At 43.8% G+C, this 490,997-nt stretch overlaps 4 protein-coding genes and 2 long non-coding RNA genes across 11 annotated transcripts; 5 read left to right on the top strand and 1 right to left on the bottom strand.

The window, feature by feature from the left end:
• Positions 1 to 9,172: 9,172 nt before the first annotated feature.
• Positions 9,173 to 20,734, top strand: RPS7 (ribosomal protein S7). The gene is made up of 7 exons (XM_075923539.2): positions 9,173 to 9,285; positions 9,972 to 10,053; positions 10,988 to 11,059; positions 14,225 to 14,368; positions 15,389 to 15,453; positions 19,710 to 19,860; positions 20,622 to 20,734. Exons 2-7 carry the CDS (start codon positions 9,979 to 9,981, stop codon positions 20,697 to 20,699), a joined length of 585 nt encoding a protein of 194 aa, XP_075779654.1. The 5' UTR covers positions 9,173 to 9,285; positions 9,972 to 9,978; the 3' UTR covers positions 20,700 to 20,734.
• LOC142827782 (uncharacterized) lies at positions 18,663 to 89,438 on the bottom strand. Of its 2 annotated transcripts, XR_012902536.2 has the most exons (5): positions 88,270 to 89,438; positions 45,262 to 45,341; positions 27,807 to 27,882; positions 22,046 to 22,133; positions 18,663 to 18,810 (listed from the first exon to the last, which is right to left on the bottom strand). It is a non-coding gene; the product is annotated as an uncharacterized LOC142827782 (long non-coding RNA). The 2 variants fall into 2 exon arrangements; XR_012902537.2 differs by lacking the exon at positions 27,807 to 27,882.
• COLEC11 (collectin subfamily member 11) lies at positions 29,909 to 74,916 on the top strand. Of its 2 annotated transcripts, none has more exons than XM_006112058.5 (7): positions 29,909 to 32,479; positions 44,382 to 44,537; positions 53,300 to 53,371; positions 63,215 to 63,286; positions 64,919 to 64,972; positions 69,107 to 69,202; positions 69,362 to 74,916. In XM_006112058.5, exons 2-7 carry the CDS (start codon positions 44,408 to 44,410, stop codon positions 69,769 to 69,771), a joined length of 834 nt encoding a protein of 277 aa, XP_006112120.1. In that variant the 5' UTR covers positions 29,909 to 32,479; positions 44,382 to 44,407; the 3' UTR covers positions 69,772 to 74,916. The 2 variants fall into 2 exon arrangements, with proteins under 2 accessions (XP_006112120.1, XP_006112119.2); XM_006112057.5 differs by having other exon boundaries at positions 30,015 to 32,479; positions 69,380 to 74,916.
• ALLC (allantoicase) lies at positions 87,166 to 118,497 on the top strand. Of its 2 annotated transcripts, none has more exons than XM_006112062.5 (12): positions 87,166 to 87,296; positions 92,226 to 92,353; positions 94,777 to 94,827; positions 101,647 to 101,734; positions 102,671 to 102,796; positions 104,222 to 104,301; positions 106,307 to 106,439; positions 107,854 to 108,009; positions 110,440 to 110,513; positions 112,327 to 112,435; positions 113,275 to 113,402; positions 114,738 to 118,497. In XM_006112062.5, the coding sequence occupies exons 2-12, from the start codon at positions 92,264 to 92,266 to the stop codon at positions 114,888 to 114,890; spliced, it is 1,188 nt and encodes a 395-aa protein (XP_006112124.2). In that variant the 5' UTR covers positions 87,166 to 87,296; positions 92,226 to 92,263; the 3' UTR covers positions 114,891 to 118,497. The 2 variants fall into 2 exon arrangements, with proteins under 2 accessions (XP_006112124.2, XP_089633186.1); XM_089777060.1 differs by having other exon boundaries at positions 87,274 to 87,296; positions 92,231 to 92,353.
• A 7,549-nt stretch (positions 118,498 to 126,046) lies between these two features.
• DCDC2C (doublecortin domain containing 2C) lies at positions 126,047 to 254,447 on the top strand. 2 transcript variants are annotated; one of them, XM_075923537.2, is made up of 13 exons: positions 126,048 to 126,587; positions 128,934 to 128,985; positions 145,875 to 145,951; positions 150,435 to 150,566; positions 157,472 to 157,609; positions 171,066 to 171,111; positions 193,058 to 193,226; positions 195,307 to 195,407; positions 222,845 to 222,907; positions 231,064 to 231,105; positions 236,914 to 236,983; positions 247,227 to 247,364; positions 254,290 to 254,447. In XM_075923537.2, exons 1-12 carry the CDS (start codon positions 126,277 to 126,279, stop codon positions 247,322 to 247,324), a joined length of 1,299 nt encoding a protein of 432 aa, XP_075779652.2. In that variant the 5' UTR covers positions 126,048 to 126,276; the 3' UTR covers positions 247,325 to 247,364; positions 254,290 to 254,447. The 2 variants fall into 2 exon arrangements, with proteins under 2 accessions (XP_089633185.1, XP_075779652.2); XM_089777059.1 differs by lacking the exon at positions 254,290 to 254,447 and having other exon boundaries at positions 126,047 to 126,587; positions 231,064 to 231,104; positions 236,912 to 236,983.
• Positions 254,448 to 330,873: 76,426 nt separating this feature from the next.
• Positions 330,874 to 462,438, top strand: LOC112547401 (uncharacterized). 2 transcript variants are annotated; one of them, XR_003091147.3, is made up of 3 exons: positions 330,874 to 331,766; positions 333,080 to 333,222; positions 462,334 to 462,438. It is a non-coding gene; the product is annotated as an uncharacterized LOC112547401 (long non-coding RNA). The 2 variants fall into 2 exon arrangements; XR_016349128.1 differs by lacking the exon at positions 462,334 to 462,438 and adding an exon at positions 361,878 to 364,061.
• The last annotated feature ends 28,559 nt before the right edge of the window (positions 462,439 to 490,997 follow it).

Raw genomic sequence — 490,997 nt, 5'->3', positions numbered from 1 at the left:
ATGAGCTTTCATGGGCCAGACCCACTTCCTCAGATCAAATAGTGGAAGAAAATTGTCACAACCATATATACCAAAGGATACAATTAAAAAAAATGAACACATATGAAAAGGACAAATCAAATTTCAGAACAGAAGGGGGATGGGGGGAGGTAAATATCTCTGAGCTAATGATATTAGAGGTGATAATTGGGGAAGCTATATTTGTAATGGGTAAGATAATTAATGTCTTTGTTTAAACGTAGGCGTAAAGTGTTGAATTTAAGTATGAATTACAATTCAGAGGATTCTCTTTGGAGTGTGGTCTGAAAAGGTCTTTGAAGCAAGATGCAGGTAATCAAGAGTTCAGACAATGTCCTTTCTGGTTGAAGTGGCAAGGAACTGTTTTTTCTTTGTGATCCTGTCTAATATCTGTTTTGTGGGCATTGATTCTTTGGCGAAGTGTCTGAGACGTTTGTTCAATGTACATAGCAGACGGACACGTTTGGCACATGATAGCATAAATTATATTTCTGGATGAGCAGGAATATGTGTTCTTGATCTTATAACTCACTTGGTTAGGTCCAATAATGGTATCAGCAGAGTGAATACGTGGACAAAGCTGGCAATGGGGTTTGTTGCAAGGGAAAGTACCAGGGTTGGTATTAGTGTGGTATGTCCTGTGGTTGTTGGTAAGAATCATCTTGAGTTTAGGTGGTTGTCTATAGAAGACCATGGGTCTGTCTCCCAGAGCCTCTTGGGCTGTGTCTAGACTGGCAAGTTTTTCCGCAAAATCATCTGCTTTTGCGGAAAAACTTGCCAGCTGTCTACACTGGCCGCTTGAATTTCTGCAAAAGCACTGACGATCTCATGTAAGATTGTCAGTGCTTATGCGGAAATACTATGCTGCTCCCGTTCGGGCAAAAGTCTTTTTCTGAAAAACTTTTGCGCAATAGGGCCAGTGTAGACAGCAGAGATTTGTTTTCCGCAAAAAAGCCCCGATTGGGAAAATGGTGATCGGGGCTTTTTTGCGGAAAAGCGCGTGTAGATTGGCCACGGACGCTTTTCCGCAAAAAGTGCTTTTGCGGAAAAGCGTCCTGCCAATCTAGACGCGCTTTTCAAAAAATGCTTTTAATGGAAAACTTTTCCGTTAAAAGCATTTCTGGAATATCATGCCAGTGTAGACGTAGCCTTGGAGTTTAGTATCCTGTTCCAGTATAGGCTGTAGTTTATTGATAATGTGTTGGACAGGTTTAAGTTGGGGCCTGTAGGTGATGACAAGTGGTGTTCTATTGTTGGTTTTCTTGGGTCTGTCTTGAAGTAAATAGTTTCTAGGTATTCGTCTGGCTCTTTCAATTTGCTTTTTTATTTCTCTGGGTGGGTAGTTGAGGTTTATAAATGCTTGGTAGAGATCCTGAAGTTTCTGGTCTCTGTCAGTGGGATTAATTAAGATAATTATCTTACCCATTACAAAGATAGCTTCCCCAATTATCACCTCTAATATCGTTAGCTCACAAACATTTACCTTCCCCCATCCATCCCCCTTCTGTTCTGAAATTTTATTTGTCCTTTTCATATGTGTTCATTTTTTTTGAATTGTATCCTTTGGTATATATGGTTGTGACAATTTTCTTCCACTATTTGATCTGAGGAAGTGGGTCTGGCCCACGAAAGCTCATCACCTAATAAACCATCTTGTTAGTCTTTAAAGTGCTACATAGTCCTGTTTTTTGTTCTCTCTTAATGGGTGAGGCTTACCGGTTCCAGTTAAGTTAACTCATCGTGCCTGCCTCCCCTTTAATCCGTTAACTGGTTAAATGTTAACTTTTAAACATTACATTTAAAGTTGCTTAAGCAGTTAACTTATTAAACAAGATTTTACATCCGTGGGCTGTCTCACATGAAACTATAATGATGGTATTTTGCTTACTTTTGATAATTTATTAGTGAAACTGCATTAAGCACCCATTCAGAAAATAACTGTTCTTGGTTTTCTGTCATAAGGTGTATCTACATTAATTTTCAATAAAATATTAATTCTGTCAAGGTTTTTACTGAGATTCTCTGCATTTTTTACAATTTGGACTTGTGGCATATTGTGCATGACTGCCCATGGTTAGCTTTTCATTTAATTAAAGACCTGCTAATATAGAAGATTTTTACATTCAGTATAGGTTTACTTTCATTTTATTTATATTTTGTTTTAGCCAATACATAATAAAAGAGCAACCATCAATACATGAAGGGTAGAGAAAAGACCTCCTGTTAAATTCATCTAATTAATTCTCAGGTTGTACAGACAGGTCCATAAATTCAATTTACATTCAAGGACTGATCAGTAACTCTTCTACTGTCATTACCAACATACAGAGCTCAGATTCAAAGACAGAGAAAAATGACTTTGAGGTCCATTGAATGCCATCCACATTCAGCTTTGTCACTAACACTGAAGCTGCATTTCATCAAATATTGTATTGCTTTTGCTTCATTTACATGGATTTTGTTTCTGAAATATTCCCACCATTGAAGTAATGCTGCGGTGGTCGAAACAATGGGGCTATGTCTACACTGGTGGGCTCTTGCGAAAGAATGGCCGTTCTTGTACAAGAACCCGTAGACCGTCCACACTGCCCACCCACTCTTGCACAAGAAGATTTACAGTACAGTGTCGGAAGACAGGGCTTCTTGCGCAAGAGCTATGCTCTTTTCTAACAAGTGTAAGTCTTCTTGCCTGAGAGCTCTTGTGCAGGAGGGCAGTGTGGACGCACGGAAGGGGCTTCTTGTGCAAGAACTGGCCTCCAGGAAAAAACACAGGTGGCCTCTCCGACACTCTGTACATGCAATCACAACTCGCTGATTCCCCTAGCCAACCCCACCCCCCCCCATTAAAGGCACAGGCACCCTGCGAAGCTGTGCGGCACACGCAGCCTGGGTAGCAGCCAGGGGGAGGGATGACAGCCACCCAGCCACCACGACGTCCCACAGGCCCCACCCAGGAGCCACCTCAGAGCATCCAGCAGGCCCACAAGGGCACCAAGCCATGGGCCCCATGCTGGGGCACCACCGAGGTTGAGGCCCTCTTGGACCTCAGGGTCCAGGAGGTGAAAGGCAGAGATCTTCTCCAGGATGGCCCAAGCACTGAACGCACAAGGACACCCGACCCGGACCCTGGAACAGGTCCAGGCCAAGGTGAAAGACCTGCTGCTCGCTTATGTGCAGGCCAGCGAGCGCGGGGTTGCCAGAGCCACTGCCTGCTCCCACTACCAATGCCTACACAGCATCTGGCGGACACGGGGGCCGAGGCCCTGCAGTCACGGGTCGACTCACCGGTAGCCACCCCGGTGGTCTGGCCACCGGAACCACAGGAGGAGGAGGACGACTGGTCCACCAAGGAGGAGGAGGCAGAGGACGGCAGCCAGACCCCACCGGCCCGGCTCAGCAGCCATGACGTGTCCAGGGCCTTCTTGGAGGCTGGTGAGGGATCCTTCAGTGACTGTCGCAGCTGCCACTCACAAGGTGGCCGGAGGGCCACGGGGTGGGGGAAAGAGAGCAGCACATGGCTCTTCCTGGCCATGTGCTGCACAGCAGCATGCAGCACGTGCAACCTCATGCAGCCAGACCGAGTGGCACACAGATGCGGCAGCCAGCCCCAGCACACACCTGGGACCCTGTGGGTCACACACGCCCAGCCCGGGGTCGGGGGGGTCCAGCCGGGAGAAGCCCAGCCCCAAGGGCGCAGCCCTGACCCCACACAGCCCGAAGGGTGCTGCCCACAACACGCAATCACGGCTGCCCATGGGACACAGTAGCTGCCCCAGGGGAAGACACAACAGGCCCCCCACAGCACCCGTGGAACCCCAGGGGCCCCCAGGTCACCTCAGCCCCTCCCGTCTACTCCCAGGAGAATCCCCCCACACCAGCCACTCGTCCCCAGACGTCGTGGCACGTGAGGCGCTGGGAGGAGGGCACGGGGCGCCCAGAACACCATGGGGCAGGGCTCACTGACCATCTCACTATCGTCTGCTTCCTCTGCAGCAGGATGCCCTGCCTGCATGGGACCCTCCAGCCCCGTCCTGCCAGCGTCGAAGAACCAGGGCCCATTGCAGCGCTCCCAGGACCGCCACCACCTGCTCCGCTGCCACATCTGCACGATTGAGCGCTCACTTGCTTCTAAGATCCGCACAGAGGAGTGGCGGGAGCGGGTGGGGCCAGTACCTGGAGCGCTGCGACCATGTGTGCGCCCTCCTGGGCACAATCGCGGAGCGCATGGGCCCTCCACCACAGCACAGGTGGACCCCTCCGCCCCCCGCTGCTCCGCCTGCCGTGCCCAGCCCTCCTCCTGCTTCCGTCCCTGCTGTGCCCATGCCCCCTCCCGAGGCCCCCTGATCTCAGCACCTCTTGGTGCAGCCCGTCCCGACCCGGCACGAGGGGCACTGGGGCCATGGGGGCAGGAGAGGCCACCCCTCCCACCCATGAGGCCCTTCCTGATAGGAGCCCCCTTCCTCCCCCCTCCCAGTTAAGAGCCCCCCTCCTCTCCGCTCCCCACAGCCCACCCCCTTCCCCTTATAAATAAACCTGCATTACCTGTTAGCCGAGTGCATGATATATATTGAGAGGTGAGGGAAGGGTGCGGGGAAGGGGTGGTGATGGGAGCAGGAAGTGAGGACATGAGGGTCGGAGACGTAGGTGTGGCCTACTGTGGGGCCTGGTCGAGCAGCACCCAGAGGGCTTCCCGGATCCACACCCCAACACGTTTGGCCTGCAGGGTGGCGGCCGTCTGAGGCTGCTAGTAGGCCTGGCCTTCACCTGCCATCCACCCCGGGAAGAAGGCCTCCCCCTTCCCCTCAATGATATTGTGCAGCACGCAGCACGCCACTATGACCTCCGGGACATGCTGCACCCCCATTTCCAGGCAGAGCAGGAGGCACCTGAAGTGTGCCTTCACACGCCCGAAGGAGCACGCCACGGGGTTGCGGGCCCAGTCCAGGTAGGCATTGAAGGCGGCCTGGCTGCAGTCCAGTTGGCCTGTGTATGGCCGCATGAGCCAGGCCATCGGGGTAGGCCGCATCCCCCACAATGCAGACTGGCATGCTGCCGGACCCGACGGTGAGATCCTGTTGGGGGAAGTTGGTCTCTGCCTCCTGCCTGTGGCACAGGCCCAAGTGCCAGAAGATGCGGGCATCGTGGGCTTAGCCAGACCACCCCACATACATGTCTTGGAACTGGCCCTGGTGGTCCACGAGGGCCTGGAGCATCACTGAGCAGTATCCCTTTCAGTTGATGAACCGGGCCGCCCAGTGCTCCAGCACCCGGATGGGGACATGGGTCCCGTCCACGGCTCCCCTGCAGTTCGGGAACCCCATGGTGGTGAACCCGGCAAGGGTGGCGTCCAGATCATGGGGGCGGATGACCCTCTGAAGCAGCACATCATTGATGGCGCAGACGACCTGCAGAGGGGCACATGGGAGCACAGGGGATGCATGGAATGAGACGCAGTGAGTACATGGGCCCCATGGGGTGTGACCACTCCCCTTCAATGCCCCATCCCCCCACACATGCCAGGGTCCCCTTCCCCAGGGGTTCCCCCCCCTCCGCCGGCGGGGCTATGTTAGGGAAGGATGGCATGACCCCCTGGGTGCGGGGCTTTCCCCTGCCCCCACAGCCCTCCCCTGGCCTGGCCTCTTCCCTCCCCCGGGGTAGGCCCACAGGCCTCTGGGTGCCTTACCTGCCAGACGACCGCACTGATGGTGGACCTGTCCACCCTGACCTGGTTCCCCACGGAGCGGTAGCTGTCCGGGGTGGCCAGTTTCCAGAGCGTGATCATGACCCTCTTGTCCATGGGGATCGTGGGGCGCAGACCGGTGTCCTGCCTCCGGAGCACAGGGGTGAGCCAGGTGCAGAGCTCGTGGAAGATCCCCCTGCTCATCCGGAAGTTCTGCACCCAGTGCTGGTTGCCCCATTGTCCCAGCACCAGGTGTTCCCACCAGTCCCCACTTGTGTTGTGCCTCCACAGGTGCCTGTCAGTGGTGGGGTGGGGCTGCCTGGCAACAGCTGTGGCATCGATGCTGAGGGCCTGCAGGTGCTGCCGGTCTCCAGCTCCCGCTGGAGCACCGTGGCTTCCTAGTGCAGCTGCTCCACGGCCTCAATGATGGCTGTGAGGGGACACTGCTGGCCGGGGTCCTCCTCCGGCTCCATGGCTGAACGGGAGAAGGGGGGGCGAGGGTGCCCAGGGACACTTGCCAGGGGCTGTGGTGCCCTAGGCATCTAGAGGCGAGCTTTCACGGGCATGGCTGTGGCTCTCAGTCCCTCAAGGAGGTGCCTAAGCATGCAGCCACAGGGAAACGACCGTGCAGGGGTCCCTTTAAGCACGTTTCCCAGTGGGGGTCTAGCGCATGCCCACGGATGCCGTTGGTGACCTCTGGTGACACCGTGGCTGAAGTGGTTCCTGGGCTACATTCTTGTGCAAGGGTGTCCCGCCAGCGTGGATGCTTTCTTGCACAAGAACTCATCATTCTTGCGCTGCACTTCTGGCTGTGTGGATGCTCTCTTGCGCAAGAGAGTGTGTACAAGATATTCTTGCGCAAGAACCCACCAGTGTAGATATATGGGAGTGCTAATATAGACTGGCAGCTGACATTTTACACTTTGTAGTCTAGCACTGCTGCATAGGAGGTAAAAATGCTAATGTCTGGTTTATACCACTTGTGGTTTCTGTATAAGGAGTTAGTGTGCATGGGCTTGTTAATTGTTAAATGTGTAAAAAGAACAAGGGATTCTGTTGCCAGAAGCTGGTGGTGGGGAACTAATGACCCACAACAGGCACAGACAAAGTTTACCCATGCTGAAGGTAGGAGATAGGGAAACGCCACACAACAACAGTGCATACCATCACTCTCCCACCTCTCTAGCTCAGAAGTTTGGGCATTTAGGTTATTTTGTTGGGGTAAGAGGGATCCCTTAGTTTCCCTGCCTGAAGTTGTTCACTGTGGATTAAATAAATCATTGGATGAGAGTGAGTGACTCTGTAGCCTCATGGTTCCAGCACTCACCTGAGAGGTGGGAAACCCAGGATTCAGTTTCCCTGCTCCAATTTTTTTATTAATATAGATCTGTGGTCACCAACCAGGATATCGGAATCTATCAATAGATTTTGGAGCCTTTGACTGGTTTGGCCAGGAAGCTATCAAGTGCAGGTACTTCAGTTGCCCCTCTACCCACTGTCATGCTGCTCTTGCCCCCCTAAGAGCCTCCTGCTTGCTGTGCAGGATGTGGGAGGGAGAAGGGGGGGGGCACTGTGTCAGGGTGCCCCTCCTTTCTCCACTTCTGTACCATACCTCTACACATAGAAAAAGGGATGGAGGGAACTTGGCAATGCAAATCTCTGTCACTCACACGAGGGCTGTGTCTAGACTGCATCCCTTTTCCGTAAAAGGGATGCAAATTAGACACATCGCAATTGCAAATGATGCGGGGATTTAAATAAGGGATCTTTAGGAAAAGGCTTTATTTTCCGAAAGTTCCCCGTCTAGAATGGCGCTTTTTTCCGGCAAAGCTCCGAGCCAGAAAAAAGCAGCAGCCATGTTTATGCAAATGAAGCAGGGGGGATTTAAATCCCCGCTTCATTTGCAATTGCGATGTGTCTAATTTGCATCCCTTTTACGGAAAAGGGATTCAGTCTAGACACAGCCACTGTGCGTGTCTCCATCATTCTCACAAACACACACTGTCCTTCACTCTCATCTCCCATCCCAACTCAACGTGGGGGGTTCTTGTTACTTCTTTTACTCCTTGCAAAGTGTGTTGTTTTTGATTGTTGACTCCTCTGTGCATTTCATAGTTTTCATTTCTCTCTTACGCTTAAATGTAATTCTTCGAGGAGTGAGTTCTAAAATGCCTAACCTGTTGTGGCTGGAGTAATTATCCCTATGGTAATTGCTGCTCCTGGACTTGGCTGGCAAGTCCCTGCAGCCCCTGGGAAAGGCAGAACGGGGGGGGGTCTCCACATGCTATCCTTGCCTGCAGACACTATTCCTGCAGCTCCCATTCATCAGTATTGGGGAACCATGAGCAGTAGAAGCTGTGGGCTCAGTGTCTGTAGATGAGGGGCAGCACATGGCGCCATGAAGCCATTGCTGTACATGCCAGCTGCTTTCAGGAGTGGGCAGAAGTAAGCCTCGCTAACACCTTGGCTCCACCATCCAGAAGTCATCTCAGTCAAATGGTGCCCAGCCAGAGCCCGCTTCCTGAACCCCTGTTCCAGCCCTGAACCTCCTCCTGCACCCAACCTCCTGTCCCAGACCTTGCACCCTGAAACCCCTTCTGGACTCCAATCCTCCACCCTGGGCTAAGCCCAGAGCCCCTCCCACACTCCAAACTCCTTGGCCCAAGACCAAAGTCTGCACCCTTAACCCCCTGCCCCAATCTGGTGCAAGTGAGTGAGGAGGGGGGAGAAAGGATGGAGTGAGCAGGGTGAGGCCTGGGAGAAGGGGTGGAGCAGGGGCAGGGCCTCAAAGAAGAGGCAGGAAGGTAGGGGGGCATAGGTATTTGGGTCTGAGGTAGATGTTACATTGCACTTAAATTTAAAAAGTTTGGAGACCCCTGATACATGATTTATTCACAGTGCAACAGCTGTAACACATATCCCTGTAGACTTGGAGCAGCGGTCTCTGTATGCTGTGTCAAAGAGTCAAAGGCTGCTTAACCTGGCTGATTAGCCCATGTGCCCACAGCAAGTGGCATGTGTTCCTACTGATGATGCACATCTACACATGCCTTGGTGCACATAACAAAATTAATTCTAAACACAGATGGAAAAAAATGAGAGAGAACATTGACTAGGAGTGTGACAGGTTTGGATTGATATACATTCTAGAAAAAACTTAACTCTGCTGAAGAGCCTGGAAAAAGAAAATCGCAGGAGAGTGGCAGGGCCCTAGCATCCCACGTGACTTCCTTCCACACCCCCCCCCACATTACTTTGAACTGCAGAGTGTTACACCTCACGCGCCCATAACTAAGGTCTATGGCAAGACGACTGCGCATGCGCCAGCGTGTATAAGTTCCATAGCTCCCGCTTAGTTCCACGAGCTCATCAGCCGGCTGTGACAACACTTGTCAGCGCCCCTGCCAATAGTCGAATTCCCCTGTTCAGCTTCATTCTGGCGGAAGTGGTTCGGGACGCTAGAGGTGGAATTGCCCGTCTTCGGGTTTGGCTTCAGGGCTGTGTGGGCGGGGCAAAGTTCTTCCCGGGCCGGGATCCGAGCGGTTCTCGCGAGAGCTCTTCCTCTTCCTAGGCCGGCGCTGAGAAAGGTAGGTGCTTGGGCCCCCGCCGCAGCACCGTGTTTTGCCCGCTGTTGCCGCAGTACCGCGCCGAGCGGGCAGCAGTCCCTCTGGCCAACGCCGTCGGCTGAGGATGCGGCCGATTAGCGGCCCCCCGCGGCCCGATGGCCGCCCGGGAGCCCAGCGCACCCCGGCTGGAGTTGGGGGACACCGGCTCCGCGGGGCCTGTCTCGGCCGGGCAGAGCTCGGGCCTCCGTCAGCTCAGCCCAAGGGCCCGCGGGGGGGGGGGGCGCTCTGGGGCTTTTGAGCTCGCGGCCTCTGTATGGGGCCGGGATACGCGCGGTTCCTCCGTTCAGAGGCTGCCGCAGTGAATGAGCGCTCAGCGCGTGGGCTCCTGCCCTGCCCAGGCAGCAGCCCGCCGGCCCTGCAGCGCGGCGTGGCAGCTTCTGGCAGGAGCCTGTTCCCAAAGGTCTCGGACCTCCGTGACTCCAGTGCTCGCTCTTTCCCAGGTAACTGATCTGGGTCTGTCCAGTTGTGCGCCGCTTGTGAAGCTTCTCCCCTCACATTTGACCCGAAGATGAGTTGCTTAGTGAGAGGGATGAAGGGGCTAAATCACTGCCGTGTCCAGTTAGCCATAATGCAGAGCCAAGAGCTTTTAGTTAACAGTCACGTTTCTGCTGGCAATCTTTTAAATATTTCTGTTCTTTGGGTTGTAGAAAGGCCATGTTCAGTTCTAGCGCGAAGATTGTGAAGCCCAATGGCGAGAAGCCAGATGAATTTGAGTCTGGTATTTCTCAGGTAGGTCTGCTTACCCACACTGTCATTTAATAACTTTCAACTAGAAAAACTAATGGTCTTTTGTTTCAGGAGTGAGGTTAACTGCCTGAATAAATCTGTTTTTTAAGGACTGTAGGAGTTTGAAGTCTTTTGTTTTCTGTACAGACCAGGGATGTTACATATCGGTTAATTGAATAGTCGAATAACCATCATGAATTCTCTTCTATTGCTTAACTATTCTGAAGTACCCAGGCGCAGGGCTGACAGCCAGTGCTCTCCAGCCTGTTCCTGAGGAGCCCCTGCCACTCCTCTATCAGAGGCAGCAGCATGGGGGTGCCAGGCAGGAGCTGGTCTGCAAGGGGAGCCAGTTTAAAAACCCCATGCTGACCTGCTGCCTGTCACCCTGTGTTTCTGCCTCTGATACAAAGGCAGCAGCCCCTGGGCCGGGGGGAGAGGTTGAGCTCCAGGACCTGATGAGAGCCAGAACTGAGCTGGGCTGCCTGCCCACCTAGCTCCCAATACACTTCAAATGCAGAGCCGAAGTTTTAAGTCCCAGGCATCGCACAAGCCAGGATTGAGCCGTGCTGCTGGCCAGCCTGCTAAAAAATTTACTTGATGGGGGGGAATGCACATAGTCTATAACATTAACCTATAAGCTTTTGCTTTTTGGTTAACTGACTACACTATTGCATCCCTAAACTAAACACCTTATACTTCAGAGGGAGCTATAGGGACACAGTGAATGATGTATACATTCAGTGGTGAAGGTTAATTGTGCCTTACTCCATGGATAAGTTTTATGCCTAGAAACAATTTTACTTATACAGTCCTATAATGACTTCATAGTGGTTTTTTAAAGCAGATTAGTGCATATGAATGGGAAGATTAAATGACTGAAAAGAGAGAGCAACTTAGACTTGTCAGTAATCAAAATTGTTCTGACTTTTCTTTGTAGGCTCTTCTGGAGTTGGAGATGAACTCTGACTTAAAAGCTCAGCTGAGAGAGTTGAACATCACAGCAGCTAAGGTAGTTTTTTTTGTTTTTAAATTGCTCATCTAAGGGTACGTCTCCATAGTAGTGTTATTTTGGAATAACTGACACTATTTCAAAATAACAAAATGCACATCTACACAGCAAGCTATTATTTCAGAATAATGTCAAGATAGAGCACTTCTTATTCCCTTATTTTACTAGGAGTAAGGGAAGTTGAAGGAAGAGTGTTCTTCCTTTGACTTTCTGCTGTGTAGAAAGCATCACAAGCTGAATTAAGATATTTGACTTCAGGTACCCAATTGATGTAGCTGAAGTTGCATCTCTTAATTTGGCTTCTGCCCTGCTGTGTAGATGTGCCCTAAGTTCCCTCTAAGATGCTGCCACACAGCTACCTATTAAGCCCCATGCAGGGGTTCAGGGTGGCCTGGGTAGAGTGTTGTGGGGCATCCTCTTGCCTGGGAGTAGCCTGCATCCCAAGCCCTCATCCTCTTGCACCCCAGCCCTCTGCCCCCATGCTGAGCCTCTTCCCACAGTCCAAGCTCTTGGACAGTGTGTGGTGGGAGCAGGGCCATGTGCAGAATGCCTTGTTATGTGCACCAGTGATACATAACAAAAGTCATTCTGCACAGGACATAAAATATTAGTGGGACCACTGTTTCTCGTGTGATGTTGCCAACTGAAAATATAATATATTGGCGTGTCTCTTAAATAGATATTAATATGTATGTGACAGGTGGTCAACAAGTTTGAGTTAAAGATAAATGCAAGACTTCATGGGATTGTCTTGCTCAATCTTGTGACTTACTGGGAAGAGGCAAACTTGAAGCTTTGTAATCCTCTTTATTGGGGCTGATTAGTGTATGTTTTTTTTTTTAAAAGTACAGTTTGTCTTCAAAGGGGCTGCAAAAAAAAATCATTGGTGCATCCATAATTCTGTCTTTGGGTGAGTTGAGAAATAGCTAATTTAATAAGTGTAAAAACTACCTTCTCAGACTATTTGCAGGCCTGGATGTGAAAATCCAAATGACTGACTTTGCTATTGCTAAAGTTGCAATTGCAGAATCTTCATCAATGAAATGCGAGCTAGAATGGTCTTATCGAACAGCTCTGTGCCTAAGAGGAGCAAATTAACTTGTCCATGTAATTAAAAATAAACCAACTCACATTACGTAAAACAGGAATAGATTAAGATCCCAGTATCACATTAACATTTTATCATGTCCCCCTCGATCTTCTCTTTTCTAAACTAAACAAACCCAATTCCTTCAGCCTTCCCTCATAGGTCATGTTCTCTAGACCTTTAATCATGCTCGTTGCTCTTCTGTGGACCCTCTCCAATTTCTCCACATCTTTCTTGAAATGCCGTGCCCAGAACTGGACACAATATTCCAACTGAGGCCTAACCAGCGCAGACTGGAGTGGAAGAATGACTTCTCATGTCTTGCTCACAACACACCTGTTAATGCATCACAGAATCATGTTGCTTTCTTTGCAACAGTATCACACTGCCGACTCATATTCAACTTGTGGTCCACTATAACTTCTAGATCCCTTTCTGCCGTACTCCTTCCTAGACAGACGCTTCCCATTCTGTATGTATGAAACTGATTGTTCCTTCCTAAATGGAGCACTTTGCATTTGTCTTTATTAAACTTCATCCTATTTACCTCAGACCATTTCTCCAATTTGTCCAGGTCATTTTGAATTATGACCCTATCCTCCAGATTAGTCGCAATCCCTCCCAGCTTGGTATCTGCAAACTTAATAAGCGTGCTTTCTATACCAATATCTAAATCGTTGATGAAGATATTGAACAGAGCCGGTCCCAAACAGACCCCTGCGAAACCTCACTTGTTATGCCTTTCCAGCAGGATTGTGAACCAATAATAACAGTTTTTATATCCCTAATGGTTCTTATGCAAACCTGCTAGGCAATATACCTGTGCAGAGCCTGGAATTCAGTAAACAAATCAGAAGATGCAAATGGAATTGTGGACTTAAAGCAAGCTCCTGAGAGTGGCTGGGGTATGCATGCTGATTTGGGCCTGAATCTGTCTCTGAAGCTTGCTCTTGAAGTGTGGGTACTTGTGCCAAGATGGCTGTTCTCAGTGAGTTAAAAGGGGCTATTGTTGAACAGATTCTGAAAAAGTGAGGAACACGTGCATTTTAATACCCAACATGGGCATCCACTGAGGTGGCTCTCATGGTTCTACCCAGATGGCTTATAAGAGCATAACCGAGGAATAATTATATAAACTCCTATTCCATGATGTGATCCCCAGCAGTAAGGTTGGTGAGGGAAGCACTACCACTTTCTAATACTTGATAATTTATCAGAAAAATTGTTCTGCATTGTTGATCATATTAACGTGTTTATACAAAATACTACAAAAATATGAAACTCAGTTACATCTATTGATCTACCAAGATCCATACTAACTTAATATTTGTATCTTTTTGTAGAAGACAGTGAAGTGTGTTTAGGAAAACAACCTGTTAGGCTGATTTATTTTTCTCCTTCCATGTGGGCCAAGGGTAAAGATGTTTTATTTGATCTCCACGCAAACTCGATGAAATTCTGTTAGACTCGCCCAGCAATTCTGTTAGACTAGCCCCGTGTTTCTCAACTTTTTTTTTAATATAAAGTACCCCTTTAAAAAAAGAAAAGTACCCCCAGTCCTTACAGTTTTCGGACACAATTTTTTTGTACTATTGCAACACATTCGTTCAAACAACTTAATCGTAGCTGGGCAGGCAATGAAATTTTTGGGTGTAAAAAGTAAAAAAATAACAAAGCACTGTAAAACTTCACTTTTCTCCAAATTTCAGTTGTTGATGTACCCCCCTCCCCCCCCCAAGACTTCTCAAGTACTCCTAAGGGTACTCCTACCACTGGTTGAGAAACACTAGATTAGGTAACCATTCAGGCTACAGATTTGTGTCTACTTTTGTGAGATTCACTTGTTTTGAAAGGGGCAGTAACTCTGAATTGTAACAATCCCTTGTTACGTAGGTGATACTAACCTCATGGGTGGAAAAAGTCCATTTTATATAGCAATTCATAATCCCAACAAATGCATTTCAGCAAAGCTTATATGGGGAAAAATTGCCTGTATTGTTTAATGGAGAGTTGGCCTGTGTTCCAGGGATTTAAAATCAAATGTAACTAAAGTGTGTATGTTTTCTCTTCTCTCTTAGGAAATTGAAGTAGGGGGTGGTAGAAAAGCAATCATAATCTTTGTACCAGTTCCTCAGCTGAAATCTTTCCAGAAGATCCAGGTCCGACTAGTTCGTGAGCTGGAGAAAAAATTCAGTGGCAAGCATGTGGTGTTCATTGCTCAGGTAAACAGTTGACTATTTGTGATTTATTGTTCTATCTGTGTTCGTGCCCTGACCCTAATCAGGCTGGGGAAGTAAACATAGTGCATGTGTTTTGTGGCTGTAGATTAAATCCCTTTCTACCTGTGTTTTCACATAAGTCTCCATTATTTACTAGGGCTTCAATACTGTAGTATTCACTGCATAGTCTTACAGTATTGGAACTCTTAACACACGCACCTTCCCAGTTAAACAATGAAGCTTTTCAACACAAGAGATGCATCCTGTGATGTACTGGTTTAACTACAGGGATGTTTTGTGCCTAAACCAGTGTGAAGTTCTATGTGGGCATTCTAATTTTAGAATGTTGTTTTAAGCTAAACCAGGGTCACTCTTACCCATGCAGAACCTTATCTTGGTTTATCTCCTGGGGGGTGGGTGGGGGGGTGGTGTGGTGTGTGGGTGTGTGTGTGTGTGTGTTTTTTTTAAGAGTAAATGTGTCGGATATGACTTCCTCAGACACAGCACAGGTGTACAAAGAACTGACACTGGGAGCAGAGTACTAACAATCTTGAGATTAATGTAGCAGGAAATCGCAGTGGGCAAAAGTCGCAGAAGGGTATTTTAGTAGCTGTTTCTAGATGGGTCTCTTCTCCTTTCCATATGGGAAAACGGATTATCTTGGCTATTAGCGCTATTAAATGTCAGTTACTCAAACTGGTAGGTTTGGGCAAAGTCTTTGAACTTCTTTCCCCTGAATGTGTGTGTGTGTGTGGGGGGGGGGGGGGGGGGCATGAGCATTTGAGATTTTTCACAATGCGCTGCAGACATTGAATTGATTATAAAGCTGAACTTTTAACAGTTGGAATGTGGCTTGGGCTATTCCTCAAGCTTTCTTTCATGCTGTGTGGAAACAATTGTAGGACTTATGCAGGCAAGTGGTAACCCCTGAAAAACTTCAGACTTTCAATATCCATCTGAAAATGTAATTCTGAGATTAGTGACTAAATGTTTCATGAGGCTTGATATCACTACTTTTCACAGAGAAGGATTTTGCCAAAACCAACAAGAAAAAGCCGTACAAAAAACAAGCAAAAACGTCCCAGGAGGTAAGTAACTTTAATGCTGAAATGTGTGCCTTTCTCCTATGCGACTTGTATAACAGCCGTTTAGATCATAAGTAAGGGATCTGAGGAATAAATACAGATAAATACACTTGGGCATTGATTCTGCAAAAACTCAGTCTAAATGCTTTTGTGCCTGATTTTCTGGCCTTACATGGAAACTGATGCAACATTTTAACTATGTTGTACATATTTTTCAATCTCCATTACATCTACTTTTTTCCTTCTACAGTACTTGGTAGCAAAATATTTGCTAAAAGAAGTTACAGAACTTCTTTCTTTTCCCTGATCTGCCCAGCTACTATGTCTGTGACCATCTTGGAAATCAGCGAGCTAAACAATGTATCTAAACTGAGTAATTTTAAGTGGGTTGTATTCCTCCCACCCTCCCCTTGACCAATAACTTTATGTTAATGAGTTCATGTCCTTTCCCTGGATGGTCATCTGCACAACAAATAATTCAGTGCAAGGAGTTATGTACTGGTACTGATTAGGCAAGGTACAGTTTTAATGATCTGTGTGCATGCTGAAGAATGTAGCTATGACCCATCCATTTATTTTGCCTTAAGAGAGTGTGTGTGTGTGTGTGTGTGTGTGTGTGTGGAATTTGAGTCAATTTACTTTTATAGTTGTGCTTGTTGCTAGGATGAGTTGTGGGGGGGAAGAGGAGGCTGGGCCTGTATGGGAATATGTGATCCAGGAGGGACTTTATTATTTATTTATCTTTTAATTTGGTGTAGAGCTAAACCAAGGGTGGGCAATATTGTTTTGTTTTTTTGCCGGGGGCCACTTCAAAAACAAAAGGGGCAGAGCCAGGATGCTTTGCCCTCCTCCCTACTCCCAGGCCCTAATCAGCCTGGGGTCAGTGAAGCAGCAGGGTCTCTGCAGGCCTTTTGCCCACCCCTGAGCTAAACTCTAACGCAGAGGTGGGGAACTTTTTTGGGGCCAGGGGCTGCTGGCCTACAGAAAAATTGGGAGTGGGGGGGCATACACAAGTTTAAAAAAAAAAAAAAAACTCACTGACATGGCCCCATCTGAGAATGAGACACTCTTCTCATTCTGCTTGTACATAAGAGCCTAGGGGGGCCAGCCTAGAAGATTTTGTGTTCCAGTCCTGTGGTGGGATAGTGTGGGGGCTGGAGTGCCAGCAAAGGCTCCTCAACGTTAGGGAGGCCCCTGAGCCCTGGGGGCCGAATCTAGGGGCCTGAGGTCCCTCCCCCGCTCTGAAGAGTTGTCACAAAAAAAGTGTCATTGGCTCTCAATTCAAATCCGAGTAACAGTTGCTTTTGCCAAACATTTCTCTAGCTAGTTGGTCTGCCTGAAATTGTGGACTACTGTCTGTATTCAATGATACAAGTATCAAGTGCAAATGACTCATTCTGGGGTGCAATGTCAAGGATCACACTTCATGCTCCGGAACATGTGTAAATGGGTAGTCAATGAACTTAATAGGGCACATAACAGTAATATTTGATCCTTGCAGGATGGATTTGATTAGTGATTTAAATCACTAGTCTAGAACACTCACTTTGAACATAATTTTCTACATAAAAGTGCATTCTTGTTGGTTTGTCATACATCAGCTGTGGCCAACCCATGGCTCATGAGCATCATGCTCCTCCCCCCCTCCCTCCCCAAAGTGCAGCTTGTAAAGCCCCTAGAAACAGCCCCTGGTTCCCTGTGCTCACTGGGTGCTGGGGAGCCATCTGGTGCGTTGAAGCAAAATGGCGCCAGCCAACTGGACCCTGATGTGGGCAAAAAGCCAACGTGAGGGTTTTTTAAAGGGGCAGTGTCTTTTTTCCTCAACAACCTTCTCCTTCTCCCTTGTCTCCCCCTATATATGCTATATAACTATTTTGGCCCTTTGCGTATAATGGGTTGGCCACTCCGTCATACATACCTTCACAATTCACAGATGCAGGTTATATTTTTAGAAGTTACACTACATTTTTGAACAGTGATTTATTTTGAAAACTTTAGATTCATTTTCTGATATATCTGTAAAACTAGTGATTATTTGGTTATTTCATTTACCAAAGGTAATTGAATCAGATCTTTAGGAAGTCATTCAGAGGTGAAATATCTCCAATTCCACAGGTGAATAATTAATATTTGGAGGATTTTCTTGCCATGCTGTGTTAGGAGAAGGAGGAAATCACCAAATAGACATTTAAATTGTTTTATTTAACTAAAACAACATTGTGTATTCTGAATGTTTTTTCCCTTCAACAGCAAACATAATATCTTAACAAACAAGCATATGAATTTTTGAAGTTAAACATCCAAGTTTTGTTAAAATTAACTAAAATAGTTAAATATTTTTTTAAACAAATTAAATTGACTTTCAGGTCAGCATGAGAAACGTAAAATATTAGCTTCTATTCATTGAACTTATTGAAACTTTGCACTTTTAGAGAGAGGGAAAGGATTGACTGTACACAAATTTGCAGAGGGGCATTTCTTTATTCAGTCATTCACACATTCATTTGTTTTTGTTAACAAACATCTTATCTCTGGAGAGACAAATCCACAATTTTGAGAAGTGCATCTCTGATAGTATCTTCTAGACCTGTGGTGTCCAACATGCTAGCCGCTAGTCACATGTGGCTATTTGGTTGGTTAAATGTGTCTCGTTCACGATAGCAGTAGCCCCTATAGTGGCTACTGTCAAACTGGTTGGACACTTCAGTTCTAGACTCTACACTGAGTCCCATTGGTTAGGTAGATTAACCTATATCTATACAGAAGCCCCATAAGATTGGGTTTCTAATCTATGGACTACTAGAAATCATTTACGAAACTTTTCTTAAATTACTAAGGGCCATTGCCCCCTGTTTCCTATGCTCGCTAACCCCCCTCTTTGGGGATAGGCAGCCCTGGCCACCATGGAGGACTGGGCCGAGGCATGGCAGCTCTGGACTGGCTCGTCTCTTTCTCGTTTGGCCAGCCACCGGGGAATTAGGCCGAGGGCATGACTGGCCCAGCTCTCTCCCTCTGGCCTGGCTTCCAGGAATTGGGCTGGACCGAGGAATCCCTAGCTCTCCCCAGCCACAGGAAGGGACCGGGCCTCGCTTTTCCCCTGACTGGCCACTTCCTCATCCCTTGCTTCTCCCCTCCCTTCCCCCTCTCCCCCTGCCACATTCCTACTCTCTGACCAGGACCAAGCAGTGCTGGGCCTTGCCTCCCTCTTTCCCCCCCCCCCCCCCCCCCCCCTGCTGCTGCTGCTGGGGTATTGGACTGGGCTAAGGTCATGGTTCTTCTTTCCTTCCCTTCGGTTCCGAAGCTGCCCTGGCTCTCTCTCCTTCTCTCCCCCCCCGCTGGCCGCCAAGCATCAGAGAAGGGCTGTAGGATGCAGAGTAACATGATGACAGCAGGAAAAGGGTGGTGTTTATATTTATTAAAAAAAAAAGACATGAATTGGAATTAATAATCTCTCATCATGGAAAAGGGATTTTTGAGCTATGATGTGTCTTAATAAAACTTAAGTTTTTCTCCAAGCATTTTTATCAAATCTGATTTTTTTTTTTAAAAGGTCAAGAACCATGATTTTATTTAATGTTTTTATCCAACTTGGGTCCTTGAGATGTAGAAAAATGTTATCAGACGTTGCACCAATAAAGCTGTGGGTGGGGGAAACTTTCATTATCATTTCTTTTGAAATGATGACTTCTTCAAAACCCACTAGAAATGAGGGTTCTATAATGGAACACACACTTAACACTGCAAGGTGTGTGTGGGGGGGATAATCCAATATTTTTGCTAAAATTACAGGTTGACACATCCTATTTAATGCTGTGAATACACTATTAATCTTCATTTGAGGAAGTACTGATCACAACTACAGGTGGCAGCTATATATAAACTTGATAACATAAATACAACTTGCTTACATTTGAATAATAAAGCACTGATAGAAATAGTACATGTTAATTGTGACTTTCACTTCCAAATGCCAAATTCTGGTCATATTACCATGTATCTGGCTACTGAAATAGCTGTTGAGGTGAACTGTGAGATGGTCACCACTAACTTTTTTTGATATGATGGACTACAGAATTCATCTGTGGGCTGGTACATAAGTTGTGTTAATGTGTGATGTGGTGGTGTGGTTGTTTTTGTTTTTATAAACACTGGATTTATGGTGGTATCTCTTGGGGCTGAATATAAGGGGAATTATGTTTTATAGCTAGAATAAACTTGCCTAACCCTTTGAGGGTTTAATTTAAAATGTTGCATTTCAGCCGTACGCTTACTGCAGTACATGATGCCATTCTCGAAGATCTGGTCTTCCCTAGTGAAATTGTAGGCAAGAGAATCCGCGTGAAACTGGACGGCAGCAGACTCATAAAGGTCCATTTGGACAAAGCACAACAGAACAATGTTGAACACAAGGTAAAGAACTAAATTTTAAACTCTGTTGTGAAACCAGTTGTGATGAGGAATTGTAGCTGAGCATAAAGCTCAAAAGTGCTGCTGTGGCAATGGTGTGAGAACACCCTGATTTTTAATGACATTTTGGACTAAAGAGATGCTAGTAGAAATTTTAAAATCAGGCTTTAGTTTTACTTCATTTGACTACTTTATACTCTCCCTTCGATTATCTGGGCTTGCGAGGACCTTTTTCCTAGTTGTTCCTGCTTGGTATGAAGTAGTAGACAAGAGGTTTACTTATTTTTAAATGAAACACTTGATCTTCCAAGCCAGTGTACCAGGTCATAAGCAACATTCTCTCCGGGAGGCTTCACAAGCATTCAACTTACAGGGAGCACATACATGTGTGGCTCTGCTTCCTTTATAGTTTGAACAGCTCTGAAAGTCCTGCTGGTAAATTTGTTGTCCATTAATGGGTTTAGTCTTAATTTTAATATGGAAGAATTGTCATCAGTTTAGTACTTCATGTAGTCTAATTTAGTGCTGGTACATGTAACTTAAAGAAAACTTGCTTATAATGAGTGGGAAGCCTATCCTTTCCAATTGATAAAGGATATCTTGGCAATTATTTAGGATGACTATACAAATCAAATGTAGAATAAGATGAATTTTGAATGCTATAGATATTCAGGAACTGATTTCATCTGCCATTGTCACCAATGTGGATAGAGCCACAAGTAACCTACTGAAAGCAAACTAATACTGTTAAACTTTCTTTCTAGGTGGAAACATTTTCTGGTGTCTACAAGAAGCTCACGGGCAAAGATGTTATTTTTGAGTTCCCAGAATTCCAGCTGTAAAGTACAAGAATGACTGAATAAACAGTTTAATTGTTCATATATCTTAAGCCATTTCATTAAACTAAATTTTTCTGTAAAAGCATACTGCAGAAGGAGAGGGTAGCTAGCTTAGGGACTGATAATATTTTGGCTATAGAGCCTTCCAGTTAAATGAGTTGCATCTATTAAAAGTGAGTAACAGCTCGTGTCACAGAATCTAATGGTAAACGAAAGACTTTAGTTTCTTGTCCATATCCTAAATCACACACGGCCTTAGTAGGGAAGTAAACTAAATCAGACCTGAATAAAATTTCCTTTTGTGAAGATGAAGAGGTCTGGCAGAGTTGTGTACAGAAACTTTAAACTCCTGAGTTTTGCACTTGTTGAAGACACTCTGCTAGAATGGAAACCTACAATTCCCAGGTTGGTGGAAACACTAACTTGGATGGTAAATACTCTGGCTTTAGCTATGATAGCCTTATATGGAATGGAGGTAAATAACTCATTTGTTCATGGAACACTCCTAAACACGTAGTTCAAAGGTCACAAGGCTAAAGAATGAGCAGTGTCCTTCCTTGCAGATTAAGCTGTCTTGTTTTCCCATTAGCAGTTATCCTGCCACTTACAGCAGACTACAATGAAAAGCGTCTAGCTCTGCTCTTGCAAGTCTGTAGGATACCAAAATAGGTAAACATACTTGTTTCTAGTGGCTTCAGAGCTGGACGTCTGTGCTAGATGACAGGAGGTTTGTCAGTGGGATTGGTTTCTAGTGGTATGGTGAAGCCTACACTGTTTGTTTCAACAGCTTGAGACATTACCAACACTTCTGAAAGACAGATGTAGTGCCTCTGAAATGGGTGACTTGTAAGAGTCTACAAGCAAGTCCAAAGTCTAGGGTGAAGAGCCCAATATGTGACTGCCTTCTTGTGGCGTGATGACTGGCCAGTGAAGTTGCTGAAAGCAAGATTTTAGTAATAACACTACTTTAAACAGTTAAATGTCTTCCTTCATCTGGAGTAAAGCATCACACTTTACCAGTGCAATATCTGATTTCCAATTCTGCAAATGAGTTTTACAACTGGCTTCTTGTTGGAATTGACATTGCATTAGAAGGAGAAATTAACAGAAGGGAGGCAAGTAGTTTAAGAGCTTTGGTGTTTAAAACCTAGGGGCAATTGGCCCTCCCTAAGAGATGCATGTTATTGGGATTCCTGCTCCTTACCTATGGAGTGGTTGCAAATAGATACTTTCTTCAGTCCATTCTGCTGTTTTCTGATTTTTTTTCTGCCACCTTTTTTTCTCTTGTTCCTATTTTCACACTGTTCTAGTAGTCTGTTCATTACCTGTCCCAGCAATCTGTTCATTACCTGAAGCTGTGCACGAGAAGGACTTTGTAGGTTGGGTCCACCAAGCATGTCTTCCTGTTAGCATAACCTAGCTTCTACATCTTCAAGGCTGCCAATGAAACAAGCAAGTTGAAATTGGTTCTGAGACCTAGCTACAAGGATTAAAAGTGGCATCTCTTCTGGTTCTTTACTGCATCTCTAAATTAATGGTTTTCAACCTTTTTTCCATGTTACCCTTAACAGTTTTCAACCTTTGATCCATGGACTCCTGGGGGTCTACAGACTATGTCTTAAATTTCCAAAGGGGGCACCTCAGTTTGAAAATATTTCTCTAGGGCAGTGTTTCTCAAAGTGGTCTATAAGCCACTTTGAGAAACATGGTAACTCATCTCGTCAGTTTGTTTACTTACTAGCCTCATGGCCACAGAACCTCACGGCTCCCATTGGTGCTGGTTTGCTGTTTGCAGCTGAGAGGAGCTGCAGAAAGCTGCAGGGTTGCGGTGCTTGTAAGTAAACATACCAGCACAGCCAGTTAGCATGTTTTTCAAAGTGGCTTCACGGGCCACTTTGAAAAATGTTGCTCTAGACTTTGTAAGACCTTTGTCTAATGTGATTGATAATTGGGAAGAAGGTGTGCTGTCAGGCCAGCTAGAAAGATATCCTGTGGATCATAATAAAATTGCTGGTTTTGACCCTTTGTAATATCAGCTGGTAGCCAGCCTCTTCATTAAGGTGGAGTGGGAGAATGAGACCATGCAGGTGAATCTGACAGCATCATAGTTGCTCCTTAGAAACTGACAGTCTCAGAAACTGCTTATCCTCATGTACCCTTGTGAGATAGGGAACTATTACCACTGTTTTAATCTGCTTTCTGTGTTTAAAGGACTTGCTTAAGGACACATGGGAGGCCTACATTTAGTCCTTGCTTTTACTAAATTCTAGGCTAGTACCCTAACTAATGGACCATCTTCTCTCTGTTTTAGGAGGCTTGCATTAGGCAGAATCTTGCTTTATTAGAACTTGCCAAACGGTTTATAAACTGATTATATAGGCTTTAAAAACTGGCACAAACCTACTCCAATTGAATTGCAGTGGACTAGGTTGTCCTTAGCTAAGGATGTTAGATGTGGGTAATCGACTAATCATGTAGTCAATACAATTTGTATCAATTACATGATGAGTCAATAAAGGGAGGCACTCTGTTCCAGCTTGCACTAGGCCCACTGCAGCTCTGCGTTTTAGATGTAGTAAGAAACGGGCAGCTCTTAGTACTTTTAAAATGCAGTCCAGCCCCTGCCTGGACCAGCTGCAGCAGCATCTCCTCCACCTCACCTGCCGCTGCCTCTATTAGAGGCAATGGCTGGTGGGGGGGAAGGAGGAGTCAGGTGGCACCATGGAGGTGGTGCTGGAGAATGGGCTTGTAAGCTGCCTCCCCTGAGCACCATTCCCTGTTCAGTTCTCTTCCCCTCCTCCCCCCACCTGCCCTTGCAGCCTCTGATGCAGACAGAGCAAGGAGGGGGAAGGGAGCCATCAACTCAACTACTCGCTTACATCCCTATCCTTAGCAGCAACATATTGGAGCAGAAAACAAGGACTGTACCCCCCTCCTGACCACACTGAGTCACTTGCACCTGTTGGGTCCGTGCAAGTGGTTCTCATTCTGAGCAAGTAGGTAGAGCTGTAGCTCTACGGTGTTTTCCCTTGCCCCTCTGTTGCAATGATTACTACAATTGGAGAGCTGGGATGAAGCAGTAACCTGAAAAGTGCTGTAGTAATTCACACCAGTGTTTCTCAACCTTTATTTAAAAAAAAAAAAAAGTACCCCTTACCTATAATTTTCAGACACTTTTTTTTTCTACTATTGCAACACATTTGTTTAAACAACTTAATCGTAGCTAGGCGGGTGATACAAATTTTTGGGTGTAAAAAGTACAAAAATAATAAAGCGCTGTAAAACTTAAAACAAATTCAGTTTTTTCTCCAAATTTCAGTTGTTGATGTAACCTCTTTCTCCCTGTCCCCTCCTCCCCCCCACTTCTTCCCTAAGGGTACTTCTACCACTGGTTGAGAAACACTGACTTAGCCTTACTCTGGGACAGTGTCATTATGTCTAGACTATGGAGTTTTAAAAACTCTGCTGTGCCTAGAGAATGCGTTTGCTCTTCTCTCAAAAATGTCAGAAGAGCAGATGCACTTTCGGAAGCCCTGTCTTCCTTGTTTCACAAAGAGGGGCTCTTCCAAAAGAGGTTTTTTTAATCAAAAATTGGGCCACTGTAGATAGGCCAAATTTTGGAAAAGCCTCTTTCCAGAAAACAATTGGAAAAAGGTATGCAAATTGCAGAGCGCAATTTGTGTACCTTTTTTTCAACAAAAAGCAGCAGTCTAAACATAGCCTAAGAGGGGACCAAGGAAGAAACTGACACTCATTTCTGGTAGCCGGTTCCCTACGCAAAATTGAGCCTAAAGGCTTCTTCAAGCCATAGTTTGGGTTTGTGGACTCTTGTGATTTCCTTCCTCACAGTATACTGATCCATGCTGCCCCATTACAATCCATAAAAGATTGCAGTGGTTAATTCTTGGGCTTTGCAATAAGTTGCTCTAGTTAAATGATAAATTTAGTGCTTAGTTGGCAAGCAGTCTCAACTTTGGATGGGCATAATCTTCAGCAGGCATTGCATTGCCCATGTCTGCCTCAGCTTTGTTTGCTCTTCAGAGCAACCAGGAAGAGGCTGTGGGTATACCATTGCAGGAACAGCTAAGTCAGTACTTCCCAGCACAGGTTCATGTGTTAATGTCACTTGAGATAGCGTGATAAAAATGGCAATGGGGTGATGATGACTTGGGCTAACCTGAGCATTCACTTGGTGTCTCTGGGACTGAACCTGCATGACTAGGCTGAACTGCCACTGGCCATACCAGGCCCATATGCAGGAATTCTGGGGGAGGCGGGAGTCTTTTTTGTAAATGTGGACCACAAGTGTGTGAACCTCCCCCCTCCATGGTCCCTTAAGTAACAGTGCTCTGGCTGGCTAGGGGAAGGCAGGAGCTGTGCACTGCTCAGTCTTCTCTCCCCATATATATGCTCTAGCCAGCTGGGGGAAGGCTGGGTTTTTTTTTCCCCTCCTCCCCCAGTAATAGGCCTTAGTCTTTCCCTGGCTGGCTGGAGCAGGTCTGCTTGGGAGGACTATGGAAGGATGCATTTGCACCCATCGCATCTCCCTCGACTAGGAGCCTGCGTACTGCTGTTTTCAGTTAAGTCTGCTTGAGTCCTGAAAATAATGTGTCGATACCAGGGACTGGCAAAATATAGCTCCTAGGCTGAATCCAAGCTGCTGTCAGGTTTCCTGTCTACCCCACCCCAACACATTGCTCTAAGAAGCTGCTGTGATGGCTGTGTTTTTGTGAGCCCCAAGGGAGGGTGGAAGAGGCTTCATGCGCTGCCCTTGCCCTAGCACGGTCTTGCAGCCCCCATTGGCTGGAAACTGACCTCCCAGGCTCTTAGCATTTGGAGTAGCACGTGGCCTCTGCAGCTCATTTGAGTGGTGTGTGGGGAATTGGAAGGCAAGGAGCCACCCCCGTAAGTGCCTCCTGGCCATAGCCTGCCTCAGCCCCTCCCTTCTCCCCTGCACCTCCTATTCCATGTAAAACAAACCCTCTGCATCCATACCCCTTCCCAGACTCCACCCCAGTCTCCTTCCCAGGTCACAACTCCCTTCTGCACCCAACCCAGACCCTCAGATCTTCCGGGAAAAACAGCAAAAGTGCAACAAAAAAGTGATCTGCTTTTTCGAAAGATAGTGACCACCTTGATTTGACACTATCTTGCATTTCCATTGTGATTACTGTCGATGGAGTGGCCACCACAGCACCTGTGCTTTTTCCTGGAGGCCTCTTCTTTTGAAAAAACACACTCTTCGGCAGGGGTCGACAAATTATGGAAAACCCTACTCGCCAGAAAAAAAGGGACACGCCATCCTCCCCCACAAAAAGTTTTTTTAATGGCATAAATTCCTAATAAGAATAAGAACAGTAATTACTAATAAGTTATTAATATCATCCAGGTTATTAATAAATATCTTATAAACTTCTACTTTTTTTCTCTGCTGCCATGTCTCCCCCTTGCTCCATCAGCTCCCCTGGTGCCTGCTGCCCCCCAACCCCTCACCCTCTGTTATCCTGACTCCTGCCCTTCTCACTGCCCTCAGCCTTCCTGAGACCTGCCCCCCTCCGCCAGCCCTTCTCTCCACCCTGTGCCCACTCCTCCAGTAGCCCCACTCTGATCATGTGAGCTACCCCTCCTCATCCCCTCTCCTAAAACCTCCCTCTACACACCTGCCCTGCCTCTCTCCTCTGGTGCTGGTCCCTTCCCTGCAGGTGTCTGACCTTCTGCTTCACCCCCAGAATCCCTTGGCACCTGCATCTTCCCTCACTGCCCCTGCCCCCTTTGTTTTCTTTTTCCCTGATACCCACCCTCTCACCACTCTCTGCCCCCATTCCTCTCATGCCCCTGTGCCCTCACAGATGCCTTGCTCCATCCCTGTCTTTCTCATGCCCACCCCTTCTTTTAAGCCTTCTCCCAGCATCTCCCCCTTCCCTGTAGCCCCCAGTGCCCTTACCCTCTCCTCTCCCAGCAACACCCTGACCCCCTTCCCACTGACACCTCCCCTCCTGCCCTTTTCCTCATTGTCTGCACTTGGCCCCCTGGCATTTGTCTCTCCTGCACCCCTGTCCCTTGGTACCTTCCCCTTTCTTCTTCTTATTCTTCTCCTGACTTCCTCCCCTCAGCACAAGCCCCTTCCCCATATTTTTCCCTTCCCCTCCCCACAGCCCAGCCCAGCCCCTTCCCTTCCCCAGGGGCCAGCTCTAGATTGTTTGCTGCCCCAAGCAAAACATTTTTTGCCCCCCCCCCTTTGTTGTTGTCTTTTACACACGTTTGCATTTTGCAATGTTTTTTTTTTTTCTTTTTTGTCCTGGCATTTTAGCCCTATAAATAGCATTTTCATTCGTTTTTTTCCGTAAAGGCAAAGGCGCTTCAAGTGAACTCCCCCTTTCACTTGCTGCTGGGTCACAGCAGCGTTTTCCCTGCCCTGTCCAGCCCCTCCCTATGGGCAAGCACTCTTTAATCCCGATCCACAGGGGGAGTAGAGTGCCCAGACAGCACAGAGCCAGAGGGGTGCAGGGTACAGTGGGGGAGTACGGGGGTGGCGCGGGGAATGGGAGGCACAGAGCCAGAGGGATGCAGGGATCGGGGGTAGCAGCGTGCGGTGGAGGCGCGGGGAACGGGATTGGGGTCTAGGGGCAGTGCAGGGAATGGGCAGCACAGAGCTGGGGGGGCGGTGATCAGGGTGCAAGGTGTAAGGGCGGCATAGAGCCAAAGGGTCGCAAGGAAGAGGAAGAGCGGCCTGCAGGGGAGGCGGGGGGAACGGGCGGCACGGAGACAAAGTGGGGCTGGGGCTGTGGCTGGACTGGAGCCAGCGGGGTGGGCCCTGGCTGTGTGCCGCGTGCCGCAGCCAGCTCCCAGGGACACGTGGCCAGGGCCGAGCTGTCGCAGCTCTTTAAAATCAGCAGGGCCAGCGTCCTGGCGTCCCCCCCTCACCCCCGCCTCCTCGTGCCAGAGCTGCCCACAGGCAGCCCGGTGGGAAGAATCGCCACACGTCCCCCTTCCTAGCGGCACTGTGCTCCTCCACCCGCCGGCGGCTCGGAAGGGGCCGCACCGCCTGTAGTGCAGGCTTTGGCCAGCCCGTCACAACGGCCCACCGGGCCAGTCTGCCCCTGCACTCACCAGCTGGAAAAATCTACTTGCCACAGGCGAGTGCATTTGTCGAGCCCTGTTCTTCGGTGTCCATACATGGCTTTTTCTGGGAAAAAAAAGTTTTTTCAGAAAAAGGCTTCTTCCTCGTAGAAAGAGGTTTACTGCTGTGGGAAAAACCCCTCTATTCTTTCAACTTTCTGTCAAAAGAACACAATAGCCGGGTGGACATACCCATAGAAGTGTGTGGCCCTTGACCAGTGTCCAAATTCTTGAAATGCCCCTCCCCCCCATTAAAATCTATTGCTCTCCAATAGGCCATACTTGTACCAGGAAGCACCCAGCCAGCTGCTGTGTAGGCACACCTTTAAGGGTGAGATTTATAAAGGTATTTTGGCAGCTGAAATTGCTGATTAAATATCTTTCTAGCTCCAAATTTAGGTATCTAAATACCTTTTTAAATCTGGCCTTAAAACTCTCTGGCTGTTACTACCAATCATGGAGGAAAAGGTTAATGTAAGGGTGGGGAATACTAACATAGGTCAACTTTATCTGTTGGTTTCCTGTTGTAAAATTAGGATACCACCACCTATCCCACTGGGGTGTATTAATGCTTATACAATGTTCAAAAATCCTCAGAGGTGGGGCCTACAAAAGTGATAGTTATTACTAGTTATCCCCAGATTTTTTTCCTTGGCCCTGAATAGCCCTCCATCTACTATTACTGTTGCCATTCTGGTCTACTGTTACAGTGCCTACCTGTTTCTTGCAGGGCCAGAGAACGTTTTGATTAGAGATGTAATAGTATAGTCAATTTACCGATATGCAAAAGCTTATCGGTTAATGCTGTAAAACTACATGTATTTTCCCCCAGTAGATTCTTTAGCAGGATAGTCAACAGCCTGGGCTTGTGCCGGGTCTGGGACCTACCCCTGCTGTGGCTCTGCATTTGAAGTGTATCAGGAGCATGGTGGAAAGGCAGCCCAGCTCAGTTCCAGCTCGCACCAGGTTTGGGAGCTCAGATAGGGGCTGCTGTCACCCTGCACTGCTGCCTCTGTATCAGAGGCAACAGTGTGGGGCAACAGGCAGCCAGTCTGCAAGGGGGAGCTGGTCTTTGAACTGGCTCCCCTCATGGGCCAGCTCCTGCCTAGCATCCCATGCTGCTGCCTCTGATAGCGAGGCAGCAGTGTGGAGTGTCAGGGGGCTCCTAAGGAGTGGGGCCAGAGTGTACGGCTGCTGGCCCCACCGCTGGGGACTATAGAATAGTCAAGTAACTGATAAAAATTCATGAGGTTAATCAACTATTCATTTACTTGATATTTAACTGCCCGAGTTTAGATACTGGCTCAAATAAGGCGTGGCATACACTTGCACTGCCACAGGGTGAGGATGAGAAAGTACATTGTCTTTTGGGCTGTTCACAAAGGCAGAGATTCTGCACAGGCTACAGTTTGCATAGGATGGCAGAGCCACAGAGTTGTGGCCTCTATGCCTTGCTCCTTTATAGGGTTCTGAGTACCCCATAAATGGAGCATTTGGTACTCACTGAAGTACTGAAATTGTATTTGACACATTCTCACCATGGCTGTCATGGTTAACCCCATTTGATTTATTATTTGAAATAATTTCAGGTGGTTGATGGGTTTCTTTCCTTAGGCAGAGCTTTCTCCCTATAGTCAGCTACTGCACTCCATTGACTCAATGGGAGCTTTTTCCCCTGACTAAAGATCACCACTGTCTTTTTTTTAATTGAACTTAGAAAGTGACTTTAAGGGCCAATCCTTTAGCTTATGTGCAGGGTGAACTCCCAGTGGCAACTTAGTTAGAGCATTCTTTAAGTGGTTTTGATAATTTTTTGTCCCTTCTAGGAAATTTGCCTTCACCCCTCCGATGAAGAGAAAAATACTTTCTCTTTACATGAACCAAAGTTATTAGTGGTTTCTCTTTCACTTTGGCTATGTCTACACTACAGGTTTTCTTGGAAAAAAAATATGCTAACGAGGGACTCATTTGCATGAGTCACAATCTCATTTGCATATTTTCTACCAATCCATTTTTGCGTTGGGGTTTTTGCACAAAAACAAGCAGTGTGAATGTTTTCTTTTTGTGCAAAAACCCCCTTTTCTACAAGATCGGTAAACCTCCTTTTTTGGGGCATAAGGATCTTGTGAAAAAAAGGGCTTTTTGCTCAAAAAGAAAACATCCACACTGCTTGTTTTTGCACAAAAACCCCACCACAAAAACGGATTGGCAGACAATATTCAAATGAGATCACGACTAATGCAAACTAGTCCTTCATTAGCATTTTTTGGCCAATAAACCTCGTCTAGATCTAGCCTTTTTTTCCTGGGGAGAAGACTCAAGAATGCATTCTCATAACAGTGCCTAGTATTTCCACTTTGTGCTCTCTTTAGTTATGTCTGTATAATTTAGAAATGTGTATCTGTCTGTCTGTGAGTCTTTGTTCAAGAACTCATAAGTGGTAAAAGCTAGGATTGCCAAATTTTGTTGCAGCTTCCTCTTTTCCTAACTTAAAGCAAGGTCAGGGTTTGGCTGTGCCAAGAAAACAGGAAGTACCAGGAATGGGATTGTGTTCTATATCATGCAAAGGGAGGGGCACAGAGGAGGGATGTGATACTGAGAGTAGCCACTGGGGGGGCAACTGCACCACAAAGATAGTGGCCAACAAGGCTGGGGCTCTGCCTTCTTAACAAATAAGTAGCCCTCCGGCCTTTCATACCCTTGGTGATAAAAATAAAGGCCCCTGGTGGCTCCAGCCTCCTCTGTTCCTCCAAATCCTCAAGGCCTTCTCCTGAAGGACCTGGGTAACACCAGGTAAGTCTTCTAGTGTGTTTATACTAGATGTATACATAGTTGCTTCTCTTTTTAAATATGTCTATACGCTTATTTACTTCCAAATTCCTAAATGTTTCTTTCCTTTGCTGTTAATTTCCTTCAAAATTTTTTGCTTTCCCCATATTACTTGTCCCTCAAATTTGATTATATACAGAAATTTTAAAATATATATGTAATGCTACATTGCTATTGTAACATAATCTTTATAAACTTGGATTGAATTTTGTTGCATTTTTTGTGAAACAGCATTTCCTTAGCCTTCCATCCATCAGCACCACACAGACTTCAGCCATTATAGCAAAATGTCGCCAATTGTCACTGAAGTCTGTGGCACTTCTTATGTAAATAAAGGGACATAGGATTGGACCTTTAACTTGACACTGTAGCTTTTCTACACTTACATTAGTCCTCTGTCTTTGAGCTTTTGCACTGACATAATTTATCATATAGCCAAGTTTTAATCTCTGTAATTATTACTGAAAAATAAAATGGTGGGTTATTTGCCAGGTTCTAACCTAAAGTGGAAACAAAATGGCCAACAGATTAAACTGAAAAGATCTACAGCTGTTAAGAATTTTAACTCTAGCTATACTATTGGAATTTCTGCAAGAAGCCTTACTTTGCAAGTTTCCAACAAATGTGCGAGCCCTTTTTCAGAGACTAGTTAGTTTAATGTGGGCCACAGTTGTCAGCTGTGGTAACAAAGTGGGGAGTAGATTTTTCAGTGAACCTATCTTTGCATATCCAAGTGGCTCCCTATGGGCTTTTTTAATGGTGCCATCTGTAGCTTGATACAGCTTGTGCTGGGGTAATGGGAAGTGAGGCAAAAATGTCCAAGTCACCTTTTATGCCTGCCTCGGTCATCAGTCCAACCAGGGCCAAGATCAATCAGAATGCCGTGGATTTATTCGGCCCTCCTGTGCTACGTGCACAGAGGATAGGAGAGCCAGCTACAATGATTCCCATTGACCAAGTGACTCTTTAGCTGTTCTTTTAGGATCATGAAGGAGGGAAAAAATATAATGCTTAAAAAATGTATGAATTATTTTGTCACTCAAGTGCCTGTATATATTGAAGAGTTCAAGTGTGACAACTGTTTAAAAAGAGTGAACAGAAATAATATAGATCAATCCCATAGTGGTGGTGTGGAATTTCTGAATGTCTCTTCTACACCCTCTACAGGCATGGAGCTTCCCTTTGTTAATGGATAAAGAGAACAGAAAGGTTTTGAAGAGACCAACCATGCAGAGAACTGTGTGTTTACATTATTGTTCAGTGTGTGGAGTGTCTGCCTACCCTATTTTCCTTTATTTTGGCTAAAATATTATTTACTTCTGGAGTAAAATATGTCAATGTTCAAAGAGCAAAGAATGTATTAATTACATACATTGGAATTTGGTAGACACCCTTGATACACCATCTTCTAAATACTTACAGCTGAAATTAAAGCAATGCAGTTGCTTTGGGAGTGTGTGTGTGTATAGTTGTCTGGATCTAAATGGTTACAAGGGGTTCTCTGCTAGTGAAGGGGAGGGGATAGTGAGAGTGCATTCCCAAAAAAGTACATTCCCAAAATAAGTAGCTTACATCACAGACCTCTTCAGTTTTCCCACACTTCTCTCCTAATTATTGTCCCGCAGGACAGCTGATCTATTTCAAACAGGAAGTTGTTTACAGATAACACTTGCAACTGTTCTGTCTGATTTGTTGAACTGTCGAAAAGCAAAAGACAACATCTTTTCAAATTAAAAACTGTCAGATTTCTGTAAACAGCAGCATGAGGGTCATTTATGCAGTTTTCCTGCAGGCAGCGTGTGCTCTGCAGTCCCCATTTTCTCAGCAATCATAAGGTAGGAGAGACTTTTGTGGTTTTACTGATTAGAAACATGTAAGTAGGAAAGTCTGGATCTATGATAGACCTGTCATGTGAGTGGCAACATTCAAAGTGTTATTGACAACTGGTGTAGGTTAGGGGAAGGGAAGAAACAAAGTTTGATGTGCTGTTATCTGAGACATAACATGAGCCTCAGAGCTTGCAAAAAGCCTGTGTGATTTAGCTGACAAGTCCCTTTTTAACTTATGATTGGTTAGTGTCAAAAGTACTTCTGAGCAAAAGATAGTGAATTAAAATAAAGTGGGTTTTTTTTAAGTGTTCTAAACAACTGAAATTGTTTGGAATGTGTTTACTAACATCAAAACCAGTGGCTATGAAGTTATTTAATCAGAACGTGTTTTTGTCTGTTCGGCAATTAAATCCCGTATGTTCTAAAGTGGCAAGAGAGAATTGGCTGTGGTTCTTCCTGACATAATCCATGTCAGTATTTAAGACTGAAAATGCTAAACACGTTTCTCAGTTTTTGTTCTGGGACACGAGGCTGTCTTCATCTATTATGAAAGATGAGTTTTTATAATGTAGTCCCAAAGCAAGGAATAGAAGACATGATGCATTGGTGTCATACTGAAGTAGCTTGTAGACTATCCAGTAATGACAGAATACACCAATAAATGGATAACTTAGTAGGGATGGGGTCAAAGGTAATTAGGACTGGGATTAATGGTACGTTGGATAAAGGGAAATTTTATAAAAATTAAAGGTTTATATGTATGCAGTTTATGGATGTGGATATTGGCTGAGAGATTTGGGAGGGGAAAAGTTTCTTACAAAATTGAGTTTCTAATTAGATGAGTTCTTCACCACTTCATTTTTCACTTCTCCATACAAAGAAATTAAACCCTTCAGATTAAATTATTATAATTAATTACTAGTCACAAGTTACTCTGAAAATATAGTTGAAAGATAACAGTAATTTTTTTGAGTGTTTTGATGTTAGATATTTCATGCTTTACAAGCATGGTCATTTAAAGCAGCAAAGATACTGGAGAATGTGAACCAATCATTGACATAAAGAAAAGACCACTGATGCCATTTTTATTAATCTAATTCCCATCATTCTGTGGTATCATTTATTAAAACTACCTGTAAAACATTGATCAACATACACAAAGGTATTGCATTTTTATCTAATAGCTATGTAATCCATCTGATTAGAATTGAAGCATATCAGGCAAAAAGATACTGTGCCTCTGATCCTGTAGTTGGTTGTGAATATTTTTTTTGATAATGTTTTAGTTTATAGTAACCTGAGAATGTTTGTAAACTTCTGGGGAAGAGACTGACTTTTGCTGTGTGTGACAGAAAACAGTGCTGATGTTGTTGGTTAGGATCTCTACACACTTTCTGTAATGCAAATAATAGATTAAAGAAAATCTTTCTGACAATAAGTAGGTGGCTTTTGTTTGGTATGGGTTTTTTACATTGTGTCCCTTTAAGAATAATTGTTTTAAGATAATTCACTCTAAATGTGAACATATGCCCAGATAGAATCACGTAAATGAGTGTGTTCTGTTTTGCTGACACTTCTAAATATGCAAGTCATAATCCAGATTCATAACTTATCCTGTGACTTTGCCTGATGACCAATAGAGAACTGCATTGTGGAAGCAGAGTCCTATAACTTGTTGTAAGGCTACCATTCTGAAATCTGTGTCAATTCACGTAGTCTGAAAACTTCATTTTTACTGTATAGTAGGATTGCTCAAGAATTTCAGTTTATATTTTTTAGAGAAAATTGGGAGTTTGACACTTCCATGAAGTGTCTTTTCTGTGGAAAATTATTAGTGGATTTTTATCAGAATATTTTTCAGCCATAACATTTTTGGCTAAAAATGGGAGTTGTAATTTGCTGCAAATCCCTGTTATTCTCTGAGCTGGAATCCCTAGCTGTACTACATCTGCCATACTACATCACCTTTTCTGGATGGATACCTGTGAATTATGGAAGATGTAGTCTAATTGGTGATCTTGGCCCATAGAAGAGAATGAGGATATGAGGCGCATACTACAGCTATCTGGAGGCATTACATCTGTTGATTGTAGTCAAAAATGTTTAATTTTACTAAAAACTCAACCCTTCCTATGGAAATCTTCCACATTCTCTCTCCCCCCATTTTTGTCAATTGGCTGTGTGTGTAAACTGCCTTGTTCTACTCCACAACTCAGCCTACCCATTACCAGCTCCCAAATAACCCAGGAAATTAGCCCAACTCTAGTAGTTAGCCAGCCCCTATAATGTTAGCAGTTGAAAACTTCACCTGTGTTTAGAAATCCAGGTTTGCTCTTATACAGTATCCAGTCCCAATGGTAATCATGGATTCCCTCCTAACTAATTAAAGTACTTAAGTACCAATAGTGTTGAGCATCCCAGCAGCTTTAATGTAGTTACTTTCCTACTTCAGAGTGATTGTGAAGGTGTGATCCGCATTTTACATTGGGTAGGTGAGGGTACTGAGGGACAGATTTTTTTTAAAGGTATTTAGGCTTCTAAAGAGGCAGTTAGATAATGGGATTTTCAAAAGCACGTAGGAACCTAATTCCCAATGGAGCTTTTCAAAATGTCATGAAGGGTACTATCCAAAAGAGACTTCAGAGTAGCAATGCTGAACATCAGAGCCTCGAAAATTATAGGAACAATACCGTGGTGCACAAAGCTTGAGTTGGCCACCTAGGGCGCGTCTAGATTACATTCTATTTTCGAAAGAGGATATGCAAATTCTTCAGGAATTTGCATATCTTCCAATCACTTTTTTGAAAGCAGATCTTTCGAAAGTGAAAGTAGTCTGTATGTGTGGGGTTTTTTTGGGGAAAAAAAACCTTAAAAAAAAAAAACCCGCTCTTCCTAAAAACTGTTCACACGATTTTTTGAAAGGATTTTTTTCCAAAAAAACCGCAGCCAGCCTACTTTCACTTCCGAAAGACCAGCTTTTGAAAAAGTGATCAGAAGAAGATATGCAAATTCCTGCATATCTTAAGAAAATAAGGCTTAGTCTAGATGTACCCCTAGGGTTCCTATATAGCACATGGGGAAGCGGGAGGGTAGATGCCTATGAATGCCATCTCCAAAAGCCAGCCTGCTAGGTGTGCGAGATGTTCAGAGGACTGAATGTGCTAAGCCCTGCTCCTCTTTGAGAGAAGCATCTCAGTCCAGACTGCAGAGACTCCTTGTTTTTCTTAGTGTTACATGAATGGGAATGTGTCTCCTGACTTCAGTGGCTTATGCACCTCTTGTTGGGCTCTCCACATGAAACAGGAGAAGAAAGGAGCGGTCCTCACCTCTGCAACTTTTAGCCTAGCAGTTAGAATACTCAGCTGGGATGTGGGAGATCCAGGTTCAATTTCCCCATCTTTCACAGTAGGGAGGATTTGAACAAGGGGTTGCATAAGTGCTTTAACCATTGTTGGACTATAGACTATTCTGATGTGAGGGGTCCTTCATTCTTTCCTGATGAAACCATTCCATTGTGGATAAATAACAGGCGAGATTGAAAATGGGATAGGACCCAAGGTCTTCTATCTCTCATGTGTGGCCAGTGGCATGGGAATATTTTAAAAAGTGGGGGTCCTGCAGCCTAGAGCAAAGCTGTAGTACAAAGGGCCAATAGCCAGGCTTCTGGGTGCTAGGTTCTTGGCTGCTGCCCTCTGCACCAGGGGTTCTGCCACCCTGCCAGTGCATGGTGGGGGGGCAGTCTAACCAGGTCCTTGGCATGGGGGGAACAGCCAAAAACCCAGTGCATGTGGAGGCAGTGATCGCCCTAGGTGCAAGCCTGGGGGTGCTGCAGCACCACCTGCACACTTAGGTCCCACACTTGTGTGTGGGTGCCCTAATCACCAAGTGACAGCATCTCTCTCTCTCTCTCTGGTTTGACCCTTGTCATTAAAATTGTCACCTAGACCAAACCACAGATCAGATATGCTTCATAAAATGTGTACAACAAAGTGTTAGGTATGTGGTAGAAATTGCAGGCTGAAAGGAAAACCAGTGCAGATATTGAAAATGGGCAGAGGAGAGCTGAAGGTGTTGGTTTTAACCTGTAAAGCCTTAAATAATTTAGGAGTGGATTACCTGCTGGAACATCTCTCTTGAGGTGCCAAATTACTGCCCTTGAGCACAGTAACATGAGCTAGAACTTGCTAAATAGAAAAAGGAGGAAGCTGCTACCAGCCGTGGGTTATGTTTTTCTGTGCAGCCATTTGTGGAGGATTTGAGTAGTTGATTCATGTCCTTATTTGCCATGCAGTTTAAGCCATTGCAGCTGTAGAGAAGGGTTGCCGACTCTTGGCAATTGTGATAACTGAAATATTTGGTAGTATTTTTACAAGCCCTGACTCCTGGAGATTCTCTCCATTTTCATATTTGTTTAAAGTATAAGTTTATATTTTTTGGGATTGTACAGATGCTTGCATATATGACCCTCATTCACTCTAAAGGCTCTGACATCCATGACAACCTAAAATAAATTGGCTTAAAATATTAGGTTTTTTTAATCATTCTTTACAGCTTTACTCATGATTTTTCAATACCTGGAAAGTACCAGTTTTTTTACACAGCTCTATTCTGATCTAGCTACATGATGAAGAAATAACCTTTATGCCAATTTATGGCCAATATTTCAAAAGTATCCACTGATTTGGCATGCCTTATCATCTTCAGCAGAGTCAAAAGTTTGTCAAAAATATAACACAACCTTTCCTCTGCTTTGTATGTTGTAGAGTTTAGAGTGGGTTAAAACCAATAGTTATATTCTCTTTTACAGAAATCTGTAGCATTGATATTTAGATATTTTTTTCATTTCTCTAGTTCGTTCTTTGCAGCCCATCATGCAAACCTTTTTACATTTAATTTCCAAGCATAACAGTGTATGAAAATGATCTACCCATCATCCTTTAAACAGTTACATTGTAAAATCTCTTTTAATACATTAACAGTAGTTGCTTTTATTCCTCTTTTAAAAATAATTAAAGTTAGAGACAGATGGGAATCAGAATGCTGGATCTGAATATGTTATACTTTGGAGCTGAATCTAAACTTTGTGTTTGTTCCTCATCTCTGCAGAGCGCACCAGCCCAAATCCCTATTTCTGAAATACCTCCAAATTCTGGGGAAATTTAAATTCAGATCTTGTATTTGGACTTGCCACGTTGGGTTCAACTCTAGTTTCAAAATCAAAATGGCTATACATGCTTTGGAGAACTGAATCAACAATCCAGCAGCTAGGACTACAGTGGCAAATATGTTCATGTTTCTGCAAGTTTTTTCAGGTCTTGAAGAGCAGAGCATATTCACTGTAAAGCAAAACCTAAATTCAAGAATACGCTGCTTTATTCTTCAGGCAGTAGCTCCAGTCTGCCTAGATTTTATTCTAAGACACTTAGTTCTATGACTCTTGTTGAGCAGGCTCATTAGTGTCCATTCTAAAGCCAATGTTAAGACATTCTGGAACAACCAGCCCATTTTTACATGAATTCCCTAAAGACTAGCCCAAACTGTGGCCCTATTCCTATGCTGTGACCTTATCCCTCTTTGGGGTTATGTAGACATAAGTCGTCTGATATGCTGGATCAGGTGTCTATCACCATTTTTATTTGGTTGGGGTTTCTGTCCTTCATTCTGAACTATCGCTCCCCCATTTCATGTGGACATCATATATTTCAGGGGCAGGAAAACTTAGTTATCAGTCAACGGTAAGGGCACTATGAATGGGAGTGCCATTTGACTCCATAATGAGATGAAAGCAGGCCTCACTCTTTGCTCCACCAGATGCCCACTTCAAGGGTGATGACAATGGAGTCCCCTAAAGAGCAACAGTTTTCATCACCAATAAAACATGAGGGCATTTCACATTTCTTAGGCTATCTGCAGAATGAGGTAGATATCAGTGCCTCACTTATACACAGGTGTCACTTCCAAGTCTTCTCTCACACTCAGGAAGGACCTAATGAAACTTAGATGCCGATATCATCCCTTGACTTCAAAAATATATAGTAATAGATCACAATCTTTTTGTGTCCATATGCTCAGGAGTTCACTCCAGTCACCAAGGATATGGAATATGAAGTGCCTCTGGAGCCTTGCCTTAATCTGACCTCTGATCAGTTGAGCAATATTTTTGCAAACAGTTCTCCTAATCAAGGTCTCTCAGCCCCTGTGGTTCTCTGATGGTTAACTGATGATCTGCTGTTTGGAAGCTTAACTTAGTAGAAATGTTCTCAGTGGTTGGGATAGTTTCAAAGGACACAAAAGTTCTTACAAAGATGAGTTTGCTTCCTTGATGGTTCAGTCCTAGCTCTTCTCTTCCCTTGTTGCTCCAGCCAGTCACTTTATTCCACAATATAAAAAGTTTTTCTAATTACTGCCTCCCCTTTTTTGGTGAGGGAGAGGATGGGGTTATTTTTGAAATTATTAAAATAAGAAGCTTAGGAAACCTAACCACTGAAGAAAGATTGAAAGAACTGGGCATGTTGAGCCTAGAGAAGAGAAGGCTGAGGAAAAATATAACTATCTTCAAACATGTAAAAAGTGGTTATGGAACATGCAAATATCCAAACTGGGTCAGACCACGTGTCCATCTGACCCAATAACATTTCTTTGGACAGTGATTGTTGCCAGATGCCTCAGAGGGAATGAACAGAACGAGGCAATTCTTGAGTGATCTAGCTCCTATTGTCCAGTCCTACCTTCTGGGAGTCAGAGGATTAGAGACACCCAGAGCATAGGGCTAATAGCCACTGACGGATCCATCTTCATGAATTTGTCCAGTTCTTTTTGGAACCCAGTTATAGTTTTGACCTTCACAACATCCCTGGTAATGTGCTCCACGGATTGTGTGAAGAGAAACATCCTTATGTTTGTTTTATACATGCGTCCTTGTAATTTCATTGGGTAACCCCCTAATTCTTGAATAATGTGCAGGTGTAAATAGTACTTACTTTCTCTGCAGGGGTTTTCAAGGTTTTCTCAGGGGTTTTCAAAATTTTTTTGTTTTCCTCACAACCCAGTTAAAGAAAATTGTTGATGCCCATGACCCAGCATTGTTATATCTTTTGACTAAAGTGTAGGCTCTAGGACAGGGCTGGGAATGAGGGGTTTGGGTATAGGAGGAAGTTCAGGGTAGGGGATTGGAGTGCCAGGTTGGGCATGGACCTCCAGCTACTCTCACTCAGCAGAGCAGTGGGGGTTCTAAGGCTGGTCTCCCACCTGTTCTGGCACCTCAGACTATGCTGTGCCCCAGAAGCAGCCAGTAGCAGGCCTGAGTCCTAGGCAGAGTGCACAAGTGGATCTGTGTAGTGCTCTCAAACACAGACTGGAAACTAGCCAATGGGAGCGCGGAGCTGGTGCTTATGGGCAGGGCAGTGCACGGAACCCTATGGCCGCCACCTAGGAACTAGACCTACTGCTGGCCACTTCTGGGGTGCCAGAACAGGTAGGATGTAGGGATGTAAGTGGTTAGTTGAGTAGTTGACTACCCAATAAGCAGATGCAGCAAGGGAGGGAGGAGCAGGAACCAGTGCTTAAAAGCTGGTTCCTCCCCTAGCACCATCGGAGGGGGGGCAGGGAAGGCAGAGGCACAGAGGGGGACCTGGCATAGGACTCAGCAGTCCCCACCTTGCATCAGGTCCCAGAATGCTGTGGCTCTGCCCTTTAAATGTAGTAAGAGCCAGATGGCCAGATAGCTCTTACTACATTTAAAATGCAGAACCCCAGTGGTAACGGAGCCGGCATGAGCTGGGACTGCTGGATCCCATCTTGCACCACCCCCAGGAGCTAACTCCTTTGTGGCTCTGCAGTTTAAATGTAGTAGGAGCCAGACTGCTTGCTTGCCCAGCTCCTAATACATGTAAACTGCAGAGCTGCAGCAGGAGCTGCAGCGGGGATAACGAGCACTCCCCCCTTATCGATTAATCGAGTAGTCAATGGAAATTCCATTGACTGCTCCATTAGCTAATTAATGGGTACTTAACATCCCTAGTAGGAAGCCTGCCTTAGCAACCTGTACGTATAACTGGGATTATGTTTTACAGTGTGTATTATCTTGCACATCAACAGTCTAAACTCTTTCATCAATGTGTGGATTTTTTCTATCTATGCGTGGAATATTTTTTTGTGTGTACTGAGGCATGTGGATGTGCACCCTCAGCAGAAACAAAAATCTAGCTATGAGTGCTCTGTTGGTCATCTGCACAGCACTTGAATCTATGTTGAGAGGCTACACAAGTGCCTAGCTTACCGGCAACACCAAGCAGGGGCTTGGTCTAGGAGGCCATGTGAGGTCCTTTCCAGTCCTATTACTCTATGAATTTCATCTGCCATTTTGTTGCCCACTCACCCAGTTTTGACAGATACTTTTGTAACTCTTCAGTCAGCTTTGTGTTGCACAATATTAAAAAATTTTGTATATCTGCTGACTTTGACATCACTAATTACCCTTTTCCCACATCAAAACATTTATGGATATGTTTAACAGGGATAGCTCAGTGGTTTGAGCATTGGGGGTTGTGAGTTCAATCCTTGAGGGGGCTATTTAGGGATCTAGGGCAAATCTGTCAAGGATGGTACTTGGTCCTGCTATGAGGGCAGGGGACTGGACTTGATGACCTCTCAAGGTCCCTTCAAGTTCTATGAGATGGTATATCTTTATTTATTATTATAGCGCTGGTCTCAGTAGGTTGCATGTGATCTATCAGGATTTTGTGTGTGGCCCGCAAGACATTTTGCTTAATGTTGCTCACACACAAAGTTGCCAGATTCCGCTGGTTTCCATCCTACCAGTTTTTTCCTACCAGTATTACTGAAGTGACATGCACATAAAGCAGATGCATGCTGATGGGACTGTGAGAACAATCAGAGTGCTGGTACAATTCAGTCTGCACGTCCCACAAATTCTAGAAGTGCAAATGCAGTGAGCAAAACTACCCTGTCTTGGGATACTGTCTTGTTTATGACAATCTCATGGCCCACTGAGATGGAGGGCCACTAATGTGGCCCACTCACTAGCCTCGGCTGCCCATCACTGATTTAGTTTCTCTTCATTGGTTTTTGTTTTCCTTAAGTGCTCCTTGACTGTTCATCTCCCAGGATATGGGATAGCCTATGAGGAGAAATAAGGGGACTCTTTTGTGCCGCTATTCCTTTGTGTGGAAGTACAGCCAGGGTCACGTTTTAGCCATTAACATTGTGAAGGTAATTCAGCTTGTGTGTTCATTCAGTATATACCTTGCTGTGGAGATTCCCAGAAAATGTGCCAGTTCTGATGGTGGGGTTTGTAATGTGGATTGCATCTGTATCTGGATTGAACTACTGAACACCACAATCAAATGGCAGGGAGTTTCAATTGCAACCACACTAGGCTTGATTTAAATTGATAGTGTGGAGTGGAAGACTTCATGTCCCATTACAGATCCTTGAGCTACTTCCATGATAGCCTGATATCTGTTAAGTCTAGCCATAAACCTGCACATAGGTGTGCTGAGGCTACAATGAACCTATATGGGTGACTTACATCTTCTCCATATCTTGAAGCTTTAATCCTGTTTTCATTTTCTCCTACTCGTATTACTACAGAGTGCTAGTGAAAGGAAGAAATCAGGAGTTATTTTCATTCCCAAAAAGAGGCTTTTTTGCAGACTTCTTGAAGATCAACTTTTGGTGACCTATTCAGTAAAATTCTATTTCTGGGCGGTTTCTTTTTTCAAAAGGTCTCCCTTGCAGCATAACAATATTAAGCCCATTTTACAGATAGATTTGTAAGAGGTTGTGATTTCAATGAACTAAAAGCTTGTACACACTACAGGTTGAACCTCTATAATCTAGACTTCTCTCACCTGTCAACATCTGTGATCCAGCATCTGTGGGTGCTCCTGGGCTGGAGCATTCATGGGGAAAAGTCAGGGGCCCCATGCGCAGCAATTCCTCCCCCACCCTCCCACAGCTTCTGGAGTGTTGAAAATAGCTGATTTTTGAGGCATTCATGCTCAGGGAGGGAAGGAGAGGACCAGGAGTGCGGTCCCATTGTTTCCCCGGCTGCATTCCCAGTGCCTACCCCTGGCTTCAGGGGTGCACTTGCTGTCCTGCCTCTTTCCCAGAGCACCTTCCCCATCCCTGCTCCATCAATACTGGCCCTTCTGCTTCTGGTAGAGCAGAGCCTCACAGGCAGCCTAGGAGCTGGCAAAGGAGCCCTCATTGTTCTCCCGTAGTCTGAGGAATTCCCTGGTGTGGGGCAGTCATGTCCCAAGGGTGCCAGATCAGGAGCTTCAACTTGTACAACTTATGTTGCTATTACTTATGTCACTCAATGGTGTGAATAAGCCACTATCTTGAGCTATATAAGTTATACTGAGCTAACTGTGGGTGCGGACAGCACAATCTTGGTGGGAGAGCTTCTCCCATTCTCATAGCTCCCACCTCTTGAGGAGATGATTTTATTTTGCCGATGGGAAAGTTCTCTCTACGTCTAGACTGCAATGTTTTATCTAAAAAAGGTAAGCAAATTGTGCTCCACAATTCGCGTTTTTTTTTCCGATAGTTTTGTCAAAAGAGTCTTTTCCGAAATTTGGCCCGTCCACACTGGGCAAATTTTGGAAAAACCTCCTCCTTCAGAGGAGCCCTTCTTCCTCGTGGAAGGAGGAAGACAGGGCTTCCGAAAGAGTGCAACTGCTCTTCTGCCCCAAAAAAAAAAAAAAGTGGAAGAGCAGACACGTTCCCTGACTTGGCAGAGTTTTTCCAGGATACTTCCGGTATCGCAGAAAAACCCCATAGTCTAGACGAAGCCTCAATGGCATGAGGTGTCTTCACCAGATGCGCTACACTGGCACAGCTGCATCAGTAGCATTTCAAGTGCAGACTAGTCTTAAGTCTCTTTCCAAAATGGTTATTCAGCTTGCTCAGATAGCGAGGACCTTCTGGATTTGTTACTGGTATATTTTCACTGCATGATGCAATTGAACATTTATTTCTATGTAAGCCCTCTTGCGTCATATACTATAAAGTACCAGTGGCAGCTCTCCGATCTCTGCAAGGTAAAAATTTTTACATTCTCCTACCCGGAGATGTCAACTTAGATATTTGTATTTTTCCATGTAAATCCCTGTTACTTTCTCTCATTCAATATACATGGTAACCTCACCTTTACAGGACATCTTTTCTATTGACAGATATAGAAAATAAATCTTACCTATCAGTGGCCTTTTTATTCATTTGGGGTATGTCTACACTACCCTCCTAGTTCGAACTAGGAGGGTAATGTAGGCATACCGCACTTGCAAATGAAGCCCGGGATTTGAATTTCCCGGGCTTCATTTGCATAAGTGGGGAGCTGCCATTTTTAAAACCCCGCGCAGCGCGGCTACACGGGGCACGAACTAGGTAGATCGAACTAGGAAGCCTAGTTTGAACTACCTAGTTCGTGCTCCGTGTAGCCGCGCTGCACGGGGTTCGAACCAGCGGGGTTTTAAAAATGGCGGCTCCCCGCTTATGCAAATGAAGCCCAGGAAATTCAAATCCCGGGCTTCATTTGCAAGTGCGGTATGCCTACATTACCCCGCTAGTTCGAACTAGCGGGATAGTGTAGACATACCCTTGTTTATTAAGTGAGGGGAATTTTACTCAGAATCCTGTCCTTTTTTTTACATAATTTGCCTTCTGAATTTTATCTTAACCAGTGTAGTCTTAAGAGGAACTGCTGAATGAAGCACTGTCGTACTGTACAACATTAGGCATACAACCTGTACCCATTCTTTTCATGCTGTTTAGGCTATAATATGTACAAACAGACTCCACTTGTGGTCCCACACTGTGTGTTCTCAGAAACTATTAGAAGCCTTTGGAATTCCCATGACTGTTTATTCATTCTTTTGTTTAGGAGTCAGTGACCAGCAAGCACTCATTATGAAGAGAGATCTGTTTTTTCTGGTGACTCTAATTAGCCTTGCCTTCCTGTCACTGTTAAGATCTGGATATCCTCAACATATTGCAGAAGACTCCTGCTCTGTTCAGATTCTTGTTCCAGGCCTCAAAGGTAATGTTTGAGTCTGTCCCTCTGCCCAAATAACAATTCTTTTTTCTTACAGGCTTATGTGAATCAATGACTAGACTTAGGCAGTTTTTACCAGGGACTAGCCTCTTTACAAGGTGCCTTACAATAACCCTTTCCCTAGTAGGATTTGTAAACATTTTCTAAACATGGCCAAACACAGCTTGTAACATGATTTGTATTCATTAAAACAACATAGATACAAACTTCAGGCCTGATTCTGTAAAGCCCATTCATGAGGCATAGCCCAGGTTACTCAGATGGATTTTCCTGATGACTTCAGTGTGTTTATACCAGGGATGGGGAACCTTTGGAGCACTGGCCACACACAGTTCACCAGGATTAGCTGCTGGTGGGCTGCCAGACAGTTTGTTTACCAGAGCATCAGCAGGCTTGGAGTCTTACAGCTCCCGGGGCTTCAGTTTGTTGTTCCTGGCCAATGGGAGCCATGGAAAGTGATGTGGGCTGGGCTACTGCTTCCCAGAGCATCCATTGTATGGAAATGATGAACTGTAGCCACTGGGAGCAGCAAGCGGCTGGGCCTGCGCATGCTCAGATAAATAAACCATCTGGTGGTCTGCCAGTGGCTAACTCTGATGACCCACTGCCTCAAATGTCAAATGATGTCACTTATTGGAGATGAGTGCCACCAGTGTTAAACACAGTAATAAAATACTTATTTTTACTGTACAACTGAGAAGTGCTTTACCTTATGAATTCAGATTGAAAACGACCTTTTTCTTCTCAGATCAGCATAGGTTGTCCTTTAAAGTCTTAACCATGTTGACACTGAAGATGAGAGAGAGAGAGAGAGAGAGAGAGGTGAAAAGTAGAGCAGTGTTAGTTTGATACATTCAGATAATCCATGATTTGACAGAGCTTTACCTTTTTCTATTCTTGTGCCATCTTTGGTATGTATGTCACACAGCTAATAGCAGTATCAAATTTATTAATGCATTATCTCGTAATAAAGAAGAATGATCAGATGGCCATAGCACAGTATGGGGAAGTAGGATCTTTAATCCTGGCTCTGATGTTTCTTTGTGTCATTGGGCCAGTACTTCAGCTTCTTGTATTTCATTTCCCTGCTAGGATAATCTGGATAACAACATGCACACAAATACACCACCTCACAGTAGTTTGGGGAAGGTTAATTAGTTAATGCTTATAAAGCACTTTGCAAGTGCCATCTAAATGCTAAAATTTAATATTATTACCAAATAGAACTTTCCCAGCAATAATTCTGGCCTCTTTTTTTAATAACACAGGAATAAAGCCATAAAAAAGGAGGAAGCTTGAAAACAGAGAATGCTTTTACTGCTTTCACTCCACCTAATTAGAAATAGTCATTGACATGGTGATTGATGTACAATTTCAATGAAGCACACAATGACCTGCTAAACTTAATGTAAAATCTCTAAAAAGCCACCAATGCCCACACTAACCTGTCTGGAGACTGACTGTCTGAGAGGATTGGTAGTGATATACAGCGTCTATCATCTGTTGGCTCAAATCCAACCCATGACAGGAATGACCAAAGTTTCCTCTAAGCTGAGTATATGCATGGCCAGATGCCCAAAGCTCAGCTCCGATGCATAGATGAATGCTGCTCACAAGCAACATTAAATGTGCCATTGCTCCTCCTCTATTGAGCTGCCACTAATGTCTGTGGCCACAGTGGAGCAACCATCTCTTAATGGAGCCCAATACAGCCAGATGGTCTCTGACTGCTTTAGAAGGATGTCCCAAAAGATCTCCTGTTATGTACTGAGAGCTTATACGTGGAGGGAACAAAGGACCTTGGGAAGTGTGGGAATTGGAATATCCTGGGAAGGGAAAGATTTGTAGGAGGGATAGAAAAAAGATAACATGGGAGACTTAGGAATGAACAGAAATAGCATGCCAGAGAGGTGAAGTGAGATGATCAAAGAGAAGGTTATGAGAGAGATGGAGAGGCACAGAGAAGTGTTTGTGAAAGGAAACCTAGAAAAAAAAGAGAGAATGCAAAGAAAGGAACAAGGGAGAGAAAATGGAAGGCCACTGAAATGGAAAATAGAGAAAGGAAAAAAATGGGAATCAAAATAAGACTGGAAAAAGAAGGGAATAAGACTTAAAAAAAAAAAAAGGTCACAGAACTACTCGTGTACAGTAAACTTCTGATAATCTGGCACCTTTAGGACCCAGGGAGTGCCAGATTATCAGATATGCTGGAGTACCGGAAGGGGGGCTATGAGGGGTCGGGAGGGGGAGTCGGCAGGGAACTGCGCCGCATGGGAGAGGGTGGCGCTGTGGGACCAACCCGGCAGCACCCCAGCTGCTCTGCCCTTGGCTTCCCCAAGTCAGCTGCTGCTCAGTTTCAGCAGCAGCTGACCTGGGGAAGCCGGGGCTGGCCAGAGCACTTCTGGGTTCCAGTTGGTGCTGGACTATCAGGAGTGCTGGACCATTGGATACCGGACAATTGGAGTTTTACTGTACTAACATCTTAGGGTTTTTTAAACCTATAAACCTAATGAAATAGACAAGATCATTTATCTTGCGATGTAGGTTCTGAGAGTCCACATGGCACTGATGCATGCTTTAGAAATTTACAAATATAAGATTAATAATTAGAAAAGCATGATGGAGGATTAAGACCAACTACATTGCTCATTCAAGCCTTTCTTAAAACACTATTACTTCTGCTCGGTCCATAAGAAGTTAATTTATTATTATTGTGCAGAAAAATGATGTATATAAAATCCCCAAATACTTCTGAGCTATTCTAAGTTTTGGATTTGCTAATTTGTTCTGTCTTCTGTCTTTGAGACTTTTCAGAGTGGGTACTGTCTTAATATTCTCAATGAAATGTCGCACACAAAAATAGTTGAAATGAAATACATAAATAATGATCATTTCTTTCTTCCTGTGCATTCACTCATTTTTACCCACATATAGGACACTCTGGTAATGACAGAAAGTTATCACCAGCACATGGGTTCCGAATAGCCTATGTGTTTATTATTACTACTAGTACTTATGATAGAGTTGAGAGATCCTAGCTGAAAGCAGGATTTATTGTGCTAGATATTGTTCAAACAGCTATCCCGTGTCTTAACAGCAAACCCATTTTTTTGGGCTCACTATTCAGATGTCCTTGTAAACATTCTGGGTATGTCTACACTACAAAGTTAATTCGAACTAACAGATGTTAGTTTGAATTAACTTTGATAGGAGCTACACTAGCACTTGGTTAGTTCGAACTTAATTCGAACTAGCGGAGCGCTTAATTCGAACTAGGTAAACCTCATTCTACGAGGACTAATGCCTAGTTCGAATTAGCTAGTTCGAATTAAGGGCTGTGTAGCCACTTAATTGGAACTAGTGGAGGCTAACCCTTCCCAGCTTGCCCTGGTGGTCACTCTGGGCAACACCAGGGAAACTTGTCTGCCCCCCTCCCAGCCCCGGAGCCCTTAAAGGGCCACGGGCTGGCTACACAGTTTGTGCCAGTTGCAAGCCTGCCAGCACCCAGCCAGCAGACCCTGCACCTGGCACGCCATGAGCCAGCCACCCGATGCCACCCAGCCTTCCCCCTCTTCCCGGGACGAGCCTGGCGGCTCCCAGAAACCTGCCTGGGGCCGCAAGAGGCGGGCACCCGCTTGGTCTAGTGCGGAGATCGTGGACCTCATCGAGGTTTGAGTGGAAGCCTCCAATGTCCACGATCTCCACACTAGCCACAGGAACGCGGCCGTCAGAGGCCACCAGCGGACCCGGGAGCAAGTCCATTGCAAAATAAAGGACCAGCGGCAATCCTACTCCTGGGCCTGCCTGCCAGGGGCCGACCCGGAGGCCTTCCCCCACTTTCAGGCCCTGGACCACATCCTGGGGGCTCACGCCGTCCATGCCCCCTGGGTGGAGGGACCGGTCCTGGACACCGAGGAGGAGGAGCCGGAGTATGTCGCGAGCCAGGAGCCTGCCCAGGACCCAGGACCCCTGAGGAACCCCACAGACAACATCTCCTGTGTCGTCCGAGGCCAGGGAAGCCTCCACCTGTGAGTACCATCATGCTCCCCTTAAGTGTATGGGAGGGGGGGAGAGGGAGCCCAGGGACCGTGCGCCTGGGCCTTGCCCACCATGGAGCAGCAGCTGGGTGTCATGCAGGGGCCTTGGCCTTGCAGAGGGGGGCTGGGTTTCACCCACCTTGTCCCCAGGGAGAACTGACCGCTGCTCTTGTTTCACCACAGCCGCAGCACCTGGGACTGCAGGGCGCACCACCCCACCTGCAACAACCACCTGGGCCAGCCAGCGTGCCAGAAACCAGGAGGACTACCAGCGGCGGCACCTCCGGTTCATGGAGCAGCTGCTCCGCAACCAGGAGCACTGGGTCCGGGAGGACCTTCGGCTGCGCCAGGGGAGTGTGGATGCGCTGGAGGAGCAGGGCCAGGCCTCAGAGGCCACCTCCAGACCCTGGTGGACCGGTTCTTGCCGCCTCCTGTTCCGGCTCCTGCGGCTGTCGCAGCTCTCACTCCTCCTCCCACCCCTGCTGCCCCTGCTTCCTCTACCGCTTCCTCCGCACCCCCCGTCCCTCCTGCCCCACCCTCCACACCCGCTCCCCCCCGAGGTCCCCACACCCGCAGTGTTGCGAGACAGGAGAGCCAGCCGTACCCCCAAGTCTGATCTTTCCCTTCCCTTCCTCCCCTTCCAGCTCCCTCCTCCCAGGTTTCCCCCTCCCCTCTCCCACTCCTCCCTCCCCCCACCCCAGTTATGTAAAATAAAGAGAGGTTTTTTTTGCCAAAACAGGTGTCTTTATTTGACATTAGAAAGGGGGGTCAGGGAGGGGAAAGGGGGGAGGGTGGAAGAAGGCCCCAGTGGGGCATGCAGGGAGATTTCAGTCCTCTTCCTCCACCTGGAAGCTCTCCCGCAGGGCTTCCTGGATCCGGACGGCCCCCCGCTGGGCTTCCCGGACGGTGGCGGTGCGGGGCTGAGCGTACTGGCCAGCCATGCGGTCAGCCTCAGCCATCCAGGCTGGCAGGAAAGCCTCCCCCTTCCTCTCGCACAAATTGTGCAGCACAGAACATTCTGCCACCACGGGAGGGATGTTGTGCTCGGCGAGGTCGAGGCGGGTGAGGAGGCACCTAAATCGGGCTTTCAGTTGCCCGAAGGCCCCCTCAATGATGATGCGGGCACTGGTCAGCCTCGCATTGAAGGCCTGGCGGGAGGGGTTGAGGTGCCCCGTGTAGGGCTTCATGAGCCAGGGCTGTAGGGGGTAGGCCGCATCCTCCACTAGGCAGACGGGCATGTCCACGTCCCCGACCCTGATGTGGCAGTCGGGGAAGAAGGTCCCGGCATGCAGCCTCTGGCACACGGAAGAGTTCCAGTACACCCTGGCGTCGTGTGCCTTGCCAGACCAGCCCACATTAATGTCCGTGAACTGTCCCTGGTGGTCACACATGGCCTGCAGGAGGATGGAGAAGTACCCCTTGTGGTTCACTTACTGGGAGGCCTGGTGTTCCGGAGCATGGATGGGGATGTGCATCCCGTCGATGGCTCCCCCCACAGTTGGGGAAGCCGAGGGCGCCGAACCCCCGGATGACGGCGTCCGGGTCGGCGAGGCGGACCACCCTGCGGAGCAGCACCCGGTTGATGGCCTTGACCACCTGCGGAGAGACACAGCAAAGCGCGAATCAGTGGGGCGCCCGGGTGGCTGGGAGTGTTCGTGCCCTGGCAGTGCCCCACGCCCCACTCCCAGGAGCAACCCCCCCGGGCAGCATGTAGTACGGCCGGGAGAGACCGGCCCCTCCGGTGCGGGGCACTTTTGCCTCCTCCCCACCCCCGACCCCCCGTTTTCCCTGGGGCAGCCCATCCCCTCCTTGCAGCCCCCCTCGCCTCCGGCCCAGTGGCCGGTGAGTGCCGTACCTGCATGAGCACCGCTCCGACGGTGGATCTCCCCACGCCGAACTGGTTCCCAACGGATCGGTAGCTGTCCGGCGTGGAGAGCTTCCAGAGGGCGATGGCCACACGCTTGTGGAGGGGGATGGCGGGCCTCATGCGAGTGTCCCTTCTGTGCAGAGCAGGGGCGAGCCACTCGCAGAGCTCCAGGAAGGTGTCCCTCTTCATCCTGAAGTTCTGGGTCCACTGTTGGTCTCCCCAGCACTCCAGGATGATGTGGTCCCACCAGTCGCTACTAGTGTCCAGACGCCAGATGCGGCGGGGCACGCCGGTGCCCGGGCACCACTGCAGCTGCTCCATGGCCCCCAGGGTGGCCAGGCGGAGAGGCAGGGGGCTGACGTGCACCAGGTGGAACCAGGCAGCCTCCAGCCATTGCTGGCAGGCTTGCAGCAGCAAGTCCATAAACTGCACTAGAAAGTGCAGGGCGAGCTCTGGCTCCATGTTGCCACCTGCGGCGGCATCCCCGAAGGGAAGCTCCGACACAGACGGGCGCAGAGAAAAACGCTTTGCTGTCCCTCGGCGAGGTAGGCAAGCAAGCGGAAAAACTGAGAACTGGCTGTCCAGGGGGGGTCCCTTTAAGCACGAGCCTCAGACAGCAGCCACACAAAGCAACTACTGACCTGATGCCCTGCTGGAACCGGTTTCAGCCGCCCTTAAATGCACCTCTGCGTCCAATCAGTGTGGACGCGCTAGTTCGAATTAGCAAAACTCTAATTCAAACTAGTTTTTAGTTCTAGATGCGCTAGTTCGAATTAGCGCTGTAGTGTAGATATACCCTCTATGAATAGTAAGGGACGTTTCGGAATAGTGCTTTATTAATTTGGTGCTGTGTAGACAGTGCCAAATGATGAAATAAGCTATTTCAAAATAGCATCGCAATAAGATACACAATTTGAGCTATGCAAATTGTGTATCTCATTTTGAGTTATGGTGCAATGTAGACGCAGCCTTTGTGACCCCTGAATCATAGCTTTCACTCTGGAGTGACTCATGAAACAATAGGCTGTAACGTCCTACTCTAGTTCTCCAAAGAAAAAAGCTAAAGTAAAAATACTGCTAAGATTTATGTTTGGTAAGTGAGGAGCCTATAGTCCTCTCTTGGGGGTGGGAGGAATTTAGTAATATGGATCCCGTTGGAGCCACCCAATGATAAAAATGCAGAAATTGCTTAATATGCCAAAGACTAGCAAAAGTCACACTAATGATACCATTTGCTAGGAGTTGTCAGTGCTATTTTCTCATGGACACCAGGGCACTCCCCTTAACTTTGACCAATTGAAGGCTGCATTGGTAGATGTTCAGGAGCCTGAAGACGTTAGTTGGAGCTGCTAGTCTCATGAGGCATATGTAACTTTGGACTTTTGAAAGCAGCCCTCGAACAGGAGCCAAGGGCCGTGGATATTGCTACTTTCAAATATGTGAGACTCCATTTGCTCTCAGCAATCTTTCTTCTGCGCTCCTTTCCCTTCCTTATGGTGGCTTTGCTTTATGTTAGAGAATGTGATGACTACCCAGAGACCATAAACTTCATGTTGACTATCCTGCTTTACATGCAAGGTACAGAATTATTAGAAAACTTATCAGTATTCACATTCTTGAGTCCACCGGGCATGGTGGCATCAGCATTGACCTTTAGTTTCAAAATGTCAATGCATCTCACTACAGTCATTGCCATTGTTTTCTTTTATGTTTGTGATTTTTTTTCTTTCACTGACTCTTTTGTTTTCTTAGCTGGGGCTTTGTTAGATTGCTTATTGAGAGTCTTAATCATTTAATTAGTACATACTACATTAGTAGATATTTAAATTGTATTTTAAGTAATAAAAATAAGTAGCCAGGATACAGAGCAAAAGACTCATCCACAAATACCCAATTAATGAAAACAAGACACCTTGCATTTATGAAGGCTGCTATTTAAATATTGTGTCTATATTTTATGCCTTGCGTGACTTGATCATGAATATAATACATGGGGGTTCAAACTAAAGAAATTAAGAGATGCAGTAAATTACCAGGAATGAAGATGAAGGGATTTCTTCCTATAAGCCTCCATCTATCTTTACTTAGCAAAATACTTAAGCATGCTTAATGAGATTCAATATGTGAATCAAGTTAAGCATGTGCTTATGTGCTTTGCTGAAGAGGGATGGATTTAAGTATGTGATTGTATACTTTGATGAATTGAAATATAGTACAGTTAGGCAGTGGATGATATAAGATTGATGGTGGTGATGTACAACTGGATGGATTAAATCTACAGTGTCTGCTCATGTGAATCTTCTTACTGGCTACAGATAAGGGCTGCAGAATCAGGCCTTTTACTTAGGCTACATCCACACTACAAATTCAATGAAACGTACATTTCTTAAGTGCTTAAATAACTGAGGCCCTGAGTGATGTAAGACCTAAGCCCTGGGGTATACAGTGCTATGTCAAGGGAAGAATTTCTGCTGACATAGTCACCATGTTTTACAGAGGTAGAAGAGTTATTAAGCTGATGGGTGAGCCTCTCCTGTTAGTTTAGAACATCTTCACCGTAAGTGCTAATGAAGTTGAGTAGACATAGCCTTAAGAGTCAGTTATGTAGTCTCTGCCCTTACTATAGATATCCATGTGACTGGTTCTTTATGCAACAAATGAAGGCTAGCGCACGGTCAAAATCTTGCCTTTTCCTTAATGTACATGCAGCTTTCTTCCAATAGCAAAATAAAATGACATTTTTGCATCCTTTTTGACTGATGAAACCTCAGTCTGAATTTCGTACAGGAAGTAATGGATCACTATGTTTTATTCTTTTGTCTTATTTCCTTTTCTGTTAACAGGGGAAGCTGGAGAAAAGGGGGAGAAAGGTGTTCCAGGGAGGCCAGGGAGAGTTGGACCTTCAGGAGAAAAAGGTAATTTCTTAATTAGATTAAGTAACTTATTCTTGATCAAAAGTTTTCCTGTTAGAGGATTCTCGTTGTCCATGTTTTTATGACTATGGCTTCCCTGACCATTTCTCTGTGCCCTGCACACCCCACTTGGAGACTGTGGCTACCATCTCCTGATCAAAGAGACTCATTTTGAAACCTGTTAATGCTGTTTCTTGATTTACTTGGTGATCTCTGTTGAGGAAGACATTTCTTTATGGAGCCTCCATGTTACTGCCTGGCAGACACCTGCTACATATTAGTGAGAGACATTTGCAGTAGGCTATTGGAAAAACAAGTTCAAAACCTCATTTTCAGACCTTGGTCTCTGCTTCTGTTTGCACACACACATGCATGCACCTTTGGCGCATTAAAAGTTGTGACTGCAGGTGTTAGTGTGTGCACAGGCAAAACCTGTTTTGTATGACTTTGAGTCAGTTGCACGCTTTCGCTGGTCTGGTACCCTTGGGACCTGACTGGTCCTGGATAAGGGAGTTTTCTAGATCAGGAGAGGTCATTTTAGGGCCCCTGCTGCGGGACCCTCCCTGCTGTGCACCTTCCATGGGTTTCCTGGCTCTCCCCCCCCCCCCCCCCACAGCCCAGCTGAGCCACGTGCTACATCCCTGCCTACCTGAGCCATGCGCCAGCTCCTAGACCTTACTGGTAGGAAGGCTTATTTTTCAGACATGCTTTAAATCTGTATCACCAAGTACCAGGCCCTCTCAGCAAAATAAAATTATATAAACTATTCAAAAGTGAATGACTTTATTGTGCAGATAAAGGAGTTATATTGTGACCAACTTAAGGGTATTATTCAGGAGGGCCAGTTAGTGGAAAAGACATTGATTCAATCTGCCCCCCTTGATGTGACTGACAGAGCAGCTAGTGTGGTACAGTGGGCATCTAGGCATCATCTGTCAGGCTTCCTGAAGGAAGTATAGTCTTCTATCGAGAACTTCCCTTTCGAGGGCACACACCTCTTTGCAGAGGAGACTGATGCCTCCCTTCAAATCTTGAAAGACAAAAAAAAAGACAGTTTAGTCCCCGATTCCAACATAGACCACACAAATCTCAAAGCCAGCCTCAACACCACTATGAACAAGAAAGAAAGGAAAATTTCCTAAGGGGATCAGGATCACAATCTTATTTATCCCAGCCCTCTGTGTCCAAACACCAGTTTTGACAGGTAGGAAGAAGAGTCACTAGACTACTCCCAACTGATATAGCCAATCAACACTTTACAACAAATTGGCCACCGATTGGCAACATTCTGGGAATGCATAACATCAGACTGATCTTAGAGATCATCCATCCATTTTACCTTCCTCGCCACTCCACCACACCACTATTTTTTTTTCTGTGGTTGAGTGAGCCCCTCAGCACCCATGGAATTGGCACATAAGCTGCTCAGTAGCCATCTAAAATAGAGCATCCATAAGGACATAATCAAAGAATTTGTTCAATAACGATGATGGGTCTTTGAGATGTGTGTCCCTATGGGAGCTCCATAAGTCACCCTCCTCACCTCTATTTTGGAGTTCTTGTATATGGCTCAGTGGTAGAGAAGGAACCAAAAGGAAACCCACATATGCTGGGTAGGCTTGTGGCAGGGCATGAATAGGGACAACACATGTGCAGACCTAATGGACATCATTCCTGAAGTTCTCCAATCAGCAGCATTGGGACACAAGCACGCCTATGGTGGAGGGGTCACATCTAAAGAACCATTGTTAATACACAAGGGCTGTGTCTACACTGGGCCACTTATTCCAGAAAATCAGCAGCTTTTCCGGAATAAGCTGCGAGCTGTCTACACTGGCCCTTGAATTTCCGGAAAAGCAACGATGCTCTACTGTACAAAATCAGCCGCTATTCCGGAAAAACTATTCTGCTCCTGCTAGGGCATAAGTCCTTATTCCGGAACACTGTTCCGGAAAAGGGCCAGTGTAGACAGCCCAGTAGTCTTTTCCAGAAAAAAGCCCCGATCGTGAAAATGACGCTCAGGGCTCTTTTCCGGAAAAGTGCATCTACATTGGCCACGGACGCTTTTCCGGAAAAAGGGCTTTACTGGAAAAGCAGCCTGCCAATGTAGACGCTCCTTTCCCGGAAATACTTATAACGAAAACTATTCTGTTTTAAGCATTTCCGGAAATTCATGTCAGTGTAGACACAGCCAAAGTGAGTAACATCTTCATCTTCTGCCATCTAGAAAGGACTCAAGAGGTAATTCTGGATGTGATTCAGAAAAGTCTTTAAGCACATGCTTAAGTTTAGCATATGAATAGTCCCATTGGTTTCAATGAAACCACTCCTGCATGTAAAGTTAAGCATATGCTTAAATGCTTTTCCTGCCTCTGAGAGAAGAAGTGTGAATGAAACATCAGCAATAATAGGTGAGCTGCCTGTGGATTCTCTCCCAAAGAGAAACAGATGAGGTTTGTTTAATGAACTTTTGTGTCTGATGTCATTTGCCAGGGATTGTATCTCTTACCGTGCCTGTTCCTGGATAACAAAGAAAAACACCAAATATTACAAGAATTTTGGTAAAATCATGAGAGTTGTTAACATTGAAATTGAAAAACATGGCTGTTCTTTCCCTAGTATTCTCCCAGTGCTATGAGCTGGTCATCACCTGGAGGATATTTATTTATTTCATATTATAGAAATGCCGAAAGGGCTCATCTGTCCACATGATCTAAGCTATTAAGTACTTCACTATCTAAAGAGCTCAACCTGTTACTGGGGAAGTAAACTTTTTGGCTCAGTTTTACACTTCTTTATGGGCCTCATCTTGTACCATCTTTTTCCATAAAGACATACAGTCTTGATATGAAGAGATCAGAGATGGAGAATCTCCCACTTCCTTGCTAGTTTGTTTCAATGGTTAAATGCTCTCAGTTTTAAAAAAAGTGCTGATTTCTATTTGAAATTTGAATTTGTTTGGCTCCAGCTTCCAGTCATTAGTTCTTGTTATGCTTTTTTCCCATTGTATTAAATAGTACTTTAGTACCCAGCATTTTCTTCCTGTGCAGGTATTTGTAAATGGTGATCAAGTCACCCCACAACCTTCTATTTGATAAGCTAAACAGATTGAGCTCTTGATGTCTCTTTCTAGAAGGCATTTTCTCCACCCCTAAAATCGTTTTTATGGGTCTTGTCTGAGCCCTATATTTTTTCAATATCCTTATTAAAATGAGGACCGCATAATTGGACACAGGGTTCCAATACTGGTCTCATCAATGCCATACAGAGAGATAAAAATCACTTTTCTACTCTGGCTTCCTTATTCTACCATTTACACATCCAAAAATCACATTAGCCCTTTTTGCCACAGTATCACACTAAAAGCTCATGTTGGGTTGCTTGTCCATTGTGACTCTCTAAATCCTTGTTCCTAGATGTATAACTTTTTGAATGAGGGTGTATTAAAATGCATTTTGTTTGAATGGGCTCAATTCATTTTTAATATTTTCTAACTTCTCTTGCTCATGGAAAGGCTCTCCAAGAAGATCATTTGGACTTTCCTCTTCTTTTGCTCCCTTCCTAGACCCTGAAGTCTTCTATCATCTGCATAATTCCAAGTGAAGATGTGTCATTGATTCCAAAGTGTATCATCACCAGTGGAGACTTGCAGATGACTTCCTGATCCAGTCCAATCCTGTAGTTACATTTCTTATTTTTCACTCCAGCGAGACAGTGTGTGGTTTGCATTCCCTCCCAACTTCCATCATCCCCAACTTCCTCATGCCGCTTCTGAATCACTCCTTTGACAGTTCTGTGGTCTGCTAGAATGGACTCCAGAGATGGTCCCCTAATCATAGTTTGAGAATCTTTGATGCAGAGGAATCTCTCTTTACATTGGTTATTTATAGAAAGAAATAACCTCTCTCCATGTGATTTATCTCATGGATAAATGAAATGGTTATCCCACAGGGATATTCAATCAAAGGGAAAAAGTGAAGTAAAGCAAGTATGTTGACGCCCTTGAATTACACTCTAGTTTGTTACCAGTCAGAGAGTGCTTCTGTGAGGATTGAACAAACAAACTCCCGTAGGGGTAGGGACACTGTAGAAGAACATCAAATCCAAACAGTTCTTTTAATGAGCGCAGGATAATTAATATATGTGTTTTCTGGGTTTGAGACAATGAACTCCTATTTCTGAGTAGAATGCAGAGGCTTCATTTTGCTGCTTACTTTTGCTAAATAGTCTGTTTTGTTTACATAAGATGTGAAGTCACAAAAAGCAAATTAGTAGTGTTTATATATCATGTTATATTTATGGGCTGAGTACATGTCTGTTTCACTTCAGACACAGCTGTTTGAAATAAATTATTAAGGACCCCTAGGACTGGGGGTTCAAACTTCTGACATAATGTTTTTATTATGACCCCCAGTCTTCCTATAACCAACGCATATGAGAGTGATCAAGGCCACTTTCTGATGAGCGTAACAAAGTCATAATAGGATAACCCATTTGGGAAATACAACCCCAACAAACCATTTGCATTCATCACATTCCAGCAAAAATAACTCCCTCTAGTTAATAGAGTACCAGAGACCAAACCCTGAAAGTGTTCAAGGACTGTTTAGTCCAGCATGTGAGCTGAGGCTATCTTCCAGACCAGGAGTGGGCAAAAGCCACGCAGCAGGCCGGATCCGGCCCACGTGGCTGTTCTAAGCCCCGCCCCCTAGCGCGTTGCCTGGGAGCTGGGGCTGCGCAAGGCTTTTCAACTGCTTCTATTTAAAGGGCTCGTGCCTTCCCCATTGCCTGCCAAGCAACAGGGAAGGCAAACACCCTTTAAATAGAAGCAGTTGAAAGGGCTTGCAAGTCCCAGTTCCCTGGCAATGTGCTAGCAGCGCCGGAGCTGCAAGCCCTTTTAACTGTTTCTGTTTAAAGGGCTCATGCCTCCCAGGTGGCTGCATTGCCTTTCAGCCACCCAGCAGGCACAAGACCTTGCAATTGAAAGAGCTTGCAGCTTTGGCCCCATGCTAGCTCATTGCCTGGGAGCCAAAGGCACATGAGCCCTTTCAACTGCTTCTATTTAAAGGGCTCGCACCTTCCGTTCCAGGCTCCGCCCCTTTTATCTGAGGCCCTGCCTCAGACAAAATTTTTGAAGTGGCCCCTGCTCAAAAATTATTGCACACCCCTGTTCTAAGCAGTACTTTTCTGGATGATGGTACCGATTGCTCCTGTCTTTCCACAGGGATCTCATGCATTAGGACAGTGGTTCCCAAACTTTTTGGCATCACGCCCCCTTTTTGATTTTTGAGAAACCCTCATGCCCCCCCCTCCCAAAAAAATAGCAGCAAAACTTGGGGTGGGATTGATGGGGGGGGGTGTGTGTGGCTGGGTCGCCTCACCCCCCCCCGGAAGTTCTTCACGCCCCCCCAGTTTGGGAACCCATGCTAGGAGGAAAAGACCTGTGGTTTCATGTACAGTTTCCTAATTCCACAATGACTGTGTACACATCATTCTTATGTTTGGTTCTTTCCCATAATCATTTGGTGCATAGATACCAAATTAAAGATATCTAGGAAATACCATAATATAAAACAAACATTGGTCGTGCAACTTGACATTTTGAATCAGGCCCATTAGCCAATAGCTTGTCAATTCAGATGTCCTTTCTGACAGCAATCAACACCAGAGGCATCTGACAAAGGTGGAACCTGAGCTTCTTACATTAATGCATCTACTGAGAGATAGTTGTGTGAAACTTCCACCTGAGGTAATAATGAAAGGATTTCTTCATGATCCTCTAAAGACTAGTTTTTGCCTGGAAGCATGATATTTGATTGACCATATCTTAAAATTATATTGTTTGTCATAAAATTAATTAGGTTTTTTTTTAAATCCAGCCAAAATATGTGACTCTGGTATGCAGCAAATAATTCCCCAGATTGACATCAATTAAACTATGACGATTTACATAAACTGAGGATCTGGCCTATTGTGTTTAGTAATATTTCCTTTAATTTGTCTCATTGAATGAATGATTCATTCTTGTGGGACAATGCATACAATATGTTGCAGTATTTAGAATAAAACTGGGTTACCTTTTGAGAAGAAGATTTAGTGGAAACAGTTGTAGACCAAACTGATTCAGGAGATGTTTATCCAGATTGTCTCCCCTGTTCTAGGCCTCTCATGCCAGATCCTGAGAGCAAAGAGGACTGAAAGCTCATGAAGCACCTTAGCTGGTATATAGCTGGAATAGTTAGCTGCTATGCCATCCCCTGGGGAGTTCCTACTCTAGAGGTTTACTGATAGGAGGAGGGGGGAATGTAGTGTGCTCTGGCATGTTTGGCTGGGATTCCCAAGAGGACACAGCCAGCTGGCATTCACTCAGCAGTAGGATCAGGATGCCCTTTTGAGTCCCTTCACCACCTTATCTGAGGAAGGCACATGTAGCAAAAAACCAAGGCTAATCCCTTTTAATGATGCTTACAGGTCAGGGCAGTGACACTTCTGGGAAGTGACACTTGAAACAAGTCAGCTGACACAGCAAGTGTTCACCAGGTCCAGATTATCCCCCTTGCTCCCTAGGGTTTAAAAATCTTGCTGGCTTCAGAGTTGTTACCCTAAAGCAAAAAGCAACTTTTAGCTCAGACAAGCTAAGTATATATGGCACCTATATATCAGCTTGGATTTTCTTAGAAGAGCTGTGGCCATACTGAGCATGGGTGGCCTGCTTTAAGCCAAAGCTCCCGTAATATACAGGAGTGCCCTGGCTGTGCTAGTAAAATAACCAGGTGTCAGGCACTGGTCGTCTTAGCATTGAAAATATTTTGGCTGTTAGTGTAAACAGGGCCAAAACATTTTCAGTATTTATTACAGAAAGTATTCTAGACCCTGGATAGCAGGAGATCTCCCATGCTTTGAAATAGCGGATATTGAAGTCTGTTGACACTGCCTATATCAATATGGGATAATAATGTCCCATATTGAAGGGTGTGAAGGGGGGCCACACTTGAGTCTTCTTGGCTCACTTTTCTAGCTCGGACACATGGTGAACCAAGTTCCACTTTTGACTAGGGATGTTGGAATGTGGCCATTGATTGCAGCCACTGGATTGGAACATCACTAGTGATTAAAACTACTTCAGTGATAAATGACATAACAGATAACTTATGGGGAACAGAACAGATAAATGATATCAGGACCCATTCTATAGTGATTCATTGGTCAGATAATAGGTTTCTCTTCTTCAGCTCACTTTGTGTGATTTGTGATGATAAAGTATGGATCATACCTCCTTCTACACCTGTTTGCTATGAGCCATCTGAATATTCTGTTTACATGGTAGAGACAAGAAAAAAAGGGGTCAAAGTCAGATGAAGGAGGTGAATCAAAACTTTTTCTCTTAAATTTTTGTCTGTTGACAATTTGTCAGCTTTTGTAACATGCATATTTATCCTTTATTCATTAAGAATTGCCGAGGAAGATGATTTTCAAGTGGCTCATTTAGCACAACTCCACTTTAAAGTACTGCATGGTTTCTTCATTAAAATTAATAACACTTCACATTCCTGCTGTGAATAATTGTGTGTGTGTGTGTGTGTGTATGGAAAAAGGGCAAATGTAAGGCTTTCACTACTTCTCATTGTAATACTATTTAGATGTTTAGAGTGCAGAGAAAATCTGTTTGTTCAAGATCTTCTCCTAAATGGTAAGAACTAGGACCACCAAATATTGGATACAGCTTCCTCTTACAATTTAAAACAAGACAAGGGGTTGATTGTTCCATGAAAACAAGATGTGCTTGGAACGGGATTGCTTCTCATTAAACCAAATAGAAATGGGACAGAATCATCAAAGCAAGTACTGTCCTCAAAATTCACATAACTGAGCAAATCCTGAAAGAGACTGAATCAAGATGAGCAAGAAAAATAGGATGAACCTGAAATAGAATTGCTTCTCAGCAAACCTTACAGAAAAGTCATAAAATGGAAAAATTTGGAGTAGTGGTCTGTTCTGGCACAGCTAAATCAATACTTAAGGTTTGAAAACTGAAGGAGAATGTTATTGGAAATCAAATTGACTATAGCCCTTTTTTGTTAGAACATAGTGAATCATAAGAGTTTATAGGGATAAAGAAACAAAATACACCTTGATAGAATTCCCAAATTACAGAGCCTGCAACACTGGGTAAATTTGCTAGTAATAAATATACAGCTGTTTTCCACTGAATTTACAGAACACAAAGACTAAATTAGATTAAGGGTTCTAAGCTTTTCCAGACTACTATTCCCCTTTCAATTAACTGATATGTCTTGTGTACCTCAAGTTTCACCTCACTTAATAGCTACTTGTTCACAAAATCTGACATAAAAATACAAAAGCCTCACAGCACACTTAAGAACATAAGAACACAAGAATGGCCATACTGGGTCAGACCAACCATCCATCTAGCCCAATATCCTGTCTGCCAACACCAGATGTTCCAGAAGGAGGGAACACAACAGGTAATCCTCACGTGATCCCTCCCTTGTCACGTACCTCCAGAGAATCAGAGGCTAGGGACATCATTCCTACTTATCCTGGCTAATAGCCATTGATGGATCTAAGCTCAATGAATCTATCTAGCTCTTTTTTGAACCCTATTAAAGTCCTAGCCTTTACCACATCCTCTGGCAAGGAGTTCCACAGATTGACTAAGTGAAGAAAAACTTCCTTTTGTTTGTTTTAAACCTGCTGCCTATTAATTTCATTTGGTGAAATTAGTTCTTACATTGTGGGGAAAAAGTAAATAATTTTTCCTTATTCACTTTTTCCATACCAGTCATGATTTTATAGACCTCTATCATATCTCCCCTTAGTCTCCTCTTTTCTAAGCTGAAAACGCCAAGTCTTTTTAATCTCTCTTCATATGGGACCCATTCCAAAACCCTAATCATTTTTGTTGCCCTTTTCTGAACCTTTTCCAATGCCAATATATCTTTTAGTGAGATGAGGTGACCACATCTGTACGCAGTATTCAAGATGTGGGCGTACCATGATTTTATATAGACACAATAAGATATTCTCTGTTTTATTCTCTATCCCTTTTAAAAATGATTCCTAGTATTCTATTTGCTTTTTTTAAAAATGTGCCTACTTACTGAAAAATTGCTTATTTTCTATTTTTTACCATATAATTATAAAATAAATAAATTGAAATATAAATATTATACTTACATATCAATGTATAGTATATAGAGCAGTATAAAAGAGTTAGTGTCTGTATGAAATTTTTCGTTTGTATTAACTTCACTAGTGCTTTTTATATAGCCTGTTGTAAAACCAGGTACATATTTAGGTGAGTTGAGTAGACTTCTGAGTACTTCCAGAAGTACATGTACCCATGACTGAGAATCACTGCATTAATTTAATTGATTCACTATGATTGAAGTCTAGACTTTCACATTTCTTAAATTCCATAATGGATTCAGCCTTTTGGACAACTTGTTTTTCTGGAATCTCCCCTTATTTTCAACAGTACATTGGCATAACAAATTAACTGAGCGGAATCATACAAGACCTTTTTCATGTGTTTTTTAATCAAATTATATTTTCATTTACATCTGAGCAGTCCCAATGAAATCAACGCCACTGAAAAAATTAAATATGCATCTGTGTTATTTATGTAGCATGCCACAGATGAGGAAAGATCTGGACTCCAGAATTAAACAAAACTTGGTGATCAATGATTATAATTGCAAAGAAAATTTGCTTAATCATTTTCTGCTGCTTGTCATAGAAAAGATACCGAAGTGCTGTTGAGGGTCTGAATAAAGCAGACAATACTTTTAACTTGTGTATCTTTGATCTTTTTGTTATTTTTAGGAGAAATGGGGGACAAAGGACAGAAGGGCAGTATGGGTCGCCATGGAAAAATTGGTCCCATCGGTTCAAAAGGTATATTTGATTGATTTTTTTTTTTCTCCCGTGATATCTCATCTAAATAATCCGTGGCCATTTATCTTTGAGATGACACCTTTTCTTAATTAAAATGTTTTAGATTGTGTCAGGGCTAACCACAGTAGATAGCGAGACTTATAGTTAAATCATAGGCTATGTCTAGACTGCAGAGTTTTTCCAGGTTATCAGAGGTTTCCCGGAAAAACTCTATGTCCAGGCAATGCATCCACTTTTTCAGAACAGTTTCCAAAAAGTGGGCATGTTCTTTCAGTATCTCCGTATTCCTCATTTTATTAGGAATAAGGGATGTTCTGAATAGGGGCGGCCTGTGGCTATAGGCGGACTATGGCACCGCCGCCCGGGACGCCCGATGATGATGTCACGGGTGCCCAGGGTGCCTGCCGATGATGTCAGTCCATTGATGGCCCTGCAGGAGGGGGCACCGATCGCACGCTCTGCCTGGGGCGCCAGCTGATGAAGCCAGCCTCAGGCCACTCCTGCTTCTGAATGAAAGAGGAGGGTTTTCCGAAATTTGGCCCCTGTAGACGGGCCAAATGTTGGAAAAGCTTCTTCTGAAAAAACAAGCGGAAAAAGATATGCAAATTGCATGTGCAGTTTGCGTATCTTTTTCCGAAAGCCCTCTATAGTGTAGACATATCCATATTCTAGTTCAGTGTTTCTCAACCTTTTTTTTATAAAGTACTCCTTTAAAAAAAAAATTATAAGTACCCCCAATATCTGTTTTCAGACACATTTTTTTCTACCATTGCAACACATTTGTTTATACAACTTAATTGTAGCCGGGCAAGTGATGACATTTTTGGGTGTAAAAAGTACAAAAATAATAAAGCGCTGTAAAACTTACAACAAAAATTCAATTTTCTCCACATTTCAGTTGTGTTGACATAGCCCCCAGACTTCTCTTAAGTACCCCTAAGGGTACTCATACCACTAGTTGAGAAACACTGTTCTAGTCAATCAAATGATGGATATCTCTGAAATGGTTACCTTATACACTGACACATAGCAGGATCCAAAAGGTCTCAGAAACCTGACGTGGGTACATGAAAGAGTTTTTAAATGACATCAGCTTCCAAGTACACATATTTAAAGGGGAGTGGCTGGAAAGCAGGATTGTACTTTGGTAGAAGACCATGAGGTCTTAATGTCTTGGTCTTCCCACAGACTTCGTATGTGACTTTGGTCAAATTATTCTGAACAGCATATTCAAGGGGGCTGTCTAAGTTTAGGCTTTTAAATAAAAATTTAGGCACCTAAATATAAGCGACCTGATTTTCAGAGTTGCTGCTTCCTCACAAGTTTCTCAGAAGCTATTGCTCTATAAAGTGCGTGGGCAAATGCTGGTAGAGAGTACAGAATGAAACTGATCATGATGTTTATCCCAGAATTCAAACTACACAGTTCAGGCCTGTCTTTATGGTGAGCTGACTGGGACAACAAATGCAAATCCTTTGGCATCTGGGGCCCATTTCTACATTATTTATTTTATTTTTGCCTTAAATCTTAGCCATTAACACAAAAAACCCTGTTTAGAAACTTTCTATTAATGAAACTGGTGACCCAGTCTCTTTATTGAGCAGCACATTGATATCATTCTTTATTTTTTAGGTGAAAAGGGAGATAATGGGGATATAGGGCCACCTGGTCCTAATGGAGACCCAGGTAAACCATAAGATATACAAAATGTGTAGTTTATTTTAAATGTATAAATCATGTACAGTACACCTTCCTTTTTAACATGCTGAAGAATGATGTTAAAACTTACATTTTTTAATAACCTCTTCCGATGTATGTACTGTAATTTGGATTTTACTGCACATCCACAGGTTCTTTTACAGTTTGTTGAGGATGCAGTGCCTTCTTGAAGTTCTGTTGTAATTCCTTCTGGGGTAGAGTACTGCTTGGCAGAATATTCAATAGCTCCCCACTAACTCAACATGGAGTTAGTTATTCCAGAAAGCTATTGAGAGCTGAAATGCAACTTGCTGCCAGTCATTCACCAACATGCAAAAAGACCTCTCCGAGCATCCTACTTAGGCCCTGATTCTGCATTGAGAACCTTCTGGGGGACTCCTGTATCTTTACTGACTGCAGTGGAAGATTGCATGGGAACAAAGCGGTACATGTACTTGAGAGGTGGAGCTGTAAACATGAAAAAGGGGGTACAATCAAATAAGTTTGAGAACCACTGAATACAACTGACCTTATTTTGGTTTTCAAGATTATTGTGATGTTTATGCTGGTGAAGAGGAGCTGTTTTCCAAAGCCCTACTAGTGTCATTTTTAGTGTAATTTGAGACTCTAAAAAATTATCAGCTGATCAGCAGGAACATAGTATTATCTTAGGAGTATGATAAGCTTAGGACAGGTCTATACTTAAAATGCTGCAGCGGCACATCTCTACCAGTGCAGCCATGCTACTGCATCACTTCAGTGAAGATATCACTATGTTGATGGAAGAACTTTTCTTATTAGTACATTTAATGTCTCTCTGACAGGCAGCAGCTTTGTTGACAGGAGAAGCCCTTCCCTTGACATAGTATTGTGTACACTAGGGGTTAGGTCGATATAACTGTATTGCTCATGGATGTTGTACACTTCTGAGCAACTCAAGCAAGTGTGTAGAGTATAGCTGACCTTAGACTCAGATGATGGAAAATAATAGACTAGTGGTGTTTTTGGGACAAAAATGAAGCCCTATCTTTGTATTCTAATATCTTTAACAGTAAGAGTAGTTTTTATCTTACATAATATAAATATAAAAATGGAAATGTTTGTTTGAATTACGTTTGTTAGCAACAATGAACTGGTACACATGGAACAGATGTGGTTTTTAGAGGTAGTGAGTATTGAACAATCAATGTTTACTAAAACATCTGCTCTTATGGGAAGGCTATGCAGTGTTTTGTATATGCGGTCTTAGGGATAGACTGTGGTCATGCAAGACTGTGATTGTGGTTATGATAGACTGTGCTCATGCAAGAGCAGAAGGAACCACCCTCTTTCACTCCTAGCTGGCCCACTTGGATCAGAGTCCAGGCATGCAGCAGTAAGTAGACAGGGTCCTGATTCCTCAAAGCACTTTAGCACATGCAGGGTACATCTAGACTGCAGGTTTTTTCTGGGATACCAGAGGTATCTAGGGAACGTGTTTGCTCTTCTGCTTTTGTGTGTGTGTGTGTGTGTGTGTGTGTGTGTGTGTGTGTGTGTGTGTGTGTGTGTAAGAGCAAACACGCTCTTTTGGAAGCCCTGTCTTCCTCGTTCTATGAGGAAGAAGGGATCTTCCAAAAGAGGGAGATTTTCTGAAATTTGGCCCAGTTTAGATGGGCCAAATTTCAGAAAAGCCTCTTCTGGAAAAAAAAAATCGGGAAAAGGTGTAGTGTAGACCTAGCAGTATAGGTTCCAAGTGGTCTTAAGAGGATTGCTGAAATGGGTTGGATTTAGACAGGTGTTTAAAAGCTTTGCAGAGTTAGGGTCTTAATATTTAAGCTGCACAAGCTTAGGAGTAGCTGCAGGAGACACACTACTGAATCACTTTTCCTTCCCTGCTTTCTCCTTGCTCCTATTGGGGATTGGTAATTTAGTACTATCTACACTACTCAAATTACTATCCATGTGCTCGGGTTTACAATCTGGCTTTTAAACTCTGTTGTGTCTGCCATTTTAGAGCCAGATTCCACCAGTTACTCCCGTGGAGCAGTACATGACTTTGCAAGCAGTCCCACTGATTTCAGTAGCACTCCTCATGGAGGAAGGCACTACTCTGCCTGCAGAATCTGGCTCAAAGCCTTCAAGAGGGAGATTTTTCAAAGATGAGGTGGCCAACTCTCAATGACAGTCAGAAATACCAGTACAGGTGCACAAAGGTGGCAGAATCTGGCTCTAAAAGTGGGGAGCTCTGGTTCTGACCCAGCAGCAGCAGGTCTGGCAGGGCAGTGAGGAGCTTCCACCCTATCCATGCAGTGGGGAGCTCCAGGTCTGGGGAGTCCTGGCTGGGCTGGCAACAGATTGGTGGGTGCCAGAGCTCAGCGGTAGCAGGTCCAGGGCTGAAGCCTAAGCCTAAGGGCAGCGGGGCCAGGCACAGTCCATAAGCAGCTGGCAATAGGAGGGGCAGGTGGTACGAGGACAGTATCAGGAGACCTCCCTTGGTCTGGCAAATCCCCTCATTTGGCACTGGTCAGGTCCTAAGGGTGCCAGACCAGGGAGATCCAACCTGTATGAACAACCTAAACTGTATGAACAACAAAGCTTCTGTCGGCAAAGAGCGTCTAGACTACATCCAGTTTTGTCGACAAAGCTAGCCACTTTGTCGACATGAGTGTAGATGCAATAACACCTTCTGTTGACAGAACTCTGTCGACAAAAGGCGTTATTCCTCGTAGAATGAGGTTTACAGCTGTTGACAAAACTGCTGAGTTCTGTGGATGTTATATCGACAGAACTCAGTGGCAGTGTAGACGCAGGTATAGTTTTGTCGACAAAAGTCCACTTTTGTCAACAAAACCCTGTAGTCTAGAAACACCCTCGTTAAAAAGCTTCAGAGGGGTAGCTGAGTTAGTCTGTAACAGGAAAAACTTAAAAAACAATAAATAGTCTGGTAGCATTTTAAAGACTAACAAAACATGTAGATGGTATTATGAGCTTTCGTGGGCACAATCCACTTCTTCAGATGACCGAAGTGTTGGAAGTCCAGATCCAAGAATAAAGGAGGGAAGGCGGGAGAAGGAAAAAAAATGGAAGGAAGGAAGTAAAAAAGACAATGAGTAGATAAGCGTCAGAGGGATAGCTGAGTGAGTCTGTAACAGGAAAAACCTTGTATTTTTTGTAGGCATGGTATCAAAGGGGAGTTATAAGGTAGTTTAGAAGCAGCTCTCATGTGAGGAGGTGAATTAGAGAAGCACAAAAGTGCTTGTTTGAAAATTAAATGGTGAATGTTGTTGATATTATAGGATGATCTGAGGTAGAGGCTGTCTTGTCAATACTGAATGAGAGATTATATGTGGGGGTGGGATAAGACAAGTAAGCACCTAAATGGGATATTAATAACTAAATACAGGCTTGAATATCCATATGCAGAACTGGGTACCTTACCTGGAGCCTAGTTTTCAAAATTGGGCTCACAGAAGATGCCTTTTTAATTGTCTCATTAAAATTGTGCCTTTTTTTTAAACCAATGTAAATTTGGGACAATGGGCAGAATTCTTGATTCTTAAGTCTGTTATTGGAGGAACTATAACAAACATACACTTTGGAAATGGCCACAACTGTTTTATGGCTAATTATAAGCATTATGTAATAATAGGAGCAACACCTGTCTCTGAACTGCTGTGTAGGTCCCTGACTCAGAGCAAATGCAAAATATGCATACAGATTCCCTGTGTGGAAAAGAGATCTTCCGTGAAGATGGAAAAGGGGAATTTTGCCTTATATATGCCTTCCTGAGAACTTGGACATTGAAAAACATCCTATTTTGTTCTTAGTGGGCCAGTGTCTATCACATATTTGGCACTAACTGGCGCCATCATCTCTGATCTACTCAGGTCCAAGGAGTGAAGTGGTACTTATATTAAACCAAACTTGTTTTAGTAGATCCATAGGTCAGAGTGCAAAATGTTGGTGGGTCAGTGTGGGAAAGTTTGCACAGTTCCTGCCTATTATTTGGACAGAGAACTTTATTCTCAGGTCATCAGGCTAGTCCCTTTTGTGAGCAATAAATTCACATGAATATGTTTCATGAGACATTTTAATTTGTTTGTGTGTAAAATTTAACAGTAAGCACCCCCCTGATCTCTGCAGGCATCCCTTGTGAATGTAGCCAGCTCAGGAAGGCTATTGGTGAAATGGATATCCAAGTGGCCCAGTTGACGACTGAATTAAAATTCATAAAAAATGGTATGTTTATTTTGTATGTTTCCCCCTTTCCAAATATCCTATTTTTTCAAACGATGAAGCTGCTTTTAAAGAGTGTTGCCATTTCATATTGGATTTGTGTATCTATTTTTGTGGTGTGCATTAAGTTGGTTTATAGAAATGCGAGTGCTCACTTTTCAGCACTGCCCTCCCCCGCAGCTGTTGCTGGTGTGCGTGAGACAGATAATAAGATATATCTACTGGTGAAAGAAGAGAAGAGATATATGGATGCCCAGCTCTACTGCCATGGAAGAGGAGGAACACTGAGCATGCCTAAGGATGAGAACACCAACAGTCTGATTGCGTCTTACATCAGTCAAGCAGGGCTCACCAGAGTTTTCATTGGGATCAATGACCTAGAAAAAGAGGGTAATTTTGTGTATTCTGATCGATCACCCATGCAGACCTTCAACAAATGGCGCAGCGGCGAACCCAATAATGCGTATGAGGAGGAAGACTGTGTGGAAATGGTGGCTTCCGGTGGATGGAATGATGTTGCCTGTCACATTACAATGTATTTTGTTTGTGAATTTGACAAAGAAAATGTGTGAAAATGTCTGTTCCTCCCCCCTCCCATTTGAAGGAGATTGTGTAACTTACCCATTGTTTATAAAGTACTAGTTATATTTTACAAGTATATGACATCAGTGTTGTACAGCTGTAAATATAATTAGGTATTTCAAATATCAATATTTACCCTTCAGAAGGGAAGAACATAGTTAAAAAAGACGTAGTTTGCCTTGCCCTAAGAAAATATGTATTTAGATAAAAATGCAAATCTGGTCTATATTCTACCCTTACTGCAATTAATGAATGAGATTGCATGACAGCACCGGAGGGCAGAATTATGCTCTTTGTTGTTATAAAGTTATTTTGGAAGACATAGATTCTTTATATTGTTTTATCTTAACATTTTAAATTTGTAGTTGTTAATGTTAGTTGCTCATACTGGTACAAAGGTAATATTTCTGGCTATTTCAAGCCATTGGGAAAAGTTTTTGTATATTCCAGATACTTAGTACAACTATTACTCTAGAGTTCCGAATGAGCAGGATTTGTACCTGTTTCTGTGCCACATACATGAGCAAACCAAGCCATCAATTCTATTATTTTTGTAATATCTTTTATTAAATTGTTGGCAGATAACACAGAAACTCACTTTAGTGAACAAGCTCATTCATACTTTCTTGGGGAGTCTAAAGGGCTCATATTTCAGTACCGAAAGGAGATGAGCCAACTTTGTGTTTCTTCAGAAAATGAAGGCCATGTTGTTTGATGAATACATCATGCGTGTCACAATATCGTCGTTGTCCAGCAGTTTATTTCAGTGGGACAAATGCTCAAGTCTACACTTAGCTGTCACTCAGTCTTTCACCTGATATCAGCTGATGTTTTGCCTTGGCAAGGACTTTCTAAAAAGGGTCAAGTTCTCTATCTGTCAGCATTACGCAGGCGCATAAATGAGCCCAGCTCCATCGACTTTAATGGAGAATTTATCTCTGAGTAAGTACTTCAGGAATTGGCCCTTTATTTTGTTGCATCTTCTCTTAAACAAAATCGTATTTATTAAAAAAAATCATTACATTTGTAGGGACGTGGTTCCAAATTAATGCAGTAAGTCATTTTGCCCAACGTACTTGTGAATCCAATTCACCACTGCATGTGACTGAAAAAGGTGGTATATTTTTGGATGTAAGAGAACAAAAAGAGTGATGAATGTTGGATATTTGTACTGGCCCATTGCAATTCCTCTCATCTTTTAGTCACCTACTCTACTGGGGGAACCTCTCTTATGTTTTTCAGAAATGTGCGCAAATATTTTAAATCACTTAATTCACCCTAAATATGAAACAATCACAAAACATGTATAATCGGTCTGGAAGAGATATCTGGAAGAAACTCAAAATAGGCTTGGCATGTGCTTCTGGATAGCCTCCATATATTAGGCAGGATTGAACCAAATAAATAACTACTGTACACTGCAACAGTTAATGGAATATCAATGACCATAGGAGTTTTGCTCAGTTCTACAAAACGTGACATTTGAAACTACATGTTAATTTTATTCTTAAGGGAATAAACAATTTTATCCTGGCATGCTTACTGTTGTAAAGTTGAACCTGTTACATACACATAAAGGTTTACTCAGGGACTCCTAAAACTGGCAGAATATTATTCTAACATGAAAACCATACAGGGTATAGTATGAAAGAGCAATAACTGAAATCAAAATAATGTATTCAGTGTATTTTACATAGCAAGGGTGTTTCGTAATATATCTCTGGCACGTTTGAAAATATGTTAGAGAGAGACCTGATAAGTGAATAGCTCACTCACAATGTGTGGCTATATTGTGTCTATGAATTATAAACTTGTTTAGATCAAAAAGAAGGGGAAGACCAAAGATAAGTAACGTTTATTAGAACATTTATTAGAATTCTATAAGGAAATTGATTGACTCTCTTTACATAAGTTCAGATAACATTAGTTCAAATAACAATGAATTTAATACTGAATTGATGGTCCTTATAGAAGTCTGGCTTGATCTAAATCCTGACTCAGGTCCGGGAGACTTATTTTATGGGGTTCTGACTTTCATTCTTTTCATTTCAGTCTATCAGCTAACCCTCAGCTTTCTAGCTCCCAATCCCATGGAAATGTGTGTGTATGTATGACTTAGTCTCCATCTTTTAACTGGACAGTCCAGCTTTCTCTGTGTCTCTGTCTGTCCTCTGGTGTTTAGTGATCCTCTGACACTTTGGGGTTTGTAATGAATCTTCTGTGCCTCTTACTTGCTTTATGCAAGGCACATAGGAGGTGTAACCAGGCACAGATAAAGAACCCTCTCCCTTCTAACTCTACAAGGATGTCTCTGCCTCCCTGTTCCTTCTCCTCACTGAAGAACCTTGCAGTACCGGACCTGTCCATCAGCATCACCCTGTGAAACAATGCTCTGAGGATGGACCTAAGCCTGCTATGGTGATGGAGAGGTGCCTGACTATTCAAAGTTCCTGGAAGAGGAAACTGATTTTGTGTTTTGATGGGTGTGGACTATTTGGAAGGGGGAAATTGTTTTGTTGGGAGCTGGTTTTATGGGGGGAAGGGGAGAGAACTGAACACGTGAGTGGGGAACTGATTAATTATGGCAGGTGAAAGGAGAACTTTCACCTGCCAGTATGTGGAATGAATATTTGGTGAGGTGTGGAAGAGGGGTTTGTGGAAAGGAGGAGACTTGCATAGTTAAGATGTTTTGCATAGATGAGGAACCATATATGAATTCTCTCCTCCTCCTCCTCCTCTAAGGGAGCATTTCAATTTAGCATAGGGAGGACATTACTTTTAGGGGAAGGGAGGGACACAGAGGGAGAAAAAGATGAGAAGCTGTGCTGGTGAGAGTATGGTTCCTAGATGAGTTCTCAGGCTTTTTAGTAGGCCAGTGTGGACAGGTCTGTAGATGAATGACTGTGAACAGTCCCACCAAAAGGGGGAAAGGGGTCTGGGATTCTTGGCTACTGCTATTGCATGAGTGGCAGTTGCTAGAGCTCTTGGCCCTTTAAATTGCCACTAGAACCCTGCACAGCATGCTCCCACCTGCAATGAATGCTGCCTAGAGGAGGCCTGATGTGCTCTGGGTGGTGCAGAGGGCTGCCTAAGGGAGGCTAGCCCAAACCCTACCCCTTCCTTCTGAGGCCTTACACCTTCCGGAGCACAGTGTCACCCTCCACCCCCTGCCTTGCTCACAGCCTCAGCAAGTCTGCTGGCCATCCTGCCTGCGTGTGTTCAACCAGAACACAACAGTCTGCTTCCTTCCAGCAGGAAGCCTGGGAACACCAACCCCACCCATAAAAATAGAGTTATTGGCTCATAGAGTTTAAGGACAGAAGAAACTGCCAGATCATCTAATCTGCTCTCCTGTTCATCACAGACCACAAACACCAGCCGTCTACATGCACATAAAGCACAATCATGGGAATGAGACCCTAGTATTACAGCTTTTGGGAGCCTAAGCTATTATGTGCCACAGGCAGAGAATAGGTAGGACCGGGATGCACCAGTGCCAGACATGAAAGTTATGAATATAAACCAGAGCTTCTCTTTCCTACTGAGATGGGTGACAGAATGAGCCTGAGGAGGGACAGAGAGAGGGTAGAGGAGAGAATGCGTGAGAAAGCAGAAGGAAGAGGAGTGTATGGGAGAGGTGAGTGCAATTGAGCGTGTGCTTTTGTGAAAGAAAAGACAATATGAATGGGTAGGGATGTGTGACAAGAGAAAGGGAGGAGCCTAACTAAACAGCTTGCCTCTGGCCACCTGGAGGATGTCTATATTGGGATAAGAGGAATGTAGCATTGCTGCAGCTGGCCGGGACAGTGGAACTTAAGCTGCTGGACTATAACATTGCAGTTGTATGGGCTTGGACTGGAGCTCAGGCTCTGAGATGCTATGAGGGAGAAGGTCTCAGAGTCTGGGTTCCAGCTTCAGCCCAAATGTCTACACTATACTTTTTAGATCAGTAGCTTAAGCCCCGCGAGGCTGAATCAGCTGGCCTGGGCTCCGAGACTCAGTGCCATGAGGTATTTTTTAATTGCAGTGGACCCATAATTCCTTACTGTTGGCTGTGAACAAGTACCAGTGCTCTTCATGCTTTTGATATAGTAGGGCTATTGGAGAGCCAGACAAGGGGAATGAGGTAATATTTTGTTGGACCAACTTTTGCTGGTGAGAGAGACAAGTTTTTGAGCTTACACAGAGCTCGTCTTCAGATCTGGGTTTCTCTTGGAGTATTTGGGGGAGGTTGTTTGTTGACATGATCCACTTTTCTGGTGGAGTATCCTCTCACCAACAGAGGCTAGTTCAGTAAAAGATATTACCTCACCCCTCATGTCTCTAATATCCAGGGGCTGGCATAGTGACAACAACACTGCACACTAGTAGGGATATGATACTGACTGCATACTACTGGGGGCATAATTCAACACTGGTAACTCCAAGGCTAGATACCTAGCATTGGTGCCTGTCTGTTCTTGTAAATATAAAATATTAAATGCTGTCAAACATTCAACTGTCACTGGTCTGCTGTTTAATGGTGTCTGTGATACCATACTATCATCTAGTGGCAGTAAGAGGCAATTAAGGCTATGTCTATACAACAGTTTATGTCAGTATAATTTGTCAGTCAGGGTTATGAACAAATGAGGTCCCCACATGACATAAGTTACAGCAACATAAGTGCCGGTATAGGCAGCACTATATCAGTGGGAGACCTTCACACTGGGTACTATCTATGGTAGCTATGCCTTTTTGCACTCTTTGCTTTTCTGAAAGCTGATTTATAACAGTAGATTTAGTACGTTGGTGCCACCTACAAGAGGAAAGGTCTGATACACATTACAGCAGCCTCAAGTCACATTTTATTCCTGCTTCATCCTCCAGTGCAGTCATAATTATAAGTAAGTGCAAAATTTCAGGAACTGGACAATTAAGTTTTGCATTCAATTAATTGTTTATCTTTCACATTGATGAAATGTAATGTAATGGGATAGCATAAAACTGCAATTCCTTAACTTTATTATTACAAAACAGCATCCTGTTCCACGTATCAGCTCTATTGTTTTTGTCTTAATGTATTTCCCTGCTGTTTTATCTCCATAATTCCATGCTGCTCTGGTCAAAAATTTAATAGAGAAGTTCTTCTTTGAGTGCTTGCTTATGTCCATTCCACGTGGGTGCATGTGCACCACATGCATAAGTTCCAGAAGCTTTTAACCCATAGCAGAACTTGCTGGGCCAGCTGCGGAGCCTTCTTGAGTGGCGCCGGCATATCAGCACATATATACCCCTGCTGGCCCTTCACCCCCTCAGTTCCTTCTTACCGCCCGCCTGTGAGGGTTACTGGAATGCTCGGCTTGCTATTTACAAGTATACCCTTAGCACCCCTTTCTCTCCATATTTTCTGTAACTAGTCTTGTACTCAGTTGAGTGTTGTTTAAGTACCTGTTGAGATTAGTGTAGTTTGTTTAGGTACAGCACTCCCAAAAGGGGGGAGTGCTGCAGCCCCAAGGCTTCAAACCCTTTGCACGGTGCCTGAAGCCTATGCCTTGTGGAGACCCGCATAAAGAGTGCTTAAAGTGCCTAAAGTCACTTAACTGATTCCTGTAGAATCCACAAGTGCTTTAAACCAAGGACCAAATGTGAGTGCAACTCCAGACTGAAACTGCTACTGATGGAGTCGGCACTTCTGCCTGCGGCACCAGAACTGGCGCCATCTGTGAGGAGCACTCCGGGACTGGCGAGCAGGATGGGAACGACGCAGAGGCACTCTGCAGCATTGGAAACTGACGGCCACGGGAGCACCACAGCCGGCACTGGGGGGAAGATGTGAGCTCAATCAACTCACGAGCTGCAGCAAATGTGCCCAGGGTCGATGACTGTGGGACCTCCTCCACTGACAGGTCCTGGACTTCAGGGCTACACACGGTCTGCATATGAGTACTCCTCCAAATCAGATGCAGAGTCAATGACATCGAGGACATCATCACATCGCTTCTCTAGGTCGGGCTGGTCCTGGTCCTCATACTGATCCTGGTCCCGGCATTGTTCTGGTTCCCGGCACTGTTCCGGCTCGCGGTGCCACTTGGGGCAGGCCAGCCCACTGCCATCTCGGACGTGGCCCCCACAGTGGCAGCCACCAGCTCAGTGGCCTCTTGGGATCACTTGGGCATACCATTAGGCCCACGGGCAGGGATCTTTGAGGTTGGTGTTGGTCTTGGTCCTAGTGTTCTCCAGGCATAGGGCTACACCTTTGGCCACCCTGCTCACCCGGGCTCCGGCATCAGAGTCTAGCACCAGTCCTTCAGGATCAACAGGGGACCAAGATCAGCCTGTTCAGCACTGAGCCCCAGTAAGCTCATCTCAGCTGCATCCTCCCCAGGCGCAGCTGGGGATGTCCCCTGAGGGGACAACATAACCGAGGGACTCCTCGTCCTCTTCACCCGACAAGGCTCTGGCAGACTTGTCGCTGGGCATGCCCACCATGGATATGTGCACCCATCAGGTCCTGCTCAGAAGGTTGGCCCAATACCCGAGGGTGCAGGCCGAGGAGGTAAAGGAGGAATCTGACCATATGGTGGACATCTTGACAGCGGATGCCCATGCCAGAATTGCTCTCCCTCTTAATCAGAGGTGGCCAAGATTACAAGAACTCTCTGGCAGACACCGGTGTCTATTCCTCTGATGCAGAAGAGGGTTGAGGGGAGATATTTTGTGCTGCAGTCGGGACATAAACATTTGTTTGCCCACCCACCCCCAGGCTCCGTAGTGGTACAGGCCACATGCCAAAGGGAGAGGCAGGGGCAGCCTGGCCCACTCTCAAGAGTAAAAAAACTTAAAAGCTCAACCTTTTGGGAAGGAAGGCTTATGCCACAGCTGGGCTGCAGCTGAGGATTGCAAACCAGCAAGCAGTGCTCAGCAGATATGCCTATAATTCCTGGGTGGCAGTAATAAGTTCAAGACTCAACTCCCTAGGGAATTACAACAAGAGTTGGGGCCTTGACGGAGGAGGGAAAGGTGGTGTCCTACGCTGTCCTTCAGGCTGTGCTGGATGTTGCGGACTCAGCCACACACTCAATGGCCACGGGCATAGTCATGCTGAGGAACTCGTGGATCCAGGTCTCGGGCATCCTGCCTGAGGTCCAGACTACACGGCAGTACCTGCCCTTTGAAGGGTCAGGGCTCTTCTCAGAGCAGACTGATAGTAAACTGCACAGTCTGAAGGACTCAAGGATGTCCTTGAAGTCCTTAGGTAATTACACTCCTGCTCCACAGTGCCATCCAATGAACTGCAGGTCGCAGAGGCTGTACCAACAGGGCCCAGACAGGATGCTATTAGATGAAGAAACAGGGGTAATAAGGGCAGAGGTACCAGGAGGAGCTTCCGTTTGCTTCAGATCAGGCTCAGGGGCCTCCTAACAAAACTCAGGGCCTGAGGTCAGGATTTTGAAGGTCTGCCTGAGGGCTAATTGCCATCTACAGTCCTAGATCATCCCTTCTCAAACAGACTGTCCCCTTTCCATCGTTCTTGGTGCTCTATCACCTTGGACCAGTGGGTCCTCGAAACGGAGGCAAGGGGATACTGTATCCCCTTCATCTCCCCCCACCATCCCACACCCCTTCCCTGTTCCTTTTCAGGGACCCCTCTCACAAGCACCTTCTTCATCAAGAGGTCTCTTCGCTCCTGTCATCTGGGCTGGTGGAAGAGGTGTAGGGATAACATATTAATTTATTAAAAATGATTCCTCCAAATGGAAGTGACTCCCCATAATTTGTTCCCCACAACTTAAAGTGTTTAGATTTATTATTAATTCTTCTTCTTCTTCTTCTTCTTATTATTATTATTATTATTTGTTAAGATTGTTAAATGTTTAGATTTATTATTATTATTATTGCCCCTTTAGAATATAATGTATTAGGTCATGTAACTTAGAACTGTTAAGAATATAATCCTATGTAGCCAGAAACAGCCCCCCCTCTGTGCTCCAGGGCATGCTCAAGCTTGTGCAAGGGGCTGCTTGAAATTGACATTGCAGAGATACATTGTAACAATGCATTGTCAAGCCACTAACTCTGCTATGGGAGCCAAGCCCTGTAATTGACTAAGGGCATTGTTACATAATTGACGCCTGTTCTCTTTAAAACATTGTAACTTTACTCAGCACTCAGAGAATGTTTTAAGCAATACCACCCAGAAACTTTTGTAACTACAACTTTTATTATTACACAAAATACTGTATGAATGTATGAGAGAGTGCTTGGACGATGAATGAATGGTTCTGAGAGGTGCCAGCCTGAGAATACAGCAACAAAGGGCTGAAGAAGGCGTCAGGTGCCAGTGCAACCAAAAGGTGTCAAGTGGAGAAAACCAAGTACTGGAGGTCCACCCGATGAGATCACTGACGAGCACCTGGCAGCCACCCTGGAGACATCAGCATGATGCAGCAATTTCCATAGACTGGCATAGGAAGAAATTCCTATAAGAACTGGACTAAAAAACTATGGAATCAGAGTCCAAGGTTCTGCTGCCAGCCTACCAGGAGCTTCAGATGCGCATTTGATCAGGACTTCGCTCCCCACTACCATCACTTGTGTACAGAGTACCTGGCCAGTATTCTGTCACAAGCAACTTCCAGGCTGGTAACTAGGTAACTATAACAATACACAGAACCTGAATGAATGGATGTATGAATGAATGGTTATATATATATATATATATATATATATATATATATATATATATATATAAAGTGTATAAGGGTTAAGTAGTGTTAGGAATAAGTAGTTAAACAACGTTGTTTGCTTCTATCTTTTCTTTATTTTTTTTATTATTATCTTTACAATAAATGTGGCTTTTTGCCTTATCCCCCTCATAAGATCCTGCTTGCTTTTATTTGGTACAACAGAGGTTCCCCTCGCATTTCAGGGGTTGGGATTTTATTCCCAATATTTCCTCAGCCCAAAGTCTCAGAGGGCTCAACACCTTCATAAGAAAGTCAAGGTTCAGGATGGTGACACTTGCCTCCATCATTCCCTCACTTGATCTAGGGGACTGGTATGCTGCCCTTGATTTGAAGGATGCATACTTCCACATTTCAATTGCCCCACACCACAGGAAGTTCCTACATTTCTTGGTGGGCAGGGACTACCACCAGTTTGTGGTCCTGCTGTTTCCATTGCCCCCACGGTATTCACCAAATTTACGGCAGTGGTGGCCACCTCGCTAAGAAAGAGAGGGCTTCATGTTTTCCCCTACCTGGCGACTGGCTTATCAGAGGCCGCTCCAGGGGTCAAGTGTTATCTCACATAGTTTTGGCCTGGGAAACCTTCTCCTGGTTGGGGCTCATGTTGAACGAGGTGAAATCAATCCTTGTCCATATGCAAATAATAGAGTTTTTGGGGGTAAAGTTGGACACCACAATGGGGTGAGCATCGCTACCAAGCTCCAGGTTTGTGACTATGAGGGACATTATTCTGCAGCTCCAGCCTACCCCTCTGACCATGGCAAGGCATTGTATAAGGTTATTGGGTCACATGGTGGTGTGCAGGCCTGGTTGGCAATGGTCTATACAGCCAGTTCATGACCACATCGATATGGTGATGACCATCCCACTGGAGATGCTGTCCACGCTGGACTGGTGGCTGCGGGAGAGCAAGGTGTGCTGCAGAGTTCCCTTTGCCCAGCAGCCCCTTTCGATGCAGTTGGTGACAGATAGCTCTGATACTGGGTGGGGAGCCCACATGGCTGACCTATGGACACAAGGTATATTGTCTTGGGCAGAGAGATTGTTGCACATCAATGTCAGGGAACTGAGGGCAGTACGTTTGGGGTGCCAGATGTTGCTGCCTCAACTGAGGGGCAACTGTGTCTCTGTCTTGATGGACAACACAACAGTGATGTTTTATATCAATTGACAGGGTGGTGCTTGATCCTCTCCCCTCTGGCAGGAAGCCCTAGCCCTCTGGGACCTCTGTATTGGGCAGGGGATTCATCTACAGGCCACCTACCTCCTAGGGTCCCACAACACCTTGGCAGACCACCTCAGCAGGGTATTCTCGGCTCACAAATGGTCTCTCAAGAAGGAGGTAGTGCACCATCTTTTCCCCTCCTCGATCTGTTCACCTCATGGGCCAACAGGAAATGTGCCCAGTTCTGCTCATATTGAGGCCAGTGCCCTGGGTTGGTGGGGGATGCCATGGTAATGTGGTGGCCACCATATCTCCTATATGCCTTCCCCCTTTTTCCCCTCATACACTAGGTTCTCCTTAAGGGTGTGAAGGTACGGGGCATCAATTAATCTGAGGGCACTGACCTGGCCATGCTAGCACTGTCACATCACCCTGGTGGTGCTGTCAGTGGAGGACCCCATTGCCCTCCCACTTGTGCCAGCCCTCTTGACTCAGGAGCTGGATCAGGGTCACCTGTGCCACCTGAACCTATAGTCCCTCCACCTCATGGCTTGGAAGATCCATGGTTGAGGGGTGGAGATCTTTTCTGTTCAGATCCAGTCAGATGGGTACTGATGTAGGAAGTAGGAAGCCCTCTACCAGGGCAATCTATCAGGTCAAATGGAGGAGGTTCTTGACTTGGGTCGCTCAGAGGAGGAGGGCTGCTTTCAGGTCCCCATACCTCTGATCTTGGACTACCTCCTCAGCATTAGGCAGCAGGGGCTGTCTACCTCCTCGATGAGAGTACACCTGATGGCCATTGCGGCCTTTCATCCAGGAAAAGGGGGGACTCTGTGTTCACTCATGCAATGATCAAACACTTTCTGAAGGGCTTGAGTAGACTCTACGCCCAGGTTAGGCAGTCTGTTTCCCAGTGGGACCTGAATTTAGTTCTCAGGGGTCTCACGCGCCCTTCGTTTGAGCCAATAGCCATGTGCTCCCTCTTTCACCTCTCATGGAAAGTGGCCTTTCTCGTGGCTATCACCTTGGCTAGAAGGGTGTCCAAGTTGAGGGCCCTCTCTTTGGAGTCACCATACACTGTGTTCTCTAAGGACAAGATGACTTTGCATCCACATCCTTCATTTCTACCTAAAGTGGTGTCCCTGTTCCATATGTCCCAGGAGATTTTCCTGCTGGTCTTCTACCTTGAGCCACACGCAGACCAGAAGGAGCAGGAGCTTCACATTAGATGTAAGAAGGGCTCTCGCTTTTTATTTAGCAAGGACAAAGCAGTTTCATAGGTCAATGCAGCTCTTCATCTCTATAGCAAAAAGGATGAAGGGCCTTCCAGTGTCGGCTCAGTGTCTGTCCTCATGGATCACGGCATATATTAAACAAAAAACAGGACTGTGTAGCACTTTAAAGACTAACAAGATGGTTTAATAGGTGATGAGCTTTCGTGGGCCAGACCCACTTCCTCAGATCAAATAGCCCATGAAAGCTCATTACCTATTAAACCATCTTGTTAGTCTTTAAAGTGCTACACAGTCCTGTTTTTTGTTTCAGCTGCACCAGACTAACACGGCTACATTTCTACCACTATTCGGCATATATTAAGGCATGCTATGATCAAAAGGGAAAACTGGCTCCTTCCATCATGGCCCATTCTACCAGAGCCCGAGTCTCCTCTATGGCTTTTCTAGCACAGGTGCTGATTCTAGACATCTGTAAAGCGGCTACATGGTCATCAGTCTATACTTCTATTAATCACTATACTATTATGCAGCAGGCTAGACAGGAAGACAGGACAGCAGTTGGCACAGCAGTTGGCACAGCAGTGTTGCCGTCTATTTTCTCTTAGGTTTTGCCCTCATCCCCGTAGGGATAGCTTGGGAATCACCTCAGTGGACTGGACATACGCAAGCACTTGAAGAAGAAAAAACAGTTACTTACCTTGTAACTGTTGTTCTTCGAGATGTGTTGCTTATGTCAATTGCAAATCCCACTCTCCTCCCTTTAGTCAGAACGTCCAGCAAGAAGGAACTGAGAGGGTGGAGGGCCAGCAGGGGTATATATGCACCAGTATGCTGGAGCCACTCCAGGGGGCTCCCCGGCTGGCCCAATGGATTCTGCTAAGGGTAAAAAGCTTCCAGAACTCATGTGTACAAACCTAAGTGGAATGGACATAAGCAACACATCTCAAAGAACAACAGTTATGAGGTAAGTAACCGTTTTTTGTCCTTTAACCAGATAAGGTATAAAATCTCCTCTAAATAAGGGTACGTAGAAGAAAAGATTGTACCCGACAGCTGTGCAAGGTATCACCAAAGCACACTGACTTCATGGTTGTTTCTTACCATGTCTTAAATTCATACATCTTGGGAGTAGATTAGAACAGTGTTTCTCAACCTTTTTTTAATAAAAAAAATAAGTACTCTCAATACCTACTGTTTTCAGACACACAAAATCTTTTCTACCATTGTAACACATTTGTTTAAACAACTTAATTGTAGCTGTGTGGGTGATGACATTTTTGGGTGTAAAAAGTACAAAAATAATAAAACACTGTAAAACTTAAAACAAAAAAATCAGTTTTCTCCAAATTTCAGTTGTGTTGACGTACCCCCCAGACTTCTCTTGAGTACCCCAAGGGTACTTGTGCCACTGGTTGAGAAACACTGGCTTAGAACATCTGGTACCTTTTGTCTTGCCCTTGTACAAGCATAAGTATCTGCTCAGTAGCCAGGGACAATATATTTTCTTCTGTTATTCTGGTGAACAGAGATCTTGCATTCATTCTTTAAAAAGCCTCTTTTCTTACATCTATGCAAGCCCATAGGGCCCATTAAAACATTTATATTATACATCTTATTACAGGTATTATCATGGATACAAAGCATGTACAATTATATATGTATATTACCCACTTTATATTTTCTGAAAATGTAGCCCACAGCATTAGCTAATGTGGATCCACTTAAACTTAGAGGTTTTGAGGATAAATAAATTAAGTCCTTCACTCTCTTCTGGAGGCGCCTATATAGGTTTCATCATCTTTTTTTTGTCTCGTCTTTTTCTATTTTAAAACCTTGAGATAAGAACTATATACAGTATTCCTGATGCAATGTAAAGTGTTGTTATAACATCTCTTATCTGACAAGAAAAGGACCTTCCAATATATACCCATCCATCTATCCTCTTTGCAGCTGCACTTTGCTAGGAAGTCATACATTTTAATGCTCATTGATCCCTAGCTCATTGATCCCCAGCCCGTTTTCCCCCCTTATCCAGATTATTAATATTTATTATTAATATTTGTAGGATTTTCAAAAGCATTCTGCAATGGCCTAACTGTTCTATTGACTTTAATGGGAGCAGAGCTAGGTAACGCTGGAGGGCTTTTGAAAAGATACACAACTCTCGCTATGTAAAATCCATAGCTAGAATTGGCATGCCTTAAGCCAAGCTTGGCACCATCTTCACAGAGGTAGGCTGACAGGAGCAAATGTTCCTGTCAGCTTCTCTTACCCATCATGACTGCCAGAAGTACTGGAACTGGCCAGACCTGCCTCAACATTTGATTTAGCAGGTCTTAAGTAGACCTGCTAAATCAAATACCAGAAGATCAATTTCTGACATGGTAAATATAGATGCAGCCTCGGTGTCAAAAGTGTGCGAGGTGCTGAAAAACAGTCTGCTAAATTGCATCTATGTTGTATTTAACTCCCTTCCTCTTTTGGCTCTGTTTTGATCTCTCTACTCTTTCATACATCGTAGCGAGTGTGAACTAAAGAACAAATTTCAGAACTGTTTAAATAAAGCAATATATACATGTGATGGGTGCCCTCTCAGAGATGCATATTTAATAGTAAATAGACTATGGGAGATTATTTGTCACAGGTTAAAAAGAAGAAGAGAACATTTTAACTGGTAATGTAAGTTTAAAAAGTCTAATAGAACATGCTTGAGATTATGCATGCTAAGTTTGTTGCTTGGAATATGATGAAAATGAAGAGGACTCAAAGACAAGCACACAGTAGGAAACAATATTAAACAAGGTAGACTAGGAAAGAATAAAAAAAATCAAATATGGAAAGGTCTTGGGTTTAATAATATTTCATGTAAAAAGAGCTGTGGGAGCAATGCAGACACAGAGCACAATTAACCTGGTATTTCCTTGCTTTTATAGCTTTGAGTGGGTGGATTTTGCCTTTAATTAGCCTTAATTCATTTGTAATAAAGTTTTGCTTGAGTGAATTAGATATTTCAGTTTATCCTCACATCTTCATCACTCCTGAATGTATTGGTGGTAAATGGTGTAATTTGCTTTACCTGACGGCGCTTAAAGTGTGACTATATTGGGAACATTATTGCAATAGCAGAGGAGGAGATAAGCTGACCTCTGAGATGTTTTATTCATTTAAGACCCAAGAGCTGATTCTAGTTATGCCTCTATCTGATAGAGTTCTGTGCCTGGTGTGGGTTCCTTCCACGGGCAAGCTGGCTTGGCTCTGGTGACTAGCATGTTAGAAGAAAGACCCAACCTTCTTTTCTTATCATATCCTTCCCAGCCCCTCGGCATGAGAAGGGGACTAGCACCCCTTGGTGTTGGAGGGAAAAGGTTAAATGTATATATATGTCATTTTGAATGTGATTGCATTCTTGGACTAGCAAAGGGACAACCTGCCCTCTATCTTGGCACCCCTTCTCCTTCAAACTTTTGGTGCCATTTTTGAAGTTGGTGGCACCAAAATGAAGGAAAAGATGGGAACTGTAGTGTCTCATGGTAGTAAATCTGCCTAGCAACCAGAGTGCATATAAGGAGTGTCTGTCACTGTGACAGGGCTCTATATCTCTGGATGCTGTGCAAGCAGGTCATCCCAGTCATGCACAGAGTCCCTCACACTGTGTACCAGCTTAGCTTAGAGTCAGAGCCCTGAGGCAATTACATCTATTAAAGTCCCTTTATCTTACCTTCACTCGCCCATTACACCATCAGATGGGGTTGTGTTTGCACACAGTATGCAGGATGGCGTGATCAACAAGAGAAGTCAGAAGACATTGAACTGAAGAAGATCTGCTAACTTGGCCTGAGGTTCCTGGAATACAATGCCTGGTGTTCCTGTGTTCTGCTATCCTGGTCCTCAACAGTGTCATCCTATTGGCTACATGACCTGGTGTTGGCTATCTCTGGTTTCCTTGTGAATCCCATTTGTAAGGGTTTGGGCTTATTGGATTCATCCCCATTGCTGCCATCTGTGCCAATAACTGAGCTGTTATTATATCTGGAGGGAGTCCTTGTTTGTCGTGTTATCCCTAATAAACATCTTGTTGTTTTCCACCTTAACCTGCCTGTGTTTTAACTACACTACATACCACTGATAGATTTAGAGAGAGGGGTACTGCAGATAGCATATCTTCTATGAAGTAAATCTTAGATCTAACAGTTTGGGGCTAAGATTGGAGGTTGCTCTTCTCCCTGTGCTGTGCCCTGGTATGTATGAACCAGTAGTCCCCTTGCTCATTTGTGCAGCAGCATAAGGCTAATGATCTAGTCCTCTCTTTGGCGCACACTTAGCTAAATGGCAGCAGGAGATGAGATACATTGGCTGTCACAGCAATTAAGTTCCCAGAGGGTCACTTGGGGGATCTTTGGGTGGGGGTGCATTACCAGTCTACTTCCAATGCCAAGAACTTGAAGTAGCAGCACTGGGGGTAGGTTCCAAATCTTGCTTAGGAACCACTGTGTTAAGTATTTTATGTCTGAGGATCTGGACCCTCAAGGATTTGTAAATTCTTTGCTCCTTGTGGTTGGGAAGGGCCTTGACTGTGTGGGCAGTGGAAGGGCAGGGCTCTGCCATCTACACTGGAATAAAAGACCCATGGCGAAGCTGTGGCTGGCCCAGGTCAGCTGACTTGGGCTTGTGGAACTTCGGCTGCAGGGCTAAAAATTGTTGTGTAGAAATTCGGAGTTTTGGGCTGGTGTCCAGGCTCTGGGAGGTTCCATCCTCTACTTACAAGTCAGAGGCTCTTTTGCTGCTCAAGGTTCCCTTTGGTAACAGGCCAGTTATTGATCCAAATACATAGTGAAGGTTGTTTTGGGGCAGGATGAAGGGGATTAGCTTCTGGTAGGGATTGATTTCTTGGGGTGGGGAATGGGTAGGTGTCATACACTGTAAGGGGATGTGTAGGCCCCCAGGTACCTTGAAGAGAGGGGTGAGGGCAATGAAGGAATCTCAGGGGAAGGCAGAAGCTGAGTCAGCTGGGCTCAGGTACGACGTCACTGGCATCAGTATGCACGAGAGCTGGGAGGGATAGAAAGAAGGAAACTCTCCCTGAGACCTCTATGGAAAGGGCTTGAGACACCTATGTCAAAGGACCCTGCAAGCCTTATCTGCATTGCTTTTAAGCAGTAATACAGAAAGGCCTACGTATCCTTGCGTTACCTTCCTCTTTTGAGAATGAAGGGTATGTACATAGTCCAATCCCATTTTTCATGCAAAAGAGAAAAAAAAGTCTTTGTGAATCTTACATACAGGTGTGGGGGGCCTTTCTCAAAGGGCTGGAAGCTTTCGATGGAGGTATCCACTGCAGGGAGTCTCCCACACTTGGTCCCAGGGAAGGGGCTGTGTTTATATCTTTTTTGGAACATCCTGGAAGGAAAGGGTGCCTCCTGATACCCTGTCTTTCTGCATGTGGACGGGGAGCAAAATGAGCAGATAAAAGTATGGCGAGTCAGTGCCTGCAGATCCAGCAGCAGCACAGAGGACACAATTGGTCTCATAATGCCAGAAAGAAATGCATGTGGCTAGACAACGGGTTTATCAAATGCTTTGTTGTGGTACAGATATTGTACCTACTATATATTCTGCATTCTGTACATTCATAATTTAGTGGAAGGGGAAAAACCTTTGTCTTTCTCATACCACTATGTATAATGACCCAGAACCTCAGGTGAGCCAAGGAATGCACATCAGAACTCCGGAGAGAAGGTGCATCAGCAACGGCAAAATCCACACTCCTAAATTGTCTCAGTCTAGTGTCTGGGGGAAGTTTGAACAGCTTAAAGACTAGACAAAGTTAAAATGGCTTCTAGTGGTCCTAAAGCAATAAGGAATTACAGGGGTTCAGGGATTACTTGGCCAGATCTCTCATGCCTACTCACATCTCCTGGGGCAACAATCAGTGTGTGTGACATTTCAGGCAGTATGCTGGCTCTGTATCAAGGGAACATCACAGGGTAGAGGTGATCCTCCCATGGCTGATTATGCCAGCTTTAGGTTTGCTTTTATGCTTTTGGCATGATGCAAAGCAGCCAAGAACATGTGCCCTGAGCTAAATCCCTCCTTGAATCAGCCAGGCTGATCGTGGAATATGCTGCACAAGTCAAGATATAAATAAGCACTGGGTGTACATGCTTAAGCTCCAGAAAGGACTTCATAGAAACATATTTGTATTAGTCTAAACTGAGGAAAGATGAGCTGTTAATCTTTGCTTTTCAGAATCAATAAATCCAGTGGCTGTTTACTGAGCAGTTGCATCACTGTGCTGACTTTGGGCTACAGACAAACATTTAAAAACTTTGACCTCTTAAAAATTTCTTATTTCTTTAGCAGACACCAGAGTGGAACAAGTCATAAAGGTAACATGAAAAAGCTATACTGATAAGTTTGATTTTGTTGACAGGCTATTTTACATTTGCATAGGGGTATTAGGGTATTTCAAATGGAATTAATCTTTATAAGAATGTAAGTATTTGTTTTCCAAAGTCAAGTAATTTTAAGGTATTCTCTCAAACAATGTTTAGCAACTTTTGGGTTGTCTAATTTATTTGTGATGGTTTGCCTAGATCAGATAATACTGTGTCCATTTAGCAACATAAATATCTACAATTTGAAATAATTCTGCACAAGAAAACAGTAACTTCCCCCTTGAAATCAAAAGAGAAGTGGTTTTAGAATATACCAGTTATGAAACATAAAAGCCATACTCCAGGAGCGGGCAATAATTTTTGATGGGGGGGCCACCCCAGGAATTTGGCTATTGGTCGCGGGCCACACTGTTCCATGATATTAATAAAGGAGATGCAAGGGTCTGGGATGGAGGCTGAGTGCAGAAAGGAGCTTGGGGTAAGGGATTGGGATGTGGGATCTGGGAGGGAGCTTGGGTGAAGCAGAAGATTGTGACCTGGGGCAGCGAACAGGAGGGCATGCAGGGTCTGGGAGGGGAGTGTGACTTGAGGTAGGGGTGCAAGGGTTTGGGTTGTGACCTGGGACATGGGATTGGGATGCGGGGTCTGGGAGGGATTTGGGTGCAGGAAAGGATTCTGGCCTGGGGGAGGGATGTAGGAGGAGGGAGTGCAGGGTCCGGGAGGGGGCTGTAACCTGGGGCAGGAGGGTGTACAGGAATTTGAGCTGTGACCAGGGATAGTGGAATGGAGTGCAAGGTCTGGGAGGGAGTGCAGGGGGGATGAAGTGTCTGGGAAGATGTATGGGAGCTGGAGCAGGGGTACAGAGGGTTTCTGTTACATGGGCTAGGAGTGCAGGAGGTAGACAGAGGGTTGGGAGAGGGAGGGTCTGGGGTGCCAGAGGCAGGCTCTGGCTGGGAGAACTTACTTTGGTGGCTCCAAACCAGCAGCCCAGCAGATTCCTTAACCAGGGTTCCTGCTTTCAGGCCATGTGTGCTGCTGAAAACACTGTGAGCCTGAGGGATGAGAGGGGAGGGGCAATTCATATGCTGCCTGTCCTGTAAACAGGCAGCTGCTATTGGCCAGAAACTGGCCAATGGACACTACTGAGGGCAGGAGCAATGTGACAAGCCTTTGCCCCCCTCCTTTGGGCTCTCAGCAGTCACAGAAGCACATGGCCCTACAGCAGCTGGCTTTCCTGAGTGCCTAGTGGGGGTGGGGCAGGCAGGGAGCCAGCTGAGGCTCTCATGCTCCAGATCCAGTGGGGCGGGGGAATGGATCTGATCAGCAGATCATATTTTGCCCACCCCTGCTGTACTCTGGCCTTTCATCTTGTGTCTGTAATTGATTATGAACACAAATAGTAGAATTCAGACCTTGAATTTCTTAACTGGAATGGTTAGATATGCCAGCAGATCAGATAGTTAAATTCTGAAGTATTTATCCACAATCAAATGTGACTATAAATTTGTACTAACAATCAATTGCAGGTACCAAAGTAGATGTTGTTATTGAAAATATCTCTTCATATTTTTATGATGGCAATGTGACACCTGTCAATTTGGGTGTAAAATGAAAATGCTCCTCTTTTATATCAGAAATAGTGAAGTCTATAGCTACATTAGAAATTCTACATGGGACTCCCCAAGTTCTTGATATTTCCAAATTCTTGATATTTTTCCCATAATTCGGATTAGTGGCAATGTTACTTCATGACATTCATTTCTAAAAATGAGCAGTGCCATTTGCTCAGTACAAGACACACACAGAATACGGAAGGAATCGCTGTGCTCTCAGAAGTAAAGTATCTGCTTTAGAGGAAGGTTTTGATTGCTGAAGTTGTTCAATAAATGCATGTTTAACAATGGCAACCAATAGTGTAGTCTCATAATGACAGAATGTAGTAACATGGAAGAAGTTAAATGCCAGCTGGCTATTGATTGTTCTAATTACAGTTGGAAAACATGAATAAGATAACTCAATTCAGATGATAAGAAAGCATAAAACGACTAACCATGAAAAATAATCACATTCAGTATATATAATGAAAATACTATTCAGGGTAACACATTTCCTTGTGCTAAATTATAGCAGAAAGACTGGAGAAGTATTAAAGACTACACAAGTCTGGCATTAAAAACTTCTAAAGATGGAGATTTTAGAAGATGCGAGGAAAATATCTTATTCTCTCCCCCAAGATCTGAAAGGAGAGGATTCTGTCCTCACCCCATCAGGACGCACCCTTAAGACCAGTCTTCCTAGAATAATTTAGCACTCAAAAATGTGTTACCCTGAATGAGCTGGATTCTCAGAGCTACAATAGCACCCTCAGCAATTACAACCCCAGGCACTGCAAGGAATAAGTGGTGGCTGAAAATCCTGGATCACTGGCTCCTCTTCCTTGCCAGTCTCCAAACCCTATGCTATAATCACTTCCAAGGAGCTACTGCTTAGTTGATATCTACACAGAACATGGGTGCAAACCTCTTACACAGGCTCCCTAAATCTTGTCCCTCTATCCAGTAGAGTCATATTAACTATGCATCAGCCAGGCATCTCCTCAGCTATGGAGGAGGTGGCAGTGTCCTTCTCAGTACTATGGTGGCAAACCACTTTTGTGTTCCAAGGCCAACCTAGAGTGAAGCCTTCAGGCTTCTGTACACACCTGGCATTGCCCTCCTCCTCCCCATCCCTCTCTGCTACCTCACCTGTTCTCAATATGAAAACAGCAAATACTGTTTTGGTAACCAAATGAAATGGGTCAATTCTCATTATTGCAGGCTCACTGCAGAAACGTCACTCAAGTAGGTACCGCTGTTCTTCAGGGGCACCGTATGTACTACTATTAGATTATAGGACTGTAGAGGACAAGTGCTAGTGCTTTATAGATCAACTAGAGATGGAGTCCCTGCCCTAAGAGCAAATAGAATCATTGAAGATTAGAATAATAGAATCATAGAATACTAGGACTGGAAGGGACCTCGAGAGATCATCGAGTCCAGTCCTCTGCCTTCATGGCAGGACCAAATACTGTCTAGACCATCCCTGATAGACATTTATCTAACCTACTCTTAAATATCTCAGAGATGGAGATTCCACAACCTCCCTGGGCAATTTATTCCAGTGTTTGACTACCTTGACAGTTAGGAACTTTTTCCTAATGTCCAACCTAAATCTCCCTTGCTGCAGTTTAAGCCCATTGCTTCTTGTTCTATCCCCAGAGGCCAAGATGAACAAGTTTTCTCCCTCCTCCTTATGACAGCCTTTTAGATATCTGAAAACTGCTATCATGTCCCCCCTCAATCTTCTCTTTTCTAAACTAAACTTCCAACTAGGATTGGAAGAGACCTCAGGATGTCATCTAGTCCAACCGTTTTTTCTAATATCCAACCTACACCTCCCTCACAAGTTAGACAAGACTTCCCCCAGCTCATAGTTAGACAAGAACATAAATGAAAGGAGAAGCTATGAGGAAACAAGGGCATCCCTACGGCTTTGTCTATATGAAGGGTTTTTGTGCAAGAAGCTTTTTGCGGAAGAGATCTTACGCAAAAACGTCTTGCACAAAAGCGCATCCACACCTCAAAAGCACATAGCAAAAGCAATGTGCTTTTGCACAAAAGAGCATCCATGCTGCACCTGTGCTTTTTTCCGATAGGCTCTTTTTGTGCAAGAAACCCCTGTTGAGCGTCCACACACACCTTTTTGCACAAGAACTCTTGCGCAAAAAGGAGTTATGCCTTGTAGAAGGAGGTTTAGCTACACCGCAAAAAGCCCTCTATTCTGTCGATTGACTGTCAATTTTTTTGCACAAAAATGCGTTTGAGGTGTGGACACTGCATGGGTTTTTGCACAAAATGTTTTGTGCAAAAACCCTGCAGTGTAGATGAAGCCTACATGTATTTACCCTCCTCAAGCTGGCAAGAGCATGAAATATCTGCACAAGGAATAAGTGCTTACACCGCGTGACACAAGAACTATTGGCAGACCATTCCACCTGGCCCCTAGCCTAGCGAGTGGTTTGGGATTCACTGATTATTCTAAAATGATTGTTGGTATAGTGTTTAGCTACAGACCAAGGCTGGGTTCCAACCCTAGACGTTCATTTCCCTGCATATGAATGACAAGGGGATTCACCCTGAAGGAGAGTAGGAAATGCTGCTCTTACGTACCCTTCCTTCTGATCTTTGCAGTGAAATATCAACTTTCAGTCAAGGCTTGTGGTATGGAGGAACCTCACCAATGACAACTGCTTAGCTATTGTGGCTGATACAGTGCATTCGCTAGATCTCTGGGCTATGCTTGCTCTCTTGTTAACATTATCTCTCTTCAAGTTCCAACTGAGGGGAGATCAACTAGCACTTGATTCTCCCAGAAGATTTCCCACCTCTGTGAACATCCTACCAAGTCTATGCTGCACAAATAGACATGGACTTCTTCCAGGGAAGAGATTTTATTTTTTGCACAGCAACTAACACAGTGTTGTCACTCCTCTTAGGTACCTCTGGGCTTTACTGTTATTATTAAAAATGATGTTTGTGCTAATTAATAGGTGAACATTGATACTATGCTGCACGAAGGTAAATTAAGAAATCTACTATTTACAGCTTTGGAAAATGTGGACTGTTTTATTTATTAAAGTTTGATTTAACTTTCACACCTAATCATATTTTTGTTTATCTCAAATATTATAGATGCATATCATAAATCAATAGGTATGGTAAAACATATTCTCAATGTACATGGAGTCATTTTCCTTCAAAAAGTATATAACCTACTCCTGGAGTCTAAATTTTCTCTGATTGCTGAGAAGCCTGGATGAAATTAATGAAATGAGAAGTTATTCTGAACATGCTCCTTTTCATGTCTCTTGTTTCTTCTTAGAAAAGAATAGAATAGTTTACTTTGGTTTTAGAGGAAAGATGGCTGCTCACCTCAAAGGAGAAAAAACTCAAGTTTTACCTGACTTTCTACACCTGAATGACTTGGCATGTGAAGTTGTAGGAGGAAAGGTAAATGTACACAATTAAAAAGACAAATTGAGCTTTTAATGAAAATTATACTTGATATTTCTACAGATATTTCCTACTGAGGATCTAAAAGGTTTTTTTTCAGACATCAGTGAATTAAGCCTCTCAATATTCCCATGTGTTAAATATTATTATCACATTTTACAGATGGGAAAACTGAGACAAAGAAATTAAGAGATTTGCCAAAGGCCACACAGGAAGCCTTTGGTAAACCAGGAATAGAACCCAAAAGTCTTAATTTGCAGTTCTAAGCTTTGAACACAAAGTCTTTCCTAGTGTTCAAATTCTGAAGATTTAGTCAAGAAAAAATTTGACCTAAGTAGGAGCAATCTAATGAAAAAAGTTAAGATGCACTTACTGAGATGCAACCATACTGCAGCAGAAAAAATTATTAATAGTGTTCAGGTTTGCTGGTTTCCTATGTTCCAAAGAAAGGCAAGTCAATGGAAATAGTATCAGTGATGCATTGTGATAAAGAAGTAGAAAGACAAAAAAGAACTCCCAACTAATTCTTCTCTATAGCAGCAAAAGTGGCGCTGATAACAATGACTCTCTTGCAAAAATTTATTTCCTACCAATGCAAGATAAATAGGTTGCTAATGGTTATTTTCCAGAACATGCTTCATATTGCTAGTATTACCAGTTTCATCATTTGGGTCAGCAACAATCCATATTTGCCCAAGGCAAAGAAGGCACTTGTTCCTTGTCAGTCTTGGAGAATGACTTGTAAAAGTACATATAAAGGGAAGAATCCTTCATACCCCACATCTCATCGCCCCTATCAAAGCAGTGTTCTCCTCCTTTGGCAACTATCAAAAACCAGTCACTATAGGAACACCTAAAAAACTCAGAAGTGGTTATTGTTATATTTGCCCAGGGTCAGCTGACTGGAAGCATCACAAGCAATATGGAGAATGCAGGGAATTTGTATATTCTGACAACTCCACACTGATGTCAATGTGTTAAAGTTGTATACAGAATCACATTGATTGAGACACCAGCTAGTTCTTTCAATTTTCTAGTTAAATATAAGTTTTTTCATCTAAAACATTAAACAATTGGTCTTAGTTTCTAAATGAATTTGGAGGACAAAAGTCCCCTACACTACAGTTAAAGTAACTTTTTTCTCAATACTGGATGAAGGGTAAAGAAAAAGGTGCTTTGCTGTAAAATAAACCATGTCTTAATGTCTCTGAGGCTGGGAGTAACTATGGGTGTGTCTAGATTACAGGGTTTTGTCGACAAAAGTGGACTTTTGTCGACAAAACTAAACCTGCGTCTACACTACCGCTGAGTTCTGTCGACATAACGTTGACAGAACTCGGCAGTTTTGTCGACGCTGATAAACCTTATTTTATGAGGAATAATGCCTTTTGTCAACAGTTCTGTCGACAGAAGGCATTATTGCATCTAAACTGTCCTTTGTGTCTACACTGCCATGTCGACAAAGCAGCTTGCTTTGTCGACAGAACTGAATGTAGTCTAGACGCTCTTTGTTGACAGAAGCTTTGTTGACAGTATCTGTTGACAAAACTTCTGTCGACAAAAGCCTGTTGTCTAGACGTACCCTAAGACTCTCTTAAGAGCAACTGCTTAGTTACTGAGCAGTATTATTGAGACCTCAACCTCCTCATGATTCTGACGGACAACTCATGGGTGTGAGTTGACCAGTTGAAGCTCAGCTGCTCTTGTTGCCCCCAACCTACTGTCTGGTATGTGGGGGCCAGATAATAGTAGTTTACTTGGTGAAAAATACAGCATGCTGGCAACACTACAGTGTGTCTGGATATGCCCTAGTCAATGTTTTAATTTGACTTAGTTAAAAAAGAAGGTTGTACCATGGGGCTGGTGCATCTTACAAACTAATGAGCCCCTAGCTTGTTATTGAGTTAAAGTCTCTTCAGTGGCAACTCAGACGGATGGCCCTGAAAATACCAATGGTGTTAGTCAGTGATTAAAAAGGTAGTTTGTCCACTTGTTTTTCTGCATTAAGTCATATGAATCTGTACAGCAATGCTGCTAATCTGAAAGTTTAGAGCCACTCAAGAAGGTGGAGATTTTTCAGGTATATGCAGCATGAGTTATGTATAACGAAAATTAAATAAACCCTTTCTTATGTCAGTAGGTAGAAATTTTGTAAGTAAAGATGTGGAAAGAAGTGTAAGGCCCTGATCCTCAAGCAAACAAGTGAATTCAATAAGGTTCGATGCATGTTCATTTCAGGATTGGCACCTAAAATAGAAATGTATACAATCATTAAAAAAAAATATTATATGTATATGTCTATAAGCCTTTAGGCAACATAATATTTTTTTTACTGGATAACTTAACACATTTCACTAGAAAATGAAATAAAACCATATACATTTATAATTATTATTTTTATTTGTTTTTTACTTGTGTAGGTTTTATTTGCAACGGATGATTTTTTTGCTCCTGCAGAGAATCTCTTAAAGGTATGGCAAGCTGACATTTACTGCTTTGGATGGTTTGTCTAGACTTTTAAAGACTGTAGGCTTTAGAGTCAGTGACTCTAATTTATTATCAGAGACCAGGAAGTGGGCAATCATGCCTAGTGGTTAGAGCAGGAGCCAGCAGGCAGAGACTTGGATCAGAACTAAAGACAGAAGTGAAGAATTATTGAAGAGGGTCAGAGCTAGGTTACTTGGAGTGAGGCAGGGCTAAGAACCAGCAAGCACAGGAGCCAACACAGCCATGGACAAATGCTCTGAGCAGCCAATCTTCTGCTGCAGCTATTGGTCTTAAGAACAGGTCTGCTGATTTGGATAGCCAGATAGGTGATTCTGCTGCAGCCAACTGTGATTCAGCTGTGGGGTCCTCTGTTGCTCACTAAGGAGTGGAATTGGCTGGTCACAGTCTCAGCTGCAAGCCCTGGTTTCTGACACTTATTTTGTTTGTACAGTGCCAAGCACTATATCCTGAGCGGGTTGGACTCTAGGCACTGTCACAATATAAATGTTACATTATAATAAATCATCTTTGTAATGTATCAGTGTAATTTCATGTATATGTTACTTGGAAACTACTTCCACTAGCTTTATGGGAAAATTACTTACCTTGTAATTCTGCTTATCCCTTTGCAAGATTCTCTTTCTTGGCTCCTTACTTGAGACTGGTAAAACTTCCTTAGTTGCCTGAGGGCAGTGGGAATGGGAAGAAGCAAAAGATCCCCCCCACACACCTCTTGATCCCATTGGTGTTTATGTGCGGAACATAGCTGTCATCTCTAGAACCTTCCAGTCACATCCTCAATTAGCAAGAAGCACACCAAATAGCATGAAGTCAATCACTGAAAAATTAATGCCTCGGAAAGGCAGAACAATACACATCAGGATGTAGAGATAAACACCACCACCTGAAAATGGCTCTGCAGGAAGCAAACTGCACAGTGTGCACTGAGTATGCAAAAATAAGCTTGCATAGTTATGAGAACATAAGAATAGCTAGGGTGCATCAGACCAACAGTCTATATAGCCCAATATCCTGTTTTCTGACGGTGGCTGGTGCCACGTACTTCAGAGGGAAAAAACAGGGAAATTATTGAGTGATCCACTCTCTGCTGTCCAGTCCTATCTTCTGGCAGTAAGAGATTTAGGGACACCCAGAACACGGGGTTGTGTCCCTGAATATTTTCAGCTAATAGCCATTGATGGACCTATCCTCCATGAACTTGTCTAATTCTTTTCTGAACTCAGTTGTATTTTTGACCTTTACAATTTCCCCTAGCAACATGTTTCACAAGTTGACTGTGTGTAATGTGAAGTACTTCCTATTGTTACTTCATCTTTTGCACCCTGCCCATTAGCTGGTTTTGTCCAGCTCTTGCTTCTCGTCATGAACCTGGATTGCTGTGTGAGGCTGCCTTTTTACTGAGCTAGTGCACAAAAAAGAGATTATAGCTGTGGAGATTTGAGCAGCATGAGGGCTAGTGCCCCACTACCCTCGAGTATAATCTTGTCAGAGATGGAATGTAGCTAGCCTTTCCCTCCACTTGCATTGCCATGGACAGGACTGCTGACAGAGAGAGGTAGGAGAAGGATGCAAAGGGGGCAACTACCCCAGGGGTCCAGTGATTCAAAAGGGTCTGGGGCTCCCAGTCACCACTGCTGCTTCTGATGGCAACCAGAGTCCCAGGCTCTTTATATTGCCATCAGAGAGCCTTAATGGCTGGGGAACAGGGGAGCATGGAACAGAGCTTAGGAGCCCTTGCTGTTCAGCACCTCACTTGGTGGGCTGCTACAGAAACTGTGCCCAGAATGCTGCCCATCCTGGGGAGCTAGGCTGTCTCTCTGGCTTCTCTGGCTGTATAGTGAGCTGGATGCCTGCCAGTTGCAAAGCTGGGCAGCCTGGAGGGACCCCCAACTCTCCAATATCCTACCAGGCAGCTTGCCAAGAAGCTGGTAGGGAGCCCAGGAAAGCAGGCAGGAGGTGGGCATGCTGGCAGGAAACCAGGTTGGAAGAGACCTCAGGAGGCTACTGAGTCCAACCCCCTGCCCAATACAGGACCAATCACAACTAAATCATCCCAGCAAGGGCTTTGTCAAGCACGGCCTTAAAAGCCTCTAGGGATGGAGATTCATCAACCTCTCTAGCAAACCCATTCCAGTGCTTCACCACCCTCCTAGTGAAACCATGTACCTCTAAGACACTGCTCTGTGGTGCTGTACCCTGCTGCCTGGGCTGCAGCAATGCTCTGAAATAGCTCTGCTTTGCTTGGGCAGGTTCAGAAAGACAGCGGAGAAAGCTGTGAGGAGCTAGCTGCTGGGAAGCCTGTCCCACGTGGCTATGCTGATCCCTCATCCCTGTCCCGGCCCACGAGTTGGCAAAGCCAGGATGGAGCTTTGTTACAGCACAGACCTCTCCCGGTCTCCCCTCTCAGACCCACAGGTTTTTTTTTAACAAAGGCAGAGTCAGGCTGGAGTCCACAGATCATCTGCACGCTGACTACATGAGTGGAGGGGCTGGAGCTTAGAGTGGGAGCCTCTACAGCTTGAGCTATAAAGCCAGCTGGCTCTCAGCTTAGGCAGTAGAGCTCCCTTGTTCTTATCTCTTGCGGTAAGTGATCTAAGTGCCACTATACGGTACAGTGATCCACACTAGGGCTGTGTCTAGATTGGCATTTGCTTTTGCGGAAAAACTTGCAAGCTGTCTACACTGGCCGCTTGAATTTCCGCAAGAACACTGACGATCTCATGTAAGAAATCAGTGCTTCTTACGAAAATACTATGTTGCTCCCGTTCGGGCAAAAGTCCTTTTGCGCAAAAGCTTTTGCGCAAAAGGGCCAGTGTAGACAGCTCAGATTTGTTTTGCGTAAAAAAAGCCCCGATCGCGAAAATGCTGATCGGGGCTTTTTTGCACAAAAGCGTGTCTAGATTGGCACAGACGCTTTTCCGCAAAAAGTGCTTTTGCGGAAAAGCATCCGTGCCAATCTAGACGCTCTTTTCCGAAAATGCTTTTAACGGAAACTTTTCCGTTAAAAGCATTTGCGGAAAATCATGCCAGTCTAGACATAGCCTAGGTATGTGGGTTACACAACCCGCAATGGTGTTGAGGACCCCTCAGGGCTTTCCCAGTGCCTTGGATTGGAGCAGCCTTGCTGCACCTTCTCACCTCAAGTGCACCTTTTCACCTCTGCTCCAGAGCCAATCCCTTTGCTTGAGACTCCCTGGGCCTGCTCAGCCTGACACCAGCACAGACAGCACCAGCGGCCCAATTAATTCCCAAATCTTCCCCCATCTTGGGAAGTGGGGGAGGGAAATGTGATGCCCCTCCCTCCAAATCACAGGGCAAACTCCAGTGCCCCCCTTCTGTGGCCAGTAGGGTCCGGCACAGAGCTAGCGGAAGGTAGAAGAGCTGTGATTCCTCTGGACACCTCTCTGTAGCCCCCAGCCCTGCCAAGAACCATCCTACCTTGCCTGCCCTGATTCCTACACTGAAAAGCTAACTCAAAGGACCACTGCCTGCCCTGGTTGGAAGCAAGGAATGAAGCCCTTTCCCCAAAAGTCTCCACCTCCCTTGGACAATACCACTGGGGAGAGGTTCCCTGAGGCCCTCCTCAGTCACCAGAGATCCTTCAGTTTGCCCACGCCAATGCTGTCAGGATATGGCACTGGACTAGGAAGCAGGTGGAGGTATGACACTTCAGCCACTGCTCTTACTGATGTGAGGGCTCCATTTACCCACCCCCTGGAGCTTCTGTCTTCTGGGTAGCACAAGTAACTGGGTCCCGGGGATGGAGCCTCATGAGGAACCAAAACCAAAGTGCCTCCACCTTGAGAGCAGAAGACATATGTACCCAATGTGGAGAGGGTATTGGTAACCCAGAAGGATGCCAAGATAGCTCTTTGCTCTCTACAGCAGGGGAAACCCCTCTGGGATGTATCCATTATCTCTGGAAGAACCCACCCTTGCAGCGCCAAACAGGAAAAACAAAAACTTTTCCCTGTTTCATCTTCCCCACTCATGGCCCCACAGACATTCACAGATGTTCATTCTCTCAGCCTGCTGATGTCCCAGGCAGGGATCGGTCTTATCCACTACTGAAATGCTGTCACCTCTGGGGAGGAACATGGCAGCTGTTAGCACATTAGGCCCTTAAAAAGTGTGTTTGATAGAAGCTTAAAAACATTTATAAAACAAATGTGCCTCATAAGAGTGGTCTCTTGTAGCTTCCTATTTCTGCTCTAGGAGAGGCTTCCTCTACATTCTCCAGAGAAGGAGTTAATACACTTGTCCTCGTGGAATTCCTACATTTTGTATGAGATGAAGCAGCATTTAATTAATGGGCATCTCAGTATCTTTGCAAAGCAGCTGGAATAAACTTGCGCCATTTCTCTGGGATGCAAGCGTCATCCCCAGCCCAGTGCACATCCCTCCATCTGCCGTGACCCTTTAGAGAAGGCGCGCTACTCCACATCAAAGCTTGCCCTGAGCTCTCAGACTGTCACAGCAAACCCCGGTGGAGCTGTTCCTCTCCCTTTGTGCACTTGCTCTGGTCCTAGTAAGTAGGAGAAGCCTTAAAGATCCTGCAGATGGATAATTTTTAGTCTCAGAGGGGGAACCACGTTAGTCTGAGTCTGTAAAAACAACGAGGAATCCTGTGGTACCCCAGAGACCATAAGATCCATCTGGACATCAGCTTTTGTGGGATGCCCCAAGAAATCAGCTCATCCCTAAGATGCCACAATCTGCCACATCCCTAAGGCACCTCAGGACTTAGCAGTGCAATTATTCATGGCCTTTTTGTAAAACATTAACTCTGAGCCTAGATCTTTTCCTGGGGGGATCTGGAAATGTGCAGTACTGGAGGGAGATGTGTCTCTTTGTTATACAGGCAGTACAAGATAGGGACTGTAGGTTTGTTCTTAAGTTGAATTTGTATGTAAGTCGGAACTGGTACATATTGTAGGGGAAACTCTAGCCAAACATTTCTCCAGAGCTCAGTTTTATTCTCCCACACCTCACTTCCCTCAGTCCTTTATTCTCAAGCTGAGGTGTCTGCTGAGAAAAGCTGCTCCGCATCTCCCTGGTCTGCTGGCGGGGGCGCTAGCTTCGCGTCTCCCTGATCTGCTGGGAGGAAGCAGCTAGTGCGGGGTTGCCTCACCCCGTTTGTAAGTAGGGATCCGATGTAAGTCGGATCCATGTAACCCGGGGACTGCCTGTACTGATGTTTATATTGAGCAGTGGCAAAGGGCTGTATCAAGATATCCCCCACATTGCACTGCACTGAAGGTGGGATCCTGTGTCGAGAATGTTGCTGAAAAAGGAAGGGAGGGAAGCCAGCACTGCTGGGACAGTGCAAAGACCCTGAAGACCTGCCTGTTCCCAGCCACACACTGTCCATGAAACACCTGGGACCAGACAGATTCCATGTCTCCCCTCCTCATTTGGGTGTGAATGCAAATGCCAGCCAACCTGCTGACACGGGAATTCGGAAGGGGAGGAACCATGCAACTGCCACTTGCAAATGGTGAAACGTTACATAACAGACTGGAGCAGGCTCCCAATACACCTGGACAGGTGTAACAAGTGAGCAATTCAAGGCAGATCATTAAGACAAGAGGCCCCTGGAAGGAGGATATGGCAGGGGGGAAATTTCGTCATGTGAAGCCCATTCAGCCAAAGCAGAGATTAAATTTTATTCAGACTTCAGAATCTAGCAAACCCACCCTTAATCCTGGGGTCTCATTGCCAAATGAACAATGAAATTATCCCATAGGAGCAAGCAAAGCAGTAACCCAGGAAGGGGGAGCAAGGATCAGAGATTAAAATAGCCTGTAGGATGCCTCCAGAAACAAAGGATCTGCTTCTGCATAGTTTTTTCCATTACTGAATCATTTAAACTTGTGTAAAGTGACTGTAATGTAGCTGTACAATGAGCCTGTGGGGAATAATGAAGGGAAGTAGCCCATCTTACCACTCTGACATTTTCATTGTGACATGTGGCTATTGCTATTTGTGATACAGGAAGCATCTGTATAGGCTTCATTAGATTTACCAAACTTTTTGATTCTTGATTACTGATTTATTTCAATTGCAGTCTCATTACTGATGCAATAATAACTTCTGAAAGGTATTCAGGTGTAATCAGAATTCAGGCATTACCCTACAATGGAAACTAGTGGATCAAGTGGGATTTCTCAGCCCCCTTCCCCCCCCAACTACCATTTCCTTTCATAACCTGCTAAATAATAGCACAAACATTTAGGAACATAGGAACCAAGAAGTGAAAGCGACCTCCTATGTCACAGAGTACAGTCTCCCGCTATTTGCCAACCACCCTGCCATATAATTTTTTTCATACACCTTTAGGTTAACTAGTTTTCTTTGCACACTTTCTTCCTCTCACTGCCTCTCTTTTAAAAAAGCAACTTTAAAATACATTTTAGCTCTGATTAGAATTGATGATGAATTTCAACTAACCCATTTAAAATATAAATCTGTTAGCAAACAGTTCCTACAATCATTACATGTACAAAAATCCCACTGAAATCAGGGATTGATACCACATGTGTAACTGAAAGAAAAAACTGACCCATTGAAGTTAGGTCCTCAGCTGGAATAGATTGGTATAAATCCATTTCTAGAGACTAGAATGACATTTATATGCTCATTTACTAATAAAATCAGTCAAGAGGCTTGAAACCTGCATGTTCTATGTTAGTTAAAATTCTGTGCTCAGAACACGAGTCAATGGAGTTGTACTGGTATAAGAGATGACAGAATATGGTCCGTTGTTCTTATTTACTTTTTAGAAACAGAGTCCAATTTTTAAAGCAGATGAATTTACAGATTATGGCAAGTGGATGGACGGATGGGAGACAAGAAGGAAAAGGATTCCAGGTAATATGGTTAATAATAGTCAATTAATAGTAACACTATAGGATATGAAGGGGCTGAAATTGATGGATCTCTGTATGAAGCCTTCCAGTTTTGAGAGTGGTGAGCTTGAAGCTGTTGGGACTGAATGAACCAGAAACTCCAACAATAAATCTTTCAAAATGTGAACCACCACATGGACTAAAACTACTGGCTTGGGTTCGTCAGATCTGTATGAATCCAGACCTTCAATTTTTGCAGAGTCCTACTGAATGGCAAGAGTTTAAACGGTAGATAAATTCATGAATTTCATGTGTAAAATCTCCAGAAACTCCTTACAAACATCCTGGGAGTTTAAATTCTTTTTTTGCTTCTGTGGCATATTCTGATGGCCCATTTTGTCATGAACCACTCGTTTGTTTTGTTTTTAATTGAAGTACAAGTACTTTATATATTACTTGTAGTGATCTGGAGATGCTCCTAAACCTGCAATTGTTCACTCCAAAAAAGAGATAGGCCTAAATTAAAACATTCGATCTGAATATCTACACTTAAAAGTATTCAAAATCCACACTTAGAGGGCTTTGTCTGAATTTTTAAAAGGTCCCCTATTTTTATAAAGGTGTGAACCAACCTCCTGAGTACAGGTATATTCATAATTCTGAGATTTTGAAATCCAGATCCCGGAGAGGCATAAGGATCCTGCAGAAAAAAAGTTTTTTGTTTAAAACGGCCATGGCCACACTGCCTGTTTTTGAGCAAAAACCCCTAGCACAAAAATGGAACGAAAGAGAGTATGCAAATGAAGCACAGGAAAATGCTAATTTGCACTTCATTTCCATTGCCTCTTGCCACAAAAGTCATAGTGTAGACATAGCCTAAATATTGGTTAAATGAATTGCCACTTTTATTCATTGGTGGCGTATTAAATTTGTTAGAAGTTTGTCCTCTGTCTTTCAGGACACGATTGGTGTATTATCCAATTGGGAGTACCAGGTATTATCCATGGGTTTGAGGTAAACACATCTTTCTTTGCTGGAAACTGTGCTCCTCGTATATCAATTCAGGCAGCATGTTTGACACAAGGTAACTAATAAAATAATTTCTAGAAAGCCTCCAGATGTCTTAGCAGAAGCAATATTTGCTCTCTATGTTATAGTGCTAATATTGGATCCTTATTATTGGGAGAGAGGAGTTACATTGTTTTGTACAGTCGACAAAATAAATTTAAGGAATTGCAAGGTTAGTATTTGGAATGATATAATCCCTTGAAATATCACTTTGTGAAAACAGCATTTCAGGTAATGGTGCCAGAAACACTGGGTGATCAAGGCTGTGAATGATGGGAGGGCACACCCGTTGCTTTCACTGATTTATGTCACAAGTTCACATCACTCACCCACAGTATTGTGTGCTTAATAACTAAACACATTTTAAATAATCACACATTTTAATTCTAAGGAAATAAAATACTCCATATAGGGCTAAATCCAGAGTCCAACAAATCAGCCTGGGTTGGGTGCCAAGCAGATATACCATGGGAGAAAACCCATCATCCTTCCCCAGGCTTTAGTTGGCTCAGGAAATACTGCTAGAATTAAATTAATGCATAGCTTTGTATGTGGCCTTTCCACAGAGAGTGATGGGGAAAAACTGTGTAGGAGCAAATCTTTTAGCATAACTGCTCTCCCTCCTGCCTTTGCTCTATCTCCTTTCCCTGCCTGTTGCCACGCTGATTCCTTGAGTGGTCTTCCATGATTCACTTATGTTATACATCTCTGCTGTGCTCATCCACTGTTAACCATTCAGCTCTCCCTTTATACTGCACTGGTTCCACTGCTAGGGATCACTCTGGGGCTGCAGAAGAAAGGGCTGGATTTGGCTTAAAGAGAAAAATCTGACCTACTCTAAAACAAAACAAAAATAATTAAAATAATTAAGCTAAATGACTTATTTTTGACAATAGACATAATATATCAAATACAGGCAGTCTTTGGACTTATAACACATTTGGTTCCTGAAAACTGTGTTGTAAGTCAAAACATTGTAACTTGGAACCACAATGCACTCTGCTGTGGGACCAACCATCGTAAAGTCAAAAACAGCGTCGTAAGTTGATTCAGGCTGTCAATTCAGAAATGTGGTAAGAGCTGTTCATTAAAAGTCAAAGTTGTGATGCTGAGGACTGCCTATTCGCTTTCAGCATAATATATTTTGTAGGCATGGTACACCTAAAATAAGTATTCCTATAACATGTTCAGATTCTTGGGATGTTATTACTCAGCTGACCAAATAGTGCTGTTCCTACTTCTGTCATTCTAGATATTTTAAAAAATCTTAGAGGGTTAGCTGTGTGAGTCTGTAACTTTAAAAACAACAAGTAGTCCTGGGGCACCTTAGAGACTAACCAAAAATATATTGTATCATGAGTTTTTGTGGGTATATATTTTAGTTTAAAAATATTTCAAGAGCACTAGTTATTGACTGTGTGTGTTTATGTTGCTCCGTCAGTGGATTTATCAGAGTTTTGCCCAAGAGGAGACAGGATAGGCACTGCAGCTTCAGATGAAGAGTTTCAAGCTGTCAAGAAGGTATACTACTTTGGAGGCTGGGTGGTTCTTAGGATTTAATGGAATACAAAAGCTTGTACTTCTACCTCACAGTTTCAATTAGGCCTAATTTGATTATGAGTTAACGTTGAATTTTGATGGCTTTTCAGAGATCTATTTTTAAAATGAGTGTTAGTCTGAATCCAGATCCTTGTGAGCAGATGTTTATAATAACAATTGTGCTGATGGCTTTGACAAGCACATTGCCTATGGCAGGGTTAGCAAAGAGGACAACAATTTATTGAGCATGGAAGGAAATGGAATGATCCATTCACATTTAGAGGTGGCTCTTCCGAAATGCTGTTGAGACATAATTGTTGGACAGCCTAGGGAAGATTGTGTGCCTATGCTATATCTCTGCTTTTAGGTACAGGACTTCATTTTCTAGGGCTGGCACCTTTATTTTCAAGAGTTCTCAAATTACTTAAGCTACACCTACACTGTGACACTATTTCAGAATACAGGCAGTCCCCGGGTTACGTACAAGATAGGGACTGTAGGTTTGTTCTTAAGTTGAATTTGTATGTAAGTCGGAACTGGTACATATTGTAGGGGAAACTCTAGCCAAACATTTCTCCAGAGCTCAGTTTTATTCTCCCACACCTCACTTCCCTCAGTCCTTTATTCTCAAGCTGAGGTGTCTGCTGAGAAAAACCGCTCCGCGTCTCCCTGGTCTGCTTGGGGGGGGGCGCTAGCTTCGCATCTCCTTGGTCTGCTGGGGGGAAGCAGCTAGTGCGGGGTTGCCTCACCCCGTTTGTAAGTAGGGATCCGATGTAAGTCAGATCCATGTAACCCGGGGACTGCCTGTACTTCTGGTATCCCAAAATAGCTATTCCACGTCTTTTAAACAAGCCTGTTATTTCAAAATAGCTTTTGAAATAAAGGGCTCACTATTCTGACATCCCTGTAAACTTCATTCCACGAAGATTAAGGGACATTTTGGAATAGTGCTCTATTTCAAAATTTGGCACTCTGTAGACAGCACCTTACTAATTAAAAAAAATAAACAGGCCACTAATGGGAAGTAGCTAATCTACATGGCAGTTTAGTTATACTCTACAAAACTTTTCTTCATTTAATTCCAGTTTGTCCCAATGAATCTGTTATTTACTTGGGGCCTTATTTGGATACCCCAGTTTTTAGGTGTCATACTTTAGACACTTTAAATATCTTAAGTTGGGTATCCAGACTTAAGGCATCTTGAAAATGGTGACTTAAAGGTCACATAGGATGTCTGTGAAAGATCTGGGAATAAAAATTCAAGCTCCTGACACCTAATCACAAGATCATTCATCCTTCCTCCCTTGAAAGCTATGGGATATTTGCCCAAGAAAGGATTGCAGAACCAGACTCACCAAGTCTATGCTGCATTACACATGAATTTCAGGTTGTTCTAGGAATATGTACTAAATTTATACTAGTGCAAATCCAAAGTCACTATTCTGAAATCAATGGAGTTACTTCAGACTGACATCAAATGTAACCAAGAGCAGAATATGGCCCCTTTACTCTTTATTTAATTTTTTGTTTTGCAATTTAAAGCTCCTCTTCAACATTGTATTAGCACCATGTAGTTAGTTAGGAGTTTTAATGAAAAATTGGGAAAATAAAAAGTACTTCCCTATGCACTTAATCAAAGAATACCCCACCTTTATTTGAATGGTCAGTCCTCAGAAATGGCTGATTTATTTCAAACAGTCTATGATGAGAGATAAATTTCTTCAACAGTTCAAACCAAAAGTAGTTATTTTAGTAATGTATATAGTGCTGATCTATGGGGTTTAAAATGCCAACACTATACCAAACATACCTGCAAAACACAGGTAATTAATAAAGAAATTCTAAAAAGTATGGTGTAGAAGAATAAGGACTCAGATATTTCAGAATATACTGGGCTATATCGGTCCTAATTAATAAACATATGGACTAAAGAAAAAATATCCTTTACTTTGATCTGGACAACTAATTAATTAATATTTGTTATTAGGTGAAGTCAGATGAATGGACTCTTCTGGTTCCTATGAAAGAGTTAAAACCAGGATACCTTGATACTAGCCACAATTATTTTTCTGTCAGTTCTAAGCAAAGATGGACACACATAAGGCTCAATATCTATCCAGGTAATATATGAGAGAGCGTGTGTGAGAAAGCAACTAAACTATAGCAGTGTTTCTCATCCTTTTTTTTTTATAAAGTATCCTTTAAAAAGACTTACAAGCCCCTCCCCCCCAGTACCTACAGTTTTCAGACACACAATTTTTTTTCTATCATTGCAACACATTTGTTTAAACAACTTAATCGTGGCGGGCGATGACATTTTTGGGTGTAAAAAAAAATACAAAAATAATAAAACGCTGTAAAACTTAAAACAAAAATTCAGTTTTCTCCGAATTTCAGTTGTGTTGACGTACTCCCAGAATTCTCTTGAGTATTACCCCTAAGGGTCCCCGTATCACTGGTTGAGAAATACTGGACTATAGTACTGTATTTAATTTCTTCATGGTTGGTTCTGTGTCTATCCAATCACATTTTCTGCTGCCATCAGAGCAGGAGGAGACCAACTAGTTTAAAATAAATTAACTAACAAAGAGCTGGGCTACATATAAGACTTGGTATGCGAACCAGGTTTTTGCTACTTTTTATAGGTTAATGGGATGATCAAGCAGAAACAAAATAGAGCAATAGGCTGTACAGTCTGTTAGCAGGGCCTAATCTTTCTAATTACAAACCAAACAAGCTAACAAAAGCAAAAAGGTTACAAACAAAAGTCCCGCCGCCAAAGGGTTAGTGTAATCTTCATAATCTGTCACTTCTCCAACCACTAGTCACCACTGCCCAATTTCTAGTCATGACAGTTGCCCAGCTGAAATTTCTTAATATATCTGGCTAAAGGATGCAGTGTATAACACCTGCTTCTTTTGTAGCAAATTGTGAAATCGGAATTTAAAATAATACTTTGGCTTTTTAACAAATTTCTGATATGCTCATGAAAAGGCATACTCCTAAAAGTATCTTTGGGGCAATCATAGAAATGAAAGGCTGGAAGGCATCTCAAGAGATCATCTAATCCATCCCCACCACACTTAGGCAGGACCAAGAAAACCTAGATGCACAAATATATACAGCATGGTGTTGTTCTAAAGCTTGTTTGATGTTTTTATCAGTTTTGCCCTTTGATTTTCAGTGTGAATTTTATAAACTAAAATGCTACATTGTGGTTTAAGGAGATGTACAGTATTCTCAGATACTACTGCATTGTGGATTATTAGTTTGCTGACCCATGGAATGGGTATTCTACCAATCTTGCTGTTTATTCATGCCATAATAAACTACAGAACCTCTCTGTGAAAATCAGCTTTCACACTGAAACTCAGGGTCTTTTCTTTCATCCCAAAGTCTGTGGATTATCAGGAATGTACAGTTTGCACTTGCCGTTTATGCTATACATTGTTTCTGACTATGGATAAGCATGGTCTTCATGGTTCTATTCATTCTTAAAGAGAAAATCATCCACTGTAATTCTATTTTTGACAGATGGTGGGATTGCACGTTTCAAAGTGTATGGTATTGTGCAGAGAGACTGGTCTGCTTCTGGTCCTAATGACTTGGATGACTTGGTGGCAATGAAGAATGGAGGTGTTTGTGTTGGATTTAGCAGTGCTCAGTTAGGCCACCCAAGAAATATTCTAGGTAAGCTAAAGGCATTCTTGTTTCTGTTCTTAAATACTAAAAGTAAACTGTATTCACAGCATAAAATCATTAGGGGGTAGTCGTGTTAGTTTGTAATTTAAAAAATTGTAAAACGAGTGCTCCTGTGGTACCTTAGAGACTAACAAAAATATATGGATAGTATCATGAGTTTCATGGGCACAACCAACTTCAGATGAGTGGAGCAAGAGGCGCAGGGGGACACAGAAACTCCATAAATTTAAAGCTGAAAAAGAGCAATTTTTGCTCTTTTCTCATAATCTGAAGAATTTGGTTGTGCCCACAAAAGCTCATGATACTATCTATATATTTTTTGTTAGTGTCTAAGGGCATGTATACATTAGAAAATGATTTCAAAATAACTTATTTTGGAATAATAACTATTTCAAAATAAGATTATTCCCCAAGGAAAGCAAGAGTACAAATTTTGAAATAACCAGCCTGTTATTTTGAAATAATGGGCATGGTAGTATGGATGCTCCGCTTATTATTTCGAAAGAAGGAGGTTTATTTTGAAATAACTGCCTAGTGTAGACCAGGGCTAAGATGTTAGTGGATCACTTGTTTTTAATTTTTTTAAAAAAATTACAGATTAACACCGTCTTTAACTCTCTGTGCTGTAAAGTAGAATTTACTGAATTATGATCTTTTCTCAAACAAAACTCAGATAAGCTGCAGGTCTCGGTCCTACTTGCATAGCTATATGAGCCTACCAATTCAATAAATTTGTTTTGCTAACTTAATTTATGGTAGGGAAGATCTTCCATATAGACCATGATGTCTAATTCCATCTGTAAACAAGGATATCACTTTTAGGCCATGGCTCATTCTGTAGCCAGAACCCAGATTATTTTCTCCAGTGGCAAAAACTTTGGAAAAGGACTTTTAAAAAAACCGAAACTGCAAGGATTTCAACAGGGGCATTCCCCTGTAGCATGTATAGAATAGGGTTTTATTCCTTCCGCCATAGAAAAGCTGTCCCAAACATGGCAGCTACCTTGGGATCTGTGAGATACATCCGTATAGAGGTTCTGAACTCCCAGGTGTACTCTTCCCATGTACTCTGCACCTCCCTGGCAGTGAGATTCCACTGGAGCCATATACCAGAGATTCCACATTGGCCTCAAGTGACTTGCAGGGACTCCAGGGTGGTCTGGAATGAAAGATGAGGAGGTTCTGTAAAACAGTAAATAGTCTGGGGCTGTATTAACTTTTCCAATGAAATATTACTGGGCTGGGGCAGATTGTAATATTTCCATCACTGGTCTGTCCAAATTCCACACCCCTTCTCTCAGCGATCCCAGATCATGTGGAGAGGGGGTCTGGAAAGTCAGGGGAAAAGAAGAAATGGTGCTTTGGAGGTACCAGAGCCTTCTTTCAACATGGAAAAGGGAGATTCATGGGTGGAGGACTTTTTCACATGTTGCTCTTGGGGGATAGAGATAGAAATGTAGCTGTGTTAGTCTGGTGTAACTGGAACAAAAAACAGGACTATGTAGCACTTTAAAGACTAATAAACCATCTTGTTAGTCTTTAAAGTGCTACATAGTCCTGTCTCTTGGGGGATATGATCTGTCCTCTCTTTTGATGATCTCAGTCTATGTCTCCCTGGAGAAGTGTCAACATTATAAAGTCCATAACCACTGGTAGTCTCAACAGACACCAAGGAATTGAATTGAGCACCGATGCAGTGGTAGCACACATGGTGAAGACACTTTATGCAGACAGGAGAGAGCTCTTTCATTAGTATAATAAAACCACCTGCATGAGAGGAATAGTTGTGTCAATGGGAGAAGCTCTCCCACTGGCGTAGCACTGTCCATACTGGTACTTACATCAGTATAGCCTTCATAAGTTATACTGCTACGATCTATAGTGTATACAAGCCCCCAGAGTAGGAGAGACATAGTTTTGAAAGGATAGAAGGGATAACTTGCACTTGTAGGAAGCCAAAGCCGGATGAGCTAATGAGAGAAGAAAGTAAAACATAAATAGGCTGAGCCAGGGAGCGCATGAAGGTTGGGGTCAGTTGCTGCTGAGGGGAGAGGCTGAGAGCTAGGCTTGGAACTCAGGGGCAGCTTGGGTTGGTGGCTGGATAGTTGAACAAAGTTGTAAATACAGACTGAAAGGGAAGGGCTGGAAGTTATATTGGAAAATGAGGGAGAAGAAATAAGGAGAGAGGAATGCCTTCAGGTAAGCAAGAAGAAAAAAGATTAGAAGCACCTGTGTCTGCAGAAGAGGGCACAGAGAGGGATGGAAAAGAGTAAGGAAAAAGACCAGCATCTTCTAATTTTCAAATCACTAGTTTAAGGTATAAAGATAGGAGATGTTAATCCCTTGAAAATGTCAGAATGGATTAGCTGAAGTATTGGAAATATATTGAGCTAAAAATACAGTTACCTATTTTTGCAGGGCTAGGAAGAGCAACTTCCATGGAAGATGGTTGGGAAACAGCAAGAAGACTGGACCGGCCACCAGTTTTAAAAGTAAGGAATAAATAAGATAAGGAATAAATAAGATTTTGTTTCTAGATCTGTTTACAATTCTTTTTTCTATAAATACTTAATTTTAAATCCTCAAGAGGTATATATTTGTGTATGTGTGAGTTAGTGAAATTTGAGAACATTTAAAAGAAATCTGAAAAGACATTTTTCTTGAAGAACATCGTGTGTTCTCAGGAGATAGCAGCCTTTCATATTGTTCCTATTGCACTATATTCTCTAGGTCTAGTTCAAAGCTATTAGGCTCTATAAGGTCTCCCTTTTTCTCACCATCTCTGTCTGGATTCTTAACCTCTCTTGATAATGAAATGAACTATACTAAGGCGACAGATTATTATTACTAGAGCTCTATCACCTTTGGAACCCAGGTTCTTACAGATACAATAATAAAATTAAAGGATCTAAGCAGGTTTAAAGGGAGCAAATTATTAATGGCCTGATCCTGCATCCATTGCAGTGAATGGGAGTTTTTCCATTGACTTGACAAGAAGCATAATTGAGCCTAAATAATGGAAAGTAGGTTGGGTGCTTATCATAAGAATTACATGTGCGGTGATATGTGGAATGATTGAAATGCTAGCAATTGCAATCTGAAAGTGATCTCTTTGTTTACTTTAGTTCACTTTTGTATACTAAAACTTTTAGATTAAGGTGATTTTGGCTTTCAGACTAAAAAAAAAATGATTTATTTTTTTAAAGACATTATCCAAATGCTGACCTGCAAACCTGAAAGCATTTTATAGCCTTTCCATAATAAAACATACTAAATCTCTTATGAATTCTGTCTTTTAAATCTACTATATGTTTGAGAAAGTTTTTGTCTATCTGTCCATGAAGCTGTTTGTTCAAGAACTCCTTCTAAACTGTAAGAGCTGGGACCACCAAATTTAGTATGTAGCTTCCTCTTCTGATAACTGATAGCAAACTCAGGGTTTATTTGTGCCAGGACAATGGAATGTGATTGTTTCTCATCAAATGGAAAGAGAGGGCTGTGGTAGCAGGGACAGTTATATTCCAGAATGACCACAGGGGGGCAGGAAGCAAGAGCACTCTTACTCCCCTGACAGCCACAGAAAGCCACAGAGTAACTGCTGGCTGAGCAGCGAGACTCCCATGGTTCAGGACCTGCCCCGGGGAGTAACACTGTCAGCGGGTCAGGCAGCACAGCCCCCACTGCATCAGGCTGGCCCCGGGGAGCAGCTGCCAGCCACTCTTACCCCTTGACCTGAGCCTCTGACCCCTGCCCTAACTCCTGCACTTCACTTTCTCTCCTCTGTGTCTCCCACATCTCCCAGCCTGCTGCCCTGATTCCTGCACCCCCCTGCCCTAACTGCTGCACCCCATCCCCTCTCCTGAACCCCCCACACACCTCATAAACCCCTTTCCTCACTCCTGCACTCCCACCCTCTTCCATAACCCAGCACTCCCACATCCCCAATCCCCTGCCATGACTCCTCCACCCCCACACCCTCAGCCCCCTGCCCTGAAGGACCCACTGAGTAAATCTTGTAGTGAACTATATTTTTATTGATCTGTAGACTCCATATCTTAATATGACTAAACCAATCTGCGAAGGTATCTGGAGAATATAGTTCTTTGCAGGAAAAAATTCTCATTGTTAGAAGGGAGGTGGGAATCTTGCATTTCATGAGATTCATTCAACAGTTTAAAAAGTAAAATGCATTTTTAACAAACTAAGTTCAGATAATAAATGTAAAAATGTACCATATCTTGCCTTTGTCATTTTGATGTTTATGATTCACCAAACCATGTAAAAGGCTTTTCCCTCTTTTTTCAGGCTGATGACAAAGGTATCCTCCTCATGTCAGGGAGTGAATGGGCAGTTTTCCGGCTGGCACATGCTTGTGTAATAACTCACATTGAAATAGACACTCATCACTTTAAAGGTAAAAGAAATGCTCCTTTTTTGTCTCTTGTATTTTACTGATCATACAAAAAACATAATGTTGTACAGTAGATATATTGGTCAGGATCATAGGTTACTGAGCCACTGTGGAATTAAGGTGGCTTAGCAGTTGATTAGCTGAGCTTGGTGCACCTCAGATGTGCCTTCTGTGGGCACATCTGTACCACGACTGAGGCAGCATATAAGCTAATATAGCTTCCCTAAGTCAGAGAAGGATTCCTCAATACTGGGAGAATCTTTGAAGACATTCACTCAGTGACATGTTGGCTCCATTGAAGACCATGGGAATTTTGTCATTAAAATCCTGATTCCATTGAAGTCACACACTGGGTTTAAGTCTGGAGTAAAGCAGAGTGACTAGACTGGAGAATCTGAGCCCTTTATGTCAATTCTTGCAAAGATTCAAACCATATTTTTTTCAAGCAATAGGCTTCAGATATTTGTAGAAAAATTGTTGTATTCAACAAATACAATATGATGAATGGAAAATTTATGGAATAAATTATTCAGTGGACAATTTCCATGATTGGTCCTGATGATGGAGATAAGTGTATAATTCACTAATATTTAAATTAATACAAGCATCGTGCTTTTTAACAATTAAAATGTGTAAATAGCTTTTTAATTATTTGTCCAAATCTTCTTATTTTTTAAGCCATACGTTTAGTGTAAACTTACAGAATTAAATCTGTGTTTTGTGAAATTCATTACTCTGTGTTTCAGGTCTGAAAGTCTAAATTTATTGTATAAATTAACTCTATTTTAAGAAAATACTTATAATGTGATAATGTACAAAAGCACGTTGCTGTTTGCAATCAGGTAACTTTCCAGATACTTGCAAACTTGAGGCCTGTGTTCTGAACACACAAGAAGAAAAAAATTGTATAGCACAAAAATGGAACTTTAAACAGAATCCAAAATGGAGCCCTTTGCTTTCTGCTACAAAGGTAAGCCTTTTATTTCTAGATCACATGAGCACTGTGGACTATTAGCCTATAGCCTATTGGCTGTATTGAAATAAATGCTTTTAAAAAGTGTTTGTAGATTTGTATATGAGTAGATCGATTTCCAAACACTACCAGGGGAAAACTATACAGTATAGTAAGCAAAAGTGGGCACAGTCCTTGTTCTCAACAACCTGTTTCTTTTCATCTTCTTGGGAGTTGGAGAAGCATTATACAGTATATCCAGGCCCACTGACAGCAATTCTGGGTTCAAGTGCAGAACAGTTAATGCCCCCCTGCCCCATCTGCACCTGCATGGACATGGTCTACCTGACATTTGCACAGTGCTACACCTATGCTGGCTGGTGCCCAGTGAACTGCCAGTTGCACTGCTCGGCACGATCTTCTGGCATGGCAGGACTTCCACATGCCCACCTGGTAGGGTTGCCAACTGTCTAATCACGCAACCCCAAAAACCCTTGTCCTGCACCTTCCCTGTGGCCATGCCCTATACCACTCCTTCTCTGACCCCGCTCACTCCATCCCCCCTCCCTCTGTTGCTCACTTTCCCCCACCCACATTCACTTTCACCAGGAAAAGGCAGGGAGTTGGAGTGTGGGAGGGAGTGAAGAGTCGGGCTCTGGGAGGGCGTTTGGGTGCAGGCTCTAAGCAGAAGCAATGCGAGTGGGTGGGAGTTCAGATACGAGAGACGGTGCAGAGTGAAGACTTTGGGAGGGAGTGCTGGCTCTGGACTGGGGCAAGGGGTTGGGGTGCATGAGGCAGTTGATACTTACCTTCGGTGGTTCCCAAGTGCGACTGGCATACCCGTCTGGCAGTGGTTCCTAGGTGGAGGTGCTGTGGGTCTCTGCATGCTATTGCCCACAAGCACAACCCTGCAGCTCCCATTGTCCACAGTTCCCAGCCAATGGGAGTTGCAGAGTCAGCACTTGGGGAGAGGTAAGTATATGGAGATTCACTCTCAGGGGCCACAAGGATGGTGTGAGCCACTTTCTGGAGCAGCACAGAGTGAGGGTGGTCAGGAAATCTTCCTTAGTCTTACTGCATTGCCAAGGGCTCTGGGCCCTTTTAAATCCCCCAGCTCCTGGGGCACGTATCCCTTTAGCCCTTCCCCCATGTTGGTGAGCCTGAGTATGTCAAATAACAAACATTATTTTGGAGTCTTGAATAGTGTAACTTCACTGTGTATCTGAATTTCATCTATTCTATCTGTAGCTAAAATTTTAGTGGACATATACACCCTACTGTCTATATGTAAAAAATATTCTGTTAAAATGTAGTATTTAAGTATGTCTATTTTACCTTACATTTTTCTTCTAGCTTAAGCCTAACAAGAGGCATTTCTTTGATGGTACTACCCTGCAAATGCAGAATGTGATCACTCATGTGAGACTGATTATTGTTCCTGATGGAGGTGTAAGTAGGATGCGTCTCTGGGGTTTCCCGCGGGCTCTCTTTTATACAAACAAATGAACAAGAAGGACTTTCTAAAAAAGACTTAAGAGTTGAAGAATGGATGTTCACTTTTTCCTCTATTGTATAAACTACACTTGAATAGATTCATTGAATGGTACACATTCAATAAACTAAGCATGACTTTTTCCAAACAATAATTCATACACAACAATTCTGTATGTATTATGGCTGTACAATAATACGATGACTTCTGAGGTCCTACGAATATAATGAAAGTAATATATTTTTGTGTAAATATATTTTTTGAAAAAAATCAGTGATAACACTGTTGGGATCTGTAAAAATTAATAGTGGTCTGGGATTTCTATACATTAGTGGTTAAAGGATCCAGCCACCGCAGGCATTGCCCTCTAAGCATGTTTTCCCCCTTTGTCTTTGCAGCCTAGAAAGATAGTTACACTGAGCAGTGTCATTGTTTAGTCTCATTACTTGCTCTGTAAAAACACTTTTGGGGTAAGAGCTTTTTCCTCACCACCCTGTAAACTGCTGATTAAGACAGTATGTAACGCTGATTTAACTAAAAACCAGTAAACAATAAACAGGGGAGGGTATAATTGTATTCATCACCTGCTTATTAATATTCATCATATGGGAATTATCTTTGCAAAATAATGATTTAGGGAGAGTAGTGATAGATGTGTGAATTAACATACTAAAATGGATAAAGGAGTGTAACTGGTGCCAAATCATTGCCACTCGGAACACTGTGTTGGGGGTCCAAGGTAAACGTGCATCAGCAATAAAGTAGTCTGTTTACCCCATCTGCTCCTGGTGCCTGTTTTTTCTCTAAGAAATACAGCACACTCCTAGGTGATCATAGCTCATCCATGTGAGCATCAAATTAAAGACCACTCCATAAGTCCACTAATTGTCCTAAAATACTCTGCCTGTAGTGTCTTACTGATGAAAAGAAATTCCATTTTAAAATAAAAAATAAACCATAGATACTATGCAGGCGATGCTTTGTTGTTATATCTGACTGTCTTAATTACAAATCAATCAAAAAGTTCCACTTATGTTCTATTGCTTTCACTTATGTCTTCATTTCCCATACATAGCCATGTCATAATTATTCATTATATAAATTAAGTATTCATAAGCATCTCCACAGTCTATCTTTAATATTAATTACAAAGTGCTCTCCTGCTTGATTTTGCCAGGATTCTAACCCCCAAGAAGAGATACTGGTTGTATTTCTCTGTCAACCTCAAGTTTGTGTGTATGTCAATATATTGGTGGAATTTGGAAGCATATTTCTTTGTAAACACACACTGTGTGATTTTAACCTTCCCTTTTCCTTACGCTGTTTTGCTGTAATGTAGCACAATATTGTTTGTTTCTGTACTAGTGTAGGCTAAGATTTTTGAAATAGGGTGCTTAAAGCTATGTTTCTAAATCCATATTTAGCAATGAAATCAATGACCTGATTTTCAAAAATGCTGAGTATTCCAGAGTTCTTTTTTATGTCAATGGGAGCTCTTGGGTGCTTGGCACTTAAAAAAAACAGGTCACTGATTTAAGTGCTTAAACATGGCTTCAGAAGCAATAGCTCTAAGCATCCAGGTTTGAAAATCCTTATCCCAGAGTCTATTGACTGAGGCAACATTTCTTCTGGAGAGGAAAATGTGCTCAGCATGGAGCTGATTCCATATGGCATGGTGAGGCTTTTTGTGTGATGGCACATGAGCATGGATATACTGTAGATAGGGAAATGATGGCCCCACATACTGCTTTGTTTTCCTCATTCTGGGCATACACTTGCCTTGCTCCCTACTGTAGCCCAGAGGTGAAGAGTAAGATAACTGATATGGGTATGGCTTGTCTAACCTGACTAGAAGTTTTTAGGTCTGTCCTCCTACCCTAGGTCACAGAGGTTGAGCGCTCTGAAGCTCTATTTATGGAGGCAAATTTGGGGACTCACAACAGCAGTCACACTTACAATGTGGATAGTACCAAATTAAAACAATTTTATTATGACTGGTATTAGGATGGAAAACAATACAAAACACACAGCACCGATCATACAAATTGATTCAATCACCCCAGAGGGTAGCATTAACAAAGTCTGGCTCTATAGTAGTAGTGATCTAAGTATACAGATATAACTACCTAGTGTAGTACCATACTCGCATACCCTCTTCCAGGAATTAGAAGGGTCAGCCTCCCTCCACTGGTTGAACTTGGATCTCAGTGAAAGGTGAAGTTTGGGACACTTAGAAGCAGAGAAACGTAGGGTGTATCTAGACAGCACCCTTCTGTTGGAATAAGCTACGCAATTTGCGCTATGGAAAGAGCTTATTTTGAAATAAGAGCTTATTTTGAAATAAGGTACTATTCTGACAAATCCCTTAACCCTCTAGGAATGAGGGTTACAGGGAAGATGGAATAGCATGCCTGCTATTTCAGGAGATAGTGGGTGCTTTTAAAGACGTGGTGTTGCTATTTTGGGATACTTCTGGTATCCCGAAAGAGCAATACAGTCTAGACGCACCCTTAGAAAGAATAAGTAAGTGAAGCAAAGAGCTTTGAGGGATGTGAAGGAGGGAAATGCTTGATGAGGAAGATTTTCTATTCCCAGCTATTGCCATAGCATTTTGTAGGCCTCTTTGCGTCATCAGTAACCCAGCCCCTTAAGTCCAGAAACAGATTTCCCCACCCTGATATTTTGTGGGAACACATACTTGATTGGATGGTGCTATTGGGACATCTTTTGAATATGCATGAATAAGATCATTCCATGTCCCTCTTGGACCAGTTCTCTGAAGTGGAAAAAGCGGGAACCTGAGGTTGGGTACAATGCTTTCTGTTTCCTTGATCAGGGTGCCAGTTTGGCTGGGTGTTGCATTTTTTGATCTAGTTTTAGATCTCACGAAGCACTGTGTCACATATTTTTACCTTGGTTGGCTGTTACCAACTGAAGATTTTGCCACAAAGCCTTTCACAACTTCTAAAAAGATATTAAAAGATATTCAGTTTAATTTCTAAAAAGATATTAACCCTTAGGGTATGTCTACACTACAGCATTATTTCGAAATATCTTATTTCAAAATAGCTATTTCGAAATATCTTATTTCAAAATAACACGTCTAGACACAAAATGCTATTTCGCATTAGCGCGTCCACACTGATTGGATGCTGAATCACATTTAAGGCTGGCCAGAACTGGTTCTGACAGGGCATCAGGTCAGGAGTTACCTTGTGTTACCATGAGGAGTAACGGTAGTTCTAATTAGGATCTTTAATTCGAACTACCTACTCCGTGCCACGTGTAGCCTGGGCATCATTGCAACTCCGCTTGCCCTAATTACCCTGCCTAGCTCGAACTAATGAGCTAGTGTAGACGTACCCTGAGGGACAGCAAAGCATTTTTTTCTCTGCGTGCTCTGGTTGCCCTCACTCAGGACACAACAGTACTCTGCAGCATGGAGCCAGAGCTGCTCCTGGGCACTCTGGTGCTTCTCCTGGACGTGTTGCTGTGAGCCCGGCAGCACATTCTGCAGGCAATAACAGTCTCCTTGGTGTGCTCCACTGGGGGCTTGTGCCTCATTCCTCCCTCACGTCCTTCCACTTACCCTTCTCTAACCCCCCTTCCTGCTGTACAATAAAAGACACGTGTTCATTACATCAAAGTCTCTTTATTGAACAAAACTGGGGTGGGGGCAGGGGAATGAAACTGAAGTAATGAGACTGGGGAAAGAAGGTGGGAGAGGGGAGGAAGCAGAGTGGGAGAGGGGAGGGGGAAAGCTGGGAGGAGGGAGCTGGCAGGGGGAGGCAAGGGGAGGAAGGGAGAGGAGAAGCTCAGGGTTGGGGGTCTCACTGGCCCAACTGTCTCCCAGCACCATGAGTGCAGGGGCCTTGGTGTCCCTGGGGGAGGGAGGGGAATGGAGGGTGTGGAGGAAGAAGCAGAAGGGGGAGAAGGAGTGGGAGGAGGAGCAGTACCTGGGGAGGCAGCAGAGGCTGGAGCAACAGGAGGCAGCAAGCTCTGCACCAGCGTTTGCAGGTGCTCGCAGATGGCAAGGCTCTGGGCATGCTGCTTCTGCTGGAGCTGCAGGTCCTCCTGCACCCAGTGGTGGAGGGTGCAGTGCAGGGCTCGCAGTGCCCCCAGGTACCCGGCTGGTACCCCTCCACTGCACGGGTGGGCCTTGGGTGTGAGAGGATATCCCAGGTGGTGTGGTGCACCCTGCACTCGCAGCTGGTGCGGCTGTGGAGAAACAAGAGAAGTGGTCAGTTTTCCCTGGGGACACAGGGGGTGAAGCCCAGTCCCATTCTGCAAGGCGAGGATGACAGTTCTCCGCACCATCAGAGTCGATGTGCTTGCACAGAGGCCATGTCGGGATGGCCTGTTATCCCCGGGATTGGGAGCTGTCCTGGGACTGCACCCATGCCCCTGTGCTGTATATAGTGTGTGTGTGTGTGTGTGTAGGGGGAGGAGATGTCTCCTGCCTCTGTGTAGAGGGGGCTTGTGGAGGGAGCGTGTCCTGCTGTGTCCCACCCCAGGGTCAGGAGCATGTCATGTCTTTTCATACACGCATGTGGCTAACAGGCCAAGGCCCCCGTGTAGCAGCCAGCTGGGGCTACATGATCCGTGGTCAGCAAGGCCCACATGCACGGTCCCTGGTGTCCCTTCCCCTTTCTCCCATAAGGGGACACTGATGGCACTCACATGTTGTTGCCTCCCCGAATGACACCGGTGACAGGTCCGCTGGGATGGCTCAGGGGTCCTAGCTGTGCAGCATGCTCCCTCCAGGCTCCTGCGGCTCCTGGCCCTCCTCCTCCTCCTCCTCCATGCCCTGGTCAGGGCCCTCTGCCCCAGGGTCAATGACCACCTGGGGGGCACAGACCGTCCCGCCCCCCAGGATGTGGTCCAGGGCGTCAAAATAGGGGCAGCTTTCTGGGTCTGCCCCTGGTTGGGAGCTGCCCCCTGTGTCCCTGGCATAGGCCTGCCACTGCTCCTTAATTTTAATCCAAACCTGCTCCTGGATTCGGATGTGGCCTTTGGTGGCCAGGCTGACAGCCATCCTGCCATAGATGGCCGTGTTCCTCCATCCAGTGTGGAGATCATGGATGTTGGAGGCATCCCCCTAAACCTCAGTTAGATTCATGATCTCCGCACTAGACCAGGAAGGCGCCCGCCTTCTCCGGCCCCTGGCAGGCTCATGGGAGCTGGGGGACTGGGCCCAGGGAGTGGTGGAAGGCTGGCTGGCACTGGCTTATGCTGGGGCCACTGGGTCTGAGGCAGCGAATACTGGCTCTGGGCTGGCAGGCCTGGAGCTGGCACAAACACTGTGGCCAGACTCTACCCCTTTAAGGCTCTGGGGAGTGGGGCAGGAGAGGAGTTTTCCTGGTTGGGGCAATGTGGCCAGCAGGGCACCCTGGGAAGGGCTGGAGGCCCCCTATTTTGAAATAACTCCTATTCCGTGTCTACACAGCGCTTATTTCAAAATAGTAATTTTGAAATAGGTGCTATTCCTCGTGGAATGAGGTTTACCAAGTTCGAAATAAGCCCTTGGCTATTTCAAATTAATATCGAAAAAGCAGTTGGCTTGTGTAGACGCTAGTACAAGTATTTCAAAATAATGGCTTTTATTTTGAAATAACTTAACTGTGTAGACATACCCACACTACACTACTGCTAAAGCCAACTTTATGCAGGATAAAATTCCTGTAGGCCTTGCATTACTGCCAGAATATAGTAAAAGGGATAAGATAGGAAAGCATATAGATTTGCAGGCTACACTATGCAACCCTTGTTTGCATCATGGCTTCTATGCGGAAGTGGTGTGATGGTGACGAGGAGTAACTGAGGCCATGGGCAAGTTTAGAATCATAGACAATTATGGTTGGAAGGGACCTCAGGAGTCATCTAATCCAATCCTCTATTCCAGCAGGTCCAATCCCAAGTAAATCAGGCTTCTTCATGAGGTGTATGTGGTGTTTTTTAAACAATTTATAGCCAAGATTATTATGTAGTAGCTAAAATGCCACATGATATATATGACGGCAGATGCAGCAAACAATTTTCTGGAATTTTGTATAACAGTTGAACTTAAATATTATTACAATTATAGAGGCACTGGCAGTGATTCTATAGTTAAAGTTGAATGATCCATGAAACGGGGACTATTTTTTAAAAATTTATATATAAGCGGTCTGTCACTGTGACACCTGATATGTATATTTTGTGTAGGCTCAAAACTGGGTATTACAGAATTATTTCTGACTTTACATGGTTAATGCATTGTATTTGGGAGCAAGCAAAATATGTTGTGGCATAACACACTGTAATCTATGTTTTTGATTTACACTTAGTTAATATTATATTTATCACTCTTATGAACTGCTAGTGAAAAGTGATTAATCTGTAATTCTATAATCTAAGGTTTTTGTGTTCTATCTGTAATGTGTTTCTTCTTATAATATCTTGTAGGGTAGGGAAATAAATTTATCTCCATTTTGCATATGGAGAACAGAGGCACAGAGAGATTAATACCTTGCTAAATGTCACACAAGAAACCTGTTTCAGATCAGAGTTTGAACCCACAAGTGTTAGTTCAGCACCTTCCCCATGCAATCATCCTTCCTATCATGAGTAATTTATTATGTCTAATATCTATTCTAAGGTTGATGCTTTTCTCCATTTTGTTTCTTAACCCTTATAGCTGACTTTGTATTCTACTCCTTAGTTTGCATAATAATTTGTGGCCATGATGTGTGGTAAAGAAAGGGGTCACATTTTCTTTTGTGTGATTTATCATATTGTGGGTTTAAACCTATGTCACTAGTTCCTTATAGACTTTAAGATCAATCATGATCATCTAGTCTGACCTCCTGCACATTTCAGGCCACATAAGGCCACCTACTCATTCCTGTAATAGAACCATAATCTCTGGCTAAGTTACTGAAGTCCTCAGATCATGGTTTAAACACTTAAAATTACTGAGAACCTATAATTCACACTAACTTGAATCTTTAAGTTACCCCTGCCCCATGCTATTGGGGAAACCTCCCCCCCCCCCATGTCTCTGCCATCTGACTATGGGGAAAATTCCCTCCTGATCACATCTGGGCTACGTCTAGATTGCATCCCTTTTTCCTAAAAGGGATGCAAATTAGATGTATCGCAATTGCTAATGAAGTGGGGGATTTAAATCTCCCCCACTTCATTAGCATAAAAATGGCTGCCGCTTTTTTTCAGCAAGGAGCATTGCCGGAAAAAAGCGCCAGTCTAGATGCAGATCTTTCGGAAAATAAAGCCTTTTCCAAAAGATCCCTTATCCCTTATTTTAAGAGGGATAAGGGATCTTTCAGAAAAGGCTTTATTTTCCGAAAGATCTGCGTCTAGACTGGAGCTTTTTTCCAGCAAAGCTCCGTGCTGGAAAAAAGCAGCAGCCATTTTTATGCTAATGAAGTGGGGGAGATTTAAATCCCCACTTCATTAGCAATTGAGATACGTCTAATTTGCATCCCTTTTACGAAAAAGGGATGCAATCTTGATGTAGCCCTATGGTGATGAGTTATGGTATGTCTACACAGCAAAGTTATTTCAGAATAACAGCCATTATTCCGAAATAACTATGCGAGTGTCTACACAGTCATTACATTATTTCAAAATAATTTCAAAATAACAGGCAGCCTATTCCGAAATCTATAAATCTCATTCTACAAAGAATAACATCTATTCCAAAAATAGCTATTTCAAAATAAGGCATGTGTAAATGCTATTTCAAAATAGCCCCTCACCAAGGCCATTCTAAGTTATTCCTCCTCAGAACCTCTTGGGGCTCTAAATCGATATAGCATGTCTACATTAGGGAAGCCTGCCTTGGACTAGTTTTGAGGCTTCCCTGTAATGTAGAAGTGCTATTTTAAAAAAACTGTTTCGGAATAACTATTCCAGAATAGCTTATTTCAAAATTGATGTGCAGTGTAGATGAGCCGTAGACCCTGATCATGTGGGGTAAGACCCAGCAGCTAGACACCTGGGAAAGAATTCTCTGTAGTAACTAAAGACACGTCTAGACTATGTTTTAATTTTGAAAGAGCATATGCAAATTGCTATTTTGAAAGCGGGTCTTTTGAAAGTGAAAGTAGTCTGGATGTGTTTTTTTCAGAAAAAAAACCCTTTTTCAAAAAACTGCGTAAACCTTTTTTTAGGAAGCACGATTTTTTTCAAAAAAGGGTTTTTTTTTCTGAAAAAACTCGTGTCCAGACTACTTTCACTTTTGAAAGACCTGCTTTTGAAAAAGTGATTGGAAGAAGATATGCAAATTCCCGCAGAATTTGTATATCCTCTTTTGAAATTAAAAGGTAGTCTAGATGTACCCTAAAGGCAGCATTATTTTGGAATTACCAACGTTATTCAAAATAACGAAGAGCGCATCTACACCGCAAGCCATTATTTCAAAGTAATGGTGAGCTGGAGGACTTCTTACTCTGACTCCTATAACTCTCATTTTACAAGGAGTAAGGAAAGATGAAGGAAGAGTGCTCTTCCTTTGACTTCCTGCTGTTTAGACAATGCCAAAAGCCGAATTAAGCTATTTTGACTTTAGCTACGCAATTGATGTAGCTGAAGTCATGTATCTTAATTTGGTTTTCGCCTTGCTGTGTAGAAGTACCCTTAGAGCCCTTCCCATCTAGTGTCCTATCACTGGTTTTTGGGGTATTTGCTGCTAGCAGTTGCAGATCAGCTACATGCCACTGTAGGCAATATCGTCATGCCATCCCTTCCACAACGTTATCAAGTTCAAATTTGAAGTCTGTTTTCCACCTCTCTGCTACCTTTCTTCAATTATTGTAATACTGAATCCTTCTTGCTGTCATCTTGTTTTCTATATAGCAGCATGACACAGAGGCAGGGGAGCCAATAGCCTGCGCAGACCTCTGAGCAAGCAGTGTGTAGGGTGGTTCCACATTCCCTGAAGGGGCGGACCCCGGGCAGGAGTTTTCTAATCTTTTCCATGTGCAGAGTAGAAACAAAAAAACCCTTGCTGTGGGATCTCTACTAATCAGCTGGGCAGGGTTTAAATCTCTCCTGAAGTAGCTGCACAAGGACACAGCTTACAGGGAATACTGCCAGTAGGAAGCAGGGTGGAAGGAGCATCAGCTTCCCTGCCCTCTCTAAAGGGTTTGCCAGGGAGCTCAGGGCTGTGGCAACCTCAGAGCAGTGTGAGGTGCCCCCCATCCACCAGGTTTAACTCAATCTGCCTGGCTGCCTGTTGTTTAGTGCAGCAGCCTGCAGAAGAGCCCAGCCAGGAGCATGCCACATCATTCTGCAGCAGAGCACCCCAGCCCACTGGCTTCTTGCTGGAGCAGTGCACAGGGGCCACTGCCTTACTTTCGTCTCTGGGGCAGGGAGTGAAGTCACTGGGGGAGGTGAGGAGAAAGGGAGGGGATGTGATGGGGCAGGGGAGTAGTCACTGGGAGAGGAGGGAAGGGAATGGGATAGGGAACGGAGGGGAGTCGCTAGGAGAGGAGGGCAGAGGGTGGGATCATGGCAGGGGAAAAGTTTCTGGGGGTGGGGTAAGACACTGGGGCAGGAGGGGATGGATGGAGTGGGGGCTGGAGGGGAGATCTGGGGGTGGGGTAAGTCACTGAGGCAGGAGGGGATGGATGGAGTGGGGGCTGGAGGGGAGATCTGGGGGTGGGGTAAGTCACTGGGGCAGGAGGGGATGGATGGAGTGGGGGCTGGAGGGGAGATCTGGGGGTGGGGTAAGTCACTGGGGCAGGAGGGGATGGATGGAGTGGGGGCTGGAGGGGAGATCTGGGGGTGGGGTAAGTCACTGGGGCAGGAGGGGATGGATGGAGTGGGGGCTGGAGGGAAGAGCTGGGGGAAGGGGTAAGTCACTGGGGCAGGAGGGGCTGGATGGAGTGGGGGCTGGAGGGGAGATCTGGGGGTGGGGTAAGTCACTGGGGCAGGAGGGGATGGATGGAGTGGGGGCTGGAGGGGAGAGCTGGGGGTGGGGTAAGTCACTGGGGCAGGAGGGGATGGATGGAGTGGGGGCTGGAGGGGAGAGCTGGGGGTGGGGTAAGTCACTGGGGCAGGAGGGGATGGATGGAGTGGGGGCTGGAGGGGAGATCTGGGGGTGGGGTAAGTCACTGGGGCAGGAGGGGATGGATGGAGTGGGGGCTGGAGGGGAGAGCTGGGGGTGGGGTAAGTCACTGGGGCAGGAGGGGATGGATGGAATGGGGGCTGGAGGGGAGAGCTGGGGGTGGGGTAAGTCACTGGGGCAGGAGGGGATGGATGGAATGGGGGCTGGAGGGGAGAGCTGGGGGTGGGGTAAGTCACTGGGGCAGGAGGGGATGGATGGAGTGGGGGCTGGAGGGGAGAGCTGGGGGTGGGGTATGTCACTGAGGGAGGAGGGGATGGATGGAGTGGGGGCTGGAGGGGAGAGCTGGGGGTGGGGTATGTCACTGAGGGAGGAGGGGATGGATGGAGTGGGGGCTGGAGGGGAGATCTGGGGGTGGGGTAAGTCACTGGGGCAGGAGGGGATGGATGGAGTGGGGGCTGGAGGGAAGAGCTGGGGGAAGGGGTAAGTCACTGGGGCAGGAGGGGATGGATGGAGTGGGGGCTGGAGGGGAGAGCTGGGGGTGGGGTAAGTCACTGGGGCAGGAGGGGATGGATGGAGTGGGGGCTGGAGGGGAGAGCTGGGGGTGGGGTATGTCACTGAGGGAGGAGGGGATGGATGGAGTGGGGGCTGGAGGGGAGATCTGGGGGTGGGGTAAGTCACTGAGGGAGGAGGGGATGGATGGAGTGGGGGCTGGAGGGGAGAGCTGGGGGTGGGGTAAGTCACTGAGGGAGGAGGGGATGGATGGAGAGAGCTGGGGGTGGGGCAAGTCACTGGGGCAGGAGGCGGCGGGGGAGCGGAGGGAACGGGAGGGGCCCGGGCCGAGCGCGGAGGGTTCTCAGTGAGCGCCGGGGCGCTCGGAGGCAGCAGGCGGGGCGGGAAGAACGTGCGGGCCGAGGCCAGGGAGGCAGGAGAGACGGCGGAGAGCGGGGCGGCTTCTACAACCCGCCCCCGTCCGGCCAGGCGCCCCTCATGGCGGCTCGTGGCTTCCCTGCGCTGGGCAGGTTGCCGGGGAGACCAGTCAGCGCCCTGCCGGGCCGGCTTGCCTTGGCCTGCGGGGTGGGGGGGTCACAATCCCCGCGGGTCACGTCAGCCTCCGGCCGGGCCAGGGAGGGTGGGGAGGAAGCGGGGCCACTGGGGACAGCTGCGATCCGGGGGTGGGGTCGGGCCCGGGGGACGCTATGAATTAGGAGGCCAGGGAAGCAGCCCCAGCTGGCGCCCGGTACAGCTCAGGTGCCCAGAGAGCCTCTCGGACTAGCCCACGCGTGCCCTGCTGGGGAGACGGTTGCATGTATTAGCCTCGCCTGCCCCGGACCATGGTGCCTTCGCCCCAGCCCCAGCCCCAGCCCCAGGCCCGGTACAGCCTGTCGGGGGTGAGCCCAGCCTGCAAGGTGCTGGTGTACCGCAACGGGGACCCCTTCTATTTGGGCAGGAAGTTCGTGATCCACCATCGCCACGTGAGAACTTTCGAGGCGCTCATAGCCCAGCTGAATGACGGGGTGGAGGTGCCCTTTGGGGTGAGGAAGCTGTACACCCCCCAAGAAGGGCACCAGGTGCAAAATCTGTCCGACATCAAACAGGGTGGCAAATATGTGGCTGCTGGGAGGGAAAAGTTTAAAAAACTGGAGTAAGTATGAAGGCGTAAATCTGACTCAACATTTAAATATTGTAAAAAACAATTTTTAATTACCACATTTCCTAGAAACCTTAGGGAGAGTTCAGGGGTCCATTGTGTTAATATGCTGTACAAATAGACAGTAAGGGATACTCATTGCTCTAAGAGCTTGCCTTTTAAATAGACAAAACCAACAAAGAGGGAAGAAAGGGCCTAAAATGTGGCACAAAGAAGTGAGTTTTCAAAGTTTACATAGAAAATCTGAGGCTGCTGAGACAAGAATGGAATACTGTTTTCCTGGATTCTGTACCACTGTTCTCCATACTCACTAGACTGCATTGCCAAAGTGAAACCAATAGAAATGTTTTCAAAAGTTAAAATGAAAAAATTATAAGGTAATGGAAATAATTGGTTTTAAACCAACATTCCTCTGCAGAGTTTACAATCAAAATGTTGCTGCGCTGAGAACCTGAAACTGACTGAATACATGTGCAACTGACTACACAGTTTTACTTGTCCAAGATGAGAAAAATGTAAATGTAAACAAAGCATGAACAGTGAAAAGTAATTTGCCTTGTCAAAATGCTGACTTGTTATAATTACATATAATTACCCGTTTATTTATCCATGTGTAAAGTGACACTTCTAGTAAGGATAGTTTCAAAACAAGTGGTGCCAATGCTTAGGCCTTGTCTTCACAAGGGACAAAGATAATTTTTTTTAACTTAACTAACACATTGTTAAATCCTGGTGGAGATAAAGTTATTTGTAGGTATAACATGAGTTAAAGGTTACTTAGGCTTAAAGAGAATGTCCATTAACAGCATGAGGACAAAGTATGTATTCGAATCCAATTAGGGCAGTGGTAGTAACAAGAGTCAATAAATTACAATAGGAAGGGCCATTTTGCGGATAATACAGCTTCTAGGATGTTATGTTGTATCTTGCGCTTAAATGGAAATGATGGAGTTGTAGTTCCAAATAACTCCACTGCCTCTGCTAGGTCTCATATTTTTGCTAAGGAAAAGCAAAGTGAAATTAACAAGATTCCAGCCAGCTTCACTGAAAAACTGGGCAGCAGTTAAATCCACAAGAATCATATGAATTTGATGCACCAGCTACTGCTGCTGCTGGTTAGGGAAACTGGAAGTTATTCCTGAGCAGATTTGGGACATCTGAATGCTACAAAGCAAGTGTTCAAGAACATTTCTTTGAATTCTGAATTACTGTTTGATTAGACTGTGTTTATGGCCTTGATTTTGCTATTTAAAAATATTTGTGAACATGTTTTTGTTCACAGAAATTCATAGAGAATAGCTGCAGTTTGTGTGAATACCCATATTTGCATGCATATTCATGCAAGAAGCAAATTTCATTATTGTTTGTTGTTCCAACAGCAAGTAAATGAAAGGGACATAAGTGAGCAATGGTGATTATTTTCCCCCTATATTTTGAACATGAAACTGAAGTTCACATAGTAGTTTTTAACAGAAATAAATTAATATATTTTTGTTTCAAGCCTAAAGATCTGATACTGACACAATTCTGGAAAGAATGTAAGATAGTACCATCAGCTGGCCCATGAACATTTTTGTTTATTCTAAATAACATCTGCTTTTTGAACCAAACCTGGCATTGGAGAAGATGTAACAATACAAACCAAACCAAAACAAAATACCACAAAACAAACAAACAAAATCATATTTGAGATCCAGGGGATTTTAAACTTAAAATAGAGTAGTTTACTTTTAGGGACCAATTCTACATGCTGTTGAAGAATCTTCTGGAGAGATGTTGTACATTCTCAACTCCTATTCGAGATCATGGGGTGGATCTTCACAGGAAACTCAATAATTCAACATTGTTCCTTTAAACTTACGATATCAGCATCTTAAAATAAAAATGAACAGTGAATTTATGATTTCTATTCTGGTAGTTTTCAGAGATCTAAAATGAGACTGAAGAACCATTGTACAATGCATTGAACATATACTCAGTCCCCACTCCTTATAGTTTATAATCTAAAATAAATAGACAACACAGAGAAAGTCTGTGAAGAGGGCTGTATTATTCCCTCTTTACAGATAGGCAGTGAAGGTCCAAAAATTTAGTGACTTAAATACATGAAGCCTGTTGGAGAATCTTGGGAAAAATCAAACTGTGCTGTAACCAGGTCAATGCCTAAGCCAAAAGCTCATGCTTCCAATTTATAAAATACACTAAAACTGACTAAAATTTGCAAAATGTTGTCACTAATTATGGGTGTCCCTACTAGGCCAAAATGTTTTATGAAATTACTAACCTATTGAAATAGATGAATGTGTTTTGTCTAATTTTCTTTTTATTCTTCCTCTGCAGTTACATTCAGATAGGCATAAAAAAACCACAAAGACGAAAGAAGGTAGCGGTGGTAAGTATTTAACTGTTAGTGTTACGCTTTTAACATAGTGCCATGAGTTGACCTTTAGATGGCTGTATTTTTGTGTTTTTCAAAAGGAAAATTTGGAAGCAAAATAAAAAGATTGTACCACAATATTCTGTAATAATTGGACATGTATCCCCTTTTCTGGTCATTTTTATGTATGACTATGTTGAATAGTAGTGGTCCCAGTATAACCCTTTGGGAATACCACTATTTACCACTCTCCATTCTCACCATTTACTTCTGCCTTTGTTTCCTGTCTTTTAACTGGATGGCCTGCCAGTGCTTTCAGGATCATCTAACAATCCTTAATTTACTTTAATGACAAGCCAGTTGTATTAATCACCCTGTCTTGGTTTATAATCAAATGCCCTGCCCCAAAGGTTGTGCTTCTTCCAGCTTCCCGGTTCATCACATATTATACTTAAGCTGTGTTGCAGGTAAAAGGTTGGTCTGGGGCTAGGATGAGCAAACCTCCAATATGGAACTCAGGAGGTAGAGGGTGGTTAGAGCCCTCCTGTACTCCGTAAGTGGTGCCCCTGTTCAATATGCTGCTTAACTTAGAATCTGAACCTTCATGAGCCTAGCAAGGTCTGCATACACACAACACATGGAATCCAAGATTGTCACTTGATGTGTAAATTGGGGGTCTAAGTTCCCTGTAAGCTGTTTGGCTATGCAACTGCACATCTGTTTTCTGAGCTCTGCTTGGAAGTTCAGAGCTCCTGCACAGGCATGGCGCTCAGCTGACTGGCAGCAGGCAGGGCATCATCTTGCTAAGCAAGTAGTTAAACAGAGCTGCTTCATGTTTGAAACTGAGTAGTTCCCAGAATAGGCAAACAAAGGAGATAAGGAGACTATACGTGGCAGGGAGGAGGAGGAAGAGGGAGGGCATAAGCGAGCTGCTGAGGCAGAATCAGAGCGGAGGGGAGTTTGGAGAGTCCCATCTGCATGAGGAGAGAGAGGCAGGAACTCAGCACTCTCAAGCCTTCTGCATGGAGTAGGTCAGGGAATGAGAGGGTAGGTGCTGGCATTGGGGTGAATTGGAGGCTTGGGGGGAATTTGTGTTGTGGAATGGGGAAGGTGTGGATAATATGTTTGTGCTTTAGCTGGGAGTTAGGATAGGACAGACTGCTAGTGCCTGCTAGTTTGAGAAGCAGGATTTTATCCCAGCCCCCATCTGGTCTGTGGGGAGCAGATTGTACAGCAGTAAGCAGGGGAAAGGGAGTGGGTGGGTGCTGGCATCTGTGCAGTGAACTGGAGGTAAGGAGGAGTTTGTTTGGGGTGTCCTTGACTCGCTGCAGTCCTCTCTGGCTGGCTGGGTTGGATAGGGGGCAGAGAGCAGGCTGCATGGTGCGTGCGTGCGTGCCAGGACACTTGCATGATTACATTTCAAACAAAGTTTACATAGGTGTTAATGGCTTACGGTAAGAAAGAAAAATAATTTTTAACAGTTTTTTTGGAGTGTTGCAGATATCTTAAACTCTGATCTTTTTTTTTTTTAAATCCTGTGTTGCTAATTAATACATGGTATATTATATTGCAGATCATTGCTGTGTTGTAGAATTCTTGCTCTTATGAGTCAGAAAATAGCAAGTACTAGGTGTGATGCTAGTTGTTAAATTGGGGATATATATATATATATATATATATATAACATCCACATACTTCCTCAATGTTGGGTTGCACACAAGAAATTTTAACACGCCCAACGATAGAAAATATTAGAGGGAACACTGGTTGGGGTGCTCAGTTTTTCACTGTAAAATATGCACGTACATTTCAGTTGAGATTGTAAGACCTTTGTGATGATGGGGATTACAGCTTTCTTTTTCGATTGATGCAGTACTGAGCACAATATCTGTGCTCAACTAATACTTAAAGGAGAAGCTGGTAAGGTACCCTGATGTTAAGTTTGCCTAATGCTTTGAATGATAAAAGATTCTTGCAACCATTTTTCTGAGAATTGTTAACTTCCACTAGTAACTATGTTGTATTTAAATTGTGGGAGAAAAAGACAATCTGGGTTCCCTTCATGACATTCCTGGACCCCGAACATGGTCCCAAAAACCCATCATACCTATCGGCACCATTGGGAAAAGGAGACCCAGGATGTATAAAAGCTCCAACAACCTATACCTCTAACTCTGGGATAAGAAGCTTCCCCTACAGCTAGCTTACGTAGTTGGTCCTGTCAGTTTTTTGTTTGAAGTGGTAGTAGTCTGGCCTGAAGCTGCAGGGTTCAAACTGTGCTGCTAATGTATGAAGGGGAGGTTGATATAGTTGTACGTACATAATTTGTTTTAATCTTTGTCCTTATACCCACCCCACAAGAAACTGCATTTAAAAAGATGTGGGAGATGGAATAGAGGGCAAAATATGTTTATTTGATGTTATATAGGTTGCATGGTCAAGCATTCAAAAGAGAGGTAATGGCAGTTTTGCAGTAGTCAGTACAATCTTAATTTGGCCCCTTTGTCAAGTTAGGGCTGTCAAGCGATTTAAAATGATTGGTGATTATTCACATGATTAATTGCACAGTTAAACAATAATAGAATACCATTTATGTACATATTTTTGGATGTTTTCTCAAATAATTTTCAAATATTTTGATTTCACGTACCACACAAAATATGTTTAGTGCTCACTTTGTTTATTTTGATTATAAATATTTGCACTATAAAATACAGGAGAAATAGTATTTTTCAGTTCCCCTAATAAAACTACTTAAATGTTATCTATCATGAAACTTGAATTATAAATGTAAAATTATGTACAAAAAATAACTGCATTCAATAATAAAACAATATAAAACTTTAGAGCCTAAAGCCCACTCAGTCCTATTTCTTGTTAAGCCAAGAAGACAAACCATTGTGGTTACAGTTTGAAAGAGATAATGCTGCCTCCTGCTTGTTTACAATGTCACCTGAAAGTGCATTTGCATGGCACTGTTGTAGGCGGCATCACAAGATATTTCTATGCCAGATGCACCAAAGATTCATATGTCCCTTCATGCTCCAACCCTTTCGGAGGACATGCATCCATGCTGATAATGGTTTCTGGTTGATAATGATACAAAGCAAAGCAGAATAATGCATTTTTATTTTCATCAGATGCCACCAGCAAAAGGCTGACTTTCTTTATTGGTGGTTCATTTTTTTTTTTTTTTTTTTTTTTTTTTTTAGTTTCTGCATCCGAGTGTTGCTCTTTTAAGATTTCTGAAAGCATATGCTATGTCTCGTCCCTCTCAGATTTTAGGATGACACTTCAGATTCTTAATCATTTGGTTGAGTGCTGTAACTATTTTTATAACTCTTACAATGTTACCTTCTTTGCATTTTTTCAAATCTGCTGTGAAAGTGTTCTTAAAATGAACATGTGCTGGGTCATCATCGAAGATTGTTACAACATGAAATACTGTATATAGCAAAATGGGGCTAAAACAGAACAGGAGACATAACATTTTCTCCCAGGGAGTTTAGTCACAAATTTAATTAGTACATTATTTTCTTAATGAGTATTATCAGCATGGAAATAAGTCCTCTGGAATGGTGGCCAAAGCATCAAGTAGCATAAGAATGTTTAGCATATTTGGCAGGTAAATATCTTGCAATGTTGGCTGCAAAAGTGCCACATGAATGCCTGTTCTCACTTTCTGCTGACATTGTAAACAAGAAGCAGGAAGCATTATCTCCTGCAAATTGTAACCAGACTTGTTTGCTTCAGTGATTGGGTGAACAACAAATAGAACTGAGTGGTATTGTAGGCGCTCAAGTTTTATATGGTTTTATTTTTGGGTACAGTTATGTAACAAAATCTACAATTGTATGTTACGCTTTCACAATAAAAAGATTGCAATACAGTACTAGTGTGAGGTGAACCGAAAAACACTATTTTTTTGTTTAGCATTTTTACTGTGCAAATATTTAATCAAACATAATATATAAACTGAGCACTGTACTCTTTGTATTCTAAGTTACTGAAAACAGTATATTAGAAGATGTAGAAAAACCCAAAAAATGATATGCTGTTTAACAGTCCAATTAATCATGATTGATTTTGCAAGTCACAATTAACTTTGAGTTAATCACGTGAGTTAACTGTGATTGACAGCCATAATTACTGTCTCATCCTTAATTTTCCTACTGGATCTCTGCCTCATTCATTGCACAGGTTAGCTGTACAAGTGGGCAGAATTCAAGTTGCATGGACAATTGTAAAACTGACATTTCCCAACTTTTGAGCACATGATTTTTGTAACCTAAGCAAATTTTTTTGTATACAATAGATATGGCAACAAAACAGGCATCTGAGACATCTATTTGAATATACAAATAGTAAACTGAACACCTTTATTTAGGTGTTCAGCTTTGAAAACGGGATCTATAGCATATATATTTCTTGTTGCAGGCTGCATCTACCTCTGAAAACTTTTTATTTTGCATTATTCATAATAAGTTATATTCACACCTGTACAGGAAGCCCACACAAAGCCTGTGCACCATTCCCAGCAGGTTAGACTTCAAAGTATAGTTGAAACTCTCTAAACTGGGAGTCTCTGTATGGCACCATCTGTGGCCTTGCATGGATATTGCAGGACCAGAGAGTCCCAGTGGAGGGTCAGCATCAGAGAGCCCTGCTGGGCCAGCAGGACAGCGGGCTGCCCAGTGGGGCTAGGAGACACATTGTGTGGCTGCCTGGTGAGGCTGGGAGCTGCAGCAGCTGTGGTGGTGTGCAGCTGCCCGGAACCCTGAGAACTGTTTGTCCGGGGTGGGGGTAGGATCCCTTTAAGCACGGAGCTCAGTTAGCCTCAGGCAGCAGCCCCACACACTAAGTCCTAACCTGATGCCCTGCGGCATTGGTTCCGGCCAGCCTTAACTTTGGTTCAGGGTCCACTCAGTGTGGACGTGCTATTTCGAAATAGTTTTGTGTATAGATGTGTTATTTCGAACTAGCTTAATTCAAATTAACTATTTCGAATTAAGTTAATTCAAAATAGTGCGGTAGTGTAGACATACCCTCATATTCAGCTTGTGGTCCACTATAACCCCTAGATCCCTTTCTGCCGTACTCCTTCCTAGACAGTTGCTTCCCATTCTGTATGTGTGAAACTGATTGTTCCTTCCTAAGTGTAGCACTTTGCATTTGTCTTTATTAAACTTCATCCTGTTTACCTCAGACCATTTCTCCAATTTGTCCAGATCATTTTGAATTATGACCCTATCCTCCAGAGCAGTTGCAACCCCTCCCAGCTTGGTATCATCTGCAAACTTAATAAGCGTACTTTCTATGCCAATATCTAAATGGTTGATGAAGATATTGAACAGAGCCGGTCCCAAAACAGACCCCTGCAGAACTCCACTTGTTATACCTTTCCAGCAGGATTGAGAACCATTAATAACTACTCTCTGAGTACAGTTATCCAGCCAGTTATGCACCCACCTTATAGTAGCCCCATCTAAGTTGTATTTGCCTAGTTTATTGATAAGAATATCATGCGAGACATTTAGCCACATTTAGGAGGGCAATGAGAAATGATAATCCACTAACCCAGAGAGGGTCAACTGAAATTTTACCCCATTCGTGGGATCCCACAATAGTGGTTTATTGAAAATTTCATATACAGATTTAGGACCCTATAGAGGTCTAAGGATAATTATTTTTCTGAGGTTAAAGGCCAGCTGCTGTTGGGCTGGCTGATTAGCCCTTCCCACTGCATCTATGAAAAAACCCACAACTTAACTTGCTGATCCTCATAAAAGGATCAGCAGGAGTTGGGAGGGCATTTATTTGCTTTTGTGCCCCATGCCGCTCCCAGGCACCAAGTCCCAGGCATGGCCTCCCACTGCTCCCATTGACTGTATTCAGGCCAATGGGAGCAGAAGGAAAAGCCTCAGGGCAGCATGTCTGTGTGCTGCTTTTCTTCCAGTTGGGCAAGGGGTATTGGCAGTGTGTGGAGCTGCTTCTGGCTTTGCTTCCTCTCAAGGTGCATCTGGCAGGGAGGCTTAGGGCTTTCTTCCCCTCCTTCCCACCCAGGAGGAAGCCATGCTGGTGCTCCAACTTTGTGCCAGTGCAGTCTCCCTGTTGTGGGGAGAGGGCAGGAAGCTGAGCTTGAGCTACAGACCACCTGCAAGGCATCTGCGGACCACTAGTGGTGTGCAGACCCCAGTTAGAGAAGCACTGGGGTAAATCTAGGGGTTCAGACAGTGGTGGGATTTGGCCTAGAACAATACCTACACATTGTTCATAGGACAATACAAACCTGGGTTTGATGATTTTGGCTGGCATCCACTGCAGAGGTGGTTAAGACAACTGAGAAATTCATGGGGGCTGAATGAATTATCTACAGGTGCCAGTCTAAGGTGGCCAGTCTCTGAGTTAGCTAGCCACATTTACGAGGGCAATGAGAGATGATAATCCACTAACCCAGAGAGGGTCAACTGAAATTTTACCCAATTCATGGGATCCCACACCCAGAACAGGGGCCCCGAAGTCCCAGGCCTACAAGGGACCTTCATTGCCCTCCTGTGAATGGCCTTGGTAAGGTATGGATTCAGGCAGCCTGAACACATACAATGGGGAATGCCCCATGATGGAATGTGACACTGTAATAAAGGGGCTAGAGCCAGGGAATTCCCATCGGGGACTGAGTGCTCCTAAATCTTCTCAGCACAAAGATGAGGGTAGGAGCAGACTTGGGGTAGTTTTGATCTTGTTTGTAGAGGAGACTTGAAATAAAAGGTAAAAGAAAGAATGATAATTGTGTGACAGGGTGTGGTCACAGAAGATCTCTTGAGGCTGCTCCCGGAGTGCTGATAAAGCCACTGACACTTGCCTCCTTGCTCTCCCGGGCTTCTCACTATCCTGTTCTGCAGGGCCAGATCTCCTGGTCTCTCCCAGCTAAGACGCAGAGCTGAGATTCTCTCCTGCCCTCCCAAAGAGCGATGGAGACACTGAATTACTACAGCTCTTAGGAGAATGCAGTTCCAGGCAGAGCATCCAGTAAACCAACCGCCAAATGGGATCAAAATCCCAAATAAATCTGTCTTTCGCTGTGTGAGAGTTTCACACTAGGGATGTTAGTGTGTAGTCAATTACATGACTAACCAGTAAGCCTTGGCATATCGGTTAATCCTAATGACCAGGGCTCGACAAATCAGTGTATCTACTCGCCTGTGGCAAGTAGATTTCAGCCGGTTGCTCCTTTCACCGGCGGTGTGCACATGCGCAATGCGGGTCTGGTGCATGTGCAGTGCGAGGCTGGCGAGTAGATTTTGCCACGGTTTGTCAAGCCCTGCTAATGACTATACTCACTCTCCCACCTGCTCCTTCTGTATCAGAGGCAACAAAGGGTGGGGGAGGTGACATTTAAGCCGGCTCCTTATGTGTACTATCTCAGCACAGAGGCAACAGAAGAGAGGGAAGGCAGGTGGGAGCTGTAACGGATCGGGCCGGGTCTGGGCACAGCTGAGGGCATCCGCTCAGGGTGAATTGCTCAAATTCGGGGCTCCTTACAGCCCCCAGACTGGAGACCTTTCCAAACAGGGCACAAACCAGTTCCACAGAGCGCTTTAGCTGCCTGCCTGAAGCCTCACGAGCAAAACCCCTCCAACATCCCAGCAATATTCGCGCCCCAGATGGCCCCAGGCCTCATACACAGGTGAGGGGTCTAGAACCCAATCTCAACTTCCCCGAACAAGTTCTGTCTGGTTCCAAGAAACTAGCCACAGATCCCCGGTCAATTTACCCTTTGGATCTTATCCACAAATCACGCTGAGCCAATCCTTTAGAATCTACCATCTAAGAGTTTATTACTACAATAAAGAAAAGAATGAGAGTGAGGTTGCTAAAGTATCATACATTACTTGCATCGAATCTCTCAGTTCTCGATGCAGGCTCTAGCAGAGATGTTATAGCTGCTGGCTTAAAAGTCCTTGTTGTGCATCCTAGGTCAGGATGGGTCCATAGTTCTTTCTGGCTCTTCGATCCCTGGATTGCTGCCTCTGGGATGAAGGGCTGAGCTGAGTACAAGATGGAGTTGGCCACATGGCAAATTCGTACCTCCTTCCTGGTCTCTTATTGGCTGCAGAAGGTCACCTGGCCAGCGGCCTATCCCTGAGTTCCCTGCTGTAGCCCTTAGGTGTCATTCCTCATTCCCGAGGTGTGTCCTTGGCCCATTGAGTGCTATTGTCCCACAGAGCCTCGCTAATTAGCATGTCCATAGGCTGAGCTCTGCCCATTGCTCAACCACACACAGAGAAATATTTAATACTCACACAAAATACATACTTATAACTTCACATGCAGACATTATACATTTACATGAATAACATATATACAATTAGCAGACAGTAAGCTTCTATTCAACATCTTGCGTGGCCCCCTTTATACTACTTTTGGGACCAACAAACCCCCAATGGGTGCAGAAGTCACCCAACTGCTCCCCTCGCAATCCAATAATGTGACAGGAGCCAATACATGCAGAGAGCTGTCTGTGCCCCCTTTGCTGCCTCCAACAGAGGTAGCAGGGAAGGGAGGCAAGAGAGAGCTGGTGCTAGTGGGGAGCCAGCTTAAAAAGCTGATCTTACCGGTAATGACTTTCCCTGGACTCGATGAGAAGGTTCCTGGCAGAGTTCCCCTAGGGAGGGTTCTGGCTCAGCAAGAGTAAGCCTGGGTCCAGCTGGAAGAGGGTATTATAAGACAGGTCCTAATCTCTTAGGGTACGTCTACACTACATGCCTCTGTCGGCAGAGGCATGTAGATTAGGGTTGTAGGCAAAGGTAAATGAAGCCGCGATTTAAATGATCGCGGCTTCATTTACATTTACATGGCTGCCGCGCTGAGCCGACAAACAGCTGATCAGCTGTTTGTCGGCTCGCCGCTAGTCTGGACGTTCCCCCTGTTGACATCAAAGCCCTTTGTCGGCAGCCCCGGTAAACCTCATTCCACGAGGAATAACGGGGCTGCCAACAAAGGGCTTTGATGTCGACAGGGGGAACGTCCAGACTAGTGGCGAGCCGACAAACAGCTGATCAGCTGTTTGTCGGCTCAGCGCGGCAGCCATGTAAATGTAAATGAAGCCACGATCATTTAAATCACGGCTTCATTTACCTTTGCCTACAACCCTAATCTATATGCCTCTGCCGACAGAGGCATGTAGTGTAGACACAGCCTCTGGGTAAGTCTAGACTGTGGTGCGAGCCCTTTAAATAGAAGCAGTTAAAAGGGTTCGCAGCTTCTGCCCAGCTGCCGGAGCGTTCCCTAGGAGCCATGCACAAGCCTTTTTAACTGTTTCTATTTAAAGGGCTCATGCCTTCCAGGTGGCTGCGCTGCATGGCAGCCACCGGGCAGGAGCAAGCCCTTTAAATAGAAACAATTGAAAGGGCTTGCAGCTCCCAGCCCCACATTAGCCCATTACCTGGAGCCAGGGACACCAGACCTTTCAGCTACTTCTATGTAAAGGGCTCCCACCTTCCCCGCAGCTGTCAGGCAACAGCCCCAGGAAAGGTGCGAGCCATTTAAATAGAAGCAGTTGAAAGAGCTTGTGTATCCCTGGCTCCCAGGCAACAAGTGAGGCCGAGAGCAGTGAGACCTTTAAATAGCAGGAATTGAAAGGGCTTGTAGCTCCCAGCTCTGGCTAATGTGATGCCTGGGAGCTGCAGGGGAGGCCCGAGCCCTTCCTACTCCTGTTATTTAAAGGGCCCTGCCTCTGCCCCCCCGATGCGCCGCCCCTCTGCCCCGCCCCTTCCAGGGCAGCCCATGACCACTTCAAAAATTTTTGAAGTGGCCCCCGCTCAAAAATTATTGCCCACCTCTGCTCTATCACTATAGAGCATGTTTTCTAATCTTTTAATAATTTTTATCTCTCTTCTCTGAACCCTTTCCAATTTGTCCACATTTTTCTTGATTTGGACACTAGAACTGAACTCAGTATTCCAGCAGGGATCACAGCAATACCATATACAAAAGTAAAATAATAATCTCTTCTCTCATTCAGGATTCCCTTTGTTTTATGCATCCAAGAATTGCCTTTGCCCTTTTGGCCAGTGTCAAACTGGGAATATTCAGCTGATTATACACTGTGGCCCCCCACCTTTTTTCCAAGTCACTGCTTCCCAGATTAGAGTTCCCCGTCGTGTAAGTATAGCCAGCATTCATTGTTCCTAGATGTATGTCTTTACATGTGGCCATATTAAAACATTTTTTTCTTGTACTCATCCTACCACATGATCCAGATTTCTCTGTATTAGTGACCTGTCCTCTTCATTATTTTCTACTCTCCCATGTTTATGTAATCTATAAATTTTATCAATGCTGATAATGTTAAATAGCAAAGCAAGAAGTGATCCTTTCTAGATCTCATTAGAAACATACCCACTTAATGATGATTCCCTGCTTACAGTTACGTCTATTGGCCACATTTTAGCCAGTTTAATGTGTGGCATGTCAATTTTATATTGTTCTAGTTTTTTAATCAAAATGCCATATAGTACTAAGTGAAATGCCTTAAAGATGTTAAAGATATTACTTTAATATTATTACTTTTATCAGCCAAACTTGTAATGTAATAAAGAAAATAATTCAAATTACTTTGACAGGGTCTATATTCTGTAAACCCGTGTCGATTGGCATTCATTGTATTACCTTTCTTTAATTCTTTATTAATCTTCCCATTATTTTGCCAGAGATTTTTTTTGCCACTTATTTTCAGGCAGAACGGCTCTTGTGCGGGAGGGGGTTTTTGCGCAAGAAGGAGCAGTGTAGACTGCTCCTTCTTACGCAAAAGCCCCTTGAGCAAAAATGGCGGCTCATTAGGTATGCAAATGAAGCACGGTGATATTCATCACTGCACCTCATTTGCATATGTTCTTGCAGTGTAGACATAGCCTAACTGTTGGAAGAGCCAATTGCTATGATGGGTTACATCCTCCGCAAAGTAATTAATTACACTGAGGTTGCATAAGTTATAAAAAAAGGCTAAGATTTAATCAGGGTATTTTTAATAAAAGTCATGGACAAATCACAGGCAATAAACAATTCATGGCTTGTGATCTGCCCAGGACTTTTACTATAATTACCCCTGACCTGAATTTTAAATGCTCTGGGAAGCCCCTGGGTATTGCTGCTCTGGGAGTCCTGGGGGCTTATGGTTAGCCCTTGCTCCAGTAGTGGGAGCTCACTGCCCTGGCCACCCACTGTTCTTACGGCCCTTGGATACTGCTGCTCCCACTACCTCTGGGGATACGCCTGGGACTGCTATGCTGTAGGCACACTGCCCCTAGGATTGCTCATGCTCCGGTGTCTCTGGACTTGGGCCACTCCAGGGATTGCTGCTGCTTGGTGATCCCTGGGACCACCACACTGGGCTGCCCAAGCAGCAGCTGGTATAGTTGGCCTTGGGCCTCCTCCAGCCATGCCCAGTATGGCTACCTCCAGGGCTGTCCCAGCAGTTTGGCCTGGGGCTAGCTGCTGAGGCAGCCTTGAGGTTGGCCACACCAGTGACTGCAGCTGTGGAAGTCAGAGAGGTCCCAGAATCCATTACTTCCATGACCTTTGAGACAGACTTGCAGCCTTAGTTAATTTATAACTTAGAATTTGGCCACTAGTATCTGTGTTACTATCTTTGTGTTCTGATCCACATATCTCTCTCATGTGTCATACTCCTTTCTCAATGTTTTCTTAATGACTTTTAGCACTTCATTTCTTGCTGTTGTTTATGTGGGTAATTTTCATACTGTTTGATGCATTTACAGTTTTATGAGCCGAATATGTATTACTTGGTGCCCTATTAGTGTCACTGTGTGAATCACACTTTATACTACCTGAGCCTGTTTACTCCTACTGTCATCTTAGTTTGCTGTTGCATGTTCTTAGAATCTCAACTCTAGAATTCAAGTCAAGCAGTTGGGAGTCAAAATGCAAATAGATATAAAATGGTCATTTTTTAAGTACTTGGGGGTGGAAGGTGAGAGTGTTTTTAGAAAAATCAGGAGAACTTAATATCAGTGTTCTGAGGTGATTACAATGTTCTAAACCAGTGGTTCACAACGCGGTGCCTGTGGGCGCCATGGTGCCCACTGGGGCATTTATGTGTGCCTGCCGAGTGACCAGGGCTGGCCCGAGCCTTTCTTGCACCTGGGCACCTGGCGCACGCGCGGCTCCTTCCCTGGGGGCGCCCGGCAGCCCCAAAAGGTTGGGGACCACTGTTCTAAACTATTGTGTGAGACCCTGTTTAAGTCTTCGTTTCTCACATCTTGGGTTAGAAAGTGTTGGAAACAGCCGTGGCTGCTTAGTCTCTCAGGGTATGTCTACACTACCCCCCTAGTTCGAACTAGGGGGGTAATGTAGTCATTCAGAGTTGCAAATGAAGCCTGGGATTTGAATTTCCTGGGCTTCATTTGCGTGATGCCGGCAGGCGCCATTTTTAAATGCCGGCTAGTTCGGACCCCGTGCCGCGCAGCTACATGCGGCATGGACTAGCTAGTTCGGATTAGGCTTCCTATTCCGAACTAGCTGTACGCCTCGTGGAACCTCAGAGAAAGGAGCTTATTATACTACTTGACAATGATCCCTCTGGTTTATCAAACTGTGTAAGCAGTCTCTGAACAGAATCCTTTCCTGGAAGGATGGTGGATGATGAAGGCACTAAGACTTGAGGATGGGTGAGGTCAGTGGAGCCAAAGCCTCTGCTTTCCACTGGGCAAGGTGGAGGGAGGGTGGCTCTGTGCTCCCAGAAGGGCCAGGGCCGAGGGCAGCCCTTAGCACCGCCCAGAGTGTGCAGCATAGTGCTCCAGCAGTGATTTAAAGGGGCCCAGGGCATCTGCTGCCTTTGCCTTCCCTGTAGGCAGGTTTGGGAGAGGTAAAGCAGTGAAAAACTTGTGGCTCTTTGAACCTCTGACAGTTTCTCCAATATGATATTAATTAAAATGTAACCATTGGATGTGATGAACTGCAAAGATAATCTAATTGTGCCCCACCAAAAACTAAATGAATACTTTGCCTTGATTTTCAGTCAGGATGATAATATGGAATATGTGTATGAAGGCAGTATGGCTGAGACATGAGTCTCCAGAAATGGAAATTAGCAAGTCTCAGGTGAAAGAAGAACTTAAAGAGCTTGATACACCCCAGTTAGAGGGATTAGATAATTTCCAGCCCAGAGTACTGAAAGAGCTGGTGCATAAGATTTGCTAGTCTGGTAGCAATGATTTTTAATACATCTATTTAGTGGAAGAACCATATGACTTGAGAATAGCGAACAGCATACCTATATTTAAGAAGGGGGAAAAATCTGATCCAGGCAATTAGATTTGTTAGTCTGATCCTAGTAGTATACAAATTAGAGCAAATGAAGAAGGAATCAATAATTAAATTTATGAAGGTAAATGGCAAAGGGAATGTAATGCAACATGGGTTACCAAATGTAGATCAGGTCAGATTAACCTGATTTCCTTCACTGAGGGTACGTCTACATAGCACGCTTATTTTGATATAAGCTATTTCGGATTTTTTTTCTGAAATAGCTTATTTCGAAATAGCACATCTAAATAGCACATCTACATTTCAGGGAAGCCTCAAAATTAGTCTGAGGCAGGCTTCCCTAATGGGAATGTGCTACCTTAAATTAGAGCCCCAGGAGGCACTGGGGAGTAATTACTTTGAAAGGTCTTGGGGAGGAGCTATTTGAAAATACCAGCTATGGAGTGTCCACACTACTGCTATGCCGAAATAGCTATTTCGGAATAGGCGTTATTCCTCGTGGAATGAGGTTTACAGATTTCCAATTGCTGTGTAGATGCTCGCATTGTGATTTTGAAATAACTGTGCTGTATAGATGCACCCACAGAAAATAACTGACTTTTAAACAAGGGAAGTACAGCAGATTTAATATACTTGAACTTCAGTAAAGCATTTGACATAGTACTACATGCAAAGCTGTTGGTTGAATTAGGGAAGATGGGGATTAGTATAAAACTTGTAAGGTTAAGGTAACCATATTTCCTGCTGCTGAATATGAGATCCCTGGTAAAATTATTTGAGTAATGGGACTCAGTCAGAACTATGCAATACAGATGTTCAAATTATTATTAAATTGATGAACCCCTGTTAAAAAAGAAATACTGTGTAGTTGGATTATTTTTATTTACCTTATTTTTAAGGCTTAGAGTTCACACAGGGTGGGGTGACACAGACATAGTCTTGTACACCTCTCTCTCTCCCTGCGCAGCATCAAAAGGCTAACACCTCCAGGCTGTTGCTGTCCAGTGACGTAACCAAGCCACCTCCTGTACATCGACTACAGCACGGAGAGGAAGGGATTAAGCCATAAGGATGCATTGCTTACCAGGGCTAGGAAAACTGACTGCAGGGGCTTCCACGAACCTGGCTAGCCAGGTGGCTCAGCAGGGGAGGGTGTGTAGGAGAAGGAGCAGTCCTGTGCTTCCTGGGGGCAGGACCCAACATGGGTGAAGTGCTAAGCCCCTATCTAGGACGACTGCTGGGAGCCTGTAGGGATGGGGTATGATCAGGTGGAAATTGCTTCCTCCCCGTCACTCCAGAGCTTAGATGAGGGGCAGAGAGGCTTCCCTGTGCCAGTGCTGTGTATAGCTTGGCACATGTAGGGTTTGACTCCTCCTGGTCAGTGCCCTGGGGCAGCGGATCTTGATCTTTCGTGGAGTTTTGTCCCAGCCAGAGGCGCGGGGCAGGGAGGGGAAGGAGGAGCCTGCTAGCCAGGCTTTGGTGAGCTGAGCACTCCTCACAGAGTGGGATGTGCTCCACCCAGGGGGCATGTGGAGGAGCAGCCGGGCTACGGGCATGAAGGGGCCAAGCAGGGAGAGAACAGCAAGAAAGGAACACACAAAGGTTTGATGGATGGGCAGCAGAGGCTGCACATAATTGGCTGGTGCCTGGAACATGTCCACACTCACCAGCTGGCGTGGTGCGCAGCTAGTGCTGGCCAAACAGGATGGGGGGATGGAGCCCTGCTGGCTGACAGCTGGCATGCAGCAGGGTTGTGCTGATGGACCAACAGGGGGAGTGGCTGGATCCATGTGCTGCATCTCTGCCCTGCTACTAGCCTTGTACACCTACTCCCATCATCAGCCACTGGACCCCTTCCCACCCATTCACCGCTGGTGAGTGGTTGACTGGTGTACAGTAATCTGACTAGCAGCAGGACCTACCAATACTGATGTGAGAGAGACAGAAAATATAGGATAATTTGCCCATGTTTAAGAAAAAGTTGGGACATCTGCAAGAAAGATTAAATAAGGGATTGTCTCTTTAAAAATGGGCGTCTGGTCACCCTATGTAAGGTAGATGAAGAACTGGCTAAGGGGAAAAGACAGGGCTTTGTACTGAAAAGTGAACTACTAGGAAAATTACTAGTGGAGCACCTCAAGAACTCAGTCAATGACTTTGGCACAAAAAGTAGGAGTGTGCTAATGAAATTTGGTGATGCTGCAAATTTGGGAGGCCTGGTCAATTCAGAGTAAGATAAGAATGTTATTCAAGAATATCTGGATTATTCTGAAAACTAGAATTACAGAAATGGGATGAAATTCAATAGTATACAATGCAAGATCATGGACTTAGGTTCTAACAACAAGAATTTCTGCTGCACTTGGGGGTTGGAAATGACAGAAGAGGTGAGACACCAGGATGTCTGGATCAATAGAAAAATGACTGAGCTACTGATGAACTACATCTGGGAAAATGACAGATATGATAGTAGGATGTATCAGGAGAGGCATTTCCAGTAGAAATAGAGAAGTATTCATGACATTGCACAAGACACTTGCAAGACTGCGTTTGGAATACTGTGTACAATTCTAGTCATCTGTGTGCAAGAAAGATGAATTCAAACTAGAACAGGCTCCAAGAAGAGCTACTTGGATGCTCAGGGGAGCAGAGGGCCTATCTTATAAGAAGAGACTGGAAGAACTCTGGTTGTTTAGTCCAGCAAAAAGAAGGCTAAGAAGGGATACAATAGCATTGATAAATGCATCAGGGATGGTGAAGATCTGTTTAAGCTAAAGGACAGTTTTGGCACCAGAGAAAATGGATATAAACTAGGCATGAAAAAATTCAGTCTGGAAATTAGAAAAAAGTTTGTAACCTTCAGAGAGTGAGATTCTGGAACAGCCTAATGGGAGCTATTTTAAAACGGAACTGGACAAATATGTGAGTGTGATTGTATGAGAGAGTTATTTGTGATGGTAGAAGGCAAGGATCATCAGCTCTGGGCTTGCTCCCGGTTTATGTCTTATGTTGTTATCAATTGTGTGTGTCTTTTATTTTCTTCCTCTGAAGCATGCATCAGGGATGGCCATTGCTAAATATGGGATGCTGGCGGAGGTGAGCAGGTTTCTTGGTGGCACCAAAAATTCTCTGTCTCAGTGCCTGGCTGGCTGGCTTTTGCTCACATATGAAAGGTCTAAATGATCACCATATATGGGATCTGGAGAGAATTTTTCCTCAGGTCAAATTGGTTGTGATGTTGGGATTTTTTTCACCTTCCTCTGCAGTATATTGGTGTGGGTCACTTGCCAGGATTATCTGGTTATAACTCACTTAATCATTTCCTTGCCATTGTGGGGGCCTCAGTCATTGGTGCCTCATGTTCACTGCCTGTCTAGTCTCCCATCATCTATACTGTTTAGTCTAGTTTTGGTTGTTGAGTTTAGTGATGTTGTTGGCCTTTTTATACAGGAGGGCAGATTAGATGATCTGGTGGGTTCTCCTGGTATTAAACTCTAAATGACTTGATGCCTCTATAACACTTGAACCTGGATCTGCCATGTGTATATCTGAGCAGCACTTTTAAGAATGGAATGTTTTAAATGTCCCACATAATGTGTGTTTTATTTTTCTTGCAGATCAAACCAGTAGTTCATAGTACAATACGTGTGCCTTCCAAGTGGCATTTGATCTGTAATAAGCCACGTAATATCAAGTAAGTAGGTTGTGAATCAAAACTCTAGATTTAGTTTTAAATATTCTGCACCCATAGTTCATACGCATCTCCAAATGTCTAGTTCAGTAGAAACATAAAGTACCATATTCAGCCTTGATTTACACATTATGTAACTCATATTAATTTAAATGTAATTTGAATTATGTGTGAACCAGAGCAGAATTTGGTTTCCTCTGTCATTGTAGTGGGAGGGAGAAGTGTGAGTGTATTCATTATAATTATATTAAGTGACTGATTTGTTTGAAAAAAAAAGCATATTATTCTAGGGAGTTATGTGATATAGATTTTATAAATCACAGATAATATTCTAAGAGGATACTTAATATTTTAAAAAATCTGTATTAGAATTACTAAAATAGATTTTAACAACAATGAATTGCCATGAACGGAGAGATCAGAAATAAACAGATTCTCATAGGGGTAAAGAAGGATGGAGTTCCAAAGGGATGATCACACTTGAGATTGGTCTGTGATGAAATAGACAGCCCTCCATACATTGTTGGTAAGGAGGTGTGTTGTATGGCTGTACTGCCTCCACTGTGTGATGCTTTTCAGGAGGGAAACAGTGCAGTTCTGTTGTTCAAGAAGCGGGGAAGGAAACCCGGACTGTGGAGGAGTCAAACATTATGATGCCAGTTTAAGTTTAATTTGAGAGAACTACGGTGATAATACTGCTAGGTTACTTAAAACGATGAACATTCCAAGAGGTATAGCTATGGAAATGGATGCTTATTTATATACATAACTCCTAAACAGTGGATGTTTTCCATGAGTAAATTAATATAACTGAATTTAGAGATAAAAATAATCTATTAGGTCATCTAGTCCATTCCCATGACAATCATGGCTTGCTTGGTCTAATCTGGTTTTAAATGTTTGGACCCCCCAAATCATCCATCAGGGGGATTATTTTAGAATTTTCTCTCTCATTAACACACAGTTTTTCCTTTGTGTAGGTTATTTTGTTCTTAATTTTATCCTATAAAAATTATAACCACCTATAATAGATTACAAAAGATAATGGTATTTAAGATGTACTATGGCAACATTTTTGGGGGGAATAAATCTAATTCACTGTTTTAAAGCATGGTGTCGGTTTTATATTAATTTAATGAAAATTCCACTAGATGGCCCCAAATATCTTCCAAAGCCAGCCTTCATTATTTTAAAATTTTAAAGTGGCATCCAGACACAAATATTTGCTCTTGACTGAAATCTGACATACAGTGCTATTCATCCCAGAAATTTATTATTACAGTAAAACTCTGATGGTCCGGCATCTGATGGTCCGGTACTCCTGATGGTCCGGCACCATCAGGAACCCGGAAGTGCTCCGGGCAGCCGGACCATTGGAACTGCTCTGCCCCCAGCTTCTCCGATTCAGCTGCTGCTAAAACTGACCAGCGGCTGAATCGGGGAAGCCGGGGGCAGAGCAGCTAGGGTGCTGCCGCATAGGTCCCGTAGCGCTGCCCCTCGGGGCTGTGGGACCAACCTGGCAGCACCCCAGCTGTCCCCAATTCAGCCGCTGCTGAAACTGACCAGCGGCTGACTCCAGGAAGCCCCAGGCAGAGCAGCTCTGCCTCGGGCGTCCTGGAGTCAGCTGCTGATCAGTATCAGCAGCGGCTGACTTGGGGACAGCTGGGGCAGAGAAGCTGGGTGCTGCCGGGATGGTCCAGTAGTGCCGAGGAGCGGCGCTGTGGGACCAACCTGGCAGCACTCTAGCTGCTCTGCCCCAGGCATCCCCAAGAGCAGCTGGGGTGCTGCCGGGTTGGTCTCTCCGCGCCAAGGGTCGGCGCTACCAGACCAACCAGGCAGCACTCCAGCTTCTCTGCTGCAGGCGTTCCCGATTCAGCCGCTGCTGTAACTGACCACCAGCAGCTGAATCAGGGACGCCTGGAGCAGAGCCAGACTATCGTAAGGGGGGCTATGAGGGGTCTGGGGTGGCATAGCCCCCCCTTCCGATAGTCTGGCACATCTGATAATCCGGCACCCCCTAGGTCCTAAGGGTGCCGGATTATTGGAAGTTTACTGTATTATTATTATTATTATTATTATTATTTTATACTGTTTACAAGTATTGTTCATGTGTCCATGAGAAGCATTGACGATACAACAGTATTTACCTACAGTCTATGGTACATATAACTTCAGTATGGATTTACAAGATATAGTGCACAGATATTCTGAGGCTATGTCTACACAGCGGCGTTATTTCGACATAATGTCAAAATAAAGTCAAGCTGGAGGACTTCTACTCCCAACTCCTGTAACCCTCATTTTATGAGGAGCAAGGGAAATTGGAGGAAGAGTGCTCTAACTCGGACTTTCTCCTGTGCTGATAGCGCCAAAAACCTAAATAAGCTATTTCAACTTAAGCTTCACCATTGATGTAGCTCAAGTTGTGTAGCTTATTTTGACTTTAGCTCTGCTAAACATGCTGGACATGTAGACGTGCCCTTAGAGTAACAAGGTATAATGGGGCAAATTAAGAGTTAGAGGTATGGGTGGAAATTCCAGTGCATAGGGTATTTATAACAGTTAACTGAAGAAAGCACATATAATTGGTAATTAATTAACTAATCGTTACAGTGTTCAAATGCGATAGATGCCCTGAATTATAGGTAACAAGTGACATATAATTTAAATTCCCATGTGATGTGATAAAATAATGTTGGGATAGGGAAAAATAAACATCAGGGTAGATTGTCTCAGGCATTGCAGCAGCTTTTCATTGCTTGGGCAGCATAAAGTGACTGAATTCCAGCCTGCAGAGACTTCTCCTTGCATAGAAGCACTCTCTTCTGGCTTAAAACTCAGAGGGTATGTCTACACTACCACCCTAGTTCGAACTAGGGTGGTTAATGTAGGCAACCAGAATTGCAAATGAAGCCCGGGATTTGATATGAACTGGGCCATTTGTACCTCTCAGAGGGTATGTCTACACTACCCTCCTAATTCGAACTAGGAGGGTAATGTAGGCATACCGCACTTGCAAATGAAGCCCAGGATTTGAATTTCCCGGGCTTTATTTGCATAAGCCGGGCGCCGTCATTTTTAAATCCCAGCTAGTTCGAACCCCGTGCTGCGCGGCTACACACGGCACGGAGTAGCTAGTTCGGATTAGGCTTCCTAATCCGAACTAGCTGTACTCCTCATTCCACGAGGAAGCCTAATCCGAACTAGCTACTCCGTGCCGCGTGTAGCCGCACGGCACGGGGTTTGAACTAGCTGGGATTTAAAAATGGTGGCGCCCGGTTTATGCAAATGAAGCCCGGGAAATTCAAATCCCGGGCTTCATTTGCAAGTGCGGTATGCCTACATTACCCTGCTAGTTCGAACTAGCGGGGTAGTGTAGACATACCCCTTGTTATAGAGCTTTTGTGCAGGCTGCAGTCATCTGATACCAATGCTTAGGGCCCTACCAAATTCATGGGATGAAAAACGTGTTACTGACCATGAAATCTGGTCTTTAGTGTGCTTTTACCCTATACTATAGAGATTTCACAGGGCAGACAGCATTTCTCAAATTGGGGTCCTAACCCAAAGGGGGTTGTGGAAGGTGGGGATGAAAGGTTATTTTGGGGGGATCATGGTATTGCTACCCTTACTTCAGAGCTGCCTTCAGAGCTGGGTGGCTGGACAGTGGGGGCTGTTGGTCAGCCAACCAGCTCTGAAGACAGTGCCCCACTACCAGCAGCAGAGAAGTAAAGGTGGCAATACCATGCCATGCCACCCTTGCTTCTGAGCTCCTGCCTTCAGAACTAGTTTGTCAGAGAATGGCAGCTGCTGACTGAGGGCCCAGCTCTGCAGACTGCAGTGCAGAGGTAAAGGTGGCAATACCCCACCATGCTGTGATGTAAAATACCATCATCCCAGCAGATATGCCCTATTCTCTGCAGAGGCTGAGACTTCTTTTGAGAAGGGAGCCCATAGGGCTGAAGGTCCAAACAGAAAAATTATTTTTAGAAACCAGCATTGGTCTATTATTCTCTGTGACTCCTTCTAAGGAGCAAGGGTCAGCCAAAAAGTGATTCCAGCCATTCTTAAAAGGTTGAATAGGAACAGCTTTCTAATAAGGGCAGCAGTGAAGAAATCAATCGATTCTATTATCTCTTTTAAAGGATTGTACATTATTTCCTCTGGGAATTGTGAGGACATCTTTGGACAATATGGAGAGAAAGTAATTGAATTTTCAAGGGCTATATTCTTCTTGGCTTCTTCAAGTGGACATATTTCACTGACTCTCCCATCATGTGAGACAGAAACATATTAAAGGATACAATTCTGTCTTTTTATGGATAAGTTTTCAATATTTTATGTAATGGACTAATATTTAAAATGCATGGTTGAAATCTATATGTCTACATTACTAATGATCCAGATTACAGAATGTTGTCAACTAATATTTTTAGTTTTTCTTTTGTCTATGTATTTCACTACTGGCTTTTTTGTCTTTTGGCAGTGTTTTCGCAAATGGAGATATGCTCAGACCACCTATAAAATTTATTATACCCAAGTTTACTCTGAAAAACTGGAATTGTGTCCTTGCACTAATAAATGAAAAAATCATTCCTCGCTCCGGTGGTGTTCATAGGTAAGGGTACAACTGGTAATTTAATACAGCTAACAAAAATCCTGAGTCTGGCAGTTTAAGGTTCTCTTTGTATTCATATGCCACACCAGTTATTGATGACAGTTTAATGTTTGGATTATGTATGAAAGACAGTGGGATATCAAGGGCACAACCTTTTCAGGTTTCTGAGAACTTGCGTTTTTCATTGCATTTTGTTCGGGCCCTTTTTATTTATCTACATTTAATAAAAGTTCATAGCAGTTGGTTTGGTTCATCAGGACGCCAGTGTATGTACCATTTTACTTTAAAAACATGGAGTTCTGTATTTAGTACAGGCATTAATGGGTGAGTTCACATGTTTTCTACTCTTGAAAAAGAACAGTTTTAATGGAAGAGCTGGGGTCAGGAAAATAAAATGGACTAGTGTTAACATGATGGGGAAAAAGAGTTTAACACATGCTTTAATTGTGAAATACTGAGTCAAATTTAAACTGGTGTAAATACAGCTGACTTCCTGTTTGACTAGGGTGATTGTTTAGTGATTATTTATTTTTGGTATTGATCAAGTATGCTAGGTGGTGTTGAAACATGAAAGAAGGCAGAAACAAAGACAAAATCATGCTCTGAGGAAGTAGGGATGTAAAATTTCGATTATTTGGCTAATAGAATAGTCGATACAGTTTGTTGTTGCTGTTTGCTGCAGGGCTGTTGTTACACTTCAAAGGCTAAAGCACTGCGGGGAGCACGGGGCCAGGGGGAATTCAAGCAATCCCCTGCTGGCCCCATGCTCCCCACGGCATTTCAAAGTGGCAGCACATCATGGAGCCAAGGGGTCAGCTGGGGACTCAGAGTCTCTAGCTGATCCCGGGCTTCATGCGGTGCTGCCACTTTGAAATGGTGCAGGGAGCCTGGTGTCAGGCTACACACAGAGTTTCAAAGCAGAAGCACCGCAGGGAGCTTGGGGCCTGGCCTCAGGCTTCCTGCGGTGCTGCCACTTTGAAGGACCCCATTCTCTTCCCCGCTCTTGCTGCCTCTTTCTAATAGAAGGGCTAGTGGAGGAAGCAACTAGTCAACTAGTCATTCACATCCCTATGAGGAACTTGCAGTGTATAGACAGAGAAATGAATGAGGATGAAGTGTCCACACCATAAGCAGATTTCTGTCTCTTATCCAACTTAGTGGTTCAGAAATAATCCATACACTCAAAGCACCCACTTAGGAAACGGTGTTAACCGTGAAGCCATTTTAGTGGTTACATCAGAAAGTATATTATATCCTTCTCATATATGGTAATTAAAAATGACTCAACCATTCCTTCTCAAACTTTCCAGGAATATGACCCAGTAGGTTAAGTGTGGAAAGTTTTGGCACTGTAAGCAGTTTCATTTTGGTGTCAGGGTATAGTATTGCAGGGGTCTTTGCCCCAGTACCATTTGTTGATCTTTTTCTCTGTTTCTGTTCAGATCTACGTCTCTGGTTAAGTCATGTCTAGTCTAGACCCCCTTCTGAGGTAATAAAATTCCAAACAAAAGTTCCCATAAACAAAAGGTTAGACTCATTGCATGAAACCCAGAAAGAACCCTTGTGATCATCTAGTCATTGCAGGCCACAACACCGCACCTATGCTCTCCTGTAATACGCCCTTGATCTCTGGTTGAGTTATGGAAGTCTTCAAATCCTAGTTTAAAGACTTCAAGCTGCAGAGAATCCATCATTCAGTCTAATTCAAATTAGCAAGTGACCTAATGCCCCATGCTGCAAAGGAAGAGGACTCTACCCCCGCTCCCTCCGCCCTGTGGTCTCTGCCATTCTGACCTGCGTGAAAACTGCATGAAAACTTCTGACCTGCATGAAAACTATATATGGTGATTAGTTAGACCTCTGTAGTAGTTCTTCATCTAGTTTCATATCTCTGACTGCTGGAGATATTTGCCAGTAGAAATTCGGTATGCCATTGTAAGCAGTCTCATTATTACCATCCCCTCATAAACCTATCGAGCTCAGTCTTAAAACAAGTGAGGCTTTCTCCCCCCCGCTTACTCCTTTAGAAGGCTGTTCCAGAACTTCATTTCTCTGGTGGTTAGAAGTCTTTGGCTAATTTCAAGTCTAAACTTATTGATGGCCAATTTATATCCATTTGTTCTTGTGCCAAAGTTGCCCCTTCACTTAAATAACTCCGCTTCCTCACTGGTGTTTATCCCTTTTATGTATATATAAAAGCAGTCATATTTCCCTTAATCTTATATTTTGATTAGGCTAAAGAAGCCAAGCTCTTTTTAAGTCCCTTCTCGTAATGTAGATTTTCCATTCCTTTGTAATTGTAGTAGTTCTTCTCTGCACTGGCTCTTGTTTGAATTAATCTTTCTTAAACACGGGAATTGCAGATGAGGTCTGACCTGTGTGATGTATGGTCGTAATAAGACTTCTCTTTCTTTACTTGAAATACATTGTCCGATGCATTTTAAGATTGCATTAGCCTTTTTCATGACTGCATCACACTGACAGCTTATAGTCATTCTGTGATCAACCAGCAGATTTACTCTGCCACTTCCAGCTGATACATCCCCAACTTTTAGCAAGAATTCTTATTGTTAGGTTCTTGGACTCTCTTTGTGGCTCCTCTTCAGCCTGCTATACAGGCTCTCTTCCTGCCCCTTCTTCCTAAAATAGTGATAGAAATGTAGCCGTGTTAGTCTGGTGTAGCTGAAACAAAATACAGGACTATGTAGCACTTTAAAGACTAACAAGATGGTTTATTAGATGATGAGCTTTCGTGAGCCAGACCCACTTCCTCAGATCAAATAGTGGAAGAAAATAGTCACAACCATATATACCAAAGGATACAATTTAAAAAAAAAATGAACACATATGAAAAGTGTCCTTTTGTCCTTTTCATATGTGTTCATTTTTTTTAAATTGTATCCTTTGGTATATATGGTTGTGACTATTTTCTTCCACTATTTGATCTGAGGAAGTGGGTCTGGCCCACGAAAGCTCATCATCTAATAAACTATCTTGTTAGTCTTTAAAGTGCTACATTGTCCTGCATTTTGTTCCTTCTTCCTAACACTACTTCAAGGACTTCCACAGACGTTCTTTGTGGTTTCTTCAGAAAATGCAAATAGAGTCTTTTCATCCCTTTCACACTGTCTCCTGACCCTAATTAGTTCTGCCTCTTCTGACTAAGTTGCTGTTAATTACTGTGGAGATGGGCTGATGGAACAGGGCTAGCTAGCTCCATGCCTCTTGACCTGTAAAGGAGTGGGCCAGCCTACGACAAGCCTAAAAGGGAAATGTTTGTGAAAGTTACAAACATCTGAAAACCTACAATTAATCTGTTTTCACCACTACCTTATTTATTCTTCTGTTTATTGTTAGGAAGTGTGCATATTCAGATTTAGCTAAATTGTCTGCTACACATACTCACTACAGTATTTCAGATATTCATAACCACTAATTTAAAACATTTTTTCTGGTAGCAACAGCACTACTCTTCACAGAAAACTAATATTATGCCAAATTTGAGTTTTCTGCACCAGAATTTTGAAGTCTGAGATGTATGCACATAGATTTAGGCATCTACCTATCTGCATTTGGAAATGTCTGATTTGCACACGTTGAAATTATTGTATGCAAAATGAACAAAGACACACATTTTTTTGCAATGGAATTTGGGCCTCTTCCTTTAAAACTAGAGGGGCAAATTGTCAGTAGTTCCCAGTTCCTGAACTTCCATAGCCTTAGTGCTTTGCAAGAGGTATGCAGCATTTTCAGGGAAGTAACTCATGGTCCTCAAAGGTTTGCTGTTTTTGTGTTCCAGTATGTGCGTGAAAAAAAAATCTTGGTCAGAATGAGAGTCATTTCCCCCATTTTATTATAACTCCAAACTGTCTAAATAGATAGATTTTACTTTGCTTTTATAAGAAAATCCATCATTCAAACAAAGCATGGATATGTTTAGTCAAAACAAGAACTTTTTAGAAAATAGTACTAGGTCCTCACTTAGTGAAATTCGGCATACCTTCACTTAGCTGCACCCATTTACACAAATTGAGCATCTGATCCATTGTGTGTATACCAGCCTCGCTGCTCCCATTGGCTCCATTTCACTGTTTGCAGCCAAGGGGAACCACAGAAAGCAGTGTGGGCTGGTCCGCTGCTTCTTGCGGCTTCCCTTAGCTGCAAATGGCAAACTGAAGCCACGAGGCTTCATGGCTGCAGCAGACAGTTGTAACCCCCTTTTTCCTCCCCGGGTTACTTGGGAGCAGGTCACATTCACAGGTATGCCTGGGCGCCTGATGGCTTTAACATAAAAGGAGATCCTGAGTACCCCAGTGGTGATGTTGTTTAATTGGGGAAACCCTATCCACCCCCTTGCTGCTGTCCCTTGCTCATAAACAACATATAATGGCGGTACCTCCACCTGGCTGGCCCTGTACACACATAATGGTGTGCCTTGGGAGCCTCTAGGAATAAAATTATTCCAGCAATAATCTGGATCATCTAGCTCCAGAACAATTACAAATCATAAATAGTATATATCTGATAGATTACAGTAGAAAGAACAACCTTTACTTAACAATTTAAAGAAACAGGCTGTGTCTACACTGGGCCACTTATTCTGGAAAAGCAGCTGCTTTTCCGGAATAACTTGCCAGCTGTCTACACTGGCTGCTTGCTTTTCCGGAAAAGCAATGACGATCTACTGTAAAATTGTCAGTTTTTCCGGAAAAACTATGCTGCTCCTGTTTGGGCAAAAGTCGTTTTCCGGAAAAACTGTTCCAGAAAAGGGTCAGTGTAGACAGCACAGTAGTCTTTTCCGCAAAAAAGCCCCGATCGTGGAAATGACGATCGGGGCTTTTTTCCGGAAAAGCGCGTCTACATTGGCCACGGACGCTTTTCCGGAAAAAGTGCTTTTCCAGAAAAGCATCCTGCCAATGTAGACGTGCTTTTTCTGGAAATACTTATAACAGAAAACTGTTCCGTTTTAAGCATTTCCGGAAAAGGGTGCCAGTGTAGACGTAGCCACAGAGTTTAACAGATTAACAGTGAATAATACTAACGAAGTACACAGAAAATAATAGGAACATATCTATTTGGCATTTGCACTGCCATCAAGTATGCACTCCTCAGGACTCACACTACCATACATTTGCTTGCGTGGGCGCACTTGAAGATTTTGCAGCTGGAGTGGATGATTCTAGTCTCCTTCTGTGTGCTGGGTGCAGAGTAGTACTTCTAGCCACAGGTACAGCCAAAGGGCAATCAGAAGCAGCCTGCAAGATTCCAGTCCCAAAGGCTCAGAATCCAAGTCTGTACCTGCAACCTAACAGCTCCTGGACTGGATAAAACTCCTCCACAGCAGCCTGGCTCCTTTTTTCCAAAAATAAAGGGAAGAGTCCACCGACTGCTGAGAGTCTCTTTCCACACACATTGAGAGATCCATACCTCCACAACAAAACCAAGTAACTTCCTTCCTGGTTTCTTCAAGGGCTCATGGGAATTGTAATCTCTGGGGCTGGATTGTGGCACACAGGATCTTCCCAGAGAATAAGCAGAGGCATCTTTAGTAAGGGGACTAAACAGTAAATAAATAAACTGGAGCAGACAGCAGTTTTCTCAGAATAGATTTGCAGATCATTTTGAGAAACACTGCTATAGTGTTTGCTCTATAATTGTAATGTTTCCTTTTCTATTGCATCATTGTCACCATCATGATGGCAAAGCCCAAAAGGACGTGACCTTCTTGCATATCAAGTGCCACTTGGATTGATTTCTGGCTGTATCCCTAACTTGAATTGACTGAATATTCAGATTATGTACATTACTGGCAGTATTGTCATTCCATGGAAACTTCTTATAGACCAATGATCGCCAGGGCTACGTCTACACTGGCCCCTTTTTCAGAAGGGGCATGCTAATTTTGAAAGTGGGAATAGGGAAATCCGCGGGGGATTTAAATATCCCCCGTGGATTTAAATAAACATGTCCGCCGCTTTTTTTCCGGCTTGGGGAAAAGCCGGAAAAAAAGCATCTAGACTGGCCCGATCCTCCGGAATAAAGCCCTATTCAAAGTAGGAATAAGAGATCCTCCAGAATAGGGCTTTATTCCGGAGGATTGGGCCAGTCTAGACGCTTTTTTTTCCGGCTTTTCCCCAAGCTGGAAAAAAAGCGGCGGACATGTTTATTTAAATCCGCGGGGGATATTTAAATTCCCCGCGTATTTCCCTATTCCCGCTTTCAAAATTAGCATGCCCCTTCCGAAAAAGGGGCCAGTGTAGATGTAGCCCAGTAGTGTAGTACTCTTTGGTATATGCACTTTGGAATTCTGTGGTTTTTCCATTCTAATGATATGTCCATGCCAAGAATGTTGGTGAAATTGAATCAGTGCTGTGGGAGGTGGTTGCTGGGTTTGGCTTCAGTTATTCCAATTTCTGATCTTGTTCTGCCACTTGATACGGAGCAGCTGACAAGAATTGAAAATGTCAATCCAGTGTTCTTCAGCTTTCCTCAGTTCCCATGTTTCACTACTGTGATGATTTGCAACTTCATAGCAAGTTTAATGTCACAATGACCCCATGGAGATTGCTGAAGGGTCCAAAACACATCACCAGCTGCTGCTACTATAATGTCTACATTTTTTAAACATCATTCCACACTGTCTGCGGTGCTCCCAAATATATAAATATCTCATTCTTATTTAATAAATATTTAATTTGCTTTCTAAGCTTTGCAATAAAATGTTGAATTGTCTTCCAGTTTTGAAATAGTAACTTAATTTATGTGTGTAATTCCTCCGTTTTCCTGAATAACAGCAGTAAGGTACATTGAAAAAACCCTGAAACTTTCATTGCAAGTCTGAGTATTGCATTATACTCTATTCATTGTTACTTTATAATGTTTATTTCTATTTCTTTTGCTTACAGGCTGTACACATTGGATGGTCATCCTGTACGGAACGCAGATGGCTTAGAAGATAATCATTATTATGTTGCAGTGGGTAAAGAAAAGTTTAAATCATTGCCATACTGGCGTTCTTCCAGAGTTTCATCAGAAGTTCAGCGGTAAGATCTTTCTAACTGTAATCTTAATTTGGAAGGCTTGATCATACAAGATGCTGAGGACTTTGACAGTAAACCAGCAAAGAACTTAAAGCATGAGCTTAATTTTAAACATGAGTTATCCAATAGTATTTCAGATCTTGGCTACTTTACGCTCAAAGTGCTCATTGGGATTAAAGTCTATATTGTTTCTGATTTACAATTTTTTGGATTTTTCTGGATTCAGTGCATTGTCTCATATTTCTTAGTTTGACTGTTGTACCAGTAGCATTTACATTTCACTGAAATGTTTTGCTTTTTGCCAGTGGTATTTTTTGTTTTTAAATATTGAAGGCAAATGGCTACCTAGCCTTATTAATATTCTTGGTGACTGCCATTGCTAGTCCATAGATTATCTAACATGTATAATAGTAAAGACAGGGCATGTACTGTCTTTGGGAAACTGAGATGTATTTTTTCATGACCAGACCTATGCAACTTCACCATTAAAATATCAGCCTTTCTTGTTCAAGTGAGTGCTCATTTTGATTCTGTTTAGATTGGGGTGCATGCCATGTGCACAGTCACTGGAAATTATTTTACCATCAGCTGTGGAGTCCCTAGGAGAGGCACCTCCATCGCAACCTCTATATGACCCTGCTGATTCAGTGCTCCTCAGTTCCTTCTTACCTCTAGGGTATTTCTAGACTACTTCCCTCTGTCACCAGAGGGATGTAAATTAGACATACCAACATTACAAATGAAGTAGGGATTTAAATCTCCCATGCTTCATTTGAATAAAAATGGCTGCCGTGTTTTGCTGAGTCAGCAGCTTGTTGGCAAAAAGCAGCTGTCAAGACGGGGATAGGGCAACAAAGAAAGCCTTGTTGGCCAATCCCTTATGCCTCGTAAAATGAGCTTTTTGCCGACAAACTGCTGACTCGGCAAAATGCAGCAGCCATTTTTATTCGAATGAAGTGCGGGAGATTTAAATCCCCACTTCATTTGCAATGTCGGTATGTCTAATTTACATCTCTCTGGCGACAGAGGGATATAGTATAGACATACCCCTAGTGACAGTTGTTGGGACTCTGATTTCTTGCTTAGAAAGCTGTTCACATTTCCCTAGCTTCTATCTACTTTAGTGTTTGTCTTCTCTAGCTAGATAACAAATAGTCCTGTGGCACCTTAGAGACCAACAAAAATATATAGAATTATGAACTTTTATGGGTAAAACCAGATGCGTTTAGTTACTAGTGTACCTTCAATAGTTAGCAGTTGTTGGGAGTGGGGGGGATTTCCCCTCAAACTGATTGAGTTCTCCCTGGAGGATTTGGCATGCCTAAGTCTGAGTAGTTCAAATCTTCAAAGTTCTGCAATATGCTCATGCCAGTGGGTGACCTCCCACAATGCTTGCCTAAAGTGTCTGGGGGAAGCACTTCAGGCAGACAGGTGGAGGATCTGCAAAGGGTTTCACCTGAGAATGAAAAAAGTGAAAAGACTGAAGCAGCTCCTTATGGAGGTGACACTTAGACTGCAACTTGCACTAGTACACCAGGACCTGGCACCGAGTGCATCAATACACAGCATCCTGGCAACAATAAAAGAAGAGACACCATGGAAAGACTCTGGATGAGAACTGTGGTTCTTTCGCAAAAAGAGATGGGAATGGCCTTGCACCAGTTCCATTCTCCAGTGCAGAAACAGCACCAGAAACAATGAAGGAGTGGTTCCCCAACTCTGGGTCCCACACCCTAGGAAATGGTCAATGGGGCACATCTCAGGGAGGAAGTCCCAGCACCAAAAACTTTGTAGGTTGCACCTGTCAACTTTGGTCCCACAAGAGGGATAGCTGAATCCAATGTAGTTGGACTCCCTGTATCAAGTGACTGAAAAACTGGAACTGCAGCTGCCTTCCAACCTGGTTACCTTTGAAACTGTGAGGGTATGTCTACACTACCCCGCTAGTTCGAACGAGGTGTACCGGTAGTTCGGAATAGGAATCCTAGTCCGAACTACTTAGTTCGAGCCCCATGTAGCCGCGCTACACGGGGTTCGAACCAGCGGGGATTTAAAAATGGCGGCTCCCCGCTTATGCAAATGAAGCCCGGGAAATTCAAATCCCGGGCTTCATTTGCACGTTCGGTATGCATACATTACCCCGCTAGTTCGAACTAGCGGGGTAGTGTAGACATACCCTGAGAGAGGAGAGAGCTCATCAACACAATGGTACCACAGTCCCCAGCCCTTCATGCCAAGCTTCTGATGCCACAACGTGGGCACCATCCCATGGAAAACTTCAGCTGCACACGCAAAGGTGAGATAGCTATGAGTCCTAGCAATGCTTAGAGTCTTGGCACTGTGCTGAGCCTTGGTGCCAATTACACTCATGGTGCTGATCAGACTCATAGCACCAGTCACACTTGTAATGCCGACCTGACTTGTGGCACAACACTTGGTCCAACAAAAGCTCCCATTCATGGCATTGGTTGCCATCGTGCAGGTCCTGTTCCTGGCACTGGTTGTCTCAGCACCGATCTGTGTCCTTGTGCAGACCTTGCTTACGATACTGCTCTAGGTTGTGGTACGAATCCAGGTTGTGACACTGCTCGCAGCCTCCTGGTCCAACTGCGCTGGCCTCACTTTGGCCTTTGCAGTCTAGGTCCCCAGCTTTGGGCTCAGTAATGGGGGGGGGGTCTCAATATTTGGAATGCACCCGTAAAAAGTCGGTACGGGAAGACTGTGGGTGTGGTATGATGGCTTGCTCAGTGGCCGGGGCCAGTGCACTTGTCATTTTGGACCCTTTGAGAAGATCACAAGGGCCAGGGCACCCAGTTTAAGGGTTCCTGTTCAGTGATGTCCAAGATGAGACCTCCAAAGGAAGAGGACCGGCCTCCTCCCCCCCACCGCTTTTAACTCCTGGAACTCAATCCGGAAGTTTAAGGAGTTGGTACTGGCAGAATCCAGGCAGGAGTTTAGGCCATTGTTGAATAGGGCAATATAGTGTGTCAGTCCTTTCATAGGCCTTACTGAATGCTGCAGACTCCGCAGTGTGCACTTTTCCTCAAGAATCACCATGAGGTGTAGCTCATGACTGCAAGCCTTGGGTTTTCTGCTCGAAGTTCAACACTATGCAGGACCTACCTTTTGATGGGGTGGTTCTATTTGCTGAACAGGTGGATTGCAGGCTGAAGAGCCTAAAGGATTCCAGGACTACTTTAAGAGCCAACCACAGCAACAGCTGTCATATCCTCATTGGCCGAAGCATAATTTCTGTAGATGCAGGGGTTGGAATGGCAGGCACAAGCATCATCCATCAGGACAGGGCCAAGGCCTGGCTAAACTTTTGTAGGGCTTAAAGCAGACATTTTGAAGGTATGCCTGAGGATGGAACATCTGTCTCAAAACCAGATCCTTCCCTGTGTTTTTAATAGTCTATCCGACTTTTACTGTGCATGGCCCCAAATAAATTCAGACTTCTGGGTTCTTCACATGATAGAGGTGGGATATTGTCTCCGATTCTGCTCCTGCCAGCCCTTCATTCCTGTGCGTCTTCAAGGATCCCGAGTTAAAGGCCTTCACCTTTGACTCTCACCTTACACAGTATTGCACAATTTAGGCTTCACCAGGCCTTTCTTCCTAAGGCTGTGTCACATTTGCATCCAAGCCCAGACATATTTCTGCTATTTTCTATCCTAAGCTCCGTGCCAGTAATCATGAGCAGATGCTGTACTCTCTGGATGTTTGGGAGGGTGCTAGCCTTTTACATAGAATGCACTAAGCCATTCAGACAGTTGAACCAGCTATTGGTAGTGGTAGCAAATCAGATGAAAGGACTCCCAGCATCATCTTAAAGAATGTCTAACTCAGTCAAGTCCTGCATCTGCATGTGCTGCGAGTTGACCAAGATCCCAGGTTTAGCACATATGGAACATTTCACAAGGACACAAGCCTTATTGGTGGCAGTTCTGGTTCAAGTCCTGATCCAAGAAATCTGAACGGCAGCAAGTTGGTCCTCTGTATATATGTTCACCTCTTGTTACTCCATTGTCTAGCATGCCAGAGATGATGCAGCTTTTGGTGCTCTAATCAGGGTGCTCTAATCAGGGATTCGGTATCTCCAATAGCCTAGGTAAGGTTTGGGAGTCACCTAATTGGAATTGACATGAACAATCACTCAAAGAAAAAATGGTTACTCACTTTCTCATAATTGTTGTTCCAAATCCACCCACCTTCCCCTTTGTTGGAGTATTCAGCAAGAAGGAACTGAGGAGGTGCTGGGTCAGCAAGGTTATTGCCGAAGCACCATGGCGGTGCCACTCCACAGTGTTCCACAGTCAACCTGATGGGAAAAAAATTTCCAACAACTGTGCACATACACATTTAATTGGAATGGATATGAGCAACACATTTTGAACAACAGTTACGAGAGGGTGAGGAACCATTTTTTTTCTGTATCTACATAAACTTGCATTTATTTCAGCAACAACTGTTTGCCAAAGAATTATAGTATGTGATGCTTTTAAAAGATCCTTCCACACAAAGTACACACTGCGGTTGTGAAGTTACCTCTGAATTTCTTAAATTCTGGGTATTTTAAATCACAACCTTAGCACTGCATTCTCACAGACACACATCTATGTTACATTGTTATTTAAAGGCAGTTATCATTCAGATCTAGGATGTAATTTCAATTACTATTCCAGGGCCTTTTATTGGAGCTTTAACTTTTTTATAAATAAAGATAAAAAATGTATATTTTTGAATTTAAGTATTAAATTGGTTTCTTTCTTGAAATTTCTGAGAGCTGATATCTAGACTATAGAAGATATCAGTTAAAGGGCACTGACAAAGGCATTGCTGAACAATGACTAGTTTTCATGTCTTTCAGGAACTGCTGAGTTAAGCAGTTTCTGGAAAGTGTCTCTATGGGATGTGTGTTGACTGTTCTGAACTGATTGCTATATTGAAAATTGAAAATATGGTTGAAGTACTAGGCAATATTTGTGGGTTTCCTAGCGATCTTTGCTAAAGCTATTTTTCTGTCAAGTTTTTTAATGGTCATTATTATCAAGAAAAGAAAAATATCCATTATTTTCTCTTATATAGTAGAACTGGATGGATGGTTCAGACTGTTCAGCTTATTCACATGTGATATATAATCGCTTCTGATTTTTTGTTTTTGTTGTCCTTCCAACTTCATTTTTATGTTTATATTTCACAAAAATACAACAAGCATTATTTTGCAATGACTAATTAAAAAGCTGAGTGCATGGATTATCATCTTTTTCCTTAAAATTGCCTGTTGTATATAAAATGCTTCATATGGATTTGTTACTGGAAAATTAATATTTTAGTAGGCTTGTTCTGATTAAGTTTTTATTATTAGTTTGTGACTGAATGTCATGAATGTTAGAAACTAGACCCAGTAGGAATAGAACTGATGTTGATATACATGCATATTTTGGCAGTTTTGTATATACAAGAGACTAATAAATTGTATACTGTATAATGCAAAATTAGAGGGTTAAATATTAGCTTTCCCCAAAACCCTAATGGTGAAATTCAGCCTTGGTGGAGGTAGATGGCTCAAGGCTGCTCTCCACATTATAGAATTAATCTTAGGACGCATACACCCATGAGTGTCTCCATGCAGGTCAAATATGGTAGATTCTTTCTGTAGTGATGGTTACAGTCTATAACAATATATTTTGTCAAGTACTCACTGAGGCTATGGGTGTGTCTAGACTACATGCCTCCTTCGACGGAGGCATGTAGATTAGCCAGATCGGAAGAGGGAAATGAAGCCGCGATTAAAATAATCGCGGCTTCATTTAAATTTAAATGGCTGCCCCGATCTGCCGATCAGCTGTTTGTCGGCAGATCGGGGCAGTCTGGGCGCAACGCGCCGACAAAGAAGCCTTTCTTCATCGGCACAGGTAAGCCTCGTGAAACCAGGTTTACCTGTGCCGATGAAGAAAGGCTTCTTTGTCGGCGCATCGCGTCCAGACTGCCCCGATCTGCCGACAAACAGCTGATCGGCAGATCGGGGCAGCCATTTAAATTTAAATGAAGCCGCGATTATTTTAATCGCGGCTTCATTTCCCTCTTCCGATCTGGCTAATCTACATGCCTCCGTCGAAGGAGGCATGTAGTCTAGACACACCCTATGTCTAGACTACATCCCTCTTTCGAAAGAGGGATGTAAATTAGGCAGATAGAAATTTCAAAGGAAGCCGAGATTTGAATTTCCCGTGCTTCATTTGCATAATGGTGGCCGTGCATTCTTTCAAAAAAGGCTATTTTGAAAGTAAAACCGCTGTCTAGATGCAGTTCTTTCGAAAGAACCGGTAAACCTCATTTTATCAGGTATTACAGTTCTTTTGAAAAAGGCTTTTTTTTTTGTTTGTTTGTTTTTGAAAGAACCACATCTTGACAGTGGTTTCACTTTTGAAATACCAGTTTTGAAAGAACGTGTAGATGCCATTATGGAAATGAAGCGTAGAAAATTCAAATTCTGGCTTCATTTGCAATTTCGAGCTGCCTAATTTACATCCCTCTTTCAAAAACGAGATGTAGTTTAGACATGCCCCCAGATATAAGGTAGGTGGTGGACCTCTGCACTTTAAGTCTGTCAGCTTTTATCTTTCTTTCAGACCTTAAACTGGATACATAAGAAAAGTTTCAGCTTCAGTTTCAGTATTTTGCTCTTCCTTTTTTTGAGAATTGTTGAGATTCCATTAAATCAGCTGCTTTCCACCTGTTTCCGGGAAATTGCTTATACAGAATTCAGATTTCTTTCAAATGACTCTGTTGTATTAGAATGTTAGTGTTCACAACAGGGTTATTTCTAATAGATGTAGCCTGTGTACAGTCTGCACACATTTCATTAGGTAGCCCACTCTTTCCTTCCTGGATGACTCAGGAGCAGGCCGTGCTCATGTGTGTGCCTGGGTGCCTGATGGTTTTTAACATAAAAGGAGATCCTGAGTACCCCAGTGGTGATGTTCTATAGTTATAGATTCCCTATTCACCCCCTTGCTGCAGTCCCTTGCTCCAAAAGGAATATACAATGGCGGTGCCTCCACCTGGCTGGTCCTGTACACACTTAATGATGTGCCTTGGGAGCCTCCAGGAATAAACTTATTCCAGTAATAATCTCGATCTAACTCCAAAGACGACAATTATAAGTAATATACGTGTAACTGATTAAATTAGAATTAAAACACATTTTCTTAACAATTTAAATAAACAGTGCTTAACAGATTAACAGTGAAAAAAATCAGTTAGCAAAGTACACCAAAATAATGGAAACCTATGTAACTGGTATTTATACTGCTACCATGTACCCCACCCATGAGTGTGCACTCCTCCGGATTCACTTGTGTGCTTGAAGGTCTGCAACTGAAGTGGAGACAGTCCTGTGCAGGTTCTGTGTGTGTCAGTCCAAGATGAGCAGCCAGCTACAAAATCCCTCTGCCACTGGAGCAGGCCCCATAAATGCAAGCAGCTCTGGTTCACTGAGTTGGTCACTCTGTCTCTCTTTGGACCCAGAGTCAGTCTATTATCTATGCTCTCGCCTAGGCAGCACTTTTCCAAAAAGCCACAATTACTCACAGTAACTTCTATGCAGGGTCATGTAGACCCTTCTCAGCCACAGGCATGGCAAAGTCTCTCCCCTAGAGGGACAATCACACCAACAGCCCATGAAGTAGCTTGCTAGCTCCAAGCCCCAGCAGGCTCTCAGCAGCAGGCTTTAGCTTCCAGCAGCAGCTCCTGGACTGGAAAAAGGCTCCACGCCAGCAATCTGGCTGCATTCTCCAAAATACAGCCCACCAACTCTCTCTCTCCTTACGTGGAAGAACCGCCGTTCCCTTCTTTTTTCCAAGGGCTTATGGGAGCTGTAGTTTCTAGGGCTAGATAGCAACACACAGGATCCTCCCAGTAAAAGTCAGAGTCTCTTATAGTAAGGGGACTACAATTAGTTTATATCTGCATTGTTTTTCTCCTTCCAGGAGAAATTGCCTAATCAAGATTATTCATCTCTTTCTAGCTGTAGTGAATCAGTTAAGTGGTGGGTTCAGCTAATTAAAGACATGGCAGGACTCCACTATATCAACATTTTTGAATAGTGATGGGCATTTCCAATACAAATCAATTGCTTCCCACTTTAGGAGGCCCTTTAGTTTACTTTGTATCTAACTTTACTACCAGTGTTCAAATATGGGGTGATAAACACAGGAAAAAAAAACCTTGGATTATTTCATTATTCATAAGCCTTTATAGTTGAAATGAAAATTCTAGATGTTCTAGTGTCTGCTGTTGGAAATTCTGGTGTCAATCTCTGAATCCTTCCATCTCTTTATATAAATATTTGAGTCATACTAGCCTCAGTCTGTGAATCCAGCTCACCCTTATTTGAACTGCAAGAAGTCTTTATAGAAAGTGGTCAGTGTTTTGAATTTCACCTGGAATTAAATTGGCAGACCGCACAGAATATGGAGCACAGAGTTATCTATTACAGGGGACCATTATATGCTTCTCTAGCTAAGGCTATTGGATGATTTTGAAGAGAAGCCCCACACAGACATTACGCTAGCTTAACCTTCATGTGACAAATGCATAGATAATTGTAGCAAGGTTTGTATCTGTGGTAACAAAGGGCTGCATCCTTTCCATTTGAAGAAGAAATAACCAGTTTCTGGTATCTACCGTTATCAGGAAGAGAAATTACATCACTAAAATCTTGAGAATTTGAAGATTTGTAGGCAGAGGCCCTCATTTGCAGATATTGCAGACAGTTACCTCAGCCAACTGCACTTCTTTCTGCCAAAAACCCGTTATCTCATCGGAATTGACTTACACAGGGAAACAGTCATGTTCTGGTCTGATAAAACTCAGCTGTAAGTATCTTTTACATTAGCATATTTGTAACACTATAAACCATAATGCCTTGGAGTCATCCTCCCACTTGTTTTAAATATACATTGAGTAAAAGGAGTCATAACAAGGTTTTTAAACTGTGAGAGACTCCATGCATGAGAACACTTGTGAAGGTAGAGCACCTACCCACCACAGACCTCTGGGGTTTCTCCAAAAGGAATGTGTAATCGCCGTAATAGCCCTGTCCACTATTTGCAAATGTTCAGCATAAACATAAATGATCTTGTGGCCTGCTATCAGATTACCCGTGTCACATGCAGCATGCAGACCGCAGGTTGCTTACCACTGGTCTAGGGTCTAGAAAACATGTTATGATTTTTTATATTAAATGTAACTATTTATTTCTAATACTTCTCTTTGGTAATACTGTACTAGCATCTCTATCCTTTGTTAAATACACTTACATTTATTTTCCTTATAACATGCTGAAAAAATGTCTGGTCCAAGAGAAATACATTTATTCGAGACCCAGGATTATTTGGAACCAGATTAGTTGCACTTGATATTGTTCTCTGTGGCAATCAGATCTTCTGAAGTGTTCTCCAGATTGGGAACAGAATGTTGATGTATGACACTTTGGGTACGTCTAGACTACAAGCCTCTTTCTAAAAAAGCCTCTTTCGAAAGAGATCATCTAGACAGCTACAAGGGTTTCGAAAAAGCAATCCGCTTTTTTGAAAGAGAGCACCCAGGCAATCTGGACACCCTCTTTCGAAAAAGCCTTGTTTGCATTCAAGAACACCTTTTTTCGAAAGAGCTCTTTCAAAAAAAGGAGTTCTTCATGGTAAAAGTAGGTTTACCATTTTTGAAAAAACCATCACATTCTTTCAATTTAATTTCGAAAGAACGTGACGGCAGTCTTGATGCAGGAGAAGTTTTTATGAAAAAACTCAGTAGTCTAGACACAGCCTTTGAGAATTACTTTTACAGAGCTCTATATTTCTAGCTGAGATTTTTCTATTCGGATTTTTACTTTTAGTGGAAGATGGAGATCTGTGGTTTGATATGGTGATGAACATAAATTCCATAATAGCATGGTCTTGCCACATTGATTTCTTGATGGGGGGCAGTTTTCCATTTTATGTGGAAAGCAATACACTTTTACAAAATGTTTGTTTCCATTTCATCTATTACACAATACATCTTGTACTGTACATCTTTGCATAATGTTTTGATTGCCTTCACATGTATTGGAATCAAATCCGATGTTTGTGGTTTACTTTTTATCTGTCTTTGTACCTTGATTGTATTTTTAATTGGATGTTATTTCTTTTACTGCTCGCTAGCACATTCATTTGTAAGTCATAGTTTTTGCTAATTCTGCAAATATACTTTCATTTGCAAAATCAAATCCATTTCTCTAAATAACCTTGCTTTGACCTGGTTATTGTTATATTGCACATAATGTAGTCACTAATGTAGGCATCTGTTAGCTGTTCAAAATTCATCTGGACTGATATGCTAAGTGAAAATGTATGTGTTTGTTTCACCTTGGTATCTCCAATATATCTCCAGAAGCAATTTATGGTGCCACAGTAATAGTGTGCGGTGTTATCGCACCATGAATGGCTCCCTAAAGCTTTTCAAAGAGTCGTGTAGAAATTATAAGTACTAATATAATAAACATAAATACCTACAATATAAATATTGGACCTCTGGAACATCCTTAGTTTTTATAATTGAATAACTGTAGAGCAGGGGTGGGCAATAAGTGGGCAGGACAGGATTCACCAGGTTTAGCTGCTGGTGGGCTGCCACATGCTTTATTTACCTGAGCATATGTAGTACAGCTGCTTGCAGCCTTACCAGAAGCTAGAGGCTGGCACTTTCTTTCCTGAGTGCAGCATCAGGGTCGGGGACGTTGAAATGCCACTGTGCATCGTAGGGGACATGGCCTATCCCCTCATGCTGTGGCGATGAAGCCATATACTGGATACCTGAACTCCAGCAAGGACCGCTTCAATGGCAGCCTGGGCAGGGCCCACACACAGGCCAAATGTACTTTTGGCCACTTGAAGGCGAGATTCGGGTGCCTCCTCACTTGCCTGGATGTGCGGGTGATGGTGCTGGCAATTTCCTCTTCCTTCTCCAGCTTATCGTCCATCTCCTCATCCTCTTGGGACCCCTTCCTGCGTGACAATGGGCATCTCCAGCCCCAAGTTAACAACAAGAGGTTGGAAGGGGCTGCACTGCCCCCCAAGATGCGATGGAGCTCATTAAAATAGGGGGAGGAGTGGGATCCGGCCCCAGAGCGAGAGCTGCACTCTCTGGCGTAGCCCTGTCATAGTTTCTTTACTTCGCTGTGCACCTGCTCGAGGCTCCTGGGGTGGTGGCCCCTCGCGGCCAGAGCCTTGGCCATCAGGCCATAGATATCAGCGTTGCATCATCTGGAGTGGAGTTCCTGGAGGGTCTCCTCCTCACCCTACACCTCCAGGAGGGCCAGGATCTCTTGCCCCAGACCACAACAGTGCATACCTTTTTTGTGCCCCTGGCAAGGTACTGGGAGCCTTGGCATGCTTGAGGTTGGGTTGTGGCTCAGGAGAATTGTGGCAGTGGCAGCCGCAAGGTGAGGTGCAGCTCCCAGGGCTGGCTTCCTGCCACAAGCCTTGTCCCGGCAGGAGACGGGAACTATACAGTTGTGATGAGTTTGGACAGAATGGCCAGCAGAGCACCTGTGTTATTTCCTAGAGGCCTCTTTTTTTCAAAAGAACAATTTCTTCTGTGTCCACACACGCCTTTTTCCAAAAAAGCTTTTTCGGAAAAAGTGTTCTTCCTTGGAGGAAGAGATTTACTGCTGTCAGAAGACCCCCTCAGTTTGTCGATAGAATACAATTCCAGAAAAATGCTGCAGTGTAGACATATCCTAAGGGAAGACATGATCACAAACATGTGAGTAGATCTGACAATCCAGCCAAGAGAGGTCAGTGGTACACACATAAAAGCTATCCCATTTCAGTACATTGCATGTTGGATACCAACTTTTAGGTTTCCAGCAAAAAGTTGCTGTTATCTTTTTTATGTATACATGTACTGGTATGGAAAAATGATATACAGTGAAAGCTTTGTTATCTGGCACTCGGGGGAACAGTGGTTGCCAGTTAACTGAATGTGCCAGATAACAAAGCAGCCCTTGCCAGTTCTGCTCTGGGGGAGGAGACTTCTCCCTTCCTGAAATAGAGCCAACAGGAGCTGATGGCCCCAGTCCTGGGGAGGAGCTCTGGGAGAGGAGGAAGCCTCTTCCCCAGGAGTGGGGCCAGCATCCCATCCAACACTCCAATTCAAACTTTAACTGGCTGGGGTAATGCTAGTTAACAGAGTTTTCCGGTTAACAGAGTGCCAGATAACAAAGCTTTTACTGTACCATAGTCATATTTTTGTATTGTATTTTTCTTTGTTACAATTTAAAAAAAACACAACATAAAATAGCTACCTATTCAAAATTATTTTTTTTAGTATAATTTTTCTCTGTGTATGTAGTTTCTGAAGTAAAAAAGTAATTTAAATAATTGAAGTAAGACAGATTGTATCCTTCCTCCCTGTCAATTGTTTATGTAACTGGCACAGGTAAACTAAAAAAGAAATTATGGTATAATTACAGTTAATGCTTCAGATGTGTAAGACAAAGTGTGTCACACAGTTTTAATACCATAGTTTGTCCAATTTATCACTGTTCATTATCATCCACAAAACAATAGATTTTGAGACATTATACTTCTCAGCTGCTCATAGTTGCTTAGCCTGGGACTCTAGAACCTGAGCCAAAGTGCACAAGTGTGCAGTACAGTCTTCAGTGTGTTATGAATATTGTCAAAAGCATGTACCACCAGTATTGTGTGTGCACTGTAGCCATGTCTACACTACAGATAAGATCGAAGCAGCCGTAGTTCATCTTCTGGGGTTAGAATTAGTGGGTTATTTGAAGTGAGCAGGAGCTCCTGTTGATGTCAGTAGTCCTACTTCTACAAGGAGTAAGGGGAGTTGAAGGGAGAGTGTTCTCCCTTCGACTTTCTGCAGTGTGGATGGCGCCAAAATTTGAGTTAAGATACTTCGACTTAAGCTACGCAATTAACGTAGCTGAAATTGCGTATCTTACTTTGAACTTATCCCCTAGTGTAGACCAGGGCTGTAGGTTTAGGAGATATAGAAATAGTCATGTCCTGTCAGCAGATTCATTGCAAGTAGTAATGGATGAAGTTGTCGATAAGTGGCATGGGTGTAGCAAATATATGGAGTCTTTTAATATTAAAGTTGAAGGGATGTGATTGGTTTTTGGAAAAACACTGCTAATAACTGAAAGTTATCTTTAAAGAATTACTAATGACTGGCATAAGCTGTGTAATCTTTTACAATGTGTTATATGCTGCCCATGTTGTATCTATTTAGTAAATGAAAAGAGTTCAATCTTTACAGTTGCTGCAAGTAGTACATTCATTTAAAAGATGTGTAAAATAGCAAAAAATGAATTGGCAATGGTAATAATTATTTTAGTTTAAAATTGACAGCTATTCATACTAATAAAACTATTTTTTATTTTTAGAATATATGGTGAATCTCCAAAAAGGCCCAGAAAGAAAAAAGAAAAAGTAAGTGAAAAAGTAAAATTAGTAATTTTTATACTTTTGTTACAATCTATTTTAGTGTTCTGTTGTACAATCAACATTTTAGAAACAGTAAAATATTTAAATGTTAACGTTTTGATAAATATAGCTCCTTACATATTGGAGAATGGAAAATCTGCTGTAATTTATTTTTCAACTCAAATGGTTATTTTTCAACTCAAATTTTAGGTTTTTGCCACACCAAGTAGATAAAATGCAGATAAATATGAAAAATATATTGATATATTTTAAAACTGGGCAGTCCTTTAAAATTTTTCTTTCTAATCCAGTTGAAGAAAATGATTACTCACTCTCTATTTTGGCTGCCTACTGCATTGTGGCTTTACTTGTTTTGTAAATCCCAATGGAAGATTCAGTAGTTTCATTATTTAAATTTAGAGACATGAGATATTTAAGAGAAGAATCCTCACCCTATGAAATTGCGTTAAAAATATTCCCAAATAAACCAAAAATTGTATTGCTTCCTTTATCTATGTCACCATCAATTGTCTGTTTAGTCTGTGAACATTTAGGAGCAATGAACTAGGAGCTAGATTATAACACATTTTCTGTCCTATTGATAATCAGGGACTACTTCAGTGAGTGACTGCTTATCAGCGGACTTATTGTTTTTCAACAAAATGAATTAGTATCAGTTCCTGCTGTGTTCTAATGGGCATAGTAAGACCCGATACCAGGTAGTTTTGTTGCAATACAAATAATAATTTGAGAAGAAGATCCATTTTATTTTATAACTGTAAAGCACCGTGTGTGCTTGGCTGCTTTATAATGATTAATAATTCAGTTAAAATTAAATTAAGAGAGCACAATGATTACATAGTTAAACACCCAAAATACATTGAAGTTCTGTTGATACTACAAGTTGCACCTCCCCAATCTGGCACCTTCGGGACCTGAGTGGTCCCAAACAAGGGAGTTTTCCAGACCAGAGGAGGTCAGACCTCAGGCTGTCCCAGGGCTATCCTCCTGGCCATGACCCCAGCCAGTGTGTTGCCTCCAGTTCGCTTTCTGAGTTCTGCTGCCCCCAAACCTCTGGGGGGGCTCATCTCCACGCCACCCGTCCCACTCTGGCCAGCAGAGCTCCTCTCTGAGTGGGCCTCACTCTGTGGCAGGGTTCCACTCCCCTGGCTGGCAGGGCTCCCTGCCCCTGGCTGCTGGTCTGCTGGTGAGGGTTCCCTGTCCCCAAGCTACTGACCCTATGGCCTGCCAGCTATTTGCAACCTCTGTAGTGGGGGCTCTCTGCTCCAGCAACATCCATGGTCCTGCTAGACCAGAATGTCTTGGACCACAGAGGTTCAACCTGTAACATAAAACAGAAGTATACTGGCACTGTTTCATTATATAAAATACAAGGTGCCTTGTAAAAAACCTATATTGATTTTTGTGAGCAACATGAGAGTAATGTACTCTAATTATGTGGCTTCTAAGACCCCTGATGTCATCCAGCCCCCCTCCCCTTCCAAAATTTATACGAAGGGGGTCCTTGCTGAAGACTTTTAAAGATCTGCATGGATGAGAGGAATATGGAATGAAAGATGTCTGAAAGAATATGGATTTGGGGCGGTAGGCAATCAGATGGGTGTACAGCTATAATTTGACCCATTGAAAGAGACAATTGAGTATTCTTTGAGGAACATTCTAAGGCTTATGTAGATTTAGGAGGCTTCCAAAGAGACTCCTATGTTCACAAGAAGCAACATGATTCCTAGGAGTTAAGACTCACTACTGTCCTCAAGATTTCCATAGTACTCTTCTGTTTATGACAAGTATCAGAGGAATAGCTGTGTTAGTCTGGATCTGCAAAAGTGACAAGGAGACCTGTGGCACCTTATAGACTAACAGATGTATTGGATCATAAGCTTTTGTGGGCAAAGACCCACTTCGTCAGGTGCATGTAGTGGAAATTTCCAGAAGCAGGTATAAATATGCAGGCCAGAATAAGGCTAGAGATAACGAGGTTAATTCAGTCAGGGAAGGTGAGGCCCACTTCTAGCAGCTGATGTGGAGGTGTGAACACCAAGGGTATGTCTACACTACCCCGCTAGTTCGAACTAGCGGGGTAATGTAGGCATACCGCACGTGCAAATGAAGCCCGGGATTTGAATTTCCCGGGCTTCATTTGCATAAGCTGGGAGCTGCCATTTTTAAAACCCCGCTGGTTCGAACCCCGTGCAGTGCGGCTACACGGGGCTCGAACTAGGTAGTTCGAACTAGGATTCCTGTTCCGAACTACCGGTACACCTCGTGGAATGAGGTGTACCGGTAGTTCGGAACAGGAATCCTAGTTCGAACTACCTAGTTCGAGCCCCGTGTAGCCGCACTGCACGGGGTTCGAACCAGCGGGGTTTTAAAAATGGCGGCTCCCCGCTTATGCAAATGAAGCCCGGGAAATTCAAATCCCAGGCTTCATTTGCAAGTGCGGTATGCCTACATTACCCTCCTAGTTCGAACTAGGAGGGTAGTGTAGACATACCCCAAGAGAGGAGAAACTGCTTTTGTACTTGGCTAGCCATTCACAGTCTTTGTTTAATGTTTATCTCTAGCCTTATTCTGGCCTGCATATTTATACCTACCTCTGGAAATTTCCACTACATGCATCTGAGCTCACGAAAGCTTTTGCTCCAATACACCTGTAAGTCTATAAGGTGTCACAGGACTCCTTGTTGCTTCTGTTTATGACAGTGAACAGTAGCAGATTCTTTAGAGGAAAGTACAAGAAACTCTGTGATGGATAATTGTGGTATAACCCACCCATAAAGGAAGATTTAGCCTAAATCCTAGCTTGTTCCCTGGATTTTTATCTTTTTTATAATTTTTGTATATTTTCTGATGTAACTAATATCCATATAAACTATATATACATTATCTTTTGAATTCTGCTAAACTCTTTGCTTCAGTGTTGTCTTGTGACAAGATCTACAGGGTGGGGAACCTTTTTAGGCGGGGGGGGGGGCACTGACACACAGAAAAATCAGTCATGGGCTGCACACAACTGAGAAGCAAAGAAATCAAAAAACAAAAACTAGCCCCCGACTGAAAAGGAGAGAGACACTTCCCACATTCCCCTTGCATACCGGGGCCTACAGGGGCCCAACCTACTTGACGTGGCCCCTGACTGAAAAGGAGAGAGATACTCCCCATATTCCCTCACACACCAGAGCCTACAGGGGCCCAACCTAGTAGATTTTGTGTGCTCTAGTCCCACAATGGGGCAGCATTGGGGCTGGAGCACCAGCACGGGCTTCCAATACTAGGGGAGGGCCTGAGCCTTGGGCCCCAGATCCAGGCAAACTGGGAGCTGCATCCAGCCCCCAGACGTGAGGTTTCCCACCCCTGATCTATAGGTTGATTGTACATTGTACAAAAATGGTTGGTTTGTTGTTATTGGCTGTCCCATTGCTTTTGTGTTATGAGGAAGGGTACACGATGGCAGTCAACATAGCTGCTCTGCAACATTTATTACTTTATGTAACATATTCCTTCTGTTTTGTTTCTTTTTAAATATAACAGCACTAATCTTTTCAATTTTTCTTTATATGGAAGTCTATAATATAAAAAATAAACATGTTCTTGTGACTAAAATGAGGTAATGTATACTTGCAAAGAGATTTTTCTATGACTATTATCTGCACAGCTATTTTTTCTCTTTTAATCCTCCAGACTTATTTACCTCTGATAATATTATGTCTATGTCAGTTGCTGCTTCATACTAGTTACCATAACAAGAAAATAACCCTGAAATGATGTCACAAAAATTTTTGATTCTTGTGGTACATTCAGAGATTAGAGTACAAGTTCTGCCATGACTGAGTCATTATGCAATTCCCATGAGTTTATTGATGTAAGTCACTGTAGGTTTGGGACTCTAGTGAGGTTGCAGAAGCTTTTATATTGTGGGGTTGATGGCAAAGAATATAGCAGACTTAATTTTTTTCTCTTTATCTGTTCTCTTAACTTGACAATTTAACAGCTCTAAAGTTTAAAGATAAGAGTTTATTAAAAATAACTGAGATTATTTTCCCATATTGACAAGATTTGTGTATGAGCTGAAAATGAAATGTTAGGGATGTAGTAAAGAGAGCCTGAAGCACAGGGCCTGGTGTGAAACCTCAGGCTTAAACCAAAGTTAGGCCATGCTGTGAAATGAAGTCAGGTCCTGTATTAAAGCAGATGTGTACAAGTTCACTGCCCAGTTTGATAGGGTGTGGTTACAGAAGACCTCTTGGGGATGCTTTTTGGAGTGCTGACAAAGCCACTGACACTCGCCTCTTTGCTTCTGGGACTTCTTACCACCCTGTCATTCTGGACCAGATCCACTGGTTTTCCCCAGCTAAGGCACAGAGTTGAGATCACCGTTCCCCAGAAGAGCAATATAGACACTGAACCTCTTCTGAGGAGAATGCAATTTCAGGCCACAGCTTCCAGGAAATCAATCCCCAAATGGGATCAGAACCCCAAATACAGTAGACTTCTGATAATCCGGCACCTTTGGGACCTAGGTGGTGCCAGACTATCAGATATGCCGGTGTATCAGGAGGTCCTGGTACAGCTGCACGGCTTAACAGCTGGCTGGGACACAATCTCCCTCCCTCTCCCTTCCCCTTTCCTCTTCGCTTCTCCTCCATGCTGTAACTGATTCTCCTCCCCCTCCCCTCTCTTCGCTTCTCTTTCTCTGTGCTGTAACCTGATCTCCTCCCCTCTCCTTTCCCCTTCGCTGAAGCAAAATGCTCTTTTCCATACTGTAAATGATCGCTCTCCCCTCTCCCCCAACCTTATGCACGGTCGGGGTACAGCCAGCACATGTGCTGAGCGGCAGGCTTTTTAATCAGCTGGACAGGAGCACTTGACATTTTGATGCCGGAGTAATGGGAGTGCCGAACAACTGGATGCCGAACTATAGGAGTTTTACTGTAAATCATTCAGGCAAGCCCTCTTTAATCGTGAAAGGAGGATGTGCGCACTGATTGCTCCCCCCCCCCACACAGGTAACAGTTATTTATACTAGGCTTAATAGTAAATAAAAATGATTTTATTAAGTACAAGCAGTAGGATTTATGTGGTTGCAAGTAAAAACAGGCAGAGCAAAGTATATTACAAATTTAAAATAACAAAAAAACATATAGCTAGTTCTAACATACTAAAGCTTTATCACATACTTTCCCTAAAATTGTTTTTATTTTAGCTAAGCCTCCAAGCTGGAGAAGATCTTTTCCCCCTTGGGTCTCCTGTTCATTCTCTTGGGACTGACATGCCAGCCAAAGTCAAAGGGACAGCTCGGTTCCCATTGTTTTATAGATTTCCCCTTTGGGTGAGAACTTGGAGTTTTCTCCCACTTTCTATGAAGAATTACCTGGCTAGAGCCTACCATTTGGGGCAGTTACATGACTTTCTAAGACCAGCCACTACTTAGACTTAAAGGACAAAGGAAACTATTTATAGTTGATCACCCAGGCCTTGAGGGAAACATTTTTTATGGCCTTCATTTGCACATTTAAAACCATAAACTATTCCATACTCCAAATTTCTAACTTTACATACAAGTATGTTACACACACCAAAATAAGATATACAGATCCAGCAGACTGAGACATTAAAATTCATAGGTTACATGAGCTATGTTGTCCAAAGCATCATCAAGTTATGCACATTTGTGTCAGTAAGTCAGTTTCATAAAGCATGGGGAGGGGGTCTGTCACACCCAGTACAGTTGGAAGGAAGTTGGCTAAAACATAGGAAGTCTGAAGTAGTAGGTACTGGATATTCATGTAAGTACATTCCTGAGAGATGGTACAGGAATACACCAACCTTGAGAAAGACAAGGATGGGGTGATAGAATAATGGATAGAGTTGCAGAGTTGACCCCTGAGAGGAAAGACGGTACTAAAAAGGGGTTTCACCCCACATCCATTGTCTGGCCTGTCATGAAGGTGGCTCAGTAGGCTGTGACCCTTGCCTTTAGTAAAAGGACAAGAGGCTACGCTGAGGACCACAGCAAGCCTCTGAGGCTAACACTAATGACCTAGAAGTGAAGGACTCCCTGAACATGGGCGGTTGGTGATGTAGGCAAGGGAAGACACAGACTTTCTCAAACTGCTTACATGACCGACTGCCTAAAGCTGGGGCCGCTGCCGGGGAAGGCTGGAACCACGGTGTGGGAGCCTGGCTCCCCTAATGCCCAGGGAAGGCTGGAACCACAGCCCAGCAGCCCATCTCTTCCTAGGTGCTGGAGAAGGCAGCCCAGCTCAGCAGCCTGGCTGCCAGGGGGTGGGGATGTGGCCACAGTGGGGCAGCGCGGCTTTCCCCGGCTTCTGGGGAGGGCCTGGCTGGGGGCTTCACGATAGCCCCAGCTCTCCACGTGGCCAGGCAGTATTGGGCTGGGGGTAGGTGGGGCTTGGATCCAGGGGTGGGGCCTTGGGCAGAAGGTCTTGGCTTTTTATAGCTGGACTTTTACCCAATGTCCATGCCCCTGAGGCAAGGCTGGAGCTCTGCCAGAATAACTAGATCTACCTTGCATTGCTTGGGTTCTTCAGGGAAAGGGGCTAGGATATGGGGGGTGTGGGAGTGGCTGGCCAGAGGCAGCATGGGCCACATAGCCAGGCTGCGCAGCCAGGCCACTGGCTGCTCCCTGGGGCATGTGGCTTGTACAGTTGAAGAAGGGTCTAATGCATCCCCAGTATGATTTCTTTTGCTAGATTAATTGTAAATGGAGGTCCAAGGAACAGTTCAGAGCACTGGATAAAATTTGTTTCTATTGTTTATTGGAGAATAATTTGTCTAGTTTCACTGCCCATTTTTTTCTAGGGAATCAGCATTTAATTAAAATTTGCTGGCCAAGTATGAATTCAATGTTGCCATAGGTTTTGGCAAACTGAGTAATATTTGAAGAAATGGGTGGAGGCGCAGACATTGGGGCCAAACAGATGGGAGATGGCATATTTAAACTGGATATGTTGCCACTCCAACTTAGTCTATGAACTGAAACTTTCTTTTAATATTGTAAAAGGGGAAAATATATACTTTTCAATAAATTAACGACAGTCCCTTTCCTAATCCAGTTTGGCCAGATGACAGGGTTGCCTGCTCTAAAGTTTTGAGTTACCACAAATAGAGGTGTGGGTTTGTAGAAGAAGGTGACTTTTAGAATTAGTAGGTTTGGCATGTCATGTATTTGTGGCTGCCAGAATAGTTGGTAATTGTTCTTTAGGGAATCAGTAGTAATCCAAGTGCAATATATTGGAAAGGTGTAAGGCAGCAACTAATTCTTCTTCCATCTGGGGCTAATCTGAGGTTCTATAGCAATGAGGAATGAGCCACTGTGCTTCTTGGCTAAAGACTCAATAAAGTTTAAAGTTTTGACAGGGAGCTGTAATCTTTGACAGGAGATTCTGTTGTTGTTTTTTTTACCAGCACCCCACAAGGACCTGAACATGGTGTCAGTTTTGGTAAATAAAACAGGATGTGGAGAAAGAGAGAATTCAGAATAAAAAGGATTTGGGAAGGGTATTCATTTTTATTTTTTTTCTCCAAAGAGGCAGAGTTAGCACCTGTCATTTATTAAATCATGATTAATGTGGCTAGGTTTCCCGTGGCTATGTTTTTAATGTAATGAGGGAACAGGAGGGCCAAGCACCTGTGGAGCATTTGTTAGTATCTTAATATCCCAATGTGAGAGCCACTGTCAGCAAAATCCAATAAGATCTTACTTATTCATGATTTATCCTAACTTATTCCGTAGTCAGACAATTTACCAAAGTTGTCCACTATAAGGATATTAAGTATTGGTTAATTAATTGAGTACTTGATGGAACTACCATCATTTACTTGATTAGTTGATGGGGAGGGATGCTCCTGCTGCTACTCTGCACTTTTTAAAGAGCCTGCCGCAGTGGGGTAAGCTCCCATGGTGGCGCAAGCCAAGACTGAATTGCTGCAGCTCTGCCTCCCCTGCCCCCTCCCGCACCATGGAGATGGTTCTGAGGGGGAACCAGCTTTTAAGCCAGCTCCCACTAGCACCACTTCTGCTCGCCCCACCCTTTGCTGCCTCTGATACAGAGGCAGTGTATGGGGGGAAGTGACTAGTCGAGTACTCACTCGACTACTCGATAAACCTGTGCTTATTGGGTAGTCGAGTACTTGACTAGTCTATTGTTTGTACACTATTTGGATTTGCTTGATTTGGATTTTTAATAAATAGGAGGATGTAGTCTACATGCTGAAGGATTTTTATCTCCCGAGGCTCTGATTTGATCCCTTGAAACCCTTGGTTCCCTAATTCATTCCACATATGGTTCTAATATTAGATTGAATATGGAGAGAAGAGGGTGAATTGTTTAGTTGCCTGTAGCATATCAAAGAGAGGGGATATTGTGCTATTTAATAGGATATAAGAATTGGGATTTGAGTATAACTGCTTGATCCATGAAATAAAGCATTTCCCCAACACAAATTTATCCAGGGTAAGAAACATATCTTTCCAGTTGAGTCTGTCAAAGGCTTTCTCTGCTTCAAGTGAACTGATTGCATGGGAATTTGAAGAGTGTAGCTGGAATGTCATAACATTAATACAGTGGTTCTCAAATTTTTTGGCCTATGGATCACCTGTCTCAACGTACACCTCTCCATGGATCACCAGTTGCTAATGGAAACTCATTGCTAATTACATAGATCTGCCTGAGTCATTTTGCTAGTGCTGCAGCTAGGGAGAATGGTTTAATTTAAAATATTAAACAGATAAAGGGTTTTAAATTTCTCATGTTAGTTTATCAAACTTCATTTTAAAGAAAGTAAAATATTAACTTATGTCCAACACAAAAGGTTTCAATGTTTTCTTTATTTATGGGAGGGTGGGGAACCTTTTTTAGGGTAGGGCTCTGACCCACAGAAAAGTCAGTTCAGAACCATACAAGTGAGAAGCAGAAAAACTCCAAAAACCACCAACCCTCACTGATGTGGCCCCCAACTGAGACACACTTCTGTGGCACTCCAGCCCCACAGGGAGAGGGAAAGGGACAAGGAGGACTGATGTTCAGGACTTCCCATAGGCCAGATTTACTTTCCTGGGGTTCTGGAGTCAGTGGATTTTATGAACCCCTTAGGCTCCGGAGTGGGGACAGAAATGGGGTTCAGTATGTGGGACAGGGCTGCCAGCAAGTGGGATAGGGATGGGGGTGCAGGATCTGGGAGGGTGGGAGTACCTAAGGGGGAGAAGTTGTGAACTCTGGATGAGAGGTATGGTGCAATAACAGGCACCATACCTCTCATCCAGAGGTAGTAGGGTGTCTGGTCAAGAGGGAGGATGCAGGAGCAGGCTAGGGTAAGGTGTCTGACCTGGAGGGAGGGTATCTGACTAGCAGGAAGGGTGTAGGAGTAGACTGAGGGTAGGGTTTCTGACCGGAGGAAGAGTGCAGCAGCAGGAGCAAGCTAGAATTGCGGAGTCTTGTTGGGAGGAGAGGTGTGAGTGAGGGGGATTGGGATGTGGTTGTCTGGGCATGAGGAGGGAGGCTTACCTGGCTTTGTACCCCCTTGCAGCGGGGAAAGCCTCCAGACAGCACATCACTTCACTGCCATCTTCCTCCTATGGGGAGCCTTCTCAGCTGCAAGGCTGGAGCCCAAGCTCCAGCTTCTGGCTCAGAGGGCATGAGGTGGGGGGGAGGTGAAGAAAGCCCCAACCTTTCCAGCCAGACTTGGCTCACAGAGAGGCAGACCAGCTCCGAGAGTTTGAGAATTCATAGTGCTAACCTGTGGCACTATTTGTGTCGTATGAAATGAACAGATGAAAACTAGAGTCATCTTGAAACGGGTAACACTGTAATCAAAAGCATTTCCCTCTCTCCACTGTTCATTATGTACTTGCATTCTAGTGCAAGGCAGCTTGCTTTCAGTACCGATAAATATAGGCAGTCCCCGGGTTACGTACAAGATAGGGACTGTAGGTTTGTTCTTAAGTTGAATCTGTATGTAAGTCGGAACTGGCGTCCAGATTCAGCCGCTTCTGAAACTGACCAGCGCCTCACTACAGGAAGCCCGAGGCAGATTTGCTCTGCCCCGGGCTTCCTGGAATCAGCCACTGATCAGTTTCAACAGGCTGAATCTGGACGCCAGTTCTTACATACAGATTCAACTTAAGAACCCCAGGCGTCCCCAAGTCAGCTGCTGCTGAAATTGATCAGCGGCTGATTCCAGGAAGCCTGGGGCAGAGCAACTCTGCCTTGGGCTTCCTGTAGTCAGCGCTGGTCAGTTTCAGCAGCGGCTGACTTGGGGACGCCTGGGGCAGAGCAGCTGGGGTGCTGCTGGGTTGCTCCAGTAGCGCCGCTCCTCGGCGCTACTGGACCAACCGAGCAGCACCCCAGCTGCTCTGCCCCAGGCGTCCTGATTCAGCCGCTGCTGAAACTGACCAGCAGCTGCTGAATCAGGACGCCTGGGGCAGAGCAGCTGGGGTGCTGCCCGGTTGGTCCAGTAGCTGCACTAGCTGCGCCCCCCCCCCAGCAGACCAGGGAGACGCGGGAAGCGGACCGAGACGCACCGTGGTCCCGCCACCCTGGTCCTCCGTGGCTTTGCTCCCCGTCTCCCTGGTCTGCTGGTCTCCAGCAGACCAGGGAGACACGGAGCAAGGCCGCGGAGCACGCGGACAGCAGGACAGCCGCGGCGCGTCTGGGCTGTCCCGCTGCCCGTGTGCTCCGCGGCTTTGCTCCCCGTCTCCCTGGTCTGCTGGAGATCAGCAGACCAGGGAGACGGGGAGCAAAGCCGCGGAGCACGCGGGCAGCGGGACAGCTGCGGCACGTCTGGGCTGTCCCGCTGCCCGCGTGCTCCGCGGCTTTGCTCAGCATCTCCCTGGTCTTTCCAGCAGACCAGGGAGATGCGGAGCAGCTTTTCTCGCCCCGGAGGACGCGGGCGGCGGGACCGCGGCGCATCTGGACGTCCTGCCGCTCCCGTCCTCCGGGGCAAGAAAAACCCCGTTCGTAACTGCGGATCCAACATAAGTCGGATCCGCGTAACTCGGGGACTGCCTGTAACCATTTTCCATGACTACTCTATTGAATGTAATTACTTTGCTTCGCCAGGTTTTTTTTTTTTTTTTGGCCAGGCTAGTTTAATGGGCTCTCAGCTTGCTCTGTGCATGAGATCTGGGGTGAGCCAGGCCGGTGTGGGGCTCAGTCCACAGCCAGCAGCAGTCAAGAACTCTTCCAGTTGCTCACCCCACCCACACGGCGCTGTCTCCTCCAGTTTGTGCTGCCGTTCCAGCTGCTTGCCATAGTGTGCGCGGTAGAAGGTGTCAAAAGTCGAAGAGGAGTGTGGTGGGTGCAAACCTTGATCTGTGCCTGCGTGGCACTGGCCGGCACCCCCAGCAGCTTGTACAGTCCTATGGCTGTACACCCTCTATGGCGCTGCACAAATGGGTGTGGCCCAGCAGGCAGTATGAACCATGGGCAGCGAAGATGGTGGCCGGCACCCTGGTGTTGGGGGGACATAGCCAGTGAGCCTTAGGTGCTGGGCTCCATACTGGCCACTGGCTCCAATCTCTTCAGGCCCATTTCTGCATGGCTCATGTTGATGTACCCAGAGCACTAGGTCTTGGTTTAGGCTCAGAGGGTGTGCGGGGAGGGAGGTGAAGAAAGCCCCAACCTTTCCCGCCAGACCTGGCTCACGGAGAGAGGCATAGCGAGTGGTAATTTCAGGGACAAGGCAGTATCTACGATAAATGTGAAACATTCCCATCACCGATCAACATAAAGAAGGAACACCATAGTGCAACTGTTAGCAAATGTTTTCTTTTAATACATATGTAGAATAGATATGTGTCCTATAATGGAAAACACAGACTCCTCTGGTCTTGCAGGGGGCAGGACTTGAAGACCTCCTGAGGTCTCTTCCAGCTCTATGATTCTATGACGAGATTCACTTGAGAAAACAGTAAAATATCTTTTTCGGGCACCTTCAGTCATTTTGCATGAGGACATGGATTGACTTCTGTACAGGCTTCTGCTTTCTTCATTTAGGTCCATCTAAGATTGTCTTGTGAAACAATTTTTTTACTATCTGTGTTTTCTAATCTATTACAGTAATGCTGAAATGTAACTAGGTTTCCAATGTTGCATGGTTAGTGTTGCATAAAAAGCCTCTGCCTGAGTTATTACTTGATTTTTACACATACATTTTCTGGAAATACACTAAATTGTAAGATCCTACTAACATATGGCTTAGAGACTGACAAAAACCTCCTGCTGACTGCATTGATGTGGGGGTGGGGGGAAAATTGTCTTCTAAGTCACTTCATTACTGTTAATTTGTAAATGATTCTCTGAAGCTTTGTAACTGCATTGCCTTTTAAACTCTGCAACTCATTGTAATCTTTGTTAAACCTTACAACGTGCTGTAATTTTTGTAAAACCTTACAACTTTGTAACTCTCAGCAACTTTGCTTTATAAGTTCAGAAACTTACTGTAAGTAATCTTTGTAACTCTCAGCCACCTTGCGTGTAACTTGCTCTAAACTAGTGGTTCTTAAACTGTGTTCCGTAGCACACTGGTGTGCTGCGGAGAACAACAGAATTCAAAATGGCTGCCCTTAAAGGGGCAAGCGACCTTTATTTTTCTCAATAACTCCCCCCCAATCTTTTTTTTTTTTTGCTCAACAAAAAATCTTTGGTGTTCTTCATAAAAAAAAATTATTGTTTGGTGTTCCTCAATCTTAAAAAGTTTAAGAAACACTCCCCTGAGATATGAATGTGTGGGTGATTGGATACTGTTGTGTATTTAAAACTTCAAGGCTGGGCACATGGTGAGGAGTCATCATACCAAGGCGGAGCAAACAAAGAAGACTGCTGCTCTGCTTGATCAAGGGAAGTCTGGGCATGCTCTCTGGTGATGAAGATGGATGAGTCATAGGAGCTATACAGAGGCAATAAAAGGAGAGAGCATGTGGCAGAAGCCCCCCCCTTTTTTCTCTTCTTGTGAAGCTCCTCTTTCTACAGCCAGTTTCTTTCCTGACCAGCTCCCCTGCCATGATCAGCAGACAGACCCTCCAGAACCAACACGCCTTGGCTCCTTCTGCAACCCATATGCCTGTGTAAGTGTGTGAGTGCCTGAGGGCAGGAATGAATGTGTGTGAATGAGTGAATGAATGTTGGTGTGTGTGTGATTGTTTGTTTGTTTGTGTGAGAGAGAAATAGCTGGTTCCCTCTTTAGTTTAAACCTTTGATGGCAGCTCTATCTTCTTTAGTTTATTGAGTCATCCACCTTTGTCACCAGAGGGTATGCCCAGTGTAACCCTGCCTGGTCTCCAGTAGGAATTTTTGGGGGTAACAGCACTTTTTTTTACTCTTCAGTAATTGTAACTTCTAAATATGGATAAGTTAAATGGTGTCTATTTTTAAGTTTATTAAGAACATTGTGGTGGGAAGCCTGGGCCCTGGGACTGCATGTGGCCCCTTGGAGTTCTATGCCTGGCCCCTGAGACATTTTATTTACTGTTGCCCATACATGGGGTTGCTCGATTTTGCTGGTTTCCAGCCACATAGTTATTTTCCTACTGGTATTACTAAAGTGACATGCATGTAAAATAAAACCATGTGAAGTGAGGTGCATGCTGATTGAATACAACATAGATTGCATCCAATCAAAGTGCTGCTATGGTTCTATCAGCACACCCCGCAAATTCTAGCTATGCAAATGCAGTGAGTAAAACTACCCTATCCGGGGAAACCATCTTGGTTATGATAATCTTGTGGTCCACTGAGGATATGTCTACATTTCAGGGAAAAGTTGAAAAAAGATACACAAACTGCGGTTCACAATTTGTGTATCTTTTTCTGCTTTTTTCTGTAAGGGTAACAAATAACAGCTGTTATTTCAAAATAACTTTACCAGCATCTTCACAGCCATTTTTTAAATGAAATTGAAATAGCAAAGGGCTTATTTCAAAATTGGTAAACCTCATTCCACGAGGAATAGCACCAATTTCGAAATTGCTATTTTGAAATAAGCACTGTGTAGAAGCTTATTTTGAAATAGGGGGCCTCCAGCCCTTCCCAGGGTGCCCTGATGGCCACTCTGGCCCCAACCAGGAAAACTTCTCTCCTCCCCTTCCCCCTCCCCCACACTGCAGTTGCTGTACCTAGGGTTGCCAGGTGTCCGGTACTCACCCGGACAGTCCGGTATTTTCAGCTCCTGTCCAGTAAAAAAATTCAGAGAATACCGGATACCTAAAATATCCAGTATTTTCTGAATTTTTCCCTGGCCAGGAGGTGAAAATGCTGGGCACCTGGCAACCCTACAAACACTCAGCGCCCGGCTTCTTCCCCCTCCTCCCCGAGCCCTCCTCTGGCTCCCAACATCCCCAGCTCACCGACCCCAGCCCACATGCTTACCTGGTTCCCCGAGGCTGCCAGCACAAAATGGCTGCCGGCCAAAAAAAGACCTAGGGGAAGCAATGCTTTCCCCTGGGTCTTAGTGCTCAACCTTTCCCCTGTTCCTATCCCTAACTCTGAAAGGGGACATGCATTTAATGCTGTTTTATTTTATTTTTTTTTGGCTTACTTGGTGTCTTTTTTTTTTTTGCGCAACAAGTTTGGTCTCCCCCCCCTTTTTTCCCCTTCAACAGAATTTTTTCCCGTTTTGTTTTGGGGGGGGGGTGTTTCGATATTTTTATTTCCACCATCTGGCAACCCTAGCTGCACCTGACCCAGTGGTCCCAGCATGCACCAGGCAGCCAGTGCCAGCCAGCCCTCCACTACTCCCCAGGAGCAGTCTGTCAGCTCCCAGGGGCCTACCAGGGGCCAGAAAAGGCGGGTGCCTTCCTGGTCCAGTGCAGAGATCATGGACCTAATTCAGGTTTGGAGGGATGCCTCCAACGTCCATGATCTCTGCACTAGGTGGAGGAACATGGCCGTCTACAGGCCTGCCAACCTGGCCACCAAAGGCCACATGTGAATCCAGGAGCAGGTTCACATGAAAATAAAGGAGCTGCAGCAAGTGTATACCAGGGCCACAGGGGGCAGCTCCCAACCAGGGGCAGACCCAGATCCCTGCCCCTATTTTGATGCCCTGGACTGCATCCTGGGGGGCAGGACGGTCCATGCCTCCCAGGTGGTCATCGATCCTGGGGCAGAGGGCCCTGACCAGGAAACAGAGGAGGAGGAGGAAGAGGAGGAGGGCTAGGAGCTGGAGGGAGCATGCTGTACACCCAGGACCCCTGAGCCGTCCCAGCAGGCCTGTCGCCGGTGTCGTCCGAGGCCGGGAAGGCAACGACATGTGAGTGCCATCACTGTCCCCTTATGTGGAGGGTGGGGCGGGGGGTGGGCGGGAGAAGGAGAACAGGGATCGCGTGTGTGGCCCTTGCTGACCATGGATCACGCAGCAACCTGTACATGTGCCATACCACCCCTGAGCATGTGGCCCCTGCTGGCTGTCATACAGCGGCCTTGGCCTGTTACCCATATGCATGTTTGTATGAAGGCACATGACATGCTCCTGACCCCAGGGTAGGACACTACACAATGCCCTCCCTCCAGAAGTCCCCTCTACACAGAGGAAGGGGACATCTTCCTCTCCTCACTCCCACACTATATACAGCACAGGGGCATGGGTGCAGTCCTGGGCCAGCTCCCACTCCCAGGGATAGCAGGACATGTGGAACATGGCCTGTGCGCAAGCACATTGGCTCCGATGGTGCAGAAACCTGCCGTCCTTGCCTTGCAGAGGGGGGTTGGGCTTCACCCATTGTGTCCCCAGGGATAACTGACCACTTCTCTTGTTTCTCCACAGCCGCAGCAGCTGCGAGTGCACAGCGCACCTCCCCCCCCCCCCCCCCAGGACATTCTCCCACACCTGGGCACTCATCAGGAGAATCCGTAACCAGGAGTACCACCAGCGGCAGCGCCACTGGATACTGCGAGGCCAGCACCGCACCCAGGACTACTGGGTGCATGAAGACTTGCAGCTCCGATGGGAGAGCTGGCAGGAGCTGCTTGCCCATGGCTGTGCCATGTGTGACCACCTGCAGACCCTGGTGCACAGATTGGTGCCTCCTGCCGCTTCAGCCCCTGGTGCCAGCTACCACTCCTCTTCCCACTCCTGCTCCCCCTCCCACATCTTCCTTCCCACCCTCTCCTCCACCCACCCCGGGGATGCTCTCCCATGTGGGCTGGCAAGACCCCCAACCCTGAGCTTCTCTTCCCCTTCCTCTCTACCCCAGTAAGCTCAATAAAGAGAGTTTGTTTTCTTCAACACATGTGTCTTTATTTTACATCGGGAAGGGGGATTAGAGAGGGGTAAGTGGAAGGATGTGAGGGTGGAATGAGGCACAAGCCCCCAGTGGGGCACACCAGGGAGACTTTAGTCCTCCTCCATTTGGAGGCTCTTCTGCAGGACCTCCCAGATACAGACAGCCTCCCGGTGGGCCTCCCAGCTGGCAGCCATACGAGGCTGCATGTACAGGCCAGCCAAGTGGAAAGCCTCCCCCTTCCTCTCGCACAAATTGTGCTGCACACAAAACGCTGCCACCACGTGTGGAATATTCCGCTCAGAGAGGTCCAGGCAGGTGAGGAGGCATCTAAAACAGGCCTTCAGTCAGCCAAAGGCACCTTCCACCACAATGCGGGCCCTGCCGAGCCTGGCATTAAAGGCCTGTCGGGAGGGATTGAGGTGTCCCATGTAGGGCTTCATGAGACAGGGTTGTAGGGGATAGGCCACATCCCCCACCAGGCATACAGGCATGTCCACATCTCCAACCCTGATGTGGCGGTCGGGGAAGAAAGTCCTGGCATGCAGCCTCTAGCACATGGAGGAGTTGTGGTAAACCCACGCGTCGTGTGCTTTGTCGGACCATCCCATGTTAGGGTACGTCTACACTGCATCCCTAGTTCGAACTTAATGTCCATGAAGTGGCCCTGGTGGTCAGACACAGCCTGCAGGATGATGAAGAAGTATCCCTTCCGGTTTATATACAGGGAGGCCTGGTGTTCCGGGGCACAGATGGGGATGTGCGTCCCGTCAATTGCCCCCCGCAGTTGGGGAAGCCTAGGCCGCCAAACCCCTCAATCACCGCGTCCACATCAGTGAGGCAGATGACTCTGCAGAGCAGCACTCTGTTGATGGCCTTGATCACCTGCAGAAGGACACACAAAACTGAGAGTCACTGGGGTGCCAGGGTGGCTGAGAGTGCCCCCTCCCTGCCACTGCCCCGCTCCCCCATTCCCCAGGAGCAACCCACTCTGTAATCCTGGCCACCACGGGCAGTCCTTAGTGTGGGCGGGACAGAACAAACCCTCCCAGGGAGGGGACTTTCACCACCTCCCCCCCTTTTCCCTAGGGCAGCCCATACCCTTCTTACACCTTTCCCTCCTGGCACAGTGGCAGAGACTGCCATACCTGCATGAGCACTGCTCTGATGGTGGATCTTCCCCTGACTAACTGGTTCCCCACGGATCAGTAGCTATCCAGCGTGGGGAGCTTCCAAAGGGCGATGGCCACATGCTTGTGGAGGGGAATGGCAGACCTCATGTGTGTGTCCCGTCGCTGCAGAGCAGGGGCAAGCCACTCCCAGAGCTCCATGAAGGTGTCCTTCTTCATCCTAAAGTTCTGGGTCTATTGTTAGTCTCCCCAGTGCTCCAGGACGATGTGGTTCCACCAGTTGGTGGTGGTGTCCAGATGCCAGATGCGGCAGGGCACGCTGGCATCCAGGAGATGCAGCTGCTCCTCCACATACCCCAGGAGGGTCCAGATAACGGCCTGGTGGTTGGGCTGCAGCAGATGCTGCGAGGCAGCCTGCAGAAACTGCTGCCAAACTTGCAGCAACACATGCAAAAGAAGCACAAGAGTGCCCAGGGGCAGCTCCAGCTCCATGCTGGAGAGTGCTGTGGTGTCCCAAGTGAGGGCAACCAGAGCACACACAGAAAAAAATGCTTTGCTGTCTCTTATCAAGGTAGGCAGGCAAGCAGGGAAACCTGAGAACTGGCTGTCCAGGGGTCCCTTTACGCACAGGCCTCAGATAGCCTCAGGCAGCAGCCACACAAAGTAACTCCTGACCTGATGCCCTGCCGGAAGTGGTTTCGGCTGGCTTTAAATGCGATTCAGCATCCAATCAGTGTGGACGCGCTATTTCGAAATAGCAAAAGGCTATTTTGAAATGCGTTTTGTGTGTAGACTTGGTTTTTTTGAAATATCTTATTTTGAAGTAACTATTTCGAAATTAGATATTTCGAAATAACGATGTAGTGTAGATGTACCCTCAGAGGCTTTTTTGAAATATGGCCTATCTACATAGGGCCAAATTTTGGAAAAACTCCTCTTTCAGAACATCCCTTATTCTTCTCACCGAGAGGAATACAGCAATGCTGGAAGAACACGTCCGCTTTTTTGGAAACTGTTCCAAAAAAGCGGATACGTTCCTTGGATGTGGCAGAGTTTTTCCGGGTTACTGGAGGTAGTCTAGACATAGCCTGAGATAAATGTAAGGGGACTGTTACCCCTTACTAAAACTCTGTGGGAGTTTTTTGGTTTACCAGCTTCAGAAGGGGAAGGGTTCATGAGACTGACAGATCCCAGAGACAATGGAAAGCAGTCAACACTCCAGCTCAGCCTGACTGACAGCTTGTAAGTGGGGATTGTTCTGGCTCTCTTTGAGAAAACAGGGAGCTGAAAGAGCAGAGCGAGCTGTGTGCAGAAGAGGTCCTGCAAAGACAGAGAGCTGAAAGAGGAGTACAAGAAGAAGTCCTGCAGCGACAGAACCAGACACAGACAGGCCAAGCAGGGCAGACCCTGTGTTGAGCAGCAGACTGGCAGTGCTCAGAAAGCCAAAAGGAACAGAGAAGCAACACAAGGAGCTGGAACTGGCCAAGCAGCACAGCCTGCAGCTGGATGTGGTGAGCTACTGGGACCTGCAAAGTGTGGGGAAAGGCTCTGGACTGGGAGAGGGGTCTGGCCACTTAGAGACTGAGGCTGTGTGGTCACTGCCAGTGCAAGCGTGTCCAGCCTGCAGCCCCTTGCAGCACTTCCAGGGCTTCTAAGGAAGAGACTGTGAACTGTCCTTATGCTCTGCAGACTGCTGTGTTGATGTCCCTGTGCTACAGAGCTGGGCTGTGTGTTCTCATTTAACCATTCTCATTGTTTCTTATTCTATTCTCTTTAATCAGTTGATGTTTAATAAATTGTATTTGCTTTGAACCTTATGAAGTGATCACTGGGCCAAGAAGGCCTGCAGTGTAAAGAGAGCACCTCGGAGTGGGGACACCCTAACTCCTGCCCCTAGTGACTACAAGGTCGGGGATTAAGCCCCAGGAAACCTGGGCCCAGCCTTGTTGGGGTTTCAAGGGCTCTGCTACTCAGGAGAGTGGAGGGGGAGCCCTCAGGATCAGGGAGCTGTGGGGTAAAGGAAGTGGGAGCGGGGACTCAGATCCTTTCGCTGGTTCATTTCACCGGGGTGTATAGAAGCCAGGAAAGTTCCCCACAATAGCGGGACCATTCCCCCGCTTACATAAAGGAGTATCAGTCATGTGGGCCAAGGTTTCCCATCACTGATCTAAAAGGTGCCAGAGCAAAAGCTGAATGAATGAGAATCAATCGCTTGATAAAATGCTCTGTTCTGTTCTCTGAAGCATTTGGAACCAGCCATTTCAGAGGACAGAACTCTGGACTAGATAGTCCTTTAGTGTGACCCCATATGATTATTCTTATGTTCTTATACAAAGCAATAGAAACTGACAGCCTTTATGTATAAATAAGCCCAGTGTATACATAATTACAGTGAAATCTTCTGTGTACTGCCGCCACTAGCATCATTTTACCCAACTGAGAAACTACATCTAGAAATGAGAAAGTAGTTCAAACCCCATGCCGATTTCTGCTTTGGATTACGGTTGCTAGGTAGGATGATAATTAGCATCAATTATGATACTTCAGTGAGAACTGGACTGAGACTACGTGCTAATTTCAGATAGGTCATGGAAAAGATATCAGATATTCGCTACATTCAGTCACTTTCAATCCAGTATGGACTGTAAGAAGTGACAGATTCTGAATTCTAACTGTGTATTTTTATGGATTTTAAGGCAATATAGGTTAAACCTAAAAGATGCCAGTACTGGATATAAATCTGCTATAAGAGTTCTGTTCTGCAGACAGTTACTACTGGGCATAGTGCTTACTGTTGTGACATGTCTCCCTGACTGTAAAATAGGGACAGGTATATTTGTGGAAGAAGTTCAGTGGAAGTTTGCCTTTTTTACAGCAGTGCTGAACTTGACCTCTTGGGTGATTTTTGATGTCTTACTCGTAACAAAGTCAAAAGTGAATTTCCTTTGAAATTTAAATGATAAAAATTACAAATATATTCTAAAATAAAATATTTTATATTCAGTTTTTCAGTTCTCCATGCATGTTGCCCTAGCCCAAATATTCATTAGCCATATATAATAATCTGTACATTATTTGGTTTGAAATTAAACGAGCAAATGTACCATGCACAATATTGTTAATTGACACTGTATATAGATGTTATGATGTTGCTCCATTTTTCAGCACTTGCTAATGTTAGTATTTCCAGTGTCTTATATGGCAACCAACATTGACACCACTTTGCCATGTCACAAGTATTATTTTGTTAGACAACCCTTTAAATGATGCTATAGGTTAACAACAATTAATGTAACAGTAGCACTGCTGATTCTAGCAGTAATAGAATCATGTACTTATATTTTAGATTGCATAGATATTAAATCTGCAAAATCTTTAGTATTTGGATTCATAGCAGTAATAGCCAACATCCTCTATTGACATTTCTCTTTTGTATTAGAATTGCACTACGCTAGAGGATTGGGCTGAGGTGATGAAACTTCTTTGAAATATAGATGCACCTCATGCATGCACACACATGTACCTATAATAAATTGTAGTTGCAAGTTTCTGTTGGAAGCTCATAAAGGGGCAAAACCAAGAGGATTGCAAGTAGGGCTGGCTGGGAATTAGAACATCCATTCTGTAGGAAATGCCAACATTTTACATTTTTTGTGTTCCAAATTGAAGAAAAAACTAAACTTTGAAGTTTCCTATCAAATGAAAACCACCAAATATGGCTTGGAACTTATCAAACATTTCATTTTGATAAAATTGAATCACTTCATTTAAAAACATGTTCATGTAATAACAAAATGTTTCATTTCATCTTTTCATTTTGTCTCATTTTAGACTTAATATTAAAACATTAATGTGCATACCTATATTGCATTCTTTTATATTACATATAATTCCAAGTCTGGTTAGTCTTTCCCCATGTCTTCATGCTATAGCTGGATAAGCATTGCTATAGAGAGAGTTTTATTGTCTATATACATGTATGTATAACGTGTATATATAACTTGTAAGTATAACTTCTCAGTATTATGACCCTGCCTACAGAGGAAATCTAATGTACATCCTCCCTGAGTGTCACCACACTGAAGAACCTTGCAGCATCTTTGAAAAAAGCATAGTCATAATTCTGAGGCACATGCATCCTAAATCTACAACTTAAAAATATGAAAATCTACATTATAAGAGCAATAATCATGATTTGGATTAATTCTTTGCCATTGTAAATTATAGTCACAGTCTGATTATGGAAAAAGGCATTATAGGCTAATGGAAATGGCTTTTATAGTACAGTAAAATTGATTAAGCAATTGAATAATTATTAATAGTATAGAATCCATTTAATCTCCCATTTTCATCTGTTCCTCTTGGTGCTGCCCTGTAACAGTAGCAATGCAAATAGAAGGATCTTCTAAGTAACTAAAGCAGATATATGTGAAGGATGCTGAACTTCATTGTTGTTAATGCTGAATGTTCACAATTGCAAACAAATTATTTGGGCATAATTAACAGTTAATATAAAAGAGAGTTAATCATGTGGCTGTTCTCTGTTTAATGTTTCTTGTAGTCAGTGAAATACAGTGCAAGTCATCAACCTCCATGTAGACCTTCAGCAAAATCAGAAAAAAGTCCCAAACCAGCTGATGGGAAAGCGCAGTCAGTTTTTTATGCCAAAGAGAGCAAAGAAGGCAAGAAGGCAAGACCTGAAAGGGCTACACCCCTACCATCTGATAAGGGTAACGTGAAATACTGCTGTTGTTGTGAAAGGCAACAGTAGGGTTTTAAGAATTTTATTTGGATGAACTATTTAATTTTTATCTTGTTTAAGTCTATAGAGTGGTTGCTGAAACGTTTCCATTACATATAATGTATGAGAAATAAAAATATATATTGTTCCTTCAGAAGTACAGAGAAGAGACAAAACCTAAAATTTTAAAATGTAGGTGCATATAGACTGGCTTCTTAATCCATAATTTCTTCACTACGTCCAAATCATTTGGTCAGCTATTTTAAAAAGGATTATGGTGTACATAACAGAGTAAAAAACATCTATTTATAATATTTATATTACTTTTTTTAATACAAAATTATACTTTAGGAAATAAACATAGTGGCTGTGTCTAGACTGGCAAGTTTTTCCGCAAAATCATTTGATTTTGCAGAAAAAGTTGTCAGCTGTCTACACTGGCCACTTGAATTTCCGGAAAAGCACTGACAATCTCATGTAAGATCGTCGGTGCTTTTCTGGAAATACTATGCTGCTCCCGTTTGGGCAAAAGTCTTTTTCTGAAAAACTTTTGCACAAAAGGGCCAGTGTAAACAGCACAGTAGTGTTTTCCGCAAAAAAGCCCCGATCGCGAAAATGGCATTCGGGGCTTTTTTGTGGAAAACCACGTCTAGATTGGCCACGGATGCTTTTCTGCAAAAAGTGCTTTTGCGGAAAAGCATCCTGCCAATCTGGACGTGCTTTTCCGAAAATGCTTTTAATGGAAAACTTTTCCATTAAAAGCATTTTCGGAAAATCATGTCAGTGTAGATGTAGGCAGTATGTATATGGTATATCTACCATGTATATTTGTATGTATATTCTAAACCTTTCTTAGATAGTGAGTTCATTAGATGGGAGTGAACGGGGAGAAAGGGAGGTGCGGGTGGTCAGGAACCCAGCTATTGGGATTGAAGTGGGAGGCTAAGGCCTGAGTTGTAGGGGACTTGAGAACATAGTGTGAGGTCAGTCTAGAGGGTCAAGGCCACAAGCAGCAGTTTGTACTAGTGTCATGCCATAGAATCAGGTTCTAGGTGAGGTCAATGAACCTGCCAAATTAGGGTTAGTAGAATCAAGGCATGGCAAGGCATTAGAAGTAGAGCAGGGGACCAGAAACAGAGGTGCCAGAAGCAGAGCTGGGGTGTGAGATCAGGTATCAAGAACAGGGTTAGAGTCAGGAACCAGGAGCAAAGAAAGGCATCAGGAGTGTGCAGCAGAATCTATTTGCAGCAGCAAGCCAGGGAAGGTCCCAAGTAGTTGCACAGAGAGCTTCAAGATGTTTACCCTTGGCCTTAAATAGCGTTCTTGGGCCAATGAGGCAATAAAGCAGGTACTGTCAATCAGGACTTCTGTAGGTGGGATATCCACTATGCCCGAACCGATAGGACTCATAATCTTCTGTTTCCTGCTTCACTAGTGCTGTTAGGTAGTAATGTGGATGGAACAGAGCCCCAGCTCCTCACTTGCCTATCTCTTTTTATATGGAAGTTTCTTCTACACACTTCTCAGTATATTAGAGACTGTGTTTACCTGTCTACTTATATTTATATGTCACCTAGCACAAAAAGTCTAATCAGGGTCTCTACATACTTTAATATTAAAGTATACAAATTGCTGCTCTTCATTCTGCTTCTAACTTTTGAATGTGCAGTCTTGCTATTTGCCCTTTACTCTTCTAAGTCACGAAGACTGATAATTTAGCATTTTTAATCTGTTTCTTTAATAGTTTTAATTTACTGAACATTAATATTTGTGCTGATACATAACCCTTTCTTGGCCAAATGTGCTGCACCATGCTTCCTAGTAAGTCCTTTCAGGCAAAAATAAAATATTTCAACAGGGATACATTTTTTACTTTGAAAAAAATTAGCTTGTACAACTTTTGGAAATAAAACCAAAATTACTGTTTTTCATATTATAGAATTGATTCTTTATTTACTAAGAAAAATAACTACTTTTAATAATCCTAATTTGGTGAACAAGGAACTGCGACATGTTCATGGAGGTGTACAAGCAGTATTTTATAATTGATGCTTTCCATTACTTTGCAGCACCAAGTATTTTTAAAGCTGGTAAACCCCGGGGAGAAGTTCAAGGGGCAGCAGAGGTACAAGAAGACAAAAATCTGAAAGTGGAGATGCCCATCGATCAGGTAAATTCAAGGCAGATTTCTTTCCCTCTAATAAATTAATTAGTATAAAATATTCTTGGCCCTTTAAAATAGAGAGAAAGAATTCAATTAGTATATTCTCTCCCTCCCTCCTTCTCTCTTTGACAGGAATAAGGTAGAAATAGATTTCTTTGAGTCTCTGGACAAAGCAACCCTTTATTTAAGTTAACTATAGGTGGGACCTCCCTGGTCCGGCACCCTTGGGAGCTGACCTGCCACAAATGAGGAGATTTGCTGTACCAGGAAGGGTCCCTCCCCGGCTGGCCCATGCTAAACTGCTGTCCCTTCCTTCCCTCCCTGTCCTCTGCCCTCCCAGCACCCTGTTCCCTCTCCCCTGCCTCCAGCCGCAGAACTCTGTCCCCATAAAATGTATAATTATAAATGCTTCATTTTAGATTTAAATAGCATGAATAAAAAACAGACCATTTATTTCATAATGATAAACACGTGATTTTAATTTTATATATCGCATAATTTAAAAATAAACTGTTTATCAGAGTGTGTAAGTAAGACCTGGGGATAGCAAGTGATGGACAGGAAGAGAATAGAGAGGGCGGGGCTTCATTGAAGGGGCGGGGCAGTAGATCTTTGCCTGTTCTGAGATTTAAAAAGTGATCTTGGGTGTAAAAAGATTGGAGACCACTGGTCTAGTGGGTCTGTGATTACACTGAACACCCTGGGATTTGAACTCTGGGTCCCTGTTTGAACTCAGGTCCCAGCTTAACTCAGGCTTAGACCCTCTCTAGAGTCATGGGACCCTAAGTCTGAGCCCTGCATTTTCACGGTTTATGTGTAGATAGGAGTTACGCTTGACCCTGAATTTGAATCCATGGTTTACACTGTAGTTCTGGGTTCGATTTCCTTCAGATTACATGGGTAAATACCACCTGACCGTGGTTGCTTATTACTGTTTAATGCAATAGATTTCAAACTACGGGTTGTGACCCAGTACTGGGTCATGGAATGTCAGGCTCTGGGTCTGATTGCTGCAGGGAGATCAGGTGACCAGTGGGAGCGCTAAAGCAGGCTACCTGTCGGCTCAGCTCCTAGCTGGGGAAGGCAGGATGAGGAAGAGAATGCACAAGGCTCCATGCACTGTCCCTGCCCCAAGCACTAGCTCAGCACTCCCATAGGCAGGGAACCTGCTGATGGCTGCTTATGGGGTGCAGCATGGTCTGTGGTGCCGGGAGAGGTAGGAAGCCTGCCTTAGCATCCCTGCTGCACTGCTGACAAGGAGCTGCTCAAGGTAAGCCCCTCCTGCCTTAGCCCTGACACATTCCCAAACCTGGAGCCCCCTCCCTACACTCCTCCTCAGACCACACCTCAGTCAAATTATGCTGGGTCACGGGCATCAACAATTTTGTTCAACTGGGTCATGAGAAAAAAAAGTTTGAAAACCACTGGTTTAATGTATCAGTTTGTACCAACATCTCCCTCTAACACAGCGGTTCCCAACTGTTTCCAGATGGGGACCCATTCTGACAATTCAGGAAGACTTGGTGATCCAAGGTAATTAAAAAATCGGGGGAGGAGGAAGGGCAGCGCCACCTGGGGAGACACTTGGTGTCCCTTTTGAAATGTAATGGCGACCCACATTTGGGTCCCAACCCATATGTTGGGAAACCCTGCTCTTTTCAGTCTAGGACATCTCCTCAGATTTGTCACCTAAAAAAAATGAAGTGAAGACTGATGCAAAAAATCATTTTCTTCTCTTCAGTGACCCTGCCTTCTCTGAGTGCTCGTTAAGCACCTTGATTGTCCAGGTGCTGATTGTATGGTACACTTCCTGCTTCTCATGTACTTAAAAAAATGGTTAGTTTTTGTGTCTCTTGCTACTTACTCTTTGGCCTATCTAATTGTACTTTTACACTTGTCTTGCCAGAGTTAATGTTCTTTTCTATTTAACTCAGTAGGATTTAACGTTTAACTTTTAAAGGATGTCTTTTGTTTTAACCACTTCTTTCAGCCATGATGTTACTTTTTTTGGTCTTCTCTTACTGGCTGTGTCTACACTGGGCCACTTATTCCGGAAAAGCAGCTGCTTTTCCGCAATAAGCTGCGAGCTGTCTACACTGGCCCCTTGAATTTCCGGAAAAGCAGTGACGATTTACTGTACAAAATCAGCCGCTATTCCGGAAAAGCTACGCTGCTCCCGCTCGGGCAAAAGTCCTTTTTCCGGAAAAGCTTTTCTGGAAAAGGGCCAGTGTAGATAGCTTTTCTGGAAAAGCAGAAGAAACGGAAAAAAGCAGTTTGGACGCCGCGATACCCCATAGGAGCCTTGGACTTCCTGGTAACCCGAGCTATTAAAGAGCTCAGAGGCAGCTGGGCGCACGTGGCAGGAGCGTGCCTCAGACCTGCGGCCTGAGCTCTGCCACGTGCCTCTGTGCTGCCCAGCAGCCACCTCGCAGCCCAGCATGGCAGCTCCGGGTGCTGAGCCACTTGAACCCTCAGCTCAGCAGGCCCCCAGGGGCCGCAAACGGCGGGCCCCATCCTGGACCCCCAGGGAGCTGGAGTCCCTCCTGGACCTCTGGCAGGAGGAGGAGGGTCTCCATGACCTGCATTCCAGGCGCAGGAATGTTGACATTTACACCCGGATGGCCAACAACCTGGTGCAGCAGGGACACCCCAGCCGCAATTGTGAGCAGGTCAGCTCAAAAGTGAAAGAGCTGCGGCTGGGGTACGTCCGGGCCAGCGAGGGCAGGGGGGCAGGACCAGACGCCTGCCCGTACTTCGAGCGCATGAACGTTTTTCTGGGCCAGCCAGTCCCGCAAGGCCCGGACGTGCCAGTGGACACGTGCCAGCGCCTCCCCCCCATCATCCGGCCCACCGAGGCGGGGGACGGAGAGGACAGCGGCAGCGCGTCCGGGGGAGAGGAGGCCAGCGTTGACACCGCCCAGCAGGCCCCCTCCAGCAGCTCCTTCGAGGCCGAGGCCGGGGAGGAACCCACTGGTGAGTCTTTGCAGTTTTCACTCTCAAAGGGCAGGGGGCGGAGGGCGGGGGGGGGGGGAGCCAGGTGCCTGGAGGGAGGAGGGGGAGAGCATGTCACTCAGGCCACGTGAGCTGCACGCTGCGTAGCATTAGGCAGCAAGCAGCACGTGCAACCACGGGCAGCCTGGTGACCGAGCGGCACATGGCAGCTGCAGGGCACGCCTGGGACCGTGCTGCTCACACACATTCGGCGGGAACAGGGGGAAGGGTGGATGCCGGCTGGAACCGGCCAGGGCCCCAGGGACTCAGCCCAGAGCCTGTACCTCCACTAAGGGTGCAACATGGAGAACGGCACACTGTCCCATGCCTGGCTGTGAGACACAGCCAGCTGCTGTTGGGTATGCCGCAGCGTCACAGTCCTGTGACCGTGGACCCCACCAAGCCCCTCGCCTGCTCCCGGAGCCTTGGCTGGCTCCCTGAGGGGAGTCCCCACTGTGGCCACACATGTCCCTGGGCTACCGGCCTTGCGGGAGGGATAATGGGAGGGACAAGGGCCCCTAAGTTTTGCTGCAAGGATGGGACACCCCCCCCACCCAGTCACTCTTCTGGTTCTGTCCAGGAGATATCCCACGCGAGGGGATCTGAGAGCCCAGATGTGCTCCCAGGCACTGTGTGGGGATGCATCTCGCTCCCTGTCAAACACCAGTGATTAGCCCAAAGCTTTTCACAGTCTCCACCGGCAGGGAGTTCCACAGGTGAACGCAGCACAAGCACCTTCCCGCCCTCCACGGGGTCAGGATACAGACCGGTGCTTACAATACTGGAGGGAGGACCCTATTCCAGGGGCGGTCCTCCTTGCCAACATACAACACAGGGGCAGGAGGGGAAGAGAGTGGTCCCAAGCCACACAACTGTGGGGTCACCTGGGCTCAGGGGTGAGGGCATGAGGTGTGGGGTCAGTGGACGGCCTGCCTGACTGACCCATCCTTTCTTCTCTTCCCTGCAGTGGGACCCAGCACCAGACCCTCCACTGTGACAGCAGCGGCACCCCCAGCTGGCCAACTCCGGAGGCGCAGGCTGCGTCAGAGGGACCAGCTTCTGCGCCGCCACGTGACCGCCGTGGAGGGAATCCAGGGCTCCATTGAAGAGCGGGTGCAGGGGGACCTGCAGTGGCGGCAGGAGGGCTGGGCTGCCTTTCTCACTGAGGCTGTGTCCAGACTCAGGGGTTTTTTCGAAAAAAGTAGCCTTTTTTCGAAAAAACTTCACCTGCGTCCAGACTCAAGCCGCATTCTTTCGAAATTAAATCGAAAGAACGTAGCTTTTCTTTTGACGGCGGTAAACCTCAATTTACGAGGAAGAACGCCTTCTTTCGAAAGTTCCTCTTTCGAAAGAAGGCGTTCTTGAATGTAAATAGGGCTTCTTTGAAAGAGAGCATCCAGACTCACTGGATGCTTTCTTTCGAAAAAGCAAGCCGCTTTTTTGAAAGTTCAACGTGAAGTCTAGATGCTCTCTTTCGAAAGAGGCTTGCAGTATCTTTCGAAAGAGCCTCTTTCGAAAGAGGCTTGCAGTCTAGACATAGCCTGAGTGCAGAGGGATGCGCACCTCTATGGACATGCTCACGGCACATTTAGTGCACGCCATCCACTATGGCATGGCCGGACCCCATGCCCCCGCCATCCCTCCTGGAGCACAGCCCATGCCCCCTCCTATCCCTGCTCCTATCCCAGCTCCTGCCCCTGCCTCTGCCCCTGCCCCTGCTCCTGCTCCTGCTCCTGCCCCTGCTCCTGCCCACCTCCCCGTGCAGGCTGCCCTGACACGGTCTGCCCAGCGTGTGCAGGTCCCCCCCGGAGGAGCGCTCGCAGGGGCCGCCCATCGCAGTAACTGCCCCCCTCTCTGTCCCAGTTGAAGGTCTTCCCCCCCCCCTTGTAAATAAAAAGTTGTCTATTTTTCAGTTCATTCTTGTGTTGGTTATTGTGTTACTCTAGTAACTGTAAGAAATTATTTGAGATGCCAATTAGCCACTTAAATTTAACAGGGTTACAAACTGTGGTCAACAAATTCTTTACTCTATCACCGGGGGAGGGGCGGGCCCTTTGTAAGTGGTCATTGGTTTGTGGCGCATAAAGAAATACTGAGATTTTTCAATAAAATGTAAACCACAAACTATATTTACATAGCTAACAAACAAGCAAGAACGGTTAAAAGATGCACACTACAGAGTATTAAACATAGGCTCAGGGAGGACAATTGGGTAGTGTTGCTGGCCACCTCAATCCTTTGGTCCTTCCGGGCCTCAGGAGAGGAACAGCCAGGAGATCCCTCAACGGAAGACGACTGGGATCAGGTACGCTGACTTGAGCCTTCCGCACAAACCCCGAATCCTCTTGGCTGTTCTTCAGGACAGGCGATGGTGGCCTAAACCCTAGCCTAAACTAAAAAGAAAAACCCTACCTAAGCCCAACGCACCCGACGAACAGTCATGATGACGGCCGATGTGCTTTGACCCGATGCTTTACAATTGGGGGGAGGTAAGGGGAGGGAGTGGGGAAGGGTATGGGATGGGAGGGAGTAGTCTGGGGAGACCCAGCCGACCCTACTACGGGGCTTGGGCAAACATGTCCACCAGGGCCTCTCTGATGCGCACCGCATCCTGGCGCGCCTGGTGGATGGCAGCTGTGTTGGGCTGTTCCAACGTCTGTGCCTCGGCTGCCATCCATGCAGGGAGGAAGGCCTTCCCACTGCGCTCCACAATGTTGGAGTACGCAGCACGCGGCCAGTACCTCCGTTTCATTCTGGTCACCCATCTCGAGACGGGTGAGCAGACAACTGAAGCGGGCTTTTAAACGTCCAAAGGCCAGCTCCACTGGGTTTCGGGCCCGGTTGAGGCGGTCATTGAACCGGGCCCGGTTCTGGTCCAGCTGCCCCGTGTAGGGCCGCATTAGCCAGGGCATCAGGAGGTAGGTCATGTCCCCGACGACACAGATGGGCATAGGCACATCCCCAACAGTCAAGTCCCGCCGGGGGAAGTAGGTGCCCGCCTCCAACCTGCGAAAGAGTCCAGAGTTCCGGAGTATGCGGGTGTCGTGTGCCCGGCCAGACCAGCCCCTGTAAATGTCCAGGAAGCGGCCCCAGTGGTCCACGAGGGCTTGCAGAACAATGGAGCAGTACCCCTTGCGGTTCATGAAATGGCCCGCTCGATGCTCCGGGGCCCGGATGGGGATGTGGGTGGCGTCCAGGGCTCCCCCGCAGTTGGGGAACCCGAGGGCAGCGAAGCCAGCCATGGTATCATCCACGTCACGCAGGCGGATGATTCTCGGGAGCAGGACGTCATTGATGGCGTGGACGACCTGCAGAAGGGTGCAGAGAAACACAAGGGAACACATCACATTCGGCAGGGGTGAGTGTGCGCTCCCTTGGGCTCCCCCTTGATTCCCTCTGTCCATACACACACACACACACACACACCAGGGCCCTCCTCGTCCCACGGCCACCCCCACCCCCACCAGGCCTGTGCAAGGGAGGGACGGCCCAAACCCCTGGATGACCCAGCCTGGAGTCTTGCTGTCCCTGGGCCTGGAGTGCAGCACCCTCCCCCCATCCCACTCCCCCCGGGACTTACCTCCACGACAATCACTCCGACGGTTGATCTTCCCACCCCGAACTGCTGTGCCACCGAGCGGTAGCTGTCCGGTGTGGCCAGCTTCCAGAGCGCAATGGCGACCCTCTTGTTCACGGGGATGGGTGCCCGCAACCGGGTGGTGAGCCAGGTGCACAGCTGCAGGAACGTCCGCTTTCTCATCCAGAAATTCCTGATCCATTGCTGGTCGTCCCATAGTCCAAGGACCACCCGGTCCCACCAGTCGGTGCTGCTCTTCAAACTCCAGGCGGGCCTCACCACGGTGGGGTGCTGATGCGATATGGTTGCCAGGGCCTCCCTGGTGAGGGAGTCCAAGGCGATCTCTGCCTCCTGGTACATGTACACCATGGCACCAGCCTCCAGCACGAGCAGCAGGCACTTGTACAGCTGAAACATGGGCCCAAGCAGGTACATGGCCACCCACGGCTCCATAGCAGACAGAGCAGGGCAGAAAAAACAAAACTCAGGGAAAAGCAGTTGGGGGCCAAAGGGTGGTGTCCCCAAAACTCAGAGGGCAACCACCGACCCTGCGAAGGGTGTCAGTCCCTGGCAGAGGCCCCAAGGCATGGGAGCAGGAGACCAATGGCTGTCTGGCAAGACCCCTTTAAGCACGTGTCTGAACGGCGCTCTGGCCCCGCCCCCGGAAAGGTCTGGTGGCCTTTGCCCTCTTCAAAATGGCTCCGGGCTTCTGCTTTTCTGGAAAAGCGTGCCGCCAATGTAGACACGCTTTTCCGGAAAAGCGCATCGTTATAACGGTAACTCCGGGGCCAATGTAGACGCTCCTTTTCCGGAAAAACTTAAAACGGAAAACTGTTCCATTTTAAGCATTTCCGGAAAAAGGTGCCAGTGTAGACACAGCCACTATGTTTTATAATTTGGGATAAACATTTGATTTAAGCCTCTATTATGGTGTTTTTAATACATTTCAGTTTTTTGACTGTAACTTTTATTTTCCATTTAACTAGTGTCGTCATTTTTGTGTAATTCTCCTTTCTGAAGCTAAATGCTAATGTGTTGGGCTTCTATGTTATTCTCCCCCCAAAGGAGAAGACATTTAATCTTACTGTATATTTTAGAAATGAGTATTTATCTGTGAGTCTGTTTGTTCAAGAACTCCTGAATGGTAAGAGCTAGGACCACCGCATTTGGTGTGCAGCTTCCTCTTATATTATAAAGCAACCTCAGGGTTTGGTTGTGCCAGGATAATGAAATGCGCCTGGAATTCAATGGTTTCTCAAAAATTTAAAGGGAGAGGTCTGTTGGGGGGAATTATACTGCAGAATGACCACAGTAGGGCAGCAAGGGGCCAGAGATGGGGATCAGGACAGATGTAACCCTATTGAGCCAGCAGAGGGCAGAGGTAGAGAAAGGGGCAGCTATCTACTATACATATCAGAGAGTTTGTCTGTTTGTCTTTCTGTCTGTCCCCAGGCTCCGGGACATGCATCCCTCCCCTGGCTACAGGTGCTTCTCACTTGGCCCCAATCTGCTGTGGTGAGAGAAGGTGGGGGATGTCCTCTCTCCCCAGGGCAGCCTGAACCCTTCATCTTCAGCCCCACCCCAGAACAATGATTTAAATGAAGAAAAACAAAACGTATTTGCATTAAGGACCCGAGTAATGCCGGGTACATCTAGTTACATTATAATCACTATTACAATTACTACCATATTATTGAGCAGTTCAGAGATTAGTCACACCTTAGACTAGGCTAGCTGTTCCAAGAAGCAATCATTAATGCTGTCTAGAAATTCTATCTTTGCATTTGGTTCTAAGGAGACGTAAACCCAGTCATTATGGGAATAATTGAAATCCCCCATTATTATTGAGTTTTCTGTTTTTGTAGCTTTTCTAATCTTCCTGAGCATTTCACAATCACCATAAGATTGGTAGTATATTCCCACTGCTGTGTTTTTATTAATGAAGCATGGCATTTCTATCCATAGAGATTATATGGTATTGTTTGTTTAAGATTTTACTATATTTAACTCCATGCTATTTTCACATATATTGCTACTCACCAATCAGAATTACCTACTCTGTCATTCCTGTATATTTTTTACCCTGGTATTATTGTATCCCCTTGATTATGATTGTTCTACAAAGTTTCTGTAATTTCTATTTTATCAATATCCTCATTTAATGCCAGATATCAAGTTCATCCATCTTAATATTTAGATTTCTAGCATTTGTATACAAACAGGTATAATATTTATCATTATTTATCATGCCTTTGTGTGATTTAATTAAATAAAACTGTTTCTTTTCATTAGTTCTCCACTTTCTACCTGTATTTTATCAACTTCTGTCCTCTTATCTGTACAGGGATATAGAATATACTCTTTAATAAATCTTCCCTTCAGGAATGTCACTGTCTGAACCGTGTGCTCCTCTGCATGAGTTGGCTTTCTTCCAGCCTTTAGATTAAAACTTCTTCTTAAACCTTTTACATGCCAGCAATCGTTTTATGTTTTGGTTTAGGTGGAACCTATCCTTCCTGTGTACCTGCCACCTTTCTACAAGGTTTCATCAGGTTCTAATAGACTTAAATCCCCTCACCAAACACCATCATCTCATACATACATTGAAACTCCAGCTGATCTCCAGCTCCACGCTATGCTGCTCCTTTGAAGTGCTGGTCTGGAGCTTCAAAGGGGCAGCGCATTAGGAGCCGGGGATCAGCTGGAGTGCCCAGCTGATCCCCGGCTCCGCGTTGCGATACCCCTTTGAAGTGCTGTCGTGGTGCTTTAAAGGGGCAGCACTGCATGGAGCCTGGGGTCAGCTGGGAACTCCAGCTAATCCCGGGTTTCTGCAATGCTGCCCCTTGGAAACGCCAGGGCAGCCTTTCCAAGAGGCAGCACTGCATCAATCCGGGGTCAGCTGGGGACTCCAGCTGATTCTGGGCTTCCGCAGTGCTGCCCCTTTGAAACACTGCTGCAGCATTTCAAAGGGGCAGTGCATGCGATTAATCACGATTAATTTTTTTAATTGCATGACAGCCCTAAATTAAAGATTCAACCAGTTGGTTCTCTAAAACACCTCCACTGTTCTCTGAAGACAACTTTGAATAAAAGGCTGGTCTCATATCTCCAGACTCAGCTTGTTTCCTACTTCAAACTGTTTGCTTTACAAGAACTCCAATCAGAGGTGGCTTGATCATTGAGAACTGGGATAAAATATGTGGTCCTTAGGATCCTCAAAATTGGAGCTGCTTATTGTTCCACGTAATAGTTTCAGCCTGTATTCTCTATGAAGGACCTGCATAGTAAGGACTGTTATAAAGAGGATGGAGATCAGTTGTTCTTCATGTCCATGGAAGGTAAAGCAAGATGTAATCAATGTAATCTGCAGCAAAGGATATTTAGGTTATGTATGAGGAACACCTTGCTAACTATGAGGATAGTTAAGGTTACTAAGGGAGATTGTGGAATACCTCCAATTGCAGGTTTGTAAGCACAGGTTAGACCAGGGATGCTCTAGGTTTACTCAGTCCTGCTGTGCAGTGCAGGAGACTGGACTAGATGACCTCTCGAGGTCCCTTCCAGTCCTATGTGTGTCTGATTTTATGATCAAACATGATATTTTAGTGAATATTCTGTACATCTCTGGCATGAGTCATAATATTTTTGGATTTTGTTCAGTTGTGATAATGGCCTGTATGGGGAATGCAGGTTATATTTGCAAGATTCTGATTTTTTTTTGAAAGATGTTGTCTTTTGTTGTAAGTGTATTCCTGGTTATTACGCCTAAGGCAACAACTGGCCATCAGACATAGGTCTTCATACTTTAATTTAGGGTGTTTGGCTAGAAACAGCAGTGAAGTCATGCTGGTTTTAAGATTTTCAGAGGGGTAGCTGTGTAAGTCTATACAGGCAGTCCCCGGGTTACATGGAGCCGACTTACATCGGATCCCTACTTACAAACGGGGTGAGGCAACCCCGCACTAGCTGCTTCCCCCCATCAGACCAGGAAGACGCGAAGCTAGCGCCCCCCCCCCAGCAGACCAGGGAGACGCGGAGCGGCTTTTCTCAGCAGACACCTCAGCTTGAGAATAAAGGACTGAGGGAAGTGAGGTGTGGGAGAATAAAACTGAGCTCTGGAGAAATGTTTGGCTAGAGTTTCCCCTACAATATGTACCAGTTCCGACTTACATACAAATTTTACTTAAGAACAAACCTATAGTCCCTATCTTGTACGTAACCCGGGGACTGCCTGTAACTGGAAAAACTTAAAAAACAAAGAATAGTCTAGCAGCAACTTAAAGACTAATAAAACGTAGATGGTATCATGAGCTTTCGTGGGCACAACCCACTTCTTCAATGAATGGAGTTAATAAAGGTCCAATTCCAAAATAAATAGGGAATGGCAAAAGGGGGAAAGAAATAGTCAATTTAGAGCATTCATGCCACATGAAGCTGATAGAGAAGGTGCAAATTGTTCTTGAGTACCGATTGTTTGGGTTTTTTAAGTCATTAGCTACCCCATTAGCTACCCCAGACTAACACGGCTACATTTCTATCATTAAGTCATTAGGATGTGGAAGGTAGTATGCTAGCCAGGTAATGTCTTTGTTCATATCTTTGTGATGGGTCCCAAACCCGTAAATGAAATTAAGTTCCAAGGCTTCCCTGTGTATTTGGCTTCTGGAATTGGTGACTTTTAGATCCATTAACGAGTGCCCAGGCTGGTTAAAATGTTCTCCAGAAGATTTCTGTGTGTTGCCTTTTCAGATATCTGATTTGTGTCCATTAATTCTTTCCCATAGAGACTGTCTAGTTTAGCCAATATACATGGCAGTGGGGCATTGCTGGCATTTGATGGCATAGATCACATTAGTGGATGTGCAGTTAAATGAGCCTCTGATGTGGTGGCTGATGTTGTTGGGTCCAATGATGAAATCTCTTATGTAGATGTGTGAACAGAGTTGACTCCAGGGCTCATTGCAGAGGTGGGTTCCTGGATGCCTATGATGGAGATGTGCTGCATGGTTACTGGAAAGAATTTGTTTGTGGTTAAGGGGTTCAGGGTCTCTGCCACTGTGTTTCACTGCTGTTTTACTTACTTTAGCTCTATTAAAGCTGCCATGGGCATGACTACCAATGTTACAGTTAATTTGTGATGTAGACACAGCCAATGAAGAAGATAGATTTCATGTTTAACAGATTCAGTTCTCAGTCTGTTGCATCTATAGAGGAAGGGATTAGACCAATTCTACATTTTAAACATCTGGATAATTATACTTTGCACAGTACTCACAGTGTTGCTGATACTTTAAGAATGAATCAAGGATAAGTGTTTACCAGTCAGGATACATGCTACATGCCTCGTTATCTCTATCTTGATCTTCTCCAAATACAAATAATGGATTTTATGTTTCTCTTTTGCAAAAAACAAAAACAAAACTGATTAAAGACACCATCATCTTTCAGTTTCTGGAAGAATGAGATAAATTGCCTAAGGGCAACAAACTATTACCTCCCACAAAATCTCATTCAGTTCATCTATCAGGTCAAACTACTTGTGACAGAAAAATCTTTGTTTGTATGAATTTGGAGCTTGTGAAAGTTTCCAGATTGACAGCACTGGGAAATGAAGTAATCTATTTATTCATGGAACAGATGCTGCTCAGGAAGCAGCAATGGGCTGCTTTTTACTAGCTAGTATGTACGAGCTACTTTGGAATGATTAGCTCAGGTTGGCTTGCTTCATGACCTAGCACTCCTTTGCCTCTCTGTTTATATACATTCCAGTCATACAGAGACTGCGAGTCATACTTCTCAAGACCTCCCAGTGCCATCTGCAATCATAACAGGAGACATAGTTTATTCTAATTTCCCTACCAGAGTTCCCTAATTCTAATAAGAGGTGGAAGATACTATTGACACTAGGGCACGTCTATACAGCAGGGTTAAAGTCAAATTAAGCTATGCAACTTCAGTTACTTTAATTGCTTAGCAGAAGTTGAAATAGCTTAATTTGGCTTTTGGCATTGTCTACACAGCAGGAAGTTGAAGGAAGAACACTATTCCTACCCATCCAGGGTAATAGCCATTGATGGACCTAAATTCCATGAATCTATGTAGCTCTCTTTTGAACCCTGTTAAGTTCTAGCCTTCACCACTTCCTTTTGCAAGGAGTTCCACAGATTGACTATGTGCTGAGTGAAGAAAAACTTCCTTTTGTTTGTTTTAAACCTGCTGCCTATTAATTTCATTTGGTGACCCCTAGTTCTTTTATTGTGGGAATAAATAAATAACTTTTCTTTATTAACTTTTTCCAACCCAGTCATGATTTTATAGACTTCTATCTATAGTCTCCCCTTAGTCTCCTCTTTTCTAAGATGAAAAGTCCAAGTCTTTTTAATCTCTGTTCATATGGGACCTGTTCCAAACCCATAATAATTTTAAGCCCTTTTCTGAACCTTTTCCAATGCCAATATATCTTTTTTGAGATGAGGCAACCACATCTGTACATAGTATTCAAGATGTGGGCATACCATGGTGTTATATAGAGGCAATAAGATATTTTCTGTCTTATTCTCTATTCCTTTTTTAATGCCTCCTAACATTCTATTTGCTTTTTTGACTGCTGCTGCACACTGACTGGATGTTTTCAGAGAACTATCTACAATGACTTCAAGATCTTTCTCTTGAGTAGTTGTAGCCAAATTAGTCCACATCATATTGTATCTATAGTTGGGATTCTTTTTTCCAATGTGCATTACTTTACATTTATCAACATTACATTTCATTTGCTATTTTGTTGCCCAATCACTTAATTGCACAGGCTTGAGCAATGTAGCTAGGTCAATCCAATTTTTAAGTGAAGAGTAGGACTAAGACTAGTCGGCTGCATCTAGACTGGCATGATTTTCCGCAAAAGCTTTTAACGGAAAAGTTTTTCCGTTAAAAGCATTTGCGGAAAAGAGCTTCTAGATTGGTATGGACGCTTTTGCGCAAAAGCACTTTTTGCGAAAAAGCGTCCGTGCCAATCTAGATGCGGTTTTGCGCAAGAAAGCCCCGATCGCCATTTTTGCCATTGGGGCTTTTTAGCGCAAAACGGTTCTCAGTTGTCTACACTGGCCCTCGTGCGCAAAAACATTTCAGGAAAAGGGCTTTTGCCCGAACGGGAACGTCAAAGCATTTGCGCAAGAAGCACTGATTTCAGACAGTAGAACGTCAGTGCTTTTGCGCAAAATCAAACGGCCAGTGTAGACAGCTGGCAAGTTTTTGCGCAAAAGCGGCTGCTCTTGCGGAAAAACTTACAGTCTAGACGCAGCCGTAGGGAAGAAAATTAGCTAACAACTACAAATACCATTCCATTGAAATAAAACCAAAAAGTGAAATATGATCACCAGTTAATAAATTGTATTGGATAATACAAGCCTTTGAGACTTCTGATAAAATTTATGAGCAGGATATATAATATAGAACCAACCATGCTTGGTAAACTCTACCTTGTGGAACCATGATAATAGAGACTTATCTGCTTTCCATATCTTGTTGCAATCATAACAGATGTGTATCTTGGAGACCCTTCAGATAGTTTTGCAGAAGAGAATGTGTTCAATTTTTGCTGATGATAGCAATGCAGAACTCCACTGCAGACTTTACTGGAAACATCAGAATGCAGTTTGCCCATAATTAAAGGGACACCAATAATTTAAAAATCACACTTGTTTCTGAAGACATTTTATCTGCTATTGAGGCAAGTAACCCCTAAACTCAGTACAGGATGGACCTCGCTGGTCCAGCACCTTTGGGGCCTGACCAGTCCTGAATGAGGGAATTTGCTGGACAAGAGAAGGTCCCTTGCCACTGGCCTCCCAGCCTGCCACTCCTGCCAGTTACTGGCCCCACTGCTACTGGGCTCTGGCCCTGCTGGCCCGGGCTCAAGCTCCAGCTGTTGCCAGTCCTGCCAGGGGGCCAGAGATGCTGCTGGGCTTGGGCTCTGGCCCTGCTTCTTCCCTGCCCAGCCAGGGCTCCCCAGAGATGGGGCTCCTGCCAGCCCTGCTTCTGCCCTTTCCTGCAGGGACTCCCCATGCTCTGGGCTCCTGCTGGCCCAGCTGCTGCCCCACCTAGCTGGGACTCCCTGAGGATGGGAGTTCTCGGCCACTGCTGGCCCTGCTGTTCCCGGCCCACGCTGGGGCTCCTGGCTGCTGGACTCTCAATAGCTGGGGCTCTTTGGTCCAGCAACATCCATGGTCTTTCTAGATCACAGATGTTGCCAGACCAGAGAATATCAGATTTAGGAGGTTCAACCTATATAATTGAAAGCGCTTAGGAAGAGAATTCCCCACAAAAAGTCTCTTTATTTTGTGCATTTCACAGCCCATTTTGTAAAGTTAATTTTATTCTCTTCACTATATAGTCCATTAGTTGGTCACGCCCATGTGTGTGCGTGTGTGTGTGTGTGTGTGTGTGTGTGTGTGTGAGTGTGTGAGTGTGAATGTGAATGTTTAACACAGCAATAGAGGAGAGACATTTATTTTTCAAAATAAATTGGGCTCTAAAACCACAATCACTGGCAGAATATTCAGATGCCTTTGTAAATAACATTCAACATACTTTTTAACTAACAATTTCGAACTTTACTGCTTTTACTGCTAATGCACTTCAGGTCAAATTCTGATCCATTGAAAAAAACAGGATTTTTGCCAATAACTTCACTGGAATCAGGATTTGGATTGAAAGTGCAGATGAAAAGCTTTCAGGAATCAGGTTTTGAACATCTGATGTGTGAGGCTTTGTTTAAACACTTGGAAAACCGTTTTCTGTGGCATGGGCTGCATTTAAAAGTTTTGCCAGCACAGCTATGCTAGTTAGGAGTATTGGCACAATGATAGTGACCTCAGAGTCCTTTTGGTTATTTTTTCAGAGAACTGGTATAAGCCATAGTGGCAAAATAATTAAAATAAAATAGGCTGCATCTCTACTATGAAGCAACGTCTACACTGCAAGATTGTTGCATGAAAACAGCTGTTTTTGCGCAAAAACCCGTGGAGCATCCACACTTCAATTGCTCTTTTGCACAAGTAAATCAACCGTAAAACAGCAGAAGAGAGGGCTTTTTCTGGCGTAGGTAAACCTCCTTTTACAAGGCATAACTCCTTTTTGCGCTACAGCTATTGCGCAAAAAGGCAAGTGTGGACACACCAGAGGGGTTTCTTGAGCAAGAAACATGTAGTGTAGATGTACCCTGAGAGTTTGCAGGTATAACTCTTCTGGTATAGTTATACCTGCAAAGCCTAAGCACTGTAAATAACACCTGCATCTCAAAGTTTGTAATCTGGAGCAGCAAATACAGACACTCCAAACTATTTATTTTATTTATATTTTTAAATAATTGCATACACTGAGTATGCATTTTACTATGTATTTAGTCATAAAGCACTTTTAATCAAATTGCATGGCTTTAAATATCACAATATTTGAAAATATATTTTAATTTTAGATCATATTTCTGGAAGAGTATTCAAGAGAGCAGGTTGCCAGCTTCCATCATTGAGGCCCTGCTCAAAAAAGATTTTCATGATGGTAACAGTCTCGGTATCTAACATTTCATTTTTGGGGAAGATATTGGAAAGATGATTGAATAACTCCAGTTGTATTTAAAATCAAACTAACAAAGAGTTGAGTGGCACCTTAGGCTATGTCTACACTGCACAGCTATTTTGTAATAAGCTATTCTCAGACAGTTATTCCAAAATAGCTTATTTCTAAATAGCACATCTACTCTGCAGAGAAGCCTCAGAATTAGTCCGAGGAAGGCTTCCCTAATGTAGACATGCTATCTCGACTTAGAACCCCACGAGGAATAACTTAGAATGGCCCTGGTGAAGAGCTATTTCGAAATAGCAGAGGTGGCGCATCTACACACGCCTTATTTCAAAATAGCTATTTCGGATAGGTGTTATTCTTCATAGAATGAGGTTTACAGAAGTTGGAATAAGCCGTCTGTTATTTCAAAATTATTTTGAAATAACAGAATTGCTATGTAGATGCTCGCATAATTATTTTGGAATAACAGTCATTAATCTGAAATAACTTTGCTGTGTAGACACACCCTTAAAGACTAACAAAATTCATTAGGACATAAGTGAGTTGTCATTTGATTGTTTCACTTCATGCATCTGACAAAGTGAGATGCAACTCACGAAAGCTTATGTTCTAATAAATTAGTCTTTAAGGAGCCACGGGACTCCTGGTTGTTTTTTGCTGAAACATGCTAAACTGGCTCCCTCTCTGAATCCAGATGTATTTTACAAATGTTTCAAATCATTGTCAGTTCTGTTTTAGTTGTGGATGCAATGCACAGATGGTGATGTTGATGGCAGTTCTCTTGCAGTGGTGTACATGCTGACAAGGATCAAAAGCTATCCACAGCCTTTGATAGTAATAACTCCTAGGCTTTGATGACTTGCCTATGGGATCTTTCAGGAAAATAACCCATCAATGGACTCTTTCCTTCATCTTTGAAAGATGCTGAAGGGTAGAATGAAAATATTATTTTAGTTCCCTGAGGTCTTTTACAAACATAGTACTGCAGGGTTCCAACTTGCTAACCATCCTCTCCAATATGTGTGTCAAGACTTAAGGGGAAATAGTGTGACTTTTGTGCTTTGCAGTGTCATCAATATGACAAATGTTGTGAAGTGGCTGAGAGAAAATTGGTTTTAAAAGAGCCCAGATAAGGTGGAGGAGGAGATGCTTATTAGAGAAAGAGGAAATACCTAGAAGGCATGATCTTGGCTTTGGGCAGTCTTCTATCTGAAGTGTCTTTGATCTTCATTAGTCTCATTCTTGGTGAGAAGAAGGGAAATATTGGCTTCATATCTGCTCTTAGTGGTATGTAACACTATTTTAGATATAGCTAATTTGAACTGTCATCTTATATTTCTGATTCTTCATAGTTTAGTAGAATTTAAGGCCAGATGGTATAAGAAGGTGTCATCTAATCAGACCCCCTGTATATCACAGACCATTAGATTTTACCTGGTTACCTAGCATTGAACCAAATGACTTGATATGATGACATCGAGAAGTGGAGAATCTCCACTACTTCCTTTGGTAAGTGTATCAATGGTTAATCACACTGACAGTTAAAAATGTGCACCTAACTTCTCATTTGAATGTGACTAGTTTCCGTTTCCAGTCATTAGTTTTTGTTTCTGCCTTTCTCTGATAGCAGAGTATGCTGTTTTCTCCTAATAAAAATATCTATAAACTGTAACCAAGTCACATCTCTATTTTTTTTTATAAACAAGTTAAAGAGATTGAACTCTTTAAATGTCTTACTTTAAGGCATTTTTTCTAGCTCTTGAATTAATTGTGTTGCTCTTTTCCGTACCCCCTTTGATTTTTCAACATCCTTTTTAAAATGTGGGGTTCAGAACAGTAAGCAATATTCAAGTATCAGTATTGCCAATGCTGTACATCAGGGATGGGGGGGGGGCACTCCAAGAATTTGGTAAGTTATCAAGGGCCTCACTCTTCCATGATATTAATGTAGGGGACGTGGGGGTCTGGGATTGAGGTTGTGTGCAGAAGGGAGCTTAGGGTAAAGGATTGGGATGCAGGAGGGGGTGTGGGATCTGGGAGGGAGTTCAGAGTGAAGGAAGGGGTTGTGACCTAAGGCAGGAGACTGGGGTGCTTGAGGGGGTGCAGGGTCCAGAAGGGGATATGGGTGCAGAAGAGGATTCTGACCTAGAGGAGGACTGGAGGAGGGAGTGCAGGGTGTGGGAGGGTGTTGTGACTTGGAGGAGGAGTGTAAGAGGGGTGCAGAGTAGGATGTAAAATCCCATTTAATTAGTTAACTGATTAACTAATGACCTGTTAACATCCTTTGTGCATGGTCTGGGAGGGGGTTGTAACCTGGGGCGGACTGCAGGAGGGGGTGCAGGGATTTGGATTGTGACTGGGGGTAGGGAATTGGTGTGCAAGGTCTGGGTAGGGGTTGAGACCTGGAGGAAGAGTGTAGGAGAGGATGCAGGGTCTCAGAAGGAGTAAGGGTGTAGGAGTAGGGGTGAAGAGGGTTTGGGTTATGTGGGGTGTTGCATAAAAAAAGGCTCCACCTGAGCTCACTAGATTTATATACATGGATTTTCTGAAGTTACACCAAACTGTAGGGTCTAATGTTTTAAACTGTAACTCATTGTGATCTTTGTCAAACTTTGTAATCTGTGTAACTCTCAAATTTACTGTAAACGGCAATTTATTGTGATCCTTGTCAATCTTTGTAATCTGTGTAACTCTCAGAAACTTTCTGTAAACTGCAATTTTGTAATCTTTGTAACTCTCAGCCACCTTGCTTGTAACTTTCCCTAAGCTGCATTCTCCCCTGGGTGAATGGAGAGAGAGTGTGAGTGTGTGAGTGTGTTTGAAGAAGACTGGGAACAATGGAGCACATTTCAATGAGTCATCACAGTCTGAGCATGCTCCTTGCTGGATTAAGGGAAGTCTGGGCATGCTCTCTGCTGGATAAACGGAAGTCTGGGCATGCTCCCTGATGATGAGGTGAATGAGTCACAGGAGCCATTCAGACACTATATAAAGAGAAGGAGCACATGTGAGACTCTCTCTTTTTCCTTCCCCTGCTCATGAGAAGCTCCCCTCCAGTGTCTTTCCTCCTGACCAGCTTCCTCAGCCATGATGAGCAGACAGACCCTCTAGGATCCACATGCCGTGGCTCCTTCTGCAACCCATGGCTACGTCTACACTGGCCCCTTCTTTGGAATAGCCATGCTAATTTAGAACTTTGGAATAGGGAAATACGCGGGGGATTTAAATATCCCCCACGGGATTTAAATAAACATGGCCGCCGCTTTTTTTCCGGCTTGGGGAATAAGAGATCTTCCGGAATAGGGCTTTCAAGTAGGAATAAGAGATCCTCCGGAATAGGGCTTTATTCCGGAGGATCGCGTCAGTCTGGACGCTCTTTTCCGGCTTTTCCCCAACCCGGAAAAAAAGCGGCGGCCATGTTTATTTAAATCCCGCGGGGGATATTTAAATCCCCCGCGCATTTCCCTATTCCAAAGTTCTAAATTAGCATGGCTATTCCGAAGAAGGGGCCAGTGTAGACACAGCCCATATGTCTGTGTAAGTGTGTGATTGCCTGAGGGCAGGAATGAATGGGTGTGAATGAGTGAATGAATGGAGGGGTGTGTGCTTGCTTGCTTGCTTTTGTGTGTGTGTGTGTGTGTGTGTGTGTGTGTGTGTGAGAGAGAGAGAGAGAGAGAGAGAGAGAGAGAGAGAGAGAGAGAGTTTTATCTTCTTTAGTTTAAACCTTTGGTGGCTGCTTTCTCCTCTTTAGTTTTACTTAGTGGAAAAGGAAATAAACCCATACTAGTGTAACCCTGGGTGGTCTCCAGTGAGAATATTTTTGGGGTAACATGGGGTAGGGGGTACAGAGAGGGGGAGAGAGGGGATGGGATGCCAGAGGCAGGCTCTGGCTGGTAGGTACTTAGCTGGGAGGCTCCCAGCCAGCAACCCAGCAGGTTCCTTAGCAGGGTCCATGCCCTTCATGCCCCCACACATGCTCAGAGCAGCTGCAGGGGCTATGTGTATGCTACTCTGAACTGAAGGCTGTGAGTTGTGGGAGAAGGGAAGAGTTACTTCAAATGATACGTGCCCTGCAATCTCCTGTTGGCTGGGGCAGTGTGAGAAGCCTCTCTCCCCTCCACCAGGCTTGCAGCATTCACAGAGCCTAGGGTTACCAGGTAGCTTCAGAAAAAATACCAGACACACTTGATCAGAGGTAGGGGGTGGGGGAAGGGACCGTCTGGGAGGGGAGCGGGGCTGGCCAGGAGGAGAGGGGGGGAATGGGAAGCAGGGATGGCAGGGAGGAGGGGTCAGGGGCAGCGGGGCTGGCTGGGAGAGATTGGGGGGGGGACCAGTGGGAAGCAGGACTGGTCGGGGGGGGGGGTCGGGGGCAGCAGGGCTGGCTGGGGGAGATCGGGGGTGGGGTCAGGGGGAGTGGGCTGGCCAGGGGAGAGTGGGAGGAGAAGAACCAGCCAGTAGGAAGCAGGGCTGGTCGGGAGGGTGTCGGGTGGAGTGGGGCTAGTTGGGAGGGGTCAGAGGGAGTGGGGCTGGCCGGGGGCAGAGGGGAGAGCGGTGGGGGAGAGAATTGGCCGGCGGGGAGTGGGACTGACCCTGCCACATGTAGATTCCAGGACACTGCCTGTCCCGCACACGGTCCTGGCGAAGCATGAGCGAGTCCAATTACGGCTCCACAATGAGCTTGAATAGTGCTCAAGAGCATGGACAGGGCTTCTCCTCCTCCCCAAAGCATCACTCCTACGTCAGACGTAACCAGAGGCTCCCAGCGCCGATCATGCCCCATCTCCCAGCCACTCCCACCACCCCCCAGGCTTCCATCGGGCGCCCAGCTGAAAAACCAGAAAATACCGGACATTGTATGTGTCCGGTATTTTCTGACTTCTTTTACCGGACAAAGGGCCCAAAAACTGGACTGTCCAGTTGATTACTGGACACCTGGCAACCCTAACAAGCCCTGCAGCCAGCTTCTCTAAGTGCTGAGTGGGGGCAGCACAGGCAGGGAGCCAACTGAGTCTCCTGCAGGCCAGATGCAGTGGCTTGGTGGGACAGATGCGCCCTACGGGCCAGATGTTGCCCGATTCCCAGCTGTACTTGATCTAAAGTCACTTTCCTATTTTTTATTTTCCATCCCCCTGGTTTATAGATCCGAAGATCTCAGTAGCTCTTTTTGCCATTTCATCATTCTGGGGACTTGTGTTGATTCGCTTGTTCACTGTGATCCCCTAAATCAGGGCTACTTAACACGCAGCTTGCAGGCCACCTGTGGCCCAGGGCCAGTTTGTTTGTGGCCCATGGTGCTGTTTGGGTTTATGCAGGGCTCAACACGTGGCACGCGGGTGGGATCCTTTGAACGTGGCCTCCACTGGGAACGCGCTCCACAATGGCGAGGCATCTCCCAGGTGGGGTGAGCACTGAAAGATGCAAGCGGACAGGCTGGCTAGAACAGACGGGAACAGGATGTCGGTGTTTCTAGCCCCAGGGAGGAGGTGCCGGGAGATCTGGGCATTGTGGGAAGTACTGGCTGCTTAGCCTTGTGGGCAGAGCCTGAGAGGTTCTGACTGGCTCGCACTGGCCACATTTGGGTTCGGCAGTTGAAGGCTTAATCTTTGTATTCATTCTCGTCAGTGTGAAAGAAGCTATTTGCGTTTATTTGCATATATGTTCGCATGCATATGCAACCACACTTCAGTTGCGGCCCTTGGCATGTGCTGTGAATATCATTGTGGCCCCCGGGGCTTCCAAAGTTGAGTAGCCCTGCCCTAAATCCTTGTCAGAGTTACTGCAGTCTATGCAATTACGTTTATATGCCAGATTTGCTGTCTCGTTAAACAATGAAATCAGGTTTGTTTGACAAGCAAGTCCTATTTTCCATAAAATCATGTTGACTGACATTAATTATGTTCTTGTCTTTTAATTCTTTATCAATTAAATCCTGAATCAGATTTTCCATTTTTTCCCCTGTAGTTGATATTATGTTAACCTATATTTACGTAGGTCATCATACTTTCTTTTTTTGAATATTGGCACTTTCAACATTAACACTGTTAGGCTACGTCTAGACTGCAAGCCTCTTTTGAAAGAGGCTTTTTTGAAAGATACTTTCGAAAAAGCCTCTTTCGAAAAAGAGCGTCTAGACTACAACCAGAGACAGAACTATGTAGCACTTTAAAGACTAACAAGATGGTTTATTAGGTGATGTTTTTTTACACAAAATTGAATCCAATTAGTGGGGGAGGTGGGGCAAAAAGAAAGCCCCTGGGATAAGACAGATTCTTCTGCTGGGTTGAGTTTGTAGCTAGAGAGGTTAACAATATTGGGTTGAGGTAGTTGCTGTTGTACCCTGTGCTGTGGAGCAGTTTAGAAAGTTTATTGTCTTTTCTTTTTGTAGGGAATAGTTAGTCTTTAAAGTGCTACATAGTTCTGTCTTTTGTTTCAGCTAGACCAGACTAACACGGCTGCATCTCTATCACTAGACTACAACCAGTACATATGAAAAAGCAAACAACTAGGCAGTATGAGATCTGGCCTTTAGGCAAGGGCAGAGCCGCTATTTAGTCTCAGGACACAGGCACTTAAGCAGAACAGGAGACCAAATAGTCTAGGAACTCAGGTTTCCGGCGAGGCAGACACCAACCAGTCTAGAGGACTCTGACAAGGTGTATCAACCCTGCACTGGGGCTGGGAGGATTAACCTTGCTGACCTGGCTGAGAAGGCCCCATCATTACAACCCTGCTGAGCATGCTCCGGGTGCAGGCCAGCTATAAAGGCCTGCGGAGTTGCTCAGTGTGGGTTGACTGCTACTGAGGAAAGAGATGCTGCTGGAGCTCCTGAAAAGGAACCACCAGTGGACCAAGCCACAGAGGCCAATCAGTGGGAGGCTGTAGATGAGGTAGCAAGTCCAGAGTAGAGAGAAAGAAAGGGTTACCCGGAAGAGACTGGTAGGAAGTAAGGATGTTAAGTCGCGTGTATTTCACTAATTTAATAGTCGATGCATTTCTACATCAACTATTCGATTAGTCAATAGGGCGGCGCTGCCCCTTTGAAACGTTACTGTGGCAACATTTCAAAGGAGCAGTGCTGCACAGCTGAACCCAGGCTTAGTACCACACGGAGCCTGGGGTCATCTGGGGACTCCAGCTGATCCCAGGCTCCATGAAGCACTGCCCCTTTGAAATGCTGCAATAGTGTTCCAAAGTGGCAGCGCTGCACAAAGCGCAGGCTCCCTGTGATGCTGCCGCTTTGAAGTACCCCTTCTTCCCCTGCCCTTGGTGCCTCCATCTGATAGAGGCAGTAAGGGGGGGATAAGCGACTAGTTGACTATCCTGTCAACTAGCCAATAAGCATTTGCTTATCAGATATTCGACTAGTTGACTAGTCCTTAACATCCCTAATAGGAAGTAGTCCAGGGAGCTCCCCAGGAGCTTGGAATCCCACTGAGCTTGTGGTGGTCCACATCATCACTGACAGGGCCCTGGGCTGAGAACTGGAGGAGCAGGTGGGCCTGGGTCCCTCTACCTCCCTGTCATCAACCCCATGAGGGGGGCACACATCCATTGTTACAAATTCTGGCTGTTAAGCTGTGCTGCCCGAGAGAGGGGCGTTTTTACAGACTCTAGCTATTAGGCCGCTCTGCCCTGAGGAAGGGGTGTTATTATAGACTCTGGCTGCCAGGCTCCACCATTCTGAAAAAGGAGGGAAGTTATTACAGACTTTGGCTTTTGGCTGCACTTCCCTGCAGAAAAGTGGCATAACTGTAGACTTTGGCTGCTAGGCTGCAGTGTCCTGAGAGAGGAGGGAATTGTAATAAACTCTGGCTGGTAGTCCACACTGCCCTGCGGGAGAGGGGTGTTCCTGTTGACTCTGGCTGCTAGGCCATGTGCCCTGTGAGAAAGAGGCTGGGTTAGAGGCTGCCCGACAGGCCCAACGGTTGGAGAAGACCACAGGTGGCATGAACACACGTGGTGTGGATGTTATTTGAGGGGTCATTGAGGTCTGCCACCCTCCCCCCTGGAGGGTTGGCCAGACACCCCATAACACAAGGGTTTCTCTGACCTCTGAGGCAGATAGAGCAGTAGGCAATCTAATTATTGCCTGTCGCCTTGGCTCAGGTAGGTGGCAGACTAATGCTGGTCTAGTGTCCTAATGATGGGCAGGCTGCCACACCAGGAATGGGGTGATGGGGTAGGAGGACCTGTGCTCACTTGACTCCACTATGGCCCAGCCCAGCTCAGGCCCCTAACAATGGCAGTATTCTACCTTTAGGTCAATGGGAAATCCAGCCACAACACACTGACTGCATTTAAGGCAGCAGTGCAGCATTGGTGTTGATTCTCTCTGAGCCACTTCCTCCCCTCCTCTCAGGGTGTACCAGGATCCATGAGGTCCTCTGCTTCCCCAGGTTACATAGGCAGTGGTAGACTTGGCAACTCCTTGTTGCCTCAGTTGGCTGGAGGCCACAGGTGACTGGTGAAGGAGGCTCGGGAAGGCACCAGTCATGCGCCCCAACCCTAACCTGGGGAAGGGCTGGAACAATCCCCATCTACCCAAAGCCCTGCCTCTTCCCACCCTTGCTCCTCCCCTGTTTTGCTCCAACTTCACCCCTTCTTCCAGCAGCACCACACCACTTTCATTGAGTGTAGGGTGGTCCTGCCCATTCCCCAGAGAGACGCAGCCCGAGAGCAGCACAAGCTAGAGCAAGGTGGCTTCAGCTTGCAGTGGGGCTGTGCCACTCTAGGGGAGGGGTGGGATCCTCTCTCCCACCCCCCCGCCCACTCACAACCAGAAGCAGCGTGGTTGGAGAGCAGCATGAGCTGGGGCCATCTTGCTGCGCTTTCCCCACCGCGTGCTGCCGGTGAGTGCAGGGAGGACACACGGTCTCTCTGGCCTCTCTAGTCCCCTGCCTGGGGGTCATATGTGACCCCTGGTGCACCCTCCTCCCCACATCACCACCTGCTGGTGGCTACTGCTCTGGCCACTGTTCAGTAGGGCAGGATCCTCCTTGAGCTCTAGCCATGAAGCAGGAAGAAGGCATCTGTCTCCTCCAGCGGTTCCTACCCTACTGAGCTGCAGAGCTCCTCCTTTATGCAGTCTGTCTTGCCCCTTAGCTTCCAGTGGGAGGGCTGAGCCTGGCCTGACGTCACCCCCCTGGATTTAAGGGCAATTTCTTCCCCTCTGCATAAGTGGGAAGCCACTCCACCTCACTACATGGCCGTCAAGGAAACTTGTGTTAAAGAGCTTCCAATCTTCATTCATGTATTGTCATCTGAATGTTTCCTTCCAATTAGTTTTGCCCATAATTTCCCTCAGCTTTGGGAAATTAACCCATTTGAAACCTCTACTACAATAGTATATACGTAAGTATTGTAAGACTGGTGTACAGTGTGCTTTACTGGAGGATATCAATGGAAACAGCACAGTTAAACTTCTAGGAAATGGAACAGGATGAATGAGAGAAGGGCAAATGGTAAAGAAAGAGAGCTGTGGAGAGTAGGTGGTTCAGGGAGATGGGAGGAGATCAGAAGATATGGGGTAGCCCTGAAGGGGGGAAAAGGATAAAGGTCCTAAGGAAAGAGAGAGAATGGGACAAATGGAGGCTGGGAACAGAAATAATAAAAGAGAGAGAGGAAAACAGAAAGAAATGAAATATGATATAAAATATAGAATTTGTGTGTAAGACAGAGCACAGTAAATACACATTCCTTTCCCCCCCTATTTGCCAGGTGGTCCATGGATAGGATTTTATATTTGTAGCATCAAGTTATGATGATTTATTTTTATTTGGGGATTTGGCTTGTTGGAGGTGAATCAATATTTTTATGCTTGGAAAAATCAATGCAACTAAGGCTATCACTGCTTTAAGGCTACTTTACATTACTCTGAGTTGTTTTCCTTCTCTTATACTCTGAATGGACTTAGTCAGCTAGATGCCAAAAATGTATTTTACTCCATCCAACCAAAATGAAATCCCTCTACTTTATACAGAGAAGTTGCAGCTTTCTGTTCTCACAAACCCTGCTAGCTAAACTTTCTCTCTGCCCCTCTTCTTTTTCATTCACTATGTTCTATTAGTGTTTACAGTTAATTTTTCTTTTAAAATTACAAAACACCTGCTTAGCTGGTACTTGCAAAGTAAAATACGCATGTTTCCATGGAGAAAGTGGCGTTATAACATTGCGAAGGAAACTAAAGTGTCCTGACAATGGACCAAATGCCGCATGCTTTAGTCATACAATTAATCCCAACAAAGTTAGTATAACTAGAGCCATGCAGATCCATGGATATCTGCATTATATCTCCAGGAATGCACATCAGTGGATGTGGATGCAGCTATCTGCAGCTCATTTTTGCAGATATAAATGCAGCTGTTGATACAAATTTTGTATCTAGAATCTTACAAATTTGTGAATATCCGCTTTACATCTGTGGTTATCTGTATATGTATATATGTATGTCTGTGGCTCATTTTTGTGGATGCAGATGCGGATACAAATTTTGTATTCACGCAGGGCTCTAAATGTAACCCCTTATGTGAGAGAGTACAGACTGTGGTCCACTATGTTTAATCTATATTCTCACTGTACAGCAGAAAAAACATGATTAACTGTTCTTTTACTTCACTTTTTACTTTTAGTGGTTTATTGTAGAAATGAGATTTTTCCTTTTAATTATTAGAATTATTTTCTCAAGGTTTTTTTTATTCCAAATTCAGCCTAATGTTGATTTAAATTTGAGCTTGTCATAATTATGCTATTTTGTAAACTTCTTTAAATGATCTGTTTACTCAGTAACCTCCTACTAACCTATTATTAGCCATGTCAGAATTATGGAAGGTGCTTATAATCATTTTATTATTGTAAATGTGACACTCATTCCTTGTGGTTGTGCTAATTCACTTTTAAACATTAATATTACTTATGAGTTGATATAAATTATTTATTAACTGGATTTCTTTTACTGCTATGAAATATAAATATTTAGTTATTTAAATTCTTTGAGCCAAACCTTTCAAATTTAAGCAAAATTCCTATTGAAGTCCATACTCAATTCTGAAGTCAAAGAGAATTTTGTCTTAACTAAAATCTGCCAGATCAGGGTTTCTATTCCTTACAAGTTACATACATTTTTGTGCACATATTTTGAAGCACAAATTATGAAGCCAGTATTTTACTATTATTACTGCATAGTAGACTAATTTTAAAAAAATGTTAAAATGAAATTGAAAACCAAAACAAACGTAACAGAAAAGTGGCGAATAGCTAGGATTCTTTCTGTTAATTTGCTATTTTTTTTGTCATATAGGTTCCAGCTCAAATAGTCCAAGAAGAAGAAATTGTGGCACCTGCCAGTAGTCCTGCTGATGAGGTTAGATTTCTGTTTTTTCTCTGTAGTGAGGAGAGTGTATAAATCAGTAAGGGTATGTCTACACTACAGCGCTAATTCGAACTAACTTAGTTCGAATTAGTTAATTCGAACTAAGCTAATTCGAACTAACACATCTAGAACTAAAAACTAGTTCGAAGTAGCGTTTTGCTAATTCGAACTAGCAAGTCCACATTAAGTGGACCCTGAAGCGGGGTTAAGGATGGCCGGAAGCAATGCCGGCAGGGCATCAGAGGAGGACTTAGAGCGTGGAGATGCTGTCTCAGGCTAGCCGAGGGCTGTGCTTAAAGGGTCCCGACCCCCAGCCCGGACAGACAGTTCTCAGGGGTGCCCCACTTGCAAAGCAATCCTGGCTTGGAGTGCCCTGAGTGCCCACACTGGGCACATCACAGCACTCAGCCATCAGACCGGCTGCACTTGCCGCAGGCTGCCATCTGGGGAGAGGAGGCAATTGGGGGGCTGCAGGAGAGCTTCCACCCCTAGAAGCCCGCAGAGGCAGCCCAGTCCTCCCCATCGGGGGCTCATGCCCCATTCCTCCCTCACCTCCTTCCACTTACCCTTCCCTAGCCCCTCTTCTTGATGTACAAAATAAAGATAACGTGTCTTCCAAAATGGAATCTGTCTTTATTGAACAAAACTGGAGGAGACTGGGAAAAGGAGGTGGGAGAGGGGAAGAGAGAGGCTGGGAGAGGGGAGTGCAACTAAAATGATCAGGGGTTGGGAACAGGTTGAAGAGAGGCTAAAGAGACTGGGACTTTTCAGCTTAGAAAAGAGGAGACGGAAGGGGGACAGGATAGAGGTCTCTAAAAGCAGGTGTTGGGTGGAGACGGTGCATACAGAAAAGTTCTTCATTAGTTCCCATAAAGAAGGACTAGAGGACACCAAAGGAAAGGAATGGGTAGCAAGCTTCAAACTAGTAACAGAAAGTTGTTCTTCACAAAGCAAAGAGTCAACCTGTGGAACTCCTTGCTGCAGGAGGCTGTGAAGGCTACAACTAGAACAGAGTTTAAAGGGAAGTGAGATCAAGTCATGGAGGTTGGGTCCATGGAGTGGTATTAGCCAGGGGGTAGGAGTGGTGTCCTTGCCCAAGGTTTGTGGAAGGCTGGAGAGGGATGGCACGAGACAAATGGCTTGGTCACTGTCTTCGGTCCATCTCCTCCAGGGTTCCTAGGGTTGGCCGCTGTCGGCAGACAGGCTACTGGGCTAGATGGACCTTTGGTCTGACTCAGGACGGCCATTGTAAGCTCAGGGCTCAGGGTCGGGGGTGTCAGTGGACCCCCTTGATTCTCTTGCACACCTGCTCCTGGGTGGACGGCTGGCAGCTATCCTGCCCAAGCCGGCCACTTTCCTGTGCCTAGTGCGGAGATCGTGGATGAGGTCCACGATGTCCGCCCTAGCCCAGGCGGGTGCCCGCCTCTTGCAGTCCTGGGCAAGCTCCCGGGAGCCGCCAGCGTAGTCCTGGGAAGAGGGGGAGGGCTGGGGGGCATCGGGTGGGTGGCTCGATCCGTGCCAGGTGCAGGGTCTGCTGGCTGGGTGCTGGCAGGCTTGCACCTGGCACGGGCACCGTAGACAGCCCGTGCCCCTTTAAGGGATCCGGGGCCGGGAGGGGGGCAGACGAGTTTCCCTGGTGTTGGCCAGAGTGGCCACCAGGGAAAGCTGGGGAGGGCTAGCCTCCCACTAGTTCGAATTAAGGGGCTACACACCCCTTAATTCGAACTAGCTAGTTCGAACTAGGCTTAATCCTCGTGGAATGATGTTTTCCTAGTTCGAACTAAGTGCTCCGTTAGTTCGAATTAAATTCGAACTAACGGAGTGCTAGTGTAGCGCCTATGAAAGTTAGTTCGAACTAACATCCGTTAGTTCGAACTAACTTTGTAGTGTAGACATACCCTTTGTTAAGAGTGCATTAGAACAGGAACTTTTGACTCTTACCCCTTTTTGAATTTCTGGATTGAATGTGAAATACAAGTTGTACCTTCCTTATCCGGGACTCTGGGGTTCCTGGACCACAGAGCCCAGGTATAGGAGGTCGGGCTGTGGGGCCGGGGTGGCAGTGGGGGGCAAGCAACTCAGCCAGGAGCCCTGTATACATGTGTGTGGGGAGGGACAGGACACAGAGGAGCAGCAGGGATTTCCGGTCCCTGCGGCTGTGTTACCTGGGGTTCTTTCAACCCAAACCTCTCGGTAACTTTTACTCTCTGTGAGGTGGTGTAAGGAAATAATTCAGGGGAGACACGGTCGTCCGACTGATAGATGGATGGTACAAACAGGACAACACAAGAGTGCTTTCACTTAAAGCCAAACTTTACTTAGTCTCAAGCACTTACACATGTCCACAACAGGTTAGTAAAACACCCCGACCCTCGATAATTACCGAAGTTGAGTGTGGCTCTTGAGTGACACCGGGCAGGCTTCCGATGGTCAGTCTTCCATCTGCTGGTGGGGACAAAGATGCATCCAGAAGTAAAGAGGCCTCAAGGAGTCCTTGAGGCGTCCCTCCAAGTGTTCCCAAAATTGTCCCCCCTAACCCAAACTTTCCTTCCCTATTTATCCATTAGTATTACAATAACATGTCACTCAAAAACTTGTTAGGCAAGCACTTTTTAAAGGTTAGGCAAGAAGTTTTCTTCTGATCATCACTTTTACCAGATGCATTTTTTTCTTTTTCAGAGACTCCATGCCCGGGGGCCCTGATAGATATATGTCTTAGGGCATTTAGACAAACTTCCTGTTTTTCTTAATGTATAGCTCAGTAATTTCACTAGAGATTTGGGCCTCAGGAAGGATGCGGAGTCAAGCTGCCCTCAAACTCCCCCTTCTTCCCCCTTGCTGGCTTGGTCATGCTGTCTAGGCCTATTTTGGGCCTGTTACCTTGGTTGCTAAAGTTTAAGCAGTAAGCAATAGTGGTTCAGGCACATTACTGGATCTGCCAAAATCTCCCCATACAGCTGAACAGTAGCGAGGGGCCAACAGCTGCAGCTGCAAAGCTCTGGCCCCGGCCGCAGATTATGGGGGCTGGCAGTGACAGCTGTGGAGCTCTGGCCCTGGCCATGGAGATCGGAGGGTGGTAGTAGCCTCAGACCTCCATCCCTGGGGAGCTCCACTCGGGCACACAGTAGTGTGTGTGGGGGGGTGCCCTAGCTGGGGACAGCAGGTCAGCATGGGCCATGTTGGGAAGGACCTCCCCTGATCCTGCAACTCCCCTTGTTTAGGACTGGTCAGGTCCCAAGGATGCTGGATGAGGGAGGTACATCCTGTTTGATTCAGAGGTCTAAACCAACTTAATAGTGATGGAGATGCAGCCGTGTTAGTCTGGTGTAGCTGAAACAAAAGACAGAAATATGTAGCACTTTAAAGACTAACAAGATGGTTTATTAGGAGATGAGCTTTTGTGGGCCAGACCCACTTCCTCAGATCAATATGTGGAAGAAAATCGGCACAACCATATATGCCAAAGTGATACAATAAAAAAAATGAACGCATGTGAAATTGACAAATCAAATTTTAGAACAGAGTGGGGTTAAGGGGGGGAAGGTTAGTGTCTGTGAGGTAATGACATAGGGATGATAATAAGGGAAGTTTCTGTGAGGTAATGACATTAGAGGTGATAATTGGGGACGCTATCTTTGTAATGGGTGAGATAATTAGAGTCTTTGTTTAAACCCATACATAAAGTGTCAAATTTAAGCATGAATGACAATTCTGAAGCTTCTGGTTGAAGTCTGGAATTAAAGTCTCTTTGAAGCAATATGCATGTTTTAAGGTCATTGAGGGAATGGTCAGTCTGGCTGAAATGGCAAGCAACGGCTTTCTCTCTGTGAGAGAGTCTTATGTCTGTTTTGTGTGCATTGATTCTTTGGCGAAGTGTCTGAGACGTTTGCCAATGTACATAGCAGACGGACACTTTAGGCACATGATGGCATAAATTATATTTCTGGATGAACAGGAATATGTGTTCTTGATCTTGTAATAGGCATGGTTAGGTCCAATAATGGTGTCAGCAGAGTAAATATGTGGACAAAGCTAGCACCGGGTTTTGTTGCAAGGGAAAGTTCCAGGCTTGGTATTAGTGTGGTATGTCCTGTGGTTGTTGGTAAGAATCATCTTGAGGTTAGGTGGTTGTCTATAGGAGACTATGGGTCTGTCTCCCAGAGCCTCTTGGAGTGTAGTATCCTGTTCCAGTATAGGTTGTAGTTTATTGATAATGCATTGGACGGGTTTAAGTTCGGGGCTATAGGTGATGACAAGTGGTGTTCTATTGTTGGTTTTCCTGGGTCTATCTTGAAGTAGATGGTTTCTGGATATTTGTCTGGCTCTTTCAATTTGTTTTTTTATTTCTCCGGATGGGTAATTGAGGTTTAAAAATGCTTGGTAGAGATCCTGAAGTTTCTGGTCTCTGTCAGTGGGATTAGAGCAGATGCGATTGTATCTAAGGGCTTGGATATAGACGATGGATTGTATGGTGTGTCCTGGATGGGAGCTGGAGGCATGTAGGTAACTGTAGGAGTCAGTGGGTTTTCTGTAGAGAGTGGTGTCTAATTTCCCATTGGTGAGTTGTACTGTGGTGTCAGAAAATGGATCTCTCGTGTAGAATGGTCCAGGCTGAGGTTGATGGTAGGGTGTAGGTTGTTAAAGTCTCTGTGGAATGTATCCAGTGTTTCTTGGCCATGGGTCCAGATCATAAAGATGCCATCGATGTAGCATAAGTAGAGAAAGGGTAAAAGGGGACGGGATCTGAGAAAACATTGTTCTAAGTCAGCCATAAAGATGTTAGCGTTCTGTGGGGTCATGTGGGTACCCATGGCTGTGCCGCTGATCTGGAGGTATAAGTTGTCCCCAAATTGGAAATAATTGTGGGTGAGAACAAAGTTACACAGGTCTGCTACCAGACTGGCAGTGGTATCCTCTGGGATAGTGTTTCTAATTGCTTGTAATCTGTCTTCATGTGGGATGTTGGTGTAGAGAGCTTCTACATCCATGGTAGCAAGGATGGCGTTATCAGGGAGGTTATCGATGTTTTGTAGTTTTCTCAGGAAGTCAGTAGTATCTCGGAGATAGCTGGGAGTGTTGGTTGCGTAGGGTTTGAGAAGAGAGTAATGTCATTACCTCACAGAAACTTCCCCTATTATCACCTCTATGTCATTACCTCATAGACACTAACCTTCCCTCCTCAACCCAACTCTGTTCTAAAATTTGATTTGTCAATTTCACATGTGTTCATTTTTTTGATTGTATCACTATGGTATATATGGTTGTGCCGATTTTCTTCCACATATTAATCTGAGGAAGTGGGTCTGGCCCACGAAAGCTCATCACCTAATAAACCATCTTGTTAGTCTTTAAAGTGCTACATAATTCCGTCTTTTGTTTAAACCAACTAATGTAGCTTTAGTCCTAGGTTGGATCCAAAACTGGGATGGATCTATTTTCTTCTTTTGGTTTTGATGCCACTGAAATCTCACAAGAACATCTGATCCGATTAGAGATAAATTATTCAAAAGCAGTTGAAATCTTTCAGAATCATCTGAACTAAAGATATTTCTGTCATTTAGGACTGCAGTTTTACAGTAACAGTTCATAAAATTTCAGTTGCTTTTGAACCATCCTTGACTGATACTTGAACCTGGCCTATACCTAATCTAAACATCCCTTCTGTAACCCATTTGTACTATAAGTTAAAATGCAATACATTTTTAGTAATTTAACATGTCCTTAATTTTAAAACCAAGTGACTAAACTTAGTTTGTAAATCAATATTTAGGCACCTAAATAAGTAGTTTGATTTTCCAAAGTGCTGAGCATCAAGCAGCTCACATAGAAGGCAAGGAAAGTAGCTAGCTGTTGAGCGCTTTTGGAACTCAGGCCATGTATTTGTACAAACCTCAGAGTAGGCATTTATTTTTGAATATCTTGGGCTATATTTTACTTCTATTTTTATTTAAAAAGATTGTTAAAGAAAGTGCTAACTTACTGTTGTGCAGTATACACTGTGGCAGAAATCGTAGCCCCATAGAAGTCAGTGGGATGTTGCTATTGATTTCAGTAGGGCTAGGATCTCATCCTGTGTGTAGCTCATTAAGAGGGAGTTGTTAATCTGCAAAGCATTGCTGCTGTATCAGTGCCTTCCCCTTTGGGCACTACCAACAGAAAAATGGATCATACACTCTAGTAATAAGAACAGAATACTGTGCAAAGGAGTCCAAGATTATCTTCCAAAGGGCAGTTCTATACTTCCTCCTACGCTGATCTAACTTACGTTGATGAAGGGTGTAAAAAGCCCTCTTTCCTAAGCAATGCAAGATTTCTGCTTTCCACAACAGTGCTATGTCAATAGGAGACGCTTTCCCGCCAACACAGCTTCTGCTGAGATGGAATAATTATAACGATGGGAGAGCACTCACATTGGCATAGCGCATCTTTACCAGAAGTGCAACAGTGGTGCAATTGCGTTAATGCAGCTGCACTGATATAGCTCTGTAGTATAGACTTGCCCCAGTTCTCCCATTAACTGGCAGTGCGACTATGGACAAGGTCAGCTTGTGCACCTACAACTCCTGTCCCCTGCTGGGGCTCAGAGCAGAGCAGGCAGGCTGAAAGTGAGACAGGTGCAGCCTTCTGGACCTGTGGGTCAGGAGGCGGAGCAGAGAGCAGGGGATTGGGATCCCAAGTGCTGGTAGGTAAAGCAGGGGACTAGGAGACTGGGCCCACTGGGGCCAGTAGGCAGAACAGGGGGCCAGGGGATTGGGGCCACTGGGGCTGGGAAGCAGAGCAGGTGATGGCAGGGGGATTGGGGCTGCTATGACCAGGAGGCACGAAAGGGGCGGGGGGATTGGCTTAATCCAAGATTTTTTAAAATGGGTGCCTAAAGTTAGGGTCTCTTAATCCCTTATTTGGGTGCCTTATTATGCATTTGGGATTTTAAAACCCTATTTTGCAAATTTTGGATTTAGAAGTTGCAAATAAACTGATCAGACACAAGTCCTATGCAGGGAACATGGACCACAAATGAAGGACGCACACAAATGAAATCTAGAGTCTTTTTCAGTAATAACTCAAATAAAGTCAGGATATGGGAGTTAGTTCTTAACTGGCATTGTGTGGAAGAAATGGAGAGTCATCTAGATTTATTATGCCACTGGCCAAAAACAGACACCGGGAAGAGGAAGCTAAATATAATGTCAAATACAAGTCTACTGAGAGATCTGATACACTGAGGAGTTTTCTGATTAGCAAACACATAAATTAAAAATCTGAAAGCTGTTAGGGATTTGTGTTCGTCTAGAACAGTTCTGAGCAAGGACTTCTTTATTTGTGAAAAGATCCTTTGCAAGAAACTGAAAATCACCCATCAATCTGAATATTGAGGACTGAAATGAAATGTGTGCCCTTGTTTCACTTGAAGGGATACTGCTTAAGAGGAAGAAAAAAGAATTTTGAAGAAACATGTAGAGTTTCTGTTCCTTTATATGACCTTTAACAATCATAACAAATCAAATCCAGATGTATTTACAGTTTAGTTTGAGAAAAAAATAAGTAAAAGCTGAGTAAGGGCCTTTGGCTACATGTCTGTGTCTGATTATACTTTCAGTGTACTCCACTATGATTATTATACTGCTTCTGATATAGTTGCAATGGATATTTTTAAAATACCCTTTTATTCCAACTTCCAGTTTTATATGTTTAGATCCATATGCAGCTGTAAGCCTCTCTGAAGGTGCATTTTGCCAGGAGTCTCAGGGATCAAAGTGTGGCATTTGCACTTCTTTGAAAGGATGAAGTGTATGTTCCACTCTGCTGTCTTTACCTGGCTAGCTCTTACAATTTGCAGATGTGAGGAGAGAAGACTTCTCCCTAGTCCCTTCCATCCTCTCACTGCCGAGACACAAGACTCTAACGGTCTATTCACAAGGTGATCTCAAGGCTGAGATTTCAGAATGCTTCTGCTTGAAAAGAGGATAATCCCGCGGATTTGCCTATTCCAAAGTCTACATTAGCATCCCTTTTCCGGAAAGGGGTGCCAATGTAGACACAGCCTTTGTGTGTGAGATTAAAACTGAGAGCAAAGAATGAGTGATAAATGTTAGTAATGGGACTGCAACTGAAAGTGCAAGGGACTGAATGGTGTATTTTTTTTATAGGTTGAGGAAGATGGCAATCCATATGAGGATATTGAAAAAAAGGTTTGTATAAAAAATAATGCTAAGTTATTTTTTTCCTGTACAGGAAAGGAAATATGTAACAGTAAGCAGACTATAGTACTGTAGATTGGAGGGAATTTATATGTATTTGTAACTGTGTGATGAGCAATATTTCAACTAGAAAACAATATATCACAAGCGCAATAGTACTCCTAAGGGTATGTCTACTCTAGCCCCCTAGTTCGAACTAGGGAGGCGAATGTAGGCATTCGAAGTTGCAAATGCAGCCCGGGATTTAAATATACCGGGCTTTATTTACATCTTCCCATCCGGTCGCCATTTTTTTTTTGAAATTTACAAGTCCGGACTAACTGACCGCGTCTACACGCCGCAGGGACCCGGTAGTTCTAATTAAAGCTCTAGTTCGAACTACCCGTTAAACCTCATTCCAGGAGGAATAATAGGTAGTTCGAACTAGGGCTTTAATTCGAACTACCAGGTCCCTGCCACATGTAGACACGGGCAGTTAGTCCGGACTTGTAAATTTCAAAAAATGGCGACCGGACGGGAAGATGCAAATCAAGCATGGGATATTTAAATCCCAGGCTTGATTTGCAACTTCAAATGCCTACATCAGCCTCCCTAATTTGAACTAGGGGGCTAGTGTAGACATACCCTACTTGTTGTGGGCTAGACTGCATTGTGACCACATACGTAAATGAATAACTATGGGCTATTCATTTGAGTAAATTACATATTAACAAAAGTTGTTCAGTCTAGCCCTGCTTGGGGCAGAAAGGTAGCTTGATTGCTTATAGATTGTAAGCTCTTTGGGGCAGGTCCCATCTTTTGTTCTCTTTGAAGTAGCAGCTGGAAGTTCGAGGCCCCTTTGAATTGCCAGGCCCTGGGGAAACTGTCTCCTTTAGTCGTTCCCCCCTCCCCCTCCACACACACACTTTTGGTGAGCCTGGCCTGTGGAGAATCCAGTTTGAACTAGTATAGGTGAACCTCCCCAATAGGCGGTATTTTCTGGAGGTATTACAAACGAGTGAATCTGCTGGATCCCTCCCTCCTCCTGCCCATTTTTAGTATCTATTCTTGGTATCTGGAGGACTGTGGTGCCTTTTCCCTCATGGAAATACATACGATCCCTGGCTCACAGTGACACAGAAATGATATTGTAGGAAATTGCCATATTCAGCACAAGTACTTTTTCTAAATACACACAATACTTAACATTATACAGAGTTTACCATTTTGTTTTACAAACATTAAGTTGGGGGGAGGGATAGCTCAGTGGTTTGAGCATTGATCTGCTAAACCCAGGATTGTGAGATTAATCCTTGTTGGGGGCATGTATGGATCTGGGGCAAATCTGTCAGGGATTGTGCTTGCCCTTGCCATGAGGGTAGGGGAGTGGATTAGATGACCTCTGAAGGTCCCTTCCAGCTCTATGAGATGGTATATCTCCATATATCTTATTATTCTTTAACAGGAATTGGTTTCATTGTGCCACTGTCTACAGTCAATCACATCTTAACATCTAAGTGAAATAGATTATATGTAATACTTGAATAATTTTTATAAGGTGCAGTGCATTCATATTTGGATGCTTTATTTTGCATTACTGTTGGTCAGCACCAGGAGCATACAGTAAAACCTGAGTGTGTGTGTGACAGGGTACACTAGGCCCTTTGAAGCCTCCAAGGGGTGTCCCTGTGATCCTACCACATCTGCCTCAGAAAAGGGGAAGCAAGGGTGAGTCTTCCAGGCCTGCCTGGCCTGATTGGCTTTTTCCCCACAGCCAATCAGACAGCTGAAGGCTCAATTAAAAAGAGCTGCAGGACCTGAGCAGATCATTTGTTGATAAGGCCAGAAGGATGAAGAGGAAGAGGTTATGTGGCAGTGCCCAAAACCTGGAGAAGGGGATAAGGTTCATGTAGAAGCCCAAGCACTGGGCTGGCATTTAAAGGGTTGTAGGGCTGATGATTCTGTAGAAGGACAATTATTTGTTAGACTTTGTTACCCCAGGAAGGAGACTGAACTTGAGGGAGTGATCTGGATGGAGCTGGGCCAATAAAAACTGATATGGTAAAAGGTATCCAGCAAGGAAGGTCGGGGGCACTGCTTTATACTAGGGCAGATACAGACTTAGAGATAGCTCAGAAGGGCCTGAGGATTGAACCCAGAGACAGACTAAAGACTAACAAGGGCACAAGGATAAGCCCTGTTAGACCTTTTACCCTGGAAGGGATTTGTTGGTATATAGATATTGTGTGTGACTTGACCAATAGGCTGTGTCACTGACGTCTCACCTGAGAGCTCACATGGGGTGTTGACAGCAGCAACCAACTGGAGGTTCTCACAGAAGAGAGTTCACAATAGTGAGTTGTGATATTTCCAAGAATGATTTGTTTAAGTCTGTTTCTCTATGTTAGAAACATAATCATACATGCTGTGTCCTCTGGGAATTTTAGCATTGAAAACTTGGCCTGAAATGTACAATTACCCATTGTTAGGAGGGAATATCTTCCTATAATATACAAAAATTACTTAATAAAACTGCATTAGTAGGATTAAATATGATAATCTGTCAAACATTTGTTGAATTCAGAATGATTTTTTGTGTTTCAGAAATAGTAAATAAATTAAACAAATATGCTGTAGCCAATTAACAGTCACCAATTCAGGAAAGCATCTTATTCAATGTACTACTTAAGCATGTTCTTAACTATTAAGCATGTGCTTGAGTGTCATTGATGTCAAGGGGACTCAGATAAATGCTCAGAATTAATCATGACCATGAGTTCTGTAGGACTAAGGACAAAGTAAAGCACACGTGTAAGTTCTTTCTTGACACAAGGCTTTAAACAACTTTGTGTGTGTGTATTAACATACATCCCCAGCATGATTATCCTTTAGTACAGAATTCTGCTTTCAGCTATACCATCTGTAATTTATGGGGTGTGGATCTGTGCTTATTTCTAGATTTTAAGAATTCAAATTCAAATAAGTTTATCATATCTATTCCCTTCCATAATCTCAGCAATATTTGTGGAACACATATATTAAATAATATTAATTTTCAAAAACAGCAGGTATATGATACATAAATGCTTCAGGGAAACTCTTAAGAGGGTAAAGTGGAGAAGAGTTTAATACTCAGGCAGGGAATATGATAAAAGTAGTATTTGGAATGTATATTTGAAATAGATTTGCAGGATTTATCTTAGAACTGCCAATAAAGCTCAGAGTGTTTGATAAAGTGTCTCTCGCACAGAAAATTTGTGATTAAAAAATCAAAGCCATGTTGATTTTGTTTATTGACTTTATAATATGTTGCCAACACAGTATCTTTAATTATTTTCTCCACTTAGTTTCTTCATACTGTTCTGTGGATAAAAGTATGTTAGTGCTTCCATGAAGACAAGGTCACTATTGATCACCTAGACATTGTATACACTAAGCATCAGTCATCAATAATGCTAACCAGGAAAACAATAAAGAGAACATTCAAAAGTGAACTTTTAAATGACCTATCCATCCATTTAGGTTTTTATCCATATTCATTAGCATATCAACTTAGAGGACTATCAAGTATTAATGGAACAATTAGAGCAGTTACAGGGGCCATCTTCTAATTATCCCCAAGGGGAGGTTCTTAGCTTCAGACCCTGCCCTGTCCCACTCCATGTCTTCCCCCATAACTCCGCCCTGTTTCTTCCCATCCCCACTCTACCTCAACCCCACCCGGCCTCATTGGCAGTGCTGGGAGAAGCAGAGCAATGTGGCTGAGTTTCCTGTGCTTCCCCAGCCATATCACTCTGCTTCCCACTGGTGAGTGCGGGGGTGGTACTGCCCTGACCCTGGCTGTGGTGCACCTGGAAAGCAGAGTGAGCTGAGGCTGCTTTGCGCTGCTCCCCTGTTGCTGCTGGCGAGTGCAGGAGGGCTGGATCTCTGCGGTGGGTGCTAGGCCTCCCCACTAGTCCTCTTAGTTGCTGGCTGGCCCTTCCCAGCCACTGTGTATGGAGGGCATGTGATCCCTCATGCTCTCCACGCGTCACCCCTTCCTGGAGCACCCGTGGAATTGGCTCCTATGAGAGCATTGGTGCAGAAATGGGAGGCCTGCTCCTCAGGAGGAAAACGTGTTTCTTTGGGAAGGCACAAAGAAACTGGGATCCTGTAGGACTTGCCACAGTAATAGTGGGAATGAAATAAAAATAGTGTGGGTATTGCAGTGTGGTATGAGACTAGGATTACATAAAACAACATGGATGCCATTACCTGCTGCCATCCCTCTTCAATCGGCCAGCTATAAAGACAATACTGCCACCAGCAGAAGCACCTTGCCACCCTCACTTCTGATGGCTTTCACAGTGAGCCATAGGAGTGAGGGGGGAGAGGGAGCATGACAAATTCTATGAATGGTAAGAGTGACTGTGATGGGCTGGGTCACAGAGATCTCCTTGAGACTGTCACCTGATGGCCTGATTGTACCACTGAGCCCACCTACCTAACCAATGAGGTGCCCACCATCTTGTCATTGTGAACTAGAAGCCCTGGGTTCCCCCAGCAAAGAGTTGGGGTCACAGACCATAGCAGAGCAACACAAACACTCAGAGCAGCTTAGCTCTGGGAAGGCTCAGTCAAAGGGACTTGACACAGCATCCAGGTACACAGCCCTAAAGGGACAAAACCCCAAATAGATCTTTACCACTGCATAAAGTTTACATTCATGATCCAGCATGATTTTAGTTAGCCAGATGTCCACTTATCATGAGTGAGGCCAAGTTTCCCATTGTCTCATAAAGTTTGTTTTCAGCCACCAGTTCTGGCTTTCAGTGTTCTATGCTGTTATTTAGCTCTAATTTACCCCTAAATGTCTTCTCAGAGTCCAGTAAGCAGTGGAAATGTTGGTAATGCTGCTAGACAATATTGACCTCTCATGGTTTGGTAAATTCTCTGGTTCGGTACTGGTCAGGTCCCAAAGGTGCCTGACTACAGTGGTTCAACCTGTATAGAATTTCCGTAGGGAGGGAAGTCTTTGTTCAGTTCCCCATATCCCTGTGGAAAAGTACAACGTTCAAGATGGATTCCAACACCAGATGGCATGGTCACATGTCTTCATAGGACCAATCATAGTCTGGGCTTACAGGAAAAGCAAGACTGTTCACAGAACTTTGTCCCAAATACCAGGCCATTAAGTTTCTTAAGTGCTGTTAATGACCCTCACTCAGTATGCTTAGATCACTAAACTGGTTAATACATCATAATGCTAACTTCAAATACAGGAATGATGCATGCACACAAACAGAATATACACATTCAGGGGAGTACAAGCTCTCTAATGATAGGTCTCATGTTACATTTATCAAACAGATATTTGAGTTAGGCATATTCATATTCAAAAACATATTTCCATTAAAATACTGGGGCACAACATCACAGAGGTGTGACAGGAAGTTTGCACTCACTTAGGAGTTTGCTATCATAGTTCCCCGTCAGGAAGCATTTCTTTAGATCTAGCCTTCTATGATTCCATTCAGTTATTCCAAATTACACCCTAATAATTTTGGAGCAAATTCTTTTTGGGAAATGTTCTGGACATGCCACTGACTTTAGTGGGGATTGCTTTTGTATGTCAAGAATATCATTTTGTATGTCAAGAATTTAAATTGTGTTTGAATTTGGTTTTTTGTGTGCTTCAGATATTTATAGACTGCCAGCAAGTCTTCCCTCATTTTCTTGTAGCCATTCTATACGTTAGTTTTTTTAATTTTCTGATGTAAATTGGTCTGTCACGATGTCTGAACCGGTTGCATAGAAAAATACTAATGATTTGTATTTCAGGAAAAGAAGAAAGAATGGAGCTTCAAGAATATGTTTGGATTCTTTCTCAAAAAGCCTGCAGAATCTAAAGGTATGTTACATAGTTATTGATAGATTAGAAAGAACTTCATGTGCAAGACAAATTTAGAACAGAAAACTGTAGTGCAATTAACCTAAGTTTGTGTTATATGTAGCAGACTTTTGCCTTTCTGCGTAAACATTGTCAGTGAAATCTTGAATTGTAGGTTTCATACACTGAACCATGTAGGTTAGGAATCTCTTGAATCAGCAGATTTGGAATGTGTGCTGCAAGCTTGCATACATAAGTATATTGAACTGGCCGATGAGGGTCTAAGTATGAGTGAAACAAGAAGTTAGCATCAGTTTTTCTCTTGTTGCTCAATTATGAATTTGCTCTTTTCCGGTTTGCTAGCCAATTTTATTTCAAAGTTATTTTATGCTCTCTAGCTAATAAGTTGGGGTATGTCTACACTACCCCGCTAGTTTGAACTAGCGGGGGTAATGTAGCATCCGCAATTGCAAATGAAGCCCGGGATTTGAATTTCCCGGGCTTCATTTGCATGAAGCCGGCCGGCGCCATTTTTAAATGCCGGCTAGTTCGAACCCCGTGCCGTGCAGCTACACGCGGCACGGTGTAGCTAGTTCGGATTAGGCTTCTAATCCGAACTAGCTGTACTCCTCGTGGAATGAGGCTTCCTAATCCACGAGGAGTACAGCTAGTTCGGATTAGAAGCCTAATCCGAATTAGCTACTCAGTGCCGCATGTAGCCGCACGGCACGGGGTTCGAACTAGCTGGCATTTAAAAATGGCGCCGGCCGGCTTCATGCAAATGAAGCCCGGGAAATTCAAATCCCGGGCTTCATTTGCAATTGCGGATGACTACATTACCCCCGCTAGTTCGAACTAGCGGGGTAGTGTAGACATACCTTTGGTTAATGCCATGGGCACTTTTAGTGACACATGCCTATGTGAAATATCTAGTACTGGTGATCAAGGTAGTGATTCTACTACTGTCATGGGTTGCCAGCTAGCCTCGTCAAATGTAAAAAAGGCCACGTGCATAAATCCCCCCTGCTTTTACATAGCCTCTGTATAAGCAAGATCTTCGCAATACTTTCTAAGTGGTACCAACTGGGTCCTTGCATGCCCAGGCAAATTCTGCAAAGACTCTTAAAGCAGTATGGGAAGAAGTGTAGTGAACCTGTCCTGGCACCAGTGGTACAAGTAATATCCATTTCTTACTGTTATGGAGGGAGCATCAGCTAAGGGGAGGCAGGTGACCTTCCATGTGATGCCATCCTCAGTCTGGGCCCCCCATACTGCTTCCAGAGCCCTTGCAGAATTTGCCTGGGCATTCAAGAACCTTCCCCAGGATGCCCTTTACCTGGGGGTCATGGGGTGTGCCCCCCTCTTGCTGCACTGGAGACTTTGGGAACGGAGCAGAACATGGGGCCATTGAGCAGCCCCATGCTGGCAGCTCTTCCAGTTTGGTTGCTGTACTGCCCCCATCCTTCCTCACAGCCATGTCAGGGAGGAGCTGCCAGCATTCTGCTCCTTTCTCCACTGCAGTTTCTAGGAGAGCCTTGCAGTCCAGGACTGTCCCGGGAACTGCAGCGAGAAAAGGAGCAGAACCCCCAGCCCTGCCCTTTCACAGAGCTGCATCTCCATTTGTGTACAGCAGGACAGGCCACTGGAGGAGCTGCCAGCATGCTTCTTCCCCAGCACTCCTCCAAGCGAGAAAAGGAGCAGAACCCCAGCCACATCATTCAAACAATGGAGTGAGCCTCCCAAGACAAGTTCAGGAATGTATCAAGGGAGGTGCAAGCTGTATGCTTTTTGAAAAGGAGCCCTTGATAGCTGGGGCTCATGTAAAAGCATTGGGCAAACCTGGGAGGTGGGTCTAAAAAGGGCAGCTGGAGCATCAGCACCCCAAGCCAGCAGCCAGAGCTCCCCAACTAAGTTTGGGCTCTTCTCCCCACCCACATGGATGCCTCACTGCGAGGTAGTCCAGGCTAGCGCTGTCCTTCTCTCAGTCCCTCACTTGGAGGTGGCAGGGCTCTGGCTGTCAGGCTCAGGGTGGCAGCAGCAGTGCAGAAGTAAGAGTGGCAATGGGGAGTTGTGACTGCTGTAAAAAGTGAAACTGACAAGCACTTTTCATGTTGCCTTCCTTACTTCTGCACTGCTGCTGGCAGCCTGAGTCTGATAGCCAGAGCCCTGCCACCTCCAAGTGAGGGACTGAGAGGACAGCACTAGCCTGGGCTACCTCGTGGTGAGGGCTACCAGCATCTGCTACCTTGCTGCTGCTCTCTGCTCTGCATTAAGAACTGGTTTGCTGTGTGTGCATGTAAAAGATACAAAGAAAGGGAGTGAGGCACAGTCACTTAAGTCCACTGCTCTAGAGGACTCATTGAACAATTCCACCTTGACAGCTATAACTGAGCCCTAGCTCTTGCCAGTTGTCTTGGGAATGCATGCCACTGGAGCACAAGTCAATGAGAAAGAAAATATAGATGGTGTGACAACTCATCACCACCAAAAATAATTCATGCCTAAGATCTGATGACATAGGGAACTCAGCATTACAGTCCGTGCCATGAAGAACTTGGTTCTGATGGCATTCCTGCAGAAATATTCAAGTATGGAGGTGAGATCCTGCTCCAGTGATTGCATGGGTTACTTCTCAATGCATGGAGTACTGAAGACATATCATAACCCTTGAAAGATACCACCATTGTCACCATATACAAGAGGAAAAGAGAAAAGTCCAATTGTGGTAACTGTTGCAGAATCTCAATACTCTTCATGGCTGAAAAGGTTCTGACTAAAGTACTCTTTGATCATCTGCTGTGCAACACCACCAACTTCATATTAATGGAATTGCAATACAGCTTTGGGCCAACACGAGGTTCAGATGACTTGATATCAATAGTCCATCAGATGTATAAGAAATGCAGAAAAAAAGCAATGGACTTTTACACTATCTCTATTGATCTGGCTAAAGCATTTGAAACCATCTAATTGTTTTTTAAGATTTGTTGTCCAGAAAAATTCACCAACATTCTGAGACTCTTTTCTGATGGAATGCTTGGATGAGTCTATGTAGATGGTGTTCTGTCTGACCTATTTCTTAATACTAATGGTATTAAGCAAGGCTGCATTACTGGACCACTCTTGTTCGATTTCTTCTCTGCAACAATGCTTGATGATGCTACAAAAGACATAAATGCTGTATTAGGATAAGTTTATCAGGAAAACTATTTAATCTGAACAGGCTGCAATCTTCTATGAAGGTATTGAAGGCAATTATTTATGAGCTGCTGTATGCTGATGACTGTGTTCTATAGATATATACTCTAGAAGATATACAATGGATTACAGACAGATTTGCAGAGTCTGCAGAAGGGTATGGGCTGACAATCAATCTGAAAGAGACAGAGGTCATGTATCAACCTGTACCAGGGGAACGCAACATGAAACCAAAAGTCACTATCAGCAACACACAGCTGAATGCTGTTATAGACTTTTGCTATCTTGATAGTATATTTTCAAATGATGTTACTGTAGACAAGGAGCTGACAAGTTGTACCAACAAGACCAATTCATCATTTGTCAGACTAAAAGGCAGTCTGGCAGCAACATGTTATTAAGCTTCGAACTAAGTTAAACTCTGTAAAGTTGTTGTGCTGTCCAACTTGTTGTATAACTGTAAGACCCTGGACTTGCTAGATGTATCATGTTAAGCTGCCAGATAAATTCCACAATGTCTGTGTGCCATACCCTGCATCAAGTATGGCAGATAAAATTACCATTAATGAGAGTCTTGAATGTAGTCAATGATATCCCAAAGTAGCTACCCAGCATCTTCACAAGCTGCCTCTTATTTTGAAATATTTTTTGAAATAACAGGCGCTCTATTTTGTCATCGCGGTAAACCTTGTTGCACAGGGGATAAGGGTTAGCTTGAAATAACGCGTTATTTCGAAATTTGGTGCTGTATAGGTGCACCAAATTTCAAAATAGCCTATTTTGAAATAGATTCAAAATAAGATACACAATTTGCACAGCACCCTGTGTGCAGGGTTTCAGCTTCTGTGCCAGGCAATGGGGCTTGGGCTTGGGCCTTAGCTATCTAATTAAAATGGGATTGCATTCTACTTTGGGGTCCTGAACCACAGTTGAGAACAGCTGCCTTAAATAATTTTTTGACTATTCAGTTTGCTGAAAATTTCATTTTCAGTGCAGTGTGAATTATTTCAATTGTCAGCAAACTGAAGAATCCATTATTTGCACAGTTCTAGGTACTAGTGGTAACATGGATTGGTTTGCAATACGATTGCAATATTGTTTGTTCTCTGTGTTGGTAGCTTTACTGATGTGCCTAATAGCATATTATGGAACACACACCATTACTCAAATATAGATTTCATTTGTCTTCAGTCTTTGGTTGGCTTGCTATGAGTAGATGAGAGGGATGTGTCAGAAATGTACTAACAACATAAAGAGTGCTTTCATTATTTTTTTGACATGTGGAAGCAGAGTCATATACACGAGGGGTCGCCAACCTTTTTAAGCACAAAATCACTTTTTGAATTTGTCAGTTCTCAAACCCAAGTACCCCTGCTCCATCCCTTTGCTGAGGACCCACCCTCCTCACTCTGTGAAGATGGGGTACAGGGGAGAGGGACAGAGTGACATCAACGCTCCCCTGCTTCTGTCTCCCCCACTCTGCACAACAAGCAGGAGGCTCCCAAGGGGCAGCTCTGAAGCTCTGGGCAGGAGCAGCAGAGCAATGGAAGGACAATGCCGAGCTTATCCTTGAGAACCTTTGCCTGTGTGCGGGAGCAAAGCCTTAGTAACCGCACCCCACAATGGAGCGACAGTTTTGAAGGCTGGACGCCAGTTCCAGCTGGTGGGACTGGCTCATGATGGAGCGGTGGACGACCAGCAGTGGCTCTATAACTTCTGTATGAGGAAGGCGACCCTCATTGAGCTGTGTGCCTGGCTCGCCCCTGCCCTCCGTCGAAGGGACATCCAGATGCAACCTGCCATCCCCCTGGAGAAGTGGGTTGCCATTGCCATCTGAAAGCTTGCCATGCCAGACAGTTGTCAGTCCATGGGCAACCAGTTTGGCATGGGAAAGTCCATCGTCGGGGCCCTTCTCATGGAGGTAAGGCAGGAGTCGGGCTGCAGTCCCTGGAGGTGGGGGGAGTACTGGAAAGGGGGATCCTGAGGAAAGGGTGGGTTGGGAGTGTGGGGGGGTGAGGTGTGTGGGAAAAAACCCTGCCCCCAGGGGATTCTGCAGTAATGCCCTCACACAGCCCTGGGGGAGAGGGGGAGGCGGCTTTATAGCAGGTGGCTCCTGGTGTGTTTGTGGGAGGGTTAGAAGGAGGATGGCTCAGGACCTCCCAAGGGTTCAGGCACCACCTTTTATTCTCTTTTTTGTGTCTTTGTCGCTTCCTGCAGGTGGTGAGGGCCATTTACACCATCCTGCTTGCAGGGTCATCTGCCTGGGAGACCTGGATCCCATCGTCACCGGATTTGCTGCCCTGGGCTTCCCCAGCTGCGGGCGGTTGGAGGGGGGTGATAGATGGAAACCACATCCCCATCCATGCCCCGACCACTGTGCCACCCAGTATATGAACAGAAAAGGATATTTCTCGATGGTCCTGCAGGCCCTGGTTGACCACTATGGCCAGTTCACAGACATTTTCGTGGGCTGGTCAGGGAGGGCACATGATGCCCTCATGCTCAGAAACTCCAGCCTCTACCAGAAGCCGGAGGCTGGCATATTCTTCCCCCAGCGTAACTTCATGGTCGGGAACATGGAGATGCCACTGTGCATCCCTCATGCTGTGGCTTAAGAAGCTGTACACCAGCCACCTGGACCCAAGCAGGCATTGTTTCACTGCCCGCCTGGGCAGGGTTTGCATCCAGGTGGAATGTGCCTTTGGGCGCATGAAGACAAGGTTCAGGTGCCTCCTGACCCTCCTCAACGTGAAGGAGCACAGCATTCCCCAGGTGATCTCTTCATGTTGTGTTCTCCACAAAATTGTGGAGAGGAAGAGGGAGGCCTTCCTTCCAGGGTGGGGGACAGAGGCTAGCCAGGAGAGATGAGCCTTTGAGCAGCCACGCACAGCTGTCATCTTCCAGGCCCAGCAGGTGGCAGTGCGCATCGGGGAGGCCCTGAGGGAGAGTTTCTCTGAAAGACCCCAGTTACTCTCCCCAGCCTCCCTACTAGGGGCCTGTACCTTGACCCCATTTGCCTTTCGCACAACAACCCCTCACTTCTCCCTTTCCCTGTACACTCAATAAAAACAATGTTTTTTTTTTAAATAAGTCTTTGTTTGAATTTCTGAGATACAATTAACTGGGGAGGAAGGGGGGCTGGGAACCTGGATTTGGGGAAGAAGGAGGCTGAGAACCTGGCTGTGGGGATGTGGGGTGAGAACCTTGTAGGGCAATGGAGAAGCTCAGAGCTGGGGCTGAGACTGACACATGGTTTGGCTGGTAGTTCCACCTCGGGACCTCGGTGACCTCTGGGGTGGGGGGTCCTGGGAGAATAAGGGCATAGGCAAGAGGTGGGGGCTGGAGTGGGGTTGAGCATGGCAGGGAAGTGCAGCCTGGGCTTCCATTGGGGCTGCGCACACACCTGCGCTTGGCAGCGCTGTTTACAGGAGCGGGTGGTGCCTCGAGCATGCAGTCATGCCCGTGTGCATCATGAAGCACTCCAGAGCCTGTGTACAGCTGTGCGTGTGCCCTTGTCCCCAGCCTCCTTCCAGTGGTGACTGCTAGTGGAAGGGCATCCGCCCTGGGGGTCAGAAACATGCATGGCCTCCCCAAAGCCTGTGAGCAGGAGCTCTGGGCTGTCTCCTGGGGCTGCATGGTGCAGATTGGCGCTTCACGTGCATCTACGTGCACGGACTGCAGCACGAGGGCCAGACTGAGAAGGCTGAGCAACGATCGCACCCCATCCCCTCAGTGCCCGGCACCCTCGCCCTACGTGTGTGAAAAACTAAGAGCACTCACTTGATGATCCCTCTCCGGCCTCGGAGGATGCTTGGGAGACATCCAGGACTTGGGGTACTGGCTACAGGGTGATGGTGGTGATGGTGCTGCCCATCTCTGCCTCCTCCTCCAGCTCCTCCTTCTCCTTCTCCTCCTCCTGGGCTGGGACCCCTGGGCGGTCAACAATGTGCATCTCCAACTCAGAGTCCACCATCAGAGGTGCTTCCCTCGCCGATGCTAGCCCCTGGCCCTAGTGTAACCCTGTCAGTGCTCTTTAACCTTGCTCCACACTGTAACAAAGTCAGGGTTCGGGGTGCACCCTAAGCCCCCCCCCCCCTTTGTTCTGCCTCTGTCCTCCTTTTATCACTTGTTAGTGTACCCGTCCCACAGTCACCGCAAGTTTATGCCTGGTTGCAAGTATCAGTTTGGATTCCTCCGCATCCTTCGTCCGTCAGTCTCCTTTGCCAGGCCTGGGAAGCTCACTCTCAGTCACGTCCGCCCCTTTCTTGCGGGCTACCTTCTCTGGGCTTCCTGGGGGCGAGAGCACAATTAGCCCCTGCTCTCCCCCTGCCTCTTCAGTCCCCCCTCCCTTTTGAATTCCCCGTGATACACCATCCAGCGCCCCCACGCTAAGGGAGGCCGGTGGCTGCAGGGTCCTAGTGCTGCCGTGTTCGGGTGGTAGCCCCCTGGCGCATGTGTGGCAGGTTCGGCGTTTGCTGGTCTGTGCTCCCCAAAAAGCTGCACTCGGGCGGCCTCCAGAGCGGGGGTCCAGCCCGCCGTCACATGCACCTGTTCCAGAGTGCAGTGGTGGCCCCTCATGGCCAGGCTGTTGGCCGTCTGGCCGTAGATGCCAGTGTTCTGTGGCGGAGATACTGGAGGGTCCCCTCTTCGCCCTATACCTCCACGAGGGCCAGGATCTCCTCTCTAGACCAAGATGGTGAATGCCTTTGCCTGCCCCTGTATGCTCCCTGTGAGGACCAGTGGGATCTTGGGGGGTTTGAGGCTGGGACGTTGGTCCCAGATGTTTGGCAGTGGCAGCCGCACAGTGTGTTGCAGCTCCCAGGGCTGGCTTCCTGCCAAAAGCCCTGTCCCGTGTGTCTGCAGCTTTAAGAGCTGCTAGGAGACAAGAACTATAGAGTTGTGATGAGTGTGGATGGAGTGGCCAGTAGGGCACCTGTGTTATTTCCTGAGGCCTCTTTTTTTGTTAGTGTAGCATCCCCTCTCTACCTGATTACCTTCTTTAATGCCAATCTGCTTACGGGTTTTGATGGACAGGTCTGGGTTCTTCTGGATCCTGCCACCCACTCAACTTTATTTCTTCCAATGGATTTATTTGGCGATGCTTCTACCCCCCTCACTCCTTCCTGGCAGGGTCACCAGAGCAGCTTGGGAGGAAAATTCTAACCCAGTGGAATCCCCACTTACCTGCCAGATAGTTGGAGACTCCCAGAAAATAACACAAACACATAGGCTGTGTCTAGACTGGGCACTTTTTCTGGAAAAGCAACTGCTTTTCCGGAAAAACTTGCCAGCTGTCTACACTGGCCGCTTGAATTTCCGCAAAAGCACTGATGATCTCAAGTAAGGTTATCAGTGTTTTTGTGGAAATAATATGCTGCTCCCATTCAGGCAAAAGACTTTTGCCGAAAAACTTTTGCGCAAAAGGGCCAGTGTAGACAGCAGAGATTTGTTTTCCGCAAAAAAGCCCCGATCGCAAAAATGGCAATCGGGGCTTTTTTGTGGAAAAGCGCGTCTAAATTGGCCATGGACGCTTTTCTGCAAAAAGTGCTTTTGTGGAAAAGCGTCCTGCCAATCTAGACGCGCTTTTCCAAAAATGCTTTTAACAGAAAACTTTTCTATTAAAAGCATTTCCAGAAAATCATGCCAGTCTAGACGTAGCCATACACTATATTAAACACAATTAAATTAAACAGGAGACAAATATAACAGAACAGGGTAAAACGCTATTTTTAAGTTCACCGGTGCCCAGCAACTGTAAGATTAGTGTCCTGTTGGCACGCATACTTTGTTGGGGCCCTTGATGACTTATGACCACAAAATTCTTCTCTGCAGTGGTTTAGCAGTGGGGCTGACTGGGTCCAGTACAGCTCAAAGGACTCACAAGTGGGAAAAGGTGGTAAATCCCTCCACAGGGTTAATATGCGGCAGGTTATAAAATCCCCCAAACAAATTCCCTGACTGACTAAAAGATGGTGCACTCACACACTCCATGAATGAGCCTCAGGTTCAGAGATGACTCGGTCACTGCAGAGGGGCTGGTCTCTTCTGGCAGGGATCAGGCTGCTATGGTCCCAGAATTTCCCCTCACCACAAAGGGGTACAAGGCTCAAGGTGCAGGTTACACCATGCACTACAATTCAAACTAATCTCCTACCCCAGCATTCAGACACACATAAGGCAGGCAGCAGCCCTGAACTAGCAGGCAGAGCAGAGCTGACCATGTGTTGACTGGTCTCACCTATGGAGCTGGAAGGCTAACTCAATCTGGCTGGGGAAGTTTCCCAGCAAACTCTACAAACTGGGAATCAACAGTGGAGAAATAAAACCCAGCTGAGGGATCTTTCTTTCAGGTCCCTGGAGGCTAGTTCTCAGGGGAAAACCCTGCATGCAGGCCTGGGGCTTACTAGCTCCCACACAGCCAGCCTTCCCCATGCCCTGGCTGGCTCCAGACTCCTCAAACAATGGCTTCTCCTCCCTCTCCTGACTTCCCTGGGAGGGGCATTTCACTCCGTATGGGTTCTCGGGCAGACTCTGCCCTTTTAGAGAGGGGGAGCCAAGGCAAACTCAGTGTACCTCTCCCTGAGCTGCCAGCAGACAAGGCCCCGGGAATCTAGGTAATCTCCTTGGGGGTTACATAAGCACGCCCTCTTCCGCATCCACACATGCCTTTTTCTGAAGAAGCTTTTTCGGAAAAAGCCTTATTTCTCATAGAATGAAGTTTACTGCCATTGGAAAAAGCCCTCCGTTATTTCAACGTTTTGTCAAAATAACTTAGTTGCAGTGTGGACACTAGTACTGTTTTTCCAGAATAATGACCATTATTCCAGAAAATTGCTGCAGTGTAGACGTACCCTGAGTCTGTTATGTCTAATGAACACTGACATATGATTATTTAACATGGAGGTTGTTTTCAGCTTCTTTTACTGGAGCTAAACATGTTATTTCTTGAAAGGAGTATTTTGCATAGTTAGGGAGAGCTTACTGCTGTCAAATGTATATTTATTTGACAGGAACACAAAGAATTTGATTATAAAATGTTTTATAACATTTTTTATGTATTTTATAGACAACAAGGAAGAATCCAAACAAGAAGAAGAAGAAAAAGAAAAACAACCTGAAAAGGAAACAATACCAGAACAAATTAATGACAAAAAAGAAACATAAAGAGATGATTTCAAATGTCATGTCATGTTGTGCTATAGAGGTAAGAGAGATTTTAATATTTGAGGGTATGTCTACACTAGTCCCCTAGTTCGAACTAGGGAGGCTAATGTAGGCATTCGAAGTTGCAAATGCTTATTTGCATCTTCTTGTCCGGGCGCCATTTTTAAATCCCCCTAGTCCAAACTAACTGCCCGTGGCTACACTAAGTCCTTAGTTCGAGTTAACTGTTACACCTCATTCCACGAGCTCTCCTGGAGATGGATTAAGTGTGCTGATGAGAGAAGCTCTTCCATCAGCATAGTGTAGTGTTTCTCAAAGTGGTCCACGGACCCACTTTGCAAAAGTTGCTACTGGGTCGCTCCAGTTTGTTTACTTACTGCAGCCATGAAGCCTCATGGTTCCCATTGGCTGCAGTTCATCATTTGCAGCCAAGGGGAGTCGTGGGAAGCAGCGGTCTGGGTCATACTGCTTCCCGCGGTTTCCCTTGACTGCAAACAGTGATCAGCAGCTAATGGGAGCCGTGAGACTCCGTGGCTGCGGAGCCAATAAGTAAACAAACCAAAGTAGCCTGGTAGCGGTTTTCTCAGAGTGGGTCCGCAGACCACTTTGAAAAACATTGTTCTAGTGGCATCTTCACAGAAGTACAGTAATGACACAGTTGCACTGCTGCATCATTTTAAGTGTAGACCTGTCCTACAGCTCTGACATTTGTCCAAGGCTGAAATGAAAATATTCCTTTGTTTCTAAACTGATATGGGACCCACATTTTTAAGGCAGTTTTTTAATTTCACAGCAAACTTACAGATTTATGTATTTTGAGGCCAGAGAGGACCATGATAGTCTAGTTTGTCCATCTGCATTGACACAGGTCAGAGAATTTCACCCAGCCCTTGGTTGAACAAACTTATACCTTTACAAAGCCATCCAGTCTCAATGGAAAGATTCCAAGTGATGGAAAGGTTACTGCATTACTTAGGAAGATATTCCAATAGTTAACTATCCTGCCTGTTAAAAATGTGTTTTCTTTCCAGTTTGAACTTTCTTGACTAAAAATGAAGGAAATATATTTTTCCTCATAAATGAAATTTTATACTGTACCATAAATGTAATAACTATATGATATAAAATCATGATCCATATTATCACTGCTAAAATAAGTGCTTCAGGGCATGGGTTCCCCCTACCCTTGTCTTGTGGACACCATCATATCTAGTAGCATCCATTGATTCAGCTTGCCTAGTATCCTATTTGCAGGGCTATTCTTGAGGATGGGAAGGTGAAATAGTCATATTTGCACTACAATCATCTCACAATAGCTGCTGGACACTGGTCTGATCCCCAGGACTGGCCAAGTTCTCCTGGACACAGGACCTAAGCGGGGACCCTAAGGGTGGCTTTATGGTGGAGTTTAAGATACTGGCTTTACAGAACAAAGAAAGCACCAACCCAGCATGCCATACATTTGTGCTATAAATCAGTAAAGGTGCTTGAGATGATGCCCTTCTGATGTAGCAAGATGCTTCAGGGCAGAGGATCCTTTCTCCATTCATCATAGCACAGAGTTAGGGTATGTTGCAAAGCTAGTCTTTGATTTTTTGTGAAGAAAATCGAAGGAGAATTGTGAGAGTGGTGAATTGTTGGAGAAGGATGATGGTTTTAGCTTTTAAGTTACCTAGCTTTCTGGTTATGGGCTATATGGAATAGTATTGCTGTTGGTTAGGAACTGTGAAGTGTTACTTTAGAGGTAAGTCTCTCTAATTCATGGGAAGGACTCCTAGAATATATAACAATTCAGGAGCCCCGCTGGAATCACCTTAACAGTGGGGAGGTTAGGAAAGAGGGTTTTTTTCAAGTAGGTAAATCTTAAATCATTAGCTTAAATTCTATGGGGAAAATCACTGCCAGCATAGCCTTCCCCTTTAACGTGTGTATAAATGTAAATACATTAATAACTAATTCTTAAAAGTGAAATTCTTAAGCAGATGTGTCTTTGGGGGATGGGAAATGGAGATAAGAAAACTAGATTTAAACATTAAATAGTCCTGATTGATTAATTATAATGATGCATCTCCATATAACTTGTAATGCTAGTTACAGGGCGTGCAAATTCATATGTCCAGAGAGAGAGACGGTGTTGTCTAGTGATAACAGTAGTGGACTGGGAGTTTAGAGACCTTGAGTTCTACTGTTGATTCAGCCATATAATTGTTCAGGGGAACCCGTGTGTTTGTGCCTCGCGTTTGTGTAAAAAGACAGTAATAATGATACCTGCTTTTTTGTATTGAGATCCTTGAATGAAGGAACCCATTCAGGTGCCAATGAGTTCATTCATCTGTCAATGAACTCTATGTGGGTATATCTACACAGCAAAGTTATTTTGAAATAACAGCCCTTATTTTGAAATAACTTTCCTAGCGTCTATACAGCCAAACCTTTATTTCGAAATAAATTAGAAATAGCCGAGCGCTTATTTCGAATTTGGTAAACCTGTTCTCCAAGGAATAAAGCCAAATTCGAAATAGCTATTTAGAAATAAGTACTGTATAGACACTTATTTCGAAATAGGGGTCCTCCAGCCTTCTCAGGGTGCCCTCGTGGCCACTCCAGCCTCAACCAAGAACACTCCTCTCCCTCCCCTACTCCCCAGAGCCCTTAAAGGAGTAGACTCCGGCCACAGTGCCTATGCCAGCTCCAAGCCTGCCAGCCCAGAGCCAGCAGTCACTGCCCCTGACCCAGTGGCCCCAGAACATGAGCCAGCAAGCCACTGGCAGCCAGCCCTCCACCGCTCCCCGGGAGCCTGCCAGGGCCCGGAGAAGGTGGACGCCTTCCTGGTCAAGGGTGGAGATCATGGACCTTATTCAGGTTTGGGGGGGATACCCCCAACGTCCATGATGTCTGCACTAGGAACGCAGCCTTCTATGGTAGGATAGCTGCCAGCCTGGCCACCAAAGGCCACATGCAAACCCAGGAGCTGGTCTGCATGAAAATCAAGTTGGTCTGGCGAGACCCCCACCCCTGAGCCCTGAGCTTCCCCTCCCCCTTCTTCCCTTTGCTACCCCCTTCCAGCTCCCTCCTCCCAGGTTTCTCCCTCCCCTCTCCCCAATCTCACAAGAGTTTCATTCCCCCCCCCCCAGTTTTGTTAAATAAAGACAGTTTGTGTTTATGAAAAAACATGTATTTTATTTTACATCAGGAAGGCTGGCTGGGCGGGGGTTAAGTGGAAGGATGTGAGGGAGGAATGAGGCACAGGCCCCCAGTGGGGCAGACCAGGGAGACTGTTAGTGTTCCTCAGGGTGGAAGCTCTCCTGCAGGGCCTACTGGATATTAACAGCCCCCCGATGGACCTCCTGGATGGCAGCCTGCAGAAAGTGCAGCCAGGCTCACAGCAACGCATCCAAGAGAAGCACCAGAGTGCCTGGGTGCAGCTCCGGCTCCATGTTGCAGAGTGCTGTGGTGTCCCGAGTGAGGGCAAGCAGATCACACAGAGACAAAATGCTTTCCTGTCCCTCATCGAGGTAGGCAAGCAAGAAAGCAGGGAAACCTGAGACCCGGCTGTCCAGGGGGGTCCCTTTAAGCACAGGCCTCAGAGAGCCTCAGGCAGCAGCCACACAAAGACACTCCTGACCTGATGCCCTGCCGGACCTGGTTCCGGCCGGCCTTAAATGCAATTCAGCGTCTACTCAGTATGAATGTGCTATTTCGATTTAGCAAAATGCTATTTTGAAATGCATTTTGTGTGTAGATGCGTTATTTCGAAATGAGTTATTTCGAAATAACTATTTCGAAATAGCTTATTTCGAAATAACACTGTAGTGTAGACATAGCCTCTCAGATCAAGATTGAGCTTGAAATATCCAACTGTTTAGACTGGTGAATTGGTGAACTCTTCAGTGCTTTCCAGTGATAGTTTTTGTTTGTACACTTTTATATACATTTTGTTAGGGTGCTAACCTGCAATTTATAGTGTGATATGCTGTTACAGAGCCCCATTGACTTGTGTGGGGCTCTGTGTGCATGTAGCTTCTGCGTGTGTATTGTCACTTGCAAGACCAGAGCCTTAGGCCCCAATCCTGCAAAGACTTTTTTGACAGTTTAATTTTATGTGAATAATCTAACTGAGGTCAATGGGAATGTTCCCAATGCATAAAATGTAAGTATGTGTATAAGTTAGCAAGATTGAGAAATGAGATTGTAAATGGCTATTTGTAGTTATGATGTCATCCTACTTGTGTATACAACTGTAGTAGTTCAGGACAGCTCTATAGTAAATTCAGGATTCAGTGGTGTGGCGTCCTGACAACCTTCTGTTCCGTCAGTAATGATAAACATTTGGCTGTGTGTGTTTTCATATGCTCCCTTAGTATATTGTGCCATTTCTGTGCAGGTTGCTACAATGATAGACTTCACAAGAGCCCCCAAAGACCACAGACTCAGATAAGATACGAATAGTGATAGAAATGTAGCCGTGTTAGTCTGGGGTAGTAGAAGCAAAATGCAGGACAATGTAGCACTTTAAAGACTAACAAGATGGTTTATTAGATGATGAGCTTTCGTGGGCCAGACCCACTTCCTCAGATCAAATAGTGGAAGAAAGTAGTCACAACCATATATACCAAAGGATACAATTAAAAAAATGAACAAATATGAAAAGGACAAATCACATTGCAGAACAGAAGGGGGATGCGGGGGGGGGGGAAGGGGGAGGAAGGAAGGTAAGTGTCTGTGAATTGATGATATTAAAGGTAGGGAGAGTGGGATGTTTGTGAGTTAATGGTATTACAGGTGATAATTGGGGAAACTGTCTTGGTAATGGGTGAGATAGTTCAAATTCTTGTTAAGTCCTTGTTGGCAAGTGTCGAATTTTAACATGAATGACAGTTCAGAGGATTCCCTTTCAAGTGCAGATGTAAAAGGTCTTTGTAGCAGAATGCAGGTGGCTAAGTCATTTAGAGAGTGTCCTTTCTGGTTAAAGTGGCAAGAAACTGTTTTCTCTTTGTGATCTTGTCTGATATCTGTTTTGTGGGCATTAATCCTTTGGCGAAGTGTCTGAGATGTTTGTCCAATGTACATAGCAGACGGACACTTTCGGCACATGATAGCATAGATTATATTTCTGGATGCGCAGGAATATGTGTTCTTGATCTTATAACTCACTTGGTTAGGTCCAATAATGGTATCAGCAGAATGAATATGTGGACAAAGCTGGCAACGGGGTTTGTTGCAAGGGAAGGTACCAGGGTTGGTATTAGTGTGGTATGTCCTGTGGTGGTTGGTAAGAATCATCTTGAGGTTAGGTGGTTGTCTATAGGAGACTATGGGTCTGTCTCCCAGAGCCTCTTTGAGTATGGTATCCTGTTCCAATATAGGCTGTAGTTTATTGATAATGTGTTGGACAGGTTTAAGTTGGGGGTTGTAGGTGATGACAAGTGGTGTTCTATTGTTGGTTTTCTTGGGTCTGTCTTGAAGTAGATGGTTTCTAGGTATTCGTCTGGCTCTTTCAATTTGCTTTTTTATTTCTCTGGGTGGGTAGTTGAGATTTATAAATGCTTGGTAGAGATCCTGAAGCTTCTGGTCTCTGTCAGTGGGATTAGAGCAGATGCGGTTGTATCGAAGGGCTTGGCTATAGACGATGGATCGTGTGGTGTGTTCTGGATGGGAGCTGGATGCATGTAGGTAACTGTATGAGTCGGTGGGTTTTCTGTAGAGAGTGGTGTCTAATTTTCCATTGTTGATTTGTACGGTGGTGTCCAGGAAGTGGATCTCTCGTGTAGAATGGTCCAGGCTGAGGTTGATGGTGGGGTGTAGGTTGTTGAAATCTCTGTGGAATATCTCCAGTGTTTCTTGGCCATGCGTCCAGATCATAAAGATGTCATCGATGTACCGTAGGTAGAGGAGGGGTGAAAGGGGACGGGAGTTGAGGAAACGTTGTTCTAGGTCAGCCATAAAGATGTTAGCATACTGTGGGGCCATGCGTGTACCCATGGCTGTGCCGCTGATCTGGAGGTATAAGTTGTTCTCAAACTGGAAATAATTGTGGGTGAGAACAAAGTTACATAGGTCTGCTATCAGGTTGGCAGTAGTGTCCTCTGGGATAGTGTTTCTAATTGCTTGTAATCCTTCTTCATGTGGGATGTTGGTATATAGAGCTTCTACATCCATGGTGGCATGGTGGCAAGGATGGTATTATTGGGGAGGTTATCGATGTTTTGTAGTTTCCTTAGGAAGTCAGTAGTGTCTCGGAGATAGCTGGGGGTATTGGTTACGAAGGGTTTGAGAAGAGTGTCTACATAGCTGGATAGACCAGTAGTGAGCGTGCCAATACCAGAGATAAGATACGAAGGCACCCAAGTCAGGTTTATTGTCGAACGGAGTACATTAATGATTGTTGGTAGCCAGATGGCCTCCGAGCCCCTACATGTTTGTACCCGGGACAATAGGCATGGATCAATCAATAGTATGGATTTCACTATCATCCCCTAGGCTGGCAAAATAGTTAAGTGAGGTACCCCAACATTATAGACAGAAATGAACAATCTATGATACACACTGTACGTATCATCTTACTCATTAATGACATGTTTGGTACATCCCCTTGTGCTTTCCTCCAAAGCATTCATTACCCATTATTATGCTTTCACTCTTGCTGTTTCAAACTATTTTATCATGTACTAAGCTGGATGTCTCTGTACTCTCCTGATGGTATGCAATTTTCATATTTCATGTGTTTTTATCAGTGCTAGCAGTTCTAGTACCAAGAGACACTGACTTGCAGGCAAACATTTGCTTTTGACATGGTCTGTCTGTTACTCATAGTATATAACTCTTGCTTACTTTGGTTCAAACACCTGGCCAATGCTTCAGGCTCTTTCTTTCTCCTACATCAACATCTAGCATATTGTAGGGTACTTTAGTAATCACAACAGTAATTTATGTTTTGACATTTTCTTTTAATTTCTCTGTTTCAGGATTTTAATGTTGCAGGCCAGGATATAGTTTGCAACTCATGAAATATCATGTTTACTACAGGGGACTATCTTCCACATCATCAGTTAAGACAGTTCCTCATGACATAAAGAAACAAACAATAAAACCACCATCTTTCTTGCACAATTAGAAGTGTAAACCTTTAGTGGCTGGTTTTGTGATCTTTACTTATTCATTGGGTATGTATACAATGCTTCCGATTAAGCCATGGCTAATACATTTGAGAATGAGGGAGTTTAATTAGCGACTGCCAAATACTATAATCTTTACTATACATATTGTTGATACTTAATTTCTTTTTTTCAATTTTCTGATGAGTTATTTCTCTGTTTCTGCCTAATCAGCAGGCATACTGTGAAATATAATTGTACTTGCAAGAAAATTACCATCTCATGAGATGAATAAGTTTGATGATTAAATTAGGTAGAATAAAGTAATAACAATCACATACTCAAGCAGAATGACATGCTGATCCTTTGCTGTCATGTGATGACCTTTACAAAAAAAGAATAGCATTTTAGAAACAGTCCAATCCATTTCAAGTCAGTCCCAACATAACGAGGAAATGTAAAGAATCCTCAATAAGCCATATGCTTTTGGAAAATGAAGGAATTTCACCTCAGTTAAATTTAAAATACCTTGATCCGAGGTCAACATGACATAAATCACTGAGATAGCAAAAAATTCTCAAACCTGGTAAGAAAACATATTTGCTGCTAAATTTAATTACTAAACTTGATCAGAAATGTGCTTGCAGCCTAGCATTCATATCAGCAGGAGACAGACTTCTGTACAAACAAGATGAAATAGCTGTTGTTTCCTGCATATAAAATAAATCCTTTCCTACCCACATTTTCCCTAATGATAAGCACCAGAGTTTAGCCATATCTTTATACAATGCAGTATTCATGAACTCGTAACTGTTCTTGTATAAAATACAAATGTTTGATGTAGGCCAGCACAATTCTGATTGAGAACTAACATGCAAGAGATGAAAGATTTGGAACAACACAGGCAATATTACTCCTTGAGCTGTCTGTGACTAAGGCCCTGATTCAGGACAGTGCTTCAGCATATGCTTATGACCCATGTTTTCCTTATTCTGGGCCTACATACATAGTGTTTGAAGAAGAGAGTGAGAGAACATGTATTATGCATTCACACCCAGAAGGATAACCAAAGTTATACATACCATCCTTGAAACTCAGAATTGTTTCTGATTGTGATGGGGTGTATAGACCCCTGCACTAGCACTGAATGGGCACTCTGCCACATTAGGAAGAGATGGGATTGAATGGAAAATCTAACCAGCAGGTTGACTGCACCCCAACCAAAGGAAAAGACAGACTGACATCAGATGTGAATGTGGTCCAGGAGAGAAGACTGACCCCTAGGCACTCTAGCCATTGCTTCCAGTGGGCACTGGCCATCACACTGGGATTCTAATGGAAGGACAGAATATCAGTGCCGTGCTGAGGGCTCTGAACTGCCAGGTTTTTATGTCCAACGGACAGTTCACATTTCAGAGTAAAAACCGAACAATGACTAGGCTGCTGGTGTGCTGGTGAGACTACTGCCCATCATGCTGTCCAATGTTGTCTTATTGTTCCCTAGTACTCTCCATCAGTCCATATATTGTAAGCTCTTTGAACTGTTTCTTCTGTGTTTGTACAGCTGTTAGCACAATAGGGTCACGGTCCATGACTAGGGCTTCTTGGCATTACGATAATACATATAATACATAATAGTAGAGTAATGCTTATTTACTAATTCTTTTTCCAAGACAGGAGATACAATGAAAAATAGGTCTTTGTAGGGTATTGGTTTGCATTGGCAACCGTTGATGAAATAACTATGGCAGTGAGAGCTGTTGCTTTGAATCAGATACCCATGGTTGCTTCTTATCTACTGTAATTCCTAGGTCCTTTTCTGCACAATTACCACTTAGCAAGTTGGTCCCCAGCCTGTAGCAGTGCATGGGATTCTTCAGTCCTAAGTGGAACTAGTCCTTGTTGAACCTCATCAGATAGTAGATTAGAATGGAGGGATTTGGGTTAGGGCTCAGATACCAGTACTGCAGTGCTCCTGAAAGCTAGAATTCTTGTTAATTGTGCTGCCAACATAAGGGAACAAGAGTCAGAGTCAAGCGATGCTATCTTTACAGCAGAGTTATTATAGATAAGCAATTTTCGACTAAGCCGAAACTTAATTTGAATGTTGGAAAACAATACTAACTTTGGGATATACAATGTAGCTTGAAGTACGCATACTGATTTAATTAAATTTGTTTACCATTATAGTGTAATAAAAATAGCTCTGAAACAACAAGCTAGTACAACTTTGAACTGCATAACCTTCTTAAGTAGCTGTCAGACCTTGTATCTCTGTGCATGAAATATAGGACAGTTCACATTCTAACTTGTGAAATTTTTATTTCTGGAGCTTTTATCAGGTTTAACCTTTATAAACTCAGATGACTCAAGAAAATGGAATAGAGGGTAATATCATGGTCTAGACAAATTTCTTTAAATCACAAGGTCACCTCGTGTCTCAGCAAAGAACCCCTCCCCCATACAAATTACCAGAACAAATTAACTTAGGAAAAGAAAAGTACAAATGACATAATTACAGAGCAGTGAACAGGAAAGCATTGTTGCGCAGCTTCTGAATGCCACTTATATGCTTAACACATGATCTTATGTAGAAAAGTGAAATCTGTAGTTTTTTGGTTAGGATCTTAGGGTATGTCTACACTGTCACCCTAATTCTAACTAGGGTGGCTAATGTAGGCATTCGAAGTTGCAAATGAAGCCCGGGATTTAAATATCCCGGGCTTCATTGCATCTTGCCGGGCACCGCCATTTTTAAATCCCCCTTAGTGCGGAGGTTCCACGAGGAATAACGGTAGTTCGAATTGGAGAGCCTAATTCCAACTACCTACTCCTTGCCTACGGAGTCCGCACTAAGGGGGATTTAAAAATGGCGTCGCCTGGCAAGATGCAAATGAAGCCCAGGATATTTAAATCCCGGGCTTCATTTGCAACTTTGAATGCCTACATTAGCCACCCTAGTTCGAACTAGGGTGGCAGTGTAGACATACCCATATTAACTGAACTAAAGTAAGCAATGCAATGTTGGTTTTAATGCTATCAAGGTTGAGAAGAGCTCTGAAGATAAAGGAAATGAAGAGATGAACAAGATATTTACTAATTATGCAGTGTTTTGTTTGACCCAGATGTGAGATCATCTTCTTTAAAGAGTAGTCTGACTCAATACTGATAGTATGTGTTTGATGTAGTTGAGGGAGATCTAGATACTAATATGGAGGTATTTATATTTTGGGTATATTTAATGTGATTTAAATCTTTTACACATGTACCTCAGCCACCTTAGAAACAGAGCACATTAGCTACAAATAAAACCTCATGAAACCAGTGTTCATTAACATTTAAAAGGAACAAAAAAGATATGATTAGGGCTGACATGGTCACTTTCCCAGAATTCATAAGTGTGAAACATCCTTTACAAATAAGTTTAATCTTAATGCCGCTACTGGCACTGCTAGATTTGTCAAGACATGCTGGAATTGGGCTCAGGTTCCCCATGCTCTTCTGGGCAAAAAGGAAGGTAGCACATGCCGTGTTGTGTTTGAGTATATCAATGGCTGAACGGGTATGTGGTCCTCTCCCTGACAATGCCACTGTACATCTCTATGAAACATCAAGGCAGCTGAGTTCCCATGGAAGTTGAGTTGAGTTCCTTTGTCAAGGCCAAAGTGCGTGAGAGTCAGAGATAACTTGTTCTTAGTTGAAGGGGTCCAGCTGGGCCCAGCATTCCAACCTGAGAGACACAACTCAATATGCTTAATGCTGTGCATAGATGCTAATCCTTGAATCAGAACCAAGGGTATGACATTTGGCAATAGATGACACCTAGGTTAGGACCATGATGGGTAGAGTCTGGAGGCACAGAGGTAGGATCACTCCTTTTTGAGAAACTATGGGCTTGAGGCTCAGCTTGTGTGAATTGGTGCAGCACCATAAAAGTCAATGCATGTTGGCCAATTGAAAACAGATGAGTATCTGGCTGTATAAATCTGCATTTCCAACTTTCAGACCTTTAATCATTTAAGGGTGACCCTCACTTAGAGTTCTTTGATTTAAAATGTTTTATTTTAAAAGAAGTTATAGCTCTAACTAGACTGCCCATTTGATCTGAGCATCACTGAACTTTGGTGGTGGTGGGGGTCCAGATCATAGACTCAAACTGTAATGGATGGTTCTATTCTCTATGGCTGGCTAACCCAAAACTCTGGAACCTAACACTCTTTTCATTTGGAAGTTTTCAAATTCCATTTCTGAATATCACAGCACTGGCTCATTTATTGATCTAGTAGGGTTGGATTATTTTCCTTATGTTATTGGTGCAAGCTTTGTGTTAGCCCCAGTTTAACAAAGTATTTTGTCTAGGGCTGAGATCTTTGAGACCTGATTCCCAGTCCTGTTAAATAACCAGTAGATCACAACAAAGACAGACTTTCTTCTCTTTCCTTTGTCATATAAATGACATCTGTTTCCTTTTCATTATAGCCACTGTAAAACTTGGATCCTTTTTTGTACACATAATTTAAAGACAAACGGATTATAGCAAAGATAACATTGGGAATGGAGAGGTATCTTTTGATATTAAAATATGTAAGAATTTCCAAATATTAAAAATATTCTTTAAGCTCATAATAAGCAAGCACCAGAACACCTGTTCTTTCTGAGCTGTGATGTTAATCAGCTGTTGTCACTCAAGGGGCATAAGTGGACATTGAATTATGAGATGCTTCTTTATTTGATAAATGACATTTCCAACTAGTATTTAAAAATCAATTTCTACATTGCAGTTGTCATGTTTCACCTTATATTTGAACTGAAGTGCATGGATGCTATAGTTAAACTCATGAGAATGCAGATTATCAATCATTTTCACCTTCCTCACAACTTTTAAATTCCCACCTTAGCAAATATTGAAGACAGTAGCAGATAAGACCATAAGGATTAGATGGAAAATGTGAAACGCACTAACTGACCTTTACATATAAGATCTTTTGTTGCTCGCCCCACACACCTTTGAACTACAAAAGAAAGCCAGAGACTCTTGTGGAAATAAGAAAAAAAAAGCATATTTGTAATCACGTCCTCTCACACATACACCAACTTTTGAAATGTCCTTTGTGGCAGCTGCTAAACATTTCTGGACCATAATAAGTAACATAAAACATTTTGAGTGCTGAAGACAGGGTTTTGTCTTGTTTTTTTTAAACAGATGCTGTATCTATTTTTGAGCAGTAAGTACATTTGGAGAGGGAACCCAGTCATCTGAGTGGTCAGCTCCCAGAGGCTTTATTGAGGTGCTCATCCTCTTATAGGACTGAAATCAAAGGGAGAAATTTAGATTAGGAAGTAAGGAATTTTGTTTTGTCATCATTTAGACTGTTCATAGTCTTATTAGTCTTCTGAAGCCTCACAGGATTTAAAATAAAGCTTGCTTATGAAATCCAACTGAAAAATAGGAAAAATTCATGTTCTTGTACAAGTGGTAAATATATGGGTGTAAGTAAGCCAATAACTACCTATGAATATGACAAGATACTACTTGTTAATGAAAAATAGGACTAAAACTACACTTTGCTGAGCTATATCTGGACTCATTCTGAAAATTGAGCTTCAACATTCATATGTCACCTTAAATTGATTTCTAGGCTTTTCCGATCAATCTTCACACATTAGATTGCTAATTCTGAGTTATAACATCCATTTGACAGTCTACGCTATGGATCAAGTGTGAAATCATGCAAATATAAGTCACAAATCACAAAAGAAGAGGTTAGCCTCTGGCATGCTTAGCTGACATCTCTTGAGAAATTTCTTAGAAACTGCTTATAGTATGGATCTTCACCAAGATTGAACTGCACAATAGCAAATTCCTTCGGTCCAACCTAACCCTTTCTATGTTAGTGCAATAATTGCCAACAGGTCAGGAAAATTTGATTTCTAGAGGAAATATTTCATAAAAACAGCTGCAAGTGATTTCCAAATGGAATTTGGAATTCTAACTCCAAGGCTTATTAAAGTATTGATAGTTGTGATATTGACTTGCAATAGGAAGTTTTACATCATATTGCTATAGTACACTATATTGTGCAAAAGTAAAAACCATCCAAACAAAAAGACTGGGAAAAGAGGCAAAAGGGTCCATTCCCACTGCAGATGTGGCCAGGCAGCTCCCTCCATAGTTCATAGGAATTGTGTTCAGTTAAAATGCTGGATGATGCAACAGACTGTTCCTTGCCAAAATGGGCATCAGATACAGGAATTGACTTGCAGATGACTGGGTCTTCTCATTTCCCTGTCTCAGAGAAGCAGCAGAAGATTCTAGCCTGTGGATTCTTATCTTGCATGCAGAATTGACCTTAGATTGACCTTTTAACAAGTATAAATAACAAGTAGTCCTATGGCACCTTAGATACTAACAAATATATAGGATCATGAACTTTCATGGGTAAAACCCTCTTTATCAGACGAGGGTTTGATAGCCATCCCTCCACAAAAATTAACGGCGACTGATTTCTTTTCACCAGATCATACTGCTCCACAGTGGACTGTCCTAAGGATTTTAGGGAAGGTGTATGACATGATTTGTTGGAGTACATACCAAACTTAGCAACTCATTTTTGTTACAAATGTCTGTGATATTTTATATCTTCCCAGCTTTCTGCTGCAAAAATTGAGCCCAGTTACTTCTTGTTTCCGTAACAGGAATCAGTTCATGTCAGTGTATATTTATTGGTTATTATTTAGGGCTGTCTTCTATTACTTTTTTGTAAATAACAAAAGATGGTTCGGAGCTTCTGCTGTCACAGGACTCAAGACAAATGCTGAATGTCCCTGTGTCAGAAAATGGGCTGGGCTGTGTACCTTAATTTCAGTTACTGAACTGGCAATGTATGATTGCAGGCGGAGGGACTAGATGGCCTCATGAATCTTTTCCAACACTAATTTTCTATGAGTCTATGACTCTGTGATGCTGCACAGAAGGCACTGGACTAGGAGGCGGCAGACCTGGCATCTGTTCCTGGCTTTACTACTGATTTGCTATGTGACCCTGAACAAGTCACTTCTCTGTGCCTTCATTGAGGACGAAGTAGGTGATCTAGTGGTCCCTTCTGGCCTTAAACTCTGTGAAAATGGGCAAAGTAGTATTCAAGCTAATACATATTTGGCTGCGTCTAGACTGGCAAGTTTTTCCAAAAACTTGCCAGCTGTCTACACTGGCCGCTTGATATTGCGCAAAAGCACTAACGTTCTACTGTCTGAAATCAGTGCTTCTTGCGCAAATGCTTTGACGTTCCCATTCGGGAAAAAGCCCTTTTCCGGAAATGTTTTTGCGCAAGAGGGCCAGTGTAGGCAGCTAAAAACTGTTTTGCGCAAAAAAACACCAATGGCGAAAATGGCGATCGGGGCTTTCTTGTGCAAAACTGCATCTAGATTGGCACGGACGCTTTTCCGCAAAAAGTGCTTTCGTGGAAAAGCGTCCGTGCCAATCTAGACGCTCTTTTCCGCAAATGCTTTTAACGGAAAAACTTTTCCATTAAAAGCATTTGCGGAAAATTATGCCAGTCCAGACGTAGCCATCTGTGTCAATATATATCTAAAAGAAACCTATCTACTCCGTGGCTGCCCCTCTCTGTCCAGTTGTTCCATGGCGCAGATAAGGTGCACTTTATGTTCTCTCCTGATCACAGGGCTGTGATTCTGTGGAGCCATTACATAGCTCGGTCAAAGTCAGGTTTATTCCTTTCTGCTTCCCTGCACTTCAGTTGCATAAGGCATGGGCACAGTCAAGCCTCAATATTTTAGGAGAGGGAGGGGCTTGAGGGAGGTCAATGCTTGAGTATGGGTTGGGATCTTTGTAGTCATTGATTGATCAGCATGTAGGTGGTATTTACTGTTCATTTCTTTGAATTACCATGCCTCCATTGCTGGTCCTGGGGCATTGCAGCTTCTGTGCCACCCCTCACTTTGCTCCCTTGGTAAATAACTCTTGCAGCATTCTCTGAGCAGATGTGGGCTCAGACCAAGGAGAGGGGAGCTGGTCCATAGATGACAGCCAGAGAACATTTTCTTATCAGCTCCCTGGCTTTTAAAAGGAGAATGATTGAACTTGAGAGTTTCTACTTATTTGTGGTAATATGGCCCAGGGAAAGAGGCATTCTCTCAAGTAAGAAAACCTGAAGCCATTTAGGGATTTATGGGTCAAAATCTATACCTTACACTCTATTCTGTCTAGAAACTAATAAGCAGCCAGCACAGACCACACAATACATTGGCAAAAGTTAGAAATATTTGTTTATAAGCGACAAAATAAATGTTGTCTTTGTCAGATTTCAAACTCAAGAAAGCATGACTGTTCACCCTTAGATTTAGGAATCCGAGAGGATTCTTGGAATTTATTACACGAATTTGCAAGCTTGAGGATACGTCAGGTCTTGGCCAATTGCCTACAATAATCTGTTTAATTACAGTATGAACCTTGTAAGAAAGATAGGGTATAAAACAAATCTTAATTAAGCAAGTTGTTTCACTGAATACCAGTTCCACCTCTCTTTTCATTCATTTAGTTTCAATAACACAACTGTCCTTAACAAAAGCATACAATATTATAGGATGTGAGATAAAAAGCGTATTAGACTACAATTTTGCTAATATAAAACAATTGGTTGATCTGATAACCATCCAGGATTTCAGAATCAAATAACACAACCACAATAGAAAATAACTGATATTTAATTACTATTTTGGGAAGGGATTTGTTCAAACTTTTAACTAAATTCCCTCTAAATAGGACCTTACTTGTATGATTATGAGCTCTGTTGTTGCTATCAGCAGAGGAAAAACAATCCAAAGCTCTTCAAGGAGTCCTTCTGTGGGTGCTCCACTTTAGGTGTCTAAGGGTACATCTAGACTACATGCCTCTGTCGCCAGAGGCATGTAGATTAGGCTACCAGGCATAGGAAAATGAAGCAGCGATTTAAATAATCGCCGCTTCATTTAAATTTACATGGCTGCCGCGCTGAGCCGATCAGCTGTTTGTCGGCTCAGCGCGGTAGTCTGGACGCGCGGGTGTTGACATCAAAGGCATTTGTCGACCACCCAGGTATCCCTCCTGGGATGAGGCATACCTGGGTGGTCGACAAATGCCTTTGATGTCGACACCCGCGCATCCAGACTTCCGCGCTGAGCCGACAAACAGCTGATCGGCTCAGCGCGGCAGCCATGTAAATTTAAATGAAGCGGCGATTATTTAAATCGCTGCTTCATTTTCCTATGCCTGGTAGCCTAATCTACACGTCTCTGGCGACAGAGGCATGTAGTCTAGATGTACCCTTAGTGCCTCTTTGCCTCTAGTAGGAGATTTGTGGTAGCAGCGCCCTCGGTATGTTGCATAGGTGAGGCAGCCAGCCCATGCCATTTGGAGCAGCCATCCCACATGTGCAGCCAGCTATCCCCTCAGTTCCTTTTCTATTGCCTTTGGCTTCAGTTGGAACAACAGCACCCTCAGGAAACCTTCTCCTAACCAGATAAACTTACCTACCTTCCTTTGTAGTACTTGTCCTATAGGCTCCCTTTTTCTTTTCTTAAAAAAATGTCAGATCCCTGCTTCAGCAGTCCCTGACTGGCCCCTTGGCTATGCCTGGTTCCCGAGGTTTAAACATTGTTTAACATGCAGATTGTCTATTCCAGCCTTTGCTGGTGTGTCTGTTGCTTAGGGAAAGCACATTTACCTCAGAAGTGCCCCCACTGTAAGAAGCTCATGGCCAGAACAAGAAGAGCCAGAGATTTGCAAATAAAACTGCTACTCATGGAGGAAATCTCTCTGTTGTGCCTCACACCTGGAACGTACAACATCCCTGCATCTCCTGTAGCATCCTTAGACAAGGGTCCTTCCTCAAAATTGAACCCTGGAGACACTGTTCCAGCTAGGGATGTAATAGTGTAGTCGATTAACTGATTAACTAATAAGCAAAAACTTATAGGCTAATGCTATAGACTACACGCATTCCGCCCTCCCTCCCGCTCAATAAGTGAAGACCCTGATTTAACTACAACTTAGGGAGACTTTGGAGTTGCCTTATGGGCCATCACTCTTGCTAGTATCTCTTCACTCTTGTGTGCTGTGCACCACACTCTCCAATCCTTCCTGCTCCTGCCTGAGGGGTGTGAAGGGGTTCTTGTAAGACACAGTTCTTGCGTCAGCAGTAACTGAGGCATCTCAGCTACCTTTATGCTTCTCTGGCCTTCTTAGGTAATATAAATGGCTGAGGGGATGGAGTTGATGATCTCATTGATGGTTTAGTAAAAGCAGGTAAATTCACACTTTTTAGTCTGATCTTCATTACTTTGCCTTTCACCAGCACATAATCAGGTATAAAAATTCTCACGGACTTATGTATTTAGAATTAACTTGTCATTTACCTTGTTGCAAAGTATGTTTTTCTTTTTGTTCTCTAGCCTAAGTTTACAAGTTACTATGTTATGAGATTTAGTACCTAACATAATTAGGTAACTGCATGAGCATTATTGCTCTACTTAAAGCAGTCAACACACCTGCTTTCAAAAGTAACTATTTTTTCCTATACTAGTTTGGTTCTTTGTCTTTCATGTAGGTTGGGGGGCTGTGAGTAGGTTTTAAGTGGTCCTCGAAGCAGGGCCAGTGTCAGACTCACTGGGGCCCAAGACAGAAAGCTGCAGTCTTGCTGTGCAGGGCTGAAGCCCAGGGCCCTAAGGCCTGTTAGTGGGGCTGAAGCCAAAGCCTGAGCAACTTAGCTTCCAGTGGCATGGGTAATTGCTCTGGGTAATTGCCCTGATTTCTGCCTTCTGATGTTGGCCCTAACTTGTATATGAAGCAAAATAGCTGTTGGGGCACTGGTGGCTTTGGAGTTTTTGTAGTATGTTGAGGGTGGGCCTCAGAAAGAAAAAAAAGGAGAGAATCATGATCTAGATCACATGTCAAATTCATAAGGTTTCTAAATGAAAATGTAATAGTAATGACATTTTTTATTTTAAAAGAATTTCTATTTAACATTGCTGCAGCATGTCACATTTGAAGAGGTTCCTTCATTCCATATGGAGGAGAAGTTCATACTGGTAAGTACTCTAGCCTGTTTCTACCTCTTAGTTTCAGTGGCTAAGAGAAATTGCAGGCATTTAGAAGCTGTTGAAATACAGGTACAATAGAGATGATAGTCTTTTGTGGTGTTTCTCAACTTTTCAGATTGGCAATCCCTTATTCAAAGTCAAATGTTTATGACCCTCTTACATTTACTGTAAATGTAAGAGTAAAACATGTGTCAGTGACTGGCCTATCTAGTTTATTTGTGTGAGGAATTTCAAAGAGGATGACCAAGTATTGGATCTTGAAGGATAAAGGTGAGGGGTATGGAAAAGTGAGATTTTCTTTGGTCTAGAATGGAATATAATTTTCAGCATGGGTTAGAGATTGTCTGAGGGTCACATGCTAGCAGTCTATAGATATGTTGGTTGATCTGTGCATACTAAACAATGGGAGAATATTAGATATAGTCTGTGAAGGTAAAAAAAGGTGTACTATCATTTTCTTTTAAAGCCTGAAACTATACTATGTGGTTTTATTTAGAACTTGTCTGGATGCTGTTTTTTCCTATAAAATATGGTACATGATTTTTAAAGTAAACTATAACAGCAGAATCTCATTTGACACAGCTCTTTCCTAAAATGACAAAAGTTAATTTCAAAGGAAGTTTGAGTGCTCTGTCTTTGTACTTTTCTATAATAGCCATGTTTCCTAGACTCTACTATGTGATAGCTCAGTTTTGGTGTACTGGACAGAGTTTAAAAAAAAAGTAACATAGCTGACAGGAATTTATTTTCCTTTCAGCCCATTTCTGACATGCCTCATTTGAGAAAATGATTGTTCACACTTCATAGCTTGTTCTGTCTGTCTGTCAGGCTGGGAGTACTGAAGCATGCAATAGTAACGGGGATGATGACTGTGGTGAGCTCACTCTTTGACCCATGCTTTAATAATAAGACTTCCATTTGTCACTCCAGTGTTCAAAATGCTCATTTCTGATTTCATCCAGTGCACATCTATGTAAAAGATTTTAGTGCAGGTATAAAAACAATGCTTTAGTGGAAGATTTAGTACACTATCAGCAAGTGCAGCCTTCTGTTGGGATTGCACATTTCAGCAGTCATTATTCTCTTCAATAAGACTGCGTATAATTGTTATGTTATTGAATTTCAGTAATTTTCTCATGAGCAGGGCCAGATGCTAAAGCAGGAGTGCAGATTTTAGGAATTTGGTTTTATTTATATGTTTAAAGGAAAAAACCAGCAGTGTCTGCATGCAATTAAAGATACTCTGGTATGTTATTGTCTTGGGGACAAGATCTACTTCTGGTTTGTGAGTTTCTCAAATGGATACTGTGTGAACATGTGTCTGTTAGCAATTCTCTCCCCTGCCCTCGCCATTATTTGGTGTAACACTATCAAGAAAAAAGGCAGATTTTGTCTGTAAATAAATTAATATAAATTCTGACTTACATGCAACATTTAGTGCTTGTCTACATCATGTGCATTCATGAGACATTATGGAAACAAAGCAGCAGCCTCGATTCTGTGCTGTGGATGTACAGGCAGTATTGCTAACTCCAGGCACTCAAAAATCATGAGTCAGAACTTGGAATGATGGGGGTAGCTTTGTACACCAGATGCCAAAGATTCCAGTTGTTTGCCAAGTACAGTAAAACTCCATTGGTCCGGCATCCAATGCTCCGGCATTCCTGATGGTCCGGTACCATCAGGAACCCGGAAGTGCTCCGGGCAGCCGGACAATTGGAGCTGCTCTGAGCCTGGATTCCCTGATTCAGCCGCTGCTGAAACTGACCAGCAGCGGCTGAATCGGGGACGCCTGGGGCAGAGCAGCTGGGGTGCTGCCGAGTTGGTCCCGTAGTGCCACCCCTCTGCGCTGCGAGACCAACCCGGCAGCACCCCAGCTGCTCTGTCTCAGGCATCCCCAAGAGCAGCTGGGGTGCTGCCAGATTGGTCTCGCAGCGCAGAGGGGTGGCGCTACCGGACCAACCCGGCAGCACCCCAGCTGCTCTGCCGCAGGCGTCCCCGATTCAGCCGCTGCTGAAACTGACCAGCAGCGGCTGAATCAGGGACGCCTGGGGCAGAGCCAGACTATTGGAAGGGGAGGCTACGAGGAGTCTGGGTGTGGCATCTCCCCACACCACCCCGGATCCCTCATAGCCCCCTCTTCCGATAGTCCGGCATATTTGATAATCTGGCACCCCCTGGGTCCTAAAGGTGCTGGATTATCAGAAGTTTACTGTATTCCCTGACTCTGAGGCAAGAACTGTTGGGTCTCCAGCAGGTGGACCATGTAAGCGCTAGCTCTTCGGATTCCCAGGAATCACTCAGACACATGGCTAAGCAAAAGGATATTTTACTAGGGCTGGCAGGAAAGATCAAAGTTGCAAATACCTTAGGTACAAAAACTTCAAAAAGTTAACAGTTCAAAGTGAGCAATAATTGTAAATGTTTTGGTCTCCGGGGTCTCCAGTTGACAGTTAGGGATCTTCAGGGTTAGTGACTGGGGTGACCTCTACAGTCCAAATCCAACAAATGGTCTGGTAGCACTTTATAGACTAACAAAATATATAGATGGTATCATGAGCTTTCTGGGCACAGCCCACTTCTTCAGATCTAAAGTGGGCTGTGCCCACAAAAGCTCATGATACCATCTACATATTTTGTTAGTCTATAAAGTGCTATTAGACCATTTGTTGTTTTTTTCTGTACAGACTAACTTGGCTACCCCCCGAAGCTTCTCTACAGTCCAGTCTCTATTCCATTTCCAAGCAAACAGGAGCTAGCAGGATTACAGACAGACTCAGTATCTCTCAATTGGGCCCCTTGCACTAGCTTCCTGATTGCTGCTCCCCCTTAAGTACTTCATAGACCTGCACCTGGCTGTAATGTCTGGCAGTCTTCATTCTTTCCATACTCAGCTGCATATGTTTCTGGAGATTTACCTCTTATTTCAACTTCTCTCCAGCTCTCTACTTGCAATGTGGGATCTCCTGGCTTGCCAGGTGGCTGACAATTCAAAACAGAGCACAGCCATTTCTTGGTTCAGGATTTTTCCAACTGCATGTCTGGGAGGAAGGGATGGTGCAATGGAGAGAGGGCTAATGGGAGTTTTAGTCCCCTCCTTAGTAACTCATCACAACATAGAATCATAGAATACTAGAACTGGAAGGGACCTCGAGAGGTCACCAAGTCCAGTCCCCTACCCTCACAGCAGGACCAAGCACCATCTAGATCATCCCTGATAGATGTCTATCCAACCTGCTCTTAAATATCTCCAGTAATGGAGATTCTACAACCTCCCTAGGCAATTCATTCCAGTGTTTAACCACCCTGATTGTTAGGAAGTTTTTAGTAATGTCCAACCTAAACCTTCCTTGCTGCAATTTAAGCCCATTACTTCTTGTCCTATCCTCAAAGGCCAAGGAGAACAATTTTTTCCCTCCTCCTTGTAAGAATCCTTTTAGATACTTGAAAGCTGCTATCATGTCCCATTCAGGGCATGCCTACACAAAGAAATTATTTTGAAATACCTAAATTAGAAATAATAACTCCTCAAATAACTTTTTGGAAATAAGCTTATTTCCCAAGGAAAGCAGGAGTACAGATTTTGAAATAACGGGGTTGTTAGTGTGGATTATTATTTTGAAATAAGGGGGGTTATTTCAAAATAACTCATTAGTGTTGACCAGGGCTCAGTCTTCTCTTGTCTAAACTAAACAAGCCCAGTGCTTTCAGTCTTCCTTCATGAGTCATGTTTTCTAGACCTTTAATAATTTTTTTTGTTCTTCTCTGGACCGTCTCCAATTTCTCCACATCTTTCTTGAAATGTGGTGCCCAGAACTGGAGACAATTCTCCTTCGGCTGAGGCATAATCAGTACAGAGTTGATTGAAAGAATTAGTTCTTCTCTGAGTGATGTCTTTGTGAGTGCTCCACTGTTGGTATTGGGCATGTCCTGGTGCCACGGATCAGAGACTTTTATAGTAGTGTGCAGTCAAGCTGAGCATGCGCAAGAGGTGCATGGTGTTCCCAGGGCCAGCCCGAGCCATTCGTATGCCCTGGGCCCTGGCACCACTCCCGGGAGTGTGATGCATGTGCCCTAGCCATCAAAAAGGGCACCTACTAAGGGCTCTAATTCAGCAAAGGCACTGGTACACCACTGGCACCCCCGGGCCGCCGGCACCATCCCCAGCACCCTGCGAGCCCTGGCATAGCTTTTGCCTCCGGTGCTGAGAAAAGATAGGGCAAACTCCAACTGCCTTCTCATGGTGCAGATTAACCCTAGAGCTTCTGGGGTTCCAATGGCACCAATGCCTCCAGCACTGGCATTGGCGGACTCTTTATTTACATATATTTTATTACTGGATATTTCTAAATGTATTACTCTTTCCCCATTCTTGGAGAAATTGAGAGTGGGGAAACCCTGTGGTCAGAGCACTCAGGGAGGACATATTTAGCTTCCCGAGGTTTCTGAGTGGTGTCTCAAGCCAGTTTAGCAGTGTTGTCTTCAAATCATCATTGTCAAGTCCAAGTCAAGTCTCAAGTCACTATAGTTCAAGTCTCAAGTTGAGTCTCGAGTCCCTAAAGTCACTTTCAAGTCAAGTCCCAAGTCGAGTCTCAAGTCTTAATTTAAAAAAAGGCAAGTCACTTTTGTACAAGCCATCAATATCGGCTTTTTCAGACAATTTTTTCACCAAGTCGATTTAACAAAATTAGCAAGTCTCAAGTCAAGTCTCAAGTCACAAACAATGAACCCGACTCGAGTCTCAAGTTGAGTCACCTAGGCAAGTTGCAAGTTAAGTTCGACTCGAGTTCAAGTCGTGAGATTCGAGTCAACAACTCTGCAGTTTAGCTATTTGACAAGAGGGACCCTTGAAATATTGAACACAGCCTGTGATGGGGATGCCCCGGCGCCCCGCACGCCGGCCATGCTGGCCCTGGCGTTCTGGGGAGAAGTGGCTGTGCGGCACCGGTCCAGGCTGTGCCACGCATGCTCCGTGGCTGCCGGAGAGGGGGATGGGTGCCGACCCACTCCTTGCATGCTGGCCCTGGTGGTCAGGGGAGAGGCGGAGGTGGCAGTTCAGCCTCCGCTCATGTGCGCCAGCTCCGTAGCTTATGAGGAGATGGGCTCAGGTGCATGTGCCAGATAGCTGGAAGGGGGAGGGGCCAAAGACAGCTGCACGGCCTTCCCCACATCAGACGCATCCCCGGTGGGATGTATAAAAGAGATGCCACCATGGCAGGAAGGGGTCGCAATGTGGAGTGAGGAAGGAGCAACTCAATAAAAGGAGGGAGGTAGGAAGCGACCCAGGGCGTGGCTTTTGGATAGCCCGGAGGTTGGTGCGTTACAGGTCTCAACCCCACCAACCAGACCTGGGAATGCATTCCCGGTTCTTAGGGCCCTGGGTCGGGGCTCAAAGTGAGGGTGGACCTGAGCCCTCCTACCTTCCCCCACTATTGGCTGGCCACGAAGGCCTCTGTCTGTGGGGATATAGTGGCAGGTTCAGTCTAGGCAGTGGATTGGTGGCACTGCTGGTCCAGTGCTTACTCGAAGTCGCCCGGGAGGGCGGAGTAATCATGGGGGGAGAACGGACCCCTGGAGGGGGGAGTCTCCCTCTGACCAGTAACACAGCCCTTATTTGCTGCTGTTAACCACATCACTGGAGGGTTACAGAAGAATATTTTTATGGACAGAATTAGAATGATTTATGAAATATGTTCATCAAAGCATCTTTTAGGTCTATTTAAGTGTGCAAATTTGTGTTTTTAACTATACTGTGTAGAAGCCTAACTTCAGCCTTAAATTTGGAATGACTAATTGGGCAAACTTCATCTCTGGCAGAAATCCATTGTTCCGTACATCCTACATGACTAGCGAAAATGGGCTTTTTAAAATGTACTAAATTTTGCTGGCAGTGTCAGGGAAATGCATTTAATGTGCTATGTGTGCCTTACACACATCTTAGCTAAGATGCTGGAATGTGTATGATTGATCCGGAGAACAAATAGAGCTCTGCATTTCTGCCTTAAGTTGCATCACTGAGGTCTTCCTTCAAAGTGAAATATACTGGTGTCTGAATTCTGAGGAAAATAAAGTCTTTACAGAATCCTTTCTTCTGTGCCTCTTCATTGCTGTCAGAACTTATCTGTAATCAGCCTTTGTAGAGCTGTTGAGATTCTGGTAATCTTAATAATTTTTAAAGTCTTTCATAATATCTATTATAGTTTGAGATTTGGGGTACAGTGCTACTATTGGAGTTTATAATACAGTGGTTTCAAACTGTGCATAGAATTTGGTATGTATTTAAAAAAAGGAAAGAAAGAAAAAAGGAGCCCCAAAGACCAGAGCATGAAGATACATGCACTGTTTCTTTAACTCTTCAATAGGAGTCCAGACTGCAGGGCTCTGGGATGTTTCTAAGACAAAGGAAAAAGTGGCTTTAGGGATAATACTGTTTTTCTTATTCCAATGTAGGCAGTTATTCAGTGAAAAAGTTCCCCTTTCTGTGATTCTTTGTCATTGTCACATGACACTGCATGGCCATTCCATTCTGAGTCAGACTTATAAGCAAAAGCTAGAGATTAAAAATGACTCTGACAGCCTCTGGAAGCGATGTGATAAACTGGGACATTTTTCACATCTATTAAGGAGGTCACATTCTGATAATACTAAAATAGTGAAGGAGGAAAATAAACATATGAGTCACCAATTACCTAGATTGATTAAAGAGCAGCTACTGGTATGAATACAAAAAGAGAAACTGGAAATATGTTCATTTATAACATTCACTTTAATAAATGGTTAATTAATCTTAAGAATGATAAAACCAGTAAAGGGCAGCAGACGATGAGGTTCAGTTGATTTGTGCATTTTACTTTAACCCAGTTCAAATATAGGCTACTTCATGACTGATGACCCTGTCCGTTTGTGATTAGGGACAGATACACCATCACATACTTATAACAAGATATCTAGCCCCATCAGAGACAAAAAAAACCCACTCCAGATTAGACCAAACCAAAATGCTATTGAAGAAAGATTAATAAAAATGCCCAAACCTATGAGAATCTTGAAAAAATGTTAAAGTGAAGTAATAAGCAATCGGTGCACATTTCAGCAGAGAAGGACATGTTCTCAAGAACAACTGGCCCCTCTGGAATAGAGTTGAGGAGCATTCATGTGGCAGTTTGGGCAGCATTTGTCTGGCAGAATCAGGCAGCATGCTGCCTCATCTGTCTGTTAGGAGAATTCTAACCCCAGGGCTATCATGCTGAACCTGTCTCAAGCACGAAAGTACACTTTCACTGAAAATTGTAAAACTCTTATAAACTCAGATTTGTAAAGGTATTTTGACATTGCACTCAGTGCTGCAATACCTAACTGATAGTACCTAAATCTTATTTTCCGAATGGATGTAGGCGCCTAAGTACCTAAGTCCCTTTTGACAATGATAGGCTCCTAAATCATTCAGGTTTTGCAGCAGTGAGGGCAGCAACACCTTTAAAAATTCAGGCTATAATCACTGATGCCCAGGTGTCCATCATAGAGTTGGCAAATGGACAATGTACTGGAGTTTCTCTTTCTGCAACAGCATGAGATGGGTGTTAATTCCATTGGAGAGTTCTGTATAAAGATTGTCTTTAGTTTCAGACACCAGGTGAGTAATTCTGCTATGCTAGTGCCTAGGGATGTAGTAATGTAGATGATTAACTGATTAACCGATAAGCAAAAGTGTATAGGTTAATGTTATAGACTACACGCACTGCACACACACACCCCTCCTCCCACTAGTAAATTTTTTAGCAGGCTGGCCAGCAGCCCAGCTCAGTTCTGGCTCACACTAGGTCTGGGACCTACCTCCACTGTGGCTCTGCATTTAAAGTGTAGTAGGGGGCAGGCAGCACAGCTCAGTTCCGGCTTGTGTCAGGTCCGAGAGATCAGCTCCCACCTCCCCAGACAGGTAGCCAGTCTATGTGGAGAGCTTGGCCCCAGCCCTGTAGACTATAGAATAGTTAAGTAACCGATAAGAATTCATGAGGTTAATCGACTAGTCAATTAACTGATATTTAACATCCTTACTGGTACCACCCATGCATTTCAGAATTGACAATGTGAGAAGCTGAGGATACTTTATAAGCAAAGTTGTTAATACTTTTATCCCAAGCAACTGCAATGATGGACAATGCAAGCATATATTTAATTGTATGTATAATCATCATTTCTGCAAGCAGAGTGAATGAACAAACTCCTATTTACCAAGAATGTTAGCTAATTCCTAATGTATAGTCGGGAGCCTGACAAATACACACTAGAAACCTGCTTCTGACCTCAGTCTGTCCACGGACAAACAAATCCAGCCCGTCTCATTTATGTGTTCAGTGTATGTTGCAAATCTGGTTTTACCAACAAGGTAAAAATATATGCAACAGTTTTAACTACATTGATTTGTCCCCTTTATGCATATGCATTGCAAACTCTTCTTTCACACAGCAGGACTGAATGTGAGGACAAAAAAACAAACTCCTGTGTATTGTAAATGAGAAAATAAGTAATCAAGATCATTTGGATTTCTCATACTTACCACTACTTTGTAATTAATATGTATCTAGACTCTAATCCTGAAACACATGCTTCACTTTTAGGTATATGAATAGCTCCATTATCTACTCATTGCCTCAAGATAAAAGCACAATCTGAGTTGGAGACAAAACTTTTTCAGGGACTGGTCTGAGACTGCAGAATGAACAGTCCCAGGGAACTAAAAGGCATCAGAAACCTTACCATCTTCTGACTGCAAGGCATATTTCCCCATTCTTGTCTTCTCTAACAAACACATACCAATATTTACACATTCAGACAAAAATACAACCATCACCCTGCCAAAGCAAACCATTGCAATGCACACAAAAGTCTTGCCCCGGGAAGAGAATAAGAGAGAATGAACCACATGTGACAGATGTTAGTTATTGAATAAAGCCCCATCTAAAATGTATTTTAGGATGATGGCCACAGATTCTTCGTGAGAATTACACTGGAACCAGATCCTGATCTCTGTTACACTAGTGTAATTCTGGAGAAAAAACAGTCACTTACCTTGTAACTGTTGTTCTTCGAGATGTGTTGCTTATGTCCATTCCAGTAGGTGCGCGGGTGCCACATGCACAGTCGTCGGAACTTTTTTACTTTTAGCGGCACCCATTGGGGCCAGGTGGGGAGCACCCTAGAGTGGTGCCAGCATAGCCACGCATATATACCCCTGCTGGCTCCAACCCCGCTCAGTTCCTTCTTGCTGGAAACTCCAATAAAGGGGAGGCGGGCGGGATTGGAATGGACATAAGCAACATATCTCTAAGAACAACAGTTACAAGGGAAGTAACCGTTTTTTCTTCTTAGAGTGCTTGCTTATGTCCATTCCAGTAGGTGATTCCCAAGCCATAACTATGGAGCTGGGGTCAGAAGTCTAGATATTGACGGATTGTAGCACAGCCATCCCCACAGCCACATTCTGCCGGGCTTGCTGTGAGTTAGCGTAATGCATGGTGAACATGTGCACGGACGACCACGTGGCTGCCCTGCATATGTTCAGGATTGGCACCTGGGCTAGGAACACCGTGGACGATGCCCAAGCCCTAGTGGAATGGGCAGTCACTCGGGGCGCTGGTTTCCCGTTCAGCTCATAACATACCCTGATGCAGGCGGTGATCCACGAGGAGACACATTGCGCTGAGACCGGTGAGCCTTTCATTCTCTCCACTATCGAGACAAAGAGCTGCGTGGACTTACGGAACGTTCTTGTCCTCCCTAAATAAAATGCCACTGCTCTCCTAACGTCCAGTGTGTGCAGTGCCTGCTCCCTCCTGTCCGTGTGAGGTTTAGGGTAGAAAACTGGGAGATAGATCTCTTGTGACATATGAAACAGGGACACTACTTTAGGTAGGAAAGTTGGGTGAGGGCGGAATGTCACCATGTCCCTGGAGAATATCGTATATGGTGGTTCCGAGGACAGGGCCCGCAACTCTGAGACCCTCCTAGCTGAGGTAATAGCCATCAGGAATGCCACCTTCCAGGATAGGTGAGACAGTGAACATAGAAGCGAGCAGCTCGAATGGGGCCCCCATGAGCCTGTGAAGCGCTAGGTTTAAATCCCACTGGGGAACGGGCTGTCTGACCTGTGGGTATAGACTGTCCAGACCCTTCAAAAACCTCTTGGCCATTGTCAGGGTGAATACCGAGCACCCCCGCTCACCCTGATGAAAGGCCATAATGGCTGCCAAGTGTACTCTTAACAGAGGAGGTAGACAGCCCCTGCTGCCTGAGCTCCAGCAGATAGTCCAAGACACACTGTGTAGTGGCCACCAAGGGGTCCACTTCCCTTTCCCTGGCCCAAGAGAAGAACCTCCGCCATTTAGCCCGATAGGTAGCCCTAGTAGAAGGCTTCCTACTTTCCATCAGTACCCTTTTCACCAGGTCCGAGCAGAGGAGTTCCTCCCCTCTCAGCCACTGATCTTCCAGGCTGTGAGGTCCAGGGAGTGCAGGTCCAGGTGACATAGAAGACCTTGCCCCATGTTCTGAGTGAGTAGGTCCAGGGCTGGTGGGAGGAGGATGGGGTCCTCTGTCACGAGGCCCCGTATGGTCATGTACCAGTGTTGGCGGGGCCACTCCGGGGCAATGAGGATCACCGTTGCCTGGAATCTCCTGACCCGTAAGAGGACCTCATGAATAAGGGGAAATGGGGGAAACGCATATAGGAGGCCCTTGGGCCATCTCCCCCAGTACGAGTAGAACCTGGGGCATTTCCTGTTGCTGTCCGAAGCAAACAGATCGAGAAGGGGAGCACCCCACCTCAGGAAGAGAGAGCTGACCACCTCCTCCTTGAGGGACTGCTTGTGGACCACAAAAGCTCTGCTGAGCCAGTCCATCAGGGTGTTGTCCACCCCCGGCAGGTAGGTCACCTGCATGTATATGTCGTGCACCACACATAACTCCCAAAAGGCCATTGCCTCCTGGCACAGGGGAGAGGAGCGAGCACCACCTTGTCTATTGATATAATACATAGTGGCCATGTTGTCTATCTGAACCAACACATGGAGGCAGGGGAGAAATGCCATGCACGCGAGCTGGACCGCTCGCAACTCCCGGATATTGATATGCAGCCTCCTCTCCTCCTTGGACCACATACCTTGAGTCCTCAGGTCATCCAGGTGGGCTCCCCAACCTGCTTCCGAGGCGTCCATACCCAGCTGCATGGCAGGGAGGGGGGGCGCAAATAGTACCCATCTGCACACCTCGTCCTCCCTTGTCCACCAATCCAGTGTCGTCAGGATCGCTGGCGGGATGGTGACCATCCTGTCCATGTGGTCCCATGCCGGCCTGTAAACGCTCAACAGCCACGACTGGAGCGGGTGCAGTCTCAACCTGGCGTGCCGAAGCACGTACGTACAGGCTGCCATGTGCCCCAGGAGTTTCAGACATCGTCTCACTATGGTCAGGGGGGCAGCCTGAAATTCCCGGACCAGCCCCCTGATTGTTTGGAACATAAGAAGGTGCGCAGGGTCAGGTCCCCCTGTTGCCTGTTAATTTTTAAATGGTTTTTATCTTTTAAACTTTACTAGCCTACTAAGTCAATAGGTGAACCTGCGATTTGTGTAAAATTTGCCATGTAGGTCCTAGAATGATGGAAGATTCATCATATGCAGCAATACAAGCATGTCTCAAATTCATGGTTGTAATTTAATTTTATGGGGTAGGAATCATTTTTAGATTTAAATTAATATGTCTAATCTCCCAAGTTACACTTCCCAGTTTCAACTGAAAAAAAGCTGGAAAAAACCCTTGAAGTATTTCTAATTTGTATGGAAAATGTGTCATTTTCCTCTTTTAAGACTGACAGGCAATGTCTTGTGCTATATAGATATACTATGGTTTACATTCACTAGTATTAATGGAGATGTATACATCAGGAAAAATACAAATAAATATCTACACCAAAAGGTAGGCAAGCATCCTCAGGAGTATTAGCCTTGTTTATTGTAATATTTAATTCTAGAACATTTATCTGGTGTTCTTGGGTCCTTAACTCAACTAATTTTTGTTTTTCTTCATTGAAATCATTGCTATGGGGAGAAGCTGGAGATGAGGGGTTCAGTATACAGGCTGCCCCAGGGAAAGAGGTCTCCCCAGCCCTCTCTCACTGAAGCAGCAGGAGAGAAGCATCAGCCAGTAGAGGGATGCATGTTCCCTGACTGGGGCCGGTCCAGGTTCATCTGTCCCCTGCACTCCCCAACCAGAGGGAGGAATGCAGTGAACTGTGCACTTTCCCTTATTCCCTGATGAAGGGAATCAGGCTGGAGGCTATGTCTACACTGTGAACCTTGATTTTTGAGGAATAAGGGATCTTGCGAAAAAGGTTTGTTTTTTTTCCGACAAATGGCCCCGTCTACACGGGGCTTGTTAGCAGCAAAACCTCTTCCGCAACAAGAATTGGAAGAAGATATGCAAATGAGCGTGCCATTTGTATAACCTCTTCTGCAAAAAAACCGCAGTGTAGACATAACCGAAGGAGGAAGCTTCAGTCCCCCCTGACCTTCCTAAAGGGTGCCTGGGGTGTGGAAGGATTGGGGCTAGGGCAGTTCCTTGATGCGGGGGGAGCATGCCCCAGCTAGCCCCTTTCATCTGCCTAGTGATTCTGTCTCTTTTCTGTATGGTTTTATGAGAAATAATCCTATTCTGGGAACATAACATTTTCCTGGCACAAACAAACCCTTACCTTGCTTTAACTCACCACCCTGCGCTTCCCAGGTGAGTTCTCCATTCCTGGTGTGGCCTGTGTTGGCTGTCTTGCCACTCCCAATTATGATAAAAGGAAGCTGTATCCTGAATTTGGTGGTCTTAGCTGTTCAAGAAATCCTCTTAAACAGTAAAAACCAGACAGACCCTCACAAACTCTCTAAAACAGTGTTTCTCAACCAGTGGTACGAGTACCCTTGGGGTGCTTGAGAGAAGTCTGGGGAGGTATGTCAACACAACTGAAATTAGGAGAAAACTGAATTTTTGTTTTAAGTTTTACAGCGTTTTATTATTTTTGTACTTTTTACACCCAAACCTTTCATCACCCGCCCAGCTACGATTAAGTTGTTTAAACAAATGTGTTACAATGGTAGAAAAAAAAATGTTGTGCCTGAAAACTGTAGGTACTGAGGGTACTTATAATTAATTTTTTTGAAAAAGGGGTACTTTATAAAAAAAAGATTGAGAAATTCTGCTGTAAAATATATAGTGGATAGTGCTAGCGCACAGAATCACAGCCTAATTGTGCCAAGCACTTCACAAACCAAATTCTCCATCTTGCCACTGGATCTGTGAAAGGCCTTGTGTCCATGTTGAGAGCCCATTAATTGATGTTAAAGGTCATTCCTCTCTAGTGGAGGCTAATTCTAATGCATAAGCTAGAAGACTCAGGCCTGTTAGCCAGGGCTGTGAACTTGAAATCCCTAGGTAGTGGTCTTTCCACCACTAGAGGGGATAGTGTCACAGCAAGTTGGTGTGGGTTACATAGCATAAAATTCTTTGAGTTTAAAAGTAAGAATGTGTTTAAAAGCGTAGGTGGTTCTGTTCTCTTACATCTGTATTAGATTACTTTTGTTCATTTTGTTGTTAGATAAATTCCAGGGGAAATCATATTCAATCTTTCTCTTGTGAGTAGTTTAACAGACTACTTGTCTGAGATATTCAAAGGATCAAATCTTGTTTGCCTAACTTTTTGTTTAGCTAGCAAAGACTTTTTATTTCCTTATATGATGCTAGTCAGGTCATATGAGCTAATGAGGTAATGATCACCAGTTAAAGCAAATGCATGACCACTCAAATGTAGATGTTAACCCAAGTAAGTAGAGTGGCTCATTGACACAACTACAAATCATCCCTCCCAGCCATGCTGGAAAATAAAGAGACTTTCTATTAAATTTTTCTGTAAGACAGATCAAGGCTAATCATTCAGATATGCAGCATTCAATGCTATATTATTTTCTACTATTCCGTAAAAACGGAATGGAAACTGCAAAAACTAAAGGCACCATTATCTTCATTGTTAGCCTTATTTATATTACTGGGGTGCCTAGAGACCCTAATTGGTATCAGAGTTTCATTGTACTTGGCATGGTACAAAGCAATACAAAAACATGGTCCCTATTCCAAAGAGCTAAAAATGTAAGAAATCCTGGACTAGAATGATATTTTAATGCTTAAAATTTTTAGACGGTATCTGTCAGGTTTAAATATCAGGCACCTAACACCTTTTTTTAACCTCTGTTTGGGCTGGATAGATATTGAACAAACTATCATTTTTAGCTGGAAGCAGAAATCAGGCCCAATACATTTGGCATTACTGAGGTGAAGTGTGAGACAATTTAACAGATTAAATCCTTTTGCAATCAGTCATTCCAGTTATTGAAAACTGGATGCAAAATGCTCAGCTAGATGCTTCTTTTGGCAGTCAGGCAAGCTGTTTATAAATCTTATAAACTGCGGGTGGAGTAAATCTTAAAAAAAATCAATATATATTTCGTTACTGAGCTTAAAACACAGGCGTAAAGTAATCTATTACCCCATCTCAAGAGGAATGTGTATATTTATGGTTACAGTGTGATATAAATGCTATGGGGGGAACAAAGACCATGCTGCATCTGGAGGCTCAGGAGAAATTCTGGCTGATTCAGCCACAATTCTGTCTGCAGGAGTGCAAGTTGAAGTGGAAGCTATATTACTGTTTGAATACTTTGTTCTGCAATGCTGGACAAATGCAGGCGGTGGATGTGTGCCTAACTCACCCATCAGTGTGTTGTTTGTTTTTCTCTGTGCCCAATACACAGAATATGGTTAAGTCCATTACAGCCCACACCTACAGAGGCTGGTTCTTTAGCTCAAGCTGTAGCAGTTAATGACTGTTACATAAGCAAACGACTACTCTTCTTCAACCCCTTGTCAGGAAGTTATCTCCACCAGAGAGCAGTGGTTCCACTCCCAAGCCATAGTGTGGCAGGACAGTATACAGCAATGGTCTCCAGTGTTTTTACACCCAAGATCACTTTTTAAATGTCAGGGCAAGCCAAGATCTACCTCATCCCTTCCCCAAGATCCACCCCTTCCTTGAGGCCCCGCCTTCCCCATTCCCCTCCTTTCCATCATTTGCTGTCCCATAGAATCATAGAACTGGAAGAGACCTCAGAAGGTCATCAAGTCCAGCCCCCTGCTCTAGGCAGGACCAATTCCAACTAAATCAACCCGGCCAGGGCTTTGTCAAGCCGAGACTTAAACACCTCTAGGGATGGAGACTCCACTACTTCCCTAGGTAACCCATTCCAGTGCTTCACCACCCTCCTAGTGAAATAGTTTTTCCTAATATCCAACCTGGACCTCTCCCTCCACAACTTGAGACCAGTGGTCCTTGTTCTGCCATCTGTCACTACTGAGAACAGCCTCTCTAAATCCTCTTTGGAACCTCCCTTCAGGAAGTTGAAGGCTGCTATCAAATCTCCCCTCGCTCTTCGCTTCTGCAGACTAAACAGACCCAAGTCCCTCAGCCTCTCCTCATAAGTCATATGCTCCAGCCCCCTAATCATTTTGGTTGCCCTCCACTGGACCCTCTCCAATGCGTCAACATCCTTTCTGTAGTGGGGGGCTCAGAACTGGACACAATACTCCAGATGCGGCCTCACCAAAGCCGAATAAAGGATAATGATGACATCTCTGGATCTGCTGGCAATGCTCCTCTTAATGCAACCTAATATGCCATTAGCCTTCTTGGCTACAAGGGCACACTGTTGACTCATATCTAGCTTCTCATCCACTGTAACCCCCAGGTCCTTTTCTGCAGAACTACTACTTAACCGGTTGGTCCCCAGCTTGTAACTATGCTTGGGATTCTTCTGTCCCAAGTGCAGGACTCTACACTTGTCCTTATTGAACCTCATCAGATTTCTTGTGGCCCAATCCTCCAGTTTGTCTAAGTCATTCTGTACCCTATCTCTGCCCTTAAGCGTATCTACCTCTCCCCCCAGTTTAGAGTAATCCGCAAACTTGCTGAGGATGCAATCCATCCCCTCATCCAGATCATTAATAAAGATATTGAACAAAACCGGTCCTAGAACCGAACCTTGGGGCACTCCACTAGAAACCGACCGCCATCCTGACATCGAGCCATTGAGCCCTTACTCACTCTCATTGGGTTGAGACAGGAGGTATGGGTTTTGGGGTGGGAATGAGGGATTTGGGTGTGGGAAGGATTGAGAGGTGTAAGCTCTGGGAGGGAATTTGGATGCAGGAGGAGATGAAGAGGGGGATGCTGGCTCAGGGCGAGGGCTCCAGACTGAAGCGTGTTGGGCTCAGGTGGAAGGTTGGGGTGCTGAGCAAGCCGCAGGTTTGTGGATATGGGGGTGTAGGAGGGCCTCAGGGCAGGGGAGTTGGGAGTATGATGGGCTCAGGACACAGATTTGCAGTATGTGGATAGTGCAGGAGTGTTGTGGCAGAAGACTTGGGAGGTGGAGGTGCAGGAGTTTGGGGATGAGAGGGGCTTGGTGCAGGGGGTTCAGGTATATGATGGGTTCAGGGTTGGGGTTTGTGGGGGATGCAGGAGTGTTATGCTGCTGCGGCCAGATGTAGGCTCGGCCCCAAATGGGGCTTGTTGGTCAGGCTTCATTTTTAAGTAAAATATTATGTCCAACTCAAAACATTTCAATGTTGTGTTTATTTATGGGAGTGGCGGGGAAACTATTTTGGGTCGGAGCCACTGACCCATAGAAAAATCAGTCAGGGACCACACAAGTGAGATGCAAAAAAATTACCCATCCAAAACCACCCAAGCCCCACTAAGGTAGCCCCAACTGAGATACTTCACTCTCCTGGTAGTCTAGCCCAATGGAAGTGTGGGGAGGGGTAGGTAGAACCAAGTTTCAGTGCCTCAGGCCAGATTAACTCTTCTCGGGTTCCAGGGTTAGTGGATTTTGATATATAAGATACATAAGAACTAGAGGTCACCAAAAGAAAATTCACAGGCAGCAGGTTTAAAACAAAGTAAAGGACTTTTTTTTTCACTCAGCGCATAGTCAACCTATGGAACTCCTTGCCAGAGGATGCCGTGAAAGCTAGAACTTTAACAGGGTTGAAAAAAGAGCTACATAGATTCATTGAGGTTAGATCCATCAATGGCTATTAGCCAGGATGGGTAGGAATGGTGTCCCTAGCCTCTATTTCTCTGGAGGTGGGTGACAGGGGAGGGATCGTGTGAGGATTGCCTGTTGTGATCCCTCTCTCTCGGGCATCTGGTATTGGCCACTGTCAGCAGACAGGATACTGGGCTAGACGGACCTTTGGTCTGACCCAATATGGCCGTTCTTATGATTTTGTGGGCCCCTCTACACTATGAGGTGGGGCCAAAAATGAGGGATGTCCTGTGTGCAGGACAGAGCTGCCAGTGAGTGGGATAGGGATGGAGGTGAAGAATCTGGGTGGAAAATAGGGTACAGGAGTAAGCGAGGGGTAGGTGTCTGGCCAGAAGGGAGGGAGCAGGTGCAGGGTGCTGGTTGGTGTCTGTTCAGGGGGTAGGAGCAGGATGCTGTTGGGTGTCTGACCAGGAGACAGGGTGCTGGATGATGTCTGGCCAGGGGACAGGAGCAGAGTGCTGGTCAGGGTCCAGCCGGGGGCAGGGTGTTGGTGGGGGTTTGGGCAGGTGGTAGGATGCTGGCTGGTGGGGATCTGGCCAGGGGGCAGGAGCAGGGTGCTGTTGAGTGTCTGGGAAGGGTGCTGGTGGGGATCTAGCCAGGGGCAGGGTGCTGGTGGGGGTTTGGGATGGGGACATGTGTCCAGCTACTGGTGGGGATCTGGGCAGGGGACAGGGTGCTGGTGGGTCTGGCCGGGGGCAGGAGCAAGGTGCTGGTAGGGGCCTGGAAAGGAAAGGGGGCAGGGACAGCTTGGCTAGTACCTGGGGGGGTCTCCAAGGATGAGGATCTTTGGGTAGCACTAGATGAAGCCACTCTGGATCCTGCACTGCCATGTTAACTTCTCCCCGCCTCCCTGGAGCACAGGGAAGGAAGGGAAGACAAGAAAGCGCACGCGCAGTTGTGGACAGGGGAGGCACGAGCACTTTCTTGTCTTCCTTTCCCTCCCTGTGCTGCCTACCTTCCTTCCTGTGGTGTGGGGGCAGGGGAGAAGGTCCTGCGCCTGTGTGCTAAATCCGGTGTCTCAGGAAGCCTGTGTGCTGTTCCTCCCCTCCCCACAACAGCAGGCATAGCTTAATTCAATTTTAGCCCTGCTGTGTATACATTTCCTTAGATATGTTTTGATGTTCAATATGTCTTGCTGGATTGAAAGTGTGTCTTAGTTCTTGCAGGATGTGAAAGAAAAGGAGAAAAAATGTGTGTGTGTGATTGTATTCCTGCCATTGGGCCAACAGCCAGAGTAACACTCAGTCTCCTGGCTGATACTCACATTGATGGGCTTGTTACAACTCTGCTGTTCAAAACTCATTTTTTTCCAGTCTGCAGAAAATTCTGAGATTGAAAATTTGGTTTTACTCTGAATCATAATGAAAATAAAAATTGAAACTCCTTGTGAAAGGAAATTTGAAAAAAGATTGAGGTAAATTGAGATATTGTTTTTCAATCAAACATTGTTCCTATTTTGACTTTTCATATTATAATTACATTTGGAAGCAAAAAGCTATTTTGATATGAAAAATTAAGATGTTCTGGGTTAAAATGGAATGTTTTGATTTTCTCAAAGTATTTCTCAATTTTTTCATGACAAAATTTAAACTAAACTTTCTGCAGGAACATATTGATTTTAATTTTGATAAATTGGATGTAATTGGAAAACGTAACTTGAAAAATTTTTGAACACACTTATGCATGCGCACACACCATGATAATATTTTTTACTTTGTAGTTTGAATATCAGATAAAAGAGCTGGCCACAGTTTTCATATAGAATTCTTTCGCATTGAAAAATATAGTTTTACCAACGTAGACTTTTTTTTACAGGAACAATTCAGTTTTTTTGGCAATAAATGTTGAAATAAAATTTTTCCTATTAAATGACAACTTCTATGTTTTGTCATAAAATGTCACTTTATTAGTATAAAATTTGAATCATTTTCATCATCCTCTATTTGTACAAAAAATTAATTTGGTTTCAATTTAAAACTGTTGAAATTTTCCTTTTTTTCATTTTTGATTCAAAGCTTTTCAAAATTTCCACTGAGCTATTTTTAATTATTCATTTTTCTATTCTGATTCTGAATAGAAACTAAATTTTTAAAAGAACTTTTCAACATGACAAAATTCTATTTGTTGAAGAGCAATAGTTACAATAAAATGAAATAATATGTGTCCCACTGACAGTACGTTTTATTTCAATGAGCTACAGTGAATTTCTCAGTAGTCAGACTTCAGAGGGACTGTTTATATAGTAACTATAGAAACTACAGTTTCCAGTAATGGAGGGAAATGAATCAAATACTTAGACAATAGCATATAGAAATTGCCTACTGTTGAATATTTCTCTGGTTGTCTACATATTTTGCTGGTCACAAGGCAAATTCAAAACAGATGAATTTGACAATGAACGAAGACTTCATGATACTGACAATATTTTTTGCAGAAAGGCCTAAATTTCCCCTCTTGTCCCTGGAAAATTATACTGTCAGGTAGCACAGCAAAAGTACTTTTTCCAGGTAACTTCTCTACTGTTATGTAGTTGGAACAATATACCAATAACATCTGCTGCCTGCAGTGATAGCAAAGAAACTTATGGGCTGATTTTACAAGATAACTTATTTTTTTAACCTTGTTTTGGAAATATTTTTTATTTTATTTTGGGGCAATCTGTAAGAAACTGTTTATATCTTATCTAGGAGTCCCAACCTGCAGTTAACGGAGAATGGTTAAAAGCCTAACTACTAAATCCCCAGCTGATTTCTTCCAGTTCTTAAAATTATCATTGTCTAATCTTGTGGATATTTTGAGACCAATCCTCTGCTGTAATATTGCCTGTTTACAGCACTTTCCTCGGTTAACTGACTATTGGGAATCCCTGCCTACTGTTCCATGGAGCAGGAATATCCAGATGGCATGGAATTAGTGTAGCAGTTCACACTACCCTTCCTTTTCAGCCCCTGGTGATAGTGTGTGGCCAAGGAAAGAGAGTAGCCGGAGCCCTACTGTCTTCAGGTTGTTGAAGAGGCCTGTTCAGGGATAGCCTTCCAAGTCAGAGCAGCTCTGAGTATACTCCAATTTATTTTTGTGGCTATATCATTCCTATTACGTGGAAGCCACAAATGATGTAAAGCTGCATTTACCCATCTCCCCACTCCAAACTCTTTAAATAGAGCAATTTCAAATTATGTGACTAATTTGCTGTGTGGACTAGAGAACGAGCAATAGTAAAATGCTTGTACATCATCTTGTGTCATAAATACAGATGGGATTCATAAATACAGTGGTGTAAGGGATCAGAGTAGGGTGTAGACAGTTAGGCTTATGTCCACAGGTCAAGGATAGTCAGAAGGCACTAGTCAGCAAGCAGGGATCAGTGTAGTTGCTAAAGCTGGGATCAATATGCAAGACTCAGGCCGGGGATGGAGAACAGAGAGCAGAGATAGTTACCATGCTGCAATCAGAATGTCGGGTTAGGGTCAGACTGGTGTCAGGGACTGGCTATCAGAAAGTAAGATGAGGTTTGAAATTACAACAGGCCCACAATCTTTGTAGTTGCCCAGACAACTGTCTGAGCTACTCTCCAAGGTCAAATAGTGAGCATTTGTCAATCAGAGGACAGCGATGAGTTGTCATTCCAGGCCCTTCGGGTGCTACTTCCCACTGGGCCTTAATCTCCACAATGTTTCTTAGCTGCTTCTCTGTATGAGCTGGCAGTGATGTGCAGATATCACCTATGAGAGGTGCTATTAGTCCTGCAGGGCAGACAAGAATAATAATGATGTGTTCAGGTCTGCTGAGTTTTCTTCCAATGACACAGACATTTTTTATGTAAATATCTTCATGCCTATTCATTGGCTTATTACAGTATACAGGACACAGCTTCTGAGACACAGCAAGAACATTTTACTGCTCATGACATGTCTTTTTAATTCATAGTTTGATGCCACTGAAAATGTATCTGTCCTGACTGGTCGTCATAATTTCTTCAGGGGCTTCTTTTGAATGGCCTGTTAGCAGCATGCAAAAAAGATCATTTGGGCACCTTATTGATGATTGAAATTGTAATGAGGAATAAGGTTGGATAATTTAGGGGTCACACTTTTCTATGATACACTTAATTCAATTTCTGCTGCATGCAAGCTGAAAACATCACTAATTTTTTAAGGCCAGTCTCCCATTGAGCAGATTAGTCTTGAAGGGTGTGTCTACACTTCATTCCTCTTTCGAGAAAGGAATGCAAATGCAGCTGAGTGAAATTGCCAATGAAGAGCGGATTTGAATTTCCTGCGCTTCATTTGCATAATCACATCCAGGCGCTTTTTCGAAATACCCTATTTTGAAAAAAGAAACGCTGTCTAGATGCGGTTATTTTGAAAGAAAACCCTTCTTTCAAAATTATCCTTACTCCTTATAAAATGAAGTTTAAGAGTAATTTTGAAAGAAGGGTTTTCTTTTGAAATAACCGCATCTAGACTGCGTTTCTTTTTTCAAAATAGGGTATTTTGAAAAAGCAGCCGGACACAATTATGCAAATGAAGCATGGGAAATTCAAATACGCGCTTCATTTGCAATTTCGCTCAGTTGCATTTGCATTCCTCTCTCAAAAGAGAAATGCAGTGTAGACATACCCAAACAGAAGAGAGCAACCCCGTTGTATTCCTGGCATGATTAGTGCAACTACTTCCCAGCCATTAAGATATCTTCTGCCAGGTTTTTGTGCTTTTAGTAGAAGATGGGCCACAGATTATCCTAATCTCTTAAAGGCCTCAAATTCTAGTAATAATGAATAAAGATTTTTATATTTTATACAGTTTAAATCCAAAAGGCACCATCTAATCTGATGTCCAGTATACTGCAGGCCATTAATCTCAGCCATTTACTCCTATATTGAGCCCAATAACTTGGTTTCAACTGAAGCAGGTCAGGCTTCAGGAGACTTAACTGTTAACTGCAACAGGCAGAGAACAGAAAAGACAAAGTCAGGCATGTAAGACACACTTAGTCAGAAAAGCCCAAAGAGGGACAAACTTCCTAAAGGTATTGTTAGTGCTGTGGACCAGTCACACCATTATTAAGTCTATTCCACCCAAAATAGCAGGAAAGAGTCCCCTCACCCTCCTTGTAGCCTTCCACAATCTTTGAAATGTTGCTTAGAAATGAAAATTTTCATTTCAAAATTTCCCCCGCAAAAATATTTTTTCTGTATTGACATTTTCATGCAATAATTGTTGGTTTCAATTAAAAGGTGATTTTTCAACAAGGAAGCTTTCCATGTGCCACAAATTTAATCACATTTAGTAAAGACCAACTGAAATAAAGTGTTTTGTATTTCAATCTGAATTATGCAACCCCTGACATGGATCCTTCATCCACATTTTATCTACTTGCTGGGTTGTGTGACGTACCCTAGTAATTTTCTAGATGTACAACTCAAGGACTGATCTGTAAGGTCCAGATATTCCTCCAAGATGCAGAATTCTCTGAGATCTCAGTGACTTATGCAATGAGACTTGAGGGTGCTCGACATTTTGTAGAAGTTGATCAGTACCTGACAGGATTGGTCTTTAGATTAGGCTTTCCGGGATGCATAATTTAACTTCCCTTGTCAGGGAGTCTTACTCACTATGCTCTTTGAACCTCAAGTTATATAAATAACTGAGGAAGAAACATAACTGTCACCAGTGCACGAAGAATGTTCAAAAAAGGACAAAGATCAATTAGTCCCATTAGCAAATGAGGATTGATGAAGAAACATTCTTAAACTACTGAAGGAAAAGTGCAGGGTAGGCATTAGACAAAGCTTTGCTAAAAATTAACTATAACAAGCAATTCAATGAGAGTGCAAGGTTACAATAGATACTCAGCTTTAGGGGTGATTAGATATATACGATCTGAAGAGAAACCAGAGTATATGCTGACTTTATACTGAAAGTGGGTAGATTAATGACCAACTAGAAGTTTCTTCAAACCCAAATGATTCTAGAAATTGCATTCAGTGACTAAATGATGTGCATTGGTGACTAAATGATGTGTCCACAAATGTGTCTGTGATGCACTTATAATAAAGCCAGCTACAAATAACTTCCAAGGGCAGTGATAACCAAGATCTAGAATCTAAAGGATGTCCATCTTTCTGTCACCTCCTTCATCCAAAGCAGATTATGTATAAGGACATTACATTTGTTTGCATGCTCTGTGCTTGTACATAACCACTAACACATTTCATATAGTAAGAGATTCAGAGCTGTGCTTTGGGTTATATTTCATGCATAGTACCCCATATTTTATGCCATAGAAAGTGCTGAATATGCTCCCCATCTATATCTTGCCACAGATTCCTCCCTCACACATGTGATGCCTGCTTAAATGGGGAGTTGACAAATGGAATCTAAAAATAGCTAGCTGTGTGACACCACCTCTCCACTAAGCAATAATGTATGCCTTTGAGAATATCCTCTCTCTGAGAAACAGAAAAGAGAAAAAGAAACCAAAACAGTTTTTTATATAGGCACATTATTTAATTAGCAACATGAGGCCTTACAAGAAAACTAACTTTGGCTTAAATTAAATGCTGGGAAGACAAATCAAGCAGTACTACAGCTATTTCAGGTATCCTCATCCATTTAGTTGGAAGGACAACAGACAAGATCATGGGGTCAATGCCAACTGCACTTTACTCCTAGATAATGCTTTGGGAATTGATTACTCTGGCTTGTTGTGGAGATTTACTATCAACCTTATCACTTATTAAGCTGGTGTTTTTTAAAGTGTAGGGTGCACCCCTGTGAGGAATTGAGTGAGTTAAAGACAAGATGGGGGCATGTAGACTGAGGGTACGTCTAGACTACAGAGTTTTTCCAGGATACCAAAGGTATCCCAGAAAGGGTCTGCTGTCTCCAAGGAACATATCTGCTTTTCCAAAAAAAAATTCGGAAAAGCAGACACATTTTTTCAGCATCCCCGTAAACCTCGTTTTACGAGGAAGAAGGGAAGGTCCGTAAGAGTTTTTTTTTCTGACATTTGGTCCTGTGTAGACGGGCCAAATATTGCAAAAGCCTCTTTCAGAAGAAAAACAGAAAAAGATATGCAAATTGCAGTTGGCAATTTGTGTATCTTTTTCTGACTTTTCTTTGTAGCGTAGTGTAGTGGGGTAGAGTGGTCCCCCACTGAGCCGGAGGCGCAGGAACCCCTCCAGGAGCCATTTTGGGCCCAGACTAGCCCCGCCCCCTCACCTATAAGAAGGCTGCCAGGTAGCTCAGTCAGGGCGCAGCCTCTGAAGGAGACGGAGGCCTGTCCAGAGCTCCTGCCTGGGGAGAGTACGACCGGGGCTAGGCCGCTCTCAGCGGCCTCCCCGGAGGCCAGCCAAGGCGTCCCTGCCAGGGCTACGGAGGCCGGGCCAAGCCAGCCAACAGAACCTCCCAGGGACCCAGAGGACTGGCCCGAGCCGGGGGACTGGCTGGAACCCCGATGGGTATTGAAACGCTGGGGCCGGACGAGCCCACGGGACGCTGCTGAGCTCCAACCCCTTGACCCCTGGATTGGGCCGCCCGGACCCTGATGGGATGACACCGGCCTCGACTGCCCGACGAACCTGCTGAAGCTACAGGTACCTGGGAAGGGGGAGATGAGAGTGGCCCAGGGGGTAGTCCGGGCGGAGAGCCGCCCGTGGCCAGCAAGTTACGGGCCGGAGCCCTGCTGAGCCAGTCGCAGCTGCACTGCTGCCATCAGGGTCCCTGGGCCGGGGCGCAGTGAGGTGAGTGGGCCTGCACCCCCCTGCCACTCCCTAATCGGGTGGAAGTCTCCCCCTCACCGCTGCTGCTGCCGGTGCCCTCCTGGGCCCGCTTCTGAAAGAGGAGCTTCTACGAACTGGGGTTTGGGTGCTGCCACGCCTGGCGTCAGGGCCTGGCTGCCATTTACCGTCCCGCCTGGAGTTAGGGCCTGGGTTTGGCTGGCGGTATTTGTTGACCGCCCTGCTCAAGAGCCCGGGCTTAACTGCGGTGCGTTTGGGACCGTCTGTGCATCGGGCGGGAGCTCTTAAAGGGACAGGACTAGAATGGTTGCCCTGCCCAAAACTGTATGATACTAGACTGACAAGTGGTGGGCTTATTTCTCTGCGGCCCGGACCTGAAGCAAGGCCGGGCACGCGAACAATTACCTCTTGCCCCGACCTGAAGGAAGGTCGGGAAGAGACTCGCCTGCCTGGACTAGTTTAAGGCGCGGTAACGCAGGGAGGCAGACACGTCTCTCCCTGTGCTGGAGGTGGAGGAGCCGCCTCCTGAAGGCCTACCGGCCTATCATAAACTGCCCCTGGAAGGGGGGGAAAGCTCAGGCTGTTGTGGACATTGCCGGAGGGCAGTATCCTGAAAGAGATCCGGCCACCTGCCAGCAGTGCTAATTCCCCAACTCGACGGCAGGTGGCGCTGTGGCGAGCGGGAAGCCGCTACAGTAGACACAGCCTGAGCTCTCCTATTCAGCTGTTCTCCAGAGCCTTAGATTTCTTTTAATGAAAAAAAATTGTCTCTGATTTTAATGATTGGTGATTGTGAAGAAAACTTTCAAAATGTGACCAGAGTGTAAACAACACATTCTTGCTTTGCAGAGAGCCTGAAACAATAGCTTCCCTATTGTGAAGTCCTCTTTAAATATTTGGAATCTGTGCTTACTTAGGGTATGCTTATGCTACTGGATATAGTTGAATTAAGATACACAACTTCAGCTCACTTAATTGTGTAGCTGAAGTCAAAGTACCTTAACTCGATTTCTGGTGCCATCCACAGTGCAGGAAGTTGAAAGGAGAAACTCTTCTTTGGAATTCCCTTACTCCTCATGGAAGCAGGACTAACAGCATTGACAGGAGTGTCCTTCTCAGTTTGAATTAGCTCTTTTCACTAGACCTGCTAATTCAAACCCTGGAAGATAGACAGTAGCAGCTTCAATCTTCTCTTTAGTGTAGACATACCCTATTAGACAAGATCATCACTTTAGTTCCAGAATCTGTTTTACTGGCAGAAAAATAAAGCTATAACAGCAGACAGCTGTGTTTCTAACTGCTCCCTCTGTGTCTATCTCCTTCTTTGCTGGATTCCAGTATCATGTATTGGCAGTACAGTGTATCCCAGAAATCTCCACTATTCCCATTATCTGACTAAAAAGAAGAAATAGTGAATCAGTAAATTATATTGGAGAGGGAGAAAAAGATCATTTAGAGAGAGGGTCAAGGTGTCAGAGGGCTGCTTTTTATATTTTTTTCTGCCGAGACAGCAGGAGAAATAGGCAATATTATAAGAAACATTAAGAAAATATTATATTTAAATGTTTGATTTCAGCCAAACTACTTTAATTACATTAACCAAGCTAGTATGAGTCATCAACTTTTTGCTTATTTAAATGCTTTCATATAGAAAGATTCATTTATATTTTGCTATTCTCAGTGTTTTTCTTGTACCTGAATGGAGTTGTAGACTCTAAAGTTTTACATTACCTCAGTCTTTACTGTCTGTGAAGAGGATGAGCCTGATGTGAGTTTTTTAGATGTCGAAGACACTAATATTTTCCAGCTCCATGAATGAGACTGTGAAAAATGTATGCTTTATGTGGATGCCAAGTATGAGTCGTCTTCTTCTAAGAAAATGATGATGGAGAGGACCTGTTGTATTAAGTACTATGCAAGCACATAGTGGAAGGCAGTTTTTGAATCAGGTCCCAAAGAGCTTAAAATGTATATGGAAGTGTATCTGACACCTGTTGTGTTCCTTAGAAGGGTCACTGCTGCATTTACTGGGATCCCCTTAATTTACCCTTGGTCAGAACAGTTTTTTGACTGAGTCCAGAAGTGTGCCTCAGTTTCTTAGCTATGCACAAGGAAGCAACCTGGTACAGAGATGTTATTCCTTTTCTGCTTCCCTTTCTTTCTCTGCACTCTCCTTCAATAGGCGTTGTTTTCTCTATTGGGTGCAGGAGCTGTGAATGACAAACTGTGTGACAGGCAGTTCTGGCAGCTGCATGTGGGTGTCCTCAAATTGCTTGTCTGTAGAGAGGAAAGGCACCTTTCTCCCTCTTGCCTAAACTCAGCATGAGGTTTGTAGACCCCATCCAACATGACATCTAAATAGCAGATCACGAGCATACAAGCAAAATGGCCAAGTGTCTTGTGAGTTACTTCTAATATTCCCCAACAAACCTTTTTCCCTTTTTTCGATGACCACATTTCTCAGACAGCTGGCCTCACCCTGGCTGATCAAAGATGGCATCCTGCCCAGCCCAGAGAAACAGATTCAGAATTCATGTGAAGTTGTGTGCGATTCTTATTTAGATTTTGTCTGAAAAATAGGCCACCTAGGTTAATTTTCAGGGGGAATTCTTATACACTATCCCTTAGTCATTGCTAATTTTCATACAATGTTATAACGATGATAATCCTTTCGTATGTATATCACACAATTCATTTTCAAAGTGCTTTTGCAGTAGCAATTAATCCTCACTGAGAAGTTTAATGAGCACATGCCAGTGAATTGTATGCTGGCTTCAGGCCAATTACCAATACATTTATAAGATGCACGTTCTGGAAGTTTTCCTAAGAGAAAACGAGATGATTTAAGTTAGCTTGGGAGGTGGCTTTGCATGAGGTGAAGTCATATGCTGGCTTGGTGAATATTCTAAATGTTGGCATGCTTAGATTAAAGGTTCAATTGTCTCTCCTGTGAGAAGGTCAGGGTGTAAGTTTGACTGTTGATGCTAAAAGAGATTCTGTTTTTATTAGTATTATCATAGTGCCTGTGAATCCTAGTCATGGCCCAGGATCCCATTGTGCAAGGTGTTGTACAAATACAGAAAAACAAGGCAGTCTGTCTCCCACAAAGTTTATAATCTAGATAAGAGAGCATCTCCAATCCAAAAAACAGGGTTCTCAAAGGCTTAGGTTGAAGTTTACCTGACTTTCAGATAGCATCTTTGATCATCAAATCTATACAGTCTGCTCAGTCAAAAGCACTAACAATATCTTCTCTTCCCTCATTTGTAGAAATCTCCAACTTGAATTCCTCCTCCTCTGCTGAAATCACTCTGTTTAATATAGTATATTTGCTGAGAATAGCAAAATATAAGTCCACTTCTATACTTACCTGGAAGTTTGAATCAATATATGCAATCCAGTTAACTGCATAGCTGGAGTATATGTACCTTGATTTGAACTTTGGCACCATCCCCACAGTGGAGGTGAATGAGAAAAACACTCCTGGTAACTTCTAATTTACGTGTAACATCACTGTTAATGTTAAGCATTGTGAGGCAATTCAAACACTCTTGTCCCATTGTAGAATGATGATAGTTCTTTACTTGTTTTAACACACTGAATGCACATTCACCTGAAGCCACTGATGAAGGGAGACTGACAAAAATACGTAATGCAATTGTGATATTAGGAAATACAGTCAATAGGCCAAGAGAATAATTCTTGAAGTAGTTCTTTTGGCTTGTAGTCCAATTTAAAATTGGTGGAATGTATACGTTTCAGAAAGACAATCTCATCACAGAGATCTCTTGAAATGACATTGTTGAAACTGTTCAGTTGCTGAATATAGATCTTCATCACTTAGTTCTCTGAACTCCCAAAGGAATTAAAAAAGGGTACACATTTGTTCCAGTGACTCAAATCAACGTGTAAGACCAGATTTGATGGAATCAATAGTAACAAAAAAAATTGACTTGATAGTGCTTTTCTGCATCAGATTGAGATATGAGGCTGCAATTGGTGGAAAACTTAAATGAAATGTCAATACCCTATGCTACTGATTTGAATTCCGAAAGGATTACATCTCACTGATCACAAATCTTTTGAATATCTTTTAGAAGTCATTTAATGTTATCCCTCTCAACATCTAATGTAGCATTGCATGCTTCAATTACAAAATTAGTTTTGTCGATCATTATTAGCAATTTCATTCACATGGATGACATTAAAATGTATTCAAATTTGGATGTATATTTCTGAATTGGCTTAAGCTCAGTGTGATCCAGTGCTGTGAGAGTAAAAGATTCAAGCTCACTTAAAGCCTTTCTCACAGAATCCAAATGCTGTGTATCTGGTTTAACGCCATCAGTTTATGCTGACCATCTTGTCGACACACTGTGAAGAGAAACAGGCAGACACTGCTTCAGAATTTCCTGCTTTCGAGGACTGCTACTGAAGAAGTTGTACAATTGCTGGATTGTTGCAAAGTATGTGATTGCTTCCTTTCATGATTCAGCATAATCAACGCCGACAATGTTTAGAGTGTGGTTGTCACAACTGGAGAAAATACAGTTTGGATTTTGATCAAGAAGGATTGTTTATACTCTTTTGTGCTTCTCAACCATATTGGATCCATTGTCATAGTCTTGGCCAATGCAGTCTTGAAAATTTAATTTGAAGCCTTCCAGAATTTCTAGTACACGAGAGGCAATTTCTTTTCCATTTTTTTCGTGTAATTATTGAACAAAATGAATCATTCTTCAATTGAAACTTTTGAACTTCCTGCAATTTTAACATACCGAACAACTAAAGTCATCTGTTCTTTATGAGAACAATCTGGAGTTGCATCAATAATAATTGAAAAGTACTTTGCATGTTGTCTCTCATCAAGAATTGTTGTTTGCATAAATGTCCCACATAGCTCAATAAACTCATTTTGTATTCTGGCAGACAGATAATGAACTTGCATGCATTTTCTACTCTCTTATGATTTACGGACACGTGTAACATGGCCTGATAAAAGTGGGTCATACTTGCTAAGAAGTTCAAGTATATCAAGAAAGTTTCTATTTGTAGGGTCAGCAGTATGTTGACTGGAACCAAACAAAGCCAATCTCTTCTCAGAAAGAAAAAGAATGATATTCAATATGCACTCAAGAATTTTTTTCCAGTTATCAGTTTCTGTGTTTATTTCACTCAGGAGTAAGTTTTCAATTGAATTGTCAGCTAGTGCTGCTCTACTGGCTGATTTCCAGTTATCTTTATGTAATACTGAAGTATCTTTATAGTTATCTTTATGTAATACTGAAGTATGTGCAAGTATTCGGGCTTCAACTTCCTCCAACCTCTACTGATGCTCCAACCAAATGGATCAGACAGTACTGATGTATTTGAAGTATTACTGTTAAAAATAAAACAGGGTGCAAAGTACCAGAGCCTGCTTTTCCATGCTTTAGCACAGCCAGTCTCTTCTGAAGATTTTTCCATTTGGAAGAGTTTTTGTCAGCAGATAAGTGGGAAAAGCATAATTTTCAGCATCTTTAGGTATATTACTTGGAACTGAAAACAATTAACTCTGAGAAACGACTGCATTTGAGTAGCATTGTTTTTATCAAGAAATCCAATATCAGGTTCTGATTCCAATGTTGTTACACTGTGTCTTGTGCCAGTCATAAGTTCTTGCTCTTGCTGCGCAGCATCTCCGAGGACATCATTTTCTGCCTGCACAGTCTCTAAATCGAGCGTAGATTCTACATCTATTGCTACTGTTGGTATTTCTGCATCTTGATTAATGACCTCCTCATTTTGATGCAGTGGCATTGAAATGTCATTTGTGGGTACAAAGTTTTCATCATCAGAAATGGAAGTGTCACTGTCTGCATTGTCACCATCTAATGACTGAGGAGCCTTTTTCTACAAGGGTATGTCTACACTACAAAGTTAATTCGAACTAACAGACGTTAGTTCGAATTAATTTTAATAGGCGCTACACTAGCGCTCCGCTAGTTCGAATTTAAATCGAACTAGAGGAGCGCTTAGTTCGAACTAGGAAAACCTCATTTTACGAGGATTAAGCCTAGTTCGAACTAGCTTGTTCAAATTAAGGGGTGTGTAGCCCCTTAATTCGAACTAGTGGGAGGCTAGCCCACAAGGGAAACTGGTGGGAGGCCAACACCAGGGAAACTTGTCTGCCCCCCTCCCGGCCCCGGACCACTTAAAGGGGTACGGGCTGGCTACGGTGCCTGTGCCAGGTGCAAGCCTGCCAGCACCCAGCCAGCAGACCCTGCACCTGGCATGGATTGAGCCACCTACCCGATGCTCCCCAGCCCTCCACCTCTTCCCGGGACCAGGCTGGCGGCTCCCGGGAGCTTGCCCGGGACCTCAAGAGGCGGGCACCCGCCTGGGCTAGTGCAGACATCGTGGACCTCGTCCAAGATCTCCGCACTAGGCACAGGAAAGTGGCCGGCTAGGGCAGGATAGCTGCCAGCCTGGCCACCCAGGAGCAGGTGTGCAAGAGAATCAAAGGGGTCCAGTGAGACCCCTGACCCTGAGCTTACAATGGCCATCCTGGGTCAGACCAAAGGTCCATCTAGCCCAGTAGCCTGTCTGCCGACAGTGGCCAACCCTACGGACCCTGGAGGGGATGGACCGAAGACAGTGACCAAGCCATTTGTCTCGTGCCATCCCTCTCCAGCCTTCCACAAACTTTGGGCAGGGACACCACTCCTACCCCCTGGCTAATAGCACTCCATGGACCCAACCTCCATGACTTGATCTCACTTCCATTTAAACTCTGTTCTAGTTGTAGCCTTCACAGCCTCCTGCAGCAAGGAGTTCCACAGGTTGACTCTTTGCTTTGTGAAGAACAACTTTCTGTTACTAGTTTGAAGCCTGCTACCCATTCCTTTCCTGTGGTGTCCTCTAGTCCTTCTTTATGGGAACTAATGAAGAACTTTTCTGTATGCACCCTCTCCACCCAACTCCTGCTTTTAGAGACCTCTATCCTGTTCCCCCTCCGTCTCCTCTTTTCTAAGCTGAAAAGTCCCAGTCTCTTTAGCCTGTCTTCATATGGGACCCATTCCCAACCCCTGATCATTTTAGTTGCCCTCCCCTCTCCCAGCCTCTCTCTTCCCCTTTCCCACCTCCTTTTCCCAGTCTCCCCCAGTTTTGTTCAATAAAGACAGATTCCATTTTGGAAGACATGTTATCTTTATTTTGTACATCAAGAAGAGGGGCTAGGGAAGGGTAAGTGGAAGGAGGTGAGGGAGGAATGGAGCACGAGCCCCCGATGGGGAGGACTGGGCTGGCTTTGCGGGCTTCTGGGGGTGGAAGCTCTCCTGCAGCCCCCCAATTGCCTCCTCTCCCCAGATGGCAGCCTGCGGCAAGTGCAGCCGGTCTGATGGCTGAGTGGTGTGATGTGCCCAGTGTGGGTAGTCTGGGCAATCCAAGCCAGGACTGCTTTGTAAGCAGGGCACCCCTGAGAACTGTCTGTCCGGGGTGGGGGTTGGGACGCTTTAAGCACAGCCCTCGGCTAGCCTGAGACAGCAGCTCCACACTCTTAAGTCCTCATCTGATGCCCTGCCGGCACTGCTTCCGGCCATCCTTAAGCCCGGTTCAGGGTCCACTTAATGTGGACATGCTAGTTCGAATTAGCAAAACGCCAATTCGAACTAGTTTTTTAGTCTGGATCCGTTAGTTCGAATTAGCTTAGTTCGAATTAACGTTGTAGTGTAGACATACCCCAAGAAAGGGTGTTATTGGCTTTAAACTCTTAACTGCTGCTTTATTCTGTTGCTTTCACCGCCTCTTACTTAGATGACTTTCAAATCTTTGCTTTATTTTTATAATGGGGTTCTTTTTAAACACAGTAACACATAATAAATTAATTCACTAAAGATGATTGGTTATACAAAATTGTAAAAGGCTATTGGTTATACACATCTGTAATCGTATATGCTTCGCAATGAACATTATATAATGATGATTTGGGGGTATTATTTACAATGACCCTTATAGCCTTATTTCAAAGTCTTGAAATTTCATATGCTAACATTTTCCTTTTATTAAATTCCTCTAATAACTGGTGTGATTGCCAGATTAGATATAAAGTTTATTAAATGACTAGAATTAAAAGTTTATCATCACAAATAAGCCTTTAAAGATTAATCTAAAACTGGATGAAGAGGTAGCTTACAGCTGAGCCTGATATGGTTTTTGTATACAAAGACACATTAAAAAAAAACCCCAGGGATACAAAAAAAATCCTATGCAGAGATACACATTTAATTTAAAGGTTAAACTCACTCTCAGACAAAGCAAAATCACTTTACAGTAACAGATTTAATTATAACTTTCAAAACCTCTAAACTATGCAAAGACTGTAAACAGTGTTTCATAATGTAGAATCACTAATCACAGAAGCTACTTCAGTCTCCCATCATACAGATGAAAACTCGGATGTGGCCAAATAGCCTTTCTGGTCTCTCTTCTGATAGGGTCTGCTCATCACAAGGAGTCGGAATACCGGCGCTGACAGGGGAACCCTCAGCATTTGATTTAATGGGTCTTTACTAGACCTAGCCTAAGTGACTCTTTCCCCATCATCATATTTAAATAAGAGAAAAGTTGATGAATCATACTAGCTGAGATAATGTAACTCGAACAGTTTGACTGAAATCAAACATTAAAAATATAAAATTAAAATAAAACATTAAGTTTTCTCTTTCTGTAATTAACACTTGCCAGGGCTTCCCTGTCAAAAGGCTAACAATGTCACTAACACACTGCAAAATGCTTCATGGTTAGGAAAAAAAACAGTCTGCTTTCTTCTTTTGGGTCTCAGTTTCTCTGATCCCACACAGGACGTATAGCCATGTGCAAAGCACATGTTGGCAACTTTCACACCATAAATAAGTATCCTGACATTTCACAATAAGCCAATATATAAGCTAATCCTGTTTCAAAACAAGAACAAAAACAACCAATCCCTAACCCCCCACCCCCAACATTGTGTGTGACCAGATCCCTCACTATGCAGCCTGGGAAACTCTCTCCTCTTGCCCCTTTTTGCCTCTGTTTCTAGTTGCCCCTGTCTGCTGCCCTTGTCTCTCCAAAAGAAACAAGCTACAAAAAGCAACAAGCTACAAGTGAAAAACTAACATCTAAATACAAGCCCAATTGCTGTAGGTTTGTGTAATCCAAGTTCCAACACACATAGAGTTTCTTTTAATGGAAGAGTTATTAATCCCGGAAGATGCTTTATAACTAAAATGCTAATAGATTGACAAAGTGAATGTAAAGCGTTTTGACCCACTTAGGCCTTTTTCATGTAACTGCATAATTAGCTCACTGCACAGGCACAGGGAGCTTAACTGCACAGGTGAGATTCTAAGAGCCTGGCTCCAAATTGCGGTTTTTTTCCTGGCACATTATCATCTGAAATATAGATCTGAGCATCTATTTGTCAGGTATCTGGTGTGAAAATACTGTTGTAAATTCACTGCCTATGAATATTATCCAAGCCTCCCTTGATATTTTCCCAAACATTCTTACCAGGAAAATTGTTTGCTAGAACATTTGAAGAAACTAAACACAAATAGGATGCAAACACGGTGGGAAGCAAATTTGTTAATAAATCTGAAGAAAAACTCTGTGGATTTTTTGTAAGTACTCAACTTTATTAATATAGGCCTGATAAAGGAATACACATAAGTATATTCTGAAGTCCAACCCTATTCATGAAAGAATTTAAACTTGTGCTTAATTTTTGTTGGGGTGTGAAAAAATTAATAGTTCTGAAATGGCCCTTAAACATGCTTTTTCCTTTTGTTTTTTGTAGTTTGGGAAGATAGATTAAGGGTCCAGTAGAGACCAGTATTATCCTTTGATGTATAAACTTGCTCACTCTCTCTGTACTATAGCCTAAGACAGTGTTTCCCAAATGGTGTTGCATGGATTCCCGGGATTCCATGAAGTGAAAATAAGGGTTCCACGAGAAAATTCCATTACAATAACATTTTATGATTTTTTAAAAAAATTTAAGCATGTATGAATTTTATTGAAAACAATTTTCATTTGTGTTTGCCACGATAAGTATCCCTGGGTATGTCTACACTACCCCCCTAGTTTGAACTAGGGGGGTAATGTATGCATACCGAACTTGCTAATGAAGCCCGGGATTTGAATTTCCCGGGATTCATTAGCATAAAGCCGGCTCCGCCATTTTTAAAAGCCGGCTTGTTCGAACCCCGTGCCGCGCGGCTACACGCGGCATGGGCTAGATAGTTCGAACTATGTAGCCATTCCGATCTATCTGTACACCTCGTTCCACGTTCCACGAGGTGTACAGATAGATCGGAATGGCTACATAGTTCGAACTATCTAGCCCATGCCGCGTGTAGCCACGCGGCACGGGATTCGAACAAGCCGGCTTTTAAAAATGGCGGAGCCGGCTTTATGCTAATGAAGCCCGGGAAATTCAAATCCTGGGCTTCATTAGCAAGTTCGGTATGCATACATTACCCCCCTAGTTCGAACTAGGGGGGTAGTGTAGACATACCCCCTGTGTAATGCCAGCTTAGTCAGAGAGTGAGGATGATGATGTCACTATTCAGTGCTGTGCGCGTGGTCAATCAGTGATGCAATCACCTGTTATATTCCACAGTAAATCCCCATAATCACTGTCAGGGAGCATGGATCACATCGGTGACTGAATACGAATATACTAGTGCCACGTCAGATAAAGTCAAAGCTTCAGCTATCAAACCAGTTGCTTGTATGGGAGTGTGCAGGCAGTGCTCTCGCGAATACTTTACTTCAGTATAGTCACATGATTTCTTGTATTTAAAAATTTAACCATGACGAAAATAAATTGACTATGATAGATTAATGTATATATGTATAATACATAACAATAATACTTGTTTTTGGTCTATTTTTTCAGGTCCATATATAAGACTGTGTTATTAGGGGTTCCACAAAATTCTTTCGAGTTTAAAAGGGTTCTGTGGTCAAATTAAATTGGGAAACACTGGCCTAGGAAACCAGATAAGTATGGAGTTGCTCTATTTTGTTATGTCTCTTGCTTATCCTCATTGGCTCTGCATAATATATCTTCAGGGTCAAATTCCTTGTAATCTCTGTAACCTGTTAGTTTGTAGGATAAAAATGTTGATTTGATTAGAAATTATATAAATAGTAATTAGGAACAGGTATAATTGTATTCATTATTTGCTTATTAATATTCATCTTATGGGAGTTAACATTACTAAATAAGGTTTAGGAAAAGTAGTGATCGATATGTGAATTAACATACTAAAATAGATAAAAGGTTCCAACTAATGCCGATTTGTTGCCACTCGGACATTGTGTTGAATGTCCGAGATAAACATGCATGGGCAATAAGCAGTTCCTTTTACCCCATCTGCTCATGGGTCACCTGTTTCTTCTCTAACAATTTTAAGTATGTGTTTAAGACCCATACCCTTCCATATGATATTGAGAATGAGGATATTGGGGAGATTCCAAAACCTGAGCCGTTCTTTTTAGGTGATAAATATGAGGAATTGTCCCAGATTGAGGTGTCATTAGAAGAGGTTTGGGAACAAATTGATAAACTTAACGGTAACAAGTCACCGGGACCAGATGACATTCACCCAAGAGTTCTGGAAGAACTCAAATGGGAAATTGCAGAACTACTAACTGTGGTTTATAACCTATCCTTTAAATCACCTTCCGTACCTTATGTCTGGAAGATAGCTAATGTGACCCCAATATATAAAACGTGCTCTAGAGGTGATCCTGACAATTACAGACTGGTAAGTCTAATGCCAGTACCAGGCAAATAAGTTGAAACTATAGTAAAAAATAAAATTGTCAGACACATAGATGAACATAATTTGTTGGGGGAAAGTCAACATGGTTTCTATAAAGAGAAATCATACCTTACTAATCTGCTAGAGTTCTTTGAGGGGGTCAACAAATGTGGACAAGGGGGAACAGTGGATATAGTATACTTAGATTTCCAGAAAGCCTTTGACAAGGTCCCTCGCCAAAGGCTCTTAAGTAAAATAAGTTATCATGGGATAAGAAGGAAAGTCCTTTCATGGATTGATAACTGGTTAAAAGACAGGAAAAAAAGGGTAGGAATAAACTGTGTTCTCAGAGTGGACAGCAGTAACTAGTGGGGTTCCCCAAGGGTTTGTCCTGTGACCAATCCTATTCAATCTATTTATAAATGATCTAGAGCAGGGCTACTCAACTTTGAAAGCCTCAGGGGCCACAGTGATACTCAGCACATGCCCAGGGCCACAACTTAAATGTGGTTGCATATTCATGTAAATATGTTATTTCACACTAACGGGCATGAATACAAAGATTAAGGCAAGACTGCACAACACACAGGCCCCATTTAAGTCAGTTCTGCTGATATTAATAAAATGCAATATTTACCCGATTTCCACCCATATGACAGCGCTTTTAATGAGCAAAAAACCTGTAAAAAACAACAAATAGACTAGTAGCACCTTAACGACTAAAAAAACATGTAGATGGCATCATGAGCTTTTGTGGGCACAACCCACTTCTTCAGATGATTGGAGTGTTAGAAGTCTAGATCCAGTCCAGGAATTTAACTACTAAAATGCATATCAACAGAAGACCATTATATTGACTATTTTTTTGTTTTGGCTTCACAATTTTAACAATACTGCCATTTTTAATGCTTCTTATTAAAAAGAAAATTGTATACCAGTGTTTTGGGTGTTTAACTTGAAGCTTCAGGCTGTGCCTTTCATGGAGTGATTATATTGTAAAAAGAAAAGTTTCCAAGCCAGAGCACACCAATCTGCAGCAGGCAGGAACGTGGGCAAGTCTGGCTGGACACAAGAGGCAAAAAAGTGGCTAAGAGCCTCATCCTGGATTCCCAGCACGGCTGACATCCCCATGTGGAAGTCTGTTGCTCCATGCGGAACGGAGGCAGGGCTGCCCAGTCACGGCGCTGGACCCAAACATGGCCAGTGTGAGCCAGTCAGCACCTCTCAGGCTCTGCCCACAAAGCTAAGCAGCCAGCACTTCCCATGATACCCTGGCTCTCCTGGCATCTCCTTCCTGGGGACTAGAAATGCCAACACTCTGTACCCATCCGTTCCAGCCAGACTGTCTGTTTATGTCTTTCAATGCTCACCCCACCTGGGAGATGCCTAGCCGTAGTGGAGCATGTTCCCAGTGGAGGCCATGTTCAAAGGATCCCACCCGTGAGCCGCATGTTGAGCCCCATGTAAACCCAAACCACATCATGGGCCGCAAACAAATAGGCCATGGGTCGCATGCAGCCCACAGACCACGTGTTGAGTAGCCCTGATCTAGAGAAAGGGGTAAACAGGCAGGTGGCAAAATTTCCACACGATACCAAATTGCTCAAGATAGTTAAGACCAAAGCAGACTGAAGAGCTTAAAAAAGATCTTACCAAACTAAGTGATTGGGCAACAAAATGGCAAATTAAACTTAATGTTGATAAATGTAAAGTAATGCACATCGGAAAAAATAATCCCAACTATACATACACTATGATGAGGGCTAATTTAGCTATAGCCATGCAAGAGAGAAATCTTGGCGCCATTGTGGATAGTTCTGTGAAAACATCCACTCAGTGTACAGTGGCAATCAAAAAAGAGAATAGAATGTTAGGAATCATTAAAAAGGGATAGAGAATAAGACAGAAAATTTCTTATTGGCTCTATATAAAACCATGGTATGCCCACATCTTGAATACTGCATACAGTTATGGTCACCTCATTTTAAAAAAGATATATTGACATTGGAAAAGGTTCAGAAAAGGGCAACAAAAATGATTAGGGGTTTGGAACTGGTCCCATATGAAGAGAGAGTAAAAGAACTTGGACTTTTCAGGTTAGAAAGAGGGAGACTAAGAGGGGATATGACAGAGGTCTATAAAATCGTGACTGGTGTGGAAAAAGTGAATAAGTTATTTACTTATTCCCACAATATAAAATCTAGCATTATATATATATTTTTTCTCCTACTTTTCCAAGTTGAGCATGGTTTCAGGCATTGTTCCCCCTCATGTCCCCAATTTAAACACATAGGCTGTGTCTAGACTGGCCAGTTTTTCCGGAAAATCAGCCGCTTTTCCGGAAAAAATTGCCAACTGTCTACACTGGCCGCTTGAATTTCCGCAAAAGCACATACTTCCTACTGTAAGAAATCAGTGCTTTTTGTGGAAATACTATGCTGCTCCTGTTCAGGCAAAAGTCCCTTTTGCGCAAAACTTTTGCGCAAAAGGGCCAGTGTAGACAGCCGAGATTTGTTTTCCGCAAAAAAGCTCCGATCACGAAAATGGCGATTGGGGCTTTTTTGCGGAAAAGCGCATCTAGATTGGCTACAGACGCTTTTCCACAAAAAGTGCTTTTGCGGAAAAGCGTCCGTGCCAATCTAGACGCACTGTTCCGAAAATGCTTTTAACGGAAAACTTTTCCGTTAAAAGCATTTCCGGAAAATCATGCCAGTCTAGACGTAGCCATAATATCTATGTTTTGACTTTTGTTTTGAAGCTTATGCTCTGATCCTTCCTTTTTGCAGTACCTGCTCCTTTCTGGATGCATATAAAGTGAGTTTTACTGGCTGACAGACATACTAAATCTATAACATTAGGAGCTCTCTAGAGCTTTTCCATTATTCTTCTCTCAGAGCCATTCAACATCTTTTACAAGAATTTCTTTAGGAGTGCTGCATGTTCTGATACATTACTTTTGCACAGATAGGTCAGCATGCCTAGAAACCTATCCTATTTTCAGGCAGTGGCATACTCAAAATTGCATCAATCTTATCTTTATCACATTTCAATCTATCATAGAGTGTATGACTGAATTATGGTATTTTACTTCTTTGAGATATATCCCATATTTTTTTTTTATTAGAGAGGGACGCAGTCAAGGTTGCCAGGACTAAAACTGGGCCTCTTTCTATTTCTTACCTATCTGTAAGCACTGTGTAATAATCAGCAATATTATTTTTCTTCTCCAGAATAAGTGCACCAATTCTCTCCTTTTCTCTCTCACACAAGAACAAGATGATATTCATGGTTCAGCAATTACAATCAGATTTCAATGATAAGTGAATTATAAGAGACTTAGAAGCATGGCTGGCAGGTACCACAGGCTGGGGGAAGCTGTGTCTCCCCAGACAGGCAAGTGTGGCCCCACCTATATTCTTCTTTGAGTGCTTGCTCATGTCCATTCCAGTTAGGTATGCATGTGCTGTGTGTGCATGGATCCTGGAGCTTTTATCCCTTAGCAGTATCTGGTGAGCCAGCTCTGGAGGCCTCCTAGAGTGGCGCTGCTATATCTGTGCATATATAACCCTGGTGGCCCTCCACTCCCTTAGGGCTCATCGAGACTATGCTAAAGTGTCGACAGAGGATATTCAAATTCCACGGGAATTTGCATATCTTCTTTCGATCTCACTTTTGAATGCTGAACTTTCCTCAAAAAATGAGGTTTACGCAGCTTTTCAAAAAGGGGGGGAGGGCGGTTTGCCAAAAAAAATCCACGTCCAGACTGCTTTCACTTTCGAAAGCTCTGCTTTTGAAAGTGAGATCGGAAGAAGATATACAAATTCCTGCTGAATTTTCATATCCTCTTTCGACGCTTTAGCGTAGTCTAGTTGAGCCCTTAGTTCCTTCTTACCACCCATGAGGGTACCTGGAGCACTTGACTACACTGATAGTCTTTTGTATACAGTATTAGTTGAAGTTCTTACTTAGTATAAATAGTTCTTAATAGTTTAGTGGTTCTTAGGGGAGTTTTTCCCCTTTTTATCTCTCCCCTCTCCAAGCCACGGGGATTCAAGCTATGTGTTAAGTGCTTGATACCTATGCCCTGCGGCATCCCACATGACGCTTGTTTAAAGTGTCTAGGGGAGGGCCATTTCACAGACATTTGCCAAATTTTTAGGAGCTTCAAAGGAAGAACTAAGTGGAAACGCAATTCCCGATTGAAGTTCATTTTAATGGAGTCCGCCCTTCAACTGCTGGCACCAGACCCAGCACCAATGGTGCAGAGTGTGCCAGCCTGGGTGCATGAACCATCAACTGCACTGAGACATGCTGAGGCACTGATGATCTCCACCCTGAGGCACTGATCTCAATTTCTGGCACCGAGGAAGAAGAGTCAACAGAGGGGCAGGTCCCCTTTGAAGCACATCTATGAAGTGTACCATTTGGAAGGGCACTTGGCTGTGATTCCACATCGGGATGCTCCTGGGCTAACTAGGCACCAGTTGAGCTCGACGTGCAGAGAGTCTGGTGCCAGACATAGTGATAAAGGAGGTCTAACAGCCGTCGACTCCTGAAAGTTTTGACGCAGCTCACAATCTCATCAAATTGACAGCATCCCTGGGTCTGGCACCATTCTGGGACTACAGCCATGTCACCTGCCTTCTTTATGCTTTGGGGCTCAGGGCCTGCAGCCATGAGGTATCCATCCTTCTTGTGTTCTGGGACCAGAGGTTGGAGACTGTGGCCACACATTACTCATCCTCCTGGCACTCCAGGGCTGTGACCATGTGCTACCATCACTCTGGGGTGGTGGGTTAGCTTGGGGCAGGGATTGGTGGCCATCCCGGGGCTCTTGTCTATGGGATGGGGCACAGAGAAGGCATGGCCCTGGCATAAGGGTAGGGAGCAGCAGCCATGGCCTCAGGGACATGGTTTGCTTTTCATCCCATTCCCTGGACGCTAAGGCTATGTATAGACTACAAGCCTCTTTCGAAAGAGAGCATCTAGACTACGAGCAGATTTTTCAAAAAAGCAAGCCACTTTTTCAAAAGAGAGTCTAGACGCTCTCTTTCAAAAAACACATTTTGCATTCAATAGCACCTTTTTTCAAAAGAGTACTCTCAAAAAAAGGCATTATTCCTTGTAAAATGAGGTTTGCAGCAATTGAAAAAACTGCTGCGTTCTTTCGATTTACTTTCGAAAGAACGCGGCTGCAGTCTAGACACAGGTGAAGTTTTTTCGAAAAAACCTTGTAGTCTAGACACACCCTAAGGGAGTGAGGGGAAAGTATGTGCATTCCATGCATGCCTCTCACACCTGACTGGTGAGCTCCCTTCACCATCGAGGTATGAGAGGCATGCATGGATTGTAAGCACTTTCCCCTCACTCCCTTAGTGTCTGGGGAACAGGACGAAAAGCAAGCTGTGTCCTAGAGTGCATAGCTGCTGCCCCATCTACCCTGCCAAAATGGTTCCCTTACCCAGGCAGAAGGGGTGGGGATGGGGCTAGCCTCCCCAAGCTGGTGGTTCACACGCCATCCAAACTTTGAGTGAGACAGTGATCATTTTTAAATGATCAAAATCATTTACCTTGACTTCCATCTGCATTCAGCAAAGCACTTAGCAAGCATTGGTTTAATGCTAAGAAATATACCTAATTTCCATTGGACTCAATAAGACTTAAGTGGATTCTTAAAATTAAATTTACTTAAATGGTTTGAGGTCTGATCTATAGCCCGTTGAAGTTTATGGGCATCTTTGTATTGACATCAAGGGGCTTTGGGTCAGGCTCTCGATGAAGCGGGATCAATTTAAGCATGACTTTAATGTTAAACGTTTTTTTAAATGCTTTGCTAAATTGGGCCCTTAGTCTTAATTGGATTTATTTTGGGCTCATCAGGTTTTTCAACATTAAGGCTCCTATGCATCCCCTGTGTGTCTTTTTCTCTCATCTATCTCCTTGCATAGTTGAATTACTCTGCTATGAAACCATTTTGAGTCTGGATGGATTCTAAATGGCAAGTATATAATAAGTCTATACTGCCCAAATGGTGTAGGAAATTTATAAAGTCTCATACAGAAAACATTTGGGCATAGTACACATAATAAAAAATATTATTTGTGGGAATTTCAAATTTGCTTCAAGGTCTTAGCAGTATTTAACATTTAAGGTTTCTTGTAATTTTTCTTGTATGTATCTGTAGTTTTAGTTTGGACAACTATGCTGTGGTCTCTTGGGTGTATCTTCCCGCTTATTTCCCCTTCCCCCAGCAAATATAGTTAGATTTGACAATACCAGTTAGAGTCACTGGTCTTTGTAATGGCTGTATCATTGCACTGTTTGCTTCCTGATGGCATGATTCTCTGAGGGTATGTCTACACTACCCCGCTAGTTCGAACTAGCGGGGTAATGTATGCATACCGAACTTGCTAATGAAGCCCGGGATTTGAATTTCCCGGGCTTCATTAGCATAAAGCCGGCGCCGCCATTTTTAAAAGCCGGCTAGTGCGAACCCCGTGCCGCGCGGCTACACACGGCACGGGTTAGATAGTTCGAACTAGCTAGCCATTCCGAACTATCTGTACACCTTGTGGAACGAGGCGTACAGATAGTTCGGAATGGCTAGCTAGTTCGAACTATCTAGCCCGTGCCGTGTGTAGCCGCGCGGCATGGGGTTTGCACTAGCCGGCTTTAAAAATGGCAGCGCCGGCTTTATGCTAATGAAGCCCGGGAAATTCAAATCCCGGGCTTCATTAGCAAGTTCGGTATGCATACATTACCCCGCTAGTTCGAACTAGCGGGGTAGTGTAGACATACCCTGAGGCACTTAAAAGTTTTTTTTGGCATAGCTACGTTGGTTAGAAGTGTGAAAAAAAGCATCCCCCTAACCAGCACAGCTATGCCAACAAAAATGGTAGTGTACATGCTTTTGCTTGTATGGCTTATTTCTTTAGAGGAATTTCAAGGGTCCATGTCTCGAAAGACTAGGAATGAGTTTGGTCAGAGAGGAAGGAGGCTGAGGAGCAGTCAGAGATTGCAAAGGGATTTGGTGGCTGGGGTACAGAGGTCAGGGAGTGAGCCCCTACAGCTCAAAGAATAGGGGGATGTCCCACACAGGACATAGGTATTATGCCGGAGAGGAAGTAGGGCACATAGCATTTCAATGCCCTAATATAGAAGAGTGTGACCTAGGGGACCTGTGAGACCCCTGTGCCCTGATAAACCTTGTAAGCATTGCAATGCCCCCCCCCCATCAGTACACCAACCAGTGAAAAGGAATGGCAGACAGACTACCATGTTAGTTGACTCTGGGGGTGTGTCTAGACTACAGGGTTTTGACGACAGAAGGGGACTTTTGTCGACAAAACTATACCTGCGTCTATACTGCTGCTGAGTTCTGTTGACATAACGTCGACAGAACTCAGCAGTTTTGTCGATGGCTGTAAACCTCATTCTACGAGGAATAACGCCTTTTGTCAACAGGGTTCTGTCGAAAGAAGGCATTATTGCATCTATACTGTCCTTTGCGTCCACACTGTCATGTTGACAAAGCGGCTTGCTTTGTCGACAGAACTGGATGTAGTCTAGACGCTGTTTGTCGACAGAAGCTTTGTCGACAGTATCTGTCAACAAAACTTCTGTTGACAAAAGCCTGTAGTCTAGACATACCCTGGGAGTGCAGTCATGCTGGTCTCAGGAAGTTAGTGGGGTGGGGCCAGCTGTCCTGAGCCAAGTGCATTGGAATATCCTGTGTACATGGGGACATCAGCTATTACCCCACCATCCCCATGAGGACAGAAGTCCAAAGGAGTGTCACAAGAATGTCTGCAGGGGTGGTCCTGAGGCTCCCCTATCCAGTTGTCCTAGGATATGACTTCCCTGGGTTTAGCGGCCTGCTCCCCCTGGATGGAGCAGAAGAAGGTAGCTCCCTCCTGATCTTCCATGAATTTGCCTGGTACCTGTTCTCTGTGCTGGGAAAATCCTGGAAGATAATGTGGGAGAGGAAATGCTAAGGGTTAGGCAAGAGAATCTTGGTCCAAAACCTGAAGCATGCTCTAGCACGGGGGGAAGTAGGTCCAATTGATAGTAGGACAACCCAGGGAGTAGTTGAGCCAGAAGCAGGACCCAGTTCTTCCAGGCCCCTGGGGGAGGGGAGAGGCATGAGACAAGGTAGTGCCCAGACATATCAGACATATCAGACTCTCATGGGAGAACTTTGGACAGAATCAAGCCAATGATCCCATATACCATAATGTCCGTAAGGACATAGTCAAAGTTAAGGGGGTCCTGGTGGAAAGAAAGAACAAAGGTCTTGGGCCCTATTATTTAATGAAGAGGAACCTGTGATATTGAATAGTTTGTGTACAGGAGCAAATAGTGGAAGAACTCTTGGTGCCTCAAAAGCACTGGAGGGCAGTATTGGGTTTAGTCCACAGTCATTTGTTTGGGTGGCATCTAGAGATAGATAAAACCCTGGACTGGATTTTACAGAGGTTCTTTTGGCCAGTGGTCTACATGGAAGTCTGGAGATACTGTGCTTCCAACCCTGAGTGTCAGTTACATGGGCCCCGACCACACCCAAAGGCCTCATTGGTATCCCTGCCAATTATTGAAGTCCCCTTTGAGAGGATTGCCATGGATATAATTGGTCTACTAGAGAAATCAGCACAGGGCCATCAGAGCATTCTAATCATTTTGGACTATACTGCCCAATATCCAAAGACTGTGTCCCTATGCAGTACTCTAAGACCATCACTAGGAAGCTGATTCAAATTTTCTCTAGGGTGGGGATACTCAAAGAAATCCTAATGGATCAAGGGACACCCCTTGTGTCCAAGTTAATGAGGGACTTGTATACAGGCACGCCCGCACTCATGACCTAATTGGTTCCTGGAGAACCATTGTAAGTCAGGCCATCATAACTCAAACCCTTATTGCCCGTAGGGGCAATGTTATGAACGTTCCTGGTTTGCTTTGCCTCCTGGGAGTTGTAGTCTTCTGGAGCCAGGGGACTCTGCTGGGCAGTAGGCGGCCCTGCAGTATAGCATGAACAGCACCCTGAGCCAGCGAGGAGCTGGGCCAGGCAGTAGGTGACTTTCCTTACTGGAACATTTGGAGAAGGCACAGGAGGCCCAACACTCCTATTACAACCACTGAGCAAAAACCTGGAAGTTCAAAGAGGGAGACCAGGTAATGCTGTTGTGCCGATGGTGGAGAATAAACTTCTGGCCAGGTGACAGGGGCCATATGAGATGATAGAAGCCAGTGAGGAGGTAGACTACAAGGTTCATCAGCCTGATTGTTGGAGTAAATCTATCATGTCAACCTGTTGAAACCCTGGCAAGACACAGAAGTACAGTTGGTTGCTCTGGGAGTACTGCCCAGCGAGGAAAACCCTCAAAGGCAAGTGGGACTAACTTGCAAAAGTGGCTGATATGATCAAGAGAAAATGTATCATGTTTTTGGCAAAGCCCAGTAGAACTACTGAGGTTTATCACAACATCCTCACAGATCCAGAAGTGAAGGTGAATGTTAAGCTCTACCGAATCCCAGAGGCAAAGAGAGGGGAGGTTCAGGATTAAGTTAAGAAAATGCTGAAGCTAGGAATCATTGAATCCCATAGCCAGTAGTCCAGCCGGATTGTCTTGGTATCCAAGCCCAATGGCAGCCTGTCATTCTGCAATGACTTCCGAAAGTTGAACAAAGTGTCCAAGTTCAAGACCTTCCTCATGCTGTGGGTAGATGAACTAATTGGCTGACTGTGAAAACCCCGGTTTCTGTCCACTCTTGACTTGACCAAGGGCTACTGGAAGATCCCTCTAGCCATGGGAGCCTAAGATAAGATGGCCTTTTGAACACCAGAGGGCCTCTTTCAGTATACTGTCCTCCTTTTTGGCTTACTTGGGGCCCCTGCAATGTTCCAAAGGCTCATGGACAAGCTGTTACTTAGCACATGCTAAGTATACAGCCGTGTATCTTGATGATGATGTTACCCATAACCCAGATTGGGATATACACCTAGAGAAAGTAGAGACTGTGTTAGATACCCTGAGGAGAGCAAGACTTACAGTGGACCCTACTAAGGGTATGTCTACACTAGCCCCCTAGTTCGAACTAGGGAGGCTAATGTAGGCATTCAAAGTAGGCTAATGTAGGCATGGAGTAGGTAGTTCGAATTAGGATCTCTAATTCGAACTACCGTTACTCCTCGTGGAACGAGGAGTACTGGTAGTTCGGATTAGAGAGCCTAATCCAAAGTACCTACTCCGTGCCGCGTGTAGCCATGGGCACGAGTCCGAACTACCGGGGCTTTAAAAATGGCAGCGCCCAGCAAGATGCAAATGAAGCCCGGGATATTTAAATCCCGGGCTTCATTTGCAACTTCGGTTGCCTACATTAACCACCCTAGTTCGAACTAGGGTGGTAGTGTAGACATACCCAAAGTGTGTAATTGGGCTAGGCAAAGCCAAATATATTGGATATATCATAGGAAGGAGCATGGTGAAGTCCCATCTCAACAAGGTAATGGTTATATAAAATTGTCTATTTTGAGTGCTTAAATCTGGAAATTAAACAGCTAATATGGGAGTGCAGTTGTGTTTTTAATAGCTAACAATTTAAACAGGTGGGAGTTTAACTGCGGGTGATAGTCGTCCTTTTAAATGTGAAATCAAATTATGCTAATAACTGAATGTATTCAATTTTATTTGAATGCTAAAAAGTTTGTTTTTTATTTCAGAAATAATGGATGGTGACCATACTGTCCACTTGATATTTCGATGACATTAGCAGAAAATGATTTTAAATTCAAGAAGAATTCTTATATATGTGGTCAATTCACAAGGCTCTTTGCAGAATCACAACTTGCTGATCATAAGCATGCAGTTTCCTACTAAATTCTTTGAAAGCAGATACCTGAATGCTTTTGATTACATATGGAAAAGCTACATTTAGGCTTGTGAGTGAAATTGAAAAGGATTTTATAAGACACTTTCATACCAAAAGTGTTTATTCCAGTGCTTTAATGTTTGGGGTTTAAAGTTAATTCTATAGCCAGAAAAAAGATATAGACTAATCCAGAGAACATGAAAGAAATTATCTGCAACAGCTGATAAAAGAACCCAAGGGTGGAAAAAAGCAGTAGGAAATATAACAGCATCCTGTTCTTTCTGTTGTGGAAATGCATAGCAAATGCGGCATTTGGAAATCATATGTTATCTATAAAGCAGCTATTGTGTATAGACTTAGCAAATCTTTCCCAAATTTATGATGATAGCTTGGGGGGGAAAAGATTCTATCAGGAGAATGCTGCCATTTCTTCCTAGAGATAAAGAGACCAGTTAGAAGAAGCTGTTTGAGAGCTGCAACCGCTCTGAATTATAATCTATCTTCAAAAGGAGGGCTCAGAGACTCAGGGTATGTCTACACTAGAAAGTTAGTTCGAACTAACGGACGTTAGTTCGAACTAACTTTCCTATGCGCTACACTAGCGCTCCGCTAGTTCGAATTTGAATCGAACTAGCGGAGCGCTTAGTTCGAACTAGGAAAACCTCATTTTACGAGGACTAACGCCTAGTTCGAACTAGCTAGTTCGAACTAAGGGCTGTGTAGCCCTTTAGTTCGAACTAGTGGGAGGCTAGCCCTCCCCAGGTTTCCCTGGTGGCCACTCTGGCCAACACCAGGGAAACTCTATGCCCCCCTCCCGGCCCCGGACCCCTTAAAGGGGCACGGGCTGGCTACGGTGCCCGTGCCAGGTGCAAGCCTGCCAGCACCCAGCTAGCAGACCCTGCACCTGGCACGGCACAGAGCCACCCACCCGATGCCTCCCAGCCCACCCCCTCTTGCCGGGACCAGGCTGGCGGCTCCCGGGAGCTTGCCCTGGACCGCAAGAGGCGGGCACCTTCCTGGGCTAGTGCGGACATCGTGGACCTCGTCCACGATCTCCGCACTAGGCACAGGAAAGTGGCCGGCTAGGGCAGGAGAGCTGCCAGCCTGGCCACCCAGGAGCAGGTGTGCATGAAAATCAAGGGGGTCCACTGAGACCCCCGACCCTGAGCCCTGAGCTTACAATGGCCGTCCTGGGTCAGACCAAAGGTCCATCTAGCCCAGTAGCCTGTCTGCCAACAGCGGCCAACCCTAGGGACCCTGGAGGGGATGGACCGAAGACAATGACCAAGCCATTTGTCTCGTGCCATCCCTCTCCAGCCTTCCACAAACTTTGGGCAGGGACACCACTCCTACCCTCTGGCTAATAGGACTCCATGGACCCAACCTCCATCACTTGATCTCACTTCCCTTTAAACTCTGTTCTAGTTCTAGCCTTCACAGCCTCCTGCAGCAAGGAGTTCCACAGGTTAACTATTTGCTTTGTGAAGAACAACTTTCTCTTACTAGTTTGAAGCCTGCTACCCATTCCTTTCCTTTGGTGTCCTCTAGTCCTTCTTTATGGGAACTCCTGAAGAACTTTTCTGAATGCACCCTCTCCACCCAACCCCTGCTTTTAGAGCCCTCTATCCTGTCCCCCCTCCGTCTCCTCTTTTCTAAGCTGAACAGTCCCAGTCTCTGTAGCCTCTCTTCATCTGGGACCTGTTCCCAACCCCTGATCATGTTAGTTGCCCTCCCCTCTCCCAGCCTTTCTCTTCCCCTCTCCCACCTCCTTTTCCCAGTCTCCCCCAGTTTTTTTCAATAAAGACAGAGTCAATGTTGGAAGAAACGTTATCTTTATTTTGTACATCAATAAGAAGGGGGGCTAGGGAAGGGCAAGTGGAAGAAGGTGAGGGAGGAATGGGGTACGAGCCCCCGATGGGGAGGACTGGGCTGGCTCTGCGGGCTTCTGGGGGTGGAAGCTCTCCTGCAGCCCCCCAATTACTCCCTCTCCCCAGATGGCAGCCTGCGGCAAGTGCAGCCGGGCTGATGGCCGAGTGGTGTGATGTGCCCAGTGTGGGCACTCAGGGCACTCCAAGCCAGAACTTCTTTGCAAGCGGGGCACCCCTTAGAACTGTGTGTCCGGGGTGGGGGTCGGGACCCTTTAAGCGCAGCCCTCGGCTAGCCTGAGACAGTATCTCCATGCTCTAAGTCCTCCTTTTATGCCCTGCCGGCACTGCTTCCGGCCATCATTAAGCCCTGTTCAGAGTCCACTCAATGTGGACTTACTAGTTCGAACTAGCAAAACGCTAGTTCGAACTAGTTTTTAGTTCTAGATGCGTTAGTTCGAACTAGCTTAGTTCGAATTAACTAATTCGAACTAAGTTAGTTCGAACTAGCGCTGTAGTGTAGACGTACCCCCAGGGATTAAGCAGAGGAAGCCTACCTGAATGGTGACATAGGCCCCAGTAGAAGGGTTGTTGGACTGCTGAACTTAGGAGCGGAACTCTGAATTAACAACCAGGCCTCAAAAGCAGGGTTGGATTTGAGAGTCTAAAGAAGAGATTTACTAATAAGATGTCACACTCAGGTCTGGGAGTATATTAGGGCAAGAACCAAGAGAGAACTGAGGACAGTGAGCCTGCTGGGCCAGACGGGGACATACTAAGGGATGGCAGCCTATACCACCGACTAAAAGACAGTGAGCCTTTCAGTTATTTATTACAGGCAGTCCCCGGGTTACGTACAAGATAGGGACTGTAGGTTTGTTCTTAAGTTGAATCTGTATGTAAGTCGGAACTGGCGTCCAGATTCAGCCGCTGCTGAAACTGATCAGTTTCAACAGCGGCTGAATCTGGATGCCAGTTCTGACTTACATACAGATTCAACTTAAGAACCCCAGGCGTCCCCAAGTCAGCTGCTGCTGAAACTGATCAGCGGCTGATTCCAGGAAGCCGGGGGCAGAGCAACTCTGCCTCGGGCTTCCTGTAGTCAGCTGCTGGTCAGTTTCAGCAGCGGCTGACTTGGGGACGCCTGGGGCAGAGCAGCTGGGGTGCTGCTGGGCTGCTCCAGTAGCGCCGCTCCTCGGCGCTACTGGAGCAACCCAGCAGCACCCCAGCTGCTCTGCCCCAGGCGTCCTGATTTAGCCGCTGCTGAAACTGACCAGCAGCGGTTGAATCAGGATGCCTCGGGCAGAGCAGCTGAGGTGCTGCTGGATTGGTCCAGTAGCGCCGAGGAGCAGCGCTGCGGGACCAACCCAGCAGCGCCCCAGCTGCTCTACCCCAAGCTTCGTGGGCAGAAAAGCCTGGTCTGCTGTGTGGGAGGGGGCACTAGCTGTGCCCCCCCCCCCCCAGCAGACCAGGGAGACGCAGAGCAAAGCCGCGGAGGACACCCACAGCGGGACAGCCCAGGTGCACCATGGCTGTCCTGCTGCGGGCGTCCTCTGAGGATTTGCTCTCCATCTCCCTGATCTGCTGGTCAGACCAGGGAGACGGGAAGCAAAGCCTCGGAGGACGCCCGCAGCGGGACAGCCACGGCGCGCCTGGGCTGTCCCGCTGCGGGCGTCCTCCACGGCTTTGCTCCGCGTCTCCCTGGTCTGACCAGCAGACCAGGGAGATGGGGAGCAGCTTTCTCACCCTGGAGGATGCAGGCAGGGGGACTGCGGCTCATCTGGGCATCCCGCTGCTCCCGTCCTCCGGGACGAGAAAAGCCCCGTTTGTAACTGCGGATCCGACATAAGTCGGATCCGTGTAACTCGGGGACTACCTGTATAAGTAAAATAAGATAAAAAGGATTTGTCAATTTAAAATCCCCGGACCTTTGGGAAACCCTTACAGGTGACTAGAGGTATGACATTCAGCTGCTGGCCTGACTGTGGACATTTCTGTAAAGTGACACAATCCCTCCCTGAGTGCCACTGATTTCAGGAGCTCTGTGCAGGCTGTGACATTTGTTCAGACAGTGCAGCCTGCTGATATCCCTTTTTCTCTTCCCCTGTGAGCCTTGATGGAAAAGAGAAGGCCAAAGCCTTGTCTTCTCAAGCCTTCCCAATTCCTTTGAAAAGTGGAAGCAGTCCCTGAGAATACAGATTGCAGTTGGGACAGCTACTTGGATAGGCTGGGTAAGGGTGTGTGCATGGAATTCTTTCCACAGTGCCCACATCAGCAGTCTAAGCACAGTCCTCTTACAAGCTGGCTCCCAATCACAGCCCTTACACTGGGGCTGCTTTTTGCAAACCCACCCCATTGTTCTTCAAAATCCTTTTTAGAAACTCTCCTTCATCGAGATGCCACCAAGAACTTGAGAACATTTAGGTAACTGGTATCCGGACACCACTGCTTATCTTGCTGAGACCAGTATTGTCTCATTGTTTCCTTGTGCTCCCCTCTTTGTATCTAGCTGTCTGTAGTCTCTTGTCTGATACTTAGGCCTTATCTACATTATCATGAGCTGTCAATCTAAATTATGCAACTTCAGCTATGTGAATAACTTAGCAGCAGTTAACCTGCTTAGCCATGATGAAGATACCGCAGTAAGCAGACATAAGTCAACAGCTGATGCTCTCCCATTGACTCTGCTTACTCTTCTCATTCTTATGGAGTACCCCAGTCGACAGGACAGTGCTCACTGGTCAATTTATTGTATCTATACTAGATGCAAAAAAGTTGACCCCCCACTGGATTGATCACTGCCCATTGGTTTAGCCTGTAGTGAAGCCATGCCTTTTGGCTGTGAATTCTTTGTAATAGGGAAATGTCTTTTTATTCTGTGTCTGCACATTACCTAGCACAATAGGGCCTGGACCATGACCAGGGCACCTAGATGCTACAACTATACAAATAATGAATAATATTAATACATCCTGACACCCTTACCATATGAGTATTCCTTATTCACACAAGTGTTCCAATGAGATCAACAGGTTTTGTTATGTGAGCAAGGATTACTTATATGTGGAAGGGTGACACGATCTGTCCATAGCAAGATATATACATTCAGGCTTCGTCTACACTGCAGCGTTTTTGCACAAGAAGCCTTTTGCGGAAGAGATCTTCTGCAAAAACTATCTGCACAAAACCGTGTCCAGACCTCAAAGCGCATCACAAAAGTGATATGCTTTTGCGCAAGAGAGTGTCCAAACTGGATGCACACGCTTGCACAATAAGGCTCTGATGGCCATTCACAGAATGACCATCAGAGCACCTGTGCTTTTGCCGATAGGGGTTTCTTGCGCAAAAACCCCTTCCGGAGCATCCACTCCTGCCTTTTTGCTCAAGAGCCTTTTAGCACAAAAAGGATTTATTCCTTGTGGGGAGAGGAATAACTCTACCAGCAAAAACCCTCTATTCTGCCAATTTACTTGTGCAAAAACAAATGTTTGTGCACAAAAACCTTACCGTGTAGACGTAGCCTCAGATGGTGCTTGGTCCTACTGTGAGGGTAGGGGACTGGACTCGATGACCTCTCAAGGTTCCATCCCATTGTAGTATTCTATGAATCTATGATTAACTGCAAGCCAATGAAAATAAAAATAAAACCCAACAAATAATGCCCATTTTTCCTCCCCCCGCCATGGTTGATGGATGAGTTATTAAACTGGAAGTCAAAGTCCAAGCCTTTGAACGATGGTGCAGAGAACAATGCAGTGTTGTTCTGGCCATGTTATAACCCCAGATAATAATATGGTCTAGAACCTAAGATTTAGCCTCCAGGGAGCTGGCTAAATCTTGCAACAAAGAAGACACAGTTTTATCTCAGGGTAATTATATTTTTCATTTTGTCTCACTAGTGTAATAACATTCTTAATTTCCTCCACAGCACAGATAGCAGTCACAGGTATTGACCAAGACATACTGTATTTCAGTCCATGCTTCTACCATCTAGCAATCCTAATTAATATCAACTCTTCCTGACAGAGATTTGTTCATTTACTGACACACAGCTTGAAATATGTTGACTTTATAAATTCAGTGCTCCAGCCTGTGGCTAACATCTGACTAAGAAGGCAACGCCTCTCACTCTGTCTTGATTTGTTTTAGCCGTAGGGTTTTTAGCAGCAGCTAAAAGAAATGGTCCCCAAATGCAGGGTGTATAGATGGTGTTAGCTGGAGGCTCCATGGCTATGGACAGTTAGATAAACAAAGCATCCCAACCCACCAGTGGCTTACCTGGGTAGGCCCGTGAACCAACTCTGAAAACTACTGGTTTAGAACTCAGCCCTGTTCCCCTCCCCCTTGGCTCCGTGAAGTCCTGTTTCTGGCTATACCGCCCAAACTTGCTCCTCTCCTCTCTTTCGAACTTCCAGGTATCCTGCCTCCCCTGCCTTGCCCAGCCCTTACCTGTCCAGCCTGGTTCCCCTTGCCGACTCGCATGCAACACTCCTGTGGGGCCCAGCCCCTGCTGGAGATTGAGCAGCACAGGTACTGAGGGACCCACTCCGTGCAGCTTTGGGTCCCAGAGTGAGAGGGCAGGGCTGGAGCTGGAACTGGCTGAAGAGGGGAGAAGCCTGTTGGGCCCAACTTAGGGAAGGGGCCAGAGAGAGGAGTTTGTGCTGTACAGCCCCTCTGTACCAGCTGGGAAAGACTTGCTGCTCTGTCCTCAGCAGGGAGTTGCTGCTGTGGCTAAGGGTGAAGGGCCCCTCCCCCAGCCAGGCAGCTCTGTGCACAGAGCCCTGAGCCACTGACTGTGCAGGGCTCATTAAGCAGCTGCAGGGCTGTGCTACCATGCATTTTAGAGGGAACCTTGATCATGACCCCACTAAAAGAACTTTGTGATTCCCCTGCAACCTCTTTTTGGGTCAGGACCCCCCAACTTGAGAAAAATTGGTCTCCCCTGTGAAATAAAGTATAAGGTAAAAGCACAACAAAACTAGTTTTCATGGGAGGAGATCAGATTTCACCATCCATGATTGCTTTTTATGGCCATGAATTTGTTAGACCCCCACTCATTACGTAAGTTTTTTCATGACCTTTGTTGTTAGTGGTTGGGTTTTGCTTGAAACATAATGGCTGATCTCTGCTATCTTTTATCCTATCTAATGTAAGTGTGGATATTCTCATTATCCATATAGGTATCAATTTAAAAAAAATTCTGCTAAGCTTTTGGACTCATCAGAGTAGTTCAAAGATGGTTAATGTGTCATGCAAAAAGATCCTTGCACCAATTTTAAGTTTTGCTTGTTCACTGATTTTCCTTTAGTGTTGAATGAGAAGAACAGGATTCTGCTTGCTTCATCTAGGGGTATGTCTACACTACAGCACTAATTCGAACTAACTTAATTCGAATTAGTTAATTCGAACTAAGCTAATTAGAATTAGCGCATCTAGACCTAAAAACTAATTTGAATTAGCATTTTGCTAATTTGAACTAGCATGTCCACATTTGAGTGGACCCTGAACCGAAGTTAAGGCTGGCCGGAACCAGTGCTGGCCGGGCATCAGGTTAGAACTTAGAGTGTGAAGCTGTTGACTTAGGCTAGCCAAGGGCTGTGCTTAAAGGGACCCGACCCCCACTCCAGACAGACAGTTCTCAGGGTTCCCCACTTGCTTGTCTACCTCGATGAGGGACAGCAAAGCAGTCCTGTCTTGGAGTGCCCTGAGTGCCCACACTTGACATATCACAGCACTTGGCCATCAGCCCAGCTGCACTTGCCGCAGGCTGCCATCCAGGAGGGTCAATCAGGGGGGCTGTCAGGATCCAGGAGGCCCTGCAGGAGAGCTTCCACCCCGAGGAGCCCGCAGAGCCACCCCAGTCCTCCTCATCGGGGGCTCATGCCCCATTCCTCCCTAGCCCACTTTCCTGATGTAAAAAATAAAGGACACGTGTGTTCAAAAATAGAAACTCTCTTTATTTAACAAAAGTGGGAGTGGAGGATGGGGGATTAACCTCTGGGGAGACTGGGAAAAGGAGGTGGGAGAGGGGAAGAAAGAGGGTGGAAGAGGGGAGGGGAAACCTGGGAGGAGGGAGCTTCAAGGGGGAAGCTAGGAGAAAAAGGAGGAGGGGAAGTATAAAATTATGGTACGCCATATCTTCAGTACTGTGTACAGATGTGGTCTCACCTCAAAAAAGATATTTTGGCCTTGGAAAGAGTTCAGAAAAGGGCAACTACAATGAATAGGGGTTTGGAACAGGTCCCATACGAAGAGAGGCTAAAGAGACTGGGACTTTTCAGCTTAGAAAAGAGGAGACTGAGGGGGGATATACTAGAAGTCTATAAAATCATGAGTGGTGTGGAAAGGGTGAATAAAGAAAAGTTCTTCATTAGTTCCCATAATAGAAGAACTAGAGGACACCAAATGAAATGAATGGACAGCAGGTTTAAAACTAATAAGCAAAAGTTCTTCTTCACACAGCACATAGTCAACCTGTGGAATTCCTTGCCACAGGAGGCTGTGAAGGCTAGAACTATAACAGAGTTTAAAGAAAAGTTAGATACATTCATGGAGGTTGGGTCCATGGAGTGCTATTAGCCAGGGGGTAGGAACGGTGTCCCTGGCCTCTGTTTGTGGAAGGCTGGAGTTGGATGCAACGAGACAAATCGCTTGGTCATTGTCTTCGGTCCATCCCCTCTGGGGTACCTGGTGCTGGCCGCTGTCGGCAGACAGGCTACTAGGCTAGATGGACCTTTGGTCTGACCCAGTACGGCCGTTCTTATGTTCTTATGTTCTAAGCTCAGGGCTCAGGGTCGGGGGTCTCACTGGACCAACTTGGTTTTCATGCAAACCTGCTCCTGGGTTCGCATGTGGCCTTTGGTGGCCAGGTTGGCAGCAATCCTGCCCTAGACAGCCGCATTCCTGTGCCTAGTGTGGAGGTCGTGGACGTTGGAGGTCTCCCCCCAAACCTGGATGAGGTCCATGATCTCTGCACTAGACCAGGCGGGCGCCTGCCTCTTGTGGCCCTGGGCAGGCTCCTGGGAGCCGCCAGCCTAGTCCTGGGAAGAGGTGGAGGGCTGGGTGGCAGCGGGTGGCTGGCTCATTCCGTGCCAGGTTCAGGGTCTGCTGGCTGGGTGCTGGCAGGCTTGCAACTGGCACGGGCACTGTAGCCAGCCCGTGCCCCTTTAAGGGCTCCGGGGCCAGGAGGGGGGCAGAAAAGTTTCCCTGGTTTTGTCCAGAGTGTCTACCAGGGCAACCTGGGAAGGGCTAGCCTCCCACTAGTTCAAATTAAGTGGCTACACAGCCCTTAATTTGAACTAGTTAATATGAACTAGGCATTAGTCCTCGTAGAATGAGGTTTACCTAGTTCGAATTAAGCGCTCCGCTAGTTTGAATTAAATTCGAACTAGCGGTTTGCATGTGTAGCACCTATCAAAGTTAATTCTAACTAATGACTGTTAGTTCGAATTAACTTTGTAGTGTAGACATACCCTAGATTATTCACAGGGGGCTACAGACTTGCCACGTCCCTGGGAAAGGTGGTGGTGGGGAGCGGGCTCCATGCTTCTGGAAGGGGCAGGGCCTCAGGTAGAAGGGGCGGGACTGAGGCAGCCAGCCCGCAATACTGCCCTGAGCACACTGCGTCCCACCCCCAGGCAACCATCAGAGCTGCCTGGAGTGTGGTGCTCTGGTGGTAATTTAAAGGGCCCAGGGCTCTAGCAGTCACCATTCCTGTGGTAGTGGCAGTGGCAGCTGGGAGACCTGGGCCCTTTTGAATTGCCTTGTCCCAGGGCTACTGTCCTCTTTGCCAGCCTGTCCATGGGCCTGACTCTTCATTATTGTATAGTTATCTGTCCTGGCCCTCCTTATTTATTTCCTCTTTAAACTATATTTCTAGAACCTGATTCTCCAGTGGGCATAGTAGGTGTAGAATTCTGATCGGGCGCCATGTAACATTCAGTTTGACGGTGGCCATGTTTGTACAAAAGATCTTCTTCGTAGGAAAATCTCCGGTTCTGTAATATTGTTGTTGCTTCTCTGGGCCCTATTTTTGCTAGATCTCTTCTGAGATGAAATGAGATGACCTGAACACAGTATTCAAGGTGAGGGAATACCATCCATTACCATCTAACAGCATTAGAATATTTAATCCCATTATCTGCATGTTCAGCATTGTAAAAGTCTCATTCTATGGCATTTTTCACGTGAGTATCTTATTATAAGACAGGGAGAACATCTGAGGAAAATTATAAGAGTGCTATGGGTTATTAAATATTTATAGCAGCATTTCATTCATCTTCTTATATGGCATCTCTTATTACTGGAAGTTTGCAACCATGGTAGCCCATTCTGCATGATTCACTGCTAATCTCTTTGTAGATTAATATTTGATCCACCCAGGATATCACATCATCCATGCAAGATCTTCTTTTTCTGCACACACTCTTCTGCCACCAACTTTCTCTTTCAAAGCTGGTGACTATCCATTACCTCCTGAAACTCTTAAAAAGGGCCTCACACATCAAATCATTCTCTTCATAAAATCTCTGCTTAGTGTTCCTGAGTTCCATTCGCCTCCAGTACTTTTTCGCTGGGTACATGGTCTATACAAGATCTTTTTGAAATTATTCTATAACAGCATCCTTTAAAGGACTGTAATTTATTTATTGTTGATTTTTGCATGTTTGTGTCTCAGAGCCAAAATTTAATACAGAACAAATGTAAGTTTTGGAGCTGGAATTTAGCTTTCAGATTTATTCTCTTCTCATCAGAAGTCTATTCTTCCAGAACCTCTCTTTCCTTCTTGGTAGTCTGGTGCTGAGCTCACTGTCTGATCTTTGATCTTCTGTAAAAATCCTTCCTAAGTTGCAATAATTTCTTATTTGCTGTATGATTATGTTGCTCATGGGACTCCACATTTTCCAAGGAACCTTTTTGACTTGTCCACTATTCACTGTAGATCATACTCTTTCATATACAGTAAAACACCAGTGGTCTGGCATCCAGTGATCCAGCACTCCTGATGGTCCGGCACCATCTGGAACCCCGAAGTGCTCCGGGCAGCCAGACAATTGGAGCTACTCTGCTCCCAGCTTCTCCGATTCAGCCGCTGCTGAAACTGACCAGCGGCTGACTTGGAGAAGCCAGGGGCAGAGCAGCTGGGGTGCTGCCGGGTTGGTCCTGTAGCGCCTCCCCTGGGCGCTGCGGGACCAACCCGGCAGCACCCCAGCTGCTCTGCCCCAGACTTCCCCAAGTCAGCCGCTGCTGAAACTGACCAGCGGCTGACTCCAGGAAGCCCGGGGCAGAGCACCCCAGCTGCTCTGCCCCGGGCTTTCCAGAGTCAGCCGCTGGTCAGTTTCAGCAGTGGCTGACTTGGGGATGCCTGGGGCAGAGCAGCTGGGGTGCTGCCAGGTTGGTCCCGCAGTGCTGAGGGGTGTATCCCCCCCACTCCATCCCAGACCCCTCATAAACCCCCCCTTCCGATGGTCCGGCATATTTGATAATCTGACACCCCCTGGGTCCTAAAGGTGCAGGATTATCGGAAGTTTACTGTATTCAGGTTCTTTCATTAGGAACTCAGATATTACCAGTCTGATTTTCCATCTTTAAAATCGGAATTCCTCAGAAGCAAGCTAGCATGTGAACAGATCTGGTAAATGTCCTCTTTGAGATGAGGTCTTTCTCCCCCAGTGCTGATCCTTGTAAGACGGAATTTGCATTTTGCAGTTTGAGAGAGAGACAACAAAACTCTCATTCCTTAGTTTTTTGAAATTTACTTCATTCCAACTGTGACAGTTTGGCTGAATGACAGGCTCTGTTAAAGACCACACTGAGAAATGCAATTAAAAGTATAATATGAAAATACAGTTTTCATGCACATGCTTTAGGACTTGTCTGAACAGAAATGTAGAAATTGGTGAGGGAAGAATATAAGGAGGGAGAAACTAATTTTCCACAAGGAAAAACAAATAAAAATGCTACTTAATGCTAACTTGTGCTTTTTTAAGTATTGAGAAATCTTGGCCTTTGATCCATGCCCCTCTTGGAACTTTTCATATAAAGGCTTTTTATATTAGTCATATATTAGAATATTTCTAAGCTGCTTCTGGAAATGCTACTGTGCAAATGGAGGATGCTGTTATTGAAACCATTTTTGAAAATAGGCTTTGCCATGATCAGAAAGCCTGGTAGGGCCTGACAGTTAGTAAAATCAGGCACAAATTAGCACAGGTACTTGACCTAGGTTATAAGGACTGTTTGCAATATTGTGCTTTACAATAAATGAGTAAACATCAAAAGAACAAAAACAAGCTTAAAATAATGGCTTTTCAGGTAATTTTGGCATATATAACTATGAGGCTAACTATTAATATGATGGAAATATTGGGAAATGCATTGAAGCAAATTACTTACTATCAATGATTGGAACCCCAGTTATGGTTCCCTGGAATACCATATATGGACATGGACAGAAGCCTGGGAAGTAATATAAATATGGTCACTGGACATGTGTGGCTGTATAGGAAAAAGGATATAAAACAGGTTTATTTTTAACCTCTAATGGTATATCGGAGTAATGAGATGGTGAAATCTTGGATTATCGCTTCCAATTTATGATGTTCTCCACTTAATGTTTTCTTCAGTTTTGGTTTCCAATTATCTTCACAATGTTGTATTTTAATATTTGTAGTTATTATATTTTTCATATCTATATTGTGTGTGCTGATTTTTTTGACATATTTGAGTGCTGAGTAAAGATTTTCATGTTTCTGAATGTCTCACCAAGCTCATTCTTCATAATAAATCCATGTAGCAACCTGACTAGAGAATCTGTTAATAGTTACAGAAGCGCATTGCACAAGACATGATCAAAAGACTATAGAACTGTTGTACACAGCAGGTACTTTAGTGATGACTTATTAAAAGAACAAAAACCAACTAGCCAACAACAAACAGCTCCCCTCCAAAACTGCTTCAGAATAAACTACCATTTCTTTTCCCAATCATTTTTAGACAGCTTTCAGTAATGACATAGTGTGCATGTTGCAACTATTATTTTACTCTTACTAGCTGAAAGTTCTTGCTGTTGATCAAGTATGGTGGGTCAGTATAGTAATTAGTCTTCTGTGCAATCTCCCTCTGACAACCAATGAAACTGTGCATATAAATTAGCTGTAGATTAAGGGTAGTGATTAGTTGAATTACCTCTGATGTCACAATGGTATCAGACCCTAGGCATGGCATAGATTCTTTCTTAGTGTTATATTGGTGTAATTCACAAAGTTAAAAAGGCTGAGAACATAAAAATTGGATGGTAACAGATTGAATCTCAGAAATGAGTGAGCCCAGTAAAATTCTGAGCATTTCTCAGCCATGTTTGTAATTCTTTCCATCATTTCACATTGACTCAACAGACATTTTAGACTTCAGAGTTACATAAAAATGATAATCCTTGAATCTTTATATAGAAGACCACTGGGGTAACTGCTTCATTAAAGCAGTAGGAGTGCTAGAAACTGGTGTTTTGATTCAAAGGACCTTAAAACTAGAGATGGAAGCAAGTTCAAAATCTGACTGAATCCTAGCTTTCATAGAGGTCAGGGATAGGCTGGATTTGGGCAGCTGAATCAGCTCAATGTATATGTGAAGAGCCATATACATTGTGAAAGAGTTGGATTTAGGGGTTGTTTTTTTTGGTGACTGACTCTGCAAGTATTTTCAGTTTTATTGTATCTTATTGTATTGCTTCAGGGTATGTGTGTATATTTTATAGCCAAAGAAACACAAGTGGTTGACTAATCTGGCCACAGGATGTCGCTGTTTCTCCATGGACACATCACCTGATCCTTCACCTGGACACACACACAGAGAGCGGTTGAAGCAAGTCCATATAATGTCTGCTCTTATCAAACAAGCTCTTTCATCAATCAACTATGAAGAAAAGACCAAATATGCTGATTTACTAAATTCAGAATGTAGTGGCTTTGTTTTTCATTCAGAACTGAAGGAGAGGTTTAGATGTTTAGCTGGATCATACCACCACGCTTGAAATTTGAAACAGAAAATGATTTATTTTTGTTTTATACTGTAAAGTAGCTCAGAAATTAAAGCATTTCTTTACGTTTTATTTTACCAGTGTATGCATTCAGATTTAGTAACCTCAATACAATGTTTTGTTGAATTTAAACTTTCTTCTGCCAGGAGGAGAGGGAGAGATGTTTAAAGTAGATCTGTAAGTGCAGCAGATTTTAGTAAACAATAATTGAAGATTGCCGCATCAAATTCCAGTCAGTCAGTCAAAGGTAAACTTTTCTTTAACAGCCCATTGCAGCTATGCGCCTAACCTCATTGAAGAAATTAACTTTGAAAACACATAGATGTTAACTCTTATCCCAATGAGTAAAGCTTCTATGGCGAATGGGGGGAAAATATTACAGCTAGTAAGTTCAGCCCATGGGAGATACCTCTCCCATGATTTCACAGAAGATATGGAAGATTGCCTCCCAAAGTTTGATTAATGCAGCAAATGTGCATCACATGACAAAACAGACAGTCCTTCATGCAGCATTCTTCATTTCATGGCATGTATTTTAGAGGGGAATCAGATGATTGTGACAAGCCCATGGCCACCTAGGACTTCATGTTCATCACCAGGTTGCACACCATGGCTGCTTGGAATGTCACTGACAGTGAGGATAGTTTTAAATATCCAGCTCCACACAGCTGACAGTTTGCATTATAACCAGTAGAATATAGTGCCAGTCAGTTAACTATATTATATCAAATGCAAAACAAAGGGATGATTAAGGTTTGGCATATTTATCTGTGAAAATGAAGGGGAGGGAATGGAGACAGCTGAACCTAGAGGAACCCTCTGTACAAATTAGTTTCACAAAGAGTTTGTGCACATTCTTGTTAAAGTGTTAGTGGCAACTGCATGTTGTAGGTGCCCCCTCAATTAAAATTTCACATTGTGTAGAGTGAGCATCCTAGACTAACTATACAGTACTCTGATTTATCACTGTAGTACTGTAGACTCTGCTCAGTATTCTGCAATAACGGGCACTGGAAATGAATCAACACGGACTGAAATTGAGACACAGTGCTCAAAGTTACATAGATATTAGAATACATTTCAAATATGGTGAAAGGGAATTACTTTTATGTGTCTGTTTATTGAAGCCAAAGACAATATTCATAATTTTATTTATGAAATAAGCCTCTGAAGGTTTCAGATTAAATATTCCCCAAAATGTTATTACATGTTCTATAGGGACCATTACTGTGCAATGCTTAGACATGTTCTTATGAAGCTAGGGATATTCCTAGGTGGAAAAAACAAAACAACAACAACAACAAATACTTGAAAACAAACAAGAAACAAGTTTAAAGAGTGGAGTTAAGTTGTAAATATATATCAGTCATGTAAAGAGAATCTTTCATGAACTTTGTAACAAACAGAAATTGTAACCAAAAGCAAATATGAAAATTCAGGGAATTTTAAATCAAGATTAAACTTAAAAATGTTGGAAAGCACTTGTCACATTTATGTGCCTTCTAGGGCTGATCCCACTGTTGTCCAGAGATGTCCTACCGTCCTGCAACTTCCTTTTTTTTCCGGTCCATTTTAAAAGATTGGGTAATATTCTTTTTAAATACAAATTCCTTGTTTAATAGGAATAGAATTTAGATAATCATTGTTGGGATCATTCTTTTTAAAAACTTGGCACTACGTTCACTTCTCTCTAGTTGTCTTCTCCCCAGCTTACAGTAATTTCTTATCATTTAGAAATTATTTTAATACCCTATTCAGCCATGTGATCAGTTTGTTTTGTTCAAATTGCCCTTTCTCTGCTCATTTTCAATAATTATTTTGTAAGTTCTTCTTTTTCATTTTAATTGCGTAAACTTATTTTTTTGTCTTGTTAAGGAGTTCAGTATATAAATTGCTGAGTTGTCATTAATTCAACTCATTGCTTGTTAATAAACTTTCTCTCTAAGTGCTCTCTCCCCAACATATTAGTCTGAGTCTTTCTTCTTTATAACTTTATAATCAGTCTTGTTTTTCTCCCAACCCTTTAGACACTGAACTCCCCAAGTGTAAATTTCTGCCATTGCCATTGATTATTAGGGCTAGACTTAGGGCTGCCAGATGTCCAGTATTGACCCGGACAGTCCGGTATTTTTGCCTCCTGTCCAGTAAAAAAATTCAGACAATACCGGACACCTGAAATGTCTGGTATTTTCTGATTTTTTCCGGGCCAGAAGGCGAAAATTCCGAGTACTTACCTTGTTCTGCAGGGAGCTATCTGGCCCGGAGCAGGGAGCCTGTTAGGGCCAAAAAGCCGCAAAGGTGTTTCTTAAAGGAGCCACACTTTTTTTGTTTTTTGTTTTTATTTTTTTGCTCAACCACTTTGGTCTCCCCCTTTTTTTTCTCAACAGAATTTTTTCCCCGGTGTTTTTTTTTTTTGGAGGGGGGAGGGAGAGAGGAAAAAGGGTGTTTAGTATTTTTGGTTAAACCATCTGGCAACCCTAGCTAGACTAGATCTGTTAGATCACTTTGTTTCTCTCTCTGAGGGTTGTCTCTACTTTACATCCTCAAGAGTTTTGTTTTGAATAACTCCAGTGATGGAATGTCAGTAACATACTGTGGGAGATTAGTCCATAGTCAAATTGACTTCAATATGAAAATACTTTACATAATCTCCAGGCAATAGTTTCCTTTACATTATTTCATGAGATTAAAGGCCCTCTCTAAATTTGTATTAAGCATGACTCATTATCAGTGGACAGTTGTCAAATCACCACATATAATGTACCTTTTTAGAGGATTTCTGAGCTTTCCTTACCCCCCCATCCCAATTCTTTCATCTTGTTTACTCTTTCCTAGATCCTCTCCTACTCATCTTTTTCCTGTCTCAAGTTGCCCAAAGGTGCTCAAAGTATGATCACAGTAATGCTGCTGGCTTGATTCTGACCCTGAATAGTGCTTGAATCCACATGTTGCCCCATTAGCTTCATGTGTCCATAGTAGGACTATACAAAATGTACCCACTGAACATAAACAAGAATGACAATCTGTTCCTGAATAGAGAGGAATTTCCTTTTGATCTACCTCTATGAATCTGTTTCCATATAACTTTGGCTTTAAGGGGTTTTTTTTTGCACTTGTCTGCTTTCTAGCCAACAATCTAACTGTTTCCTTTATTTAAGATGTTTCTTGTCCATATGTATAATCCTTTATTTTTTCCCAGCTAACATTCCCTTTATTAATCTGCATACTTCACAATTGTCTGTAGATTTGCTTATGTTGACTTTTGTTTTTGGATTCAGCCTCTCCTACCTTAACCTGGTATTATCTGTAAATGAGCCAAAAAAGAAAGCAAGGATCCTCCATCTTTTCACTAGATACTTCCCCAGCACTGCAGTGTGATTTGTAACTGTTCTGCATTTATAGACTGTTAACTCATCTTTCAACCACACCTTGATCCATTTCATTGTATTGTCTTCAATGTATCTTAGATGGTATGCACTGGAAGTCCTGGGTCTACTGAATGCTAATTACTAAGGTTGCATATCTGGGTTGGATCAGGTAATTCCCTGTAAAGGTCAGCAGTTGGCTACAATTAAGGGATAGACTAGGGGTAGACAATAATTTTTCATGGAGGGAGCATTCCAAGATTTTGATAAGTGGTCAAGGGCTGAACTTTTCTATGGAGGGGGTACAAGGTCTAGGATGAAGGTTGGGTGCAGAAGGGAGCTTGGTGTAGGGAATTGGGATTCAGGAGGGGGTTTGGAGCCTGAGGGTCTGGGTACAGGAGAGGATTTTGACCTGGGGGAGAGGTGTATGAGGGGGTGGTGACTGGGGCAGGGAGTGAGAACCCAGTGAGACTTTTAAGCAGGCTCCATGGATTTGTACCTCAATGTGTCTGGCTGTTCCATGTGCCTTTCTGTGTTGTGCCCCAGTGCGGGGAGACTGCATGTGCTGCCACCACTCCCAGCACAATCATCACAACTGCTTTGGCTAGTTTCTGTGAGCAGAGTGTGACTGACATGTGAGGAAGCTAGAGGGTTAGGCTCTGGCAGAAGGGGGTGGTGGCTTTGGGTAGAGTAAACTAGCACAGGAATTCCTGCTCTGTATGTGGCAGAAGAGCTAGGGTTGAGTATGACTCCCAGTATTATAATTCTAATCTTTATTTTGGGGTGCTGAGGAGTGTTTGAACCATTTTTGTAATTAAACCAGACCTGGGTTGGTGTGTTATTAGCCATGACACAGACTATAGTAGTTTTCAGGGACATCAAGGCCAACAGGGTCAGGGTGTCTGCAGAGTGACCTCAGGCTATGATGGGGTGCTGAATTAATTACAACCCTACTACTGTTGTGCTCAATGCTTTGCTGCAGTCTATATCTGCAGTTAATAGTGTATATCAATTGCAGTCCCTTCAGTCACACATTTTATAATGGTAACAAAGGTTTCTGAGTTGGTTTGGGATTGCTCTTTATAAGTAATAAGTCACTTTTTGTTTCTGTGTGACAGGGTTTACCAATCCTGCACTGGGGCTGCAAGGTTAACCCTTGTTACCTGGCTGAGAAGACCCCACCCCCACAGCTCTGCTGTACATGCTGCAACTGGAGGCCAGCTTTAAAGGCCTGTGGAGCAGCTCAGCCTGGGCTGACTGCCACAGGGGAAGGAAGAGCAGTCGGAGCTCCTGAGACAGAGTTACAGATGGACCTAGACATGGAGATCAGTCAGCAAGGAAAAGCCACTACTCTGGAGGAAAGTGTCAAGGGACTGCAATAGTGAACCTGGTAAGAAGTAGCCCAAGGCAGGGCATTACCTTCAGAGAGCTTAGTGTGTTTTGGTTGGATTTACCACATAGCTAGTGGTGGACTGCTCTACCACTGACAGGGCCATGGGCTGGGACCTGGTGGAAAGGTCCCTCTGCCCCATCAACCTGTTGTTGTTGACTGTGGGTGCTAGGCTCCTGCCACCCTGAAGGAAGAAAGGGTGCTTACTGACTCTGTCTGCTAGGCCATGCTGCCCTGCGTAAAGGGGCATTGTTGCTACTGACTGGACCCACCAGGCCCAGCTGCCTTGGGAAAGGGATGTGTTGATATTGACTCTGGTGTTTTGCCACACTGCCCTATGCAAAGGGTTTTTTTTTTCTGACTTGGTGACTGTAGTCAGTAGGCCCTGCTGCCTTGAAAGAAGGGATTGTTGTTATTAACTCTAGCTGATAGGCCACACTACCCTGAAGGCTGGGAGTGTTCCTATTGACTCAGGCTGCTAAGCTCCACTGCCCTCCAGGGAAGGAGTGTTATTGACTGTGGCTGCTAGACATGACTGCCTCACCATGAAGGGGTGTAGTTAGCTGGCCCTCGGGCTGTTGAACCTGATACATATGCAGGGTTGAGCATCCTTTGAGGGGACTTCAAGGCCTGATGCCCAAATCCTGAAGGGGACAGGTGGTCATCATGTGACATGCTGTTATCCTAAAAGATCTGTGTGAGGTCTAAAGGCCCGTCAGCATATAAGGGGTTAATGGGCTCTTGTCTATCATCTCTCTGATCAGGCTGGGTTATAAGAGGAAAGGGGAAGCTGATAGAAAGGAATCTACCATGGGGAAGGGTATGCTCTGTTCCCCTCCAGCTGACTCACTCGGGAAAAGTCATGGGTTATTACTAGCCAATAGACTAGGTTCTGATTGGGAGGGTGGGGGGTGGAAAGCAAGCCCTAAATGAAGGAATATGAAGAGAGTGACAGGTTTTTTTTCCTCTCTTTCCCAGCAGCTCAGTCTTTGCACATTGGTTTATGACTGTCCCCTTGCAATGAATGCTCCATGAAACTTCTGCCTTTGTGGAGCCCCAGGGAGTACAGTGGAGCTGTGTGGGGGCAAGGCTTTTCTGTATGACACTTGTGGAAGGACTTGGGCCTGTGTGTGTTAATATTTTAAAATCATCATTGTAACTGCAACTATAGATCCCCAACATCGGGGAGTGGGGAGAAATCAGCAAACAAATAACATAGCATTGTTTAGTTACTTCTGTAGCCTGGGTGATGGAAAGCTGGAGGTGCTGGCTTCCAGCCATGCTGATGACCCGTATGGGGTTTGTATTTCCAGGTGATGTGTGGGCTTCCTCATTGCTTGAAATCTTCTGCACAAGACTGGATTTTATATGTTATCTCAGCTTCAAAGTACTGGCCTTGATGTGAGAATTACCTGGTGAGGTTCTATCACATGGGTTATGCGAGAGGACAGACAAGGTACATTTCTGATCTAAAAATCATGAATAATCCTTCCATTCTAAAACTCAGAAGTACGTGACCACATTCAGAGGTGATGCAAGCTATGCACTGATAAATCTCTGAGACTGTGCATAACAAACTGACTGCCCTCTTAACTTGGCCTGTCTGCTAGCTGCTTTTTGTGCTATACCGTAGTGTGTAAGTAATACCAGCTTACACTGCCTTTCAAGAACTTCCTCTGAGACACCTGGTTGTTACTTATACCACCATTTCACTCCTGAACTAGGGTTAGTCTGTCATTGCTTCTTCTTTCTCTGTTCTGTTGCTTTCTAATCATTAAATTGCTCAGGAGAATCCTATACTTCCCCAAGAGCTTTTGGAATAGTGTCATATTGTCATCTGGAAGATTCAGTGTTCCAAGTGGCACACCAGAGGGACAGACACATAATACTTGTAGTTAGAGTGAGATTTGTGCTAGTATTTCCACTCCTGCATTTAAAAAAAATCCCTAGAGAGTTCACACACAATTTTTCTGGACAGTGTTTTTCAGTAAAACTTGAAGGCAAACTAAGTTATCAAAACATGTTCAGCTCCTATGATAGCAGTTTTTTTTCTGGATTACAGTACACTTGTACCCTGATACTGCAGCAAATTATTTAGTTTCACCTTAAACACTCCTTTATCATTTAATTTTTCCCAAAGAGTCTATTTGTTTCCTTGTTTGTGAAAAGTGTATAATTGTAGGTCTGTAATTCAACTTGTATTTAATCACTGTATCTGAAATGTCAGGCATGTTGTAAAGAGCACACTAGGCCAAAGATGTTAGAAGCTGCTGTTGATCTTAATTTGAGATAAAAGTTAGAGGTGCCAAAGTTGTGTCATGCCTGATCCCTACTGCATGGCTTCTGGGAATCAGGCATCTTCTGTGCAGCCAACTCCACACTTCTCTTACCAAAGTCATCAGGGAGGAAAGTGTGAAAGCGAAAGTGTTCAAAACAATTTCTGCTTCTTTAGACTATATGGCAATAGTTTTGTGTAAGAGATAACATGATTATGGAGGGCAAGCCAACTAAGCCTTACAGTGTCTAAACTAGGTTAGTAAGGCTAGTTTGTGCCCAGAGTAAGTGGATGAGGTCTGGGCACTGGAGAAGGAAGAAACTGGGAAGTCACACTGTGTGTGTTTTCCAACATGTTTAGCTAGGCCACTGGGGGTTATGAAATCAAGGCTCTCTACTTGCTGCATTCTGCCCAAAATGGAGGACTTAATTCTGCAGCGCTGCTTCCTTTTTCCTCAGATGGAGGAATAGCTGGCTTCTGTTTACTGGCAGTTCCAAAATGCTGAGAACTCAGTTTGGATTGAATTGGAGCAATTGGGGGAAATTTTGGGTTGAGCAAAACACTGTTCAACCTGACATTAAGCATATTGTGTTCAGGAATTTTTCACCTCTAATAAAAGCAAAAAGCTGCACAGACAGTAGGCCTGTAGTGAGGCCACCCATCTGGCATGGGTGAGACCTAGGTTTGATTCCCTGCACTGATACAAGGATTTGATCCTACATCTCTTGGGTGAATGCCCTACAACACCAGGATAGTCAACAGCTGGTGGGTTTTTTCCCCCTCAATGTGTGCTGTTGAAGCTGCTCCTCTTGGTATGAATAAAAAAAATTGAGCTAGAGTGACTGAGAGGTTAGGACTCTCAGCTGGGAGGAGGAACACCTGGGTTTCAATACCTACTCCACTGACTATAAAAAGTGGAACCGCTTCCACAGGAGACACTGAAAGCTCTTCCCTTTCTCCCCTCCACCCCCAGGAAAGTGAGTAAAATTTCAGTAACAACTTCAGGGTTTAAAGGACAATCCTGCAGATTGTAAGTTTCTTCTGAGAGGTTTAAAGCATCCTCAGCTGACTTTCTCTCCCAATAGAAGCTTTTGAGCACACTTGGCACCTCTCAGAATATAATCCTATAAAGATTTAATTCAAAACAGCTGATACTAGCACTATTTTTCTTCCAGCTTTCTTAATAACATATAGACTTCTATTAAAACTGAAGTAATCTTCATCTTCTATCATAGTATCAGACAAAATTTGGCTGCTAAGGTGTCTTGGAATCTGTGAGTATATGAAATGTGATGGCATGAATAAGATTAATTCAATGCTTGAATGATTGTAGTAGTCACTGTTCTAGCATGACTGTTCCAATACTGAGAATGAGTTCCAAGTATCCATTAATTTGTTATAATTTCAGGCTTGACTGTGAGTAGAAAGTGTAGGTCTTTCCCTCATCATTAAACTTCTCCAAAGGCCATTGATACCAGGCAAGGAGATGTGACATCAGAAGGGTATGGAGGGGATGGGGACAAAAACCCAACAATCCAAGAGAATGAGACTGTAAATTTATTTTTGGTTGTCTCTGCATTACTGATTGATATTGTACAGCAGCAGAAGGTTGAAACAAGTTACCCCAGGGTATTTGATGTTTTCTGTCCTTTCTCAAGGAAAAAGCAGCTGGAACTGACATCCTACTTTGAATTTATTTACTAACTGCTCATTATTTTTACCTACAAGGTTTACTCAAGCATGTGAGGAAAACTAAAATATAGCCTAATGAAAGGACAAACATTTGTCCTCCATTGTAAAGTAGTTTGCAATGTGTTTTTGAATGGCATTTCCATGTCTTAATTTTCTGACTGAATATTCTCTATTTCAGCTGCTTGTCAGTTCTGTGAGGTGGTAGCTATTATAGCCTATAGGACTAACCTGCTTGCTTGCTTATGGGTTTGATTATGTTTATTATAATTTACTGTAGGTTTATATTAGCGGTTTGGTTGTAACGCAGGGGACGCACAGGCCATGTCCTGTATGTTGAGCTAAGACAAAGCTAGCATACACATGCTTGGGACCTTTCACCCACATAGAAAAGTCAATGCTCATATATTTGGGACCTTTCATCTAGACAAAGCAATCCTCAAGGGTATAGAGGCTTCTCAGAATACCCTCAAACTTAGCAGGTACATCACTTCTTAGGAAAAGTCAAAATAATTGGTTAAGGAATAATCATGTAGAACAGAAATAATAAATGTGACAGACAACCACAAAAGGCCCATGATAATGAATTGATGTGTATAAGCTGAGATCAATGATATACTAACCTATAGGAAAAAGACACTTCACAATTAGTAAGGTGAGGAAATATAAATAAGGAGAAAAGGAAACATCTCCTACTGAACATGTATCCAACATAACATATTATAAAAGTGGCAACCAAGTCTAGGGATGGTAGGAGAAAAGAGATGTAGTCCTTCCGAAGTATCAGAATGATAGCTACTGGTGATGGTTAACACTTCAGGTAGTTCTACAAGGAATGGTGTGAGTCTATGGAAATATAGATGTACATTTCCTATGTTGGGATGTTTGTGACGGTTTGCTAAATGCATTAAACTATATTTGTAAATGTGCAACAGTTCCTATAGTGTGTGTTGCAACTGTGCACATTAGGGTTCCCAAGTATAGAATAACCAAAACAGGGCCTGATCCTGGGACACAGGAACTGTCAACCCTACAGGTGGTAACTACTTATGAATTTCTGATCTAAGATTTGGCAACGCTGGCCATTTGGGGGAGTCCTCTCTCCTACTTCCTCAGAGCCCATTGTGGTTTCTCCTTGGTGCACTGGAATTATTCCTTTGTATTAATGAAACTGCCACAAATGGTAAGCACCCTGCCTTCATTGTAAACTCATCTTGCTGGGCACGGGAACAAGTCCAGGACTAGGGATTATAATCTGGTCCTCTGCATGGCAGCAAAGAGTATTTCTCCCTAGTTACAGATGCAGGGTGGGTGTGGTAGCAGGTCTGATCTTCATTCTGTTATTTCTCATGGCAAATAAACCATTTTAAAAAGGGCTTACACTAAAATGGTTGTGCTGGTGTGTGGCTGGCACAGAAGTCTGTTTAAACACTGTAGCAAAAATCACTTTAAAAAAAATACTGAGTTCATATTAAAAATATTTTTCTCACATGGTAGTATAACAGGCCAGAACCCTCACTATTATAAATAGATGCATCTCCAGTGCATCAGTGGAACAAGGCTCATTTACACAAGCTAAGAGTTGCCCTGTTGTACAGATGGGACTTTGGAAGTAAAGGTGGTTGTGTGGAGGGGTGTTTTTATTCCAGTCACAGGTGGACAGGAATGAACATGCTATCTCTTTAAATGGAAATGCTGTACTGCTTTATTATGCTGGTTAACTGAAGTTTTCTCTTGGAAAAGAAATGAGTAATCTGGACACACATGAGACCTTTGACTGCAATCACAGTAAGTGCTTGTGGTTTCTGACCCTGGAGCTATAACCAGCTGCATCTGCTACTTGAGCACGATATGACGGGAGCAATTATGTACTAGCCCTCTATGTAATGGTCAATCTAATGACCACTCACAAGGAATATTACAATTTTAGTCTATGATACCATGTTGTAAAATGGGCAGGAAACATTGGCTTTGTTTGCTGTTATGTTCAATGAACTGTGAAATCATTAGCCACAAATTGTCCCTTTTAGCCAGGCAGAAAGTTGAGAATTCCTTATCCATTGTTTGTCCTTCTACTTGCTCTGTTAGACTTTTTAAGCAATGCATTTGGATCTGATACCCTAAAACTCCCACAAACTTGTTTTTACCAATGGTCAACACAGAGCTCGGGAGCCTTTTTGGAATGTAAATGTTATGAAGTAACAATGTGTTTTTGTTTGTTTGTTTGTTTGTTTTTTAAGCAGGAAGTGAGGTGTTAACAGGGTTTGCTGCTGATAGCCAGATAATAGAAGTTAGAGAGAAGGCCCATATTGTTAGTCAACTGATTCCTATTCCAAATATAAATAGTGGCGTGCAAAGCTCTCATCTGGATCCTGTTTCAAACTCTTCCTTCAAAATGTAGAAGCATTAAGATCTAAGACCTCAAATGAGATTAAACTCTCGGTAAATGTGAACTGGAGTAATTTGAGGCAGAATCAAACCTGGGACCCATGGATTCTAGAACATGAAGGCTGCAGAGCAGATTCATTATTCTCTAAGTGGTCTTGGTGCCAGTAGATGAGACAGAACACCATGGCTACGTCTACACTGCAAAGTTTTTCAACAAAAAATAGCCTTTTTTGAGCAAAAACCTGCAGAGCTTCCACACCTCAAATGTGCTTTTGTGCAAGTAAATCAGCAGTAAAATGACAGAACAGAGGGCTTTTGCCGGTGTAGGTAAACCTCCTTCTATGAGGCATAACTCCCTTTTGTACTACAACTATTGCACAAAAAGGCAAGTGTGGAGACTCCAGAGGGGGTTCCTGTTCAAGAAACCCCTATGGGAAAAAGCACAGGTGCTCTGATGACCATTCATAGAATGGTCATCGGAGCTTTCTTGCGCAAGAGCATCCATGCAGTGTGGACGCTCTCTTGCGCAAAATCACAATGCTTTTGTGATGCACTTTGAGGTGTGCATGTGCTCTTGTGCAAGAAGTTTTTGGGCTAAAACTCTTGCGCAAAAGGCTACACTGTAAGAAGACTTCAGAGTAGACATAGCCCACATCTAGAAGATGTGTGGGTTACGCTTTGCCCAAAGTCACATGGTGGATCAGTGGCAGAGTTTGGAATTAAACTTAAAGTTTAGGATTACCAGCCCCATGCCCTATCCACCAAACCATGGACTTGTCTACATGATGAGAGAGAGTGTTCTATGGGGCTTAGATTTATTAAGTGCACTAATGAGTTGAACACAAATTGGCCTGTTTTCTTCATCTAGCATGGCTTCAGACCTTGCTACTGAAAGTATACTGGCAGGGTCAGTGAGGACCACTTAATGTGCAGCACTGCTATACCACTAGAATGAGTCTTGGATGCTTGTGTGCATGTGTCCAAACTAGCTCAAAGGTGATATGAGGGGGTATTAGAAGGTTGAGACAATAAGTGTAAAACTCCATCTTCTTGCACCTCATCTTAGCTCTGTGTTGAAGCACAGGCCAAAGGGTTCTGTTTTCAGGATCTCTCGGAAAGCATTACGTAGTTAAACTTTGGGGCTATTGTGTGTGTGTAAAATCCTGAGAAGTAGGTGTTCATACTTTCTAGTCAATTTAAGCCTACCATATAACTTAGTAAACAATTCATATATACACCATTGTAAACAGTTTGGAATACTATAAGTAACTTTATAAACAGTAAATCTACTAGTATTCCTTATACAGATTTCCCCCTTTTTGTTGCTGTTGCATTTAAACAAGGCTCCAAAATATTATTTACACTCCTGTACATTGACATGTACAAACATATTCTCCTTTGATTTCCTTGCAGAGATTTCTCAGTCTCTATAGTGACCGCAGTGTGTCATTTGGATTTTTCAGAGTTTGAGGAGAATGGCAATACTTCAGTCCTTTCAAGTACTTCAGAAACCCAACAGTCTGGGGATCTCCATAGCTAGCAGCAGTCCAGACATAGGGTTTATGGTTGACTGACTCTCCGTTGCTGGTGACCATATCCAAAGTGGTACAGGTGTTGGGACCCGTAGACGCATCTGGTGGTCCTGGTCAATCAGATGTCCAAGATGTCCAATAGAGGGATGTTTTTATTATTTATAACATCTCTTCCTCCTCAACCTTTGTTGGGCAGAGCTCTCAAATGATGAATATATGCAGGATTTGCAAGGCTCCTCTTGCCCGTGAAGTTACGTTTCTATGTGGTTCCTGAAACTGCAATGGAGTTTATCTAGGAACTGCCACAGTCTACTTCTGGATGTTTGTGCCTTTTTAGCTGAGTTGCCATGCTCTGTGCCTATGTGCAGCGACAAAATGATTCAAACTAAAATCCATCTCACTTCTTTACTGCTTCAGTTTTTTGGGGCCAAAGTAAAAGCCACAGTTTAAATGCTGTGGGTTATTCTATACTGAGTGCTAGAATTTCCATGTTCTAGTATATACTAGAACATGTGGTCTGTTTCCTGCCCTTTCCTCATACATTTTGTGCAGTTATGGTTTTGAGGTAGATTTTCTTGGAAAAAGGAGAACATTTCACACACGCTCAGAGGAACCTCACAGTTGCAACCAAAATACCTTCCCCACATAGGTCTTGTGGCTACAGTCCTTGCATAAGGGGAAGGAGCATCCTTGGAGATCCAGGATTGTCTAGAATAATACTACTTAGAGGACACGTGTTGCATCTGTATCTCTGAAATTGTGTTTTAGGCCTGCTTTATTGCTCTGCTTTGGCTTTATCCTTTCCTTCAATACCATTTTTGGAGGTGGTAGGATTTAAGGGATAGGGCACTGAATGGGTTTCATTTCTGTCACTACTCTTCTGTAGTAGAGGAGTACACGGCTACCCCTCTGATACTCTTCTGTGTAATCCTGAGCAAGTCACTTCTACTTGTATTCCCTCCCCCTCTTTACCTGTCTGAGACTAGAACTGTTTCGTGCCTAGTATTAAGCACAAAAGCACCCATATTTTTAACTCTCCAATGCAATAAATCTGTTGGGAACCACCCCTTCACTCTATATTTCATTAAGCCTGCCTCTGGGGTTGTTACTGTTAACCTGTGTCAAGATTGGAGATCTTCAGAGCCAATCCTTGCTGTCTTGAAAGATTACTACCCAGCAGTAGAGTTCTGAGTGCATGGTCTTATATTTTAACATCCACTTTCCCAATTCCTTGGAATTCCTTTCAGGGAGTTCCATGTCACTGAATGCATAGGAATGCTGGCTTGTATGTAGTATTGTGTGATCTGTTTGGATGAGTGTATGGGTGTATTCATCCAGCTACATTGATTATCACTCTTGGTAGAGGTGAAGAGCTTCTACGAAGAAGAAATGTACTCAAAGAACTCTAGCTACAAGTGTGTCAGGGAACCAATTGCTTATAAGGAAGCACTAGGGAAAACTGGCAACAAACTTAACAGTACCCACAGAAACAACACCAGAATAAGGGTGGGACAGAGCACATTGGCATGAGACCAAGAACAGGTGTCTGGTCTCTTGGGGCACATCTATGCTGCAGTGAAAGATCCATGGCATGGCCACAGCCGACTTAGTTTTTCAGGAGTTGAGTTGCAGAGCTATAAAACTGCAGGGAGTGGGGAGTTATGGCAGTGTAGATGTACCCACAGTCTATTAATCACAAATTGGAGTGAAAAGTTGTCTTGCTAAATGTCCTTTAATTTTATCACATTATTCCTAAGTATACTTTTTAGGGCTGTCCAAATAATGCCACTAGCTGTTTGTCCTTCAAGTGCTTGAATGCAATTATTCCCCCACAGAAATGAGTCTATAAATTCTATACTAGTATGGAGCAGAAATATAAAAACTTCATTTAAAATGAACGATCAGTGGTTTTAGCTTCTGGGAACGGCAGGCTAAGATATGGCATCTAAGTTGTGTGGGTGGGTTTTTTTCCCCCCTTTTGCCTGACTCTACACTTTGCATTCATTATTGGGATCATAAATGTAAAGCTAGTTATTAACACTGCTAAGCTCATGTTCTTGCTTTCTGTAAAATTCCTTGTTCATCTGAACACACATCTGGAAGTGGCTTTTTAAAAGAAGAGATTGCATGTAGTACACACTCTAGGGAAACTTACTCTAAAAGTAATATTACAGGCTATCCCTGCAGTAATTTAACCTTGTTTCATCTGACTTGAGAAAGCTTGAAAGTGAATGGACCCTTCTTGTTTTCTGTGTAATGCATTTAATCTGGCAAGATACAAATTTTGTTTCCAGTGAGGACAAACCATTTTTCAATTAGGACAAATTCTTAAAATATGGTTGCCTGTCTGGGAGGGTGGGGAGTCCTGTTAATTTCCATTAAATTGTGGATTGGGATACTATCAAAAGAAAACCAAACTACTTGCAATTATCTAATAGATTGGGGCTGGTGGCACCTGGAGCTCAATTTATGAGTTATGACCACTTGTCACTGAAGTTGAAGTTAGAGTTGAGAACCAGCACTCCTGAAATCAAGATCAGTGCTTCCAAAAATGGAGGTACCTAAAATCCTCTGATTTTATCACTTAAAAGACATATCTTTGTGTTGAAGATTTAAAATAAAACTAAGAATTAGCATGAATACATCTTCACTTAAGGGAAATAAGTAATCTGTGTTAAAGTGGGTCATGGTGGACTTGCTTAATCATTATTCTAATTCTTGTACTACTTTAATCTCTTCCTCTGAAAGTTATGCATCAATATATACCTCTAGTTCTCACAAACAGCCCTGGCTTAGCAAAACACTTGTGCATGTGCTGAACTTTAAGCACATGAATAGGCTCATTGACTTGCTTCAATGACCTTACTTAGGCTGCAGACTCAATAGGAAGGTATCTTCAGGTCACATAATAACTTAGGGTACATCTACACAGCAGCATAATTTTGGAGTAACTGATGTTATTTCAAAATAATATAGTGCACATCTTCACAAGCTGTTATTTTGAAATGTCAAGATGGAGGACTTCCTCCATCATTTTTTCGAGTAAGGGAAGTCAAAGGAAGACTGTTCTTTCTTTGACTTGTTGCTGCGTAGACAGCACCAAAAGCCACATTAAGCTATTTCAACTTCATCTACGTAATTGATGTAGCTGAAGTTGAGTATTTTAATTCAACTTTTGCCCTGAAGTGTAGACATGCACTTAGGTTTTGTAGGATAAAGCAAAGGCCTCAAAAAGGGAAACCATTTGTCCTAGTTTGAGTATTTTAAATTTTTTAATTGGCTATAGAGCAGGGTTATGATTGCTTTGTCTGCTTCAAGGAATTTCTCAACTGGGTTTCCTCAATGAGGATTGCGCTCTTCTGTCAACTCTGCTAGCACATTTGCAAGGATTGGAGGAAGGCAGTTTGCTCAGCTGGGATGTGTTTGTTATTACAAACACTTGATGAAATTGTAATAACAGAGCAACATATTTGGCAAAGAACTCAAAAGATAGGTGTTCTGGGTACATAGATCCCCTCAGTCCTGCTGCAGTGCAATGCACAGCTGGATATGTTACCAGCTGGAAGAGGAAAAAAGTTAAATACAAAGCCTGTACCAGGGTGTTCTCCAGCCATAAGGTTCTGCTGCCACAGGCATCACTTGAAACCTACTCAGTCAATGTTCGATATTTCACTCTAAGGTAATTAGAATCTCTGGTAACCCAGAGTCTCAGAAGAAGAAGCTGCTGGCTTCTTAACGACTGTGGAGAATAGCAGGAATAACAATGCTGAGCTCACGGGGTATTGAGCATTAACTCATTTATAAGAATGATCATACTGAGTCAGACCAAATGTCCTGGTATGAAATGCCAGGTGCTTCTGAGGGAATGGACAAAACAGGTAACCATCATGTAATCCATCCTCGGTCACCCATTCCCAGCTTCTGGGAAACCAACACTAAGGACACTTCAAAGCATGGCTTTACCTTTCTGTCCACTCTGGCAATTAACCATTGGTGGACCTATCCTCCATGAACTTAGCTCATTTTTAACACTGTTACAGTCTTGGCCATTACAATATCCTCTGGCAAAGAGACACCAGAGTTGAGTCAGCACTGAGTGAAGAAATATTTCCTCGTGTATGTTTTAAGCCTGTTGCCTAGTAATTTAATTTGATCCCTAACTTGGTATTATGGAAAGAGTAAATAATATTACTTTATTAGCTTTCTCCACACCAGTCATGATTCTATATACCTGTATTATATCTTCCTTTGGCTAGCTTTTCGAAGCAGAAACATCTCAGTTTTATTAATCTCTCTTTATATGGAAGCTGTTGCATAGCTTTGAGATTTTTGTTGCCTTTTTCTGTACTCTTCCAATTTCAGTACATCTTTTTTGAGAAGGAGTGTCTAGATTTGCATGTAGTATTCAAGATGTGGGCAAACCATGGATTTATATAGAGGCAATATATTTCCTGTCTTACTAGCTATCCATTTTCTAACGATTTCCAACATTTGGTTAGCTTTTTTGACTGCCACTATATATTGAGAGGATTTTTTCAGAGAACTATCCATGATGACCTCAAGAAAGATCTTGAGTGGTAACACCTAATTTAGATTAAATCATATATTAACATAGATTGGGGTAGGCAATAATATGGTGATGGTTAGCCCTGGTGTACCACTGCCACTATGTTTACCTGCACAGCCACAGGTACTGGTGGTCGCAGCTTCTGCTGGCTGTAGATCACTGGTCCATGGGAATGGCAGGAAGCCGCACATATCAGGGCACCATGTCCCACTGTTCCCACTGGCTGGGAATGGTGATCCACAGCCAATAGGATCTGTGATCACTGGTACATGTGGCTTGCAAGTAAATACAGCAGTGGAGGCCTACCAGGAGCTAACCAGGCAGCCTGGCTCTGGTCCACAGGCTAGAGTTTGCCAACTCCTGATATAGGTACAGTTAGGATTAACTTTTCCATTGTGCATTACTTTGCATTTATCACCATTTGAACTTCATCTGCCTTTTTTTTCTAGTTAACCAGTTGGGTCAGATTCCTTAGTCAAATCCAAAGACTGTGAAGTTACAATCTTGCATAGTTTTGAATCCTCTGCAAATTTTGCCAACTTGCTGTTCATGCGTTTTCCATATTTATGGATATATTGAACAGCATTAGTTCTGGCACAGACCTTTGGGGGACACGAATAATTTCCTCTCTTCACTCTGAAAACAGTCTATTTATTCCCGCCCTTTGTTTCCTATCTTTTGACCACTTATTAATCCATGAAAGGACCTTCCTTCTATCCCATGACCACCTACTTTTCCTTCAGAGCTTTTGGTGAGGGATCTTGTCAAAGGCTTTCTGAAAATCCAAGTATTCTGTCCACTGAATCCTTCTTCTCACATGCTCGTTGACCCTCTCAAAGAATTCTAGTAGATTTGAGGCATGATTTCCTTTTCAAAAGCTATGTTGACTCACCACCTCCTCCCCCAATATGTGAAGTAATAAGTGCCACAGGAAAGCTTAAAGGGCACAGAATTTGGACTTTCAACTTTGTTCATGTTTCCTATGCAGTATGTGGGTAATCGGTATTCAACCCTTTAAAAAGCTGGGAACAAAATGTATCTGACATATTATGCCTGTGTTATATGTGCTAATTTATCTGAAGAACAAATTGACAATTACTGTTTAAATCATGTTATCACAAGTGGTAAAACAAACAAGAGTGTAAAATTATAATCCTGATTGTTCAGGTCTCCAGCCTTGTATGAAAACAAAGGAAGTATGATCCTGAATTAATGACTTTAGAATGCCAACAGACACTCAGAGGGGACAGAAAGCTCTAGCAAAGGTCAGTTTTATTGAAGAGGGAAAGTATAACCTTTATATATTAATAAAAAAGATTCCAAGTGTTTAATATGCCTCAGCAGTACCACACTGAATTACTCCACTACCTTATTCATAGATTGTAAGGGCAGAAAGGACCACTGTGATCCTCTACTCTGATTTCTTGCGTAACGCAGATCATAGGACTCTTTTGAATTAATTCCTATTAGGAAAAAAAAATCTGACTATAAATTATAAGTTGTCAATGTTGGAGAATCATCATAACCTTTGGTAAACCTTCACTGTTAAAAATTTACCTCATTGTTTTTTATGAAGCGTACTGAAAATTGTTTCACTTAAAAATGATAGCTCATAATACTAAGGGGTTTCCTAGTCCTGCTCGTTGGCTAGTGGGCTCTACAGAGAAGTGTGTGATCTCAGTTATATATAGTCAGTTTGCAAAGAGACAGGTTACAGTAAAATGGGACGAGTTGGTTCCCTTTCTTTAAGGAGCAGTCCGCTTTCGCCCTGTGTGTTGAGGTTCTTAGTTTTAAGGTTCTTAAGTCTAAGAAACAAAACAATGTTGCAACACTTCAAGGGTATTGTAACTTACCTCATTTCTTTTTATGTAATGACCATAAGACTGTTGAGGATATATAAGATTAAACATAAAATGGCTACATATTGCAATATAGAATTCTCAGCCTATGAAAGATTATACTCAGACTTGAGCAGTGTCTCTTTCTATGCTAATGCAGGGGATCCCTGCTATAAGTCACCCTGGTATACATCCATTCCACAGTAAAGTCATTGGCATTTGTAGGAACGGATGCAATATAAGTCCTTCCATTCCCCTCTATAAGTGGTGCAAAACACTCTCCCCAATTTGCTTAAATGGAAGTCAGCTCTGGGGGGGGGGGGGGGAATTCCCCGCTTTAAGTTGTTGCTCTATAAGTCCAAGTCTTTTGGAGCATATCTAGGACTTCTAGTGAGGATGCCCTGTATTAATAAGTACAAGGCTTTCTTTCCTACACCTGACTGGGGGGGAAACATTTATCATGCTTTCAAATGGTTTTTTGACAAGAACCTGGTGAGGTGTAGTAGCAGGACATAATTGAACTTCTGCTTCAGTTTCTCAGCACTTTTTTGCATTGTGCCCACTACACATTAGACATTTGTGTTTTGTCCCCTTCTTCCCACAGAGGCAGATGTGGGATAGCACAGTCACCTAATATTGGAGACTAGAAGGCAGGAAGCAATTGATCAGAGGCAAGACAAGAATGGGTGCCAGGCAGTGTTCCCTCTATACTGTGGGGCAGCACAGCTTCACAGGTGATTAATCAGCCCAGCTTCTGTGCAGGGAGCCCTCAGCCTCTGACTGGGTGGGACTCATTGATTACCTGTGAAGCTGTGCTGCCCCACAGCATAGAGGGAACACTGGTGCCAGGTGTCTGGAGGAAGCAGGACATCCTGATTCACACTCATCCCTTCCCTTATGTTAACTTGTGTCAGGAGTGGGTACTAAGTGCCCAGCTGTCCCTTCCTCTAGCTGGTTTTGGCACCCAGAAAGACCATTTGCAGCTGCCAGGAAGGGCTGCAATCTCAGTGCTGCTACTTTCATGGGCAGAGTTTCAAGAGGATGGAGGGCAGCAGCCTTGCGCTGTGAGACTCAGCTTGCTTTTCATTCCATTTCCTGGACTATCAGGAAGTGAGGGGAAAGTACTTGCATTCCATGCGTGCCTCTTCACACCTTGCTAGTGAGCTCCCTTCAGCCTCATATCTGGCTTGTCTCCCCTTCCAGCTAGGAAGTGCTTCTGCTAATTACTGTTAGCTGCCCTATGATGACCTAGCCCCAGGGTCTGGGGTTTGGTAACCTCTGTCCTAAAATATTATGAGCCTATCAACCTTAACAGAGTAATGTAAATGTAATGTAGGAACCCAATCTACTATGTATTTGAGAGTGTCTGTTTGTTCAAAAACTCATCCTAAACAGTAAGAACTAGGACCACCACATTTGGTATGCAGCTTCCTCTTCTCACAACTTAAAAGCAAGGGGAGAATTGTGTTGTGCAAGGACACTGGGATATGCTTGGAATGGGATTGTTTCTCATAAAATGGTCAGGGAAGTCTCTGCTGTCAGGGATAGTTATACTGTATTACATGGGTGTGCAAAATGTGGCTAGTGGGCTGGATCTAAACCACCAGATCTGGCCTGTGGCCACCTCTCTGGCACCATTACTTCAGAGCAGCTGCAGACACTTTAAACAGCAGGCTGCTCCTTGCTATGCAGTCTGGGCAGGGCGGAGAGAGCTTTGCATGCTGTCCCCACCCCCAACACAATCCCTCGGCTCCCATTGGCCAGTTTCTGGCCCCTGGGCACTCTGGCACTTCTCTTGGATGCGCTGCTGCGAGCCTGGCTGCATTTTCTGCAGGCTGCCATCTGGGAGGTCCATCGGGGGTCTGTCAGTATCCAGGGTGGGAGAGTTTCCACCCTGAGGAGCACTAAGAGCGTCCCTGGTCTGCCCCACCTGGGGCTTGTGCCTCATTCCTCCCTCACATCCTTCCACTTACGCCTCAACACCCCTGCTTCCTGATGACAATACGTGTATTTTATTTTACGTGACCACAAACTCTTTATTTAACAAAACCGGGGGGAGGGGGGAGGGTAGAGAACGAAACTCTGAGACTGGGGGAAGGAAGTGTGAGAGGGGAGGGGGAAACCTGGGAGGAGGAAACTGGAAGGAGGAGGCCAGGGGAAGAATGGGGAGGGGAAGCTCAGGGTTGGGGGGGGTCTCGCTGGACCAACTTGATTTTCATGCGAACCTGCTCCTGGGTTCGCATATGGCCTTTGGTGGCCAGGCTGGCAGCTATCCTGCCACAGACGGCCACATTCCTCTGTCTAGTGCAGAGATCATGGATGTTGGGAGCATCCCTCCCCTCCCCCCAACCATGAATAAGGTCCACGATCTCCATCCTGGACCAGGAAGGTGCCCACCTTCTTCAGGCCCTGGAAGGCTCCTGGGAGCTGGCAGACTGCTCCTAGGGAGAGGTGGAGGGCTGGCTGCCAGTGACTTGCTGGCTCATGTTTTGGGGTCTCTGGGTCAGGGGTAGTGACTGCTCGCTCTGGGCTGCCAGGCTTGGAGCTGGCACAGGCACTGTGGCCAGAGTCAACCCCTTTAAGGGCTCCGGGGAGGGAGAGGAGTGTTCTTGGTTGAGGCTGGAGTGGTCACCAGGGCACCCTGGGAAGGCTGGAGGCCCCCTATTTCGAAATAACGGCTGTTGTTTCAAAATAACTTTGCTGTGTAGGCATACCCTAAGGGATTCCAACAAGTATTGCAATATCAGCCTCCATACATTCAAGTCCCAAAAGAAACTAAGAAATTAAATAACTCTATAAAATGTTATGATGAAGAAACCAATCTAATTGTTACAAAATTATTATAACCCACAGATATTGTCTTCACAGTTAAAACAAAGACAAAGAGAGAACCAAAAGTAAAACCTGCATAGTTCATGAACAGTTCAGACCACACAACACAATAAGAAACTGAGATCCCAAAATCTTAGATTTAGTTCACCAAAGTCTCAATCAGTGTGTCTGATCATTAAATCTGCACAATATGCTGAATCTGAACCATCTCTCCAGTTGTGACTCCAGACCTATCCTCTTCTGTGGATCACTGCTAGGCAGCCAGCTAACTGATTAACCAGCCAGTTAAGTCACAAGTGAACAGACTTAAAGAAAACCCTGTTGCAAAAAAGTACCAAAACTGAGAATAATACAGTAGAAATTACTTTCCCCCTTACTGCATGTAAAGAGGAGCTGAAGAATCACATTAGCTGAAAGAATTAACTAGAACAGTTTGGCTAAAATAAAAACAGCATACAACTAAACAGAAGAAGTTTTTTTCCCCTCCCAGTTCCCCTTGCTATTGTTAACATTGCCTGTGTTCCCTGGTAGAGGATTAACATCATTACTACCTCCTGCAAAGTGCTTCAGAGTGAGGGACAACAGCCTGCTTTCTACACCTGGCTCAGCTTCTCCCAGCTCACGTGGGCCTTAGAAAAGCAGCTTCCCTGCCAGCTTGCCCACGAAGTCAGATCCCAGCCGTGGAGACTGCTCTATTGAAGCAGACCCTAAACTACCAGACCTGATTCCAGAAGCTGCTGGGTGTGGAGTGCTAAATCTGCCTCGTAACAATGACCCAGACACAATTCATGTCTACCTCCCCCCCCTTTGGGGGGGGGGGGTGTCTCTTAAAGATATCTCCCTATTAGTACATGGATTACACTGTGACCTTGGTGCACCAGGTCTCAACATCCTTCACTCAGTTTTGTGCCTACTACCAGTGGTGCCGAATTTGATGTGGCGGCAGAGTGCTACTTTTTGCCACTGCCAACATACACAATGTGGGTGCATCTAGATTGGCAAGATTTTGCGCAAAAACGGTCACTTTTGCGCAAATACTTGCCAGCTGTCTACACTGGCTGCTTGAATTTGCGCAAGAGCGCTGACTTTGTAATGTACAAAATCAGTGCTTCTTGTGCAAATACTTTCACGCTCCCGCTTGGGAAAAAGCCCTCTTGCGCAAGAATACTTGTGCAAGTGGCCAGTGTAGACAGGGAAGAACTGTTTTGTGCAAAAAAGCCCCGATGGCTAAAATGCGATCGGGGCTTTCTTGCTCAAAATTGCGTCTAGACTGGCCACGGATGCTTTTGCACAAAAGCACTTTTTGCACAAAAGCATCCATGCCAATCTAGATGCGTTTTTGCGGAAATACTTTTAATGGAAAGGTTTTTCCGTTAAAAGTATTTCCACAAAATCATGCCAGTTTAGACTCAGCCACTGTGTATGGCCAGTGTTTCCTGACCATCAGAAAACTCTTAACAGTTCAAGGATATAACTAGAGATTTCCTTTGGAAACTCCAGATATGGCAGCATGTAGTAAAATGTATGGAAAATGTGCATTTCTACTGCTCAGGTAGCAACCAGTTTTCCAGCAAAACCTGCAGCTTCCTATGAGTCATGCTATGGTTAACCAATGTTTTTCCTGCAGCTAGCACTAGATCTGCCATTACCCTTTGCAGCATGTGGCTGCCCTAGCTTGCTGGTATGCCCTCCTTCTTGTAAATTCAGCTGCTCATATCAATGATGCTTACTGTGAAAGAAAAGCACTTTAAAATTCTTGAACTAACTGTCCTTCTCTGTAACAAGTTGGTCACACTGTTGCTTAGATGCTCTGCTGACATTTTACTGATATTCCCAAGAGAAGCAGCCATCCAGAAAGGAGATAGAGAATTGAAATAACAAAATAATCACAGAATTGACAGAGTGGTGGGGTAAGCTTACCTTGTCTGTACCTGTGTAATTCTTGCTTCAAGCTGTTCACTTTCAAAAGCACTATATTCATTGTTGGCAAATGTGAATTAAATCCTCAACTCTGCAATGGGCAGGACGCAGGTGAAGTGCTGTGTACTACGAATTGAAGCTTTGTAGCCTGAAAAAAGAACCAGCCAGCCTCAGGGCTTCAGAAAGTGCATATAATTTTCTTTAGCATTTTTGGTTCTGTCAGCTTAAGGTTAGGGTGAGAGAGAAAATAGAAGCAGTAGGAAAAGTCAGACTAAGGAGGACGGATACAAGATGAGAGAGTCAGGTATCTTTTTATAACTCTAAAAACAAACACAATCCTTTTAACTTTAATGTTTTACAACCATGGTTAAGATCCAATTTGAGATCCTGGATGGGGCATATGCATGAAGACTTGCAGGACACCACTTCTGCTAATAGCCCTAACCAACTTCCAAACTAAACTACATTAGTGCAGCTGTCAGGCTTGTCTTAGGAGGGACTTTGCTTTACACATCTTCTTGTTTTACTGCTATCTAGTCTCTCTCAGGGCAGCAGATAAAGCCATCATATAGCTGCCCTAAGAACAGGGACTAAATAAAACTAAATAACTGAGTACAGTATCAATATGTCACTAAATACAACTTGGAGCATCTTATCCATGCGCAGCATAAATGCTGTCAAGGGGCACAGCATCTACCATTCTAAACATCAGTATAATGGTTATTTGGAAGAATAATATCCTTGTTCAGCACTTCTTTTCTCCTCACATTTACATTGTTCAATCAGAACAATTAAACCAACCACCATAATAAAATATAACACTCCATAGTTTTATGGGATGGTTGCATTAAAGATCTGTGGTCATTTTAAGAGTATTATAGCACTGGATTTATGAGGGGAGGAGTTGTAAGGATTTATCACATTTGAGAGAGTAATTATGTTTGGCAATAAATTTCCCACTCCAGAGCCATTTTTTTTTCTTGGAGTGAGTCATTTTGGTGTTCGTCATAGTTGAAAGATATAGAAACTTAGTTTGTCTTTAAATTCCAGGAACCAGGTTAGCTTTATTTTGCTAGTGTTTTTAGGGTTTGCAGGGCGATTATTAACATAAGATAAATATTCCATGCACATGACCTTTCACTTTGATTTTTGCCTTGTGAAATAGGGGTGGGGAAAGAGAATTAGGAATTCCTTGACTTCTTGTCAGGATCCAAACAATATAACCATCCTTCCAATGTAATCCTAATTAGGCATGTTAAATTTAGATTAATTGAATAGAGGATGGGATTGTCATTGACTATTGAATTAGTCTATAAGGGCACCTCGGCTTTTGAACTGTAGCAAGAGCCCTGCCAGACTATTGTACATTTCAAAAGCAGAAGCCCCAGGCTCCCTGTAGCACCTGAGCCTTTGAAATATACAAGAGCCCTGCAGAGGCTCCTGTATACTTCAAAAGCAGAATCGCAGCAGAAGTGGTGTGAGCGGAGACTGCTTCGGTCCCTGCTAGTGCCACTTCCTGCTGTTCCTCTGCCTCCCTTACCCCCCTCACATGGCGCTGGGGGGAACCACTTGTATGCCGGCTTCTCCCAGCATCTGCTCACTGTCCTGTTGCTGTCTATCTGATAGAGGCAGCAAGGGCGGGGAAGCAACTAGTCACATCACTAGTTGACTATCCGATAAGCGTAAGCTTATTGGATAGTTGACTTGTTGCTTATGTCCCTATTGCTTACATCCCTAATCCCAATACTAACAACTGATTCAATATTTCAGAAGGGCTTCAGATTTTTTACTTCCGGATTGAAAGCTTCCTCTAAGGGCATATATCTAAAGAATATCTGCATCTGAGAGGGGAAGAACAGAAAAGACATTTAACCAGAAGCCCTCAGACATAGAACATCTCTTAATTAGGAGCTCGCTTTACATGTTACAGTCCTGTCTTTGGGGGCATTATACATACTTTTTATGTACATAGAAACAGAGTAAAAATATAGTAACCTATTGCAGAGGTTTATAATAAAGTGTACATCATAGCAGCTTGGTTTGTAGGAAGCACATTATTTTTTAAGAAAGCGTCATAAGGAGGCATAATATTTGCATTTGCTAGGATATAATTATGAGGACTACCAATCCTCCTGTATCCCAGCATGAACTGGGGTCAGAGAAGTCTCACTTTATGTTCTATTATGTAAGGTCGGCAGGGTGGTTATATTGTTTGGATCCTGCCAGGAAGTCTTTAGAAACAATTTAACTTATAGATGTGTGAATTAGGTCACATCACCAAGCTAATTGCGTGCATGGAGGACCTTCTCTAAAAGGATCTATCCATTGTAAACATGGAACAGGTATAAAAGGAGTCTTTGGCTCTATCCCCTTTGCCCAATATTCTGTAGAATCTACCCATCTCCTTGGGGTGCTGGAGATTTGGGCCCAGGGCTTGGTAGGCCAGAGCAATTGGGTGAGGTCAGGTGTGTGTGCACTCATGTACAGTGTTTGTGGGGAAATTCTGAAACAGTGAAATGAATAAATGAGGATATTAATATAATACACATCAAATGAGACACTTTTGTAAGGTGTCACATGCAGTACAAATCTAGAATGAATCAAGCGGTACCGTGGATTCTCTAGGGATAGAAACCCATGCTCCAGTAATAAGAGCCTAGTAGTAAGAGCTGTTCTTCCAAAAGCAAGGTTCCAACAGTTCCTCTCTTGTTGCAAATGTCAAGGTTCACTCTGTCACAACAGCACCAAGCAATGAGGCTCATGGAACATTTATGGCCTCAAGTACATAATTAGTCCTGCATGCCAGACCTGTCAAGTTTGTTGAGTCACTGCACACCATGTGAGTTTCAATCTCTGGGAGGGCTGCTAGGAAATGGCACAAACCTCCCTTTGGTAGTGAGTTGTTTACCTGGATTTTACCAACCATGTATCCGGTGCAAACTCCTCAGCCATGTAGAATCAGACATACCCCTGGGGTGCTCCCAGGTAAGTTTTTCTTTGATAGATGGCCCCTTGCACCAAGGATCATAGCAATGCTTGGGTTCTCCCTGTCCAAAGAACCAGTCACTTAGCTCACGTCTCATGGATTTAAGGTCAGAAGGGACCATGTTGGTCATACCACAGGCCATTTAGCTCTAACATGAAAGACAACACTTGAAGCCAGTCCTATAATAAACTAACTACAGATGTAAATAGGTTGTTTCCATTATATTTACAGGCAGTCCCCGGGTTACATGGATCTGACTTACATCGGATCCCTACTTACAAATGGGGTGAGGCAACCTCGCACTAGCTGCTTCCCCCTCCAGCAGACCAGGGAGACGCAGAGCGGCTTCTCTCAGCAGACACCTCATCTTGAGAATAAAGGACTGAGGGAAGTGAGGTGTGGGAGAATAAAACTGAGCTCTGGAGAAATGTTTGGCTAGAGTTTCCCCTACAATATGTACCAGTTCCGACTTACATACAAATTCAACTTAAGAACAAACCTACAGTTCCTATCTTGTACGTAACCCGGGGACTGCCTGTATTCAAGGTCAAAATAGATACACAAATGAGTGTCATAATATTTATCAATATTAAATTTCAAAAAGTGATAGTAGCATTTATGACAAACAAACTCTATATGTCCTTTAAGGCTAACCCAGGAACTGTTTTACATACACCTACTAATCCTTGCCCCCTCACGTCAAAGCAACATCAATGTGCTGTTCCTCCGTAAGGGTTTTTATCTCCCCTACTCCCTCTGCTTTGAGGGGCAAACTCAACAAATGGGAAGAATTCACTTGCAAGATTCATCGTCTTTGGATGGAGTGGGAATGTGGAAAGTAGACCAAGTGTGTGGGGGTGTGTGTGGTGTGTTTGTGGGTTTTTTTTTTTTTTTGGTCCTCTTCAGTATTTCACTGTCTGGTGTTGATGGGCCTTCCTTGTTAGCCAGCATATAAAACCTTCTGTTTGAAATCTGCATGTTACCGTAGTTAACATGTCTCTCCTGTCTGGTGACTTATACAGATGCAGAAGTTTACAATGTACACACTCAAATATGATTTCATAATATGAGACACAAGTATTTCATAATCTCCTTAATTTCTAAGTTGCCACATGCATTAAAGTCTAAATACAGACATTATTCTAATACAGGCAGTCCCCGGGTTACGTACAAGATAGGGACTTAAGTTGAATTTGTATGTAAGTGGGAACTGGCGTCCAGATTCAGCTGCTGTTGAAACTGACCAGCAGCGGCTGAATCGGACACTTCCGGAGCGGAGCAGCTGGAGTGCTGCTGGGTTGGTCTGGTAGTGCCGACCCTTGGCACGGCGGGACCAACCCGGCAGCACCCCAGCTGCTCTGCCCCAGGTGTTCCCAAGTCAGCCGCTGCTGAAGCTGACCAGCGGCTGACTACAGGAAGCCCGAGGCAGAGCTGCTCTGCCCCGGGCTTCCTGGAATCAGCCGCTGATCAGTTTCAACAGCGGCTGAATCTGGACGCCTGGGGCAGAGCAGCTGGAGTGCTGCTGGGCTGGTCCAGTGGCGCCGCACCTCGGCGCTGTGGGACCAACCCGGCAGCCCCCCAGCTGCTCTACCCCAGGCGTCGGCGAGAAAAGCCTGGTCTGTTGGGGGGAGGGGGGGTGTGCACTAGCTGCGCCCCCCCCCACCCCCCAGCAGACCAGGGAGATGCGGAGTGGCTTTTCTTGCTGCGGAGGACGTGGGCGACGGGACCGCTGAGACACGCCGCGGTCCCGCCACCCGCTTCCTCCACGGCGAGAAAAGCCGCTCCACGTCTCCCTGGTCTGCTGGGGGGAAGCGCCCCCCGCGCCACCAAAGGCGGCGACAGTGGGGGAGGTACACCGCACTAGCTCCGCCCCCCCATTCGTAACTAGGGGTCCGACTTAAGTCAGACTGACGTAACCTGGGTACTGCCTGTACCTGTTTTAACAGTAGTGGCACACAGGTAAGCCAGAATGATTACAGCTGTCTGTGTTCCACTGAGGCAGGCAGACATTAGCATCTAGTTTGCTAGCATCACATCTTCTGAAAATTCTTCAAAGTTGGCTGGCCTCCATTTATTTGCCAATTCAGCACCATTTGAACTCACTGCTGAATGTCCGCTTAGTTTGAATTCTGTAGATTGGGAAGCAAACTGAATCATTGTACAAGCATTCCCTTGGTCTGCTCCCAACCTTTGCTGACACTGGTGACAGATGCATTGTCCTTGTATGGGGTGCTCATTGGTAGAGCCCTGTGACAGTGCAGCTATCTGCTTTATATCTGTGAATAGCCACACCTATGGATGCAGATAATCCGTGTCTCATTTTTGCAGATGCAGGACTCTGTCAGGATTTCCTCCAAACTTAGTGCTTAGGTTCTCATGGGTTTTCTCTCTAAATATCAGCATCAGGAGGCTAAGGGCAAGTCACCTACTCCAGTGGTCCCCAACGCGGTGTCCGTGGGCACCATGGCGCCCACCGGGGCATTTGTGCGTGCCCGCCGACAACCTGGGCCGGCCCTGCCCCCAGCGCGTGGTGCACGGGAGGTGCCGGCCCCAGGCGTGCGACACACACCGGCGTCGGGTGCGCGGCGCTCGGGCGACCCTAGCCCTGGGACATATGCTGGCACACGGCGCTCGAGCGGCGCTGGTGCTGGCCCCAGGCGCGCGGCTCGGGCGGTGGCACTGGCTCTGAGCCCACGGCACAAGGTGCTTGGGCAGCCCCAGTCCCGGCCCTGGGGCACATGCCGGCACCAGGTGCAAGGGCATCCCCGTGCCCCGGCGTGCCCCCGGACGAGTGGCCCCGCCCCCGGGTGCGTGAGTGGCCCCACCCTCCGGGTGCCCGGGATCCTCTAAAGGTTGGGGACCACTGTCCTACTCTATCAGGTTTTCCTATCTCAGGTCAAGGGAAAGAGCCTGTTCTTGCTCCCAGACAACACAGGGGCAGTGTTTTGCCTCAATAGGCAGGGAGGAGCTTTCTCTTCTCTGCTTTGTCAAAAGGCAGTTCACCTCTGGAACATTTGAACTGCCAATTCAGTGAATCTCAAAGCCTCTTATCTTCCAGAAGTGCAGGCCAAGCTAGAAGATGACCTAAGCACTGTTTGCAAGTCACCACACTGCAGCCTCTGTGCCTGGATATAGCCAGGTGCAGTTTCAATCAAGGCTAGCATTCTTTACTTTCGAATGCAGCATTTCTCAAACTGGAATCTCACAAGGGTACTCCAGGGGGTCCACCAGCCCCACTGATCACCTCTTCCTCTTCCAGCTCAGAGGGTGGCTGAACTACCGGCTATATCATTTGAACCTCTGTACAAATTTGTTTATACCTTTGCCCTCATCTAAGATGCTCTCTAAAGTGGAATTTATCTTTCCTATTCACTAATCAATCTACTTACATTTTTCCCTAAACCACACTTCAGTAGAGATGAACAATGCCTGTACCCCCAAAGGCTTTGGCGATCTCTGTAGATGAGCTAACCAGTGCGCTTGGTGAACCCACCCCCTACTCATGGCCATCACAGATGATAAGAAAGAAATACCAGCCTCTTCAAAGATGATTTAATTGTGGATAGTGTCCTTCATTTGTATATGTTATGACCAGGAAGGCAAAGCTTAATTAATTGCACATTCAACAAGACCACAAGTGGCCTTGAGCTACCACAAGAAACACCTCCTATTCAGGATACTTGTAAAGTGGCTGTTTGCACATGTGCATTTTACTAAAAAGCAATCACTGAGAGTGTGTCTAGACTACAGGTTTTTTGGTTTTTTTTAAAGTAGCCTTTTTTCAAAAAAATGTCACCTGTATCTAGACTGCAGCCGCATTCTTTCGAAAGTAAATCTAAAAAATGCGGCAGTTTTTTCCATGGCAGTAAACCTCATTTTAGGAGGAATAATGCCTTTTTTTGAAAGTACTCTTTCAAAAAAAGGTGCTATTGAATGCAAACTGTGCTTTTTTGAAAGAGAGTCTAGATTCTTTTGAAAAATCAGCTCACTTTTTTCAAAAAATCTGCTTGTAGTCTAGACGCTCTCTTTCGAAAGAGGCTTGTAGTTTAGACTTAGCCTTAGAAGGAAAAAGTTACTAAACTTATAGTGACTGTTCTTTGGGATTGTGTTATACAAGCCCATTCCATGACCCACCTTCATACCCCTTTACATTCTTGGGTCGCTGCCAGGCTGGGCCCTTTATACCCACACAAAGTGGTGTATGATGACAAAGTGCGCTCATGATGCCCCCATGGATACTCAGTGGGAGAAACTGCTGATTGTGCATGGGACACACATACATCATGAATGCTGTGCAATATGTGAATTTCAATAAATAGTCACGGAATGTTACTCAGCATTTTCTCTATGTTGCTTAGTGATTACAAATCAATATGCTCTTTTTTAGAGCTGGTTACATAACCTTTTTTCCCCCATGAAAAGATTCTCACCCTTTATTTCCCTTCTCTTTTCCAGTAGCATAAAGGGGGGAGGTTTTTTCCATTTTCAAATTACTAATTGAAATAAGGTACTCTTCATCTTCCAAAAGCCGCAGTGCAGGCCCATTTAAGTTCAAACAAAACTGAATTTGACATTTTGAAATGAAAGTTTGTAACATCTTTCACTGTGAATTCTCCCATCAGAAAAAATGTGGTGTTTAAATAAGCATTTGCCCATGTAAATTGATTTAGGCAAAACTACATTTTCTGATGGGAAAAATTTTAATTGAAAAACTTATCAGGTTTATTAATTTGACCCACAAATGGGAGGTGTCCCGAATTGCCAACACTGCAATCTCACTGAGACCGCTCAACACTTTCTGGCTGTCAACACCAGCAATACATTTTCTGTAGTTGAAACTGAATCGAGCTTACTCTCCTGTAGCTTTTAGTGGCAGGCTTTTAGTGCCGACTGGAGTAAAATTGATCTTCTGGTTACTTTCCTAGTTGAAATGACGAAGGCAAAGAGCATGAGCAGGCTCATTGAATAAAATTATGCTATTCTTGGTCTATCACCTTTTCAGAGAAGCACCACATTTTAAAGTGTTGGGGTGGAGCACTGGGGGAGCTCAGGTGGTCACAGAACCATAGGGCCTCCCTACAGATAGCCTTGTGCTCCTGGAAGCCCTGTTTTTGAGGACATGAGGGGAAATTGAAAACCATTTCCCAGAAGTAGGAGCAGTGCTTTATTTGTGCAAGTTCTAAACGTTTCTTAAACGTTTTAAGATGGAGGAGCACGAAACAAACTTTTTTGAGGAACACAAAGGATTTTTTGTTGAGCAATAAATAAATAAAGAGTATGGGGAAAAGTTATTGAGCAAAAAAAAAAGGAAAAAGAAAAATAGGTTTGGGGGAAAGTTATTGAGCAAAAAGGGGTGGCCATTTTGAACTCTGTTCTCTATGGTACACCTCCAACTGCCTTGTAGCATACCAGTGTGCCACGGAACACAGCTTAAGAAACCTGTTCTGAACTCTAGTAGATCTAGGCTTGGCGGTTCATAACTGTAGCACCTCTGGGCTTGCTGCATTGGTTATAAAGATAAGAATCTGGAGCCTTGGTACCTAATTGCTTGAGGATTGGCACCTCTTACACACACACAGTGCTTAATTGATAGTGAGTGTGTGTGTGTGTGTGTGTGTGTGTGTGTGTGTGTGTGTGTGTGTGGTGGGGAGGGAAGTATTCTCTGAAAGCTGTGTGATTGGGAGGGATTCAAATGCCATCCTGCTGATTAGCAGAGCTTCCTTAGCAACCCCCGGTTGGCAGTATGTTTCTATTGGTTGTGAACATCCATACACATTTTGGTGTGCACGACATTTATTCGGTACATGGACAGAAAAAAATTAAAAGGAACACTGGTAGGGGGCACAAGAAATGATTTTTGGGACAATCCATGAGATCATGGTACTCCTGTGGGTGTGTCTGCAGGAGTGTTGATCTGGTCCTGAGATGGGTAAGTTGCTCTCACATGGGAGACTGGGATCAGGTCCTCGTTTCACTGTTGGGATATTTTATACAGTTCAGTTTTACAGCTGTAGACAGTGGTACGTCTCTAGTAAAAGTTGTATTTTTAACTTAAAAGTTTTTTAAACTTTCAGTCTGAATTTTACTCCGGAATAAAAAATTTTCCTTTCTAAAAAAATAAAATAAAATTCTTTAGCCATATATCATAAGGTTTATCCTTGCTATAGGAACTTTTTTCTCTCTATCTCATTTGGTTACAGTGGGTCAGATTCTTTGCTGCTGTAAATGGCAGCACTCCATCAAAATCAGTTTAAACCATTTTGCCTTCCTGTCTTGAGGAAATCCATTCATAATGTAGGTTTCAGAGAGGTGGACGTGTTAGTCTGCTTCAGCAAAAAAAAAAAAAAAAAAAAAAACAAGGAGTTGGTGGCATTTTAAAGACTAACAAATGTACTAGGTATTGGAGCATAAGCTTTTGTGAGCTACAAAGTCAAAGCCAGGGGAGGAGGGAAGGCTAGAGATGATAATGAGACAACAGCACTTTTGCTCTAATACCCAAATGAATTTGTTAGTCTTTAAAGTGACAACAGACTCCTTGTTTTTATTCATAATGTAGTTTATTTTCCATGGGGAAACCTGAAATTGTTTTTAGAACTAAATTTTAAAAACCAGCTCTTCTGCCCTTGCCATGCATTGTTTCATAACAATTTTAGAAGGATATTTATAGTCTGTCATTACACACAGTAATTATGTAATTGCACATCATAATTACACATTCTGATTATGTGATCACATATGTTACAATAATTATGTAATTAGCCCCAATTACAACAACTGTATAAATACATGGCAATGGTGTAAAAACAGGGAAAGTTTTAACTTGAGCTAAGGAATGTTTTATAGTGACGAGACTAATCTGCAGAAATAAGGAATGTGTAGTTTAGGTACAATCCTGTATGGTGTTAAATTCTCCCTTGTGAAACACTGAGCAATCATGAACAGAGGGTGTTCAGCACTGTACGGAATCAAACCCTTTAAACCTGATTGGGGGGGGGGGGAGGGGTGTACGCGCTCCAGGTCTGGTGCTGCTGCTGATCTGTGTTCAGGAGCTACATGACTTACGTTAATTGTCCTGCCCAATGGGGACCAGCTTACTTGTTGGAAGGGGGGGAGGGGGTGGGGAGAGGCTCACCTTCTTCCAAACCTAGACATATTGAAATACTATGGTTAGCTCTGGCTGATATTCTATGACATCCTGCTCCCTATATTGGAAACTTCATTATTAAACACAAAGGTAAGCGAATCTGTAAACTTCATTGTCTTTGAATGTTTTTAATATTTGATAATATTGTAGGCCCTTTCCTTACACCTATTCAAGTCAATGGCAGCAATATTGGGTCCTTATAAAGACCCAAGGAGTAGGCTGGCTTTGGGCACAATACAAGTGACTAAATGGGCTCTGTGCTTTTGGGCCACACTCTTTTCCTTCTGTTAAGGCAGGCCAGTTTGTCTCCCCACTTTCCCAGCAGGGTTGTAGCAAACAGCAGCTCCCTTTGGACCCATCAGGGCTTTCCATATTGTGACACTGGATTTATTTCATCCTTTGGTCCTAATCCTGCAAACACAGTTGCAACGAACTGTCTATAGATAAGTAGTCTTTCTGAACTCCCCTTAAGCATATATGAAAATATTTGCACTAGCAGGTCATAAGAGATGTCTCAATACATGCATTTCTGTACATGACCCCTATTTAAATGGTACAACTACTATCCTTCATTAGCTGGACCACAGATTCTATTTATGTGAGTCTGCCAATGGCTTTGACCAAACAGATTTGGGTACGTTAGTGTGGTGTACAGGGCTGCATTAAGGGGAGGGCTAGCTGGGCAGCTGCCCTGGGCCCCAACCTATGGGGGGGTGCCTGATGGCAGCTGTAAGGGGTGCCACACACCCAGCTGCACAGCGCCCCTTAGACCACAGCCCTTTGACAACATTACTAACCACAAAAGGACTGGGAAGAGCAGGAAATCGTATTGCTAGATGGTCTGCAAGACTAGTCTCATTCAACTATGAACTGGAATATATGCCTGGAAACCAAAATGTGATAGCTGATTGCGTTTCTTGCCTGCCTTTGTATTCACCAGATGGTCCACTGGAGGATGAGGATGAAGTAGTTGCACTTACTACAAGCCCTCTTTCTGCAGTTACAAGAGATGGACTCCCAAACTGAAGCAATCATAAAATCCTGTGTCACTTGCAAGATGCATGATAAGACAGCAGTGACATGTACGCCACCATTACAGCCTGTTCCTCTTCCTCATTGTGCATGGGGAAAAAGTTGCAATTGACATCGTAGGATCCTTTGCTGCTGCTCCAATTGACTGTTGTTATGCCATCACTTTAATAGACTATTTCAGAAAATGGCCTGAAGTGGCATTTACATAGCAAATCTCTTCTGCTACAGTAATTAAGTTCCTCTCTACAGATTTTAGTAGGGACGGTAACCCCGAAGAACTGGTTTCAGATAATGGTAGTCGGTTTACTTCCCTGGAATTTGAAACACTTCTAGCAGAGAGGAACATTTTACATAGAAGATCATCCCTGTATTACCCTCAAGGTAATGGGGAAAATCGAAAGGTTTAATGGAAGCTTGAAAAAGTTTGCAAACGACTAAACTGGAAGGGTGATCGTGGATAACCTTCACTACTAATTTCTTGTAAGCATATAGGACTACATGACATGCCACAATGCAAAGATCACCCACAGAGTTACTGCATGGAAAACAGATTAATACTAAACCGAACATTGCTGGATTGTTAATGGCAAGACCTGATGCACCAAATGCATATGATGTGAGAACAGTTGAACAGAACTGAGGAAAGTGTATGGCTTTCACAGACAAATGTAGGGGTGCTAAGGAACCAAAGTTTGAGTGTGGTTCCTTCATTAGAGTAAGAAAATCTGGAATTTTATGCAAAGGAGACCATAAATTCACATCTTAAAATCATTGAGAAGAGGGGACCTTATACCTATCGACTTTCTGATGGGTGGGTATGGAATGCTTCTTATCTTGGCATCCTCTCCTCTTGGTACATAGGTAGGTGCAACACCCAGTCCGCGTTGGATGACTTCACCATAGTACCAACACAACAAGACATTGCACTAGAAATGGGGTTTGAGAAATGGTCTGTCAGACCCAGATGACCTCCTGTCTGGACTAGAGACTGTTATGTAGTATTTACAGTGTTTTCAGTATAATAATTTTGCCAACAGTATAGTGACTTCTTCCATATTTGTTGCTGTGGTTAGAACAGCAATGTTTATTTTATAATTGAGAGAGCTTCTTAAGAGAGGAGGGAATGGCGCGCACACACACACACACACCCCTACCTGTGCTTGGAAGGAAATAAAAAAAACTTATTCTGATCCAGGATTGCAGAAACATGCCTATGGGTACTTGGCATTTTTTGTGTGCACCAAGGAAAAGATTTTGAAAGCCTCAGTAAATGTTTTGCCTATGAAGTATCTTTCCCAAATCACTTGAGAATAAATCAGTATGTGTCTCCAGGGCTTCATTTGGTATAGGGCCTGTGCATTCTAGAGAGACTGCAAATGGACAGGGTTCTGGATAGACTGCAGTAAATGCTTAAGCACAGGGCCCTATTACACTTCTCCCCTCTACCTCCATCCTCAATTTTTCCACTGTCTTTCCTGCTTTAGATTCTCTCCGTCCTCGTAGTGTTTAAAACTCAGCCTTTCAGTAGCTGATCAAGCTCCTTCAGTGGAAGCCTTTCTACTGACCGTAACAGGAATCTCATCAAGCCCTTCAAGGGGTGTTTGTTACTGTAAAGATGTATCACATACTTACCTCTGTATCTTATGATCATCCTGCTGGATTTTGTGATGCATTAGAAAAATATTAAACTTTCAAGTAGCCTAGCATACGGGTGTGTGTGTGTGTGTGTGTGTGTGTGTGTGTGTGTGTGTATTTATGAGGTGTGTATCATCAAGATGTCCAAATATACTGTGCATAGATTAGATTAATATCAGAAACATTTTCCTAAAGATAGGGAACATTTTAATAAAGAGAAACTTCTGTGGCAAAACACATCATGGACTAGTTACATTTTTTGCATGCTGGTTCCTGGGTTTGATCTGCTCTGCTGAGGTAAGAAAATTACAATGTGGGGCAAGGAGAAGAGCCAAGCTTTGTCCTTGAACCTTGTGACTTTGTTCTTTGATTTCCCACATCTCTTGGCCTTGGCTCAAGCAACCCAAGAGAGAAGAAGCAAATAATGCAAGGACTGCCACCACCTATGTGGGGCCAGAACCCCTCCTTGGGGCCAGAAGTAGGATTTTGTATTGTTTGGGCGTCGTCATTTATTCTAATACTTGTATTATTGGAGACTGATAGCAAGAAGTTTTACCTTTGAGCTATAGATGGTGAGAAATGCACACTCACTATATTATGAAAGCTTCAGCGCGGTAGCCAAGTTAGTCTGTAACAGGAAAAACTTAAACAACAAATAGTCTAGTTGCACCTTCAAGACATGTTGTTTTGTTAGTCTTTATGGCGCTACTAAGCTACTGTTTTTTTTTAATTATGAAAGTGAGACTGGTTTAATATACATTATGTATCAATGCAGCAATAAGTCTTGAACAGTTATAGCTATAAAAAACTCAAATGATTGTTGAGGAGAAAAATCAGGATTTTCTAGCTGTCTTGAAAAGAATTCTCCATGTCACCACATGAAAAATTGGGTCCGATGAGCTCAAAGTAGGATATATAGTCTCATAATTATGTTAGTGCCAAGGGAGCTAATAGACAATCCTTGCTCCAAAGCATTTACAATCCAAAGCAGTGTTGCTTAAACTTTTTAAGACTGAGGAACACCAAATTTTTTATATGAGAAACACCAAGGATTTTTTGTTGTACCAAAAAAAAAAAAAAAAAAGGGGGGGGGGGTCAGGGGCAGGGGAAGGATCAGGGGGAAGTTATTGAGCTAAATAAATAAATATAAGTTGCCTGCCCCTTTAAGGGTGGCCATTTTGAACTCTTGTTCTCTGCAGCACACCTCCGACTGCCTCGCAGCGCGCACACATGTGCCACGGCACACAGTTTAAGAAACACTGATCTAAAGAGACAAAGGGCTCAGGAAGTGGATATGACATAGAAACGAAGTTTCAGTCTGTAACTTTCATGTTCGTTCCCCTATTTTTTGTTTTTGTCTTTTTAAATCTTGAGATGGGGGTTTTGTAAGGAAAGGAATAGCGAGCTGGAACAATAAAGGAAGGGAGGAGGGAAGATAGAAAAGGAAACAAGGGAGCATGCAGGACAGCTAGAATGAGGCTGTGAGAGAATGCACAGTAACAAACAGCCACTTACTGTACAGTGAAGAATGTGCAGATTCTAAATAGTGGAAAGCAGCCTGATGACCTCCTCCATGTAGAGACCCCACACAACAACCAGCTGAATCTTTCTGAACACATCATACTGTCTCAAACATAGAATCACAGAGCTGGAAGAGACCTCTGAAGATTAGCAAGTCCAGCCCTCTTCCCAACCAGGACCAATCCCAACTAAATCATCCCAGGCAGGGCTTTGTCAAACTATGACTTAAAAACCTTTAGGGATGGAAATTCTTCCACCTCCCTAGGTAACCCATTCCAGTGCTTTACCACCCTCCTACGGTACATCTAGACTACATGGCTCTGTCGCCGGAGCCATGTAAAATAGTTTACTGGGCATAGTCAAAGAAGTGGGGATTTAAATAATCCCCGCTTCATTAAAATAAAAATGGCCTGCATGCTGTGCCGACGATCTGGCACAATGCAGCAGTCTAGACAAGGCATGGTCAACAAGGGATGCCTTTGTCAACCACTCCGGTATGCCTCGTGAAACTGATCAGCTGATCGTTGGCACAATGTGGCCAGGGGGCTGGACTTGATCTTCTGAGGTCTCTTCCAGCTCTATGATTCTATGTTTGAGACAGTATGATGTGTTCAGAAAGATTCAGTTGGTTGATGTGTGGGGTCTCTCTCCACTGAGGAGGTCATCAGGCTGCTTTCCACTCCCAATCTGCAGCCCCTCCACTGACTATCTGGATGCTGTGCTGGACTTCAGATTAATCTCTTTTAAAACACATTCTTCACTCTCACAAATAAGAATTACAAAGCTGCTTCACACAAGCAAGGATTACATCGTTGCTTTTGTAAAAAACAGATCTAGACTATATACAAAATATTCTAAAATTAATGTACCACTATTAAAAACTTTCATAATACAAAAGACATTCCGACGCTCTTAAATTAAAGAAAAGAGAAATCCTCTAAGGGTGAACGTAGTGAGTTATGAAGAGCCTTCTGCTCTGTTCCTGCCTAACATTAGTAACAAACACAGACCACTTGTTAAATGCGTCTTTACCAATGATACTTGGCTGGTCTTTCCTGCTAGTCAGAGTGCCTGACAGCGTATACAGAGTGCCTGACAGCGTTACATTGCCTAAGACCACACTTTAGCTATATGGTACACTAGTACAGAACATTCTCCAAGCAACTTTTACAAGCTTTTTCATAACAAAGAAACCTCCTTGTAATTATTACAACCTAAAATTAAAAGAAAAGAATTATCTTAAGGCTAAAAGGGATTCACAAGGAACCTTCTGATCTCTTCCTGTCTTGACATCCAGGACTGGACAGTCCAGTATTTGAGCTTTCTCAAACAAATTGAGGAAATATAAATGTCTGGTATCTTCTAAATAAGATGTAATGTAGATTGTGATATAATGTCAAGTGTGTCTGGTATTTTTGTTGAAACCATCTGGCAACCCTACTGGCAGAGACATGGAGGAGTGGAGGTGTGATGGGGCGAGGCAGCCTTGCATTGAATCTGCAGGGCCAAGCCAGAGTTACCTGGCTGCAGAGGCCCTGCCTCTGCAGCCCTACTGAGCATGCCCAGGCTGCAGCTCAACTATAAAAGCCTGGGGAAGGCCTCAGTCTGGGCTGGCAGCTGGAGGAAGAAGACCTACAGAGGGAGCTCCTGACCTGCAGCGACCGGCAACCCCAATAGAAGCCCGCGGAGACACCGAGGCCAGTGGGGATATTGCAGAGGTTGCTTGTCAAGGAGACATTCTCACTGTGAAGGTAGAGAGCTGGGCAAGTATGGGGGAAGTTACCCCAGTGAACCAGGTAGGAAGTGGTGCAGGGCAGGAGTGGGAGCCACCTCTTCCACTCCATAAACCTCAGCACATTTCAGCAGGACTTCCTCACTGAGGGAGTGGCATGCTGTCCTGTCACTCTCAGGGCCCTGGGCCGGGACCCGGTGGAGTAGGGTGGGCCTGGGTCCCCCTACCAGGGGCACAGCCCCACTATAACCCTGACCTGTCAGGGCAGGCCTAGCCTTAACGGGCCATACTGAACTGTGTATATTGACTTGGGCCAGTGGGCCTAGTCTTAAAGGGCCATACTGGGTGGTGCGTGGTGGCAGGGGCCGGAGGGCCTGGCCTTGTGGGACTGTATTGAACTGCACACATTGGGGCGGGGCCTCCTGCTGTCTGCTGGGGGGGCAGTGGGGAGCTTCCCGCCACAGGAGGAAATGTGTATAGTTAGTAGCATTTACCAAAAAGGTTTCAGTTATTGGTTAATCGTTTAACCGACTACACTATTACCTCTCTACATTTATGTATACAGGACTACATAGTTTCCATATAAGGAAAGGTTAAAAAAACTGGGACTATTCAGTTTGGGTGGAAAAAAAAATGACAGAGGAGCTAGGATAGCAAAGAAAATCATGACTGGTACAAAGAAAATGGAAAAACAAAGTGGTGTTTACCTTTTCATATAACACAAGAACCATAGATGGCCCCATGAAATAAACAGTAGGATTAAACCAAATACGAGGAAATACCATTTCTGTTTAACTGACTTATAAAACACACAACACACATCCCAAGTGTGGATTTGTTGACTGGGGATGTTGTGAATGCCAAATGTATGACTTGGCTAAAAAAGAATTAGTAAGTTAACGGTGGATAACTTCATCAGTAGTTATTAGCCAAACTAATCTTATGCTCTGGCTATCCTTAAACTTCTTTCTGCTAGGAACTTGCATTGACTATAAGGATGGATCTATTGACAATGCTCTGTTCTGCTCGTTCTCTCGCTGAAGCCTTTGGCACTGGCAACTATCAGAAGCCAAGATATTGGGTAAATGTATTATTGGTCTCACCAGTAGGGCTATTCCTACATTCATTAGTTACTGAAGAGAGACATACTCTTAGTGATGAATTTCTTGTATGTTTTTTGTTTTCTGAATATACAAACTTTATATTTTACTATATGCTTGACTGTACTTGCATAATTTAAAATATAAAGTGAGTAAAACTCATTGTGTTGCAATTGTATAACATGGACAAATACACAAAGGTCCACTGACTATGTGGGGGTGGGTGGGAGAATGAGAGGGCATTTGCCCCAGGGCCCAGATATTTAAAGGGGCCTGCAGCTCTTGGCCACCGCTGTTTCTACTGAGGCAGTGGTGGTGGCTGGAGCTCTGGCTCCCTTTGAATTGCTCCTGGAATGTCGGAGTGCTGCTCCACTGCTCCATGAAGCTGAGGCCTGGGATGGGCGAGGGGGAGGGCATGGCACGGCACACTTGTTCATGTTGTGCTGAGGGCTGCCCTGGCCCTACTCCTGGCCTCTTCAGGGGGTGCAGAGCTGCCACCCCACACCTTGCCCCAGAGCCTGCAGTGGCTGTCTGCCCGCCCCACTGAATTACACCAGTTCTCTGTCTCAAATCAAGTGGTGAGTGATGATGTCCTTTGATAATGGAGTTAAATAACATCAGAAAGTGCTGATGCAACTGTAAACTCTGTGGACACATGCTGCTATAACAAACTACATACATTAATTCATGAAATTAGACAATTTTAGAAAACTGAGATTGTCTAACTTACTGCAGAGACAAATTGTGTGGATTTTTGTGTATTTATTTGACATGTCATTAAGTAGGAACTGTAAACACTGGTATCTGCTGTACCATTTTATACTTGGGACATAAACAGTAAAGTGTAATACATTGTACATATACTTTTTAGTTACTCAAATCCACTACTACAGTATCTTAGTAGCAGAAGCATTTCATTACATTGTTTACTGAGCTGGACTACGGTACATAAAGAATGACTAAAGCTGAGTCTGAGGCCTGTAACTCAAAAGCAGAGTCACTTTTGAATAGATACTCTACATACCAATTACGGTTGAATTGTGAAGGACACCTATAAGAATAGAGGTCAAGAAAGACTAACTATCACTCTCAACATAATCACATGACTTCTAGCTGAGAGAGATCTTCACAACAGAAGTGAGTAATTACAGTGGAGACCAATTCATTGCAGTGCGCATCTCATTACCATGACTCTCTAAAAGTACCATGATTTTCAGTGGAATTATGGACAGTTTTCACAAAAGCACAGCACCTGTTTAGCAGCTATCATATACTCAGCCTTCTTATACAATGAGGGGCAGATGACCAGTATTATTTACTTGTTTTTTGCTTCTCCCTGCTACCTTTGACCCTCTTAACATCTTTCTACCATCTCTTTTCTACCATCAAAACAGAACCCTCTTCCATCCCCCTCACCCAATATAATACAATGATCCCTTCTGAAGTGCAAACTCTTGATCTTCTGAGTAAGGGTTACAGAAGAGACCTGCTTCTGGGTCTATGTCAGTTCCCTTCCCAGTGACCTTGCATAAGTCCCCAAATAGACCCACCTCCCTGTAGGTTTCTCTCATGCTGAAATCCAGTGGAAAAGAATGGGAATTGATTTGAGACTATAGCCTGGGAGGGAGAGAGAATTTCATGCAGCAAAGAGACAAATAGGAAGATTGCTACAGGCATGACTGTCAACCTATTCAACCTCCCAGTTCTTGGAAATCTACCAGACAATTCAATCTAAAAATTAATATACAATTCCATCCAGTTTCCCCAAACCTGAGTGTAGAAATATCACCTAATTTGCTGGTATCAAATAGCTGGAAATAAGCTACCTCCTCCTATAGTGAAAACTATAAAAAGAAAATTGTAACAGAGTATAAAATACTTTCCAGTCCCTTTAGCTAATGTAAAAACACAATGCCCAAATGTTCCATTTATTTCTTTAAAGTGCTTGATATTTGCCAATTTAAATATAGAATTATGACTTAAGTGTATTCTTCATAGGCATGGCTTAACTGAGTGATTGGGAAAAGGGCATTATGTATCTTTATGTAAGTGTAAATATGCAAGTGTTATGGGCAGAAAGACCTTCCCTATACAACTACATTTCAAACCATTTTCTAAATGTCTGATACTAGAGAATTATTTTATCCAACCACTTGTGTTATAGTGATAGATATAATGCTGCTTCTCACACTATGTATGTAGTGGATTATCCAGAAGTGATTGGTGAAACTGATGTGACTCAGAGTTCAGTTTTAATTTAGATACGTTTTCAAGGTTCAGATGCTTCTGTAAACTTCTTGGATCTGATTTTTCTGTTGCTCTGCATCTACTGTAATTGTTTACATCAGATTTGGGATGACGTAAACTCACTTTGCCTCTTGTATAGACATTTAAATGATGTACAACAATGAATTAGACCTCTAGGACCCACAGTGTCTTAGCAGATTTCTAGCAATTCTGCTTCTGTTCCAACTAGAACTGCTTTAAGAACAGCTTCTCTTCAAATATTTCATCAATTTCAGTTGCCATCTGTAACAAATCCAATATGTTTAGAGAATAGGAGGGAAAAGGTATCTAAACATTTCAGAAGGTTGAGTTAAAAAGGCAAAAGTTTAGGTTGGAATTCTTGGATCAGCTTCAAAAGTGGTTAATAATTTTGAGTACCTCTAGCACTTAGAGACCAATGTAAAGGGACCAAAAATTTTTTTGAGGAGCAACGTTAGTTCGGACTAAAGGCTTTAGTCTGAACTAACGCGTCCCGGCGTGCACTTCCTGGTTCAAATCAGCTGTGATTTGAACTAGCGCGCCGGTGAGATCATGTTAATGAAGTGCGGAATATTTAAATCCCCGCTTCATTAACTACTTCGGTCGTCTCCATTTGCATCCCTAGCCTGAATTAGGGATGCAGTGTAGATGTACCCTAAAAGTACATTTAAAGCAGTATTTCTTAAACTGTGAGCTGCAGCACACCGGTGTGCTGCGAGGCAGTCGGAGGTGTGCCACAGAGAACAGAGTTCAAAATGGCCACCCTTAAAGGGGCAGGTGACCTTTTTTTTTCTCAATAATTTTCCCTCCACCCCACCTTTTTTGGTTCAATAAAAAATCCTTGGTGTTCCTCATAAAAAATATTTTGGTGTTCCTCAGTCTTAAAAAGTTTAAGAAACACTGATTTAAAGCATCTTGCTTTATTAGTTCATTTATGAACCCAATGGTGAGTACCATTTTTTTAATATTCCTTGTTTTATATTTCTTGATGTCACCAGATAATCATTGTTTTCTCACATGAGGTATCTCCATACTAACATGTTTTTTTTTAAAAAAAAATATATATATATATTTCCTTTTTTGTGATGAATAGGTACTAGCCTTGCAGGTAACTAATTTTTCTACCCTGATGAGGGATCCCATCTCTGTAAGAGAGGAGTGACACGGGAAAGCTTGTAAGCGACCTTTTTTTAAATTGTGTAGCTCCAGTTATGTGACGTTCGTCTGGTTCCCAGCACACCTGTGTGTCATATCTTATATGTTGGGTCTTGTGTCTAGATACTAAAATATTGGGTAAAACTATATCCACAGATAAAATAAGGGCTTCGTTGACCCAACCCCTTTCCGACAGCATATTCTCTGAAGGAGTGAGGTATAATTACTCTTATCCCTGTCTAGTTCATGCTGCTGGTGCTTAGATAGTATATTGGAGACATAATTTAAAACGCTTACCATAAGTTCCTACTGCACAATTGCTTGTCAGCCACCTGGCAGGCACAAGCCCTTTAAATAGAAGCAATTGAAAGGGCTCGCAGCTCCAGCCCCACATTGCCTGCGAGCCAGGGACATGCGAGCCCTTTCAACTACTTCTATTTAAAGGCCACAGGACTCCTCGTCGCTTCTATTTAAAGGGCTTGCACCTTCCTGGTATCTGGCAGGCAACAGCCCTAGAGAAGGTGCAAGCCCTTTAAATAGAAGCAGTTGAAAGGGCTCGTATGTCCCCAGTTCCCAGGCAATGTGCTAGCAGCGAGGCCAGGAACAGTGAGCCCTTTAAATAGCAGGAATTGAAAGCTTTTGCAGCCCCTGTCTCTGGCTAATGTGATGCCTGGGAGCCATAGGGGAGCCCTTTCAACTCCTGCTATTTAAAGGCTCCTCCCCTTCTGTCCGAGGCCCCTTCCCTTCCATGACAGCCCATGACCACTTCACAAATTTTTGAAGTGGCCCCCATTCAAATTATTGCCTAACCCTGTAGTAATCACATTTTCCAATAAAATATATGAATACAGAGGTATTTAGATACATGGACTTGAGATTCTAATTGAGATTAAACTACAAACCGGGAAAGCAAAAAATGCAAACAAATTATTTAGTAATAATTTCAATAACTACTAATTAGGAAGAATTAGTCCTTGTTCAGCTGTGGAGAGATGCATGTAATTATAAAGTAAAGCACATTATTTTCAATAAAGGAGTACAAATCAACAGAAAGGAGAATAAGTGCAAAAGTGTCATAGGCCATTAACACTTATCTCAGGTGCATTATGAAGCATGTCGCAAAACTGAATGAGTTCATTTGCCTATAACTGCAATTATAGCTCATTGTTGCATGGCATGGAGTATGCCACTGAGCTTAAAATATGAGTTAATTGAAATGCTCCGGGCAATATTTTTACCATTGGTTTTGAGCCAATGTTTCATTGGAAACACCAGCATTTTTATTTGCTGTCCTTTGGAATGGTAAGAGAATGGTCAGAGTATTGTAATGTTTAGTGTAGATGGTGCTATACATTTATGCTGTTTATAAGTTGTTCTCTGGCATGTATTTTCTAGAAGACTGACTTGGCATTGCCCAGGTCCTTCAGGGTAGGGGGCTGATGTTATGGGGGGTGCAGGAGTCAGGGAAAGGCGTTTTGGGTGGAAGTGTCAGGTCAGGAGGCTAAGAGTGTGGGAGTGTAAAAGTGAGACTTGGGGAGTGAAGAGGGGCTCAGGGTGGGAGGTCCCATCCAGTGGGCCTTGTTCTCCCTCCCGGCCACTAGGGACCTCCTTCTCCCATCTCCTCACAACAGCTCTGGCTGCCAGGGGCCTTTCTGTCCCTCTAGCACTGTAGCCAAAGGCTGGCGGGGTGAGGGGTAGGGTGGGAAAGGTTTGGGGTGGGGGACTACTTACTTTGGTTTGGTGGCAGGTAAGCTGGCCGAGCCCTAGCCCTGTTGGCCACTCTCTTGGTGGTGTGGCTGCCTCCAGTGGCTGTTCTCAATGTCACATTCTTCCTCTCTCTGACCCCTTCCTTTCCATATTATAGAAAACAGACCCATTTCCCAGCACTTCGCATTTGTTAGGCGCAACCAAACCCTGACCTTGCTTTAAGTTAGGATAAGAGAAGGCTGCATACCAAATCTGGTGGTTCTAGCTCAGGAGCGGCCTGAGGTGGGCTGTGGCAGTTGGCGCCCCAGGCGGAATGCACGATTGGCGCCTCCACCTGCACGGCCGTCAATGGAATGACGTCATCACCGGTGCCCCAGGCGCCCTAGGCAATGGCTGCGTCCACCTGTAGTCATGGGCTGCCCCTGTTCTAGCTCTTACCATTTAGGAGGAGTTCTTGAACAAACACTCCCAGATGGACAGACAGACATTTCTAAAATGTAGTTTTGATCTGACCTGGAGGATTTGCAAGAAGTTCACCCCTGCCTGTGTGCTGGAGTGTCCCAATACATCTCTGTGATCCCATAAGTAAGTATTAAGAAATTCTAGTATTCAGTATCCTTATAGTTGTTATTCTAAATGCAGTAGGGTTGGTAGATGTGGTGATCCCAACTATAGATGAAAACTATTTCACTAGGAGGGTAGTGAAGCACTGGAATGGGTTACCTAGGGAAGTAATGGAGTCTCCATCTCTAGAGGTGTTTAAGTCTTAGCTTGACAAAGCCCTGGCCGGGTTGATTTAGTTGGGATTGGTCCTGCCTAGAGTGGGGGGATGGACTTGATGACCTTCTGAGGTCTCTTCCAGCTCTATGGTTCTAGGATTCTATGATCCCTGTAAATGACCCAGGGACAGATCCTGCCTCTGTGATCTACAGCCATGTCTCTGCTGGATGTGGAAAGTATAATTTTTGACTTGGGAAGATATGCTTCTGCTGAGTGTAATTGAAGTGTAGCTGTGGCAGTGCAAGCAGTGGGTTGAGCTACTGCCCTGAGTATAATCCTGTCTGAGACCATAGGTACATATCAGTTACCTAGTTCCTTCCATTATTCAATCTGCTGCAACTACACTTCTATTTTTAGCACACTAACTTGATCATAGTTAACACATATATGGCTGTCCATTCTGGAAAAGCCACCTGCCAGCTCTCACCTCTATAGTCCCTCTGTGTAGATCTCTCCTTTTTCTATGCAGATGATAGTTGTCTCCCAAGGCTCCCCGTTTCCTTCCCAGTCCTGGGTGCTGAAATCTGCCTGAGAGTGGAGTAAGGGAAGGAGAACTAAGAGAGGAGAAGATGCATACTATGTGAGAGGACCCATAGTTGTAGTATTAGTAATAACACTAAGCAAACATCTATACTCTAGGAGGTTCTTGAGGTCCTCAATTAGATCAGGGCTCCTCACTATTAATAGAAAATAAGAGGTGGATTCCATAGAGTTTATGGCTCAGAAGTGGTCATTAGATGATCCAGTCAGAACTCCTGTATTTCACAGGTCATTGAATTTCAGCGAGATACTTCTATAACTATTCCAATAACTTTAGTCAAACCAAAGCATTTCAGTCCTCAGGGCTGTGTCTAGACTGGAGAGTTTTTCCGCAAAATCAGCTGCTTTTGCGGAAAAACTTGCCAGCTGTCTACACTGGCCGCTTGAATTTCTGCAAGAACACTGACTTCCTACTGTAAGAAATCAGAGCTTCTTGCGGAAATACTATATGCTGCTTCCGTTCGGGCAAAAGCCCTCTTGCGCAAATGATTTGCGCAAGAGGGCCAGTGTAGACAGCACAGTACTGTTTTGTGCAAAAAAGCCCCAATGGCTAAAATAGCAATTGGGGCTTTTTTGCGCAAAAGCGCGTCTAGATTGGCACAGACACTTTTCCGCAAAAAGTGCTTTTGCGGAAAAGCATCCGTGCCAATCTAGACGCTCTTTTCTGCAAATGCTTTTAACAGAAAACTTTTCCATTAAAAGCATTTGCGGAAAATCATGCCAGTCTAGATGTAGTCCAGGAGTCTAACCTGTTTGCCACAGGCAGAGGACAGGAGAATAAAAGCTGCCACAAATGTCTGAGGCCCCTGCAGTGTCAGGCATTGATTAGGTCAGACAGGCCCATATGGTCCTATCCAGTGAACCATGCCACATATTACAGAGGACAGTAGAGGGTAGGACATTCTGTCCTGAAGGAAAATGGAGAGAAATCTGGATCTTAGTTTGCAACTAGCTGAAGCCCTGAAGCATGCTAGCTAATTATTGTCATTGTCTTACTGTAGAGCGACAAGACTTATGAGAATGATGAGGGAACTCCAGGAAGTCCTTTTGTCCCAATGGACCATGACAGAAGATGATGAATGGGAGAGTTCATAAATCCACAAATTCCGAAGCCACCACAGCCTTCCAAACTAGTCCACCACACACCCAGGACATGGAATTTTTTTCAGAAGCTGAACTAAAACATACCCTTTAGAAAGCTATATAATCTCACCTTACAGATTGCAATGAATGGTGGGTCAGTTGTTCAAAAGTTTAATTACATTAATTGCTAGGAAATTGTCTTATTTCAAGGCTAAATCTGCCTAACTTCAACTTTCAGCCATGGGATCTTGTTTTGCCTTTGTCAGCAAGATTATAAAGCCCTCACTATCTGATTCCTTTTCCAGATGTAAGTATTTTTCAGAATGGTCCTTGTCCCACAAGGAATTTACAGTCTAAATAATCTATACAATCTATTAGTATTGATTAATCTAAATGAGACCTTTGGCATTCACAAGTGATGGTATTTTCAGCTTTCTCTTTATTAAAAAAAAAAAAAAGAAAAAGTCCAGGTTCTCACTTCGTATAAATTGGCATAGCTCCATAGGAATCAAAGGAGCTGGGATGATTTATGCCAGTTGAAAATGTGGTCCAGGCTCACAATATTGTAATTTAGCATTAGTTCAGAGTGGAAATAGGATGGAAGGAAACCAATGCAAACAGTTTCCATATTCCTAATAGAAGAATTGTTCTTGTTTTGACTTCCTCTGACAGACAGTAAAATTCACTCCTTTATTTTTTTTCTCTGTGTGGATGTGCATCCTTGTGGATGTGTATCCTATTTCCAATGAGAAGACAGATACTGCCATTATTATAGGCAGTAACTAACTACTGATATTTTATTTAAGGTATGTCTACACTTGCACCCTCTTTCGAGAGAGGGATGTAAATGAAGACATTCGAAATGGCAAATAAAGCCGGGATTTATGTATACTGTGCTTCATTTTCATATTCACATTATGCTGCTATTTTGAAATAACAGATGCTGTTAAGACGCGGTTATTTCGAGAGAAAACCCTTCTCTCAAAATAACTGGTAAACCTCATTGTATGAGGAATAAGGGTTATTTCAAGAGAAGGGTTTTTCCTTGGAATAACCGTGTCTTAACAGCGTCTGTTATCTCAAAATAGCACTATTTTGAAATAGTGCTATAACGGAATTATACAAATGAAGCGTGGGATATTTAAATCCCGGCTTCATTTGCAATTTCTAATGTCTTCATTTGCATCCCTCTCTCGAAAGAGGGTGCAAGTGAAGACATGCCCAGAGTATCTGAATCTTTCTTTTAAAATATGGTGACAAAGTCAGGCCAGATGACTGCAACAGAGTGGGAAAAGGCAGCCCTAGAAGGGTAAAAGGCCCACTCCCCTATTAACTAGAAGTGGGTTACTGCAGGACACTTAGGATCAGCTAAAAAGGGGTTATGTCAGGCAAATTAGGATCAGCTGAGACAGGGCTACCTTGGCCCACTAGGAATAAACTGATTCCATTTCAGTTTGTCTCAGGCCTTTTTTTAAACCCTTCCCTGTTAGGAGAAAGGGAGAGGAGGAGGAGAAGAAAAGAGATCTATAAACATACACCCAAGTGGTTACTAAGCCACACACAGTTGAGGAGTGAGCAGCTTCAGGAAGAGAGGCTGGACTTCTTATATTAGGGGAAGGCGATGACCCTAAATGTTTGGGGGAAAAGGGGAAAGCTGACTGCTATGGGGTGCTTTACCTAAGGCCCATCTTACCAACGGGAAGAAGTGTTGAGGCTGGCAAGAGAAATAGGGTATTTGCCACAGTGCTCTCTTGGGCTACGTTTACACTGCAGAGTTTTGCGCAAAAACTTGTGGAGCATCCACACTATAAGTGCATTTTTGCACAAGAAAAAGTACAGTAGATCGTCAGAAGACAGGTCTTTTTGCACAAGAGTTATTCCTCTTTCTGTGAGGAATAATCCTTTTTGTGCAAGAGCTCTTGCACAAAAAAGCATGTGTGGACGGACACAGAGGTTTCTTGTGCAAGAAACGTCTATTGGAAAAAGCACAGGTGCTCTGATGGCAGTGTGGATGCTCTCTTTAACAAAAGCACATCTCTTGTGCAAAAGCACATTTCAATGTGGATGTAGCCCCCATGGTGAAATATCAACTAACAGTGTCAAAACAATGAATTTGTAAAAGCCAATTTCTATCCTGCACAATCTTTAGGTTAAACTGAGCAAACCAGCAAAATGAGAAATAAAATTTTTGTTCATCTCTAAAACTGGAAGTTCACAGTGTTGACTGCCTTGGTGTATAATATTGTAAACCCACTGGAATTTCCTGTCCACTCTGTAATATGCTTCTTATCAGCATGTGATATTAATAATGGATATATTCCTGTTTAGGTGCCTGTTACCATAGTAACTGAGTGTCCCCAAAGGTGTGTATATATATATATAAAATATATATATATATTTCTTTGTTTTAGAGCTTGTCTGAAATTGTTTTCCTACAGAAAATGTTAATAGTGAAGAAAACTCAGTTGTCTAAATACACTATAGAAAATTTTAACTTCTTGACAAATCAAAATAGAAAATGTTAAAAATGCCACCATGTGCCTCATTAATGTTATAGATCATCAGTGCCATGGCTTCATTTTTCCCTGTTGATTGAACCACGTTTCCTACAATGCATCACACTTTTCCTTCTTGCTGAGCTGCTGTGAGACATCATGGGAGGTGGTCTGGACAGGGAACTTGGGTCATAGAGAAGAATGGTGCCATGAGGCAGAAGAGCAACAACTCTCTTGAGGCACCATACTGATATTTCTTAATCAAAGTGTGTGTGTGTTTGACTGAAAAATCTTTTTTCCTTTTTACCCCTAAAATTGAAAACTTTTGGGGTGCTTGGTTTTTGTTTGTTTTTTTTTAACTGTAAGTTTAAATTCCACAGCAGATTCCTTTATAAAAATGTATTTAATCAAAATCTCAATTTTTCATCAGAGATGGAACAGTCGTGATCATGCAGGGTTATAACTATGATTAATTGTATTAAGAAAGCCCTGAGGGTGACTCAAGATGATGATCATGTGAGTGATTTTAGAGGACTTGGCAAATAAATACGAAGTTTTTGTGCGGGACTAGCATGTATCACTACAGTGATGAGGTCTTGGGGTGCATCTACACTGCACCATAACTCAAAATAAGATACACAATTTGATTTTGAAATAATATATTTAATCATTTTTCGAAATGTCCCTTATTCTGCATAGAATGAGATTTACAGGGATGTTGGAATAGCGAGCTCGGAACAACAGGCTTGCTGTGAAGATGCAGGATAGCTATTTGGGGTACTCTGGTATTCTGAAATAGCATTGCAATGTACAGGTACCCTCATAGTCCATCTTCAACACAGGCCTGCTGTGTTCTGAATTGTAGCTTTTTAAATGCCTGCATTTTTAAGGCCAGTGGTTTCATATGGAGGCACAGAGAATTTCAGGGCTCAAGCCTTCCTGTTATAAATGCATGCAGCAGCATGGCGAAGTCAGATTCCAGAGAGCAGGAAAAAGCCATTTTCCATGATCATGGCTAGTTTGTCTCGCAGTCCCTGAAGCCTGCAGTATCTTAATGATTAGAGAACAGACTCCCTTTGCTGGAGAGTGATTTTTATAGTGGTGCTGAATTCTTTGAAGTCCTTTTTCTTCACCTGTATCACTTTAGTCTTTGCAGTATTTTGCTTCAGCCAGATACTCTTCATTCATATTCAGATACTGAGAGCACTGTATTGTCTTGTGCTGGAAAATCAATACTGTGAATACTCTGTGTGCTGAGACTATTTGATCTCCATGGTTGTCATGGCTACACTTCTAGGTATTGATTCATCCACAGGGATCTCAGGGTTGGATGTTGCCTCTATTGAGACAGGAATCTTTTGTCCTGCAAAATCTAAGCAAATTCTATAATACACTCCCTAAAAGCATGCAGTCCCTTTTCACATATACACAAGGCACTGTGTGAGATTTTTTGAGTGTTTTCTCAAAGGCCTGCTACTAAAGCCAGTAGGTCCTATTGTCAAAGGTGTTACATGTGTTAAAAGCTATTGTGAAATTTAGAAGAGTAAAATGAAACACACTCACAGTACTACCCACTTGCCTCAGTGAACACAGAATGGTATTATGTTCAAATACACAATGAATCACACAGTCCAGGTGAACACATTTCAGCAATTTATCAGATCCTCTGGTCCACATAATGAATCTGTCATGGTCGTCTTGAAAGAAGAAATTAATTGCAAGATATTGTAGAAAAATATTGCCAGTTGAGTCAGAGCTATAGCTTCATTTTTTTCTTTTTATAGTTCAGTTTCTGCCACTCAAAGTGGCATATGCATAACAAAAACAAACACTGCTGCTACTTAGGTGCAGCCACAAAATTCTTTAGTTCACCCATAGATGCACTTCTTACACTGACCCTAGTATAGCAAGTTGAGAAGCTCTGTGAAGATTAAATAACTTGTCCAAGGTCACACAGGAATCTGTGTTTGGGCCAGCTACTAAACTTGCATCTCTTGTGTCCAAGCACAGTGCCTTAGCCACTAGGCTATTCTTAATCTTAATAATGACATGCTTTGCAGAAGAATATTTTTGGAAAAGCAAATAATTACTAAAAAGCGATGAAAATACAAAAATGAAAGGAAAATAGAAGTGCAGTTCAGTCATATTTTATAATACAGAATTTTAACTCGCCTTGTCTGGTAGTGCTGACTTTTCTGCATACAGAAGGCTGCATGTGTAGTGTTAGCAAATATTCCTCCCAAGCACTCTCTGTGGCCTATAATTGTTCCCTGTAAATAGCAGAAATAGGTGCTCTCTTACTTGTTTTATGTACTGAAGACATAGGGAAAATACTATCAGCTCTCCACTTATGACTCCCATAAGTGGGTGAATTTGATGGGGGAGGGGGGGGAATCAGGGAAATTCCCCAGCCCCTCTAAACTGTTGCCTGGTTTTAACATTCAGTTGCTTTACAGACAGGTCAAGTATTTTTCCTTTCCTCCGTATTCTTTTCTTACATTTGCCATTTGGTAATTACAATAAGAATTGCACTATTTATTTTTCTCCTCAACTTTGTGTGGGTCCCCATGCTAGCTGAGATTTTCACACTACCATTTTTTTTATGCAGCATAGGAATGAAAGGAGTTAAGGTATATTCAGAGGGGATGAAAGCTCTGTATTTGTTACTAAAAGCAAGCTTGGTTCCTAATTGAATACATACTGTTCCTTGTGACCACAAATCTGTGCATGAAAGAATACTACAATATAAAATTAACATACAAGATGGCCACATTAAGATGTTATGCAGACAATTTCAGAGGATTCCAACAATCCTTGGTAAAATTTTGGTTTCTTGAATATCACCTTCTAACCATAGCTATGTCTACACTACAGAGTTTTTCCGGGATACCTCTGGTATCCCGGAAAAACTCTGCCGCATCCAGGGAATGCGTCTGCTCTTCCAACTTGTTTTTCGGAAGAGCAGACGCACTTTTTCGGCATCCCTGTAAACCTCGTTTTGCAAGGAAGAAGGGATGTTCTGAAAGGGTTTTTTTCCCCCAACATTTGGCCAAGTGGAGATGGGCCAAATGTTGGAAAAGCCTCTTCCGAAAAAAGCAGAAAAAACTACACAAATTGCGGTTTGCAATTTGCGTAGCTTTGTCTGGAAGAGCAGTGTAATATAGAGTGAAACAGCTGAAACTGAAGTGTAGTGTAGCGTGAACCAGCTGAAACTGAATTTTTATGTGGATAAAATAATTTAACACCTGCTTTCCTCTGTCAAAGAGTAAAGCACCTCAATTATTGATCACTGGGATTTAATCTTTTGTAGAGCTGAGGAATTCCTTTCAAGCTGCCAGAGCACATAGGCGGCCTGAAGATATTTGAAAATGTTGAGGAATGTAGGTAAGTCTGTCTACTCCTGTGAGGTAAACGCTTTGGCTGTGTCTAGACTGGCCAGTTTTTCCGGAAAATCAGCCGCTTTTCCGGAAAAACTTGCCAGCTATCTACACTGGCCGCTTGAATTTCCGCAAAAGCACTGACGATCTCATGTAAGATTGTCAGTGTTCTTGCAGAAATACTATGCTGCTCCCGTTTGGGCAAAAGGGCCAGTGTAGACAGCCCAGATTTGTTTTCTGCAAAAAAGCCTCGATCGCGAAAATGGCGATTGGGGCTTTTTTGTGGAAAAGCGCGTCTAGATTGGCACGGATGCTTTTCCGCAAAAAGTGCTTTTGCAGAAAAGCATCCGTGCCAATCTAGACGCTCTTTTCTGAAAATGCTTTTAACGGAAAACTTCCGTTAAATCATGCCAGTCTAGACGTAGCCTTTGGGTCAAATCCTGCCCTTATTGATATCAATGGGAATTTTATCACTGTCTTCTGTGGAGCCAGATTTTACTCTACTTCTGTGAGTAAGGGTTGCAGAACTGGACAATACATTTAAAAACTTTCATCTTTTGATGTTACAGACACGTCATCAGTCTATGAACATTTATTTTTCAATTAATGATTGTATAGGTGAATAGCTATACTTCATATAAACACTAATCCAACTGGTTTAGCTGGTGGCTGAACAAAATGAGCTGTAATTAACTGCTCTATTTTGTAAGAAAACTATTTCTGCACTTCTAATGACAAGTTTGTGAGATTACAATTTGTAGGCAATATGCTGATCAGAAAGGCTTTAATTTAAGTACAGTCGGGTCATCTCTCACTAATTAAGAAGGGTGAAAAGAGAAAATTTAATTTCAGTTTAATGCATGAAAAGTTACAGATCTGTCACAAAGGATACCTCGGATTGTGATTATAAACCATTACAAACTAAAGGTTTAAGAGTCACATGAAATAAAATAAATCTCTTATTAATTGTTTTATTTTCCTTCTGCCTTCTTCATTGATTTCTCTGAGATTTTTTTTCTGGTGATATTGTGTATCTTCTTATAGCAGACACAGGATGGAATGTGTGAGTTGTTCTGAAGTCAGGTTAGAAGAGGAATAAATTACTTGGGGATCTCTGAATCAGCCCCAGTGCTTCTTTTCAGTTTTTTAGATGAAACTGTGAGATGTGATGGGAATAAACTTTAAGCCCAGCAAACTGCTAACATCCAATAAATATAGAGGTGGTATGGCATAGTGAATGGAACACTGTTCTGGGACTCAGGAGACATGGATTTTATTCTGGCTTTGCTAGTGGCCTTCTGAGTATTGTTTCAAACTATGCATATTCTAGCTTTGGGCATGTTAGTTTGTCTTAGTCAGCTCCTTGGCTCTCAGAATGAGCAATAAAATGAGGTTTACAGGATCTTTTGAAAAAGGGTTTTATTTCTAAAGATCCCCGTCTAAACTGCCGTGTTGAAAAAAAACGCAGCTGCCATTATGCAAATGAAGTGCGGGAAATTTAAATCCCGGCTTCATTTGCAATTTTGAAGTGTCTAATTTATATCCCTTTTTCGAGAAAAGGGATGAAGTCCAATCACACCCCTACTGTGTGAACGGGGCCTAATTCTTTGATATACTGAGAACCCTCATTTACTTGTAATGAGAATCAGAACTAAACGTGCCCAGTATGCTAGTGGTGATTACCATGTCCAAGAATCAAAACTGATCACTCCAGGAAACAGTAAGAAATCTCTCCCTCACCCATGCAAAGTGTGATCAGGTGCATATAGTGTTTGTTAATTTATTTACCCTTTTACTATCAGGAAGTGATCTCTAAGGGCATCAATCCTCTGGAGGTTGATCTTCTAGTGTTTGATTTAGTGGGTCTAGTGTAGACCTCCTAAATTCAATGCTGAGGGCCACAGTGGCATCCTGTACCCCTCGTTCTATAAGGAGTAAGGGAAGTTGATGGGAGCATGTGCTCCCATTGGCCTCCCACAGTGAAGACACTGCAGCATCTCGGTTTAAGATATTTTAAGCATATCTTAAGCTGACCTGCTTAGTTTAGTATAGACCAGGTTTAAGAAGTAGGAATTGAGGGACCAGTAGTCTGATATATGATGGTAAGGAAAAGGAGTGAGGAAATGCACTCAGGCTCTGCAACCTAGAACATATTTCAATTTTGTGAACTGCAGCATTCTTACAGTACGATTAAATATAAAAAGTACTACTCAAATATTTCCTCTGCAATAAACATTTCATTATGGTGAGTTAAGTGAGAAAGCATCTGTTAACTTGTTTTAAATAACTGCATTGCTCAATCAAAATAGATTCCTGAGTGAATTTGTTAAAGTTTCTTTTCTGAGGGTTTCAGGATCTGCATCTGCTGACTGATTTATTTCCCTGACATTAATTGAGTATTATGGGGAAAAACACAGTTTGACCTCAGGCAAGCTGGTGTGAGACATAAGACTGTTTCAGGCTGAATTTGCCTTCTTAAATTTTTCATGAAATTCTCTCAGCAGGACCCCACTGTTCAGCTCTGAAAAGATTTTGAACCTAATAACCATAGTTGCTTCAGTCCTCCCATCAAATAAAATTTATTTCATTTCTCACTGTTTCCTTCCTCCCGCCCCTTTTAATACAAGATAATAAGACTGAATAGGTTTAAGGTCATCAATTGTAAAATTATCATTTTTCACCAAAGCAACGTTATATTAAATGTTTAATTATTCATTACTAGTGCTTGTCATGGTGAAATATTGTCCCAGTAATTTTTAAAGCACCAGGCCTAGCTTTTCTTCCTTGAAGGTTAATGGCTGAGCCCTCAGTTTCATTATCCTTCCTATATGTAACATACCTCATATGTCAGTTCTTAGCTTTTCTGTCTTACCCTCTTCCGAGTGACTAAAGATAACAATACAAAATGTTTGTTACGTTCAGTTGCTTGGCCACATTTTGGAGTTTGCATTGGGGTCAGTTGTCTGTATGGGCTTTAAAGATGGGTAGTAGCAAGAGAATGAGGTAGGGAATTTTCTGTGGTACAGTCTTCCTTGGCTAAACTGAATCATTCTTGTAGGGACATGTATTAAAAATGGTAGCACTTAGTTTTAAATGGATCAAGAGGCACTGAGATTATGAGCAAATTATGCAACTTGCAGAAAGCTATTTACTCATCTGAAATTACATCTGAAATATTGATGGTGCATTAGTTACGTGATAGGGATGAGTGTTGTCGGCTTTCAGCCTTACCGGACTCTGCTCCTGGGATTGCCGTCTTGAGCATTTTGCTCTGTAAACCTCTAACTAGACCAGTATTATTTAGCCTTAGTGAATGTTAAAGCACTATAGTTGGGAGCCCACCTTCAGTGTTCTCTGGTGTTGATGGATTTAGGTTGTCTTGTCTAGAGCATTTTTCAGGATATTAGCAACGGTCGAAATCCAATTTTAATAGCGTCCATTCATTTTATTGTAACGGAGAAGGTTTAAAGAATGCATCAAACCTTGGACCCAATTGTGTGTTCCTTGTGTTTCCATTGAAATCAGCAAAAGTCTCATGTGCAGGACTAGATAGATCATATTTTATACAAAATGTCCATCTCCTCTCTCTCTCTCTCTCTCTCTCTCTCTCTCGCTCTTTTTCTGTTTTGTTTTTTGTTTGTTTGGGAAAACATGGGGATGGGAGAAGAGAGAGGTCTTGGTAGCATGTTTTTGAAAGCTGATGTTTATTTTCCTAGATCTGAAAAATTGAATAACCCCAGTGCCCACTACTGTAATTCCCACTGCTGTCAATTTTGTTTTATAAGCTCTTTTCTACCTGTACTAGTGGCATTTGCTTACTGAACCAATTTGGAGTGGGGAACTCGTTTGATTTCTGAACTTCCTAGGACTTTGAGTTTTTTGCATTTGTTTTTCCATTTGTGCTCATTGCACTAAAACTGAACCAGTAGCATCAATTTAAACACTGCTAATTACTGATTCCCCATATATAAAACCAGCATTGTAAAATTTTTTATTCTCTCAGAGTTAGTATTCTATAAGTACAGTAAACCTCCGATAATCCGGCACCTTTAGGACCCAGGGGGTGCCGGATTATTGGATATGTCGGAGTACTGGAAGGGGGGCTATGAGGGTCCTGGGATCGGGGAGGGGGTCGGTGGGGAACTGCACTGGACCAACCCAGCAGCACCCCAGCTGCTCTGCCCCCAGCTTCCCCAAGTCAGCCGCTGGTCAGTTTCAGCAGTGGCTGACTTGGAGAAGCCAGGGGCAGAGCAGCTCCAATTGTCCGGCTGGTCGGAGCACTTCCGGGTTCCAGTTGGTGCTGGACTATCAGAAGTTCCAGACCACTGGATGCCAGACAGTTGGAGTTTTACTGAATAAGTGTGGTAATTTTCAGCAGAGCTATTTTATATATTTCAAAGCACATAAATAATTAAAAGGTATTGCATTAATTTATTAAAGGGACACTGTCAAGGTGAAAATCATCTGAATTTTTAACAAAATTCTTTAACTTGTAGTCACACTGATTAATGAAAATGAAATAATTTGGAAATTTTAATGTAGGTCTTGCTAATGCGGTCTGTACTGAGACTCAGCTCCCATTGATTTAACAGTAGCTGAGCCTCGGGGGGGAGGGCGGGAATGCGAACTCAGACCTGTAAATACCACCCTTGTGCTGCTTGTGTGCTTTTTTTGCACTTACCTCAGTTTTTACACTACAAGATTATTTTCATTTTCTGGTTCTTGAACTCTAGAGCTAGATTATCTCCCACTCCATCACTAGGGTGGCCAGGTACCTGGCTTTCGATCAGAATGTCCTGTCAGATCTACTGATTGGACACCCAAAGTATGTTTGCTGGGTGAGGTAGGGAGAGGTGCTGGCTCTTCACCTGTGCCAGTCCCTACTGAGCCGAGGCTGCCTCTTACCTGTGTTGGGCAGCTACAGATCCTAGCCCCAGCTCTGCTGGATAATTTCTCCTGACTGTTGTGGCAGTTATGAGCGGGAGAAGAAAAGCAGTGAACAACAGGTGAAGAGGAATGGATGAGGGCAGGAAGCAGGGCAAGGGTAGGGCCTTCAACTGAAGAGATGCAGCAGGTAAGGTTCCAGCATTCCTACTGGAGTGTCTATTTTTTAAATATTAGCAAGTTGGCAACCCTATCAACTATAGTTCCCTGCAAAGTGCATGGCTGTGCAAGAAGCAATTAATATTTGCCCACCTCATTAGTGGAGGCATGCTGCATGGCTCCACTAATTAGCTTCTTCCTCCTGGATCCTGATCTAGTAGGTAAGAGAAGGTGGAAAAGGTAGGCTGGTAGGTTTGGTGGGATAATGGGGTGGAGGGAGTCAGCAGTGGAGTTGGGAGGCAGAGGGATATTTGACTCTGTGTGACGGGGCAGAAACGCCCCGCACTCTGGAGCGCCCGGGGGCCATATGTCTGGCGGCTCTTGGGGCGGGGCGGGAAATGGTGGAGTCGGATAGCCCGCATCCTGCCGTGCGAGCAGCTCCAATGCAAGCCGCGCGGCGGTGTGCCAGGTGCTCCCGGGCGGCTGCTGCAGCCAGACGTCAGGGTGGCCCAGGGAATCCTGCTGACGTCACGGGCTCCGGGCGGGGCCCTGGCCGCGGAGATTTAAACCCCGGACTGAGGGGAGAGCAGGGGAGAGCACCGCTAGCGTCTTCCCCGGCGAGGGGACACTGGATAGGCTTGGAGCCGAGAAAGTAAGCTCCGGCTCGGCGGATGGAACCCAGGTGGGAAGAGGAAGCAGCCCAAGGCGGGCAAAGAGAGCCTGCGGGCTGGCGCGTTAAGGCTGACGCCCTGCCAGCTGGTCCGGGCAACCATGACGTCTGTGTCCTTAGGGCCCTGGGCTGGGGTCTGTGAGAGGGGGCAGGCCCGGACCCCCCTCTCCCTGCCGTGGGAAGTGAACCGACCTCCCACCCAAAGGAGATCGGGAAAGCTACTAAGACAGTTGACTGGGACACCGCGAGGCGAACCTCAGGTGATGGGTTCACAGGGACCGGGAGAAAGACTGTAAGGGCAAGCACGCCCCCGAGGGGGTGTAGGTGAGACGTTTACACTGTGGGAGGCCAATTCTCCTGGATATCCCTGGCTACCGCCATCACTGACTGCTTATAGAAATAGCACCTCCTCCATCTCAGCCAGGCCCATCTGCTGGGCTATTGTGCCTGCAACACTTCCTCCACTCCCTCTCCCAGGCAGACCCATGTGCTGGGCTGCTTGGCCACTAGGTGACCCTGCAGTGATCCCTTCCTCCTCCTCTCCTTCCACCTCTTCATCAAGAACTTCTGCCTCAGGGTTAACTCCTGTTTTGCTGATTCTGTGCTATGGGAAGTGTCCATAGGATCCTTTGCTGTAGATGAGGGGTCCCCACCCAGGTTTATGTCCTGCCATTTTTATAAAGAGCTGGTCTTGGGTGCAGCACCTCTTGAAATAAGGGATAAGGGATCTTTCAGAAAAGGTTTTATTTTTCGAAAGATCAGCGTTTAGACTGGCGCTTTTCTCCGACAAAGCTCCATGCCGGAAAAAAGCGGCAGCCATTTTTATGCGAATGAAGCGCGGGAGATTTAAATCCCCGCTTCGTTAGCAATTGTGATACGTCTAATTTACATCCCTTTTCCGAAAAAGGGATGTAGTCTAGACGTAGCCAGGGTGTTTCTTTTATACCCCTTTTCAAACAGGGCTCGAGAAATGTGACTGTATGTGTCCCAGTTCCAGTTCCTATGGGTCACTTGCAGTTTTGATTGCACCGATTCTTCATCCCACACATTGGTAAGATCCAAAAGTTCTGGGGAGCTCCAAGAAGGAGTGTCTTGAGTGATTGCCACCCCTGTTTCCCTGAAGAGATGCATGAGGCGCTCTCCGTGCTAACAAGATATGGATTTTAAAGTTCCTGGCGCTTGCAGGAAGGAGGGGTGCATTTCTGTTTACATTTGGGCAGAACAGCAGAGTTCAAAGCCCTGGCCAGAGTGGCTAATTGGGTATTGTGGCAAACATGTTGGAGTTCAATAAACTCGAAAAAAGCCTACCATAGTATGTACTGCATGTTTGTCAACAGTAAAGGGGGGGAAAGAGACAAAAGTCACTCTCAGTGGTGGAAGTTTTTTTGTTTTGTTGCCAAAACTGGTCATTTTCCATGATTTGTTGCATTGCAATGTGAATGCTCTCTGGTTTTGTCACCAAAAAGGGGTTTTGGCAACAAAACTTGCCAGCGTAAACAAGACCTAAGACAAAGCACTTGAAATACATTTTCAGCATATTTGGCTATGGACAAGTTGAACTAAACTCTGAGGCCTGCTTCTGAGATTTCTCTGCTGTAAATCAAGAATGGTCTTACTGAAATCTGTGGAATTATGTCAGAATAATGCCAATATTTTGTTAATCCCCAGAACTATCCCTAGTTTAGCCACTGAGCCCCAGAAAGTGGGTAACTGTAGGAGTGATGACCCTTAAATGTATGCTCTATATAGAAGGTCAGGAATAGGGAGTGGGTTAGAGCTCTCTGGTTATGAGGGCCTCACCCAACCCCAATGCCAGTTACAGTTGCTTAGCACCAACTCTATCTTAGGCTGCTGCAGAGACTCCTTGGATCCTATTCCATTCAATAATGGGCATAGTAAAGCAGAACCCTGCCATGTCCCCTCTCTGTCACTGGCATGCCTTCTACACTGGAAGATGTGAGGAAGCACAGAGTCTGGCTGTGGCACAGATGTGCTAGCACAAAGGTTTTCAGCCAGTTATTCACAGACTAAGGCCTAACGGTAACCAGAATGAAGCTGCAGTTGGTCAGATGAATCTTGCAGACCAGATCTGATGAGCCTAATAACTTCTGCATAATTTTCCAGGGGACAGAATGAATTATGATCAATTCTGCTTCAAAGAGTTTACAAGCTAACAGGCTAAGTAAGTATTCAAAGGAAGAATACAGGAAAAAATAAACACTTTCCTTTTTAATGCACTGACCTTGAGATAGGGCACCAATGTGAAAGCCAAGCCTTGCGAACGGGAAAATAAACTGTCACTTGAGTCAGTGATGGAAGCAGGACCTGATGAATTGTAATCCAAAATGGTTGATCTTCACCACCCCATGGGTTTGTATATAGATGTGGTGCAACAGCACTGCAGGTATATGGCATTCATTCAGACGTGGAAAACCATCACAGGCACTCTTGCCATGTTCCTAGCATACTCTATAAGTTTTTCAGGTGCCCCCCCTCCTTCCTGGGGTGATCCATTTCTGATCAATATGGTTTAATCTGTTGTTTTCACATTTTAGATCAAACTGGGTATCACATTTAATTGCTAATCTCCAGCCTTTGTGAATCTCATGTTCTGAATGTTTAATTATTTTGCAAGTCTAATATAATTAGCTATTTGTTTAATAAATAGTTTTAATTAGAGGTTCCAAATGGAGCAGTAAATGGCATTAACATGTACTTAACACAATTTTCCTTTCAGTGCAGCATTGTTTCCCGTGAGTTAATTTCATACTGGCACTGAAAATATAGGTTCATCATTCCATCATGAAATATTCCTTGTTTCTTTTTGGGGTAGCACACAGATCCAGACATAGGTGAATACTGAATTATTATTACGATATTTTTTCTAAATATCATATGAACATCAGTTTAGCTATGCAATATTATCCTGCCTAAGTACATCAAACTAAAGAACAGGAGGCTTTAAAGTGGGCCCAGAAATCTAGTCTGAATTGTTCCACCCTTGAGAAAGGTGAAGGAAGCCAGATCAGTCATCTGAAAGGCATACTTGAGAGGGACAAAAAGAGATCTAAAGTGCAGCTCACCTTATAGCCATGGTACATGTCACCCAGCTTTTCCATTGACTTCAATGGAACGTTTGTGCAAGGAAGGGATGATTGAGCCCTTGTAGTAGAAACTGCCACAAATGCATTACCTATGGCCATGACTTCACTACATGGAAGATTGACACTGCTGAAGTCGATCTCCTGGGGTTTGATTTAGCGGTTTGATTTATATCCAGTTAAGATCCACTAAATCGAACTCAGAGTGCTCCTGTCAGTGCTGGTACCCCGGCTTCTCGCAAGGAGTAAGGGAAGCCAATGGTAGCATGGAAATATGATTTAAAATATATTGACTCCAGCTATGTAATTAACATAGTTAGAGTTGTGTATCTTTAATTGGATCTTCCACTGTAGTGTAGACCAGGCCTCAATGACAATTGGGGAGGGGCAGGCAACATGCCTACTTGTATGTAACAGGTGCCACACAGGAACACAAATGCACATATTGTACCTTCTGTGAGGGAATTTAAAACTGTAGCAAAGAGAAACGAAATAGTTAATTCTGAGATTTTACTGATTCTGTGATTAACATTATAAAGTGCACTGTGTGTGCTGGGGAGGATTTTTACTGGAGCCTGTTGCATTAATGGAAAGACTGTCCCTCATATCAAAGAGCTGTGGAGCAAGTCTTTAGTGAGAGGGAAGGATTACTAAAGCAAGGATTACTAAATGGTGGTGTTATATCCGGTTTTGTAATTTCTCTTTTTTAGTGTGTGAGCAAAGACACACTAGTTTGTGGACTTGAAAGGCAATGCTGTGTAGTTGGTTTTCTGCTGTAATTCTTCAGGGAAGCTGTTGCAAGTGACGAGGGAGCTAGTACTCTGCATTAGTCTGTTTATGGCTTGTATTAATAGGCAAGTTTGAACTGATTTAAGCTAAATTAATCTGATTTGAAAATGCTCATGTGTACATGACTCAGTCCATTGTAGCACCCTAACTATGTACTTATCACAAAGTCTGGAGTTCTCTTCCAAAGTGAACTAACTCTTGCTATGACTTGAGTCAAGGTAGCTATGTGCTGTGACTCTGTTTGTGTGCATGCAGAGCTGCTGTGCATTGCTTTAGCAGTCCTCCAATGGCTGTCCCATGCTATTTTGTTTCTGACCCAGTCTGTTGACCTATTCTGTAGGGTGAGTCCGATTCCTACCCTGCAGCAACCAATCCACATCCCAGGCAGTCACCAAAGCCAGGACAGAAGAGGCCAATTGTATGGCTATCACCTTGGGATACAAGTATCTAACTTTACTCTTTATTATTGTTGTACTATACTGCTGTGCTGCCTCCTGTTATGGTGCCTCATGACTATAGCCATTGTAGGCAGATGCGAGGTAGGAGTCTTTCTGAATCCAAGGCCCTGACTTCCTTCTTCCCTCAGCCCATGCGGTCCATTGAGACTATCCTGTATGTGTTTTCAAAAGCTGCTTTCATGAGGCAATTGGCCTCTGTCTCATGTTAAAGACCAGGATATAAACTGATTTTTAGGTCCATACCACATAAGGCATGTGCCCATGTACTTTTTATCCTTTCTCCTTCCCTAATCTGTTCTGTATAATGTAGACTCTTTCTCCTCCCCTTCCCTCCCCCCAAAAAACAAAAGGCTGTTTGCCAACTTCAAATGGGAGCCAGCAGCATGGCACAGCCACTGGTTCTACTCTACCCCCCTTCAGTGGCAGATTGAAAAAATGAAAATATTCTTTTTACAAAATGAAAAAGTCAGAGAAACAGGCGACAGGAAATTTAGTTAGTTAGTATTCTCACTTTACATGAGGCAGGCATGGACATTACATGCCCATAAAGTTTCAAAGAGTACAGCTCCTTACGGAGATATGAAAGTCCTTTAACGCATTACAGTACAAAAGCTTAAATAAAGGGATAGTAAAGCTCTTAATGGCTTTTCACAGGCTTACACAGAGAAAGTCTGGTAACAGTAAATGCTTTAGACAATCATTATAGAACCTTTTCTATTTTTCTCTGCACTTCCACCATGCCTACAGGGAAGATAAAGAAAAATCTGAGACTATTTCTCGGGTAATTATGAGGAATAGCTGCATGTTGTAGCACTTTGGTATAACTCATAACTCTCTTCTCTTGCAACATTTCTGAGAAGAATATGCTGGTGCCTAAGTTTACAGCATATTTTGCTGGTATGCCCTATGGGTACGTCTACAATGCAATGCTATTTCAGGATACTGGCATTTCCCAAAATAGCTATCCTGTGTCTTCACAGCAAGCCCGTTATTTTGGGCTTGCTATTCCGATGTCCCTGTAAACCTCATTCTGTGAGGAGTAAGGAACGTTTTGGAATAATGCTTTATTTTGAAATTTGGTGCTGTGTAGACAGTGCCAAATGATGAAATAAGCTATTTCAAAATAGCATCGAAATAAGATAAGCAATTTGAGCTTCGCAAATTGCGTATCTTACTTCAAGTTACGGTGCAGTGTAGACACACCCTATAAGGCCACTTTGTCTTATTGTCATCTGCCCCAGTATAACATCAAGAATCCAAGAAAAGCCAGACAGCCAGGCTAGAACTTAATCCCTCATGATTCCCAACACCATGCCCCCAGCCTTCAAGGCATGATTTATCTTTCAGTTTACCCCAGGTCCGGGAAAAATTTCAGCGAGGGAAAGTCGGAAACTTATGTAAAAAAGAACCATCACCACTTCCCTAGAATATGAATAAACATTTGTGTCTGTTAATACTCCACCGCCATGGCACCTGCATTGGCTAGGCCTTCAAGGACAGGACCTTTATTGCTGGCTAATCTGAGGAAAGGAAATGGAGAACTTGTGACAAAGTTCGTGGGCATCATAACAGAATACCAACCTTCCCTGAAAATAGTAAAGAGGTGGAGGCAGCATTTGAGGACAGATTGGGAAATAGACAGGGAGCTCTCTACAGAGATTGTGGCAGTGGCAAAGAACAGAGTAGCAGATTCCAGAAACAGCACTGGCATGGCAAGGATGGTATCAGAAAAAGATGCAGAGGAAACTCCTGGAGGCAATATAAAGCCAGAAGGTTCCATTGCAGCACATGTTACTGTCGGGGCAGCAAGAACTGTAGTCTTGTAAAGCAGGACTCAGCCGTGTTCTTTAACCCTTAGGTACTCTAGGATACTGGCAACATCAGCAAGTCCAACCAGCTCTATCCCCCTCAACAGTGCTCGCCAGGCCATTCCCTTCAGAGTCAAGCCTAGGTAGGTGCTCTACGTTTCACTGTATTGTTGCCCTTAATGTTTTGTTTGACTATAGTTTTTAATGAAAGGTTTCTTTTGAAGCAGTCATACAATAGATGGTTTTGTTTCATAATTAAAAAGCTTTTCAATATCATTTCATTTGAAGGGTTATTTTTGTTTGTTCCATAATAGATAGTTTAATTCTAAAAACATTGAAAAATTTATTTGTAAGAAGTCAACAGTATATTAACACAGAAATTCATTATGTATTATATAATTCACGAGGGGTGTATCTACACTGCATTCCTCTTTCGAGAGAGGAATGCAAATGTAGAGGAACAAAATTGCAAATGAAGTGCAGATATGAATTTCCGTACTTCATTTGCATAATCGCATCTGGGTGTTATTTTGAAATACCCTATTTTGAAATAAGAAATAAGAAACGCTGTCTAGACGTGGTTATTTCAAAAGAAAACCCTTCTTTTGAAATTACCCTTACTCCTTCTAAAATGAGATTTAAAGCAAATGAAGCACGGGAAATTCAAATCTGCACTTCATTTGCAATTTTGCTCAGCTTCATTTGCATTCCTCTCTCAAAAGAGGAATGCAGTGTAGACATACCCTAGAAGATTTACCTGGCATTGCTCAGGTCCTTAACGCTACGTTTTGTTTTTCTTCATTTAAATCATCACTCTGGGGTAGGGCTAGGGATGATGGGTTCAGTATGCAGGCTGCCGTGGGGAGAGAGGAGAACCACAGCCCTCTCACCACAGCTGCTTGTGGACAGTTGAGAAGTGCCTGTCCATGGCCACTGCAGTGGGCATAGCCAGGGAAGGGGGGCTTTTCCCATGGCTGGAGGATAGACAGACATCCAGATAAATCCACCCCAAACCCCATGCTGGTCCAGTGGGGTTATAGCTGCGGGTATGTCTACACTACCACCCTAGTTCGAACTAGGGTGGTTAATGTAGTCAACCGGAGTTGCAAATGAAGCCCGGGATTTGAATTTCCCGGGCTTCATTTGCATGTTGCCGAGCGCCGTCATTTTTAAATGTCCGCTAGTTCGGACTCTGTGCCCACGGGTACACGCGGCACGAACTAGGTAGTTCGGATTAGGCTTCCTATTCCGAACTATCTGTACACCTCGTTCTGCGTGTAGCCACGAGCACGGAGTCCGAACTAGCGGACAATTAAAAATGGCGGCGCCCGGCAACATGCAAATGAAGCCCGGGAAATTCAAATCCCGGGCTTCATTTGCAACTCTGGTTGACTACATTAACCACCCTAGTTTGAACTAGGGTGGTAGTGTAGACATACTCTGCCTGGTCCCCCTCTCTGGCATCTTGCTGTCCACTGTGGTCATACTATGGTATAACTCCCTCCTACAAGACCCCTTCCTTTCCATTTAATGAGAAACCATCGAATTCCAAGCACATCCCATTGTCCTGGAACATACCTCCCTTGCCTTAAGTTATGATAAGAGGAAGCAGTATACTATGCCTGTTATTTTGAAATAATAGATTGGTTATTTCGAAATAATTCCTGCTTTCCAGAAGTATTAATGCTTATTTTGAAATAGCGGCGAGGAGTCCTGTGGCACCTTATAGACTAACTGAAGTGTAGGAACATTACCTTTCGTGGGCAAAGATGCACTTTGTCAGATGCATGTAGTGGAAATTTCCAGAGGCAGGTACATGCATCTGATGAAGTGGGTCTTTGCCCACGAAAGCTTATGCTCCTACACTTCAGTTAGTCTATAAGGTGCCACAGGACTCCTCGCCGCTTTTGCAGATTCAGACTAACATGGCTAACCCTCTGATATTTTGAAATAGTTACTTCAAAATAGCAGTAGTGTGGATGCTCTACTGCTGCTATTTCAAAATAACTACTCAGAGTCATTCAAAGTAATTAGAGCCTGAGGAAGCACTGAGGAGTAAGTCAAGTTAGCGTGGCCATATTAAGGAAGCCTGCCTCGGACTAACTTCAAGTCTTCACTGTAGTGTGGACGGCACTATTTCGAAGTAGCATTTTGGGAGTTATTTCAAAATAATTTCCTAGTGTAGACATGCCCTCTGTGGACAACACCCACTGGTGTCCTCCTAAAGGTATATATGCAAAGACACAAGGTAAAATAAGGATTGCTATCACTTCCACCACCTCCATTATTTATACCAATGGTTAGGATCTCCAAATGAGAGACTAGGTTTTTTTCTAATTGAAAAACTAACTCTTGTCTAGCACACCTTATTTTGTGGTTGTCTGTACACGTGTAGACCCTGGCCCACTTGTGCCTTTATTTACCCCTCTCCCACCCTATACCCGTACAAGAGTCCAACTTGTGCCAAGTCTCCTCGTCTAAGTCCTCTCTATTGCATTCCGCTCCGTGGGCCAGCCTGGCCCGAATATGCCCAAGGTTTCTTGCATTGCCTCTGACAGCGGGGAGAGTGTGGTCTGGGCCCACCCTCACTCACCGACCCCAGCCCAGGGCCATAAGGACGCGGACCTGTTTAGGTCCGGTCCGGCTGGCAGGGCTTCCTGTTGTAACGCGCCATCCCGCTGGCTAATAACACCCTGCCCTGGGCTGCTTCCTCTCCCCTTACCTGGTCCACCAACCAGTCAGTGCCGGGACATCTGCATCGCCCCTGTCCCTTCTGGGTCTGCCTCTGGTGCTTGGAGATCTTTCAGGAGGTGCAACCTCATGATGTCTCCCCCCCCCCTTCTCTGGTCTGGCCCCTTTTGACTCCTGGTGCCCTGACGTTGCGTCACGCCAGGGCACCTCTCCTCTCAGCTCCCTCGTGGCGTGAGAACATGCCTCGCATGCTCCGTCCGCACTCTACCCCCATCCCCGCATGGCCGGGGCTGGGGGATTTAAAATGTGGTGTAGCGGGTTCTTCCTGGCGTGGCTCGTGGACATGCCACGTCTACTCTCCCTGCATCCACATTATTTCTATTCCAGTTCTGTTCTCTGGACTCCCTAGAATTAGATATTGTGTCATCTTTCACTTGCCTTAGGGCCAGTTGTTTTTTGCTGTATATAGTATTGAGCACCACAGGCCCTTTTTTATGCCAGCTCATCATCTGTAACTTGGAATGCTGCCAATGAAATGAAAGGAATGATGCCGATGAACACTAGCCCTGGGCCATATAATTATATCTGAACTTAGTTCAGTATTTTGAAATGTTCTACAAACACATTAAAGGAACACTTCCTGTAATCACTTCCTTTCAGCATGCTAATAACTCTTTTTGCTTAATATGAAATATGGCACAGAGCAAGACACAATATTTTGGGGAGGTGTGGGAGTGGGGGAAGTCCAATCATTTTTTAATTTGACTGATGTTTAAATCTGGACCAGCACTATATGTGTATTAGAAGTTTGTTATAACCTTTGTACTTTTATGTTATTGACAAATCAAACTAGTACAAAGGGACCAGTGAACTATCAGTGGAAGTGGCATTTCCTGTCATAAAATCATTTAATAAATACACAGTATAAGTGTGTGTACTTAAGAATAAATATAGTGGGCCAGACATCGAAGTAGCGCACATTTGCATAAACCTACATAGAAGGTACAAATAAGCTAAGGTAAGCTAATCAGTAGCATTCGAGAGTCTAACCCAATACATGCAAAAACATGATGGTACAATAAATCCATTTATGTAAAACAATCTTGTAATGCTGGAGAACATTATAAATGACTTTGATTTATGATTGGTACAAAGGGGAAGGAAAAAAACACAACCAACTAAGGGATGTAAACCATTTTTTAAAAATGTCTGGTATACATTTGTAAAATAAAATATTTTTTGCTTTAGCGAATTTATCCATTCCATAAACTTTATCTTATTTAGAAAATGGGAGATTTGTGTTACCAATTATAGTAGAAAAGAATCAGAGAACCATTTTCATTTTGTTCGGTGCCCGCACATTACTGCATCCAAGTGTGCTCATGTACTCCCCCATCTGTGCCTGAGCCAGACAGTCTGAGACTGCTGCAGAGAAGCTAGTTCTTTAGCTTCAGCTCTGGAGACTCATGATGTAGCTCCAGAGGTTACTGGCTCAATTCTCTAGGACAACCAAGAATCTATTGTTGCAAAAGCAGGTGCTTATCTGGGATTCAAACTCCCAACAGGCCTCTCTGCTACAAGGCTGACTAGCTTGTAAATGGAAATCATCACTTCTCATTCTTATAAAGTAACTCATAGTAACTCACAGCCTCTTCTATAAACTCACTAATACCTACATAGGAGACCTCCAAGGAGAATATAGGTACTGCAGGAAATAGTTTTGTGACTAATTAGATAGGCCTCTTCATGCTAAATCCAAAAAGAACCAATGCTTTTTTTTAGTGCTATGGGCAGATCTCGGACTGCTTTCCTCACACCCCACTCCCACATGGAGGTATAGTGAAGCTTGCAACAGGACCTGAGTGGCGTGAGCTAAAGGCTCACAGACTAGAAGGAATACATGAAGAATGCCAAATTTATTTTCTTGGTAAATGTCCTGATTTTTTTAGTCAATCAAATGATTGTTTGGGACCTGACATGATTTCTGAATGCTTGGGATTAGCTGTGACTGTTGGACACTGATAGGCTGCTTTCTATAGTGTTGATTGTCCATTCTCTCCCTGTGCTTAGCCATTCTTTCTTCCCACACTTTCTTACCCCCTCTTCATGTTTTCCATCTCAGCCTCTCTCCATGCATCCTTTCTTCTTCTCCCTATCCTAGCTCCTTAGAACTTCTCTTCATGCCATTCCCCCTTCCTTCGATTTCCGTTTAGCTAATCACCTCCTAATAATGCCATCTAGGCTACGTCTATACTGCGGTATCTCGAAATGGCTATTCCACATCTTAAGAGCAAGCCCGTTATATCAAAGTATAACGAGCTCACAATTCTGATGTCCCTGAAAACCTCATTGCACAAGGATTAAGGGAGATTTTGGAACAGCATTTTATTTCAAAATTTGGCCCTGTGGAGATGCCACCAAATTACAAATAAACTATTTTGAAATAAGATTGAAATAAGAGATGCAATTTGTGTAACTCAATTGAGCATCTTATTTCAAGCTACAGGTGCAGTTTAGATGTACCCCCTAAAGAATTAAAACAAAACAAAAACAAACAAGACCCTGTCATCAACCACCTTTACTCCAAAATGAAAATTATGAAAATACACCATGACTTAGTAAACAATCAAGTGGATGTGATATATCTTGACTTTAGCAAGGCTTTTGATACGGTCTCCCACAATATTCTTGCCAGCAAGTTAAGGGAATGTGGATTGGATAAATGGACAGTAAGATAGATAGAAACCAGGTAGTGATCAACGGCTCAATGTCAGGATGGCGGTCTGTTTCTAGCGGAGTGCCCCAAGGTTTGGTTCTAGGACTGGTTTTGTTCAATATCTTTATTAATGACCTAGATGAGGGGATGGATTGCACCCTCAGCAAGTTTGCGGATGACACTAAACTAGGGGGAGAGGTACATACACTTGAGGGCAGAGATAGGGTCCAGAGTGACTTGGACAAATTGGAAGATTGGGCCACAAGAAATCTGATGAGGTTCAACAAGGACAAGTGCAGAGTCCTGCACTTGGGACGGAAGAATCCCAAGCATAGTTACAAGCTGGGGACCAACCAGTTAAGTTCTGCAGAAAAGGACCTAAGGGTTACAGTGGATGAGAAGCTGGATATGAGTCAACAGTGTGCCCTTGTAGCCAAGAAGGCTAATGGCATATTAGTTTGGATTAAGAGTAGTATTGGCAGCAGATCCAGAGATGTCATTTTTTCCCTTTATTCGGCATTGGTGAGGCCACATCTGGAGTATTGTGGACATCTGGGCCCCCCACTACAAAAAGGACGCATTGGAGAGGGTCTAGCAGAGAGCAACCAAAATGATTAGGGGGTTGGAGCATATGACTTATGAGTAGAGGCTGAGGGACTTGGGTCTATTTAGTCTGCAGAAGCGAAGAGTGAGGGGAGATTTGATAGCAGCCTTCAACTTCCTGAAGAGAGGTTCCAAAGAGGCTGGAGAGAGGCTGTTCTCAGTAGTGACAGATGGTAGAACAAGGAGCAATGGTCTCAAGTTGTGGTGGGAGAGGTCCACGTTGGATATTAGGAAAAACTATTTCACTAGGAGGGTCGTGAAGCACTGGAATGGGTTACCTAGGGAAGTAGTGGAGTCTCCATCCCTAGAGGTGTTTAAGTCTTGCCTTGACAAAGCCCTGGCCGGGTTGATTTAGTTGGGATTGGTCCTGCCTAGAGCAGGGGGCTGGACTTGATGACCTTCTGAGGTCTCTTCCAGGTCTATGGTTCTGTGATTCTATGAATCTATTTGCTCTGCTAATGAATCCTGTCTTCCTCCACCCTTTGTCTTGTCCATTTAGATCATAAGCTCTTTGAAGGTACTGTCTATTTATGTATACAGTGTCTTTCAGGATGGGGGGGGGGGGGCCCTGTCTCATCGGGCCCCTGTGAGCTATTGTAATACACAATGTAATAATGCTTGTACTATTTATCATATTGTTTCTGTAAAGCCATATACTGACCTCCTGTATATGAGTTCAGCCCCCTTTGAAGCTCTATGAGTTGTGAATATGAGAGCAGGATTTGGACCTGAGTGTTTAGTACACAAAAATGTAATTAAAAGCACAAACAAGTGACTTATTAGATGGACAAATATTTCCTAGTTTAGAGAGCTAATGAGTATGAAGTGAATAGACACTGCATATTACACAGCCGTTCTGGATGAGAATACACAAACTACCATTAACATAAAAGAGTATGAGGCTTTTAGCCTTATAGCTTTTAATGCCTTATTGACTAAAGAACTGATAACTGTTTATAATTATTTTTGTATGTGTTATTTAGTTTATTTTTTTAAACAGTGTGTTGATGCAAATGGGCGTCTCTCATTTGTTGCCCCAGGGTACTCTTGGAAATGAGCTGTGTCATCTCAATGTGTTTTTCCTGATGAAATATTCTAAAATAAATAATCTTTGCAACAGTTTTACAGCTTACCATCTGTTCTAAGGAAAACTATGAGAGAACACTTAGTTCGCTAGCCACATTTAAAGCTGTAGGATACAGAACAATTATAAAATGGTGAATTGCCCAGGTCATTCTCAACTATGGTGTCTCTTCATTGGTCATTTTTATATTAAAAAAGCGTATTTTATTAGTAGTGTGGCAAACTTTAGTACTTGAGATAATGAATTATGTCCTTTGCCTTAATACAGTTATTCCTTATTCTATCGTGGGTAGATTGGTGCTGTTTACTGAGTGTTTTTTAAATGTTGTCAACAGAATAATGGCTACCTTGTAATACAGCTGTATTTAGATTTGAGGTGAATCTTTATATTTTTGTCTCTGAAACATCATGCAGATCTGTGGATTATAGATTAGTTCGTAAGCTTTCTGGGACAGTGACCATCTTTTATTCACTGTACAATATCTGTGCCTGGGGCTTCAATTTCAGGATCATAATACACATATTAAATAATAATTATAGATCAGTACTAGTGCTGATAAGAATATCAATATCAAACTTGAACATAAAAACTGCAAAATTTAGCTCTCAAAAGCAAAAATTGTGAAGGTTGCCCTTGCAACCTTAATTCTTCTGTTCTCTTGTGTGTATGCATTATGTTTTTATTTAATGACTTGATGTAATAAGCCATGGCCGAAAGTTGAAGTAGAAAAATTCAGACTAGAAGTAAGGTACAACTATGTAACTGTGAGAGTAATTACAAGATGGAACAATCTACTGTGTGTTGTGGTAGATTTGGCATTCCTGGAAATGACTAAATGGCTCTTGGATGTTTTTCTAAAAGATGCACTACAGTTTAACCACAGCTATTGGACTGGGAGCAGGAATTAATCAGGAAGTCCTATGGTCCGTGTTATAGGTGGTCAGGTTAGATGCTCACCATGATCCCGTCTGGCCTTACTATCACACACCTGAATCTCATACTGAAACTTCTGCAGCACAACTGCCTCATATAGGGTGTGTCTAGACTACAGGGTTTTGTCAACAAAAGTGGACTTTTGTCAACAAAACTATACCTGCGTCTACACTGCTGCTGAGTTCTGTCGACATAACGTTGAGAAAACTCAGCAGTTTTGTTGATGGATGTAAACCTCATTCTACAAGGAATAACACCTTTTGTCGACAGAGTTCTGTTGACAGAAGGCGTTATTGCATCTACACTGTCCTTTGCGTCTCCACTGTCATGTCAACAAAGAGGCTTGCTTTGTCTGCAGAACTGGATGTAGTCTAGACGCTCTTTTTTGACCGAAGCTTTGTCGACAATATCTGTCGACAAAACTTCTGTCGACAAAAGCCTGTAGTCTAGACGTATTCATAATGTGCAGGGTGAATAGTGTAACAATGCATAATGAAGAGTGGGACACTTATTTATAAATACCTTATTAAAGGAGACTTGGCGTTGCAAGCAGCAGGAACCACAATCATCATAAAAGAAATTCTCAACATTAATTAAATACCTAAAATTTACACATTATTTGTATACATAGCATTTCAGTTCATTCTCCTCACTATGACACGATAATGTTCCTTTCTCTTTCTTTCAACTGATGCCCACCAGCAAATCCCTGCAGTGGGCATCATATGTGTGTGACATTAAATATGAATGGTACTGTGTTTTGGCATTGATTGGGGGCAGCATGGACCAAGGTTCCCTGTAAGCTGTGTGCTCATGCAGCAGTTTTCTGAGCTCTGCTCAGAAGTTCAAAGCTCCCATGCAGGCAGGAAGGTCAGCTGATTGGTGAGGGGGAAGGGTATCTCACCAAGCAAGCCACTAAAAGGAGCTAGCTGCCTGCTTGAACTGAGGAGTTCCCAGAGCCGGTAAAAAGGGAGATAAGGAAATAATTTAGTGTCTGGGGGGTTGGGGAATGAGTAAGTAATGAATTGGCTGATGAGTCGGAGGGGAGTGTAGAGAGTCTCTCTGCAAGAGGAGAGAGAATCAGAAACTCAGCACTCAAGCCTCCTGGGAAGGGGGAGATAAGAGGCTGATTGCATGAGGTAGGTTAGGGAAAGAGAGGGTGGGTGAGTGCTGGCATCTGTGCAATGAGGTAGAGGCAGGCAGCAGTTTGTTGGGGGTGTTTGACTAGCATTTCTCTGTCGGACTGGGTTGAGTGGGGAAGCAGGCTGTAAAGAAAGTGTGTGTGCCAGGACATTTGCGTGATTGCATTTCAAACAAAGTTTGCACAGGTGTCAATGGCTTAAGATAAAAAAGGAAAAGATTCTTTCAACAGAATATTTTTGGAGTGTTACAGATATCTAAAACACTGACCTTAATTATTTTTAAAATATCTGTTACTAATTAATGCATAGTATATTGTGTTGCATTAAGACCAGGTCTTTGCTATTTGATAGAGTCCTAGCTCTTATGAGCCAGAAGTAGCAAGTACTAGCTTGAACTGTTAGAAAGGTTAATACATATACTTCTAGGGTAGTGTTAATTTTCTTCTTCATTTGATTTCATACTAAATATCATGCATTGCTCCTTGTTAAATATCCCTTGTTTTTCATATATTTTCTTTCACACATATGGACTGATTAAAATTGTGTGTGTTTTGTTTGTATTGGTGGTGAACATCTCTTCTCCCCCCCTTCCTCCACAACCTCTTCTTCACACAGTGCACAGTCACCCTGTGGAACTCCTTGCCTGAAGAGGTTGTGAAGGCTAGAACTATAACAGAGTTTAAAAGAGAACTAGATAAATTCATGGAGGTTAAGTCCATTAATGGCTATTAGCCAGTACGGGTAAGGAATGGTGTCCCTAGCCTCTGTTTGTCAGAGGGTGGAGATGGATGGCAGGAGAGAGATCGCTTGATCATTACCTGTTTGATTCACTCCCTCTGCGGTATCAGGCATTGGCTACTGTCAGCAGACAGGATACTGGGCTGGATGGACCTTTGATCTGACCCAGTATGGCCGTTCTTATGTTCTTATATTTTTAAACTCAATATTGGACGTGCACCAAGAAATTTCAACCAGACCAAAAGAAAATCCAGCCTGCCCAAGGATAAAAAATGTTAGAGGGAATACTGGCATGGACTAAATCAAATGGTCACTAAAGTCATTAGAAAGTTTTTCCTGGCGTGTGTATTTGGGTGTTGCTATGTAAATGGGAATTGTGAATGAGGCTGTCAGGCATGAAGAATCCATGTATGTCTATGAGACTAAGGATAGTTTGTACGTGTGTCAGGTTACCATGGGTGGGGATAGATGAGGTGTGTATATATGCCTATGTGTAGGAAAAGCAGGGGCATATATTAGGCTGTGTCGAGACTACATGCCACAGTTGGCAGAGGCATGTAGATAAGACAGATCAGCAAAGGCAAATGAAGCCGCGATTTAAATGATCGCGGCTTCATTTACATTTACATGGCTGCCGCGCTGAGCCGACAAACAGCTGATCAGCTACATGATGAGGGCCCTGGAGGTCGATTTCCCCATGCTGAACTGGCTGCCCACGGATTGGTAACTATCTGGCGTGGTGAGCTTCCAGATGGCGATAGTGACCCACTTCTCCAGGGGGATGGCAGGTCGCATCTCAGTGTCCTGTCAGGTGAGGGCAGGAAAGAGCCAGGCACACAGCTCCAGGAATGTCTCCTTCCTCGTACAGAAATTCTGGAGCCTCTGCTGAGTGTCCCATCACTCCATCACCAGCCGGTCCCACCAGTCGAAACTGGTGTCCAGCCGCCAGAAGTGTTGCTCCACAGTGGGGTGCGGCTGCAAGTGCAGCGCTCCCACACACATGCTGAGGTTCTCTTTGAGCACCTTGGGGTTGTGTTCTTGCAGGGCCAGGAGGGCAGCCTGCAGAAAGTGCTGCAGAAACTGCAGCACAGCAGACTGGGGCCATTGCATGCCCAGGGGAAGCTCTAGCTTCACAGCAGGGAGTGCTGTTGTGTCCAAAAGCAGGGCAATCAAATCACGCAGTGCAAATGCTTTGTAGTCCCTTAGAAAGATAGGCAAGCAAGCAGAATAACCTGAAAATGGCTGTCCTTGGGGTCCCTTTAATCATGCATGTCAGCCTCAGGCAGCAGCTCCAGGAAGCAACTGCTGACCTGATGCCCTGCCTGAATTGGTTCTGGGTGGCTTTAAATGCGAGATAGCGTCCAATCAGTGTGGACACTATCTTTCGAAGTAGCAAATCCCTGGTTTTTTTGCGCTTTTTATGTGTGGGCGCTCTATTTTGGAATAAGCTTTCCCAGAAGATATCTTCTGGAAAAGCTTATTTTGAAAGAAGCTTGAAGTGTAGACCTACCCCTAAAAGACACAGACAAGAGTAGGGGTCTATCTGAGCTAGTCAGTGCACAGATAGCCAATAAGAGATCATCCAGGCCACCAGAGAACATATTGGATTGTGTGCATACATAATGTGAATTGACTAACAAATCAGAAATGTTTAAGGATCCTCAAAAGAATGGCTCCATGGATGACCAGCAACTTAAAAATGTGCTCTCCCCCCATATACTTAGAGTAATCATCTAAGCTGTCATTATGCACCGCTCCAAACTCGCAGGACCACACAACGTAAATCTTAAATCAAAGTTTCATTTCTCCAAAATGTAAGATAAATACTGTGACATGGTAAAGCAATAACACCAGGAAAGATTAAATTCTGTATCTAGCAGGCTGATTTATATACAGTCTATTAAGTAACTGACATGAGAATAAAATGATTAGCATGCATTTTTCATAGCCTTCTAGAATATAAAATATTTCTAGCTGAGTAGAAATGAAATGCTTTATTCATTTGGTTATTGATACTAGCTGGATTAGTGGGGAATTTTAAACACTATCTGGCAAACTGCTTCTTTAAGGAGAGTCACATCTCACTTTATCTATTCTGCTTGACTTGATTCTCAATGGTACACTATATTTTCAAGCATGGAACTAGAGCTCAACTGAGAATTGGAGAATTTGAAGGTTTTCTGAAATAAAATTCCTGCAAACTTTTGACTTAGTAAGTGTTCATTCAGGGCAACAAGCTCAGTCTGAATGCTTTGTTTTAATGACTGGTACAATCTGGCAACTCATTCTGAGAGTTTGTTTCTGGTACTTAATTCTAAGTAGGAGAAAAGTTTTATAAAAGGAATAGAAAGGCAATTAGAACTGTGCCCAGTATCTTCCAGGTTGCCTGCTGTTTTGTAGGTAACCCAGAGGCTCTGAGAAAAGAGTGAAGTCTGCGATACTCCTTTAGCTCATTAGGTAGAGACTCATGACTTTAGCTCCTAAGGTCCCAGGTTTAATTTCATCTGCCAGTTACTCGTCTCCAGCAGCCCCCAGTCTTGTGTGCCTTCCTGACCGCCTGCCCCTCATCACCTGAACCAGCTGCACGCATTGCAGCTGGTCCCCTTTCAAACCACACCAAAAAGTCATCTGTACATGCTTGTGCTTCACGCTTTTCACTTTGCCACCCTCGTGTCCTGCCTAGATACCAGAGGGTGGGACCTCTTACCACTGACGGTAGGTGGGGAGTCTCGGTGGGCCAGTTTTTACTCCACCTTGGTTCTGTGGCCTGCTGGGCACATTAGCTGGAGAATCCTCCATGGCAATGTGAGGATGGGCATGTACTTGGTGCAATTCTCCTCTGTTCCCAACACTTGCCTCTTCTGTGGCATGAGGGAGACCCTGGCACATGGCACACATCTACCTTTAGTGAAGAATCATACAATCATAGGGCTGGAAGAAACCTCAGAAGGACATCTAGTCTAGCCACCAGCCCAAAGCAGGACCAACCCCAATTAAATCATTCTAGCCAGGGCTTTGTCAAGCTGAGACTTAAAAACCTCTAGGGATGGAGATTCCACCATCTCCCTAGGTAACCCATTCCAGTGCTTCACCAACCTCCCAGTAAAATAGTTTTTCCTAATATCCAACTTAGACTTCTCCCCACTGTAACTTGAGACCATTGCTCCTTGTTCTGCCATCAGTCACTACTGAGAACAGCCTCTCTCCATCCTCTCTGGAACCTCCCTTCAGGAAGTTGAAGGTTGCTCTCAAATCCCCCTCACTCTTCTCTTCTGCATACTAAATAAGCCCAAATCCCTCAGCCTCTCCTCGTTGGTCATGTGCTCCAGTCCCCTAATCATTTTGGTCACCCTCTAGTGGACCCTCTCCAATGTGTCCACCTCCTTTTTGTAGAGGGGTGCCCAGAATTGGAGGCAATATTCCGGATGCGGCCTCGCTAGTGCCAAAGAAAGAGGAATAATCACTTCTCTAGCTCTGCTGACAGTGCTCCTCCTAATATGTTGTTAGTCTTTTTGGCTACAAGGGCACACTCTTGACTCATATCCAGCTTCTCATCCATTGTAATTCCCAGGTCCTTTTCTGCTGAACTGCTATCTAGTCAGTCAGTCCCAAGCCTGTAACTATGCTTGGGATTCTTCCATCCCAAGTGCAGGACTCTGTACTTGTCCTTTTTGAACCTCATCAGATTTCTTTTGGTCCAATCCTTTAATCTGACTAGGTCACTCTGGACCCTGCTCTCCAGTGTATCTACCTCTCCTCAAACTTGCTGAGGGTACAATCCATCCCCTCCTCCAGGTCATTAATGAAGGTGTTGACTAAAACCGGCCCTAGAACCGATCCTTGGGGCACTCCACTTGAAACCGACTACCAACCAGACATCGAGCCATTGATCACTACCCATTGGGCCTGACAATCTAGCCAGCTTTCTATCCACATTACAGTCCACTTGTCTAATCCATATTTCCTTAACTTGCTAGCAAGAATATTGTGGGAGATCATATCAAAAGCTTTGCTAAAGTCAAGGTATATCACATCTACTGACTTCCCCGTGTCCACAGAGCCAGTTACCTCATTATAGAAGCAGATCAGATTGGTCAGGCATGACTTGCCCTTAGTAAATCCACGTTGACTATTCCTGATCACATTTCCCTCTTCCAAGTGCTTCAAAATGGTTTCCTTGAGGATCCCCTCCAAGATTTTTCTAGGGACTGAGGTAAGGTTGACTGGTTTGTAGTTCCCTGAGTTGTCCGTCTTCTGTTTTTAAAAAATGGGCACTACATTCACCTTTTTCCAATAATCTAGACTCTCTCCCGATCTGCACAAGTTTTCAAAGATCATGGCCAAAGGCTCTGCAATGACTTTTGCCAATTCTCTCAGTGCCCTCGGATGCATTAATTCTGGATCCATGGATTTGTGTAGGTCTAGCTTTTCTAAATATTTCTTAACCTGTTCTTTCTCCACCGAGGGCTGCCCACCTCCTTCCCATACTGTGTTGCCTCGTTCAGTAGTCTGGGAGCTGACCTTGTCTGTGAGGACAGAGTCAAAAAAAGCATTGAGTACTTCAGCTTTTCCCACATCATCTGTCACTAGGTACCTCCCTTATCCAGTAAGGGCCCCGCACCTTCTCTGATCACCCTCTTATTGCCAACATGCTATAGAAACCTTTCTTGTTACCCTTCATATCTCTTGCTAGCTGCAATTCAAATTGTGCTTTTGCTTTCCTGAATCCTCACCTGCATTTTTGAGCTATATATTTGTACTCTTTCCTAGTCATCTTTCCAAGTTTCTACTTCTTATGAGCTTTCTTTTTGTGTTTAAGCTCACCAAGGATTTCCCCAGTAAGCCAATCAGGTCGCCTACCGTATTTGCTTTTCTTACTGTGCATCAGGATGGTTTTTTCCTGTGCCTTCAATAAGGCTTCTTTAAAATTCTGCCTTATTGAATATCTTTCCTCTTTAATGTTTGCATCCCAGTGTGCCAGGTTACAGCATCTCTTTCAGCTCCTCCAAAACCTCTTGATGAGATTCTGGCTGTACTTCTCCCCTCATCGTTTAATTGATGCACACCCCATCTGTGGCCCCATGGAGTCACAGGGCCGCCTCATCAACCTCCTCCTGGCTATGGCCAAGACAGCCATTTATAAGACCAAGGAGCAGGGGTTCTCTGAAGGAGGGGTCTGCGACTGTGGGGCCTATTTCTATTCCTGTATCCATTCTTGCATCATGGCAGAGTTCCACTGAGAGGCATCCACTGGCTCTCTCGAGGTCTTTGAGGGGCAGTGGGCGCTGTCCAGGGTTCTATGCTCAGCGTTCCCATCCAGTTCCTTCATTTTAGCCCTTCGACATCCACAGCCATTTCTGTTTTTTCTTAATTTGTCCCCCATAATCATTTAGTGTTTTGGGTTCTATGGATCCTCCCCATAGGCTGGGGAGAGATCCTTTAGATGTCCCCAAAATCCAACTCCAGCAGCTTTACACCTATAATGGCTATGGTCCTTGCTAATCCTTCTGTAGCCGTTTGTGGAGGGAGAACCATAAGGTCCTTTGTGTATTAGATCATGCATAAAACACAGCCTTCCCTCATTCTTCTTCCAGACCAGTCCACAATGTGTACCACAAGTAAGTTTAAGACTCTATTATAGCGTTGGATAGAAAAAGTATTTTATTGGCAAATTATAAACATTTAATGGGGAAAAAATAACAAAAGTTGGGCACATATAGATTTATGCTTAAATATTTATAGATATAAACATAAATTATGGAATTCTGAGACATTACTTGGGAAAGAGCAGAAAATTTTTTAGTTTGACCACTTTCGGTGTATTGGTTCAGACAGGGTCCCAGAAAGAGATGTTGCATGAATCAGAATAGTCAGTTTAACAAATTGCTCTGACCTCTTTTAGGGCATGTCTACACTAGGAAATTATTTTGAAGTAATAATTCCAGAAATAACTATTTTGAAATACAGGCAGTCCCCGACTTACGTGGATCCGACTTACGTCGGATCCCTAGATACGAACGGGGCGAGGCAACTCCCGCACATGCGCAGCAGCATTCCCAGGGCTCGCTCACCTGGGTCCTAGGATCCTCCTCCTCCTCGGGCCAGCTCCGACTGGGGTCCCGCAGAGCTGCCGGGCAGAGGAAAAGTGCCTCCCCCCACCCCCCTGCCAGCAACAGGCTGCCCCCTCCCCTGAGCAACAGGCTGCCGAACAGACAAAAGCAGCCTCTCTGCCCCTCCTCCCCTCTATACATGCCGGGCTCCCGGAGCGCAGCAGCGTCCCCGGGGCTCGCTCACCTGGGTCCTAGAATCCACCTTCTCCTCCTCTTCGGCCGGCTCCAACTGGTCTCTGCCTGCAGCAGCTGGCCACAGGGACAGGGATCCCGCAGAGCTGCCGGGCAGAGGAAAAGTGCCTCCCCACGCCCCCTGCCCCCCCCCCGCGGCCTCGCATCCTGCACGCCTCCCCCCTCCCCCCTGCCAGCAACAGGCTGCCCCCTCCCCTGAGCAACAGGCTGCCGAACAGCAGACAAAAGCAGCCTCTCCACCCCTCCTCCCCCTATACATGCTGGGCTCCCTGGGCAAACAAAGACTCCACCAAAACAAACAAAGTGCTGGCCTCATTGTGTTAGCAAAAAAAAGGACCCTCCTCCTAGAACCCTGGGTGGTGTGTGGAAATAAAGCTATTAGCTCAAAGCATGGTGCAGAGCTGTTTGGTATTTGATGAGTTACTCCTTTAGTCCTGAGTTTGTCACAGGGACAGAAATAGATGTGAAATCTTCTGAACAGGGGAACAGACAGCAAAACAAACATTAGAGGGGAGTTAACCTTTCCCTATGCTATCCAAAACTAAAAAAAATGTTTGGCTAGAGTTTCCCCTACAATATGTACCAGTTCCGACTTACATACAAATTCAACTTAAGAACAAACCTACAGTCCCTATCTTGTACGTAACCCGGGGACTGCCTGTAGTGTGCCCACACTACAGGGAATCCTCAAAATTAGTCTGAAGCAGGCTCCCTTAATGTCAATGTGCTACTTACCCAAGAAGCTCTTGGGACTAATTACTGTGACTGACTCTGGGAAGTAGTTAATTTTAAATAGCAGAAGTGGAGCATCCACACTACTACTATTTTGAAATGAAATAAGAGTTATCCCTGTTGAAAAGCAGGAGTTATTATTTTGAAATAGCCAGCCCCGTATTTCGAAGTAATGGGCTTGGTAGTGTGCATTCTGTGTTTGTTACTTCTAAATAACAACTCCATAGCATAGACCAGGGTTTAGGGTATATAATTATCTACACTTCCCAAAGTCTACTTTAGTATTTGTGGTGACGGTGCAATTTACATAATCTTCAAATCTGATTAGCACTGGATCTTTCTTCATCATATCCCATTCCAATCTAATATCTAATTACTCTTCATTTTTAAACAGATACTTTCCCCACTCTGTGGTTATTGCATACTGTATACACATGGAAGCAAATAAACATTTTAGTCAATACAATCCACATTGACAGCCTTAAAAAGGGCCACATGTACTCTGCATGCTGAAAACAGCTATTATAAAATTTCCTGTTATAATTGAGCCAGCAGAGTTCATGGGTAAAGTATTAGACTTTTGAAACTGGAGTATATTGTTATCAGAGACAGGTAAATTGAAAGCTGTTTGTCAACAATTAAAACATAGATTGTGTGCTATCTAAATGTGCATTTTGAGATATTGATCTTGTACCAAAATCAAAACGAATCCTGTGGTCTATTTGGCTAATTTCAAATCCTGGGCTAATGCTACTAATACTTCAGATTCCTAAACAAACATTTGAAAAAAAGAAGAAGAAAGCAATTCTGACTGTGTCACTCGCTTTTTCACATGGTGTGGCATTGAAAGGTCCATTGAAAATGTGCATTCATATCTCCAATCTGTTCAAGGAGCTGTACTTTCAAGAAGTGTGGGTGAGTTTTCTACCTATAGTTATTCTGATATTCTGAATAGCATTCACCAGTGACGTACAAGCTGCTGCTAAATACTGAAAAGAGTTGGAGCCCAAGTTTGTTGATGAATTTATTTAGTTTAATGACAAAATGCCATGCTCTGAATAACTTCATGAGAATATCAAATAGCATACAATCTGTTTTTCTACATGTACATGAATAACTTTCAATTTACCTGACTCTGTGTCAGACTGTGAAGGTGAATGGTCCCCCCTGCTCTGAAACTCTGATCAAAACCAGGCTGAGGTCAACCATGAGACAGGATACTGAATGGGTTATCGCTAACCTCTATTGAAAACGATTTGCCTCAGTTGCTGCATTTCAAAGACACAGTCAGTGATTCTGTAACATCAAAAAGGAGAAAAGTTCTCTGGGAAGCAATAGCTCTTGTTAACTTGTGTATTAAATCATTTGTTTTTAAATAACGTGTATTAAAACATTTGTTTCCTGTGAATGGCTCAGGGCTTGTATCCACTGCTGCTGGTGGCAGTACTGCCTTTCAAGCCAGGTGCCTGGCCACAGGCTGCCACTCTGTGGCCTCTCACTTTGGAATTCAGTGCTGCCACTTGCAGTGACACAGAAGGAAGGGAGACCAGACCAAGCCATGCCACCCTTCCTTCTCCACTGCTGCTGGTGATGGCACTGACTTTGTCTGACCTGTTAAAAAAGGTAGAGCCGCTACCAGGAATGACAGTACCATGCAGCTCTACCCTACCTTTTGCGCTGCTGCTAGCGGTGGCAATTCTGTCTGAGGAAGGCACCTGGCCAGTGGCACCTGCTGTCTGGTCATGCTGCACTTCCTTCTGCACTGCTGTTGATAGCAGCACTGCCTGCCGAGCAGGATGGCCAGAGAGTAGTGGCCGCTTGCAGGACACTCAGCACGGAAGACAGTCCCATCACCAGCAACGGTGCAGAAGGAAGCAAGGCAATGCCATAACATGCCATCCTTCCTTCAACACTGCTGTTGGCAATGATGCTGCCATCTGAGCTGGGCACCTGGCCAACAGCCACTACTTTGTGACCACCCAGTTCAGGAGGCAGCCTCACCACCAGCAGCAGTACAGAAGGAAGGGAGGCAATGCCATGTCATTTCAACCTTCCTTCTGTGCTGTGGCTAGTGGCACTGACTTCTGAGCTTGGTGACCTGCCAGCAGCCACTGCTTTGCTGCCAGCTCTATCAAAAGGCGTGTGACTTATCCCTCTGTGCTGCTCCTGGCAGTGGTGCTATCATCCGAATCAGGTGGCCTGATATTGGACACTGCTCTCCAGCCCCCCAGCTTGAAAGGTGAGTCAAAAAATCATTTCTATTATTTCCAAAATCTGCCCAGAGGAAGACATAAAGACCAAAAAAGAGGTCATGTTTGGGAAAACCTGGACAGCTAGTGACCCTTCTACACTCTGCACTCTTCTTCTGCGCTCACCCACCTCTTTTGGGCTGGAAGACCAATGTTTGAAAGAGGCTGTACTAGGGGATTCTCCAGTGACCCTGAGATCCAACACAGCCAAGATTTTGGCAGACAGTTTCCCACAACTTCTGCTGAATAGGCCATAGATTCTTAGGGACTTTTTCCCTGTAGTGGTCTGCTCTTGATGGTAGTCTCCGTTGGAATGATTTGGCCATGCTATGAAAACCAAGGGGAGATCTTTGATTCATTATATCTGCTGTTTCTTTTTGCACCAGCATCAAGCATCATGGATTAAGGGCACTCCTTTCAGCTCCCAATCTCCTCTGTGCCAGGTGTCTTTCTGCCCCAAGTTTCTCTACATGAGACACTGGGGTAGAGGAGCTAGAGCCTCAGCTCCTTTTGTCCCCAAAGGATCTTGGAGCAAAGGGATGTCTGCAGAGCCCTCCATGAGGACTTGCATTCTAAGCTGCTCCAGGATGACAAGAAGGGACCCAAAGCCATGTATGAGCCTGGTTGGAGGAAGTGTTGGAACATAGTTCCTTTAAAGGGTTTGTGGCACCTATTCCTGAACAGCCTTACCTGATCACTCTGTTATCTGGTGCAACAGGCATTGAGTCTCTCACTGTCCTGCCCAGCTTTCAATATCTGATGAGTTGGAGATAAAGCCCCTGGCTAGGTCTTTTCAGAAATGTTTGAATAGCAGTTGGCAGTGTCTCCCAGCCTGGCCAAACAGATATGCTTGTTCTGCTTTTCTCTTCTTAACTGTACATGGGAAAGTAAAGCCCTCCACATATGGACCTTTCCCTTCTTTCTCCCACATGAAGTGGAGAAAGGAGAATTTACGTAGCATCTCTCCTGGCGTGACCTTCCTCCACTCCTATGAAGATGAGGAAGAGGGACCTGCAGGCTGGGACCTGCAGGCTAACACCTCTCCTTTGATCGTCAGAGAAACAGGAATCATCACATTCTTAATCAACTCTGTTGGCCTTATTGGGAAAACGAAATAAACCTCACCCTTCCTAGTTCTTGCAGGTAGAGGTGTGGCTTACTTGCATGGCCCCCTCTCCTCACAGTTGCTCTTTAATATCCGAATGATATGATATCTCAGAGTGTACAAGGCCATAAGAAAATCACCTATTAGTCTTGATTACAAATATCCTAATACTGTGTACCTATCCCTATCTGCTGCTCCATCACTCTTTATCAGTCATTAATCACTCCAATGGGGAAGTAGAAAATATAGGTACAGTCTATTGTATTCTTCTGAGTTTCTCTAGTGTATCATAGCAAAGAACTCTAAGTAGGCTAATTAACTATGGATTCCCAGTCTGATTCCCTCAAATCACTGTGCTTATCCAGGTGTGATCATCCCTTAGCATAATTTTCCAAAATTTTGTCTGTAATAGTTCTTAATTTAATCTGTTTCTAGGTCCTTGGGTTGTTTCTTTGATCTTTTTAAAACAGACCTATCTTTGCTACTCTTCAATCTTTCTTGAAGCTATTGAACTTTTATAAAATATAATTGAAAGGTTTACCAATTTCCTTCCTTCTTTCCTATAATATTAATTAATGCATATTATCTAGCCCTTCAGCTTTGTCTAATATTTTATAGCCATTTTTCCTAAGGCTATTCCTTCTCTATTGTCCCTACAATATTAATTCCTCTTGTGCTATAAAGACAGGGAGTAGGTAACTGTCTGACAATGCTATATAATTATGCACTGTCCTGAGCTCTTCTTGCCTCTTTTAAATAACTTAGTAGTATCTCTTTGCTTTCTGTTGCTTTACCTGTGTATAAAAATGGAGAGTGGATGTAATGATGTTGGCCTTTTTAATATAGAGAGGCATCAATCTTCAATCACCTTTCCTAAGAGCCCTATTTAGACACGTGTTTAAATGTATCTTGAAATATGTTTGGCCTGAAACATGCCAGATTACTTTGAAGACAAAGAAGAACTTTATGCAAAGTTTATAAAGAAAATTCAATATTTACTCTGTACTTTGTCTAACTCTCTTGTTTCCCTCGCTCTCAGAAATGGCATGTTTATTACTTCTTCAAACTTCTCATGGAATTTAGATAGGCATTTTATCAATGCCTATAGATTAGATTCTCACATTGGCTTCTACAACAGGAAGTGTTCAATGAGAGGAGTAGTCAAATGTTTAGGAAACTGGAGTTATTTGAAAATGAGACAATATTTCCCATTATGGGAGCTTCAAGAAAAAATAAAAAGGCAGACAGAATATAGTCATGGCTACTATCATGAAAAAATTCTTTCTTCAGCTAAAGCAAAAGTACCGGATGATGTATTGGTGACATACAATGGGCTTTCCACTAGCCCTACAGATGTACTAGGGTGATTCATTGCTACAAGACAGCACATTTTCACTGATACATTCTTTTTGCAACAATTTTAAAGCTACTAGGCGATTATAAATTTTAATTTCCTGTTGAGCTGGGCCAGCTCTGTTTACTCTTTTAATTTAGCATTATATGACCTATTTCATGTCCTTAAATTGGCATATACAAAACCATGGGCCAGATCCCCAGCTGGTGTCAATCAGTGCAGCTCCATTACCTACAGGGGGACTACTCCTGTTAGTAACAGCTTAGGGCCATCCTCCCATTTCTTAATTGTAAATACAAAAGTAAAAGTGGAAGATATTTTTTAAAAAATCCTGGGATATTCCAAAATGAAACAAAAATGTAGTTAAAGTAAAGTTGATAAGGCTCCTGAGACACAATAATATATTTAGTTATCACATAATTAACAAAATCCAGGCATGCTAATGCAAGGAAATGAATAATTAATGAGTAAGGACTTCAGAATCTATACATTGTCTCCATAATAAACATAACGGCATTAGGAGCAGTAGATACAAAAAACATGCATTTTTGTACGTGCACAGAGGAAGGTTTGCTATTCAGATGCTATAGGTTTGAAACTAGATAGATGGCCTAGGATCAGAAGATAAAATAGAAAAAGAACAAGTTAAAAATTACTTAGACAAGTTAGATATCTATTTAGCTGCTGATCATTTTAGTGAAAACATCCTGCCAAACACCAAAACTGCAGTAAAGGTTGTAGCATTATTGACATATTGAATGCAGGTTGCAGGAGGGAAAGTCATGTTCCATAGATGCTTTTTGACTGTGTCATGTCAGTTCTGTGTGAGGTCAAGCATACCCTAGCTTTCAGCTCAGAGCCAGCAAAGGCAGCTGTGTGACATGGTTTTCCTTTTAATAATAGGCACAAAACATTCCACAAAATGACAATTCCTTTCATATTTGAGGTAAGCAGGCTTCAGATTTTCCTACCCAATGGACCCAAATTATTCTTAGCTATACCAGTGTAAGTCCTGTTGCTTTTAATGGGGGAAAGTTGTTAGATTTATGCTGGTGTATCTAAGAGCAGAATTTGGCCATGATTGGCCAAATCATTTAACAGTATTCCTTCTAAATTTATAAATACACAGGTAGCTGGTAACTGTTGCTTTCTTTAGTAAACCTGCCCAGTTCATCCTAAACATTCCTTTTTTATTTTTCTTTAAAGTTTAAAACTCTGAGCATCATGCAAACCCATAGATCATGATGGTGCATAGCAAATGTTCTTTAAAAATGTGATATTTGGTCTGTGTGATTGGGCACCTACATCTATTCTCTCACTGGATAACCTAACAAATCTCCTTACATAAAGAAAGGCAGCATTGTCCATTGGTGGAGGTGCTTGCCTTGGACTCAGTGATAAGATAAGCAGGGATAGAAAATTGTAGGAATTCTTTTCTTACACTTTTTTTTACTAGAAATTATTATGATTGCAAGAACTGTTCAATGAATAATAAACCCATAAAGATCACCATCAGTTCATGGATAACTCATTAACAGAAAAATGTCACAAATATAACTAACATGTTTGCAACAAATATAGCTAGTTAAACTAGTGCCTATTTAGTAGGTGTGCTTGAGTGCTAATGCTTCCCTAGGGACTTCTGGGCAAATAACCTGACTCCACTCTTGGTTCGGTTTGAGAAGACCCTCAAATATTACAGTGGTGGGTACAGTACAACAGTCTAACTAAAACAGAAGAAATTACTGCTGTTTATCAATTAATCCATAACAAAACTGCAGTAATGTCATGTGAATTGATTTTCATTTATTCCAACGTCAGGATAGTAGAATGTGATTTAGTGCTATGCAATGCTTAAAATGCTCCTGTTTGAGGATTTGTTAACCCCAATATAAGAGATGAACACCTGTAGAAGAACACTTTTAGGAGCACTGCATAATCCCAAGAGATTTGTTCCTCAAATCTGTTGGCATAACCAAGGATTTAATATAAGAAATTAATAGATAAGTTTTAATGTACAAGGTTTGTGCATAGAATGCTTGATACCTGTTTAGTGACGTGTTACAAAGAAATTTGCATTGTAAGATTTCTATGCAAGACACTAGAGAGCAATGAGAGTGGAGGAAGAATTAAAAATTGATGGTATAAGTGTGAGGAATGAATGAATTGATTCTTGTATTATATTTAATATGTTGCATTGCATTGAGGTCACTGGAATTCTCCTTTCATTTTCATTCTATGCAGATTACATATGTGCAAGTAGTTCCCTTTCATCTTCAAAATTTGCTATGAAGAAAAAGCTTTGTCTTTAATTCATAGGCACTCCAGTTACTTTTTCAAAAGAAAAGACAGTTTCCACAAACGCATTTCACAAATAATGTTTGTTGGAAAATAAAATGTCTAGTATATCACCAAGTGTCTTGTGATGCTTAGCTTGTTAAAATAATCACTCTCCTACCAAATGAATGGTGAACTAATGACTAGAGATGTGTGCAGTAACCCACAAATAATTTCTATATACATTCACTACTAAAAAGAAGGGGGCAGCTTCTTCTGTAGATGACCCAGAAATAATTGGTAGGCCACAAACTTTATGTAAATAGTAGTGCAGAAGTTAATATTGCTCTTAAACAGTTTTAACACCAGCTTGTTTAGAAATATGGAGTTTATTTCCAGTTAGTGGTCAAGATTCTTATATTTAAAGGCAGTGGAGACAGTTGAAAAAATGGTTCCCTTTAGGCCTTGCAGTCAATTCTTTCACCTGTAGTTCTAAACAAATAGTTATATAGGTGCTGTGCTCCACCCCAGAAGGGAGTGGCAGACAAAGTTTCAGTGTGTCATTCTCTATTGATATACGTAATGTTGGGTACTGCTATAAAAACCAAAATTAGGGTTGCCAGGTGTCCGGTATTGACCCAGACAGTCCTATTTAAAAAAAAAAATTAGAAAATACCGGACATGTAAAATTTCTGGTATTTTCTGATTTTTTTTGTCTGGCCAGGAGGCGAAAATACTGGACACCTAGCAACACCTGGGCCCAGCCCCCAGCCTCTCCTCACTCCCAAACCCCGACACCCTCTGCTCCTGGATCCCATGCTTTCCTGGTTCCGCAGGGAAGCTAAGTTCTGGCTTGAACAAGAACACAAAATGGCTGTCGGCAAAAAGCCTAAAGACCAAGGGGAAGGAAGGGGCCATGCTGTTTTAATGCTGTTTGTTTTATTGTTTTATTTATTTATTTTTTTTGCTTAATAAGTCTTGGAGTCTTTTTGCTCAACAACTCTGGTCTCCCCCCCCCCCCCCCCTTTTTCCCCCTTAACAGAATTTTTTCCCTGATGTTTGTTTGCTGGTGAGGGTGTTTGGTATTTTTGGTTCAACCACCTGGCAACCCAAAACAAAATCATGTTGTTTTCTAGTATGAAAAATCTCCAGGGCCTTCTGAAAGCACTGCCTTTTCACTCCAATTAGAATAACTTCCCATATATGCGAGGAGGGAGAACATCTCTATCTAATATCAAACTAACTTGCCTTTTTGTTCTGGGCTATCACTAAATTTAAGAATCTTCTCTCTAGAGATGTTTGTACACTTGGCTTTGAAAAGATAATCAGAACTCACTTCTTATCCACAAGGACGTGGAGACCTTGTGCTGCATCAGTCACAAGTGTAATGGAAATGGTGGGCTCCTACCTTTTTTTGGTTCTAATATTTTCAAGCAAGAGCAGGATTTGTTCATTTCTCACATAGCAAAAAGACAGGCACTAATACTGGTTGCTTCTAAAGAGTGCATGCACACTGCAACTTAGGAGAGGTGGCTTTGAAACTACTCTGCTTTGTGTCAGGTACTCTAAAGGCTGCTTTAAATGGTGCTACTTACCAGCTACTCCAAGGAGCTGTTACATGCACTCTGGTATTGCTTGCTTGTTGTAATCCCTAATCAGGTTTTACATCGCAGGTCCTCCTAAGGGGAACCTTAACCTCTGTAGTGTCAAATAGGAATAAAACCAATTGTATGAATAGGCTGGGGCAGGAAGGCAGAGACATTTCTTTGGTTTCCATTTTGAGAATGGGAAATGGAATCAGGAATCACCAGATATTTCTGAGACACATCAATCAATTGAAGACAAATCCCAACTCTTTAGTTTGCCCCCTCCATTTAAGATATCATCTCTGTCTTTTTCCCTCCCACCAAGCCTCAGTCCCTCCCTCACCAGCCACTTAAATGAATCTGAGGGAATGATCAGTCAACTTCTGAGCTACGTCTACATGTGAACTTGGCTTGCCAGAGTGGAAAAAAGAGTTTCTTTAGCTTGTGTTGAATCTGGAGTGCTAATGATATTGCTGAAGGAAAGGAGTTTGATGTTTCTATATGGGACGCTCCATTCCAAGAAGAGCCATATGTACTTAAGGAGACTTACAATCTTGGGAATTTGCATGTAGGATTAGTGCAAGGAACAATTTGCTTTGTTCAGTGTAGCTGATTAGAGTAAGTTTGTGTTTTAACAACCAGCTGGGAGAAGTGGCAATAAGTTGCAATACGAGGCCTATATGTTTACAAGTCTAAAATGAATGACATGTTGTTAAATGAAGTGGGCTCATTAAACAACTGTCTGCACACATTCATTTTATGTGAGACTCATTTTCTGGTGAGTGTCATTTTCTGGTGAAACGAGAATTGTTTAAATTGGCTCACTTGCCAATACTTGTGAGAAGCCATCCCATGGACCCAATTTCTTGCTTCAGCATGGCGTGTTTGTGCATGACTCACTGCACAGGGGTACCTGAAAAAGGACAACTGTAACCAGTTCACAAGTTGTTATAATCACTTCAGTTAAAGTGCACTCCAAAGGCATCTGGGAAGGTCTCAAACACACCTTGTTTCTATGAAATTCTGGGCAAGATGCTTGAGTGCCTTGTAATTGAAAGTGCCTATGTCAGTGCCTCAGCTCTGTGAACAATATGATGGCCAGTAGGATGACTTGCTGCTTGTGTTGAACAGCAAGCTTCTTTGCATCTTAAATGTTTTGGCATTTGTTCCTGATCAGAGGGGCCCAGGAGAGATGAAACATTTTCAGAAGACTAATACAAATAGTTCTGGCCATCAGCAATGTATCTCTTAAATTAAATTGAAGATACTGTGACTACCACAGGATATAGGCTCCGATTCTTTACTGCCTGCTGAATAAGTTCTAAACACTTTTTGGATATGCTGTAGGAATGTTATGTACATGGAAAAATTGCACAGTAAATGTACTTCTAGTAGAGGCAGTTCAGCATGCTTAACATGTGTTTCTTATGATGGCAGTTGTAGGGTACAAATAACAAGAGCGTAATATGTGTGACTATAGGTCAGAGTAAACAAAAAACTATTGTAGACCAAGGCCAGATCTACACTAAAGGAGAAGGTCAAATCAAGATATGCAACTCCGGCAACGTACTTTGATTTGAGTTCTCCTCCTCCCCTTGCCCCTGTCCCCACAATGGGAGGCCAATGAAAGCAAGCATTCCCATCAACTTCCCTTACTCCTTGCAGGAGCAGGAATATCAGCTGCTGATGCGGGCACCCTCTGAGTTCTATTTAGCAGGTCTTTACTGTTACATGACCTTGGACTAGCCAAGGGAAAAAAATCTAGACAAAGGGTAAACTTGAGCAGCATTAGTACAGATTCTTAATGGTATGGCAGTACTCACACAAACACATTACATTATGCTGGCAGTTTGGAGGCAGGCTCAGGCTGCGAGAGTTAATTCTGTTTCACAGGTGGCTGAAACTGGCCAGATAACAGCCCCCTGAGATTTGGTGACGAGAGTGCTCTGGGGTCCCTTCAGATCCACGGGGGGGCTGTACTGCTTGTAGTCTTTTCCTGGGCTTGGCGTGTTGTTACATCTTTCTGAGGGAAGACATCACACCTGGCCATCTGTTACATCCATTTAAGCACTTTGCAGAATTCTTCCTTGGCCATAAAAGGCAACACGTGGTGAACCACCTTATGATTGGGTGTTCCTCATTCACACTTCCTCATGCATTCTGTAGGTTACATACTTATTCATAAGCATGAATTAAAACAATGCAGTTTCTAAGCAAGTGCCTGATCTTATTAGGGTTTTCCACTGTCTCAACATAACAGGAAGCTACTTAAACCACATTTGTTCAGTTCAACAAGAAGCATACTTAAATTGTAGCTGAGAGAACCAGAGCTAAAGGAAGGGGGAGGTAGAAACAGGAGTATTGTATCCAGCTGACTATACCTAAATGGGGGGGGTGGGGCATATCCGGCCAGCTACACTTACTAGACCCACTAAATCAAACTCCAGAAGATTGATTGTGGCAGCATCGATCTCCTGCTTAGTGAATACATGGCCATAGAAGGGCGAGATCCTTGCTAGTGTGCATCAATATGACTGTATTGACTTCCATGGGGCTATGATGATATATACCTACTGAGGATTTGATCCGTTATTTTTACACATTATAAATGATTTCTGTTACTCACACATATGAGTGGGAGAATGAAACAAAGTTATAAAAACCCTCAGTAAATTGTGGTAATAAAGCATATAGCCATATTTAGCCTTTTGGACATCCTTTGTATGCGAAGTAAGTTTTTAGAAAAAAATATAATTCCCTAATAGTAGCATAGGCCTTAAAAAAAGGGGGTGGGGTGGGGGAATCTCACAACAGAGAAAGCAGCTACATTTTTTTAAAACCAAAAGAACCAGTTATTCACAGGATAGTAACCAGTCAGCCCTTTTTCTACTAAATGGGGAATATATGGGCTCTGGTTGACAAACAGCCTTTTTACATCAGGGTTAATTACCTGCACTGCTGTAAATTATGTAGGGTTTGCTTCCAAGATGGATTTCATGCCCAGACAGGAGATTGAGTGTAAGAATGCCTCTTACATCTCTGAACGGGCTACCCAGACATGGAATCCTAGCAGTCATGAATAGGTGCTATGTACTTGTTACACACTTATGAGACAGGTGGGCCTTGGCCCTGTCTTTACCTTTTCCCAATACACTGGTCAGCCCAGCTGAACTGGCACAGGGGTGTTGTAATTTGGTATTGTTAGTGGCAAGTAGTGAATTACTAGACACATGCACACACATGGAGTAAGGCTGTTTCCTGCAAAATGTCTCCCTCACACACAGGGCTGTGCCTAAAGCCACAATCTAGCCCATAGGTATTTTGCAGTAAAACCGTGTTGCTCTAAACCTATTTCATCTAAAATTCCTCCATTCATATTAGTTTTTACTATTTATTTGTAGAACAATTCTGAGTAGAATACATGATTTTACAGACGTAAGAAGAATACAGGCTTCTGCCTCAGAGATTGCATTCCTAGTAGGCAACCAGCTGTACACAAGATAAATTGTAAACTGTTCCCACACATTCTTTACTATGTGGCTTCTAATTCTTACCACAGTTTATTTATCTTTATTATTAATCCCTTATGTAAACAAATAATTCATCTTTCTGTTGCCAGTATGCTTGGAAGTAGGCTCCTGAGGTTGTTGGTGTCCACAAGCCAGTTGCCCCCAGCACTATCTCTGTGGGGGGCAGGAGAGGGAGAGTCACAGTGGGAAACGGCGCAAGCAGGGGACTGAAGCAGTCCCTGCTTGTGCCGCTTCTGCTGTAATTCTGCTTTTGAAATGTACAAGCATTCTTGCAGGGCTCTTGTACATTTCAAAAGCAGAAGCCCCACAGGGAGCGCCAGACCAGAGGGGGACACCCCCACTGGCCCCATGCTCCCTGTGGGGCTTCCTTTTGAAATGTACAAGAGCCCCGCTGGGACTCTTGCACATGTCAAAGGCACAGGCACAGCAGGGAGCGTGTGGACAGCAGGGGAGTCCCCTCTGATCTGGCACTCCCGGCGGGGCTTCTGCTTTTAGAGCTCAAAGGCAGAGGTGCCCTTATCAACTAAGTGAATAGTTGATTAAAATCCCATCAACTATTCAATTAGTTAATTAATCTAAATTTAACATCCCAGGATGGTGTCGTCTATCACTAGGAACAGAAGCCAGTAGGCAAGGTTCCCTCTAAGCTGCATGGCAGCATGGCTCCATACCCTGTTCAGGGGCTCAGGGCTGTTGCAATGGAGCTGCCTGGCTGGGAGAGGGGCACTTCTCCCTCAGGAACAGCAGCAGGTCCCTGCTTAGGACAGAACAGAAAACCTTGCCAGTAGGGTCGGCTGCTATGAACCTGTAGATTATATTTTCCAGTGAGAATCATGTACCCAAGAGCCATCCCAATTATCTGGAACATTATCTATTTGTATAGTTTCAAACTTCCCATTATGACAGCAGTACAAGTATCTCTTACCCACTTCTGGATGCATTCTGGTCACGGCCCTGATCTTAAAGATGAAATACCTCTTGAACCGCAAGGTATTAGAATATGGCCAGGAAAACCTGGATTTCTGCCTAGCTAAAAGAGCATTTCCCTGGAATGAATTATTCTTCACTTCTTGTCCTATTTTGTAGTGAACAGTTACATTTCAGTGGTGTCTGAAGTGAGTGGTTTGTGATTTAGATTCAGACACTTCCTAGTCTGACCTATCTAGCATTCCACAGTGGTGACAGCCACTATATCAATTGGGGTTACCGTACCAACGACAGGGCAGGTGAACAGCTGACAAACTGGGCATCAGCAGCAGATGTAGAGCTGCTCTTCAATTCTAAACAGCCAGCGACATTCCTCTCTGCACTTTGGAACACAATGCACAATCCAGATCTGTCCATCACTAAAGATCTCCAAGGACTACCACTCACTACTCCAAAGACTGTGCTTGAGCCATTCCCACATAGTCAACATCGCCCTATGGTTAATCAAATTGGCCTGGAAATCCCTGTCATCGAAGCGCTTCCAAGACCATGATGGAACTTCTGCAAGGCCAACTGGGAAGGTTTCAGAAATGCAGCTGAAGATTGCATCCATTGGATAGAGCCATCTCCCAAAAATTACCAGCACTTCATGGGAATTATCAAGAAAGCAGCAAATAATATTCTGTGTGGTTTTCACAAAGAGTTACACACCTTGCTAGTCATCCAACACAGAAGAACTACTAAAGCAACATGAAAAGACCAGCGCTGCTGAGCAAGCCACAGCACTCTTAAAACAGATGGATGAAGAGCACCTCGAGAGATGGAAGGAAACAGTGGAGGGGTTAAATTTGACATATTCCGGCAGGAAAGTGTGTGCCTTGCTTCGTTATTTGGGAGCGGATGTGCCACCAAAGCTACGACCATCAGCGGTAATTCCCAGTCAATTTGGTTCCCATTTCCTCAGAACATCAAAGACAGCAGGTGAGAGATCGAAAGGGAGTACACTCAAAACTTCCAGTGATGCCCAGAATACAGCGCTTTCTCTGCTGCATACACAGAAGAAGAAATTAAAATAGCATTAGCAGCTACAAAGAACAAGAAAGCCAATAGTGCAGATGGAATATTCCTTGAGTTTCTGAAGCACTTAGGAATGAAGGAGAGGAACTGGCTGGCTGCACTTTTCACGTCTGTCCACCAAACAAGCTGCCTTCCTATAGACTGGAAACAAGCAAAGATGATCGCAATTCTTAAAAATGGAAAACCACCAGCTACAGACCAATAGCACTCCTTTCCACTACCAGCAAAGTGATGGAGCAAGCACTACTGGCTTGTTTGTCTGCCATCGTAGAGGCTGGGATATCAAAAGATCAGGCAGAAGTACGTGCGACCAGGTGTTGGCCCTCAAAACCACAGTTGAAGCTGGCTACCAGCCAAAAATGAAGACCAGCACAACTCTTGTAGAGCTGTCAGCTGCATAGGACACAGTGTGGTGCAAGGGACAACTGTGCAAACTATCGAGGTTGATTCAGTGCTGGAAGACGCTTCGGCTATTGACAGCAATGCTTGGCGACCACCGGTTTCGTGTGCACCTCAGCAACAGCATTAGCAGATCCAGAATACTGAACAACTGTCTCCCTCAGGGCTCCGTACTAGCACCATTGTTATTCAACATCTATCTCAGTGATATCCCAAAAACCGTCTCTTCAATGTTTATTTACGCATATGATATCACACTGGCTGTACAATCGCATTCTCTCAAAACTGTCTGCCAGATGCCAACATCCGACCTATTGATCATACCGACAACCTACAGAAGTGGCAGCTCAAACCGAACCCATACAAAACTGGGGTTACAGCTTTTCATCTAAACAATTGTAACACCACTGCAAAACTTGATGGTTTTTGTGGGAAAAAGATTGCCTACAAGCTTCATCCCAAATACCTAGGCATAACACTTGATGGCACGTTCTCCTTCCAATGTCATCCAGAACAAACAAAGGAGAAACTAATGCCAAGGATCAACCTCCTAAGAAAACTCACCCCAGCCAGCTAAGGAGGTAGAGCACATACCTTGAGAGCCTCAGCAATAGCCCTGGTGTACTCTGTTGCTGAATATTGCTCTCCAGTGTGGTCACAAAGTGCCCCCACAAAGCTAGTTGAAACTCAAGTGAATAGCACCATGCGAGTGATAACGGGAACTTTAAAGCCCACTGCCATAGAATGGTTACCGCCGCTGGCAAACATTGCCCCACCAAGCATCTGTTGATGGGAGCAGGAATGTGGATTATACCAATGTATCAGCTGCAGCAGCCAACCTCTTCCCATCCAGAAGTACCTTGATCAGCCTCCAACATCATGTCTAAAATTCCACAAACTCCCTTGGTGACGAGCAAAGGAAGTCACGGCCAATGTTAAGGAACTATGGTGAGCTGAATGGCAGCAAGTAGATGTCTCAAACAAACATCTTGTGTCAGATCCCACCACTGAGCAGAAAGGTTTTGATCTTCCCCAGAGACTGGTGTGTGTTCTAAACTGGCGTAGGACCGGTCAGGGCAGGTGCGGTTATCTACTGCATAAGTGGAATTTGTTGCCATCTCCACTTTGTGGCGGTCTGCAAACTATGTACCACATTGTTATAGAATGCTCGACACGAAAATTTATTGGCTCATTGGAGAATATCCACAATCTAACCAGCAACACGGTTCGCCGGGTGGAGAATTTGGACGTCCAACTTTGATGAAGAAATACAGCGTTGAACACAATATTCGAAAGAAAACTCATATTGTCTGATACAAATTGAATAATTAAATAGTTTTGCTTCTATAAGTGTTCTAGGAGCTGATCATTTCAACTTCTCCTTTCCTTCTGAAAGAAAAAGGAGAAATGAACAGCTCCTAAAGCATCTTTGGGTACATGATTCACACTGGAGGATATAATCTACAGGTTACAAAATAAAGGAGATTCTTTCCATTGGCCACAATGGAAATTAGATCAGGCCTGTAAATCACAAGTTATTTTTATTCACTTAACAAATTAATTGCTCCTTGATCCCTTTCATAAACACAACGCAAAATTCACAGAATACATAATGGACTTATTTTCTGCTGTTATTCCCACCATTCACTGGCAGTCAGCACAATATTAATCTTCTGCTCACTCTCATAACCTGATGAAGCCTGATCCAAAATACACCAATATCAATGAGAGTCTTGACACTGACTATGGATTTTAGACAAGACATATGAAGTGGACCACTAACTAGAAGGTGAGACATGAGCAAGCTGGGCTCAGTGGAGAAACAAACCATGGAAAAGAATAAATGGTGATGCTATTCTGCTCCCCATGTCTGTAAAATGTCTTTGGGATGAAAGACATAAACTGAACTGCTTTATTGCTGTTTTTAACCTATTCTCAAGTGCATATTACCAAAATGCCAATCAGCCCTGTTAAGTTTGCCAGCCTATTTTTAAAATGGCACATCTGGCTAGGATCACTCAATCAAGGTTTGAAGATTTCCCTCATCGTTTTGTAATACCTGTGTGAACTCAGCTAAATGATCTTAGCCATTTTCTAGCTGATTAGTGCATTTGAGGCAAATTGTTATTCAAGTTTGACTGAATTGTATGTCTAGAAATAGCTCTTGTTTTAATCAGCATCACTCTAGATTAGTAGCACAAAATACTGCATTTTCCCACTTCTTTAGTGCAGGCTACATTTATTTAGTATTTAATTTATTGTTTGTCTTTCTGTATGTGCTGTTCCAGATACAATTAGAATACTGCATTAGCTTCATTATTAGTGCTCTCTAGAAGATAAACTAAATAGCCTATACATTTGACACATGGCTGTCTTTTTTTCCCCTTAAAAAATGTATTGCACAAAGTATATATCTTTTAATGTATATTTAGTGGTACCTTAAACATTTCACATCTTTACTCCAGAATATTTGAAAAACTGATACGAGAGTTCCAGAATAAAATTTTGCCTTTTACAGAATTGATTTTTAAGCCTATACTGTAATTAAGTTAATTGTTCATGGCAATTGAATGCTAAATCTAATTACTTAATTAAACAACTGGATTATTAACTAATCCATGATGACTTAACAAATGCATCCTTTGAATTTCACTATCTCTGTATCTTTTCATCTACAAATTACTCAGAGTATATTCCATGTGACCTAAATTTCAAGAGCTTAATTGTACTGAATTTGCAGAGTTCAGATAACATTTAAGTGAAATAAGATATGATTTATTTACTCCGCTGTTTTAAATTTTGGGAGTTTTTAGTACAGAAGTTTTTATTTCTTGAACACACCAATCAAATGCAATACTGGCAGTCCCCGGGTTACTTACAAGATAGGGACTGTAGGTTTGTTCTTAAGTTGAATCTGTATGTAAGTCGGATCTGGCGTCCAGATTCAGCCGCTGCTGAAACTGACCACCAGTTCTGACTTACATACAGAATCAACTTAAGAACCCCAAGCGTCCCCAAGTCAGCTGCTGCTGAAACTGATCAGCAGCTGATTCCAGGAAGCCCGGGGCAGAGCAACTCTGCCTCGGGCTTCCTGTAGTCAGCGCTGGTCAGTTTCAGCAGCGGCTAAATCAGGACGCCTGCGGCAGAGCAGCTCGGGTGCTGCTGGGTTGCTCCAGTAGCGCCGCTCCTCGGCACTACTGGACCAACCCAGCAGCACCCCATCTGCTCTGCCCCAGGCGTCCTGATTCAGCCACTGCTGAAACTGACCAGCAGCGGCTGAATCAGGACCAGAGCAGCTGGGGTGCTGCTGGGTTGGACCAGTAGCGCCCAGAGCGGCGCTGCGGGACCAACCGGCAGCACCCCAGCTGCTCTGCCACAGGCGTCCGGAGAAAAGCCTAGTCTGCTGGGGGGGGGGGGAGGCGGGCGTACTAGCTGCGCCCCCCCACCCCAGCAGACCAGGAAGACACGGGCGGCGGACCGAGACGCACCGTGCTCCCGCCGCCTGGGTCCTGGAGACCAGCAGACCAGGGAGACGGGGAGCAAAGCCTCTGAGGACGCCGGCAGCGGGACAGCTGCGGGGCGTCTGGGCTGTCCCGCTGCCGGCTTCCCTCGCAGCTTTGCAAAACCTCGGGGAAGCCGGCAGCGGAGCAGCCCAGGCATGCCTGGGCTGCCTCGCTGCCCGAGCCCCCCTCCTCCCTCCTCAGCTTTGCAAAGCCACGGGGAAGCCGGCAGCGGAGCAGTCCAGGCGTGCCTGGGCTGCCTCGCTGCCCGAGCCCTCCCCCCCTCAGCTTTGCAAAGCCGCGGGGAAGCCGGCAGCGGAGCACTCCAGGCGCGCCTGGGCTGCCTCGCTGCCCGAGCCCCTCCGCGGCTTTGCTCTGTGTCTTCCTGGTCTGCAGACCAGGGAGACGCAGAGAAAGCCCCAGAGTACACGGGCGGCAGGACCGTGAGGTCCCGCAGTCCGCGTACTCCGGGGCAGCCCCCGTTCGTAACTGCGGATCCGACATAAGTCGGATCCGCGTAAGTCGGAGACTGCCTGTACATTGAACTTGGTATTTTAACTGTCATATGTCAAAATGCTTTCCAGAGATTCATAGGGACCAAGGTCAGATGGAACCATTGTGATCACCTAAATCTGACCACCTGAACCACAACACCTAATAAGAGAACCAAAAAAGTGCCATTGCAGATTAACAACCAAGTAAAAGAAGCAGTGAGAGATAAAAAGGCATCATTTGAAAAGTGGAAGTTAAATTCTGATGAGGAAAGTAGGAAGGAGTATGCACTTTATTTGACAGAGTTTAAAAATATAATTAAGAAGACCAAAAACTCAGAAAGTAATAGCATATTTTGAAAGTACACCGGAAGAAAGAAGCCTGATAAACTAGTGGAGCCTTTGGATGATCGAGATGTTAAAGGATCACTGAAGGACAATAAGGTCATTATAGAGAATCTAAATGAACTCTTTGCATTGGTCTTCATGGCTGGGATGTGAGGGAGATGCCCAAACCCGAGCCATTCTTTTTAGGTGACAAATCTGAGGAACTGTCCAGATTGAGGTGTCAGTAAGAGGAGGTTTTGAAACAAATTGATTAAACTGAACAGTAACAAATCAGTGGGACCAGATGGCATTCACCCAAGAGCTCTAAAAGAACTCAAATGTGAAATTGCAGAACTACTAACTATGATTTGTAACCTATCCTTTAAAGTATCTTCTGTCCCAAATTATTGGAAGATAGCTAATCTTTAAAGAGAGCTCTAGAGGTGATCCTGGCAATTACAAGCCGGTTAGTCTAAATTCAGTACTGGGCAAATTAGTTGAACAGAACAGAATTGTCAAACTTATAGATGGACATGATTTTTTAAGGAAAAGTCAACATGATTTCTGTAAAGGAAAATCATGCCTACTAGAATTCTCTGAGGAGGGTCAACAAGCATGTGGACAAAGGATATCCAGTGATTATAGTGTACTTAGATTTTTAGAAAGCCCTTGAAAAGATCCCTCACCAAAGCAAAAGAAGCTGTGGTCAAATAAGATGGATTGATAAATAGTTAAGATAGGTAAAAAGGTTTGGAATAAATGGCCCGTTTTCAGAATGGAGAGAGGTAACTACTGCTAATCTTCAGGGGTCTGTACTGGGACCAATCTTATTCAACATATTTATAAATGATCTGAAGAAAGGTGTAAACAGTGAGGTGGCAAAATTTGCAGATGATGCCAAACTGTTCAAGGTAGTTAAGTCCAAAGCTGACTGTAAAGAGCTTCAAAAGGATCTCAAACTAGGTGACCAGTGTCCCATAAGGCACTCATCTAGTTCTTCCCTCCTTGCATGAGATAAAGGGGAGGAATTGTGCTTGTGCCTGGTTTCCTGTATAGATGCCACAGCAGCATGAGAATGGAGCCTGGTTGGCAGGAAAGCATTGTCATATTCATGCGAGTCGTAATGCACCTAATGGCACTGTACTTGAGAGTTTATGCATGTTGCTCCACCAGAAAGAGGACAAGGACAAAGCGTGCTGTGGCATGGAGGCAAGTCCTGGCACTCATGCTAGTGCAACTGGCAGTCAATCCTCTGGACACAGTGCAATGCTGGTTCTGGCACTGAGACAAGCAAACTGCAAGGGGAGGTTCAGGATTCTCCAGACTTGGTTGAACCTCAGTGAATACAACAGTCCCTTTGTGGTGGCAACATGTTGTGTGCTCCATAACCTGTGCTAGAGTAAGGGAGAAATGTATCTGGTAGGGTGGGGGCTGAGGCAGAGCACCCAGCCAGAGTGTTTGAGCAGCAGACTCCAGCATGATCAGGAGACAACAGCAAGGGGCAGTGCAAATCAGAGGTCTTGAAAGACAGTTTTATGCAACACCTCTTTTGAGACTCTTCCATGTAACTCTCCACAAGTTACCCCTGTATTCCCTGTGCTTTCCTTTAATCCCCACCCCACCCCTGCAGTTCAAGCAATAAAGAGACCATTGTTCAATGAACATTAGTGTTTATTAGGGGAAAATAGGCAAGTGGAAGAACTGGGAATCGGAAAGGGATGGGGGGGCTCAGGAAAGGGAGTGAGTCTGCCAACTGATTCTCAAGGACCTGAAGGGTCCAGCTCACCTTGAGTCCTCCTCCCCATTTCCTAGGGCACTATCAGCCCCTGGGGATCCTGGGTATGGAAGCCACGGGGCTGGTTGAGGAGGGACAAGGGGTGTCATTAGGGTAGGCGGGGTTCTGGGAGGATGCATACTCTAGAAAGGACGTCTCACACTCCAGCACAGTGAACATGGTCTTGTACTGTTTTGTGAGTTGCTCCCTGGCAGCACTCCTCTCCTGGCACTCTGCGATCTGGTCCTGCCACTCTGCCTGCATCTCCACCATGAGGGAGTGCATGCAGGAACATCTCCTCTCTTGTGCATTTTTGCTGCAGATTTGAGCCAGGCAGGCAGATGCTGTAGGAGGAGAAGAACACATCAAGCTGGATGCTGGCCCAGTTGCAAAGAAAAGTTGTCAGGGCAGACATTACAGCAGATACATTATGTTAAGCTTACCCCTAATGATATGTGTTCCATGAAAAGCAAAATGTTTGCTTTGCACCTCATTTTTTCAGGAAGAAGGGTTCTTTCGACAAGGGTTTTTTTTTCCTGAAAGAACCACGTCTAAACTGCTTTTTTTTTCTGAAAAATCTCTTCCAAAAATGGGATCGGAAGAAGATATGCAAATTCACAATGAATTTGCATATCTTCTTTCGAAAGCTATGGGCAGTCTAGACATGCCCAGAATGAGCTACACATTATACCTATTGCCTTACCCATTTGCAGTTAGAAAAAGTTTCTGAACTCACCAGAAGTGCCCTCCCTGGAGGTCGATGCTGGACTGAGAGGAGGGGACTGGCTCCACGGTCAAGAACAGCTCCTGACTTTCCTTAGTCACTGGCTGGCTTGTCGTCTCCTCTTCTTCTTCCTGCCCCTCTGCCATCACAGGGTCCTCCAGGCTGATGCCAGGCGTGTCTTGGCCAGACTCCACGTCCATGCTGGGGATGCTGGCTGGACCCTCCAAAATATCATCCAGCTGGTTGTAGAAGCAGCCAAATGTAAGGTGCTGCTCCAAACTTTCTGCTCTCCTCCTTCACCCTATGGTAGGACTGGTGCAGCTCCTTGATTTTAACTCTGCAATGCTGAACATTTCCTGGAATAGCATTTAGCTCCCATGCAGCTTGCTATCCTGATGTAAATCTCTTCATTCTCCTTGTTGGTTCAGAGCTCAGGGAGGATGGCTTTACCTCCCACACCTCAAGGAGCTCCATGATCTCCTGGACACTCCATGCTGGTGCTCTTCTGCACCCTCAGGAATTGGAGCCGGTGGCAGCAGAAGCCCTTGAAGACATCAAACTGTTGGTCTGATTGTTGGAACTCATCTCTGCATGCTGCAGTGTGCAACACTCATGACGTAGGAATGGCCAGTCCACTATTTCCTGGCCTTTTAGAGCTGAGCAGTAGAGGTGCAAGTGCTGGCTAGTGTGCTGAGAGTGGAAAACTGCGGGATGCCTCCTGGAGGCTAATTTTGACTTGCTGGCAAGGCTGCATCTACACTAGCCTAAATTCGATTGTGAAAGGTTGAGAATAGCGTTACCCCTTGTGAAAAGCAAGAGTAATGAAGTCAACTTCTGTGGCCCTTAAGGTCAATGCGACAGTGGGAAGGCATCCCTTAGAAAATCAATCATATGAGGCTGAAGGCAATGTAAATTCTGAGTGTAGACCAGGTCTCAGAGAGACTTAGACGCCTAAATACCTTTGAAGATTTGAACCTAAGTAACTTGTCGACAGCCACAAAGGAAGTCTTGGACAGGGAAGAGACTATGCATTGAGATTTTTAGAGTCCTAGGCCAGTACTCTAACTCCTGGACCAGCTTTCCTCTTTACAGGTTGGACCTGCCTGTTCCAGCACCCTTGGGACCTGTCCTGTCCCATATGAGGGATTTTGCTGGACTAGGGGAGGTTATTTCTTAAATCCTTTGCTGCTGTCCCCCCACCCCCACCTGGCCCGCTGGCCTTCCAACCTGCTTCTCATGTCCTGCCAGCCCTGCTGAGACTGGGATGCACCGGGCAGCTATGCTTGCTGCACTGGGGCTCTGGGATCCACCAGGCAGCCACACACACCATGCTGGGGCTCTAGGACCTGCAGGGCAGCTGTGTGCTGCAGATCCCTGCCCCACTGACCTACCGCAGCTCCCATTTCCGCTAAGCAGCCACGCATGTGTCTCCCAGCCCTGCTGGATGGACCTGCTGCCATGCGCTGATGGCAGGCTCACTGCAGGCAGCCCGCTGTGCCAGCCCTTCAGGGATCCTTGTCATTGGCCCTTCACCGTGACTCTCTGGTCCTGCAAAATCCATGCTGGACCATGGATGTTGCCAAACCAGAGAATCCCGGTTAAGAGAGTTACAACCTGTATTTGATTCTAGCTCTCTGCCCATTCTGGACAGTCTGCATTCCACTGTTCAGAATGCAGGAGCTCAGCAGTAGAAGACTGGTAGCTTTTCTCTCTATATGCTAGTCTTTACACTGGTTCTAAGTGGAATACAGACAAGCTGAAGACTTTATCTGTCATCTTCAAATGCCTCTGAAAATAACCCAAGGTACCTGAGGGTCTACCACTTGCCCTTCTATGGCTTCAACAGCTAAAGTCCACTTGAGCCACAGAATTGCCAGCCACAAGGGAGAGACCAGTAAGTTCTGGAGACAGAGATATGGAGGTGGAGATATTTTTTCAGCATTTGGTCAGTGACTGCAGGGCTCATGCACACCTCTGTACCTAGCAATAATAGATTTAACATTGTTTTGGATCAGCCCAAAACAAATGTTTGTTCCCAGAAAAACGGACACATGTGTTTTGGATTGAATGAAACGTTTTGCTTGATCTGAACGGCAAAGCTTAGTTTTGTTTGAAAGACAAAGGAAATTGTGAAACACCATTCACAAAACCAAGGAGGAGGAGGCCCACTCCATACGCTAGTGGTTAGAGCACTCAGCTAGGGTGTGGGATGTCCAGTCCTCGCTTTCTGATATAATGGTCACAGAGCAGAGAGGAAAGCAGGTGCCTTTTTCCTCCTGCCCTTTGAAGCAAGACTCTCAGCCATAAGGGATCCTCTCTGATTGCATGAAGTAGTTATACAAGTGAAACAGGTTCAACAGAGAAATGGAAAGCTGCTCAACCCAGAATAGCTCGGTTGTTAGGGCATATGAGAGCCAACTTCAAGGCCCTGCTCTGAATCTGGCAGAGTGGGAACTGTAGCTGTGTACTCTAATACGACTATGAAGAGGAGGTCTCTAGGACCCGCAGGGGAGCCGCATGCCACAGATCTCTGCCCCATAGGTACTTCCCCAGTTATGTGACAATCTCCCAAATCCTGTGAATCTAGAACTCATTTGCCTTCCCCCAAAGGAAAAACTATTCAGTGAATTTGAAATGAACTTCTTGTGCTTAACAATCTAAGCCACCTTGTATTTAGCTCACCTTGTATTTAGCTCAATAGAAGTTGGTCCAATAGCAGAGTTTCCCTCACTCACCTCATCTCTTTGAACAGCACCATTCAAACTAAAACTGTGTTTTTCAGCAAATAAACAATTCATTCAAAAACTTCTCCCTCCCCAACTTTGGTCCCAGACTACATTAGGGTAGATACAAACCTCCATGTCCACAGAATGAAATACAGAGGAGGCTTCTTTCATCTTTGGGGCACACAAATAAAAAGAAAACAAATTCCCTCAATTTGGGAGATAGTCAGTGAGATTCTGTGAGTTCTTTTAAAAATGTGTAAGGATCTAAAATGCTATGGTGCTAATTGCAGTATTCAAAAATCTAGAGAGAGACAGCAGGGAGAACAGGCCACGTGTTTTATTTTTATATGTATTTAAAAACAGAATTAAGGGGGATTGATTAAGAAGAATGAATAAATACTACAAAATTATGATTCACTTTATTTTCTTGATGACCTTTTTGTTCTTCATTGTCTTAAAATGCACTTATTTCCATGGTATCAGGAAGATTTCTTTATCTGTCTTGGATTCACAAGTTTGGTCATTAAGCAAATTTAATCAAGGCTATGTAATTATTTTATATACCATATATATTAAGCATTATAAAACTGAAGATTAAAAAAATTGCTGTTTTTCTTTGCCGTTAGCAAAATGATAATATTCGTATAAAATACAATAAGTAGTATTCAGTGGTAACAATTCTGAATGTGTATTATAATTACTGGAATTAGGATACGAAGGTATTATCAATTTAAAATGTTTCCCAATTCAAATAATTTTGTTTAGGTCCATCTACTAAAATTTTAACTTTACAATTTAAAATCGAATTTTATTCTGTACATTTCATTTTAAAACACTGAGTCTAAGTGTGTAGAACTAAAAGCAATGGCATCTGACACTACGGAATATTTATACAACATGATGCAGTTTGATTTTCTTCTGTTTATTTAACGCATACCATGGTTATATCACTTCCTCCCACCGATGACAATAATAAAAACATTCTTATGCTAGCTTTGCTGTTACTTGGTAATTAAATGACTTCTCTAACAGGTTTTTGACTGAAAATTATGCTTGTCACTAGTAAATGGGGTCATTTTAACTTATTTACTGGTAAAATGAACAATCTTAGCAATTACAAGGCAATACGTACACTTGATTTATAGTTGAAACAATTAGCTTATTTTTACTGACTGTGCTGCACCACCAGCTGCTGGTAATCAGAATGTCAGTTTACTTTGGAGACTCAGCTTCTTTAACTATGGTCATACTTTTAGAAGTAGGGAAGTACAAATGCTGCACAAACATTGGGCACTATTACCTTTTATGCACAAATAGCAAACACCTAACTGGTGCATAGCTCATACATATAACCATCTGAGAAGAGAGGCTGGTGATACTTAAGGAAAATTTTATCCAGCAATACAGAAGTTGGGTTAGGCCTGAAATACAGCACAACTGCCCAAAAGGGGCAAGTGTGTATGGAAACTTTTCACTCTCCCTTCTCCCCACTCCCCATAGGGAAATAGGGCTCCTTTCTATTTCTGCATTGTCCAGGATGGAGAAGATACTGGAGAAGACTAGGGGAGGGACACAGGTGTGGGTGATGGACTCTTATTACACAAAACCAGTGGCTACAAACAATCGGGCTACGTCTACACTCGCGGCTTCTTGCGTGAGTAATATGCAAATGAGGCTAAACGTGGAATATCGCCGAGCCTCATTTGCGCAATGCCGTTACATCTGTTACTTTTCAGGAAGAATGGCATTGTGCAAGAGGGTTTTTCTTGCACAAGAAGGGGCAGTGTAGATGCTCCGTCTTGCGCAAAAGCCTCTTCTGAAAAAAAAAGGTGGCTCATTAGGTATGCAAATGAGGCTCGGCGATATTCCACCCTTAGCCTCATTTGCATATTACTCACGCAAGAAGCTGCAAGTGTAGACATAGCCTAGGTGTTTTGCTATTGACTTCAACAAGCCATGATTTCACCCACTATTTATCTAAAATACTTTTTAAAATCTCCCTTAGCTACCAGCGACTATTACTTGGTAGTGATAGTGGATGAGCAAAAACTCTTCTGTGAAAGTTATCTGAAGCTGCTTATATTCCCTCTCCCCCTCAACAAAGTTAAAAAAATTATGAATAGTATAAGTGTAATCCTCTTATGCTATTGTACTGATAAAGGGCCTCAATAGTTTTTCTCTATAGCTGCCATTTTTGGTTGTCCTGTGAAATGTTCATTTCTAATTTAAAATAGTTCCTTTTAAAAGTTTAAACCATCTCTCATAGTGACATTTAAAAATATTGTTTTTTTTTAACAGAAAACTTTACTGTGCACAGATGAAATGTGCACAGGCTTAAACAATATTTTTTAAATGTCCAGCTATGCTAGTTTGTCCAAAAACAGAAGCTCTTATCTCAGTAACTCAAAGGTTCATAATATGACTTAATTAACTGATGAACTGATATGTGTGGTGCCTATTATATATTTTGACTATTAAATATTTGAATAAATTATTTGCATTTCACAGTATACACGGCAGTAATGACAGCAGCATTAAAGTAGGGCCATTCATTTGAGAGAACTTATTCTAGGGTGTCAAAAGGCATTTAAACACTGGGGAGTTACTTTGAAATAACTCCCCTTATTTTGAAATAACAAGGTGAGCACCCACACTACAAAGCCTGTGATTTCGAAGTAACGGGCTGGTTATTTCAAAATACTAACTCAAGCTTATTCCTCTTCACAAGCAGATTTTGAAATAGTTATTTTGTGAGTTATTATTTCGAAATAACCTGGTAATGTAGACCTAGCCAAACTGGCAAACTTTTATGAGGGCCAGTACTGCTGAGTTGAGAGACTAGTTAATTAACAAGCAGAACTCTCTGTTCCATCTGCCTTTTCATTACAGATGAATATACTGGGCCAAATCCCTTGATAGTGCAAACTGGTTTAACTCCATGGAAGTTATGCCAAATGGCCCATAATATTTTCTCTCTTAAAACAAGCTCTAGCCCTCACTTGTTGAGAACTCACCATTTTCTTAGACTTTCAGTTACACTACTGGGAGGCACCATTCTAGGAAGAAGGAAGGCCAGCTGGCTGCTGGATGATAGGGTGTGTTGAAGCTCTTGGAAGGAATCAGTCACAGTCCATGCTGCTTCCCCAGTCCTATACTGCTTGGTTGCTGGTTCTCATGCAATAACTGATGTGGTATCAACAGAAAGAGGGGCAGTAGGTGCTTGTGGGCAGGCAGGGAACATGAATGATGTTATACTGTAGATGTGTATCATCACCACTCTGGTAAGGAGTCTTAGGTCTGACTGTGTAAATAGGAGGGGTCCCATTTGATGAAAGGGAAGGAGTTGGCAAGACTAATGAAGGGGACTATGGATATTAGGACAGAGCACTAAACACCAATATTTATGCAGGGAAGAATAGTCTAGTGGTGAGGGTACTTGCGAAAGACTTGAGAGAGCTAGGTTCAAATTCCTAGTTCACCGCAGTCTGCCTGTGTGACACATGTACGTCACTTAGTCTCTCAAGTCACCATCTATAAAATGGAGGTAGTAGCTTTTCCCTTTCTCACCATGGAGGGGTGTGATTTGCTCAGTTATTGCAGTATCTAAGAAAAAATAGATTCTTGTGCTCTATTGAAAAACCTATCCCTGGGTAACACTGCCCATGGGAAGTCCAATTTTGGTAGCTTGAATGGTAGTTAAGTGGCATATAGCTTTGGTATGTGTGTGTTTGATATAACAGAATTTCATAGAATCATAGAACCATAGAGCTGGAAAAGACCTCAGAAGGTCATCAAGTCCAACCCCCTGCTCAAGGCAGGACCAATCCCAGCTAAATCAACGTAGCCAGGGCTTTGTCAAGCCACGACTTAAACACTGCTAGGGATGGAGACTCCACTACTTCCCTAGGTAATCCATTCCAGTGCTTCACCACTCTCCTAGGCTGTGTCCAGACTCAGGGGTTTTTTCGAAAAAAGTAGCCTTTTTTTGAAAAAAACTTCCCCTGCGTCCAGACTCAAGCCGCGTTCTTTTGAAATTAAATCGAAAGAATGCGGCTTTTCTTTCGACGGCAGTACACCTAATTCTACGAGGAAGAACGCCTTTTTCAAGGGAGATCCGTCGAAAGTAAGTGAGTGTGGACGGGGGGAGCCCTTTTTTTCGAAAGTATTGGCCTCCAGGAAGAAGCCCTGGTGGACAATCTGGGCTATGGGTTGCTTGTCTGTGGTTCCTGGCTGCAGCCATTCCTTAAAGGGACAGGCACCCTCACAGCCACTTTTTGCAGAGAAGGAGCCAGAGCACATGGCTACTTTGCTGCAGCATGTCCCAGCCCCAAGACCGTCCTGGCCCTTCCACCGAGCCTTCTGCGGACCCAGCCAAGGGCTCCAAACGCCGGGCACCATCCTGGTCTGGCTCAGAGATCAAGAGCCTGCTGGAGCTCTGGGGAGAGGAGGAGGCCTTACAGGCCCTCAAAAGCCGGCGGCGAAATGCCGATATTTATGGCCGCATGGCAGAAGCCCTGGCCCAGAAGGGCCACTACCCCCGCACCCAGGACCAGGTGCGGTCCAAAGTAAAAGAGCTGTGCCAGGGGTACGTCAAAGCCAGGGAGGAGAGCTCCCGTTCTGGGGCAGCCCCCTACTACTGCCCCTACTACCCCGAGCTGGACCAGATCCTGGGTGGCAGTGGCGAAGCACGCACACCACGGCAGTTCGTCCAGTCTGGATTGGCAGACCCCGTGGTGGACGCTGCCGAGCAGGACCCAGAGCAGTCTGGAGACGGGGACATGGTGCCAGAGGAGGAGGACAGTGAGGAGACGGTGACCCTCACCCTGGAACCAGTCACCCAGACCCCAGAGGCCTCCCAGGCGTCATCTGGCGCAGGAGAGGAAGCAGCAGGTGAGTACAGTGAGGTTGTGTAACACCCGGGGGGCGGGGGGAGGTAGGTGGGTGCACAGTGAGTGATGCACAAGGGAAACCTGTAATGCTCAGGCTGATGCCCAGGTCTCACACACACAGTGTAACCTTCAGAATGTCTGATTCCCCTGTCTCAAGGGAGAGGTCATGCCCTTTTGGACAGCTGTTGCACACATGACTGATTGTGATAGAAATGTAGCCGTGTTACTCTGATCTGAGGAAGTGGGTCTGGCCCAGGAAAGCTCATCCCCTAATAAACCATCCTGTTAGTATTTTAAGTGCTACAGAGTCCAGTTTTTAGGACTGATTGTGTCTTCTTCTTTTCCTCCACAGCCGGACCAGCCATGGAAGAGGGCCACAGAACCCCAACCCCACCTCCATCTCCATCTCGGGGACATGGGAGCCGCAGACACAGGCGTGTCTATGCGGACATCCTCAGGCAGCACGTGGAGGCCGTGCAGGACCTCAACTCCATCCTGAGAGAGAGGGCGGAGGCAGAGGATCGCTGGCGTGACCGGCTCATGGACGAGCTGGTCCTGCAGCGCCCGTCCCTGTGCGCCACTCTCAGGGAGGTCTGCGGCTTGCCTGCTCCTGTGCCTGGTCCTGCTCCTCCAGCACCCCATGACCCCGTCCCACCAAACCCCCCTTCCACAACAGCATCCCTTTCCCCCCTTGGACCTCCCTCTCCCCCAGCCCCCACAGTTCCCCAGCCCCTCTCTCCCCCTGGCCCTCCTCTCCCCCAGGCTTCCACGTCCCAAGAGCACCCCAGCCAGCCAACCGACAGGTGCACCACCCGATCCCGTAGCCGGGGAGCACCCCAAACACGAGGCCCAGGCAGGAGAGGGAAATCTGGCAAGCACTGTGCAACCTGATCCCCTTCCCCCCTCCAGGTTTCCAGTCCCCTTCCCCCCTCCAGGTTTCAAGCACCCCAGTTAAAGCACAAACAAAGGGTTCAACAAAATGTTTGTTTATTGTAAATAGTTTTTTCAACAACAAAAATGAAAAAAAATTTTGTTATGTTTGCTACATGTATACTATTGTTTGAGAATATGTACAAAAATTAAACAGAACATTTTATTTTTCAACACACCCTGGTGTTACTGATGTGTCCAAACAGGGTCAGGAGACGGGTTGTGGAGGGAAGCTTCTATTGGGCCAGGGCCCAGTCCCCAGGCAGAAGCCCCTCACTACAGTCAATGGCCTCCACTGGAAAATTGCTCCCGGAGGGCCTCCCGTATGACAACAGCAGACCGGTGAGCCTGGCGGATGGCAGCTGTCGGGGCTGGGCAAAGGGCCTCTCCTGGCCATTAGCACCTCTACCCCACCCTGGTAGGAAGGCCCCCCCTTTCCTCTCCACCAGGTTATGGAGAACGCAACACACGGCCACCACCTCAGGGATGTTGCTCTCCCCCATGTCTAGGCGTGTGAGCAAGCACCGGAATCTGCCTTTTAAACGTCCGAACGCACATTCCACCTGGTTGCGAGCCCGGTTAAGGTGAGCATTAAACCGCTCCTTGCTCGCATCCAGGTGGCCGGTGTAGGGCTTCATCAGCCACGGCATCAGGGGATAGGCGGCATCAGACACTATGCACACCGGCATGTGCACATCCCCAACCGCAAACTCGTGATGCGGGAAAAATGTTCCTGCCTGAAGCCTCCGGTAGAGGTACGAGTTCCTGAAGATGCGGGCATCATGTGCCCGCCCTGACCACCCAACACAAATGTCCGAAAACTGGCCACGATGGTCGACCAGGGCCTGGAGGACCATAGAAAAGTAGCCCTTTCTGTTTATGAATTGGGCTGCTCGATGGGGCGGTGCACGGATTGCAATGTGTGTCCCATCGAGCGCTCCTCCACAATTCGGGAAGCCGAGGGCAGCAAAGCCGGCCATGACGCTGTCCAGATCTGGCAGACAGATGAGCCTGTTGAGCAGCTCTGAATTGATGGCCCTCACCACCTGCAGAATGAGACAGACAACAAAATGTTAGAAGGGGTGCCTTATCTCTTAGGAGGAGAACCCACCGCCCACCTTCCCTCTCAAACACCCCGGGAATCCCCTCCTCAGAACCCCCCCCCCAACAATTCAGGGTGAGTGGAGGAGCTCCCTCCCACTCCCACTCCACTTGGCCCTTCCTGACAGTCTCCCTTCCCCCCACCCCAAACTGTGACTGTCCCCAGACAATGACTTACCTCCATCAGGATGGATCCTACGGTAGACCTGCCCACTCCAAATTGGTGTCCCACGGAGTGGTAGCTGTCGGGGGTTGCCAGCTTCCAGAGGGCAATGGCGATCCTCTTTTCCAGGGGGATGGCGGGCCGCAGGTGGGTGTCTTGCCGTTGCAGAGCAGGGGCGAGCCAGGTACACAGCTCCTGGAAAGTGGTCTTTCGCATCCTGAAGTTGCGTAGCCAGTCTTGGTCATCCCAGATCTCCATCACGAGCCAGTCCCACCAGTCAGAGCTGGTGTCAAACCTCCAAACACGCCTGTCCATGAAAAAGTTCGGAGGCAAGGGCAGTACGGCTGCTTGACGGAGGAGCCCCTCGTACCTCTGGTCTGGGTCCAGCTCAGGAAGTAGTCTCATGACTGTGTCATCCAGATGCAGCAACAGCTGCAGTATGGTGGTGTGGGGCCATCGCCTGCCCAGGGGCAGCTCTGGCTCCATGCCACAAAAATGGGTCTAAAGCAGAAAAACCTCCCGAGAAAAAAGCTGCTGGGGTGTCCCAGGAAGCCGAGCACTCCAAACCAGCACTGCAATGCCTTGCTTACTTCCTCGAGGGACAGCAAAGGCAGCTGCAGGAGCAGAGCAACGGGTGTTCAGGAGTGTCCCTTTCACCACGCGTCTCTGCAAAGGGCAGGCAGGCAGCACCCGGAAGGAAATGCTGCCCCCATGCCCTGGCAGAAGCAGTTCCGGGTGGCTTTCAATTTCGAAAGAGCGTCCAGCAGTCAGGACGCTCTTTTTCGAAAAAGCGGATCAATTTTTCGATCCGCGTATTGTAGTCTAGACGTGCTCTTTCGAAAGAAGCCTGCAGTCTAGACATAGCCCTAGTGAAATAGTTTTTCCTAATATCCAACCTGGACCTCTCCCACCCCAACTTGAGACGATTGCTCTTTGTTCTGCCATCTGTCACTACTGAGAACAGCCTTTCTGCATCCTCTTTGGAACCTCCCTTCAGGAAGTTGAAGGCTGTTATCAAATCTTCCCTCACCCTTTGCTTCTGAAGACTAAACAGACCTAACTCCCTCAGCCTCTCCTCGTAGGTCATGTGCTCCAGCCCCCTAATCATTTTAGTTGCCCTCCACTGGACCCTCTCCAATGCATCCACATCCTTTTTGTAGTGGGGGGTCCAGATGTCCACAATACTCCAGATGTGGCCTCACCAGAGCCAAATAAAGGGGAATAATGACATCTCTGGATCTGCTAGCAATGCTCCTCCTAATGCAACTTAATATGCCATTAGCCTTCTTGGCTACAAAAGCACATTGTTGACTCATATCCAGCTTCTCGTCCACTGTAACCCCCAGGTCCTTTTCTGCAGAACTACTACTTAGCTGGTTGGTCCCCAGCCTGTAATAATGTTTGGGATTCTTCCGTCCCAAGTGCAGGACTCTGCACTTGACTTTGTTGAACCTCATCAGATTTCTTGTGGCCCAATCCTCCAATTTGTCTAAGTCACTGTGGACACTATCTCTGCCCTCAAGCGTATCTACCTCTCCCCCTGGCTTAGTGTCATCTGCAAACTTCTGAGGGTGCAATCCATCCCCTCATCCAGGTCATTAATAAAGATATTGAACAAAACTGTTTCTAGAACCGAATCTTGGGGCACTTCACTAGAAACCGACCGTCATCCTGACATAGAGCCGTTGATCACTACCCGCTGGGCCCGGCCTTCTAGCCAGCTTTCTATCCATCTTACCATCCGTTTATCCAATCCACATTCCCTTAACTTGCTGGCAAGAATATTGTGGGAGACCGTATCAAAAGCCTTGCTAAAGTCTTGATATGTGGGGCTGAACTTCACCGTAAGGATTAAACTCTGGTCATGAGAGCTAATATTATGTTGCATTAAATTTTGCAATTGTTTGAATTTTTTACTAGAATGCTTATAATTCTGATATTATTCACTTTATGTCCATATGATGTTTTCTCAGAAGTGAGACTGAACTGTCCTGTGCATGGAAGCTGTCAGAGAAAACATTCAAAAGTATTTATAATCTTTTCTTAGAATCCGATTGGAAAATGAGCTATTTGACAGAGACACCAACATTTTTCAACTTGTTATTCACTGATACTGTGTCAGGTATGTAGATGTAACATTTGACTGGAATTCAGTGACTGAGAAGACTTCATATCACATGTTTTGCCCTGTGACCACAGTTTGTATGAGACAAGCTTCTAAATGAGGCTTGTCTGTCAAGGGGAAAAATATGCCTTTAAGACTAATAACCTACAAATTGGATTGCTGCCCAACCCCTAATCTGCTGTGCCCATTCTTTTCTCTCTAACTAGGACCAAAGAAAAATATAGCTTCAAGCTATTGTCACTGATAATTATGTCCAGCTCAAATAAAGGTCATGACCTCCTCTGAGGCCCAGGTCAGATGTCAGAGAGCTTATGCAGAAGTCTGAAGACTTTTGGATAAGCTTTACTTCTTTTATAAAAGATGGCTGCATACCCCTTAACTGAGAAAAATACATATATTGTCAACTAGAGTGAACATGTAAGGAATTAATTAATCTCTTGTCATGAATATTGATAATGAATAGGGTTTAATAATTTTTCCATGGGGAATGTTGCATATTGATGCTCATTTAATACTGTCTCAGACAGCTTTGCTCATCTTACTTTAAATAAGCTTGTTTGAATAAAAGCTAGAATAGGCTAGTTAGGTTTGAGTAGGGGGTTGGACTCAGTGACCTTCTGAGGTCTCTTCCAGCCCTGTGATTCTATGACTAGTTAGAGTTAGCCAGATAGTGTAAGGTCTTTGGATTATTTTGTATAAAGAAACTTGTGCTAAGGACCACTCCAGCAGAAAAACCTCTTCCATTAGCAACACTTTTACAGTACTCTGATATTCCAATAAAACTTTGATCTAACCATTAATAGGATACTAATATCATTATTCCTCAATACCACCGCAATAGGTCAACCTTTTTTTCCCAAACCAAATTCCTTGTACATGTTCAGTGGCCTATTGCATGAGACTGTTTTATTTCAGGAGCTGTAATCTTATGCAGTTGGGAGAAATAAAGAAAGCTCTTTGCCACCACAAAAGGAAAGACTTTTATTCATGATATTTCCTGATTCCCAAAGAACGAAGTCCTGCAGCATATTTTTCTCAAATAGAGACTTCTTGCAATCAACTTGCTTTTGATGAACCTGAACAACAGCTATAAGAGATTTTGTTCCAGGGAAGTCCAGGTTTGATAACAGATGCTTTTTTCCTCGCCAAGTCCTCTACTGTTCACAATTCCTTCAGTTACTTTAACCCAACAGAAATCAGGAAGCTGAAAAGGGACAAAGCAACTTTCATTTTCACTGCATCAGCCTGGTCGCAAAGTATCAAGTGGAACAACTGTATTAAATAGGTTAGAGAAGATTCATCCAAAAGAGGTGTTATTTCCTGTCATGTCTGAGTAAACTGGCTGTGAGCTCAGGGAAGTACACGGAGGGAACTGAGGAACAGAGCACTCAGACAAAAGTGCAGCACAGTAGCTTGTGCACTACCATTCAGCCGCTGCTATCATTACTATTTATATAGCACTAAAAGCACATTAGGTGTCTTACAGACATGCAAGAATATTGAAGGCTGGCAAGAAGAATCACTAATGTGACCTATTGCTTGCCCCACCACGAATCCTCCACTTCCAAAACCTATGCAAAATCCCACTGCAAAGACTATATTGAGCTCACATAGAACTACTGAATCCCCTCTGCTCCTCACTACCTTTCCTAAACATTTGATAGGCAGTGCATTTCAGACCTGTGGAAGGTGAACTTGCATTGTTCAAGAGTGTTAAGTGGTTAACTGATCAAATTATATTGCTTTAATGCTGCTGGAATTTTCAACCCAAAATCTGGAATATTTTCCAAGTATAAGATAGAGTGGAATTTATACATTAAATAAATAATTGTTGCTTCCTCAGATTAATGTCAGTAAAAGAATCATGCATTGAGTATTATCACATGTTTAAATGTTGCTACTCACTGAAAATATTTTGATGACCTTACTTCCCCATATAATCCATTTTATTTAAAAAGGAGCAATGACTTTTATTCTCTCAATAAAAATCTGTAGTTTTATCTGAACATAATAGGTATAGACATTAATTTATGTGAATAGTAAATAGTAACACTTTCTACAGCACTTTTAGCTCTAATCAGCCAGACTACCTCTGCATCAGGTACCTGTCTGCTATTTTTTCCAATGGCTGTTTATCTTCCTTATCTGTAATGGTGTTGGTGATAAATTTTAGATTAAAGCAGCATATTATTGCTTGAAATATATGTATGATCTGGCCCACGAAAGCTCATTATTCTCTACAAAGGTGTTCTTTGGAACCATATAATTTGCCTGAAATAGTCAGATGCATGTTTAGAAGACAAAAATATAATAGAATCATAGATATGTTAGACTCGGATTTAGTTTGTGATCTACTATAATCCCCAGACCTTTTTCTGCAGTGCTCCTTCCTAGGCAGTCATTTCCCATTTTGTATTTGTGCAATTGACTATTGCTTCCTAAGAATAGTTCTTGGCATTTGTCCTTTTTTGAAATTGATCCTATTTATTTCAGATCATTTCTGCAGTTTTTCAATGTCACTTTGAATTCTAAAGCCTGTCCTCCAAAGTGCCTGCAACCCCTTCGAGCATGGTATCATCCAACTTTATAAGTATGTTCTCCGTACCGTTATCCAAATCATTTGTGAACATATTAAACAGAACTGGATACAAGACTGATCCCTGTTGGACCCCACTCTGTGCCATTGAACCTCTGGGTATGCTTTTCCAACCAGTTGAGCATCCACTTTATGGTAGGTTCATCTAGGCTGTATTTCCCTATTTAGTTTGTTTCTGAGAAGATTATGTGAGAGAGCATCAGGAGCCTTACTGAAGTCAATATCTATCACATCTACTCTGTCCCCCTTAACCTCTTGATAATTCCATGTTGAGTGTCACCTATCTTCTAGGGGCTTGTAAACTGATATTTGACTATTTTCCCCACTGTCGTACTGGGTACCGAAGTTAAGCGGACTGGACTACCAATTCCTGGGTTGTTCTTATTCCCCTTTTCATAGATAGGAACTATATTTGTCCTTTTCCAGTTCTCTGGGCTCTCTCCATCCTCCTTGAGCTCTCAGAGATAATAGTTAATGGCTCAGAGGTCTCTTTCACCTGTTCCTTAAGTATTCTAGGACTTGAAGATATCTAACTCATTTAAGAATAGTGATAGAAATGTAGCCGTGTTAGTCTGGGGTAGCTGAAGCAAAATGCAGGACTATGTAGCACTTTAAAGACTAACAAGATGGTTTATTAGATGATGAGCTTTCGTGGGCCAGAACCATTTCCTCAGATCAAATTGATCTGAGGAAGTGGGTCTGGCCCACGAAAGCTCATCATCTAATAAACCATCTTGTTAGTCTTTAAAGTGCTACATTGTCCTGCATTTTGCTTTAACTCATTTAAAATAGTGATAGAAATGTAGCTGGGTTAGTTTTAACTAACTCATTTAAGAAATTCTTAACTTGTACTTTCCCTATTTTTGCCTTTGATCCCTCCCCATTGTGATAACAAGTTTCAATGGAATTAGAGGATTTGTATTTCTTCTTTATGGTTGAAATTATGCCATTTGCAGGATGTGAAAGCCTGGCAAACCCTTATTCCCCACTGTCCTATAATTAAGATAAGTTTTGCTCAAAATATGCCTTTTGAAGTTTCAGTCTAAAAGTCTTGATCTCCTAGACATTAATATCTAGTTGAATTGTATGTGCTGTCATCGTGTGTGAAGTTATGAAATTTGGCTATGTATGCATTATTAAATGCATGTTGTGAGGTTGTAAACACCTACAAGCAGCCTTTCAAGTACAACAATGAAAAGGCCAAGCAATGTTAATGGTTTATTGAGGAAATGCATAGCAGCACCAGGATTGCCCGAAGAACTGTGTACAACAGAACCCTCTCAGAGATGGCACTACACAATGGGAAATGTTTGACCCAGGTCATGGCCAAAAAGCTTTCCAGCAAGTGGGAAGAAGATATAAAATATGACATCATGGAGGAATCTCATGCTGTCTACAGCAACACACCCGGAAACAACTGAGGAATAAAAACTGCTCTGGGGAAAGTGATGTTCCCAGGCTCAAGGAATTTCTAGCTTGAGTATGAAAAAAAACCTGGGAAACTCAAGCTACAAAGTAAAGGCAGCTTGTGCCTCAAGAATCTACCAACCAAGGCGAGAACTGGCTAATTCATACACTATCTATCTAGTATGTTAAATTCAATTTGTGTTTTTTATTTACAAACTAATCTGCTTTGATTTTTTTGCTGTCACTTAAAACCTAGCTTTTTGTAGTTAATAAACATATTTTATGTCTTAATCCAAATCAGTGTGTTTGAGATTAAGGTGTCTGGAGAAGAATCTCAGTTTGGTTAGCACAAGTATGCATTTTTCTCGTCACATTAAGGGAGTGGTGAACTGGGTATATCCTGTAAAATCCATGTACTGGGCCAGATTTGACCCTTCACAAATTTGCCAGAATCAGCCTATTTAGAAGTAAATAAAAAGTGTCCCAACAAACAACTATTCCTTACAGTAATACAAATGCTGACACATAAGAGTCAGTTGTAGCAGACGAGAACCCAGGCACATTAGAATGAGAACAGCTTGATTAAAAGATGTTAGTATAGATACATTGACTAGTTTGAATGCAGAGGGGCTGAAGCAAGTCATCCAGGCTTTGAAATAGTTAATAATAATCTTGATGAAACATGGTCAGTCAAAAGTAGAGCTTCTGCCAGATGCCATTACTGTTTTGACCTCAAGTTTTACTAAATAGTATGTTCAAATCAATTGTCACATAAAACAAGTTATTGCAGTATGGGATAGAGGTGCTCTGTATTTTTAAGAGCCATTTTTTTTAAATCTTCCAAGCTTTATTTCATTGTAATCTGTGCAGTTGCTTTTAATCTTGATGACTACATTTGGTTATTTCTGACCCGTTCTTTTTCATATAGAAAGCCAAGAATTCTAATGGCCAAAAAGCTCTCCAGGAATGCAGCCTAAGAGCCTGTTACTTCTCCCAATGACTTCATCAGGTGTAGGCTAAGGGTCCTGGGTCTTTGCACAGCAGTTTGACATTTCCCGTCTGAGGTAATTAATGCTGCCCTTTCTGAAATTAAAGGAAATGAGGCAAGATTATGAAAATAATTTATACACGAATCTGTAGACACTAATGCACATGATCAGCTTTATACTCTTGAGTATTTCTGTGGAGTTCAATGAGATGTTATGGACATCATAAGCATTTTTGGATCAGAATCCAAATTAGAAAAGGGTTAATTAGAAAATATTAACCCATTGTCTGGTCATTCACAAATATTTTCCTGGTGATATTATTTCTATATGAACTAATAAAATGGAATATGCTGACAACTGAATTCTAGTCACACATTCAAAAATATATTGGACTTTCAAGTTGGGCCCTTGACTAAGTGTACATGGTCTGTGACTGTCAGTCAATATGTTCCATACGGTAGGGATCCATATGCTACATTGTAGTCCATTTATTAATGCTCCTCTATCCATTTGCTTTTCATACAGCCGCACTCTACAGCTATTACTTAATTTGAGTAATACCTTATTCACAGAGCTGTTCTAATGGCTTCTTTGTGATTGCCCACAGAGCAAAGTGCTACCTGATCTGAGTAAGAGTGGCATAATGTGGTCTTTTGAAAGGATTGCTTAGTCACCATTTTGGCTGGTCCCTAGTTGGGGATATATTGAGAGAAACAATTGAGAAGACCAAGAATTGTACACTGAATCCTAAAGATGGGTTGTAGCAAACTTCTAAAAATATGGGCCCAATGATACATATATCTCTAGGGATCTGTTTAAACTTGAAGCAGTTTCACATGGCTGCACAGTCTTGCTAACACCTGAGTTGAAAGAGACCCTCACAAAGACCTTGTTACTCTAATGTTTACATACCGGATGACAGAACTGATGGAAGAGGCAAGTTATCACATCAACTGTATCCAAGAGTAAACAAAGGATAGTCTGGCATTTTTTAAGGAGTGTCCAAACAGAGTTTTTAAATAAACAAAGACCTAATTGAATGAAGTAACCCCCTAAAAGAGAAACAGACTGAGTAGAATCATTAGGATAAAAGAAGCTAAAGAAAAATTGTTTAATGATTGTAAAATTATTTTTAATACTGAAAAATCCCCCTCCTTTGTCACAAATTGCAAAATTGTGGAGAATTAAATTGAAAAATGTTTGAGCTGAGTTTTTTTTATTTTTCAAATGTTCACATGTGATATCCCTAGTTTTGGATATTCCTAGTTTTGTAGCTGTCTGCTGGCCATGCTTTCAGCTGTGATAACTATTAGTTATGTTAGTGTAAAGTGACTGCATTAGAGCAAGAGGCAGTTGTGGCTCCTGTACTTAAGGTTGCATAATTGGTTTCCATTATAATCCCCAATGTTTAATCTCTCTCATAACTTTCTGAAAATTTCTCCTTTGGGGCTGAATTTTTCTAAGCTTGATTTCTGCATGAAGGTGAATTGCGCCTTGCAAGTTTGATCAAATAAATGTTCAGAGAATTTTGAACTAGAGAAGGGTAGAAAAAATGAACTTTTCCTATTAGAAAAAAAATCTTGTGAGAATTTTATTAAGCAGCTGTAGTACTGAAAAGGCTTGTGATAGGAAGGTAACATTTACCAGGGAAATAGTCCATAGTCAGAAATGCCTTTTTTTTCTGCTCCAGCTGATGCTGATTTTTGATTTGACAAAGTTATGAGGATTTGAAATCATACTCCCTAAATGTGCAGCAGACTGTGCTTGTATTTTATTGTTGGGTTTTAGTTTAAATCCAATATGTACTCAATTTCTTAGTCCCCTGAATTATTCTGAAATGGCTCAAATTAATTTCTAAGTACAGGCAGTCCCTGACTTGCAACGCAATCGGTTCCTGGGGAAGCGTTGCAAATCAGGGGCGTCATAACTCGAACCCTCATTTACGATAGGCTTCGCGTGCCATCGTAAATGCAGGCCAAGGACATAAGTTGGAGGTTTTCAGTCCCTTCTGCACTTACAACCATTTTTGTAAGTGTGTGTGTGTGTGTGGGGGGGGGGGGAAGGTCACAACTCAGGCGGTCGCGTCTCGGAGGTTTCCTGTATTTCAGGGAAAACACAAGTTTTGTGAAAGGAATCTTTCTTTGCTTATCCCTAATTTTCTGTGGGCATAGGGGAATGTGCGCACAGCTGAGAGCCAGGAACTCCAGGTTTACTACAAGTTGAACCTCTCTAATCCAGCACTCTGGCTACAGCTATACTGCCATTTTTTTTGGAAGAAGAGACGCAAATTGCACTCGCATTTGCATATCTTCTTCTGATTCTTTTTACTAAAAAGGCTTTTCCGATATTAAGCCTCGTGTAGATGGGGCCAAATGTTGGAAAAAACCCGCTCTTTTGCAAGACCCTGTAAATCTTGATTTACGAGGAATAAGGGGTCTTGCTAAAGAGGGTTTTTTCTGACATTTAGCCCCACTTACACGAGGCCAAATATCAGGAAAACCTCTTCCACAAAAAGAATCAGAAGAAGATAAGCAAATGTGAACATGATTTGCATATCTTCTTCCAAAAAAAAAATTGCAGGGTAGCCGTAGCTTCTCTGGTATGGCAACATCAATGATCCAGCATGATTTTAGTTAGCTGGATGTCCACTTATCATGGGTGTGGCCAACTTTCCTATGGTCCCAGAAAGTTTGTTCAGAGCACCCAATCCTGCTCTCAGTGTTCTGTTCTGTCATTTAGCCCTAATTTACCCCTAAATGCCTTCTAAGAACCCAGTTAGCAATGGAAGTAGGTGCTGGACAAGAGAAGTTAAAACTTGTATTGACCTTAATTGTCCATGTTTTCTAATACTTATTTAATGAAGCCTTATACCACGTTCGTGATAATGGAAGGGAAAAACCGATTCTGTGAATTCAACTGAATGAACCCAGTGGAACATGTGATCAGAGACACTATGCAGATTGCATTGTGTTTATCATGATATTCTGTATAGACCAACTGAGAATGAGGCTCCACTGCATGCACTGTAGAAACAGAATAGGAGATTTTCCTTAACCCCCACCCCTAGCTTTCCATTTTAGTTGGCAAGCCTGATGCACGGTGGAGTTAGGACTATAACAGAAGCAGAGTGAGCAATGTGAGGATACCAGATTTCATGTTACTCTGTTATTTCAGTGCTTTTGGTTGGTTTTTTGGATGAATTTACTTTGGAAGGGATCAATTACATGGAAAGAAAAGGGAAGGTGTGATTGGGTATCCAAATCTCACATTGGGACAGAAAGGGTTAAAAGACAATACTTGACCTAGCTAGCCCCACTCCTTCAACCGTGCAGAATATGTCCTGTCCCAGGAAACAGGGTTGAAAAAAGAGAGCAAAGCAGATCAGAGTGTGCAGGCTAGGGTACTGCACACTGTGGGCTGCATACTGAGCTGATGGTTTGGTTTGATTTCCTTTCTATTTTGCATTTTTCCTATTGGGACCAGAAGCAGAGAGCGCAGTAGTAGGAAGCAATTCAGGCAGGATAACACAGTGGGCTCCACCCCCAGCAGTCAATGCTTCTGACCCTCCTTGGACCCTGAGACAGAACGCAGTGGAGTGGGGAGGGATTGTTATCTCCTACCACTGGCCACCTTCCCTGACAGAGTAGATGCTAACCACTACGCCACCTAGCTCATGAAGGACCCTATTACAGAAGAGAATAGGGGTAATGGGGATAGAGCAAGTGAGAAGAGGGATGGAATGAAGATGCAGGAACTGAAGTGAACTTGTAGAGTGAGGCTGAGTTCAAGAGATTTGGAGGGAGGGGTTTGGAGCAAACAGCCAATGAGCATTAGATATGGAAAGTCCAGTTAAAACTGTAGAAAATGCGCTGATGGCATCAGATTCCAAAGGTCCCTAGTTAAAGGGTTTCCCCAATTTCTCCTGTTGGCTTAAGTCTCAGCTGGCTCTCCCTTCTTCCAACTCCATATTGTGGGGAGGTACAGCATGGGTATATTTTGGAAAACACATAGACACATCTCAACAAGAACGGATGCATCCATCAAAATATCTTAACATCTTGTCCTAGAGATTCTTAGTTGCTAAAGATACTCAGGACTATAATCTAGTGTGAGGAAGGTTACAAAAGCTAAGGGTCAAACAGCTGCAAAACCTAGGGCCCAATTCTCTGCACACTACACACTGCACACTGATTTTTCATCAGAATTGACACAAATGGAGTTTCTCTTGATTTACACAGCTGTCCATGAGAGTGGAAACAGACCCCAGGCTATGTCTAGACCACATGGCTCCGTCGACGGAGCCATGTAAAATAGTTTATTTGGCATAGTCAAAGAAGCAGGGATTTAAATAATCCCCACTTCATTAACATAAAAATGGCCACCGCGCTGTGCCAACGATCAGTTGATCTGGCACAGCGCGGCAGTCTAGATGCGGCACGGTCGACAGAGGAAGCCTTTGTCGACGACTCTGGTAAACCCCGGATGGAAGAAGCGGAAGGGGGAGCAGGGGTGGGAGGAAGAGCGATAGGACTGGAAGGGACCTCGAGAGGTCATGGAGTCCAGTTCCCTGCCCCCATGGCAGGACCAAATACTGTCTAGACCGTCCCTGATAGACGGTCTAATCTTCTCTAAAGTATCTCCAGAGATGGGGATTCCACAACCTCCCTGGGCAATTTATTCCAGTGTCTGACTACCCTGACAGTTAGGAACTTTTTCCTAATGTGCAACCTAAACCTTCTTTGCTGCAGTTTAAGCCCATTGCTTCTTGTTCTATCCTCAGAGGCCAAGATGAACAAGTTTTCTCCCTCCTCCTTATGACACCCTTTTAGATACCTGAAAATGGCTATCATGTCCCCCCTCAATCTTTTCTTTTCTAAACTAAACAAACCCAATTCTTTCAGGCTTCCTTCATAGGTCATGTTCTCTAGACCTTTAATCATTCTTGTTGCTCTTCTGTGGACCCTCTCCAATTTCTCCACATCTTTCTTGAAATGTGGTGCCCAGAACTGGACACAATACTCCAACTGAGGCCTAACCAGCGCAGAGTAGAGTGGAAGAATGACTTCTCGTGTCTTGCTCACAACACACCTGTTCACACATCCCAGAATCATGTTTGCTTTTTTTGCAACAGCATCACACTGCTGACTCATATTTAGCTTGTGGTCCACTTATTCAGCTTATGTTTTCTAAACTTTAACCATTTGGGCTAAAGATTTCCATATCTGGTGTTTGCCTCAGAATGGTGAGTTTTTGTTTTGTTTTTCACCAAAAATATTGCTGAAGTTGAAGGTTCCACAGTTAAATAGAATCTAACCAGATTTAAGTATGTTCCAACTTTCTCCAAGATTTGGACTGATAATTTAGGTATGAATCCAAGGTTTTGCTCTGGGAATTTGTTTTTAGGTCCATGTCTAAGGATTTTAGAAGTTTGTATAGGATGGAAATTATATATTTTAGTTTAGAAATGTCTTTGGGATCCTTTAGTATGAAGGACCCTCTCTAAAAATAAGTTATAATTTCTGGAGAAAGGCTTTGGCAAACCAGTTAAATGTACTGTGGGTTCTAATGAAGATGCAGAAATTCAGATGGGCATCCAATGCTAGATATAGAACTTTGTTACTCTATAACTGCTTACGATTTCAGTTAGTACCTTTATAGGTTTGAAAGAGTTTTCTAGATTCTGTATATGCTACATGTTAAAATTTTGTAAACACTTCTTCTGTAAGATAGATGTATTTATTTTTTGTTGGTACAATTTTCATATCATTATATCAATAAAGCCAGGTACTTTAGGTGTCATGGATGAAATACAGCTGGTGGGGATCAGAATTTCATCCCATGAATCCAGCTGTGCAGCAGACAGAAAACTATAAATAGTCTCTAAAAGTGACTTTGGATAGCTCCGTAGAGTTGTGAGACATTGGCCCATTAACTAATCATCAGGGCTGGACTTGCACAATAGGCCATTATAATGGTTATGGGGAATATTTTGCATTTAGCTCTGGGGAAAAAAGGAAACATTGCTTTAAAAATGGCAGGGATTGTTAGCAATAGTCTCAGGGAAGACAAATTATTATTATTTTATCTAACATGAGGTCTGACACTCATCACGCATGTTTGAGAGCCTCACCTGCCCTTTTCTCACTAATCCACTGCCCTTGGGCTATTTCTATAACATTCCAAGCAGCTACTTTTTATAAAGCAAGCTTCCAGATAAATCGTTCCTCTTCTCAAAAGATAAAAAAGTTATAACAACCCAGTAGACTACTTAGTCTTCCCACCTTCTTCTAAAGCCATCACTCTCTAATCAAGACTTGGCTGCATAGCTCAGCCTCTGCTTTTTATGTTCACAAATACCATAAGGTATGTTATGAGTTTAGACCCGACCCTGTTTGCCTTAAGGGACAAACAGTTCTTCAAAACAACTATGGCTGTTAACTCCTCTTGAGTTCTGAGATCCTGTCAATAAGCTGCAAAGCTGCATTAAAGGACTAACTTTTAACCATACAGGCAGATGTGAGAGTCCCACTTGTAGATGTCATTCCCCATTCATAGAAAAGATGCCCCAATTCTGGTAACAAACCTGCATAGATTGTAGAGTTGTTCCACTCCTGTTTAAAAGGGTACTGGATAAATATGCTTGACTCCATTTGAGGGGTGAAAGCAAATTAAAAACCTTATGGGTACTGGGGCCCAGCTCCAGGCCCCTAGAAGGGGGCAAGGCCTTCGGCAGAAGGGGTATTTTCTCCTTGTGGCATAACTACAGGGCTAGCTGCACCTCTGTCCCCTTTCTGATCTCTCTGAGTGCACCCTGTCATGTCAGGCTTGTGACCTATCAGGGCACAGTCTAGACTAATAAGGGGCTGTGTCACCCTGCCTTGAATCCTTGAGTGCGGCATAATGCCCTGCAGTAGTAACTCTCACCTCAGCTGCTTACAAACAGCCTTCCAGCTTGCCCACCAGAGCTGATTGTGTGTACGCCAACTACACCCTGGCTCTCACCAGTCTAGGTTATAAGGCAGGATGACCTCTACTCCCCCCCGACATCCCAGATCTTATCCAAGAACTGTATGTACCGTCATACCCAATCCTCTCCTGAACAGTACAAATATATTAAGTCCATTATTCCTGTAAAGGAATAATATGTCCATTTGTCTTAAGTAGTTTCCTGGACACTTCAGTTTAAACACACTGAATTAGAGAAAATAGTAAAGCAAGTTTAACAACTAAAAGTAGATTTTTAAATCAGTATAAAGTAATGAGGCTTCAAGTCAGAAACGGTTACAAGAAAAATAAAGATACTAATCTCTACTGAGAAACTAGCATATTTGCTCTGCAGACTTTCATACTGCATGCACCAGCAGATTACTGACCAAACTTTCAGTAAAGGACTTTTTCCCCACAGTCTAACTGCTGTTTCCATGTATCTTCTCAGCTGCAGAGAATGAGGTGGGCAGTTGGTAAGAGGAGTGTCCTTGCAGTTTTTACTCCTGCTTGTTATAGTTCCTGGTCAACTCATGATAAACCTTTCCATCTGTGAATTGAGAGAGAAAGTCTGCAGAGAAGGCTGATATGTGCTGTTTTTCTTCATCTGTTTGAGCTTCCTTTGTTTACTTCCTTGCTTGAAGAGTCTGTTTATTGCCTAAATGCAAATTAAGGCACACATTTTTTTTTGTTCCTTTCTTTAGGACAGACCTGCTTGCTGACTTCTGCTTGGGCAGGGTCGTGAAGTTTGGAAAATGTGTTAATATCATACAGGATAGTGTTGCCACATGGATTTTATCAGGACAATACTGACCACCAAATTGTGGGTTTTCAAATAATACCAGGCATATTTTGTTCCACGATAATTACAGTGCGGTGTAGGAGGTGAATACAGGGTGTATTTTGTCACATTGGCCTGAGATAAAATTCCACAATTAACCAAAGAATGGGGCATGTCTACACCATGAGATAGGGGTGTGCTTCCTCTGCCCCTATGTGAATTCTCATGTGAGCTCTGTGAGCTAGCATGAGTATGAATACTAGTGTAGCCCCGGCAGCATGGAAAACAACAGTGGAGACTTGGCTCCTGCTGTCACTACCAGTGATACCATAACTACACTCCTATTTAGACCTGCCCTCACTTGATCAGAGCTAGAATGACTATCCCAGTGTGAGCAGGGAACTCACTCCCTAGTTTGTTGTGTAGACAGGGTTATAATAGCTCTTGTGTATCAAGTGTGCTTACCCAGCAGCTGTGGGTTCTGGTTCTTCCCTTTGGAAGTCTGATGTTAAGAAGGCTATCCGATGACTGTATAGCATCGGTTATAAAATCTTGCTATTAGAGAAAATTAGATACATGCATATCTAGCTTACCATCTCCTGGTGGTAACCTAGGCAGAATTAACTTCCAGAGGAGTCATGCTTGGTATACTGGCTGTCTTAAACAGCTACTCCCCTTTCCTGAGAAGAGCACCTTTTTAAACTGCCCATAGTCTCTTATTCTTCTGTGGCCCTGGGCTTTGGCCTTTTTCATCAAAACCAGTGTTTTAGAATGGCTGAACCTAGAGATAGAATTGTCAAAATATCTGGTGTTCCCTCAGAATGACTTGTGTTTACTGAGAGCTAGCTTAAACCCTTCCTGTTGCTTTCCCCAGTTGCCCCTTTTACATATATAGTCATATAGTGAGCTTCCCAATAACCAGGTTACAAACTGTATTCAAAAAATACAACAAGGCAACTGTAAATCCTTCAAGCTGGCCATTTTGAATCATGTCACTAGTGGAATAATGCACCCCATAAATTAGTGTTTTGGGGGTCATCAGTTTGGGTCATTTATTTCCACCAGTATTTGAAGCAGAGGCCATGTCTACATTTTAGATTTTACAGAAGCTAACACATGGGATCCTGAATGAAGTCTTTGGGTACAATTGTATTATAAACATAATTCACTCAAAAAGATTATTATGATTGTTGCAGAATAAAGCACTCTAGGAGTTAGAAAATGCCAACATTAAGGTGGCCCATACAACTTTAATTCAGCCCCCTTATTATGTACACACTCTGATTCAGTCTTTCATTACATGGTTACATGTTTTTCACCCAAAGATTCCCTGCCTCATTCAGTGCACAGGCTGGACCTGATTTGGGGGTGAATCAGGTTCTTGTAGTGAAGGAGATTTGTCTGTAGCATGCCCACTTCATTTGTTGCAGAAGTCGAAAGTTGTATACAGGCAGTCCCCGGGTTACGTACGAGATAGGGACTGTAGGTTTGCTCTTAAGTTGAATTTGTACGTAAGTTGGAACTGGCGTCCAGATTCAGCCGCTGCTGAAACTGACCAGCGGCTGACTACAGGAAGCCCGAGGCAGAGTTTCTCTGCCTCGGGCTTCCTGGAATCAGCCGCTGATCAGTTTCAACAGCGGCTGAATCTGGATGCCTGGAACAGAGCAGCTGGGACGCTGCCGGGTAGGTCCCCGCAGCGCCGCACCTCGGCGCTGCGGGGACCAACCCAGCAGCACCCCAGCTGCTCTACCGCAGGTGTCCCCAAGTCAGTTGCTGCTGAAACTGATCAGCGGCTGATTCCAGGAAGCACGGGGCAGAGCAACTCTGCCTTCGGCTTCCTGTAGTCAGCCGCTGGTCAGTTTCAGCAGTGGCTGAATCAGGGACGCCTGGGGCAGAGCAGCTGGGGTGCTGCTGGGTTGGTCCAGTAGCGCCGAGGAGCGGTGCTGTGGGACCAACCCGGCAGCACCCCAGCTGCTCTACCCCAGGCGTCCTGATTCAGCCACTGCTGAAACTGACCAGCAACGGCTGAATCAGGACACCTGGGGCAGAGCAGCTGGGGTGCTGCCAGGTTGGTCCAGTAGCGCCGAGGAGTGGCGCTGCGGGACCAACCCGGCAGCACCCCAGCTGCTCTACCCCAGGCGTCCGCGAGAAAAGCCTGGTCTGCTGGGGGCTGGAGTGCCAGCATGAGCTCCCCAATGCTGGGGGTGGGGGAGCCCGAGCCGCAGGTGCTAGATATTGGCAAGCTGGGGTCCACATCTCCTGACTTAAACCAAACTTTTCATTATCTGTATGTTCCATAATTTCTGATTGCCTGACTATAGACCCTGAGCTTTGATTGGTAGAAAAGCTGTGAATCAAAGGGAGATGTGCTTTGAACATATAAAGTGCTACCTAATGCTACATGCTCTGAAAAATCAAGTCCTACGTGTCTCTTACTGGGCATTCAAAATTAGTGGATGCTTTTGACCTTTATCTCTGTGCTTTGCCCCCTCATCTTTAAAGAGGGGAAAATACCACCTCCTCTTTCTGAACGGGTGCTGTGAAAATAAATTAAGCAATGTTTGTGAAGCACTCATAGTATAATGATGAGCACTGCACAACAGAGATTATTGACTGTCTTCAAAGCAGGGTTGAATAGTGTTCAATTTGTGGCCCCATGGTTTATTTATTGAACAAAAGAAAATATTGAATTATTAATTCATTCCCACTGTTCACCCTGGACACTGAATGAAGTAGGGGTCCTATGGAAAAAAATAATGTCAGCATGGAACTAAGACTATTTCATAATGCATTCATATAAAGGAACAAATTTAAGTTTACACAGGCAAGCTGTCTCCACTTCTCTGGCTTCTCATTGAATCCTGATCTCCTTGCCAAGGAAAGTCTTAGCTCCACTCTTTTAGCCTCCCTACTCAGTTTCTCCCCCCATGTTCAGACTCAGTCTCCACCCTATCTCTCTGTCCCAATCTCCTTGCCCAGCCATTCTCAGGTACCTCTGTTTGCGTCCTCGGCTAGTATGTATCTCTCTTCCCTCCCTACATTCCCCATTTCCCCTCCAATCTTAGTTTTCTCTCTCCCACACTTTCCTCAGCTGTTTGTCCATTCTCTTTGCCCAGCAAGCCCTAGTTCTCCCACTGCACTCCAGCTCCTCATGAGATCTGTCTCCTGCTGCCTTTATCCAAATGGTTCCAGACGTTCCCCTTTTTCCCCTAGCTCTTTGTCCCAATCTATTCCTCCTCCTCCCTTTTGTCAGCCTCTTGTCCTATTTTCTTTCAAATCTAGCAACTTCATCCTCCATGCTGTCCAAGACCAGTAGCAATATGGTTGACAGGAGATAGCAAAACAAACATTCCATTTTGCAAAAAAAGTTCAGGTGTTGACATTTGTTTCTGTTCTGTATAAGAGGGGGAAAAACCTGGACCTTTCAAAAAATTTCATTGGGAAATAAATATACAGATGACTGAAAGACTTAACTTTTAAAACAATTTAAATCAGTACTAAAATCAACACAGAAACACAGCAGAGACACGAAAATAAGCTATTCATTCAAAACTAATTGCCTAGCCCAAACAATACAAAGGGCACTTCCAGTAGCCTGCTATTGAATAAAATGAGCCAAATCACTTATCAAGGTATAAGAGAGAGAGAGTCACACTGCTGTCTATCCGAGGGTGTGTCTAGACTACAGGGTTTTGTCAACAAAAGTGGACTTTTGTTGACAAAACTATACCTGCGTCTACACTGCCGCAGTTTTGTTGACGGCTGTAAACCTCATTCTGTGAGGAATAACGCCTTTTGTCGACAGAGTTCTGTCGACACAAGGCATTATTGCATCTACACTGTCCTTGGCGTCTACACTGTCATGTCGACAAAGCAGCTTGCTTTGTCGACAGAACTGGATATAGTCTTGATGCTCTTTGTCGACAGAAGCTTTGTCGACAGTATCTGTCGACAAAACTTCTGTCGACAAAAGCCTGTAGTCTAGACGTACCACAATAGTCCAGGGTTAGGGCACTCAACTGACTTATGGACAATTCTGTCTCATGTCTGTATTGTTTGATTGCTGTAACTACAATCAGTTGCCTGGAGTTTTATATATGAACTTCCAGCAAGGTTCCAGAGTCATTTCAGAGAACTCTCACTTAGGAACTAATGAAGTGTGGCTGAGTGTATTTAGGCTCAGCACCTAAATGTGGGGCTGGAGTGTAGTTAGGCTTAGTGTAACAGTGACAGACAGAACTAAACCTGGGACCTCCGGAGCTTTTGTGCATGTTGAGCCTCGACTACATGAGCCAAAAGCCAGCTGGCTCTCAGCTTATGCTGTAGAGCAAACTCATTATTTTCTCAGTAAATTCTGTGAGTGCCACTAGATGGGACCAAACACCATACCCAGTAGGAATGTGGGTTATATTAGTGTGTTAGCACGTGGCTAGAATGCTCCCATGGGATAAGGTGTGTTGTTTTTCTGACCAGAATCAGTTCTCAGGTGTAACAAAAGCAAATCTGTTTGCAGTTATTTTACTTTTTAAAAAATTATTCTTACCATGGTATGGTAGGAATGCAGCAGCCAAGGAGTTTTGCCAAGTCTGTGTTGCTTTGGGTAAACCGGAAGTCCTGAAATAAAGCTGAAACAGAAAGAAGGTGGAAAAATATTTAAACCTCAGACTCCTATGAATTCTTTCTATGGCTATGTCTAGACTACACCCCTCTGTTGGCAGAGGGATGTAAATGAAGCACTTTGAAAGTGCAAATGAAGTGGGGATTTAAATATCCCATACTTCATTTGCATAATCACGTCATGGCACTGATTTTTGAGGAGTACAGGATCTTTCAAAAAGGCACCTTGTTGTTGAAAAACTGCGTCTAAACTGTGGTTTCAGTTTCAAAATGGCTCTTGTTCAAAATAGTACCATGATGTGATTATGCAAACGAAGTGTGGGATACTTAAATCCCAGCTTCATTTACTCTTTCGAAGTGCTACATTTACATCCCTCTGCTGACAGAGGGGTGTAGTCTAGATGTACCCTATAACAGCTCAGGCTGTGGACCTATTGTGCTGATAAATAAGACCTCTCTCCATCTTTGTTCAAAGCAAGTTCACTTTGCTGCTCATACTATCTTTGAGCAAAGCAAATTGGGAAAGCTACTGAAATATTACATATCACATACACGCGACCTTATCCTAAACAGTGATGACTGCAGGAATGGGTCAGACTTGTAATTATAATTTATTAGTTGTAGGGTCTTTGTGCTTTTGAACACCAGTCACTGATCTGGATCCCATTGTGCTGATAATGGGCCCTGTGCTGTTCTCTGTTTGTGATACAGGGGAGTCTGTATCTCCACAGTGGTGGCGGTGTGTTGCATTCTTTCCTCATTCCTTGACCTTCTAGAAGCTTCTCTGTGGGGTTTCAGTTCCATGGAGTGTCATCACTACTTTTCTTGAGTCAACTCTGCTTCTCAAACCCATGTATGAGAAGTATGATTGTATCAACTTTCACTGATTTGCCTCTAAATGTTGAGAACAAATGCTGAGTTTGGATTAGGTTGGGAGTCCAAGGTAAATGTAGCTGGATAGTCAGTCCTTGGCAGTAGGGCTTCAAAGGGAGCAGTGGGAAGGGGCACTGCATAGCTGCTTCTGAAGGGGAAAACTCTATTCCACTGACAGAAGAATTTCTAGGAAAATGTGAATTAGAACTTGTTTTCTCTCTCCCTTCCTCAGTTATTTTGGAATATGTCACTGTAATGATTTTTGCAGCAAGGGCTTGGAATTCTATAGGGATTTCTTTTCACAATGCACTTTGCTGTTAGTCAGATGATAAAATAATCATCACAGTGGATATATTCACTGACCATCTCTTTCATGTGTTCTTGAGTTTATCCACATTTCTTAAAATAAATAAATAAAACGAAGTACTTTCTAAATCCTGGTGCTGAAAACAAAGGTGGCTTTTAGAGATAATCCCCAGTGGAATGACTTTCAGCAGAATAATGCTTTGTCTTTTTTATTGACAGGTTTTAGCTACTTTATGCCTCTCTGTTTGCTCACATCAACCTTGTTATTTTTTACTTTACAAGAAAGCAAACAGCCTGCAAATCTTTTCTGCAGACAAGTCAATACATTTTTATACTTTCTGGTGTTTTTATTTTCAGGAAAGTTCATGTGGAGAGGTTGGGCATGAAGCCAGATAGCCTGGAGGTAATTCCTAGAGCTGTGGTACACTAAGGACTTCTGTGAACAAATCCCTCCAAATGGTGAGCACACTGTTGCTTGTCTATAGAATTTGTATTCCTCAGAAAGAGGACTCATGATCTGAGATTTTTCTCCCCCCATGCACTGCATTTTGCTCAGGTCCTTTACTGGAAGAGAATTAAGTTGGAGAAGGTGAGCACTGGTGGAAGATTGGCTTTTTGAAGGTTTTTAAAGAGGACAGTATCTAGTAGCATTGTGTAATAAGGGAATGACAGAGTGAGATCTTGCAGGTGGGGCTGCAAAAAGGACAATGGCTGATCATTTTATTTAAAAAAATATTTAAATTTGTATCTTTATATGCTGCTGATTTGGCAGCTTGATGGAGGAAATGCACAAGACATTTGATACTTTAGACATTTCTTACTTAAGATATGTGCAGACATTTCGGTGATATATAGCTGGCCTTTGGAGGAAATCAAAGGCTTATAGAGAAAACTATAACTGAAAAGAGGAACCAGCCAGAGAGTCTGCAACTGCCTCTACCTTCTGGAATCAGACAAATCAGGGACTGCTGCACTGATAGGAAGGGAAGTAAAATGGGGCCAGCATCAGCCTGGAATATCCGGAGCCATAATTATGAAGGAAGACTGCTTCAAAGCATAGGATAGTAGGATCTAGGTAGTGGTCCCTCACCATGCGATTAGGGGGTAGGGGCTTGCTAAGAAGAACCAACCAGAGATTCCAACAGAAGCAGCCAAAGCAGAGATCTTCAGACATTCAAAATACTTTCTACCCATTTGATTCTTCTCCACCCCGTGTTGATTGGCTGTTAATATCAGTCTTCTCTCTCCCTTACAGTCTCTTCATCACCATATCACTCTTTACCTGCACTCCTACCTTCTTCTTCTATGCCATATCACTTTCCCCATATTCAGTTTCCCTCTCTCTTCACTTTTATTAACATTTAGCTGGTATGTCCCGCAAAACAAGACCATTCAACTTCTCCCAGAAAAGCCTCCTCAAACTAAACCTACTCTCCAAAACATGTAATTGACATGACGTTTACTCGTTGTCACATTGATCACTTTGCTTGTTGTTTTTCATACTCCTTCCCTCAATCCACATCTGTCTTGTCTAATTTAGCCTTATGCACTTGGACCAAGGACTGTCTTTGTACAGTGGCTAGCATAGAGAGACTCCATTTTTGGGCATCACTTAGTCATTGGGCACTACTGTAATAAGCATGATTATTAGTATTATTTCATGGGCATGTAAGTAGTTCCAGTTTAATGGTACTGTTCGTGTTTGTTAAAAGTGGGTTGCATCTAGCCAAGTATTCCAAATTTTATTAAAAGTCTTATTATTTCTCTGCCTATAAACTAGTGCACTGTGAAGTTCAACCAGAATTGTTTCCTATTTCTATTACTATGTAATGCCTAATTTTTGGTTCAGTTTGATGAAACTCTATTAACTGGAATGGGTACTTAATGATTTACTTTTTTTCCCTCATTTTTTTTCTAAAAAGTATATTTGTGAGGTTGCCCCTCCCTCAGGTAAACATCCTAATATAAATCCTTTACAAATTTGTATAACTTGTAGAAATCTCAGCAATAACTGGCTTTTGTACAACGTCTTAATGTCAGTAACTCAGCTACGATTTTACTCTGAAAATTGCACCTCATCTCCAGTGTAACATTCTTTTATGTCCTTCCAGGCTGGTCACAGCAAACTAGGCCCTGGTCTACAGTAGGGAGTTATTGCAAAATAACCTCCCTTATTTCGAAATAATAAATGGAGTGTCCACACTACCAAGCCCATTATTTCAATACAATGGGATAGTTTTTTCAAAATCTATATTCCTGCTTTCCTTGGGGAATAACACTTATTTAAAAATTGTTATTTCAAAATAGCATTAGTGTGGATGCTCCGCTGCTGCTATTTCAAAATAACTACTCTCAAGAATAATTCCTCCCCAGTGCTTCCTGGGGCTCTAAGTTGAGGTAGCACATCCACAATAACAGAGCCTGCCTTGGACTAATTTCGAGGCTTCCCTGTAGAGGGGACACGCTTTTTTGATTTTGTTATTTTGGGAATTATTATTTCAAATTTAGTTATTTCAAAATGATTTTGTAGCGTAGACATGACATAGATGTGATATGCAAGGTTCTCTGTAAGGTGTGCACCTGCGCACCAAGAAATTTGTTCCTGCACACCTCCTCAGCAGAGGAGCTGCGTGGCAGGTGACTGCCCACCCCAGGAGCAGTTGGGCAGCCACCACGCAGCCTGCATGGCGGCTGCCGGAGCTGGACTCTGAGCTACAATACTAAAAATAGTATTGGGGCCCAGCTCCAGTCCTGGCGCATGGGGAAGTTGCCCACCACATGGCCCAGCCCTTGGAAGCAGCTGGGGCTGTGGCTGCATTGCAGCTGATGCGCCCAGGACCGCGATACTAAAAATATCTCTGTGGGCCCAGCTTGAGTCCCAGCACACAGGGTGTGCTGCCCCATGTGCCGGAGCTGGAGACTGGCCATGGTGCAGCTGCTCCTGGGTGGTGGCTTCAATACTAAAAATAGCACCATGACCCTGGCTCCAGCTCCAGCACACAGGGCAGCCATCTGCCATGCTGCCCTGCCTGGTGGGTGCAGGTGTCAAGATGGCAGAAGGTAAGGGAAGGGGCAGGGAAAGCACTAAGGGGATGTGAGAAGAGGAAGGGGCATGTAGTAAGGAGAGAGAAAGGGGAAGGCACCAAAGGGCAAGGTGGAGGAGAGACAAATGCCAGGGAGCCAAGAGGAGAAAATGAGGGGAAAGGGCAGGAGGAGTGAGGTATGGGGGAAATGGGAAGGTATCAGTGGGGGTGGGGACAGGGGAGAGTACAGGGTGATGCTGGGAGAGGAGAGGGTAGGGGAAATGGGGGCAAGAGTAATGAAGAGGAGAACGGAGGACTGGGTGGTGGGAGAAGAGGGGTTGAAAGGAGATTTGGGCATGAAGAAGGCAGGGGATGGAGCAAGTCATTTGAGGGCGTAGAGAGGCATGAGGAGAATAAGGACAGAGGGTGGTTCAACATCTGCTGGTTTTGTTCAACATCTTTATTAATGACCTGGATGGATTGCACCCTCAGCAAGTTTGCAGATGACACGAAGCTGGGGGAGAGGTAGATATGTTGGAGAGCAGGGATAGGGTCCAGAGTGACCTAGATAGATTAGAGGACTTGGCCAAAAGAAAGCTGATGAGGTTTAACAAGGGCAAGCGTAGAATCCTGCATTTGGGATGGAAGAATCCCAAACATTGTTACAGGCTCAGGACCGAATGGCTAAGTAGCAGTTCCGCAGAAAAAGACCTGGGGATTACAGTGGATGAGAAGCTAGATATGAGTCAACAGTGTGTCCTTGTAGCCAAGAAGGCTAATGGCATATTGGGGGTGCATTAGGAGGAGAATTGCCAGCAGATCTAGAGAAGTGATTATTCCCCTTTATTCAGCTATCGTGAGGCCACATCTCAAGTATTGTGTCCCGTTCTGGGCCCCCCACTATAAAAAGGATGTGGGCGCATTGGAGAGGGTCCAACGGAGGGCAACCAAAATGACCGGGGACTGGAGTACATGATCTATGAGGAGACACTGAGGGATTTGGGTTTGTTTAGTCTGCAGTAGAGAAGAGTGAGGGAGGGATTTGAGAGCAGCCTTCAACTTCCTGAAGGGAGGTTCCAAAGAGGATGGAGAGAGGCTGTTCACAGTAGTGAGAGATGGCAGAACAAGGAGCAATGGTCTCAAGTTACAGTGGGGGAGGTCTAGGTTGGATATTTGGAAAAACTATTTCACTAGAATGGTGGTGAAGTACTGGACTTGTTTATTTAGGGAGGTGGTGGAATCTCCATCCCTAGATGTTTTGAAGTCTTGGTTTGACAAAGCCCTGGCTGGGTTCATTTAATTGGGATTGGTCCTTTTCTTGGGCAGGGGGCTGGATTTGATGACCTCCTGAGGTCTCTTCAAACTCTGTGATTCTATGATTCTAGGGCGTGGGCCCTAGGGGGGAAGAGGGCAAGGGGGGAAAGTATTGGGGGACAGTGAGGGAAGGGGGAGGCACCAGAAGGGTGCAGGGATTGCCAGGGGGATTTTGGGGGTGAAGCAGAAGGGCAAACATGGGGAGGGGAATGGCGAGGAGGGACGGGCACCAAAGGGCAGAGGAGAAAGGCAGGGCAGGTGAGTAGAGGGAAATGTTAGGAGAGGGGATTGGGAAGGGAGTGAGGAAGGGCAGGAGTCAGGACAGCAGAGGAGGGTGAGCAGTGGGGGGCAGCAGGCACCAGGGGAGCAGATGGGGTAAGGGAGGATGGGAGACATAGCAACAGAGGGGGAAAGGGAGAGGTTTATAAGATAATTATTAATAACTTGGATGCCACTGTGGCACACATCCGAACAAGTGCACATGACCTCAATATTGGTGCATAAGACAAAATTCACTTCACTCATGGATGGAAAGTCATAGAGGGAACACTGTTCTCTAGTGTAAATGACATGCTCTAGAAGACTAGAAGATTACATAGTCTCTAATTTACAAGGACATATGTCATTTCATTGTAGGGGAAAGTTTAATTACTTTACTTGTTTCTGAGTCATGTCATTCTAGTCCATTATTTTTATCCTGGCTGCAGATTAATGATGTGATAGGTGAAGACATTAATTTATTTGTGAACTCTCAGGCCCTTGGGTACTGGTCAGGAATTTTCACGCAAATTTTTTTTTTCATTTTTAAATGCAAAACTGTGTTTTTACAAAATCAAAATTTCTGCAAGAAAATGTCAGTTTTGCAGACATTTTTCGTTTTTTGCATTAGGAAATTTTGAAAAAAATGTTCTCGGTTAGTTCAACATTAAACATAGTTTTCCTCTGTCTAAGATGCCATGCTGCCTCATGGGAATTGTAATTGATTCATGCCCCCACTCTGTCCTATGAGTTGAATTCCTTGACTAGAGTACATCTTCCATGATGCATGGTCTCCCATCTGACTTACCCCAATGATGCATTGTGGAAGATATAGTCTGAGTAGGGAGACCAGCCTATTGAAAAGAATGAGGGTACAAAACATATACACTACAACTTTCAGGAAGCTATATCATGCTTTGCCAGATGATGTTTAATGTCAAACTGATTCACCTTGTTATGAAACATTTTCATTCAGGCCAACATACTGAAAGGAAACATTTAGATTCGGGCATCGTAAAATGTTTTTTTCAGCTGAAAATGTCTAAACACTTCAATTTGCCATTTTAGAATTACATTTTTTTTCAGAACTTTTCATTCTGTGAAAGATTAGTAGTTTGACTTTTCATCCCAATTACCAGGGACAAAAATAAATGTCAAAATATCAGAATTTCCCACAAGAGAGAAATTTAGATCTTTCACTCAGCTGTAATTGGGAGTTAATTCTCAGAAGTTCAAAATCTTCAGTTTTCAGCGTGTGTCTATACATTTTTATTAGTAATCCTGCATCACACAATTATCTCTTTCCTTCCCTTCTTCTCCTCCCATCATTTTCTGTGTGGAGCAGCAGCATTTTAACAACTTTATTTCTGCCACCTGTGAGGCTTTGAAATGGGAACCCGTTTGCACTTTTTTAAGATTATCTGATCTTGTGAATGATGATATTTTTCACAGACATTCACTGACATCTGTTAACAGATAAAGTAGATTTTTTCCAGCTTTCACTTTTACTTTGTAATTAAAGTGAATGGGAATTAATTTTTACTCCAGAATTATACTCTGAGGCCATGTCTACACTAGGAAACTATTTCAAAATTACTAAATTCAACTTATGAACTCCCATTTAACAAATTCGAACTAGTGTGTCCTCATTACAGGGAAGCATCAAAATTAGTCCAAGGCAGGCTTGTTAATGGGGATTCATGGACTTAGATGCACAGGAAGCACTCTGGGGAGCTGTGGGAAGCCAATAAGTTTGAATTAGTGGCACCCCAGAGCATCCACACTACTATTATTTTGAAATTACTATTTCGGAATTAGCATTACTCCCCATGAAAAGCAGGAGTACAGAGTTCGAATTCCATAGCCCATTATTTCGAAACAACAGGCTTGGTAGTGCGGATGCACGGCTTATAAATTTGAATTTAGGGGATTATTTTGAAATAAGGTCCTAGTGTAGACCAGGGCTAAATTTGTGTTTCCTGTAAGCTTTTGTTATGCTATAGAAAAGTACTAAAATGAATAATTGGATTGAAGGTTTGTGTTTTCTTCTAAAAAAAGCAAAATAACTTGATCTCTCTAGAGATTTTTTGTAAAATAACTTTATTCAAAATAAGTTGTTACAAATCAGCAGTTGTTAGTGTGATACTATAAAACTGGGTATTGGCCCTCTGGGAACAGTAAACTTCCAGATATAGCCTATTAGCAGACATCTGAAAACTTTGTACAACTACTGGAAATGAGTTGTTTAGGTAATCATATCTTCTTGTGCATACCGTTTTTGTCCTTTAACTCATTCTGGCAATAATGTAATGCTTACTAAGCTAAAATAAAGCAGATTTTGAGGGAAAAAGTGTAATAAGTCAGTATGAAATGTGAAGCAGTGAAATAGTTTCTATAGACAGTAGACTGACATTTACTGTCATGGAAATAAGACAGGTGTAATTTCTGCTGCTCTCGTTCTCTTGCATATGAATTTATACACTTTGATGTGCCTAACTAGTAAAAACTCATACTTCAGTGCTCTCTATTGATGTCATAATAAAGTAGTTATGGCCAACAAGGAAATATTTAATCATTACATGATTGAAGGGAAGTGGGGAGCACAAATATAGTAGCACTTAAGAATGAAGTGACACAAACAGGGGAAGTGACAGAACAATTTCCAAACTTCTGCCAGCAGGTTGATTCAGTTGTGAACTTTTCTGTTTTGGAGACTTCCGGGGCTGCTGCTAGAGAGGATTGGCTCGTGCTGCCCCCTGTGGCTTGGAAAAAGATAATTTTGATGCTGACAGTTTGTGTGGTCAATCATTCTGCAGAGATTGGCATTAGAAGCAATATGTTTGCCTTGAGGACTCCTCAATTTTTTTGTTGTAGATGGGCACTTGCAAGGATTACACAAAGTAGTAGTTTCCAAGGGTATCCTAGGTGGAAGTATTTAACCATGGTATGGTTAGCTGCCTCTAGAGCAGGGGTCAGCAACCTTTCAGAGGTGGAGTGCCGAGATTTGACTTCTTCACCTCTATGTACGGATCAGAATGCCGGTGATACTTTTTAAAGGCAATGATAGTCCTACTTACAGCAGTTTCATTAATAAAGAAAGATGCAGATCTTACCTATTAGTGCAGGGTTTGGCAGTCTTTCAGAAGTGCCAAGATTTAACTTATCCACGGATCTGTGTACTGGTGGGCAGGAGAAGGGAGGGGAGGCAAGGGCGGGTTTGGTATGGTGACCATATTTTCTGAACCAGTTGCAGCTGGAGAATAGTTTAATTTAAATTATGGAACAGATTAAGCCTGGTAACTTTCTCATGTTAGTTTCTCAAAGTAAAATATTATGTCCAACACAAAAGGCTTCCATGTTTTCTTTATTTACAGCAGGGGTGGGGAACCTTTTTTTGGTCAAGGACCACTCACCCACAGAAAAATCTGTTGGGGACCACACAAGTGAGAAGCAAAAAAACTCCTCCAAAAACCCTTACACCTCACTGATGTGGCCCCAACTGAGACATCTCACTCCTCTGGTGCCCCAGCCTCATAGAGTGAGGGGAAGGGAAGGGGGAGATTGAGGTTCAGGGCTTCCTGTAGACCAGATTTACTTTTCTGGGGTTCTGGAGTTAGTAGATTTTATGGACTCTCTTAGACTCTGGGGTAGGGACAAAAATGAGGGGTACAGTGCGTGGGACAGAGCTGCTAGCAAGTAGGATAGGGATGGGGTGCAGGATATGGGAGGGAGGTAGGGTGCATAAGGGGGAGAAATTGAGAGGTCTACGTGGGAGGAAGGGTGCAGAAGCAGGCTGGGAGTAGGGTGTCTGGCCAGGTGAAAGGAGCAGGAGCAAGGGAGGGTGCACTGTGTGGCCAGGAAAGAGGATGCAGCAGCAATTGTGGATGTAGGAGCAGGGTGGAGGTGTCTGGCCAGAAAGGAGGGTACACGAACAAAGGAGGGTATCAGAGCAAGCTGGGAGTGCAGGGTCTTGAGAGGGGATTGGAGTTTGGGGGGGTCTGGGCATGAGGAGGGAACCTTACTTGGCTTTGCGCCCCCTTGCAGCCATGGCCATGCTGTCCTTGGCCACCGTGAAGGGAGGCCCCACTGTCACTGCCAGGGCCCATGTGGTCCAGGGTCAGCCCTGGAAACTCCAGTGCCGCAGCCACATGGTCCAGGGATGGCCCCAGAGGCTGGAGGCACCGCTGTCGCTGTCATGCGATTCTCAGCCATCCCCAGACCGTGTGGCCAGGGGCAGATGACCTTTTTGCGGGGCCCCGGACAGCATAATTCTGCGGGATCCCCCCCCTTTGCCACGGCGCAATTCTGCTATGTCTTCACAGTGCTACTAATATTGTTGTAATACAACTTTTTTTGTTTGAAAGATAAAAAATAAACAGAGAAATTGATCCATAAGTGATTGATGAACCTGCATTTTTATCTTTGTCATAACTTGCAAAAATGTTTTACCACCATAAAATCTGCTGCAAGATTGTTAATCAAAATACCAAGCAGTAATGATTTGTATATGAACTGTTATATAATATCTTAGGCCTGGAGCTATGAGCTTTAAATCCTTTAAGACGACAGAAGGCTGCTGTCGTCACTAGCTTGGTATTCTACAATTCCAGATAAATGCTAAGTAATGTGCTCCCCCCATGGTGCACATGAAGCAAATAGTGTGCAGTAAACAATGTACTGGAAAAAACCAAAGAAACACTTTTACTGTATTGCAATGGTTCTTCCAAACAAATACAGAATATAGAGTATATATGCTTAATTCACTTTGTTTTTTAAATAGCTATGTACAAAAATACTACTGGAGTAGATGGGCATGTGTAGAAGAACAATTAGATGTAGGCTTGGGAATAAAAAAACAGGGTTTTCCCCTTATAATGCCATAATTAGGATTATTTGGATAATGTCTTTAGCCAGTGTTATGTGGAAGATTAGACTAGATGATCATAATGGACCTTTCAGATTTAAAAGTCTGAATCTAAATCTTTTTAGTCCTGTTTTTAACATAAGCAAATTAGGAAAGCATATCCCTAATTAGTCATATTTGTAGTGGCTACATAGAAGAGCACTCACCCAGGATCTGGGCACCCTTGACAAATTCTTGGAAGTACAGTTCATACACTTTTATTGTTCTACTGTGATGCTGTCACAGACTAGGTTTGTCTTTCCTCACTTAGATTTGATATAAAACTATCTTCCTACATTTCTATTTTGCAAAGTTGTATTTTATTGCATCTTGACATTTTAATGTTGTTTTCCAAAGTCTTGCAGTGACATCAATTTCACTCTTTTGCTTTTTTTGTTTTCTTTTTTGTAATACAGTCTTCCATCATTTTCTTGTAAAAAGTCACTGAGTTATGACAGCTAAATTGAACACAATTTCCTTTCAAAATGTCAGTGTTGTTTTGAAGATGGTGATGTTCACAGTATTTTGAAACAAAAATTCAGTATCAGTGAATTTTCTCATCTTTCCATGGCAGAGCACCAGATGCCAGAGGTTTTGCATGAAGCAATTAAAAGGTCTGCATTACCCTTGTAGAACACTAGATGTCTTTCACACAAAAAATGTCTCTTGGTTAGTTTCTTGTACCATGACAGCATAGTCTGATTGTTATGGTCCTGCGGACCGTAACATACAGCACATAAATATACTGCCCTGCATACTGAGCATTAGTCATTATGGTTGGTCATACAATCCTCCTGAACCAAATCTACAGTAGTCAAAATAACTTTCTTTTCAGCTCAGCATCTTGTTGGCTCTGAGTTCCAGAGTACATATTTAGCATAGTGGTCACTTGTCTCCATGTCTCAGCACAACAATGAATGAACATGAACAACCTCAAAGGCTATGTCTAAACTACGCTGAAGTTTCGAAAGAGGATATGCAGATTCCGTGGGAATTTGCATATCTTCTTCCGATCTCACTTTCGAAAGCTCCATTTTTGAAAGTGAAAGTAGCCAAGACATGGGTTTTTTGGCAACCCCCCTCCTTTTCGAAAAGCTGCGTAAACCTCATTTTTTGAGGAAGAGCGGCTTTTCGAAAAAGGGGGGTTGCCAAAAAAACGCGTCCTGACTACTTTCACTTTCAAAAACGGAGTTTTCGAAAGTGAGATTGGAAGAAGATATTCAAATTCCCATGGAATTTTCATATCCTCTTTCGAATCTTGAGCGTAGTCTTCATTAGCCCTAAATTAATATCTGTTTCAGTGGCCTGTGATGTAGTACATTGCTTTCTGCAGCACAGTGCTTTCCTGTTTAAAATGTTGGTTTTATCAGCTCTCTTTGAGTCAAACAAACAAACATTCATATAAAGAATGTAATCTATTGGGTGAACAACTTTTATGACAGATTTTTGCAGAAATTATTTGGTGCTTATCTGGATTTCAGAGAACTTTGTTTTCCATTTCTCTTGCTAACTTTCTATTTATTCCTTTTGTATTTAGTAGAGTACAAAATTTGCTTTTTGTCTGGATTTATGTAGCTCTGATTAAGTTTTAAAGTGTATTAACTGGCATAATTGGAAAGGATTCAGAACTAAGATTAGGCAAGTTTAATTCTCCTGTTAAAACAGACATATGAACAAGCTTCCCACTAAAATTATATGGCACACAAGTCACAGAATGTATCTAACTGGAACAGGAATGAACAAAACTAAATGACTTCATTAACGTGAAGCAGCATTTTATAAACTATTTTTCATGCCCTGTTGCATACCTCGATCATCATCACAGTAGGAGCTCATTGGCAAATATAAATAAAAAAATCAGGCTTGCAAAAAAATCCATAAGAAATTTTATTCTTGAAATTATAAATAGTGTTTGCTCATCTATACAGCATTAGACAACTCCAATAATGATCATTGCAAAAGAATAACAATTATAGTTTATAATAAGTCATAATTTTTAATACAATCCTTTATTTTTGTCTAAGGAAAAGGAATTTTTTTTTTATTCCAGTTCTGAACTACATGGAAATCCGTTCAAGATGGGATTTGATTTTACCTGTCTACTGTTTTCTGAATGCTTCTAACAGGCCACTAAGATTTTTACTGGTTACATGGTTACTGTATTACACAGTTTTAAACATACCTACTTAACGCACAGTGAACCTGTAGACTCTTTGCCAGGGGATATTGTGGAGGACAAAAGCATAACAGAGAGCAAAAGAAATTACATAAATTCATGGATGATAGGTCTATAAATAGACATTAGCCAAGGTAATCAGGTGCTCCAAGCTCTGAGTGCCCTAAACCTCTGATTTCCAGGACAGTAAATGATGGATCACTCCAGCAATTTCCCTCTTCTTTTCATTCCTTCTGGAGCACTTGGTATTGACTGGCCAGGATCACTCCTGTTGCCTAGTATTTCTGACAGAGTGTCTGTGTCTGCCACCCCATAGGGTAGCCAGTGTGCGGACTCCATGGCTCCCACTGCCCTGGCTGGCACCAGGGAGAAGCTGCTGATCATCCCCACCCCCTGCCCTGATCCCTGATCACAAAGCCTCTGCCCGGAATCCTTCCATACCCCCAACACTAATTCCTGAAACCCCCACATCCCCAGCCTCCTGTACTGAGCCTTCCACATCTCCAAGCTCCTAAATCTAAAGCAAAAGGAGTTCAAGAAATTTGACAGTTTCTCAGGTGCATCTATACAGAACCCTAAACTCAAAATAAGATATGCAATTTTCACTATGTAAATTGTGTATCTTATTTTGATTGAATTTTGAAATAGTGTATTTCAAATTTGGTGCATCTACACAGTGCCAAATTTCAAAATAATTTGCTATTTCGAGACATCCTTTAACCATCGTGGAGACCTATTTCAAAATAGCTGGCGCCTTCAAAAGATGCAGGGTAACTATATGGGATACTTCCAATATCCTGAAATAGTCCCACTATGTAGATGTATCCTCAGAGACAATGTGAAAGTCATAAGTAATAAACCACCCATATGTGAAGAAAGATAGGAAGAATAGTAAAAGGCCAATAGGTTTCCATGAGGAGCAATTTAATGATCTAAAAATGAAAAAGAAATAAAAAAGTAGAAATATGGACAACCTGCTAAGAATGACTTCAAAAGGAGTAGTAGGATATAGAGACCACATCAGAAATACTGAAACACAAAATGAGCTATACTTAGCAAGGGATATAAAAGGTCATGAGAAGAGGTTTTATAAATACATTAGGCACCAGAGAAAAGATAAAAGAAAGTTTAGGTCCACTACTAAAGGTGCATCTACATATCAGGGCTTAACCTGAAATAAACTACGCAAATTGAGCTCAAGTTATTTCGAAATAGGGAGCATATACACAGCAGTTAGAACAGTCTTCATCTTCTCTTAGTCCTTGAACAATGAGGGTTACAGGAGTCAGAGTAAGAAATCCTCTAGCTTGACAGTATTTTAACATTATTTTGAAATATCTGCTTCCTATGTAGATGCAGACTAAGCTAATTCGAAATAATGCTAGTTATTTCAAAATAATGTTGTGGTGTAGGCTTACCCTTAGAGAGGTGGGAAAGGTAATAATAGATAACATCAAGGAGGCTGCAGTGATGCCTAATTGTTTGGCTTTAGTCTTTACTAAAAGGATTAATGGGGAGCAGCTACTCAATACAATTAATATTAAGGGAGAAAGATCATAAGGCTGAATAGGGAAAGAGCAGATTAAAGAATAACTAGATAAGGTAGATATACAGGCAGTCCCCGAGTTACGCGGATCCGACTTATGTCGGATCTGCAGTTACGAACGGGCCGTCTCCCTGGTCTCCAGCAGACCAGGGGGAGGAAGCAAAGCGGCAGAGCACGTGGGCAGCGGACAGCCCAGACCAGCGGTCTGCAGACCAGGGGGACGGGGAGCAAAGCGGCGGAACACGCGGGCAGCAGACAGCCCAGACACGTCTGGGCTGTCCGCTGCCCGCATGCTCCGTGGCTTTGCTCTGCTTTGGGCTGTCCGCTGCCCGCATGTTCTACCGCTTTGCTCCCCGTCCCCCTGGTCTGTAGACCAGGGAGACGGGGAGCAAAGCAGAGCAAAGCCGCGGAGCCCGAGGGCAGCAGGACAGCCACGGCGCGTCTGGGCTGTCCCGCTGCCCCCGTGCTCCGCGGCTTTGCTCCCGACGCCTGTGGTGCAGCAGCTGGGGCGCTGCCGGTTGGTCCCGTAGCGCTGCTCTGGGCGCTACTGGACCAACCCGGCAGCACCCCAGCTGCTCTGCCCCAGACGTCCTGATTCAGCCACTGCTGGTCAGTTTCAGCAGCGGCTGAATCAGGACGCCTGGGGCAGAGCAGCTGGGGTGCTGCTGGGTTGCTCCAGTAGCGCCGAAGAGTGGCGGCGCTACTGGACCAGCCCAGCAGCACTCAGCTGCTCTGCCCCAGGCGTCTCCAAGTCAGCCGCTGCTGAAACTGACCAGTGGCTGACTACAGGAAGCCCCTGCCCCGGGCTTCCTGGAATCAGCCGCTGATCAGTTTCAGCAGCAGCTGACTTGGGGATGCCTGGGGTTCTTAAGTTGAATCTGTATGTAAGTCAGAACTGGCATCCAGATTCAGCCGCTGTTGAAACTGATCAGTTTCAGCAGCGGCTGAATCTGGACGCCAGTTCCGACTTACATACAGATTCAACTTAAGAACAAACCTACAGTCCCTATCTTGTACGTAACCCGGGGACTGCCTGTACTCAAGTTAGTAGGGCCTAATGAAATTCATCTTATGATACCTAAGGAGTTAGTTTAAGTAGTCTTGATACCATTAGTGATTATCTTTAAGAACTCATGGTGGGTGGGTCAGGTCCCAGAGGACTGGAGAAGGGCAAACATAGTACCTATCATTAAGAAGGAGAACAAAGAGGACCAAATAATTATAGGCCAATCCAACTAACTTTGATATCTGGAGAGATAGTGGAACAAATTATTAGATAATCAATTTGTAAGCACAGAAAGGATAATAGGGGAGGATTATAGCATGATAAGTAATAGCCAACTTGGCCTTTTCAAGAATAAATTGTGCCAAACCAACTAATTTCCATCCTTGACAGGATTACTGGCATAGTGGACAGTGGGAGGGGAAGCTATAGATGTTGTATCTTGATTTTAGTAGGGTTTTTTGCACAGTTTTACGCAAGTAAACTAGAAAAATTTAAATTAATGACATTATTACTAGGTGGTGGGAGCATAACTGTTTGAAAGACCATACTCAGACTTGTTATCAATGCCATGCTGTCAAACTGGGGGGTTGTATCTAGTCTTACAATGGTCTGTCCTGGATCCGGTGCTAGTCAATATTTTCATTAATGTGCCAGACAATGGAGTGGAGCATATACTTATATAATTTGTAGATAATAGCAAGATGGGAGGGGCTGCAAGCCATATGGAGGGTAGGATTAGAATTCAAAATTACCTTGACAAATTGAAGAATTGGTCTGAAATCAAGATTAAATTCAATAAAGGCAATGCAAGTGCTACACTTAGGAGGGCAAAATCAAATTCACAACTAGAAAATGACATAACTGGCTAAGCAGTAGTACTGCTGAAAAGGGCCTGGGGCTTATATTGCATCACAAATTGAATATGAGCAGGAACAAGTTGCAAAAGGACAAATATTCTGAGATGTGTAATACCCAATTCCTAATATAATAAAAAAACTCTCCTTCATAGTGTCTTGTTTCTTGCTGAACATAGGGGGTTTTTTTTGCTGATGTCTTCAGTTTTTTCTGCACATCATACCTTCTAATTTATATTTGTTCCTACCTATTGCCTCTTATTTCTTCTTGTTACATATAGTGCTTTTTAAATTTTCTAAATACTTTTATTTTGCCACTGAATTAGGATGGCCTTTTAGCCAAAGTTGTCCTCTTTGTTGGCTGTGGAAGAGGACTTTTGACCCCAGCTAACAAATGACCTCTCCTTAACAAATGCCCAATGTTCTGTCACATTTTTCTTTTGCCCAATCAATTTGGCTCATAGTTTTCCTAGGTTTTTTTAGGAAATCACTTTGAACTATATATATACACACACATATATATATTTATTACTGGTTGGGTTCTGTTCTCTTTTTGCTCATATTGAATAAAATCAGGTCATGAACCTGAGTCTGAGTCCTTATGCAACCACAGAGTTCTAATCCAACGATTAACTCATCTTTTTCTGTTATGATGAAATGCAGAATAGTTACTTCATGTTGGGTGCAAAATCTTTTGTATTAGAAAATCTATAATTTGTAGAAATTTGAATAATATTTTACTATTGGCTACATGAGATATCTAGCATATGTTTTTATCATAATTCCTGTGTGATGGAATATTCCCTAAACACTATTGCAGTAATCTTTGTACAAGGTATGCCTTGTAAGGTATCATTTGAATAATTTAAGTAATGACTGAAGTGTGTTTTCCAGATAAATCTCAGAAGTGGCAAAAACAGTTGTTCAAAGACAAAGGGAAGCCAGGTGTCAACAAAACTAGTGGACTTATCAATTGGCCAGTCTTTGTCAAGGATATAGGTCAGGGACAAAGAGATCCAGAAACAGTGTAGAATATCTTCCAGCAGTCTCCTCATCCTTAGCTTTAAATGATTTATAAAAGACAAAAATACTTAAAAATGAAAGGGCAAACAAGACCTCTGTCGTGCCCACCTTATTCTCAGCACCCAAGAAGACAGTCACTGGACTCTTGTGCAGGGGTCCTGACCTAGAGATTTTGGTCAGTAATGCTGCTGAAAGAGAAACTTTGCTTGGATCTAATATGGTCTAAATGAGTCATTAGAAACACTTTCCTTTATTTTTCTTTTAACCATTGATGACTTATTCCCCTCTTTGCTTGTACTTAGTTAAAATCTCTCTCTCTCTCGTTAATAAGCTTGTTTCTGTTTTATCTAATCCAGTGTATTTAAAGTGAGTAAGTCTGCTTAAAATAACAAGCAAGTGTATATTATTCCTTTAAAAGAATAACATACTTAATATATTGGACTGTCCAGGAGATGACTGGCCAGTACAAGATAAATATTTCTGGGGGAGAATTTTGGAGTGGGAGTAGGTTGGGGGTCAACCTATAGTATAACTGAAGCTGGTAAAAGCCAGAGTACAATCCAAGTGTGGCTGGTAGGCTGTAGTTAAATACAAACGCTCAAGAGGCTTGTATGCAGGGACACTGGGAGCAGCTCAGAAGAGAGCTACTTTAGCAAGGCTTTGTAAGGCACCCGGAGTTACAGAGCAGGGGTGATACAGTCTCTCACTAGGCTGGATTGTACCCCAGTATGCCACACCACCATAACACAATTTTTCTGTTTACAGGTTAGAAGGAAATGCTTAAGGCAGTTTCCCAATTTTATTTGGCCATGGACCCCTTTTCAGCTTTTCAGAATTTCAAGAAACCCCTAGGTTTGTCAAGCAAAAAAACAAAACAAAACAACAACAAAAAAGGAGCAGAACTCACCAATGCATGAAAATCACATTCCTTCCCCAAGACTCCGACCCCTTTGAGGCCCCATCCTCTCTGTTCCCCTCCTCTCTATCACTTGCTAGCCCCAGCCCTTATACACTCTCACTGGGTTGAGACAGGAGGTGCGGGCTGTGGGCTGGGAATGAGGTATTTGGGTGTGGGAAGGGGTGAGAAGTGCAAGCTCTGGGAGGGAATTTGGATGCAGGAGAAAGGGATGCTGGCTCGGGGAGGGAGCTGCAGGCTGGGGAGTGTTGGACTCATGTTGAAGGTTGGGGTGCCGAGCAAGTCACAGGCTCGTGGATATGCGGGTGCAGGAGTTTGGGTTAGATATGTGAGGGGCTCAGGACAAGGATGCTGTGAGTGTGATGGGCTCAGGTGTGATGTGTGTATGGTGATGTGTGGATGGTGCAGATTTGTGATGTGTGGATGGTGCAAGAGTTTTGTGGCACCTGAGGATGTGGGGATGCAGGAGTTTGGGGATATAAGAGGCTCAGGACAGGGGTTCCAGTGTAGGATAGGCTCAGATTTGGGGTCAGGTGGTGCAGGAGCGTTATGATGCTGCAGTGAGATGGGGATTTGGCCCCAATTGGGGGCTTGTTGGCCAGGCTTCATTTTTAAATAAAATATTATGTCAAACTCAAAAGGTTTTAGCATTGTCTTTATCAGAGGTGTGGGGAACCTGTTTTGAGTCAAGGGTCACTGACCCACAGAAAAGTCAGTTGGGGCCACACGAGTGAGATGCGAAAAAACCCCGCCAAAACCTCCAAGCATCACTAATGTAGTCCCAACTGTGCTGGTGGGGACAGGGGACAGGGTGCTAGTGGGTGCTAGAACTGGGTGGCAGGATGTTGACACAGATGGTGGGGTGCTGGGGCAGGATGCTGAGGTCAGGGACATGGTGTTGCTGGACACTGGGGTGGGTGCTGTGGTGGGTAGCAGGCTGCTGGGGTCAGGGACAGTGTGCTGATGGGTGCTAGGGTGGATGGCAGGGTGCTGGGTGCTGGGGACAGGGTGGTGCTGGGTGCTGGGGACAGGGACAGGGTGGTGCAGAGTGTTAGGGTGGATGGCAGGGTGCTGGGGCCAGAGACAGGGTACTGCTGAGTGCTGGGGTGAGTGGCAGGGTGCTGGTCCAAAGGACAGGGTCCTGGGGTGTGTGGCTGGGTGCTGGGGCTGGGGACAGGGTGCTGCTGGGTGCTGGGGTGGGTGGCAGGGTAATACTGGGTGCTGGGATGGGTGGCAGGCTGCTGGGGCTGGGGAGAGGGTGGTGCTGGGGTGGGTGGCAGGGTGCTGGGGCTGGGAACAGGGTGCTGCTGGGTGCTGGGGTGAGTCACAGGGTGCTGGGGCCAGGGATAGGGTCCTGGGGTGGATGGCAGGGTGCTGTGGCTGGGGACAGGGTGCTGCTGGGTGCTGGGGACAGTGCTGGTGGGGGCAGGAGACAGGGGCAGCTGGGACCAGTACCTGGCAATCCTGTAGCACCTCTGGGTTCCAGGAAGTGTGCGACTGGACTTCCCCTCCCGAAACAGCTGGTGTGCATGCTGCCTGAACAGCAGGGGCTGTTGTACTCCAGCAACTTACTTCCACAATGCCGTCCTATTGGGGGGGGGGGGAGGCCCAGGACAGAGAGCGCTGCCTGCACAGTTGGAGCTGCACAGCCCCAGGTCTCCTGACTGTGCAGAAAGGCCGTGGATCTAAGTTACCCGGTGCCACTGCCTCAACTGTTCAGGCAGCGTATGCCGGCTCCTTTGGGGAGGGGAAGTGCTTCCCTCCCCGCTGTGGGTCACATAGGGTCACCCTTTCCCGGCATCCCCTTAGTGTGCCGGCTGGGAGCAACTCTTCCCCTCTGGGTGGAAGAGGGTAGGTCTATAGCACCCAGCCCTCCACACTACATGGATCATGCTGTGCCTCCCTGAATCAGCCCTCAGCACAAGCCGGGGTTCTGGCAGCAGTGTAAATAGTCTTGGGTTCCGGCCACCACAGAACTCTTAAATTGCTGGGCCCTGCAACAACTGCCTTTTTTGTCTCTCACTGGGGACCCTGACACTCTCCCGCCCTCTGTGTTTATTAGTTAATACATTGATCTATATTCATTCAAAGTCCTCTACTCTCTCTTCTGGGCCAAGAGGTGCTCAGAAAAGAATCAGTCTGGTCATTCTGTTCCTTTTCATTCCTTAGGGTAAGTTTACACTTGCTCCCTAGTTCAAACTAGGGATGCAAATGTAGGTGACCGAAATTGCTAATGAAGCGGGGATTTAAATATTAGGATGATCTCGCCTGTGCGTTACTCCACTCAACAGCTGTTTCGAAAGTGAAAGTGTGCACCAGGATGTGTTAGTTCAAACCAAACCCCTTTGTTCGAACTAACGTTACTCCTCATTTTGGTTCAAACTAACACATCTTGGCACGCGCTTTCACTTTCAAAACAGCTGTTGAGCGGAGTAACGCACTGGCGAGATCATGCTAATGAAGTGCAGGATATTTAAATCCCCACTTCATTAGCAATTTCAGTCGCCTACATTTGCATCCCTAGTAGAACTAGGGAGCAAGTGTAGATGTACCCTAAGGGACTAACTGTAAGTGTGCATTTACACAGTTGTGAATTAAAGAATATATGGATCCCAGATTTCTCCCTCCCCCCACCCACATTCAGATGAATAAAGCCTAAGTATACTTTTTATTAATGCTTTCTTCCATATGGATCACGTTCCAACAGGGAAACTAAGATGTCCACAGAAATGTGTATCAATAAATGTGAAGGTTGGTTTTGGCATTAGTCCAACTCCTGCTCCCCAAACAAAATGGACCCAAACACTTCAAAATATTTGGCACAAATATTTTAAAGAACTCTTAAAGTAGCAATTTCATTTCAATCTTCATATTTGTGCAAGGGCTATTTTTACAGTGAGTTTTCCTCTTCCACTCTTCTGATGGGTAGATGGCAGACATCTGGACCAGAAAATATGATTCTGTGTTCTAAATTAAAGCCTTACTGGAAATAATAAAGCTTCTTTAACAACCTTCTCTCTGGAAATCCACATTGGTTTGTTTATCAAGGAAAATGTGGAGCTATATGCTTTGTCATAGTCATGGTAAGAAAGCCTAAGTCTGGTCTCACTTGTGGTAATTTTTACAGTTTCAGCTTAAAAGTTATGAAAATGTAGAAGTATCATCCTTGTTGACCTTATGCATTTTCCCTTCACCCATCTCTCAAATCATGTAACTTGAATTCCCATCAGAAGCTTCAGTCTTGCTAATTCACAAGGAAGATTTGAAAGTTTGCAGTGACTTTTAACTTCAGGAAAAACCTCCACCTATTTCTGGTTAGTTTATCTATTTTACAGTAGTTTATCTATTTTACAGAAGCTCTAACCTGCCTCAGAGATCTTTTGAGATAGGCACTGTATTTACACCTATTCAAAGTCTGGACCTGACCACAGGTGCTTCGAGTGCAAGTAGAACAGAAGAAAGAGAAAAGAGGGAGGTGAGGAACTATTATCTTAATTTTGCGAATTCCTTACTAAAACATAAAGTGGAAGAGCTGGATTTTCTGTGTGCTCAATATCTGTAATCAAGGCCAGATTTTCAAAACCACCTTGCTCCCAGTTTAGGCACCTAAATAAATAAAGTCCAGATTTTCACTCAGCAGCTTCCATTATGGTCCCTATCACTCCCCTTTTAAAAAAAAATCAGTAATATATATTCTGCACTCTTGAAACTCTGGCCACTTATTTTGATGGCTAAATGTCAATAAATTTTTTTTTTTTTTTTTTTTTTTAAATCTGACCCTGATTGTAGGTACTGAACTCTTCTGAAAAGTTGCAGTGCTGGGAATTGAACTTAAACTTCTGCAGTCCTAGTATAAACTTATCCTGTAGCCTTTAAACTTGTAATTTTTGCCATTAGTTAGCTAGCACACAACCTCTGGACTAGTAGGGATCTATGGGTATGACTAAGAGCCCAGAAGCATGAAGCATCTTTTTGTCTATTTTCACTGTTATAAAAGCAAGAGAGCATTATGTGAACATAATGCTTCTGTTATCGTGGAAACATGAATGGATAATATTAGGATAATATTTAAATAATATTCTTGTATTTTCAAGGATTGCTATTTGCCTGTTTTTATAGCAAACGTTTTGCGTTTCATGCTCTAATGGAGGGAAACATACACTCCTGTTATTCTTTGTTCTGGCTGAGGAATAACTGATATTATCTAATGAATATGCAAATAACTCAAGGCTTCTTATTAATTGTGTCTAAACCATCTGTTCCTGTAGAATCATTTGAATATTTGCCACATAGCACTATGTGGATATGTGTACAGAAGTGTTAAAGGAATGTTGAGTAGTTAAATTACATATCTTAATGAATCTGAGGTTTTATGATTGTCAATGAATGCCAGAGCTTCAAAATGCTAGAATTAATTAGTGGAAATAAAAAACCTCCTCTAACCTATGTTCATATTATTACAATAGAGGTGAAAATATGCTTGTTCAATTAGAGTATTTTAAATATGACCAGGTAATTCATAGAATATCTGATGTTTTGGGGAAGTGATCTGTATGTAAGATTAAAACTGAACAGAAATGAACATACCAATCTTTTCATTCCAAATTGCAATGAGTTGGTCCGTGTCAGCATGAACATAATGAAGGAAAACATGCCATTAATTGTATTCCATCAGTACTCACAGAAAGTCGAGGATCTTCTGTTATAACAATGGGGATGAACTGGCCCTTTAAAGCTGGCCTCTGCTATTCATGTCACCCTGTAGGAAGGCACTTGTCTCTTGAGCACTTCCCTGTGGCCAGGGGTGATCCTGCAGCAGCTTGCCTGTTTCCTTTCTTCAAGGCCCTGTAGAGCTCCCTTTACACAGTCTCTCTTGTGTAATCACCCTTCCTCCTCTCCCTGATTGATTTAATAATTGAAAGAGTTCAAAAATAATTCACAAATCCCCTCAGGTAAAGTCTATTACAAAGATTCAAACTTGTCTCAGGCTGTTCTACCAGACCTGTCTCACATTGCTCTGCACAGAGCCACTACTCCCAGCCTTTTCTATTGGGAGCTCAGCCTTTGTGCTCAGGCTCCCTTTTCCTGTCAGCATCAGCCCAGGTCTTGCATTTTGTGGCATAACGGATTAGGCTCCTGAGTCTGACAGCTGTACACTATTCTTTGTGTCTTGCTCATGCCTTAGAGTCTGGCCCCTTTCCCAATATGCTTAAAGAATAGCAGGAGAGATTAGGTTTTGGATTGTAGGGCTGCTGAGGTGCTGCCACAAGCCCTGGTTTGAAGTAGTTTCTGTTGTATCCAGAGTTTGCAGTTTGCTTCCATGGTTCTCAGCACCACCATTGTAAAGCTTCCAGAGGATCTTTTATTTTTTTAAAAAATCTGGACCCTATTTTCCTTGTTTTCTTGATAGATGTTGCAAGGAAATGATACTTTAAGGCCCTCTGAGTTTTTTACGTAAAAAACTCTTCACTAGAATATCTTTACAACTTCTAAGGGCAAGATCTATCAGTCCCTGGACCTTACATGTTATGCATAATCCGTCTTTGTTATCTTCTCCGTTTTGAGTGACAAAGCATGAGTGTATATATAGAGAGCTCCTCCTTAATGGTTGGGAGAAACAGGAACCCTGTCTGGCCTCCACTATATGGTCATTTTTGATGGGCCTTTATAGGGTTGCCAGATGGTTTCAACAAAAATACCGGACACACTTGACATTACATCATGATCTACATTACATCTATTTAGAAAATACCGGACATTTGTATTTTCTCAATTTGTTTCCTGAGCAGAAAGCTCAAATACTGGACTGTCCGGTTCAAAACCAAACACCTGGCAACCCTAGCCTTTAAGGGACAATGTCTGGTGGGGGGCTCCAACTACTAATTCCCAGGGATTTCCTTTCATTTGGCTTCAGTCAATTCCTGCACCATTGTTTAAGAGGCCAGTGTATCACTACAAATAGCTGAAGAGATAGCACCTTGAAGCTGTGGCTTGAGCTGGACTTCAGGGTCTGTAGTTCAGTGCCCTCCATAGGTTTTAGGAGCTGAACTCCAGCCTGAGGTGCAGTTGGAAAGGGTTGTTTTTATAGATATTTTTAGATGACCTCTGCAAGCTGCACTAGCCTGTCTCTGTCAGACAGATATCAGAGAAGATCACAAAGAGAAAACAGTTTCTTGCCACTTTAACCAGAAAGGACACTCTCTAAATGACTTAGCCACCTGCATTCTGCTACAAAGACCTTTTACATCTGCACTTGAAAGGGAATCCTCTGAACTGTCATTCATGTTAAAATTCGACACTTGCCAACAAGGACTTAACAAAACTTTGAACTTTCTCACCCATTACCAAGACAGTTTCCCCAATTATCACCTGTAATACCATTAACTCACAAACATCCCACTCTCCCTACCTTTAATATCAGCAATTCACAGACACTCACCTTCCTTCCTCCCCCTTCCCACCCGCCCGCATCCCCCTTCTGTTCTGCAATGTGATTTGTCCTTTTCATATTTGTTCATTTTTTTTAATTGTATCCTTTGGTATATATGGTTGTGACTACTTTCTTCCACTATTTGATCTGAGGAAGTGGGTCTGGCCCACGAAAGCTCATCATCTAATAAACCATCTTGTTAGTCTTTAAAGTGCTACATTGTCCTGCATTTTTCTGTCAGCCCAGGCAGGGAGGTTTGCTTCCATTTGCTTCAAACTGCTTTGCAAATATATTGTTAAGGACTGGGGCACTGATGCAATTCCAATGTAAAGTATTTGCTAGAAAACTTGAAGATGCAGCAAAAGTACATTTGGTGGAAGGAAATGCAGGCTATTAATCTGTCATAGAATCACCAGGAAAGCAACAAAAAATTGGCAAGTGCAGTAGAGGTGGGTGGGGTAATTCCTACTTTATGTATGTTATTACAAAACTAAAAATGCGTGTGGGTGTATATATACACATATATAAACTTGTACCTAAATTTTCTCCATTTCCCCCACTTTTGATATGTTGCTCGTATTTGCATACTTATAGTTCTTCAGTGATCATGTCTCCCCGTGTTTTCACAGCCTCTGGTCCATGGGGCTCTGATTCTGGGTTCTACTCTTATTGGAGATTTAGACTGAGTTTTCACACATCTCTACAATTCCTTCAGCATCCTTAAGATTCACATTCTCTCTTTACTAAAACATACCTCATTTAAATACCATGCACTCATTACTAGACAGTAAACCATCTGGCTTTACTTTTCAGCTCTAATTGTTCCCAAAAAAGCAACATACAAATATGCAGATGGTAAGCACTAGGGATTTAATATGAATAATTTGCTTATTAGGTGCAACTTTATTCTTAGTGGCAACATCATAGTCACTAATTATCTAGCCAGACATGTTCTCTGTATCTGAATTATGAACTAAGAACTAGATCCTGATCTGGAATACATGTAGGTATCTCCCGTTAAGTTATCAGAATCCCTTTTGTAACTTTGAGGGGAGAATTTACCTTTAAATGAATGCTGGCCCCTCTCTGTGTTTCTTTTAATTAATCATTGAAGTAAACAAACCAAAAGGATTATTTTGCTCAAACAGATTTACAAGAAGGAAACTAATGAAACACACACAAACCTTATTAGCATCTAAGTCCTCACTGTAAGTTTTTGGAGAGGAGGTACAGATGACTCCTTCACTTTGCAACTCTCTGGTCCCTGAGCAGCTGGGTACTTTATTTTATCCACTGACATAAACTAGTTGTCTTGGAGTCTGAAGGGATTCATTGAATATTAGTATTATTCTGCAATGACTTGAGATCTCCATAAGGGGCTTAAGAATGTAAAGTTTTAGAAAAATCTCTGCACGTCCGACATACTCTGTGATACATTGTGTGCCAAAATACAGAGAGCATTTCTAGCAACAATCATATGGTTCTGGCAAATGGGTTGGAGAAACAAAGAGTGATTTTTTTTCCTACACTGATATCTTCCTTAGAAATATGTCTTTGCTTGCTCTATACAGTCTAAGTGCATTCTCCTGCGAATCCCAGAAATGCAGACTCAACATGTTTCATAGAATATGATTGTAGTAATACTCTAAGTGCCTGGAAGTGTTGCAGTGTGAAACGTGACAAGCCAGTTGATGAGTGGTGACAGAATTAATGTAGTCAGATAGAGGTATTGGCAACATGCTTGCTAGCTCTGCTGGCTTTGCTCCATTTTAAATAAAGACAAGTTGTTTGTAAGTATGTGATTATGCTTTTGTGTTACTTTGAGATGTCCAAATAAAAGTAGAAGTTTTAAGTATTGTGTCAGATTGTATAGGTAATGATGAATAAATTAATATCCTCTAAAAGAGAAATTATATAACATTAAATAATGTTTTGAACTATGTGATGGGCAAATCTTCTTTGTGAATGGTTAGGACCAAAGTACCTTGATAGGTTTGATCTGAAAAAAAGGTGAGCCTTAAATTATTGTTCAAATTTAAAGAAAAAAAAAAACCTTTAAAATATAAACTCTTCATCCAACCTCCACACTCATATTCTGAGCTCTTAGAGGAGGCTGTGGATGTGTTTCTATGAGAAAATTTGGGAATTGCAGTTAAACTTTGAGGGTGATTCTTTTGGGGGCAAGTGCACAGTGAGTTGGTCAAGTACTAACTGATATATTGGAGGGAAAACTGATATTTGTATTATTAAGAATTAGTGATCTGCTTGGGATAAAAAGTTGCTTTACTTTTTTCCTTAAACTTAACACTTTTCTTTGAATTTTAAAAGTGTTACTTGCTATTTTTTGTTATATCTCTGTGCAATCTAGCTTCCAGAAAACTGAGATTAGAAGTCCAATTCCTAGATGAGATACATAGCATTTATGACCAAAAAGGAACATTAGATCATCTAAACTTCTGTATATTACAAGCCATTTACCAGTGTATGAAATCCGATAACTTGTTTAGCTAACATATATAACCAGAAAGTTATCCAGTCTGTATTTGAAGATACCAGGAAATGAGAAATTCACCACTTCCTTGTGAATTTGTTACATTGGTTAATCACCCTGACTGTTAAAAATGTGTACCTAATTTTTAATATGAAATTCTCTGGGTTCAGATTCCAGCTGTTGATTCTTGTTAAGTCCTTCTCTGCTAGATCTATTTATTATGCAGCATTTTCCCCTGTAAATGTTCCTCTTTTAGATAAACTAAACAGATTGAATTCTAAATTACTCCACTGTTAACATCTTCTATAGTCCTTGAATCATTTTTGTATTTCTTTTCTGTACCCTCTCCAATTTTTCAGCATCTTTTAAAAATATGGACACCCAAACTGTACAGTACAGCCGCTCCCCGAGTTACGAACAAATTATGGACCAACACTTGGTCCGTAACTCAGTGTTCGTAACTTGGATCCCATAGAGTTACATGGCGACCGCGCTGTTCATAACTCGGATCTGCATTTACGACTGCTTTGGTTGTAAGTGCGGATAGTCATAAGCAGTGGTGGTCATAACTCGGGGAGTGGCTGTATTCCAGTGTCAACCTCACCAATGTCATACACAGACATAAAATCACCTTCCTCTTCTTCCTTCTTTGTTCCCCTGTTCATACAGGAAAAACTATACTTACACCCATACTGCTATTGCATTTTCGAAAGAACTTTTGAAATAAGCTTTTCTGGAAGATCTCTTCCGGAAAATCTTCTTACGAAAGAAGCTAGACTAGACATAGCCCAAGGATCACTTCTGCCCTTTTTGCTACAACATTGCACTTTTAGGCCCTGTTAGGTTGCTTGTCACTATGATCCCTCAAGGTTTTTCAATTGTTGTTTTCCACTTGACAGTCCCCCCCATTCTGCATTTCTCATACCTAGATATGTAACTTAACATTTGTTTGTATTAAAATACATTTTGTTTGAATGGGCTGAGTTTAGCAAGGAATCCAGATTGGTCTATATGTACCCAATCAATATTAAATGAAATGACGTACAAAGGCTAAGTATATTATACTTGTGAAGTCTTTTTTATTTACCACAATTGTAATCTCATGACAAAATGAAATCAGGTTAGTTTTACAAAATCTATTTTCCATAAAATATACATTCTTGATACTTGAATCCTATATTTCATTATTTTTTCTAGGATTTAACCTTCCCAAATCATGTTGCTTGACCTTTTGAAATATCTGTACATCATCGCCCTTCCAGGAATTCCTGCAGGTGTACTAATGCTTGTTTCTGGAATTTCTCTGCTATTGCAAACCTTTGATTTAAATGAAGAGTGGTAGATCAGAAAGCTCCTCAGCCAGCTTTTCCGGGCTCTTGGGCACAGTTTTTCCAGGCCTACTGATTTAATAATGTCTGTGCCTAGGAGATGTTGTCTAAAATCTTCCTTTTTTTTACTGATGAACTGAAAGGTATGCGATACAAGCATATCATCCTGCTTCTTTCTAAATACTAAACAGAAATACCTATTGACTTCTTCTGCCTATTCTGCATCATTATTAACAGTTTTACCTTCTCCATACAGAAATGCACCTATACCATTGTTATAATTTCTTTTGTACATAATATATTTAAAATCTTTAAACAAAAAAATTTTTTTTTTACTTAGACCTTCCAGTCCTGGATTGTTCCCTGATTTTTTTTAGCTTCCCTTATTAACTTTTATATACCCTCTAATTTATTCTGATTTCTACCTTTTTCCTTCCCTTCCATTTGCTTATATATTGTAGTGGGTTTTTTGATTTCTACAGTTGCCTTCACTTCATCAATGCACCAGACGGGCTTCTTAGCCAAGGTTGTCCCCATTCTGTGGAATTGTGGCTTTTTAGCCATCAAGTTCATAGTCCTTAGAGAACTCCCAATTTCTGGTCACCTTTTTCTGCATTTTTTTCCTCCTAATTGGTTTGGCTAATAATCTTCCTTAGCTTTTGGCAGTCACTTCTTCTGATGCTCTGTGTGTGCGCGCATGAGCACATACGCATTACTGGTTGAGACTGCCTTGTATATGCCAATATTGAATGTAATCAGATCACTATCATTGATCTCCAGGGATCCCCAAGTTTCTGTACACTAATCAGTTCATCTTTATTCACCATAATGAGGTTCAAAATAGTTGCACTATGTTCAGTGTAGTCCCTTTTTATATTTCTAAAAATAATCTAAATTTTTTAGGAAATCTTGTAACCTTTTATGGTTGGCTGCATAAGACCTTCAGCATATATCTCTGAAATAAAAGTGCTCCATAACAGTCTTCCTTTCCATACATTAGAGAGAAGTGCATAAGGAGTGATGAATTCTGGTCCCTGGCTTCATTTGATTATGCGTAATAGATCCCCAGGAGTGCTCCCACCTGGACTTCTGCATGGTCCCTCATCATACTCTTTTTGCTTGCAGCTAATCCCATTCCTTGATTTCATATCCTACTCTCCTTCTAACTACTTCATTTGTCTTAAAATCACTCCACTTTTTACCTGTCATCATCTGAAAACCTTTCATCTCTACTCCCTCCAGCCTTCTGCTGTTTGCTTTATTTAATGCTGCTGCTTCCAGAGACCACAGAAAAAATATGTTTAAAACACTGGTTTGATAAGCTTTCTCTTTGGTACCAAACATCATATTTTCATTAGTCCATAATTTCATCAGTTCATGTGCAGCGTTTGTGACTAAAGCACCTCTCCTTTTAAACTTATCCTTGATGGAATCAACACAGATCAAGATTCAAAGTTCACATCAGATTTTACTTGTTCTAAAACTTTGCCAAGATAATACCATGTTTTCTTCTTAGTATTTATTTTAAGCCCAGGTTAACTGCACCCATTTTTCCAAGGTAGTGTAGAATATCACCACTAATTAAAATGTTTCTGATAGTTGTATGATGAACAAAACTCTAGATCGTCCAATGTCATACCCACAACTGATGTACCATTCTTAATGTTCAGTTTAAGAACATGATGAATGGGGCTTCCATCCCCTTTGTCACCAAACTTTGTCTTAAACCAGTTGTTTAATTTTCCATCAGTTT

Source organism: Pelodiscus sinensis, chromosome 3 (assembly GCF_052426305.1).
Source record: "Pelodiscus sinensis isolate ZL-2025 chromosome 3, ASM5242630v1, whole genome shotgun sequence".
Taxonomy (NCBI): Eukaryota; Metazoa; Chordata; order Testudines; family Trionychidae; genus Pelodiscus; species Pelodiscus sinensis.
This window is presented reverse-complemented; position numbering and strand designations above follow the sequence as displayed.

Coding starts and splice junctions, on each gene's coding strand:
- RPS7 (XM_075923539.2), top strand. CDS start 9,979: ATGTTCAGTTCTAGCGCGAAGATTGTGAAGCCCAATGGCGAGAAGCCA. Junction 10,054..10,987: donor TTGAGTCTGGTATTTCTCAG/GTAGGTCTGCTT, acceptor TTTTCTTTGTAG/GCTCTTCTGGAGTTGGAGAT. Junction 14,369..15,388: donor ATGTGGTGTTCATTGCTCAG/GTAAACAGTTGA, acceptor TACTTTTCACAG/AGAAGGATTTTGCCAAAACC.
- COLEC11 (XM_006112058.5), top strand. CDS start 44,408: ATGAAGAGAGATCTGTTTTTTCTGGTGACTCTAATTAGCCTTGCCTTC. Junction 44,538..53,299: donor TCTTGTTCCAGGCCTCAAAG/GTAATGTTTGAG, acceptor TTCTGTTAACAG/GGGAAGCTGGAGAAAAGGGG. Junction 64,973..69,106: donor TGGTCCTAATGGAGACCCAG/GTAAACCATAAG, acceptor TGATCTCTGCAG/GCATCCCTTGTGAATGTAGC.
- ALLC (XM_006112062.5), top strand. CDS start 92,264: ATGGCTGCTCACCTCAAAGGAGAAAAAACTCAAGTTTTACCTGACTTT. Junction 104,302..106,306: donor AGTTTCAAGCTGTCAAGAAG/GTATACTACTTT, acceptor ATTTGTTATTAG/GTGAAGTCAGATGAATGGAC. Junction 113,403..114,737: donor CTTTGCTTTCTGCTACAAAG/GTAAGCCTTTTA, acceptor TTTTTCTTCTAG/CTTAAGCCTAACAAGAGGCA.
- DCDC2C (XM_075923537.2), top strand. CDS start 126,277: ATGGTGCCTTCGCCCCAGCCCCAGCCCCAGCCCCAGGCCCGGTACAGC. Junction 171,112..193,057: donor CCAGAAAGAAAAAAGAAAAA/GTAAGTGAAAAA, acceptor TGTTTCTTGTAG/TCAGTGAAATACAGTGCAAG. Junction 231,106..236,913: donor ATGAGGATATTGAAAAAAAG/GTTTGTATAAAA, acceptor TTTGTATTTCAG/GAAAAGAAGAAAGAATGGAG.